Raw genomic sequence first — 475444 nt, 5'->3', positions numbered from 1 at the left:
TGAAATGGCAGAGTATAGTCATCAAGACAGAGATTATATGGCCCCCCAAACTGAAAATGTTTACTACCAGGCCCTACCAGAAAAAGTTTAGGGCCAGACTATAAAACCACATGGTTGTTTTTTGCTATTGTTGTTTTATTTTTTGGCTGCACCTGGGGCATATGGACGTTCCCAGGCCAGGGACTAAATCCAACCATAGTTGTGACTGTGCAAAACCAGATCCTTTAACCCACTGTGCCTAGTGGGGGCATAAATCAAATCCTTGCCTACACAGAGACCTGATCCGCTGCAGTCAGATTCTTAACCTACTGTACCACAGCGGGAACTCCAAATCGTGTGTTTATATAGATTGCGCAGATTTATAGAAAACGTTTTACAGAATCGCTCACGTTCCTGCCTTTGATGAGATGGAAACTTGGTCCTTAGGAAAACTGTGCTTTCCTTGGTGGTGTGTCGAGTGGCACAGACACCATGCCTCAGCACACACACTCTTGAAAATTGCAAAACTGAGGCCTGCTATTTTCACGGGTGTCACCACCTCAGGGACCACCTTAAAAGCCCTATCATTTGAATGAGAATGTTAACTAGGTAGGAAGCTGCCTCCCAATGTTTTTTATTATTATTATTATAGTTGATGTATAATGTTCTGTCAGTTTCTGCTATACAGCACAGTGGCTCAGTCACACACACTCACACACACATTCTTTTCCTCATATTATCTTCCATCATGTTCTATCACAAGTGATTAGATACAGTTCTCTGTGCTGTACAGTAGGACCTGGTTGCTTCAAATTGTTTTATTGACACTGTTTGTGTTTATTGTGTCAACTGAAGTGGCTCTTGTACAACACGTACCATGTCCAGTCTGCCAGGTCACTCGCAGAAATCTGGATGGAAGCTGCAGCTTGTCCCCAGTTGGAGCGTTGTTTCTTCACTGCAACGGTGGCCGCATTTACCAAGTGACGTCTCAGCCCTTCAGTCGCATCCTAAGAGATTGCTGTTTCCATAGGTAAAGTAAAAAGTTTAATATGAACAAGTTTGCATGGTTCAACCTAATCTTTCAAGGGTTCTTGGTAGTTATTAGCTTAGCAATTGCCTTAAAGACAGAAGTAACTTTTGTTCAGCATTGATCAGTTTTAATTATTTATTTATCTATTTATTTATTTTTATGGCTGCACCAAGGGCATATGGAAGTTCCTGGGCTCGGCGTTGAATCGGGGCTGCAGCGATGGAACCAGGATGCAGGTTCAATCCCTGGCCTCGCTCAGCAGGTTACGGATCCGGCGTTGCCGAGATGCTGCAACATAGGTTGCAGATGCGGCTCGGATCGGGTATTGCTGTGGCTGTGATGTAGGCCGGCAGCCTAGCCTGGGAACCTCCAGATGCCACGGGTTCGGCCCTAAAAAGACAGAAAAGAAAAGAAATGCAGACGTGCAGACCCCTCTGCAGACCTACTAGATCAGAACCTGCCCCCTGGTGTTTACTGCACGCTGGTGGAGAGACGGAGGCCTCACTCACACAGAGTGGGTACCCAGTCATTGCCACCAACAGTAAGCTTGGCCTGGGAAAAGCTGATGGCTTGAAGTCTTAACTGGAGACCACAACCCCCAAGGAATGGTGGCTTTGTAACAATACTCTCAGCTAAAGGTCACTGAGCCCTCATCCCTGACCTGGTCTCAGGCCTCAACAGGACTTACTGATTTCTCACCATTACTCTGTGAAGTTGTATTGATGGGGAAGGGGAAGATGTTAAGAGGTGACATGACCGCTTAGTGGGGAAATTATTTGAGAGCAAGAAGGACCTTGGTTCCTCGAGATAAACCCTCGGGTGGGGGTGGGGGTGGGGGAAGATGGGCCGGTGTGCGAGAATTCAGATGCGGAGCAGAACGCAAGAGGCCTGGTGCCCTCTTGTCAAGGGGCTGCCTTGTTCTGGATCATGATGCGCCAGCAGAGGGACACAGGTGGCTCTCATCCCAAATCGTGGAAACAACGGATCTGTGTTTTGGCAATTTGACCCCAAAATAATAGCCTGAAAATTCTACTCCGGTGAGAGAGAGAGAGAGAGAGAAGAGCCCAGTAAGTCTGCATTTCAAGTCCTCTCATCTCATACATTGGAGAAACTTCCTATTTCAACACTGTCCAACCTGCAAATCTTCCTGAGAAATAGGTTAATCCTGCCCTCCGCCATCGGGACTAAGGCTGGCTTCATCACAGGACCCAGTTCATAGATTCCAAACCATTTCCACTTTGCTTGAACACGCTCCAGGTGCAGATCGTAAGGAGGACAGTTCCCTGTGAAGGATGGAGTTTGAAGCAGCACCGCCACAAACCCATCCCCCGAGCTCGCCCCCCCACCCCAGCCCTCCCCCCCATCCCCCAGCCCCATCCGTCCCCTGCCTTCACTCTGGTTTTCTGAAAGCACTTGGTGGTGGAAGCCACTTACTATTCTACACCTGCAGGCAAGTTAACAGGCCATCCCAGAACCATGGCAACCGGCAAGAGCGTGAAGGAAAAAAAATCCCTGAGCACAGGCGGCGAAGCATCCTTGCTCAGCCTCAACGGAGGGGACGCACAGACTGGGGAAGAGGGAGGCCAGGCTCACACCCCGGATCTGGGATGCACAGTCAAGTCACTTTGAAGAAAACGTCTCAAGGAAAAATTGTAATTGATCATCTCAAAGAGCGTGCCAAGGCTGGGGCTTCCTAGTAGGAGATTCTGACCACAGAGCGGGATCCTCCCTCATCTCTGGCCTCAGGGAGGCCCCGCCTGGTGCCCTGACTGAACTGCAGTGGGACTTGGGCGATTTGGGTGTTATTCCTGGATCCTGTAGCTGCAAGCCCTGCCTGTGGTTTTCCAGCACAGTCTGTCGAGGCCAGGAGCCCTCCGTGAGTGAGTTATTTACTTTGGCTGCCCAGGGTGCATCCGCCGTCTGCAGCCACGCACCGCCCGGGGTTGTTGCAGAAACTGAGTTATTCAGGTCAAGTGCTGGTGAAAACTCACTCATGATCACTGTTGTTTTGAGTTCTTCCATGTCCACCAGATCCATCCACCAGATGTGAGAGAATACTGATTTTTTTTTTTTCTTTTTAGGGCCACACCTGTGGTATATGGAAATGCCCAGCTTAGGGGTCAGAGCTGCAGCTGCCAGCCTACACCACAGCTCATGGCAACGCCAGATCCTTAACCCACTGAGCGAGATCAGGGATTGAACATGAATTCTTATGGATTCTAGTCAGAGTTGTAACACACTGAGCCACAACAGGGACTCCTGATTTATTTTATTTTATTTTATTTTATTTTATTTTATTTTATTTTATTTTTATTTTCTGGTCGCCCCATGGCACATGGAGTTCCTGGGCTAGGGATCAGATCCAAAATGCAGTTGCAACCTAAGCTACAGCTGTGGTAACGTCAGATGCCCAACCCACTGTGCCGCCAGGCCAGGGGTGAAACCTGCGTCCCAGCACCCCGGAGACACCGCCGATCCCATTGCACCACAGCAGGAACTCTGAGAACACTATTTGAAATATTATCTAATGTGACTGTCCCTGGGTGGAGGTTTGAAAAACATTTCTGCAAACTCCTGGATGCACTTTTCACCTCCCTTGAAACTGAGCAGAGCTTTGTCCCACCTCCTCCAACCAAATGCAGTGGGAGTGACACTGTGGGACTTCTGAGCCCAGGATGGGATAGGCCAGCACCTTCTCCTAGGTCTTTCTTGGGGCGCTCAGATGCCATGCCGTGGGGAAGCCCAAGGTGCACACAGAGGCCACATGTGGGTGGTGGGCTGATGGCCAGAGACAAGATCTTAGTCAGCAGCCGGGATCCACCCCAGACACACAGGGAGGAGCTGAGGCCCCAAGATGACCTGGCCCCTTGGCTGTCTGGGAACACCAGCGGGACAGAGACGGGGGGAGAGAGCCCGGCTGGGCCCCATCACCCCAGAACCATGAGAGGAAGTAATAAAGTGACTGTCACTTGAAGTCGCTATGTCTCAGGTGACGTGTTGTGTATGAAGAGTTAACAGGAATACACCTTATATTTTTAGAGCATTGTCTGGTTTCCAGGTATTTGAGTGTGAATGTTCCTATCTGGTCTTCACATCAGCTCTCCGTGGAAAGTATTCAGAGTCACGAGTCTGGATAAGGGAAATGCCTGTGAATGTGGCATGCTTTGCCCGACACTACAACGCTCTTTGTCTACCACGTGGAGGGATGAGAACCCGGGTCTCTGTCTCCCAGGCACAGCGCTCCATCCGGGAAGTGATGTCGTTGGGTTTGGAGGAATGGGGCTCACCACTGTCTCCCCCCTCGTGCCATTGAAAGTAACGTCAGATGCGTGGTTTTTTGCAAGGGCATCTTCCAACCGGCCATCAGGTCAATGTCAGGGTGACTACAACCGTGCAACAACAAACCGACCCCAAACTTAGAGACTTAAGCAGCGATAGTCATTTATTACGTTTCATTGTTTCAGTGGGTCAGGAATTCAGAAGCAGCCTCGCTGGAAGGTTCTGGCTTGGGTCCCCTCATGAAGTTAAGGTGAGAGGTCAGCTGGGGCTGTAGTCAAGTGAAGGCTGGGTGGACTGGAGGCTCACTTCCAGAACAGCGCCCTCTCCTGGCTGGCGGTCTGTCCTTGCCGCATCCTGCCTTTTTCCAGAGTCAGTTGTCCGAGGGGGAGGTGGGAGGTGCAACATTTTTATGACCTAATCTGGGAAGGCTAACACCATCACCTATGCTGTGTCCTTGGTTCCCTCGGGTCTTCTTTGAATCCTGTGGGAGGGACCCCTCAAGGGTGCCCACCAGGGGTGATGATCCCCGGGGTCACCCCAAAGGTATGGTTACCCTAATTCACAGGTGAAGAACAGGAGCCAGAATGGTTAGGACGCAAGGGCTGGAGGCCACACGGGGAGTGTGCAGCTAGAGCTGGAAGCCAGTGCTCTCTGACCCCCAGGCCTGTGTTCCATCTACAACAAAAGCTGAACTTAGGATGGACTTGGATGCATATATGTTAGTATTTTCAGATATTTCCTCAAAATTAGGAAATTCCTTGGAATGCTACCATGGGAGAAAGAAAAAAGGGTGTGTGTGGGGGGGCAGGCTGAGCAGAAGCCTCACTTTCTTCAGTCAATAAATGCCTCCTTTTATCGTGGCTGAAAGTCTGCCTTTTACCTGGGTCCCCCGCCCCCTTTATTTATTTTTTGCTTTTTAGGGCCACACCTGCAGCATATGGAGGTTTCCAGGCTAGGGGTCCAATCGGAGCTACAGCTGCTGGCCACAATAGCAACGTGGGCTCCGAGCCATGTCTGCGACCTACACCACAGCTCACGGCAACGCCAGATCCTCAACCCACTGAGGGAGCCCAGGGATCGAACCTGCAACCTCACAGTTCCTAGTCACATTTGTTTCTGCTGCACCATGACGTGGAACTCCTGGGTACACCCCCTGCCTTAAAACGATGTTTCCTTTTTTTAGGCTGATGGGCAACTTAATGAGCTCCCTCCTGTGAGCATGGAAAGACATACCTTCACTTTTTTCATAGATCCCGAGCTGATGTTCCAGAATTGTATAAACGAGCAAGTCATCTATCCGGGCTGAAATTATATCCACTTTCTTTCACTTTCTTTTCATACTTAACATTTTTCACTTGAAAAGGACAGTGGATGCCAAGAGCTAACTACGAACACGTGTTTTGCTCCAAACTTAATTACCTAAAAGCTCAGAAAAATCGAGAAGAAAAACATGAAGACCGTAACAGATTAACGGAGGAAGCAAATGCATGATTCACAAAGATGGGCCTGTGGTTGGTAAAGAAACAGGAGGAAATATTTAGCTTCCCCCCAGATCAACAGGAGGCTAAATGTACAAGAATTTTATACAATTCTCAAAGAAATGACACCTACCTTCTGCCTCAGTAGTTTCCCATTTGGGAGATGATTTCACAGAAATCAAAGCAGCGGCAACGTGTCAGCTGCAAGGTGAGAGAGTGTCGATCACAGGTGCGTTTGGTGTAACAGACACTGGTGACCGATCACCAGTCCACCGATGGTTGAGCCAGGAAAGGTGCACGGTCCCTGAGGAATAATAGGCAACTATTAAAAAGGACACATGGGGGGGTTGCCCAGGACATATTGTAAAGTCACGCAATATTGTGTATTGGATGCTATTTTTGCAAACAAGGAGATCCTGTGTCTGTGAATTTGCATTCATCTGCAGAGAAACTGCCTGTTGATGAGGGGTGGGGGGTGGGAAGGAGGGCAAATCATTAGTTTTATTTTTTTTCTTTTTAGGGCCACACCTGAGGCATATGCAAGTTCCCAGGCTAGGGTTTGAATCAGAGCTGTATCCGCCGGGCTACGCCACAGCCACAGCAATGCAGGATCCAAGCAGAGTCTGTGACCTACACCACAGCTCACGGCAACGGCGGATTCCCAACCCACTAAGCAAGGCCAGAGATCAAACCTGAATCCTCAAGGACACTAGTTGGATTCGTCGTTTCCATTGCGCCACAACGGGAACTCCAGATCATTAGTTTTAGAAAAAAAAAAAAAAAAAGGTATAGAAACACACCATGTGACGTACACATCTATACTTGGGCTATTTTGTTAACGCCTCGGTGGTGATTAGTCATCAATCTTCCTTGATTAAGAGAAGCTGCTGTTTTGCCTTTTCTGCGGGCATCTGGCCTCTCGTCCAGGTGGACCTGCTAGAAGGCTTCACTTTTCCCAGCGCCTAACGTGCAGATGCCAAGATCTCCCAGAGGAAAGTGGTGGCAGTTGCTGCTTCCAGGGGCCGTGTCCTCAGCCTGCGATGTGGAAGACAAAACAAGGTGGCATTTTCTAAAGGCAGGAGGAGGTGAGGCCATGAAAGTGTCGGGGACAGGTTTGCCACAGGCGGTCGGGCGGGCAGGTGCTGTGCCACGGGGAGGGAGCTGTGCCACAGGGAGGGAGGGAAGGAGGGCAGGCAGCCCGTCGGGGGCCTCTCCTGCTCTTAGCCTGGCGGCCGTTTCTCAGGGAATATTGATCAGAAGTGCTCGCCTCCGCCCTCGGCGCCACAGAGCGCTGTCCCTGAGCGTGCAGGGGAAAGAGCTTTTCTTTGCCAGGCTATTTTCTGAAGTCAGGAGGCTCCTTTCAGGCGCTCTAATAGCAAGCCCCAGCCCACTTCACGCCCACCCCGGAGCCACTTTCCAATTTTCAGGCCCCCAGGACCCCGCGTTAAGCTGGAAGCTGGCGAGCGTGACTCCTTTATGGAAAAGATCTTCTGTCCAACGCCACCAGCGTCTTGCTGGAGGGAGAGCAGCACGTGTAAGTGGAAGATTGAACATTACACCGGACACACAGGGAAACGGCTTTCTTGTCCCAGAGAGAGATGTAGTCACGTCTTCTTTAGTTCCTACAATAATGTTTTGAATTTCGATCCCATGCACAATGTCGTCTGATATTTCAGGTGGGAATGTTTTGGTTTTTTAAAAGAATTTTTCTCAGTTGTTTTTTTTTTTTAATGAAAGTATAGTGGATTTACAATGCTGTGCCAATTTCTGCAGTATAGCAAGGTGACCCGGTCGTATATATACATTCCCTTTCTTATATTATCTTCCCTTATGCTCTATCCCAAGGGACTGGATAGAGTTCCCTGTGCTGTACAGTAGGGAGGTGGGGATGTTTCAGTTTCAATGTTTTTTTAAAAAAATATCTAGTCAGTGTTTTCCATGTCTGACATGGTCCAGAGAAACAGAATCTTCCAGATAAATGTTTGTCACCATGATGGCTGGTTATAAATCCTTACTCCCTTCCTCTCATCCAATTTAACTTGGGAGAGTGGAGACTTCGGTTTTAAAAGTATTTTTTTTTTTTTTTCAGAGTTCCCGTCGTGGCTCAGTGGAAAGAAATCCAACTAGGAACCATGAGGTTGCGGATTCAATCCCTGGCCTTGCTCAGTGGGTTAAGGATTTGGCCTTGCCCTGAGCTGTGGTGTAGGTCGCAGATGCGGCTTGGGATCTGGCGTGGCTGTGGCTGTGGTGTAGGCCGGCAGCTGTAGCTCTGATTAGACCCCTAGCCTGGGAACCACTAAATGCTGCAGGTGCAGCCCTAAAAGGCCAAAAAAAAGTATTTTTTTCTTTGTTATTCCCCACTTCCTTTTTTTTTTTTTTAATTAGAGTGTAGGTGATTTACAGTGTTGCATCAATTTCTGCTGTGCAGTATAGTGACCCAGTCATACATACATATACATCCTTTGGCTCATGCCATCATGTTCTACCCCAAGAGACTAGATATAATTCCCTGTGCTGCACAGCAGAACTTCATTGCTTATCCATTCAAATGTAAGAGTTTGCATCTACCAACCCCAAACTCCCCGTCCATCCCACTTCCTCCCCTCTCCCCACAGCAACCACAAGTCTGTTCTCTATGTTTGTGATTTTTGTTTTGTACATAGGTTCATTTGTGCCATATTTTAGATTCCACATATAAGTGATAGCATATGGTATTTGTCTTTCTCTTTCTGACTTCACTTAGTATGAGAATCTCTAGTTGCATCCATTTCGTTCTTTTTTATAGCTGAGTACTATTCCATTGTGTATGCGTACCACAACTTTTAATCCGTTCATTTGGTGATGGACATTTAAGTTGTTTCCATGTCTTGGCCATTGTGAATAGTGCTGCTGTGAACATAGGGGTGCACGTATCTTTTTGAATTGTAGTTTTGTCCAGACATATGCCTAGGAGTGGGATTGCTGGATCATATGGTAGTTCTATATTTAGTTTTCTGAGGAACCTCCTGCCTTGCTGGGTGGTTAGCTGGTCTCATTTCATCATCTGGGCAGGAGTTGGGGCTGGAGCCATGATGGGCAGTGTGCAGAGACCTTGGCATGGGGTGGGGGGCCATGCCCTTCCCCCTGCTCTCCAGGGCCATCCTTGGGGCACATGAGTTCAGGGAGGGGTCTGTATCTGTACCTTCTTTCTCTTGGGCTCCTGAACGTGAAACTTTTCTCAGGAGACAACAGACAGAGACGTTTAGCCAAAGTGCACCCTCTAAGGGTGTGTGTGCAGAGTGGAGGGGCCCTTCCAAAAGTGGCAGGCCTGCCGGCTGTCACCATTACCCTGTCCAGCCCAGGAAGCCGCTCCTGCTCCAGGCTCTGTGCTGTGAGCCCACTGCTCAGATATGACCACATGAGCATGTCATCTTTCCAAAGAGGTGTTATTAGCCAAGGGTTCCCGAACCCCAGGCAGGACTATCCTAGTGGCCTTTCCTCTGCCCACTAGGAGCCTACTCCATATTGAGCTTGATCCAAGTGAGGAGGTCAGTTGTCTTCAGACTTGACCTCAGGGAAATGTGTGTGGGATGGCTGAAGGGAACATGGAAACCACATTTTCAATAAATATTCCATGTACCTGTTAAGACAGGGGCTGCTTGGAGTTCCTGTTGTGGCTCAGCGGTAATGAACCCTATCAGTATCCATGAAGACACGTGTTCAATCCCTGGCCTCGCTCAGTGGGTTAAGGATCTGGCATTGCTGTGAGCTATGGTGTAGGTTACAGATGTGACTCGGATGTGGCATTGTTGTGGCTGTGGTGTAGGGCAGCTGTTATAGCTCTGATTTGACCCCTAGCCTAGGTATTTCCACATGCCGCAGGCATGGCCCTAAAAAAAAAAAAAATACACCAAAAAAGAAAAGGGACTGCCCGGGGAGGGGGGTGTTGTCAAGAAATGGGTCTGGGGAATTCAGCTCCCACCTGGAGCTCCACTTTCCAGCTGTGAGACCCCCAGGGAGCCAGGTTTCAGCATCTGTATAAAGAGGCGGTGGGAGTGTGGGGATGGCCTCTCCGACTAAGGGTCTGTCCATTGTGTGGCCAGATTGCACAGATGAATGCCACTGGGCTCCACTTCCATGGCCCTCACTTCTTTTTTTTTTTTTCCCTCAAGGATTTTTATTTCCTGGTACTAACATTTTCCTTTTTTTTTTTGTTTGTTTTTTCTGGCCGTGCCCTCAGCATGACGTTCCCTGGCCAAGGATAGCACCTGAGCCACAGCTGTGATCCAAGCCACAGCAGTGACAATGCTGGATCCTTAACCTGCTGTGCCACCAGGGAAATCCCTATATTTTCACATTTTATAGGAATGTCACTTTCAGTGCATGTTCCACATGAGAAAAAGCTACTTTATTCTTTCTTTTTTTTTTTTTTTTGAATAAATTATTTTTCACTGCCTTGTGGCAGTCATTTTATTTTTATTTTTTATAGTGATTTCATTTTATTTTTATTTTATTACTCAAATGAATATCTCATCTGTAGTCGTATAATAATCATTCACAGGATTTCCATCCCATAACCCAAGCACATCCCCTCACCCCCCAAACTGTCTCCTCCAGAGACCATAGGTTTTTCAATGTCTGTGAGTCAGTATCTGTTCTGCAAAGAAGTTCAGTCTGTCCTTTTTTCAGATTCCACATGTCAGTGAAAGCATTTGATGTTGGTGTCTCATTGTATGGCTGACTTCACTTAGCATGATAGTTTCTAGGTCCATCCATGTTGCTAAAAATGCCAGTATTTCATTCCTTTTAGTGGCTGAGTAATATTCCATTGTGTATATGTACCACCTCTTCTTGATCCACTCCTCTGTCGATGGACATTTAGGTTGTTTCCATGTCTTGGCTATTGGAAATAGTGCTGCAATGAACACTGGAGTACATGTGTCTTTGTGAGTCATGGTTTTCTCTGGATGGATGCCCAGGAGTGGGATTGCTGGATCCCATGGTAGTTCTATGTTTAGTTTTCTGAGGCATCTCCATACTGCTTTCCACAGGGGTTGCACCAATTTACAATCCCACCAACAGTGTACTAGGGTTCCTTTTTCTCCACACCCTGTCCAGCACTTATTGTTTGTAGACTTTTGGATGATGGCCATTCTGGCTGGTGTCAGGTGGTACCTCATTGTGGTTTTGATTTGCATTTCTCTAATCATGAGTGATGTTGAACATCTTTTCATGTGTTTTTGGGCCATCCATATGTCTTCCTTGGAGAACTGTCTGTTTAGATCTTCTGCCCATTTTTGGATGGGGTTGGCTGTTTTTTTGGTATGGAGCTGCAGAAGGTGTTGATAAATTTTGGAGATGAATCCCTTGTCAGTTGATTCATTTGCAAACATTTTCTCCCATTCTGTGGGTTGTCTTTTTGTTTTGTTTAGGGTTTCCTTTGCTGTGCAGAAACTTTTTAAGTATGATTAGGTCCCATTTGTTTGTTTGTGTTTTTATTGTCAATACTCTAAGAGGTGGATCTGAGAAGATGTTGCTGTCATTTATGTAAGAGAGGGTTTGGCCTATGTTGTCCTCGAAGAGTTTTATGGTGTCTGGTCTTATATCTAGGTCTTTAATCCATTTGGAGTTTCTTTTTGTGTATGGTGTTAGGGAGTGTTCTAATTTCATTCTCTTCCAGGTGGCTGTCCAGTTTTCCCAGCACCACTTAGTGAACAAGCTGTCCTTTCTCCCTTGTATATCCTTGCCTCCTTTGTCATAGATGAGTTGGCTGTAGGTGCCTGGGTTTAATTCTGGGCTTTCTATCCTGTTCCACGGATCTATATTTCTGTCTTTGTGCCAGTACCATGTGGTTTTGACGACTGTTGCTTTGTAGTATAGTCTGAAGTCTGGGAGCCTGATTCCTCCAGCTCCATTTTTCTTTTTCTGGATGGTTTTGGCTATTCTAGGTCTTTTGTGCTTCCAAACAAACTTTAAAATGTTTTGTTTGAGTTCTGTGGAAAATGTCCTTGGTAATTTGATAGGGATTGCATTGAATCTGTAGATTGCCTTAGGTAGTATAGTCATTTTGATCATATTAACTCTTCCAATCCACGAGCATGGTATATCTTTCCTTCTATTTATGTCATCTTTGATTTCTTTCATCAGTGGCTTATGGTTTTCAGAGTACATGTCTTTTGTCTCTTTAGGTAGGTTTACTCCTAGGTACTTTATTCTTTTGGATGTGATGGGAAATGGGATTGCTTCCCTAATTTCTCTTTCTGCTCTTTCATTGTTAGTGTATAGAAATGCCATCGATTTCTGTGTATTAATTTTGTATCCTGTGACTTTGCCAAATTTGTGGATGAGCTCTAACAGTTTTCTGGTAGAGTCTTTAGGATTCTCTAGGTGTAGTATCATGTCATCTGAAAATAGTGATAGTTTTACTTCTTCCTTCCCAAATTGGATTCCTTTTATTTCTTTTACTTCTCTGACTGCTGTGGCTAGCACTTCCAGAGCTATGTTGAAGAGTAGTGGCGAGAGCGGACATCCTTGTCTTGTTCCTGATCTCATGGGGAATTCTTTCAGCTTTTCACCATTGAGAATGATGTTAGCTGTGGGTTTGTCATATATGGCCTTTATCATGTTGAGGTAGGTTCCTGTTATGCTCACTTTCTGAAGGGTTTTTATCAGAAATGGGTGTTGGATTTTGTCAAAGGCTTTTTCCCCATCTATTGAGAGGATCATATGGTTTTCATTCTTCAGTTTGTTAATGTGGTGTGTCACACTGATGGATTTGCAGATATTGAAGAACTCTTGCATCCCTGGGATAAATCCCACTTGATCATGATGTACAATCCTTTTAATGTATTGTTGGATGTGGGTTGCTAGTATTTTGTTGAGGATTTTTGCATTGATGTTCACCAGTGAAATTGGCCTGTAGTTTTCTTCTTTTGTGGTATTTTTGTCTGGTTTTGGTATCAGGGTGATGGTGGCCTCATAGAATGAGTTTGGGAGTATCTCATCCTCTGTAATTTTTTGGAATAGTTTCAGAAGGATAGATGTTAGCTCTTCTCTAAATGTTTGATAGAATTTGCCTGTGAAGCCATCTGGTCCTGGACTTTTGTTTGTTGCAAGTTTTTAAATCACAGTTTCAATTTCAGTTCTTGTGATGGGTCCATTCATCTTTTCTATTCCATCTTGGTTTAGTCTTGGAAGATTGTACTTTTCTAAGAATTTGTCCATTTCTTCTAGGTTTTCTGTTTTATTGGCGTATAGTTGCATATAGTAGTTCTCTTATGATCCTTTGTGTTTCGGTGATGTCCGTTGTTATTTCTCCTCTTTCATTTCTAATTTTATTGATTTGAGTCCTCTCACTTTTTTGGTTGATAAGTCTGGCTAAGGGTTTATCAATTTTGTTGATCTTTTCAAAGAACCAGCTGTTCGTTTCATTGGTCTTTTCTCTGGTTTTGCTTGTTTCTATTTCGTTGATTTCTGCTCTGATCTTTATGATTTCTTCCCTTCTACTAACTTTAGGTCTTGTCTGTTCTTCTGTCTCGAGCTGCTTTAGATGTAAAGGTAGCTTGTTTATTTGAGCTTTTTCTTGTTTCCTGAGGTGGGCTTGTCTTGCTATAAACTTTCCTCTTAGAACGGCTTTTGCCCCATCCCATAGGTTTTGGAGTGTCGTATCTTTGTTGTCATTTGCTGCTAGGTATTTTTTAATTTCCTCTCTGATTTCTTCAGTGATCCATTGGTTGTTTAGCAGCATGTTGTTTAGTCTCCACGTGTTTGTGTTTTTTGCAGTTTTTTTCTTGTTGTAGATATCCAGTCCTATAGCATTGTGGTCAGAAAAGATGCTTGATATGATTTCAATTTTTTTAAAGTTACCAAGGTTGGATTTGTAGCCCAGGATGTGATCAATCTTAGAGAATGTTCCATGTGCACTTGAGAAGAGTGTGTATTCTGTTGCTTTTGGATGGAATGTCCTATAAATATCTATTAAGTCCATCTGGTCTAATGCTTCATTCAGGGCCTGTGTTTCCTTATTGATTTTCTGTCTGGATGATCTGTCCATTGCTGCAAGTGAGGTGTTAAAGTCCCCCACTATGATTGTGTTATTGTCAATTTGTCCTTTTAAGGTTGTTAGCAGTTGCCTTATATATTGTTGGGTGCATAGATATTTAAAATTGTTACATCTTCTTCTTGGATTGATCCTTTGATCATTATGTAATGACCTTCTTTGTCCCTTAAAATATTCTTCATTTAAAAGTCTGTTTTTTCTGATATGAGTATTGCTTCTCCAGCTTTCTTTTGATCCACATTTGGATGAAATATTTTCTTCCATCCTCTTTCATTTGTATATGTCCCTAGAAATGAAGTGGGTCTCTTGAAGACAACTTATATATGGGTCTTGTTTTTGTATCCATTCAGCCAGTCTATGTCTTTTGGTTGGGGTGTTTAGTCCATTCACATTTAAGGTAATTATTGATATGTATGTTCTTATTGCCATTTTATTAATTGCTTTGGATTTGTTTTTGTTGCTCTTTTTTCTTTCCTTCTTCTCTTGTTCTCTCCTCTTGTGGTTTGATGACTATCTTTAGCGTTGTATTTGAGTTTATTTTTCTTTGTTTGTGTATCAATTGTAGATTTTTGGTTTGCAGTTATTCAGAAGTTTTGATATAAGAGTCTATATGTATATGAGATTGTTTTAAGTTGTTGGTCTCTTAATTGCAAGTTCATCTCCAGTGTCCTGCATTTGTACTCACCTCTTCTCATGATTTCTGATTTTGGTGGTATAATTGTGCATGGATGACTTCATATCTTTACTGTATATATACCTTTACTGGTGAATCTTGTCGTTTGTGGAATTTTTGTTTCCTGTTGCTGTCTTTTTTTTCTGCCTAGAGAAGTTCTTTTAGTATTTGTTTTAAGGCTGGTTTAGTGTTGCTGAATTCTCTCAGCTTTTGCTTAGCTGTGAAGGTTTTTATTTCTCCTTCAAATCTGAATGAGAGCCTTGCCAGGTAAAGTAATCTTGTTTGGAGGTTTTTTCCTTTCATCACGTTAAGTATATCATGCCACTCCCTTCTGGCCTGCAGTTTCTGTTGAAAAATCTGCTGATAACCTTATTGGGGTTCCCTTGTATGTTACTTTTTTCTTTTCCCTAACTGCTTTAAAGAGAAAATCTTGAATTTTGGTCAGTTTGATTAATATGTGTCTTGGTGTATTCTTCCTTGGGTTTATTTTATATGGTACACGTTGTGCTTCCTGGATTTGAATGAGTGGTTCCTTTCCCATGTTAGGGAAGTTTTTGGCTATTATCTCTTGGAATATTGTTTCTGTCTCTCTCTTTCTTTTCCTTTTGGCACCCCTATGATACGGATGTTGGTGCATTTCACGTTGTCCCAGAGTTCTCTGAGACTCTCTTCATTTCTTTTCAATCTTTTTTCTCTTTTCTGTTCTGCATCTTTAATTTCCACTAATCTGTCCTCCACCTTGCTTATTCGTTCTTCTGCCTCCTGTATTCTGCTGTTAGCTGCTTCTAGTGAATTTTTTATTTCAGTGATTGTTTTTTGCATCTCTTCTTGTTTGTTTTATATCTTGTATCTCTTTGGTCAGTGTTTCCTGTAAGTTATCCATCTTTGCCTCCAGTTTATTTCCAATGTCTTGCATCATCTTCAGCATCAACAGTCTAAAGTCTTTTTCCTGGAGGCTAAGAATCTCCTCCTCACTTAGCTGATTTTCTGGGGTTTTTCCTTTCTCCCTCATCTGAGCGACAGTTCTCTGTCTTTTCATTTTTATAGGTTTTTGGTGTGGTGACCTTTTTACAGATAATAGAGTTGTAGCCTCTTGTACTTCTGGTGTCTGCCCTCCTTGTGGCTGAAGTTGGCATGGGGGGCTTGCTGTAGGCTTCCTGATGGGAGGGGCTGATGCCTGCCCACTGGTAGGTGAAGCTGATTCTAATCCCTCTGGTGCGTGGGGCTTAGTCTGGATGGGATTAGAGGCAGCTGTGTGCCTGAGGGGTGTTTAGGTAGCCTGTTTACTGAGGGATGGGGCTGTGATCCCACCTGGATTGCTTTTTGCCCTGGGGCTTCTCAGCAGCTGACTGATGGGTGGGGCCAGATTTTCCCAAAATGGCCACCTCCAGAGAAAGGCATGGCTGCTGAATATTCCTGAGAGCTTTGCTTTCAATGTCCTTCCCTCACAACAAGCCACATTCACCCCTGTTTTCCCAGGATGTCCTCCAATAACTGCAGTCAGGTTTGACCCAGATTCCCATGGAGTCTTTGCTTTGCCCTGGGACCCAGTGCACGTGAAAGTCTGTTTGTGCCTTTTAAGAATGGGGTCTCCATTTTCCCCAGTCCTGTGAAGCTCCTGTGCACAAGCCCCACTGGCCTTCAATGCCAGATGCTCCAGGAGCTCTTTCTCCCTGTGCCAGACCCCCACACGTGAGGGTTTGATGTGGGGCTCAGAACTCTCACTCCTGTAGGTGAGTCTCTGTGAAGCAGTTAGTTTCCAGTCTGTGGGGATTCCCACCTGGGAGGTACGGGGTTGTTTATATCGTGAAATCGCTCCTCCTACCTCTTGATGTGTCCTCCTCTTTTTCTCCTGCAGTAGGGTATCTTTTTTAAGGTTTCCGGTCCATTTGGGTGAAGAGTGCTCAGCCTTTAGTTGTGAATTTTGTTGTTTTTTAGGAGAGAGGTTGAGTTCCAATCCTTCTATTCCACCATCTTAATCCCATCTCAAAGCTACTTTTTTCTGGTACTTTATCATTTAAGAGGGCTCCATAAGCTCCCCACCTCAAAGGAGGTGTGATCTCACACCATTAGCACAACTGGGCACCATGAGAATAGGAAAACCTACAATCAGGGAGTGCTGGAGCACACTTGATCTTCCTGTAGAGAGGAGTGCCTTTGTCCCTCACTTCTTGACTTTAAAAGAAGATACGTGATTTCTCATCGAACTCTTATTTCTCTAATGAGCTCCCTCATGGCTCAGTGGGTTAAGAAGCCAGTGCTCTCACTGCTGTGGCTCAGGTCTCTGCTGTAGCCTGGGTTTGATCCCTGGCCCAGGAACTTGTGCATGCTGTGAGGACAGCCAAAAAAAGAAAAAAAAAAAGAATTTTCCATTTATAGAAAGAAGAGTGAGCGATAATAGTTCCCCTTGACATAAACTTAATAAATTGACGTGGCCTCAATTTAGCTCACATACAGACACAGGACCATAAGTTCAGCTCGAATGCGTACAGAGTGAACAGACATAAAGCCTGACCTTTTCCCTCAGAGATACGCCTCAGCATGGACCATAAAAGCTGCTGGGGTTCTAGTATACTGAGAAAATCATCATACCATGACCCGGGTGTACCTAAAGGCTATTCTCTCTTTGGATTCTGACACGTAACAAAAGCCAAGAGGAGCGTTATTTGTAGCAGTGGCCCTTTCAGAACCACTAGACATTGATTCTGCTTGGAATTCTGCAGAAGGTCTGCAAGATACGGCCGAAGACTCAATGAGTATTTTTCGAAGATGAGCAGGATCACTCACAGGAAGTATGAAGAGGGAAATACCACCTCCCTCCACCACCCCCGCCAATTTTTTTTTTTATAAATAAGACAATAAGCTGCATTGTGAGACTTTCATACCAATATCCTTTGAAAGTCAAAGGACCATTTTTTGAATTAAGAAGAATCCATAATGGATGGTGGGGCTGGGGCCAGGGGCAAAAGTGGGGTTGTTAGGAGGGTGGGTGCTGCACTGAGTAGGCTGCTCCTTCCCTGATGGCCCCCCCCACCCCATCCCCTCCTGGATACACATGGGGGAGGGGGCCAGGTGAGTGCTGCCCCACGCATTGCAGTGGGCTGACCTGAGCGCCTCAACCCCAATGGATTTGCAGATCAGAATGGTTAGAGGGCTTTAAAAAGAACAGATGCCGGGCTTCTGCCCAGACCTGATGGATCAGAATCTGGGTGGGGCATGGGCATGACTTAGGATCTTATGAAGCCTCCTTAATGATTCCAAGATTCCAAGCCTAAGCCTGGGAACCATGGCTTCTAGCGGCGAAACTCTCCAACTGCATTGAACTTTACTCCATGAGGAACCAAATGTTAAAGGCACAACATACCTTCACATGAGGTCTTGCTATTAGTCAAAAGCTGAACAAAGCCAACTGATTCAGGCTCCACTCAGCTCCCAGGAAGACACCCAGATCTCTGCTGAGGTCAATAGAATGTCTTGTAAGTAACAGGTTCTCAACAAATATTTGCTAAATGGACAAATGAATGCTTTTCACAAAGCCTGATTGTCTCATGTCCTGGAAGTCCCCTGCTGTCTAGAGCATGGAGTAGCCCAGGAGGCTGGCAGAGGCCACCTGGCCAGGTTGTCCTGAGGTAGGGCCACGACCTGGCTTCAGCCCAACAGGAGGCATTACTATGTCTCGTCTGTCACTTATTCACAAGACAAACCCTCAATGTCTGGCTCTTGCTCATCAGAGTCAGGGGCTCCGGACCCTGAAAGGGTGGCTGGTGCAGAGGGCTGCCCTGGAGAGATGGGGCCGGGGCCCGGGCTCACTGTGGACCTGTTCAATCATGAAGCGAGGATGGACTTGGACACACGAGGTCAATGATGCTTGGACTCCGGTGCTCTTGTGGATGGGTGTGGGCATCTCATGTCATGAACTGGGAGGTCACCTTTACATAAACATGTTCACATACCTCCCTATCTCCATCCTGACTGCCGTTTTGGATACATATTGAGGTTCTGGTTAAAAACAAGTGCTTCTGAAGTTCCAGTCATGGCTCAGCAGTTAACAAACCTGACTAGCATCCATGAGGACGCAGGTTTGATCCCTGGCCTCGCTCAGTGGGTTGAGGATCCAGCATTGCCGTGAGCTGTGGTGTGGGTCACAGATATGACTTGGATCCCAAGTTGCTGTGGATGTGGTGTAGACTGGTAGCTGCAGCTCTGATTCGACCCCTGGCCTAGGAACCTCCATATGCCGTGGGTTCAGCCCTAAAAAGACAAAAAATAAACCTTTTGAACAACTTCCTCCGATAACAGGTGTAAACCATCTTTTCTTAGATGCCAGGATAAACTTTTTCTACAAACTATAATGAAAACAAAAAGAAACAAAGTGCTGTGTTTCTACTTTATTAGGTTGTCACAGTAAATCAGAATTAAAGAGAGAAAGAGGGCAAATTGGAGAGCCAGGCAGTGGCCGTCAGCAGCCATGGGTGTCCCTGGGCATGAGCCCCTTCCATCGGCGCATCGGGGTGCACACGACCTGCAAAGTGGGTTATAGACCAGGTCTCTACTGCCTAGGCACAAGCCCTGATGCAGAGCATCAGGAAAATTAAATAACGAGAGAGAGCAAAGTAAAAATCAAATGACACGCTATAACTTAATTTACCGTATTTATCAAATTTTGTCCTTATTTACATGTACTAAATATTGTTGACCTGAAAACATTCACTTAATGTGTCTGTCATACATAGGTACTGAGTGCAACTAACATGTGGTTGGCTTTGCCTTCGAATGTGGACATTCCCTCCAGCAGCTATAAGGTTACAATTATGTGTAAGACATCACAGTAAGCGTGACAGCCTCCCTCAAACTCCAGAGGACACAAATGTGACAGTAAACAAGGCGCGGGTGTTCACACCTGAGGAAGGTTGGGAAGACGTGATGTGCCTTGTCTACAGATCCGCAGACTCTTGGGGGTAAGGCTTGGGGTCTGATTGGTCAGCCCCTCCCCAAAGTCAAGGCTGAAGCCCATTCCTTCGCTGTGGCTCTTGGGAACTGCAGCCTTGACCTAAGAAGACACTGTGACGGTCACCTACCCAAGCTAAATGTCCTCCCTGCTGTCTGCGTGAGGTGGTGCTATTTAAAATGTCGTCATTTGTGGAATTGCTAATATTTTTTTTAAGTACCCTATGCAGGAAGACTGCAGAGCAGCATTTTGCTGCCAATGGAAATCAGCGTGCCGAGACGTGAGGGGGCCGTCCTCGTCCTGCCTGGAGGCTGGCAGGTCTTAACCATTTTGGGCTAATTAGGGCCACTTCAGTTTACAGATGGCTGACCTACTAATGTGACAACTCAGCACTGTGGCTCAGGTGGGTCCCCACCGGAAAAGTGACCCTTGGCAATTTTGCTGAAAGGCATTTATTACAAAAGCACAATATTTGCTTTTCTAAGTTAAAAAAAAAAAAAAAAAAACCAAACACTTGATCATTTCAATTTTCCACCCCAAATAGCAAAAATGATTCAAGTCCACATGATTGCAAACAAACCTGGCTCAGATCCCCTGTTCCCTGATTCCAAACCTCCAAACCAAAACTGTTACTGAGAAGAGCCGTAAAACTGCTGGTGTCACCTGGGGTCGTGGGGTTGTCAAGCCGTTGAGAAAGGGCTGCTTACCTGCTACCTACAACTGCACTTCCTACTCCAGGTCAGGAGGACCGGTTCCTGGAGAGAAAAGGGACTCTTGGAGCACAGGTCCAGGGGAAGTCAACATGATTACAAGACTCTTGACTAAATCCAAGAATTCTGCAACAGGGGTTGAGGCCGAAATGTTCTCCTGGAAGCTGCAATCAGAGCTCACGTGGGACTGGGGAGCCCAGGGACGAGCGATGCCCCTTCCTGCAGGAGCGAGGGCTGGCAACTTTGTAATATCAAGTGGGACAGCGGTAAGAGTGTGAGTCTGAGCCATGGGGGCTGAACCGCGCCAACCAGAAAGCCCAAATAGCTCCAAGCTGGGGAAGGGATGCCAGGGGAAGATAAGAATTGTGACATTTGCTGACACCATCAAAAAGGCTGTCACTTCCAGTCACCCTTTATGTTGCCATTAAGCCCCAGTAAGTGAACAAATTGGGCCTATTTACAGGACAGCCCCAAGTGCTGCTTTTGTCTGTCCCCAGTTCTCTGGGGTTCAGATGGCACTCCAGCTGCCCCCGGCTGTGGGCCTGGCCTCAAGCCCCACCTCTGAGCCCCTGGAAAGCAGAAAAACCAAGTCTCTTGAGAATCCCAAGTCCCCTCCTAATAGGAGTGCCTTTCTCAATCCGGTCCCACTGTCCCCAAAGCAAGGATGGCTCCTGGGTCCACCCCCTTCTCCTGCAAAGATCAGGGACTAGCCAAACCCATAGGACAGTGACATTTGGGGAGGACAGCAGCTTTGCCTAGGAGAGTGGGCTCAGAAGGCGGCCAAGGCAGGCTGGGTGTGCCCAGAGATGGGTGCAAGAGCAGGGGGGCGGGGGCAGGAAAGCACCTGCGCTGGGACCTTTCTGGGCCCTTAGCCAGGGGCTCCCCGGTTCTGAGCCCAGGGCTAGCTCTGGAGATGGCGCAAGAGCCTAGGTGACTAGCAGAGAGCCCTTGCCCAACGCTCGCTGACCCCAGCTTTTTTTTTTTTTTTTTCAAACAGGCACAATAGGCCTTCCTTGGAGCAAAATGGGTAAAAAGTGGGGGGAACAAACCCCTTGCTGAGGATGTCACCCTAAAGCTCTGTGTGAGGGGTAGGGCAATGAGGCACCGCCACCGGGAGGCTTCCTGACCGACCGGAACTTTCGAAGGACAGGACCCTGTGTTTCTAGAATCACCTGTGCATTGTGGATGGAAGCTTTCCTCTCACCCCCTGGAGGCCTCCAGCAGTGTTAGGGTCAAGGTCAGGAAACCTCTCCCCAGGTAGCGGGCATCTGGGAACCAGGTGGGAAACATTCAGCAAAGGTGGTGAAACTTCTCCTGGGCTACTGACCTGACGGAAAGCCAATCTCTGGGATGATGAAGTTTGTAAAACCATCAGTCTTAACAGAAGAGCGAGTGGGATCAATGCGGGGAACGCTCCTCCAACAGGCTGACAGGCATTCTGCAGCCCCAGTGAAACACGACGGGTTTACAGGTGAGAGGAAGCCCTGGGTCCAGAGCCAGGTGCTCACCTTGCCCCCACCCCAGGAAAGCCCGGAACCAGCTCGTGTTCCCTCTGCGCCTGCAGCCCCAAAGGCACTGCGTGACAGCCGGCTCATCTCTGGTGGGTGGCGACTTTTTCTTCTTTCGAAGCCCAGGCTCCTGAGATATCACCGCCACCGGTTTGAAAGTCTGCTCCGCCGCATTTGGGGGCTTCCTCTGTAGCTTTGGACTCGCTGAGGCACCAGCTGGGCCACCGTGACCGGAGTCTGGGTTTGGGGGCTTGGTTGGGGAAGCGGGGGTCTCATCCATCTTCTCCTCCCCAAGAGGCGCCGTGGGGAAAGCGCTCAGGGCCCTGGAAGGAAGCAGAGGGAGGCCTCGTGGGCGCAGGTTCAAGGGAGGGTGCGGCTCCCAGGAGCAACGGGGTGGCGCGCATGCAGGGATGTCTCCTGAATGAGCCCTCGGGCCAAGGTCTATCCTCCCAGGCCTCGCTCTGCAGCGTGACAGGGGCTCTGCATCTTCAGTGAGGCTCACTGTCCAAGGGACAAGTGACGAAGGAGGAGGAGAGGCGCTGGTGATGGAGGTGGGGGCCCAGCACAGCATCCCTGCCCAGACTCCAAGACAAACTCCAGGGGCAGTGCTCCGATCTGCCCTGTTACTATCTACGAAGATTCCCACATTGATACTTTACGCCGTGAGTTGCAACTCGATTATTCCCAAGGGGTCTGAGATGGGAGCGCAGGACCGACTGAGCGAGTCCAGAGGAGGTGCTGCTATCTAGCTCCCGAGGGAGAAAGGAAGCTGCCTTTTGTCATCCCCTCCACCCCCTACCCGCCACCCCGGGCTGCTCAGGGGAACAGCGCCCGCTGCTGCAACACCCAGCCGCTGTTGCCGTGGCGGGTCCCCAGGCGGTGCTTCGAGGGAGGACTGTTTCATCACCTTCCCCTGAACCTATTTTTAAACTCTGCTGGCTTCACCCCGAGCTTCCTCAAAAGCAGGCTTTCTAACCATTTCCCGACATGCTTCACTTCCGGGGCTCTGGCCTTTGACATTTCTATTAGGGGCCTCCGAAATTAATTTACGCAAGTGATCTTATTCACAGGCAGCATCTCCTCTCACTTTCAGGGAGAGCCTCTGAAATCAATACCTGCAAACACGCTTGGACCCGAGCAGACTGTCTGCCCCCGTGCTATTTGGAAATTCAGAGCCGCCAGCCTGGCCCCAGGAAGGTCAGACAGAGAGAGAAGTCCGAGCCCCTCTCCAGCTGTTTTGGTCTTTGAAAACAGCCTACTCTTGACAAAGGCAGCACAGCTACACATTATCCTCGGCAGAGATGGGCTGCTAACGGGCATCGCCCCAACCCCTTGGAGCTGGAGGCAGGTGTCCGCATGTAGTCCAGGGGAGCAGGCAGCCCTGATTCAACCCCAGGTCATATTTCATTTTGAAATACCTTCACTTCAAGTTGGATGTGACTTCAGGTTATTAACTAGGAGCCACTGTAGCCACTTTGTAATTGGATCAATTGGGAGAGGGGAGCAAAAAAAAAAAAAAAAAGCAGGTAAATGAAAGAAAAAGTGATGGTCAAAGGACCGATATTAAGTAATTCTGGATCAGAACAGAAATATTTAGACGCTTCCCACCAGGGAGGCACATTGGGGGGCCCTCTCGGTCCTCTGCTGAAGCACGGCAGCAATGCCAACTTTGTTGAGCTGAGACGCTCCTCAGCACTGGCTTTTTGTGCATCTGAGGGCAGCAGCCCCATCGCCAGGGGCTGCAGAGAGGTCACACTGAGGGAGAACCTGCACTGCACCCCGCCTCTGGCATTGCATTTCTCCAGCCCCCACCTTCCACTGGGGCACGTCCCCAGCCAGCAAAGACTCCTGTCGTGCCCACTGCACCCCATGAGTGATGGGGAGGGGGCAGCTTCGGACCAGCAGGCCACAAAGAGGGCAGTTCCTTCCACCCCTGGCCCCTGGCACACGCTGCCCCGACTCTGCCCTGTTTGTGGTGCGGGAAGTGGGGTGGTGAGGAGATCTGTTCAAAGGACACCACAGCCCCACTTTTCCACTTTGGAGTAGGAACAGGAGGACGTGCGTGGATACGAGGGTCCCTGCAAATCAAGCCTTCTACTCGGATGCCACTGTTGGAGGGGACTATATGGCCTGCTGCCTGGCCATCAGGAGCACCTGGGCTTTGTGGCTCATGTGGCCCTGGAGGTGATGCAAGTGGGCCCAGGTTGGAACAATTCTGTGGCCAAGGGGCTAGGAAGGGGCAGCTGGCTCGGAGGGTCAGCTCACTGTGGCAGTGGCCCCGGTGCTCTGGATCAGCCAAGAGGCTGAGACCCCACCTCCCACTCCCGCATTTACTCAGAGATGGGCGGCTGCCGCGGCTCTGCTGCGTGTGATGCTGATAAAAGACAGCTCACACCCGACCTTCCCCAGCATCATCGTCTCATGTGGCCTCTCTTCCTCCCGTGAGCCCAGGAGTGGATACGCCAGGGCCACCCCTGGGGGTTTTCTGCCAGCATTGCCTCGAGGTGGCTGTCGTCCAACAGGACGCACGGGGCCTGGACCCCAGACTGCGGCAGAAAGGGGAGGCCTTCCAAGGTCACACCTGCTGGGCTGGGCTGCCCTCTGGGTCCTAAACCATAGTGACCCGGGTTCTCCACCCTCTGGGCTCCCCCAGCTTTTGTCTGCCCTTCCTGTCCCAGCTGTTCCATTCAGCAGACCCAGGACAACCTGCCCTCCTCGTTCCCGGCCTCAGAGGCCCCATGAAGGCCAGAGGTCAAAGGCCAGCCTGCACGTGCCGCGTCTTATCGGCCCATCTCAAGATCCTGCTCCTCCAGGCTCCACAACAAAAAAGGGGGCAGCCCCGGGTCCCCAGGCTCCCCAAGGCCCCCACACACAAAAGGGCGGGTGACAAAGACATTTTCGGGGATGGCAGGTGCTGGTGTCAGATTCTACCCAAAGGTCTGGCTGGAGAGGAGGGAGGCTGGGTTTCCAGGGAGGGCAGCGCAGACACGCAGGGCAGAGCCTTGGAACGGGGAAGGGAGGGGAAGGGAGGCAGCAGTACCCCTCGGGGGCATCTCAGCCTGTGTCACCCTTCCCGAGAGCAGGGTGGTGGAGCCAATCCGCCGAAGTATCGGTCTTACCTTGTTCAAATATTGCAGCGAGGCCTTTGTGTATTTTAATCTGAAGGGAAAGAACATAAAACGAGATGTGAATCCAAGCCCGGACACCCACAGCTCAGCTCACTAATGAACACAGTGCTCATAATGCATTTATTCCTGGGCTGCTGGAGTGTTCCTGCAGCCTTGGAGATGATTATGAACTGGAAAGCCACCTGAAATTCGACTTGGCAGGACATTCTAGCTGCCGTCACACGGCCACATGTGTAAGTGTGAAATGAAGGTGACGTTAGCTTTCCCAGGATGTGTGACAGATGCAGTTGGGAGCCCCACAGATGCTGGGCGGCACAGACCGTGGTGTCCCTTCCTGCTGCCTGACATGTCCTACAGGTTTGGTCTCAAATATAGTCAAAGGTAAGCGTTTTCAAGACTGGCACCTGGAATTCAATGGGTGACCTGAAAAAGTAATTGATACCCTTCTAAGTGTACAAGTTTACACGTCTCAAGTTTCATTTTACAGGTTTTTGAGAGGTACACAGTGTATTAAGTCAATACAGGCGTCCCCTGCGATGACAGTCCCCAGGGAGGAAGCATGCCATGCAGGTGTAAAGGGAACCTGGTCGTGGCGAGCCTGGACCGCAAGCTCACCCTCACTCCCAGAGCAGCAGGATCTGAGCATCCCGCCCAACCCAAGCGGGGCTGTGAGCTCGTCCTTGCTTTATGATAGTTTTTCTCAATCACCCCATCTTCCCACGCCAGCCTATTCCTCGAGTGGGCTTCCGTCGCAAATGCAGCCTCTTTCTGTGCGAGGCTCCTCACCCCAACCCCCACCACACTCCTAAACTGTCACTAGAGCAGCATCAAATCCGGACAAAGGACATTCATCAGTGACACAGACTGCTGTCCTCCCGGCCATCGCTGTAAACTTGGATTGTCTGCTGAGCTTGCCTGCCAAGGCTGGCACCGCAACGGAGCCAGTTTCTAAGACGGATGCCGTCGGAGGCGGAGCCCCTGAGCCATTGTAGGTGGGGCTCTCGGGAAGAAGCCTGGGCTTCTCTGAAGGTGGGTTCTCCAATCTATCAGCGACAATTCACTCCTCCCCACCTCCCAAAACCTCTGGGGCTGGGAATTTTGCGATGATGCAGTAGGTTCCTCTGTCCTACTCCATTGCAGCCACTGTCAATCGCTCCTTCTTTACACACGGAGTGCTCCCAGCCTGTGCTGATTCTTGGTGCTTGACCAGAATGCTTTCCCTGGGGCCTCTAAACAGCCCTAGGGCCTAGATGTTCCATTTGCCCCCAAAGCTCTGGTTGGCAACACAGAACATCACAGACCATCTCTGCCTGAGTCTTCCTCGCATGCAGGGGCTTGGCTCCTCGGGGCCCCGGGCTGCTGACCCTCTCCAATCTCTAATGTGAGCCAACGGTCTCCCCACGAAGGGGCTCCCCGGGCTCTCCTCCCCCACAGCCCCTCAGCCCTGGCTCTGCTGGGCGTACAGGCACCCGATTGGTGGAACCAAGAAAACAGATGGCGCGGCTGACAATGGAGGGCTTGTTTGTAATTGCTGATGAGGACCGGCCGGCTCCTCTCCCGGTGCGTCCCCAGATGCAGCCCGGTGTGGTGTGCTGGACCAAACAGAATGTCTCAGTGACTGCCAATCCACGGGCGAGATGCAAAGCAGAGACAGTTGGGGGCTGCAGTAATTATTCCATGGGGCTCAAATGTCACTTGCCCTTGACACACAGACAGGGCTACCAGAGGGCGGGAGCCTGTACTTGGAACAGAGGAGCGGGCTGTCAGCTTCCTGACACGTCCCTGGGGGTCAGCATGAGGCACCGACTAACCTGGGCAGCATTGGAGGCACCAGAAGTGATCACTGTGCTTGAAGGTGCATGGTGCTTGGCTTGGGGGAGTGGGGGGCACAAAGCCTAATTATCTCATCCTTTTATCACGTGGCTGCTGGTACATGCCAGGTACCGTTCTAGGCTCTGGGTGACAGCAGCGAGCAGAGCAGATGAAACCCCAAAGCCGCTGCAGCTTTGGCGGAGGAGGAGTTGTGGCATGACATTGAGGGGCAAAACTATTGCACGTTTTATTTGCATAAATCCCATGTGTAAATATGGTAAATAAAGAGATAAATGGTATTTCAGGGGAGGGGACAAACTAAAATAAAAATGTCTCAGAAGCCTCTATGGTGGGCAAGAATGAAAAAAGGCTGGGAAGCACTGATGGAGGGGTCCTATCTGTTTTGAATTCAGAGTTTCCTTACACATCAGCGGTGCTGGGGGTCCAGGTCGGCCTGCTCACACCTGAGAGCAGCTGAGCGAGATACCCCGGAGACCCTCCGAGAGTAACTCAGGGCCAACAGGCCATCTGCGGCCACCAGGCAGCTCAGACAGGGAGCAGGCCCCGAAGACCCGTGAAGGCGCTTTTAGAGAAAGATGTCCTGCTTCTTGGACCTCGTGTGATTCCTTTGATACCCGAGTATCAACAAGGACTGAGAGACAACAGGGTAAACCACCATCCTGGCTGGAGACGTGTCCTATTCGACTCGGCTCTGCCTCTCGAAGCCTTTTTAAGAACTGGGACCCCCCCATATCCACACACGTCTCTCTGCGGCCTGTTTTCTCCGGCTGTACTTGCTGGGAGAGAGAAAGAGCAAGGCTGGAGCGTCTTATCTCCGAGGCGAGGCTGCCATCCGGGACTGCCCCCTGGGACAAGGCTGGGCAGAGTCAGACAAGAAAAGTGACTGCTCTCCCTGTGTCCTCGTCACCGAGCAGTCAGTGTGGGAAATGATTCACCAATTCAAGAGAATTAGGGAAGGGAAGGCCTTTGCGAGCTGGCACAGGCAAGGGAGAGAAACCGTGGACTGGGGTTCTAGCTTCAGGCGAGCGCTAAATATGCTCAGCAGGAAGGCAGACAGCGCGGGAGATCAGAGAGCTGCCTGGGCCATTCAGACCCCTTGGAACGGCGCTGAGGAGTGAGACAGGTGCAGGGTGGATGGGGGGAGCCTGGATACTCAGCACGGGCAACCCAAGGCCAAGAGGAATTAGCCAGCCTCATTAACATTTCCAAATGGCCCAAGGATGGCTTCCAGAATTTCCAACCCAGCAGCAGAGGCTGTGTCTTGGCCCTGGCTTTGGGCTCGGCTTCTTCTTTTTGGTCGTTGGTCTTGCCCGTCAACTTTGGTTCAGAAGCAGAAAGCCAGGACAGCTGGACAGAAAGGCAGGCGAGCAGAGAGGGTGCCTGTATTGTGTGCCCACCTGTGCAGGAGGCCAGGCAAGCAGGTGGAACGTTCCTGAAAACGTTTCTCTGGCATTTTGTTTTTTCTCTTCCCCTTCTATGACTATCATGCACTTTTACCGATCTATGACTGAATTTAATGAAATTAAAAATTGAAAATGAGTATCCTCGTGGACACAGATGTTTCCAGCCACTTTTTGCCATCTCGCAGAATGTAAACATCGAGATCTTGGCCCTGGAGAAGCTGTTCATTTTACCAGATTGAATTTACATCTCAGAATGGAAAACCAGTACAGATTTTTTTTTTTTTTGGTCTTTTTTAGGGCCTCACCCACGGCACATGGAGGTTCCCAGGCTAGGGATCCAATCGGAGCTACACCTACCGGCCTGCGCCACAGCAACGCCAGATCTGAGCTGCGTCTGCGACCTACGCCACAGCTCACAGCAACGCCAGATCCTTAACCCACTGAGCGAGGCCAGGGATTGAACCTGCATCCTCATGGATGCTAGTCAGATTGGTTTCCCCTGAGCCACAACAGGAACTCCAGTGCAGAAATGCTTACAGCAGCAACAGTCACAACAGCTAAAAAATGGCAACAGCGCCCATGTCCACCACCTGATGACCAGAACCAAAGTGCAGCCCATCCTTACAATAGAATATTACTTGGCAATAAAAAGAAATAAAATACTGATACAGGCTCCAATATGGATGACCCCTGAGAACCTGCCAAATGAAAAAAGCCAGTCTGCAAAGACCATATCCTATCTGATTCCTTTTATACAGAACATCCAAAATGGGCAGATCCATAGAGACTAGCGGTCGCTTGGGGGTGGGGGTGGCATGGGGGAAGGGGAGTGACGGCTAGCGGGTTTATGCTTTCAGGAGGGATAAACATGTTCTAAAATCAGATTGTGGTAATGGTTGCACAACCTTCTGAATATACTAAAAACACTGAATTGCATACTTTAATTGGATGCTTCTTTGGTATGCAAATTTTATTTCAATAATGCTGTTATTAAAAAAGGCAAAAAGAGGTCTAGGCAGCACTACTGCCATCACCTTCCAAAAGCAACACAAAGGAAGTGGCTCCCAGTTTTAGGGAAACACACAAGACCTAGGCGCAGCTCTGTGGTCCACAGGCGCCACGGCCACACACTTTCAACCATCCTCAAAGCAAAGTAAGTGGCGCTGCCCCGCAGGGGACACACAGATTTCCCTTCAAGCCTGTCTCTCAGCTTTATTCCAACTTCAATTCACCTGTCTGTAAACACCCAGGTGTGGCCGTGGGCGGCGAGATGGGAGTGGCAGGCCTCAGGGAGCCGTATGGCTGCATGTCACAGAGGGTTGGGGACTTACCTGGAGTAACTGCCCCAGCGCTGGGGACGGAACTGGGGAGCAAGGCTGCCCGGACCTCCATGCAGGAAACCCTCCGGCCACAGGGCCTGCCCAGACACACTCTGGCAACGGCACAAGGCGGGGTGTGTTTCATGGGCCTGCCTGAGGTCAGGGCTGGGGGTGGCAGAACCTGCCAGGGAGTCCCGGAAGGCCCAGCGGCTTTCCTCGCCCTTGGCGGGCACTCTGGCAGGTCAGTGGAGGGTGGCAGCTGGGGTGGGGCATAGGTTGCGGGGGTGTCCTTGGTGTACCTGGGGCTGATGATTGGAAGTGCTCAGATGACCGGGATCAGACTGTTCTGCTCAACACTCTGCAGCGATGCTACCAGGCTCCTTAGGCGCTAAGAAACGGATTCTGGCCGCGTCAATGCCGTACACTTTATGTGATCTTTCTTTTTACAAAGTGGATGCGCATGTTTCTCATTTGTAAGGGATTTCTTTTCAGCCTTTTGAGGGACTTTAAAGGCGAACAGGAAAGGAGGAACCAGCTTTTCTCTTTATTATGCTCCTGAGAGGTTTACTTCCGGATTATTATCATATAGCCTTCTGGAAAAAGATTATAAAACATTCTTTTTTTCCATTAGCGGATTTAAGTGCTGGTAAGAGAGGTGCCATTTGGCCTGTGCTTTGGTTGTTGCTAAATAGAAATTCAAGCAAAACTATCCCATCTTCCTGGCCCCCCGGCCATTCTGGCCGATGGCTGTGGTGGTCCACCTTCCAATGGCTGAAACTGGAAGGAATGCAGGCCCAGCCGTGGCTCACAAGGAACGTGAACCTGGGGTGTCAGGTGCTCCTGACTCTCCTGTAATAAATTCTCAAGGTCGTTTCAAGTAAGCTTTGCGAGTCATTTCCAAAACCGGTCTGTGAGACAAATTCTTGGTACTTGCCGGCCATCTCTTGGCAACTGCTGTGTGTCTCTGGGGCTGTCATTAACAGTGAGGCAGGAGGAAGATGCCATTTGCACTTAAAACCCCATGGGACTGCGAAACCAGGGCTGACCTCACGCAACAGTGCACAGAAAATGCAGCAGCTTCATGCTCTCCCAGTGAGCGAATTAAACATCCTGTTGGTTCTTGGGAGTGAACGGCCTGGGTCCCTCCTCTTCCCAGGAGGCCAGGACCAGCCTCTGTCCCAGCCAGGCAGAAGGGTCCCCTGCTGGCTCTGAGGGGTGGTCTCTTCCTCTCCACGTCTGATTCTTCTCATCCGCGGCTTTTGCTCTAGGAACTGCTGTCCTCAGACAGCGTGGGAAAGTCACAGACTGGCTGGCAGAATGTTTAGTGGGACATCTAATACCTGTCAGGCAAGTGGCTACTCGTTCCAGGCTCATGAAGCAGATGCCCAGCTCGGCTCAGAGAAATCTCAAGCCAACTGACCCAAACCGCTAACCGCCTTGTTTTGGTTATGATTTTTTTTTGTCTTTTTAGGGCTGCACCTGTGGCACATGGAGGTTCCCAGGCTGGGGGTCAAATCGGAGCTGCTGCTACCGGCCTACGCCAGAGCCACAGCAATGCTAGATCAGAGCCACGCCTGTGCCCTACACCACAGCTCATGGCAACACCAGATCCTCAACCCACTGAGCAAAGCCAGGGATCGAACCCACAACCTCATGGTTCCTAGTTGGGTTCGTTTCCGCTGTGCCATGATGGGAACTCCTGGATCAACCTTTCTGATATGTAGTTACGGCTTGGAGCTAACTGATCTGGGCTTACTAACAATTAACCCACTTTGGTGATGCACAAAAAAGTACCTGCTTTTCCCTAACAAGACTCCGAGCTCCAGGAGGGAAGTGGGGACAAAGTACATGGTCTCTAGAGCCCTTCATGGGGCCCTGTACTGCTTAGCACTGCCCTGCTCAGTGGCAGCTGCCCAGGGAAGGTGGAGCCCGTGCGGAGACAGTGACATTTGGCAGGTGGCACCATCGTTTTCTATCAGAACCCATGGAACAAACCCTTGTCTCATCTCTCTTTCCTCTTCCAGAGCCAATGCCGGGAAGAAAGAGCTGTAGAGGAAAAGGGATGAAAAAGCACAAGGCAAAATGTGCAAAATAGGACAATTGAGAATTCTCCTTAGATTCCTAAATACCGTTTAGGAAAGCATCCTAATCAAGCTTCAGTTACTCAAACTGTGTTGCCCAGTCTCTGGCTTCATTTGGCCCCTGGCTTCCCCTCCTCTTCCATATCCAGGTCTGGCCCTCCTGCTCAGCGCTGGCCCACTTTCACTAAGAGGCCGGGGAGTGAGGGGGTAAATGAGACCCAATTACAGGTGTTTATTCTGTCTCTTGCATCAGGCCCAACACACATCTGTGGTCTCAAGACACACCTGTGCCCCTCAGAGCAAAGCCTGACTCCTTCCTGCCTGCATTTCTATTGTGCTCCTTTTGCATATGCTATAAGCAAGAAAATTATGCGTCATTTTCTAAAGCAATGACAGCCCATTAGAGAGAGAAGAAACACACACAGAGGACAAAGCCTCCCATACGCCGAGGAAAATCAAGAAGTAATGACAAGTTTGAGGGCACCGAAATGGGGACGGCAACAGCACAGAGGTACCGCCATGCAAGATGGTGATTCTCAATCCTGCTTAGATTTTAAAGGAGCCACTCCCCCACCCCACGCCCCTGAATGAAGAATCTGAACCTCTGCAGGGGGGTTGGGGGCAGAAAAACAGAATTTGGTTGAGGATTTGAGGGTGACCCAGGGCACAGCTGAGGCAGTACTGCCGGGTTCAGGCGATGGGATCGTGGGTTGAAAAAAATTCCTATGGATGTTTTATTACCTTTCAAGAAAACACATCTGAGTTTTTAAAAGAAATGCCAGATGCACAGGGATCAGGCTGGGCTGTTTGGTGATGTGGGCGGGAGGGTGGGGCCAGGAGGGGTGACAGGGTGTGAGGGGTGCTCAGTGGTTCTCAGGCTGGGTGACAATGCTGCCCAGCTACAGCCCAGCACACCTCGGGTGGAGTGGGCGGCCCTGAGCCCTTGAACAGATGGTGACATCAGAAAACCTATATGTGGGGGACACTTGTGGAGGATCTGGGTAGGGTTCTGGGCTTTACTCCCAGCCGGCAGCCGTGGCTCTGACGTCTGTCCCACAGGCTGGGCACTGGGCCAGCTCCTCATGGGTCGTGGCCCCATTTGTACCCCCTCTTCCAGGAGATGGGCTGATGCAGGCAGAGGGGGATCCAGGACGAGAGGAGAAATCGGGAGGCACAGGGGACACAGGAGGAGGACGAGTGGGAAGAGGGCTGCACATGACAGAGGGAGGAAAAACCCAGACGCCAGGTGGTGTGGTGACATGAGCTGTGGATGCCTGCTGAGGGTCCCTACGTGCTGGGCACTATCCTCACCCTCGCACACATGTTACCTTGATGAACCCTTAATGAATGCCCTTAAGATTGTACTATTTAGGACCGCGTAGAAGCTACTGCTGTCAGACCCATCTCACAGAATTGGACTCTGGGTGTCTGCAGAGTGACACCTACTTGGCAGAGACCACAGGCAGGACACAGGGGGACACAAGAGCCCAGCCCTCTGAGGAAAACATGTCCTACCTGTAGCTGGGGAGGCGGCTCCAGAAGGAAGGTTCTGGTCCATGTCTTGCAAGATAGGACAGGAGGACTGCGGCATCTGAGCATGGGAGCAAGGGCAGCCGGGGCGTCTCAGGCGCCGAGGAGGGCAGTTTGCAAAGCTGGGGATGCGAAGGGCAGCCCGGGGCTTGTTGGGGATCTGCTTCCTCCCTTCACTCCAGGGCTCGGGGCCCGGACCCCACTGCATTCCCAGCACCCCAGAATGTCAGAAGTGAGGCTTGAGCCTGACCCGCCTGCATGTGGACCCGTCTGCTGCACGTCTGTTGACGGAATGAAGTAAGTGCCATATTCCGGGGCTTCAGTTTCCTCGTCTGTGCCAGGAGGATGGTTAAAGGATGCTATAGCTGCAACTGCTAGGTGACCCCACAGACTGTCACAGTCCCACGAGCGCACTGGCCAATGAAGGCAGGAACCGCCACCATGACAGGAATGACCTGAAGCCAGAGCATCACCCGGCAAGTGAGGTGTCCTCAGTTCCTGTGGCTGGGTCGCCAGTCCTACTTGTGTCTTTCCCAAAAGCCATTCCTCTGGCACGAAGAAAATCTGGAGGGGGGGGGCAGCCATGAGGGGGAGGGCTTTCCTGAGCCGGCTTTGCTGAAGGGACTCTGAGACCGTGTCTGCTTGTCCCCTCCCAGAGAGGCTGCAGAGTTTGTCTAGACCCACAAACTCCCTGCTCATGGGCTGCTCAGGACCTGTGACCAGCGTCACTGATGACCACTGTTAGGTGACAGCCTACCCCGTGCGGGAAGTTGCTCACCACCTGAGCCTTGGCTGCTGGTAGCTGACACAAGTGCACCGACTGCACTGTGGGGCGGGGGGCGGTGGAGGGATGGGGCTGAGGCTATGGCCCTGGGTCACCCCTCAAAGCTGGTCTGTGGCTTCTTAGAACCACGTGTGGAATCAGACAGGGGTCTCCTGAAGCCCCTTCCTGCTCCATGTTCTATGATGACCTTGGCTGGTTCCAGCAAATTTATGAGGACGGCGAATGCCTAAGAAGTGCTATGGCTCAAAACCTGACTCATAGGACTTTTCAGGGAGGGAGGAGGGGAGAGAAAATGGGGACATCCTGGATGAGTCTGTGAGTGACATCCCCACTGAATGGGGAACACCGTCCTGCCTCATGCTCTTTCTGGGGATGGATTTGGTGGCTTACGGTCAAGCAGATGGCCTTGGTGGCGTCACTGCAGGACGGCCTATGATACCCCAAATTTTTGTCCCTGTGCCTGGCGTAGGGGTCCCGCAGGTGACAGCTAGGTGTAGCTCCCTCCCTGGGTGAAGACTGGTGGGCCATAAAGCAGTCTGAACAGCACCCACCCACCAGGTTCACTTTGGGACCGAGTGAGACACACCTGCAGCCTTGCGAGGGGACTGTGTCGGCCACCAGGATGACCCCGTGACTCCAGGCCCAGTCTTCCAACAGCTTCTGGGAACTTAATGTCTTTATTGTAGGAAAAAAGTCTTTTTGACAAGGCAGGTGAACACTCTACACCTTTCCCAGAGGGTGCCCAAGCCATCCTGAGCGCAGAAGCCGTTTTGTGGGAAGCCACAGAGGCAGCCTGAGCCCAACTCAGACTAATCTGGTTTAAGCTCCAGATACGACCCACATTAACAGCGGCAGAATCTGATGGAACTGGTGAGGGATGTCCTCCCACTTGCTCTAAATCCTGGAGCCTCTACAATCTGGCCCATGGTGAGGAGGAGGAAGTGCTCCTGGCCGCATCTGGGAGAAATCACATGTGTTTATGCAGGAATAACAAATAAACAAAGATCTGTGCTCCCCCTGCTGGCTCCCAGCAGCAGCATTAACGTGGAAAGGAGCCCTTAACAGTGCTGGCATCTTCAGCAAACGCAGCTGATTCACGTTCCCAGAGAAGAACCCTTTCTTTAATCTGGTTTTAGGCATCCTTGGAGAAAAATCCATCTTTGTTGACCTCTGAGCAAGGTACTTGAGAATTCTTAAAATCAGATATCAAAGTACACATACCAATAGCTCTCCACTGCCAAATTGCTAGCTGCAACGGCGACAGTGATTGGCAGATCCATTTATCAACAGACAGACGTGGATGCCTCCAAAATTTTAAGGTCCGGACATGATCTTTAAAAGCAGTTCTGGAAAAGCAACCTCGAGTCCAAGCTGAAATTTCTCCCCCCCCTCTTTTGTTTATAAGAGCAGCTCCCCAAAAGTAAAGATTTACACTATTTATATCCTTTCTGATAATGTCAAACATTAGACTTGATTTTCCAAATCATTAGCATGCAGAAGAATGACCTCATGGTGAACAGATGCACTTGGCTGTGAGCTGCAGTGATTACATCATTCGCTCCCTTCCAGTTAACCCTTTAGAGGCCTCGCTGCCAGTCCTCCTGCCCTGGAAACATGCTCGAAAACACAAACTTGGTCCTTCATCCCAGTATGTGTGTGTGTGTGTGTGTGTGTGAGAGAGAGAGAGAGAGAGAGAGAGAGAGAATGCACATATAAATACATGCAAAGCGCATACATATGTATACATATATGTGTGTGTGTGTTAACTGCAGCCAATATTTTGCCACTGACCACCTTTCAGAAATTGCCAGAGAGAATCAAAAGGGATGCAAAGTACAGAACTGGGTAGAATAGCAGCGCAAATACCTTTTATGCTCTGGGCATTATCAATATGAGTAATGGGTCAATAGATATGGGGTGGGGTGGTTAAAATATCACTTTTTCCCTGATTGGGAAAATAGTATTTTTAAACCTCTTCAAGTTTTTTTTTGTTGTTTTTTTTTTTAATTTTTTTATGGCCACACCCATGGCATATGGAAGTTTCTAGGCTAGGGGCAGGATGCAAGCTGCATCTGCTGGTCTACACCACAGCAATGGCAATGCTGGATCCTAAACCCACTGAGTGAGGCAAGGGATGAACCACATCCTCATGGATGCTAGTCGGGTTCTTAAGTTACTGAGCCACAATGGGACCTCCTTAAACCTTTAAAAGGCTGAGCATCCACCTATTCGCCTAACAACAAAAGACCCTCTGTCCTCATCTGTGGTGGGCAGTGAGTCACGAATAGGAACCCATTCACCTGCCCAAATGCCCCTCTGCACTGCCCTGGGTGACAGGAGGCAGGCAGCACCGGGACAGGGAGCCTGGGTGGGGAGAGCATTTCCAGCAGCAGCATTTCTGGGCACAGTCCCCCCACCTCTGCCGCCCCGCGAGTCTCTTCCTCCCACCCAGAAATTAAAGGCTGAGGGTGGAGGCCTTCTCTCTGGAAAGGGAACTGCCTGCTGAGAAATACAGTGTGGGACCAATACAGTGCTCAGGTCCCTGTGCTTGACGACAAGGCCTGCTGAAGGACACAAAGGACACCTGGAGCCCCGCATTCCTCAGACTGGGCACAGGGCCCCGAGCAGGGCTGAGGCTCTGCTCTGATAACACGGCCGCAAAGACAGCCTGACTGGGTCCTGAGAGCACTGTGGGAGCTTAAGCTGCTCAGGGTCAATTTTTCCAGCTGGCTTGTTGCTTGGAAGAGCAGCCTTCACCTCGATTTCTTCGTTTAAGCTGGCTGGCTCATCTGGGTTTGATGGTACTTGTCCCAGGAAGACGACAAGAAAAACACCAGGAGTGAAGGAAAAACGTTTGCATCTGTCCAAGTGGTGACAGGGTTGGGGATCCTTCAAAAGCAAGACTGGTCTGTGAGTGAGAAGAGGACGCACTTCTCCAAGTGCTCCTGCAGACGGGAAAGAAACGTACCTTCCGAATTCCAGTTCAAACCAAGTTCATTTATTGTGCCTTCCCCAGGGTTCTTGTGGGCAGGTACACAAAGCATTCAAAGAGAACATGATGCCCAGACTTAAAATTGCTTTCATGGATGGGTGCAATATGCGTAGAAAAAAATACTATCACTCCATGCTACTCTATACCCCAAAGCCTGCATGCTGTGAAATGTGATACCAGCGTTAATAATTTGAAAAGAGGAAGGCTCCGCATTTGTCTTGATAGCTCATCTTTGGTTTCATGTTCCTTCTGTGCAGGTTCCAAGGCCCATTCTTTTTTTTTTTCTTTTCTTTCTTTTTTTTGGGGGGGGGGCCCGCACCCATGGCATATGGAAGTTCCCAGGCTAGGGGTTGAATCAGAGCTATAGTGCCGGCCAAAGCCACAGCAACTTGGGATCCGAGCTGCATCTGCAACTTACACCACAGCTCACGGCAATGCCGGATTCTTGACCCACTGAGTGAGGCCAGGGATCGAACCCAAGTCCTCATGGATACTAGTCGGCTTCGTTAACCACTGAGCCACGAACGGAACTCCCCCAAGGCCCACTCTTAACGAGCTGTCAGAACCTTTATCTGCTAAGTAACTTTGGCAAAGGAGACATTCTTAAAGAAGCCTGTCTCCAAAAAGCAGGTCTTAAAAAATCCAAATACTCCTAGAGGCTCACTTTATGATGTTAACCGATACACAGACTCATCTGAATTGGATTAAATAATTATGAACTTTGAGGAAAGATCAAATTAACTCATACAGAGGTTAAAGTACACATGGAAAATAAAGTTCCTCAATATTTGTTTCAATAACATCTTATCGAGGCTTAAGAATGTAACAGTTAAGACATGGAAATATCTAGTGATGATTTAATTTCTCTTCATTTTAAAAACCACAAAGCTTTCTCAAGGGTAAAAATAAAACCCTAAAACAATGCTCCCCCCCCCCCGCCCCCCCAAAAAACCCTGCACTGAAAAATTCAGTTCTAACACTTCAGAAGGGTGGGGAGAAGCTGAGTGGGATCTTTACAAAATCAGCTTTGCTACAGAGTCTTCCCGCTCTTTCACTTAAAAATTAGAAGTGATTTTAAACCTCTAGCCAGACTGGGTATGAAATCTTCATTTCCCTTGAAACTGATTTTTTTTTTTTTTTGGTTTTAGAGAGAATGTTGGCAGAGTGTATAAAAGAATTCAATTCACAGCTGTTCTACTTTTTTAATGTAAGAAACATTAATCAAAGCTTAAGTTAGAAGCTTTTCTCATGTTGCTTAGTATTCCAGTTCAACAAAGATCAATGGAAGCCATCCCTGTGTTTCTTGACGCCTCGCCGGGAAGCAGAGGCGTGATTATGTAAATCGCGCGGCTCTGCACCTCGGCGGCCGCTTATCTCCCCGGCCTTCTGCCTACTGCTCCTGGCTCCCCGGGCAGGGCCAGCCTCTCCCTCTTATCTCCCAACAAAGCTCGGGGAGGCCAGGACCGGAGCCAGCGATGTTCAACAATGATGCATGGCTGATTTTATTTGTAAGTGATTTATTTCACTGAATTTAATTTTTTTCACTTTGTGTGTAAGATATTTGTTAACAAGTCAGAATGGGAGCAGCCAGGCAGCGATCGGAGACAGCCCGACACAGGTTAGAAATCTGTGAGGCCCTCTGATAGTCAGCCTGCCCCCGTGGAAGGGGCCCGGAGCCTCTCATCGAGGGTCTTGGTGTGCAGGGACTAAATGTTGCACTTGCTTTCTGAAAGGCAATTAATCTGTAATTACATACAGAGATGTCCAAGTTACTCTATTCTCTGGGAAAAGGAAAAAACCCCACAGTCATCCTATCATCGGTTTAAGTGCCAGCACACATTTTTTTTTCCTAAACTGGAAATATAAAAAGAGAAAACTAAAACCAAAATTTTTGACATCTTTTTCACTGGCCTAATAGATGGAAGTGACCTGGGAGGCAGTGCTGCTCTCGGTTCAGCCCTGTGCTGCGGACACTCCAGCAGGAAAGCGAGCTGGCTGCAGCGGTACTGATGGACCCGGGACACCGTCCTCCCATCGCTCCCGCATTAATCTGTGACCCGAGGATCTCAGCAGCCTAATCCCCATTTAGCATTAGTGGCAACGGCTTTGGCTTCGAGGAACTCTTTTTTGATAAGTAAGCACTGATGCGGGCATCGCTTTTAAACAACATATTCCCAACTCAGCAAGAAACCCACACTCCTGAATGAACCGGAGCGCGGTGCTGAGAGAAAGTTCATTAACCTTGCTCGGTGCGGAGGTTAACGGGAGAGCGGGAGAAAAGAACTGAGCGAACGACCACGGGCTCGGGTACAAAACAAATGAAAATGAATGTCATCACTCCTTTTGATATTCATTAGCCAAGGCAGAGGGGGAGTGCTCCTCTCAGATTTGCGAGCATTTATCTGTGGAAACCAGGTGTACATCTGCGGCTCGAGTGTGGGGGCGGTAGGGAGAGAAGGCAGACACTCACCGGTTCCAGTCACGGAGTAGCTGGGAGACGGAGAGAAGACCTGGGCTGCGAAATCCTCAAACGTCATGACTTCGCGGTGGTTCTGAATTATTGCTTCCAGATACAGAGCCCGCTCCTCGTAGCTGCAGGCATCAGTTAAGGAAACGTGCACGTGCAGAAGGACTCGCGAAACGGGGACGGAGTTCACTTTGTTTTAAATATAATCACGCACCTTTTGACATTTGTGTGGGAAAAAGACACCGCGCAAGTTTGGACAGCATCCTGCCGGAGAATTAAGTATGTGTCCTCGTGCATGATAACCTTCCGATTTGGAGGCCTAAGCATCTGGGAGGCTTCAATTGCACCCAAACTAGCGTTGCTTTCAAACTATGTAAACCAGTAGTTATAGAATCACAGCCAAAGATCACCCACTTGATGGGAACAAAGAAAAACAGACACTGGTGGCAACCACCTCCCTTTCCACTGACAACCGTGGGCAGCGCTGGGTCTTTCCTTCTTAGTTCCGGGGATGGAACGTTCTTCTCAGCCTACAGATAAAACGACTGTAGTGATCCCCATCCACAAATAGACCCACGTCTGCACCGGGCAGAGGGAAGGCCAGGAAGGTCTGCCCTGAAGGGCACCAGAACCTCAAGCCGAGGCAGGCCGTGAGCATTAGAAAATAAGAACTAATAAGTGGGAAGAATCTTACAGGGAGTACACCATGCAATATTAAAAAAAAGGAAAGAAAAAAAAAAAAAGAAAGACGACTGCCTTTTAATTAAAACTGCAGTCTGGAACACACGCATTCAAATGTGTAATCAAAAACCAGTCACCAATAAAACTTACAAGCGTAACACGCTGAAGCAACTTTCCAGCTGTCTTAATAGGACCCCTGCGTGTGGCAGCTTTTCATGGGGCAGAAAGCAAATCTTCCCCTTTTGTGTGTGGCTTCTGTTTCCTCGGAAGGTGAACCGTGCCTTCCAACAACAGGATAACGTCAGGAATTTGACAGCAGAGGGCGGCTCTGCAGGGTGACTTTATGAATTAACACGTGGGGGGTGCCCGATGCCTCCCTCCCCCCTTCTCATCATCGACAAGAAAGTTAAGACGTGTTTCAGTCGTTCTAAAAATCATGCTGGTTCTCCAGGAACATAGGGAATGCAGGTCACTACTGGTTTATTGTTTGCAGCTCCAGAAGGGCAAAAGTAATTCTAGCATTTCTCACTTAATTTTAAAACTATCTGTTCAAAAGGGCCACTTGAAAGATATCAGATGGGGAAAACTGTGGCCTTTCAACCAGGTGTCAATAGACATATGTTTTAAAAGAGGAACATATTTTTCTGGTTTCTTCTGGCAAAGGATGCTCATGGATTTCCCAGGATAGGCTCTTCCTCCTCCTCCTCCTCCTCTGATTAAAGTCAGAGAAAGACTGACCTGTGAGGGGGCCAAAGGCATTCAGGGCTGGCTGTGAAACCAGGCAGCCTTGAGCCATAGGTGGCTACATTTAAATTTAAATTAATTAAAATAAAGAAAGAGAAATTCAGGCCCTCTGGCCTGCTTGCTGAACTTCAAGCGCCCAAAGCCACACGTGGCTTGTGCAAACACAGGACACGCCCATTGCCGTGGAAAGCCCTTCTGGGCCTTGCGATTCCAGAATTTCTCTTCAGGTTGGCTGCTCTCTATGCAACTTTTAGGAAGGAAAATGAGTTGGAAGATTCGAAAGCGGCCCCCTGATGATGCAGATATGGTCACAGCAGCCTGAGGCCTGAGCCACGGGAGCCTTCATGGACAGGCTGCCAAACGCCGCCACACGGGCCCAGGTCTGGAGGGACCCACTAATGCCATTCCTGTCTCATTATGGACACGCTTATTCTGCACAGCACTTGGCTGTCACCGTGCGGCCCTCGGAGCACGGCCCCCGCGAGCCGCTGGGCCACGAACAGCAGGACACTGGGCCTGGGCGGCCGGCTGGCGGACAGGCACTGTGACACTGAGCTGGCACGTGCGGGCCCAGCAGGGGCTGAGCGAGGCGTGACAAATTACTCAAAGAGCGGAGCTAAACTTGCGGCTGACGGCCACCTGAGCCTTGGTCCCCGTTCAGTGCTCCCTTCCCGGCCCCCTTTCAGCGCACAGCCTGCTCTCCGCCTCTGCAGCCCTGGCCTGCTGGGTCCCAAAGGCCCCCCTCCCCAGACACCCACACACAGAGCTCGGGACAACGCTGAACAGGACGGATCTGAGGATGCTCCCAGCTAAAGACCACAATCGGGAGGGACACCGTGTACACCACCCTCCATGGGGCCCGCAGGGCAGCCCTTGTCCTGAGTGACACTCTCCCATTGTCCTCAAGCTTGTCCCTGTCAAGGCTGAGAGCTCAGGGCTCCTAAGAGCAAGTCCAGCACTGGACTCATAGGTTCTCATGCTCAGTAAATATCCACAGCCTGACTCCTCAGTGGAGGCGCTGTGGGAGACAGCACAAAAGTCGCTTCTGGAACTGAGTCTGGGAGGAGGAGTGTTTTGCTTCGTATAAGCTTCCCCGGCTGTCACACAGAGCACACCCCACTCACCCTCCCCAGGCTGGGCCTGCGCTGCACCCAACTGGGTGTCATCATTCAGACAAACATCCATTAGGGGTTGGGGTGAGACCAAATGCACTTTCACTCGTGGCCCAATTCGGGGCATGTAAACACCATGACAAAGGGAAAACAAATGTCACCCTAACTCTGGCAGTCTAGAAATAGCCAAGGAGCGCATGTGTGCCAAAAATCTTTTTTTATGTAGCTTTAGAAAATGTAGCTCTGGGATCATAACTGAATTTCTTAGTGGAACAACTATCAAGGGTAGCCAGGAGCAGTTCACCTGACATTTTCTTACCTAACATCCTCAGGGCTTCAATACTGGCTGCTTTCCATGAAAAGAAAAAAAAAGGGGGGGGGCATTTTATTTATTTATTTATTTATTTATTGTTATTTTATTTTTGTCTTTTCGCCATTTCTAGAGCCGCTTCTGCAGCATAAGGAGGTTCCCAGGCTAGGGGTCTAATAGGAGCTGTAGCCACCAGCCTACACCAGAGCCATAGCAACGCAGGATCTGAAGCGTGCCTGCAACCTACACCACACATCATGGCAACGTCAGATCCTTAACCCATTGAGCAAGGCCAGAGAACGAACCTGCAACCTCATGGTTCCTAGTCGGATTCGTTAACCACTGATCCACGATGGGAACTCCAAAAAAAGGGCATTTATAATTTAACAACAAACTTTATAAGGTTCGTCTCCTCCCATGTGAGAGATATTAAGATATGAACTGAATGCAGAGGTAATGAAGGCAGTGGGAGATCAGTGACCTTTGACCCGAAGCAGGTGGCTACAGAGGCACCTGGTCACAAGCCCAGGCCTGTTTGAATACTGGCCACTGCCCTCCTGCTCTCCAAAAAGCCCAACAAATCTGAAATGAATTCTGTCCCGAATTCCTATCTCATTAAATACCACACACAGAAAAGTACTTTTGAAAGAGAAAGTGTCCCCTTGATTACTCAATTCAGAGAACATATTACTAACTAGAAACCCATCTTGGTTTCCGCATATTTTTATATTTTTTAGTGACCTACTCTGTCTATATCTTCATGTAAGAATTTTCTCAATGATCAATATTCCTCTCCTTGAATAAAGAGACCTGTTTGTCTTCACTGGTTAAATCTTATCAAAAACCTCCAGGGAGTTCCTGCTATGGCTCAGCGGGTTAAGAACCCGACCAGTATGCAAGAGGATTCGAGTTTGATCCCTGGCCTCGATCAGTGGGTTAAAGGATCCAGCATTGTTGCTGCAGACTGCGGTGGAGGTCACGAATGTGGCTCGGATCTGGCGTGGCTGTGGCTATGGGGTAGGCCAGCCGCTATAGCTCTGATTGACCCCTAGCCTGGGAACCCCCATATGCCTCAGGTGTGGCCTAAAAAGACCAAAAAGGAAAAAAAGAATAAAAGAAAAAAAAAAGAAAAGAAAAAGAAACAAACAAACAGAAAAATAAAAAACAAACCTCCAAGAGAACTTTCCAAAACCCTCAAGACACATGCTGATGGGTTGTAAGAGCCTCAGAATCCAAACCCAAGCCCAATTTATTCTATTATTTGTTTTCATTTTTTAGCAATGATAGCGACAGCGTGACAGCCAAGAAGGAGCTTGCTCTTTGCAGGAAGACAGACCCATGTTTGAATTCCAGCCCCTCCCCCACGGGCCCCCAGCCTCGGCGCCCTCTGTGTGGGGCGGGGACGCTGCCATCTGCTCTGGGGGCTATGGGAAGATTAGATGGAATCATACAACGAAGCACTGGACCAGGTTCGAGCAGACAGTAGAAGCACCATAAACGTGGACTGCCTGTCCCCACCCCTCCCCCACTGCGGGCTTACGGCTTTATCTTTGCGAAAGAACACAGTGGATGAACTGGAGGGGAACTCTGGGTCGGGCTTTAGGCAACAAGACTCCTTATACTAGACCCTCAAGAGCTGGGGTGAGGGTCTCCCAGTAACTGATCGGGAAACGGATGCTCAAAGAGGTCAAGTGATTTTTCTAGAGACACAGTTACTCAGGGGCGCAACTGGGACTAGAACCCTGGTCTTTTAACTTTACTGCTTTCAGCTAATATCTTAAATTCTAAAACACACAGGCTTAAGTTCATGATCTTGTGCAAGGTTGGGAGTTAAAATCCAGCCAAGGATCAATTAATTGGCTTATATATATAAGCGGGTATAAAACTCTATAACTGAAAGTTGGTACATGGGTTTAATCTGCATCTATACCCACAGATCGCACTGACTTTATAAATTCAGTGGGATTGGCAGCATCTCTGCAGTGCTAGGATATGGGTTTGATCCCTGGCCTGGCACAGTGGGTTAAAGGATCAGGTGTTGCCGCAGCTGCAGCATAGGTCTCAACTGCGGCTCATGTCTGATCCCTGGCCTGAGAACTCCATCTACTGTGGAGCGGCCAAAAAAAAAAAAAAAAAAAAGCAGAACAATTACTTCATTCTTTTTGCTTATTCAGGCTCTATCTTGAAATAACTTCTCCCTTAGGATATCTCCACTTTTTAATTCAAGGAGAAAAGAAAGAGGCTATATTGTAAATTGTAATTTTTCTCAACCCTGAAACAATTTTTTGCCTGGACTTTCTCTATATTTCCCAAGGATGGATACCATTCTGACACCCACAAAATGGCCTTGGAAGAGGCAGCCTCCTGGTAAGTGCTGTTACAGTAGAATACTATACAGCAGTGAAAACAAACTACAGTATGTATATCAGTACGAATGAAATTCATAAAAATGTGCAGAGAGAAAAAGCAAGTGACCGAAGAACACATACAGTGAAATTTCATTTATGTAAAACTTTTTTTTTGTCTTTTTGCCTTTTCTAGGACCGCACCTGTGGCATATGGAGGAGGTTCCCAGGCTAGGGGTCAAATTGGAGCTATAGCCGCCAGCCTAGGCCACAGCCACAGCCACACGGGATCCGAGCCGCGTCTGCGACCTACACCACAGCTCACGATAATGCCGGATCCTTAACCCACTGAGCGAGGCCAATGATTGAACCTGCAACCTCATGGTTCCTAGTCGGATTCATTAACCACTGAGCCATGACGGGAACTCCTACATAAAACTTAAAACCAGGCAAAGTGAAACATATTGCTTAGGGATACACACATACGCAGTGAAACTACAACCAGGGTTATCTCTGTGATGGGGGAGGAGGCACATGGGAGGGTCTCAGATAACTGGTGGTACATGAGGGGGGGTAATGTTATATGATTTCTAGTATTATAAAATATTTCATAACAAAAACAAGCAGGTGGTGAGAATGGAATATAGCACTAATCAAATGGATCTTTCCTCATCCACTGAAAGGACAGAATGAGCTTCTTTTCCAGCCCAAGGGCTGTATGAAAGGTACATGTTTGGTTGTCAGAGATAATGACGATGGAAAAGCCCATCTGATGCAGACACAGAGAAAGCAGAAAGCAGGCACTGCTATTTTTAGGGTTGTAGGTCCAGAAATAGGCCACGGCATCAGAGCTCAAAATTTTCAGACTGTCAGGGAGAGCTTTGACAGGTGAGATTTAGAGAGCTCAAGTCAAACATGGACACAAATACCATTCACGGAGGTAGGGGTAGGTTTTTCTACAAAAATACTTTGTTAGAATCGCTGTGCACTAAGAATGGCAAAATGGGCTGAATTACAGAATGGTCAGCATCCTACATACATGCGTGGACCTACGTCTGTGCTTTCTGGGCATTATCCAACCCCGCTTAGAAAACCTGATCTCAGGTTTCTTTGCCATGACTTCATGTATTCATCCTTCCAAGAAATACATACTGAAGATTCAGGTGAGCCTGGTGATGGGCATGCCAGCAGGGGGGCGGAGAAAGATGCTGCCCCTCTGCCTCGGCCCCAACAAGCCTGCCTTCTAGCAGGGACAGGTCCACAGAATAAATAAGGCAAACTGTCCTCACGTTAGTGCCAGGTAGGGAAGAGGGACAAGGAGAGATTGCCCTGGGCACCAGGGCATTGTCCCCATGCCCTGGTGTCAGGGAAAGGGGGGTGGGGGTGGTAAGAGCATTTCCTGCAGGAGAGGCAGGAGCTGGAAGGTGCTTGGGGTGTTTCACAAGGTGAAGGAGGCTGGAGCCACAAAGTAGCAAGAGGTGCAGCAGGTCAGGGGCTGTCTGGTCCTGGGTCACCGGAGGCCTCACTGGTTGAGGCAACAGAGCTACAGAACCTCACAGGGGGTGGGGGGTGGGGTTAGGTCGTGCATGGGGGAGAGCCTGGAGCGCATGGAGACCTGAAGAGGCCAGTGCTGGCTTGCATCTCTATGTGTAGTCAGAGGGCTGGTATGGATGCTTTAATGTTTTATACTAATTCTTTGCCTAGTTTCCAAAGTGAATGATATACATTCTGGGCAAGTGGAAAAGGTAAGAAGGTTACTTACAGATGTGAAATGACTAGAAACTCTGAGAACGATCTTTTCTTTCTTTCTTTCTTTTTTAAAGGGCTGTGCCTGTGCTATATGGAAGCTCCCAGGCTAGGGGCTGAATCAGAGCTGCAGCTGCCAGCCTACGCCACAGCCACAGTAACGTGGGATCCGAGCCACATCTGTGACCTAAACCACAGCTCATGGCAACGCCAGATCCTTATACCGGGGAGCAAACCCACATCCTCATGGATAGCAGGTTCATAACCTGCTGAGCTACCAAGCAACTCCTGAGAACTGTCTTGACAGAAAAGGGGTCAGCCTGCCATGGAAGGGAGAGGAGAGGGAGTAGAGGCAGGGGAGGGGGCGGCCTCCCGGGGGCAGGGAGGGGAGGGGGAGCAGGAAAAGGTGGAGATGAAGGGGTGGGTATCCCTCACCCAAGGACAGACCCTGGGCTGGCAGAGACCTGGCAAGAACAAGACCACGTAGGGCAGCTGTGGCTGGAGGAATATGCCACCTGATTCTACCCACAGATACGTTTTAAACCTTTTTAAACCTAGAAGGACACTGAGTCCACAAGAGGCTGAGTCGGAGCTCTGAGATGGAATATTTTACCAAACCAGGAAGTAACAAGATGATTTCTTCTGTTCGTCCCAGTACCTGGAGCTTTTGGAATAGAGGATGCAGAAGATGATAACAACACATTTCCTGGGCAATGTTCTGAATACTGATCAAAGGATAAAGCTTGAAAATGCTTCTTGGCCTTACACATGATACCAAAAGCACAGGCAACCAAAGTAAAAAAATAGGAAAATAAGTCTTCATCAAAACAAAACTTCTGTGCCTCAAAGGACTCTGTTGAGAAAGTGAAGAGACAACCCACAGAACGAGGGAAAGTATCTGTAAATCATTCAGATTCAGAGAATGTAAAAATGTTTATAACGCCATCAGAAAAAGACAACCCAATTAACAGATGAGCAAAGGATTTTGGTAGACATTTCTCCAAAGAAGGCATCCACACAACCTTTGGACAAACACATGGAAAGATGCTCAGCAGCGGCGCTCATCCTCGGGGCAAAGGGAACCAAAGTGAGGTACCACAGGGAGGTACCACTCTCCCCCCATGAGAATGGTTATCATCAAAAGGACAAGGATGAACACATGTTGCTGACAACGCGGAGAAACTGGTGGGAAGGCAAAGTGGCGCAGCCTCTGCAGGAACAAGTTTAGCAGTTTCATCCAAAGGTAAACATATGATCCAGCCAACCTACCCTTAGGTATATACCCCAGAGACCTGAAAATACACCCTCACACAAACACGTGTACACAAATGTTCACAGCAGTGTTTTCCTATAACAGCCCCCAGAATGGAAACAGCCCGAATGTGCAAAACTGGTGAATGGATAAAGAAAATGTGGTTTATCTGTATGATGGAATATTAATCGCATGTCCTTAGAAAGGAACAAAATGCTGAACGTGTTACAACATGAACGAACCTTGAAAACTGTGCTACGTGAAAGAAGCCAGATGCGGAAGGCCATACGCTGTGTGACCCCATTTATATAAATGTCCAGAATAAGGAAACCCATAGACAGAAAGGAAATTAGGGATTGCTGGGTCTGGGGGGAGGAGGGACTGGGGAGTGATTACTAATGGGTGTGGTGAGACAGAATGTTCTGGAATTGGATCATCGTAACGGCTGCACAATCTGGGGACCATACTCAAAACCATTTGATTTTATGGTTCATAAATTCCACCTCAATGAAAATCTGCTCCCCCAGATCCCTGTGAGGACATGGTACACACTATGTATTATGGGGAAGGTCTTCTGACAAAAAGGTCCCCACACCCACAATACGGAATGAGTAGAGAGGCGCCTGGCAGGGACCTGGATCATTTATCCAGGGAAGATCCCTGAGCCATGTTCCAGGAGACCTTCCAGGAGCAGGAGGGACCAGGATCAAAAAGGACAGTGCTGTCCCTTACAGTATCTACAACTCATCTGGAAAGACAGATACAGTGTCATCATGTGCCAGGTGACTAGGATCTGGGCAGGTCCCAGGGTCCCAGCGGGAGGAGCACGAGGTCTCCAGCACCTGGGACCCGCTAGAGGGTCTGAAACAGGGGACAACCAAGTCTGATCTGTACCAGAGAGACAGTGGCAGGGTGCGGGGGCAGGGAACACTATGTGGTAGGGCCTAGAGGAAGGGAAACTAGTCAGAAGAGAGAGGAGACCTGAGCCCGGAGGAAGCAGTGATGGAGGAGGAGGAAGGCTGCGGATGATGGGATACTGGAGGGCGGGGGTGGGGGTGGAGGCTGACAAGCCTCTGGGATCACGGCTTAGGTGATCAGGCGAGCCTGCAGATGCTGCTGCAGAGGACCCAGAAAGGAAGGTAGGCCCCGTGGAGTCCAAGGGTCCTAAAAGGCACCAGGGGAGCAATGTGGGGGGTGGGGGGTGGGGGGGGGCATGCCTGTAGCTCAGCAGAAGCCTGGGCTAAAGATAAAGGGCTATGGGCTGTGAGTCACAGTCTTGGAGAAGGACCTAGAGGAGATGGGGTGGGGGGGTGGGAGGACAGGGACGGATGTACTTCAGAGGCGGGGGGCAGGAGCCAGGGGACCAGGGGATGCACACGAGGGAATGGATGGCAAGGGGGCAGCAAGGTCACAGAGTGCTCGGCCAAGTGTTTCTGGAGGGAGGGGCCTCCGCCCACTTCTGCTTCCTTAACCTCTTCCCTGGAACCCACCCCCAATACTGCCACCCAGAGGGAGGTGGACCCCACAGGTGGGCTGGCCCAGCATTTAATAATCCGAAATAAATGGATGAAATTCCATAATCATAATCAAGACAGGAATGGAGGCCAGTTACGGCCTAAAGCCATACATCAATTTTACAAAGATTTTGTATGTCTTTCAAATATAATGCAAATTTAAATTCTAGGACTGTTTAAGACCCCAAATAAATGACTCATTCAAAGTAAATGTCACAGCCTGGAAACGGATAAAGAGGACGACTTTACTGAACAATGTAACCAAAGAGATAGATGCTTGGAAAAGGAAATTAAACACGTAAGATATTAGATTAGGTCTCAGACCCTGTTGGTGCACTCCTAGAGAGGAAACAGTGCCTCGCTGCTGAGAAAGGAGAAAAGACCCATTTAACCAAGTTTAAGAGTAATTCTGAGGAAATGATCAGAGTAAATGGAAATGGGGAAAAACTGGTTTTCTTCAGGCTATTAAATTACAGACTTTTGGAGAAGGTCTGCTCTTGTGGGCGTGGGGAACAGAAGGTCTTGCGCTTAGCATCTGAGATGCTCCAAGAGTGAGAGGGTTTTATTAGAAGGGTCCTGCATGGGGGACGGAGGTGTGCGGGGCACCCCCCCAGTCACAGCATTTTCCATCTCCATCCTCCCCACCCCCCCAGAGCCCATGCACCTCACCTTCTGTAAATCAAGTGAGAAGGGCCTGTGATGCCGTCACTCCAAGCCCCACATCAGTGAAAACCTAAGTGACAGAATAATCAGGCATTCAGCCTCTCTCGGTCCAGAGGACGCGCGGTGGAGTGAGTGAGCAGATTCCCCATGCTGCTTCATGGATGAAATGACCCAGAAGTGACAGATCAATATGACAACAGAAAGTCAGCTGCGCTAAGTCCAGTTGCTTGCTACTAGGAGGAAGGGAGCCAATGTCACCTGGACTGTCTCTCTTCCAGATTTTCATTCGTCCCCGAGAGAAGGCATGTGAAGGGCTAAAAAATGTTCTCTCAACTTGAGTTGTAGAAATGACTGTTGCTGACAGAATGTTGGCATTTATTTATTTATTTGGGCTTTTTTATTTTTTAGGGCCACACCCGCTGCATGTGGAGGTTCCCAGGCTAGGGGTCCAATCAGAGCTGTAGCCGCTAGCCTACACCACAGCCACAGCAACAGCAAAGCCAGATCCGAGCAGCATCTGCGACCTACACCACCATTCATGGCAATGCTGGATCCCTAACCCACTGAGCAAGGCCTGGGATCGAACCTGCGTCCTCACGGATGCTGGTCGGATTCCGTTCCGCAGCACCACGATGGGAACTCCCTGTTGGCGTTTCACATCCACAAAGTTACAATCAGATGGAAACAATTAGAAATGCAGGCAGTTCTCACTGGGGCACAGGGGGTTAAGGACCCCACTGCAGTGACTTGGGTTGCTGGAGAGGTGCGGGTTTGATCCTTGGCCCAGCATAGTGGGTGAAAGGATCCGGTGTAGGTTGTAGCTGTGGCTCAGATTCCGTCACTGGCCCAGGAACTTCCATAGGCTGTGAATGCGGTCATTAAAAAAAATAAAAAATAAAAAAAAAAAAGAAATGCAGAACTGTTCTTAAATGTCTTGAATTCTCTTTGTGACAAGGAACAAAAAGGGTAGGCAATTAAATAGCAGGACACGTGGATTTTAAACTGTAATTTTATCATTACTGACTGTAAGAGACAAGTTATTATTAAATGATATATGTGACAGGTGTTATTTAGTGCAACGTACTTTGAACCATCCAACATTTATCCTCAATCACCCTCACTGTGGAGAAGCCAACTCCATGTGGCCTATGGATTGGTATGTATCTAGGTTGATTCTAAAAATAAAATAGATTTCGTGGTGATATATGACAGATGAGGGGACGAAATCAACAAGGACCAAAAAACACCATCTGTGGCAGATGTTCTGGTTGGAATTTTCTTGAAATAGTCTCCACTGTAGCCCATCCCCCACCGACTGGGCCCAGATGAAGTCAGAACAGTCTCAGGCAGAATGAAACGTTACAGCCCAAACTATCTGCACCAAGCTCTGGGCGGATTTTCTTGATTTTTTTTTTTTTTATTTCCAAAAATAGTTTGGGGGGAACGCTCCTTCTGATGTTGTTTTAAAAGTTTGAGTTGTATTGAAAACTAGCAAACCATATTTGAAAACAGAAAAAAAAAAGTATTTCTATTTTTCTATTAAAAAATTATACTTGAACATGGCATCCGAGTTTTCCAGGAAGATACGCATCTTGACACCAAATTATCAAATGACAAGAAGAAACGCTAAGAAAAGTTAGGGGTTTACCAAATGTAAGCGACCTAGAAGCTGAGAAAAGCAGCTCATGCGAAGGGCGCCAAGTGAATGCCCGGGGCCCACCCAGACTCGGTTCTGGTGGGTAAAATCTGGCGTCACTGATAACACACCTGAGGGACAGTCAACCCTGCTGACTGGCGCCTGAAACGCAATACACCCACAGATTCAGAGAGAAAAAATACTGCCACGGTGATGGAAACCTAACCGGGAATTTGGGGGAATTCTAATAATACTGAGGTCCTCTATGATCACAAGAGCAAAACTATGTTTGTCACTTAATTTTTTTTTTTTTGGCCACCCCACAGCATATGGAGGTCCCAGACCAGGGATCAGACCTGAGCCATGGCTGTGACCTAGGGTGCATCTGCGGCAACTCCAGATCCTTAACCCACTGTGCTGGGCTGGGGATCAAACCTGTGTCTCAGTGCTCCCAAGACAGAGCTGACCCCATTGCGCCACAGCAGGAACTCCATGACACTTAATATTAAAGCAGCTGGGAGTCCCATCGTGGCTCAGCAGTTAGTGAACCCGACTAGCATCCATGAGGATGTAGGTTCGATCCCTGGTCTTGCTCAGTGGGTTAAGGATCCGGCGTTGCCATGTGCCGTGGTGTACGTCACAGACATGGTTCGGATGCTGCATTGCTGTGGCTGTGGTATAAGGCCAGTAGCTATAGCTCCGAGTGGACCCCTAGCCTGGGAACCTCCATAAGCCTTGGGTGACACCCTAAAAAGACAAAAAGACAAAAAAAAAAAAAGTAGCTGACTTCTGGCCATTAGAACAGTGTGGCCAGTTGCTCATATAGGCTATGATGAGTGGAGATGGGGGTTGAGTTATCCTGCCTAGGTGCCTGGGTGGGCAGGTATGGACCCAGCCTTCTCAAGAGCTGTGCCATCTGTGCTCATGGCTGAGCCAGCAGAGCCAGGCCCCATGCTGACCACTATGGCCAAGGAGGCCCAGAGAGCCACAGCCTCATTTGTGCTGTGACCTGGCAGCTGAAGAGCAAAAAGCATCTGTCTCACTCTTTTTCAGCTGTCTCAGCATTTGGGTCAATGTTTGGGCTGCTGGAATGACTCTGGTTTCCCAGGGGCTCAGTGTGGGGTTTGATGGTCTCTGCTTACCTCGGTTCTAGGTGGTATGGAGAAAAACAGAAACACACAGTTCTGTTAAAAGCAATTTGTGGAGTTCCCTTCATGGCTCAGTGGTTAAGGAACCCAACCAGGATCCTTGAGGATGTGGGTTCAATCTCTGGCCTTGCTCAGTGGGTTAAGGATCTGGAGTTGCCATGAGCTGTGGTGTAAGTTGCAGATGCACCTTGGATCTGGCGTGGCTGTGGGTGTGGTGGAGGCTGGCAGCTGTAGCTCCGATTAGACCCCTAGCCTGGGAACTTCCATATGCTGCGGGTGTGGCCCTAAAAAGCAAAAAAAAAAAAAAAAAAAGGCAATTTGTCTTGAGGAAGGTCCAGCGGTGGGTGAAGAGAAGTCCTTGCGGTGCCTCCAACACAAGGAGGAAAGAAAGGGCGTTTCCCCTCCAGGCCGAGGTGGGGTGCACCAGGCCGAGGGCCAGGTGTTCCTGGTGGCGAAGGAAAATGCCCTCTGATAGAGCCAGGGGAGGCCTGGGCACGGCCCAACGAGGGGCTCCAGCCCAAAGCTGCACCTTCTCAGAGGTGGGGGACCACCACGCTGAGTACAGAGGGCCCCTTCATGCACTTACCTCCCCGGGAAAAAGTCCTGTTCTGACAGCCCTCCGGGTGAGGGGCTTATCGGTGGCACAAAAATCAAAGGGCACCTGGAGTGTGAGCTCCCCCAAATTGTAGGCCCTGCCTGGATCTTGAGACCAAGCAACAATCGAGGGCTTTGCAGGGTCGAGCACTGAGCGAACGAGGCCTTCCACGGGCCATATCTACCTCACTCACCCTCGCACGGTGTGTGCTGTTACTGTCATCTCATAGAGGAGCAGACTGAAGGCGGCAAAGCACAGTGTTTGGCTCCAGGCCTGAGATGGTGAACGCCAGGGCCTGGACCCCGACGCCAGCAGCCAGACTTGGGGCCCCAGCTCCCAGGCATGGCCTTGCCTCTCGACCTCAGAATTCTCCCCTAGAGGGAAGAGACCAGGGTAGCCACAGCGGAAGGAAGGCCCAGTTCCATCCACTCATTAGCATCTTTACAGAAACCTGAAGGACAACAGATTCAACACCCACACTACATTTTAGTAGGCACCTTGGTGTATCTAGAAATTCCCTATTTTTAAGAGTAATACAGAAGGAAATAAAGAAACAAGGCTGCCCCAGTGGGAATAAAGAAGTAGAAAAATCTCTCACAATTACACACTTTAAAAAGAAAATGTATGGTGAAAAATGATGGATGTTTATGCTGTGATTTTGTATAGTTTTATATGCTAGGATTATTCTATTTTACACTTTAAATGAAAATCATCTGCTTTTTATGTTTTAAACGCAAAATTCCCTGTCAGAGAGCCGTTCATGTATTTGCCACATTACACACAGCAACAGCCCAGAATGTCGTTAAAGATAAAATTCCCAACTCACACAATTCTCTGGGACTTTCCACATTTGAGCCTCATAGAGTCACTCGGTATCACCTTTGTGACTAAAAATATAACTGTGGTATTACTTAAAATTATAATTAAATAATTCTCTTGCAAATGAAGATACATAACTCTTGGGAAAAAAATAGAAACATGGAATTAGGTTTGTCAACAGTCTGATATTAATGGCACGAGACACGGACCAGATGAAGAAAATGAATCTGGAGCCATTTCATACTTTGAAGACCGGCAGAGATGTTGCTCACAATTCAAACGTGAAGCAGAGCAGGAGGCCAATATGATCCCCATGAGGCAGCCCATCCACGGCAGAGAGGACTCAGGTCTGCCTTCCCTTAATTCCTTATTTCATCCAAATACTGTGCCTGCCACCCATCCATCTACTCATCCATCCATCCACTCATCCACCCCCATCCATCCGCCCACCAACCATCTATCCATCCACTCATCCATCCACCCACCTATCCATTCATCCTTCCATCCATCCGACATATACTGAGTACCTCCCATATCCATTATTCTTCCTTCACCTGTAAGAAAAGCATTTCCATGCACCTCAACTCCCTTCTAAGTCTTGGCTTCTGTAATACTCAACCGTCACACTGAGTGTCACAGTACGCTGGGGTGATCTGGGGTGATTCTAAAACTCATTGTGGTGAAGTTCCACTGTCACAGCCTGAGTTTGGTTGGAATGATAGCTCTCTTAGGATAAAAGACACAATCTTTATGTTACAAGTAAGAACGACCCAGTCTTGATATAATGCTCTGCCTTTTGTGGCCATGAACCCATTGGATCCTCCTGAAAACCTCTGTCCACAGATGATGAGTCAGAGACGGAGCAGGAATGATTCTTTTAGTCCATCCAGCTGGTAGTAAGCCCAGGCCGGTGCGTTCCAGCTCTCGCCTCCTCTCTGACACTGTCTCGGTTTAGTATGACTATTAGTTAAGAGTTTGCAATGTTCGTGTTAAGTTTTTCACCAGTACTGTTGCTTGGTGCTGTCAGGAAGGTGGGAAAAAACAAATTAGGTTTTTTTTTTTCTCTTTCTCCAAAAGCAGCACCAAACCCTGGCAAATTTTATAGCTAATCTGCCATAAACAGTGACTTCCTAGCTGAATTATTTAAACTACACTAATTCTATCCTTTCATTTATGTGTCAGAGATTGGGAAGTTTAAATGAGCCCATTTAAGCCAAATGGATGCTACTGTGCTTATTTTTGGTCAAACTTTGAAGGTAACCAGTGTAGAATTTGAAAGTTTTATTAATTAGCTATTTCAAGTGGATGGTTTCTGAGGACTTCTGAGTACTGTCAGGTAGTGCTGACACGGTCAGGACAGGCTTCAACCCTGGCCACAGCAGAGCTGCTCCTTGGGAATCCACTCAGCTTCTGCTTTACAAGGAAAGCGCTGAACCGGAATGAGAATGGATGGTTGTTCTTCAACTGCTATCTTCTGAGGGTAATAAAGCTTTTTCTAGCAAATCCTTAAGTCACATGCCACTTGGTGTCATTCAAGTCCACCAAAGAGGATAAAATCACCTGTGCTGCGACTCCAAGAGAGACTAGAGCACAGGCCCCGCCTCCCCGCACCCTGGCAGACAGCTCTGTCAAGGTCAGCCCGCTGGTGACTGCATCACCCTGGACAAGCAGCCTGCCTCTGAGAAACTGGGTCCCTCATCTGGAAAAGGGAGTCCAGGGGCTGACTTGCAGGAACTGATGCCGTGGGCATCCAGCCCAGGCCGGCAGAGTTCCTGCTTGTGACCGCTTGGCCTGGCAGCACCGCTGGGACCACGGGGACCCACTGAGCCACTGGCAGAGCTTAGTGTTTCTGAACCGAGGGCGGAAGGCAGGAGGGGTTGGAGCTCAGAGCTCACGGATCAATTCCTGCCGGCTGATGCTCAGGCATCTGGCTGCGGCCGCCGTCTCCCCGTGCAGGAAAGACCCTCATCACCTCCTCATCTTCCTCCAACAGGTAAGGAAATACTTCAGGGGAAATGTTTTTTTTTCTCACTTAAAAATGAAACAGAAGGCCCAGGGACTAGGGGGAGAGTCTGCAGTGGATCCTGAGTCAGATCAAGTATGTGAGTGATTTACTTTGCAAACCGATGTTGCTATTTTCACCCACTGCCCATGACAGCTTAGAAATGTCCCTTAGAACTTCCCACGGTACATCTTTCCCACCCTTACTCGGAAGATGCCCCCGCCCTCACTGCTGATCATGGAGACAGGTCACATAGTCCTCAGGGAGCTTCACGTGTGTCTGTCACAGGGACACCAGACCCAGAGGATCAAGCAGAGAGTGTGATTTTTTTTTAATTTAACCTCTACATATCCTCCATCAGGGTAATTATTTTTTGAGCTCATGTAGATATAAACACATACCCTCAGGGCCCCCACTTCTCCCAGTTAAGGGGTGCTGTACGGGGCACCTTGCAGGACCCTCCTTGCAGTTTCTAGGTGGTGCAAATAAATGCACTCAGTGCTATGGGAGGAGCCAGCCACACCCTTGGGGTGGAGCAGGTCCTCCCCAAGCAGGGCTCTGGGGCTGGAATCTAGGGAGCAGGGAAAAGCAGGCGGGAGGGGGGGTGCAGGAGGAAAGCCTCGGGGTGTGTCTCAAAGAGACAAGACTAAAGAAATAGGAAGAATGGGGCTCCAGAAAGTAGGACTGGGACCTGACCTCATGCTGATGGAGGGAGGGGCCCGGCAGCCAGGCTCACAGGCTGGAGGGGTAGGAGGGACCGCTCAGTACAGGAGCCTGGACAGAAGGCCCTGGATAGCCTTGGTGATGCCATTGGATAAGAAAAATGGCCAAAAAACTCTTAAAAGATACTTTATGGTATGTGAATTATATCTCAATAAAGTTCCTTTTTTTTTTTTTTTAAAGACAAAAAACAAAAAAAGAGAGAGAAAAATGGCCAGACACGGGGCGGGGGGGAGGTATGGGGTGTGTGGGTGTGTGGGTGTGTGTAGGCTCCCAGACATGTAGAAGACATGTCAAAGAGCAGACAAGTCTAATTTCTCTGACGACAGCAGAGAAAACTAAAACTTAACAGTGCACCACGCTTTACAGTTTTTCAACTTTTTGACTGAGTTTTCAAGCATATTTGCAAACTGGCACTAGATTCCTCTAACATTATTGAGATGGGGGTGGGGGGATGGAAACACGGAAAACAACTTTAAGCATCTCTGTTTCTGAGATTCTTCAGTGAGCGCATGTCGCTGTGTCATAAACGTCACCTGGAGAGAAGGGCAGCTCTGGGCTCAGCAGAGCAGGCCTGTCCCGGCTCAACAGGGCGACCTTCAGGGAGGAGGCTCTAGCAGCCTTGATTAATGTTAATTAATGGTAAGGATGCCCAGATTTAGTAAGAGAGACAAATGGATTAACCTGTAACTAATAACAAGTCGTGTCTAGGTCGCTGAAATGACATTATCTTTTGGAAAAGGCACTTGGTGAGAGAAATTCTAAGGCTGTGGAAAAGGATCGGTTTCTGCACTTGGATGGGGGCACACATGGCTACCAGGATTCAGCAGGACAGCCAGCCAGTCCTTCCTCTCGATGGTTTGACACCTACATAAGGACACGCCTGGGTCCGTGGACGTGACCATCCTCCTGAACCTGTCCACAAGCGACTGCTGGGTCTCTCCTTCACTGATGTAATTAGCTGCCTGGTGTCACAAGCCAGAAGATGGTGTGCAACAAAAACTGGAGGAAAGGTCACAAGTCACCCTGGGGTGGTCCCCTGAGCTTTGGGACAATGCTAATCTTATTAAAGGCGAGCAATGTCACCTAATGAGCTTTACTTGTGATCTTTTTGGAGGACAAATTAAAGGCACCTACCTGGACCTTTTAATTACTTATTAATGCCATCCAATTCCCTTGACTGAAGAGAATTAAAAAGAAAGGCCACAGCATTTCCTTTGAAAACACTTACGTAAAGTTAAGGCTTTAAGGGAGACCGACGGACTAATTTGACATTGGGGAGATAGATTCCGCCACATTGTAGGTACAGGGGAAAGCAAAAATGATTTATTGGCTTAGAAGGATTTACCTTGAAAGAACAAATTCTGATCTCCTTCCAAAGAGCTGTGGCTCTGGGTTCTGTTGTTTTGTGTTTGAAAACGAGCTGGCCTCCTCTTTTCGCCTGGGAGAACCAACACCGTTGTGAAATGCAGGAATTCCTGAAATGGCCCATCTCAGAGCTTGCCCATCCGGAAGCTGCTGTTCTCTGCCAGCCTCTCCAACAGGGCAGAGCTTCACCTCTAGCTCCCAGTGTGGGGAAGGCCCACACTGGGCTGGCTGCTGTGCCCCCAGCACCTCCCAGGGGAATCCTGCCCGCACTGAAGAGCCTGTATTTTAAGAAAGGCTGTTCAAATTTAGTGACAATCTATTCAGCCATTTTCACCTTGTGCCATACACACACACACACACACACTTCCATCCATCTGTCTGCCCACTCGTCCATCCACAAACATACTTATTAATCCTATTATGTGCCAACTGTGAGCCAAGATTATTTAGACTAATTCTCAAAAGGTTCTATACAGAGGGCATTGTGATTTTCACTTTAAATTGAAGAAACCGAGCCTCTAAAGATGTTATATATTAGGTGAATGTTAGCAATTTCATGATTCAAGGTGGTAATCTGCCCAGAACCAAAGAGATGGGAGTGGGGCACTGAACTTCCTCCACAAAATATTTTGGAAAGAGGGGGATGAAATTGAGAGAGGGATCTAAACCCAGCCTGGGGCGCAGTGTTTGCAGAAGCTGGGCCATGTACCTCCAGAGGCTGCTCGTCTGTGAGACATCAGGAATAAGCCCTCTGGTGTGAGTAATAAACACAGATTCAACTTAAAAACGTAGCACATTTCTCAGAGTTCCCATTATGGCTCAGTGGTAACGAATCTGACTGGTATCCATGAGGATGCAGGTTCGATCCCTGGCCCTGCTCAGTGGGTTAAGGATCAGGCATTACCATGAGCTTTGGTGTAGACTGAAAACTCGGTTCAGCTCTGGCATTGATGTGGCTGTGGTGCAGGCTGACAGCTGCAGCTCTGATTCAACCCCTAACCTCAGAACCTCCATGTGTGGCCCCAAGAAATGACACACAAAAAAGCAGTGCATTTCTGAAAAACTGTACCACCAAGAGTTTGGCTTGTATCACAAGACAGAAATATTTCTCTGATAGGATCTAACAACTGTAAATATTCACGCACAAATCCACTCCTCCCATTTAAAGTAAGTTCTTGCGAATTACTCTCATAATTAATGTGTTCTCACTTAAATCCGGTCAGCACCGTGCACCCAAAGGACAACAGAGACAAGGTCGCCTGAGAAGTTACACAGTGAGGCTGTCTTCCTGTGAATGAAGACCGCATCTGCACAAAGCTAGGGCAGGGACCTTAGCTTCAGAGAGAGAAAAATCAGCGCTGTGCTACAACGGAGCAGCAGTGGAGCTCCGTACCATCATAGCAGATTTAAGTGAGAACACCTTAATTATGAGAGTAATTAGCAAGAGCTTGCTTTATTTTTTTGTTTTGTTTTTTGTTTTTGCCTTTTTTGCCATTTTTTGGGCCACTCCCATGGCATATGGAGGTTCCCAGGCTAGGGGTTGAATCTGGTTGATTCGGAGCTGTAGCCACCGGCCTACACCAGAGCCACAGCAATGCGGGATCCAAGCCGCGTCTGCAACCTACACCACAGCTCACAGCAATGCCAGATTGTTAACCCACTGAGCAAGGGCAGGGATCGAACCCGCAACCTCATGGTTCCTAGTCGGATTCGTTAACCACCGCGCCATGACGGGAACTCTGCAAGAGCTTGCTTTAAATGGGAGGACTGGGTTTGTGATTCAGGAGAAGCACCGGGTGTTTATGACAGTGAAGCTTTCGGGGAGGCGCTGAGTGGAAACTAATGTCAGCCACGGGCCTGGGCTTTGAAAGCAGTAAGTTCAAAGCCAGAGCAGATGGGAAAAGGCAAGAGCATCTTAGATACAAGTGGAGACACCTTCAGCCCCCTTGAGTTGTGCAGGCTTTGTTTCAGCTACACCCAGAAAATGCTGAGGGCAAGTCACCCCAACACTAGGACACACAGATGTTTGGGCTCAACGTCCTGAAGGGAGGACAAGGCAGTGGAGGGCCATCTCCCCAATGGGGTACCCTCGTTTTGAAGCAGCATGCCATTCTCTTTCTCCGCTTGGAGCTAGAGTCTATATTTAAACTCCTTCTAGACAGAGGCATTCAAAGTGAACTGAGGACAGATATGCACTACTGCACATAAAGCAGGTAAACAACATGGACCCACTGGACAGCACAAGGAACTGTACTGGATATCTTGTAATGACCCACAACGAAAAAGAATCTGAAAAATACACACATACAGCTGAATCACCTTGCCCTGCACCTGAAACACTGTAAATCAACTGTACTTCAATTTAAAACAACAACAAAGTGAAATCAGGAACGATTACACAAGTTATTCTTTCATGTTCCACTCGATGCCCTGAAACCAGACAGGATGTCAGAGAGAAGCAACTCCTTTGGGGAGTCTGTTCTTCACCTACAGTCCCAGACTTCAACATGTCCCAACATGTTGCGAGGTGTGAAGGGCTCACCCGATGCCTGGGGGGAGGGGACACTGCAGCCTCATCCTTGCAGAGGCCCTGCATGGCGTCCTGAGGGTGCTGTGTGCCTACCAAAGATGCTCTTACTGCTGTTGGAGACACCAGGCCCTCAGCTCAGCCCTGGGTGGAGGACAGGTCATGGGAGGTAGTGGGAGCGGGAGAGGAACCATGCAAAACATGAAACCTGGAGGTGGGGGGAGATGGTGAATTTAACTTGTTTCTCCTGAGCAGTGGGGCTGGGGATGGGGAGGGAGAGGGCACAAGCACACATGCGATCTACCTCCAGGGAGGAAAATGTACCCCAATGCAACTGATGGAGCAGAAAAGGAATGAGAATAGAGAATGCACTTTCCAGAAGTTCCCTCTGTGGCACAGTGGGTTAAGAATCCAACTGTAGTGTCTCTGGTTGCTGTGGAGGTACGGGTTCAATCCCTGGCCTGGGAACTTCCGTTTAAAAAAAAAAAAAAAAAAGAATACGCTTTCTGGCGTTCCTGTTGTAGCTCAGTAGTAACAAAACTGACTAGTATCCATGAGGATGGGGGTTCGATCCCTGGTCTCACTCAGTGGGCTAAGGATCGGGCACTGCTGTTGCTGTGGCATAGGCTGGCAGCTGCAGTTCGACCTGTGACTTCCTCTTTGTTTTCAGACCACAGGCCACCAGAGAACCCTGTGGCCTCCAGTATGCACTGCTTTCAGAGCCCTTCAGACAAACCCCACAAAGGAACCATGGAGCGACTGAAACCCTTAGTGGCTTCACGTCCCATCCACTCAATTCAAGGCTTTTACAGGGAAATTTTGCACGAGTATTCTAAAAGATCTCAGCATATTTGTAAGTAGTACTCTTATTAAGCCAAACTACTTAATAAAACAGATCTTTCCTTGTGCAAAGGTGTTATCTATTTCCTCTCCTAACGCGGTTCCTAATGAGAAGTAGAAACAAGCTGATGGCTGATAGGGAAGGTGTAGTAAGCGCTACAGCGACAAAGGAGTAATGAGACCCAGTGTCCAGCCAGGTGACCAGGCCAGCCATGCAGGCACACAGCAGGCCAGCTTTCCAAGGTGACGGTGGGTTAATACTGTTGACTGTGCCGCAAAAAACCGGAGGCTCGAGATCATCTAAATAGAAGGGACAAAGCCTGGGCCTTGTCAGGGCCATTAGGTTCTGAGGATGAGATGCATGTGTTGTGCTCAAGAACTGGGAGGCCACGGAGCAGTTACCACCACGGGCTGGTGGCCTGGTCTTTGAATCCGCCAGGGTGGGCAGGCCCCCCAGACACCCGGCTTGGGAGGACTGATGGGGGCTCGGAGATCTGATGCTGTGCAGGAGGACTGGGGCAGGTTCCTGCCCTCCCTGAGTTCGTGGCTGCCTCTGCAAGATGGGTGTCCTGCAGAACCCATCCGTTTATACATGCAACACATAACATGTATAATGACATGTTCGCTGAACAAATGCTGTTCTCCAGCAACTACCTTCATGTATGTTTCCCTTGACTTTGCAGAGTACTAATGTGAAGTGGGGGCTGAAAAATACATCCTTTGGGAAAAAAAAGGCCTGATACGGGGTCCTTTTCCACTGGAAAGACCTGTGTGGGAAGCAGGAAGGGGATTCTTTCTATGAAGCCAGTGTCCAAAGTGGGCCCTGCTGCCCTGGAGGCTTTTATGCATGCTGGTGTTTATCATTCCTTCTCAAACATGTGGCAACTGAGGCCAGGGCACATGATCTGACCTGGCTCAAGCCCGTCTCCCGATTTATGACTTAAGAGGCCTGGAGTTACCGTCGTGGCACAGTGGTTAACGAATCTGACTAGGAACCATGAGGTTGTGGGTTCGATCCCTGCCCTTGCTCAGTGGGTTAATGATCTGGCGTTGCTGTGAGCTGTGGTGTAGGTTGCAGACACAGCTTGGATCCCGCATTGCTGTGGCTCCGGCGTAGCTACACCTCTGATTAGACCCCTAGCCTGGGAACCTCCATATGCAGCAGGAGCGGCCCAAGAAATGGCAAAAAGACCAAAAAAAAAAAAAAAAAAAGAGGCCTGACTGCCATTTGACTGAGCAACTGAAAACACTGCAAACACTCGTCCTTCTAAGCAATCCTGAGAACTATGATTAGGTGCCCAACTGGAGACATTTTTCTCATTTCTACTTTCTAATGACAGATACTGACCTGGGTGGGGGTTTAACCAATAGAAAAGCTACAGGCAACACTTAAAGACCCTCTGAACCAACAGCCACAAGCACAGCTTCAGAGCAATACAAAACAGGTAATTTAATTTCTTTTCTCTTCCCCCTCTCAGCCTATTGAAATGTACACATCACGAGTACAAAGAACAAGGTGCTGTTGGGCTGTAATTGTACTCCTGCACACAGTTAACGTGCTGCTGGGGACGAAACGTCTCATGGTTCCCGTGCTTAGCAAATGAAATAAATCAATGTGTTAAGAGAGTGGGATTTTTTTTTTTTCCTTGCTGATCGGGGGAAGTGCTCTTTACTTTTCTATTAACATGAACTTAATGAACCGTTTCACATTCAAAACCCCTTAGAAAGGTCGTAATGCCTGTTTCTTAATTAAATTTTTTGAAGTCCAATAATGCTAATTTTCTTTTATACCTCCACACGGGGAGCAGTGCTGTGGAGAAATTACTGAGAATAAACAACAGCAGAGGGGCGAGGACTGTTTCAGCTGGTTAAACATCGACGCTGGTAGGGCTTTGCCGAGGCAGAGAGAGCAATGATCACTGTTTTATTAAGTATAATGAAGAACTAGGGACTTGGGGTGTCTGTGGAATTCAGGCCTAAATAAAGTTTATCGTTTGGTGACGGCTTAGCGTGACCCTTGCAAACGGATATAACCAAGGGGCCTGAAGCAGCAGGGGCGGGGGTCACTCTGAACATCGGCTCCTTTCTAGAATTTTTTTCCGACACGTCTATGCGGAAATGTCCCGGCCTGTGCTGAAAGGCGATGCAGGAACGGGCACTTGAGGCTCACGGCGGCCTCGCTCTCCACTCGTCTGATTTTTTCACTGTCCTAATTGCAGCAGCAGTGGCAGCGGCGCAGCTTTGTCAGCGTTACCTGCTCTCAATAGAGGGGCTCTCGGGGCCCTCGTCGCCGAGCTGGGAAGAAAGGAGGCTCCGGGCTGGCAGCAGTCTTGGAGCCTCGCCCCCGGCCACTGTGCAATCACGCTGTTTATTCCACTGTAACAATCAGACGGCGCGGCAAGAGCACCTGGTCCTCCCGGCCGGCCCGGCCTTGGCAGCTGACGCGCAACCTCGCTGCCAGGTGGTCGCGCTTCAATGACATTAGCTAGCCATTCTAGGGTTAACGAGGACCCACTTTCTTCAGAAGGCCCCGGGAAAATCAGTTATTCATAAAGGACAGCGTGCCTTTTGTTGATCACTGAACAATGTTGCTGAAAACCCATTAAATTAAATTCTCTTTATGGGGCTGAATAATGCAATAGCGATAGCCCCAGCGAGAAGTTTGCCCGTGTATTTACCAAATTTCTGAATAATTTATACACGGATCCTGGCTCTTTTTCACGGAGTGGCCAAATGCTTCTTCGGAACAGAGCCGGCTAGCTTTGCCTTCATTTTCATGTGGGTTAACGCTCCCTCGCAAATAAAACACAAACAAAAGCAGAATTTAATTGAGGGGCCAGAAAATGAAGCCTCCTTTTCACTGAGAATTCACATTCCAATTTTCCTTTGCAGGAGGACTTGCAAATATATTGGCATGAATTTACATCAGATGCTCTTATTTATTTGCTTATTTTTGGATCTCTTATAGGATCACCATTTTCACGGGAGAAAATGGAAGGGAAGGAAACACGAGCAGGACGTGTGAAGAAGGGTTGAGAATCCCTGGGTTGGAGATGTGCTCAGGTGGAAGGAGGCCCTGAGCAGGTGACTGTGGGTGGAATTCTGCATCCCCTCCCACCCCACCTGAGGATTGCTTGAGGGGGCCTCAGTGGGCAGTGGCGGGTCACGCGGGACAGCAGCAGGAAGGGGCTCCCTGGCTTTCTCCTCCTTTGCTCCCCAACCCGGGGGGCTGGGGGTGTCCCTGGAAGCGCCTCCCCCCCACCAATTCCCTCTCACACATGCTTCAGCGTTCTGTGGCTAGATGTCTAGGCCGGCCTCAGACACACAGCTGCACAGACTGAGTATGTAGAGAAAGCGAAGAAACGGAAGGGAAACAAAGGTCCAGGGGGATCAGTCGTTTAAAAAACGTCCTCAGGCCTTAGGTTCAACTGTTGCGGGGTTGGGGGGGGGATGTTGACTTAAAACAATATCTATTTTTTAATTTGGAGGTAGACAGCATTAACAAAAACATTAAGAAAAAGTCAGATTACCCTAAAGCATATATTTGTGATCCAAAAGAACATAAGTCAAGCAAAGAAAAAAATTGCTACTGGATTTCGCTTTTTTTTTCTTTGTCTTTTGAGGGCCACACATGCGGCATGAGGAAGTTCTCAGGCTAGGGGTCCAACCCCAGAGACACAGCAACGGGGGATCTGAGCCTCATCTGTGACCTACACCACAGCTCAGGGTGACACCAGATCCTTAACCCACTGAGCAAGGCCACGAATCGAACCTGTATCCTCATGGATACTAACTGGGTTTGTTAACCACTGAACCACGACAGGAACTCCGGATTTCACTTTCATTCAAAGAAGACAACCCTGGTTTTTTTTCAGAGGAAGAAGAGTGTCTGAACAAATTTAGGAAGACAGGGGTCCGTTTCAGCTGATATGCAAATTCAAAGTCCGGTGTGAGAGTATTTCTAGCCCTTAGTGACGATGACACCACTGGGATGCTGAGGATGTGGACGCGCAGGGAGGCTAAGCGGGCGGGTTCCTCTCCATCAACTGCCAGAGACTTGGCCAAGTCACCCCACTCCCCTCTGTGCCTGAGCCTCCCTCCTGCAGAATGGGCAGCAACCCCCTTGCCAGTCATGGCTGACCACGCCCCCCCCATTCCCTGAGGGCCCGCTGTGTGCATGTGTGTGTGGGGGGGTCTGGTTGGAAGATGCTTGGTGAAAGGTCCCAGCTTCCAGCACCTGTGCTCCACTCCCCTGGTCTTGGCCTGAATGGGGCTGGGAGCACTAGCTTCTCTTCACTGGGTGCCTCTGCAGCGAAACCTCCACGGCAGAAGCGAACCAGAACCCAGGGCCAGGACCAAGCCAGCACCCAAGAGCAATCTGCTGTTATGTGGCTGATGAAACACCTAGAGCACGATTACCACTGGACACTCGGAAATAAATGTTTTAGTTTGGCTTCCTGATTATTTTTGATAAGCGCTTTGGCTTTGCCTTGGCATTTATCTTCCCAAGGCAGCTGGCTATCCGGTCACAGTGTACAGCTCGCGTGACATTATCTCTGAATTCTGGGGCCCACCTGGAACAAGGCCCCCACATAAAGGTATGAGGATGTGCCGGTGACAAGCGGACGCTCTTTTGCGGCTCAAAAACAATGGCTGACACTTCTGCGTGAATGGATGGGACGCACATCAAAGGCAGCCTTTTATAGAGAAAAATTGCGTGATGCCCACTTTAATCTCCCTGAAAAAAAATCTATGCAGAAACTGAACCTGATTTCATTTTTCACATAAATGCTGAGGCTTGATACAAGGACATCTTTTTCTTTATAGTTAAAAGATGAGGAGACAAAGAGGTGCTAGCATAGCCTTTGCACTTTTCAAAGCTGTTTCAATGGACCAGGACACTTAACCACTGATACAAGGGCAGGGACTTGACAAGAGCTGCATTTAAAGCATTCTGATTAAAACCAGTCATTGTTACAGATTAAAGAAAGGCATTCATATCTGCATCTTCCTTAAAGCCCAATAGTTTTTATACTTTAACCCTTTGATTAATGAACAAAGGTCTGAAAAGATAAGATAGTCATGTCATGAGGACTTACAAAATTACAAGGGCACAGCGACATGACCTGAAGGGGATCGGTTTCAGCACCTGGACAAAGAAGGGTGCAGAACCCTAATTCTCAGCGAGCAGATACCCTAAAACTGAGGTTATCCAGGCAGCAGCCTTTCTGAGGCTGCCTTATTGGGGACGGGGGGCGGGGGGAGACACGGATGGACTATAAATTGGTGTCGCTAGATGCCTCCCTCCCTCATCTTCCTCTCCTTATGACTCTGGGTCCCTCTTGAGCCTTGCGTCCCATAACAGGTGCCCTAAATGTGAAGCTGGCACTATCTACCCTTCAGTTTCCAAACAACATCCCAGCATCCTCGCCTTCCTTCTGCTGGCCCCAGCTGAGGGTTCGAGCCCCACCACATGATGCTCATGAGCGGGGGAGTCTGGGCTCCTGGCTCACATGGCCTGAGCTCCCCCACCGCTCCCCCCACTTCTCCAGCTGTGTTCCGGCACTGCCTCGGGCTTCGCAGGTGAGCACTGAAAGCTGTGGTCCTACTGGAGGTCTGAGTACAGCACCCAGCACACACTAAGCCCTCAGGGAGATGGCAGCTCCCGTCTAGTGTTCTTCGATCTGCAAGAAGCCGGCAGCGTCCTGACTCCACTCCCACAAGCAGCCTTTCCTCCCATCCCTCAGGTGTCCAGGACCCCCGATGTGGGCAGTGTCTGCTGCCTGGCTATGCGCTGGAATCACCTGGTGCTTAATCAGCAGATCCAGTCACTAGAGTATGAAGTGGGTACTGGGCATCCACTGCAATTCCCCAGGTGGCCCTAGGGTGGAGAACCGTGACTGGAAGCAACGCGGACAAGCATTTCCCCTGGAGTCCTCCCCTCGGCACAGAACAGGAGGGTGGGGCCTTCAGGGCCTGGAAGTTGGGTCTGAGAAGCCTGCAAGCAAGATTTCTTATCTTAAAAACAATGCAAATTCGTGGCTTGCGTTTACTTTAATAAAAGATGTTGTGAATGATTAACCACCAAAGGCTGTCTGCCCATGACCCCCAAAGACAGGTTATGCCTCTCCTGGGACTCGCCTCCACCCTGGCTCACCAACCAGTTCCCAGTTTGAGAAGCCTTAATGTAACGTCAAGCTGCCCCAGGAGAGTCTGTCCTGAAAGATTTGTAAAGGCAGAGGAGCCTGTTACACCTGGGGGCTGAGGTCATGGTGGCGAAGGGCAGGGGACAGGACACATATACTGGCCTGCCATGGGCTCTGGGTGTGACAGCTACCGAGTGAGGTTCTCTGAGTCTCTGGAATCAGAGACTCAGGGGAGCTTTGAGCCTCATCCTGGCTCTGGCTCGGTTCCTGCCCTTGATTGGTGAACATCTCCTGGAAAAGGGCTGCTCCTCTGAAATCTTGTGGTGAAAACAAACCAAAACCAGAAAAGCCCCATCCCTTCCTCACCCGCCACCCCAGGCCAGGCCATCTTCCCCTGGCCACTGTCAAAAGTGCCTCCCTGCACAGTACCGAATGCTTGCATGACCTTGAATGGTCCAACGGGCTTTAAGAGTCACCTTTCGGTGTGATCTTAGTTATGACTAGATTTCAATCATTTTGTCCAATGTCTTTACCATTCTGCGAACCAGCCTGTGAAGAAGTATGCTCTTAAAAAGAAAACCTGGCAAAATCCAGCAGCTACTTGGAAAGTCACTCTGAGAGCTGAATATGTAAGCATTTCCTGAAAAGCTGTAATCAGGACCTAGTGAAACCTAAAGCAGTCACTAGCACAAAACAATGTCCACCTCTTTTGGGGGGGGGGGAAGTTAAAGAAATTAATGACTGAATTTACAAATATAGTCTATTTTCTTCTTAGAGCCAAAAGCATCATTTTCCCTGCTGAATGAACTTTTTCCCTTGCTCTGACAGATGCTAAGGGCAGCAACACTTTATGCTCTTAATGAACTATCTATTCTTTACAGAAGGCAAAACTGTGACCTCCTTAGATGTGGAGTGAGTGCACATGCTTTGAGTTAGGAGGTGTGTAGGGTTAAAAACTGAAAGTTATAAAACAAAGATATGGGATAGTTTTCCTTTCCATTTCTCCATTTTGAGCATTTCACATAAAGCCACTTAGAGAAAAAGAGGAAACAATTCTCAACTAGTTCTAAATCAGTTAAACATGTAGTTAAGCAGGTTATCAACCTTTTTTGGGAAAGGAGTACATTTTCAGACAGTGAGACATGCCCAGCTTCAAGCCAGGTTTTGAAATGAATGAGAAGGGGAGGGGAGGGGCAGGTGGGAGGGGAGAGAGAAGAGGAGCATGGGCAGCTGCAGTGTTGTGACATCACAGGAAATACACCCATCACACAGTCAGGAAGCAGGGCTGTGCTAGGCGGCTATCTCTTGGGTGACATGGCACATAGCTGCCACAGGTGCAGTGTGGAGGACAAACAGGCCCCAGTGTCTGGTGGATTGGCATAAATGATATCGTGACTTATTAGACTGGACTAGGTCCCCCAACTTTAAAATGTCTGGGTGACGGTGGTGGGGGCACTGGGTCACCTCCCTGGAGTGACAAGTCACTGATCTGCTCAGATGCACGCTCCAGGGCCGGATGCTGCTCCGAAGCTCTGTGGCTGCCATGGTTCTACTGGGCTTTGGTTGATGGCCCGTTTGTCATGATTTAAAACCCATTTCAACTGGTCTCCCAGTTGATCGGCGGGGATAGTATTTTAATTATCTCACTTGCAGATTATTTTTTTTTTTAATTTTTTGTCTTTTTGCCTTTTCTAGGGCTGCTCCCGTGGCATATAGAAATTCCCAGGCTAGGGGTCTAATCAGAGCCACAGCAACATGGGATCCGAGCTGCGTCTGCAACCTACACCACAGCTCTGGGCAACACCGGATCCTCAACCCACTGAGCAAGGCCAGGGATCAAACCGGCAACCTCATGGTTCCTAGTCGGATTCTTTAACCACTGAGCCACGACGGGAACTCCTCCAGTTACAGTTTTTATTGCAATAACACACAGGTGGTTTGAGTCCCTTTTGGTGGGTTGGTAAATGAAGGAGGCCCGCCCACGGCCCAGCATCAGGAAGTGGTCACCTGTTGGGGTCTGCGTCAGTCTGAAGAGTCGGCTAACCTGGCAGACCAACCAAAAATTCCCAGGTTAAGACGTATTTCATTCGTCAACTGATTTTTAAAGCCCTTATCACAAAACAGGGTTGGAGACACTGCATACACTGAAAATAACAAGATAGCATTCATGGGGCAAAGTGCCCAGAGAAACCAGCCACAGAAATATAAGGAAAAGGATGGTTCCAGAGAGAGACCAAAGCAGTTCAAAATGCAGTGAAATGGTTCAAGAGCCAAGGGTTCCAGAGATGAACAATCTCGTGGAGACACAGGAAAACAGTGATGGCATATGGGGATTTCTATCACTTTAATCTCAGAAGGGAAAATCTTGAAAAAACAAGTATATTTTCACTGCGCTGAAACGGAATATAGCTTCTTTATGTGGGTCTTTACTCTGACCAAAGAGAAGAGAAAGAAATTATAAAGGCTGATTAGTGACTTACTCAAAAAGCACTCTGACTTTGGGTTTACAAATACATGAGGAAAGAAGACGTGAATGTGCTTTCAAGTCAAGACTTAACAGAAGTTGGGTGAGTTTCCTAGGATCTCGATGTGGAAACCTGGATGCGGGTCCCGATCAACAACCTGGGAAGACGGCGAGCTTTTCACAGGCAAGGAGCATGTGATGAAGTTCATTAATTAAACAGTGCGGGTGGAGCAGATGGATGCTACCTACGCTCGAACGACGCTAAATTGGGACAGAGGTTTGTCGTCCTTAATGAGGCCCCATAAAATGAATGATTGCATAGTGATCACAAGTAAACAAGCCTGCCTGAGCACTGGGTGATCAGGGCAACAAGTCCTACAACATGGTACCCAGCAGGCCAGCCCGAGTGCAAGCATCCAATACACAAAACCTCCAAGGTCATTCCAGCCCAGCCCATCCCCTACCCGGGGCTGAGGAGAGTGGTCCAGGCTCCAAAGAGTTAAGCACGAAATGACAGTTAGTGGGGCAATAATATGAAAATGCCTGGCTATGGAAAAGAATGGAACAGAACCCTTTTTGTCACATATAAAGTGCATTATTGAGAATGAGACACTCAAGCTTCCTTTTATCTTTAGAGAAAAACAGAGATGCAAAATGTCAGGTGCTTGGGCTTTTTAAACTAAAAGGCTTAGTAAAAGCAGCTATCCAGAAAATGTGGGCATTGAGATTATTTTTTAATACTTTCCCCCACATCACTAATTAATTCTTTACTTTTTCAGCTATGTCAAAACCTTAACTTTTTTATTTTTTTTCCTTTTTTGGGTCCTAATTAGCCTCTGCTGAACATGGACTTGAGTATATCAACTTAAAATATATTTTCTGGACTTACGGGTAGAATGGGAATTATTTTCACGTTAAAATTTTGTTACAGATATATGTCATTATCTGGAACATAACATTTTGAAACTATTTCTTTAGGAGTTCCCTTGTGGCAAAGGGGGTTAAGGATCCAGCCCTGTCACTGCAGGGGCTTGGGTTGCTGCCGTGGCACAGGTCTGATTCCTGGCCTGTGGAACTTCCGTCTGTCACAGGCTGAGTCAAACAATAAAATATTTCTTTAGAATGATCTATTATATTTAATTTAGACATAATCTCATTAACAGAAACTGCAAATTTTGGGACAAGGGCATATATACCAAGGACACAGGGCAGCTCTATGCTATAGTGCAGCTGAGAGGTCATAGTAGTTAATGGAGACCCCTTGCTTCTATCGCCGCGGCCCCCACCCAATGCCCCATGTCATGATGCTGTGTCCTTACTTCCCTGGCTTTGATTTGCTCTTTCTTGGTACATGTGACCTTTACCGCAAGTTCAAATCAACTTTTTTTTTTTTTTTTTAGGGTGGCACCCATGGCATATGGAGGTTCCCAGGCTAGGGGTCCAATCGGAGCTACAGCTGCCAGCCTACACCACAGCCACAGCAACGCAGGATCCGAGCTGCATCTGTGACCTACACCACAGCTCACAGCCAACGCCAGATCCTTAACACACTGAGTGAAGCCAGGGATCAAACCCACAACCTCGTGGTTCCTAGTCAGATTCATTTCTGCTGCGCTGTGATGGGAACTCCATCAAATCTATTTTTGAAAGAGGTAGAATATAAGGACCCAGCATACAGAAGTCAAGGTCTCGCTTGCAAGACCCAACATCACCAGGATACAACCGTGTTCTCAACCATCCATTAAGGCAGAAGCACAATGGATCATGCCACTCAGGTTCTAGTTTTGAGCTAGACTCTGTTGTGAGATAGAGAATATTTACACTTTATGTTTTATTTGCTTTTTGGAAGCCACATGTACTTAGGGATGAAGGATGTACCTATGGCACCAAAATGGATCCATTCGAATTTATGATAATTTTGTTTTCATCTCGAGTCCATAAAATCAAAGTTTAAAGAGCTAAGATCCTCTTGTTAACAATAATGAAAGAATAGGCTAAAATTAAGTGGAATTGCTTCCCTTTTTTTCCCCCCTTTTACAGTCACACCTGGGGCACATGGAAGTTTTTGGGCTAGGGGTCAAATTGGAGCTGCAGCTGCCAGCCTATACCCAGCCACAATAACATAGGATCCGAGCCGCGTCTGCAACTACACCAGAGCTCATGGCAATGCCAGATCCTTAACCCACAGAGTAAGGCTAGGGACTGGACCCACGTTCTCATGGATACTTGTTGGGTTTGTTTCCACTGGGCCACAATGTCTAGGAACTCCTGGACATTTGTTCCCTTTGACCATCTTCCTCCAATTTCCCCTCCCCGCACCCCCACCTACGGTAACAAGTCTGATCTCTTCTGAGTTTTGTTTTGCTTTTTAAGATTCCACATGTAAGTAAGATCGTACAGTTCATATCACATACTTTCCACATTAGTTCCGGGAATGACCATTCCTGAGATGATGTGTGTGTGTGTATGCATCTCGCATCTTCTTTATCCATTTAGCCATCAATGGACACTTAGGTTGTTTCCAGGTCTTGGCTTGTGGAAATAAAGCTGCTATGAACATGGGGGTACACGCATCTTTCTGTTAGTATTTTTATTTCCTTTGGATGTATTCCCCAAAGTGGAACGGTAGATGATACGGTAGTTCTATTTTTAACTTTTTGAAGATCAAAGCTACATAACTTTGATGGCCTCCTGATCTTAGGTCAAAAGTGTGGACCTAAAAAGACCAAAAAAAAAAAAAAAAAATCTGTATTTTCCTCCTAGCGTGAAGTTCCTTTAAAAATTCAGGCATTCGCCAAATTCTGATTGCAAAAGCTCTCATGTGCCAGACTGACTACAAAACACTCAGTGATTCAGTCCATAATTAGAAACTGTCTCATCATTTATGTTGGCAATCCTTGACTCTGAAATGTTTAAATAAAATGTCCAATACAGGATTATTTATCAAAGAACCCATATTTTGATCAATAATTCAAAGGGAGGCCTGATTGCGTAAATGCAAATAACTGCCTTATTTCAGTACATAAAATCTTGGATTAAATTTAGACATATAAGCACAACTGATCCTAAATAATTTAGTGGGAGCTTTTTTTTTTTTTTTTAAAGAAGATCCCATATATTTATTTTATAGTGTGAAAAAAATGCTTATTCCAGTGTAAATTTATAATCTAAATTTGCTTTGGCAGAATTTGATTATTTAAGTGAGCTGTGCACGTAATACAGGAGGAGAGGCCACACTATCACACAAACAGATTAACATTCTCCTGTAACTTAGAGACATTCTAAAGTGAAACGCTCCACAGAGTGGATGCAGCATCAGCCCGAGTTTCTACGGGATTTTTAAAAGAGAAAGTTCATTTATAAACAGTTTCTAGTGTTCTCCAAATACAGTGCCTTCTGACTGGTTTTCTAATAAACAGCTTAAAAAAAAAAAAAAAAAAAAGAGGTCAATCTGCCTAACTGTTGACTCTTCCATTGTGAGAGAGGAAAAAAAGTTTAAGCTTAAAAATTCCCTTTCTCTGGAGGAGAGAAAAAAGGTCCAGAAATTTAAAATGAGCCTCAAGCCAAAGCAAAGCAGGACATTCATATGTGTTCAGCAAGTGTAACACATTTTAGAGGGCGATCCAGAGGCTACCTTTCTAGAGCCTCGCAAAGGAAGACGGTTCAGCCGCAGGGGTTAAAAGCGTGGGTGTGGAAGTCAGCTTTTGTCTGAAAAATTAGCAATGCTATGAGTCATCCTGCATTAGCGGCAGAAGAGTTTTGCATCTTGTACGAATCCAGACACCATATGCCATGCGAAGGCCTATTACTTTATTCGGTGCCACCGCTGACAGGCGGCCACGTGGGTATCCCCAGCGGAAGGGCTGTCTCCTCCGGCGGCGAGGACAGGAACCCAGCGAGCTGAACACATCCGACATTGTGCGGAGCAGCAGGAACAGCTGGTAAGCTAGCGAGCGGCAACGGCCGGGCCGAGCGTGATGCTAATGAGCCTGGCGACAATGCAGGCCTTCAGAGGGGCGACGGCAGCGTCCTGTGTCCCCACAACAGCCTCGAGAGCCGATCTGCTCTTTCATGCCTTTAGTCTCATTAATGCATAATCCTGGTATTTGCGGTTTATCAGGATCGGCTCTAAGTCACAACTTAGAAATCCAACCCACGGACCCGACGTGCTTGAAAAAGCTGCACTGACACGTCCAAGGATTCCACAGGCATCTTTAGGTTCTTTGGGGAGTGATCCTGGCTCACCACTCACACAACTGGGTGGCCTCAGGCGAGTTATTTAACCTCTCTAGGCCTTGAGTCAACTCTCTTTTCAAATATAATCGAACACCTAACAGATTTTATTCTATAAGACGCTGCACTATGTTTGCAGAATATATTACAGTAGGATGATAATGTACCTCCTGCACAGGAGCTGTAAGGATTAGGTGACTGCATCTAGAGAGATGTTCAAGAGTCCAGGGCAGAGCTCTCCCTGGAACCCAGGAGGGGAGTTGCTCTACCTCCTGGCCACGTTTCTCTCACTGCGAAAGGCAGAAGCGCTTCCTGTTATCAGTGGCAATTCAGGACTCAAGGTGGGAAGGCATCTGGAGGACCAGTTGGATGCTGAGTGGGTGGTGAGGAGGGAAATGGGGGCAGGGCCCTGTGGATCCTGGGGTGATGGGTGTGTTTGGGATCCCAGCGGCATCCAGGGTCCCCAGATTGCTAAGTGTCTTGAAGGTTCCAGGTTTACCTCCTCTGAAGGCTCCTTCCTTATACCCCCCACCAAACGCCAGGGTGGAGGCCCCTCCGAGGGACGCCCTTCTCCGGGCTCTGGGCAGAGCTCCATCCGAGCCATCGGGGAAGCTCTGCCTTTCCTTGACGTTTGCCGAATTCAGCACAGAGCCCTGAGCACCCAGTACCCCGCCTCCCACTCCGGACCCCCAACATCAGCACTGTTCCTGGTGTCCAGGAAATGGCAGTGGCTGTTTTGTCGAATGAGTAAACTTAGGAAAACAACTGCTTTTCAGCCATGTTGTTTTCAGATCTGGTTCTGCGAGTGTGAATGGGATTATCAGAATCTGTTGATCACGTTTGTGCCAAGATTTTTTTTTTTCTTTTTAAAGCTCTGAAGTTAAAAACACTTTGCTGAAAGATTAGCTCCAGCAGCAAATGCATCTCTGTCTCTATTTTCTGGGCTCAGAGTGTGCAAATACCATGAAGAAATGCCTGGTACTCAAGTCTTCCCGCAACTCAGTTCAGCTCAGGGGTCTGCCGAAGGTGATTGTCTGTACTTTGTGAAAAACGGAAAGCTTTTCCTGGTGTGCGGATCCGTGAGAAGATCCACCACTGTTTAAGAGGCTGTAAAGATGGAAACAAAGATTACCTACCAGGAGACTTAAACTTGACTTTAAGGAAGTACGATGATAAACATCCTAAAGATCTTCATGTTAAATACAGTGTGCAGTTCATTGATGAATTCAAGCCTGTTTAATTTGGAAAGCTGCGTTCCCGGAGGAAGGCTCCGCTGGCTGGGGTGCTCACAGCAGCCACTGTTGACCCTGGTTTAGATTTGTCATTCTCCATGTGTTTGTTGTCTTTACATCAAGACTTTAATTTCTGCAGCATCCAGAATTCCACAGGCGAAATCGGGGTAACTAGGTACGGAAGTGAGGACTAAAAGGGGCTTTTCTGGAGACCCTCTGCCTACAGAGGATGAACAGCAGCAGTTCAAGAGCTGGGTCCCCAGGTGAGGGGTGGGAGGTGGGGTGCTCCTGAGGCATCGGTGGTCCTGGAAGAGCCAGCCAGGCCTTCATCCCTGAGTCCTTCTCCTGGTCACGGACATTCAAAGATGGCAGTGTCATAGAATGTGCATTAGCTCCTTGTGATCTTTTGGGAGAAAGGAGTTGCCAGAATAAGAATGCTCTTCAGTCACTGGGATTTCAAAGGTTTTTTTTTTTTTTTTTTTTTTTAAAAGCTTTAGTGTTTAAAAACTACCCAGAATAGAAATCATTGCGGCACAGGCTCAAAACTAGACAACACAGCCCAGGATGCTGTTAGGATCAGAAGCAGCAGAGAAGAGAGAGCTGGAAAAGCTTGGGAAGGGAGTGAAATATGCGATCTGCAGCAGAGATTATAAGGGACACACAATCCATGTGGTGTGGCCCTAGGAAGGAGCTGTGAATCTGAGCCACAAGCTGCGGCCCCCAGGGTCCCCGTGCTGCCATCTGAGTGCCCCTGCTTGCATCGCCTGATGTGGGCTGCCTCTGATTAGAGCTATCGGCTGCTCCAAAGCTGTGTGGACGGAAGGCAGGTGAGCGGCAGGGCAGACAGCTCCCTCTCGGATGGATGGATGAACGTCAGTGCTCCTTCAAACCACCAGCAAGAGTGACATGCCGTGTGCATCCAGCAAGCATCAGAGCCTGAGAGCCACCTCCTCTCCTGTCATCGGTCACAGGGCCTCTCAGAGATGCCAAGGATGCCAAGCGGAATCTCGGGTTTTTCTAGCAAACATGGTGACAGAAGCTTAGGATGGCAACCCTCCAAGACCACAGAGCACTGCTGGGGGCAGGTCCAGAAGCTGCCCAAGCAACATACCCTTTCTCAAGAATGACCCTCCATGTCTGAGAGCATCCCCAAGGCCCGGAGGACACTCGTTAGAAAACAAAACCCTCTCCCACTCTAGTTGGCCCTGACCCCCACTTAAAGCCAAACACTTAAGCATTGGCCCAAACAGATACTCTCCCTAAGGGCGTTCCAATGATATCAACGGCTTTTGAAAGATTTTTGTAGAGACAAACTTCCATAGGCATGAACACATAAACCCATCTAGAAAAGTCAAGTATGAGGTACTTCACGATTCATGATTCTTGAAGGTAATGCAAAATTAAATACAGGAATAATGAAGCCGATTAAAATGAAAATAAGCAACCCAACGAAATTAAGCTAAGAACAAAATGCACCCTTCACATGCGTGTCTGTGGACAGAGAGAACTCCGTTTTAACGCTTCATGATTAAATTATTTGGAGTAAGAAGTCGCTGGCCATGGGTTATCGTGCTTTGGTATCCATTGTAAGTCATTTCCTCCTTGTGAGTATACAGTTGTCTTGTGAATTAAATCAATGGTCCTAGAGTTCACTTTCCCCCGATTAGAAATCCATCTTGGACTTTAAGTGAACACCTGCTGAGGTCGTTTTAGGTTGGAAGCTGGAGTCTGAGAGATGAGAAGACGTGGCTTTTGCCTTCAAGGGGCTCCTGTTCAGTGGGGTGTGTGCTGCAGGGTGCGCCCCTGCCCAGGGGGTCAGACTCCCCCCCACACACACATCTCTGCACAGCAGGCTTTTGCCTCCCTAACAGGTAGACCCTTTCCCTTGAATCTGGACTGGTTCAGGGACCTGCTGGGGCCAGAGCTCTAGGACCTCCAAGGTCAGAGGGTGAAACAAGCCTCGTGCCTTCTGCCAGGTACCTGGGGGCCCTGGGCAGCTGCCTGTTTAGTCTGGCTGCTGTGAGGAGACCTGAGCTCGCCAAGGTGGAGGCTGCCCGAGATGAGGGATGCCCAGCCAGCCTGCAGATGTTCCCATTGTGCCAGCTCAGGTGTCAGACATGGGTACGAACCCCCTGGCTGAGCCCCGTCAGCCAGGACAAGAGGGGTCCTCCTTCCACCACTTTCCTTTCCAGCCTCTGTAGAGGCTCTGACGTTCTCCCCCAGGCCTGCAAAGTGGGGTGTGGGAGGATAGGCTAGGACTTGTGTTAAAATCTGAAACATCGGTTAAAATTCATGTCTCCTGCGCTCTCACCAGGTGAAGGCGGGGCGAGGACAATGTTCGTCTTTGGGAGAAAGTCCTGGTTCCGGGGCGTTAGGGGCAGAGCACAATGCTGCACAGCAGCAGCTCTCTGGAGACGATGCCTTCTTTAAATTCCACCGAGGATGGCGGTTTGGATGGAGACCCCCAAATCTATTCCGTCCATCTGTTTTATTATTCTTAGAACAACTGTCAAAAGTTGCCCAGGGATCAAGTTGCAAACATACTAATTTGCCTTTGAAAAGTAGGCCCTGGGGGAGTTCTGGAACTCTGCTTATAAATTCAGAGTTCCGTCTGCGAGGGAGCGCCTGCCCGCTTTGTGGAGGTATGACACTGCCCATCCGCGCTGGGGTGCAGCGCCCAGAGACGCGCATCCCACTTCATAGGCAAATGAAGGGAGGACCAAAGAGACTTGGCATCTTAGGAGCTGGCTTGTTCCATAAGCAGCAGACCCCCGCTTTTTTTAGGAGGCAGCTCCTCCATTGATCACTGATGGATTAAGGACGAAAGCTTTGCATTGGAGAGTTTAAACAGGAGGGCCTGGCAGAGGGCCACACACTCTGCACTTTCACCTCCTCAGGCCAAATGAGGAAGATCAAAGACCAGAAGGAAGCATTAGAAGAAAGACTTTGAAGAGGGAGAAATATCACCAACGACTAGATGCTGCATTGTTTCAGTTTTGTGATTCCGATGAAAATGACAAGATCACTTGGACATCCGTGACACCAGATGCGGGGCTGCGAGTAACAGGGATCCATGTCCTAGGAGGTGTCTGATTAGAATATTGAGGCATTTTGGAGACATGCCACTCTGTTGGAAACCAAGGCAGCTGTGCACTTTCCAAGTGGAAGGCACGAGCCTCATACAACATAAAGTCCATCGTGACTCCCTAGTGGCTCCCACATGGGACACCTGATCACGGCGGGGGAGGGAGTGATGCGCGCACCAGCTGGGACACAGAGCTCCCATCCTTCCCCATCCGGCTCCAAGGGTCTCTTTCAAGTCCCAGGGGTTAAAGTCAAATGCTTTCAAAGCACAGGACCCCAGAAACACGTTTGAAGCACAACAAAGTACCCATCATAGAGTTGGGTACAATTCCACGGAGTGAACTAAAAGGACACCCTTTCGAGGCTAACATGATGGCATCTGGGTTGTTCTCACCCTCAGATGACCAAAGAAGCATTCTGCTTTGATTAAAAATTTGCTCGAGTGTGTCGCAAATTACTCCAGCAGGAGACCTGCCGGGAGCTGGCTGTAGACGCTGAGGCAGACGGGCCCAGAAGGGGTCATGGTGTGGACCAGCCTGCTTTGTCCTGCTTTGGCTTTGCACAATCTCTTATTATAATAAGGCACGTGTTATCCCTTTTGGAGATGTGAATAACAGAAAGTCTCACTTTCAAATATATTGCTTATAATCCCAGAGTCCACTAAACATTCTGGGATGCTGTTTATGGCATGAAGTTCCTTTCAAAATGGGACTGATAATTAGTCAACTGAAATTTGATTAATGTTGGATTAAGAGGTTCTGATGTCTCCCTGTGTTATTTCAGTCTGGGGGCCCTGGAAGAGACTGTCTTTAGGAAACTCATTCCAGCCCCTTTCCAGGATGGGAGGATGGATTTTAAAATGCTGATTTTTTTTTTTTTTTTTTAAAGAGAGTTCAGCTTGTATTCAACAGTTTGTAAAGCACGATTCAGTTTTTTGTCACTCTTCTCTGTTTGCTCACTTTGAAGCTGGAGCCAATGAATTAACTGAGAGAGAATGAAATAAAATAGAAATCAAAGTCTTTCTTCCCAAATGCAAAGCATGAGTCCCCTGGTTATGGAACTGGTGGGCTCAACTCTCACCAAGCTCAAGTGCAGAATTCAGAGACTACCAAGGCCTCCTCTGAAAGGTATAAATATCAAAGCCTGTGAAAATGACCACTAGATAATACATGAAGGAAAAATCTGAATTACAACCACTCTGTGCTCTTTGCAGTGTGGGGTAGGGCTCCTTCTTGTAGTTTCGCTGGGATTATTAACAGGCCTGTAATGACCAGGATCTTTTCCACGTTCCTTGGCCCAAAGAGTCCGTATTTCTTCCTCGCCTGCGTATTAAAATTCCTCCTGTTTGCCTACTGCTGAAGAGTGTGGCGGAGTCAGGAATAATGGGTCTCTTTGAAGCTGGGCCATTCCCAAAGTAACCATCTGAATGCTAAAGAAATCTCGTCATTTATGGAATGACCTTTTGCTCTTTGAATATTCAGACAGTAATAAATGTTCAGGGCCTAGAAATCCTAGCAGCATGGTGAAAAAAGTGAGTAGGGGCAGCAAATACCCTCTTGCCTGCTTCTGACAGGATGGCCATGTCCACTTTTCGAACATCTTTCCAAGAGCAAAGTGTATTTGGGAACAACAGCGGAATTTGTGTCATCATGACCAAATGATTACGGTGCAAACTGAGATTCTTCTGGGGCCCAGCAGGCTCCTGGTCCCTATGGAAACGCAACCTCCCATATTGTCCTCCACTCAGCTGGAGGACGGGCGACGCAGGCTTTTGTGCTTGGTGAGATTTCTTCCATAACCTTCCAGCACCAGACCCTACTGCTTCCTCCCCACTCTTTTCTAATTGAGATGCAAATTAATCTCTCTGGCTGATTACACTTCCCTTAAAGCTACTGACAAATGCAGCTGTAACCAGAGTTTGTGGACTCCCCAACAAGTGACTTCAGCTGTCAGCCTGGCCTGCCTGGTCCAGGCCAGGCTCAGCAGGCTGTGAGGGTTTCCCCAAGGCTCCCGGGCGGGTCACTTACGGTATGAAATTTACATACAATTACGAACCAAACCGACAACCCTACAATCCAGTCCCTAGGATTTAGAAACAGACTTTGAGACCTGCACGATTTAAGGTCTCCAGATGCACCTTTCCCCCCGGACTAGAAGGCGCCCCCTCCCTCGGGCCCTGGCTTTCACGGAGACCTTACCTTGCCTTCCCACTTCCTTCCTGTTTGCTGTTTTCTGCCCTTAATGCTGTTTGCATCCATCTCTCTAACTACATGTATGGCTCTAAGAAAATGGGAATCCTGAATAGCTTCACTTACTTGTCATGGCTCTCAATAAAATTCTATTAATTTTAAACTCAACTATAAAGTCATCGTTCTAATTGTGGGGATTTCCAACTACACGTCCTTCCGTGACTTTGTGGGGTAGTGATGGGAGCATTATTGCTTAGCGATAGAAAAGTAACATGCACAGATCAAAATAAAGATACACAACAAAATCCAATTTTTCAGCAAAAACGCCAACACGTTTTTCTCCTGAGTACTACTATCTAGGTGTTTTTGCCAGTGTGGTTCACTCAAGAAATGTTTATGAGTACCTGCTCTGTGCCAAGTGCTGGGGACCCGGCTGTAAATAAACACACAAAAAATGGGGGGAAAAAGGACTTAAAGTGTGCCTGTAGAGACATACGTCGATATATATTCTATATGTAGAGCTACATTTCTTGGAAAATAAAGGTTTTCAATTTTGAAAAAAGTGTAATCGTATGAAATATGAGCTGCTTCTGTCTTCTGTTTTCCAAAGAAATTAACCCTCTCCCTCCATCTGTCCCTTCACGCACATACTTGTAAGGTACCAGGAAGTACACGTGGACAGCACAGGAGGGGCAGCTTCTAGTACAAGCAGGAGGCAGAAGAGGAGGCCAGGTCTGGCAGGGAGCGCTTAGGGGGCAAGCCTGCCACGGGAGGGGACATCTGTGTCACAGCAGAGACCTGAGGGCAGTCCTTGGCGGGGGGGTGGGGGGGGGGAACCAGAGTGGCTGAGAGGGGAAACCTAGGGGGAGATGGTGGCTCCCGGTTTTACAACAGAGGTTGGAAACTCTGATATTTCTGGGGTCCATGCTGGCAGTATAAGAACAACTGTGATTAACATCACGGGGCTTTGACCCAGGACCAGATGCTGTTTCACCTGCGTGGCCCACGGACCCTCTCACCCACCCCTCCTGGAGGAAGACCAACCTGGGCTCAGGGAGAGGTGGCCCCGGGGTCCGTGGTGAACAGGGGGAGCACGCAGCCAGCTGGTTAGGAGGCCGACTGCTGCCAACGGCAAAGGAGGCCCAGTGGGGTCAGAGGTTCTGATTCATCAAGAGACATCAGATATCTAAATTTTCGAAAATGCAAATCTCCTACCTTTTCTGCGTGGCTGACAAACTCAATTTTTATAAGTAATGCTGGAGGCCACCGCAGTTCAAACAAAGCCCATCTGCAGGCTGGATTCGGCCTGCAGGAGGCTGTCTGTAGGCTCTGTTTTTTGCATGTTTGCTCTGACACTGCGCTAAAACCTGCTTCCTGGCCGCCTTTGCTCACCCACCGCCCCACTTCTACAGCCTTGTCTCTGCTTTAACCCTCCAGGCTCCTGAGACACTCCTCCTGGTTTTACCGGTTCCCTGAGATGTAAGGTGCAAGGCCATGACTGCCCTGGATGGACACGAGGTGGGTGGGGCTCTCTTACAATGCGGTCGCAGAGCGGCATCCGACATTCAAGATGTGGCCTGGGGATGTGGGGGTGCAGGGACGGGCCTTTGTGCTCCGTGCCTAGGTCTCACGCTCCTGTCCCTCACCCCAAACCTCCTGACCACTATCCTTGGGCGTTCGTTCAGAGACCACCTCTGCTACACGGAGTCACCCTCGGCCTGGCTGGCTAAACGCAAAGGCATGACTTTGAAGTTTACCCGCCTCAGCCTCGTGGGGCTGGTCTGGGTCTGGAAGTCCCCTCAGTTGAGGAAATCCCAATTTCTGACTTTGCCTGGGGTCAAGTTAGCCCTCCCAGCTTTCTTACCAATGACATTTTGATAAACAGGTGTTCTAGACCTTTGTGAAAGTTGGGGGGAAGAGGGCTTGGACAAAGCCTCGGCCACAGGGGACTGGACACACGGATCTTGGTCAGCTGGTGTCCCTGAATGAATGCATTTAGGTTTGGCCGCAGTGAAGTTACCCAGCTCCCATAAGCCCAATCTTCCCTCTCCCATCTGCCAAATGGTTGTGACGCTTTATCTTGTGTTTTACCAAAATTAAGGTTTATAAGCTTTCTCTAACCTCTGAAAAGAAGTCTTACCAAACACAGGGAATGTGTTTGGGATATTTTATTCTATGTGAACTTCATTCTTTTCTCACAAACTATTTAATATTATCAAGTCTAACAATTTTACAAGGCACCCACCCAACGTCTAAAACTCATCCTTTAAGCCTATTTGAAAAATAAGGAAAATTTTTTCCTGTTTTTAGTTCTGGGAGCATCCTTTATTTGACATGACTTCCGGAAAAAAAAAAACAAAAACAAAAAACAGTTCTTGTGGTTTGGAGATTGCTGCTGTAAATTTGTTCTACGATCGATGTACGTGACCTTGGAGGTCAGACTGACTTGAACAGACCAATTCTTTTTTTCTTCTTTTCCCATTGTGTTCTCAGTGCTTTGAGTTTGAATTCATACGCCAAGATCTTTTTCTGCCGCCTCCTGGAGGGAGCTGGAGGACAAGCAGGATGTGGGATGAGGGTGAGGACTTTGCGTCAGCATCATGGGGAGCGCCTTGGCTGGCCAGCACCCTGAGGCGACACTGGCCCCTCTGCCTGACTTTCCCTCGTTCTTTTTCAGAGAAAGTTTTGACTTTCTAACAAAATACATCTCATTTCTTATTCCTCTTTACGGCCGCAAGCCACCTGTGAGAATATGCCATTTCCTCCTCGGAATTCTACTTTTATACCCACTTTAGTAAAGGCCATTTCTTCCTACGACTTTTTCCCATCGCTGAGGAATGGGTCCAAGACGGTGCCTTCTGTCTTCTGAGAGAGGGTTTGCTGGCCAAGAGTCTGTCAAATGCTTGTTGCCATCAGCAGAAGGTACCTGGAGCCACTACCCAGTAGCCTAAGCCCCATTACTACAGCTCTATTCTGCCTCCAGACCTGCTTGGAAGGTGAGTTAAAAAAGCACTGTCCATGTCCCCACATGGCCTGGGACTCCTGGCTGAAATGCCCCCATCCCACCTAGGTGTGTCTTCTTTCTTGTCAGTGCTGCTATTGTCTGATATGTTCTTGCCTCTTTCCTGAAGGGATTCAGCTCTAGGTCCTATTTTACCCAGGTCTCCGGTGAAGACTGGAGATGCTCCAGCCACGCCTGAGACCCTCAGGGAGTTGCGTCTGGCTTGGCTGCCTTGCTGAGGCGACCCTTCACTTCCCTGCTCCTTGCTTTTTGGCGAAACTATCCTCTCCTTTTCCTCCACCAGTCTCCCCACATCCCCCCCTCCTCCCAAGCCTGGTCTTCCAATGTGATGCCCCAGTGAGTATGACCTTGACCCTCTTCCCATCACCCTCCACACCCAGCAAACCTAGCGGGTCCCACACTTGGTTTACATAGGAACCCGACCCTTCCCCCTGCCACTTAGACCAGGCCCTCACTTCCCCTCAGAACCCCTTCCACTGTCCCGTAAATGCCTTCATCACCTCTGTCCTCCCCAGGTGTGCGTGCAGGTGCACACACACGTGCATATGTCCCACACTCTGCTGTGTGTATGGAAGCATCCGCGGTTCTCCAACGTGCTTGTGTTCTCTCCGAGCTTGGTCCTGAGCAAATGCTGTCTCTCCTGCGGGATGTCTTATTCATATTCTATTCTCGATGGGCAGGACAGTGCCAGGCACGAGGCAGGGACACAGGGAACATGGACAAACACACGACTGGCTTGGTGTGGCGAGGTGCACCGCCTGGGCGTGTCTGACTGCCTTCCCCACACTTTCCTTACGTGTATGAAGACAAAGGGAGGAAATAAAAGGTCTTCCCGAGAAAAAGAACCGACGATGCCATGGGAGAGGAGAGAAACAGGATCGTTACAGCTTTTAGAAGAGGGACCATTTCTGAAAGTGTGTAAATTGAGAACAAAACTTAGCAATGATACAAAGAAGTCATGCGTCTGAGAGAGAAGCTCTGGTATCATCAAGTCTATCTGCTAACTAGACATGAAACTAAATTTCACTGGTGAGAGAATGAGCTACCCCATTACTTTTTCTTGGGCAGCCCTGGCCTCTCCATCAGATGCTGATAGTTCCAAAGAGGAGGGATGTGGAATGCCATTGAGGCCATTGTGCTCCTGAAGTGGACGTTTATTTTAAAAGGCCACCATCTGCTTGATTCATGGGGAACCCCGCCCAATAGACGCACTGCGTGTTGGGCAGCAGCCTCTTCCTGAAAGGAGCATCCAGGCAGGAGCGTAGGAGCCCTGGCTGGCCCGATGGTCTCGGAAACCTCTCTCAGCTGACTGTGGTCATCTGACTTGGGAACCCCGAGTTGGCTTGGCTTGGGAACCGTAAACATGACATGTGGCAAGCTTCCCATTTACAGTCCTCTGAGTGCCCACAGGGGACAGGAAAGCAGATGGCAGGTGAGAGGGCCCCCATCACTCAGGAGGGCAGCGGCCACAGGACGAAGGCTCCACTGGACAGACTGGATTTAGCCCATGGAGGACGGTGCTAGAAACCCCAGGAGGCACAAAGGGCTGTCGTAAAGGGGGTGCTTTCCAGACACGTCCCTACTGTGCTCCCATTGTTTCAGATCAAGTAAGACAATGGTTTTTTCTAGTCTTCTGTGAACCTTTGGCACATGGTTTTCGACTATTTGATCACCCAGCCCAGGGCACCCCAAACTAGGCTTCTTTTGATACTGATTCTAAGCTGGACTTAACTGCTCAAAGAGATCCCCAAAAGGCAAATTCCTGCCAGCACTGCCCCTGGTCCTCAGCTTAATAACAAATGTTGTATTTCCTTGGACATTACTGAGTGAAATTGATGTGGAGCTGCCCACATTTCTACTTCTAGTTAAATATTACATAAAACTGACTCCCAGTGGACACAACACACACACATTTTATTTTACCATGGCCACACTCATGGCAGATGGAAGTTCCTGGGCCAGGGACTGAATCCAAGCCTGAGCTGCTGCAGAGACAACGCTCCTTAACTCGCTGATGCACCACAGTGGGAACTCCCTGATGGCCACTATTTTAAGGCAGCTGAGTACCAATCATTAGCTGGGGCAGGGAGCTGGCTGCCCTGCGAAGTCACATTCTCCATCTGAATAGAACTTGCTTTGCGTGCAGCACAGCTACGGTGTCCTAAGAAACGTGAACAACCACGAAACCCTATATATCCTTCGCTGTGTTACTTCCCTGTATTAGCCAGCAATGTGCTCTAAATACGATGACACAGAGGGGAGGGGAGAACAGGGTGGCCCACAGCTCCTTTTCCCGTTAATCTCTCCTGACTCGTCTATATACTGAGGGTAAGTGTTGACGCGCTATGTGCACAGAAGAGTGAAATAAACATGGGTGAGTTAGTTCTGTGCAGTGTTTCCATGACCCTGGTAAAAATAAAATACATCTACCTACAAGTTATCAAATATGAGCCATGTAATTTTAATGACTCCAGGTGTAAGTTAAATGCTTTTATATTTGCATGTTAAACAGACATTGCACAATATAAAGGATGATAAGATTAATGCTAATAATTTAAATTTTTAGTACTTCTTTACTTAAAATGACATTAAATAGGAAAGTAAAGAACACTATGATAGGTCAGAGAAAAACTTCAGAAGAATGGAAAAAGCTTCCTATTTTAGCCTCTTAAAAGGCACTTTTCCTGCTTTTTGAATCAAGGGGCCCACACTTTCATTCTGCACTGGGACCCACAGGTTAACACGTGAACCATGGTTTCAGGGGTGTCCGAGGTACTACTGACATTCTCAGCCCTCATGGAGGGCTTGGGGTGTTGGACCCTCAACCCCTACCACCTTCTGCCCTGGCACCAGGCAGCCATGATGCTGTCCTAGGATTTGAACTCTTAAGACAGAAGGGAGGTGAGAGGTAGGGGCCCTTCAGGCCCTCTGGTCCCACTAAGAAGACCATCTCTGATGGAAGCTCATTCCCTTGTCACCGGCACCCCGTTAGACCTGACGATGCATAAAATCCTGCAGAGCACACATTTCCCACTGGACAACACCAGAGTCCCTGTATCTGCCTGCACCCTCCGGCCAGGACGCTGTCCTGCTCCCTGGGGACAGGGCCTCTCGCCTCCCTCCAGCCTCAGCCTCCAGCTCTCTCCCTGGCCGCCTCAGCCACGCTCCCTCCTTGCCCTAGAACTTGGCTAGTTTCTCGCTTCTCCAGGTAGCTCCAGGCAAGGACCTCACCTGCCCTGCACTCTGTGTATCCCAAGCCCCTATGACTGGGCCTGGTAGATCCCAAGTCCACACCAACTGTTTGGTAAATGAATAAATGTAAGGAGACACCCATGATTAGGACATGTCAGGTTATTCAGTATTTTTCATGATTCCAATTTAAGGCTTACCTACAGCTTATCCCGATGAAGCAGCGGATTCCAGACATGAGCCGGGATACAAACCCGTTTAGACTTTACTAAAGCAAGCAAAGACCAGAACACTTTAACAAATGTTGTTAAAGGAGCAGTTAATCATGAATAGCCTAGGCAGATATTTATAAGTATTTAAAAAAATTAGAAATTAGTTTTTGAAAAACAAAGTTACAACCCACACCGTTTCTCTTAATCTTCCACTTTTCCCAACTTTTCTTCTACTCATACCCTTGGTTTATGGCTGGAATATTAGCTCTTCTGCAGGCAGACATTAAAGAACCAAGGAGTTAAGGGATTACAAATCTTTCCCCACTGACTACATCTCTATACAATTTATAATATTTTATTTCTTATTTTAGTAACTTATTTGAATAGCACATTAAATCTTCTCAAGGTAGAGGCAAAAGAAAAATGTTTAAAATTTTATAATGATTAACAGAATAAATTTTGTTTCTTTCGCTTTCCTAATTTCTGTACTGAGTTATTCTTTGAGATGTCAACCTGACTATTTTATGAGTTCTTTTGGAATTGGGCTTTACCAAGTCACGCTACCATCAACAGCCCTAAGCTGGCACCCACATTAGTCCAATGTGATTACTCCAAAAGTTTTTAAAGTGATGCTGATTTCTATCCTTTCAACTTTCAAAAATATTGTTTTCCCCTAACCCTGATTGCTCTGAAGCCACAGTAATTGTGATCTGAGAAAGCAGCGTGCTACATTACAAAGAAAGCACAGATTTTGTAACGAGCAGTTCCATAAGTGGGGGCGGTGATGTGACAAAAATCAAAATGGATTTATATAAATCAGAATTTTTCTGGTTTGCAAATGATTTTTTTCTTGCTTTGATCCAATATACTTGACTGATAAGGCTTCAGCTCATCCTAGCAGACATAGGAACTCATGAACCAATTGCTAAAAAAGCCTTTCTCATTTCTGCCAAGAACCTCCTTCTAACAGCACATGAGATAAAAACTCTGTGCTGAAGGCTGAGTCGACACCAGGAGCAAGATTGAGTCTAACGGGCTGTGGGGCTCACTGCAAAGAACGCCACTTCCCACACAGGCACCACCAGCCTGGACAAAGCGGGAGGGGGTGGGCTGGGGGAATAATACTAACCAGGCCCCCAGGGAGGGACCAGATGGGACCTAATGGCTCTTTTCTACTACTAATTTCTATGATAATTCTGAGTTGCCACATGGCATATGTATTTTTTTTTAATCTAAAGACAGAATATCAGTCAATGAAGTGACCAGGGTTTTAATGAAAGGTATTTTTCATGAACTGTATCTATTCACATGTGATCGTTCTCACCCAGCCCGCACCCCCACCCTCCAGCAACACATCATTTACGGTGAGGTTGGGGAGAAGTACAGAGAGAGGGGTCAGACACAATATGCTTACAATCATTATCAATACTAATTAGAAACAGAGAGACCCCAAGTTGTACGAGGTGGTCTGATGCCTTTTGCAGCAATTTATGAAGGTGCCCTAATTTCCTTTTCTTATCACCAGAGGCCACGCCTGAAGTTAGAGGTTACAGCATGCTAACGAAATGTTTGAGAAGAACATGATGGAAGATAAATGTCTTTGCTTTTTAGAGAGAAGATCAGAAATTAGAGAAGGAGACACTCATGATTTTGGAAAATTACAAAAGGGTTTCTAGTCGTTCTTAAGGAGGAGTTCAAACACAACTTTGTGGAGGATGCCGTTCCGGATCCTCCTGGCCAGATGCAAGTTCTCCCTCCTTGTACCTCCTACAACACTGTCCATGCCTCTCCGCTGGCACTTGCCATGTTCTCTGATTTACCAGCATCATTTCATGTGCGGCTGGTTTCCGCTAGGCACTCTGAGTGACCTTGTCACTTCTTTTCAGCATCTCACCTTACACACAAGAGACTAGCAGACAGGGATGGAGGAAGAGGAGCCTGGACTCAAGCAGGAAACACCCCAGGAGGAACGAGCATCTGGGGACAGGCACAGCCTCTCTGCACCAACGGCTGCGACTCACCTAGGTCTGACGCAGCACAAAATCACTGTATTTAATATATACTAAGGCAGGCTATGAAAATCACACTATGTTTTCTTCAACATGGACTGAAAACAAATTTCCGCCTCCCTCTTCAACCCAGCTGTTGTTCATACTCACCCCTCAGGAGACAGTGTCAGGAAGCGGATGTCGGGATGGCTAATACGTTACATACTTAAGCAAAAAGATACAAGCTCTGGTACAGGGGGATGAGGCACTTCACAGCCCTGCTGGCGTTGATGCACGTGGCACAGATAAGGCTTGGCAGCAGCTTCCCACTCACGATGGCTCCATCAAACAGGGGCCCAAAAAATGGAACCTGTCCATTCAAAACAAAACAGACACGCACTTACTTTTCAAAAACTGGTCAAAGTCAAACCAAAGACACGAGAACAGCTGCTTGATGTCTCAGATCTGTCACGACCAGGCAGGTGGCCATCCACAGGCTGGATGCCGGATCTAACGGGCCACAGTGGAGGGCTTTCAAATCAAACAACACAGGACTGTTCACAACCTCTTCGCTATGGTAAAAACTTCAAAGACAAGTTATCAGCCGGTGCTTTTTCTCCCTGTGTTGTCACTCATGGCAGTGGCACTGTCCTTTCTGAGCCTCTCCACCAAGCAGATTCTGCAGACTACACGCTCTGCCTGTGTGCCTCCAGCCTGGCTGCGCGCTCAAACCCACTTTGGAACTGGCAGTACTTTGCTTGGATCCTGATGCATGATGTTAGCCTTGAAAGGAGATGACAAAGATCTCCCCAATGACCACAAGGTTCTATGTACAGTCCTCTTCCTTCCGAACCTTCTTTCCCTCTGCTTCTGAGATAGTACATTATCTGCATTTCCTTCTACTCCTTAACTGAGACTCAGCTTTCCTTCACTAGACCCACCGCTGCCACGTGGGCCATGTACAAGGTGTGGTGTCTGTCTTTTTTGGATTTCTTTCTTCTTTTCCTTTCTTTTTTTTTTTTTTTATTAGAATTTCCTCAACTCCATTCATTATGAGGGAGACTGTCAGCTCCATGAGGTCAAGGACTTGGTCTCCCTTATAATCTTGTATTTATTTCTATCAATCACTTATTCATTTGGTCAAAAAATACTATGTGACAGACACTGTTCTACTCACTGGGGACACAGCAGTTAATAATTTAGAAGTTTTCTGAAGGTCCTAGTCATTACTATAAAGAAAAATAAAGAGAAAGGAAGAGAACAGGAATATAAAGATTAGAAAGAGGTAATTTTTATTCACAGATAACATGATTAGGTACAGAAATCTACAGGACTTTAACTAGAACTAATAAGTGAATTAGGAAAGGTCACTGGAACTTTCTCAATATGACGAAATTTTATTTATTTATTTATTTATTTATTTTGTCTTTTTGCCTTTCTCTAGGGCCGCTCTTGTGGCATATGGAGGTTGCCAGGCTAGGAGTCGAATTGGAGCTGTAGCCGCCAGCCTACAGCCAGAGCCACAGCAATGCAAGATCCAAGCCATGTCTGCGACCTACACCACAGCTCATGGCAACTCCAGATCCTCGACGCACTGAGCAAGGCCAGGGATCGAACCCGCAACCTCATAGTTCCCAGTCAGACTCGCCAACCACTGCGCCACGATGGGAATTCCAATATGATGAAATTTTAGAGGGAAAAATTATGGCATCATAGTTAGTGGTAAAATAATAGAGGTTTTTTACCCAACAACTTGAAAAGGCAAGGATGTCTATGTTCGTTTGCCTCTTTCAGTCAACTTTTGAAGCTCCAAGTCATAAAAATAAGAGAAAGAAGGGAAGAAAAAAGAAAGGAATATAAAGATTAGAAAGAGGTAATTTTTATTCGTAGACAACATGATTAGGTACAGAAATCCAAAGGGCTTTCACTAGAACTAGCAAGTGAATTATGAAACGTCACTGGAGCTTTCTCAGTATGACAAAATTTTAGAGGGAAAAATTATGGCATCATAATTAATGGTAAAATAATAGATGTTTTCTACCTAAAGACCTGAAAAGGCAAGGATGTCTATGCTTGCCTCTTTTAGTCAACATTTTTGAAGGTCCAAGTCATAACTAAAGAAAAATAAGAGAAAGAAAGGAAGAAAAAAGAAAGGAATATAAAGATTAGAAAGTAATTTTTATTCACAGATAACATGATTAGGTACAGAAATCCAAAGGACTTTAATTAGAACTAATAAGTGAATGGTGAAAGGTCACTGGATACAATATACCGTCCAAACCAAATGTATTTTTGGATGTTAGCAACTAATAATTGAAAAAGGACATTTAAAAAATACTACGTATAATAGCATCAAAAACCTCAAATACCTAAAAATAAATGTGACAAAAGATACGTAAGATATCTATACTTAAAACTACCATACATTGTTGAAATAAAGACAGCCTAAATAACTGGAAAAATGTACAATGTTCATGGAGTAGATGTTTCCATACTGTAAAATGTCATGCCTTCTGAAAGCAAATTACAGATTCTGTACAAATTCTAAGAAGCTTTTATATACACAGACAAGCTGATTCTAAATTTATATGGAAATAAAAATGCATAAATTAGCCAAGACCGTGATAACAAGACTTATATGACCTGATATAAACAAATACCATAAAACTATAATAATTAATATAACGTAATATTAGAACCAAGATAGGCAATTATATCAATAAAAAAAATACAGAGTCCAAGATAGAGCCACACACATATATAATTGATCGGTAATAAAGATATCTCATCAACTTTATGAGGAAAGGAACGTCCGTTTCCATAACGACACTGAAACAACTTGATAGCCATACTGAAAAGTGAACCTAGGCCTCTTCTTCACACCACACACAAAACTGAGATGGATTACAGATTGAAATATGAAAGTGAAAACCACAAAGCTTCTAGAAGGAAATACATGAAAAAAAAAATCTTTGCAACCTTGGATGAGGCAAGGGTTTTTCAGGGTATAAAAGTTACTAATCATAAAAGAAAAAAAAAGGAAAATAGACATTTTAAAAAGTCTGCTCATCATGAAAGTGAAAAAGGCAAGTTACATATATTCTACCAAATTGGACATATCCTAAAGACCCATCAATAGAAAAATGAATCAAATTTTTTGGCATATTCACCCAATAGAATATTCCACAGTAATAAAATGAACAAATCACAACTGTACCATTCTGGGAATGGCCCAAATATAAGGCTGAGTGAAAGAAACAGACACAAAAAAGTTCATACTGTGTAATTCCAGTAATAGAAAATTCAAAACCATGTAGAACTAGTCAATGATGACAGAAGCTGGAATAATTGCCACTTTTCTGAGAGACTAGTGACTGCAAAGGCATGAGGGCACTTCTGAGGGCTGGCAATTTGCTCTGTTTAGATCTGGGTAGTGTTAAATCATCTGCTTCAAAAACATTCAACGAGCTGCACGTTGACAATTTGTGCCCTTTTCTTTATTAACGTTTATTGCAAAGAAAATATTTTTTATTAAAAAAATGTTTTTCTTTTTTAGAAAATATTTTTTAAGCCAGCAAAAATATAGAAGATTTGAACAACACAGCAGAGAAATTTATCCTAATGGAAACACACAAAATACAGTTGCAGAAGACATATTCTTTTCAAGCAAGGATAGAATTGTTTCTTTGGCTGCTGATTTTTATTATTATTATTTTTATTATTTCTTTTTAGGGCTGCACCTATAGCATATGGAAATTCCTGGGCAAGGGACTGAGTCAGAGCTGCAGCTGCTGGCCTACATCACAGCCACAGCAGCACCGGATCCGAGCCACACCTGTGACCTATACTGCAGCTTGTGGCAACACCAGATCCCTACTCCACTGAGTGAGGCCAGGGATGGAACCTGCATCCTTAAGGACACAATGCTGGGTTATTAACCTGCTAAGCTACAATGGTGACTCTTGTTGTTTTTTAAATTGACCATATTCTCTAGGCCAAGGATAGAGCGTATTGGGCCTACTTCCAGCCTGGTGGCCTTTTTGTATGGCCTGCAAGCTAAGAATGGTTTTTAATTTTTCACATGGTTGGAAAAATATTTTTGTGACATGATTATTATATGAAACTCGAAATCAGTTCAAAATTAAGTTTACTGCCACACAGCTATACCCTTCCCTTACATATCACCTGTGCCTGCTTTCACATAGCAACGGCAGAGCTCAGTAGTATGACAACCACTGTATGGGCCACAAAGTCTAAAATGTTTATGACCTGATGCTTTAAAGAAAAAGTCTGCTGAGCCCTGTTCTAGGTCATAAAGCAAGTCTCAAAAAATGTCAAGGGGTTGAAACCATAGAATCCATATTCTGTGACCTAAGAGATAGTAAGCTAAAAAATGCACAACAAAAGGACACATCGCTATGCTTAGAAATTAAGAAATACTTCTAAATAACTCAGAGGCCAACAAAAATAAATGGAAATTTAAAAATATGCTAAGCTAAATAATAATGAAAATAGCAGATATTATAACTTCTATGTCACCACAGTACTTAGGTGAAATGTGTAGGATTAAATGTTTATTAGAAAGAATAAAGGCTACAACTGAATGAGATGGGCACTATTGCAGGAAGTGTTAAAAAGCCAAAAGAATAAAATAAATTTAAAAAAAAAATAGAAAGGAAAGGGAAAAAGAGGGACAAAAGTAAGCATTAATAAAATAGAAACAAGCACACAGAAGAGAGAATAACCAAAATTGAAAGTTGCTTCTTCGAAAAAAGTCTAATACAATTAATCGATAGATCTTTGGTAAGATGTATCAAGAAAAGAAGGTACAAACAAATATTAAAAATAAAAGAGGGACACAACTATAGATGTCTATAAAATGTGTGTAGCTTTATGCCTATTCATTTGGAAATTTAGACCAAACTGCTAAATTCCCAGTAACATATAACTTAGCAAATAAATAGACACAAGATCATATATAAAAACTACAATTCTATAAGCTTTACAGTAATTGAATCACAATGAAAAAAAAAACTATTTTAAGGAGAAGCCATCCCAGATAGCTTTATTGGTAAATTCTGCAAAATCTTCAAAGAACAAATAATTATTATCTTAGAGAAACTTCCACTGCATAGATAAGGGAAACAAACCCATTCATTTTATTAGGTGAATATATATATATTTTTGGCTGCACCCATGGCATGAGGAAATTCTCAGGCCAGGGATCAAAAACCCACACCACAGCAGCAACCCAAGCCACTGCAGTGACAACTCCAGCCTGCTGCACCACAGAACTCCTGACAGCCTGTCTTTTAATTGGTGTATTTAGGCCACTGACATGTAAAGAGCTCTTTTTTTGGCGGGGGGGGGGGGGCATCCGAGGCACATGGAAGTTCCCAGGCTAAGGGTTGAATCAGAGCTGCAGCTAACTGGCCTACACCACAGCCACAGCAACCCAGGATCCGAGGTGCGTCTGCAACCTATACCACAGTTCACAGCAATGCCAGATCCTTAACCCACTGATCAAGGCCAGGGATCAAACCTACTACTGATCATGGATACTAGTCGGGTTCGTTACCACTGAGCCACAATGGGAACTCCTAAAGAGCTCACTGAGAGTTAGGTTAGTATCTACCATATTTGTTACTGTATTTCACTTGTTCTTTATTTCTGCTGTTTCTAATTTTAATTGAGCATTTTTATACCATTCCATTTTTCTCTTCTCTTGGCATATTACATACACACACACACACATATTATATACATACTTCAGTGGTTGCCCTTGAGTTTCACATGTACATTTATAAATAATCCAAGTTCTCATTCAAATAACACTCTACTGCTTCACTGGCAGCACAAATACCTGATAACAGAATATTCCTAATTCTTCCCTCCTGTCCTTATGACACTGCTGTCATTCATCACTTACCCATAAGTTATAATTACTGAATACTCTGCTGCTACTCTAACAGGTTGGAACAAACTGTTAGATCTACTAGGAATAAGAAAAACAAAGGATTTCACTTTTCCTTGATTTATTCCTTCTCTAAAGCTCTTGTTCCTGTGTTTCTGATCTATTTCCTTTCCTTCTTTTTGATGAATTTATTGTCACATTTCTTGCAAGGCAGGTCTACTGGTTACAAATTTCCCAATTTTTGTTTGTCTAAGAAACTATTTTTTCTTTCACTTTTGAAGAATACAGAATTCTATGTTGGTATTTTTTGTTTTTTGTTTTGTTTTTTCAACACTTTACCTATTTTACTTCATTTGCTTCTTACTTGCATTATTTTCTGGCTACAAGTCCAATGTAATACTTACCCTTGCTCCTTATCTATAGTTGTTATTTTTTCCACTCTAGCTTCTTTTAATTTCTTCCCACTACTTTTGATCTTTGGTGGTGTCTTAGTCTGTTTGGGCTGCTTTAACAAAGTACCATAGACCAGGTGGCTTATAAATAACAGAACTTTATTTCTCAGATTTGGATGCTCTGAGAATCAAGAGGTCATAAGATGGTCATAATAAGCTGGTTCATGGATCACTTTTTCTCTGCATCCTCACATGAGGGAGGGGTGAGGGGGCTCTCCAGGGCCTCTTTTGTAAGGGCACCAATTCCATTCCTGAGGGCTTAACCCCTAGGACCCAATCACCTCCTAAATACCATCACACTGGGGGTGAGATTTCAAAAGATGGATTCTGGTAGAGGGGTGACACAAACATTCAGTCTATAACATATATCCTGAATATGCTATGTCTCGGTGTAGATCTTTTGGTGTTTATCCTCCTCGGTGTTGTCTTTGCTTTCTGGATCTGGGGTTTGGTATTTTCATTAATTTGGAAATTTTTCACATAGTAAAATTATATATCAAAATACATACAATATAAAAACTATTTAAATTATAATTTTAAATATTTCTTCCGTTCCTTTCTCTATTACACTTTATAACTATCCCACAGATCTTGAACGCTCTGTTCAGTTTTTTTCATCCCTTTTTCCTGTTGCATTTCAGTTATGAAGTTTCTTCTGCTGATGTCTCTTCAAGCCCACGGTTCCTTTCCTCACCTGTTCAGTTTATCGATGAACCCATTCTTCATTTCTGTGACAGTGTTTTCGGCTTCTAGCATCTTCTTTTAATTCCTTCTTGGAGTGTGCATCTCTCTGCTTCTGTTAGTCATTTTTTCTTGCATGTTGTCCACTTTTTCTACTAGAGCCTTTAACTAGCATCTTAAACATAGTTCTTTTAAATTTCTGGTCTGATCATTTCAAAGTCTTTACCATATCTGAGTCGGACTCTGATGCTTGTTTTGTCTCTTCAAATGGTAGGTTTTGCCTTTGAGTAGGCCTTGTAATTTTCTGTTGCAAGCTGAACATGATATATACCAAGTAAGAGGAACTGAAGTAACTAGGCCTTTAGTGTAAGGCTTTATATTTGTCTGTCTGGAAGTTAGGTTGTGTTTATTAGGTTTAGCTAGGCTGAAGCTGTAGATGAAGGAGTTAGGGGGCTAAAACTTCCCTGGGTGTCCCTGTTTTGGTCTCTCCTGGGTTTCCCTGGAGACTTTGTGATAAGGCCTCAGGTGTGTAGCTCTTTCTGTTGTGGCCCATTACTATATGGAAGTCCTATCAATGCTATGGTGAGGCATGGGAAGAAGACCCGTCATGAGGCCTTGGTCTCTGAGTGAGCCTATGTCCTGGACTGTGTGTCCCCAGTGAACCTGTGTCCCTGGACTGAGACCTTTGTAAGTGCGTCTCAGTTTGTTTGTTTGTTTGTTTGTTTGTCCCTCCTTAGGTAAGACAGCAAGACTAGAGGAAGCTTTGGATGGATATCTAGTCTCTGTCAAAACCCCAGCTACTGAGGCTGGTAAAACAGTATCTCTTGAGAAACGGCCTGCTAAGAAAAGCAGAATGCTCCGGGTGTATTCAAAACAACTACTTTCCGCTCCAACTGCTGGAGCATGAGGGTTTTTTCCTTCAGTCTTCATGATGAGAACCTGGTAGGAGTCCTGGAGGGGAAACTGCAAGTGTGGGGGTCTCCTCTAGGTTCTTTAACTCTTGAACATGCATGCATTGAGCCTCCAGCAATTGGTTGGTCCCAGCTGCTATTTTCCTGCCCTGGTCTTAGTGCTCCTAGACATTTCTGCTCTGGCAAGTTGTGATTTGTGATCTCTATGTCTGCCCATCTCTCCAATTTGGGGAGGGGAGGGCAGTCCTGTGACTTCGATTCTTCTCTGATAGAGCAAAAGAAAGTTGTTGGTTTTCAGTTTGTTCATTTTTTTGTTGTAAGGATGGAGTGAGGACTTCCAGGCTCTCTACATGCTGGACTGGAAACTGAAAGTTCTCTTACCTGAATTCAAGCGGCTTCCTTTCTGTCCATCCTATTACTCTGTTTTTGCTGTTATTTTTAATAACACCCACTCCTATCTGAGAATCTCTAGTTCAACCATTTACTTCCTTGTTTGCTAAGTAAGTAAACAAGATCCCTTTCTAAGATCCAGATTCTGGGAGGATGAGATCCGCTGCTCTTGACCCAGCGTCTGGTACAAAGCAGCTTCCATAGATGTAAGCTGCCTGAGTCACTGAGTAAAGGCCTCCAGCAACAGAGGCTCTGACTGCTGGTCACTCCACAAGTCTGTCCCTCTTCACTTTCTAGATCAAGGTCTGTTGTGACTGTCTGTCTCCTGCTTCAAGGAGATGCCTGAGAAGGAGGTGAAAGGGTGACAGCATGGTCTTGGGGTCCTGAGAGGTCTTCTGCTGCCACACTTCTTCTCTTTGGTGGGTTTAAGAACAGGGCTCATCAGTTAAAACACAGAGATATAAAAGCTGCAAAGATGGGTTAAAGCTGTTTTGCACTTAGCACCTACAGCACAGAGGAAGCAGTCAGACCTGAGGAAATTCAAACGGGAGCAAAAAAGGATGGACCTGCTAGTTCTGGTGATGGTGAATGAAGGGTGCTTCCCCTATGGTGGTACAGGGTCGGCGGGGGGGTGCATCTTAATTACAAAGGGAAAATCAAGGAGCTACTTGTGGTCTAAAATCATTCAGTGCTGCCTGGTCCAGGCAACAATGGCAACAAACAAATAAGAAAGAATAACCATTTCCTCTTGTCTTAGCAACATCATATTTTAGAAATTTTTTTATATATTTCTCAAAAAAGTAAGTGTGAGAGTTCCTTCCCCTCATGGCTCAGTGGAAACGCAACTGACCAGTATCCATGCGGACACAGGTTCAACTCCTGGCCTTGCTCAGTGGGTTAAGAATCTGGCATGCTGTGAGCTATGGTGTAGGTCACAGACGGGGCTTGAATCCAACACTGTTGTGGCTGTGGCTGTGCCTGTGGCTGTGGCCAGTGACTACAGGTCCAATTTGACCCCTAGCCTGGCAACCTCCCCCCCCCCAAAAAAAAGTAAGTGCACCTCCTCTAATGACTTACACTAAAAGCAGTCCAGTCATCACTGAGATGGAGCTGTAATGAAAAAGAAAACTGAACACCAAAAAACTCAACTAAAACAAACAAAAAACTAGTCAACTTAAAGCACAGCTCAGAAAGAGCACCTCTAGTTCTGGGGCAGTGTTACACCTCTAGTTCCGGGCAGTGGGTACACCTCTTGTTCTGGGGCAGTGGGTACCCCTAGTTCTGGGCAGCAGGTATACCTCTAGCTCTGGACAGTGAATACACTTCTAGTTCCAGGGCAGTGGGTACACCTCTAGCTCTGGGCAGTCGGTACCTGTCTAGTTCTGCGGCAGTGGGTACACCCCTAGTTGTGGGCAGAGGATGAATACTGTCCCACTTTCTGACGCATAGTGGGCTCTTCTGCTGGCCATTCAATGCACCTTTACACAGGCTTCTCTGGCCAAAGGGTAGGCTGAGGCAAAGACAGTAAGAAGTACATATCAAAGACCAACTGAAAAAGAGGAAACAATGGCAACTTTTGAGTAAAATCAATTGAGAAGGAATTTTTAAGAGCCAAATTGTTGTGAAAGATAAAACAGGAGCTAGGAGTTAATAATAGGCTATAGATTTTTTTTTTCCATCTGTACTGGGGCTTATCTTATAAATAAATATTCTTTATTATTCTTTGGCAACTGCTTGTGGGTGACTCAGACAGCCTTTCAAAACTGGACAAAAGGAATAATATAGATCTCTTGTATTCTGGGGATTCCTCTAATTAGGAGTGGCAATGAATTAGAGAAGAAATTTGATTTTGATATAACATCTGCAAATGACAGCTGCCTTTTCACAAAGTTCTCAATGTCATTCCTTTACTAAAAAAAGACCCCCGATAACAATAATAATAAATCACTAAAGCAGAACATATTGCAGTAATCCATTTCAAAATGGATTTCAGTGAATTCTGGTTATTCAGTACTCTCAATTCTCTTTTCAAAATAAATGATTCTTTACATGTTCAAAACCAACAACTTAACTTTCCCTGAGACTGTCCCAGTGACCTAAAATACACACATAGTATTTTAAAGGTATTTTAAAGTGTGTGACCTAATCTCAAAAAGGTGATTTGGTTGGGTTTGAGATAAATATTTAAGAAAACTACACATGTGAAATAATGCTGCTGTTGGGCACACTCCTTTTACAATAAAGCCACACCAGTAAAAGACGGCTTTCCAAACACAGGTGCCAACACTGGTTCCTCTTGACCTCACGTGTGCAAATGCTCCTGTGGCTTCTGGTGCATCAGCCTGAACCAGAGTTTTGAACACCTGTTCCAGGAGAAGGTCCTGGGCTAGCTGTCAGCCTGAAGACACAGGCGTGCACACGTGCATGTGAACATGCACACACACACATAGTCACAATAGATGCAGAGCCTGCAAGGGAGCCAGAAACTACCTCAACTTCAGCCTCAGAGCAACTTAGGGGAAGGACAGGCGTCTACGAACATGAAGATCCCACTGGGGCGTGTCCTCTTAATAGGGCGCTAAGGACCCCTGGGAGGACTGAGAGACCCTGGGCCCCAACCTGAATGTTACAGCTGAGGAAGTTAAGGTCCAAAGAAATTAAGAGACATGCCCAAGCCACCCCTGCTGTGACAGCACAGGACCTGGAACTCTGGGGTCCCGTCTCCTATCCTGTCACTCTTTCCTGCCTGAGCTTCTCAAAAACACCTGATCCCTCACCCGTGGTTCTCCCACAGCCACAGCTACTGGGGCCACGTAAGGGAGGTTGGATGACATTATCTTGGTTTTTGTTTACCAAGTGGACACTCTGGTTGGGGTGACGAGGAGGACACTTCCCCAAAGCTCCCTCTTCTCCGAAACACTCCTGGTCAAGCTAGCTTTGGCTCGGCCTCCCTTTGGTCAGATATGGGCCTGGGGATGAACGTGACAGCAACGCTACACCTCGCCTTCGCAGGCTGAGACAAGCTAACGTTCTGAGCACCAGTACCGTTTCCAGTTGCTGGAAGAAGGAAAGTGACAAGGTACTTCCTGAGATTCAGAGACTTTAGGAATCACTCCTCTGGGGGACACACCGGGCATTTTAAGAAACCCTTCACATCAGCCCCATCCGTCCCTGTGTCATCTCCCTGATGACCACTCAGTGACACGGAGGAAAGAACACATGTTTGACGACAGCAGGTTTCCATGACCAAAGGCTATCGTGTCAATACTTACGGAGGGGGACTGACTTTGAAAGCAATCTAACAGTGAAATGGTGTTGCACAGCACACTGATTTTTAGGATTTATTTTTCTAAAAGTTCAGGAATGAGCTCAAGAAGGGAGCGTCTGGGACGCGAGGGTTGCACGCACTCATGCGAGCCCACCCCCCATTCCTTCAACACACCCTTTCGCCACGGCTGTGTTATTAAGAGGAGGCGGATTCTACCAGGCACATAATTTGTATATTTAAGGGAGGTGTATGGATGAAAAAGCAAAATATGTTAAATTTCAAAGGACTTGGAAGCAGTGCTGCCTGTGAGCTTGTATTACAAATAGCCCTACATCATTACAGAGGCTATTAATGAGGCCGAGTGAATGAGAGCACGCTTTGAATATGCATGATTTTGTCCAGTGAGCAGGACTTTTGTGTCCCGATGAGGTTGTTTTTCCCTCCCCCCTCTTCCTAAAAAAAGGATTAAAATTATTCTTGGAGAAGTATGGCTACCCAGAGGCCAGAAAAGTGTATTCAGACCAGAGCGTCCTGGCACGTTCGGATGAAAGACAGACCCTGGTGGAGGGCCCTGATGCTCCCCTGTCCTCCCGAAAGAAATGTCCATCCCCTTCAAGCAGCTATGTCATGACAATTTCAAAGCAAAAGTACTGATTTTGGTGGAGACGTCTCGAAGCAGGCAAGGTTAACTAGACCTCTGTGCACAAAGCCTTCAGGTCCATGGTAGGGAGAGCTAGTTAAAAGGCTGGGGAATGGGTAAATTATTGCACCAAATGGCTGAGAATTAATCTCTGCTGACTGGCTGTAATCTAACGAGGCGTCTGTGTCCCCGGGAGCCCGCAGCGTGTCCCTGGCGGTATGTGCAGTGTGTCAAGTCTGCGTGGCACCCTTTGTCCCGGCTCCCAGGCGGCCTTTCCCCTCATTGTCCGTAATATCCTCGTGCATCTGGGACGCGTGGAATGCATTCATGCTAACAGACTTACCATTGTTTTCTCGCAGAAGCTTTGTTGGGCAAAGACTGCATCATGGTTACTGATAATTATATTGCTTAATTAATCAAGACAAAAAAAATTTGCAAATCATTGCCTGGTTGCCAAGCAGGGAGATAAAAAATGACAACAATACAAGCTGAAGCAATATAACAAAAGTAACAGCTATCTGATCAGAAATTCTTATATAATGAAGCTATTAATGCTAAATCGGTTAATGTTAACATCGCTCCAGGTGTCTCGACTTAGACGCAAACAAAAAGGCTAACATTATGGATATAAAAGGCCAAATGTTGCCATGGATTCTGTAACCTGATAGAGAGGACGGCCTTTTCATTTGATTAGGGAATGCAATTTAAATACCAGGGACAGAAGCCAAACAAACAGACTTTCCCTCCACAAGCCTCTTGCATTCACCCTGGGGTCAGTGGTTGGTGAAGAAAAGGTCAGCCACACTTGCCCTGGAAATGTCTGGATTAATTTTATTACGTTGTAATGGTTTGTACTTTAAATGTGGGGCTAACACTAAATTTCCCTTTGGCCATTATTCTCTTCTTCCCTTCAGGCTTTGTGAATTGAAATATTGAGAAAGCGAGCTGTGCAATTCATCTTGCCAGGACTGATGGCCAAACTTATAAAACTTACTCATTTTTTAAAAGAAATTTTGAAAGGGGTGTTGATACTCGTTTTCATGAAGTACATCTTTTTTGGAAAAAAATCACTTTGGCACTACAAAGCCAAGTGAAACACGCTTTACGTTCATTTACTATAAAAATAAAGGTGACATTTTTAGGACATGAAATGACATTTTAGAAAGCGGTGGTGAAAATGAACTAATAAAGTCAGGTAATCCATACTAAATATTAAGGAAACACATTTTCTAGTTTTGAAAGCTACGGGATACTAAATTTATTAATTGTCTAATATTACGTTTTTCAGTTTAATTCTTGAAATTAATCTTCTTCATGGATACAAACACTATTAGCATGAAGAGCCATTTTCTTACACAAAAGTGAAAACATCACATGCACAGAGACTTGAATCAAAGAAAACACAAATATTTAACATGAAGAACTTCTGGCATCTTTGCTCCCTAGAAAAGAAGGTCCCCTTTATGTCAGGCTTTTCATCAGACATAGGGGGACTTGGTTCTAAGTTCAGGAGTTGACCCACATTGTCATTATTTATTGTATTTTCATGGAGGTAACTACAATGAAATAATAACAGCAAGAAAAATCATAAGTTAACACTTAAACAGCCTTTCCTCTGGACCGGGCACTGTTTGAAACACCTTGCATTTCTTAGCTCCTTTAATCCTCACTTTAACACCTTAGGTTATAAATCCCAGGAAATCTTTACCTCTTATTTTAAAGCTTAAAACTAGGGAGTATGCAGAATGGTAACTTTCAGCTCCTTCAGGAGGACACTTTGGAATACATGAGGGCTGTATTTAATATCAAGCCGAAACACACAAGTCATTTTTTGAGACTTAATATACAAAAAATGTTTAATTAAAAAACTGAAAAGGAAAGGCTTATGAATTCCAAAACAAAAACAGGTCACTGTATGAAGCACTGTGGGCTGTCACCAAAGGCACAGCAAGGACGGAAACGGACAACCCCCATCCCCGTGCACGAGCACTGGGTTGCGAGGTCAATACCAAGAGAGCGCTGTGCTGACTGTAGCAGGGGCTTCTGTTGCTAGAGACCCCCACACGGGCTGGGCCTTGGAGCTGCCTCTCCAAGACTGACTCCCCATTAGCAGTGGTCAGGCAAGGCTGGACCCCAGACCCACAGCCACCCCCAAAGTGCTAGATGCGAAGTGGGCCCATTCAGCTCTTATTAACGTTAATCAACAATGCCCCAAGTCTTAATGCTTTTCTTAATGACAAAGTTTGAAAAATTAAAAACATTTTACAAACCATCAATGTCTCTGTAAGAAAAATGTCAAAGATGCTCAGGAATAAAATACAGAACTCTGTGCTTATGAAGAGTCTTTGAAAATCCCAATTGATATATATATATATTTTTTTGTCTTTTTGCCTTTTCTAGGGCCGTTCCCACGGCATATGGAGGGTCCCAGGCTAGGGGTCTAATCAGAGCTGTAGCCGCCGGCCTACACCACAGCTCACGGCAACGCCAGATCCTGATCCCACTGATGGAGGCCAGGGATCGAACCTGCAACCTCATGGTTCCTAGTCGGATTCGTTTCTGCCACACCACGACGGGAACTCCCCCAATTGATATTTAATTCCTATGTAGCACGTGTAATTCAGATAAATGCACAATGTCCGCTTTAATGTATTTAATCACTGTTTTTCACAGCAGTGAATCACCTGGCAAATGCTGTACGCGCCAGAGGAATAACACGGTGAAGACATACCTCGGGTTTCTTGGTTATCGCGATAAAGAACATGTGATTCTTCATAGGGTAGATGATGATTGAAACGTCTCCAAAGGCGGTGGGGATAATCCCCCTGCGGTAGTCCCTGGAGTGTTCAGACCAGACGATGTGGACCTCGTCATTCCCCAGGTGACGGAGCTGCAACGGCAAATTGGCTCTTTATTAATCAGAGTGATAACAGCAGTTTATGAGGGGTCGTGGCTTACAAATTGAATGATGATACTCAGAGGCAAAAATAATTCACCACCAAAAAAAGGCTACAATACTGATGCCTTCCGTGGAGATTTTAAAAAAGCACGAGTGCACGAAAACCCAGGGCCCTGTCGACGAAACACACTGGGACTAAGAGATGCCTCTTAGGCATCGCAGGTACACTGCCACTGGGTGGGAAAAAGACCTTTTCCAGGGTTTTTTTTTTTTTTAATTGAATTTTACTCCTGCATCAAAGCCTTATGCTTTATATTGCTGAGCGTGTTTTTACACAATTGACAGTAAGAGTCTTTTGTTCCATATCACAATAGAGCTTCATAAGACTCAGTTCAATGGTTATTAAGAAAAAAAGATGAGTATCAGAGAACAGAAGCCATGATAACGCAATCATTGCTGAATGTATAAGAACTGGACTTGTGACAATCCTTTAAGAAAAAGCATGTGTAAAATTATCTGGGTTTAAGAAATGAACAAATGTTACCACAAATTTACAAAGAAACGAATACCTAGCGCTAGTACCTAGCATTTACAGAGTGCCTTGCCCTATAAGAGGTCTGTTCACACGTACATTTCCTTTAATCTTTCCACTAACTCCGAGTTAGGCCCCGTATCTTTATGTTACCTAACAAGGAGGGGACGGGGCTCAGGAGGGCAAGGCACTCCCACCCATGGTGGGGGAGTAGCTGGAGGCAGAGCGGGTCGCGAGAGCTGAGCTGGGGTGGCTGATCCAGGCCACCTCCCCTGCCCACGGCCATCGATGCTGCTCTTAGGCAACTGTCCTGCCCCAGCTCCACTCCTCAGCCTCCTGCCTGTTGCCCTCTACACATGAGGTCACAGGGTCCAAGACCTGCCTCTCTGGGAGGCCTTCCCATGCCTCCGGGGAAGGGACCCTGCAGGCATCCTTCAGAATCAAGTGCGGTCAGACAAGAGCACCCGGAGGAAGTTCTGCCCCACAACCACGCATCCTGGGCTCGAGAAAGCACACACGTGTCATCTAAGGAGGCCTGAGAGTTGACGGGAGCAAACTCGATGACCAAGGCCAAGTGCAGGCTGACACTGAGGCCCTAAAACCCCAGACGCAGGCTGACTGGTGAAGGCCCTCTGGTGCCTGAGTGTGAGGCTCTGGCCCTGCCCGCCTGCAGAAGGAGGCTGTCCACCGCCAAGTGAAAGCGTGTCTTGCTTCCTAATTTATGTAACAGGTAAACCTTCAAAATCACTAAATTCAGAAGCACTTTAAGAAAACAGAGATGTGTCCAAGCTAAAGCTTTAGTTTTATCTCAGCAAATAAAAAAGGATGCTCTGAAATCATGTTAATATAAATATGATTTCTTTGTAGACTCTCTGACCATGAAGGAAAAAACTCAAGGAGACCCCAGCGGGTCCATTTACAAGATCACAGGAGGCTGGTTGGCTGCGGTATCTGCTTATTCCTCCCTCCCTCACTCTCCTGGGGACGCCTAATAAGAGACTTGCAACCCGCACCCCCGTACCCTCAGTGAGGAGCGGTGCGGGTTTAGGCAGCCCCTCTGGGAGCTGTGGCTGAAGATGGGCTCTGGCACACACCTTGCCTTGGGTGCCGAGCACAAGGCACAAAGATGCAGAAAAAGTCAATGGTGCTTACGACTTTCTTAACGTAAAGTCACCCGTACACGTTTTTCCCCCTTTTTCCTCCCCTCCTATGTGTAAAGACTAAAAGAGTAGCAGGCAAAAGGTGCAGCCAGTCCAGTACATTAATAGTTGGAAAAAAAAAAAAAAAAAGACTCTGGAACTTCACAGTAATCCTAGGCAGCTCTCTATGTCCCTATTTCCATTTTTCTTTCTTGTCTTTTTCCTTTTCAATAAATGATGCAAAGATCTCATGACACACTCCTGAAATTCAAACCTTCTGGACTGAAAAATGTGGTGGCAGCTTAAAAGCAACACAATAAAGGCACACTTTTGAGGGCAACAGGAGGAGTTTCAAGTGGAAACTTCAGGAAGATTCTGGAGCGGCAGCAGGTAAAACCGTGAGAGCTATCACCCAGCAGAGAAAGCCAACCTTCTGGGTGGACACAGTGGTGGCCTGGACTTCTGACTGGGACCAGCACAGCTACTGACCAGCCAGAAGCCAGCACCCCAGGACCTGTGCAGCTCCTTCCACCCAGACGAGTGAGGCAGGGCATTGGTTCTGAGGGAGCACGCTCATTACTGGAGGTCCACAGTTAGCCTCGCTCTCCAAGATTAGGTTCCTCATCACAGAACCTAAGAAGTTCTCCTAATTCTGTTGGCAACTGTATCCTCAGGATCAGCAGGGGAGGATGGTACCATGCTAACAGACCCGCCCTCCTTGCATGGCGATTCTATAGGTGGAAACAACTCCATCTGCATCAGCAGAAAGATGCCTGCAAGGGCTCGGCCCTCTGGCCTCTGCACACGGCACAGATTATTTAGCCAATGCACAAAACTTGAGAGCTGAGGCCATAGCACCGATGGGTGATAAATCTGGAGTCAAGACCAAGTTCACACCCTCTCTGCCCACACCAAGAACAGGAGGGGGTCACAGCAAGAATTAATCTGGCCAGATTGTCAGCCGCGCTAGAACATGAGGGAACACTCCACAAGCTTCAAGGTATTGCTCGATTTAAAGGGGATTTCATTACAGGAGCGTCATCTTGTGAGTTTGGGAGAATCTGGGTGACAGGCCGTCACCCACGAAACTCCACTTGCTCTGAGTCGTGCGTGACCCAGGAGGAGTGTTAATTCCCTTTATGCCAGCTACTGCTTCCACTGCTCGAGAGGCTCAGCGCCAACGCTGGGGTCTGAGCCTCGAGAACTCAATCCACATCCTGCCACTCTCCATCCTGACGGAGCCTGGACGTCCCTCCGCCTCGGACAGGCGGCCCGCTGCTGCCAGGCGGCCGGCACTGGTGACACTGGCCATGGTACACACCTAATAGGCTGACCTCCTTTCCCGACTAATTGCATTACATCGCCAGCTGGCTCCAGAAGGAGTCGTCTGTTTGATTGAAGAATTCCTGCTCCTCAGTGGGCCCGGCTGCTACTTTTACTAAGTAACAGTCAGGCCTGACATCTCCATTGTTCGGCTGACAGTGTGCCCATCCTAAAATCTAAGTTTTATTTGTCAATTAACCAAGAAACTTCCTGCCAGAACAGTGCTGCCTGGAGACTGATAATGTGGGCCTTTCATCCCTTCCACTCGCGCTGTATCACTGCCAATTTGTTTTTTATGTGGCTGGCCAGCCCGAGGCTATAAAAGCCTTGTAAGACATAAGTGCAATTATAGTCCTGGAGTCAAATGAATTGGACAAATCCAATAGCACAGCCCTGTCCCCACTCTGCAAAGCCCTACAGCAGTTAGATTAGCTGTGAAAAATCTAATCTAGCTGGAGCTAACAAATTTCTGCAGTGAAGGATCAAGAGTTCAGTGTGAGGTTGCAAGCAGATTGCAGGGCTGAAAAAGTGCCCCCATGACAGGGGCAGAGGAGAGCATGAATCACTTGAGGATTTTGCAGCTCATTTTTAAGCTGTTAGGGACAATTTAGTCAAAATAAGACAAGGAACTGCGGGCTGCTGTTACTGTGACTGATTTTGAGTCTTGCTGTGAGACACCTGATAGAGAGAGTTTGTCACTAATGATGCTAAATCTCGGAGCTGCAAAAGGTATCAGCTGAATTTTGATTATTACGGTAGGGAATCTTTCAACCAGGCCAAGACTCAGAACAGCAATTTACAACATGGGGTTGCAGCAAGAAAACATGATGTCGTTTCTCCAAAAATAAAAGAGACAATCTTACCTAGGAAATAACTTTTTAAAAGTATTTTAAACATAAAGCTATCTCTTAACAATGCAGTTCTTGGTCATAAGAAAAATCATAGACTATAGTGACATGTTTGCAGAGTGGCAGTGATTTACAAGGTTCAGCAAATAAAAAGGTTTCAGTCTGCCTAGGGTCTGGGTATTCAGGCAGGGTCCCTTCACTAGACCAGAGCCACCAAAACCTAAGATGTGGAGGCAGCTCCTGGTGCCCGCGGGAGCCAGCAGAGGGCCACAGAGGGCAAGCTGGCTGTGCTCTGCACCCCCAAGACCCCCAGCCACTGTGGGAGGGGTCTGGTCATCGTGGCCTGACCTTACTGCTGAGGGCCCATGAGCGCTGCTGCCTGCCGTGGTCCAGACACCTGCGGCTGCCATGACAAGCAGAACTGCAGAGGAAAGGACAAGGCAGGTGCCCTGAGGCCCTGTGGCCAGTGCCAGTCACCTGCCTGACAGGCGGGAGGAAAGAGTCCAGCAGCCCGTGGAGCCATGACGAGGGCTGCTAGGTGGAGATCTTACCAGCTCCCGCTAAGCAAATTTATAGGCGTTATCCACGTGCTTCACAGCAGCCCTGGGATATGTGCTGTGTGTTTAATCTCATTTAATAGATGGAAAAATTGAGGCCCGGGGTGGTGAAGCACCTGGATACACACCTGAACCCCGGCTACTGCCCCCATGCTAGACACCCAGCCCCCACCCCACATGGACAGAAGACAGGTGGGGCCTTGGGCAGTCGTTGGCCAAGCTGCTCCACTGCAGGCCTGGGAGGTACCTACATCGTCAGACCCCATCCCTATGGGGTCATTACGTCTGACAACCCTGGCCAACCCAAGAGGCCATCAATGTCACTTTCTCACAGTTAACTGTCATGTGAGGGAAGATCCACAATTAACAACATTTAAGGCCCTTCCTTTTCCTAAATCTTTTTAATGTTTTTTTTAAATTTTTGGGCTGCACCCAAGGCATATGGAAGTTCCCAGGCCAGGGGTCAAACTGGAGCTACAGCTGCCAGCCTATGCCACAGCTACAGCAACTTAGGATCTGAGCAGCGTCTGCAACCTACACCACAGCCCATGGCAACACCAGATCCCCGACCCACTGAGCAAGGCCAGGGATTGAACTTGCATTCTCATGGATACTAATTGAATTCACTTCTACTCCCTTTTTCCTAAATCTTTATCTCAGGATTTAAGACTCAAATGATTGATTACTTTCTGTATATTTCTTTATCTAGTGTGTGCCAATCTGGATATTTCAGAGTGACTCCAAGTGTCTTGAGAAGAGAGTGACCCCAAGGCTGCACCCAGGGGAAGCCAGTCTCTGTATGTCGCACCCTGGCCTCCGGGAGGCCCCCGGGAAAGCCACGCCTTCATACCAGGGTGGCCAAGCACGGGCGCCAAGGAAGCCCTTACCTTTTTGGTGAGAGAGTCATCTGAGTCTGATGGCATCCGAGTTGAGACATGGAAAATCACTTCCACGGTCGAGGTGGCATAGTAGGGGGCCGTCTGGCCTGTGGTGCCATTGCGCTGAAGTCCACCCATGAACCCGCAGTGCGTGGACAGGTCCACCTGATGCAGGACACAGCAAGGAAAAGGGGGGGTCACTAAGCAGGGATGCAGATGTTTTTTTAAAAAATATAAGTATTTTCAATTTTAGAGCTGCCTGATTACAAACAAATGTAACACAAAGCTAGACAAAATGAAGTATTAGAGAAACATTAACAGTGAAAGGGCTCCTGGGAGTTCCCGTTGTGGCTCAGCAGGTTAAGAACCTGACTAGTATGCATGAGGATGAGGGTTCGAGCCCTGGCCTTGCTCAGTGGGTCGGGGATCCGGTGTTGCCCCGAGCTGCAATGCAGGTCACGGACTTGGCTCAGATCTGCTGCTGCTGTGGCTGTAGTGTTCGCTGGCAGCTGCAGCTCTGATATGACTGCTAGCCTGGGAATTTTCATGTGCAGTCCTAAAAAAACCAAAAAAAGAAAAAAAGAAAAAAGAAAAGGGCTCCCAAATCCTACTAAGTGAAGAAAACCACTATCAAGTTTGATGCAGAGTTCCTGTTGTGGCTCGGTGGTTAACAAATCTGACTAGGAACCATGAGGTTGCGGGTTCAATCCCTGGCCTCCCTCAGTGGGGTAAGCTGCTGTGAGCTGTGATGTAGGCTGCAAACAAGGCTCGGATCCTGAGTTGCTGTGGCTGTGGTGTAGGCTGGCGGCTACAGCTCCGATTTGACCCCTAGCCTGGGAACCTCCATATGCCATGGGTGCGGCCCTAGAAAAGACAAAAAAAAAAAGTTTGATGCATGTTTCTTTTACCTTATCCCCTTCTGCGCATATGTATACACACACACAGAGTTCCCCTACTGATGCATTTGGGGCTTTTTCTGCTTTCTCCACCAGTGCTGGTGGGGTCAAACCAGAAGGAGTGTTCCATGCAATGTCTCAAGTCAAGGGGTACAAATATTCCCCAATTTAAAAGCCATTCCAAAACTGCTTTTCAGAAGGGTTATTTCCATCTATACCACTGCCAAAAGCCTCTGAGTCATAACTCTTTTTCAAGCTATGGCGTGAAGGTTTACTTCTCAGGGCTTGGATTCAGATTTTTTTTTTTTTTTTCCGCTTTCAAAAACTAGTATTCTTTCAGTAAAGCACCTGTGGTAACACAACTGAAAAAAAAATAAATAGAAGATTCCCTTCTGTGCCAAATACACTCAATAGATACAGTGAATTAATGGTCTGGTCTTTTCTTAAAATTCTAGTTAAAGAAACGTATTGTTTAAAAATATGTTTGTTAACTAATAAGTGTATTCTATGACAAATAAGGAGTTATCTTACTGCTAAGAAGAACAACTTATTGAAAGGGCAGTAACTCTTTTAGACTAAAACCTACTTGACATTCTGGAAAGTATATGGTCTTCACCTTGATGCGCCCTTAGCCTGTCCCCACGGCTGCATCAGTCCCTTCAATAACACTCAGTTCTCAGAGCCAGCCTCACTTAGGCACAGCACAGATAACCAAGAAACCCAAAGCAATGAAAAGTAAGGAAATTATTTCAGATGTGCTGATCTCCATTTTAACTCCTCTGAATTCTCTGAGACACTGGGAATGGAGAGAGAGAGAGAGAGAGAAAGTGTGTGTGTGTGTGTGTGTGTGTGTGTGTGTGTGTGTGTGTGTGTGTGTAAACGTCTTTCTGCCAGAGTGTCATTTAGTGAAGAAAAAACAGAATTTTTACGTATCAGCCATCTGGGATTTCCCGAAGGGAAACAGGCTGATAGCTAAACCATCATGGCTACGACCAAGTCAACTTCTGACTTCATCCAACCCTTCACTCTTCACCCAAGTCATTCATTTCTTCTCCAATCTCTACACTGTGACCACAGCCACTGCTTCCCTGCCCACATTTTCCCCGACTGCAAACAGTCTATGGCTGGGGGAGCCCATCTGACTATTCAGTTCTGACAAAAGAGCAAATGAAATACCATGAAGACGAAAATTAAGGGGAAACAAAAGTTTGTGTATAAAGTACGAAAATAAACAGAAGATGTCAAATTCTATATATTCTTCAACCTCAGACCTCTACCCGTGCCACATGTGAACATAAAAACAATGTAAAAACTCAGACCATCAACGTTTAGTTGATGCACGTCCTTCAGTGGTGCTGAACGACATGCATTACCTCCCATCCAAGTCCGGCAACGAAGTCTTCGTATGCTTGGCTTCCTCTTTCATTGGAAAGGATCGAACACTTGTCCTCTTGACCTTCGGCAATGTAAAACACGGCGATTTTGTGCGTTTCACGGCTACAAATGTTTCAATTCAGAGGAATTAGAATTCTTACATATAAAATTTTGTTTTACCGCTGCCACCTGTACGTTTACCATCCAGCTTACATTTACTGAGAGCTTACGGGGTCAGGCACTGGTCCAAGAAGGTCCAACACGTGACCTCATTTATCCTTGCAGACACCACCATGAGACAAGTCTCAGTATCACCTCCTCGTGGAGATGGGTGAAAGGAGACACAGAAAGTTACACAAAAAGCACACGGAGCAGGCAGGGAACCAGGACCCTGAGGCAGGACTGGATGGTCTGGAGACCACTCTCTCTCAGACATATGACATACTTTTTTTTTTTTTTAAGGCAGGAAATAGATTTATTAAGATAAGGCGCCTGTGAGAGATGCAAGCAGGCAGGCAAGGAGGCTCTCCGTATGACATACCTGACAGCATGTTAGAACACACCATTTGACACATTCTCTCCATTTTTTGGTTTTCAAAAACAATCTTTGAAAGCATTGCAGATGGATACCAACCGTGAACAGATCTACGTGGCCAGCCCTATTTCACTGTCTACACTTTGAGATGGGAAAGGAGGCAGCTCCCCGACTGCAGCTGGAAAATATGCTGAGACTAGATGAGACATGGAAACAGCTTCTTGGCAGCAGGACACACTTAGGCACGGTCTTTGTGAGAGGCTGTCCCCACCCTGTGCTCTGATGGATCTGAGGGTGCCTGGTAGGTGGACAGCTGTCCAGGGAAACTTCTTTGGCTGTATAAACCATTCACCTGCTTCCTCCTTGATGGTTTTGGGACACTCTACTGCTAAATCGAGTAAAGGTGACACGCACTTTGGGGAAAAGGATCTCCCTTTAACCTTGTGCGTATCTAGCACGGTCCTTGGCACAGAGAAGTTGCTCCGTTACATCTCTGTTGAATTGACCAGCGATACGATGATATACTTGAACGTACCGAGAAGCCCTTCTATCAACTATACCCTAAAGTGTCCAAGTCACTAGACCTACAGATGCGGTGACAGTTCAGAGGCAAAGCCCCCGCTCTCACTCAAACAGAGCTCGAACCGAGAACTCAGTCCACAGCTCCGTCACCCAAGAGGGCGAGTCCAGTCTCTACTCGGTAAAATTCTGGGATATTATCTCCAGAGCAGTTCCGCTCTTCTCCTTATTTCTACAATTAGTATTCTGGGAAAAAAAAAGAAAGAAAGAAAGAAAGAAAACTCATAGGAAAAACTACCGAGCACGTAAACAACATGGAAATGTTTCCGTTGTCTCATCGTTCAATAGCTCACATGTTCACCTGATGAGACATCTATACGGATGGAATCCGGGCTCCATATTTTATCATATTCTCCAATACTTCCTCCTGCAGGGATACTGTTTTTCTACCTAATTAGCAGAATGAATTGAAACTCAACGAAAAGGTCGTAACAGTAAACCCAGGGGAAGAACACGCTCCTCCTAGCTGTGCAAACAGCGTATTTGCATCCTCTGTGGTTTCCAGGTCATGACCACATTTAGAGGAAAAATCAGAAGATAGAGGAGAGAAAAGAATGTTCTTTGCTCATATGTTGAAACCACAAGGGTTACCACTTTAGGATGCATTTTTACCTACAAAAGGAGAAGCTACTCTCTTGGGTTTTGTAACTGATTTTTTTTTTCACTTAAATTATTCGTGAACACTTTTTTAAAAATTGTGTAAAATATCCGTGACATAAAAGTCACCATGTAAACCACGCTGGAGTGTGAACACTTTTCTACCATGTGCTTGTGTAATGAAGTTATTGGTGGTTGTGTGACATCCCATTACATCCAGATACCGTATCCCAAACCCTTGCTCTGGGACATTCAGGGTGCTTCCATTCAAAAGATGTTTTCACGTCATCTCTGGTATGTCCTTTAAAAAAACTCACGCAAATGAACCCTCGGTCACTGTCAATTTTAAGGCTTCTCATGTGCCCTGTCCTGCTGCCAGCAGAGAAGGCAGGCATCCCGTAGGCCCTGGCTGGGGTGGCTAGAGCACACTCGGGGTCGGGGTGGGGGTAGCTCTCCGTGGGACCGGCCATGAAGAGAGGGGTTCTGTGGTGACAGATCCCAGGCGCTGGTGTCTAGTGCAGACCCTGTGCTCTCAACCTGTCAAACCTTGTCCTCACTCACCTGGAGCCCAGAAATTGTGGCATCACTTCCTCCCTGAGCCGTGGCGGGCACACAGGCAGTCTAGACTCTGACTAGCTTATTCGAAGATCTACAATAATTTGGGGCTCGGGTGGTAAGAGAGGTTATAACCTATGAACGAGAAGACTCTTTCAACAAATGGAATAAAAAGGGTACAGACTTGATCTCTTTGCGCAGCTCTATGTATTTTAAAACCCTCAGCATTTAATTTTTCTCTCTTCTATACACTTTCCATATAGAAACTAATCTCAGGCTTATCAGAAATGCTTTTGTTTTGTCTCCAAGTCCAAGCCTTTTCCGTGGTAGCTGTTTACAGGTCCTTGTGTTCTCATGACATCAACACGGAGCCGAGAGTGCCCAGCCCCGTGACTGCCTGACTGATGGAGGTGTGAGCAAAGGGGACCTTTAGCTGTAAACACTCATCAAATTTCACAGCCTCCAAAATGTTAGTGCTGTGCAGAGCCTTCCAGGATGCTGATGCTGTGTCTGGCCTTATTAGAGCCAGGCTTTTGAAATGATAATTAGGGACATCAACAGCATTTCACATCCCCAAGCTGAAGGACTGGTGCATGAAGCAGCAGGTAATTCAGGAACACACACAGAAAACACACACAGAAAACCGACAATTTCCTCTTCCCCATCAGAATGCCTTTCTCTTTCTTATTAGGCACAGCCCAGAATAGCCCAGTTTCCTTGCGCTGTCACATTAAAAAGCAAAACAAAGAAACATGATGTTAAGTTTCACTTTACCATGTGATTGGCAAGAGGCATTAATAGTGAATGCCTCTGATTTAATTTGCATGTATGTTCATCATGCTCTTTACATTTTGGCTAACTTCACGGTATCCAAATCACAGCTGCGAGATGCTCTCTACTTTTCCTAAGGACATGCTAAGCAGAAACCCTGTCCCGACAGAGCGATATGTTGATATTAGAAATAAATAGAAACAGGAGTTCCCGTCATGGCTCAGTGGTTAATGAATCCGACTAGGAACCATGAGGGTGCAGGTTCGATCCCTGGCCTCGCTCAGTAGGTTAAGGATCCGGGGTTGCTGCGAGCTGTGGCATGGGTCACAGATGCAGCTCGGATCTGGCTGGCATTGCTGTGGCTGTGGTGTAGGCCGGCAGCTACAGCTCTGATTAGACCCCTAGCCTGGGAACCTCCAAATGCTGCAGGTGCGGCCCTAGAAAAGACCAAAAAAAAAAAAAAAAAAAAGAAAAAAGAAAAAGAAAAGAAAAAAGAAAGAAATAAACAGAAACATCCCAACCAGAAGTTGAGGGACAGGGTTGGTTCTTACCCACTAACTCACCAATACGCCAGATAGTCTAGATTTCTCAGTGCTAAAGAGTCCCCAACTTATTTCTGCCTTTTTTTTTTCTTTAATTCAAAAGAAAACCCTGAAGCACCCTTTACCACAAAATAAGTGAGTATCTTTGTAGACATTAAGAAGACACTAAATCTGGAGTTCCCATCATGGCTCAGTGGAAACCAATCTGACTAGCATCCATGAGGACACAGGTTCAATCTCTGGCCTCACTCAGTGGGTTAAGGATCCGGCATTGCCATGAGCTGTGGTGTAGGTCACAGACATGGCTCAGATGTGGTGTTGCTGTGGCTGTGGTGTAGGCCGGTAGCTGCAGCTCTGATTTGACCCCTAGCTTGGGAACCTCCATATGCAGCAGGTGCAGCCCTAAAAAGACCAAAAAAAAAAAAAAAAAGACACTAAATCCAGGATTTAGGGTTTTAAGTGAAGGTTAATCAAGGGGTGGGGGTTTGCCAATCAGCTCCCCAAAGCCATATCTGACTACAACAGCACCCTAGAGTGCTAACTCCACTGTAATCCATGTGGCTAAACTGCATTAACCCTCAACAAATCAGCCACCATGACAAGATGCCAATGTATTCACTTAATAAGGGGCATGAAATAATTCAGCGTATGCTCAAAAACCTGACCTGGAACCCATGCGGCTGGCTGCTTGTTTCATTCTGGACAACAAGAGGGAGAGGGATGTGGATTCCCAATTTTCTCAGTAAAAATCCCCCCGAATCTCCCAAGGACTCAGGCTCCTCCTTGGGAGAAAAAGCAGCACAATAACTGGGAGGGGAGACATGGGGGTGGGGGCAGTGGCTTCACAGGGCTGAGACGCCAATGATGCTCCTCAAGGGGACACAAGAGGGACAGAGAGCTCTCTCTCTCTCTCTCTTTTGGCCATGCCCACAGCATGCCTAAGTTCCCGGGCCAGGGATCAAACCTGTGCCACAGCAGTAACTTCAGATCCTAAACCACTAGGCTGCCAAGGAACTCCCAGAAAGCTCTTTTTCAAAAAATTGAGTTTTTGAAAACTCACGATTAAGGAAGCAGTTTATTGAAGACTTCCAAGCACCTGTTATGAACCCAGTACCACACCCATCCTGCACTGAGATGTTTTTTGGAAGCACACATTTCCCCACATCAAATGCGGGTCATGGGCTCTTCTTGATAACTGCTTCTAAGACTTTGCGGAAAAGAGGTAGATCTGAGATCCAACTGGCTTTAGAGAACAAGGCTGAGGACTAGGGAGTGACTGTTACAGTGCAGGGGCCTTAACCTCACCAACTCTGCAGAGCAGAGACCACAGGATGGTGGCCCATGTGCACACTGCAGGCTATGAAGCCTGACTCACTGGATGCAAACCACACGGTGTGCGTGCATGGGCTGTGTAGCCTGGGCAGGCCTCTGCTCCTCGGCAGAGGAAGAGGAGGCTGTGGAGATTAAGAGAGAACCACTGTCTGCTGGCTGCCCCCCTTGAGACAAGGTCCTCGGTCAAAGGCAGAGAGGACGAGGGGGAGCAGTGACTTCTTCTTTGTGTGGTAAGCATGTGAGTTTTCTCCTCAGGATCAAACTACCAAACGTACCGCCTGTGCAAACGCCACCTGCTCCAAGGTCTCAGCCGGTGCATTCGCTCCTGCAGCCAGCTCTGTCCCTGGCCCCAACACACACAGAGATAGACAGGAATAAAGTGGTTTGATACACTATCACATACCACTGTCGGGAGTCCAGGTGTTTTAGCTCTCTCAATAATTTTGAATTTTTCTTCAGCAGATGGAAATTCTTCCTATAAAGAAAGAGAGATGGAAGAAAAGTCATGTAATCACAGATCAATTGTACCCTTTCCAATGAGGCTACAAGCAGACCTCAAACCTCCCTATCCATCTAGTCACCTGGCTGTCCGTCCATCCACAACCACCTCATTCATAAAAGATTTGTGGCTGAGCTCTACAGACTGAACTTCATCCTTAAGACTCGAAGGCATCATGATTCCACCTCATCCCGTTACTGTCCAGGGACGCTGGGTGGCTGTGGTCACTGAGTGTGTGGCTGGGGTGGTGCCTGTGTCCGTTTCCGCTGTCAGCTCTGCTGTGAGACCCCTTCCCCACCTCTGCAGCTCAAGGCCACCCCTTCAGTCTCTCCACTGCCCCACACTTTCCAATGGATTGGCTGCCCCTCTGGAACTCCTGAGTCACTGTCTTTCATCAGAGTTGTATTGAGTCGGCCTCCCTCACCAGAGCTAAGGAGAAATGGTGGTTTATTCATCTTTCTAAGTCCACTGGCATCATTCATGAAGGCTGCACAGCCATGGACAGAGCAGTAATTAAGACACACACATGGGGGGTTCCCGTCATGGTGCAGTGGAAACGAATCTGACTAGGAACCACAAGGTTGCAGGTTCAATCCCTGGCCTCGCTCAGTGGGTTAAGGATCCAGCATTCCTGTGGCTGTGGCATAGGCCGGCAGCTGTAGCTCTGATTAGACCCCTAGCCTGGGAACTTCTTTATGCTGCAAGTGCAGCCCTAAAGGGCAAAAAGCAAAAAAACAAAAAAACGAAAAAACAAAAAAACAAAACCACATACACACACACACACACACACACACACAGAGTAAATACTTGGTAACTTTGAGAATATACAACAGATGTCTGGGATTCAATCTGTGCAACAGTATAGCACAATTAGTCTCATTTCCTGCATTATTTTAGCAGCAGAAAATAAGCTATGAATGCTGAAACAGAGAAGAATCTCCACTTCCACTCTCTGCTTCCCCAAACAGAGAGAAAGAACAATCACGTTAAAGTAATGGTCGGACGACTGAAGGTCAAGAGTGGATTCGTACCTCCTGTCCCAGGAATTCATCCCCAAGTCGTCCAGCAACAACCTGCAGAAGTAGAAGGCTCCCCGGGGCTCCACAGGGAACGGCTGCTCCTGGCTGGCAACCCTCAGGGCCGGGTCTGAGTGGCACCTCTGGACATAGGCGTCCTCCTGGGCGCTCTGCCGCAGGATGGCCTGGATGATTTCCTTCTCCTGGTCGCGGTTCATTCCACACGGGGGTGGGGAAGGCTCATTGAGGTTCAGCTGTGATGGCAAAAGGCATTCTGGGCTTGTGTGGCCGATGTTTTCAAGTAACTTGTCCAGGACGTCCTCTCCCTCGTCCGTCTGGGAAAGGTCCTTCTGAGGTCCAGACGGTGGGCGGGGCCAGCCCGAAACTAGAGAAGAGGGACATCTGCCCTGGGGGGCTGGGCAGCCGGCCAGGGGCCCGTAGAGCACCTTCCCGTCCCACGAGTACTTCCCTGAGATGTCCCTCACGATCACTCTCACGTCCGAGAGGGCGCCCGATGGAGACCCGTCTGCAGGTTCCTGGGCCGGCGTCTGAAGGCAGGAGATGAGGGTGCTGTCGTTAAACACGAACAGCTGCAGGTTGGGGCTCCTGAAGACCTCGGGGGACAGCTCCGCGGCGTCCGCGTGCGCGTTGTCGTGGTTCTCGCTGACCAGGCTGTGCAGCGCGGCGGGGCCCCCGCAGAGCGGGAAGTGGCCCAGGTGGTTGACCAGATGCGCCATCACCATGCGGGCCGTCAGCGGGATCAGCTCCAGGCTCCGCCGCCTCCGCTCTGCCAGGAGAGGGCAGAGACCGAGGGAGTCAGCGCACCGATGAGGAGGAGGCTGGGTTAGCGGATACAGGCGACTATATACTATACGTATATACAGAAGACAGATAATCAACAAGGACCTTCGGTATTGAGAAGGGAACCCCACTCCACACGCTGCAATAACCTAGGTGGGAAAAATAAATCTGGAAAAAAAAAAAGGATGTGTGTATATATACATAACTGAATCTCTGTGCTGCACACCTGGAACTATCACAACATTGTAAATCGACGGTACTCCAATATAAAATAAAAATGAAAATAAGGATAGGGTTCCTAAGATTCTTAACAAAAAGAGATTGGCTTCGGTTTAAAAAAAAAAAAAAAAAGGAGTTCCCGTCGTGGTGCAGTGGTTAACGAATCCGACTAGGAACCATGAGGTTGCGGGTTTGGTCCCTGCCCTTGCTCAGTGGGTTAACGATCCAGCGTTGCCGTGAGCTGTGGTGTAGGTTGCAGACTCGGCTCGGATCCCGCGTTGCTGTGCTCTGGCGTAGGCCGGCGGCTACAGCTCCGATTAAACCCCTAGCCTGGGAATCTCCATATGCCGCGGGAGCGGCCCAAAGAAATAGCAAAAAAAAAATAAATAAATAAATTAAAAAAAAAAAGTGGAGAAGGAAGGTGAAAACGGAACACCAGATTTCAATCCATCCTTAGTGTGTTGGATGTTTTCAGTCTGAGATTTTTTTCACCTGTTTTCTTTTTGACATGAATTTTCTATTTGAATTTAAAAGCACAATTTAAACAGATGGCTAAAAGAACCAACCCAGGTGAAGACTTCGTTCTGAAAGGGATGTTTAACCCAGCAATAAACCAGAGAAAGGTCCTGGTCCTTACAGAGCAGGCGGTTCTAGGAGTTTGGGGAGGAGGAAGCCTGCAGTTGGAGTGGGTGGCAGAGCTGAGGGCTGGAAACGGAGGCCAGGGGCCCGAAAGAGGGCCTCACTCCCCGAAGGGGTACAGGGAGACACTGATAAGAGAAGGCATCAGGCCTCTGACCCCTTAAATACATTTGAGGCAATCTGCTTTAGGAGCACGGTGACTATGTTTTGCTGTCAGGGCATTTTAAATATTTAACAGAATCTGACATATTAATAATTCATGGAATGAAGAAGGCTTTAACCAAATTTGTAGTTGATGATTAAATGCCCAAAAGCAACTAACTGATAAAAATTTTAAGACTTCAGATATACAGAAAGACTGACAATAGCATGTAAAAGTGAGAAACAGACTTAATCCACAAGTATGGGCTGAAATGACTAATTAAGCTTGAAAGCAGTTAGGGAAATCACCATGTACCAAATTTACAAAAGAAGTGTGCATTCACCTGAAAACCAGTCAAAATGAAATTTTTTAATTAAAAAAGACTCACCAGATATTTAAATAAACTAGGATCTCTAATTTGGGCTTAAAGGTTTAGGATACACTGGTTTCTTGAGTTCACAAAATGAAAAATCAAATATTAATCAATAACTATAAATATGCTTTTCATGCTAAACCATCCTCTCTGACACTAGAAATTTAATCAACTTATTTGTAAAATAACAATTTCATGATGTAAAAATCCTAGAAACAATCAAATACTAGAATCTAAGAAATTCTGTGTCATGACTGAGGACAAGATGTCCTGACTTTTCTTGGATTTTCTTCTCAATTTTTTTCTTTTTGAGGAACAAGAAATCACCTGGATTCAATAATGCAAAATAAAATTTCATTTAAAACCCTAGTATTTTAGGAGTTCCCATTGTGGCTCAGTGGTTAACCAATCCGACTAGGAACCATGAGGGTGCAGGTTCAATCCCTGGCCTCACTCAGTGGGTTAAGGATCTGGCGTTGCCCTGAGCTCTGGTGTATGTTGCAGACGTGGCTCGGATCCCACATTTCTGTGGCTCTAGTGTAGTCTGGAGGCTACAGCTCCAATTGGACCCCTAGCCTGGGAACTTCCATGTGCCACAGGTGCAGCCCTAGAAAAAATAAAAAGACAAAAACAAAAAAAACCCCAACCCTAGTTATTTTAGAAGCAGAAGAGGTCACCTCTGTCTCTGAAATTAAACACTTCTTCCTGTTATAAGGGTGTACAATTTCCACATAGCTGAGAAATTTAAATCACCTCAACTAATTCCCCTGAAATCAGTTATGAATGCCTCTGCATCTGTGTCCATATTAACATTCTCAAAAGTTACAGATGCTTTTAATGCATGCTTATCATCCCATACGAACGCATGCTCCATCAGAAATGTTTCAATGCCCGAGCAACAAAGGTGCAGCTGGCTAGGGGCTCAGGAATCCATAATGCAAGAAATTACGTGGTGAAGACAGACAGCATCGCAGGCTGCGAAGCTAAGGTGGAAGGTCTGACTGGATAAAGCCCACAGCAGAAAACAACTGGAAAAGCAACTCTGCTCTGCTTTTACCTACACTGGCTGTACTTTCGACCTGAGATACATACATATTTGTATTTTAATGAATGTGCTTGAATTCTATTGTGAGCAATTAACCTGGAGTCACATTAACCAAGCCATAAGCTGTGACACACCCAACAAAATATCTTTGGTACTGAAAAGTAAGGAAAGGGAACATTCACGAAATAAGAACTATTCTTCCCTGGTGGACTTCAGCTGAACCGACTGCTGGGGGAGGGGGTGGGGTGCCCTGGAAAATCAGGAGAAGATCTTGACTCCATTAATGAAGAAACAGGCTCGTGACTTCCAGAAACTGTGCAAAAATACAGTCCAGCATTTATCTTTCTAAATTTACGGATGAAATACAAGAGCGGCAGTCTTAGGTTGTCCTTTCACTGTCATCTTCTAAAGCGCCTCCCGTCCCTTCCTTCGAAGCAATTAGGTATGAATGATGAGGAACGTGGGCAGGTGTCCTGTGGCCAGTCAATGGCGCTTCCATGAGCTGGGCTGGCCTCCACCTCAACTCAAGGTGAGTGCATGTCTCTTGTGCATAACTTTGTGTCAAAGTAGTAAATGTTATCAAAGATGGGCGAGGGTCTATGACAGAATCATTTGAAAATACTAAAAATATAATACTGCTTATCAGAGTAGATGCTTATCAGAGTAGAGACCGTCTGGTTATAAATAATCAACTAATGACACAGAATAAAAAAACCGTCAAAAATGAGCACTTTCCATTTACCCTAAAATACTAATCTTTATTATTCTTCTTCATTTTTTTTTTTCTTTTGCTTTTTAGGGCCATACCTGAAGCCTATGGAAGTTCCCAGGCTAGGAACTGAAGTGGAGCTGCAGCTACTGGCCTACATCACAGCCACTGCAACGCGGATCCGAGTGGCATCTGTGACCTACACCACAGATCACAGCAACACCAGATCCCCAACCTACTAAGCAAGGCCAGGGATTGAACCCACATCCTTGTGGATACTAGTCAGATTCGTTTCTCCTGCACCACATCGGGAACTCCCTATTCCTCTTCCTTCTTAACAGGCTGTCCTCACCCAGCGAGAGAGTCTGTGCATGCCAGTGTGTTTTTGAGCTTCTTTGCTTTTTCATTTAACATGTTAGAAAAATGTAAAACTCCTCTGTCACAGAAGCTTAAACTGTCATTTGTGGTAACACACAACTATGTTAGGACAAGTTTGCACAGTCCTAAGCTTTTCTGAAGAATGACTATTCGAGTCAAAGACTGCTATACATTGAAAGAAAAGGGGCGCAAAAAAGTACATGTGCCATTTTTAGGCTTATCCTTTTTCATTAACCTATTCATCTTTTGCCATTTTTAGTGACGAGTCCCAGTAAGCGTGAACCCATTTTCGGAGCAGCCATGTGGGATGAGTGTAAATTAATGACTTTGGCGGAAATGTAAGTTAATTTTCTTATGACCTGGACTACAAGGCAGGCAACAACAAAAAGAAATAGATCAAAGGTCATTTCAAAAAAAAGTTCTGAATTTACAACTGCAGGGAGAAAGTCAAGAAGATACAACAGTTTGAAAGAACAAGGGACTCCAGTTGAAGAGACGCAAAGGCTGAGCGAGCGGAGGGTGGGCGATGGGACAAGACGGAGCAGCCCACCAGCCCCACAGCCCCACACGGCCCTCGGCCTCCTCCACAGCAACACCTCAGAGCAAATAACTTGATGCTTTAGGAACCTGTCATTAAATCTTTTTTTTTTTTTTATCTTTCCTAGGTCTGCACCTGTGGCATATGGAGGTTCCCAGGCTAGGGGTCTAATCAGAGCTGCAGCCTCCGGCTACACCATAGCCACAGCAACACCAGATCCGAGCTGTGTCTGCGGCCTACGCCACAGCTCACAGCAACGCCGGATCCTTAACCCACTGAACAAGGCCAGGGATCGAACACGCAACCTCGTGGTTCCTAGTCGGATTTGTTAACCACCGAGCCACGACGGGAACTCCTAGTCATTAAATCTTAATTGACATTACTTCTAACTTGGGAAATTTTTCACCTCAGTCTGCTCATCATTTTAGATGAGGCCTGACCATGCGCCTGGGTGGTACCCCACTCTTGTCCCCTTTCTCCAGCCTGAGCCACGCTCTGGACTCTGTGGTCTCACCAGCTCAGCCCTGGACCCCAGACCCTCACTAGCAAGAGCTGCCTGCTGTCCTCCCTCCACCGGAGGCCCCACAGGGCTCTGTCTCAGGTTCCTTCCCAAGAGTCACTTCCAGATCCCTGGCTGGTGCTGTCTGGCTACAGACAATCACTCTGCCCTAAGTACCAGGCAAAACCCACCACCAAACACTCAGCTGGGAAAGAAAACAGCTCCTGTTCTGGGCTCACCCTCCCTGAGCTTCGGAGCACCTGGCCCCACCAACCTTCCTGGGCTCCTTTCTTTCTTCCCTTGACCTCCTAGAAATGACTCTTCTCAGTTCTTTGTCCACTTTCCTGACTTGGCTTTCCTGGTGACATGCTCTTATTTCTTTTTCTTTAAGGATGTTTTTACAAGCACCACCCCCCGCAACCTCATTCCACTCTTAGGCCTAGGTTTTTAATTTGCAAAGTCCATAAAATTTTCATGGACAATCTAACACTCCATATATATATATATTTTAATTTGGAAATTCACATGCACATGTAAGAAATAATACCAGGAAGTTCCCGCTGTGGCGCAGCAGAAACGAATCCGACTAGGAACCGTGAGGTTGTGGGTCCGATCCCTGGCCTCACTCAGTGGGTTAAGGATCTGGCATTGCTGTGGCTGTGGTGTAGGCTAGTGGCTACAGCTCCGATTAGACCTCTGGCCTGGGAACCTCCAGATGCCACAGGTGCAGCCCTAAAAATCAAAAAAAAAAAAAAAAAAGAAAGAAAGAAAGAAAAAGAAATAATACCAAGAGAGCCGGAGCAGCCTTCACCTGACCGGTAAACTCTTGAATAGCTATGGTCCAACCATCACTGATTCATCAGTATTCAACATTCACTAGTTTCACAAGCATTCATTCGTGTGTGTGTGTGTGTGTGTGCGCGCGTTGTGTGTGATTCTAGGCATTTCATCACACAGGGATGACACACCCACATTTTGGTGCATAGTCCAAGGCCTAGAGATGGACTCTTGTCATTCTGAGGAGAAAGGTGGTTGGGGGGGACACAGCAGCCCCTGAGTCCTGACCACACCCACACTCTACGACGGGCCCTCCGTGGGAGCAGAGTGGTCCTTAGACCATCTTTCTCCTGATGTCCTCCTGGGCCAGACACTCCCAGCTCCTTGCAAAATCAGCCCATCCTTCCAAGTCTGGCTTAGGTTCTCCGTGGGAACGCAGTCCTTCTGCACTAATCCCGCCTCTCCCATGAGAGGAAAAGCTCCTGGGGGGCAGAAAACGAACTGTCCTGTGGGTCCCATGGGCCTAACACATACAGGTCCTCAATTTTATCCAAGATGGGAATAGAAAGGGGAGGAGACAGAAAAAGAGAAGAACCCAGGAAGGAAGAGTGTGCTTGCACTGAGCGCTCTAGAAACCTGGATTTAACACCTGGGTTTTCAAAAAAGAACACAGCAAGGATGAACAGGAGGCTACCATCTGCCCAGGGGAATAGATATTCCGAAGACTCTCACCCTCTTCGACAGTAAGCAGGTTGCCCAGTTCTGCTGATGAATGATGCTGGGCCGGCTCAGAACTCTTCACGTTTGCCAGTGGCAGGAAGGGGTCGTAATCCGTGGACGACAGGTCAGCCAGGGTCAGGGTGTAGTGGCTCTGTTGGGTGTACGTGCTCGAGCCACAAACACAGCAGTGCAGAACCTGCGGAAACAGAAGGGGGCGCGTGCCCTGGATGCCACCAACCTCCCGCGCCCTGGTGATCTGTCAAACGACAGCGGCACTTAGGGGGCAGGACTCTTGCTGGGTGATTCCTGAGACCATTGCCCCTTCCCGTTCCTGAACATCTTCCTGCCATTAGCACGTCCTTCCTGCCCCTTTTACATCAATGCCAGTGAATACATTCTCAAGGCAAAAGGAAAGCAAGAGTCAACAAGGGCCTCTTTGGCCATCCTGAGTGGCCACACAGCCTGGTCCTGCTCCAGCCCAGAGGCAGCACGAGGAGGGGGCCTAATTAGGACCTGGGGGTGAGCCCAGACTGAGTCACAGACAACCTGCCACCCGCGGGGGTAGGCAGATAGAAGCCACTAGCAGACTGTCACGAGTGGTTGCAGATTTGAATCCATTAACTTACAACCCAGTGACTTGGAAGGGCTAATACATTTTTTGAAAATATAATTAATGAAGGAAATTTAGTACACATCATAAAAGTATTCTTATTTTCATGTGATGGGTTCCCAAAAGCTCACTGCTTATTTATACACTGCCATTGACTGAAGCCCTACGAGCCACGAGCACAGACCATCTTAAGTGTACCAAAGTGTACAAGGGAGCTAGTAACTGTACCAAAGTTTACTTTTTCTACCATAATTTCAAGTTCATGAATTCAAAAAAGTGGTTTTTATGAAGACGAAAGTACTGCTTTAATAAGTAAGGCAAGGTTGCTTTTAGAGGACCAGCTCTGATTTGCCCCACAGGCAGGAGGCCTTGAGGTCAGGCTGAATAGCTACAGATTCAGTTCTTTCTACCCGTGCTGCCTGCTGGGGGCTTCCTGGAGGAGAAGGCGGGGTATGTGACCTCTGTACACAGCTGGAAAGGACTGAGACCTGTAGTCAGCAGGGGACAGCCACTTGAGTGTGCCCTCTGCCCAGCAAAAAAGTAGTGTAGGAAAATAATGGGAGCTTTCTCATTAATATAAGATATGTGCTTTGTCATCAAGAAAATCAGTTTCTATTGGTCAAATGCCATAAATACAAGAAATATTTTTCAAAAGTTTTTTATTATTGGGACCATTATACTTCTTCCTTTGATAAACAGATTCTGTCAAAATAAGGCTGTGGATATTCCTATAAATATAAACAGTTCTTTCCAAAAGGAAGCAGATATAGACCATGTTCCATGAAAATGGGGGGACCCTGAGCAAGCTGCAGTTGTTTAGAGATGACAGTCAGGTAAAATGCGTGGACCCTGCACTGAGTCATTGCTGCTTTTCTGAAATTGTTACTGTTCTGTTTTAATGCCTTAAGTCATTCACTTCTTTTAAAATGTCTGACCTCCATAAACCCTTTGTCAAAAGGGCAAAGATCCCTAAGTAAATGCACAAAACACGGTCTGGGAATTCCCGGATGCTCCTGTCCACGCTCTGCGCCCATGGCCCAGGGAGACTCACCCTGTAGACGTAATCCAGCAGTGGCGCTCGGGACGAGGCCTGCTCCTCCATGGCTGCCGTAGCCACGGGGTGGAGAAGGGCGCTCAGTGGCAGGGCCATGCACCAGTCCAGGAGGCAGAGCAGCAAGGACACGATGAGCTGGAAGAGGAAGCACACCCAGCACCTCCCGCTGCAGCCTCTTCACCAGCACCTTACAAGTGTGTGACCACCACCGGAAGAACTGCCCTGGCCTCACAATAATTGTTCAGGACACATGGGTGAATAAGGCTTTCACAGACAGACAGGGCCTGTCCTGACAGAATGTGTCACAGAGGATATTCCTACATGTGACAGTACTTAGCAGCTGTACTACATGTTTAAAAAACACCCCTAGGAGTTCCTGTCCTGGCTCAGCGGAAACAAATCCAACTAGTATCCATTAGGATGTGGGTTCCATCCCTGGCCTTGCTCAGTGGGTTAAGGATCTGGCACTAATAAGAGCTGTGGTGTCAGTTGCAGACGCAGCTTGGATCCCATGTTGCTGTGGCTGTGGCATAGGCTGGCAGCTGTACCTATGATTCAACCCCTAGTCTGGGAACTTCCACAAGCCACAGGTGCAGCCCTCAAAAGCAAAAAAAAAAAAAAAAAAAACAAAAAAAAACACCAAAAAACAAAACAACCCCAAAAAACCACCCCTGCAGAAAACTCAGCTGATGGGCTGCTTACCTTCTTATCTGTTTCCACTGAGGAATACTCTGCACTCGGTAAAAGAAAAGCAATTGTGGCCACGAGGATCTGCAAAAAGATAAATTCCCAATCAGACAGATCAGAGTAACAGTTTAGGAGCCACATGAAGAACCCCAGGATGGCCTTGCCATAAGCCCAGCCTGGTGCCAACCCCCAGGGGAAGGGGACAACAGCAAAGGGTCATTTTAGAGATTGGTGGGATCGTGGCAACTGGGAGAAGGTGACAGGCCAGGCCAGTTTCCACTCTCCCAGGTGGCGCTGGAACCGGGGTCCCAAAGAAAGGAGGGTTCCTCTCTGGAGTCACACAACTTCCATCACGTCTACACACTTTCCACAGTGGAAGCAAAAAATACTTCCAAGTAATGATGCAAATGCTCCCGGGTACTGTTCTTATAAATGATCCCAGGCCTGCCTCCCACCTGCAGCCCCTTTCCTTCCAGAGGTCTTCCAGATGAGATGCTGAAGCACGCAGCGGACCTACAACCCAACGTCACACTTTGCAACATCTTATGTCCCTATCATCCAAAGCTCTGTTCCACTCTAGGTCCCTTAAGGTCGAACTTCACTGGTGATTTCTGACATATCTGCGAGAACAAAGCAACCTCAGAGGTGAAATCTGTCTAGGGCCAAAAGAAAATACATCAGCATCACTCCTCCGAGATACTACCTGGAGGCAAATTTCCTCAGAGCTGCCGCTAATGTGTACGGAGTAGGGCATGGGTAGGGAAGGGCAGCTCAAAACCTGGCAGGGGAGTCCCCATTGTGCTCAGCAGTAATGAACCCAACTAGTGCTCGTGAGGATGTGGGTTTGATCCCTGGCCTCAATCAGTGGGTTAAGGATTCCGCTTTGCCCGTGAGTTGTGATGTAGGTCAAAGACATGGCTCGGATCCTGGGTTGATGTGGCTGTGATCCCATAAGCTGGCTGCTACAGCTCCGATTGGACCCCTAGCCTGGGAACTTCCACATGCCTTGAGTGTGGCCCTAAAATAAGCCAAATGAAACAAACAAACAAAAAACGTGGCAGGGAGGGGGGAGCTTTACCACTGGCACCTCCAAGGCAAGGGCAGAGGCCCCCATCTGAGCCACGCCCCCCTGATGCCACTGACCTCTGGCCACCGTTGCTGAGAAGCTGCTCCCTGTTGCTGACGACACTCTCACCCACATTACGCCTCAGAGAGGAGGAGGGTCCTGAGCTGATTATAGCTGGCGATCCCGCCACAGCCAAGAGCAGCGTCCAGCCTTCTGTCTGGGAGGGATTCCTTATACACAACTCCCCCCAGCCCCTGGCCCCCATGCACCGGGCACCATAACCAGCTGCCTGCTCCTCGCTGGCACCACCCAAATTACTCTGGGTGAATGCAGGCCCATTGACAAAAGGCCTCTTTGTTGTGGTCGTGTCTGCTTTTCAAACTCCCTGGGTGTAAGGCTGCCCGGGAACACTGGTGGCTTCTGACGTGGTGCCTGAAATCACAGCTGAGAAGAGCCAGTGAATTTAAACTGAAAATGGGTGACTCACGTGGCAATTTAATGGTTGCTTCTCGGACAATTATTTGAGTATCTCTAATTAATTAAATATCAAATCTAATACAAAGGAAACGCTTACGTTTTGGCCTTACGGGAAAAAAGACTTACTTCGGCAATTTTCCGAGGCAGAGAGGGTTCGAATATCTGAAGCTTTTCCCAGTAGGAAACCAGCAACTGAAGAACATCGCAAGCCACCTGGGCCACGACTTTGTTGGGAAACTGTACAGGGAGACAAAACAACACCCCCAAATCAGTAACCTCACTTACCGCGTACTGTTTCTGTCTAGCTCCACTTAGGAATACATGCCCTTGTTTTGCATGAACTATGTGAAAAACGTATCCTATCACCAGACAGGTCCCGCACTCACCACTCTTAGCTGCCTTGTGTCTAGACGAGCTGTACTAAAGCACATAACACGATAGAGACATCGCCTGGAAATCACAGCCATGATTTCAAATGCCCTATTCAGAGCACATAAATGATAGTTTTGACAACTGGAGGAAATGAAAAAAGGTAGTAGATTATCGAGTATCCCGTGTGTGCTGAACCTTTTAAAAGAATTTTACTCATTTGCGCCCTGCTAGCTCTTCACTAACAGCTCTGTGAGGTGGACGTTACCTTCATTTTACACATGGAGAAACAAAGATTGATCAAAAGACTTTCTATCCTATGGAATTAAACTTAACCCACACGTATAACATTCTAAGAAAGATGGAAAGTGTGGAACCATGAGCACACAATTCAAAGTGATGGGATATTCAACTTTGAGCATGTTTTCTGTATCTGGCCTGTGTCCAGGGTTCTCTGGATGCTTCCGTTCCTCATGGGATGACTTGGCAAAGGGCCATCCATCCCTTTGGGGACCACTGTGAGGGACAACCTGTGCCTCATGATGGAGGGTGGAAAGCCTTGTCTGATCCTGTGTCCCTGTGTCCCTGTCTAGGGAGACCTCTGGATTTCTTCCAGAAGCTCGAGGTCGCATGAAGCTGACGCCAACGGACCAGAGTGTCATGAAAACAACACAGAAAAGTCAGCATTTAGCACCCCTTGTGTTAAGAAACCACGAGAAAAGAAAGGAGTAGTGATCAGTTTTCCTTCTGCAGAACAAATAGCTCCTGACTGCCCCTCCCCACGGGCACAAGGAAACCAGGGGACTCTGCTCAGCCTCACCAACCACCCAGACATCTGGTGATCTGGCCCTCATGGGCCTCTGTCTACTCCTCAAACGCTCTGGCTTGTTTCTGCCCGAGGGCCTTTGCACCCACTCCTGGTTCTGCCTGGGACACTCATTCCCTCCCGCTGGCTGGTGCCGCCACACCTTTTAATCATGCCACTAGATGTCTTCTCCCCCATGAGGCCACCATGCCTGTCCAGAGGCGTGGGCGCATCGTTTTCAGTTCCCTCCTAGTCACCTGCGGGAGTTTCTGTACAGTATTAGGGGCCATCACAGCAGATCGCAGCAGCTGGGTTTAGCTGCTGGTTCTTCTGTGTGTTTATTTTCCTGCACCATGTTCACCATCCTATTCCTAATGCCCAGCACAGCCCCAGAGGGGGTCTGTGGGGACAATGGAGCATTGGTGGGGGCGGGGGGGGGGGAGAATGCGAGTGGGCAAGGTGCATTTCTGCTGCATCAGGCTGGTCAAGTCAGCTGGAGACAGACAAGGTGACGGAGTGAGACGAGGGATACGGCAGACAAAACAAGAGGAGGAGGCAGAGGGATGAGGTGTGACAGACGCAGACAGAGGGGAGGGCCAAGCTGGGCCTGGAAGAACGTCGTGGGTAGTGGGGGAGCTTCCTTCCAGGCAGGCGGCCCAGACACAGGCACTGAGGCAGGGAAAGCCGCCTCGGAGCACTACGGATGGGGAGGGATTACTGACTGCGGAGGGCCTCAGGAACACAGGGTGAAATAAATCCCCCCTCTTTCACCCAGTACATCCTCATGGAGAACTGGCAACATGCTGGCACTGAATGAAAAGCAGAGAGGATGCGATGTACAGGGTGATCCAGGCCCTGCTGTGAAGAAGCCGAGAGCCTGGTGGAGCACATGTGCCCATCCCTAAAGCCGTGCTGGGCGCACTAGTCTGTGGTGCACGAGGGCAGGCCTGTGTGCAGATGCAGCTCTCTGGCAGCAGTAATAGGGCAGCCTGCGGGTCCCGACTAGGGCTGTGGGAGTGGGAGGGCTGTTCAGGATCCTGACTGGGATATGGGTGGCGTAAGGAGGGGAAAACAGAGATGGGGCTAATGCAAAGGAAAAGGGGTGGAATACCTGCGATGCAGCTTAATGTCAAATACACATGACGAAGTGACCATACCTTCAAAGTGACGCCTATCACGTTGACGGCCTCTTTCAGCTGAGGATGGCTCATACACTGTGCTAGCTCTTCACATATCCAGACCCCGAGGGAGCAAATGGCAATGCATCTTTCGAAAAACAAGGAAAACGCTCATGAAATTGAATGCATTTTCTTGGTATTTTCAAATGACAAAATATTTTAAACTTTGTTTACAAAGTAGTAAAAGTTATAGATACATTAACAAAAAATGTCCTCTTGAGAAAAAAGATAAGGTACCCTCAATAGACGAGTTTTCAGGACAGATTGATAACGGTTAGTAACTAAATATTTAGTGAAATAAATAGTATGTTTTCTGATAATTGTCAGAGCACATATATCACTTTTTCGGGGTCTTTTTAGGGCTGCATATGGAAGATCCCAGGCTAAGGGTCAAATTGGCGCTGTAGCTACTGGCCTACACCACAGCCACAGCCATGCCAGATCCAAGCTGCGTCTGTGACCTACACCACAGCTCAGGGCAATGCCAGGTCCTTAACCCACTGAGCAAGGCCAGGGATCAAACCCATATTCTCATGGATACTAGTTGAGTTCGTTACTGCTGAGCCATGATGGGAACTCCCTATATCACTTATTTCTGCTGAAACTATTTTTTATTACGTGTTATTGCCTCAGGATATTTTTGAGGAAGAATCAAAAATATAAATCTTAGAAAATTGTTGGAAATTGAGTTTATAATTGTTTTCCTTACAGCAAAATACATACCACCTACCACAAACAGAAGACAAATCCTGTATTTCATTGTAAAGACTATCTGTGTACAATGTTCAAAATAAGTTTTGCTGTTATTTCTTTTAAGCAGTGTGCTTAAGACAAAATATTCTTTAATAGTTCTTTAAAAATAACCTTTCTCTATCATAAGTCTATATTATAATTTTTTTTTGGTCTTTTTGCCTTTTTTTCTAGGGCCGCTCCCACGGCATACAGAGGTTCCCAGGCTAGGGGTCGAATCGGAGCTACAGCTGCCGGCCTATACCAGAGCCACAGCGACGCCAGGTCGGAGCCACGTCTGCAACCTACACCACAGCTCACGGTACCGCCAGATCCTTTAACCTACTGAGCAAGGCCAGGGACCAAACCTGCAACCTCATGGTTCCTAGTCAGATTCGTTAACCACTGTGCCACGACGGGAACTCCTCTATTATAATATTAAGTGGTAATTCTCTTTGGAACTTATACTCCATTATCTTTGCAATGATAAAAAATCACATGCTTCTTAATTCTTTTCTGAATGCCCATATATAACATTAAAATGCTTGTTCCCAAACCTGCTCACTTTCAGCACAAAAGCGTCCTTCAATCCACTACTTGGAACCAGACAACTGTTGTAATATGTACACGCTGTTCTTTGTAGTTAAGAGGTCACACCTGATGCCAATGAAACTGGACAGACAGCACAGCTCTCCACACCCAAAGTCCCTTTGTAATCAGCATATTATAATATACTACATTCAGCAACTAAAATCAATCTATTTCGAGGTTTTCAAACCACTGTATTTCACTGGATTCTCACCCCTTTAAATCAGAATGGACTAAGTGCTTCAGAACCAGTTAACTGCATCACCTTCTACCAAAATTCACTCGGTAAAAGTGATGCCACTGGGTTTCAAGGTGCATGGGTCTTTCCGGTTTATCAGGCACCAGGGTTATTTAAGAGCCCCCCCAGTTTCCTGAGTATACACACAGTCTACATCTCTCTCTCTCTCTCTAGCTTATTCTACACTTATCCTCAATCTAGAAACTGCACTTGGTATCTTAGTTTGCAGTCATTCCCACATATTCTGTATTTGTTCCCAAAGCCTCTTTTCTTCCCTCAGCTTAACTCAGACTCTGACTGTTCAACCCACTGAAATCTACAGAAGTTGGAATTATGCCCCCCGCCTTTTTTTGCCTTTTTTTTTTTTTTTTTTGCTTTTTAGGGCTGCATTCACGGCATATGGAAGTTCCCAAGTTAGAGGTTGAATCGGAGATACAGCTGCCGGCCTACACCACAGCCACACAGCAAAGTGGGCTCTAAGCTGTGTCTTCTACTTATACCACACACAGTTCAATGCAATGCCAGATCCCCGAGCCGCTGAGCAAGGATTGAACCCGCATCCTCATGGTTACTAGTTGGATTCGTTTCTGCTGTGCCACGATGGGAACTCCCCAATCATATTTTTACCATTTTAAGAGCTCTTCCTTTGTGTGTGTGTGTGTGTGTGTGTGTGTGTGTGTGTGTGTGTGTGTGTGTGTGTGTGTGTGTGTGTGTGTGTGTATTCTACACTTTTTTTTTTTTTTTTAATACAACCCATGAAAAGATCTCTCATTCCTAGGAACACCTGCATTTCTCGGTAACTATTAGCCATGCACTATGGAGAACACTGTTACCCATTAAGTGGTTTTATAACCTAAGCTACTCACCTGCCTTGAGCTTTAACCACACTCGCTTGTAACAGGTCTCCCGTGCTGTTTTCTCTCTTTGAAGTTCATCATTTAACATTCCCATCAAGCATCTTCCTATTCTAACACTCACAGTGACTCCCCATGCCCAGGACCTGCTGCCAGTTAAGTTTCTCTGTATCCCCAGCATGTCCTTTGTGACTGTGAATGAGGTTTATCTATCAAGACTCTTTTTTAAAGCTAATGGCAATTCCACTTTACTCTCAAACTGTATCCTAGTACACTCTCTGAATGCTCTTTGCTACTAGGACAGCTCACACCACTCCATTTTATGCAACAGAAACTTACTTTTTCTTAATTTTTCTAAATTATTATCACTCACGATTAAACTATATTCTCTTAATATTTCTCTGTTTATTTGAAATCTTGATCATATATTTCAGTCTGCTTGCATATCTATACTTATACAACCTTAATTTTATTGCTGGGCTCCTTTAATACACAACTAAGAGAGACTGACCATATCATACACATTTCTATTCCATTTCTAACTCCACAGAAATTTGGTTTTTTACACTAAGGAAAAAGGGGAGAAAAGGTAATGCCAAGACTTGTTGAAGGTTTAAATGTAGCGGGTATGACTAAATGAGAAATCAAGGCTTTTCCCCAAGCTTCTGGATTGAAAATCTGGGCAGATGATGGTGACATGAAGCCTGAGGACAGTTAGGCACTGGGGACAGACAGCAGACTCAGGGCTTCAGTTATGGTTGTGTTAAGTTTGGATGTTTTAAGACATCCAAGTTGAGATATCAGGTTGGCAGTTTAATATATATAAGCCTGAATAAATAAGGGGTACAACAGAAGGGGCCAATAAATTCAGTATTGTCAGCAAGCAGATGGTATTTAAAGTCTAATTAAATGAATAAGAGCATCTAGGAAAGTCATGCAGAATGAAGAGAACCAGCCCTAGACCCCAAGTCACTCTAACATCCAGAATCAGGTAGAGAAAAGAGACAGATAAGGAAGAGCTACAGTGAAAAAGGAGCAAAATAAAAAAAGCATGTTTAAGGAACTGGCATTGTTCAGGAAGAGGGTAAAGATAACTCTAACAGTAGAACTAGTAAGGTAAGAATGCGTATTAAAAATCCTAAGCCTCTAAAAGAACTGAAAAAGGAGTTCCCATTGTGGCTCAGTGGGTTATGATCCTTACTAGTATCCATGAGGATGTCGATTTGTGGATTTGATCCCTGGCCTTGCTCAGTGGCTTAAGGATCTGGTATTGCCCTGAGCTGTGGTATAGGTCATAGATGGAGGATCCCGTGTTGCTGTGGCTATGGCATAAACTAGCAGCTACAGCTCCAATTTGACCCCTAGCCTGGGGAACTTCCATACGCTGCAGGTGCAGCCCTAAAAAAGAAAAAAATAAAATAAAAGAACTGAAAGAAAGTCTATGACTTCTAAACAAAATAAAGGTAATAAATGGAATATAGAAATAAACAATCCAAAGGAAGAAAGAGAGGAAAGAAGAGTGTATAAAATGAAGGTGTGAAACAGGAGAAAATGAAATTTTGAGAAAGACAAATAACAAAGTTTAAAATAAGTTAAAATAGGAGTTCCCATCGTGGCGCAGTGGTTAACGAATCCGACTAGGAACCATGAGGTTGCGGGTTCGGTCCCTGCCCTTGCTCAGTGGGTTAACGATCCGGCGTTGCCGTGAGCTGTGGTGTAGGTTGCAGACGTGGCTCGGATCCCTCGTTGCTATGGCTCTGGCGTAGGCCGGGGGCTACAGCTCCGATTCAACCCCTAGCCTGGGAACCTCCATATGCCGCGGGAGCGGCCCAAGAAATAGCAGCAACAACAACAACAACAACAACAACAACAAAGACAAAAGACAAAAAAAAAAAATAAAATGTTAAAATAAATACATCCAAATATACCAAATATACCAATAAATGTAAATGAACTAAAGCTTCAGTTAAAAGACAAAGATCAGGCAGGATAAACACATAAAATCAAGTATGTACAGTTTTGTGAAGACATTTAAAAGAGAAAAATATAGAAACATTAAATTTTAAAGGAGAGAACACATTATTTAAAAATACAGCTGAATCAATATCAAACAAGTGGTCTTTAAGATAAAAAAATCATCCTTAGGGAAAAAAAAAAAGACAACTTACAGAATGGGAGAAAATAGTTTCAAATGATGCAAGTGACAAGGGCTTAATCTCTAGAATACACAAGCAACTTATACAACTCAACAGCACAAAAAGCCAACAACCCAAATGAAAAATGGGCAAAAGACCTGAATAGACATTTTTCCAAGGAAGATGTACAGATGGCCAACAAGCACATGAAAAAATGCTCAACATCCCTGATTATTAGAGAAATGCAAATCAAAACAACCATGAGAAACCACCTCACACCAGTCAGAATGGCCATCATTAAGTCCACAAATAACTAATGCTGAAGGGGTTGTGGAGAAAAGGGAACCCTCCTGCACTGTTGGGGGAATGTAAGCTGGTACAACCACTATGGAGAACAGTATGGGGTACCTTAGAATGCTATACATAGAACTACCATACGACCCAGCAATCCCACTCTTGGGCATATACCCAGACAAAACTTTCCTTAAAAATGACACAGGCACCCGCATGTTCACTGCAGCACTATTCACAATAGCCAAGACATGGAAACAACCTAAATGTCCATCGACAAATGATTGGATTAGGACGATGTGATATATATACACAATGGAATACTACTCAGCCATAAAAAAGAACGAAATAATGCCACTTGCAGCAACATGGATGGAACTAGAGTCTCTCAAACTGAGTGAAGTAAGTTCAGAAGGAGAAAGACAAATACCATATGATATCACTTATAACTGGAATCTAATATGAGGCACAAATGAACCTTTCCACAGAAAAGAAAATCATGGTCTTGGAAAATAGACCTGTGGTTGCCAAGGGGGAGGGGGAGGGGGAGGGAGGGGGGTGGATTGGGAATTTGGGGTTAATAGATGCAACCTATTGCCTTTGAAATGGATTAGCAATGAGATCCTGCTGTGTAGCACTGGGATGTCTAGTCACTTCTGAGGGAGCACGATAATGTGAGAAAATAGAATGTGTACATGTATGTATAACTGGCTCACCATCCTGTATAACAGGAAAAAAAAATTGTATTGGGGAACAACAATTAAAAAAATTTTTTTCTTAAATCATCCTTGGAGATAAAGAGAGTCATTACATAAATATAAAAGATTTGATTCACTATAGAGATAGGATAATTCAACACTTACATGCAGCTAATAACATAGTTTTAAAATATATAAAACAAAAATTCGCAGAAATGCAAGGAGAAATAGAAAAGTGCACCAAAATAGTGGGAGATTTTAACATATCTTTCTCAGTAAATGATCAAGATGATGAAAAAAATTAGGAAGGATATGGAATATTTGAGGCATATGATTTAAAAAATTTATCTAATGGGCACATCTAGAACACTAAACCCAAAAATTGAAGAATAGCGTATACGTTACTTTCAAGCATATATGGGACATTTGCAAAAACAGACTACATACTAGGCCATAAAGCAAATCTCAACAATTTCAAAGACATTTTTGATCCACAATGCAATTAACTAAAATAGCAGCAGCAAAAAGATAAACAGAAATAACCATATTTCTAAATAAACCATGACCCAATGATCATAATGGAAACTAGAAAAATTTGTAATGGAGAAATAATTACATATCAAAACTTATAGAACTTTGGAGTTCCCAGAGTAGCCTATTGTGGCTCAGTGGGTTATAAACCTATTATCCATGAGGATGCGGTTTGATCCCTAGCCTCCCTCAGTGGGTTAAGGAGCCGACATTGCTATGAGCCATAGATGTGGCTTGGATCCCATGTTGCTGTGGCTGTGGCTGTGGCAGTGGCTGGCAGCTGTAGCTCAGATTAGACCTTTAGCCCAGGTACTTCTATAAGCCGCAGGTCGCGCCCTTAAAAAAGAAACAAACAAACAAAACCTATAGAACTCAGGAATTCAGAAAAACTAGCACCTAGACATAAATATATAGACTGGAGTTCCTGTCGTGGCTCAGTGGTTAACGAATCCGACTAGGAACCATGAGGTTGTGGGTTCGATCCCTGGCCTTGCTCAGTGGGTTAAGGACCCGGTGTTGCCGTGAGCTATGGTGTAGGTTGCAGATGCGGCTCGGATCCTGTGTTGCTGTGGCTGTGGTGTAGGCCGGTGGCTATAGCTCCAATTCGACCCCTAGCCTGGGAACCTCCACATGCCGCAGGAGCAACCCTAGAAAAGGTAAAAAGACCAAAAAAAAAAAAACAAAACAGCAACAAAAAAACCCAAAACAAAACCTATAGAACTCAGGAACTCAGATAAACTAGCACCTAGAAATAAATACGTAGACTGGAGTTCCCGTTGTGGCTCGGTGGTTAATGAATCTGACTAGGAACCATGAGGCTGAGGGTTCGATTCCTGGCCTTGCTCAGTGGGTTAAGGACCCGGCATTGCCGTGAGCTGTGGTGTAGGTTGCAGACGCGGCTCGGATCCCGCATTGCTGTGGCTCTGGCGTAGGCTGGCGGCTATGGCTCTGATTCGAGCCCTAGCCTGGGAACCTCCATATGCAGCAGGAGCGGCCCAAGAAATGGCAAAAAGATAAAAAAATAAAAAATAAATATATAGACTTAGATGTTTATATATGTATAAAAGAAAGGCTGAGAAATAATACACTAAGTATACAACATAAAAGAAAAAGAATTATAGAAAAAAGAATAAACGTGAAAAAGAGCATAAAGTAGAAAATTAAAAAATAAATATAGAACAGAGAATTTGAACAAAAACAAGACTCTATTCTTTGAAAAGACTAATAAGATTGACAGATCCTTGACAAGACTCATGAGAAAAATCAGAAAATATATAAGAAGTTTCAAAGATTAAAAAGTGTTTATAAAGTTTCCATCATGGCTCAGCAGAAACGAATCTGACTAGTATCCATGAGGATGCAGGTTCAATCCCTGGCCTCGCTCAGTGGGTTAAGGATCCCGCATTGCAGTGGGCTGTGGTGCAGGTCACAGACATGGCTCAGATCTGGCATTGCTGTGGCTGTGGTGTAGGCCAGTGGCTACAGCTCCAGTTCGACCCCTTGCCTGGTAACCTCCATGTGCCATGGGTGCAGCCCTAAAAAGACCAAAAAAAAAAAAATGCCTATAGTTATGGAAGCCAAATAGGTAAAAGGAAGCAAAAGGCTAATGGAGACATCATGAGCATCAGAATATTTCAAAACTTAGATGGGATGGACAAGTCCTAGAGAAGTTTAGATTATCTAAGCTGTCAAAAAAGAAAAAAAAAAACAAAACCTTAATATTCTTAAAATAACTGAAGAAAATGAATCAGTAGTTAACTTTCTCATAAAGAAAATACCAGACCTAGATAGTTTTACCATCAAGGTCTACTAAATCCACAAGAATATTAACTCCAATTTTACAAAAACTCTTGCTGAGTAAACACAATGAAACAATTCTTTGCTCGTTTTGTGAGACGATCTAACTTTGTAAATAAGCCCGAGCAGAACAGGATGGGAAAGGAAAATCACAGGCCATGAATATACATGCAACTTTCCTGGTCAAAATGTTAGTCAAATCAGATCCAGTGTTGTATAAATCTAGTTGGGTTTATTTCAAAATGTAAAGTTACTTTAATGTCAGCAACCTGATCCTGAATTTATAGCTTCTGGTAATGGCAGACTGAAAAATCTGGACTAAACCATCCCTTGAAGATAAGTAAAGAAATTAGAGAAGATACCAAAGGAAAAAAAACTTTGCAGATCATCTAAAGAGAGCTAGCTAATAAGACAATGCTGAGTGATGGCTGCTCTCCTGGAACCAGTCTGGAGGGAGCAGGTCAAGAGCAAGAGGTGGAGCTGGGCTTCTGGTGACCTTACAGGGATGGCGGCTGGGACCAGAAACTGGCATCCCCTTCCCCAGTGATCCCACTTCTGAGCTTCACTTTGGGAGGAGAGCAGAGACTCATCACTATGGAGGTGGCCCAGAAAACCTCTTCTCTTGGTCACAGCCAGCCAGCAACCTCCGATGTTGGCAGAAGTGACCAAAATGTTTCCAGACATTGCTGAATGTCTCTAGGGTACAAAATCACTTCCCATTGAGACCCACTAGCCTATATACACATCCTTTTTATAAGCTGTGGTTTATTCTTCCATTTTCATCCTCATTAAAAGTAGCAGGGAGTATACACATGTATTTATACTCTTGCTTTTTCTTACACAAAAGGTAGCACACGACATATCTTCTGCATCTTACTCTTTTCACTTAATAACGGCATCTTTAAAAAAAATAATAAAGCATTTTCCCCAGACAATTCTTACCATATTAGTGTAAAAGCAGTGCGAAAGAACGATTTTTTTTTTAAGTGATCACACATAAACGTGCTATCTTCAAAATCTAAAACAGTTTACCTTGAGTCAACATTTACCTTGCATGCTCATTTGGCTCCTCGGTGGCATTCTTCAGTAAAATACTTATGAGGTAATGCTAAAAACAAAAAATTAAGTAAAATTAAAACTCTGCTTAATAGTTGGTTTCCCACATGTTCTGTCCCTGATCCAGGCAGTCAAGGGGCCCCTGAGGACAGGGTGGGGGTGGGGGGGAGTGGGCGGGGCTATGGAGAGACTCCCATCAGGGGCAGCCTGGGGAAGGACACACAGGCCAGGGAAGCAGCACGGTGGTCTCAGCCAGGGGCTCCCTGAGTAACTGAGTCCGGAAAAGTGCGTTTCCAGATATACAGAGCAAATGAGACTTCTGGATAGGAAAATTGGTTTTCTTCCTCGTTAATTGGATTATACATTGTACACTGAACTTCACGCTGCAATTGTGTACTCTAGACAGATAAATTGATTGATCTGAAATACACTTTTGTTTGCCCCAAAGTCAGCAGAGGAGAGAAAGCTTAATTTTATTCTCCAAGGAGTAATCTGGAACTTCAGATATTAGTAGCATTTAATCAGGCCAGCAACGGGGTTGAAGGTTTTGCTTATTTCAATTACTTCTTACCAATTCATCTGATGTACTAATCCAGTATAATTAACAAAATTACTACAAAGAATGATTCATTATAATTATGATCCGCAAGCAGGAGAAACAGATCTAATAAAAAACACCTGAGGAACCTAACAGTTGGTTGTAACCGCAACCTGCTCTCAGCGTAGTTCATTTCATCCCCCAAACCAGCCTTCTAAAAACACAACTGCTGCTGATGCATTTAAGGGACAGAGCAAAACTTCCAGGACAAGAAGCACAGCGATGGAAGGAAGACCCGCAGAGCTAGAATTATAAAATGCTAATTCTGGGACCAGGTCAAAGAGTCACGTACCTTGACATCATCAGTTCCTGTGACGACTTCGGTGACATCCGGCAGTGACTGCAGCAGAGGGACCTCGCGGTAGGTATTCGGAAAGCAGACCAGAGACCCCAGAATGGTGAGGGCTTCCGAACGAGGGGCCTATACACAAAGAGGGGAAGTACAATACACATTTTTCTTTTTATTAGAAAAGGATCAGATGTTTTACTTCTTTATCATTGAGATAAAGATCACATGGGGATCACATGGGGCAATCACATGGGGAGGGGGGAGTCATTGCATGTTCACTATTTTATTTCATTTTTTAAAATTTATTTTTATTTATTTTATTTTATTTTTGGTCTTTTGTCTTTTCCAGGGCCGCACTCACGGCATATGGAGGTTCCCAGGCTAGGGGTCTAATCGGAGCTATAGCTGCCGGCCACAGCCACAGCCACGCCAGATCTGAGCCGAGTCTGCAACCTATACCACAGCTCACAGCTACGCTGGATCCTTAACCCACTGAGCAGTTGCGGATCGAACCCGCAACCTCATGGTTCCTAGTTGGATTCATTTCCACTGTGCCACGACACGAACTCCATATTTCATTTTTTAAATACAAAGACTGGCAACTACTACAGCAAAATGTTCAAATCTGCCAAAGTTGGCTGGTAGGCCCACAGCTTCTCATTTATCTGACCTCTCTTTAAAAAATGGTTTGTTGTGGGTTGTTTTTGAGGGTTTTTTTTTTTTTTCCTGTCTTTTTTTAAATTTTAGGGCGGCACCCTCGGCATATGGAAGTGCCCAGGCTAGGGGTCTAATCAGAGCTTCAGCTGCCAGCCTACACCATAGTCATAGCAACGCAGGATCCCAACCTCGTCTGCAACCTACACCACAGCTCATGGCCATGCCGGATCCTTAACCCCCTAAGCGAGGCCAGGGATGGAATCCGCATCATCATGAATAGTAGTCGGGTTCGTTACCCCGGAGCCACAATGGGAACTCCCCTTTAAAATATGTTTTAAAAGGGTTCTTTAATTAAAGCTCATCTAACTGAAAGATAAATGTCCACAGAGAATGAACACTATGCATAATAGGGTTCCAGCATTTTTACAGGCAACTCTCAGGGCAAGTAAGGAAACTTTCAATAAAATATGATTTCCCTTCCTACATCTTGTTTTTAAATGTTTTTTTCAACGTTTGTCAACTTTTCAAATGTTTTTTCAATGTTGACTTGAATGGCTAAAAATATGAAGTTTCTCTGAGAATGACTACCAAGAAACCTTTTTCAGAAATAAGTATGAAAAGCTGTCAGTCTTTACAAAAGAAGTTGAACAAGTCGACATTTTCATTCTTCTTTCCTTTTCCTCACTCATTCTTGCCTTTTGCTCCTGTCTCTCGTCCTTGTCCTTTGCTTTTTAATTTATCCTTATAAGAAGCAAAGAGTGCTTGAAAATAACCAGCATGAAGTACCAGCTATACAAAGTATTAAAAAAGAATTTAATTTAAAACCCAGGGTTGAAGTTTGAATTTACCTTGCACTAAGCAAGCAGTAAGTAGAAGGAAAAAGTAACAACGCTGTCAAGCAACATTTAGGCAACTACACAGTCGCATGGGTTTTAGTATAAGTCCTTGGCACACAGTAAAGCTCATTCTATCTACAGCATGTGCAGATGGAAAAAATGGGTCTGAACAGGTAACGGTTGTACAAAACACAACTGTAAGAGGCCTCTAAATTTAAACCTGTAGGAGTTCTCTCAAAAGGCTTAATACTTTGCCCTAATAATGATATGTTAGATTTTAAATAAATTCTTTCAGTAGCCCTGAATGCACATGTAGTCCACTGGCTTCTAATTTTTTTTGGGGGGGGGGGGTCTTTTTAGGGCTGCACCTGTGACATGTGGAGGAGGTTCCCAGGCTAGGGGTCAAACTGGAGCTGTAGCTGCCAGGCTATACCACAGCCACAGCAACGCCAGATCCAAGCTGCATCTGCAACCTCCCCCATAGCTCACAGCAACACCAGATTCTTAACCCACTGAGCAAGGCCAGGGATTGAACCTATGTCCTCATGGATACTAGTCAGGTTCGTTAACTGCTGAGCCATGACGGGAACTCCAGGCTTCTAATGTTTTTGTACAGAAATTTTGCCAGAATTTTATGCCATATTAATAAGAACATATATATTAATTTTTCTGGTTAAAATTTCATTCTAATATTTTAAGAAAATATTTTCTATTGGACTTATAATGACTAAGACTAAATAATAGAGAAAAACCTTACTGACAATGTACAGGTAAAATTCTCTCTTCTCCACCACATCTATGCCTGTGCTTCCACTGACTGAAAATGCTAATAAAATCTAGCAGATCAGCCCTGGCTCTGACCGTGTAAATGCGCTGAGGTCTTCGTGGGGATATGATTTCTCACACTCTGGCCTTTTGATGAAACGCCTTCCCACCAGCACTGTGTCATCTCAGCCTACAATCTCACACATCAGCTGCCGGGGCCTCTACCCGAGAGCCCGGTTTCACGTTGCACTAATGAGTCCACACCTGTTAGGAGTGGAGAAATCTGAACCTCTCAGCCCTGCGAAGCCTCCCGGGAGTCGGGGTGTCGAGCGTCGCCACACTCACCGCCAGCATGTCTGCGCTGAGGACCCTGGCGGCGGCCGTGATGAAGTCCCCCATCAGCATGGAGAAGCCGGGCAAACCCAGGGAGAAGAAGCGGGGCGGACAGTGCCTTACGATGGTGTTTAAGATGTCCTGCAAGGGAGGGGAGAAAACGCAACTGTAGCTTCCCAGAACAAAGTCCCAAAGTCATCAGCCCATCCGTCCCTGCGACTGTGTGAGATCAGTGAAGAAAGCACATAGCACGGAGGTTTTCCAGGGAGAGGGGGACCAGGAGAGGAGTTAGTCCCAGGGCTGTCGTGCTCATTTCACAGCTAAGAGGATGGGGACGCTAGACTGTGGGGCGACTCGTCCAAGATCTCCATCGTGACGCTGGGACCACATGGCTCTTCCGTGTTCCCTGCACAGGTGTGCTCCCTGGACAGGGTATGGGGTGCTGAGACAGAGATGAATAAAACCTTCAAACACCTATCACTTCCCTTCAATTCTCAAACATCGAAGCCCACTGTTACATTAGAAATGGCAAAATAGACAAAGAGACGACAACTTTCACCCACAGGGCATGTGAGGCACCGGGTCACGCTGTGACAGGTCACACTCCAAGGGCAGGTGGTCAGTGGGGTTCTGGATAGACTGGGTCTCGAGGTACAAGCCCGGTGCAGAGGTCACCCTGTGCACAGGGGCAGCGTGTAGACCATCCCCGCCCCGGACGCCCAGCCTACCTGGGTCTGGAGGGGCCCCCACCCACCAGCTCTGTTCTGACGGCACCGCCCCATTCCAGCCCGCAGCAGACCAGGCTCCCCTCCTGGCCGGCGTTCATGCCATCTACGGCCAGGCCACATCCCTGAAGCCATCTGTGCCCGTGTTTCTGTGCAAAGGGGATTAGGAAGAAAACCACAAACTGCTTTTCTGCAGCTCTAGGCCAAGCACATTAACCAAATGTACTGAAGTACTAAGGTTATGGGACTGTATTTAAACAACCTATATAGCTGGTCTCAAAATACAAATAAGGAGCAAAGTATTAAAAAAAAAAAAAAAACAAATTTGCTCCCCCCCCCCCCAAATTTCAGTGTGGCTATTTGAAAAATCCTTTACAATAATCCTGATTTAATATGATTAAATGAGAGCAGAAAAGTAGCAATGTGGTCACTTCTAACACATTAAGTCCTTTATAATAAAAATAACCTCACTTAACAACTTATAATCTTAAGAGATCTTTCCTGTGGTCACAAAACATTTTTCCTAAGACTTATTTTCTTCCTTACAGAGGAGACTCATTTAGTTTCTACAAATCCTGCTGTTTATGGTCTTAAAATAACAGTACACGGCTTACTCTATTAGAGACCATGTACGGTAAATTACTTAGCCAGCACTAATTTAAGGTTTTAGCATTTCGGCAGAGCTTTCCTCTATCAAAAAATAGAAAGAGATAAACAGATAGACAGATAAAAGGGAGGAAGGAAGGAGGAAAGGAAAGCAAAGCCCGAACCCCACTTCACCCGGGTTAATGTTTAAACCTGCTGTGATCACGTCCTTTGTACACTTGCGCGTCCACAGCAGCCAAGGCAAACATTCTGGGGGCTGAGCAGATGGACGCGGCAGTTTAGAAAGTGTGTGGTCAACTCACGCGCTAAGAGCGGGACAAAAGATCTACCTTTTTCATAATGAAACCTCTGATTAATGCCCTGGGCTCCTCACCGCACACCTGTAATTACTCACAGAGGTACGCTGGGCGCAGGGCCCCATCTCGGAATACCAGGCATCAAGCTCTGGGGCGGCAGATGGAAGCGCGCTTCTGTTGACATATGCTGCCAGGAAAGGATTCGTGCAAACCTGGCCCGCAAGGTAGCAGCACGCCACGCGTTTGAAGATTAATTGTGCAGACACCATGATGCTAACTCTGCTGTTTGTGTTAATTCCATCTGTTGGGAGGAGGAACTCAGCCTTGAACCCTGTCGATTTTTTAAATCTTTAGCACACAGTTCAATCGCATATTTTCACCACTGGAATTCAGTTTTAATGGTTTTTTGTTTTTTTTTTTAAGGGGTTTTCTGGGATCTGTTTATGGGAATTATGAACTAAATCCTTTAACAAGCTAAAGCCAGAATTTACACACAAAATCCATTTTTGCTTCAGAAGATTCATGTGTGTCAAGGCAATGAGCTGTAAAGGGGGCATTCAAAAAAATTACTAAGTTGCCACTGATGCTGAAGACAGCAGAAGTGCATGCAGCCCAGATAAAGTCACAGGGCTCCCCACCCCCTGGCCCTGGGCCAGTCTCTTCAACGGAACCTGTTTCTATGGGCGAGAAGATTGGAAAGAGAGGGCAAAATAACAGATGGCTTGCCTGGCCTGCCCCACCACCCACGGAAGGCGGCCCCCGGAGAAGCGGGTCGAACGGCCGCCAGTTAAAGCAGCTCTGGGCCGGGGTTAACGCGGGGGTTAAAGGGGAGAAGTACGGCCAGTCAGCCAAGTTAGAGCCATATGCTTGCTTATTTCGCTCAGCCACACTGGAATGGAACCACCCAAAGATGACAGCTTTGGGACAACATTTTGAGATAAGGAATAACGGTGGTCCTGGAAAGGAAGCAGCTGTGTCTTCCCAACAGAGGGACATCAAAGTGTCCTCGCACTTCTGGAAGGATCCTTTCTCCTTCCTCCACACGGAGATCACGGCATGACCAGGATCTTCGGGAAAATGAAAATCGTGAGACTGAAACTTTGTCCGCAGTCTCCAGGGCTTTATAGAGACGGATCAGGATGGTGCTTCCCAAACACCAATCGTTCACGGGCGCCCTCATGCTTTTTATCCCATTCCAGTCCAAAGCGAACATTATTTGTCTGACTTTCAAAGTAACTCAACTTCTTTTCATGTAAGTGAGAGTATTCTGGAAAAACTCATATCCTGTGTCATAAATGGAAAACAACCCCTCTATCAGCACAGTCATGGTACAAAGCACCAAAGTTTTACTGCACATCACAGCTGGATGATAAAAGAGTGGTCTGCATCCTGGGTGGGGAAAGGTCTGGGCCCGCTCCAGCCACCTGCCTGAGTCCCAGGGCTGGCAGAGCTGGACTGGCCACCGTGCCCAGGGTGCGATCCAATGCTATACGGAGCTCCCTCGCTGTGACCACGGCAGGAGGTGCCTCCCTAAAGTCAGACTCTGGCCGAAATAAAGGAGCCCCAGGCCTCATGTACATGACGGTGGACAGAGCACGTCAGGCTTCGAGCTTCACGTTTCTCTTCCATAAAACGGGCTGATTCCCCCTAAGGGTGCATCTAATGGGAGAGATGTGAATACCTTTGTAAACTGAAAAGGGTCACAGAGGTAAACAGAGAAAAAGCAAAAGGGAAGCACTAGGAAGGATTTTTACTTTCGAGAATTTACTTATAGAATTCAGTGCACTACTATTTTGCTGAGACTCAGAAAGCACTTTCTAAAACATTTCAAAGGTGGTCCCAAAGCCTCTTAGATTACATCATTCCAGAAGTGAAAAAAACCTAAAAATTAACATTCTCACCATCCTTGGCAAAGCATACAGCAATGAGCTGTAGTGAATACACTTATAAGGCAAATAATAAAATAAAGACAGGAAAATGCTCTTTTTTCGATTTTCCAGAGTCCATTCTTCTAAGAAGTTCTCGTATTTACCGCAATCAAGTGAGTCCGGTAGCAAAAATTAGCTTTTTTTCCATATCCTAACAGCCTGAAAACAATAAGCCAAACAATAAGCTCAATGAAAAACGGACTCAAAAATAGGAATTAACTGTATTCTTGAAAACTGACTAGTACGAAACTCTTTTACATGCTTTTATTCCAAGGAAATAAAATTCAATCTGCAAGATGCTGTAATCCAGGGAACCACCAAACTCGTATTTCCCTCTCATTTTTGGTTAAAAGTCCACATGCATGCTGCACACTGAGTGTGAAAACTAGCTTGTAAGATGCTATAATTGTGAATTTGCAGCTTATCCAAAGATTCAGGTTTATGAGAAAGTAACTGGTGGGAACATCTGTCTCTTATCACTGATCTTACAAAAAAATCAGGTAATTCAAATAGAGGCGGGTTGTTTCCTCTCCTCCAAAGCACAGTTCTATAAACACAAACCGCTTTCAGCCTAGTAAATGAATCGCTTTAATTGAATGCTATGTACACAGTAACTGGAAAAACCATAAGTGATAAGAAAAACATATGGTGATGGCAACAGGAATTGGTTTATTCATTTTGCATAGTGTTGTTTCTTTAGTTCTCTTCTAATTGACCTTTAGAACGATAAATGTGTAAAATAATTTTGTTTATTATGGCTCCAAACCTTCCAACAATTACGCAAAATGAAAATTTAAAAGGAAGGATTCATTCTGGAAGCATTTCCATTGTTTACATAATTGCACAGCTATAATTTAGTGCTCATGTTGTTATGGAAAATAAAAAAAGGGGCCATTACAGGCCATTTCGATTCAAAATATTGCACAGTGGTGTTAAAAATGGGGGAACATGTTCACTTTAACGCAGTTTAAAATGGATTAACCCTGTAAACAAAAATGTTTCAATATAATATTCTATGGAATACAAATGTTCAAGAAGTAGCCATCCTTCAAACGGAATTAGAAATGTTGCAACTGTACTTTCACACCAATTACATATATATTATTCACTTAATATTTGCTCAGGGCCCAGCAGATGATGGAGGTAACACAATAGCCAGCCATCTGTCTTCCTGCTTCCATAGCAGACTCACGCCTGCTCCTCGGAGCAAACAGATCCGGTTATTCCACCTAAAGTCACTCAGACCCTCCAGGAGGCCAGAGGGAATTGCTCAGAAATAAAACCCATGTATGCAAAGTCCCTGGGCTCCTCCTTTCATGGTTCATTTTGAGAAAATGAAAATGCTAGCATGAATGACTTCACTGCTATTTTTTCAAAGAAGATACCTATCTTTTATCTGGAAAATTCTCCCTGAGGTTCTTTTGTTTGGTGAGATGGGGAATGTTGGGAATTGGTTATTCCGTTAATCTGGTGAAAAGAAAGATCCCGTTCATCCCGCACCCAAGTAGCATTACTAACAATCAAAAGATATGACTGCAGAGGGATGCTTTTAACACGGCACCTGGCGATGCTTTAAGCTTTAACAATTAACCAGGCAGGCACCACCCTGCAGTACCTCGAGGACACACTGGTAAGTATTAATTATCACCTTATGGGTCAGGCTCAGAAATGCTGAGCAACAAAAAAGTCTTCATTACCAGACACACAACTCTGAAGAGCCCTCCAAGTCCAAGGCCTGGTACTCTCCCTTCCGCTGGCAGGTTGCTGCCCCTTCAGCTCTGCACACAGGCCTCCTCTGGCCACAGCAAGCTGTGACCTGGCCTCTCCATGCTCTTCATTGGTTCAAGAAGGAGTTTTTGTGGACAAAAAGAAGGGATTTACGATTCTGGCCTTTAAGAAAAGCATAACAGGTCACATCACAAGCAATGCATTTCCAGAAAAGTCACTGGACATAAAAACAGAGCAGGACAAAGCTAAAAATGACTTTCAAGATCTGGGCCAAGGAATATGTGTGATACAGCCTCTGTGCAAGGTGCGGTGTAATCTGTTTGCAGAAAAGGCAGAGATTTTTAGAAATGCTGGACTAATGTTACTTCTCCGGGGGTAACTACGTTACCAAGGCCAGGAGAAATATGACAGGACAGAGTAATTGGGTTCTGCAGCTGGAGAAACAAAATCACCTGTACGTTTCACCATGAAAAATGCTCCCAAGGAGACACGGGGTTTCTCTGACAGTAGGGAGGAAAGAGGAAGGGGTGACAAACAAAAACTTGTGCCAGTTACAGGAGCTGTTCTGACCAAGAACAAGCAGGCAGATGGCAGAGAAAGTCACTGTAACTCTCCAGCCCTAAAGGAGAGCCTCAAATTATTTTTTATAATTGTCTGACCATTAATCCCTCATCTTTGAGGAAGAATTCTGCTCGACTTAACCAGCTGACTACGTCAGGAGGAGGGGGAGGCTGACTGCTTAACAGATTTTAAGAAACACTACGAATTTTATTTGATATGCCACCAGGCTGTCTTAACTGCTTCTTTTTCTTTTTTGTTGTTTGAGAAGGCTTTAGATATTTAGGCATAATAAAATTCATGCTTTCAAGTGTACAACTCAGTAGCTTTTAGTATATTCATATAACGGTGCACTGTTACCACTATCTAATTTGAGAACATTTTCATTACCCCCAAATGAAACCCTCCCTCCATCAGCAGTCCTCCCCCGACCCCCTCCTACCAGGCAACCACTACTGACTTGTTGTCTCTATGGATACACCTGTCCTGGACATTTCAGAACACGGAATCATATAATATGCAGTGTTTTTACGGCTGCACCCGAAGCATATGGAGGTTCCCAGGATAGGGGTCCAATCAGAGCTACAGCTGCCTGCCTACACCACATTCACAGCCACGCAGGATCCGAGCTACATCTGCGACCTACACCATAGTTCGCGGCAACACCAGATCCTTAACCCACTGAGCGAGGCCAGGGATGGAACTGGCATCCTCACAGATACTAGTCAGAGTCATTTCCGCTGTGCCACAACAGGAACTCCCAAGATGTGTGTGGTGTGGTGTTTTTTATTCTGGCTTCCTTCATTTAGCATGTGTTTAAGGGCCATCCATGCAGCAGCATGCAGCAATACGTTTTTCCTTTTAATAACCAGATAATCTTTCATTGTATCGACAGGCCGCATTTGGTTTATCTTTTCCTCAGTTGATGGACATCTGGGTTGTTTCCACCTTTTGCTGATGGTGAATAGTCCTACTATGAAAAGCTGTGAACAAGTTTTCATTTGAATACTTTTTAATTCTTTCGGGCATGTACCTAGGAGTGGAATTGCTGGTTCACACGATAATTTCATGCTGAACTTCCAAGGAACTGCCAAACGGTCTTCCACAGCCGTTTCCCCACTTTATGTTCTCATAGTAACATAGGAGGGTTCCGATTTCTCCACCGCCTCCTCAACATGTGTTACTTTCCATGGTTTGTTTTGTTAAACATTATTATTCCAGCCATCCTAGTGTGAAGTGGTATCTCGCTGTGGCATTTCCCTGGTAACTAATGATGTTGAAAACTTTTCATGTGCTTATTTGGCCGTTATTATATCTTCTTTGGAGAAATGCTTAAGTCCTTTACCCATTTTTAAATTGGGCTGTCATTTTGTTGTTGAGCTCTAAGACCTCTTTATATGTTCTTATCAGATAGATGATTTGCAAATACTTCCTATCATTCTGTGGGTTGTCTTTTCACTTGCTTGATAGTGTCCTTTGATACACAAAAGACTTAAGATTTTGATGAAGTAAAACTTGACCCATCTTTTCCTTTGGTTGCTTCTTCTTTTGGTGTCAGACCTTCAAACCCCCCTGCAAAACCCAAGGTCACAACAATTTTCTCCTGTAAGTTCTATACTCTTTGCTTATACACTGGGGTCTTCCATCCACCTTGCGTTAATTTTTATACACAGCATGACGATGGATCCACCCTCATTCTTCTGCATGTAGACACCCAGCAGTCCTAGCACCACTTGCTAAGGAGACTCTTTTTCCCCCAGTGAAATGTCCTGGCACTTCTATCAAAAATCATTTGACCACAGATATATGTTTATTTCTCAATTCTATTCCACTGAGCTATATGTCTAACCTTTTACCAACACCACATTGTTTTGATTACTGTACTCGTGCAGTAAGTTTTGAAATAGGGATGTGTGAGTTCTCTAATTTTGTTCCTCCTTTTCAAGATTGTTTTGGCTATTCAAGGTCCCTTGCAATTGCATATGAATTTTAATAGAAGCATTTCCATTTTTGCAAAAAAGGCCCCTGGGATTTTGATAGGTATTGTGCTGAAATTTGTAGCTCAACTTAGGGAGTTAGTGCCATCTTAGCAATATTTATTCCAACCCAGGAATGTGGGATATTTTCCCATTCATCTAGGTCTTCTCTAATTTCTTACAGAAACATTTTGTAGTTTTCAGTGTATACTTCTCATACTCCTTTGGTTAAATTCATTCCTAAACATTTTTTCCTTTTTGATGCTACTATAAATGGAAGTTATTTTCCTAATCTCTTCTTCAAATTGTCTGTTCTGATGTACAGAAATAGTTTGGGGGTTTGTATATATCCTTTGCTGAATTCATTTATTCGTTCTAATAGGGGTTTGTGTGTGTGTTTTCTATACACAAGATCATGTCATCTGTGAATACAAACGGCTTTCCTTTTTCTTTCTAGTCTGGGTGTCACTTGTGCGGCTTTCTTACCCAATTGACTTGGCTGCACTGCAGTACGCTGTTTAACAGAAGCGGTAAGAACAGACATCCTTGTGTTTGCTCCTGATCTTAGGGAGAATGTAGGAGTTTCAAGTAAAAAACTTCACTGCTTCTTCGGTGGGAAGAAAGCCAGAGCCCCCCCCCTGTGGCCCCCAAACCCAGAGCAACCTTTGCTCAAAATCTTTTTGGAGATCAGCAAGTGAGCTGGTGCAAGGATGCCCAGGGCACTCAGAGGTCAGCAGCTCTGACAAGGCCCTGGATCTTGCCCTCAGCCCCGAGTCAGCCATGGGAATGGCAGGAAAGCCCCCTTGGCCTTGACCAGCACAGCCCCTGCCTGCAGCACATGGACCACAGGGCTGCTCAGGTTGTGCTCCCTATAACAGCTTTTCACAGCTCCTGGGGGGAGGGGACAGGGAGGCGGCAGACCCACCAGGAAATTCTGCGATGTTTATGATCCATAAGCTGAGGGACGTGGCTGGAGGGTGGTGGACAGCAGTGACCTGCCAGCTGCACCAATCACGCCCTGAGATGCCTCGGCCGCCTGCGTAATGACTGTTTTAGTCGTGACCCTGATAAGCCTCAAATCCACAACATTACAGCTTGCACAACAGGCTGCTTAATGAGGGCAATGCAGATGCCGCAGAGCGGTGATTAGCCCCTCACAATGAGACGTTAGCAGACGAGGGCTTCAAGGGCATGCTGCTGGGGCGCAGCGGCTGGGGACGCAGAAGTCGCAGACTCCCACGTGCAGAAGGCACTCTCAGGTCACTGGGTGCTGATGCCACAACCTCACCTGGCGGCCAGAGCTGAGGGCCAGGTCTGTGCGCCTTGGGAGTTTACAGGGGCTGGGGGCTGGGGTGGGAGGGTACAAAGAGCTGCCTTTTCTGAGGCAACCAGCTGCCCATTTCAGAGGCCAAACTGGCTCAGGTCTCTCCACTCTCCACCACAGTTTTTACAATGCTGTGCAGCAGAAGCAAAAGCATGGAGTCACTGCCATTGCCAAGGACAGGATGGTTAGAAATGCACGTATGGTGCATAATCCCGCAAGTACCCACAGGATCATTGAGGTGGGACTTAGCCCAGAGTCTGAAATATGCAGTTACCATTAACACCAGTACAAAGACATGGGCGGCCATACTGTTCCCAGGTTCACTGTTCACCCTGTCTCAGGAACACATCAGCTAGATGAGCTATATTCCTCTCAGGGTAATAAAAGGAAATTCTTGCATGAAACCACAGGCTTATTAGCACATCCAGGCGCTGCCTTGAGGCTGCAAGAAGGTGCGACCAACACCCCCCACATGGTGCCAAGTAAAGCAGTCACCTGCCCCTCATGCTAGAATTCAGGTTAGGGTCCTACAACCACCTCTGCTACCATAGAACAAAGTCAGAAATTCAAGAGGGAAAACACATCTCTACTCAATTTGCACAGCAGGGTATTTACTTCGTTCCTTTGCAACTGTAAAAACTCAGAGAAGAAAAATCTAAGAGGTCATCATTCAATCTTCTCATTTTACTTTTTATTTTTAAAAGTTACTCTTTGTTTTCTTTTAGGGCTGCACTCGCGGCATATGGAGGTTCCCAGGCTAGGGGTCCAATGGGAGCTGAAGCCACTGGCCTACGCCAGAGCCACAGCAAAGTGGCCTCCGAGCCACGTAGGCAACCTACACCACAGCTCACGGCAAAGCCGGATCCTTAACCCACTGAGCAAGGCCAAGGAGTGAACCTATGTCCTCATGGATTGCTAACTGCTGAGCCATGTCGGGAATTCCTGATCTTCCCATTTTACAGACATGAAACAGGAGGTCAATCAAGGCCAGAAAGCACCCAAGGTTTGAACACAAACCCAAGCATGCTCTTCCTCTTTATAAAAAGAGAAAACGTGAGCTCGGGGTCAATGATGAACCCCTGGACAGCCACGAGCAGTGAGCCTTGTGCACAGAGCATAGCACCATTTTGAGGACATTTCTTTGCTCTCAAGTACTGATTTTTCTTTCCTCTCATGCACCTTGCCTAATAATCATTTTAAAATGCAAACATAGACAGTTCCTGTGGTGGTGCAGCGGAAACAAATCCGACTAGGAACCATGAGGTTGCCGGTTGGATCCCTGGCCTCGCTCAGTGGGTTAAGGATCTGGTGTTGCTGTGAGCTGTGGTGTAGGCCGGCAGCTGTAGCTCTGATTTGACCCCTAGCCTGGGAACCTACATATGCCATGGGTGCAGCCTTAAAAAGCAAAATGACATCAACAAATAACTGTTGCGGCTTAAAAATGTGCTTCTGGGAGTTCCCGTCGTGGCGCAGTGGTTAACGAATCCGACTAGGAACCATGAGGCTGCGAGTTCGGTCCCTGCCCTTGCTCAGTGGGTTAACGATCCGGCGTTGCCATGAGCTGTGGTGTAGGTTGCAGATGCGGCTCAGATCCCGCGTTGCTGTGGCTCTGGTGTAGGCTGGCGGCTACAGCTCCGATTAGACCCCTAGCCTGGGAACGTCCATATGCCACAGGAGTGGCCCAAAGAAATAGCAAAGAGACAAAAAAAAAAAAAAATGTGCTTCTGGAATACGTACAAATCCACACAGCCCTGACTCACAGGGAAGTGCAGTCACAGGAGGGCATAGGTGAGACCCTCAAAATAAGAACAGGCCTCCACAAGTACTCCTCTTCGTATTTGCGCTAAGTACGAAGAAGTGTGCTGGTGTGGTGATGAAGTTCCTGGGCCAGGGATTGAAACTGCTCAAAACAAACGGTGTGCGCGTGCGTGCAGGCGCGGGTGTGGAGAGGTGGTGGTGGGAAATAGTCTATGGAAAAAAACATGAAGAGACTCCCCAGGATGGCAATAAGAAATCAAGATTCCTATTTTTCCTTCAGAATGAACTCTAGGGGGCCTACGACATGTGCGGCTTCTGTGTTCATCTTCCTGTGGCTTCCACTTTGCTTACAAGACTTAGGGCTGCTGACGCTGTAAAAGACCAGCGTCCAGCGTGCTCAACGACCTGCCTCTTCACCTGCTGCGATCAGCCGCCCGGCCCTCAGGCCTGCAGGGTGCTGCTGAGTTCTGCTGGCTGTCCCCTAGCCAGGACCCAGGGACGGGCTAAAAGGAAAAGCTATTTCTGCTGGAGCCTCCCGTGTCTCCTGGTGTGTTCACCCCAGAAAATAAAACAAACTTTGGAATATGATTACTATTCATTCTTTAGATCCTAGGATAACACAAAATTTGTGGTCTCTCCTTTGTTTCCTTAAGGAAAATTATTCCACCTGCGCATAGGGGCAAAGCTGAAGCTTTTAGCATTTTTATGTTCTGTCAAAAAAAAAAAAAAAAAAAAGAGGGCATCCCGATGGTCATTCAATTCCAGGGGCCTACAGGCCATCCCACCCAGGTGGGAAAGAGGACAAAGAGCAGTCCAAATTAGCATTGTTTTAAGTTTCTGCTTAGACAACAGAATTACAACTACTACTTCTTCCCTTTTTTTAATCTTTCTTTTGGCCGTGTCCGTGGTATGCTTAAGTTCCTGGGCCAGGGATCGAACCCGTGCCACTGCAGTAACCTGAGTCACAGCAGAGAGAATGCTGGATCCTTAACCTACTGAGCCACCAGGGAGCTGCCGCCTTTTTTGTAATTTAATTTGTGTTTGGACAAAGAGCTCCCAAGAAGAGCTGAAAATTGAGAGAAACATCCGAAAAGGAGCCAGCTCTGACCTCCTGATTCTGAAGAAACCTCAGGCCAGAACCACCAACAAAGTAGTGGGATTGACAACCCTGAGACTTGGCCCTGCCACCCACCCTGTGATGGGGAGCCCGCTCTGGAGGAAGGAAGGAGGCCAAGGAGGTGGGGGGATCAGACCACCCAGGGTAATTAATTGACGTCTCAAGAATCCACACCCAACTCTTCAAATTCAAGGAATATCTGATTAACATTCTGGTTTTCACTTTATTTCATTTTATTTTTGTCTTTTTGACTTTTCGAGGGCCGCATTAGCAGCACATGGAGGTTCCCAGGCTAGGGGTCGAATCGGCACATGGAGGTTCCCAGGCTAGGGGTCGAATCGGGAGCTGTAGCCATCGGCTTATGCCAGAGCCATAGAAACACCACACCAGAACCACATCTGCAACCTACACCACAGCTCACAGCAATGCCGGATCCTTAACCCACTGAGCAAGGCCAGGGATTAAACCCACAACCTCATGGTTCCTAGTTGGATTCGTTAACCCACTGAGCCACGACGGGAACTCCAACATTCTGATTTTTAATTTACAAATGATGAAATTCATTTTAGGGCCTTAAAAAAATGCTTTTTTTCTTGAAATGAAGTTGCCTTCAGGTAGATGTTGGAGGGAATGAGGAAGGAGGAAAAGGAAGGATTTGGAAATAAGACTCCTAAAAGCGCTGCTGTGCTGTCTGACCTTGAGCAGGTAACTGTCTCCTGAGCAAGCAATTCCACTGTCCATAAAAGGGGAACAAACGGTGCTCTGACAAAGGGCGACAGAGACCGACAGGAAAGCACTCTGCAAATTCTTAAGCCTCATCCGTCATTGCTGCTATTAAATTATAGAAGCATTTTAAATCATAATCTTATTAAAATATTAATTTGTGAAGAATTAATTGAAAATTAAGACTTAAAATGGACCTGATTTTAAATTACTCATTAAAAAAGAGTCTGCAATGAAAGCCAAGCTGTTCTGATGATTCTACACAATACCACCTAACAGTCAGTTGACAAACTGGTCAAGCGCTAACTGATCAAGCACTAACTGGGTTTGAAGGCACCACAGCAGCCACGGTGAGGGGTCTGAGGGGGAATAACGCATCACCCCGGCCTCCCAGCAGTGACCTCCTCAGGGGCAGGGGACAGCCAGCACTCCAAGGGGCCCAGGGACCAGAAGAAATAGGTGACACCAGGGCACTGGGTCTTGACAAAAGCACCGCACTGCACTCATTCAATGCAAGACTCAAGTAAGGGGGGAAAAAAAAGGGGTAGTTACTTTATTTTAATGTCTTATTACTAGAAGGTTCTCTTTTGCTAACATGTCTGTAGCCCACAAATACCTACGAAAAGATATTTTTCCATAGAAGAACAAAAGAAAACTGTTGTGCATTATTTCTTTAGAAAACAATGTTCTCTCTAAATGTGTTCCAGTAAACAGCGTTAATAGCTCAACAATCTGCAATTCCCACCCCACCACTTATTATTGTTAAGCATTAAGAAGAAATCAACAGACAAAAAGAGATTATTCCCCACAAGGAGAGCACTTTCTCACAGAAACAAAACTTGCCATTTAAAGTGCTTTTTTTGATGTGATGCCCTCAATTCCGAATCTTTTTTTTTTTTTTTAATCTTTTGTCTTTTTAGGGCCTACACCACAGCCACAGCCACACAGGATCTGAGCCCCGTCTACAACCTACACCACATCTCATGGCAACACCGGATCCTTAACCCACTGAGCAAGGCAAGGGATCGAACCCACAACCTCATGGTTCCTAGTTGGATTCGTTGACCACTGCGCAACAACGGGAACTCCTCGATTCTGAATCTAACTGTTATGGATCATAAAACCCCGGCATGATTTAAAATCTGTTATGTTCTAAAATCACTCCTTTCCAAAGGGGAGTTAAAAGGACCCGCTTCCCAAGTAACCATTTAGCACCTGAAATGCTAGAAGCCATCGCTCTCTCTCCATCTCTCATTTATGCTCTGCCTAAAGAAAAATAGGCCTTTCCTGAAAGTCCTCACTGAATCCTGAATTGGAAAAGATCCTGTAGGGCAACAGCCATATTCCAACACCAGGTTATCCTTCTGCTGTCCCAGGGCCATGGCGGCCTATCTACCCACCCTTCCAAGGCCCCCAGGAGCTGTCAGGACCCCACTTCCAAGGACAAGAGCTTCAAGCCAGAAAACCCATGTGGTCACCAATGAAGGAAACAGTTATTTACATGCGAGGTCAGGGCTCAAGTTCAACAGTGGACATCCCCTTGGTCAGGCCACCCATGTGGCAGCCAGGGCCAGGTGGCCTTGGACAGATACCCCAGTGCATGAGAGTCTTGCAAACCCCACCATCGGTCACCTGCCGCCTGTGAATAAGACACCGGGTCTGAAAATCCTCCGGGTGAGCCGGAGTCCACATGAACACCCAGCCTGCAAGTGAGATGGCCTGATCTCTTGCCATGTGGAGTGAGCATGGTCTGTGCCCGTGGGCCACCTCTTCATCACGCAGGCCGTGCTTTGGACACCTCCTCCCTGTCAGCTCCTCAGGTACCTGTGTGGGGGAGCAGGGCCACTCTTCTTCCCGTCCCCCCACTCCCCAATCTCCCACCTGCCAGGCCTGGGCTGTGCACTGAAGCCCCTCGACTCACTCAGACTGGGCTCTGGACAAAATATATCTCAGGTATTTTTCATCTTGACTTTTTTTTTTTTTTTTTTTGCTTTTTAGGGCCACACTTGCAGCACATGGAAGTTCCCAGGCTAGGAGTCAAATCAGAGCTACAGCCACCAGCCTACACCACAGCCACAACAACACAGGATCTGAGCTGCGTCTGCAACCTAACACCACAGCTCATGGCAACGTGGAAGCCTTAACCCGCGGAGCAAGGCCAGGGATCGAACTGGCGTCCTCGTGGACACTAGTTGGGCTCGTTACTGCTGAGCCAGAGTGGGAACGTCCTCATCTTGACTCTAAATTAATCAGATCACTCCATGTTTTACTTAAACAATTTTTTTTAATGTGGAATTCTACAAGCTGAACCATAGGAAACAACCCTCTCCTTTTTTGAAAAACAGCCCCATGTTGGCAATTTCCATACATTCAACCCAAAACATCTGCTCTTGTGCTTCCGTCCCCTGGTTAAATCTTCATAAGCTTTCATTTCCCGGTTACACCGAGAGCAGCCTTCCATCCTCTGCGGCTGAGCTCTGAAGGCTAAGTGATGGTGCCTGGCTCGTCCCCAGCTCTGGTGTCACTTGCACAATTTCTCCTCTAGGACAGGGCTTCCCAACCTCAGCACTGCTGACACTTAAGGCTGTCAAGTCTCTGTTGTGGTCCTGGGCACTGTCAGTATGTGATATCCCTGGCCATCGGCTAGATGCCATGCCCCCCCCTCACCACGGTAACAACCAAAATGTCTCCAGACATTGCCCCTTTCCCCGGAGCCCCCACATGTCTCAGGCATTGCTGTTCTCCAGCGACCACAGGCGGGCTCCCCACCGCAGAAGGCCACGCTTGCTCTGAACGAGTGCAGCCAAAAGGTCCAGCTCAGCTGCCACGGTCACCCATTGCCCCCAGGATGCGGGGGCTTTCAAGGACCTCGCCTGCTACTCCTCCCACATCCATCGATTGACACACTGATGGAGCAGGTGTCAATGTGGGAAAGCCCAGATGCGAGCCGGGGAGTCTCCCAAGGAAGATTCTGATGACCTTGGCAGTGAGAGACCACAGCAGTCTCCTTCCAGAAAGAGGCCTTAGGGCAAAAGAAGCTTCCCTCCACTGAAAAATGCAGGCCGGCCTACACTACATGGTAATTCTCTGTACTGAAAAATGAAGACCGGCTTGTACTAGACGGTAATCGCTTAGTAGGAACACGGTTTTTAATTTTCTACATATCCTGGGCTTATTACACTGCATCTGTGCTTACTGTGTCTCATGCGCTATATGCTGATGAGACGCGATTCAAAGCCTTCACTGACAGCATTGACGCAGAGAATCTTGACATCTTTACCTCCACAAAGGGCAGCCAAACAAAACGCCGGTTTCGGCCTCTCAGGTGGGCACTTTCCGCTCGGGATCACCCCCAAGCTATCACCTTACACTCTTTAAAGCTGTGGAGTAAGTTCGCTGCACACGTGTCCCCCTCGTCACCGAACCCTCCGCCATCTGTCCCCTCTCACATAGTTCTACTTCCCTTATTTAGGTGTCAGTGGGCTTGGTCCAAAGCTTAATGAAAATAATTACTAGTTTTACAGCTGCAAAGAAAAGGAGAAAGCCCTCCGGTCTATTAATTGGGTGTAGTCACCTATCTGCAGTCTCCATGGCTAGCGAGGGCTGAACAAAATTATGATAAAATTTTCTTCAGTTGTCAAATCCATGGCTCGTCCACGCTCAGGAACCCTTATGGGAAACACTCAGAAACCAGGGGATGTTCCCAGATGACAGAACACTGGCGCCACGACACCGTCTACATTCCATCACCTGAATGCGTACAGCAAGCACATAATGAGAATGTTATCAACTTAATGACACTGGTCAGGACAGGACTGACACATACCACCTATCCCTGTAGATATGATTCTCCCGTCAAACCGAAGGGAAACTTGAACGTTTTGTTTATTGCTATGGTAAACCCTTATTTTGATAAAATACCATGTAATTTGACCGAATGCCAAGTAATAAGAACTATATTTTTAGAAAAATAAAAGAGTTTGTTTCTGAGTGTCTAACTACCTTCAAAACTAAACCATAACAAAACTGGCTAACGTAACATAAAATAACCAAGACACTGGAAGTTCCTTTAATGACTGTAAATAAATGGACAGTTTGCACAACACCGGTCTGAAGCCCAACGGGATTAGAAAACACGCTCTCTTACGTGAATGTGAAAATGTGCTTTTCTGCTTCCTAACAGGCAAGGACTCTTTGGGGTCACCCCTGGGTATCCCCCAATACCCTACCTAGCCTGCCTTGGAGCCACAATGCCCTTGGTGCAGAGGGGGTCCTGTGCTGCCCCCGCCTTTCCTCAATTCACCATCTTGCTGCCTGAATCAATGTCCACTTTGAGGGACAATGAGAAGGTGCCAGGAGGCCTGCCTCCTCAGGGCACTTATTTACCACCCTGCACTGCACCCCACCTGCCCAAGGTATTACACAACACACACACACAAATATATGCACACACACACACACATATAAACACAGACATACATGCACACACGCATATGAACGCGCACACACAACATATACGCACACGCGCATATAAACACACACAGACATGCACACAACATGTATGCACATAAGCATATAAACACAGACACATACACACATACAAACCCCGTCTGTGGCTCAGACCTTGCTGGGCCCGTTGCTCTCAGTCTCTACCGATTACTATCCATCCCAGGTAACCACCGTGCTTTAAGCTCCTTAACACGCTCTCTGGCCAGGCTGAGGGCTGTGCTCCCATCAGCCGTGGGAGGAACACAGCCCTGGACCAGGGCTTTCCATAGTGCTGCCTAGACCCACGTCCACATGCTACCTCCAGGTACGTATCTGGCATCCAAAAAAAAAAAAAAATCACTCTGGTCACTGTTCCCTGAACCCAGCCTGAGAAGCTCTGTGTCTCTGACCTGCTTCTTGTCCTGCTAACCACCCTGAAAGTCCTGCTCAAACCCCACCCCTCGGTGAGCTGCTTTCAAAGCACTGGAGCCAGAAGGACGTGAGTCGCAACTCCACCTCTGCAATGTGGGTGTCAGCCGTCTGGAACTCAGCACAGGCAGATGGATGTTACAGACCCTCGTTAATTGTGGGCATCAAACCACCAGATCTGCCCTCAGAACCCGAGGACGCCTCTCCTGCGGTGGGGATGATGGTCAACATGAGAAGACAGCTCAACCTTTCGCTATATTTAGGAAAGGACGATGTGACCCTAAAAATAAAGTGACTAAAAAACATCAGAGGACCCAGTAAAGCTCCAACGGAGACGGCCTCAGAGGCCCCCAGTGCAACTCACTTACTCGAGCACCTGGGCTCACGCGAGGTCCCCACAGCCAATGGGTGACAGAGCTGAGTCGAGCTCCCAACATGAGGTGTCTCATTCACTACAGTCAAATGCTGAATATATTCTGAAGCCATCTTACATCCCGAAGCTTTGGAATATGCATTTCCCCATTCTTAAAAACCTTAGGACCAAGGCCCTGAATTAGTATTTCTACTCACTGTGCAAGCCTCTGGGTTTCTAAACTGTTTTTCAATGAAGCTTCTAAGTTAACCTTCTAAAGTTCCTCGATGGATACACATCAAGGTTATGATTTAATCCTCTAAATATCAGATGGACCTTTACAGGTATAAAGCTGCACTTTATCCTGCTAGCAGTGAATTAAAACCCCATGAATGCAAACCTTGGTAAAAATCACTTGCTGTATAGAAAAAGTACTTTAGAGATGTATCAGAATTATTTCCTGATAGGAGAGAAATAGAGTCTCAAATGTGCCATGTTAATTCTTCACTTTTCTGAAATTGAATGCTGCCTTAAACATAGTCATAAATTTATGTACATCTAACATACATGGTTCTCGTTGTGTCTAAATTTTTTGCAAAGAACAATTCTTTGTCTGAGAAAAGGTGATGCAATCATTACATATCACTGCATGATGCAGGCTGTCTGGAGTTACTAAAAGAGGCAGGTATGGCCAATTTACAAGTGTCACCCCTGCTCCTTGGTTCAGGGCTCCCTGCTGAGTCTCACGCTCACCGAGGGGCCCCTTGGGGTCTTTTCACAAATGACTGTTTATTATTATATTATTCCATCATATACCTCCTGAGAGGAGGCTGTAACATCCGTTAAGAAAAGCATGAACTAGTCGGACTTCTATATAGACAATTATTCTCTATAAGTGTTGTTTAAAACTATGTTTTCTTTAACGTTGGTGGGACAGGGGTTCATGAAAACATACGGTTCAACGAAAGCAAAACGTTCTGAAAACAAGTTAAACACTCTTGGCTACGAAACAAATTAAAGGGGGAGAAAAAGAGGTGCAAGTGCCTTTGCTGCCTGAACTGCCAAGCATGGTTGATCCCATGGCACCAAGCCTTTGCACAGCCCCTTGCCCATGGGCCATGGTCAAGCCAGGTTCTTACCAGCGGATGACAGGTCTCACTGGCTGAGAGGGAGAGGAGAGAGGTTTCCATCAGGATATTGAGGGAGACAGAATTGTTGGGGGACCCAGAAGGAGCCCCCCCTTCCTACGCCACTGCTTCCAGAGTGCCTCTGCGGAGACAGAACCAGCCAGTGTCAACTCAGCCGAAAGGGCCCAGCTTTCCGGGCCCACCACACAGGCAGCTCTGTCAGGGGCTGGGGGGGTGGGGATGGGCATCCTTTGAGTCACACAGGGGTAAAGGGACATAACACTGCTTGTGCCTGACCCACTGCGGGAGAGGGCGGTTACTTCTCTCCATGTCCTGAAATTCCACAATGCTTGGTTACATTTTTGAATCACATTATTATGTTCAAAAGTAAGAAAACAGGAGTTCCCGTCATGGCGCAGTGGTTAACGAATCCGACTAGGAACCATGAGGTTGCGGGTTCGGTCCCTGCCCTTGCTCAGTGGGTTAACGATCTGGCGTTGCCGTGAGCTGTGGTGTAGGTTGCAGACGCGGCTCGGATCCCGCGTTGCTATGGCTCTGGCGTAGGCCGGGGGCTACAGCTCCGATTCAACCCCTAGCCTGGGAACTTCCATATGCCGCGGGAGCGGCCCAAGAAATAGCAACAATAACAACAACAACAACAACAAAAAAGACAAAAAGACAAAAAAAAAGTAAGAAAACATATGAGGAAGAAAAAAAAATCAACAGTCTAAGATACTGGAGAAATAAAATCGGCTCAGTGGGTCGAGGGGCTGCTGTCTCCTCCTCGTCCTCAGTGTCACTGCAGGGCTCACGCCCCCTGGGGCTGTGGGTCTAGGCCCCGGATCCAAGGCATTAGGAGTTCCCAGCAGCCCTCTGAGGCTGGGAGACCCCTGCCTCTGCAGATAAGGGTGCCAAGGCACAGCCAGGCCGGGTGACTTGGCTGATGAGAAGAGCCAAGCCTGGAGCTCAGGCAGGCTGGCCTGAAGCTCACGGTCTTAATGTCCCCCCACTTCACACTGTATCATGACTTCACACTGTGAGGGTTCAAACCTGCAGCTGGATGGTTATCTCAGGGCAGAACAGCATATTTCTCCACCTGAGAGAGGCCTTGTGCTTTTGGGGATGTTATAAAAGAGGATAATACGGAGCTCTCATTGTGGCTCAGCCGTAGAATCCCACTAGGAACTGTGAGAATTCGGGTATGATCCCTGGCCTGACTCAGTGGGTTAAAGATCCAGCATCACTGTGAGCCGTGGTGTAGGTCAAAGATGCAGCTCAAATCTGGCGTGGCTGCGGCTGTGGTGTAGGCTGGCAGCTACAGCTCCAATTCAACCACTAGCCTGGGAACTTCTATAAGCTGCAGGTATGGCCCTAAAAAGTCGGGGGGGAAAAAAAAAAAGAGGACAATGCATCATAGATGAAAATGATAGACCCACACTTCCCCAAATTTCTATATGCAAATTTGCAACAATAATTTTGCACTAATGTAAGCTGTGCATTTAAAAGAGAAATTTCACTTTGATGTATTTAACAAATTGCATTAAGACCATTAAATCTGTAAGTTATTGTTTAAAAAGTTGACTTATTTTAAGCAAAGAAAACTTGCCAGTCTTTGATATACGTTCTTAGAAACCTAAAAATAAAATTCCTTTTCTCAACTGTCCTTTTCCATTTCACACTTATTGATCTTGCCATATGTTTTAAATAATGATGAAATGAATAAGAACTGTTTTTAATAAAGCCAAATCACAGCTCCTTTCATGTCCACATATTCTGAGGAAGACTGAGGTGAAAAAGCTCTTAAGTATGAGGACAAACTAAGTGGAGCTGGGAACAGCTTCAGAAGAGAAGCTGAAGATGGTGAGGAGCTGAAAGGCCACTGAACGGGCAGGTATTTGCAGGTGGGGGTGGGAGGGAGCCCAGGAAAGAGGCTGTGGGGGATCGGGGGGCAGGACCAAGGCGAAGCCCACGTGAGCCAAGGCAAGAGCAGGAATACGACCAAGGCCTGTTTGTTTGCCCGATGTGTCAGGCTGAGTCAATGGGAAAGACGTACCCTGTGGAATAAGCCATGCCTGCCTGTGAACTCCAAAAGCCGTTCTACGTGTGGCCAATGTCCTCAATATCTTTTGAGCCCTAGCTATTTATACAGCGGGTCATGATATTTATCTAACCAAACTGCAGAGAAGAATCAATGGAACAACATCTCGAGCTCCCAGCACAGAGCCCAGCACTGCGGTGCTGGGGAAATGGAGCCCCTCTGCCCTGCCAGCACCCCCCAAACACAGAGCAGCAGGTGGAGGGAAACCAGCCAGGAGACCCCTGCATAGGTGGGCTGTGCAATCTTACAAATTACCTGGAATCTTTTTCATAATTTAGAGTTACTCATAAAGTCTTTATGATCCCAATTATTTTCTAAATTGGTAACAGAATCAATTTTTTAAAAATTCATAGTCAAGGAAAAATAAAGCTATTTCAAATCATTTTCTCAATCATACTGATAAACCATAAACTCCCACTGTACATGTTCTGCGGGAAATGCTACTTGTTAAAGTCATTGCTTTAGCTATTAAATTATTCACTTATTGGAACAGCTAAAACTGGTCCGAAAAAATATTAAAAACAGTTGGTTTGGAATGAGTTAATTTTGAATTCTGGCTGTTTGGTATATGCATTATCATTACATTTTAAAACATAGAAGTGACTATATTTGTTTATATAATTAATTTGTTATTATATTAGCTGAAACACTTTTACATGTTCATACCACAGAACACAATCAGAGAGATATCTATTTTACAAACAAGTTTTTTTAATTAAACAAAATTTCAATTACTTAAGTACCCTTATGTTTTGGAAAAGTTTTTTTGTTAACACCTTAGATCTAATTTAAAATTCGACACTTTATGATGATTTTGCTACTCTGAGATTTAGGAAAGCACCTGTAAAACGCCAGGCTGCAGCACCATGCTCTCGGCCCTGTCAAGCTCAGCGGGGGCCCAAGAACCACACAGCTGGGTCACGCAGACAAGTGTGCCACCCAGAGGCGAAAGGAGGAAATTCACTTTGGATTTTGCTTGGCAATTTGAAGTCCTTTTTCTATACTGCAAAATCTGTTTTTTGTTTTTGTTTTTGTTTTTGGTCTTTTTGCCTTTTCTAGGGCCACTCCCTAAGCATATGGAGATTCCAAGGCTAGGGGTCTAATCGGAGCTGTAGCCACCAGCCTACGCCAGAGCCACAGCAACACGGGATCCAAGCCGCGTCTGCAATCTACACCACAGCTCATGGCAACGCTGGATCCTTAACCCACTGAGCAAGGCCAGGGATCGAACCTGCAACCTCACGGTTCCTAGTCAGATTCGTTAACCACTGAGCCACAACAGGAACGCCACAAAATCTTATTTTTAAAAATGTTTTGGGTTCTCAAATGTTATGGTTATTTCATCTCATTTTATTGTTTCATTTTTATTCCAAAATACTTTAAAACAGAAGGACTCAAATACACACCTATTCATGCGACTTTATAGAAAACTCTTGTAAGGCAAAACTAATAACTGCTAAAATTTTTAAAAAATGATTTCCTATCATTTATCTTACTTTAAAAAAAAAAAAGGAAAATTTTTATAAAGCTCTCTCTGCAGGAATTTAGCCTTTTAGTGTCAGGCTACATAAAAGTGTGACTCCTTGAGAAACTGTCACAGGATAGAAACAGCCCTCACTCAGATGGTACCTGTCTCAGGTAAACAGTTTGTCAATTAAAGAACTGAATTAACTGCATTCTCTACAGTAAATGTTTTCTTTCCTCGTTATAATTAATATAACATGTGTTTCCAGACGTACATATAAGTTCTGGAGCAACCACCATGATCTATTTAGACATGTGGACCAGAGGTTAAACTAATTATCAGAGACATTTCTTACTTAAATGAGAAAAGTTTTTTTTTCATTAGAAAGCTTTCTGTGTAATTTTCTTTTGGCAAAGGAATAAAGTTTACTTAGAGTAATTCTGTTTGGCAGACAGTCAGGGCTTCTAAAACATATACCAATAATTGTTAAGGTTAAAGCAAAATAGTCAATTCTGTTAAACACATAAAAACTCAAGCTTCTAACGGTCAAAACAATAGGCTGATTATAAGTAGAGATTTATAGTATCCTAGTTTTGTCTTAGAAGTCTGGACCTTGGGATCACCGCTAGCAATGGGCCATCATTTAAGATTTACGCATTTTGCAATGAACTACAAAAGATCAAACAAAACCAAAAACAGGGCATACATTAAAATGTGAAAATTATTTTAAGTATAAAATTTGTAAAGTCCTTTTTCTATACTATAAAATCCTACTTTTAAAAATAATGTTTTGGGGGAGTTCCCGTTGTGGCTCATTGGTTAACGAATCTGACTAGGAACCATGAGGTTGCGAATTCGATCCCTGGCCTTGCTCAGTGAGTTAAGGATCCAGCGTTGCCATGAGCTGTGGTGTAGGTTGCAGATGCAGCTCAGATCCTGCGTTGCTGTGGCTCTGGCGTAAGCTGGTGGCTACAGCTCCGATTGAACCCTTAGCCTGGGAACCTCCATATGCTATGGGAAGCGGCCCTAGAAAAGGCAAAAAGACAAAAAATTAAAAAATAAACAAAAAACAAAAAATAAAAGTAATGTTTTGGATTCTCAAATGTTATAGCTATTTCATCTAATTTTATTGTTTCATTTTCATTCCAAAATACTTTAAAATAGGAAGAGGATTCTAAACTCGTGAACCTATTGATGTGAATTTCTAGAAAATTCATTCTAGAAACACTGTGTTTATAGCTGACTTCAAATTTGTTTTTATTAAATGAGAAAATTCTACAGTTGATTATTATTTCCAAGTAAGTATTTTTCCTGCAAATCTTAGCAAAATACTGCTTTTTTTCCTTTGGCTGAGCCTGCAGCATGTGGAAATCCCCAGGCCAAGGACTGAACCTGTGCCACACTGTGACCCAAGCTGCTGCAGTGACAATGCCAGATCCTTAAACCGCTCAGCCCACAAGGGAACTCCAACTTTTGGGGCAGCAGCTTGGGTCACTGCTCTGGCTCGGGTGTAACCCCGGCCCAGGAACTTCCCATATGCCATAGGTATGGCCAAAAAAATAAAATAAAGTATAGCGTTGTTAATTAAACCTTCCACTCTTGTTTCTGTCATGGAGGGATCTCATTATTACCTGTGAGAGTTCATGCTCTTCCCTGTTTTACCCTTTAATCATCCACATGCCTTGCAACGCATCATCCTGTAAAGGTGCTTCCATCTGCAATGATGGCTGCAAAATATCTGAGCAGGCCTACTTCCCATTTCTACATTTATTTAGGAAAAAAGTGAGCCTGTGTGTCTAAGTCCAGCCTGCTCTGTAGACGTCCACTACACATCACTGACACTGGACCAAATATGACCGAGACAACTCAGTAGGACAGAACGGCTATTACTTCAGAGAAAAAGCTCAGTGATTAGAGCTCAGAGTATTTATCCGGGTATATTTTACAAGGTTTAAATGGGGGCCCAAGGGAGGACCGGCAAACCAGGAGAATGATTTCTTATATGTATCAAGAGGTCTGTGTGTCTGCATCATCGAGTCATAGAATAAACTAAAGACTTCTTGGTAGTTTACAAAATGATTCAAGTTCACTGACAAGTGTCTATAATTTAAAGGATAAATTCTGAAACACTCCCCAAACCTCTAACTGGTCAAGAAGACTTAGAGCTAAAATTAAATGTCTTCAAATTTCTTGAACCCTTCCTATTCTTCTTTCCATCTCCAATTCTACCAACTTAGCTCTCACCATTTTAGAAAACCTCTAATCAATTCCTAATTAATCCATCTCCAGGCCGACCTCCTCTATCCTACACGGTCACATTTCCAAATCCATCCTCCAAATAGGATCCAGAATAATCTCGGGGGCTTCACAAACCAATCACATCACTTGCCTGCTTGATATTCAGAGGCAACAAGCCAAGGGTCAGTGTTCCTGTCCCCTCTCTGTCCTCTGCCTACTGCAAGAACTTGCAAAGGGAGGAAGGCCAAGGTCACAGGCTGGCTGCTAGGGGCTCTTCTGGCCCTTCTGTTTCTTTCTTTCTTTCTTTTTTTTGGCCCGCACCCCTCGCACATGGAAGTTCCCAGGCCAAGGACCAAAATGGTACCACAGCAGTGATCCAAGCCACAGCAGGGACAACGCCAGATCCTTAACCCACTGTGCCACCAGGGAACTCCACGGTCCTTCTGTTTCAAATGAACCACCGATCACACGCCTTTGAGAGAAATCAGCTCCACACAAAGAGATGTCAGGACCCCTAGCTGATGGCTGAGGTTGTTCACAAAGACATCCTAGCCCCAAAAACAACAGTTTTCAAATGCTTTTGAATGAGTCATTTTCTTCATACAATAGCTAATGTAGACTCCCCCCCAAAAAAAGAGGTTAAGGTTAAGTATTTTTGAGGTTGACCACAGGCAGAACTGGACAGGCTATGGCGGGAAACAGATTTAGCTGGTGAAAGGCAGAGTCAGGGGGGAGAAGCAGCTGGGGCGAGCTTTCGGGAAGACCACGGCCCTGCCGTACGTAGGAGAGCTGCAGCCACCGAGAATGCCCACATTTCGGAGGTGCTCTCACAAGCCCCAACTTAACCTGCCAAGAGTGGCATGCACGACAAGGCCACCACGCGCAAGGAGGTACCTGGTCCTCGCTGGTCAGCCCCAGGTGCATGACAAGGTAAAAATGCACCAGGAAGTCCGAGTTGGGCAGGACGTCCTGGCGTCTGGTCATCATGGCACAGATCAGCTTGTAGGCTTGGAGTTTGCCTTCCTTATACTCGTTTGGCAACGTCGTCGCCTGCCAAGGAGATGGTTAGAGATTTAATCAACTCCAGATGCAGATGCGTTTACTTCTCGGTTTTCCATCAGTTGTTTATGGAGAGGTTTAGGGGATGCAGTGGCTTGAGCAAGACCCAGCCTGTCTTCAGAACATGCAGTCTGGGGCAATTACATTTTTTAAACTCAATTTCAGAAAGGAAGAGGAAATTACAGTAAAGAGATAAACACATATTCACTTGCCTTAAATAGCCATGATGCAAACATTCTGAGTGGTGGGATCAAGGCAGGAGGAGATGGGGAGGACTGGTTATCCAGGCTTATTGCTAGGTTATCCCGTATCTAAACACAAAGAGGAGAATTTTAGGGGATGCGACACACTTAGTTTATCCCAATGATACTTTAATACTATGCTCCGTGGTCAAAGCGCGGCTTCCAATTAAACTTCTGCAAGTTGAGTGGAAAGCTAAAGTATTCACAAGTTTTTCTTTAATCAGGAGACCTATCACCCTTTTGAATTATGTGGTGGTTTTAGATTTAATACAAAACTAGGGCATCGTTTTTCCTTGAATCTTAATGCCTGGAGAGGCGGTCTTGAACTCCAGGGATAAGGATGGTTTCACAAATTGAACTATATAAACATGAATTATGTTTTTGAAAAAAAAAATGTAATAACACAGGGAAAATGAAGGTTGTAAACATAAGCCAGAATGAAAACTGTATATAGTCTAAGATTCTACTTTTTGTATAAATGTGTTTATCTACAAGCTGCACTCACAGCATATGGAGGTTCCCAGGCTAGGGGTCCAATCAGAGCTGCAGTCACCTGTCTACACCACAGCCACAGCAACACGGGATCCAAGCTGCGTCTGCGACCTACCCCATAGCTCATGGCAATGCCGAATCCTTAACCCACTGAGCAATGCCAGGGATCAAACCCGCAACCTCATTGTTCCTAGTGGTTAATGGATTCGTTAACCACTGAGCCACGACGGGAACTCTGAAGATTATATCTTACTACTGGTTTTCTCTGTGGACAGTGAGGTCAATTTTCCTCTCAGCATTTTTCTACATTCTTCAAATTTTGTATAAAACCGGCATCACTTTTATAAAGACAGTAGACTGCTGAATAATATCCCATTCTTTAATATCCTATAGTAATAGTCTACTTAATGCATTAAATGAAATAACTCCGAGGCATTTATAAAATGACCAAACTATACATATCATTATTTATTCTTTGACAGGCAAACGTACCGTGTCTAAACACTTCAACTTTTGTTCCAGCATATGTTCAGAAGTTACATGCAACAGTTTTTATACTAAGTGATAAATCAAGTTTCCCATATTCGAATAAAAACAGCAGGACGTACCTTTGCTAGTTTGTACCAGAGTTCATAGAGATAGCCAAAAACCCTGGCGTGGATCTTGGGTGACTGGATATTATTCACATCTCCAAGGATTCCCAAGACCCTCCGCCAGAGCACAGCGGCCGAGTCTGGGTGCCACCCAGTGAGGGTCCCTCCAGCAATGATGCTGCAGTCGTCTGCGAGGCACTCGCTGCTGTCTGCAAAGAAAAACATGCATTAAGCCTGTAAACACAAGTTTGATCTCCTCATTACTGCCTTTTGTCCTGAATGCAAATTACTGACGCTTGAAAACGTATGTACTGAAAACGTATGTATTCAGATGAAGGGTGAAATGGCTGACACCTTGGAAGAGGAGTGGGAGGGATGAGGAAAGGTCAGATGATTCCAATTCTTCCGACTGAAAGGGCACCTCCCTGGAGATGGCAAAGCAGTCCCTGCAGAGGGCTGTGTAAGCAAGCAGTGCCGGAGGAGGAGGACCTGCCAAGAAAGAAGGTGTCCAGGGAAGGAAGGCCTCATGGCTGGAGGGACATCTGTGGCAGTCATCACTGTTAATTAGAACAAATTTTATCCTTCTTGGATAAGGAGTTTTAAATGCATACAGTTACACTTAGAATGGATAAGCAATGAGGTCCTACTGTACAGCACAGAGAAGGACATCCAAGCTCCTGAGACAGACCACGATGGAAGACGATATGACAAGGGGAATGTATGTACGTGTGTGACTGGGCCACTTCGCTGCACTGAAGAAGTCAGCACAACACTGTAAAATCAACTATACTTTGTAATAAAAAATGTAAGTCAAAAAGTGCATATATACAGTCATGTAATTATCACCATAACCTGCCACCATAATTGACATGGAACAGCCTCATTGCTCCAAAAGTGCCCCTTTATAGCTAGTCCCCTCCTGCTAACCGCTGTCCCAGACAACCACTGCCATTCTCTGTCCCTACGGTGCTGCCTTCTCCAGAAGGTCACATGAATGGAGCCCTTAGAGTAAGCGGCCTTTCTGTCTGGCTTCTCTAACTCAGCATAATGCATTTGAGAGATTCAAACTGTGTGACCACAGGCATCGCAGTGGACCCATCCATCTGACAAAGGACACTTGGCGACTTTCCTGATTTGGGTGACTATAAATAAAGCTGCCATAAGCAACTGTGCAACAGGCTTCTACATGAGCGTGTGCTCACATTTCTCCTTGGTAAGACCAGAATCACAGGACGGCGCAGGTTATTTCTCTGCTCATGCCTTCCTTTGAGTGGACCACGCTGTCTTCACGTATCTGAGCATCTTTGCTCCCTGCCTTGTAAATGCCCAGTTTGGCTGGGTACAGAATTCAGTGCTGGAAACACTTTGCTCCACTTACCTAGTTTTCTTCATAATTTTAAAGGCAACTGCATTCTGATACTTGAACATTTTTTTGGTGAAACTTTATTAACTCTGACAACTTGAGCATCCTCTATTGACACCTAGTATTCAGAAACCTCTTGAGGTGCCCCGGAATTACCTAGTTTCCACCACTGTGGGATCCAGGAGATCCTTTCCACCATAATACTCAAGATTAACTGTACTGTGTAAGTCTTCTCTAGTCTAAGATTTTTTTTTTTTTTCTGCTGAACTCATCAGTTCATGAAAGCTGATGCTAAACTTTCCTATTATGATCGTGGATTTATCAATAGTTCTTGGTAATATTGTCAAATTTGGCTTCATACATCTGGAGGCTATGCAGTTCATGTGACTCAGAATTACTGCTGTCACTAATAAATGACTGACGTCGCTGGAGCTGGACCAGCCGTTGGCCTCTCCTCCCCTCTACCCATGTGTTCACTTATTTACTCAGGGTTCCCTGGATATTACCTAAGAAGGACACCTCCTCTAAACATCATACGTCTGCATTTTATTTCTTCAACTAACCCAAGAGCTTCTGCATTGAACTCTAAGTCCGAATTGTTTATTTCTATTGTAGTTGCTGACTTACTTGATTTTATCTGTCGCATCTTACTTGAGGCTTTCTGCTTAAGTCACGTGTGCTGTGATTCTCTTTTGAATCTTTGGAGGGAGTTTAAAGCGTTGTGTCCCACCCCCACCTCTAACCACCCCCCACCCACCCTCGTCTACCTTGGGTGTTATAAACATAATCACCCTGATCAAAGTTCAACTCCTCAGCCCACACCAGCAAGGATGGGCTGATGCGTGGGCCGATGCATAGGTGATCATCAACCACCCTGTGCCATCCTGGATGCATACGGTGTTGGTGTTCCTAACAGAGAGATGGAAGCACGATCTATGGGAGAGAGGGACTCAAGCCGAGGAACGAAACAGCCAGTGACAGCAGGAGGAGTGACTGTGACAAGGAACCAGGCAGATCCAAGGACGGCAGCGAATGCTTCCTGCACTGCACCCGTGACAGCTGCCAACAGCTTATGATATTAGTTATGGAAAGATCCCAAGACACTGAAACAGAGGATTTTAAAAGGATGGCACACGGTGTCACAGAAAGGCCTTCCCAAACCCAGCAGCACTATGCCTTCTTAGAGCCAAACACGTCTGTATTTCTCACATCAGTATCATAGAACCAACTGAGGAGACAGAAAATCCCAGCTGGATCTCCACACACACGGTGCCTGTGCAAAGAGTAAAAGCCTAATCGTGGGCTTCCTGGGCTCTCTGACTTAGAAAAATCTCTGAAGAGGGTCTCGTCCTTCTAATGCTGAATCTGTAAAGTGAGTGCTGTGTGGTGCCTCCGTCAGTCTGAGAAGCTGTGCTGAAGCTTCGTGAACCTCACAAATCAGCCTAGGCCCCCAGTGAACAAGCAGCATAATCAGTGTTCATTCTTCTCATGAAAAAATGCCATTGTGTCTTTATTTTTTTGTTGTTGTTGCTGTGGTTTTCTCTTGTTTTTTCTTTTTATGGCTGCACCTGCAGCATATGGAAGTTCCTGGGCTGTGGGTCAGATTGGAACTGCAGCTGCCAGTCTACGCCACAGCCACGGCCACGCCATATCTGAGCTGCCTCTTTGACCTGCACAACCGCTCAAGGCAACGCAGGATCCTTCACCCACTGAGTGAGACTGGGAATCAAACCCACATCCTCACGAATACTATGTCAGGTTCTTAACTCACTGAACTATGATGGGTGCTCCTTGAATCCCTTGAGGGGTTAAAAAAAAAAAAAAAAAGTAAGGGGATTAGATGATTGAGAGCTTTGTTTCATCCCCAATCTTCACCCCCTCAATGCAGCATCCATCGAAGATGTAGCTTAGCCTGCAGCCTTTGGGGCATGCTGAGACCTCCTTGAGTGACAGCTCCAAGTAAACAGAGGCCAGGCACCTCATTACCTGCACCTCCCCGCCACCTGCCAACTAAAACATCCTCAGTTACAGAAGGATCACACATAAAAAAAATCTGTTTCAAGACTGTTTTGCTCTCAGGAAAACAGATACCTTAGTGATAAAATTCTAGGCAACATCCCCCATCACATTATTAAAATACAGGGAGAATTTCCCAGGTATCTGAAGTGACTACATATCCAATTATTACTATGAAAATTGTTTTAATGAGTTGAAATGTTTTGCCCGAAATTATTCCACTCATGGCATAAGTAACAGAACAGCTGCTGACATTTTACATGGAGATGGTTCCTCAGTGAAGCGGCATTTAATTAAAAATCGGGATTTGAGAGATTTCAGAAAATTTCACATTCACCTTAAAAACAGCAGTCTATTTTCTTTGTCATGAGCAAGTGAGTATGCTAGCCTAGTATCTTTCTGTTTCATTATTACTAAATGCTATACAGACATTAAAATTTTTTATTAAAGTCAGAAGCCTTGCAAATAAATAAAACTTTATCTTCTTTCTCCAAATACACATAGGAATTTTAATAGAGCAATCTAAAATTTGGAACTTTGCAAATATGCAAAGGATTTTAGCCATGAAATAAGTCTTGGTAACCAGTAAAATAGGCCCTTATGGCCAAATGGCAACTTCACATGGCAGCAATTTTACATAGATTTTCTGGTGTACTGATGCAATGTAGCCGGCACTTTGGAAATGATTTTCCCTTTTGATTTGAAAATTATACCAAAGGCATAAATCTCAATTGAAACACCTCAATTCTGGGACCAGAAAAATCAGGCCTAGACTTTGATGATTAAAAATGGAGAAGCAAGAGTTCCCACTGTGGCTCAGCAGTAACAAACTGGACTAGTAGTCATGAGGACACAGGTTCGATTCCTGGCCTCACTCAGTGAGTTAAGGATCAGGCACTGCCATGAGCTGTGGTGCAGGTCGCAGACGTGGCTTGAATCTGGTGTTGCTGTGGCTGTGTTGTAGGCTGGTGCCTGCAGCTCTGATTCAACCCCTAGCCTGGGAACTTCCATACGCCGTGGGTATAGCCCTAAAAAGAAAAAAAAGTGGAGAAGCAGTGGGTTGGTGCTTTGTGACCATCACTATGGCCTGACTCGACTCTCCTTCCTCACCTGCTTTCCAGGGACACGCAGCATTCATTTTAAAGACCTCAGGAGTTCCCTTCTGGTGCTGTGGGTTAAGGATCTGGCATTGCCTCTATAGCAGCTTGGGTTACTGCTGTGGTGTTGGTCTGATCCCTAGCCTGGGAACTTCCAGAGGCCACAGGTGCAGCCAAAAAAAAAAAAAAAAAAAATTCAAAGGTGAACTACCAATCCCATGGTACTTATCATAGTTATTTTTCTTAGAACACTTCATCTTCAAAGCAGATCAAAGCATGGTAAAAATGCCAAAATCAAGTGCAATGGCAAGAGAATGCTGACAAACCCATTCTTACAAAAATATTTTAGTGGCAGGTAACAGCGATAATTAGAAGCAGAAGCTATAATTAAAAGCAGAAGCAGAAAAAGGATTCCTACAACATTTAGAAGGAGGACTGTAATACAGGTACTAATAAATAAAAGAAATTCTGAAAGTGAATCTCACATATTTTTTTGTCAAAAAAAGGTTCAAATTTAATTGCTGTCTTTAGCCAAATCAAACAACAGCCTGCAGGTTGAGGCTCATTCACTCATTGATTCAAGTATTTACTTTCTCCTCTCCTGCTGTCACTGTTCTAGGAGCCCATGAACATGACCAAGGACGATCCCCATCCTCAAGCTTCTTGCAGTCGGGGGGGAGGGGAGAAGAGGCTGGGGGGGTTATCCCACTGATCCTCTCCCAACTAAAGCTGATTGTGGGAAACCATTTTTTTTTTTTGCTTTTTAGGGCCTCACCTGCAGCACATGGAGGTGTAGCCACCAGCCTACACCGCAACCACAACAATGCCAGAGCCGAGCCACATCTGCAACCTACACCACAGCTCATGGCAATGCCAGATCCTCAACCCACTGAGTGAGGCCAGAATCAAACCTGCGTCCTCACAGATACTAGTCAGATTCATTTCTGATGAGGCACTTACTGAACTTATCTTCAAATGGATCACTGAGCTGACAGAGGCCTGGAAAGGAAGAGCACCAAAGCTGGCCCTTACCCTTTCGCTAGCCCAGAATTCAAGTTTCTCCTACAACAAAAAGAAAGTCTTACTTATGCTGAAGTTGAATTAATGATTGACACTTTTCTTGTGGTTTTTTTTTTTTTCCATCTCATTTAAGAAAAATTTCCCAACCTCAAGGTCTTAAATATATTTTTAGAAGACTTTCTTCCAAAAGTTTAAAATTTTTTCCTTTTTAATATTGAAGTATTTACCCACCTAGAGTTGGCTGTGGCAAGGTGAGGGATTCCCCACTTTCTTCTCTGTGGCTAAAACTGACCCGCAGGCCTTGGTTGAGCCTCAGTTCTTCCCATCACACCTGGACTGCCCCCTGTCACATGTCACAGTCCATGCCAGTGTGGATCCAGCATATGTTTTATACTGCCTACCAATCCTCTGCTGTCTATCCCTGTGATTAAAACACCCTTTAAAGAAATCTCATAGCACTCATCATATTACCTGGTCTCACCAGAATACACCTCTTATCTCTGTCCTCTGGATAAGCTCAAGTCAGGTATGGCTATGAAACACTCATCTTTTGATTTTTCACAGCATCAAAATCAGCATTTCTAGAGGATAAGCTATTTGCTAAATAAGAGATGAGGCCAGCAGCGATACTAATTCTTAGCTCTAGAGTCATAACTACTGCCCCCTCGAAACTCATCAGCTTGGTAGAACAAAACTTAGCCCTGAGTTAATGATGTTTTCTTATTTTTGATGTTTTCGATGCTCTGGCCTCGGGGGTCTTTCTGACCAGCGACCGCTCCTCCCAGGGCTAATTCCTGGAGACAGCAAACAGGGCACCAGGAAGTGTGCCTTTCATGTGCACAACCCTGGATACAAAACCCAGGCCTCCCCACTCCCTCCTCTGTCCAGCTCTTTCCATCAAGCAGACATCCCAGTGCCCTCACCACCCCAGGGCCAGGTGCCAGGCCACCAAGGCCAGCGTCTGTGCTCCAGGGTCCGCTAGGAGCACCCACCTGGTCACCCCAGGTCTGCGTAGCCTGACTTGCCTTCCCTTCCCCGTAGAAACAACACTGCAGGCAGTGGCCCATGTTTTCTTCCTGCCTCCCCACCAACCCTGGCACATGCCCCTTCCAGGCACCCCCTGCATGGCCTGCCGTGCCCCTATTTCTCTACGCTTCCGCCTTCATGACAAGCATCTCCCTGTCTGCCTGTCTTGCCTTAAATCCCAGACAGTTTGAAACAATGCACGATAAATTTAGCTGTTACTTTTCGAAAACAGCTAAATAAGAAAGCAAATATAAGACTAACCTGTTAGTCTGCCAATGATAAAGGAATTTAAGATGTTAGACGCAGTTTATTACCCTGAGCATTTGCTAACTGGTAGGATTATTCAACGAGAAACAGAGATACACGTCAATTGCTGGGTCACGCCTGTTGCATGTCCTAGAGATCAGGCTAACATGAGTTTTATTTTGTCCATTTATGAAGACACTGTCCTCCTGAGAACAGAAAGTTAAATTCAGAACTGTGATAATCCTTCGACCTTATCATATTACAGTTTGTCCTTTCCACAGATGCCGAGGTGAACTATTGAACTGAGTGTACTGATTCTTTCAGGATTTCAAAGAAGAACTAAGTATTTAGGAGTTAATCACAACATAGAGAGCATCATATAAAATTACCTCGCCCAAGCTTATTAAACTGAGCTGCCCCATGCATGATCTGAGGTGGGATCAGAGCTAATCTTTCCAGAGGACAGACTAAAGATGTAATCACCCAATTTTCTTTATTTCAATAAAAGTAATTAAAACCAGTCTTGTTTAAGTAAATTCAACTTGTGGAAGGTTCACTGTTGCCTTCCATAAAACCATGACGACAATTTCCCTTGGATGATCTATCCGCTAGACCCAAAGAAGCCATCTATTCCATAAACGTATTAATCATTCCCAAATAGTTTAAAGGGTTTGCAGTTGCAATTTTAACAGCAGCGTAAAAGAAAGGAGACGCGGCTCTGGACTTGGCATCAAAATGCTCTGGGAGCTGGCTGCAACGCTGACACTTATTTTCTAGGGAGACAGCACGATTTCTCTGGGTCTCAGCTTCTACATCTCTGACACGGAATGTCTAAGACGTGCTTTGCATACCGCGAGAATCGAAGAGGACTTCTCAGAGTTCTTTGCAAACTGTTAAACTCTGTAAGTTTCTAGTGTTATCATCCCAAATCAAAAGCATTATATATATCCAGGTAGCATTACATATAAAAAGAATTTTCAATCCTTTCTAAAAGAACCCCAAATTTGAGAAGCGCAGATTCTACCCAATAATCCATAAAATTGAAGCACATGAACTTTGCCAATGGTTCTCTCATTGACTCTGTATGGCTTCCACCACTGGCAGATGTGAGTTCTTAGACCAAAAATGTCCACTGTCTCTTAGGGCACCACAGAGTTACTCGTCACAACTAATGGGTTTGTTTCTCTTTGTTAGTTTTTTCTAGTCTTAATTAAAATACACATTAAGATCATTCCTCTTGGTCTTATAGAAGACTTTATCCAACACCATTTCTCTATGTACATTTTATGAAATTTTTTTCTTTATTCTTCTTCTTTTTTTTTTTTTTCTGGCTATGCCCATCATATGGAAGATCCCTGGGCCAGGGATTGAACCCAAGCCATAACAGCAACCGGAGTTCCTGTGGGGACAATGCTAGATCCTTAATCACTGCACCATAAGGGAACTCCTAAATGTTATGAAGTTTTAATGTTACTCCATCAGGAACGTCCAAAAACCATCAGAGATTGGTTAAATTTTATAACATAATTAATGAAAACCAGTTCACCTGGTTTAAAAAAAAACCAAGGTAAAACTTTAGCCTTTATTTCTAACTTGAAAATGATCTTTGGCATTCTAACACCACTTTTTACACAACACGTGCTTTGTGATTGGCTACACAACAGCTGATACAAGATGTCCATGGATGTGTGAATACACTGGGCCAGGAGGACACGCCTGTCTCCATTGCCCACGCTGAGGTCCTAAGAACAGCAGTCTCTCCTGACACTCAGCAAAACAAAGCAAAAAAAAAAAAAAAAAAAAGAGGAGTTCCCAACATGGCTAAGAGGAAACGAATTTGACTAGTATCTATGCTGATGCAGGTTCGATCCCTGGCCTTGCTCAGTGGGTTAGGCTCTGGTGTTGCCATGAGCTGCAGTGCAGGTCGCAGACGTGACTTAGATCTGGTGTTGCTGCGGCTGTGGTGTAGGGCAGCGGCTATAGCTCCGATTAGACCCCTAGCCTGGGAACCTCCATATGCCATGGGTGCGCCCCTAAAAAAGACCAAAAAAAAAAAAAAACACCTCCTCCTTGGTGTCCCCATTCTCACTTGTCACGCAAGCGAGGGACCTGGGCCTGCAGAAGTTCCCTTTTCCAGGGTCACACAATGCATGTGTGTCTGCGTGTATGCACGCACATGAACAGCTAAAACTGCAGAGTGCTTCCGCACACACACTGCTCTGTGCACTCGGTATCAACATTCACTCATAGATTCTTGCAGCTACCCTAGAATAAGGACTATTACTACCCTCACTCTACAAAAGAGGAACTGAAGGACAGAGAGATTAACAGCCCAAGGCCACCCAGCAATTCCTTGGCAGAGCCTGGATGCTGACCCAGAAAGTTCAGCTCTATAATCTATTCATGAATCTTAGAAATACAACAAAAACTCTAGGGAAAAAAGCTGCAAAAAATACAGAGCATGACAACGGTTTTGAAAAGCTTAAAACCAAAATTAAATGATATATTGTTTGAGGAGACAGATATATGTGGTAGAACTATAAAGAAGTTAAGGGAATGATTATTTAAAAAAACTGGGGACAGGGTCACAGGATGAGGGGAGAAGGGCCTCTTGGGAGCCTCATTGTTTTGGCAGCTATTCTGTTTTCTACGCTGGCCAGTAGGCTCACTGCTGTTCATTTTACTACTATGGCTCAAACTCACACACAACTTACCAGGCTCGTACCAAATATTTTATAGTGAAATTAAAGAAAACAGTAATCGATAAGCTTTTCAAGTCCTTTAACTTGATTCTGGATTGATGACACACGTAGGTTGGATGAATCACACTTGCCTGTTTCCAGAGTAAAGCAGATCTGGTCAGGGACGTCCAAGGCTTGGCATGAGTATCAGTCACTCCCTCCTGTGCGGGACAGTGGCCACTGGCACACCTCCTCCCTTTCTGGACCCTGTTTCTAGAACCCTCTCCATACAGGACTCTGATTATGAACAGGGCTTGGGACTGGCAGCCTAATGTGGGTGGAGGTAGCCCTCTGCATCACTGTGCTGAAAGACCCCCAGAGTTCTTGGAAACCATGGGATACCCCAACCGTGAACAGCAGCACCTCTTTTCACAGTCACAGGTACCTGTTACGTGTGAAGCATCCGTAGGACTCAGCTGTAGCCAGTGGCGGGCGTCAGAGTCGGTCACAGCATCCGTGGGAGTGTTCAGGTCCGGGTCTTCCTCGTAGGTCTGCCACGGGCTTAAGGACAGCTCTGTGTCAGTGCCATAGCCCAGACCTGTGTCACTGCCAACACTGTCACCTGGCACAAGGGGAGACACGGTCTGAAATGACAACCAGCAGGGAATTGGAACGTTCACCACCCTGGTACACAGAGAACTAAACGTGGAGACCCGCAGGAATCATTCAGGGGATGGGGGCTCAGAAGGTGCTAGTGGGGGCTCCTGGCCAATGAAACAAAGCTTCCAAGGATGGAGCATGGGCATCCCTGCTGTGATGCAACAGGATCAGCAGCATCTTGGGAGCAAGGGGATGCAGGTTCGACCCTCGGCCCACCACAGGGGGTTAAAGAGTCAGCATTGCTGCAGCTGTAGCATAGGTCACAAGTGCGGCTCAGATCTGATCCCTGGCTCTGGGATTCCATATGCCACAGAGTGGCCAAAAAAGAAAAAAAAAAAAAAAAAGGGTGGAGCATGAACAATCACTGTGGGCTCCTTTTCACCCAAGGAACTTCACCTGTGTTAAAGGTGCTTTAACTAAGTTTTCAAGAGGCTTTAAGTGAGTTCTCCCACACAAGCAAATGATCACACTGCAAGTCCTGAAGTTTTCTACCACAACTTATTCAACTGCAAAACAGATGTGAGTGGAAGAGCACGAGACAAACTGATTCCAACACAAATGCCAGTTTATTCTGCCAGCGGCAAGAGCCTGAGGAATCTCTACACCTCGAGCCCAAGATCTGGACCCACAGCTGGGGTGATTCGGCCAGGAGCACTGGGAGACGAGGCCTCCCCCACAAAAGATTTTCTCCAATAGAAATTCTCCCTTTAAATGCTAAAAAGTGTTTGTTTGTCCTGATACAATGATGCTTTCAAAGGCCTTCTAGGGCTATTTAGTCTGACCCAAAACAGCCCCAGCTGGCCCACACCCCGCGTCTCTGGTCTGCTCTGGAAGGGCCTCGGGTGCTTCCTCCCACAGGTACCCCAGTTATGTGTTGCATCTGCTGCTGATGGTCCCCTGGCCTTGGCACTTCTCATCTCCTGTCTTCTCATCCCTTGCAGACATAGACAGCTGTCCCAGTCACCAACCTGCTGGGTTCCGAACTTGGCCTGCCCCAGGACTCCAGAGGTGGAGCCTAGGAGGGGCTCTGTGTCCCCTACTGAGAACCACCCAGGGGGCTGGCAGGGACCCCAGGGAAGCATTTCACAGTACATGATGGTGCATCTCAGCACCCCGATCAAACGTCTCTGAGATACTTGACCAGGGACGGTCAAGGCACTTCTGCAGCTTTCTGTTCCTAGCCTGCGGGAACGTCCTAGGGAAGAGCATTTTTCCTTCTGCGTCTGTCTGCTCGCCCAGCCGTCAGCCTAGGTTGTGCTTCTTCCCTGGAGAGAGGCCCAGGGCTGGAAAGACAGGCCTCTAAGGAACAGCTAATGGACTGGAACCGTTTTATTGCATGTGTGGACTAACTACTCATCAATCCTGAGGTCTCAGGAATAAAAACACCCCATTTCCCAATCACGCGTTCTGATAACAAGATACCATTCGAGTTCTGCTTCAAAAGCAAACAAAATACATCAACGCTGAAGTCGGAGGAACACAGACGGCCTTTCCTGTCACTTACTCTTCTGTCTTTCCCGACATTTTCCTTGCGTCTGCGGCAAATCATCTTTTAAATCCAACTCTGCAGGGCTGCTGCTTCTTCGAACTGAGATCTTCAGACAGAAAGACAGTGCATTTGTTACAGGAAAGTTTTAATTTTTACAAGACTGTTAAGTTTCCAGCCCACATTTTTAAAGAAAAAGAGCTATAATAATAGCAACAACAACAAAAAAATGACATTTTCCATTTGAAGGATACGTGTCCACAAATTACAACTGAACTATAAGTTACTCGAGATCTGAAATTTAAGGCTTCTACTTCGTCAGTTGACATCCGATAAAAACGCTCTTCTGAGAAAGGATGCCATGTTAGACAGAAGTTACTTATTTTAAAGTTCTACTTGTCCTGCTGCTCGAACACATGTGACTAACAGATGGAGGCCTGGGTGGCGAGTGTGCTGGGAGGGAAGACGTGAGCTCCGCCCAGACCCCTAAGGGTCAACCCAGTGCCAGCTCTGGACCGCAGGTTAAAGACTGAGACTAAGACACTGGGAGGCAACGGGCATCCTCTAAAATGTATACCACTTGCTTGGAAAGACAATACATACACAAAGAACACAAAATGATTACAATGTCTACTGGCAAAACAGGCAAGTAAACTCTCTGTAAAAGGGAAGCAGAAGAAAGTGTTACCTTGATTGGCTCAGAGCGACAGGAGGGCTGCTGGAGAAGGCAACAGACATGAGGTGGTAGAGAGAAGGCAGGAGGGGGTTCAAGGCAGGAAGCACTGAGCAATCAGCAAGTTCTACGTGCAGGAAAAGAAGCCGATTATAGCAGGCGGTGCAGGGCGGTCAGGTGAAGAAGGAAAGTGGTGAGAGGAAAAGGCGACCACCTCCTGCGAGAGGCGGCTGCCGGTGGGCCTCCAACATCAGGCTTGGGGGTTCAACCCAATACTGACAAAGGGAGCGACTGCATGTTGTAGACAACAGCTCACTGTGATTAAAAACATAACCAGAAAGATAAGTTGCGTAGCTATGTGTGGGACAGAGTTAAGAAGAAGGCTGCTCTGGAACTAAGGGAATTCAGGAAGGAGCAAATAAGCTTTTGAAGGTAGAAAAGGAGAAGAGAAGATGAATAAGAAAATGCCGCAGAGTGACAGGCAAGAGCTTATGTGAGCGCTTACGTAAGGGCTGTACATGAGAGTGGAAGAAAATTAAATCACAAGAGGATATGAATCTAGGCGACCATGAGAATGATTTGATGAAGGAGGAAAAGGAGGGAAAGAGGAAAGGAAGGCAGGGGGGAGTGAGGGAGGATGATGGACAGAGGAACTTGAGAGAGTTTTCGATTATCTTAATTTTCATCTTCGGGCTGAACACCTAGAGAATCTATTCCAAGTGTGCAAAAAAATCCACGACAGGTGAGATGAAGGATACAGCCAGAAATGAAGATTTATAATATATTTAAGGCCCCCTAGTTCAGAGGGTGCAAAAAAAAAATGGGATGCAATGAGCCAACTAAAAGAATGAATGTTAAACAAACACATGAAAAGGGGAGACTACGGTGTACCATTAAAAGAATAATTATTAAGCTGAAACACAGAAGTGGGCGGTGAATAAATTATTTAGAAGATTAACAGTATATGGAAAAATATTACTCGGCCTTGGAGAAGGATGATATACATCCAATATGATGATGGAAATACACCCAGGATATTTCCTTAATTGGAAAGCAGAATGCAAGCTCTTCTGCTTCTGACTCTGAGAGACAAACTATCCTCCCAACCACAGAACTAGAACCTAAATAAAACTTTGGGGCGCATGGGTAGCAAAATAAACCAAGTGATCCGCTCTCTCTCCCCACCCCCAAAGTGAACAGAAACCAGGGCAGTGAAATAGGGTGACCTCAGGGGTAAATTTAATGGTACCCTTTCAATGGCAAAAGGACCAAGACTCCAGGATTGAAGGAGCAACCCCTATTTCATGGAAGAAGCAGATGCCAGTGTTGTCCTGGTGAAGCTTCATCACTTCAGACATCTAGGTTTTCTGTAGATCAGGATCAGTCAACTAGGAACTCACAATCAAAGACCACCAAACACCAAAGGAAATAAATCAACCACTATGCACGAGAGTATCAGAGACAATAAGTATCAGATTTCGGTTTCATCCCTACCCCTCGAGGATTTCAGATAATCAGATAAAGAATTGAGAGCTGCAATCTGTGACTCTTTTAAAGGAAGAAAAGATGGGAATTACCAAAATGAGCAAGCAGTGAGAGATTATTAGAGATTACAAGATACACTTGAAAAGAATTAACCTGAACTTTCAAAAGTAAAAAGTGTAATTGTTGAACCAAGAGTATTAAGCAGCAGATTATTTATGAGTAAGGAGAGGAGTACTGAACTGAATGAAAGACAGATCTGATGAAGTACCCAAAATGGAAAATATGAAAGGGAGCTTAACAGACAAATTAGAAAGAATGAGAAAATCTAAATATATGTCTACCCAGAATTCCAGAAGAGCAGAGAGAAGAAAAAAGAGGCAATGTTTGAAGAAATGATTACCCCAAATTTTCCAGAAACAATGGAAGAAGAAGTATTCACAGATACATGGCACACAGCATATCTGGAGGAAAAAAAAAAAAGGCAAAATGTATAAACCAAAAAAAAAATGCACCTGAAGATACTGTGGTGCAACTGGAGGACAAGGACAAAGAATAACAAGGAACAACAAACAGAGAGGATGGACAGAAGACTTCTCAACAGCAACAATGAAAGACAAAAGACAGTAGAAAAACAGCTTTCATTAGAAAAAGGAGGGGGAGGAAGAAGGAAGTTGAGGAATTACGGAAATTAAGATGCTGCAGGACTGTCCAGAGAGACAGATAAACAATGACTCAAGAAGCACCAAAATAAAGCCTCACATATCTGGAAAACAGTATATAGGAGACAAAGGTGAAGGTAGCATTTCAGATCAATAAAGGAAAAACGAATTCAAAATATAGGGCCCAGGACAAGAGGTCATCCACGTGGCCAAAAAAATGAAACTGGATCCCTACCTCATCCCATAAACATCAACTCCAGGTAGATGAAAGACTTCAATGTACAGAGCGAAACTAAAACACTTGCGACAACAAGGTGAGTATTTTTATCCCTGTGGAGTCAGAATTTTAAAATGTTCATAAAACTCAACCACAAAAATGATAATCAAGAATATGAAAATTAAGAACTTTCATATCAGAAAACAAAGAGAAAGTGAAAATATAAGCCACACACTGGAGAAAGGTATTTGCCAGAAACGTAACCAAGATAGGATCATTTATTCAGACTATATAAAGAATTAGTACAAGTAAAAAAGGCAGACCAACAGGAAAATGGAAAAGACATCAGTAGTTAAAACACATATGGTCAACCAACATCTGGAAAGATTTTCAACTTTATTAGGAATCTGAGAAATACAAGATAAAATGAGATCCCATTTTCACCTACTTGACTCAAAAGATTTTAAATCTGAAGCCAGAAAGTGTTGGCAAGAATGAGAATGGATGGGAACTCTTCACACACTGCTGGTAGAAACCTAAGTTTTAACCACTTTGGGAAAAGACAGTCTCTTGTAAAGAAAAACATTCTTCACTCTGTGACTCCTAGAGAGCACTGCAGAGAAAACACCAAACATGTAGATGCTGAAACATAAGAATGAACGTGGGATCATCTTTCATTAAAAAAAAAAAAAAAGATGTAAAACAATCTAAATTTCCATCACCAGAAGAATGGAAAGTAAATGGTAAATTCCCAGTGGAATATCACATGGCAGAGGAAACAATGAACTAGGGCGTTGGGGCCACAACTCAGACTTGGAAATAATGCATGAACAAAGCAGTAAGATCACTTTTATAAACTTTAAAAATAAGGAAAAACTGAAGGATAGATGGTTTGGAGATGCATACGTTTAGAGCGAAACTACAGAGCAAAGAAAGGGCAGGATAAACACAAAGCCAACAGAGCTGCTCTCAGAGGGACCAGGAAGCAGCTCTCGGACCATGGCAACAACGCAGCCAATATTCCAGCTCCTAGGCTGGTGGTGCGTCTGCGGGTGTTTATCTGATTGCTGAAATACACACACATCATAAACGCATCTATACAGAATGTGCACACACAGACAGGCTGAAATATGCCCTTTAATCAAATCAAGACAGGACATTCAATCTTGCAGACGGGGGTGGGGGGGGGGGACTTTCTTTGTTCATCTTGTACCTTTCTGAGATGGCTGAGTTTTCTATTCATATGCACTAAATTTTTTTTTTAAATGAATAAATGGGAATTATCTGCATGCATCAGTTAGGGCTACTTTTTAATTTTCTTTATATATTTTTTTAAAGTAATAAATGCTATTTTACATTTTAAAAAAGAAAGAAACCGTAATGGACTTCTGCCTAAACTCACTTAATCTAGGGTTCATGTCAGGAGGAGGCGGCCACCTCAAGTGACATCAGGAATGGGGAGTGAACGTTCGCTTGATAGACAACGATACTCACTCAAAAACAGGGAGTGCACATACAGGCCCTGTGGTAAATTCTGTTTTCATGCTCACTTTTTCCCTATTTTTGTAATGTGACTGCAATTTTACATAGAAAACAAGCAAGACTTTAAATGATATCAAGGTCATTTGGCCCTAAAACACATCTAAATAGAAAAAAAAAATTTTTTTTAATGATTACTTCTACTTAAAAATATATGTATTGTGCCAATACGCTGTACGTTTACTTTCAATGACAAATGTATACAGTTGGGAATGTCTTACTGTGATCCCATCGTGTTCTTTCTTCGTGTGTCCTTTGCTCTCCTGAACAGGCCTGGGCTCTGAAGAACTCACACTCTGTGTATCTCCTACATTCTGACCTGGAGGTTTGGAGGGAAAAAGCAACAGCACGAATATTTCAGGTGGTAAAACTGGAAAAAAGATTTTTTTTTTTTTTTTCTTTGTATGGCCACATCTGCGGCATACGGAAGTTCCAGGGCTAGGAGTCAAATTGGAGCCACACATGAGACCTACACTGCAGCTTACAGCAAACACCAGATCCTTAATCCACTGAGCAAGGCCAGGGATCAAACATCCTCATGGACACCACTTGTCATGTTCTTAACCTGCTGAGCCACAACGGGAACTCCCAGGAAATGATTTTTGTACATAGATAACTACTAAGTTTGGATAGCCTGACATGTGAAAACAAGAGTTATGGGTCCAGCGCACTGGAAGCCCATGGGTCACGTCTGCTCCGTAGACCTGGTGTCTGACACACAGAGCGCGTCACTGTCCCACTTTACGTTACACGGGGGATGGAGATAAAAAGTGGCCTGGGGCCCTTTTTACGAGTCAGCCAGGTGAGCTGCTGGGAAAAGGGAGCAGTGAGGTGGCTCAGGGCTGCTGGCAGAGAAGGCACCGGAAACCAGCAGTGGGAATAGAAAAGGGACCATCACCACCAAGCTTGCCGACACCAAAAAAGTCATATTCTATGAGTAATTTGGGGCCAATCAATTTGAAAAAACAAAACAAAGCAAAACGCATGAATTGAACAAATTCCTACGGGAAAAAAACACAACTGATCAAAATTAAGACAGGAAAAGGAAAACATGAATAGTCTTAGAACGCTTTAAAAATTTGAATAGGGACTTCCCGTTGTGGCTCAGAGGTAATGAACCCAACCAGAATCCATGAGGACACTGGCCTCGCTCAATGGGTTAAGGATCCAGCACTGCTGTGAGCTGTGGTGTAGGCCAGCAGCTGCAGCTCTGATTTGACCCCTAGCCTGGGAACTTCCATGTGTCTCCATGGGTGTCACCCTAAAAAAACAAACAAACAAACAAAAGAAACATAAAAATAAAAATCTGAATAGCATTTTTAAATCTTCCTACAAGAAAACTCCAGGGAATGAAGGAATTCTACCAAATACCTAAGAGAAAAACTATAATAATCTTACACAAGAGAAAAGAAAATCCTTCAGATAATACATTTCTCAAAATATTTTTACTGTATTTTCTGATGAGGGAGCCAGACCCTAAAATTAAGGATGATGCAATGGCGGGACTGGGTCTAACCTAACTCATGAAATGAAAACGAAGTAAGTTCACTGTCACCAGACACAACGTAAACATGTGCTTTCATTGTAAAATATGCATTAGTCCCAGTTTACAGGTCTAACCACCTGCCGCAGTGCCTTCCACACCTGTTGCTACTGAAAGGTGGTGGAGAAACTGTGTAGATGAACACTATTTCACGTTACTGTTCGCAACCGCAGCAGAGTCCACAAGCTGCTATTAAACTTTTTCACAGGTCTGGGCAGCCTTGCGTTCTCACTGTTGAGCCTCACGGCTCTTCACACAGCCCTTTCCCCCATCCCGCCTCCGCGCCTACGCCCCGACTTCCCCCCCTCCCTCGCCTGTGGTGAACATTCTCTGCCTCCCGCCTACTCCAGCCACTTCGAGTCCTCGAACATACCACACTTGCAGGACGTGTGCACACATGCGAGCATGCACACACACACACACACACACACAATTCAGATAGTTTAAAATAACCCCTGACAATATGATGTTGTCAGAAATCACATCCTCACAATCAACCTAGTAAATGCCCTTGAAATAGTTAGGATAAATGGAGAAAGCCACACAAACACACAGCCTCTTCCTGGCCAGACTCTCTGGTCCCGTGTGAGTACTGGAAGCTCCTGGTACCTGGCGGGGCATCTGCACCCAGTGGCTCCGTGACGTCAGGGGAGCTGCTGCTCCGAACCATTCGTTGCTGCTCGTCCGCCGCCTGGGCCCCCGGCTCCGCCGCAGGTGCACTTTCCTGCTGCGGGCACTCCTCCACTTCTGTGGGCATCAATACAAAACGGGCAGGGGTGTATTTTAAGCTTTTAAAAAAATGAATTCACTATTAAAACAACTGATTCTGAAAATGTGGTTTTAGGCACTTTTCCCCACGAAATTGTGCATTTACATCACAAAGCTTTCTATGCTCGTTAACAGTAATATTCCACTCCAAGAATCCATTTTCCTTTTAAGTCCTACAAAGCATTTTTTTTTTTCAATCAAAGTGAAGGGGGGGAAAAAAGAGAGAGAGAGAGAAAGCAGAATGGCTGAGCACTGTAAAAGCCACTGAGTTTCAGGGACAGGCATGCCAGGGGACAAGGGATCCAGGAGATGCAGGGACAGGTGCATACATTTGAGAGAGGAACATCACACACACAAAAGAAAGATAAAGGAAACAGGAATTTCAACTCCATTATTTCTTTTAACAGATAAATACGCAACTGTTGAAAATAAAATACTATAATCATTAAATGGCTTCTATCACCCAAAGCAATGTGGAAATTAGTCACTAAAGCACAAAAAAGAGCCATGTCATAAAAAAAAAAAAAAAATCAGACCTGAGTACAGACCACTGGACGATTTCAGCTAGAATTACTATAAACCATACCCCCTAGAGAAGAAAGTCCTCCTAGCTCACTTCTAGACCTCATGGTTCATCTTAGTCTCCTAGGACAGATAACCCAATGTGCTGGAAGGTCCCTATCTCCTCCCTCCAGAACCAGACCCCTGGGGCTGCTTCACCCCTTGCCTCTGTTACCACCTGTTGCCCTTGGCTCTATCCCCAATGCGGCTCAGAGAGGTCCTCCCACTACAAAGCTCTGACCATGCCTCTCCTCCTGGGAGGTCCAAAGCCCCCTCACTGTCCCATGTAGAAAGCTGCTCACAGTGAACATGGGTTCCCCTGACCTCACCCCCAGGCTTGCCCTCCGCCCAGGAGCTCTCACTCTCTTGAGTCTTGAGCAACCCCAGCCCTGTGACACCTGCTGCTCCCTGACCTGTGCTGGGCACCCCTCCTGCAGGACATGTGACCCCCACCACTGCATCCCTCTCCAGGTTTCACATTGCCTCACGCAGCCACAGACTTCCAAGTCATAAAACTACAGTCATGGAACTCTACGTCCATGTAGCTACGTAGTCACACAACTCTACATCCATGTGACTTCGCAGCCATGTACCTCTATGTCATATAACTGTGCGGTCACGGAACTCTACGTCCATACAACTATGCAGTCATGGAACTCTACACCATATGACTATGTAGTCTTGGAACTCTATGTCCATGTAACAGACCAGTCACAGAACTCTAGGTCCATATAATTAGGCAGCCACAGAAATCTACGTCCATATGATTATGTGGTCATGGAACTCCACGTCTGAATGACTACACAGTCATGGAACTCTATGTCCATGGAACTATGCAGTCATGGAACTCTACGCCTGTGTGACTATACAACCAGGGAACTCTACATCCTTATGATTATGCGTGACGCCACATGACTACTCAATCAGAACTCTATGCCATATAACTACACAATCACAGAACTGTACGCCATATGATTACACAGTCACGGAACTCTACGCCATATGACCATGCAGTCAAGGAACCCAAGTCATGCGACTACGCAGTCACGGAACTCTACATCCATACAACTACGCAGCCACGGAACTCTATGTCACGTAACTATGAAGTCATAGAACTCTACCTACATATGACTACACACTCACAGAACTCTGCATCCCATAACTAGGCAGTCACAGAACTCTACATGGATATAACTCTACAAGGCAGGCATGGAACTCTACGTCATATAACCACTGATACAAGTTACCAGACCCTAACACTGTGAAATGGGTGTGACCCTTCACTTACAATCCACGGTACTGGGCTTGGTCTAAATTCAGATGCTGACGGGAAGCTGGGCTTTGGGACCAAGTAAAGGAAAGCTGGGTGGCAAGAGCAGACAGATCCATTAAAGCTCATCTTTTCCAGGTTGTCTCTGCTCTGTTCTTCTGAACAGCCAAGAACTGTTCACTCCCCCACAAGAAACACAGGACACCACATATAGTGATCAGGTCACCCGACTCTGAGCACAGACCAGGCCCTCCTATATCCCTAGGCCCAGGCTCCTGGCCTCAGGCAAGAGAAGCCAGATAACACCTTGCAGACCCTATCAGCTCTCTTCTTTCACTGCTTACTCTAATTATGCAAGACACTTGACACCTTCTGGGAAGGGTTTCTATTTGTTAATGAACCTACTTGTAAATTTAATGTCAGCAGAGGGAGCCCAAGAGCTTCTCATGGCTCTAAAAACTGACTGGCAAGTGTCAGTCTTCAAGCACAGTGGGAAGAGTGGGTTTTATTCCCTGAAATGGAATGCCAGGAACTGGTAGATGCCTGTCTCTGGGCTCTGACAGAAACAAATAAGAGCGGGGCCAGCGCTGGCAGCATCTTTTTCAAGATAAAGAACATCGCCATCTGGTGGGATGCAGCTCCACCACGGCGCTGCGGCTTTCAAACGTCCTCAGCACAACAGACGGGCCAAGAGCCTGCCATCACCAGCTGGTCCGCCTTCCCAACAGGCTGGCCTAATGCTGCTTTAAGGCTCTGTTTTTGTAAAACTGTTGGTAGGGACTTCTCATATGGACCGTGTCCAAGGCTTCAGAAACCATGGCAAGTGAGAGGGGGTGGGAGCCTCTGTGAAGAGGGGGAGCGCAGGGGGGGACTGTGGGCCCAGGGGATGGTGCCTTGAGCATGCCTGTACTTGGCTCAGTGATAAAGAGTATGAAAAAAAAGATATAAATTCTCCTTATCCGGAGTTCCCGTCGTGGCTGTGGTTAACAAATCTGACTAGGAACCATGAGGTTTCCGGTTCGGTCCCTGGCCTTGCTCAGTGGGTCAAGGATCTAGCGTTGCTGTGAGCTGTGTGTAGGTTGCAGACACGGCTTGGATCCCACATTGCTGTGGTTCTGGCGTAGGCCGGTGGTTACAGCTCTGATTCGACCCCTAGCCTTGGGAACCTCCATATGCTGTGGGAGCGGCCCTAGTAAAGGCAAAAAATTCTCCTTATCCTACAATTTGAACCCAATTTCCTGATTTGTAAGTGTACATCTTTTGGCCTGTTCTCACACTTTGTACTAAGTATATGCTCAGTATTTGTTTTGCATCAAGGAACAAATGAATACCAGAAACATTTCTTTGACGCTTTTTTCCTTTTTCTTTTTTAAACAATTCTCCAGCTCCCTCTGCTGGCTCTTTATTTTTGTTAAGACCTCTCCCTTTCTACAGGGTCAGCGGGAGCAACTCCTCTTTCATAACCAATTAAAACCATTTAACCCTGAGATGCAAATATCAAGGCAGAGGATCATCTGATAATCAAAACAGAAAAGGGACCATCTAAGTTGTTTAAAGATTAAATTATAAATTCTGGGAGGTCTAATGCAATCATCTGTTTTGAGTATCACACAATTTGAATCACTTCAAAGAGCTCAGTTCTCGCTCAGATTCACCAAATCCTTCACTTTCTCTCAAGCATAGCAAAGCTGGGAATCCGAACTTTAAAAGCACTAACTTTCTAGCCCCCGATAGCATAAGTCACACAATAGCAGTACTAAATCATCGTTTTCTAAAGCTCCATTCAAACCACCAGAAAAATGAATAAGGAGTAATTTCATTTTTCCCCATGGAGAGAAGAATCAGGATGATTACATTAAGTATGTAAACTCTTGAGAAACTTTTATTATTCCAGACGCCAGACTACTTTTCAAAGAAATTTCACTCACTCTCTAATCGAAGGCTTCCTGACTCCATCCTATTAAACACTGAGACTCTTTCTTCACTCACCAAGATTCTGTGTTCCATTTACTAATCACACAAGGTTGCATAGGCAAAACTAACAGTGTAGTTTCCTAACTTTTAAAGCACTGTGCACAATACCAATCTGACCCTCTAAAACACACAAGCGATGTAAATCAACTCAGTATCTTGGCGTTTCCCACAAGGTCCAAAGGTGAATCAGCCCAGACACTGACCACGAGCAGTCCTGACAACCTGGTGCTCCCTGGGAGCCAGAGAACCAGATGCAGAAGCAGCTCAGGAGACTCTCAGTTGGGTCCCAAGAAGCCGCTTTTGGAATGAGGGAAGATCACTGGTCCTCTCATTACTACTATTACAATATTCCCCAAAGAAAAAGAAAACCTACCATCTGCATGGCCTGTAAGTGCCACAGATTGATAAATGTCCCAACATAAGAGCAGTTAAAATTGCAAACAGCTGGAAAGAATTCTGTGCACAAAGGATAGAAAAGGAAACCATGGAAACTGTCAATTCCACCTCCCATGTGTTTGTTTATGCAGCTACTCATCCTAATGAACAGGATACAAGTGGTGGTGACTTTCCCAAAATTCTGTTGCCACCAAAAAGAGTCCCACAGGGATCAGAATAAGATGCCACAGTGGGTGAAGGTAAGTAATTCTCTATTGTTTATATTATTAAAACAATTTTGGTGGGTTGAATACTCATATAGATAAGGAACAAAAACAAGAAATGTTAACTTACATGAAAAGAAAATTAGCAATCATTTCACTTCTATAAGAAAGACGGTGAGCCCAGAGGGTCAACATTAATAGGGCGTGGGTCACGCCCACATGGATGTGTGCCCACCACATCGCTATTGAGCCATGGGTTAGCAACACACGCCAACACCAGGATTTAAACTGGAGCCCATGCTCAGTCCTGACAACCACACAACTTGTGCGCCACGTGGAGAATGTTCCATCTCAGACTGAGGAGCGACAGGCATCGCTCTGGGCCCAGGCTCGGAATCGGGACAGTGGATCGCTTTAACAGGATAGAAGAAATGGCACCGACTAGGGAGACGCTTGCGACTGTGGTTTTCAAATGAAACAGTAGCCGCCTGTCCTCGAGGTCACTACACCACTAGTTCCTTTTCCCTTTGTGCTGTAAGACCAGGAATGAGGACAGCAAAGGCAGGAAGGCCCAGACCAAGCCCTCCCTGCTTCATTTCACTCTAAATCCGTCCCTCCCCGATCAGCACTATTGGTGTTTTGGACCAGACGGTTCTCTGTGGTGGTGGCTGTCCTGTCCATGGTGGGATGTGCAGCAGCATCCGTGCCCTGAGTGCCAGAGGCACTACCGTCCGTGACGACCACCGGGGTTTCCCAACAGTGCCCAACGCCCCCTGGGAAGCAGGAGGTCTCCGGCTGAGAACCTCGACTCTAAATCACATTCGACTCCTTGTAGACTGTGTACCTATGTATGGGAATCAGGACTCTGAGTAAACTAAAATACAATACTGGATGAGAAAAAGTTTCCAAAATGAGACGAATAACAAGGAGAGATTTCTTGTGAGAACATATTCTGGACAAACTAATAAAAAACGTAAACAACGTGGGGGAAAATGGGTTATGAAAAAGGGAAAACCTTTTTCACTATGAAGAGAAGTTTCTCATGGGTGTACATTAGCCAAAGAAAAAGCAAAACTGTCTTAAATACTTTATTAATCCTCTCTAGGTGGTAGTTTTTTTTTTTTTTTTTTTGAAAACCAAATTAACAAGCAATCTCCTGCAGTAATTTAGCTGACTGCTGGCCCTCCTCCCATGTCCCATTCTTACTATTTTTCATCTTGGGTATTTATCAGAGAAAAAGAGCTTTCTAAAATACACAGTCTTTAGTCGTCCTTCACAGTCTACCAATTACATATGATACTTCACATCCTCATGAGGGGAATTAAGCTAATTTGGCTTTGCTAAACCACAGTATGACATGATTCAGGGCTGCTCAAAGCCACAGTTAAGCGATTTCCAATATTAAATAAACACTACTCTGCAGTGCCGCCCTTCTGAAAATAAGAACATGAAAATATTTCCCTCCTTAGTAAGAAGATTCAGTTCATCTTAGGATCAATGAAAAAATAAGTAGACATTGATCGAATCTTTCAGAGCAAAGCAAAATGAATTCTTTTGTTGAGGGGTCCACGGCAAAGTTACTGCTGGTGCTGTGGTGTCTTAACAGACCAGAAAGTGTACCGCATGGAGACATCTAGCCAAACTCAATTTCAACCCGCTGAAACCCGGGAATAACATCTCTTTGTTTTGAAAAGGGGCACTTTTTAATCCTTGGTTTGGGGTTGGGTTTTTTTTTTTTAATCAAATCTCAGTAATCAGTATGAATCTACATGAACTGATCACTACCTTATACGTGATTTATTAAGTCCAAGGAGGGCTAGTCTGCAATCTGCATGATTTTTCCAGGTTATTTCTTTGGGGGAGGCACAGCAAACACCCTAACACTGGCATGCTCAGAACTTCCACAGAATTTTATGAGGTTTCCCTTCTGTTCTACAGGCTCTGTATAAAGGCATCACTGTTTTCCCCTCTTCAAAACCCTGGGCCAAACAATCCTCTATCCTTCTCAGCTAATGGTCTTACAGAAATTCTGCTTCACTAGCTCATAGCCACTAAGCGTCCAACTGCATTAAAAACAATGACCATTCACTGAAAATAAAGGCCAAGGGTGGTGTCCGGGCACGCATGCGTGATAGGGGGGGATCAGGGCCCAGGGGTGAGCGGGAAAGCCCAGGGACACTGGGGGACATCGGGGGACACGGGAGACAGCAGTACAGTACCTGGCAGCCTGTGAGAGCTAGAGGAGTGAGAGAGACCCGGGAGGAGGGCGCTCACGCTGTGGAGGAGGAGCGGGACGCTTTTAGTGGCGGGCAAGGCCTCGGGGAGGCGGGCACAGTTGCCGATAGACTGGCTCCGCTTAGCTTCCAGGAGAGAGAAAGCGAGATGGCGTCAGAGCAGAGGCAGGGCCTTCACTTCCTTCCCACTGTCGCTATCTTTCGGGGCTCCCTTCGAATCGTTAAAGGTGGTCAGTGCAGGGCACAGCATTTCATGAGAGTCTAAATCCGGCCAACGGTGAGTCCTCCTGATGGCGGAAGGAGGACCGCTGGCCAACCCCCGGGGCTGCTTTCTAGGAAGCCTGTCTAGGCTGAGCCTTTCCCCCTTTTCTGCCCTGGGTCAGGTTCGCTTTAGGGGTGTTTGTTTACCCAGGCAGACATTATAGCCGGTTTTCTCTTCCTAAAGGGCCCAAATGAAAAGACCATGGTGAAGGAAGGAAAAACCTAGCCAAAAATTGTTTTATAGGGAGTTCCCGTCGTGGCGCAGTGGTTAACGAATCCGACTAGGAACCATGAGGTTGCGGGTTCGGTCCCTGCCCTTGCTCAGTGGGTTAAGGATATGGCGTTGCCGTGAGCTGTGGTGTAGGTTGCAGACGCGGCTCAGATCCCACGTTGCTGTGGCTCTGGCGTAGGCTGGTGGCTGCAGCTCCAATTAGACCCCTAGCCTGGGAACCTCCATATGCCGCTGGAGCGGCCCAAGAAATAGCAACAACAACAACAACAACAACAAAAAGACAAAAAAAAATTGTTTTATAAATCCTCGGCAATTCCAAAATGGGTTCACTGAGAGAGGAATGTATTCATAAGCCGAAAAGCTCAAGAAAACGTAAAAGTTGAGTTGTTTGAAACTGAAAGGATCAGATATTTGGAGAAAAGGTAGCAGTTGCCACAAAACCCATCTTTTTAAATCACATTTCAGGCTTATTAAACCCACAATTCCTTAGCATCAACTTCGTGATGTTCTTAAGTTGTCTCTACCCTGCTGGTCAAAACCGCTGAGGAAATGGATGGACACAGGGGAGACGAGGCTTCATATACATGCAACCACCACCAGTAAAACCAGTTATAATTGTGCATTTTTCCAAAATTGATCCCTAGATATTTTAAAGATAATAACAGATGATTTTGTGGAAATTAACCGACTGGCTTTTAACCATTCATTTTCGAGATCTAAAGTTTCAGCATCGTTCACATTCAGGAATTGATGCTGTACTTTATAATTCTGTAATTCCCGCCAATCCTTTTAAGGTGCAAACTAGTGCTTTCTCTGTTAAATTAATTGTCACTTCCCTACGCCACCATTGCCAATTTTAGATTTCCCTCTCACCACAATCACTGATAGTTTCTCGGTCTAAGAGTCGTCTATGGGGCAAATTATAATAACCTTAAATTGTTCTCTTACTGGGATGAAGAAAAAAAGTCAAATGGGTCTTCCCTAATAAAAGTAATAATGCTAACAGTGCAAAATCTAATGTCATGAGCTGCTGTTCCTTCTTTAAAAGGTGGCCTCTACATAACCACAACGAAAAATCCACCATGAAAATATTCTGGGCCTATCAGAAGACTAAAAATAGGTCGAATAATAGAATTGAGAAAAACCTCTAATATGTAATCGACATACAAAAATTACACATTTTGTAAGACAGCATGATATAATCAAACCTGCGATAACCACTGCTTTCAGAGGCAACAAAGGAGTCATTAACATTTTATAATTTTAAAAACAAAATAAGACATACAAATGTATAAAAAACATGAAGATAACAGATCTGTCCAACTCAACAGTTCTCATCTTCATTATCTTTTAAAGGTTATGGTTCCATGTATTTTTAATTTAATTAAATCTATGAAGGCCAGATCTGTGGTTTTGAAGTGACATACTGACATACTACACAAGTACCTTTGCATGATTTCGTCAAAGCTCTTATTTTTGAACAGCTTTTCAGGTACCTCAGAACACTGATAAGAGAACTGCACTGGCCAAAACGCACAGAGGATTTTCAAAAACACACCAGTGCCCTCATCAGGGCTTTGGTCTAAAACACCTGTTGAAAAATTGAGGTGCAATCTCTACTATGGCTGTGGTTTAGCCAAGTAATGGCATATGAAACATGGCTGCTTGTTAATATGAGAATAAAGTTTAAAAAGAGCTTTGAATGAACACTTTCACCATCACTGTAATTCAAGCCTGTAAGGGACTGCAGGGAGTCTGGGGAGCTCAGGCATGATGCCACCTGTTACAAACTTCTGTTCTGATCCCTTTGCTTTAAGGATCCAGGGATGGAGGAAAAGGAGTTTTTAGGAGTTGGGATGAGAAAGCAAATCAGTGAAAGTGCCTCCAACAAAGCTGCCTGTTACCAGGAATTGGGTCTCTTCTCAGGGAGAGAAGGAAGGAAGCAGGAAGATCGAGGGGAGAATGTAAATAAGGTGATAATTACCAACAAACATCACCGTGAAAACAATGCGGCAGTTGGGGTTAGGGCGGAATACATTTTCATAAAAGCTGCAACAGGATTCTAAGGTGTCTGGAGTAAGCCTTTGCTAAGCACTGGAAAATACGCTGAGTGTAAATGAATCTTTGATTTACAACCAGAGGATGCTGTGACTTTCAGTTGTCAAAACGCTGGATTATCAATTACAAGTGCATGGTATTAATGATGCAAAAAACTACAGGAACCTGAGATAAATTTGTTTTAAACTTAAGTTACAGCTTCAAATTCACTAGGAGGGGAAGGGAGTTTCATGTGTTCTTATTATATATGCTACAGGGTTCTCTTTTTAAGAGAAAAGTATAGCAACAGTTTGACTAACTAGAGATTCCTGGTTAAGTTCTTGGTAATTCTAACAGGCTGGAAGGCCAACATCCACAGACACACAAAGCTCAATTTTCTCAAGAAGCAAAAACGTCAGTATCTCCCCCTGGTTCTGAAAACGGAGGCGTTATTCTCCTTTTCTTTCTGGGATACATTTCCACACTCTCTCGAGATTAACATTGTTCAACGACAATAATGCTGCCAGTTATGTGACCACTAGGATCTAATCCTCAAAGTTCAAACAAAATATCTCTTTTCTCTCTTTTGCACAAATACCTGGTTCAATGTTAACATCTCAACTTCTAGGAGTTCCCCTCATGGCTCAGTGGTTAAGGAACCCAACTAGGATCCATGGGGATGTGGGTTCGATCCCTGGCCTCACTTAGCGGGTTAAGGATCCAGAACTGCCATGAGCTGTGGTGTAGGTCACAGACCCGGCTCGAATCCTGCGTTGCTACGGCTGTGGTGTAAGTTGGCAGCTGTAGCTCCAATTCGACCCTTGGCCTGGGAACTTCCATATGCTGAAGGTGTGGCCCTAAAAAGCAAAACAAACAAAAAACCCTCCTTTTTCACAATGAAGGATTAGAAATAAATATCAAACACTGTGATTTGGAAAGTAATCAGACAGAAAGTTGAAAAGGCCTAGTGTTTAAGTTCTGAGTGGAATTTAACAACTTTTAGAACATTTTATTCCCATCAATCCATCCCTTTGAGACACAGACAAACGTAGCTTACCGGTTGCTTTCTGGCGGACGATGTTTCTCGCCTTCTCCACTCCCGGGGCCCCGGACGTGGTGGCGCTCCGAAAGCGCATGGGCTCGGTCATTTCGGGGTGGCTCCGCCAGCTCAGGGAAAAGGATCTCCCCACGGTGGTTCCTTTCTGAGAATCTGGAACACAGCCTGTGAGACGGGAAAAACAACCCAAAGGCCAAACTCATCATTATTTATGTCAGGGCCTGTGCGACTCTGCACATTTCATACACAAAATTATGTACAAGCAGTAACTTAGGCACCATTTCCTTATACTGCAATTTAGGAAGTTATTCATTTGTCAGTAGTCTGAAAATTCACGTTGCCAAGGTATTTCTTGAGCATCGTCCACGGTCTCATGGAAATCATCACATCTTCTCAGTCCTCATTCCAATACACAAAAATATTAATAAATCTTTCTCAATATAAGAATAATATCAAAGGAGTTCCCGTCGTGGCGCAATGGTTAATGAATCCGACTAGGAACCATGAGGTTGCGGGTTCAGTCCCTGCCCTTGCTCAGTGGGTTAACGATCCGGCGTTGCCGTGAGCTGTGGTGTAGGTTGCAGACACGGCTCGGATCCTGCGTTGCTGTGGCTCTGGCGTAGGCTGGCAGCTACAGCTCCGATTGGACCCCTGGCCTGGGAACCTCCATATGCCACGGGAGCGGCCCAAGAAATAGCAAAAAGACAAAAAAAAAAAAGAATAATATCAAAGTTAAACCACTGTTCCCAGGACACTCCAAAAACTGCTTTTATAAACCAGGAAGTGAGAGGTCCTGATCTTAGAACAGTATTCCATCCCATAAATGCTAGCCTCTCCACAAATCCCCACAAGAAACGTACGCCCATAAACTCTAGTTATAGTCAAATGAGCAAGGTTAACAGAATTCTATAAACAATAAAAATCCCCTTTTAAGCAAAGCTCCAAAACAGCAAAATACTGCAGCTCTTGACTCATCTTCTCTCCTCTTGTACTGCTTTGGGCAAATAGTTCAAATGAATGGTCAAGGATCAAAAGAAATACAGAAGAAAAGAGAATGAGATACTACGAGGTCTCCATACATGTATGATGTGGCTAGTGGGACACTTTGAGGTTTCTGCACACGCGTGATGTGGCTGGTGGAACATTTCCAGGTCCTCCGCACATGTATGATGTGGTGCAGGGGCTGTGACCTGTGGCTCATTTTCACACCCAGATTTTTCTGAGAGGGTACCTTGTTTCCACAAATCTAGTGCTTATATAAGCAAGTGTTCTATAATGAATATTTTGATCTGTTTTTAGAATCAGGCGATATAATAAATGGGTCAGAAATATTTGCCAGGGCCATTAATCAAATAATTAAACTTGCTCTGCATCTTTGCAAAAGCAGCATTTTTGAAGTTGTTTGCCGTCATAAGACAAACCTAGCTCTCTCCATGAATCTGTGTCCGCACAGTAAGAGGGAAGAGAATATGTGGCAGGCTGAAGGGGAGGGTGGACTATGAGAATTTCAGGAGGCAGGGAATGTGCTAAGTTTGAGAAGGTCCTCACTTTCTGTCTCAGCCACTCCCCTTCATCCTGAAAGGCACCTTAGTCAGGCAGACTCTTCTGGGCTGAGAACCACAGCCTCTTAGGAGGCGAGCTCTTGGCTGGTAGCATCTTGATCCTCCCAGGCTTTGGGTTTAACAGAGTCCCTGAGAGCTGCTACAGAGGATACCACAGAGGCCCAGGGCTCAGGCTACAGACTCCCTGCATCCTACTTCAACCCCAAATCTCTAGTTCGGTATCTTGTTTTTAGGAAGGGGCTCTGTACAGCTTCATCTTCTGCTAAAGCATGTGAGAACATGGCTGCATTAGACAGTCTGAACTGGGATTAAACAACTCCACTGGAAAGCCACGTACTCCAACTGCTTGATTTTGGCTTCTCACTAACTTGCTTTTACTACCTGGTGCCTTGGCAAGCCATGCACAGACTGCAGTGAAGACATCCTAGGACTCAGTCATGTTAATTACATGTCTCTGTGGTTAATTAATCTTTGTCATTGGTTCACACCTCCCCACATCCACACTCTCTATCAAACTCTCCCACATTGACTCCGAGCTTCAGCACGTGACTTACTCTGGTAGCAAATCTGAGCAAGCAAGGATCTGAAATGCATTTAAACATCGGGGCCTGCCCTCCTACCAGTCCTGGAACCCTGTGCCCTCAGGTGAACAGCCTGAGCTAGCCTGCTGGGTGATGAAGGCATATGGCCCCATCATCCACCTTGGCTGCAGCCAACAGCCAGCCAAGCCCTAGCAGAGCTGCCTCCCTGAGCACGTCACAGCCGAGCTGATGGCAAATGCAGCTGCGAATCCAGCAGAACCACCCAAGGGAATCCAACCCCAACTGCCAACCCAGAAAATCGTGATCTGAATAAGTGGTGTTATTTTACGCCCCTATATTTGGGGTGACTTGTCACACAGCAAAGCTGCCTATGCCCAGACCTTGTCCAGGCTGCATCTACAACAGCAAGTGACAGACCCTTTGTGAGTCTTCAAAGGGAAAATTCTTGTCCGGTCCTCGGACCAGGAAAGGCTAAAGAAGAGGATTGTTTACACCTTCTGGGCTCCATGACTCCCTGTGATCTGTGACAATCAAAGTCTAATCTGTGGTCATCCCTTCCTGCCTCGCCAGCAGCACAGAGGTTCCCTGGCATTTTATCCACGCTTGTAGCCCCACCCCTGCTCATTTTGTCTCAGTCCCCTTACGTGTTTTATCTGTTGTATTATATGTACTTCTATAAGAGGCCTGAAAATCTTTACAGGATAAGCTGGAGGACAGGGAATCAATCCAAGAACCATGTCAAGGCCTTAAAACCAATAATGAAGACAGGAGGCCATACCGTCATCCCCAAGAGAAACCAGCGCTGACGTTTCCCACATTGATCTGACTCTAGGTCTCAAAACAATTTTCACCCAGAAACACAACAAAGCCACATGGCTCCACGTGCATCGTTTGGAACTTCCCCACCTTTGCCAGAGAGGGACCTGGGGTTGGACCTGCCTGGCTTTGACTTCCGGCTTTATGGATGCCTAGCTGTGTGACTCTGAGTGAGCCCGTGACCGTGGACTCTGATGTGGGGAGAGGTGTCTGTTTCACAGGCTGCACGAAGGTGCAGAGAGGTTAACTTGTTACCCGTGCTGCTCCCAATACACAATGACCACTGTCCTCCTCCTCCTGCCTTCCTCAGGTGTCCATTCTCAAGAAGGTGACAGAAGACATAAACCATATGGTATCACTTAGATGTAGAATCTAATATACGGCACAAATGAACCTTTCCACAGAAAAGAAACTCATGGACTTGGGGAACAGACTTGCAGTTGCCAAGGGGCAGGAGGAGGGAGTAGGGTGGACTGGAATTTGGGGTTAATAGATGCAAACTATTGCCTTTGGAATGGATAAGCAATGAGATCCTGCTGTATAGCACTGGGAACTATGTCTAGTCGCTTATGACGGAGCAGGGGATAATGTGAGAAAATAGAATGTATACATGTCTGTGTGACTAGGTCACTGTGCCGTACAGTAAAAAATAAGCAGAACACTGTAAACCAGCTATAATGGAAAAAATAAAATTCATTACAAAAAAAAAAAAAGAAGGTGATGGGGCACCAGGAGACACCATCGAAAGCATCATTACAAAGACACTGTCCGTGTGGCTGCTTCAAGTGACTGTGTTTTCCAGCATTTAATACACGTGCCTCCCCAGCCTCGGACACAGGGCCACCCCATCGGAGAGGGTACCTTTGCCTCGCTGCTTCTTCTCTTTTTGTTCACTTAATTTGTCCAGGGGCAGGTTGGTCATCTCGACCCCGTACACGGTCCTGGCGAGCACTGCCGTCAAGGAGTCCATGATGCTGGCCCACTCGTTTATGAGCTCCTCCCACTCCGTGCGGGAGGACAGCACGCCCAGAAAGTCATCCCACAGCTCCCGGGAAATGGGCACGCAGAGGTTTGCTCGGATCCAGGCCACCATGAGCGTCTAAAAACAACCAATCGACAGCAGAATTCAATCATCTGCACCTGGAAGAAGCGTGTCTTTAACAAGCTATTTAAAATTACCATTGGTAAAACGAATTTTAAAATAAAAGGTGCTTTGAGATACTGTGTTAACTTCTCAAAATTCATTTGACCAGCTCAAAATCAGGGTTTGAGCTACGGTGAAATTAGTTATCATCACGAACAAAGATACTGATGGCAGATGACCCTGGGGTTCTGTGGCTGGTCGTGGCCGGAACGGGGGAGAAGACTCTGTCTCCTGGGACAGCCCCTTCCTCACCCTCAGCATTGGCCACTACAAGCCCCCTCTCCTAAGCTGACCTCCAACCCCACCAACTCCTGCCTGACCTTGAGCAGACTTCGGAGAGAACAGAGTCCATCGCCCTCCGCCCACTACACCTCCTCCTTCTCCCCTGCAGGCCCTGCCGAGGGGGCACCTGCTCCAGCCCTGGTCTGTGCCCCCCTCAGCCTCTGGGCTTCTGTTAGCCCCACCTCACCCCGCTCTTCTACCCCTCCTGCGTCCCCAGCTCTTGCCATCAGCATTTAAACAAGTGCCGATTCTTCCTTATCTTAAAACAAAAGTTCCAGTTGGTCCACACTCACTCCACCGTAATTCCTCTGCCCCCACCTTCTGCCTGGGTTCTAATCCCTACCCTCACGGCCCCAGTCGCCCTTGGTTCAGAGTCCACCTGCAGCCCAGCCCTCTCTGCTGCCTCCTGAGCTTTCGGTCTGCTCTGGGGCAGCTCCCTGTGCACGTCCTGCAGGCGCCTGTCATGCGGCAAAGTCGTCAGAGGAATTTGGTTTCCTCCACTAAGATCCCTCCAGGCCCTCTGGTCGGCCTCTGCACACACCCTCTCCTCCTCTCTTCCCCCGTTTCACCTCCTGAACCCCCACCCACTCCTCAGGCCAGCTTCCTCCCAGGGGGTCCCTGACTGCCCTCGCCCCAGCCTCCGGGCCCCACGTTCCCTGTGTCTCCCCATCAGAGCTCCTTTCCATAAGAGTCTAGCCACGTCTCCCCACTCCCACAGTCCACAGCACGGCAGCTGCTCACCTGGGCAACCCTACGTGGCAGTGATGGGTACATTCTGGGATAATTCCTTACCTGGAAGCTATACAGCTCCTCATCTCTGTCAAACTATTCCACAGCCTTTAAAATTCAAGGCAAAGTATGAAAGAAGTGCCAAGTCCATCTAGATAAGCCCCTAGTGCTTTTCCTAACCTCAGCAGAGGGCTCTTTCTATCCAGAGTCTGCACAACAGGCTGCTCTGTCATCAGAGCTAAAGATACTGGTTGAGATGCCCAGGTGCACATCTCTCTGCCCGATCCAGATGCAAGAGGCTCCCACTGCTGTGGGGAGTGGTACCGCCCATGGGGGAAGCATGAATCTGCTTTCTTTAATTAGGTGAGATTAGGTGGGTTCAGGGTAGCATGGCCGTAGACTGCTTTTTCATTAAAAGAGATTTTTCTAACACAGACCTAGGAAAACTGTGAGTAGAAGAAGACAGTCTCTAACCAGGCAGGCCTGCTTTGACCACCTGAAAAATTCATATGTAAAGGGACCCTTATGTACTGTACCTGTTCTTGGTTTTGATTCATGTTAACTATACTTTTTGAAGAAGTAAAAAATGTTAAGGTTGTTGGAGTTCCCGTTGTGGCACAGCAGAAATGAATCCAACTAGGAACCATGAGGTTGCAGGTTCGATCCCTGGCCTCGCTCAGCGGGCCATCGCTGATGCGACACAGATCTGGCTTTGCTGGGGCTGTGGTGCAGGCCGGCGGCTATAGCTCTGATTCGACCCCCTAGCCTGGGAACCTTCATATGCCACGTGTGTGGCCCTAAAAACAAAGCAAAAAAAAAAAAAAAAGTTCAGGTTGAGCTAAAACAGTTGAGCATGTTGAAAACAGGGTTCTAAACATTCACATTTAAAATCTGATTCTAAGATGAATGAATTTTTCAAAAATTAAGGACAATGCAAAGGGAAAAATTAAAATCACTGTTCATTTATTGTTATGAACACCTGATTTACACGTTTTTATTATGACTAAAATGCCAGCATCTGCTTATTCATTTTCACACTCCTGTTTTCAAAATGAGTTTAAGGTCACTACCTAAAGTGCATTTACGCAGTAAAATTAATAAACCGTGGATCAAAAACATAATCATACAGAGTAAGAGGCGAAAGCAGAGACTGGCAAAGTAACAGGACTCAGCCTCACATGTGGTCATGGCTCTGGTCTCGGGTTTAAAAGCGGATGAGTGGGTGTGGTAAGGCAGCCACGCTGGGCGTCCTGCACTGGCCTCCCTTTATTACTAATCATCAGACAATAATAATTATTAATAATATTATTATTTTAAATTAGGACAGGAGAGGCCGGCTGGAGGGACTGGAGAGATCTCAGTGGAAGAAACCAAATTCTTTTTATGATTTTGCCACAGGACAGTTGCCTGGAGGATGCACATGTAGGGCTGCCCAGGGTGCAGACAGAAATGTCAGGAAGCAGCAGAGCAGGCTGGGCTGAACGTGGGTTGTGCAGCTTCTAAGGTTCACCTCTGCAAACCCCACACATGCACGTCGTCAACACCACACAACGTCCTCACTCACAGCTGGGCAGAGGTGAGGGCACCTTGGACACGAAGCCAGGGCACCCTCCTCACAGGCACCCCCACCCTAAGAGGAAGCGGGGGGCGGGGGGCGGGGGGGGGGGGCTCAGTTCTGTCACTGACCTGGTTTGTGACCTGAACAATTTATGTGGCTTTTCAGGAGCCATATTTCTCGCTAAAGATAAAAAGCTGAGTAAGATCATTCTCAGCTTCATCCTTCGGCACTGCAATTCATGTTTTATCAAGTACATTCTGGCACATGAGGGCATAAAAAACCCCCTTCACTGGGAAATCACCCCCTTTCTCACAAAGTTTCCTAACCAACCACACTGCCTATGTCTCTCCACCGCTCCTGAAGGAATATATAATTTTAAGGTACTGGCTCATGTTACCAGCAAAAGACCAAAGTCCAGGCTTCCAGATAAACCTCACAGCTTCAAGCAGGAGGCCATGCGCAGCACTGTATATCATAAAGCAGATATTAAGTATATATTAAAGCATGATTTCTGCAAGCACATTACTTTGTAAGTATTTAAAACTAAGTAAAACTCAACTACGGCTTGAAGAAAATTTGTCAGCCTGAGTTATCTCCTGACAGAGGAAAAAAACACTAAAGGAAAACTTAGAAAAAGATCAAAGGATAAAGGTAACCCAAAATTCCCTGTCCCCTTTCATAGGTTCCTAGTTCAAAATTGTAAAAGCCAAGCATCTGGCAAGTGTGGACAGACTCTGCCACCACACGAATAATGGTCAGATGGCACACTTTCGTCGCGGGATGGGACTGCTTGGCGGATCTGCCCCAACCTTTCCCATTTTCCTCCTTCTGGGGTCTCACAAAAGGACTTGGGAGGTCCCCGGTGATTCCTGTGACAGCCCCGAAAGGCAGGAAGGAGCCCCGCCCTGACTGTGGGAGGTGAGGGATGAGTCTCAGAAAGACCAAGTGGGAGGTCCCATCTGGCTCGGTGGTTAATAAATCCAACTAGGAACCATGAAGTTGTGGGTTCAATTCCTGGCCCCACTCAGTGGGTTAAGGATCCGGTATTGCTGTGAGCTGTGGTGTAGGTTGCAGATGCAGCTCGGATCCCGCGTTGCTGTGGCTCTGGCGTAGGCCAGCAGCTACAGCTCCAATTCAATCCCTAGCCTCGGAATCTCCATACACCGAAGGTTCAGCCCTAGAAAAAGACAGAAAAAAAAAAAAAAAAAAGAAAGAAAGAAAGAAAGACCAAGTGACTTCCTCTAGGCCACACAGCCAGGAAGGCTCAGCGCTGGGGTCAGAGCCCAGTCTGCCTCCACAAAGCACCTCTCCTCTCTGCTATTTTATGGTGAGTTCTTCATTAACTCAAGCATTCCTCTTGACCCACTGAGCCACTGTCAAAATAAAACGATGTCCTTGTATCAAAAATCATTCATCGTCATGGGCTCAAAACTAATCTTCCAGGAAGATCCGACAAGATTTCTTCATTAATGAGCATTCCCTCCAAAACCAAAACCAAACAAATAAAAGACACAACTCCACAATAGATTCTTGCTTCAATGAATGACAAGTTCTTGCTCTGATTCCGTGACACACAGCAGGGTAAAAGGTGATCATGCTATAAGGAGGCAACTGAGTACATGTCAATTATTTCTACAGCCTTGCATATGTTTTTCATCAAGTCAATCAAGATCATTTAGTCACTAAATTATTAAAAAATTCATACGAACAGTTGGGTATTTTGTATTACAATGGGAATATTCAACTTCATTTGAAGGACTGATTTCTCTTGCTGTGACGTTCACCTACAGAGCTGCCCTGTATTCTGGGTCAGCTCTTTAACACATAACCTCCAGAACCACCTTCCAGGTCCCGAGGAGGGGAGCCACCTCTCTGCTGCAGGGTCACGCCCAGCCTGAGGTCCACCCTATGTTCTCCCATCACGTTACTCAAGGCCCGTCCATCAGACCGAGGCCTGTACTGGACAGAACGTCCCATTTTCCCAGAGTCCCTCCACACTGTTCTCTGTCAGAAATGCTTCATTAATACAATGCATCCCCAAAGTGCCAGTGCTTTCTGGAGTCCTGCTGCAACAGGAGCAGCCTCCAAGACCCTTGAAACTCCTTCCCAGGAGTCCAGCTCATCACCTGCCTTCTCCTCTCTCCCCCTCAGGGTGACTCAGAGACTCGCGTGCTGGACCCCTCTCACCATGAAATAAACGTAAGAAGCACAGCTGTCTCCTCCACTTTCTGCTCCCGCCCGAGGCCAGTGGCTCCTGACCTGGTCCAGGATCCTGCTCTCCCTGGACCACTCTCAGGTGCGCAAGCATCCTTTCCCACCCACCCACCACCCACAAACCCTGCTCTCCACACCCCCGCCAGCCCCAGATGCTGCCCCACCCCCTTCCTCTGCAGTCCCTCTGCAGAGCCTTGACTACAGTTGGGACCCCCACCTCTGCCCAGCTCTCATTTCCTCTGTCCACTCCAGGTGGGCCTCGTTCCCCAGCACATTCTCAGCCACATACATCTCATCAAAGCTGCTGAGTAAGGAGACTGGCCGTTCTCTTAGCTCTCCAGGCATCCCAGACACAGGGGCTCTGGTTTCCCTCCCGGCTCACTGGCCACCCCTCCTCAGTACCTGTAGTTGCTTCTCCCCCCAGCCCCGCCCCGCCACCCCAACACACAGGTGGCCCTCTTCTCTCCTGAGATACCACCCAGTCCTGCGGCTTCAAACACCATCGCTCACCAATGGCCTCACGTTTGTATCTCTAGGCTGAATCTTTCCCGCCCTATTCCATTCCCACGCTCTGCCCAGCTTTCACCTCTTCAAATCCACCTGGCTCTACACCACAGCCATCAGCTCTTGTCCTCTTCCTGATTTCTAACAATCTTAAGCAGATCACAAGAGCAAGGAGATGGCAGAAAGGTGGGAAGGCAGAAAAGCAGCCCAGCACTAACTGTAGAGAAGAGATTACAACCTTCAAGGCAAAGTGGAGGACATTTTCTAATCAAATGCCTATAAATTTTTTTAAATTGGTCTAATTTTACTCTGGAAGCTCTCAATGATTAAAACGAATTTGCTGCAAAATCCGATTCATTTCTTGCATCTGTAAGTGTTTTAATAAAAAAGACTTACCCTAAATAGCAAGCCTGCCAAGCTCTGGGCAAACAAGTCCTTCACTTGTTTATCCTTTGGCTTCTGCATGACGGCTTCTGTTATCCTGAGTAGTATCTGCAGCATCTGTTCCCTGGGCCGCCCAAAACAAAGCTCGAGTTAGTAATCACATCTCCACCGCACTTTCATTTATAGGTACAAGAAATTCTCTTAAGAAGGCAGCAAAACGGATCATCACATTACTCCAAAGTATGTGAATGCCAATTACATAATGAATACCATACTTAGCAAAATAAGCTACCTTATGGCCACCACAGTTCTAAAAACATGCCTCCCGTGCCCTCAACAACCGACAGGACAACACAGGCCTCATTCCGGCTGGCCCCTCTCCCCCTGCAAGACGGGAGGCGAGGCTGAGTTCACCTCGCCAGCCACGTGAAGGCAGGCGGGGAAGAGCGGTGCCTGTCTGAACTCCCGCAGCTCTTGTCAGTGTTCACATCTGGTATCTTACTTAACCCCGGGGGCGGGGGGGGGTCCTCTCCATCTCTGTGCGTGATGGAAAAGGACGTGGACTTTCTGGTCCCCATCCTGGGGAGGTCTGCGGTCAGCAGCACGGCGGGCCAAGCCTGCCGCACTCCCACAGGTCAGAGAGCTGGCAGAGGTCGCCACTGGACACCTGGGGCACGGAGCTCTGTGCCTGGAAGGTCCTGACTCTGCACACAGGGCCCCTGAGAACTGTGGCCACAAGGTCCGTGTCCCAGCGCTCCTCAGAGGAGGAGGTAGTTTCTAAGTAAAAGATCTCAGAAGCATATGAGACATTAGAGGGAGAACTAATGCCGCTAGTTATGCTACTGGTGCTAAGCTCTTTGGCCTGGGCAGAGGCGTTTTGCTTTCTTACAACTCAGTGACTTTCTTCACCTCTTCCCCAGAGGCTGTGCAAACGGAGAACACGTTATCTTTTGTACAAGGGAGGCCTATGATTTCTCTGGGAGAAATCGCCCCGTCCCTTTAAACTACTTAACTTCTTCGAGGTCCTGTGCACCAGCCACTTGTTCATCCTTATAACTTCCTCCTTGGGCTGGCTTGTCAGGGATCAAATCGAGCATTGGACTGGTCCAGGTTGGACACGGAGACCCCTAAATCCCTGTCGCTGTGTACCTCGCTCGTATTTCTGCATGTGGGACGGTGTTTTCTCTTAACGTGGTGCTGGACCTCATCACACTCCTCTGGGGCCTCCGGCCCTCCCCAAGGCTGACCCCATTTGACTTCATGCCAGAGTCTCCCCCCGCCACCCTGCCTACTGCTCATGGATCCTGCGAGCCTGGGAGGAAAGCGATGGGGTCAAGGGATCCAGACACACATGCCTGGAGTGGCCAGTGACTTTGAGGAGGAGGAGGAGAGAAATGGTGCAGGGCTGGGGACAGCCAGTGGCCCACCAAGTCCAGAGTCCCCAGGGCTCTGTCACCGGTGGAGGGAAGGGCCTCAGGGCCACTGTGGCCTGTGCACATCACGTGATGCTTAAGAAAAGCGCAGCCATCCGGCAAATGTGACAACAAGAAACGCAGAAACTTTCAAATAAGACCTTGGTCATGGGAACTGCTATCAAAACTGCAGCCTTGACAGAGGCAAAGCCTGACATGGACACAAGGCAGATCTAACTTCTGAACCTCTGAAAGCTTGGGAACCACGGCATTCCCGCGCAGTCTTCTGGAAGAGGATGGGGTGGAGAACTACCTCCGGGTTGGAAAAATCTCTGCTAACAGTTCTGACACCTGCTTGTTCCCCTGTGTTCGGTGAAGTTCTGACTCCTGGCCCCTCCTCTGAAAGGGGTCCTGCCTTGGGGTGGAGCGGCTTGGGGGTGGGGACACAGGATGGCAGGGGGGCTCTGCTTGCATCTTTATCCTTTACACTCTCCCATCTCTCATACACCTGCTCATCCACACACCAGCGGTCCCCTCCTTCAGGGCTACCTCTCAGCACCTCTCAGTCATTTAAGCCACTGTCTGGCCTAAGCCGACACATCATCTACAGTCACAGGCTCTGAGCTCCAGGCACTGCCTCTTCTCCACATGGCAGCCAGAGATCTTTCGGAAACGGAAAGTGGACTGTGTCACACTCTCGAGCACACGCAGAGGTGGCCGGGCCTTCCTGCAGCCCCTGAGGCCCTGGTGCTGGCTGCCTGCCCCCTGCCCTCCCCCACCCCACACACCCCACATCTGCCCCATCACACTGAACACACCGGGCTCGTTACTTGGGGTCCCTCCTCCATCCTGGGGGTGACGCTCCTCCCTCAGGGCTCAGCTCAGAGAGGAGGCCCACCCTCCACACCATGCCCCCTCCCCAGCTCCACTGCTCTCGGCACCCAGTACTACCTGACACAGCGTCTGGGCTCCTATGTCTCTCAGACCTATGTCTGTTGAGTTCACCTTCTGTCCTCATGGGAGACGCTCACTAGTTATTCGTTGGATGAAAGAAGGGGCGGGGGACTCGGAGGCTGCCTGGTCCTTCCATACCAAGAGCCTCTGCCAAGGAAACAGATCACATGCCCATTTGTGTGCTCCTTTTTTTCTTCTTTTCTTTCTTTCCTTTTTTTTTTTTTTGGTATTTTCATCTAGTCCTGAAATTTAATTTTTTATACTTTTACCTGGAAACCTCCGCATTATGAGAGAACAAAGAAAAATTGTTTAATTTTATTTCCTAGTATTTTTCACCAAAAAAGAAGATAATCAAAAATACCAAAATATGGAGTTCCTGTCATGGCACAGTGGAAACAAATCTGACTAGGAACCACGAGGTTATGGGTTTGATCCCTGGCCTTGCTCAGTGAGTTAAGGATCCGGCGTTGCCATGAGCTATAGTGTAGGTTGCAGATGTGGCTCGGATGTGGTGTTGCTGTGGCTGTGGTGTAGGCCAGCGGCTACAGCTCCGATTAGACCCTAGCCTAGGAATCTCCATATGCCATATGGCCCTAAAAAGACCAAAGGGAAAAAACCCAAAATACTGGTATATAGAATTCATGGAGTTTTCAAAGCAAACGAATTCAAAAATACTTGATACGACCGTTCTGAGGAGCTGATATTTCAGTTGGAGGCATCCAGCCTCTCTCATTACTTTCGACATCTCTGACACAGCAGGTAACTTTGCTGAAGCTTATCCCTGGAATGCTGTTTATCCCTGGAATGCTGCCGGCTTCAACAACTGCTTCTTAACAAACCAACCCCGGCTAAGTTTAAACGCCTGGGAAGATGGCATCAGAATTGGCACTTAGAATGAACATGTTGATGGGGCTCCTGCATTCGTGAACTTTCTGCCTGGCCGGCTTCCTCTGGGCCCACTCTCCCCTCATCTAGGAAAGAAAAAGGACTGGGCATGAAGCCTGGGAGGCCCCGCTGGCTCAGTCCTGCCTCATCCCATGGTTCCACAAAGGGCAGACTCCCACCCATAGCACCCCAAGCTCAGGGGTGGTAACAAGGGTCCCCAGCATTTCCAGGGTGCAGGAGCCACAGGCACCACCCACAAACGGCCTCAGTGTCTGAGGATACGGAGGGTGCTGACCACGGCCAGGCAGGCAGGGAGACCATGCGAGGGCCGGACGAGAGAAGCAGAAGTGAAGGGCTGCCTTCCCCACTGGTGCAGGAAGAGGAAGGAATGAGGAGGGGCTCCGAGGCTCTGGGCTGAGCAGAGGACTCTGAGCCCCACGAGCTGGGAGAACGCAGACACCCACGAGGGGAAGTCTAATGCACTGCTTACCTCTGGGATATTATACACACACAAATACCAAACAAAAAGGAATGACGAAAAGGAAAACTCTACATATAAGCACATTTTAACGATGCCACTATATTTTCGACTGCAGTTGGACAATCACTTAAAGTAATTGCTTTTCCAAAATGAATTTAAAACTTCAAGTTTAAAGCAATAAAATCAGTTTGAAGTCCTTTGGAACAATTAACCAACCCTCCTGGGCTTAATGAGACTAAACGACACCAATTACTTTCCACAAAACTGTTCGATGACAGTTTAAAATGGAAAAATCTACTATTAAGTAATATGACTGCTTACTTTTAACTTAAGAGCTTTTTAAAAACCAATAATGAACATAAATGAACTATCAAAGTACTGGATACCTACCTTCATAATTCACAGAAACTATTACAAAAGACTGATTATCATCTTATTGTTAACTCTGTAAAGCTATTCAACAAATGAAGGCTTTAACATTTTAATGATTATGCTGAAAAACAGGAACATCTGCTTTACAATACTAATTAATTCAAATAAACTCACCATGTCTTTTTATTCATTGTAAGCTCCATTATCATGCGCCTAAAAATAATCAAAACAGCTTTACAAGCATCAACTTGCTCTTTTAAGAGCATGGGAACTTCAGCACAGGGTTCCAGCAAAAAGACGTTTGCAGCATTTGTCAAAAATACCTTAAAATCAACAAATTTTACATGAGAAAATACAATTAGATAAACCTGAACAAGTTTTGCTTAAAGAGAATGATATCAATTCCATACTGCAGAAAATCCCCTTTGAATTGTGTCAGGAAGGCGAGTGGTACCAACACATACTCAAATTTTTTTCTAGTTCACCCCTTTGGATCCCTTAAAGACCTGTTCTAGGGAAAAACAATGCTATTACACATTTTACACAGTAATATTGTAGCTTTGGGAATGTATGAATCAGAAAGGCTCCTGAAGATTTCTTTTTACATCCCCTCAAAAAAATGTTCTAAAAAGGTAAAATGGGACCATGGTCTCTGCGTGAGGATCCTTACAGGCGGGAAGGAGAAGGGGAGCTGCGGTCAGGCGGTGGCTAAAGAACTATGCGATTCTTGCTGAGCCTTCAGCTCTGCTGACCTGCGGGCCTCGCTGATAGGGAGGCGGCCAGCCACCCATCACCAGGAAACAGGCCCGGGTACATGAACAACACAGCCCTCTTCTAGGTGCATGTGTTTTCAATGTGCGAAAGACATGAGGCACAGAATACAAAGCCTACGGGAATTCTTGGGGGGCGGGAAGATTTCAAAAAAAACATAGATGATCAGGTGGCTACTCTACACTCTGCCTGGAACCTTTGGGATGCAAGTTCCCTGTTCTCTCCCATCAAGGGAATTTCCGTAGGAAACTACGAGAGGCCTGGAACCAGGCTGCCCTATAAGTGGGTGACCACTTGGGGGCGCTACTGCGACATAACACGTGTTAACGCTTCTGATGCTAAATGACCCCTCAAGTCAGTTATTCTGAGCTGGTGACGAGGATGGATCTTCTCCATCTTTCTAGAGCCCCAGACCTCCTCGGTCCCCTTTCTGTTCAACAGCACAAACACTGGATCTGGGATCTGACACAGTTAACTCACTTGTGGATGAAATCCACTAATACAGCATCTCAGAGGAGATGCATAAAGTGAGAAATTAAAATGAATATACTTGTGTGTGTATGTGTATAACTGACTCATTTACTGTACAGCAGAAATTATCGCAACATTGTAAATCAAGTATACATCAGTAAAACTTTAAAAAACGAAAAAAGTGAGCATACTCAAGTCAAGTGGACAAACCAAAATGCTGACAGACTCTAAGATTATTTTATGCAAGATTAAAAAGGCATTATCTCCCAATTTTCTATGAAGAATCACAAAATAAACGCTATAGTAGGTGATAATAGATAACAGCAATTGTGAAGAACTCACTAGCCTTCAAGTAAGAAAAAAGAACACAGAACTTTTTGACTAACAAACTATAGCAGTTTTAGTGACTTTTTAAAAGTATGCCATAGATGATACACCGCAATGCAGATCTTTTTCTTTTTCTTTTTTTTTTTGTCTTTTTGCCTTTTCTGGGACTGCTCCTGTGGCATATGGAGGTTCCCAGGCTAGGGGTCCAATCAGAGCTGTAGCCGCCGGCCTACGCCAGAGCCACAGCAACGCCAGATCCGAGCCGCGTCTGCGACCTATACCACAGCTCACGGCAACGCTGGATCCTTAACCCACTGAGTAAAGCCAGGGATCGAACCCTCAACCTCATGGTTCCTAGTCAGATTCGTTAACCACTGAGCCATGACGGGAACTCCCAATGCAGATCCTTATAATTCAATATATGTGGCCTCTTCATTGAATTTTAAACTTCTGCATATTCCCAAGTAAAAATGAGAATTCTTCATACATTATACTTCTTTCATTTTATTTAAAAAAAATCAAAACTCCATGAGTATTTATTACCATGTTAGTATTGGTTAAGATAAAAATAAATCAACAAAATTAATATATATGAATTGCACTTGTCAAAAGCAACGACTGAACAGTACTATCTTATTAAAGCTCCATTTGGCCACTTTCTCCTACTTAACTAAGTAAAGGACCAAGGTACTGGATACAATAAGAACGAAAACAGGTATTTAAATCCAAACTAAATATTTCTAAAACCTGTAGAGCTACAGTTAAGCAGAAAATGTTTTTCTCGGCTCATCCAAGTGGACGTAACTTCCGGAAAACAAATACCTCACCTAAAATCAGAGAAATAATAGGCAATTGTAACCTCAAGGCAATGCAATGGCCGTGGGTTACCACAGCAACCTGGAAATGTGCTGGGCAGAGGGGGCAGGGCAGGGATGCCTGCGAGCATCGGGCTCGTGGGCCAACAAGTAACATTTATGAGCAGCACCAGACTATTTTGAAGCTACACAATTAAGACTGTCATTTTTTTTAAGTAAATTTCAAATTAGTTGCCAATTTTCAATGAAAAATGAGGAAATTCATTAGTTATAGCATATCAAACTGCTAATTAACTTTAAAACAAAAAGGATCCCATGATAAGGAATCCTACCAAGAAACAGATGACAGAAAGATAGCATCGCTGAAAACTGGGTAACAAGCAGACCAGGCTCATGCCTTCCCCTGGCCCCACACTGGCCTCTGTATGGGAGCCTAGCTGGACAAAGCTGAATGTGGATGTGGGCTGGAGGGCGGGGCCCAGGAAGCAGGGGAAAGAGAGGGACCCCATGTTTTCACTTATACTTTAACAACCTTCAAACTGGATGGGACCCAAGAGGTAATCTCCCAATCCACATTTTTGAAATCAAATCCTGAGGTCTGGGGAGATTAAGTAAAAAGCCAAAGCTGCTCTTTCTAATGTTCCCAAGTGGTATTGGTTTAATTCATAGATTCATTTTGGCAAATATCTAAAAATTACAGCATTAATCATTCTTCATTGACACAGGCAATCTTTAAGATGAGTATTATGAGATTATATAATCACTAAATTTATCTTACAAATAGGAATCCAGGTAACCCACTACACATATGTGTTCAGAAAGATACTTTTAAGATTTAAATTTCTGTCATTTCCCATTCACTTTATAACAATTCCTCTCAAAAAACTGCAACCAGGAGTTCCCATCATGGCTCAGTGGTAACAAACCCAACTAGTATCTATGAGGATGGGGGTTCAATCCCTGGCTTCACTCAGTGGGTTAAGGACCCGATGTTGCCGTGAGCTGTGGTGTAGGCTGGCAGCTGCAGCTCTGATTCAGCCCCTAGCCTAAGAACTTCCATATGCTGCAGGTGCGGCCCTAAAAAGCAAAAGACAAACAAACAAAACTGCAACCAGTTCAGATGTCTCCTTTGACTAGAAAAAAAATCTTTCCATTGAAGGTGGGCAATCAAGACAAAAACTTAGGATGAGATTTTAAGAGCTGTGTATGGATGGACAGCAAAAAACATGACTATCCTTTATATGATGTTACCACCAATAAACACAATGTTCAAACTGACTCCCTCTGGAACACACCGCCCCCCCCCCCCCAATCTGGGGCAGGCCACATACCTGCAGCATTGCCTGGGCCCCTGCTTTCACGTTCTGATTTTCCTCTTCCGTCACACACCCTCTGCTCACGGCACTCGTGAAAGAGTACGTTCGTCCCCAACTGGAAGATCGCTTGTGACCAGAACTTTCAGATGAGGTCTTTCAGAAATAAGTCAGTGAGCAGAGTGGGGAAAGCACAGGTTGCATATTTAATTCCTCACACTCACCAGAATTCATAAGAATACAGGTTCTAGAAGGCAAGTCTCTCTTCCATTGTGCTTACCCTTCTACTTCCAATACCTAAAATAGTGCCTGACACTTAGTATGCACTGAAGAAATAAACAGGTAATGTTTGGGCAAAGACTGAACGAGAGTGACTATTCATTTATCCTGACCCCGTGACTAGTTATTAAAGTGATTTCCCTAATGTTGAAAAACGACATTATGGAATGAATATAGATATTTACAAGTGATATACCTTTGGTTACATATATTTTTTAATGTTTGTTGTTAATTGCTACAACAAACACTTTTAGAAATAATTCTCAGACTAGATTTCAAAAGAGCATGCCAGAAATATACATACGAGAGCCACTCTGTTGTTTTAGATTTATCCAGCCTGAGGCTTTACCTAACATGGAATGAGGGTCCATCCTAGCAGCCCCCCTCTCCCAGGACAGCACCCACCCCTGCAGCTGGGTGCATAAACATGGGGTTAGTCCTTCCAAGTGTGTAACATCAGGCTGCTTCTGGTATGGGCCACTGTACGAGAATAGTCTGCCAAAATATTCTAAATTTAGCTTATCAAATACCATTTATTTAAACAGCAATGATAAGGCAGTAATGCTTTTAGTCTTATACAGAGATGTGTAAAGTACACTGGCTTATTAAAGGATTCTCATGGGATGGTGAATAAAGAAGCTGTCATGTATAGGAGGCCAAGCCCAAGGTTAGGAGGTGACCAAGGACCCTGAACAGAGCACAGAAGCAGCCTCCCTGAGGCAGTGCTCCTGGAGCTCAGCAACCTGAGAACATCAGACCTCATAACAAAGAGGTCGCCTGCCTGCGTGCTGCTGACTGGCCCCTGACAGAGCAGGTGTACTTTGCTAAAATACAGACGGCCCCAACTCCAACAAGTGATGAAATATTACCTCCTTGGCATCGGTTTCCGGAAATCCTAATTTTTCAGCATCTTCTTGGGCAACTTCTTTTATGTCTGGTTCCTCCATGAACACAGGTTTTTCCTGGAGGATCCACTTTCTGTACACCTGAACTACTTTTCTGGTGACAGCTATGTCACAGGAAGGCAACAAAAATGCCTAAAATGACAAGAGAAAGTCCCTTTAACACCAACTCAGATCACCATTGAGCCAAAAAGACATTTTCAATGACTGTCACCAATTTCAGACTTCCCTTCAAAACACGGGAAAGCATCATGGGAATATAGTATACAAGGCCCCATATTCGTGTGCACACCAAACTCATCTGATGGAAAAAAGACATCTATGTAATAACTGGGTCCAAAAGCAAAACACAATCTAAAAGTAACTTCTATATTCTGAATAATTTTCCCACAAAATAACCAAAATGCATACCTAGAGAGATATATTAATTGGCTATATGAACAGTAATACCTGTGCAACAGTGACCTTTTCCCAATAAACCAGAGACAGATGATGAGAGAACAGACATAACAGCACAGCCAGCCGTCACATCTCTTCCCAAGTTTGCGTTCGGTGAGGTGTTGGTAACTTGAACGGGCCACAGTGGGAGTCATAACACCACAGAGGATGGCAAATGGTATCTACAGGCTCTTCTTTTCTCTCCTTTGTCTTTTTCTGCCTTTCTCTTTTCTTTCTCTTTCTTCCTTTCCCTTCATTCTTTCCTCCCCCCCTCCCTTCTTTTGTGGAGAGCCAGTTGTCCAGCCGGCCAGTTAGAGCACTGGGCACATCTATGTGAACTTTTTAACATTAAAGAACTCCGGAGTTCCCATCATGGCTCAGTGGTTAACGACCAGACTAGTATTCATGAGGACGTGGGCAGGTTCGATCCCTGGCACCACTCAGTGGGTTGAGGATCCAGAGTTGCCATGAGCTGTGGTGTAGGTCGCAGACACAGCTCGGATCCCGCATTGCTGTGGCTCTGGGAACCCCTGCCCTGGGAACCTCCACATGTTGTGGGTGCAGCCCTAAGAAGACAAAAGACAAAAGACAAAAGACAAAAAAAAAAAATTAAAGAACTCCTTACATAGCCACAGGTAAGAATTCTGACATGATGTGATCAGAATCCAAATGTAGACAACTATGTAACACAAATCAATATCAAGGTATACTATGTTACGCTCCTCCTGGGAAGCAAATATAAATCCTGACTAAATAAAAGCATAGTAAAACCAAAATTATTTGCATAGTCTGGTCAATATGATAGACTGCATATTAATTAAAAAAATTAGAAATATGAACAATAAAGTCAACACTAACAAAACAATAAAAACAGACAATAATTTAAATATATAGATCTAGATAAAGTATCAGAAAAAGATGAATATGAAACTGAAAAATAAAACCAAAATCCAAAATTCCGTGTAAGTGACTGACAAGAGAATGAATATAACTGAAGAGAAAACTGGAAGAAAAATCAGATAAAACTATCCATCTGAGGAGTTGCATCACCACAGGCAACTCCAGATAAAACACCATAATGAGGAGTTCCCTTATGGTGCAGAACTTTAAGGACCTGGCATTGTCTCTGTGGCAGCTCCGGTTGCTGCTGGGGCATGGGACTGATCCCCAGCCTGGTACAGTAGGTTGGGGGTCCCTGGGCCAGTGTAGCAGGTTAAGGATTTGGTGTTTCCATTTGTGACGTAGGTCGCAGCTGCACTCAGATTTGATCCTTGGCCTCGGAACTTCCACATGCCATGGATGTGGCCAAAAAAAGGGGGAAAAAAATATCCAGCAGAAAGCACAGAGAGACAAAGGCTGGCTCCATCAGAAGAGAGGTAAGAGAGAGAGCATATGGAAAAGACCTCTCCATGGCTGGAGATGCAGAACTAGTAAAAAAGGGAAGAAACCATTTTTGAGGAAAGAATGGCTGAGAATTTTGCCAAAACTGATAAAAGATCAAGAATCACAAAGAAACATAAGCAGCATAAATTTAAAGTATATTACACTTAGACTGCTGAAAACCAAAGAAAATCAGAAAATCTTAAAGGACCAAGTGGGAAAAAGACACACTTCTTCCAAAGGAACAGTCCCATGATTTAACACAATTTCTTTTTAAAAAAAATTTTTTTAATTGTTACCTCCCCAATAAGCATAATTTCTCATAGAAACAATGAAAGCCAAGAAGCAATGAAAGAAAACATTCAATGTGCAGAAAGAAAACAGCTGCCGAAGTAGAATTTTACATCCAAGAAGAATGTACTTCAAAACTAAAAGCAAAACAGAAACGAGAGAAACAGAAATGAGAAAATTTTTATTGAGACCTGATCTAAGAGAAATACTAGAAAGAGAAGGAAAATAATCCCTTAAGCAGAAGGAAAATAATCCCAAGTTAGAGATTTGGGAAGAAATAAAGTGCAAGAAAAAGGGTAATTATTTGTGTGTGTGTCTGTGTGTGTGTGTGTGTGTATGAATGAATAAAAAATGAATATATGTATATGAATAAAAATAAAACTAGATAAAACAATTATAGTAGTTCTGAAAGAGATGATACATGTGTATGTATACATATTTGTGTATATATAATACATATTTTATATTCATAATATGAAATTAAATGGTATATACCTATAAACATAACAATGCCATATAAACTGAGAAGGAGTAGATGGAACTGAAATGCATACTGAGAAGGTAAAAACTGTAACTAATGCTAGATTTTAAGTTAGGAATCCATATCGTTAACCCTTAAAATATTACAAATGTGTGTAAAAATACTAATTTAGAGGAGAAAAATTGGATGCTAAATGCAACCATTCTGAAAAAATTCAAGACAGTTAGAAAGTAGAAAGACAATAGATTTAAATTACAGTGGTTCCATTAAATGTCAATGCAATACTGCTCCAATCCAAAGACAGAGATTATAAGGTTGAATTGTAAAAACTATTTAAAAGACCGCATGCCACTGAAAAGAAGATATCCAAAACATATGAATATGGGGAAGTTCAAAGAAAATGTCAGAAAAAGATATACCATACAAACGCTAACCAGAAGAAAACTGGAGAGCTATATTCAGCATAGGCAAGAACAACTTTAAGGCAAAAAAAAAAACACAAGGCTAGAGAAAAAGAGAACAAATTCTTAATGATCAAAGATTCCACTCAAATGAATATATAGTAATTCTAAACAAGCATCACAACTAAGAATTTTACCTCAAAATATGTATCTATACATAAAATACTGATAGACTTTTAAGAAAAACATAGAGAAATCCAGTCACAGTAGGATATTTCTCAGGTAAGAAAATAGCAGACACAGCAGAAATGAATCCGACCAGGAACCATGAGGTTTTGGGTTTGATCCCTGGCTTTGCTCAGTGGCTTAAGGATCTAGCGTTGCCATGAGCTGTGGTGTAGGTTGCAGACATGGCTCGGATTCCGAGTTGCTGTGGCTGTGGTGTAGGCCGGCAGCTGTAGCTCGGATTAGACCCCTAGCTTGAGAGCCTCCATATGCCATGGGTGTAGCCCTAAAAAGACAAAAAAGAAAATAGCAGAAAAAAAATAATAGGGATAGAGGAGAGCTGAACACATACATCAGACCTTCTCACTCTCCTCCACTCTTCATCTCTCATACTCTTTTTTTGTTTGTTTGTTTTTTGTCTTTTGTCTCTTTAGGCCACATCCGCAGCATATGGAGGTTCCCAGGCTAGGGGTCTAATTGTAGCTGTAGCCACCAGCCTATACCACAGCCACAGCAGTGCTGGATCCTCAACCCACTGAGTAAGGCCAGGGATCGAACCTGCAACCTCATGGTTCCTAGTCGGATTCATTTCCACTGTGCCAAGACGGGAACTCCTCTCTCTCATACTCTTTTATCTCTGTGTCCCAGAGGTACATTGAGGATAATTTCTTCAGACCTCTCACCCAGTGTATTCCCTATTCGGCCGTATCTAATCTGCTATTAAACTTACCTACTGAGGTTTTCTTTTAATATTTCAATTACTACATTTTTTCATCTCTAAAAGTCCTATTTTCTTCCTATTTAAATCTGCTTAGTCATCTACTACAGTTTCTTTTTTCCTGAAAACATGTGTAAGCTTCTCTTTCCTTTCTTTAGACACGCTAAACATTTTTATTCTGATGTCCTTGTGAAGTTTATCTGCTACTTCTGATTTTTTGTCTAGAAAAGTTCTGATTTATAAATTCCTAGTGGAAGAAAGAATGACCTGAAGGTATTATACTCAGCTAAACTGCTCTTCATGTGCAAAGGCAAAAGGAAAACACTCCCCACTAGAAAAGGATTCAGGGTAGATAAACAACAAGGAGTGACAGTAGCACAGGAAGTGATACTCAATTATCTTGTAAAAACCCATGATGGAAAAGAATCTGAAAAAGTATGTATATATATAAAACTGAATCACTTTGAGATACACCTGAAATTAACACAACTATAAACCAACTATAGTGCAAATAAAAACAAATAGGAGTTCCCGTCGTGGCGCAGTGGTTAACGAATCCGACTAGGAACCATGGGGTTGCGGGTTCAATTCTTGGCCTTGTTCAGTGGGTTGACAATCTGGTGTTGCTGTGAGCTGTGGTGTAGGTTGCAGACGCAGTTTGGATCCCGCATTGCTGTGGCTCTGGCGTAGGCCGGCAGCTACAGCTCCGATTAGATCCCTAGCCTGGGAACCTCCACATGCCTCGGGAGCGACCCAAGAAATGCAAAAAGACAAAAAAATAATAATAAATAAATAAATAAATAAATAAATAAGACTCAGGGAATAGAGTTCCCAAGACACCTTCTTGAAAACATCACTCAGCAACAAAAGGAGGCCAACCAGGAAGTCAATCAAAGCAAGTATTTTAGAGCTGTGGACACAGAAGGAATGAAACTCTACATACAGAACCAAGACTAAACACCTCTGCACATCAGGAGGCCAAAGCCAACAGCAAAGGATCATAAATGTGTAACATAAATTTATAATATAATGAAATCAGCAGATGGGGAGAAGAGGCTGAAAAAAATACAAGGATTCTAATTTCTTCACATTTCATAACTAAGTGCTATCCAAAATTACAACATGCAGTTAAAAAGGGACTCCAACGCCTTCATGTTATTATAATCTTTGTATTACGGACGTATCTTTCAGTCATCAGTATTTCTTATGGTAAAGGACTATTTACTGGAATTTCAACAATTCCTTCAGTTTTGCTTTCTTTTCTTCTGTTAAATTCAGATGAAAAATAAAATTTAGAATGACTCATTAAAATTGCATTAAAGAGTCATTAAGAATTAAAGATTCTACTGTCATAAAGCTATTCTGTGGTCCACCACCCCACCCCCACCACTTCCGCACACCTGTCGTGTCCCCTGCCTTAACTTTAGTCAGTCTTTGTCTGGCTCACCTGTTTTTGGCCATGGCTGCCTGCCTATCTACCTGTTCCTGACTACCTAATTCTACCTCTGTCTGCCTATCTGCACCTGCCCTCCTGTCCAGCTACACCTCTCTGCTTCTCTCCACCTCTGCTAGCTGGCCTGTTTTCTACGCCTGTCTGCCAGTTTATGTCTATCAGCTCATCTCTCAGCCTTCCTGTCTACCCATCTGCCAGGCTGCTTTCTGTCTGATTATATCCTGTCTTACCCATGTCCTCTCTGCTGGTCTGCCATGTTGCCAGGCCAGCAGCCATACGTACACATACAGGAATATCTAGAATGATGCGCTCCTGACACTGATACAATGCCAACAGTTACTTATATGGTAGTGTTTTGAGTGCTTTGTTTTTTGCTTTCTCTTCTGTAATTATATATGGAGGAGGGCTGTTTATATGTAATGAACAGTCATCTTTTTTTAATAAAACTAAAGTTGTTCTTAGGAGTTCCCCTTGTGGCTCAGTGGTAACAAACCCAACTAAGCAGGGCAGATGAGACAGCAAGGGGGCATTTAGAAGGCAGGCATGGGCTTAAGAAGCAAGGTCTGGACAGAAGCTTGCCTGGGAAGCAGACACCACAGCTGAGCCCCCACGAGGCAAATGTGGAGTCAGAGAAGAGGCCCAAGGCCATAACCTTGGTCATCAAGTGGAATTTGGAGTAAAACCTACACAGGGGCCAGGAAGACAGGGAGTGAGAAGAACCCAGGCAGTGCTGGGCTGCAAAATCAGGAAATATTCTATAAGGGGAATTTTAATTGGAGATTAAACATTTTCATAAGTAATTTTTTTTTATTGGTTACAATACAAAATACAGTAAAACCTCTAAGTTGCTTTGCGTTATGCTGGGACTGTTGCTCTTTTTTTTTTTTTTTTCTTTTTCTTTGTCTTTCCTAGGGCCACACCCATGGCATATGAAGATTCCCAGGCTAGGGGTCAAATCAGAGCTGTTGCCTCTGACCTAAGCCAGAGCCACAGCAATGCCAGATCCAAGCCGCGTCTATGACCTACACCACAGCTCGCAGCAAAGCCGGATCCTTAACCCACTGAGCAAGGCCAGGTATGGAACCCACAACCCCATGGTTCCTAGTCAGATTCGTTAACCACCGAGCCACAACGGGAACTCCTTGGGACTGTTGCTCTTAGGGGATGTTTCTGTGCTGTAAGTCTCAGAGGTGAAGGTTTCCTCCTCCCCTCTCCCATCTCCAGTCTTGCCTCCAGGGGAAGCTCTTCGAGGAGCATAAAGCAGGTTCCTTCTCCCCTCCCCCCAGCAGGGTCTCTGCCATCCAACAGCCTCCCCCTCTGCTCAGGGCTCAGACTGAGCCAACATCCCCTCATCACACACATGCTCTCCGTTTTCCAGAGCACCAGTGTCCAGATGCAGGGGGCCGGGGGCTGCCCCCACATGCAGAGCCCCTGTCTCAGCCCCATGGAGGCCTCTCCCAGATGCTGCAGCTGAGCATTTCTGCACCGCAGCACTACTGACACAGGGGCCACACACGGCTGGGGTGGGGTGCTGTCCAGTGTACTGGAGGTGCTGAAAATCATCCCTGGTGCCAACAGCACCACCTCCCTCTCCATCTGAGACAATCAAAAACATGTGGAGGCAAGGCCAAGGTTCCCCAGAGGCAGAACCAGCCATAGCTGTGGGCACAGCTGCTCCCAGCTGCTGGCCTCTGATCCCTCCAGCTTCCTCTCTTGCTGTAGCTGTTTCCCTGTTTGCACCCCCACTCTTCCCAACACGTTCCCATCCACCAGCTTCCATGGAAGGTCTGTTATTTCAGTGTCTTGGCCTAGGTTCCTTTCTTTGCTCTCGCTCCCCTCCCTACCACCTCCTTTTTCCTCTTATGCCATAAATACTTCTATCAGAGGGACCTGTCATGCTCCTCTGCAGGCCAAGTCCACCTTGGATTGTTTGCAGAAACCTACAGCTTGAGAGCTGCCTACAGCCTCGGGAACAATCCAGCCTTGGGCCTGTCTCTGTGCTCATGCCTTGAGGAGGGTTCAGGAACAGCTTTATTCCTGGGTCTAAAGTTTGTTATGGAAACATGAGGCTATCTGTGGGATGATTCTGCTCAAATGTAGAACTTGCCCACCACATGTAGGAATTTTATAAAAACCAAATCAGGAAAAACACATTAAAAATTACCAAAAATCCCCAATTACAGTATCCCACACAGTAAATAAAAGGTGGGCTTAGAGAAACGGCACTGAGTTCTGTAACTGAGCCTAACTTGTCCATTACATTTCTGACGTTATCATGTATCACGAGTAAAAGGACAACAATCTTCAGCTTTCTGCTCACACGGGTGCACACAGTGGAACAGGCACATGGGCGCTCATGTGCACTGACCTGACGGAACACTTCGTTCACGAAGTTGACGTAGCCACGCGTGGACAGCAGGATGCGCTGCACCATCTCGTACACGGCACGGTGCTCCTCCTCGACGCTGCAGAGGCTCGAGCTGCTGAGCCTCCGGTCCGACAAGGTGCTGCTGTTGGAGTGGCTTCTGTCCGGCTCGGCTGCCCCACCGTCCAGCTCGGGTGCCCGGTCTTGCACTGTGGCTCCACCCCCGACAGTCTGGAAGAAAGTCACCAGCATTCCTGAGCATCCCTCCCCAACCCAAGAACAACTAGCAGACTGAAGACCTGAAGATGTGTCTTATTTAAGGAACTCGCTTACCATCAACTGGACAAGCTGAAACCAGCCCTGCTCCAAGCACAAGGGGCTCCAGGACCTGCACTGTGAGTTTTTCCAATTCACCAACTCAGTTATTTCAAGGGGAAAACTACTGAAGTATTGACCAGAGGGAGGCTGTGAAATTGTATCAACCTAAAAAGTTTGGTTTATACCTGTAAAATCGCAGAATAAATTAATGTGCATTGACATTATATTATCACACCTTTGGTCTCTACCCTTTTGGCACTTCCTCTTTGGGCACAGAAATGTGAAAATTTGGAGGATTTTTTGCAGCCAGTGTTGAGAAGCATCATCTGACTCATACAAGTAAGTGATACCTTGATTGGAGGAATGTCAATACCTTTAAAGGTAGTTTATAAGAAGAATTCTGAACTGAGTTTCATATTCAGACGCTCGAATCAAATGTAACTAAAATATTTATAAAATTAAATATTTACAGACCTAGGAGCACAAAGAGATAAAATAATCCATGTAACTGCCCATAAAGTTTAAGTTGATTTTTGCTCTCATTTCCCCTAAAGATTTCTCCAAACATAACATATATACAATGTTACTTCATCTTCGTAAATTACACTATTATTCTTTGAAGTGTCAAAAATATATAACCCAAATACCACTAAAATTCCACCTACTGTGAACATTTTTTTACAAGAAGTGACAAGATATGAGTAGTACAAAATAATCATGTCAGTAATTGCAAGGACAGTTTGAAAACAAAGCAGATATCCAAATAGCAATCTCTAGAGAAAATTAGTAGAAAATTATATTTATAGTACTATTTCTCTTCCTGCCTGAGCTATTGAGCCTGTGTGGCTTATCAAAATCACTGTCCCACTGTGCAATGAGCTACCCTACAGAAATTATTTCATCTTTTTGATGGATCAACTACCTTCCATCGAAAAATAAAATTTTACTCATTTTTACTGATACACACATTTTTAATCTGTAAAGCATGGAGGCTGGATTAAGTCTAATGTCCCTGACCACTCAATAACCTGGGGCTTTTTGATCGATAATTGTCATTTTCCCATAAGCCAAAAAGAAAGAAAGAAAAAAAAAAGCACATACATACTTACATGGCAAATTAAAAATGGCCACAAATTTTTTGGCACCCCCTCTGTGGAGGGTCAAGTCTATGTCTCCTCCTTTGATCCCCACGGACTGAAGGACTGTGTTAACCAGCAGAAGGGGAGGGAGGGAGGCACCTGTACCAGGACCAGGCCCAAGAGGCTGGCTATTCCCATTTCGCCTCTCTTAGAACACCTGCCCTTCGAGGCCTGAGCAGCCGGGGAAGAAGTCCAAGTGCACTGATAGAGGGGCTGCGCTGGGGGATGGGGGGGTGGGGGGAAGGCCTAGCTGTGCCCAGCCTTCCTCCTACACTCCCGGGAGTAACAGGCACATGCATGAAGTCACCCTGGACCCTCCGGACTGACCAGCCAACTGAAGACCACCACCCCTGGACCTCAGTGAATGCCACATGAAACACAAAAATTGTTCAACCAAATCCCACCCCAATTCCTGACCCCAAAAGGGAGATATGTAATATGATTAAAGGCTCCTTATTTTAAGCTACTATGTTTTGAGGTCATTAGACAACTATACAGCAATTAGTTAACTAAAATAACAAAGAATTATGTTTAAAGGCACCAAGTAACTTTAAAAACTGAGCTGTTATCTAAATAGAGCACCATGGTATCATAGACAAATTTCCCATCATGCCGTAAATTGAACATTACTTTCCTTCATAAAACAATGCTTTTCTTGGCCTCCTCTCAACCACATCAGCAAAAAGCTGCTTTCCAGAAACATCTGTATGTTTTAACAGATGTAAGTGACGAGAGTGAAAACAAACTGATGATTCAAGTCTCATTTCTTGCCTCTTTTATGAAGACTAATAGGAAGAATATGAACATAAGTTAACTACAGAGAGGTCTGTTTTCTGCCCAATACAATCAAGCTGGAATTCGCCACTATGCTTTATTTAGTATGAGTGGATTCCAGAGCTAAATGCAGAGATGATTTTGATTTCTTTGGCACATGATGAGGGCTTGGCTAGTGATACAGACAAGTCTGCTTGGACCGGGGCTGCACTGGCAGGCTTCAGGAAACTGAGACGGGGGCTACCACTCAGTCCTCCCCTCTTACCTGGTCTCCTTTCAGCCCAAAAATCACCCCGGGACTTGCTCACCCTCAGGGTCAGGCCCGAGGATGACACCCGCAGAGCAGGTGTGAAAGGAGGATGCAGCTGCCATCCTGCTGGTGATGCTCAGTGCCTCAAGCCCCCACCATGGTTTGCCCACGTGGTTGGGGGCAGCCCACACTTGCCTTGGGAGATCTTGAGATCACAGAGCACTAGAGTGTAGTCCACAGACAAGTGGGTCTGTGTGATATGCAAACTCCCGCAGGGGTGTCAGTCTGTGTGATTCACTTTTTCTAATTGTTCATCCCCTGAGATACAACAATTTCAGGAAACCACAGCCCATGAATCATTACTGAAGGGCTGGTTCCAAATTAGTAAAAGTGATACTTCAACAAAATAACTAAAGAGCTATCATAGAAACAAGGATGATCAACTGTCTTAGCACCTCCAACTTTTTTTTTTCATTCTGTTATGGACAGAACTGGTAAAACATAGCTGCTGCAGAATAAAATAAAAATCTCCACTCTGTTTTCTCTGATGCAGGTACTTCTCTCTCATACAAAAACGAATTATCAAGGAATAAATGATAGTTCACCAAGGGAGCTCCCTTTGGGGCTCAACGGTTAAGGATCCTAACTAGGATCCATGAGGATGCAGGTTCAATTACTGTCCTCACTCAGAGGGTTAAGGATCTGGCGTTACCATGAGCTGTGGTGTAGACTGCAGACATGGCTCATATCCTGAGTTGCTGTGGCTGTGGTGTAGGCTGAAAACTGGAGCTCCCGGTTTGACTCCTAGCCTGGGAATTTTCATATGCTGCGGGTAAGGCCCTAAAAAGCAAAAAAAAAAAAAAGTTCACTGAAAACATTTTCAGCTGAGCTGATGCACCCAGAATATTCAGATTTGAAAGGCAGGTTTGTGGTCATTGTCACCTGTGTGGTTTGGGATTTCCCAGCAACATATTCTCGATCTCACATGAGTGATACCACCAAACAAGACCGGTTATCAGACCACATTCTCCAAGGGGTAGCGAGCTAAGCCTGGGCGACGCACCAAGTCCTGTCCTCCCTGGTGGAAAATACTGTCAGAGCTATCAGGTCTAGATCAAAGGGAAGTAGATACACTTTGGAAAACACACACGCACACAAAACTCACACAAGGCTTTTAACACAGAGTGGTACAAGTACGAATTCTATTTGGAAGCTGCACTCAAAATACTGTTTTAGCTACTTGAACCGATTAATAAATTCAGCAAAGTAGCAGGCTATAAGATTAACATTCAGAAGTCAGTCGCATTTCTGTATACCAGCAATGAAATATTAGAAAAGGAATACAAAAATACAATACCTTTTAAAATTGCACCTCACAAAATCAAGTACCTCGGAATACACCTGACCAAGGAGGTAAAGGACTTATATGCTGAGAACTATAAAACTTTAATCAAAGAAATCAAAGAAGATGTAAAGAAATGGAAAGATATTCCATGTTCCTGGATTAGAAAAATCAATATTGTAAAAATGGCCATACTACCCAAAGCAATCTACAGATTCAATGCAATCCCTATCAAATTACCCATGACATTTTTCACAGAACTAGAACAAACTATCCAAAAATTTATATGGAACAACAAAAGACCCAGAATTGCCAAAGCAATCCTCAGAAACAAAAACCAAGCAGGAGGCATAACTCTCCCAGACGTCAAGAAATACTACAAAGCCACAGTCATCAAAACAGTGTGGTACTGGTATCAAAACAGACAGACAGACCAATGGAACAGAATAGAGAACCCGGAAATAAACCCTGACACCTATGGTCAATTAATCCTTGACAAGGGAGGCAAGAACATCAAATGGGAAAAAGAAAGTCTATTCAGCAAGCATTGCTGGGAAACCTGGACAGCTGCATGCAAAGCAATGAAACTAGAACACACCCTCACACCATGCACAAAGATAAACTCCAAATGGCTGAAAGACTTAAATATACGACAGGACACCATCAAACTCCTAGAAGAAAACATAGGCAAAACACTCTCTGACATCAACATCATGAATATTTTCTCAGGTCAGTCTCCCAAAGCAATCGAAATTAGAGCAAAAATAAACCCATGGGACCTAATCAAACTGAAAAGCTTTTGCACAGCAAAGGAAACCAAAAAGAAAACAAAAAGACGACTTACAGAATGAGCGAAAATAGCTGCAAATGATGCAACCGACAAGGGCTTAATCTCTAGAATATATAAGCAACTTATACAACCCAACAGCAAAAAAGCCAATCAATCAATGGAAAAATGGGCAAAAGACCTGAATAGACTGTTCTCCAAGGAAGATATACAGATGGCCAGCAAACACATGAGAAAATGCTCAATATAGCTGGTTATAAGAGAAATGCCAATCAAAACTACCATGAGATACCACCTCACACCAGTCAGAATGGCCATCATTAATAAATCCACAAATAACAAGTGCTGGAGGGGCTGTGGAGAAAAGGGAACCCTCCTGCACTGTTGGTGGGAATGTCAACTGGTACAGCCACTATGGAGAACAGTTTGGAGATACCTTAGAAAGCTATACATAGAACTTCCATATGACCCCGCAATCCCACTCTTGGGCATCTATCCGGACAAAACTCTCCTTAAAAGAGACACATGCAACCGCATGTTCATTGCAGCACTATTCACAATAGCCAGGACATGGAAACAACCCAAATGTCCATCAACAGAGGATTGGATTCGGAAGATGTGGTATATATACACAATGGAATACTACTCAGCCATAAAAAAGAATGACATCATGCCATTTGCAGCAACATGGATGGAACTAGAGAATCTCATACTGAGTGAAATGAGCCAGAAAGACAAAGACAAATACCATATAATATCACTTATAACTGGAATCTAATATCCAGCACAAATGAACATCTCCACAGAAAAGAAAATCATGGACTTGGAAAATAGACTTGTGGCTGCCTGATGGGAGAGGGAGGGAGTGGGAGGGATCGGGAGCTTGAGCTTATCAGACACAACTTGGAATAGATTTACAAGGAGATCCTGCTGAGTAGCATTGAGAACTATGTCTAGATACTCATATTGCAACAGAACAAAGGGTGGGGGAAAAAATGTATACATGTAAGGATAACTTGATCCCCTTGCTGTACGGTGGGAAAAAAAATAAATTATTAAATAAATAAATAACAAAAACAAAATAAATAAAATAAAATACTGTTTTAGGAGATCCCTTTGTGGTTCAGCGGAAACAAATCTGACTAGAATCCATGAGGATGCAGGTTCAATCCCTGGCCTTGCTCAGTGGGCTGGAGATTCAGCATTGCCCTGAGCTGTGGTATATGTCACAGATGTGACTTGGATCCCACATTGCTGCGGCATCAGCCGGTGGCTTCAGTTCCAATCCAACCCCTAGCCTGGGAACCTCCATAGGCCTTGGGTGTGGCCCTAAAAAGCAAAAAAATTAAAAATAAATAAATAAAAGGGCTCTTGTAACAGCAGTGATTTCTTTGAAAAGAGATTCTAGATCACCTGACTTAGTGATGTTCACTATACACAGGTAAAATTATATTAAATTTGATATTACAAACAAAAACTGTTCAGGAGATGAAAATAATCCTATGTGCTTTTATTCCTGCAACTCCATTTCCAAAATTTAAAATTTGGTTGTTTAAATTGCTTTTTCTCATGTACAGTGGAAATGAGGAGCAGACACAGGTGAGATAAGGCAGGACACAGCTGTGATGGGAACACAAGAGACAAAGGTCGGCTGAGTAACAATCACCCTAGATCCCCTTGTCCCCAGAACCTCTGCACATGCCTTATAGGGCAGAATTGACTGAGCAAGTGAGATTAAATTAAGGATGCGGAGATGGGAAGGACCGTGGATTACCTGGGTGGTCCCAATGTGATCACAAGGAGGCATAGGAGGCAGGAGGATGAGACACAGAGAAGGTGAGGCGAAGATGGAAACAGGTGTAGAAAAGGTGGTGTGAGGTAGGGAGCGAGCCTCCAAGGGGCCAGCGAAGGCACGAATACGGACCCTACTCTGGAGCCTCCAGAAGGCGCAAAGAACCACCAACACCCTGACTTTAGCCCAGGGAGACTGCCCTGGGATTCTGATCCCTACTACTGTCAGATAATAAATACATGGTAATTAGCTACAGCAGCAGCAGCAGGAAACTAATCAATAACATATTGTGAGGTGCAGAAAGGTTACCACAGCAGTGGCCATTTCCAGGCGGAGCCATGTGCAGGGTATGACAGCAGTGGGCCTGGGAGTCATCTGACCAGCAGCCAGCCCCACCCCCGCCTCTCAGACCCCAGTGCTCTGTGCACCCCTGCGAGCAGCACACCGGCCTCCCAGGAAGCTGAGCCCCGAGCCGGGGAGCATTCTGTTTCTTGGAAGCCAGGCACGACCCTCCCCAGCTGCTCACACACCCAGATCTGAGCCAAGCAACGCCGTGTCTGGTCCTTGCTCTAGAGCACGCAGGTAACCTACATTTTTCCACCCAGACAGAAGGAAAGGGCTTTATGTTTCTGGATTGTCCCCAAACATGAACTAGGACAGCAGCACCCCAGCCGTGGGCAGCAGTGCTGCCATAAGCGGAGCAGGCCACGGAGCTAGAGGGAAAGGGCGGAGGTGAGAAGAGGGGCTGAGGTGGGACCACAGAGCAGGGGAAGCCACATCCTCAGCCAGCCTCACCACGAGCTGCTCTTCTACGACATTCAAGTATCTCTTTTCTGCCTAAGACAGTTTGAGTTCTGGTGCCTTTCCTCTGTGAGGATGGTAAACCCTCCTAAACTGATTCAGGAGCTCAGACCCTCATGACACTGAAACGGCTAGATTACACAAGTGGGTGACTCACAAGGGTGAAGAGTCAAAGGGAGAAAAATCAGAACCTGGACGCAGTGGTTAATTCGCTACTTCTCATCATCCAAATGTATTTCCCAAGAATGAGTAACTTATTTTCATTACATATAGGTGACGGTTTTCTGTAATTTTGAAACTAGGCAGGAAGAAGTTACATCCTTGTTATGCAAGTGTTTTGAATTGCCTGCATAACCACATTAAGAGGCAATGAAAAAAATGTATCAGAGTGCGACTGAGTTTCTTATATTCCCTACAAAGTTCTATCTGAGGATTTGAAGTTTTTGCCTACTGATGGGTCACTGTAGCTCAGAATTAACTGTTTCCCTGACTGCTGGTGAGACCCAGGGCCATCTTAGTTTCCTCTTAGATGAACTGCCTGTCACCTCCTTTGTTCTTTTGGTTTTTTTCTTTCTTTCTTTTTAGGGCCACGCCTGCCGCATATGGAAGTTCCCAGGTTAGGGGCTGAATCGGAGCTACAGCTGCTGGCCTACACCACAGCCATAGCCACACGGGATCCAAGCCAGGTCTACGACCTACACCACAGCTCATGGCAATGATGGATCCTTAATCCACTGAGCGAGGCCAGGGTTCGAACCCGAATCCTCATGGATATCAGCATATTCATTTCCACCTTGCCACAGCAGGAACTCCCTCCTTTGTCCATTTTTCAGTTAGGTTTGTCTCGCATCCGTTCACAGGCGCTCTTGATAGAGCAGAGATACAAACCCTCTTCACAGCCATGATGGGACTGAGGCTCCTCAGTCTATTGCTTGCACCTGGCTTTACGCTCCCTTTTGACATACGACCCTTTTTCAACTTTTTAAAATAGTGTCAAACCTCATTTACTCTATGGTTTGTGGGTCTTATCTCTACCAAACGTGGTCTGCCACTTCCCAAATGCATACATCCCTATAGATTTTCTCCTAAGTTCTTCATCACTTTCTTTTTATATTTAGACCGTAAATGAACGTGGGCCTTAAATCAACATGGCATGTGCTTATTTATGTCTGTGATTTGAAGTAAGGCTCTGAGAAGAGACTGACAAGACAGACAGGTTTCTTTCACTTCCAGGGCTGCAGGTTAGATTAGCTATGCAATACTAAATTCAGTGTCCTTCCTTTGAAGTAACTGCTGTTTCTGTTTGAAAGTCTGTATCATTTTTTTCTTAATCCCTGCAAGTCACACGCCTGTTTAGGTTGGTGTCTGTTTTGCTAATTCTTCCTGGGATTCAAAGCCCCTTTCAAACTTATGGTCTCCAAAGCAGACAGTTTGGGGGGGGGGGGGGGTGCGCTGGGGTTGTGGGTTGGAAATCCTATAAAATTGGATTGTGATGATCATTATACAACTATAAATGTAATAAATTCATTGAGTAATAGAAAAAAAAAAAAAGGCCCTTTCAGTCTAAGGGGTGACCTTTTTTCAGCTCAGGTAAGCTTTTTTTTACTGTTAGTTCCATTATCACTTCCCACTCTTCTGCCCTCAACAAGGTCTACAAGGTAGATTTGCACCTGTTCAAAGGTCTCACCTATTAATTTGATTTCCAGCTCTATTTGTTTTTTTTTTTTTAACAAGTATTATGGGATAGTTCTTCCGAAAACCAATTTTGTTCCCAGCAGTGAACATTACCTACTGCATGTTTAAATTCAGAAATTGAAGGTTTTGTTAAACCTTCTTTCAGTGAGTCTTCGGCTATCTTACCGTAATCATGTCTCACTCTGACATCTGTGGAAACGAGCTCCAGTGGGTCTTCAGTCACTTGTGGCCAGTGACACCTGTGCTCTGGACCTGCTCGGTGCTCCACCATCGAGCTACCAGGCACCCACCAAGTGACATACCCCAGCTCAGGTACCAAGAACTCCCCAAGTGACATACCCCCAGCTCGGGCCGGCATCACACGTCCGAGCACTGCAGGCATCAGCCAGCCTGCACTAGGTGGACCATGCGTCCTCCTTCTGTGCTTTGGGCCAGTGAAAAAGCCCATGAAGCTGTGACCAAGGCCAGCAAGAGAGGGCGGCCCCACAGGCCCACAGGAGGAGAGGGTTGCAACCAAGGCCTTAAGACAGACGGCCTTCTCTTCTGGGCGACCCCCTCTTCCATGGCTCAACAGCCACCACTCCCACATCCTGAGCTGCTGACCAACCCCTTCCCTGAGACCTCAGAGGGCACCTGGCTGTCTCTCAGGTCCTCTCCACAGACCAGATCACAGTCCCCAAGGCCCTTCCCAGGGCTGGGATGGAAATGGCTAGAGAGGCCCTTGGTCCCACCCTCAGGGTCCTTGGGCTTGCGTGAGGGTGGGAGGATGAGGGGGAGCCAGGCACACACATTGACCAGCCTTGCAGGATGCCCCCTCCACCTGAGGCTGCCTGGTCAGGGCAGTGCCCACCAAGCCGGGCCAGAGTTTCTAACGCACGCTCCCTCTGAAACCCAGCATCACGGATGGGGGAGACAGTAACATCAAGCCTCTGTGACAACAAACCAGAGGGCAGTAACCCTGACGGTCAACCGCTTTGGCGTATGTTAGTGTGCATCACGACACCAGTTTTAAACAGTAAAAAAGCGACAAGTGACATACCTGTATGATTTTAGGCAATACATCAACTCCATTTTTAGTGTTTTGTGCTGTGGATAGATACTTTTTTTCCAAAAAGAAAGTTACGATCCACTTAATAAAAACAACACGAGCTGCCATGTACGGAATCTTTGTGCTGTAAACGTTTTCATTGTCTCGCGTTGTCGTGATGTACACGGGCTTTGGTCTCAGGTGGGGGACATCTGCAAGACCAAGGAACACGTGACCGGGTTAGTGGGTCTTAGCACTACGCAACCCCACGAATGCTTCCGATTCTAATTAAATAGACATACACTTGGTGGTCTAAACAGCAGCAAAGATTATAAAGAACCAGAAGTGGCTAAAACACAGCATCCTCTGGTAGGCTCGTTTCTGACTCTGCCTTGCGGTGTGACCAACCCAGGAGGGTGGCTGTTATTTGCATATAACCATGGTATTCCGCTGTGGAAAAACAAGTCATAACTCTTTTCAACAAATTAGAGTGGAACTCCAGCCATGGCCCAGGGGAAACAAATCCAACTAGTATCCATGAGGATACAGGTGTGATCTCTGGCCTCGGTCGGTGGGTTGGGGATCTAGAATTGCCATGAGCTGTGGTGTAGGTCACAGATGGGGCTCGGATCCCAGGTTGTTGTGGCTCTGATTAGACCCCTAGCCTGGGAATCTCCAGATGCCATGAGTGTGACCCTAAAAAAAAAAAAAATAGAGCAACTTCATGAGATTACAATACTCTTTTCTAACTCATTTAATCTTATGACTGGAACCCACGTAAAAGCATATATAGCCACTTTTTACCACATTAGTTATTCTGACATCCAACACTACACTAATCAAATCCACCGATCTTTAGTTTTATGTTCTTCTCACTTAGGGTAAATCCAAAGACACAGAATCAATATAATCTTCTTTATGGATGAAAGATTTCAGACAGTCATGTTTCATCTCTGAGATTTCAGATGCCACCATTTCCAAAGAATGAATAAGTCCATTTCTCATTCTTAAAACTCCATGATCAATATGAAAATTACACGGTATTGAATCTTGCTACAAGTTCAACACTCCTACTCAGTTTTGTACACTGAAGGTACACACAAGAGGCAGAAAAACTCTCAGCAGATAATTTAATCTAGGGATATTAACAGCATGCCATGTTTCCTACAATGAATATTGACTACTTATCAAATCAGAAACAAGTTATGCAAAAAATACCTACATGTATGTAGCTAACAAAACACACATCCCAGTACCACTAAAAGCACTTCTATGACTTCCCAAATGAGCCAAGCTGCAGCTGCCTTCCCCGACACACATGTGTGTGTGTGTGTGTGTGTGTGTGTATTCACATCCACCCACAGACAACTGAACTAGCTGTCCAGATAAATTTAATGTCTGTTGTGACCTTCTCTCCTCCCAAATTGTTCTTGATTGTTCATCTGAACTAATTTCACCCTGTTTTACAGGGAAAGATCTGCCCCTTCCTGCCATCACCCCCCCACACACCCCGCTTCAGGGAACACTTCTGTCCCAAGTCTTCACTTCTTATAGAAGGAAAACCCTGGAAGCTAGGTTAGACAACCCCCACCATGCTTCTGTCCCAAGGGTCCTTACTTCTTATAGAAGGAGGACTCTCTGAAACTAGGTTACACACCCCCCAGGCTCTCTATCCCTCTGGGGCCACTGCCTCTTGGTCCCCAGTCGCCCAAACACCTGCCCTCCACTGGCACCTCAGTAGCACCTGCTGGATGGAAGATCCAGTGTTTTCAAAAGCACACCTGCAGGCAGCTCTGCAGCCTGGGCCAGCCTCACCATTGAGCAAGGTCTGGGATCACCATACCTCACCACCCATAAGAGAGTATTTTAGGAAATTCAGGCTTTTCTTTATATTAAAAAAATTATTAAATGTAATTACACCAAGAATATCATGATACATATCAAATTATTTCTGACTACTGGAGCCACAGATCCCTTTTATGGCTATGAACTGACATAAATCTTAAGTTTTGCACAGTTAAAATCATTTAAGAAACTTTAAACCTCTCACAACAAAGTTACCATTAACGATGAGGAAAAAAATGATTACTTTACTTAAAAAATAATCCAAACTTTGGAAGAGGAGGCAGCCACAGCTTCCTCGGCACTTACCAAGGACAGGCTTGTAGATGTTCGTTAACTTGGTAAACGATGGAAATAAATGAGGAAGGTAATACTTTCGAAACAACGTGAAAAGGAATTTAAAACCAGTCTCTTGATTCTCCTTATGCTTCCACTCCAGGCTTGCAGCCTTCAGATACACATGGGAGAGAACACACACATGGTTACACTTCTGATTAATGCGTGCTCAACTGACATGCCGCCATGTCGCTCACAACCAATCACGCCTCCAGAAAGACCCCAAGAGCCTGGGTTTCAGGCAGCTTCCAGGCTGGGGACACATCCACACGCCAGGCAGGTGATGCACCCCACCCCTCCCGGACCCCACTCCATGTGCATCTGCATGGAGCTATTCCTCTGTGTGCTTTTTTTTTTTTTGCTTTTTAGGGCCGCACCCACGGCATATGGAGGTTCCCAGGCTAGAGGTCAAATCGGAGCTGTAGCTGCCGGCCTACACCACAAGCACAGCCACACCAGATCCGAGCCGCGTCTGCAACCTACACCACAGCTCACGGCAATGCAGGATCCTTAACCCATTGAGCGAGGCCAGGGATGGAACCTATATCTCCATGGATACTAGTCAGGTTCGTTAACTGCTGAGCCACTAAGGGAACTCCCTCCTCTGTGTCTTTATCGCATCTTTGGATGAACTGGTGAATATAAGTCAATGTTTCCCTGAGTTCTGTGAGCCGCGCTAGACACTTGATTGAACCTGAGGAGAGGGTCATGGGTGCCTCTGGTTTGGAGCCAAGCTGCACAGAGGTTGTGGGTAACTGGGGGACCCTCCCACCTGTGAATGGCTCTGAATGGGGTGGGGGCAGCCTTACAGGACCGAGTCCTTCTTCCTGTGGGATCTGATACCATCTCCAGAGAGACGGCATTAGACGTGAGCTAAACCGCATGACACCCAGCTGGTGTGGCTCAGAAAGACTCAGTGCGGGGAGGAGCCCCACATATTTGGTGAGCAGAAGTGTCACCAGTGAAGTGTTCTGAGTGAATAACAAGAAATAATGTGAGAGTAAGAGAGACAAACAGATGGAGGACAGAACTGTTTCCTTTACACATGCATACAAAACAGTGTGTACGCCTGGTCTCTGCTGAAGCGTCCGGGCACATAGTCTATGTGGAGTGAAAAAGCGCACAAAATCACCTCAGGGAAAAAAAGCAAAACTATAAAATATGGATGAACGAGGAGAAAAGCAGCAGTGTTTTCTCTTTCCTATTGAGAATACGACCATTACCAAAGTGTCTACAATTGTGCTCCTACCTGAATAACCATATATTTCAACAGCAGCTGAAGAAAAAAGCACGTCTGGTCCTCTGCAATCTTCTCCCCTGACACGGCTGGCACGAGCGGAGTGATTTCTTCTGGATATACCTTTGCTGCAGAGAGGAAAATAAGGAAAGCTCTTTTACCAAAGTTATATTCTGAACCAGGCTTTTAAACAATGGCCCCTATTAAAATATGTGTATCTGACTACGGGGACCACAGACCAGGCCAGGTGCAGAGAAGGCCTGGGCACATGGGACAGAGGCCCAGGAAGCCACCTCCCTCTCTGGGCCATTCTTCTCCCTTCCAAGCTCTGCTCTGGCCAGCCCGCGACCACACACCCGCCTGTCACTGAGCAAGGAAGTAATGCACAGTAGAAATCAATGACCTTGGAGTTCCCGTCGTGGCTCAGCGGAAATGAACCTGACTAGCATCCACGAGGATACAGGTTTGATCTCTGGCCTTGCTCAGTGGGTTAAGGATCCGGCGCTGCCATGAGCTGTGGTGTAGGTTGCAGATGTGGCTTGGATCCCACCTGCCTGTGCCTGTGGCGTAGGCTGGCAGCTACAGCTCAGGGTTCAACCCCTAGCCTGGGAACCTCCATATGCCGTAGGTGTGGCCCTCAAAAGACAAAAAAGAAAAAGAAAAAGAAATCAGTGACAGTCAATTTCCCTGAAAACTCACTAGGCACAGAGCTGCCACTAATGGTCTCACAAGGCCACTACCATCCATCCATGATGCTGCATGAAAATACACAGCTGGCCAAAAAGAGTCTGGGTGGGCAGATGAATGTCCACTTACAAAGCCATTGTGATGAGGACAGTGGCCAGCAGTTTGGACAGTGGATTTATATCTCATTAACGACACCAAAAGCCCTCCAGAAGCACCATGTATCCCTACTCATTCAACATCTGTCCCCTCCCTTCTGCTCCCATTAACCACCCCTCCAGCAAACTTCTCCCAGCATCGTTTCATAGGAAATAGGCCCCAACTCCGTCAGTTCTAATGTTTGTAAGAACCTACAATGAGCATGAACAGGTACAGTTTCTCCTCAGCACCCATCTATTCAAGAAACAGACCACAGCGTCTATTCAAGAAACAGACAGACCGAGGAACTCCTGCACGTAACGCCAAGAGAGCTCTGCACCTGTGGGATGTGCGAACGTCACTCACCATCAGCGACACCAGGGCTGGGACTGAGGAGCGTCTCCAGGGTACACGGCCCCCTGGATGACATGATCGCTGGGAAGCCGGGCACCAGGCAGGCAAAGATCAGCACCTGCTCTTCCGCACAGTTCGTCTGCAGCGCTTGAAGCCACAGAAGAAACAGCCTGATTCCTTCACATCTTATCTAAAAACAAAACAGAAGGCCACAAAATTAATCACGGAGATGTATCTGCAGAAACGCACTGCAACGTGCCATTGGTTCTGAGGGGGGAAAATGAGACGTTAAAGGCTCTGCTGAAGTTCTGCACCAAGTGCTTCACTTAGTGACCAGGAGGCAAGGATACCGCCACCTGGTCCCAGGCACTCACTGGCCCAGCAGTGAGCCATGGAGACCACGTCACTGCTCTGGGCCTTGGCCTCCCCGTCTATAAAATAGGGATGACTGCAGAGTTTACCGCAAAGCACTGGTATGGGAGTGAGTCTGAACTGCCCAGCTCACAAAAGCACTACATAAGAATTTCCCATTAATACTCCTCTCCTTGAGACAATGGTGCCTGTATCACCAACACCTGATTACTCATGAAAACAATGCAACGCTTCCAAATTTATGCTGTGCTTTGGACAGAATTTTTGTCATGACACTACATTATGCACATGTAAGACATTCTTGAAAATCAGAACACTCAGAGCTAAACAGGCCCCTGATGACCTGGCTCCTCTGTCCCCACTCTGTTCTCTTCTATGCCTCCACCATGCTCTGAATCATGGGCATCGCCTGGTAGAAAATGTCAATATAGGTAGATGTGCCTTCTCCTCCTCTGCACTGACTTTCAACTTCATCCCATTCCTAGAATTCTTAAACACAGGCACCTCCATTTTTGTATTCCTAAATGGCTGCAAAGATGATGTCAATAAAAGAAGTGAAATTAAGTAAAAGGATTGAAAGAAAAGGTCAGGCACAGCTGAAAGAGGTAGTGAGCCCCAAATGCACACAATCGAGGGGCTGCCTGGTCCCCTTTCAATGACACTGAAGTGGTGTAATTCTGACAGAGCAAGTGTTCAGGCCAAGCAGAAGGTTCTGCAGGAACAGGAAGAGGACGAGGAGAGACAGGAAGGAGAGGAGGGAGAGGGGAGGGAAGGATGGATAAAGGAAGGAAGAAAAAGCTTGCCTGACTTCCTACAGACATCAAATACACCAAGACAGGCACCTATCTGGTGACAGCGCTGCACCATCAACAGCAGATCCCCCAGAGCCCTTCCAGACCACACCCTGGGCTCAGCACTGCTCTTCCCGCCCGCCCACACCTGGCCAGCAGGTAAGATGAACGGTGACATTGCTGAACACAGAGTGCTATTCAGCACCAGACAAAATAAGTACTTTTAACAAGAGGAAAGAGTCCATAAAATTCTACCACAAGTCTCCAATTTTTATGCTAACTCCATTTAAGAAAATTACATGTAAATAAGGCCAATAGTAAGCGGAAGATAAGCTAGTAAGTTTTTGCTAAATGACCATTAATTAAAGTAGAAACAATCATGAAACTAGTAACAGCTCACCTCCTTTTTTTTTTTTTTTTTCCCAGCAGGTAAGAGATAGTGTACCGATCAAGTTTGAGTGGCTAGGATCATTTATTTGAACTGGTATAAAACCAAAAATGTATTAGCTTATTAAAGGCACACTCACAAATTAAATAGCTGAAGTGAATTATCTTCCATAACACTCATACCCCAGGTCAGCTTCTTCGGCCACTTATGTTTTAGGGTCATCTTATCCAGGCATCAAATGGTATGTTATCATTATAAAAGGCACATTCGGAGTTCCCGTCGAGGCTCAGTGGTTAACGAATCTGACTAGGAACCATGAGGTTGCGGGTTCGATCCCTGACCTTGCTCAGTGGTTAAGGATCTGGCGTTGCCCTGAGCTGTGGGTGTAGGCTGCAGACGCGGCTCAAATCCCGCGTTGCTGTGGCTCTGGCGTAGGCCAGTGGCTGCAGCTCCAATTCAACCCCTAGCCTGGGAACCTCCATATGCCGCAGGAGCGGCCCAAGAAATGGCAAAAATAAATAAATAAATAAGGCACATTCATTTTAAAATAAGCCAATTTGAGTCAAAATTGAAAGATCGATCTGCTGCAAATAAATATTCAAGAGTAAGGCTCTGCTGCTCTTTTTTCCCAAAAAGGGTTCTCAAAAAAGGAAAAAAAAAAAAGATTCAGATCACTTTAATAATTGTAGTAATTTTTATAAATTTTAATAATAAGATTACTGATGTGAACAGAATCAGGCACAGTAGCTCTGAAGCTTAGGGAGGACCTGGTTCAGTCCCTTCTCTTTTCTGATGATAAAGCTGGAGCAGTCAGCACTTCACCCGAGGTCCCTGGCTGCACGCAGCAGAAATTAGAATTCAGAATTTCAAATCTCCAAATCCCAAGCCATTTTCTTCTCATAATATTTAAAACGTACCCCCAACCAAAAAAAAAAAAAAAAAGGACTTCCCATCATGGCATAGCAGAAATAAATCAGACTAGGAACCATGAGACTGCAGGTTCCATCCCTGAACTCACTCAGTGGGTTAGGGATCCATCATTGCTCTGAGCTGTGGTGTAAGTCACACACATAGCTTGGATCCAGCGTTGCTGACCAGCAGCTGTAGCTCCAATTAGACCCCTAGCCTGGGAACTTCCATATGCCATGGGTGCAGCCCTAAAAAGACAAAAGACCAAATAATTTAAAATAAAGTAAAATAAAATAAAATGTCTATCACAAATTATGATGTGAGAACAAAAACTCTAACAGTATTTGTTAGATAATCTCTCAATGAGAAATTAAAACTAAGTTAAATGGCTTCTAAAGATGTCTTTCAAAATGGCCTAATTTTGTCACTTTATGGCATGAGTAAGCTTAAGAGTTATGAAAAACACCATTACACTTTTACCTAAGATAAATACCTTAATAGAATTTCCAGTGTGTAGAAGCTTCTTTAAAGTTGAGCCTGAAAGTTTAAAACAATGTATTAGAAATGGGGCATATGAATGCATATTTAAGATCTATTTTTAAAAGATTGGTTTTACAAAGAAAAAAATGTACTTATGACACAAGATGTCATTTTTAAAAAATAAGAGGAAGAAGGCTGATGTTCAGAAGCAAAGCAATGTCATAGAAGGAGAGATATTTTTAGGATAAAAATACTTTAAGTAGGAACCTCTTCAAAATTCTTTTAAGAGGAGTTCCCGTTGCGGCGCAGTGGTTAACAAATCCGACTAGGAACCATGAGGTTGCAGGTTCAGTCCCTGGTCTTGCTCAGTGGGTTAAGGATTTGGCATTGCCATGAGCTATAGTATAGGTTGCAGAGACGGCTCCAATTCTGCGTTGCTGTGGCTCTGGCATAGGCCAGTGGCTACAGCTCCAATTAGACCCCTAGCCTGGGAACCTCCATATGCCGCGGGAGCAGCCCTAGAAAAGGCAAAAAGACAAAAAAAAAATTTATTTTAAGGGTCAAAATGATTGATATTAAGGTAACCTAAATGCCCACAGTGGATTGTGCGCAAGTGTCTCTGTCAGGCACAAAATGAATGATGTTTTAAAATCTCTAAAGGAAAAAAAACAATACAAAACTACTGCTCACAACACATTTTTACAAGAACATTTTACAAACAATCAGGACAACTCTCCTTGCAATGACAACCACATTTATGGGTTGAGTCTATCAATACCTCATCTGACAAAGCACTTGGGTTTCTGAGGAGGAGAGGGGATCAAGGTTCACTCAGAACCGCACCAGCCCACAGCAGAAACCCTGCTGCAGCCCACTGGACGGACAGGATGGACACACGTTATGTAAGACTCTACAGGTGCGCTCAGGCCCTTAGCTGGGAGAGGGCTTGGCAACTACACTTAAATGCCATACGCAGCCTCTAAATGAGATTCAACCGCAAAAAGGAAGTCACCTTTTAAAATAAAAATACATCAGAACCCTTAAGTGAGAGAATCATTTTTCCCATTTTTTCAACAAAAATAATCATTTAGATTTCCTGATGGCAAGTTTTGTGCAATATTTGAAAACCGGCTCTCAAGTCACCTTTACTTCACCAGTGCATTTCGAAGAAATGGTGCCAGCGCCTCGACATTGCTGCAGGTCATACCCACGGGCCAGATACGTGCATGTCAGCTAAATACATATGCATTAGGAATTCATTCGTCGCAACAAAATCACTGGTTTTCTGAAGGAGCGTTTTATGGCTGTTGTACCGTTTATGACACCTAACATTGGACGTGGTGGAAATTCACCATTATTTTGACCAGGTCACAGCACTAAACCACTAATGGTTTGTGATCAGTAAGGAAGTGCCCGCCTCCCTTCACTTCTGCCGCCACTAAAGCATGTGCAGCTGAGTCGCGCTGACCAGGCGGGGCTCTCTCACAGCTCAGCCTCAAGCACTCTGCTCACGGGACTATTTATTCCACACCTGCCCTCCAGCCAGGGCCTCGTCCCTTGCCTCCACGTGCATCCTTTCTCAGCAAAGTCCATTCTGCCTCTGTTTAAGACTGATTCCCTTATGCCTATGAGGACCTCATGCTGCTTGGCAGGGCAACAGACACTTTAACTTCCAGGAGGCTGAGGACAAAGTGTGCAGTCAGCTCTCTTCCCAGACATCTGGCAAGTCCATCATCTCACAATACACTCTCGGACACACTTTCTCCTGGTCACTGTGTGTGACCCCTGGGGATGCTCAGTCCTTCCCCTTCTTGAAATGAACCCAACACTTTCATTTTTAACTTTCAGCTAATCCATAGTTGCCTATATCCACTCTCCCCTACAGTGGGAGGAGAAACGTACATATAAAAAGAACAGCCTTTACAAAGAGACATACAGAATCTATGCCCCATGTCTGTCAGTAGGCCCCTACGTCTTAAAATGATTTGGTTAATTTGTTACAGCAGCAATAGAAAACTAATACACAGGTATTGGATCTACTCCAGGCTGTTGTATCAGAAACTTCTGCACATGTGAAGCGGTGCAGCTTAGAAGTTACAAGCCAGATTCAGGAGCCAGACTGCTAGGGTTCAAATCTAGGTTCTGTGCTTACTGTGGAACGTGGGTCACTTACTTAATTTCATCATGCCCGAGTTTTCCCATCTGTAAAATGGGATACTCGTAGCCTCTACCACAGGGCACTGTACCAAGGTTTAAATGAGTTAATACATATACATGCTTAGAACAGGCTCAGGAGCAATAAACTTTCTGAAAGGGAATACATGTGTAACTCGAGTCCTGTACTGATGACAGGTGGGCACATGAGGGGTACCACAGCCTGCCCTTGCACCAAATATCCCTGGTTTGCTGATGTGCCATTCTCTGTCATCATCTCACTCCTTGACAGTTCTCAGTATTGCCCACAGGTAAGGATTCAAGCAGCCCCATTTATCCATGATGATTTTCAGTCCTAAAAAGAACTTCAGGAAAAACCGAACCTTTTTTTTCCACTAGTAGTGGAAATTTATAAATAGTTGGGTAGGGTAGCAGGTCAGCATATATCACAGAGTTCACAGGTGTTGTGTCAGCCCTATTCTCTCTAATCTCCTTACCCTCCAAACATCACCTGAAGCAGTAACTCTAGATGCTCAGAACAATGAAACAGCTTCATTGCACAATGCAAAACTTCCAAATATGTGTCCCTGGAGTTCCTGTTGTGACTCAGCAGGTTAAGAACCTGACATTGTCTCTCTGCGGCTGTGGGTTTGATCCCTGGCCTTGCTCAGTTTAAGGATCTGGCATTGTCACAAGCACCGTGTAGGCTGCAGATACAGCTCAGATCCAGTGTTGCCATGGCTGTGGCTGTGACACAGGCCTGCAGCTGCAGCTCTGACTCAACCCCTAGCCCAGAAACTTCCACATATGCCACAGGCACAGCCATAAAAAGAAAAGCAAACACACAAATATGTTTCCTCAATCAATGATTTACAGCAAGGAGCCAGTCTTAAAAACCTTACAATATGTTCCTTCTAAAAACAGTTTTAAGAGAAATAGGATGTCTCTCTTTGCTACAGACAAAACAAGGTGACAAGATAAGCAGGCTTCCAACACTGTGGCAGATGATGTTCGAATCATCTCCTTCCTTCTCAAGATAAAACATGGCTATGGGGTGGGGGGTGGGGGGTCTGAGAACATCTAAAACTTGCAAAATATAGCAGCTGCTCTTAGTTCAGGCTTCTATGCTTAGTAACACTGTCTTCTGTACTGGGGACAGGACGCATCCTGCATCACTGGGATGAAAACCAAACTTCAAGGTGCTAACCTAATATTTCAGAGCACCTTGGCCCTTACCTGCCCCATGGAACATTTAATTAAGAAGTTTATACAGAGAGTTCCTGTTGTGGTGCAGTGGTTAATGAATCCGACTAGGAACCATGAGGTTGCGGGTTCGGCCCCTGCCCTTGCTCAGTGGGTTAATGATCTGGCGTTGCTGTGAGCTGTGGTGTAGATTGCAGATGCGGCTCGGATCCCGCATTGCTGTGGCTCTGGCGTAGGCCGGTGGTTACGGCTCCGACTTACCCCTAGCCTAGGAACCTCCATATGCCGCGGGAGTGGCCCGAAGAAATAGCAAAAAGACAAAAAGTAATAATAAGTTTATACAGCAGTGTTCTGCCTGCTGGGTAAGGAATCCTATGTACCTAGAACTCGCAGAACCTGGAATAAGGAAGCTTAGATTCCTACTTAGACTGTTGGGCACTGGGAAATACTCCAGCCCTCACCTCGGAGGTTTTGCACAGGCCAAGATGCCAGTGTTGAGGAGATGCCTAAGGCACACTCCTTCCCTTGGAAATCTGATGTTTCCCTATAGTTACTTTCTTTAACTAACTTGGTCAGGACCTTGAGTGACAAACAGTAATAGTTTTAACAGACCTAAACAGACTGGGAAGAATGCAAGAGGTACAGTGAGGTATGTAAAAAAAACCCTGAAATGTGTAGAATTACAAATTCACGATCCCTTACTGGCAACTTCAAAATCCCAAAAGCTATGAAAATGGAAACTTTTCTGCTAGTTTTTTGGGTTTTGTTTGTTTGTTTGTTTGTTTGTCTTTTGTCTTTTTAGGGCCGCACCTGCGGCATATAGAGGTTCCCAGGCTAGGGGTCTAATCGGAGTTATTGCCGCCGGCCTACACCATAGCCAGGGCAACACCAGATCCTTAACCCACTGAGCAAGTCTAGGGATCGAACCCACAACCTCATGGTTCCTAGTAGGATTCCTTTCCGCTGTGCCACAATGGGAACTCCTCTGCTAGCTCTTCAGTGGCAGGACCTGCCCTGCCCTGCACACATGGGGTGGTAACACCAGGCTAATCTGACTGGGGCTGGCTGGGGTGTCGCTGAGTACTTACATCTGATGCCACAGCAACCCTAACAGTCTGGCTGGCAGGGCACTGCCCAGACCCCTGAGGGTCACTTGACGGTCGTTTTACACCAGTGCACCGCACTGCCACTCTCAAACCCGAGAAACTTGGATTCCAAAGCATATCTGGCCTGATGATTGTCACAAAGGGATGCGGACCTGCCCGAACACCAAGTTCTACCTACTTTGATAAATGGCGCAAAAATCTATTTATCTGAAAAGAGGCTCTTCGAGTCAGGCATGAACCGTGCAAGGGCCAGCCGCGAGGATGACTTTATATGCAGATGCTCACGCTTGAGCATTCAGAGACACGACTCCTTCTGGCTGGGTCCCAGCCACCTTATTCTAGTCGACAAACTAGGAACACACCTGCTCTCACAGTGGTTCAGGAGACCAAGCGCTGTACAGAAGTCCCTGTTCTCAGAAGATATTCTTAACCCAGGAACAAAGGCTACTTGCACCTGCAACTTGAACCAGCCCATGAGGTACTGGGCAGAGTCATTAGATACGTAACGTTTCACAACACAAATGGCAAATTAATTTCTACCCGAAGTTCTAATAAATTTATTCATGCTTGGGGGGGGGGGCTACGAGTCTTCAGACATTTTAAAGTCTCATTTGAGGAATGATGATACAGACGACATAGACAACAGTAAAAGATTCTAAGAAGCACTACTAAACACAGTTCCCAGGCTATGGGTCAAATCAGAACTGCAGCTGAGGCCTATGCCACAGCTTGCATCAACACTGGATCCTTAACCCACTGAGCAAGGCCAGGGATCGAACCTGCATCCTCTCGGACACTATGTCAGGTTCTTTACCCGCTGAGTCACCATGGGAACTCCTGTATGCAGCTATTTTCATTGGCATCCATTCCTGCTACACCAGGGAGCATCATAGATCCCCACATCTCTCTGAATTATACTTAACAGTTGATTTTTTTCATTTTTACTTTAATTTAAATACAGGGTCAGAGCACCAGTTAAACAGAAATGCTATCAACAACTCTAAAATTGAAAGAACAACATCTGTCTGAGTTTGAAAGATTTAAAGACTGAAGCACAATCTTAACGATTTATTCATTCAGTTCAGCAGATGGACTCTGAGTATGTACTTACCTTCTTTACATTTATAACATGTGACTGTAAATAATTCGGTTTATATAAAGGTCAATTACAGTTTTCACCTAAATCATCCTGAACTAAGTTCAGGATCCTGAACTTGGGACTATCCACTGAGGGTGCTGTGCTCCTTCAGGGTCCATCTTGATTTCCCACCTAGAAAGCCCATCCCACACTCATCTTTGAAGGCTCAGGTCGAAATTACCTCTTTCAAAGGCTTCCTCTATCCCTCTGAAGAGAATTATTCAATTCTTTTTGTCTGGGCTACCCTTACACTTCTTTTACAGCAACAGTCAATCCGTTTTCCTCCTCTAACCCCCATGAGGCAATCAGCTTACATAGCACAGTGTGGTGAGATATTCTGGTTTTGCCCCTGAACCCTGCACATAAATGTCTCTCCCTCAATAAATACTTGAATGAATGATAAAATGGTTAAGATTCCATTATAGGGTCACATTCCCTTCAAATACCATCATCTGGTAAAGGAGGAAAAAAATCACAGGGAGTGCCAGTCTTCTAAGGCAGAAGAACTAAACCAGATGCTCTTTCAAGAGAAGGTAAATTCACAATCCATGTCACAAATTACTCCTGTTGTACTGTGACTATTAAATTGAGAGAGACTGTTGTTAGATGTCAGCAACTGAACAGAAGGGCAGCCATGGTGACTTGCTTTATTTCAAATTCCCTCCTGCTACTACATCAATGATAAAGGCCTGAAGTACAAGAATATTCTTGTAAGAAAAACATGTAAAATTCTTTAAGAAAAACACTCCAGGAGTTCCCGTCGTGGCTCAGTGGTTAATGAACCCCACTAACTAGTATCCATAAGGATGCAGGTTCGATCCCTGGCCTTGCTCAGAGGGTTAAGGATCCAGTGTTACCTTGAGCTGTGGTGTAGATTGCAGATGTGGCTTGGATCCAGCATTGCTGTGGCTGTGGTGTAAGCACAGTTCAACCCCTAGCCTGGGAGCCTCCATAGGCCTTGGATGTGGCTCTGAAAAGACAAAAAAAAAAAAAAAGAATACTCCAGATCAATGTTTCTCAAACTCCATGTTCACAAGAATCCCCCTGGGACTCCTGCTGGCAAGGCAGGCTGTGATTCAACAGGTGTGGCTGAGGCCTGAGAGTCTGCATTTTCTGACGAGTTCTCAGGGGAGGCTGATGCTTGCAGGTCCATGAACCACTTTTAGAGCAAGAGACAGATAATGTACTTTCCTCCAAAGCTGACTGGTCTCAGTTTTAGTTCGCATACCCTTGGTAATACTCCCTGCTCTAACTTATTTGGAAGGTGTTGTTTATAGGAAACATTACTGAAAACACAACTGGAAGAAATTCACATCACTTAAAAAATTTTAAGGCAATTGTTCTTACCTATACTCTGGTAATGCCATCGAAAGAAAATTCGTTCAGGTAGAAACTGCAGTATTTTCTACAAAACAAACAAAAAACGAATAACAGATGAAAGAAAATAAATAACAAATGAAATTACACATTTTCATGATAGCCCACAGTACATGCCATGTATACAGATATATTTTATACATATATACAGATATATTTTAAAAAAAAAACGATTTGTAATAACATAAATGTTGCACTTTATTCTGGATCCCCATGGGACAGTTTCTTTGACTTGTCCCAAGCAAGCTTACGTCCCTGAATGTTTTAAAGATACCACTGTCCCAACTTGAATTCTCCCTAATAGAAATGATAGAAAGTGACAATTTTATCTTAATTACATCATAGCCATTACTAAAATATTAGAGAGTAACTTCTCAAATGCCAGATTCTCTAGGTTTCTTCTTTTTCGCCTTCCACTTCCCATTTCCATTAAAATCAAGATTCAAGAGAGAAAGACAGGTTCCATGTGCACCTATGTTTTATGATTCTTTTTTTCCCAGTCAAAATGTATTTATTTAAAAATTTAAAAAAACTCTACAGTACTTTGCAATTTTCAAGTTTCGCACACACGATTCCATAGAATAACCATTTTCATTTCCCCATCCCTATACTGCCAACCCCCCCAACTGATAACCACGAGTTTGTTCTCTGTACCTCTTGTCTGTTCTTTTTTGGGTTTTATTCACTAGTTTATTGTACTTTTCAGACTCCAGATATAAGTGATACCACACAGTATTTGTCTTTCTCTGACTTGAAACTTCACTCAGCGTTAACACCCTCCAAGTTCATCCACGCTACTGTAAATGGCATTATTTCCTTCTTTTTTACGGCTGAGCGGTGTTCCACTGTATGTAGGTACCACACCTTTATCCATTCCTCTGTTGATGGGCCCTTAGGTTGCTACCATATCTTGGCAACGGTCAGTAATGCTGTCAAGTTTTATGATACTTTGACTCATACTTTCTCTTTACTGAAAAATTTCCTACAGAGGCTATTTCAATATGTTTGATAACAAATGAGTGATAGTTGTTGCAGGTTGAGGTCTCTGTGTGTGGTTAGGAGTGCCAGTGGTTTACTGGGGACCAGCATCTGCGAGGGAGAAATGAGGAAACTGGATCTGGTGGGGGGCCTCGAGCGCCCCTGAGAGCTGACCACCGGGGGAGCACCGGAGCAGAGACTGACAGCACGGGGGGTGGGGAGTAGTTCCGGCTGACCCCACTCCTTGCAGCTGGGCTTGGAGGGGACATGAGCAGCACTGCTCTCTGCCACAGTCATCTTCAAAATACTAACCAGACTCTTCTCATCATAACCAGAGGCTGAGTCCTAACAGAAGAGCACCCTACTTCGGGGGTACAATCTCTGCCATCGGCTGGCTGCTGTCTCACAGGGACAGAGCCTGGGCCCGCTGAGCCCCCTCCCCATCCTGCCTCCTGCTGTCCAGGCCACTCCCCCGAGTGCAGGGCACGGCAGTGACCCCAGTGTCCCTTCCTCATGCTCTCTCCTCCGGGGTAACTTGGCGCCCCACCTACATCCCAGAATCATTTCCTGCTCCCTTCTTGCTGCTCAATCTAAAAATTGCATACAGCAGACGCCGAGAAAACTACTCCAAAGATTCAGGGTAGAGCTCTTCTTGGAAGAGACGAGAGCCTGGCCTTGTTCTTCAGTCATCACTGGGGTCAGGAAACCGATCTGGCACTGATCATGCTTTTTCGGCTTTCCAAAATACAGGCTGGTCTTCTTGATTTCGGTTTCTTTTTTTAGTATGCAACAAAGCCAAACGTCTTTTTAGGATAAAGGAGGACAAAGAAAACAGCAAGATGGTGGGCATCTGGATGCATGGACACTGTCTGTCCGTCAGCCACCGAGGTTTCCAACTCGCCATCATCGCCACTTCTGGATAAAAGTTTTCAGGTTTACCAGATGCAGAGACTTTAAAGATACTAAAAAGACACCCCAGAAGGTTTGGAGAAGAAACACCATGCCCATCAGATGAGCTACCAAGAACACTCCCAAAAAGACGGAATCTTACACAACTCAAAGGCAGGGAAGCGTCACCCGCGCAGATGCTCCTTGCACTCAAACGTGGCGAGGGCCATTTTTTATACATTAAAGTCTATGAGGTCAATAAAAATAAAGCCCCAAGCAACCGTCTGTATCTAAATGCCAAGCCTGTCCCTCAGCAAATCCCAGATGAAGCCTACCTCTACGGAGGCACATGAAATGCGGCCTTTCTACTGCAGCCGACAGTCTAAGCTACACTGCTGCGAATGGCACATAAGCTATTGACATCTTGTTTGTAGTTTCACGAGAGAGTAAAGTAAAAAAAAAAAAAAAAGATGCAGGAAAGCCACACAGTGTGAATAAATATTACTTTTCTGAAAAACACATGGCTGTAGTTAATGCCTGGCGTTCAGCTGCATCTATATGGTAATCCATTACAGCACACTCGAAATCGAAATTAGGCATTACTACTGATCAGCACATCAGGGAATCTGTCATTCTTTTAACTGATTATCCATAGTTCTTTTTTCTTCAGAACCTACTGCATGACCAGGAATAATGTGAGATGTAAGCTGGAGTTTATACAAGATGCTATGGTGTGCTTTCAAAGCGCTGGTCTTCGTTTCATTTGCGCAGGAAACTTTTTTTTTTTTTTTAATTACTACCAGATGACTGCACCACATCCCAGGAGATTCACACTTGATTTCAATTCCACTTAGAAAGGTAGGACAGTGAAGAAGGAGGAAACTATTCACTACTGATTGATGCAAGGAAATGAACTCAGACAACGACCAATTCCACCTGCTGTGTCCACAGACAGAGCGCATGGGGTGCAGCTTTCCCCAAAACTGGTCGCGTGACACAGGGGTGGGAAGTAAAGAAAACTCTGATCCAGGAGAAAAGAGAAAGTTCAGTCTGGAAGAACAGAAGTCCTTCAGCTCCTTGGCCTTTCGAGCAGGAAAAGTTCAGAAAACTTACCATGAGAAAGGGCAGCTGGGTTTACAGGAAACACGCTGTGAAGCCGGGGCAGGAGTATGATTGCTGTCGGCAGGACCCACATGAGTAGGGACCCGTGGCATGGATGTGCCCAGCGAGACCTGGGGACCAGGCAGCCTTCTCCAGCCGCCCCTGGCCTGGCCACCCACCTCTCACTAAAAATGAATTCACTAGCTAAGGTGGACAAAACATTTTCATTGAATTTTGAGCATCAACATTTATTTGGGACTTGGAAAATTAAGCAAAATAGAACTAAAGTAAGGAACTACATAACCTTTTTTTTTTTTTGGCTTTTTATCTTTTTAGGGCCGCACCCGAGGCATACGGAGGTTCCCAGGCTAGGGGTCCAATCAGAGCTGTAGCCGCCGGCCCACACCACAGCCACAGCAATGCCAGATCCAAGCCACATCTGCAACCTACACCACAGCTGACGGCAACACTGGATCCCCAACCCACCGAGCAAGGCCAGGGATCAAACCTGTGTCCTCATGGTTGCTGGTCAAATTCGTTTCTGCTGAGCCATGATGGGAACTCCAGGAACTACATAATCTTAAAAATAAGATGAGTACTACTAAAAAAAAAAAAAATGACTATAAATTTTAGTAATGCTTTTCTTCTCCTCCCATGTACCTTTCCAGCTAATCACAAGCCATGCTGTTAACTGAGTCAGGAAAGCACAGCTCTACCTTCTCCCATCATTTTCAGCCTTTAAGATGAAACTCAGGAGTTCCTGTCTTGGCTCAATGGTTAACAAATCTGACTAGCATCCATGAGGATGTAGGTTTGATCCCTGGCCTCGCTCAGTGGGTTAAGGATCTGGTGTTGCCGTGAGCTGTGGTGTAGGTTGCAGACATGGCTTGGATCCCGAGTTGCTGTGGCTCTGGCGTAGGGCGGCAGCCACAGCTCTGATTGGACCCCTACCCTGGGAACATCCATATGCCGCAGGAGCGGCCCAAGAAATGGCAAAAAGACAAAAAAAAAACCTCAAACATCCCCTCTTGACATGGGCCCACTTTAGCCAGACCTCTCACCGCACCCCTCCCCAGCATGCTTCCCAGCTAGACAGGCACCGAGCCTACTCCACCAGTAGGTGCTGGACTCCTTGAGAGAAGTGACCCTCTGTTGGCCGTCCTGTAGACCCAACACCCAGAAGGGTGGCTGGTACAAAATGTTTCTTAATAAGCACCACACACACAAAGAGATGAATGAATGAAGAAAGAGGAAGACAAAGGGAATTCTAATTTTCATGCACGTGTACAGGCTGACCACAAGGAAACTCCCAAGTTTAAGGGAGGTGCTCAGACTCTGACATCACAGAGACAAAGAACCTGTGAGCAGGCGTGAGATAAAAAAACTGAGAACGGAACTGTGCTTCCCAACATGATAGGAAACCTCAACACCTGATAGACCAGCACTCAAAAGGCAATACTTTACTTGGCTAACAAGAAAAAGAAATATTTCAAGAGACTTAAAATACATGGCAAAGACATCTAAAGGAAATATGGAATGCAAAAAGAGAGACAGAGATTAGGGTGGGGGGACATCTAATTTCTCCCTCTTGTATTTTAGAAATCAACCTATATAAAAATGTTGGAAAACCTCACTAAGCAACAGAAACCCAGAAAGAGTAAAGGATCCCACTTACAAGCAGAACACTCAGGAATTACTGCTTAAAACACAGATAAGGAGTTCCCACTGTAGCTCAGTGGGAATGAATCCAACTAGTATCCATGAGGATGTGGGTTCAACTCCTGGCCCCCCTAGTGGGTTAAGGATTTGGGCATTGCTTTGGTGTAGATCATAGATGTTTTGGCATTGATGTGGCTATGGCACAGGCCAGCAGCTGCAGCTCCGATTCAACCCCTAGCCTGGGAACTTCCATATGCCTTGGGTGTGGCCCTAAGGAAAAAAAAAAAAAAAAAAAAAGCACTGATGAAGCTGCAAAGAGATGCACGGGGGTGGGGGTGGCCCCCCTCCCATGAAAGCAGAACATTCCCAGAACATGCAGTAAAGGAGACCATCCTAAAGAGGAATGGATTACTTGCTCTGAAACAGACTTGATGAAGGAAGAGTGTATTTTTCTAGAAATCCTAATTCATGTTCTTAAAAGACCCAAGAGGACACTGAATCCTTTTTAAGACCTAGGTTAGCCAAGACATGGAAACAACCTAAATGTCCATCGACAGAGGAGTGGCTAAAGAAGATGTGGTACATATACACAATGGAATATTACTCAGCCATTAAAAGGAACGAAATCCCGGCATTTTTAGCAACATGGATGGACCTAGAAATTATCATGCTAAGTGAAGTCAGTCATACAATGAGATACCAACATCAAATGCTTTTGCTGACATGTGGAATCTGAAAAAAGGACAGAATGAACTTCTTTGCAGAACAGGTACTGACTCACAGACTTTGAAAAACTTATGTGGGGGTGGGGAATACACTGGGGTTGTGGGATGGAAATCCTACAAAATTGGATTGTGACGATCATTGTACAACTATAAATGTAATAAATTAATTGAATAATAAAAAAACTTTAAAAAAAAACCTAGGTTAATAAAAGCAACAGATGCATAAGGAGGTTAATGTTTAAAATCAGAAGATACCACACAGAGATGAAAACCTGGAAAGCACGAATCTAGGAGCCCATCACAGAATCTTCCACGTAACCTCGTGCTGGACACTGCACATCATGAGCCTCCCTAGAACTAAATAAGCTGGACAAGATTAAGTCTCTAAGCACAGCATATTACAAGCTGTAAATTCAATATATAATTTAAAATGCTAGGAGTTCCCTTGTAGTGCAGTGGGTTAAGGATCCAGCACTGTCACTATAGTGGCTTGGGTCACTGCTATGGCACAGGTTTAATCCCTGGCCCTGGAATGTCCATACACCTCAGGTGTAGCACCCCCCCCCAAAAAAAAGCTAGATATCAAAAAAAAAATTGGGGTTATCTGCAAAAGAACACAAGACAGTCTTTCTGCAGCATCAAGCTCCAGATGACAGTGTGGCCACTGGCTCACTGCAGCTACACAGAACAGAACAGGTACCATGGTACAGATGGACATGAAGAAAACAAGTCCCACCGCAAAACCCAGACATCTCCATGTGAACCCAGCATATGACAGATAACTAAACCACAGCTCTTTTGGAAAGCAAACAAAATGCAAGAGTTTTGAGGAAAAAAGATCATGATTTGAAAATTATATAGCCAGCTGTATGTGTCTGAAGTTAAAAAAAAAAAGATATTCTAGAGCTGGAAGTTTATCAGCCACATGCCTCACTTCTTCCACACACTAAGTGATTCATATTCCAGCAGATACAGATAAATAATCCTAAATCAAGGGGATAGGTGCATAAACACTGTGAGCAAGTAGCTGTATTTACATAATTGGAATTAACATTGATACAAAATAGAGGTAAGTCCTCAAACCATTAACCTAAGAGTAATTTAAAAATATTTTAATAAAAGTCTGGATATAAAATGCTTAAAATAGCTCAACAGTGAGAAGTACAAAATACATATGTGGTTAAAGCACTACCAAATACTCATTATTCTCGATATGGATAATAAAAAGTTCAAATAGCATTTTGTTAATTTAAGGATAATTATTGGGGAGTTCCCATCGTGGCGCAATGGTTAATGAACCCGACTAGGAACCATGAGGTTGCGGGTTCAATCCCCGGCCTTGCTCAGTGGGTTAAGGATCCGGTGTTGCTGTGAGCTGTGGTATAAGTTGGCTCGGATCCTGTGTTGCTGTGGCTCTGATGAAGGCCGGCAGCTACAGCTCCGATTCAACCCCTAGCCTGGGAACCTCTATGTGCCGCGGGAGTGGCCCTAGAAAAGGCAAAAAGACAAAAAAAAAAAAAAGGGATAATTATTGGAATGACAGAAAATAGAAAGTACATCTTCCAAAGCATAAGATAAAGCAATAACCTCTCCCCAAAAAACAAAAGTAGAAAAAAAATTTTTAATGTTAATTATCACACACACAAATAATAAATAGAAATACATTAAATTCCTCTACCAAAGACCAAGTCAATAAAAACTGGCTTTCTAACACATAGGAAGATGAATAATAAAACACACAAAATGACATATCAGGTGCACATGAGCACACACAGCAGAGCAGTATCAATATTAAGTGAAAAGGCTTCAAGGGGAACAAAAGGAATTCAGATTAAAGCGTAATTCACGTAGTTCCCATCGAGGCTCAGCGGAAAGGAATCTGACTGGTATGCATGAGGACACAGGTTCGATCCCTGGCCTCGCTCAGTTGGTTAAGGATTCAGTGTTGCCATGAGCTGTGGTGTAGGTGGCAGATGTGGCTTGGATCCCATATGTCTGTGGCATAGGCCAGCAGCTGCAGCTCTGATTCAACCCCCAGCCTAGGAACCTCCATATGCCACAGGTGCAGCCCTAAAAACACCAAAAAATGTAATTCACAACTTAGCTATAATACTCATGAACCTTTATGCAACAAATAACATGGCACGGAAATAAAAACAAATATAAAAACTGAGGGGGAAATACAGTTATAGTGGGAGATTTTAATGCATTCTTTGGTGGGTAAAACAGGCAACAGAGTGCAACGCAGCAGACCTGAATATAGTAAGACTGGTTTAATACATATAAATATATATATAGAGAGAGAGAGAAAGGAGAGAATTTCACTTCACAGATTTTTACATTCATAAAACATTTACTAAGTTACTTTTCTAAGCCATGTAAATCAAACCCTTATAGTAGGAAATGCACATGCCACAAACACACTCCATGCACTGGGAGTCCACCACTGAGAGTCTGAACTAAAAAAATTCTCAACTACTTGGGGGATATTACAACACTCTTCCGAGCAACACTCAAGTTTACCAAAAAACTCACACAACGACAATTACAGACTAAAAGTGATCAACAATAAGAAGCTGTACAGCAGAAATTGGTCAAAACTGAAACAAGAAACAAATCTATAGACTTTAATTTTCTACTACACAAGAAATAAACAGAACTGTTCTTAACTCAAGAAGTTGGGGGGAAAGTGACTATAAGGAAGAAATCAACAAAAAATATAAATAAAAGCAGGAGTTCCCGTCATGGCTCAGCGGTTAACGAATCCGACCAGGAACCATGAGGTTGCGGGTTCGATCCCTGGCCTTGCTCAGTGGATTAGGGATCCGGTGTTGCCATGAGCTGTGGTGTAGGTTGCAGATGCTGCTCGGATCCCACATTGCTGTGGCTCTGGTGTAGGCCAGCAGCTACAGCTCCGATTCGACCCCTAGCCTGGGAACCTCCATATGCCGCAGGAGTGGCTCAAGAAATGGCAAAAAGACAAAAATAAAATAAAAATAAAAAAGCAAAGTAGTTTTCATAATAATTAAATCATCTCCAACACTGCAAATCACTAAGCTATAGGTAGGGATCTGAACTGGTAGTAGTACCAGTAGTTAAAACAAATATCCTCTGAATCAACCATCTATTTGATTCATTAATGACTATTCTTATAAAGTGTCCCTTCTGTGCCAAGTACCATTCAATGGGTCAGAGATAGAGAGACACAGGACACTGTTCCTGCTCTAAAAGCTACAGCTCTAAGGAGAAAGGGCAAGAACGTCAGAGGTGTCAGTCTGGGTGCCCTCAGCAGGTGCCCATGAGACAGTAGTAAGATGCTGATGAGATGGACGGGAGACAAGGGTGTAGAGGGAGGCAGAGACTGGACCAGGAAGGGCCCTGAACACCTTGCTGGGGAGTCTGATCTTTGACTGAAAGGTCCTGAGAATCAAAATTACACCACACAAAGGACACTCCAGGCAGGTGAGGGAGACAGAAGGGACAGCAAATCACAGGCCAAAACACTAGTTAGCAGGATACTTCAAGAGAGGAGTAAACTGAGGCTCTGAACGAAGCCTGAGACAGCAGGCAGGGGAGGGCGTCAAAAAGTACCAAAAGGAAATGTCCAGAACCATGGAGTAGAGAGAACACTGTCTATATAGGTTAAAAGAAATAGGTACAAATAGGAAATCATTTTTATTAGGTACTAAAAATACAACATCCAAAACTTGGAAGCAAAGGTGCTTGATAGATGGTAAGAAGGTATTTTTGCACTTTGCTTATTAAGATTATGCAAAGGTCTTTTTTTTTTTCTTTTCTTTTTAGGGTCGCACCATGGCACATAGAGGTTCCCAGGCTAGAGGTCAATCACAGCTGTGGCTGCCAGCCTACACCACAGCCACAGCAACGCCGGATTCTTAACCCACTGAGCAAGGCCAGGGATCGAACCTGCATCCTCATGGATGCTAGTCAGATTCGTTTCGGCTGAGCCACAATGGGAACGCCTGACTGCTTTTAAAGAAAATCAAATTTCACTAGACTCCTCACCTTTAATGAGAAAATTTTCAACAGCCTTCACAAATGCCCAAATTGTAGCACATAATTCTACCTATAACGTGGTTTTGCACTGAACACCATACTCACTACAACACATTCAAGAGGAGTCTTCTCTACACAAGCATCTGACACTGAGATCTGTCACAAGCAAACCCATCATGCTCTTCATTCGAGCTTCTTTTCTAGCTAAAAACTGTACTGTTCAGATCTCTTCAATGTCGATACTAACACAATCAGTTGTCTGTTCTGTGGCATCTCTCTCTCTCTCTCTCTCTCTCTCTCTCTCTCACACACACACACACACACACACACACACATACACACACACCTCTTACTTCCAGAGACTATCCAGATAAGGGGAAAGCAGTGAATTCACAAACCTCTAGCTGAGATGCCAGCACGTGGTTCCCCCCAGCCCCTGAAACCTCAAGCATTTAAACTCGCACTTGGGCACCATTAGAGAGTATGGCAGACCCACAGGTCAGCTCAGGCCTGACCCCTGGGCCAAGTCCACTCAGCAACACCCAGGTCTGCAGGATCAGCTGGTGTACCACAGGCAGGCATCCAGCAGGGTCACCTACAACCCGTCCAGTGCTGTGAGCACATCAGACACTAGGTGTCACTCTGTAGCAGCCACCATGCCGCATCCAAACAAAACCGACAACACAGCCAAAGTACAAAGGACTAGCTCCTGAACAGACAGAAAAAGAAAGCAACTCGTCCGAACTGTGTTCACATACTAATTCCAATCCATTTAAGGGGAGTAAAAAAGCTCTTTACAAATTTTCTGCTGTGCTAACAATGAATACAATGTGCTCAAGTTTTATTGAGAAGTTTCCATACGTGTGGCCCCTGGAGGCTTCCTGGAAGCATCTGCTGGTCCTGCCTTTGAGGCACCCACTCCTGAAGGAGCCAGCTGCCCACAGGCTGAGCATGCGCTGTGAGAGGGCTGGCACGCCAGGGGGCTCAGGGTGCCTGGGCTGCCACAGATAAACGGGAATGTAATTTCAGACATCCACTAGCATCATGTCTCCAGTTTCCCCTCCTCTGAGGTACACTGAGTAATTCAGTATATCCTGTTGGGTCCATCCCAGGTTTCTCACCTCCAAGTCTCAAGGCACAAGGAAAACTGTAGTTTTGGTATCGAATTTAGAAGTTAACATGTCCACTGAAAATGGATCCTTTCAACTCAGATACTGTCATCCAATTCGAATTATTAACATGCTGTGATAAGAGAATCCAATTGTAACCACAAACCACGCATTCAAAGAATCTCTGGAAAGAACTAAATGTTTACAGCTTGCGTCCATCTTCCAGGCTGCAGAGATCATAAACACTTCATGGTCAAGAGGAGGCAGCAGAACAACCATGTGCTGCAGCAACAGGAGCGCCGGGGCCCGTGTTTTATTATTTGCCAGCATCCAGCACAGGGCTCGGCACTGAGCAGCAATTGCTGAGCTAACGCGCCACCCAGACAACCCCTGAGACCAGTGAGCAAGGGCAGGACCAGCCCAGCCTCCACTGCTGCCACGAGAAAGCCAAGAGGCGTGGGGGAGCAGGTCACACTCTGCCACAATGCGAATGCCACCGACTGGAGTTGCTCCCAACTGAGGGCCCAACATGAATGAAAATGGGAAGCGTGACTAACACTGTGAAGAAAGCCAGAACAATGACACGTCTCTTATTGCCATTTTATACACACGTAACATATTCAAACGAGCCCCAATGTCATAAAGACAACCGCACATTCTGGTCGTGATAACCAGTGGCACTGACTCTGCTCGCCAGCCGGAACTCTGGGCAGCTTTGGGGACGAAGAGGACCCTTGGTGGGCTCAGTTCTCCAGAAACTCTGAACTGCCCCTGACTTTTCTCGGTTTCAATAAATCATGTAGAATTACAGCAGTGACCCAGGAGCTGCATTCAAAATTGGAGTCATTCTTTTAAACAAAAAGAAAATCCACAGAAGTCTCCAAATATTTGAATAATTTAAGTTCCTCAATAAGAACTTATATTCTGAGGATTTAAAAAGAATGTTTTTCATGTTCATGTTATTTGTTCTTGTCCCTCCTCCATGCAGTAACAGTACAGTGGTCCTTGAGTGAGAGGCCTGTGAGGTCCTTCCCATCCATGTGGGGAGGGGGGGCAGCATGGAAGGAGGTTTGCACCCTGGACAGTCTGGAATAAATAACGACAAATAACGCAGAGGAAACAGGGGCTGCGCAAACTGGGTAACTGTAAAAATGCAATTCTGCTGCTCTGCTCTGTGTCATTTGCTCATACAAAAAGCCATGGTGTGAAGAAAGAAAAAGGGCTGTGACTTAGTCCTGCAGGACACCTGCCCTGAGTGCACCAACCTGGCTGTGGTTCGGTCCAAGCACCTCCGTTGAACCTCTGCTGGAGTCCTGAGTGTGTCCTCATTTCCAAAGAGTTGTAAGAGATACACAGTTCCACCAAAAGAAGGATGGGAGGGGGGAGACCAACATCTCAGAATTGTTTATAATTCTATCCCTCATTCTACTTTTCTCTTCAGGCAATTCTCCATTATTAACTTCCAAAGCAGAATAGGGCTATTAAGCGTGAAAAGATATAAATAAATGCATGTGTACAGTAAGTAAATTCGATGCTCAAATCATGGGCTGGCACCCACAAAGCAACCACACAGAGAGTGAGACAAGCCATCGTCTCACCTTCTTCTGCTCAAGCCTAGGCACTGCATGCACCAGCCCAGCTGTATTACCATCCGGAAAGCTATTAAGAGTCCTTTCCCCACATTCTCAGGAAGAAAAGTGAGGCTAAATCCACCATTTACAGAGGCCCCCTAGGTACACCAAAGAACAAGAGACCCCGTGCTGAATCCACTAAAGCAAGACAGAGACCCCAGTGCAGCCTGGATTCCCGACCGGTCAACTGTGCCTCTGACATCACTAGGCAGCCATGGCTGCCCAGAGAGACTGCTCCCGAGTCCCGCCTCCAGCCCAGCGTCACCTCCACACAACAGGGAAGGAGACGCCAGGTAGGAGCCCCGACATAAATGTCAAACAGTCCATCTCCGCTAGAAAAGGCAACATAATAAAATCTAGTGACCACGGTATCACCCCCCTCCTCTGTCAGCCTTGCAGGAGCTCTGGGTCACCCTCACTCAGCAGGCAGCCCACCTGCCACAGTTTGCCTCTCAGGTCCAGGCTTCTCCAACCAGATCTCCCACCACAGGGGCTGGGCAGGACCAGCGCAGGACCAGCGGGCACTGTCTGGGAGGACACCCAGAATGTCCTCTTATCACGGGACAGGTGGATACAGAGAAGAGGGAATGTGGGAGGGGATGAAGTACTACTAAATAGTCTGGCCCTTATTATAGTATTTTCATCTTAAAATAGGCATGAAAAGGGTAGAATGACACTGGGTGTGGCTGTTTGCAAAAGGCCACCATCGAGCCCTGCCTCCCCAACTGTTTCTCCTCAAACGGGTGTTCTCCTCAGCCAACATCTAAGAAGCCTAAGGACATCGGTTCAGTAAAACCCTAAACCTGTGAGTTCCCATTGTGGCTCATCAGAAATGAATCTGACTAGCATCCATGAGGACACAGGTTCGATCCCTGACCTTGCTCAGTGGGTTAAGGATCTGGCGTTGCCATGAGCTGTGGTGCAGGTTGCAGACGTGGCTCGGATCTGGTGTTGCTGTGTCTGTGGCATAGGCTGGGGGCTACAGCTCCGATGAGACCCCTAGCCTGGGAGCCTCCATATGCCAAGGGTATGGCCTTAAAAAGCAAAAGCAAAACAAAACAAAACAAAACAAAAAGCAAATGAAAAAACCCTAAACCTTCCATTAAGTCCCTTCCCCATGAGGACACGATGTGCCACATGCTAAGGACTTAACCAAGTGCCTGAAGAGGAGGAAGTAAGTCTTCAGATGAAGTCACGAGGCCCCACCAAAGGCTCCACGGCCTCTGTCTGCTCAGCGGCCCCTGGCACACATGTGGCTCTTCAAGTTTAAATTTTAATCAAGTAAAACTACTTCATGTTAACATTCACTCTGCTCAGTCACACTAGCCACGTTTCAAGCACGAAATAGCCCCTGTGGCCAATGGTTACCTAATTGGACCAAACGGATATAGAATGTTCCCACCATCAAGGAAAGTTCTAGTAAATGGAGCTGCTTAGAAGAGAAAGCAACTGAGAGGTTTAGATACTCAAACTAATCAGAGCCTAACTGATTTAATTTTAAAACTAAGTAACAGCATAAAAACTAACTCATGCTAAAAGACTCTCCTGTGAGCTTGTTATTTTGCAGACTTCGGTCAAAGCTACGTTTGTAGGACCACCAGTTGGAATCACTGAAGAGACCCCAGAACTCCTCTGGCCCATCCCTGGCCCCAGGGACACAGAAGCCAAGGGAAAGGAAGGTCAGGTGCCTCGGTCAGGGCCACACAGCTGGTGGTGTCAAAGCTGGATCTAAACCTAGCCTCATCTTCAGCCACCTCTTCCCTATCTCCTTTACAGAGAGTTTTAGGCGAGAAAAGAAATATTTTTAATATAAAAATACCACATAACCCCATGGAAGACGAGAATTTAAAAGGCCTTAATCCAGAGTTCCCATCGTGGCTCAGTGGTTAACAAATCCGACTAGGAACCATGAGGTTGTGGGTTTGATCCCTGGCCTTGCTCAGTGGGTTAAGGATCTGGTATTGCTGTGAGCTGTGGTGTAGGCTACGGATGCAGCTCGGATCCCGCATTGCTCTGGCTCTGGCATAGGCCGGCAGCTACAGCTCTGATTAGACTCCTAGCCTGGAAACCTCCATATGCCGCAGGTGTGACCCTAGAAAAGGCAAAAAGACCCCCCCCCAAAAAAAAGAGGCCTTAATCCAACAGTAAATACTAACAAGTGCAAATCCCTGTGGGGGGATGCAGAGGATTACAAGTAGTGGCTGCTGGTCCCAGGAACTTCACAGCCTCATTAGGAGGCCAAGACACAGCCACTTTAAGGGAAAACTGAGACCATTCGGCTCTAATCGAACAGTAACAAGTGGGGACACAGCACAGGCGCTCACAGAGGAGAATGGGTGTCTCTAGCTAAAGTTACAAGAAATTAGTGGGTGTGAACAGAGCCTGAGAGAACGGGCCATGTGAGGAGGAGAGCAAAGGGCAGAGACCAAGAGATAGGAGTGGAAACTACGCAAAAGAGGCAAAGAAGCACGTGGAGTCTCTGTGCGACAGAGCACAGCACAGAAGGACGCCAGCAGCAGAGGGAGAGGGGCTGCCAGGCGGCAGGGATCTGGGTGTGCCCGCTCTGGCCACACTTTACAGGACACAAAGACCCCGGTCAATCTCTAGAAAGGAAAAAAACAGGGTTTGTTTAATCTGGTGGGGTCCTACGGATAAATTCAAAGAGAAGGGATCTAGAAATCAAATGTCCTATGAATCTGTGATTTCTCACTCAGTGTATTTGAAAAGCAGAATAATGGAGCATTCTGAGGCCAAAACGTGTAAGTTTTGATACTAGACCTCTTCTGCCAGCACATGTGTTCACTGGGGTGTCAGGGGGTAGGGAAAAGCCTTGCTGGCAGACTCTCTCCAAATTACCCCATTTCTCTATGGGGGGGGATGACACACAACAAGGCCGACAGCTGAAAACAACACACTAAGGACTGTATCGTCTGGTTTTCCTGATGCTCTGACACCTGCTGCCTAGCTGCCCTGGGAGGCACTATCCTTCCCAGGATCACCGAATCCCTAGATGGCGCCTGCCAGTGAGTCTCGCATGTGCAAACCAGCCCATCCCAAAGCCACACCCGGCCCCCTCCCTGAATGGGCTCCCACACTCAGATACCACCCCCTGCCCAGACAACCTGGGGCCAAGCACCAGCACCCCCATGGCCCAGTCCGCCCAGATTATTCAACTGTCAGATCCTAAACCCACTTGGCCTGCTAATTACCTTGTGGTGCCCACTCCTTCCTCCAGAAACCACCCTCAGCCCCTCTCTCTTCACCTTGGAGCTTCCCTTAATGGCCCGAAGACATGCTGCAGCTCCTGCTTCTAAGGAACAGCAAGTACCGTAAAATGTCTTTCTTCGTGCCAGTCATTTTCACGTCTGTGTGTCTTTTCATAGCTGATCAAAACAAGGCCCAGCGACCATTTAAAACTCTCAACTGCTGAATCCAGAAGGTTCTCAAAGTCAAGTGAATCATTTGACCTTGAAACCCATTCACTGGATATCTTACACTTTTACACCAACCCTCCTTTTCCCTCTGTAGGCAGCCACCGCCAGGGCCATTCAGAATTTTCTGGCGCAGCATGAGGTTACCCAAGCTCTGACACAGCCGTTCTTACTGGTGGGCTCTTCAGTTCACCAGGAAATGTAACAGTGCCCCCTGAAGGCAGGGGCTTCTGTCCACCCACAACCCTACCTCCAGCACCCAGAGGTGTGCCTGACATACAGTAAGTACACAATTAACATGTCTAATGGATGAAGGACCTGTCCAAGGGTAGGGGCGTGTTGGTCACATGGCCATGAAACACAGCTTGAATATGCAGACTCCTAAGTGCTCCTAAGGGCACCGCGTCAAGGGTGAGGTCTGGAGTGGGACCAGAGGCTGCATCGCCATCGCCACTGGACAGACATGCAGTCTGGGACAAGTCACCCACCACATCAACACCCCACTCCTCCATCAACAAAAACTGCAAAGACAGTCTATTTCCAAAGGAAAGGATTAAACAGAATGGCCCAAGGGGAACACCCAGATTCTGGCCAAGACAGCAATGTAAATTCATTTCATGGGGTCCCACACCAGTGCCCTCACACTCCCATATGAAACACTGCGTAGTGATAGAAACGTTTTTAAGAGTAAAACAAAGGAGTTGTAACCTCAACTAAAAAACATGGTAAGAGTTCCCGTCATGGCGCAGTGGTTAATGAACCCAACTAGGAATCATGAGGTTTCGGGTTCAGTCCCTGGCCTTGCTCAGTGGGTTAAGGATCTGGCGTTGCCGTGAGCTGTGGTGTAGGTTGCAGATGCGGCTCGGATCCCATGTTGCTGTGGCTCTGGAGTAGGCGGGCAGCAACAGCTCCGATTAGATCCCTAGCCTGGGAACCTCCATATGCCACAGGAGTGGCCCTAGAAAAGGTAAAAGACAAAAAAAAAAAAAAATGATAAACATCTCCATGAACCAGCAACAAGAGAAGCTGCAAATGGTAGAGTTCCTGTTGTGGCCCAGCAGGTTAAGAACCCAACATAGTGTCTGTGAGGCTGTGGGTTCAATCCCTGGCCTCACTCACTGTGTTAAGGATCCAGCACTGCCTCAAACTTCGGTGTAGGCCTCAGCTCTGATTCAACCCCTGGTCCAGGAATGCCATATGCCACAGGCGCAGCCATAAAAAGAAAAAAAAAAAAAAAGGAAACTCCAAGTGGTACACAGACCTGAAGCCATGGGCAAAGGTGGCTCGAGGTTGGCTTCCGATGGGTACAAGTGCTCCGCCTGGATGGAAAGGCAGACAGGAGGTCTGCGCACTGCCTGAAACGGGGGCGTGCCTGGGCTGGCAGCTCCACTGCACACCACTCGCTTCATCAGAGCCACGTGAGGTCTTCAATACCTCACTGCATGGACCAAATAACGGTGTCTTTTTTCAAAGGTTCCCTTCCAGATAGACCCACTCCCAAAGGCAGGTGGCAGCTCTCTCAACAGACCTTCCCGCCTGCCTTCCTAACTCCCTCATGGCCATGCTTTCTTCTAATCCGTGTCTTTACAGACAGTATTTACGCAGCATCCCTTCTGTGATTTAACATGTCTACGCCATCCCACTTCTTCTAAATTAAGCCTTTCCCAATTATTTACACTTTGATGAGTGTTTACCTGCAAATCCTCATAAACCATCTCTTTTGGTGGCACTAACTTGTACATGGGAGCAGTGAAGTTACTTAATTCTCAGGATGAACCATACAAATTACGACCTACCTTCTGAAGCAGGAGACAGAGTGAGAACATAAACAAAAACAAAAGCAATGCGAATTCATTATTCATTCATATTTACTATGCAAAAAGGAAAGTTTTATGAAGCTTTGAATAACATATATTGGTTCCTTGACACAGAAAACTCATCCTCTTAGATGGTAACGTGTGAGGAACTGCACCCTCCCCAGTCCAGGTCCCCTGGACACAAGGAGAAGGTGCTGCAACCCCTTCTGAGGGGTACAGGGCCATGGCCTCTGAGGGGCCTTGAGGAACAGTGAGTTTGCTTTTTTTTTCTCTCTCTTTTTCTTTTTACAGCCGCAGCTGCAGCATATGGAAGTTCTTAGGCTAAGGACTGAATTGGAACCGCAGCTCCTGGCCTCTGCCACAGCCACAGCCTCACTGGATCCGAGCCACATCTGCAACCTACACCACAGCTTGCAGCAATGCCGGATCTTTAACCTACTGAGCGAGGCCAGGGATTGAACCTGCATCCTCATGGACATGATGTGGGGTTCTTAACCCGCTGAGGCACAACGGGAACTCCCAGGTTGCATATCACTCCTTGAATAAAAAGGACCGCTCATCTCCAGTGTTGTTAGGGAAATGAACATAAGACCTTTTTGAAGAGCAATTAGGCAATATCGATATTTAAAACGTGCATACACTCTCATCTAGGAATTTACCATCTAGGTACCACCATACAGGAAAAAGTCTCCCACAAGAAAAAAAAAAAAAAATCACAAGAACATTCTTTGCAGCATTGTTTGTCAGAGAGGAAGGAAAGATGTACATGTCCATCATTTTTATTTATCTTCAAGCAAAATTAAAGATCTAAAAATTCTACTAAGAATCTTAAAAGCTAAATGAATTAATAAAAACTTACTTCAAAAAGAAAGAGGATGGAGTCCAGCTCCTCCCTCTGTGACTTATTCCCTACAATATAAAAAAAAAATAGTTATCATGACAATGTGCAAATTTTAGGAATTAAAAATTATCTTAAAACATTTAAGCCTCGACATACGGCCATTCAGTCAAAAATCCCAGAGGAGTCGTGGAGCCCACATTAGAGACGCAGGCAGGCAGCCGAGCCAGACCCCTGAGGCAACGTCCAGCAGAGCTGCTCCTTGCTAGCTGGTTACTCACAGCTTCCAGGCTTTCACGGTCTTAGTCGACCCACGGCAGGTAATGCATTCATTTCTCAACTATTACTTAGAACTTTTCATTATGACAGAACACACACCAAAAACTCAGAGTCCCAGCTCAGGTGGGAAGAGGCGCAGAGCAGCAATAACTACACAAAGTCGTGTCCTGACAGTGACAGTAATGAAACAGCACCTCCAGCAGCACTGGCAATACTGTCCAGTATGCTGCCAGGCGCTGTGTGTGCCCAGGTGCTGGGCACATAGCATCTAACTCAGGGATCAGTGACCTGATTCTGCAAAGCACCAGACAGTGAACATTTTAGGCTCTGCAGGCCTCTCTTGCAACCACTCAACTTTGCCTTCAGAGAGTAAATGCAGCCAGGGGCAGCACACAATGAATGGGCATGGCTGTGTCCAATTCATCTGTTTGTAAAAACAGGCAGTGAGCTTGTAAGTCTGAATGCCCCAGCCTCCAAGACGTGGGTGTCATTCATTCCCTGGGCAAACATTGAAGGCGGGTGTCCATGTCAAGGATTTCTCCAGGACCTGAGGGCTCGTGAGTGAATAAAACACAACAGTCCCTGCCCTGGGGGGGGGGCACATTCTGGCAGGAGGCGGCACTCAATAAATGAGTAAGTGGGAAGGAAAAGCAAAAGGCAGATGGAAAATGCCAAAAGGGGTAGGGAGGCGGGGGCTCCTGGCTGATCAGCGTGGGCATGAGCCATGTGCATAACTAACTACGGAGCAAGTCAGAAAGTCAGGTGTGCTGTCAGGGAGACACAGACAAAGCCCGTGCTTGTTGGGGAGAGAGAAAGATGACTTCTGCAGGGTGTACAAGTGAGATATGGGGACAAGGGGGTCTTGGGGACAAACCCTGAGGGAGACGCTGGATTTCAAGTGGAAGGGAGATGAGTGACAGCAGGGAGGCCATCTTTAGGTCATGTCTGGGGAGAGCAGTCCTTTTTTTTTTTTAATTGAACTGTAGTTGATTTATAATGTGTTAGTTTCAGGTGTACAGGAAAGTGATTCAATTACACATATGCATGTATATATGAATCTGAAAAAGAATTCTTTCCCTTATAGGTTATCACAAAATACTGAGTGTAGTTTCCTGTGAGCATTTCTTTTTCTTACAACATAAGCTGTCTGCAGCAATCAGATTATGCTAGACTTGCAAGCAGCCTTACATTCCAGGCTAAGGAGTTTGGACTTTGCTCTTTGGGTGGTTAGAGCTCTGGGAAATGCTGGCTACTAAGACAGTGTCGTATAATGTGGTAAGTGAACCAGAGGCAGGAAGACCAACTAGGAGGCTGACACTGTCTCCATGTGAGGTCCAGGGATGCCTGATCAGGGAGGTCAATTTCTCTGCAGTTCTGCATCTCGGAAGGTGTGCCGCCCATGAGACTTGGACATAGGAAAGGGACGGACGCACGAGGGGGAAGTCAGAGATGCTTTAAGTGCGTTGAGTCTGGTTCACACACTGCCTCTTCTCACAGCTGAGGCTGGTAATGCTGAAGCTCCACACCCTCATAAACATTATAAACACAACGTATGAATAACATACAGGAAACTCTGATAGTGGGTGCCTCTGCAGAGCAGGACTGTGGGTCTGTGCAAACAGACCCATCAGGGAGTTTCTACTGTGCGGCAATGGAAACGAATCCGACTACTATCCATGAGGATGCGGGTTCAATCCCTGGCCTTGCTTAGTGGGTTGGGGATCCGGCACTGCCGTGGGCTGCGGTGTAGGTCACAGACATGGCTTGGATCCTGAGTTGCTGTGGCTGTGGCTGTGGCTGGCAACTGTAGCTCTGATTCAACCCCCAGCCTGGGAACTTCCATATGCTGTGAGTGTGGCCCTAAAAAGAAAAAAAAAACAAAAAAAAAAACCAAAACTAGACCCATCGGTTTTCATTCCAAACCCTTTAGTGGAATCTGAATTTTTTTTTAAGAGTTTGCATGTATTACTTTTCTTCCTTTATTTTTGAGTAAATTATGCCTCCGGAGCTCATGCCTTCTGTGGGTTTCTTCTGTTTTCCCCTTGGCTGTCTGTTGTTCAATTAATGCCTATATGAGAGAAAACTAGGGAAACTCAAGCTCCTCCAAGCATTTGGCAAGAAAGGGAGCTTAAAAGCAGGTAACCTGTGGCTAGCTGACACACACAGCCTCTAAGGACTCCCAAAGGCTTAAAAAACAAAAACTCTATATATCAAAAAAAAAAAATTTGGGGGGTAGAAATTCTTACCTTTTAATTTCAAACTATTTTCCAGTGTTATAAAATTTTCATAGAAGATGAAATATATTTGAGAATAGTTGGTTTCAAAAAACTGCTTAAGATCACTTGCATCCACGTTATCTGAAAAGAAAAAGTTCCCATTTATACACAATTATCATAATGCACAACCTCTTCAGAAATGAAGGAACATAAAAAAGTGTCGCATCCCCTTCGAAAGACAAAACAAAACAAAGCAAAGAGTACTCCCGCCCACTTCTTCTTCTTCCACCTAAGGGAGCTCCAAAGAGCCAGGGCACCCCCTCCCCACCCCAGACCTCAGAGCCGTGGGGGCACAGCACCTACACAGCAGCCAGAAGGCCAGGGTCAGGGAAGGTCCGGGGAGGAGGGGGAAAGGTGACTTCCTCTTAGGGGACAGAAGTAGAAGTTCATGGAAGAGTGGCTCTTGACCAAGACCAGGGAGAGGGATGGGACCTGGGCGGCTGAGAAACAAGTCTGCGGTGGAGCCCTGCAGGCCCCGTCTCCCCTGCCCCTGCCTCTATGAAAGTGTCTGGGAGCACAGCAGGCCCCCTGCCTGTCCACTTCCACCTGGGTCACCAGTCAACACCCTCCCTCCAACTCTACATGACCCATCCATTCCTGTGTGGACACGGTGGTCCTAGCAGTGCTTCTCCCGCTGCACCAGCTCTGCTAAACCAGGACTGCAGGGAGATGTGCAGGCTGTACAGGGAACCCAGCCCAGGAACAGATCCCACAAGGGCTGAGCAACAACACAGCCATCATCCCTTGCAGCTCCGGTCAGAGAAGTCACCCACCGTCAACTCACCTTGGTGCATTTTCCTAGCAAACAAGGCTGTCTGTGCCTTTAAGCAGGAGTCCTGACCAAGGTGTTAAGTGTTGGAAGAATGCATCTTAGGAAACCTCAGGAAAGTAAGCTTAGGAAAATTAAAAACAGCTTCCTTAAAATTCTGAGATGACTCCAGAAAACATGTGTATTTGCTATTCAATCTGTAACAGAGCCATACTAGCTTTGGGGGCCCTAAGACTGTGAATATACATGAACACACCCACTGCTGTTTACAATTATAAAGTTAACACTAACACTGCTGAATCTTAGAGAGTTGTTTCCTCTGATAAATACACAGTGCCTTTCCTGCAAGAATCTGCCCTTGTTCTTTGAAATGACGCACTTAAGATGTTGCTAAAGTCATATGAACTGTCAATTTCACATCCTATTTCTTGCCCCCAAATAACTCTGAGCACAGAGCAGTGGAAGTTCCTAGTAACTGACAAGTTTACCTGTGCAAGCAGGTAACAACGACCCTGGTACCCTCAACCCACATGAATGTTACCTCTCTAACGAGCTACCGGACGCTGCCAAGGGATCCTCAAGCACCTTCCGCAGATGGTGCCAGTCCAAGAAAGGGCTTTGTTCCCGTCCACTCCACCATCAACAGCTGCCCCACTCACCATTCATGGTTACGCTGAAGCAGCTCCGCCAGATGCCTCCTGCTCATGGGGCCGCTGAGACTGCCCAGCCCACCCGAGACCAGGTCAGCGCCTCTGCTGTGCCCCCCGCCCTATTCCTCCCATCACAGCAGGTGCTGTGCTGTCCCTGTTCCTGGTGGGACTCCTGACCTAGTTCTGATGGAACCACCTGTTTTCAGGGTTTGAGACACTCTGCCCTCAGAGAAGCATGGTCTGTCCCATGTCATTACAGGTCCCGCATGGAACCCAATACTGAGCTCCATCGTTTCTTGCATGAACTAAATAAAAGAAACGGCTTGTAACAAACAGCCACAGGATGGTGACCACACTTGTAACCCATCTGATGACATGCTAACTGGGCAGAAGTAGCCTAACCCTCCTTCAGGTCCAGGGGGTTGTCTAGGGAGACACTCCAACCTCTGCTGAGGGCTCCTGGTTCCCCTCTGAGCCTGATGCTCCCCCGGCCCCCCAGCTGGGCTCTCCCGTGAGAGTGCTCAGATCAAACATGTCCAGGGGAAGCACTGTGCTCCCCCACAAACTCCGCCTCTGCAGGCCTCACCACCCAGCAGCTCAGGCCAAAACCCAGAGTTCCAGGTCCTGCCAGGTCCTTCTGGCTCCTTCACAGCCCATCTCCAGGGCGTGGTTTCCACCTGCCCCAGGCCTGGGCCACGACCACCCTCTATCCTCTCCCAGCTGGACCAGCACACGCCTGGACTCCTGCTTCCCGGCCACAGCCTCCTCCCACACTGCGGTCAATTCACTGTGTGAATCTGATCAAAACCTTGACTCAAAACCTTTCAATGGCCTCCGGTTGTGCTTAAAATAAAACCCAAACTCTTGGGCCCCACGACATTTCCTCCACTCCAGGTCAAGTCCATCTCTCGAGCTCTCTCCACGCCCTGCACTCTGGCCACTGCAGCTTCTTTCCAGCCCCCAAACTCCCACACGTGCTCGCCACCCCCAGATCTTCACCCGGCTCACCCTCCCGCACCCTTCCCAGCTGGGACCCCACCTCCCCTCCGCAGAGACATCTAAGAGTGCCCTGGTCCCCACACATCCCCTCCTGTCACCAGGCCTTCCTCCCTCATGGGTCTGTGGTAGGTGGACAGATATGAGTGGGCCTTGGACACAGGACACCAGGCAGGCAAAGGACTTCAATGGCAATAAGACCAGGGTACGCTGGTGCAGCAAGATGGCCCAGAAAGGGCACAGAAGGATTATAGGCCATCGACAGGTCCTTTCTCCTGGCCTCCTGAGTCCCTCAGAAACACTCACATGTCAGCAACCTGAACACAGAGGGTCTTCGTCAAGGCTGAGGGGCCTCACAGAGACAGTAATGCCCTGAAAAGCAGGACAGCCAGGTGGCAGCCACCATCCTCCTCAGCCACCCCCACTTCCTTGTGGCTGAGGAACGGATGGAGCTTAAATGCTCACCACCTAGACAGCCAGACGCCCTCAGGGGACCCAACACAGGGCAGAGCCCAGCACAGCATCTGTCACTACACAGTTCATTTACGGTGTGAGGACTCCTCACAGAGTTCCAGGGCCCAGGATGAAATCTGAGCCTCTGCAGTCATGTTCTTAACCCACTTGCCACAGCGGGAACTCCACTGCACTCCCAGTCCCAGGAACTGAGCTTGGTACCCCAAAGGGACTTGACACATATTTGCTAAATGAACAAACAAAAAATATCAAATATTTTCTATCTCTAATTCAAAATCTAGAACAATTCCCTGATCTATCTTATTGAAACCAAGCCGGGGCCTCGGGGCTCCTGGGCACAAAAGCCTTTCTGTGTCCCCCTAATTTCCTATATATAGGAAACAGGCATCATTCAGCCTCCCTGACCTTCCCTGAGTTCCAAAGGACAGGTTCTAACATTTGCTAATCAGGGAAGGGAGGGGATGCAGAGACAAGGGAGGAACAGACAAGAAACAATAGTGCAGCCTTGAGGCAGAGTCCTAGAACACACAAAACAGTATCTTTGAGTTCTGCTATAGCACCAAAACCCCCACCAGATGGAAGAACCACCTGATAAAGCATTCCCCAGTCCAGAAAGAAGGAGGACCACCAGAACCAGTCCCAGGACCACGAAACACTAGCTTTGAAGAACGCAAGCTTGCACCTACCCTGATCCGTAGCCCTATTTTCCACTCCCAAACTATAAGACCACCTCTACTCTCTCTCAAAAGACAGCACAGTCTTCAGGGCATTAGCCTGCTGTGGCCTCCTTGCCTGGCAAAGCAATAAAGCTATCTTTTTTCCTCCTTTGCCAAAAACTCTTGTCTCTGCATTTCTATTAAGCTCCGGTGGACAGAGGTCGAGTTGTGGCAAGATTATTTTTGGAAAACAAGACTCAAGAGATGAATATTTACAAAGCACAGACCTTGGGGTAAGTGCCCGGGCACTGGAAGTTGGCATCCTGCAGAAGGGAGCACAAAAAGCATCACAGGTCTGCTTTTTAACTAGGCATCTGAAAGAAGTATAGAGACATAGTATAGGAAGACTGCTCAGGAAAAAAAGCCTCTGACCACAAACTTCCTTCAGAGGGACATTACTGAGCTGCAAGCCATGCCAAATAGCCATGTGCCAAGTGCTAAGAAATTCAGAGAGAACAAGGTGCAGGGCCCTCCAGGATACAGATACACACACAAGAAACAACACAGAAGGTGCTATGACCGAAGCCTGGGCAGAACACCAAAGCAGAGGTGGACAAGGCCACCTGGGGAGGCTGAGAACATTAATGACACTACACATGTATGCTTTAAAAGACACTTTCTTTTTTTTTTTTTTTTGTCTTTTTGCTATTTCTTTGGGCCACTCCCGTGGCATATGGACGTTCCCAGGCTAGGGGTCTAATCGGAGCTGTAGCCACTGGCCTACGCCAGAGCCACAGCAACACAGGATCCGAGCCGCGTCTGCAACCTACACCACAGCTCAGGGCAACGCCGGATCGTCAACCCACTGAGCAAGGGCAGGGACCGAACCCGCAACCTCATGGTTCCCAGTCGGATTCGTTAACCACTGCGCCACGACGGGAACTCCTAAAAGACACTTTCATGAGTTTATGTTCTTTGACCCTCACCACAACTCTGTGAGGGAGATGGCGTAGGTGTGATCAAGACAGAAACCTTAGATTCCAGATCACAGGTCACCTCCCCCAGGTAACAGGGCCGGTCAGGGGCGTGGGCAGAACTCCTCCCCGGGCCTTCCAGCTCAAACCCGAGCTACACAAAGGCCTCCGAGACAAATGGGAATAAATCAAATCCAGGAATCGGGTCAGGAATATAAAGAAATAAGGCATCGCCTTGGGGATGTGCAGGAGAGTCAGACGGAGAAGAGCAGAGGACAGGATGACAGGTGAGAAACATGGGGACAGAGTGGCCTGAGGGTGGGCACAGCCCCTCCCTGGAAGGAGCTCCAGGCAACCAGCCCAGTGCCTGGAGGGGCCAGCAAGGAAGCAGGAAGGAGGAGAAGTCCTGAGAACAGAGCCCGGCTTGTAAACTGCCTTTGAGGTGATGACTTCCGGGTGTTTGCCAGAGACGCTAGCACTTTGCCTTCTGTCATTACAAAACTAACCACAGAGGAGCCACCAGCAGACAGCCCTACAGAGCCAGGGGTATGCCAGAAAATGTTTAAAGAAATCTCCTTTAATTTCTCATTCTCCAAGAGCCAATAAACTATTTCTATTATTTTCCCATTCAATCTCAAAAATAATTGATACTCCACACCAAAAGCCACCCTCTCCCAGCCCTCTGTCCAGCTACACACCTCCTTGCTGACCCTGACTCCTCCCCGTCTAGCTGGAAGCCAACAGCAAAGCTGGGAGGCAAAATCTTTGGAGCAGGCTGGCTGGGTTCAAGGCCAGAAGCTACTACGGGACCTGGTTAAGTCATTTAATTAAACACTTTGTGCCTCAGCTTCCTCATCTCAGCAGTGGGGCTAACCGTGGTTCCTGGGCTGATAAAATGAACATACTCAGAAGCAAAGTGCTTCTGAGAGAGCAGTCGGCAGTGGCAAGTGTGAGCTGTTTTACGATCACTGAGCTCCTGGCAAAGGCCATCTCACTAGGTGGCAATAACCCAGCTTCACCTGTGAAGCCGTAAAACTCAATGACTCATGAAACCCTTCCACTAATGAGACCTTCCGATCAGGGGACAGCATTTAGTCCCAGCACAGCAGGAGACACTCTGAAACTGTGGGCTGTCCCACCACTTCCTTCCACATGTAACCCTTCTCAGTTACAACCCTCCTCCCCTTCAGTTGGGAGGATCACAACGCAGCCTCACAAAAACCTGTATCAGCGACCCTGATAACACCAAGGGAAGAGGAAACGCCTTCTCCGACGGGGCCCCGGTAGACACTGACCGTCAAAAGGAAGAAGGGGCCCGTTTAATTCAGCTCCCCCCAAGTATGGAGTGACCCCCAATCCTCCAGCCCCCTCCTCTGCCCATCCCAGAGCTAAGAGCCACCCCAGCCCTGCCTACACACCTGCGTGTAGATGAAGACGGGGGTCATTGCTACTTTATTCATTCCCTAGATCATGGCACTGAAGGCAAGGTACTCACGGTCACAGCTGAAAGGGAAAAGGGGCGAGTGAAAAATTCAAGGTGAACGTGGCAACTTCATAAAACGTAATTTAGAAACAGTGAGAACAAGGAAAACGCATCAGACACGAGAGAGAAAACACCAACCGGGTGAAGGTCCTGGGTAAGGATGGCCCCCTGACCCAAGGGCTAATACCATTCCAGTGGCTTCACCCATTCACAGATGCCCAGGCCTCTGGCCTCTCTCCCTCCAGCTTTCTGTCCTTTGTAAAAGTGCCACCAACTCTTCCTGTCCTCCATTCACAGCTTTACACATGCCCACCCAGTCTGACCTGGCGCTGATCTCCAACGTGCTGGGGACAACCAGTCTCAGAAACCTGCCCCAGCAGTGGCTGGACAGCCTCACATAGTCTCTGGTCCAAAGGAAAGCAGGGGACTCACGGAGCAGCACTGGATCCCACCCAGGCAGCCTGCAGCTGGGGCAGAGCTGCAGCCAGTGCAGTGAGGTGAGGGACTAAGACAGACGCCTGGTGGGAAAGCCTCAGGTTTGGGATGGATTCTCATGCCACGCTGCGTGGCAACACTGATGAGAAAGAAACTTGTCACTAAGAAGTTGCACTGGCCACAAGAGCCAGTAAACCCACGGAGAGATGCCCCCGAGAAACACATCACTGCCTCCGTCAAAGAAGGAAAAGCAGAAAAAAATGGATCCAAATAACAGAGGCTGCCCACTGATACCAACTTTCTTCAACAGAAGGTTTCTGGGTGCTAACCAGAGTACAGGGGGACCCCCTCCCCACCACGGGAGGAGGGCTGAAGAACTTCCTCTCTGCAGTACTGGGCCAGGGCAGGTAATTGACCTGGAACTCACCCGGTGAGAAGGTCAAAGCCACACAGCGAAGCCCCCTCAAGACTGGGCAGGCTGTCAGGTCATAAGACAGTAGGTGTGCTGACTGTGCTTCGGTGATAAATCACTACTTTTATCATTAGCATCATTACTATTAAAGAGAAATTCACATCTGAAAAATGCATCTATATGCATCTAAAAACACCCTTGGACTGACCATGCAAACACAAAAACTTCCTATGCATGGAGATACCAACCTGCACAGCAGACAACAGGCTCAGCCCTGTGCATCAGGCTCTGGTCGCAGGTGTGCTATGAGAAGTCTGAGGGAGAGGATGAACTGGGAGGGGCCTACCCACCCACCCAAATCAGCTCACAGGTAAGGACATCTTGCCTGACACCCCACCCAGCTGCCATCTCCACCAGGCAAAGTCATTCTTAGAATTTCTGCAAAGCTTCAAGAACTAAAAGATCAAAGTCCATATGGACACTTTCTCCAATGGCATGAAATCTTCATTATTTCAGAAAAAAAACCTCTTGGGTGCCATGGTTTCAATGATGTTTATACTTTTAGGTATAAACATCATTGGACAGTGGGCATGGACTTGCTCCTGAAGTCACCAGATGTTTAGCCATAACATACTGATGATAACCTTCCCCCACCCCCCACAGAGGCACAGGGGGTCCTCCCCTCTATCCTTGAGGACATCCAGCCTCTCCCCCCACCTCCCCACCATGTGCTGCCTAAGGGACCAGACTCAAGAAAGAGACCCTAACCAGAAGCAGTATGGACCACCCCTAGGAGCACACCAGAGTGTCCCTCAGGCCATGCACTCCAGCTTCCACCCACAACACTGAAAACCTAAGCTCCCCACATGACACCCTCAGACTGTCACCTCCATACCCCTCTGGGCGTCACCCAGGCTCACCAGCTTCCTAACCATAGGTCCCTTCCTTTATCCAGTGAACCTCACCCCCCCACCACCCCGTGGCTCCACCTGGCAGCCCAACAGCTCACAGTCAGGTAAGCCTTTCCTTTTCCTCCTGTACCCACATACCCTCCCTGCTCCCCACTATGGTACCCGGACATTCTGGTGCTGCTCTCACACATGGTGCTCTCTGCTGCCCACACAGTTGGTCTGCACGCATCCCAGCACCACTGACCCAGGCTGCACAGTCTTCCATTCCCTGCAGCGGGCCCTCTGAAGACTGCAGGGCCTGGCTCACTGTCTTTCCCCCCAGCACCAGCATTGACTTCCTTGTCTCTACTGAGGCGGTGCTCCAGCCCACCTCCACCCCATGCCAGCTCCTCCAGCTCACCTCCTCCAGCCCTCCTCCAGCCCACCTCCACCCCCATCCCACCTCCATCCTCCAGCCCACCTCCACCCCCTGCCCAGGCATCCCTTCTAACCTCCCCACCTCCAACTCTTCAATCCATTCTCCTCCTCCCGGCCCCTTATCTTTCCTGCTCACTCCTTCTTGAAACCTAATTCCGACAACTCTTCAACCCTACTAGGCCCTTGAACCCAATGACCCCACCATCCTGTCACGTATGATCCCCCTAAAGTCTTCACTTCTTTTTTCTTTTTCCTAAATTGGTTTTCACAATCCACCTTTTAAATCAGCCCTTTCACTGTCCCTCCACCAGCATCATATTCACTCAACAAAAGCCCAGTCTCAGTTTTAGCCTTAATTCCATGATAGTATTTATTTGCACACAGGCCAAGCTCATTGTCCTTAAAGGGACACAAAGAAGAGAGACTTCTTTTTTCCTGCTTCCAGACATTGTCCTGTCCAGGTGCAATGCCTGCAATGCATTCTGCCACTCAGAGGACAAACCTGCCACGTGGAGGACACTAAGAAGGGCAAAGCAGGAAGGCAGAGACAGTGTGGACGCCTTGGCTCTGAGCTGCTGCGCCCGCTGGCTCAAGGCCACATTTCAGGATGCTTTTTGTAGAAGAGAAAATTCTTTACTATTCAAGTGTATATTTGGGTTTTCTGTTACCTGTAACCAAAAATATCCTTGTAGATACTGCAGTAAAATCTGACAGCAGAACAGGAAACAAATCTAAGTATAATTGAAAGGCTGTAAAAGTGATGTTTGTCCCACTTCCTTTCCTAAGATGTACTATTTTCATTTGTTTATACGTGGATGGGAAACCAGGTGCAGAAAGTAAAATTCTTGGAAATCAGAAAGATGTTAACACTTTGTTCTCTGGGATAGATAGTTGGTGTGTAAAGCTGATTCTGATAAAGATCTACTCCACATTCCTAGAGCTAAAGTTTTAAAAAGCAGAGCTGTTTTTATTTTAATCATTTTTGACACACATCTTTCAAATGCAGGAGTCTAAAAACTTTGTCTTTAGTATATATCAAGTTCTAATACAATAAAACACAACACTTACACCAAAAAATATGTGCTAAACCAAATGTGTTTTACATATATTAGTTTCTTATTTTTATGAAGTACAGTTGATATACAATCTTATATAACTTACAGGTGTACAATAGAGTGATTCACTATTTTTAACGGTTATACTCCATTTGTATTTATTATAAAATATTGGCTCTATTCCCTGGGTTGTATAACACAGCCCTGTAGCTTAGTTTATACATGCTAGTTTGTATATTTTCATATAGCTATTTCTTTTGTAGGAATCAAGTTTCATCAGACATTTTAAGGCAATGCACAACTGCTTCTACTTATTCTGAATTGGGGCTGGCCTATATTACAGTCAAAACCACTCACTAGGGAAAAAGTTGGAGATGGAAATAAAATGGATAAAACAGGAGCTAAATGGTAATCTCCCCCCCCCCATTTCTAACAACTAAGGAAGCAGGAAAATGATAATGAGAGCAGAGAGCTGCCTCTTTCACTTACTAGCTGTGCAACCTTGGGCAATGCTCTCAACTTCTCTGGGTCTCATCTGTAAAATGGAGATAATGATATTTCCTACTCACTTGGGAGATGATTCAATGTGTTAACACATGGCAAGCGTCTCTGGTGGTGCCCAGCACATGATTAAATGCTACTTATCATTATTACAAATGAGGAAGCATGTCACCAGGAGGAATCATGACGTACAAGAAGCGGTTCGTGTTCTCCATGTCATTTAGTGTCGATGTCTTTTCATGGGAGAGATCAGGCAGAGCACAGATAAGCAGAATACAAAGCCAAAAGTGAGGAGTTCCCACTGTGGCTCAGCGGTAATGAACCCAAATAGTACCCATGAGGACATGGGTTCAATCCCTGGCCTTGCTCAGTGGGTAAAGGATCCGATGTTGCCGTGAGCTGTGGTGTAGGTCGCAGACATGGCTCGGAGCCCATGTTGCTGTGGCTGTGGTGTAGGCCGGCAGCTGTAGCTCTGATCGTCTAGCCTGGGAATCTCCATATGCCACAGGTGCAGCCCTAAAAAGTTTTAAAAGAAAAAAAAAAAAGAAAAAAAAGAAAGCGAAAGGCAATCAATGCCAAATGGAAGGCAGAGAACACTGTGGGAATTCTGAGGAAGGTCATTTCAGGGAAGACAGATGAAGACAGTTGGTGTGAAGAAGTCATATGCCTATGCCATCCCCTGGGAGAACTGTATACGGCAGGATGGGCAGTGCCTTCCCGGAAAAGGGATGGTGTCTCTGAGGAGGAGACACAAGCCAAGACTGGTCACTCAGGAGGTTCACAGAGGGAGCTGTCTGTGAAAGATAAAGGGGAGACCTGAGGCAGCCAGAGGCTGCAGACCACAGGGCAGGGATGACCCCTGCACACAAGAGGGGGAGAAGGAAGGGTAGGCACAGGTCTGAGAAGCTGCCAGCCAGGCCAACCTGGAGCCCTCAAGCCAAAGTCACCCTTAGAGGCATCCGGTCTCGAGTGAACAGGCCACCTTGGTTCCCCTGCTTGTGCAGTCACTGGCTGGGAGCCCAGGAGGAGCTCAGCTCTGGCTCCGACGCTGCAGACGCCGGAGGGCGGCAGCGGGAGCCACGAGTCAGTGATATCCTGCAGCTGAGCGCACTGAGGGCACATTCTCAAGGCACCCACAGTTGGCTGTGAGCAAGGGCACCAGTCCCTCAAGTGTCCCTGAAAGCATGCTTTAGCCTAAATAAAAATGTGCCATCACTAAGATCAAACACAAGACAGTATCAATGGGCTCCTTATCTTTGTCAAAGGGATTTTTTTTAATCAAGCTGTAATTATAAAAGTGATATCAAAGTACATATTTACTGTTGAAGATTACAACTACTTTTAAAACACTGTTCAATGGTTTTCAGATGTGGTTTCAGTTTCTAAAACAATGCAGAAGACATAAAATGGTTATGAGACATCTCTCTTCCAAAAATCAAAGCTGAAACCCTGAAAAGAAGATTCAGAACTAACTCAGAAACAAAGCTCTACTAAGAAACTAGAAGGTAAATCCTTTGCTAACAGGTTGCTCAGGGCAGCAATCTGATCAAATGAGAATATGAGAAAACACTGTGCAAAAGTGTAAAGTGCTATATGCATATGAGATATCAATTCAATCCAGTTACGTCATATGTGGGGTTAAGTCACATTAAAGGTAAAAATGGAGAAACGCAAAATTAGCCTCAAACACCAGAGCCACACCCAGGAGGGAAGATGTTCCCACACTGAGAGGCATGAAGGAAAGACCACTGGGGACACAGCAGTTTCCCTTGTCCCACCTCATGCCACTCTCGGGTACACGGTCACTGAGGAGGTGGGCAGCACCTGCATCACTTCAACTGGCCCTATTTTATTTCTACACATATTCATATATATTTACATATACACATTTCCCCCTTCTGGCCAATGATTTAATACATAAGTTAAACTGTATTTATGAGATCATTCCCCAAATGAACAACAAAAAGTCTCTCAGATTACAATATTTTCTTTATTTTATGAGGCTACATGGCAGAGAAGAAGGAGGGAGACACACTCAGCTCCTATCACTACACCAGTGAGAAAGCCATTCGGCAATTGGCTTCATGTCATATGAGCGCTCCCTTCACGACCCTGTCATCCAGTGCCCCATCCGTGGCCTTAGGGGAAGCGGTGCCCCCTTGTCAAGCCTGACCTACTGCCTCACCCTCCTGATTCCACCGAGTGCCAGAGTTTTCACAATTTTATCCCCTTTCTCTCTACTTTTTCTTCAATTTTGTTCTTTTGCTACTTCCTTCTCCTAAATGTAAATAAACTCAAATTCCCCCAGGTCTTAAAAAAATGTAAAAACCAGAGTTCCCGTAGTGGCGCAGCGGAAACGAACCCGACTAGGAACCATGAGGTTGCAGGTTCAATCCCTGGCCTCGCTCACTGGGTTAAGGATCCGGCTGTAGGTCAGAGACGAGGCTTGGATCTGGCATTGCTGTGGCTGTGGTGTAGGCCAGTGGCTACAGCTCCAATTAGACCCTTAGCCTGGGAACCTCCATGAGCCACAGGAAGTGGCCCTAGAAAAGGCAAAAAGACAAAAAAAAAAGAAGAAGAAAGAAAAGAGTTAAAAACTTACAATGCCAGATGCGGCCCTAAAAAGAGAAAAGACAGGGGGAAAAAAATGTAAAAACTGTATCTACACACACACACACACACACACACACACGCACACACCCATCCATCCCTGATCTGGAACTTCCCCTTCTCTTCCTGGCATATTAATGTGCACTCTTTTTCCATTGCAAGGCCCAGAAATAAAATTCAAGCTGGCTAAAGCAAAAACAGGGTGTCATGGGCTCCTGCAACTAAGAAGCTGGGGGTGAGGATGGAAGGCAGAGCTGAGCCCCTCAGCTCACAGAGGGTCTGCTAGACCCTTTCTGAGTCTCTGTCTCTCTGCTCTGCTTCCCTCTTGAGTGTGGACTTCGATTTGAGGCAGGTGCCCTCCACGTGGAGGGAAAAATGAACACTGACATCTTCTTGGTTTGTCATCCAAAAGATGGGAGCTCTCACTCTCCAGGCATCCACGGTGCAAACCTCAGGGAGACTGGGACTTCTGGACTGGTCACCAACAAAGGATTGACCTGGCTCTTCCTCTGCTTAAAACTCTTTCCTGATTCCCAGCATCTACCCAGACCACAGGATAAAGGATGCTCTCAGCCCACGGTGGCCACACCATTGCCTCTGCAGTCTCCTCACCCTCATCCCGTCCACCTGGGAAACTCCCAGATCCACAATCTCAGACCCACCTCAGTTCCGCCCTCCCTTGGCTGTGCCTCCTCTACACCTGGGGCCGCCCATACTATTCCATCCCACTCGACCTAGGCATTAACACCCTCGTGGTAAATGCAACTGTTTGGCTGCCCTACCAAGACAGGCACATACACACTCAAAAAAATGTACATGAAACTGACTTTTTTTTTTAAATTCAGAACAAGATAGTTGCCTACTACATTTACATATTACGTATTCTTAATTTTTACAAGAGTAATGCATTCCTTCTTTTAAAAATAATTTTAAATTTTAAATTGAATCGATTTGCTATTTTGAAAGTCAATTTCTTAAAAACGATAAAAAATTCTCCAGCTTTTTTTTTTTTCTAGTCTTTTTGACTTTCCTAGGGCTGCTCCCACAGCATATGGAGGTTCCCAGGCTAGGAGTCTAATCGGAGCTCTAGCCGCTGGCTTACACCACAGCTCATGGCAACGCCGGATCCTAACCCACTGAGCGAGGCCAGGGATCCAACCAGCAACCTTGACGGATTCGTTAACCACTGCAACACAATAGGGAACTCCAACAACTCTAGTTTCATCTATGGTACTTAATTTAGAGACTGAAGATCAGTACTCCAAAAAGCTACCAAAATATTTATGTCCGTTCACAAATAAAGCACTTACAAACAAAATAAAAATTATAAAAGTTTACATTGAAATATTCCGGACCTATCAATTACCTCTCTTTCCAGAACAAAAGGTGGTGGGCATTCTTTTTCAGTTATTTCAAACAAAGCATCTGAGCTCAATCAGACTTTCACCCTCAGGTCACCTTTCTCACATGAGAAGGTCTAGAAAATCTCAAGCCCTAGGAGCAGGGATGATGCACAGAAGGAATCTTTTCATCTTCTGTCATGTTCAAATCAAATAGAGCCTCAAGTCTTCCTAGAAGAAATATGGTAAAACACACTAGGAAGAAAGCAGCAAAACTCAAAGCGATGTTTTTGAGAGATGTGTGAAAACTGCTGCGCTTCTGTTAATATGTTAACATTCATTCTGGTAGGTAAATACATTTTGTGGTATGTAAATATGCTTTTAAGTCAGACAAGTAGCAAAAACATAACATGGGCTTTACAGGCCAAGGACTCCCAGCCCCACCCCTCACAGGACAAGGCTCCGCTTCTGTGAGCCTCAGTTCCCCCATCTCCGGGCTGCAGAGGGGCAGGGAAGATCCACTACCTTCATCATAGGCTCAGGGGCTACTCAATGGGATCGTGACGACAATAAACAACCATATCACAGCATACTAACCTCTCAGTAAACTCCAGACCCCACATCCAACATCCCCCCAGCCATTTCCATTTAGATCTTACCTTCTTCTCAACATACATCACGCCAACCTCATCCTCCTCTGTCACTAGCCAGGGTCTCCTCCCAATTCTATGAGCTCTATTCGTGACACCCCCGTTCTCCCAAATACCTGACACCAATGATCAAATAATAACGTGTGTGTGTATTGCTTGTCAGACTAGAGTGGAAATGGTTGTCTCCATCCTTGCTGCCGGCAGGGCCAAGGAGGGTGAGTCAGGAAAGCGCCGTGAATGGAGACATGATCGTGCCCAGCCCGGCCATCTGACTTGAGTGGAATCTATTCTAGGGAAATAATGCAAAAAGACAGAAAAGGCTGCTTCCCAAGATGTTTAGAACAGTATGATTTATCTTGGAGAAAGAAAGAAAAAGAGAGAGAATTAGAGAGGGGGGAAAAAAGGAGGGAGAGAAGATGGAAGGAAGGAAACAATTTAAGCACCCAGGAAATGGTAAGCTAAACTATGGTACCCAGTCTCAACAGATCACTGCAGTTAATAAAAATAAAAGGAACAAGTCATGGGGAAATGCTAATAACAAGCTTAAAAGGCAACATTTTAAATTGCCAATGAACTTGTTCCTACATAAAGAAACAGATGCACAAAAGGAAATCTTCAATATGTTTGATTTTGCTGTATCAGCATATAGAGCATCTGTGAGAGACTGTTCTGGCCTCTCTGGCTCCAAATATTTGAACCCTGGCATCACCAGATCTGACTTGCCTGTGGCCGGGGATCCCAGCCTCTCCTCCTCCAGATCAACCACCCCAGGGTGCAGTGCTGCAAACCTCCCTCTCCTCACTCCCCTCAGAGCTCGCCAGCCCCCGCCCTCCCTCCACTCATCGGGGCCCAACTCCAGGCTCCTTCACGGCCAGCCTTCTCAGTGTCACCCTTCCCATCAGCCCCAGCCCCTTTTCCCTCGTCCTGCCGGCAGAAAGGCAGTTCTCCAATCTTATCATTTGACCTACTAAGAATTCTCCTACTGGGCCCTCTCACCTGCAGGATAAGATCTGCGCTTCTAACTCCAGCAACAAGGCCCTTTCTGATCTGGCCCCAACCTGCCACAGCTTCAACTGGTCAGGCCACCCCACCTCCTGCCCCATGACCCCGAAGTCCAAGGCACTGTCCTGCCCTTACCCCTGGCCCACGCACTACTGCAGTCTCCTCTCCGACACTGGGGACACCTTCAGGACCAGGGTCCTAGCACCCTGTCCCCAGTGCCCAGCCTTTCACTCACTTTCCCCCACCGCACCCCCCACCCCAGGCCTGGGAAGAGGCAGCCTGGCGTATTTCCACCACCAGCCCCTCGGGAAGAAACACCCTGCCCCTCTCGCTACATTCCCCAAGTCCAGCCCTGCCTGGTCCCGCGTGCAGCCACTGGGCACATCTGGTCACTGAGCACTGGAAATGCTGTGGCCTGAACTCAGGTGTACAATACACACTGGGTTTCAAAGACTTGGTATGAAAAAAAAAGGAAAATGTTTCACATTTTATTTTCCTTACTTGTATAATAATACCTGTTAGATGTACAGAGTTAAATACACTATATTACTGAAATTAATTTCATCTGTTTCTTTTTACTCTTTTAGATGTGGCTACCAGAGAATTTCAAGTTACACCTGTGGCTCACAAGTATCTCTATGGAACAGAGTTAGTCTAACCATTCTTTAGGGCCCGGCATCTGTAAAGCCTCCTTCAAGACACCCCTATCTTTGTGCCATTCTTAATTATCTTTTTCTCCTTTTGAAATTCTGTAACGGAGTCCATCACACGAGCCCCTCTCCCATTACGTAATACACCACGGGCTTACTAGCTTGTTACAGCCGTCCTTCCTGCCACATCAGTGTCATTTCTGTACCCTATTCACGGACTCACAGTAGGCACTCAACCTTTAATTAGACATGGAATCATTGCGGCAGCAACACAGCAACACACAGTACATTTCTTGCCCATTCCGTTGTGTTTTGCTCACTTATTTACTCTCCCAACGATGATTTCAACAGTCTAAGGAGAACTGGGAGTCAGATGACCTAACGGCTCTTTGTTCTTCCTCTAATTAACATAATACATACAGTACAGAACTATGTTAGGCTTGGCCCCCATAAGCCCTGCCTGTGCCTCACCCCACCCCCCACACACACACCCCCAACACACACAGGAAACGAAGTTAACAGGCTGATCTACAATACACAGTCAGGTGAAAGTAGCCAAGCAAGTTCTAACTAGAGGCATCACCCTGACACGAAGAAATACTCTACTTTTCACAGCTAATTGTGTTTCTTAGCCAGGTGTCATAAATGCAGACTAATTTTTATGAAGAGGGAACAAATCCATCACAATCAGTAAAATAAGAAAGGAGAGGGGACCACCTATCAAACATGCTTGTCCTATCCTATTAATGACAGGAGACAAGCAATGGGAGAGGAAGTGTTAAATGCCTACTCCAAGCCGATGCAGTTTGCACATCACACCCCCAACGACCTTTACAAGGCAGCCGTCACCACATCCATTTTACAGAGTAAAGAAACAGGTTCAAAGACAGGCTGAGTAACTTGCCCAAAGTCATGCAGCTGCAGGCTACAAATCCAGGTCAGTGGTATCAACTTGGTATGTAAAAAACAACATTATCACTTGAAAATATATGAAAAGCAAGACTATTATGTAAATATACAAATAAAAACACAGTAGTAATTTTTTTCATTTCCTTCAAATAGTTTCTTGATCTCAGCTAAATTCTATCTTTCCGATCCAAAGGCCTCTTTTTCTAAGTAGACTTTTCCTTTTTGCAGCAAATAAATAGGGGATGTGACATGACAGAAGTAGTACACTGATGCACTCTTTTTCCTTAAAGTCTTTAAACCACAGTTGTAAGTGAACATTTACATGAAGCATTTTGGCTGGAACTCCTCAGACAATTTATAAAAATCTAGCCCCACGGATAAAGATTACAGTGATAAACAAAATAAACCGGGCCATTCCACAAGCACATGCATCAAAAAAGAAAAACATATACATATACATAAGGAAATTTCAAGGAGCTCCTCCACTGCTACAAAACTGAGGTCAAATGGCTCAACGAAAGGACCAAAGAAAGTTCCTCAAAATAAGATACACACCTTGAAGTGAAACTACAGAGCCTAGAAAACTAAATACTTTCTCAGAAAGGTAACAATGTCCTAAGAGACCCAACTGATCTAGGTTTCTTGTTTTGTTTTTTGGTTGTTTTTTTTTTTTTTGTCTTTTTCCAAGGCCACACCAGTGGCATAAGGAGGTTCCCAGGCTAGGGGTCGAATCAGAGCTGTAGCTACCAGCCTACACCACAGCCACAGTGACCCATACCACAGCTCACAGCAATGCAGGATCCTTAACCCACTGAGCGAGGCCAGGGATCGAAGCCGCAACCTCATGGTTCTTAGTCGGATTCGTTAACCACTGAGCCACGAAGGGAACTCCCCAACTGATCTAGATTTAATTGATTCTGCCTTTTACAAATGTAGCTAATTTAATCCTGTAGACCTGGCCAGAACAAAAAGCTCCAGTTCTCTACCACAAAAAAAGGCCCCAAGTATCAAATGCTTTACAATGCTACTCCACTTCTCCTTTATCAAAAATGCCCCTGCAGGAGGTGTTAAGCTGTCACCAGTAGGAACTCCGCATAAAGCGAGCAGTGTGCTCCTGGTATTTCAGTACAGGAAGTAGAAAGTCCAGTTTACCAAGAACACAGCATTTCACTTTGCAAAGTCTTGAAAACTAATCCCTGTAACAGTGCCTAATTTACATTTCATTCCAAACTGAACAGGACAGTGGAATCTCAAGGAATCCGGGAATGTGAAAAACTTCACTTGGCAAAACCAGGTGTGTGTATTTTTCCCCCTTAGAAGTACTTCGCAGAGTATAAATAGAAATCACTTGCAACTTTTCATCTCATGAACAAGATCTTTTAAAAAAAATTCTCACATATAAAATGAATTCTTTTCTACCATATTCCCTCAAGCGACAGACACATTAAGACCGTGTGCCCTAAATCAGGTGATTTGTGCTCAATTTAAGAATAACAAAGATAGCTAGAGGAAATATAAGGTATCCTTTTCTCAGCCCCCAAACACACAAGTCCATCTGTAATGGCAAAGGTGTTTTCACCCTAAACAGAAGACTAAGGAGTTAAGAGGAGAAAACAAACACAGAGCAAACCAGTTACAGATCACAGGCGGCTGGTGACAGGAAGCCTTGTGGACACTTCACACCCCCAGGGGTGAGCTTCCTCACAGGTCAAGTGCAGGCCCACCTGGGCTCTGCAGACCCTCCACCCAGCAAGCTCATAAAAACGGAAGAAGGCACATAACCATCGGTGTCATCCTGACAATAAAGGAGAAGCAGCTTCCTTGAACCCAGGAAAGTCACCCTCCCTCCAAGCTGACACGAGGACCCCCCTTCATACGAAGGACACAAAGAAACTGAAGCATCCGGACCCACGGGAGGAGAGATGACACTTAAATCAAATGTATCCAGGGGCCACTTGGAGTCCCAGCCTATTTGGGGATCGAGCTCATAAGTAAAAATAAAATTAAAGTGCGGTGGCAGGGGGGAGGGAGTGACAGTTCAATTAAGCTGGGACCACTTGGGGTCTCCGTCCACTTACGGTCTCGGTTTAAAAATTAGAATCTGGGAGGGAAGCTGACAGTCCAGGGTGTGCTCATGAGGACTACTGGGTCCGGTTCTGTGGGGAGGGGACCGTCCAAGCTATGCCCGGCCCCGGGGCCACCGTGAGAATCCGGGATAAGTTACACTGGGGGCCACAAGCGAGCCCGAGGGCCGGGGTGCCCGCATTCCGGGGAACAATGAGATCTCTGGCGCCCCCGCCCCCCAGCTCCGACCCCCGACCCGCCTGCAAGTGCCCCGCCGGCCGCACCGCGCGCCTCACCCAGCAGCGCCCGCAGGTGCTTCAGGCGGGTCAGCACGTCCTTCTTGGGGTCCAGCACCTTCTGGGTGGACTTCTTCACATCCCCGTGGCTCCTTCGGGAGAACATGCCGCCGCGGGAGCCCGGGCCCCGCCGGCGGGGCAGGAGGCGACTGCGCCGCGCGAGTCACCGCATAGGGTCGGGCCGGCGCGTGTCGCGCGGGCCGCTCGCCGCCTCCCGCCCGGCCGCCGCCGCCGCCGCTGCTGCTGCCGCCGCCCGGGTTGTGGCTCCAGGAAGGAGGGGCGGGCTGGTCCGGCGAGGGGCGGGGCAGGAAGGCGGTGACGGCGCGGAACCCGCCGCCCCGCCCCCGCGGGAGGTGCGGGCCGCCCCCTCGGGCGCAGCGCACTCGAGCGTGATGGGGACTGCCTCGCCGGGGGCTCACCAGGGCGCAGAGCCCCAGCCGCAAATCACAAAGAAGCTGGCCCCACGTTCACGCTGGACTACAGGTCCCGGGATGCGCTGCGACCGGGCCCTCCAATCAGGCTTGCGTGCCCTCAGCACTTTGGAGTCAGTGGGCGGGCTCTGAGCACGTCCTCCGCTTTCCTCCCCAGCCGTGGGCCGCAAGTGCTTCTGGGAGATGTAGTTCTCCTGAAGGCGTGGCGCTGAAACTCATTTCCAAGGTCTCCAGCGACTGGGCAGCATCTGCCCGCTCCTTACCCCTGGAGGCCCAAGGCTTCTGTACCTACACTTTCTGGCCTGTGCACCAGCCCCAGTTCCCTTTAGTGCAGCGTGGACCACAGAAACATTTCAGTAAGATAAATTTAATTAAGGCTTTCAAAATGTGAACTATTCTAAGTTCTAGATTCACACCAGGGAGGGAGGGAGCGGGAAAGAGTGCAAATCCCTTTGATCATACCCAAATCGCAGCTCCAGTTTCACACTAAAATGAATGGCTCTGGAGTACGAAAGCACATGCCTAGGCTCTGGGAGAGGAGGCCAGCCACTCCCTTGGTTCCTGGGACCCATCCTCACTTGGGATATGTGGGTGCCTCTTTCGAAGGGCATCTCAACGTCTTACCTCTTGCTTTGTGGGAAGTGCACCTTAGTCTCCATGTTGTGTAAGGCCTCCTTGCAATATAGTAGCAGAACCAGAAATAGAACCTGAGGGACCTGACTCTCAGGCTGGTATGCTTTTTAAGGCCAGGCCCCTGTAACCTGGGGCAAGACTCTGAGATAGAAGATGGTCTGGAGATTTCTGACAAGAGATCTGTAGCGTTATTTACTGGCATCTGGAGCCTTTGATGCTCCAGATTTTAACAACATTTTAGCAGACACTTAAATTAGCTGTTTAAAATACGTGTTTTCCATCCAATTGGGATGACACAACTGTCTTTTTCTCATTCATCTGAACTGTAACTTGGGGGAAGACCTCAGTGTTTACACAGCTTTATACCCTCATCACTGAGCACAGTATCTGACTTGGAAGCACTCAATAAAAATTCATTAAACCAAATGGGGGGTTCCTATTGTGACTCAGTGAGTTAAGAACCGGACATAGTGTCTCTAAGGATGTGGGTTTGATCACTGGCCTCACTCAGGGGGTTAAGGATCTGGCCTTGCTGCAGGCTGCGGAGTGGGTCACAGACACGGCTCACATCTGGCATTGCTGTGGCTGTGGCGTAAGCTGGCAGTGGCAGCTCTGATTCAGCCCCTAGCCTGGGAACTTCAATAGGCCACAGGTGTGGCCCCAGAATGGAAAAAAAAAAAAGTTAATTAATGAAATGGGACAAAAAGCTAAAATAACCCTACCTTTTTTGTTTTGTTTTTTTCTTTTTAGGGCCCAACCTGCATCCTATGGAACTTCCCGGGCTGAGGTCAAATCAAAGCTGCAACTATGACCTATACCACAGCCCCAGCAACACCGGATCCTTAACCCACTGAGCAAGGCCAGGGATCGAATCTGAATCTTCAAGGACCCTAGTCAAGTTCTTAACCACTGAGCCACAACAGGAACTCCCTATAATCCTACACATTAAACTAGTCATGCCAAAGATATCACCTGGTTGTTAGAGCCTCCCTCTATATTTGTCCAGTTGTCAAATAGCACTTATAGAACTGGGATGTATTCTTCCAAAGGAACATTACTCAGCAACCAAAAGGAATAGACCACCAATAAACACAATGATATGGGTGACTCTCAGACCCAGAAATGGAAGCACCACAACATGCTGATGGCAGAACTGCCCTACCAGCCTCAGTCCCCAAATGACATCTCAATCAGGGCCACAAACCCTCCAAGAATACCACAAGAGAGAAATTACCTCCTCTCTTAAGTCAAGGCATTCTGAGTGTCTTTACTGCAGAAATTAAGCCTTAATCTGACTACACATAGTAATCATAATATTCACTGCATCATTCCTCTAGGAAAAGATACCTTTCATTGCATGGATGGAAAAAAATAGGATATTAGGAAATTCAACTTTTCTATTGCAAAGCAACCAGTTGTCATAGTCAAACATTTGTTGAGCACCTGCTGTGTTCAAGGCATGAGTCTAAACTCTAGAGATAATAAGTTGTGTAAGATGCAGGCCCCTGACCTCCAAAGCTTCCAACTCGGTTGAGGGACAGAGCAACTGGATAAATGAAAAGAGAAACAATAGTGCTCAGTAAACACGTGACATGATCAAAACTTGGTAGAACCAGAAACAGGCATTCATGCATATAGATTCATCACATCCATCATAACAAGCCTTTACCTGCTGATGAAAATGTAGAACTCTAAGTCTTCTCTAAAAAAGCAAGAAAACTAGGTTATTACTTTAAGCTTTTTCACCCACCCACCATGTTTAATACATGTGAAGAAAAGAAAGTAAGAATACTTATTTTCCATTGCACCGCAGAATCTCTCTGCTAGATTGTGAACTTGAGGACATTACCTGCTTTGCAATTAATTCTTTTTCCCTGGAGTCTCAGCGTGCCAGGAAATCAAGAGTATAAATCAAGGAGTTCCCATCGTGGTGTAGCGGTTAACGAATCTGACTAGGAACCATGAGGTTGTGGATTCGATCCCTGGCCTAGCTCATTGGGTTAAGGATCCAGCATTGCCATGACTGGTGTGTAGGTCGCAGATACAGCTAAGATCTGGCATTGCTGTGGCTGTGGCACAGGCTGTGGCGTAGGCTGTAGCTCCGATTCAACCCCTAGCTTGGGAACCTCCATATGCCACAGGTGTGGCCCTAGAAAGCAAAACACAAAGAGTTTAAATTAAGAGTTAAAAACTTACAATGCAGGAGTTCCCCTCATGGCTCATCAGTAAGGAACCTGACTAGAATCTGCAAGGATGCAGGTTCGATCCCTAACCCCACAGGGACAGCAGGTTAAAAGGCCATTGTCACTGCAGCGGGTCAGGTCGCTGCTGTGGCCAGGGAATTTCCACATGACACAGGCTCAGTCAGAAATAAAAAAAAGACACACACTGAAATCCTACTTCTAAGAATCTGTTCTGAGGAGTTCCCATTGTGGCTCAGTGGGAATGAATCCAACTAGTATCCATGAGGATGCAGGTTCAATCCCTGGCCTCTCTCAATGGGTTAAGGATCTGGTGTTGCTACAAGCTGTGGTGTAGGTCACAGACATGCCTGGGATATGGCATTGCTGTGGCTATAGTGTAGCCTGGCAGCTGTGGCTCTGATTGACCCCTAGCCTAGGAACCTCCATATGCTGCACCTGTGGCCCTAAAAAAAGAAAAAAAAAAAAAGACTCTATTCTAAAGATATACCTGCCCAAATATACAACCTCACTGGAAGTGTATTCCTCCAACATAATTTATAATAGCCAACATAGTGGGTTGAGCAGGAATGTCTATGTCTTAATCCCTAGAATTTTTTTGTTTGTTTGTTTTTGGGAAAAAGATATTTGCAGATACAATCAAGGTAAAGATCTCGAGGTGAAATCCCCTTGGATTATCTGGTTGATCCCTAAATCAAATGAGTGTCCTAAAAGACAGAGAGAATGCACATAAACAGAGAAGGTGGAAACAGGCAGAGAACAGAGTCCTGTAACAACAAGCCATGTGACCCTCCAGTCTAATTCCTGGCCTCACTCAGTGGGTTGAGGATCCCTTGTTGCCATGAGCTGTGATATAGGTCGCAGACACAGTTCAGATCTAGTGTTGCTGTGGCTGTGGTGTAGGCTGGAGGCTACAGCTCTGATTCAACCCCTAGCCTGAGAACCTCCATATGCCGCAGGTGCAGCCCTAAAGAAAAGAAAAAGAAGAAGCCAAGATGGTGTCTCCCCTGGAGGTCTTCCAGAGGAAGCCTGACCCTGAACTTGATCTCAGACATATAGACTCCAGAACCGTGAGAAAATCAATTTCTCTTATTTTAGGCCACCTGTTTGGTGGTCATGTCTTGCAGCATCCCTGGAAAATGAATACTGCCAGAAACTGGAGAGAACCAGCGTCGATTCCCTAGCGGGACCTGACTGGACATGGTGCACACGCATACATCTAAGTGTGGCCACCTGAATGCAGGACACCACTTAATGCAGGTTGTGCAGCACTCTGCAACCTTGAGGAATAATAAGAACATTTCCTACGTTCTCATTTTACTCAATCTCCCTGATGTATTAAGTTTAAAAGCAATGGACAGAACGTAAAATACATGGTCACCTGCTTTTTCTTTTTTTTTTTTTTCAAAAAGAAACATTGGAATGATGAATCAAAAAACAACATTAATATGGAGTTTCTGTCATGGCACAGTGGAAACAAATCCAATTAGGAACCATGAGGTTGTGGGTTCAATCCCTGGCATTGTTAAGTGAGCCATGAGCTGTGGTGTATGTCGCAGACGTGGCTTGGATGTGGTGTTGATGTGGCTGTGGCATAGGCTGGCAGCTGTAGCTCCAATTAGACCCCAAGCCTGGGAACCTCCATATGCCATGGGTGCAGCCCTAAAAAGCCAAAAAAAAAATTTAATACATACCTAAGTGGAATGCAGGATGAGGTGGAATGGATAAGAGATGGCAAAAGGTCCTCTTCAAGTATAATTTTCTATATGCCAAAATCATATGTATATATAGTTTTGCTGTTTGAACCTTTAAATGTTTTGCATATTTGAAAATTAAAATAAATAGATAAATTTGAAAATTGAAAATAAACAGATAATGGAGTTCCCATCGTGGCTCAGTGGTTAACGAATCCAACTAGGAACCATGAGGTTGTGGGTTCGATCCCTGGCCTTGCTCCAGTGGGTTAAGGATCTGGCATTGCCATGAGCTGTGGTGTAGGTCACAGACACGTCTCAGATCCTGAGTTGCCGTGGCTCTAGTGTAGACCGACAGCTATACCTCCAATTAGACCCCTAGCCTAGGAACCTGCAAATGCCGCGGGAGCGGCCCTAGAACAGGCGAAAAGACCAAAAAAAAAAAGAAAAGAAAAGAAAAGAAAAGAAACAGATAAACAGAATAAATGAATGAACAAAACTGTATATTTAATTGATAATGCAGCTATATAAAGAAAATAATTCTTATTAATGGCTTTATTTTATTTTTCCTTTTTCAGTCGCATCCGCAGCATATGGAAGTTCAATGCCAGGCTGGGCCAGGGATCGAACTGGCAATGCCACAGAGATAAGCCAGACCATTAACCCACTGCACCACAGCAGGAACACCATGAGTGACCTTAAAAACAGTATTTTGATTATACCTCTACAGAGGGATATACGCTAAAGATGAAAAGATATGCAAAGAAATATTAACTGTTATTAGGACTAAGGTTTTCAGTGTAAAAGAAAGGAGACACATAAATAAAAGCAAAGAAATTAAGCAAAAACTCTAAAAAATTAAATTTCACTTGGAAATATCAGTATGAATTCATGATTTCAAAATATGTGCAAGGGTCAAGGTTTATTCTTTTCCATACAGATATGTAGTGGTTCCTGCAATATTTATTAAAAGATTCTCGTGGAGTTCCCTTGTGGTGCAGCTGGCTAAGGATCCAGCATTGTCACTGCAGAGGCTCAGATTGCTGCTGTGGTGCAGGTTCAATCCCTGGCCCGGGAACTGGGGCAAGGCCGGAAAAAAAAAAAAAAAGATTTTCTTTTCCTGCATCGAATTAACTTGATATCTTGACCATATGTGTGCCTATTTCTGAACTCCCTGTTCTGTTCTATTGATCTGGTTGTTTAACCTTAAACAATTACCTCTGTCTTGATAACTAAAGATTTATTGTAAGTCTTGATTTCAGGTAGTGTATGTTTTCCTTGTTCAAGATTATTTTGCCTATTTAAATATTTCTAGTTCCCTATATATTTTAGAGTCAATTTATCTATTCATTATTTTTTAAATCTACTGTGTTACCTAGTTCCTCTAATCTCTGGAAGGGCCTAGAAGCAATATCACTTGGTGAGAATGAGCACCCCTAGCACCCAGATCTTGGTTTCTAAATATCATTCCCCACCCAAAGTCATCAGGGTTCTTTAGAGAAGTGGCCAATTCCAGATATGGGGCAGGAAATACAGAGTGACCTTAACACTGTGCTCGAAGACCAATGGCAAAGTCTCTAAAACATAGGGGCCAGCTTGAAGGGGCTTCTTACAGCCAAATGTGGGATAATTTGATCCTCAAAAAGGAAAATGACTGTTTTGGATGATGACATCTTGAGTAAATAAAAATTCAGGAATTCCCAATAATATTCAAAAGAATTTTTTTTTTTTTGTATCTTTAGGGCCACACCCACAGCATATGGACATTCCCAGGCTAGGGTTTGAATCAGAGCTGTAGCCGCCAGCCTACACCACAGCCACAGCAATGCTGGATCATTAACCCACTGAGTGAGGCCAGGGATCAAACCTGCATCCTCATGGATACTAGTCAGATCTGTTTCCACTGAGCTACGATGGGAACTCCTCCCAAAAGAATTTTTAAAAATGTACTAGGTGAGTGTTTCAAGTAGAAAACATTTACTGCACCTTTGATGATATGGGGCAGACTTTAAAAAAAAATTAAGAGCTTCAGGTAGCTAAGACTCTTCCTCAGTAACACATGGGGAACCTGATTTGAAATGGTTTCAAGATCCTAACCAGTGGAGGATGCAGGGCTCTAGGGCTCTATGGTCCCCTCCCTTTATCACTTACCAGAAAAGTATCATGTTTCCCTATAACACCAAATTGGATTTACTTGTGCTGGAAGACAGTGACCAAGTGATCATGACAAAGTACCTAAAATGAGATGAGACCAGAGGGCCAAAGAATAAGTCAGAATACCCATCAATTCCCGACGTTATTGGCAGGGAAATTTTCTTTTGGGGGGGGTCATATACTATTTATATAAATTCAAGGAGTTCCCGTCGTGGCTCAGTGGTTAACGAATCCGACTAGGAACCATGAGGTTGCAGGTTTAATCCCTGGTCTTGCTCAGTGGGTTAAGGATCTAGCGTTGCTGTGAGCTGTGGTGTAGGTTGCAGACGAGGCTTGGATCTCACGTTGCTGTGGCTCTGGCATAGGCCGGCAGCTGCAGCTCCAATTCGACCCCTAGCCTGGGAACCTTCATATGCTGAGGGAGCGGCGGCCCAAGAAATGGTAAAAAGACAAATAAAAATAAAAATAAAATAAATTCAAACCAATTTTTTTTTTTGGCTTTTTGCTTTTTAGGGCCGCACCTGTGGCATATGGAGGTTCCCAGGCTAGGGGTCAAATTGGAGCTGTAGCAGCTAGCCTATGCCACAGCCACAGCGAAGCCAGATCCCAGCCATGTCTGCAACCTACACCACAGCTCATGGCAACTCCAGATCCCTAACCACTGAGTGAGGCTGGGGATCAAACCTGCGTCCTCATGGATGCTAGTCAGATTCATTTCCACTGAGCCACGAAGGGAACTCCAAGCCAACAAATATTAATGGAACAAATACTATAGCAGAATTGTGACGATCATAGTTTTGCACTTTGCCATCCTTTTCCATCGTACTGAAAATTAGTCTTTCAAGGTACTTCATGAAAACTGCAGCTCTCATCATCACCGATGCTAAATATTTACTGAACAGTTCTCCTCATCCCCAGGCTTGTGCCCAGCACAGGGCTGAGATCAGCATTCAATCAATATTTGTTGAATGAATGAACTCATTCATTCATTCCTACCTTAAGATCTCAGCATAACTAGGGAATATTGTTCAGTACGAAGGGTTTGATTTAATTAACATATTATGCACCTATATTTTAAAATTCCACTTTTCTCAGAAATCTTTCTAAAATATACCTCAGGCTTCCCCATCTTTTTTTATTGAATTATAATTGACCTACAGTATTCTATTAGTTTTGAGTGTACAACATAGTGATTCAATATATATTCATTTATTTATTGTCTTTTGTCTTTTTAGGGCCACACCCAAGGCATATGGAGGATCACAGGCTAAGGGTCGAGTTGGTTACAGCTGCCAGCCTACACCACAGTCACTGCAACACGGGATCTGAGCCATGTCTTCAACCTATACCACGGCTCACGGCAACACCAGATCCTTAACTCACTGATTGAACCCGAGTCCTCATGGATACTAGTCAAGTTGGTTAACTGCTGAGCCATGACGAGAACTCTGTGATTCAATATTTTGATGCATGATCATCACAGTAAATCTAGCCACCATCTGTCATCAAACACAGTTATTTCAATATTATTGACTATATTCTCCATGCTGTGCATTAGTCCCTATCCTCTTAAACAGAGTATTCACTGTTGAGGAGACCATAATTTACCACCCCCCACCCCCCCCACCCCCGTCTCCTGCATTTTCTCCTAAATTGCTGTTGCTACTAGCAACAAAGGAGAAATGCCCTGTAGGCTTTCTCCGGCTAATTTTGAACGCATCTTACCCCCAAACTCAGTCATTGCTTTCAGAGGTAATTAGCTTGCCTTCTTAACTTCCACAGCTGGAATCATTCCATACACTTAGACCTGCCAGTCTTGTGGTTTCCAGATAGACTACATGTTAATGCATTTTAATTCCAAATTTTTCATTCACCTGAATTTTTCAGTTTGGAAGAATTGTTTTTTCAGATGGACAAAAATATTTCATGCCTGCGAGTTAATCCTAATTGTCATGAATATTGGGTTCATTTTCATATCTGGAAAAATTCAACCTTTCCCCGCAAATATTGCAGTCAGATAAGTTCATTGTGCCTGTTTCCCAGAGGGAGGTGTCTTAGTATGTCAGACATACTTCAGATCTTCATTTGGACATTACTGGCCATTATTGTCACAGCCCCAGGTTGTTTGTTTTTATGGATCATGGGACCTTTGGTGTCTTTATTTTCTTTTAAAAAGTGACAATATGGAGTTCCTGTTGTGGCTCAGTGATTAACAAATCCAACTAGGAACCATGAGCTTTTGGGTTCGATCCCTGGCCTTGCTCAGTGGGTTAAGGATCCAGTGTTGCCATGAGCTGTGGTATAGGTTGCAGATGCAGCTCTGATTCTGAGTTGCTGTGGCTCTGGCATAGGCTGGCGGCTACAACTCTGATTCGACCCCTAGCCTGGAACCTTCGTATGCCACAGGAGCGGCTCAAGAAATAGCAAAAAGACTAAAAAATAAAAAATACATTTTAAAAAAGTGATAATATAATAAATCCAAGTTTTTTTTTTTTGTATCAGCCTTCACCCTGAAATACTGACTTAATATCATTCGAGTACGTACCTTGTGCCCTTGAGAACGTACATCCACCTAAAATTCCCAAGAAAGAAAAGATGACCACCTCTTACAAAAATGAAATGCAAAACCCAGCATTTAAGAAACAAGAAACCTGGACTTCCCACTGTGGCTCGTAGAAACGAATCTGAGTAGTAGTATCCATGAGGACGCAGGTTCGATCCTTGACCTTGCTCACTGAGTTAAGGATCTGGTATTGCTTCGAGTTGTTGTGTAGGTCACAGACATGGCTCAGATCTGGCGTTGCTGTGGCTGTGGCATAGTCTGGCAGCTACAGCTCCAATTTGACCCCAAGCCTGGGAACCTCCATATGCCCTGGCTGTGGCCCTAAAAAAAAAAAAAAAAAATAAGAGAAACCCAATGTCTGTTTTCCAGATGATATATTACTCTAGACCTTGAAGACATATATTATGTGCTCCTTCCAAAAATTTCCTATTAGTTTTACTTCTGATAGAAAACTATTAGTTTCTTTTCTTTCCAAATATCTGTCAAGTAAGGAAATTTAATACTTAACTTTAAACTTGACTATAAATCATTTTATATGAGAATTTCAATTCAGAAAAGACTCGAAAAAGTTTTTGAAAGTGTACTACCATTTTGATATGTCTAATAGATGCCCGATAACAAAGCGATGCCCAAAGGGAAAGAAACCTAATCGTTTTTCTAAATTTATTCAAGCAGATGTTTTCACAGCTGTGCATTTCAACCACGATGTCATCTCCTTGGGATATATTTTCAATTTTTTTATCATCAAAACAGTAATAACATTTCAGTATTAAATCATGGCCGTACATCAACATCTAGAAAAAACAAGCGTATAAGTAAGCACATGAGCACATCAATAAGTAAAAAAAAGTCTTTGAATGACAATGTTAAAAAAAAAATCAAGAGTCATGGAAACTATCTAAATGGTGAATAAAACCTGAATAAAAGGTGATGTACAAAGGCTAGAGAGACAGAGCGACACAAGGTAAGAAGCCTGCAAAAATGTATTCATTAGCTCACCTCTGCCCTCAGTATACAAAATGGTCCTGGTAGTTTTAATATTAGATCAGATATACTTTCTTTTTTTTTTCTTTTTTTTTTGTCTTTTTGCCATTTCTTGGGCTGCTCCCACGGCATATGGAGGTTCCCAGGCTAGGGGTCGAATCAGAGCTGTAGCTGCCGTCTTACACTAGAGCCTCAGCAATACAGGATCCGAGCCACATCTTTGACCTACACCACAGCTTACGGCAATGCCAGATCCTTAACCCACTGAGCAAGGCCATGGATCAAACCCCCAATCTCATGGTTCCTAGTTGGATTCAATAACCACTGAGCCACGGTGGGAACTCCAGATGTACTTTTTTTTTCCAGGCTAGGGGCTGAATTGGAGCTGCAGCTGCCAGCCTACCCCACGACCACGGCAATGCCAGATCTGAGCTGTGCCTGCAACCTGCACCACAGCTCACAGCAATACTGGATCCTTAATCCACTAAGCGAGGCCAGGGACTGAACCCACATCTTCATGGATACTAGCAGGTTCATAACCTGTTCATTCACAACTGGAACTCTCTCATAATTTTGAACTGAGTGCCAGATTTTCTGAAAATGAGTACAGATTATGGAATATCAACAAAATGTATTCCTTCAGAATGGAGACAGTCATCATACGGTTTGTTTTATTTGCAAATTCCTGTGATTTTCTAGAAAAAATGAATCTCAGAGTAATTTTTGGAGAACTTCATCATTTTTTTGGAAACACATGAATACAAATTCTTGGAGTTCCTGTCTGATTAGACCCCTAGCCTGGGAACCTCCATATGCCACGGAAGCAGCCCAAGAAAAGGCAAAAAGACAAAAAAAATTTAAAAAAAAAATTTTAAAGAATACAAATTCTTTCCTAATCTACATATAAACGTGTCTTAAATTGAAACTCTTTTTACCTGGTATTTCAGACAGCGTTCTTAGTTGCAAGCAGCAGAACAACTCATTTGAAGAATGTTGGCTCTTGGAATCAATAAGACAGGGAATTTCCGTTGTGGCATAGCAGAAACAAATCTGATTAGTATCCATGAGGACACAAGTTCAATCCCTGGTCTCTCTCAGTGGGTTAAGGATCTGGCATTGCTGTGAGCTATGATGTAGGTCGCCAACGCAGCTCAGATCCCGAGTTGCTGTGTCTGTGTGGCAGGCCGGCAGCTAAAGTTCCGATTCGACCCCTAACCTGGAAACTTCCATGTGCTACAGGTGTGGCCCTAAAAAGAAAAAGGAAAAAAAGAAGCAAAATCAGTGGAATGTTGGGAAACCTGGCTCAGAAGATAACTCAGACACTGCTGCAGCTCCACATGTTACAAATGAGGACATAACTTCAACCCCCAGAGAAGTCACAGTTTAATGGATGAGATGGACACCCAAATAGATGATAGCAATTCACAGCAGTGGTACGTTTGAGGCATTATGGGAAATAGCAGGAAGGACTGGGGATTGGCCTCGCAGAAGACTTCCTGGAGGAGGCGACACTTGAACTGGGAAATCTGAATACACCCCAGGCAAGGCTAAGAAATAAGATGTGAAGGGCTGTGTGAGGAACACCACGTGGGTTTGTGTGGTTCCTATCCAGATTTGTGCCACAATCACATTCAGCATACTGCAGGGGCTGCAGAAATATGTGTGTTCTTGTAGTCGTGTAAAAACGGCAGGGCCAGATGATAGTGAAGGGTGGTGATAAAATAAAATGAGAAGAGGCAGGTGAATTTCCGCTGAGTCTGTGGAAGGCAGGATGGATGACAGCAAAGGCCAGTGCTCTGATTCGCAGTCCTTCCCCCTTGCTAGCTGTATAATCCTATGATTTACTTCCCCAAGCCTCAGTTTTCCTCATCTAGAAAATGGAGTCATATGCACTAGGCTATTTGTTCTAAGGAGTAAATGAGCATAAAAAGAATTGTACAATGCCTGGTACCAAAATATTCAGTAAATATTATTTTGTTTCTCCCTTTTCTCCCACTCCCAAAAATCCAAACAAGGAAATTCCTGTTTGCTAAGATTGTCAATTTGTGTGCACACTTTATTTCTAAATGTGTTTAATAGGAGGGGTTTACCCTGATAGCCCCATCACACCAGGTGAAATAGCTGCATCTTTTTGCATCTTAAACGATGCTGGATTAAGAATGCTGGCCTGGGAGTTCCCATTGTGGCACAGCGGAAATGAATCTGGTTAGTATCCATGAGGATTCGGGTTCCATCCCTGGAGTCATTCAGTGAGTTAAAGGATCCAGCATTGCAGTGAGCTGTGGTGTAGGTTGCAGATGCAGCTCAGACCCCATGTTGCTGTGGTTGTTGTGTAGGCTGGCAGCTGTAGATCTGATTCAACCCCTAGCCTGGGAACTTCCGTATGCCGCTGGCCAAAGGCTCATGGATCCAAATGTATGACTTAGCAGTTTGTTTCAGGGTATAGTTTACTACCTCTGGTTACCAGAAGACAAACCCATGAATAGTTTATGGGTCTTTGCAAAGTTAAAGTAATAATTCAGGTTATTATAAATCAGATTAATAATTTAAGCAATAATAATACTAAAAACAACAAAGTAACACCTCAGGGACTAAAAAGTTTGGCCTGAAGAATCTATCCAAAAGATGCCAAATGACATTTTTCTCCATCACTTAAATGTTCATTTTTAAAATCAAAATAATAGACCTCTTTTCTTGGGCCTCTTCACAATCCTGGCCTTTTCTCATGCATTCATTCATTCATCATTTATTTATACAAGAAGAATTTATTGAGTTTCTTTCTGCCAGGAACTTGTTCTGGTCGATGAATAGATAAGAGACAAGAAAGAAAAAAAATCCAGAGTTCTCATTGTGGCTCAGTGGTTTAAGGACCTGATGTTTTCTCTGCAAGGATTTGGGTTTGATCCCTGGCTTCCTTCAGTGGGTTAAAGATCCAGTGTTGCCGTAAGCTGTGGTGTAGTTCACAGATATGGCTTAGGTTTGGTGTTGCCATGGCTATGGTGTAGACCTCAGCTGCCACTCCCCTGGCCCTAGAACTTCCATGTGCCGTGGGTGTGGCCATAAAAAACAAACAAACAAACAAAAGACAAAATTCTTGTTCCCAGGAAGATCACTATCTGGTTGGGTAAATTACACAAAAGATATATGAAGACAACACTTTGCAAAATAAACAGGAAGTTGGAATTCCCTGGTGACACAATGGGTTAAGTATCCGGCTCTGACCCATAACTGCCTGGGTCGCTGCTGTGGCGAGGGTTTGATCCCTGGCCTGGGAACTTCCACAAGCCTTGGGTATGGCCAAAAAAATAAATTGGAAGTTGTTTATATTGTTAATGTCCAGAAAGTATGAAGGAAAGCTCCTTATTGGCTTTGCCTTTATCTAATTGTCTCCCCCTCCATCCCAGCCCCAGATCATGGTCTTACCTTCTATAAATCTAGGCTAAATACTTTTACTTAATTGTCAGTGTTGCAAGCAACTACAACAGAAACTGGCACGACATTGTAAATCAACTATACTTTAATTTCAAAAAAAAAAACAAAGAGGAGTTGCCGTGATGGAAACAAATTTGACTAGTATCCACGAGGATGCAGATTCAATCCATGGCCTTGCTCGGTGGGTTAAAGATCTGGCATTGCCATGAGCCACAGTGTAGGTCGCAGATGCAGCTCGGATCCCATGTTGCTGTGGCCGTGGAGTAGGCCGGCAGCTCTAGCTCTGATTCGACCCCTAGCCTGGGAACTACCATGTGCCTCGGGGGCGGCCCTAGAAAGCCAAAAAGAAAAAGAAAAGAAATTTTAAAAGAGTTACAGGCAAGAATGCACTGGAATCACAAATTATTTTCAGAGTAAAATATGATTGACAGAAGTAGTCTCTCATCCTGAAGAGGATAAATAAGAACCAAAGTTGGTTGTGACCAGAACTGGGGAGGGGCACAAACACTGATTTTGACATGGTGCTTCTGGGGTTATTAGGATGGCTTGAAAATCCCATGACATCTGGTGCCATTTTGCATGGCAGTTTCATGCACCTTCTCCCATTTAAACCAAACCCATGAGGTTGGCCTACTTACATCTGTTTCTTCTAGACTCAGACAAGATGTATGACTGGCTCAAGATCATACACCTCACAAGCAGATCAAAAAGACAAATCAGAAGAGCTTAGAAAAGCAGAGCAGGAGTTCCCATCATGGCGCAGCGGAAACGAATCTGACTAGGAACCATGAGGTTGCAGGTTCGATCCCTGGCCTCGCTCAGTGGGTTTAGGATCTGGCATTGCTGTGAGCTGTGGTGTAGGTCGCAGACATGGCTCGGATCTGGCATTGCTGTGGCTCTGGCGTAGGCCGGCAACTAGAGCTCCAATTGGACCCTTAGCCTGGGAATTTCCATATGCCACAGGTGCGGCCCTAAAAAGACAAAAGACAAAGAAAATAAAATAATAAAAAAAAAGAAAAGAAAAGCAGAGCATGGGAAGAAAATGACTTGGTTAGTCCACTAGTCGCTAGAGACCAAGCCAGACCAGTGCAGAGAGAGTGGGAAAGGCTCTTGCCGGAGCATAAAAAGCCTCATCTGGGAACTGAAGACCTTCTAGAAGTCCTGACCCTGAGAAATATGTTCAGTGTCCTGACACAAAGGAATTTTTTTAAAGAGTGGCGTTCAATATAATGTTTATATGGTTTATGTGTTTCTTGCTTTGGAAAGTGAAATCCTAGCAAACAGCAACTTGCCATTTAAACAGGCTCTGGTATACCACAGGAGAAGTCGGAACTTGATTGGAAAATACTCTCAGATGTAAAATTTCCCCTGGTGACACTCACTCAAAAAGCTGAGCAGAAATTCTTTTTTTTTCCTCCAGACGTTTTTCCCAGTTTTATTGAGATACAGCATAGAAGTTGAAGATGTACAGCATAATGGTTTGACTTAAATTGTGAGATAACTACGACAATAAGTTAACATCTATCCTCTCATATAGGTACAAAAAAAGAAAAAAAAAGGGAAGAAAAATTTCCCTTTGTGATGAGAACTCTTAGGATCTACTCTCATAAGATTCAAATATAGGAGTTCCCTGATGCCTCAGTGGGGTAAGGATCCAGCCTTGTTGCTGCTGTGGTTCAGATCATTGCTGTGGCTCAGGCTCGATCTCTGGCCCAGGAACTTCCATGGGTGTGGCCAAAAAAATAACTTTCAAATATACGCTTCAGCAGTGTTAACTACAGTCTTCGTGTTGTATATCACAACCATAGTATTTATTTATCTTAAAACTGGAAGCTTGTACCTTTTGACAGTTTTCATCCTTCCCCCAATGTCCTACCTCCAATAACCACAGATCTGATCTTTTTTTCCCAGGAGTTTGGCCTTTTGGGGTTTTTGTGTGTTTAGGTTCCACATATGAGTGAGGTCATACAATATTTGTCTCTCTCTGTCTGACTTATTTCACTTATCACCATGCCCTCCAGGTCAAGGTCCAAGAACGAGCAGACATTCTTGGTGTTCCACACAATCCCTTCTGCACTCACATCTGCGCCTAAAGTCCATGAACTGTTGGAGTTCCTGTGGTGGCTCAGTGGTTGACGAATCTGACTAGGAACCATGATGTTGCAGGTTCGATCCCTGGCCTTGCTCAGTGGGTTAAGGATCCGGCGTTGCCATGAGCTGTGGTGTAGGTTGCAGACGAGGCTCAGATCCTGCATTGCTGTGGCTCTGGCATAGGCCGGTGGCTACAGCTCTGATTAGACCCCTAGCCTGGGAACCTCCATGTGCTGTGGGGGCAGCCTAAGAAATGGCAAAAAGACAAAAAATAAAAAAAAATAAAGGCTACATACTGTTAAAAAAAAAAAAAAAGTGACTGCCTGGAGGCTTTTTCTCATCGGGGAGTGTACTTGGTCCTTACATAGGGCAAGAGGAACAGACATAGAGTTAGTGCTTCTCGGAAGCAGCCCTCACCTTGGGAATGGAATAACTCAGGACTGTTGGGGTTCCCTGCTTGATCATGAACTCCCAATGGGCCACCCTCCCCTCCCTCACTTCCCCACTCTGCCCCTCCGTGGTTCCTGGGATCCCCTCCCAAATGAACTACTTGCTCTCAAATCTGTGTCAACCCAAGAGAACACAGTCTCGAGAACGCAGTCAAAGTAATAACAGAGGAACAGTACTTAGGACTTTCAGTTTTTCTTTGCTAGGGTTGAATTTGGCAAAAGTAGAAACAGATGTTATGAGTTAAATAAAAGAGAATTAAGATGATGAGATTCACACAAGACACATCTCAGCGCTCCCAGGTCGATGGCAGACAGACAAACAGACAGACAGATAGAGAAAGGTATGGCTCCAGACAGTCGCATGACTTGTCAGTCTAGACTTTAGCCTGGGAGCAGAGTCCAGGCAAACTGCAAACTTGAGAAAAGAGCCCCCAGTCTTTTCCACTAACTCTGAGAGACCACATGAAGCCTGGTAGAAAGACAGCACTGTTCTCCATGGCTCCTCCTGCAACTTACTTTGCTTGCCCAATATGATGTTGCTGAGATTTATTTTTCAGTATTGATATATATACTCTTATTTTTTTACTTTTATTTTTTGTCTTTTTAGGGCCGCATATGAGGCATATGGATGTTCCCAGGCTAGGGGTTGAATCGGAGCTACAGCTGCCAGCCTACACCACAGCCACAGCAATGCCAGATTCGAGTCTTGTCTTCGACCTACACCACAGCTCACAGCAATGCCAGATCCTTAACCCACTGAGCGAGGCCAGGGATTGAACCTGTGACCTCATGGTTCCTAGTTGGATTTCTTTCCACTGTGCCGCAACGGGAACTCTGATAAATATGCTCTTGTTTTAATTGTTTCATCATAGCCTGAAGGGCATGAAACTGCGCCAACTATTGGTTATTCTCTTGTAGGATATTTAGGCTGTTGTAACATTTCATGATTGCAGCCCACGCTGTTTTGTTTTGTCCTTTTTATGGCTATATCTGAAGCATATGGAAGCTCCTGGGCTAGGGGTCAAATTGGAACAGCAACTGCACGCCTGCACCACAGTTACAACACTGGATCTGAGCCACATCTGTGACCTACACCAAAGCTTGTGGCAACACCAGATCCTTAACTCACTGAGAGATGCCAGGGATTGAACCCACATCCTCACAGAGACTACCTCAGGTTCTTAACCCACTGAGTCTCAACGGGAACCCCTGCAGCCCAAACTGTGATAAATGTTCCTGTCTGTGTGTAGCCCCAGTGCATGCGTGTGTGCACGTGTGTGCGTTTATGTGCAGCTGTGGTCACCTCTGCAGTGGGCTTAGGGAGAGTGGGTCCTTGGAAGAAATGAGATCGTTCAATGGATAGTGGTCTCATCCTTCCTATACTTCTCTGTCTATCTGAAAAACATTGCTCATAATTTAAAAATATGTGAATCTAGGAGTTCCCATCGTGGTTCAGCGGAAACTAATCTGACTAGTATCCATGAGGACATGGGTTCGGTCCCCGGTCTCACTCAGTGGGTTAAGGATCCAGCATGGCTGTGAGTTGTGTAGGTCACCGATGTGGCTCAGATCCCAAGTTGCTGTGGCTCTGGCTGTGGCCAGCAGATGAAGCCCTAATCTAACCCCTAGGCTGGGAACCTCCACATGCTGCGGGTGCAGCCCTAAAAAAGGCAAAAAAAAAAAAGTGAATATACTCAGGTTTTGAATTCTTTGCTGGCTTTACCTTGTTGCCTTTACTTGTGAAAACTTCCTCTTGAGCACACAAATGACTGATGTCTCTAAGAAGCAGGTACTAGGAGTCCCTGTCGTGGGCAGTGGAAACGAATTGTCTAGGGAATATGAGGTTGCAGGTTCAATCCCTGGCCTAGCTCAGTGGGTTAAGGATCCAGCGTTGCCGAAAGCTGTGGTGTAGGTCACGGAGGTGGCTTGGATCTGGCGTTGCTGTGGCTGTGGAGTAGGCCAGCAGCTGTAGCTCCGATTAGACCCCTAGCCTGGGAACCTCCATATGCTGCGGGTGCGGCCCTCAAAAGACCAAAGACAATTAAAAAAAATAAATAAATAAGAAGCAGGTACTAAAGGGAGAACCAATTCTGTGCCAACTTAGAAAAACAATCAGTTGGGAAAAAAGGAATTATTTTATCGGTGACTAACAGAAGATTTTTCTCTGACTTTAACTTCTTCCCCCAACATTAAAATATCTATTTTCAGAACACCGACTTGTGTAAACAGTCCTCACCTCTTGGGGAATTCCAGGATAGCTTTATCCATCAGGCCCTGAAACCCAGCAGCTCTGTGAGAAAAGCCATCTAGGTCATTTCAGGCTTTCATCCTTTGTTATTTCAAGTCAATAAAAATAGTTGGCCAGGAAAGTGACTCAGGATTTGGCTTGTGCTGACTTACTTGATTACGATAATTGCAGGTTGATTTGGCTTATTTCATTCCTTTTCACCTCTTTTTTTTTTTTTTTTGGTCTTTTTGCCTTTTCTAGGGCCGCTCCTGCGGCATATCGAGGTCACCAGGCTAGGGGTCCAATCGAAGCTGTAGCTGTCGGCCTGCACCACAGCCACAGCAACCCGGGGTCTGAGCCACGATTTCAACCCACACCACAGCTCATGGCAACACCAGATCCTTAACCCACTGAGCGAGGCCAGGGATCAAACCCGCAACCTCATGGTTCCTAGTCGGATTTGTTAACCACCGAGCCACAACAGGAACTCTGCTTTTCACCTCTTTATTCTTGCTAGAAATGAGATAAAATGGCTATTATTCCTTTCCCACCTCCCAGTCAGTTGATTTAGATCAAAAGATGATTTTCACCAAATTGACGTGATTGCACGCAAGATTTCTGCATCAGATAGCCCAGGTTTCCCTCCACTTCCTCCCCGAAAATTCCACCCGTGAAGGTATAGTTCAAAAATAGAAAGTGAGCACAATGGCCATGTGAGTTTCCACTAGGAGGAATCGGGGCTCTGATTCAGCTGTTTTGTGAGCACTGGTGACCTAATCAAGGCAGCAAGGACTCTGCTGCTATTTAGAGACAATACCCTGGACAGTGATCTCTTTCTCTTTCTGCATGTTCCCTTAGCTTTAGAGACCCCAGAGGGTTTAAAAATATTAATGAGACCTCAAGGCCCTTTTATGCTAGCAGCTCGCAGGCCAGCAATAGTTTACCTTCTCTAGTCAATAGAAATAAGACTTCAAAAATACTCATCCCTAGGAGTTCCCATGGTGGCTCAGCAGTAATGAACCCAACTAGTATCCATGAGGATGCGGGTTCCATCCCTGGCCTCGCTCAGTGGGTTAAAGGATCTGGCATTGCTGTGGCTTTGGCGTGGGCTGGCAGCTACAGCTCTGATTCAATCCCTAGCCTGGGAATTTCCCTATGTTGCAGGTGAGGTCCTAAAGAGCAAAAGAAAAAAAAAATCAAACAAAAAAACCCAATTGCTAAAATTCATAAAGCATCTAATATGTGTGAATCAGTGTAACTGCTTTCCTAACATGATTTCATTAAATCTACATAGTATCTTTATGAGGTGGAGATGGCCATTATTCCCTTTGAGGGGCTGAGGTTCAGAGAGGCTACGTAACTCACCTAACCTTGCACAGCTATGAAGTAATGAGAGTCAGGATGTGAACCCAGGCAGCCTGGCTCTTCACTTCGTGTGCCTGATTTCTTTGCCATACTGAGGCTGAGAGGAGCTAGGTAACTTGCAAATGGTCGCACAGCTCTCAAAGGGTGGAGCCAAGGTTTTAATCCAGGTCACCTTCTTGTGAAGCCTGAGATATTAGTTGTTATTTTTCTTTTAAAAAAATGGAAGCCGGAGTTCCTGTCGTGACACAGTGGAAACAAATCTGATTAGGAACCATGAGGTTGCGGGTTCGATCCCTGGCCTTGCTCAGTGGGTTAAGGATCTGGCTTTGCCGCGAGCTGTGGTGTAAGTCGAGACGAGGCTTGGATTCCGTGTTGCTATGGCTCTGGCGTAGGCTGGTGGCTACGGCTCCGATTCAACCCCTAGCCTGGGAACCTCCATATGCTGTGGGAGCGGCCCTAGAAAAGGCAAAAAGACCAAAAACAAACAAACAAAAAAAGTGCATCAGACAAAAAAAGACAAATATGTGACACTATTTATATGCGGAATCTAAAATAATGATAAAAATGAATTTATTTACAAAACTGAAACAGACTCACAGGAAACAAACTTATGGTTACCCAAGGGGAAAAGGGGTGAGGGATAAATTAGGAGTTTGGGATTAACAGATACACACACTACTAGATATGAAATAGATAAACAACAAGGACCTACTGTATAGCACAGGGAACTCTACTCAATATCCTGTAATAAACCATAGTGGAAAAGAATATGAAAAAGGGAGTTTCCATCTTGGCTCAGTGGTTAACGAATCTGACTAGGAACCATGAGGTTGTGGGTTCAATCCCTGCCCTTGCTCAGTGGGTTGAGGATCCGGCGTTTCCGTGAGCTATGGTGTAGGTCGCAGACGTGGCTCAGATCTGGCATTGCTGTGGCTGTGGCGTAGGCCAGCGGCTACAGCTCTGATTAGACCCCTGGGAACCTCCTTATGCCGCGGGTGCAACCCTAAAAAGACAAAAAAGAAAAAGAAAAAAGAACATGAAAAAGGATGTATATCTATCACTGAATCACTTTGCTACACACCAGAACTAATACAACATTGTAAATCAACTTTAACTTAAAAAAACAGAAGGAGAGCGTGTGTGTTTGGCACACGAAGAGCACTTAGTAAGTGTGTTGAATGGATGAACTCTGTCTGCATGTTTCTGGTGGAGAACCCGTCTGCAGTGTATTTCTCCCATCTACTCTCTCGGATAAGCATCTATTTAGTTGAGAAACAAGATCTTGGCAGGGAAGTTTTCGTGTCTGTGATTTTCTGGAAGGCCACATTGCATTTCCGAGTTGTTTTTGTTTGTTTTTAATGGCCACACATGCGGCATAGAGACGTTCCCAGGCCAGGAGTAGAATCTGAGATGCAGCTTCGGCAATACTGGATCCTTTTAACCCACTGCATCAGGCTGGGGATGAAACCCGCACCTCCGCAGTGACCTGAGCAACTGCAGTTGGATTCTTTCTTTCTTTTTCTTTTTTTAAAAAATCTTTTTAGGGCCACATCTGCAGCATAGGGAAGTACCCAGGCTAGGGGTTGAATCGGCCTACACAACAGCCACGGCAATATCGGATTTAAGCTGCATCTGCAAATTACACTGCACGTTGTGGTCATGCCCGTTCCTTAACCCACTGAGCAAAGCCAGGGATCAAACCTGCATCCTCATGGACATTATATTGGATTCTTAACCCGCTGAGCCCCAGTGGTAATTCCTACATTCAGATTCCCAAACTCCTGCACTTCTGAGTTTTGTGTGTCACGGTGAATGGCCGTTTGGCGGAGGCGTGGAGTGAGGGGAGTCCCACACCTGCAGAGGCCCCTGTGGCATCAGGACAAAATACTGGAGTGCAGCACCTCATAAACTACTTACACACACACACACACCCTGCCCCACTCAGCCCTATGCCAAGAAAATAAATTTACTGATATCGGCCTATGACCTCCTAATTTGGTGAACTTGTTTGTGGGAGGAATGTTTTTCATTTTCTTGCTGAAACGAAATCTGAAACCTGCCAGAGTCAGAGAGCAAACAGGAGATCATGGTGCCTGATGCTTCCTCTTTCACACAAATATTCCGGGAAGGGCAAACCCTTCTGCATTAAACAATTGCCTGGTAACAAGGGGCTTCCTCCAGCCTCTAACCTCCCAGTAGGATTATAGCTGAGCATGACCTACGGAAAGGAGGCTGGAAAGAGCACGCTGGAATAGCTGCCTGAGCAAGCTCAGAAAAATCCCCAGACCAAAGTCTTCGATTGCCTCTGCTCACTCAGGAGGCAAACAAGCCTTTCCACCTCCCCGTGATAATTTTAAGCAATGTTTAAGCTCTCTGAAACACTTTATGGTCATTCATTTTCCATCATCTGAATCCACAGTTCCAAGTAGGCAAAGAGCACTTGCAGAATTTTTTCTTTTCTGATTTTGGACAAAGTGTAACTTCTTACTTACTTATGTATGTAAAGTATAGTCAATTTACAATATTATATTAGTTTTATGGAGTTTCCGTCATGGCACAGTGGAAACAAATCCAACTAGGAGCCATAAGGTTGCGGGTTAGAGCCCTGACCTCGATCAGTGGGTTAAGGATCTGGTGTTGCCATGAGCTAGAAAAGACAAAAGACTTTCCTTTTTATGGCTGAGTAGTATTCCATATAAACCATCTGCTTTATTTCTTCATCTGTTGATGGACTATTAGTTTGCTCCCTTTCTGGACTATCGTAAAGAGTGCTGCTATGAAATGTAACTTTTCACATTAGTGTTTCCATTTTTTCCTAGATATATAACATGGTAGTTCTATTTTCAGTTTTTTTAAGACTCCTGATACTGTTTTCCATGGTGGCTGTTACATTCCCACCAACAGTGTGCGAGGGTTCCATTTTCTCCACATCCTCACCAGCATTTATCATCTGTAGACTTTGTAGACAGCCATTCTGACAGGTGTGAGATGTTATCTCATTGCTGTTTTGACTCGCATTTCTCTAATAATTAGTGATGTCCAGTGTCTATTCATGTGCCTGTTGGCCATCTGCGTATCTTCTTTGGAAAAATGTCTTTTCAGGACTTCTGTTCATTTTTTTATTGGATTGTTGGGGGTTTTTTGATATTGAGTTGTATAAGCTGTTGATATATTTTGCATATTAACTCCTTGCTAATCATGTCATTTGCGAATATTTTCTCCCGTTCAATACATTGCCTTTTCATTTTGTTGATGGTTTCCTTTTCTGTGCAAATTCTTTTAAGTTTAACTAGGTCACATTTGCTGATTTTTGCTTTTATTTCTTTTGCCTTAGGAGACAGACCCAAAAAAATATTGCTACAGTTTACATGGAAGATCATTCTGCCTATGTTCTTGCCTAAGAATTTTAAGATTTCAGGTTTTCCATTTAGGTCTTAAATCCATTTAGAGATTATTTTTGTATATGCTGTGAAGAAATGTTCTAATCCCATTCTTTGTGTGTAGCAGTCCAGTTTTCCCAACACCGATTATTGAAGATAGTCTTTTTTTTTCCTCCCTATATTCTTGCCTCCTTTGTTGTAGATTAATTGACCATAGGCATGTGGATTTATTTCTGGGCCCTCTGTCCTGTCCCATTGATCTATGTGTCTGTTTTTATACCAGTACCATGCTGTTTTGTTGACTGTAGCTTTGTAGTGCAGTCTGAAGTCAGGGTGTGTCATATTGTCACCTTGGACAAAGTGTAACTTTAGCTACCAGTTTAAAAAAGAAAAATTCGGGAGTTCCTGTCGTGGCGCAGTGGTTAACGAATCCGACTAGGAACCATGAGGTTGCGGGTTCGGTCCCTGTCCTTGCTCAGTGGGTTAACGATCCGGCGTTGCCGTGAGCTGGGGTGTAGGTTGCAGACGCGGCTAGGATCCCGAGTTGCTGTGGCTCTGGCGTAAGCCGGTGGCTACAGCTCCGATTAGACCCCTAGCCTGGGAACCTCCATATGCCGAGGGAGCGGCCCAAAGAAATAGCAAAAAGACAAAAAAAAAAAGAAAAAAAAAAAGAAAAATTCTAGTGCTCTACATAAAATAATTAAATAGTTGTTGAGTATAAAATAATTTACTTATAAAGCAGAAGTAGGCCAATTGTATCAAAATTAATTCTGGGGGAGTTCCTGCTGCACAGTGGGTTAGTGATCTGGCATTTCTCTGTGGAGGTGCCAGTTGCATCCTTGGCCCAGTGCAGTGGGTTCAGGATCTGGCATTGCTGCAGCATGGCATAGGTCACAGCTCTGGCTCAGATTCTATCCCTGGGCCGGGGAACTTTGTATACCATGGGTACAGCCAAAAAAGAAAAAAAAAGTTCTCAAGATGGTAAGGAATTAAATGTAAAAATTGAAAACATTTTTAAAAGCTAGAAATACATGTGGGCAAACTTTTAAAAAGCCCTATGAGTCATCTTAAAGTCTGATGGAAAACTACAAAAATATTTGCAATAAATGTGATAGACCAAATGTTTCTATTTCTTTTGTATATAAATTCTGTACTATTTGATAAGAAAATCACCAAAATTCCAAGAGGAAAATGGGCAAAGGATATAAATAAAAAACTCATCAAAGAGAATATTAACTTCACTACTATGAAAAGAAATACAAGTTGAACAAAATTGGGAGGCCACTTCTAACTGTTAGTAATGTTTTTAAATGAATAGCTAAATGAGCACACTGATAAACTGGGGTCGGAGTATAAATTAGGACAAATTTTCTAATAAGAAATTTGGCCTTAAATAAGTCAGTATTCTTGGCTCTATAATTCTCCATGTAAGAACCAACCTTAGGAAATAATAGGAAAGTTGAAATATGTACATAGATATTTATCATGGCACCATTTATGTACAGATATAAAAGCACTGTTTAATCATTCCAAAAATTATAATTAACTTAAGTGTGCAATGGGAAAATAAAGAGATTTATTATTCAGTGGAATGCAACCACTAAAATTATTTTATGCATGAATCATAGCAAGGTGAACTGTTAAAATTCTAATGCTGGATAAAAAAAGAAAGCATAGGAGTTCCTGTTGTGGCTCAGTGGGTTATGAACCCAACTAGTATCTGTGGGGATGTGGGTTCAATCCTTGGCATCACTCAGTTGGTTAAGGATCTGGTGTTGCCATGAGCTGCGGTGTAGGTTGCACATGGCTTGCAGCCAGGCGTTGCTGTGGCTGTGGCATAGGCTAGCGACGCTGCAGCTCCAATTCAACCTCTGGTCTGGGAACTTCCATATGCCATAGGTGAGGTCCTAAAAAGCAAAAAAAAAAAAACCAAAACAAATATATATATATATATATATACACATATATATATATATGATATTGTAAGTCAATATAATACGGGTTTTATAATTCTATATAAATTCATACAATATCTACAATTCTACATAATGCAGAAAAAGAAGACAGAAGACCCCAAAATGTTAACCTGGATTTTACCCAGACAATGATTTTTTTTTCCAGGGCTATGTACTTCCAGATTCATAACATGAAGACCTGTTTTGACAACAAGGGAAAAAAACAGCACTTATTTTTTTGTTGTTGTTGTTGTCTTTTTGCTATTTCTTGGGCCGCTCCTGCGGCATATGGAGGTTCCCAGGCTAGGGGTCTAATCGGAGCTGTAGCCACCGGCCTACGCCAGAGCCACAGCAACGCGGGATCCGAGCCGCGTCTGCAACCTACACCACAGCTCACGGCAACGCCAGATCGTTAACCCACTGAGCAAGGGCAGGGACCGAACCTGCAACCTCATGGTTCCTAGTCGGATTCGTTAACCACTGAGCCACGACGGGAACTCCAAAACAACAACACTTAAACAGATGAGAACTTGAATGGTGTTCTTTGTAAAGAAACAATAATTATGAGGGTAAAGCTTGGCCAATTTCTGTTGGGCTCATTCAGCTTCTTTGTTAAAATATTTTCCTTTTCAAGCCTACACAGGTCCACAAAGAAAACTAAAGATGGCAACAACCTAGAAGAAAAACTAAGTGGACGCTAAGAGATTTCTATTAATTGCTGCTGACAAGGTGTCATGACTAACTTTCAACAGGGTAATTAGAGCCGCTGCCTCCTCCTCGGTGATGGCTGCAGTGGTTCAAGATGACCTCATTCTGATTTCTGGGCTCACTCTGTGTTTGGGCAAGTTAAGGTGTTCACCATCCTGGATGCTGTCCAGGTGGCTCCTAGGTCTCCCTCACCTGGGTTTGGGGCCACGAGCACCTAGTAACATCTGAGCTGTGTGGACCTAGATAGCTGATCCAGGCTGGACCAGAATCATGGAGAGAATCCAGTCTCCTGTTTGTCACATTTAAGGAGTGATAGAAATAAATAAGGTCAAGGCCATGGGCCGCCCCAAAGGGCTATGACAGAAATCATGGAATTAGCTGGGGCCCATCTCTGTATACACAGAGAGAGCCTGTGGCACTGGAGTTTGCGCAGTTGATGACAGACCCCTTTCCCCAGCATCTTAGCTGGGGCTCTCCCCAAAGGCTGAGATGAGGATTTGGACGCAAGTGGTTGAGGTGGAAGGGGAGTCCAGGAAGCTCTGTGAAAGACGGGAAAGTGATCAGAAAAGAGAGGATCCCCCATAGAGTTGTGTCAATGAGCAAGTTAGCGACTTTGAAAACTAGACTTTTTTTTTTTGTCTTTTTGCCATTTCTTGGGCTGCTCCCTTGGCATATGGAGGTTCCCAGGCTAGGGGTCGAATTGGAGCTGTAGCCGCCGGCCTACGCCAGGGCCACAGCAACGTGGGATCTGAGCGGTGTCTGCAACCTACACCAGAGCTCATGGCAATGCCGGATCCTTAACCCATTGAGCAAGGCTAGGGATTGAACCCGCAACCTCATGGTTCCTAGTCGGATTTGTTAACCACTGCACCATGACAAGAACTCCTGGAAACTAGACTTTTAAAGGATATTTGCCACAAAAAGCCAGTGAGATCTTTCCAGGTTTCCCGTGATTTACAGAAAGAAGCAAGTCCCCAAAGGGTTGAAGTAATGAGCGACTAGCATTGTTGAGATAGTGTGAGCTATTGGGCAGAAGAGCTACATCCTCTCAAACTCATGGGCAAGATTTGGCAGGAATAAGTTATGTGGGACTCTTGTCTCTGTCTTTTTTTTTGTTTGTTTCCTTTTTAGGGCCACACTCGCGGTGGCACATAGAAGTTCTCAGGCTAGGGGTCAAATCAGAGCTACAGCTGCCAGCCACAGCCACAGCCACAGCCACAGCAACACCAGATCTGAGCTGTGTCTGCAACCTACACCACAGCTCACAGCAACATCAGATCCTTAACCCACTGAGCGAGGTCAGGGATCGAACCCACATCTTTGTGGATACTAGTTGGATTCATTTCTGCTGCACCACAATGGGAACTTCTCTGCATTTTTTCCTCCATGCTTCCTTGGCTTTGACAGCGGTATTCTGACCGGATCAGAGCATTGCTTTAGCAGGAGTAATAGATCTTGAGCTCTTGCTGGATACGCAAGGCTTGGGGTGTTCAGAGGTGACTGTGGTGTGGGCCAGTCTCACATTCCCTGAAAAGGTCTTCCAGGGAAGACAGCAGGTGAAACCTAAATCAAGTCTGTGGTTTGACAGTTTCAGACTAATCTACAGTGTTGAAATACTGGTGGGTTTTTTGTTTTTGTTTTTGTTCTTTGGCTGCACCCATGGCATACAAAAATTCCCAGGCCGTGGATCGAACCTGTGTCACAGCAGTGACAATGCCAGATGCTTAACCTTCAAGGCCATCAGGGAACCCCTGAATTTGCTTTTTTGGACAGAGAGTGGGCCTGACAAAGAGACTTGGGGCTCCAAGCTGCTTGTCACAGGGAAAATAACAGATGTGGATAATATCCAAGGCTCAGATCCTCTGGATCTAAGAAGAGGAAGGGGCAGGACCACAGAGACAGTAAGGCAGCATTCTCATGCCATCAGCTCCAGAATCAGACACCTGGTTCTGAATCTTTAACTCTGTCCCTTACTAAACCGGGCACATGACTGAAACTGCCCCAGCCCTGGTTAGCGTCCTTTCCATGGGCATGTTACCTGGGAACAAAAGCAAGGATAACCATGGAATGGGAGATTTTCTCCATTTGCTTCCCCAGATCCATTATCCACCCTTCTCTGCCCTGCTCTGTGCCCAGGAGACTGGCTTCACTGGGGCCAACATCCCCAGATGTTTGGGACTGCCACTTGGGTGGAACACTAGGAGCCATTCATAGGAGGTGAGAAGGTGGCAGGAGAGACGGCTCAGGCAGCCATGCTTTTTGCCCTCCTGTGCCCACCCACTCAGTCTCCCTTGTCTACCCAGGCTCTGCATGGGGCCAAATTCTTGGCACATGGCCCCCCTTTGTGACTCCATCTCTCACTAGGCTCTTTCTCTACTTGCTCCTTCAAGCCTTGCATGCTAAAGGCACCCCAATACTGCTATTCCTGGGGTGCTTCACCATCCCAAGTTGGCCCCCAGCCCTACCCACACCTCTGTAAGTGTCCATTGAACACCCCCGCCACCGCCGAGTTGAGTTTTAGTGCCCCTGTGACCTGCTACATGCTGGCTGACACACACACACACAGAACCCCTGGAAGATGAGGGGAATGTGCCTCCAAAGCCCCTGGCACGCCACCTAGGACATCAGAGGGGCTTCCCAAATGGTAGCTGTGCTGCTGTATCTTAGTTCCTGGCATCGCCCTTGGAAGCCACCCTGGGGTAACAGAGCAGAGCTGCTTTTGAAGGGAGTAAGGGAGGGGCGCATTCTGGGGCATCCTGGTGTGCCTGGGGCCAAAGCACAGGGTCTCAAAAACAGAGCCCTGGGGGATCAAAGTCGACTCTGGATAGAGTTCTAAGATGCCACTCCAGGCACTGCGTCAAAAGCAATTAGCGCAAGTTTGGCAAGGACAGGGGAGTTTGAGTAATTATAAGACATAATCTGGTGTATGTAGAAAAGCCCAATGAAGATAATTAGAACTTCATCTTTTTTTTTTTTTTGTCTTTTCTAGGGCTGCACCCGCGGCACATGGAGGTTCCCAGGCTAGGGGTCTAATCTGAGCTGTAGCCGCCAGCCTACAACACAGCCACAGCAACGCCAGATCCGAGCCACGTCTGCGACATGCATCACAGTCCACGGCAATGCCAGATTCTTAACCCACTGAGCAAGGCCAGGGATTAAACCTGCAACCTCATGATTCCTAGTCGGATTCGTTAACCACTGAGCCACGACGGAAACTCCAGAACTTCATTTTTCAACAAATATCCAACAGTGAATTTGTCTGTATTTTTACCCTGGAGCAGTGTGAAATTCAGCAGAAACCCACCAAGTAGTGGCTTCTGCTCACTAAAATGCACAAACACTTAAGTAATACCTTGCAAGCTCAACTTGGTCTCCCAGTACCAGTTTTGGGAGATGGTCCCATGGCTATGGTGACAGCAGGCATGCAGAAAGAAGAGGTGTGAAACAGCCGTGTGGCCGACTGCCTCCCCAGTGATGGACTGCAGAAAAAGTTCCCATGCGGTAACCTTGCCATGTCCTTTATCACTAGTGGGCAAGGAATGTGGATATATTTGCAGGATGATTGCCCTGTGAAATAATTGATATGGTTGAACCCACACCACAGGTACAACCTGTAGGATCTGAAGCATAATTTGAACTCACTAATTTAACAATTAAAAATGGATACAGACAGGTGTTCCCTTGTGGCACAGTGGGTTAAGGATCAGGCACTGTCACTGCAGTGGCTTGGGTGGCTGCGGTGGCATGGGTTTGATCCCTATCCCGGGGACTTCTCTGTGCCTCAGGTGCAGCCAAAAGAAGAAATGGATACAGGCAACTGAGGGTTCACTAACCTCGTCTGGGGCATTGAAGGGAAAGTGCACTGGATGAAACATCTCTAAAAACCTTGTTTCTCAGCCTTGTCTCTGAACCTGGAGCTAGAGTTGGTGCTGAGGGTTAAGAAGGAAAGTTCTAGAATGGAAGATTTAGCAGTTCCCATCTTGGTGCAGTGGTTAATGAATCTGACTAGGGATCAGGAGGTTGTAGGTTCGATCCCCGGCCTCGCTCAGCGGGTTAAGGATCCGGCATTGCCAAGAGCTGTGGTGTAGGTGACAGATGCGGCTCGGATCCCGCATTGCTGTGGCTCTGGTGTAGGCCGGCAGCTACAGCTCCGATTTGACCCCTAGCCTGGGAACCTCCATATGCCGCAGGTGTGGCCCTAGAAAAGCAAAAAGACAAAAATAAATAAATAAATAAATAGAATGAAAGATTTGAGCTTTCAGAAACTTCAAGGAGAGGTCACCGTGCTTGTCTGCCCACAAGAAGGCAAAGTGGAACTGGGCACAAAAGTCTTACATAAAGATGGAAATATTCAGCCAGCCGCCCTGCTTACCTCGCATTGAGCAGGAAACCAAACCCAAGGCGGTGACTGACATCCAGTTTTCTGAGCCAATACAAAATTCTGCAACAGTCTTTTATTTTTTAAAGTCCTGAGTGGAATGACTTGATTTTAGAACTTTTGAGAGGGGGATCGCCAATAACATGTCTCTTTTTTTATTTGTAAAACCAAAGGTTGGTTTTTTGTTTTGTTTTGGTTTGGTTTTTTTCCTGCAGATACACACATAGTGTCTTCTATTTACGTATTTTTTTTTTGACTGTGCCCATGACATGTGGAAGTTCTTGTGCCAGGGATGGAATCCATGCCACCATGGCGACCCAAGCCATTGCAGGGGCAATACCAGATCCTTAATCCACTGTGCCACAAGGGAACTCCAAACCAAAGGTTTTGAAAATAGTTTCTTAGAAAGAGGAAAGCGGGGAGTTCCCATGGTGGTGCAACAGAAACGAATCCGACTAGGAACCATGAGGTTTTGGGTTCAATCCCTGGCCTTGATAAACGGGTTAAGGATCTGGCGTTGCTATGAGCTGTGGTGTAGGTCGCAGATGCGGCTCAGATCTGGTGTTGCTGCGGCTGTGGCATAAGCTGGCGGCTATAGCTCCAATTAGACCCCTAGCCTGGAAACCTCCATGTGCCACAGGTATGGCCCTAGAAAAGACAAAAAGACCAAAAAAAAAAAAAAAGGAAGAAAGAGGAAATTGAGAGAGATATCGGCTATAGATGGGAGGCTGCTGAGTGAGTAGACATTGTAATGTTGGCTTCTTAGCAGCTGTAGGATTAAAATTTGAGGCAGATTCTTCTCTGTCCTCAAAGTAACATGGGGACAGTGAACATGAAGGGTGGGTCTCGAGCAGGGACGGTACCGAAGGTGGTCTGGCTATAGAAGGGGTTCCCGGAATAATGGCTGTTACTGGTGGTGTTCTTGTGGTTGCTATGGTTACACCCCCACCCCCGCCCCCATGTGGCTGCAGACAGGCCTTTGGTCCTTACATTTTGAGCTTATCCTCAGTTGCTCTTCTGCCAGGAAAGGAAATGGCCTGGAGCCCTCTTCTCAGATATCATGTAGGACAGAGGCACCAGGGCTCACTGTGTTTACTCAAGGGGGGCGGGGTGGCGGTTCAAACTGCTTCCTCCAGTGGCCCAGAGAAGGGTTGATGCTTTGTCAGCAGCGCGATTGTGAGCAGCTGCCTGGGAATGAAGCACGGAACTCCCACCAACACAAAATGCCCTGAGCACTCCTCAGAGCAGCCCCCTACTTTCTCTAGGACGGCATGTCCTCCCCCAGCCCCCCAAGACTGTCCTCTCTGTGCTGTAATTTAGCCAGAAGTCTGAGTCGTCAGGCTTCAATGCGGCCCTTCCCTTCTAGGCAGTTCTGGGTCAGTCTGCCCGGGGAAGCCCATGGCCCCCAAGGAGTAGGCAGGCTGGGGTGGGGGGGTCCCCACCACTGAGAGAGGCCAGCTCCTGTCTCAGCAGGTGGCAGAAGGAGCGGCTGCAGCAGCATATACAATGGAAGGAGGGCCAACAAGCGTCCTTTGTATGCTGACACTCTCCTGGTGGGAGAGCCCATGGAAACTGGAGGCCTAATTGCCTAACATCCTGTGCCCCAGAGGCCTGAGCTCCTGGATGGGGGGGTGCTTTAAAGCAAACAAAGAGCCCCTGAAAGGGTGCTGGACTGAAAAGACATCAAGTCACATCCAAGTGTGTTCAGAAGAGATGGTGCCATGTGTTTTCTAGTTCTGCCCATCCCAGCAGCATATGACATTTCTCCAAGATTTTCTTTTTCTTTCTTCCTCCCTCCCTCCCTCTCTCTCTCTCTCTTTCTTAATTTCTCTCTCTCTCTTTGTCTTTTTAGGGCCGCGTCTGTTGCATATGGAAGTTTCCAGGCTAGGGGTCGAATCGAATCAGAGCTTCATTTGCCAGCCTACACCCCAGCCACAGCAAAGCAGGACTGGAGCCACATCTTAGACCTACACCACGGCTCACGACAACGCCAGATCCTTAACCCACTGATCAAGACCAAGAGATCGAACCAGCATCCTCATGGATGCTAGTTGGGGTCTTAACCTGCTGAGCCACAACAGGGACTTCCTCTCCAAGATGTCTGAACCCTGAGGGGACTGGCTCCCGGTGTAGACCTGCAGCTGGACCCCACTTACTGCTCCAGGGGAATCATGCCCATGTACTACCCCACAGCTGGGCTATGCAGAGAAAAAGGCGTCCTCCTACAGTCTGACCTTGACCCTAAGCCTCTTCCACCCATGAGCAAGAGAAAATAACTAATTTTAATTCTGCCAATCTGACTGTTTCACTGCCATATGTTGCGAAGCTCAGTCTGTCCGATTTCTGTCTCTTCTGCTTCTTTCCCAGCAGCTTTAGCAAAGTGGCTTTTTGGATGTTGGGGAGGAAGATTTAGGGGCCTTGGGAGTGGTATCCCCTCGCTCCTTCCTGGAGCCACAGCCCTTTGGGCCCCTGGGGTTCCTGAATACCTGGCTGGACTTTGGGGGTAGCAGCCTGTGACTGGAGGACTCGAGGTCTGTCTCTTGCCCACAGGGAATGTCAGCCATCCTCCTCCAATGAGCACTGGCTTTGCTCTCTCTGACGCAGACCTCAAACCTGAGGAGACACCCAGCTGCCTGAGCACCCACCTGGCTTCTGCAGATGAATTACCTCCCCCTTTGCTGCTCCAGGGAGTGCACTCAGAGCTCTGCAAGCATCAGCCCAGGAGGGGCCTAGGAGAGCTGCATCAGGGCCCGAGACCCAGGGTCACCCAGTGACCTAAGACCCTGTACTGGTCTATGAGTACAGAGTTCATTTGGGAGGTGACTCTGGGAAACACTGGTAGGGAGTGAGGACATAAACAAGGAAAGAGAGGCAGTGAAATCTTGCACAATAACAACCTAAATGTCCATTGACAGAGGAATGAATTGAGAAGATCTGGTACATATATATAGTGGAATACTACTCAGCCGTAAAAAAGAATGAAATGATGCCATTTGCAGCAACATGGACGGACCTAGAGATTCTTATACTAAGTGAAGAAAGTCAGAAAGAGAAAGACAGAGTTCCCGTCATGGCTCAGTGGAGACAAATCTCACTAGCATCCATGAAGACGCAGGTTTGATCCCTGGCCTTTCTCAGTGGGTTAAGGTTCCGGCATTGCTGTGAGCTGTGGTGTAAGTCACAGATGTGGCTCAGATCTAGCATTGCTGTGGCTGTGTAGGTCAGTGGCTACAGCTCCAATTGTACCCCTAGACTGGGAACCTCCATATGCCGTGGGTGTGGCCCTAAAAAGACAAAAATTAAAAAATTAAAAAGAAAGAAAGATAAAGACAAATACCACATGATATCACTTATATGTGGAATCTAAAATATGGCACAAATGAACCTATCTACAGAACAGAAATAGATCACAGACATGGAGAACAGACTTGTGGTTGCTAAGGGGTGGAGGGAGGGAGTGGGACGGATGGGAAGTTTGGGGTTAGTAGATGCAAACTATGACATTTAGAATGGATAAGCAATGAGGTCCTGCTGTATAGCACAGGGAACTATATCCAGTGTCTCGGGATAGAATATGATGGAAAATAATATGAGCAAGAGAATGTATATATAACTATGACTGAGTCACTTTGCTCTACAGCAGAAATTGGCACAACGTTGTAAATCAACTATACTTTAATAAAAAGAGAGAGAAAAGAGTTAAAAGAAACATGCTATAATGCCAGCTTGTGTGTTAATACAAGCTTCAAACACTGAATGCATTTTTCAGCACTGTGTTGGTGTCCTTTGCTCATGTGCCTCAGAGTGGGTTCAAGATTGAAAAGAGGTGGAATGCGACACAAACAAGGTCATCAAGATTCCATAGGTCTGAGGCCATTCAAATTCCCCGGAACACAGCCTCTTCTGGAAGCAAAAAGTAATTGGAGGGTTATTACATTGTCAGGCTGGGTGTGTTTGGATTTTTGGTTCATGGGGCTGTGATATGGTGTCAGGGAAGGTTAAGGATTGAGACATAAAGAACAATGACCAACTAAATGTAAATACGCGGCAGGTGCTTATGAGATAAGGATAAACAGGTTCTGCTACAATCAAAATCAACATACTTTTAAACTTATGAATTACAATTAGGGATGGCCCGACCTGTTCGGTCAAATGCTTGCCAAATCTTTAAGCCAAACCTAATGCTTTGCTGAGAATCTTCTCACCGTAAAGATTAACATATTGCCTCTGATGGCCATAAACTGTTAGGCAATCAAAACAAAGGTCTATCTTAGCACTTAAGGAAATCTCACGTTAAAGAAAAATGGGGCATATAGTAACATTAAGGGCTCCTCAAACAGGTCCTGTACAGCCTGGAGAAAGTGACATGGAGGCCCCTGTTCTTGGGGTGTCTGCAGCCAGAGAATCCCACTGATGGAATTAGGGTCCCATTCAGCGTGAGAGATGTTGGACCAGGTAGGAGGCGGCTTGTGAAGGTTACAAGTATGCTGTGGGTCAAGACGGCTCTACCAAGCTTCCCGAAACCAGAGTTTTGATCTCAGGTGAGAAGTTAAGCCATGGAGTCTGCTCAGCCTGTTTCCACATTTATACACGTGGAAAGTGACGATAATTCCGTGTCCTGCTTACCTCACAGAATGTTATAAAGCTCCACCTTTATAACAAGCATGACGGAAACAAAGTATGAGACACTTGGGAGTTTCCGTCGTGGCGCAGTGGTTAACAAATCTGACTAGGAACCATGAGGTTGCGGGTTCGATCCCTGGCCTTGCTCAGTGGGTTGAGGATCCGGCGTTGCCATGAGCTGTGGTGTAGGTCGAAGACGCGGCTTGGATCCTGCGTTGCTGTGGCTCTGGCATAGGCTGGTGGCTACAGCTCCGATTAGACCCCTAGCCTGGGAACCTCCAGGTGCTGAGGGAAACGGCCCTAGAAAAGGCAAAAAAGAAAAGACAAACAAACAAACAAAAAAACCAAAGTATGAGACCCTTTATGGAAGGATAAGGTTTCAGGATTGCTATCATGTGGGGTGGCATGAACAAGAAGGGAAACACCGAAGCAGCAGTGAACAATGGGAGGAATCCAGGAGTCTCGGCTGACATCACGGTAGGTAGGTAGGATGGGAGTCCTGGCAACTTGTGATTTCAAAGAAGACCATATATAGACTGTGGCTTCTGAGTGTTGGAAAGGCTGTATCGGAGAACTGGAATTGGGGGCCCTAAAAGGAAGAAAAGAAGGAGGGAGGCTGAATGGGTAAAAGGAAGGGAGAGAGGGTGGGTCAGACTAGCCGGGACATTGGAGACATTTCAAGGTCAGGACAAGGGGCTGGGAAGTATCGAAGGACAGGCTGCCGAGAAAAGGCAACAAAATGTGCCAGTTTTGAGTAACCTGACGCTTTTCATACTTCATCCCATTTAAGCCTCAAGAGCCAGCCTGTGAGCGAGGCATTGACATCATTTCTGGAGGACAAAGCAGAGGCTCAGAGAGTCTCGTCTGGCTCAAGACTACTCATTAGTCAATGGACTTTAGATAAAACTCATACAGCCTTTCCAACGCTCAGAAGCCACAGTTTACATATCGTTTGCCTTGAAATCACAAGTAAGTTGCCATGACTCCCATCCTACCCACCTCCCGTGATATCAAACCTGTTCCCTTTCCTGCACCTTGGGTCAGTATTTTTATAGTATTGTGCGGTCCGAAAAGTCCCAGTAGGGGTGAGGTTAGGGGTGGAGTTGTAGGGTGACGTGGGAGAAATAGGGTCCAAGATATGGACAAAGAACATTCTTCCTTCCCTATGCCTTTTGTTTTGAATGTCCTAATTTTCTTCCAATGATTTTTAATAGGCTCATCTCCTAAATCATAGAACTTATCCATATTTTGTTTTCCTTTTTTTTTTTTTTTTTGTCTTTTCGCCATTTCTTGGGCCGCTCCTGCAGCATATGGAGGTTCCCAGGCTAGGGGTCTAATCGGAGCTGTAGCCACCGGCCTACGCCAGAGCCACAGCAACGCCGGATCCAAGCTGCGTCTGCAACCTACACCACAGCTCATGGCAACGCCAGATCCTTAACCCACTGAGCAAGGGCAGGGACCGAACCCTCAACCTCATGGTTCCTAGTCAGATTTGTTAACCACTGCGCCACGGCAGGAACTCCATATTTTGTTTTCTTGTGGTTTTTCCTCCCTTTCTCTCTCTGCAGGCAAAAAGAAAGAAGATAATTACCTTCAGGCTAACCTGCTCTTTTTAAACAAACAAGGAACGACCTCTTGGCTGTGCCCTTCATCTCCACCTAAAATACCTCCTCAGAAATAAACGCATTACCAACGCCAGAGTTGCCGCGTGACTAGAATTACAGGATAATCAACAGTAGGAAATGATATTGCAAATACAATTGAGGGCAGAACACACACGGGAGGCTTGTCAAATTCCTCTTACAAAACTTCCTCTTACAAATATCCTCGCATAACTGTGATGCCATACCATCCACAAAGTATCTCATCAGGGACAAAAGAGAGAGCCCCCCCAGTCCCGTTCTCATTATAATTAATTGGCTGCCATAGAGACTTGAAACAATTGGGACCATGATGTAATTCCAACACAGGCTTCCTTTGATGAAATCTTCCACAGGCTACAGGAAATACCTCAGTGGGGAAGGATGCATGTACTAGTCACACAAGATAGACTGAAACGACCAGTTTTAGTTTCTACACCCAGACACCGACTCTGCTGCTGCAACCCTGTTCTAAAGAGAACGCAATTAAGAAGTGATTTCAGTGAAGCATATGCACAGATCTTTCAAAAACACATATTATCATTACACTCAGGACTGAAAACCAAGCTTTCAGGGCACAAGGGGTCATGAGATCTCTCCAGCTCTGAGGTTTGGAACCCTTGGTGACCAGTGACCGCCAACACTGATTGCTCTTTTTTCTCTCCTTCCTTCTTTCTTTTCTTTTTTGGTTGTTTGTTTGTTTTGCAGCCATTGAAAAAAGAAAGAGAGCAGAGACCCTCGGCATATGGAAGTTCTCAGATGAGGGGTGGAATCGGAATTGGGGCTGCCAGCCTATACCATAGCCACAGCAACCTTCGATCTGAGCTGCATCTGGGACCTGCACCACAGCTCACGGCAACACCAGAACCCCAGACCCACTGAGCGAGGCCAGGGATCGAACCTGCATCTTCATGGATACTAGTCAGGTTCACTACTGCTGAGCCATGAGGGGAACTCCTTTTCTCTCCTTTCTTTCTGGTCATGGTCAGGTTGTGAAAAGCGTTCTCACAATTGCAGGAGCTGGACAGCCTAGCTTTGAACCCCAACTTGGCCACTCCCTGGCTACTTGACTCGCAGGGTAATTTCACCTTTCTAAGCAGAAATTCCCGGTCCTGGCATGGGGGTAATTAAAGTGTATGCGTTCAAGCTATCCTTGAAATCAACTGGGACCTACAGTCCTTGGATCCCTCTGCATCTTTGCTGTGCCTGCAGCCCACACCTTTCCCTTCTTCTTCACCCAGCTTAAGTTCCGAGCCAGTCAATATACTCCCTGCCTCGCATAGATCCTCAGCTTCCTTGCCGCCTTCTCTACTTGGTTTTCTTTGGCAACAACAGAATGCTGGTTAAGTCCAACGCTCCGTCTACTTTGTGCTTGCTCCCGGCCACTGATCTTTCTTCTCTTTGAAACTCTTGTCTTCACTTGGTGTTCCCCTTACAAGGACAATGTAACAAGTGGTCTCATCTCAAAATGTGTGTAATAACACAATGAACACAATCACTTTGCTCAGGAATCTGCAAACTGGACAGGGCTTGACTGGAACAACTCCTTTGTGTTTCACTCTGTATCAGCCGAGGAGCCTTGAAGGCCAAGGGCTGGAAGCAGCTGAGGTTCCTTCTCTCACAAGCCTGAGGCCTGGGCTGGGAAGACTCTGACACCAAGGAGCAAGGACACTCGGGCATTTCATTGTCTCTGTTTCTCCCTGTCTGTGGTCTCCCCAGCGTGGCAGCATCCCCATCAAAGTAGCCAGGATTCCTCACACCCCCGGGCCTAGGAAGGAAGTCTGCTCACCATTACTGCTTTGTCTCTGCTCTCTCTCTGTTTCCAATGGCTGCACTCGCAGCCTATGGAAGTTCCCAGGCCAGCGACTGAATCCGAGCCGCCTCTTGGACCTCTGCTGTTTTCTTTAACCCACTGGGCCAGGCCAGGGATCAAATCCACACCTCCGCAGGGACCCAAGCCACTGCACTCAGATACTTAACCTATTGCGTCACAGTGGGAACTCCCTCTGCTCTCTTTTTACTCTTAAAGAATTTAGTTCTAACTCCCCCCTCACCTCCCATGTACACATTCAGGACCTTGGAGGTCAATTTCATGTTAGCACCGAATTGTATGCAACTGCATAGAGAATTGCATATAACTTCAAAATGGCCTTTAGTGCAAAAATGTTGCACTCATTTACCTCTTGTGGGTAAATCAAAAGCTGTATCACCTTGCAGAGTTCTTCTGTGACAAAGTGGGTTAAGGATCCAACATTTTCACTGCCGTGGCATGGGTTTGATCTCTGGCCGGGGAACTTCTACATGCCATGGGCTTGGCCACAAAAAAAAAAAAAAAAAAGCTGGAGTTCCCGTCGTGGCTCAGTGGTTAACGAATCTGACTAGAACCATGAGGTTGTGGGTTCGATCCCTGGCCTTACTCAGTGGGTTAAGGATCCGGTGTTGCAGTGAGCTATGGTGTAGGTTGCAGACACGGCACTCGGATCCCGTGTGGCTGTGGCTCTGGCGTAGGCTTGGCAACTACAATTCCGATTAGACCCCTAGCCTGGGAACCTCCATATGTCATGGGTGCAGCCCTAGAAAAGGCAAAAAGTCAAAAAAAAAAAAAAAAAAGGCTGTATCATCCTACCTTTTACCATCTAAACTTGGCAATCATGTGGTTTTGCAGGCCCTACCTCTCGATAAATCAGCATTAGCTGCCCATTGTAAGGGGCGATGGTCCGGAAGCCATTTTTAGAAATTACAATCCTGGAATTCCTGTCGTGGCTCAGCAGTTAATGAGCCTGACTAGTATCCATGAGGACATGTGTTCAATCCCTGGCCTGCTCTGTGGGTGTTGTCGTGTGCTGTGGTGCAGGTTGCAGACGCAGCTCGCATCCCGCATTGCTGTGGCTCTGGCGTAGGCCAGCAGGTACAGTTCCGATTCCACCCCTAGTTTGGGAACCTCCATATGCCATGGATGTGGCCCTAAAAAAACTAAAAAAGAAAGAAAGAAAGAAAGAAAGAAAGAAAGAAAGAAAGAAAGAAAGAAAGAAAGAAAGAAAGAAAGAAAGAAAGAAAGAGAAATTTCGACCCATTAAGCTTGGCTTCTAGAACACAACATTCTCTCTCTCAAGGCCTTTCCCCTGTCCCCCTGGCAGGTCCTTCTCACCCTGCTTCACTGACTCCTCTTCATCGTCTCCACTCATTAAATGTGGGGTCCTCAGGCCTCTGCCCTTGGACTTCTCTCTATTAAAAAAATTTTTTTTTCGCATTTCTTATTTTTATTTCAACATTTAAAATATTCACAGATGCAGTATTAGATACATTGACATCTCCATGGAAGATGTACCAAACAAAGCAGACAGGTATTACACAATGACAGAATTACGTTTTTGTTACTATGTGAATGTTTACCCCTAAAGTTTATCTGGAAAAACACCACTTAAAAAAAAAAAAACCCAAAAACTTTTGAGTGTTTCACTGGGTTTATTTCCATAAAAATTGAGTTGCAAAGAACTTCAGGAGAGATACCTAAACATAAGCGCTCTTTAAAAAATTCAAACTTTTACGGTCTCTTCCAACATGCTCCCATCAGGAATACTTAAATAATTAATACTCAACTCTTTCTCTTTTCCCTCAATAGCCAAGCCAGGACATACATACTTTTCTTGCTAATTCTTTTTTCCTAAACACATTAGGTAGGATAGGTTGACCATCACAGTGTCTTGACTAGCTAATGAGGTAGGTGTTTTCTTTAAAAGAAATACTTTAGCGTTAAAAAAATTTTTTTTAAAGTTTTATTGAAGTATAGTTGATTCACAAGGTTATGATAATGTGTGCTGTACAACAACGTGATTCAGTTACACATGGACACACATTCATTCTCTTTCAGGTTCTTTTCCCACGTAGATTCTTGCAGAATATTGAGTGGAGTTCCCTGGGCTCTACAGCAGGTCCCCGTGAGCCAGTCAATCCATATACCTCAGTGTGCATATGCCAGTCCCAAACCCTCAGTCCATCCCTCCCCCTACCACCTGTCGCCTGTGGTAACCATAAGTGTGTTTTCAAAATCTCTGAGTCTGTTTTTGTTCTGCAAATAAGTTCCTTTGTATCCCTTTTTAGATTCCAGGTATAAGTGATAGCATGTGATGTTTATCAGTCTCTGTCTGACTTATTCACTTAGTATGCTAACCTCTAGGTCCGTCCATGTTGCTGCAAACAGCATTATCTCGTTCTTTTTTATGGCTGAGGCATATTCCATTGTATATATGTACCACATCTTCCCACCTAAATGGACTTCTCTTCTTTTCTTTCTTCTCTTCCTTGGTGATCTCGAAGAGCCTCATGGGTTTCCATGTCACCTATGTTGTTATTACTTGAATGTGTATGTCCAGGCTGGACCTCACCCATGAACCACCTACTCAGTGTCTCTTCTTGGATGTCTAACTGGCATCTGAAACTCAATGCATCAAAGACAGAACTCCAGATCTTCCCATATGTGCTTCTCCCATAGCTTCCCTTATGCAGCTGATGGCGACTTTGTCCTGCCAGGTGACAGTGCTCAAACCCAACATTTAACTGGCCTTCCTCGGTCACACCTTCCATGGATTCACTAGCAGGCTCTGTTGCTTTTGCCTTTAAAGCATCCAGGATCTACCCACGTTTCACAACTTCTACTGTCCTGCTCCCAGCCCCCTACACTCCCTGTGGCAATTACTAACTTTCTTGGACTTGGTGTCAGACCTCTCTCTTTGCTGCTGCTGTGCATCCTGCCCTAATTTCTACAAACAAAGGACAGCTTGGAATATCTGCCTGGTATGTCTGTTTCTGAACTGCTCTGATTGCCTCGATTTGCATCACCCTTCCAGTCCCAAATCTGCCTCTGACAGCTTGTAGCCAGGTGAATCACAGATCCCTCACCTGTGGCCTTTTTTTGTTTTGTTTTGTTTTTGTCTTTTTGCCATTTCTTGGGCCGCTCCCTCGGCATATGGAGGTTCCCAGGCTAGGGGTCCAATCGGAGCTGTAGCCACCGGCCTACAACAGAGCCACAGCAACACGGATCCGAGCCGCGTCTGCAACCTACACCACAGCTCATGGCAACGCCAGATCGTTAACCCACTGAGCAAGGGCAGGGAGCAAGGACAGGGACCAACCTGCAACCTCGTGGTTCCTAGTCGGATTCGTTAACCACTGCGCCACGACGGGAACTCCTTTTTTTTTTCTCCTGCCTTTTTTCCTTTTTTTTTCCTGCCAATTCTTGGGCCGCTGCTGCGGCATATAGAGGTTCCCAGGCTAGGGGTCTAATCGGAGCTGTAGCTGCCAGCCTATGCCAGAGCCACAGCCATGCCAGATCTGAGCCGCATCTGCAACCTACACCACAGCTCATGGCAATGCTAGATCTTTAACCCACTGAGCAAGGCCAGGGATCAAACCCGCAACCTCATGGTTCCTAGTCAGATTCGTTAACCACTGAGCCACCACAGGAACTCCCCCCTCACCTCATGTCTTAAGGCTGGCATGGCTGAGGCTGGATCAGGGTTGGAGGGGGCGGGGTCAATGTTGCATCCTGTATGGGCAAAACTGAAACATTCTTTTGCAGGGATTTTTAACCAGATTCTGAGCATGAACCCATTCAGAATCTGGGAGAAGCTGCAGACATCCTCCCCTGCAAAGCCACAGACAGCAAAGGAAAAGAACTTAAGGAGACCCTTAATTCCTGAATTCCTATGTCCAAAGCCCTTGAGTAAAGACCCAGTTCTATAAAGACCCAGAACCAGGGGCCACCTTTTGGGTCAATCATGTCCATGCTTTGACATCACTGTTACCCAATTTCCATGGCCAGTGTGGAGGATAAGGGACAAGAACTGTCCTCTGAATTATTAAGAACTTACTCTTCAGAAAAAGAGTTTATAGCAGTGATTAATAACTTAACTAACTTGTTCTGTTTTTTTTTGTTGCATTGTTTTGTTTTTAAGAGTTGCACCCAAGGCATATGGAAGTTCCTGGGCTAGGGATTGAATCCGAGCTGCAGCTGTGATCTATGCCATAGCTGTGACAATGCCAGATCCTTTAACCCACTGCACCACAGTGGGAACTCTAACTAGTTCTGTCTTAGTCCTTAAGTTGTGAGAAAAGAAAGTATTATATTGAGGAGAATGGCTCTATTTTTGTGTCCTATTTTTAGGCATCTGCTCTGTTCTCAGGGACTTAATTACTTTATTGGTTTATTATTTTAAAACATATTGACAAAAATAGAAACTAAATGATTTACACTAACACATCTAATTATTCCCTTCTATTATTCCAGGGAGATTTTAAAAGTAACTACAGGAGTTCGCATTGCGGCTCAGCAGCTTAAGAACCAGACATAGGGTCCATGAAGATGCTGGTTCGATCCCTGGCCTCCCTCAGAGGGTTAAGGATCTGGTGTTGTGGCAAACTGCTGCATAGATCATAGATGTAGCTTGGATCTGGCATTGCTGTGGCTGTGGCCGGCAGCTGCAGCTTCAATTTGACCCCTGGCCTGGGAACTTACGTGTGCCACAGGTGTGGCCCTAAAAACCACCACAACAAAAAAGTAACTCAGGAGTTCCCATCATGGCTCAGTGGTTAATGAATTCAACTAGGAACCATGAGATTGGGGGTTCGATCCCTGGCCTCGCTCAGTGGGTTAAGGATCCGGTGTTGCTGTGAGCTGTGGTATAGGTTGCAGATGCAGCTCTGATTCTGAGTTGCTGTGGCTCTGGCATAGGTTGGCGGCTACAACTCTGATTCGACCCCTAGCCTTTCCCTCAGAAGGACAGATCCCGAATTCACAGTATTTTCTATTGATGACTGACTACCGATTTGTGCTTTATTAAGCCTAGGAGACTTTATTTAATAATCTTGTTTGTAATTTCTAATATCCAAGAGGCTCAGATGTTGCGTGGCTGTGGCTGTAGTGCAGGCTGGCAGCTGTGGCTCCGATCAGACCCCTAGCCTGGGAACTTCCATATGCCATGGGTGTGGCCCTAAAAAGACAAAAGCCAAAAAAAAAAAAAAGAAGTAACTGCAAAAGTAAGAACGCTCTTGGATATTAGAAATTACAAACAAGATTATTAAATAAAGTCTCCTAGGCTTAATAAAGCACAAATCGGTAGTCAGTCATCAATAGAAAATACTGAATTCGGGATCTGTCCTTCTGAGGGATGTTTGACTGAAGTTCTCCAAAAGAGTTGAAGGGTTTTTTCACTGTTACATGCACAATTATGCACAGGGAGTGAAAAATGGGCAAACGGTCTAGTTTCTTTCTTTCTTTCCTTTTTTTTTTTTGTTTTTTTTGTTTGTTTGTTTGTCTTTTTGCCTTTACTTGAACTGCTCCCATGGCATATGGAGGTTCCCAGGCTAGGGGTCTAATCAGAGCTGTAGCCGCCGGCCTACGCCACAGCCACAGCAATGCAGGATCCGAGCTGCATCTGCGACCCACACCACAGCTCATGGCAATGGCAGATCCTTAACCCACTGAGCAAGGCCAGGGATTGAACCCTCAACCTCATTGTTCCTAGTCGGATTCATTAACCACTTGCCACGATGGAACTCCCTAGTTTATTTCTTTACTGCATGCATTCTAAATGCATTCCTGGTGAGGATTTGCCTTCTATTTCTATTAGCTACTCTTCTTTGTAATAACAGTACTTCATGATAACACTGACCTTGTAAGACCTTGCCTGGAAGGATTTCTGTTTCTGCCCCCAGACCTGCCAGAAGTAAACTAGGTAGGTAGCTGAGAGTTCCCGCATGTTTTAGCTCCAAAGGCCATTTTGAAGTTCCACGCAGTCCACTACGCAAGTGCATTCAGTGTGGTGCTCATATTGTGCTGACGGCCCACAGGTGCTGAATGTGTAAAAGGGAAGTGAGGGGGGAGTTGGAAGTGAATTCTTGCAAGAGTGAAAAGAAGGGGAGACAGAGCAGTAATGGTGAGCAGACCTCAGCTCCTGGGCCCTTTCCGATCTCAGTAATGATGTAGCATTTGTGAAACCCAAGTTGCAGATGACAGATGCAGGTTTGGGGTCATGTCTCAGGTCAGGTTTCCCAGAAGCAAACCCTAAGATGAAGATTTATGTGAGAGTGATGGATTAGGGAAGTACCCCCAGGGAGGACGCTAAGGAAGTGGGGACACCGTAGGGGGGTGGGGGTACCGGAAAGAGGAAGGGAGGACACCAAGCAAGGACACGGGGCTGGCAAAGTCCTTCAGGATGTGTCTTCAGCTTGACCCCACAGGGTACTCTGGGGGGCAAGTGACATCCGAGAATGTGTTGCAACCTGAGACAAGGACACTTGGCTTTCAAAATCCCACACCCCTCAGTCACTGGTGGGGAGGAATTTCCTAGCTCTCTGGGATGTCTGCACAATTGGCTGGTGTGGTACCCATTGCTGGAGACCACGCTCAAGTTGCGGGAATAAAAAAATCCACCAAAGTTTGAGGGGTTGGTGGGGACTGGTGAGAGTGGCTCACAAACACAGTGAGAAATGTGCAAAGAAATGAGAGCCTGCCATCAGTGTCTGCTCTCGGTCACGTCAACCTCTGGGAGCCCAATCTTGTGGCTTAGGAACATGGGGACTTGTCCCATCCTTGTGATGGAAGTCATCCAAAAATGACCACGTGCAAGAATTTTTATGACCTCTATGGACAGAATAAGCTGTTTGACAGGATTTTACCCAGTCACTTCCTTGTTTTCTTGTATGACTGAGCTTTATCTACTGCCCGGTCCCCAGGGCAAGAGTTAAAAAAATAAACTGGAAACAGTCATTGTGCAGGCAACTGAAAATAAACACAAGACTGTCCAACACGCTCTGTGTACAGGATTTATGAACAAGTGTTTTTGGCACACTGGTAATTCGGGGGCTTGACACTTCTTTCAAATGCATTGCTGCAAAAGAAATGATAATAATCACAGCTTTGAGATTAATTTAATAATTTGTCAACAACTTTTTCTACCCAATGACTGGCAGAACACAACGACTAGATTCATTTTTAGCAAGAGCTGATGGTTGGCGGTAAACTGTATAAAAATCTGAAAACCTATTAAAAGAAAAATGTTAATCAACCTGTTCCTCACTAAATAGTATCCCAACAAATACATACAAGCAAATATTACAGGATCGTTAGACATGGACATTAGGGAAAATAAGGTAATCAAAATGCATTGGAACAATGGGTTAGGGATCCAGTGTTGTCTCTATAGCAGCAACTCTGGTTGCTGCTGAGGCACGGGTTCAATCCCTGGCCTGAGAACTTCCATATGTCTCAGGTGCAGCCAAAAAAATTTTTAGGATTTCCCATCGTGGCTCAGTAGTTAATGAATCCCACTAGGAACCATGAGGTTGAGGGTTTGATCCCTGGCCTTGCTCAGTGGGTTAAGGATCTGGTGTTGCAGTAAGCTGTGGTGTGGGTCGCAGATGTGGCTCAGATCCTGCGTTGCTGTGGCTCTGGCATAGGCCAGCAGCTAGAGCTCCGATTGGACCCCTAGCCTGGGAACTTCCATATGCCACAGGGTACGGCCCTAGAAAAGACAAAAAGACAAAAAAAATTTTTTTTTAAACTGTTTAAATATATTTTATGATAGAACATTCTATATGAGCCAAAGCGTTGACATCAGATAACCGTAGACAGTGAGATTGCTATCTGTATGGCTGAGAAATAAGTCAGGTATAATGAAAATGATGCCTCTTTGTTCTGAGAGATTCCTAGAAAACAAATTGGTGTATTAATTCCCTAATCAATTACTTTCTTTTTTTTTCTTTTTTTCTCTTTCTTTCTATCTTCCTTCTTTCTTCTTCCTTCCTTTTTTTTTTTGTCTTTTTGTCTTTTTAGGGCCGCACCCATGGCATATGGAGGTTCCCAGGCTAGGGGTCCAATGGGAGTTGTAGTCACCAGCCTACGCCAGAGCCACAGCAACGCAGGATCTGAGTGCCACGTCTGCAGCCTACACCACAGCTCATGGCAACGCTGGATTCTTAACCCACTGAGCAAGGCCAGGGATCAAACCCTCAACCTCATAGTTCCTAGTCGGATTCGTTAACCACAGGGTCACGATGGAAACTTCTCGATATTTTTATTTTTAATTTTATGGCCACACCTACAGAATATGGAAGTTCCCAGGCCAGGGATTGAATCCAAGCCTCGACTGCAACCTACACCACAGCTGCAGTAATGCCAGATTCTTTAACCCACTGGGCCAGGCTGGGGATCCAACCCGTGCCCCTGCAGCAACCTGAGCCACTACAGTTGGATCCTTAACCCATTGTGCCATGGCAGGAACTCCCCATTCATAGATTATTAAGCTAGATGGCACATCCGCTTCCAAACTAGAAAACAGATGAAAAGGAATATGGCTGATAATATTTTCATCGCACAAGCTCACTGACTGCCTGAGGCCAGTAAATGCCGATTTCACTTCAATCTGGTTTAATGAACAACATCCATGGGTTAATGTCTGAACAGCTACTTCTCATGCCAGCAACTCAGATGCAGCTGATAACAGGATGGGCGCCCACCTCAAATGGCCAAAGGGGTGACCTCCTTGTGATGCAAAGACCCAAGTTCTCCCCGAGCTTCTTTATAAATGAAAGTGACCTCAGGTTTGGGGCCAATACTTGTGAACACAGATCAGGGGTCCAGGAGCAGTGAGCAAGGTCACCCAAGGTCAGTCAGCAGTCAGCAGGGAAGCTGGCTGGTGCAGCCGGCCCTCCCACCTTCCCTTCAACCCTCTCTCTATTAGGCAACCCTTCCTGGCATTGAATTTCTCTGGATGGCACAACTCTTAACAAAAACACTCTGATAGATTCCAGAAATCAAGCCTGTTTCTGAAGTTCCGAGAACAATCTCCACAACTACAGGGTCAAAATAAATGATTAGTCAATTAGCTAACCAAGTGGACTAGGGGGTAAGGAGATAGTGAGGGGCAGAGCCCCAATTCAAGCTGGCTTCAGCAAAATGGGTACATACATGAGGTTTCTTTAGGGGAGAGACCCAGGGTGAAGTTGCCGGAACACGGGGTGCGTGTTTTAGGTGACAGTTTCTGGTCTATTTTGCAGGGGTGCTTTGGGGTGACTTCTGTTCCCCTTCCTTCGTACTTGCTTAGCATTCAGGGCTGGACCTCTGTCTTATGCTGTTGCTGGGGCCTTCAGAGCCACCCTGTGCTCTACACCGCATCATCTTCCACCGTGGGCCTGCCCTGCATCCAGACTGCTCTCTGCTGGAGAAGGAAGGAGTGGCTGAAACCCAGAGCCCCTGCATTATTTCTTTCTCATCAGGAAACCTCCTTAATGAAGGGGAACATATTTATAGGTGGCAATATCAGATTCACCCAGGAGCAGGGTTTTTTTTTTTTCTTTTTAGGGCTGCACCTACAGCATATGGAAATTCCCAGACTAGGGGTCGAATTGGAGCTGCAGCTGCCAACCTGTGCCATAGCCACAGCAACACTGGATCCAAGCCACAACTTCGACAGCTCATGGCAATGCTGCATCCTTAACCCACAGGGCGAGGCCAAGGATTGAACCCTCATCCTTAGGGATACTAGTCAGGTTATTAACCCTCTGAGCCACAATAGAACTCCCAAGGAGCAATTTTTTTTTTTTTCGTCCTTTTCAGGACCGCACCCGCTGCATATGGAGGTTCCCAGGCTAGGGGTCTAATCAGAGCTGTTGCTGCTGGCCTACGCGAGAGCCACAGCAACATGGGATCCAAGCCACATCTGCGACCTACACCACAGCTCACAGCAATGCTGGATCCTTAACCCACTGAGCAAGGCCAGGGATCGAACCTGCAACCTCATGGTTCCTAGTCGGATTCGTTTCTGCTGCGTCACGACGGGAACTCCCCAAGGAGCAGTTTTTAGTTGAGATCTTACTCCCCGTAGAAACCTTAGGCCAGGGTTTGCAAATCCTAAAGCCAGTGGGGGCTGCAGAAGACCATGGAAGTGTGTGGGAAAAGAATCTGAAAAAAAAATGGATACGTGTATGTGTGTAACTGAATCACTTTGTTGTACAGCGGAAAGTATCACAACATTGTAAATCAACCATACATCAATAAACCTTTAGAAAATGAGAAAAAAAAAAAGAGCTTTGATGGAAACATCTAAACTTTCTGCCACAGACGTGGGTCAGCCCTCTCGGATGGGAAGAAGTCTGAGAGGAGGTGTGTTCGGGTTCAGATCGAGGGGTGGGCGGTCAGACTGAGCTGACAGCAGCGCATTGGCCAGGCTCCCAGTGGCGAAGCCAGGGCACAAGGGCAGCCACTGAGACACCTGGTCTTGTCAAAGGCAGCTCTTGGAAGTGTTTACTCCAATCACAGCCATCTGCATGCCAGCCATGTCCAACCCCAGAGCCAGGGGAGAATAAGAGGAAGGACAAGCCAGCTTGGCTCAGAGCAGAGCAGGGACCATGCAGCTTCTGCGGGAAGGCCAGGAGGTTATGACAATCACACGCGTGTGCCAGCTTACATTGGGGTCCACTTTCTATAGCTAGGGATGGAAGCAGGGCCACCGACAGCCACATCAAAGAGGGAGGTCACAGCCAAGGAACTGCAGAGCATTGCCAGTTACCACTTTAATTAGGACATTAATGAATGATGGAGCCTTGTGACATTCTGCCCCCCCCACCCATCCCCAAGTCTTGGTGTAGCTTTCCCACATTCCTATTTGCAAGAGGACAAAGGCAAAGTAAGAAAAGCAAGGCAGGAGAGGAGGGGAAGAGGGAAAACACAGGCGAATGCAATGCAGGGCATTTTTCCTACTAGAAATTAAGAAAAAGTTTGCCTGTTAAATACTCTCAATAATGTAAGTGTTATGAGATATATGATAGTAGAGGGACAAGTCCAGAAGGCAAGGAGGGAGGGAGGAAAAGAAACAGCCATTAAAATCCATGGTTGTTACAAGGGCGCATCTTACTAGATGTTAACCTAGAAAATAAAGCTTTCGTAAATCTAATCCATTTAAGGAGATGCCTTTGGGACACTGGGCAACTTGTTTTGTACATCAAAAAGCTTTGGGTAGTGCAAATACTCAGCAACTATCATTGTAGTACTACTAAGAGTCTTTCTGGAGAGCCAGTTTTAAAAACTTCTCCTAGAAGGAAAAAATTAAGATCTTGAGCAATGATATAAACTGCTTCACACACAAAAAAAATATGCATTGATGAAAGTAAATGGCAGCCTTTGTATAGGCATAAATATGTGGACTTAACAGCTTAAACCTTCTATTCTGAACCTTTTTGCCTAGTTTTATCAATCATATTTTTAACCCCCTTTCTGGTTAAAACTCAAAACTCGAATTTCCTCCTATGATATTTGCTAGCAGGGATTGTTTGTTCATTAAATTTGCAGAGAAGACTCTGAGCTGGTTGAAAGGGTGTTAAAATCATGTGACAAGAAGGGTGATTCCAGAGTTTCTTTTGTGGCTCAGTGGTTAACGAGCCCGACTAGCATCCATGAGGACTCGGGTTCGATCCCTGGCCATGTTCAGTGAGTTAAGGATCCTGCATTGCTGTGGCTGTGGTGTAGGCTGGTGGCTACAGCTCCGATTCAACCCCTAGCCTGAGAACCTCTATGTGCTGCGGGTGCAGCCCTAAAAAAAAAGAAAGGTGACCTTCGAAATTCCTGTTGGACTAACTTTCTGAAAAGAAAGGAGGGAAGAAGATGGTATCATGTGTCTTTGTTGGTTTAATTTGCTGATGATGAGTGATTACTGCCAGTAAATTGTGATATTGTTCCCAGGAGCCTTGAAAGAGATGGAGTGACTCAAAGTTTGGCTTCCCACACGGGGCACAGGGAGCCTTTGAAATGAGACTTAGATCTCAGCTTTCAGACTCAAGGGTGGACCCACTCAGCTGCCAGAGTCTGACATTCAAATTCTCTAAAACTCTCAATTCACGGAAACCAGACTTTCTTTGGTAGCAAAGAAGAAACCAGGAAGCAAGGGGTACAAAACAATTTAGAAAAGAAAGAAGGAATCCCCTTGTGGCACAGAGGGTTAAGGATCTGGACTTGTCACTACAGCAGCTCAGGTCGCAGCTGTGGCTTGGTTTCAATCTTTGTTTTTTTTTGGCTTTTGTCTTTTTAGAGCCACATCTGTGGCATATGGAGGTTCCCAGGCCAGGGGTCGAATCGGAGCTGTAGCCGCCAGCCTACGCCACAGCCACAACAACACAGGATCCGAGCCGTGTCTGCAACCTACACCACAGCTCATGGCAACACCAGATCCTTAACCCCCTGAGCAAGGCCAGGGATTGAACCCGAAACCTCATGGTTCCTAGTCGGATTCGCTTCCGCTGCACCACGACAGGAACTCCTCAATTTCAATCTTTGACCCAGGAACTTTCATATGCCAAAAAAATAGGAAAGAAGGAAGGGAGGGAGAAAGGAAGGAAGGAAGGAAGGAAGGAAGGAAGGAAGGAAGGAAGGAAGGAAGGAAGGAAGGAAGGAAGGAAAGAAGGAAAGAAAGAAAGAAGGAAAGAAAAGAAAAGAAAAGAAAAGAAAAGAAAAGAAAAGAAAAAAAGAAAAAGAAAATACACTCACAGTGATAACAGCTCTATATTTTAGTCCTGTGACCCTGTGCCGCTTTTGTCACACTCTTGCTCTCCTGCTCCTTTTTTTTTTTTGTCATTTTTCTTAAAATGTATATTGGTAACTGTGGCATGTATTCAATTCTATCTTTTGTTTTGTATTTCCCCCAAAACATGTTTTATGTTGCCACATAGTCGTCAGAGGCATTGTTTTAAACAGCCTTGTAAAGCTCCAGAAAGCTCCATTCCAGACATATTTTCTATCTCCACCAGAGAACTTGACTATAATTGGCCAGAGGAAGACAAACACATGGGAAGAAAGTCTAAAAAAAAGTTCCCATTGGAACCAGGTGGATTTATATCCATTAGCAATGAGAATAATGAGAATAATGTATATGCAACTACTTTATATCAGCCTACTTTATTTATTTTATAGACTTTATCTTTAAAGCTGCTCTAAGTTCACAGCAAAGCTGAGCAGGACATACAGAGATTTCTGATGTATCTTCATGCATGCAGATCCTCCTGCCTATCAATATCCCCCAAAGTGGGACCTTTCTTACAACTGACAAACTGACCATGAGGCATCATTGCTCAGAGTCTACAGTTTATACTTTTTTTTCTTTTTAAGGCCACACCTGCAGCATATGGAGGTTCCCAGGCTAGGGGTCAATCAGAGCTGTAGCCTGCCAGAGCCACAAGCAACTTGGGATCTGAGCTGCGTCTTCGACCTACACCACAGCCCACAGCAATGCCAGATCCTTAACCCACTGAGCTAGGCCAGGGATCGAACCCATGATCTCATGGTTCCTAGTTGGATTCATTAACCACTGAGCCACAATGGGAACTCCCTATAGTTTGCTCTTGATGGTTGTACATTCTATGGATTTGGACTAATGTGTGATGACATGTATCCATCATGACAGTATCATTCAGAGTGGTTTCACTGACCTAAGAATCCTCTGGGCTTTGCCTGCTCATCCTTCCTCCCCCTCAACCCCTGGCAACCATGGATCCTTCACCATCTTCATAGTTCTGCCTTGTCCAGAATGTCACAGAGTTGGAATCACAGAGTATGTAACCTTTTCAATTTGGCTTCTTTCACCTAGTAATATGTATTTATGTCTTTTCATGGCTTGATAGCTCATTTCTGAATAATAGTCCATTATCTGGATGTATCATTATTTATGCATTCATTCATCTACTGAAGGATAGCTTGGTTGCTTCCAAGTTTTAGCACCTGTGAATAAAGTTTCTGGAAATATCCAGATGTAAGTTTTCTTGTGGGCATAAGTTTTCAATTCCTTTGGGCAAATACCAAGGACTTTGATTGCTGGATCAGATGATAAGAGTATGCTTAGTTTGGTAAGAAACCGACAAACTGTCTTCCAAAGTGGCTGCACCATTTTTCATTCCCACCAGCAATGAATGAGAGTTCCTGTTGCTCCACATTCATGCCAGCATCTGCTGTTGTCCAAGTTCTGGGTTTCAGCCATTCTAAAAGGTATGCAGTCATATCTCGTTGTTTCAATTTGCATTTCCCTGATAACAGGATGTGGAACCTCTTTTTTTTTTTTTTTGGCCTTTTGCCTTTTGTCTTTTCCAGGGTCACACCTGTGGCATATGGAGGTTCCCAGGCTAGAGGTCTAATCAAAGCTATAGCCGCCAGCCTATGCCAGAGCCACAGCAACATGGGTCCGAGCCGCTTCTGTGACCTACGCCACAGCTCACTGCAATGCCGGATCCTTAACCCACTGAGCAAGGTCAGGGATTGAACCCGAAACCTCATGGTTCGCAGTCGGATTTGTTAACCACTGAGCCATGAAGGGAACTCCTGGTACCTCTTTTCATATGTTTATTTGCCATTTGTAGCTTTTCTTTGGTGAGGTGTCTGTTGAGGTCTTTGGCTCAATTTTGAAACCAGATTCAGGCTGCCTTTTTAAGTCGATGTCTCCCAACATCAAAGGCTTTCACTGACATGTGGAATCTGAAAAAAGGACAGACTGAACTTCCTTGCAGAACAGATGCTGACTCACAGACATTGAAAAACTTATGGTCTCCAAAGGAGACAGTTTGGGGGGTGGGGGCATGGGCTTGGGTTGTGGGATGGAAATCCTGTGAAATTGGATTGTGATGATCATTATACAACTACAGAGGTGATAAATTCATTGAGTAATAAATAATAAATAGATAGATAGATAAATAAAGTCAATGTCTCACTCTCTTTGGCCATGTATGTGGCCTAGAATCACCAAAGGTAAAGAAGCGTCTGTGGGAATGTTTCTGGCAGTAAAGGAGCCCTTGACTCTTTCCAAATGGCTCCTCTGGCCAGCTGTCAGAAATTCCTCTCTTTATTACTACCCTTAAAATGAGCAGGGTCAGATATCCTACACCAAGGATGGAGATTAAGTTATTCCCACCTTTGCCCTGCCCTCCCTCCCACCCCCCAGCCTATTCTCACCTCAACTGCCCAAGTGACAGTATGAAAAGGAATTCATGCTATACCTCTCCTCTGTCAAACCCCCTCAGGGGCCTGTCCCGGCCACCCCAGCTTCTGGCTGCAGCTCTAACAGATCAGCACACTCCCAGCTCAGGGCTTCTCACCTGAGGGTCCCTCTGCCTGGAAGGCCCTTCCCCAGAGGGTGAGTGGCTCTGTTCCCGCCCCCACCACCACCCCTGCTCCCAGACTCAGCTCAAGTATTGCCAGCCCACTCTGCTTAAACCTGCAGCTCCCAGAGTTGCTGCTGTGGTACAACGGGATGGGTGCAGGTTTGATCCCCAGCCCGGTACAATGGGTTAAGGATCCGGTGTTGCTACAGCTGCAGTGTTGGTCACAACTGTGGCTCGTATCTAATCCCTGGCCCAGGAACTCTGGATGCTGCAGGGCAGTAAAAAAAGGAAAAAAAAAAAAAAGAGAGAGCTTCAGCTCTCAACTTTTTCCACCTCACTCTTAGCCTTGCTTTGTCCTTTTTCATTGCGTTTATCACCATCTCAGACATCCTCTGTATTTTGCATGTTTATTCACTGTCTGCTTTGGACAAGGAGACGAGTTTCCCCAGGGAAGGGGGTCTCATTGCTGTTCTCTCAGCATCGAGAACAGAGCCTAGCTCTCATAGGATCTTCAGCAAATATTTGTGAAATGAATGAGGGTTTTTTTGCTTTGTTTTGTTTTGTTTTTTTTTTTGGCCAACCCTCAGCATATGGAGCTCCTGGGCCAGGGATCAGATCCGAGCCACAGATGTGACCTAAGCCGCAGCTGTGGCAATGCGGGATCTTTAACCCTCTGTGCCTGACTGAGGACTGAACCTGCGTCCCAGCGCTCCCAAGATGCAGAAGATCCCGTTGCACCACAGCGGGAACTCCTGAATGAGTATTTTAAACAAGTGATGTAGTTATCATTTTGAGACACATTGAACTTGCCCTGGAATTCTACACCATCAAACCACCTCCTTAGTGAGACAGTCATACCAGATACTCTGATTATTCAGTAAAAGAACTTCATTGGCTATGACCAAAAGGATTTTTCTAAAGCTCTGCGTCTCTGCTCTTATTTGCTTAGGACAACTGTACCTGCCTGCAGTGGGTCACTTTAAACGAGGAGAATTTTCTCTGAAAGGCTTTCGCATCAAGTACATATCTCTGCTTTTCATTTTCTCTCGGAGAATTGACACCGAGGCCAGTTTACCAGAGTCAGGAGGCAACTCCAGGGCTGTGTCCCCAGAGCTGTCTGTCTCCAGCTCTGCTCTCTAAGGAGGATAGAGCATCCCAGAGGGAGGTTTCACTAGGTTCCTCTGTCTGGGGCATTATAACAGTGCTGGAACCAAATTCAAGTCAAGCAGAGACAGTATCCCCATCATCCTTTTGAAACACCAGTGGTGGAGGATTGTGAGAGGAGAAGGCTGAAGAACTGGGCAGAAACCTATGGCCTAGGCTGGCCATCCAGCCCTTCATCCTCCCAGCCTCCCTACTCATTGGGCAGCACCCTTCAGGCTGAGCTTGCCCAGCTCAAGGCCAAAGAAAGAGCCCAGGGTCAGCAGCAGTGACTTTAGTGGTTTGATGGATGGGGAGCTTACACGTCTGAAGCCAAGTCCTGGCACCACACCCCCCTGAGGCAGAATAATAATTCAAGTAGTCACTGTGGGAACATGGGCTTTGATACATTCTTTGATGTGGTCATTGATTAACATCTGTGACTTAAGGGTTCCAGGGAGTAACATCCTCACAGGCCTTGTTTACTATAGGAAGTATATCTGTTTTACGTCCAGGTGGACATTCATCCCTAACCCGCTCCTCAACTGATAGAAAAGGAATGAGAGGAATGGTGACTCCCAGTCTAGGGAAGAGAAGAACAAAGAACCATAAGACCGAAGGGGCAGGAGTTCCCGTCGTGGCTCAGTGGTTAACAAATCCGACTCTTAACCATGATTTTGCAGGTTTGATCCCTGGCCTCACTCAGTGGATTAAAGATCTGGTGTTGCCCTGAGCTGTGGTGTAGGCGAGCGGTGCAGATGCGGCTCAGATCTGGCGTTGTTATGGCTCTGGCGTAGGCCGTCGGCTACAGCTCAGATTAGACCCCCTAGCCTGGGAACCTCCATATGCCATGGGTACAGCCCTGGAAAAGACAAAAAAAAAAAAAAAAGAACGTTTGGAGCATATCCACCTCTAAGACCCCTATTGGACAAGGACTGATATAGGTAAGCTGGGCAAGACCAGTGGGATAAAGAAGCGACATCTGGACCCTATGTTGGTACTCCCATCTTTAAGAGATAAAACCCCTTAACCATGGGCGGGGAAGGGACTCTTCCTCCCCCTCCCAGTATCTGTCTGTGCTGGGAGCTATTTGCTTTCCTGTAATAAAGACTTTTTGCTTGCTTGCTGCCTGTGTGTGTTTGCAAAGTTCATTCTTCTGTACCACGAAGAAGAACCTGGATTCCAGTAATACCACCGTGTACAGGAGGATGGCAGGCAGGACGTGGTGGCCATCTTTGCTCCCGTGAGGAAGGGGAGATTGCCAGTTATAGGGGGAATTATGGGTTCGCTCATTAGTTACTATGGAAACTACCAAGCTCCTGACAACCGCTTTGATAAGCTATCACTAGTTGGGGTCTGGGGCAAGCTCTCAGGAGGCACAGCCCTATGCACAGGGGGTGGGTGACACAGGCACTGTTCAGGCAGAGGAGGTACAGAGAGCAAGAGGACAGCCACCCTGAGTGGCCTCATTTCCCACTGGCTCTCACTGCACAGCCACGGAGCACTTCCTGCCGCAGGCCAGAAGCACCAGAATCAAGTGGCCACCAGAGACATGTGCCAACTCCTCTGCCCTCAGTGGATGATCCGGAAAGATGGTACCGGAATCCGGGTTCTTGTCTTGTGTTGAAGAACGAACTCTGCGAACACACAGGCAGCAAGCAAAGTTTTTATTAAAGGAAAGCAGATCGCTCCCAGGGTTACTGGGAGGGGAGAGAAGAGCCCCCCCCCCTTTCTCTATTGTCCTATAGGGGGTTTTATTCCTTCAAGTGGGGGGGGGGTACCAACGTGGGGCCCAGAAAGATGTGGTTTTCTCCCATTGGCTTTGTTCAATTACCCATATCAGTCCTCGTCCAATAGGGTCTTAGGGGTGGAAATGTCCCCTAAGGTCTCATGGTTTCTTTGCCCCTCTCTTCCCGTAGACTGAGTCACAGGAGGTTAGGGATTCATGTCCATCTGGGCGTAGGTACACTCCCCAGAGTAAACAAGGCCTGTGGGGATGTTACTTCCTGGAGCCCTTAAGCCACAAATGTTAATCAATAGTCATATCAAAGAACGCATTGAAGCCCATGCTCCTACACTGACTACCCGAGTTAATATTCTGCCTCATGGGAACAAGGTGAAGTGGGTCTTGCACACTCGGGCTAAGCCCCGCTGCGCACCGTGGAAGCCGGCTGGACCACCGCTTGGATGGGCAGCCTCCGCCCTGGGTCAGTTCCCCACCAGCCAGCCTGCACTCCTCACAGAAGCTCTTTGCCCTCAAGGGCTGGGCCCCTCCTTTCAATCCCCTTCTTTCTTTCTCCCTGTCCTTCTCCCCTTTCTCCCTCTTCTCTCCTGCTTTTTAAAGCCCACACTCTTCTCTCTGCGGGCACCCCCCCCCTCCCTGCCCCATGCCCACACGTATCTCTCTCTTTCCTGCTCCGGGATGAAAGCTCGCTGAGCTGATCACAATCCCGCTGTTGCTGATGGGTTATTTTTCTGGAAGGTCACCTCAGGCCACTGGAAGTCCTTAGAGGGACTGGGACATTGTTAACAGAGTCAGACAAGGTAAAACACAGTCTCCTTGCCTGCGGGAGACTCAGCTTGCTGACAACCAGGCTGGGGCAGCTTCCAGAAATGGCAGAGCTGCCTTCAGACACAGGGCAGCATCTTGGAAAGACAGCAAAGAGCAGCTCAGTTAGAAAGTTCCTTCACCCAGGGCCAGACCCCACCCACTTGGGCAATCACCATCCTCGGGTGGTGTCAGGCTGTCTTTGCCTTGGGGGCTTTAGTTTGTTCAAGAAGCTTGGATGGCCCAACCAGAAAGCTTGACAATTGCTCCATGAACGATATTATTGAGCAAGAATTAAGTCATTTCAGCCTAGAGCAAAAGATGACCCATACCTATTCCTTGTAGCTTAAGTTCACTACCTTACAGTGGCAATTATTTTTTTTTTGTCTTTTTGCCTTTTCTAGGGCCGCTTCCTGTGGCACATGGAGGTTCCCAGGCTAGTAATAGGAGCTGTAGCTGCCGGTCTATGCCACAGCCACAGCAATGCCAGATCCAAGCCGCATCTGTGGCCTACACCACAGCTCATGGCAACGCTGGGTCCTTAACCCACCGAGCAAGGCCAGGGATTGAACCCTCAACCTCATGGTTCCTAGTCGGATTTGTTAACCACTGTGCCATGACGGGAACTCCGCAGTGGCTATGCTTTTAAAGCCACCCTGGTACTTTGTGTTTTCTGAGCCTCAGAGTTGGCTAGAATGGAAACCTAATTGAAAGAAGTTATCGGATGGTGATCATGACACTGAGCAAGGGTCCTGTGGGGCTCCTGGGCACACAAGATTTTCTGTGTCCCCCATGCCTTATTTTTGGGGAATAAACTTCAGCCTCCCTGACCTTCCCTGAGTTCCAAAAGGCAGGTTCAAACAGTTGCTAATTAGGGAAGGGAGGGGATGCAGGGACCAAAGAGGAACAGACAAGAGACAGTAGTGCCACCTTGGGACAGGTCCTGGTTCCTCCTCAAGGGATATGGAGAACAATATCTCTGAGTTCTTCTGCAGAACCGAAACCCCCAACAAATGGCAGGTGTCGATGAAGCATTCTTTATTCCAAAAGAAGGATTACCAGAGCCAATCCTGGGACCACCTAAACGCTAGCTTTGAAAAACAATGCAAGCTCTCGTGTACCCGATCCTTATCAATGGTCCTATTTGTCACTCCCCAAACTGTAAAACCACCTCTCAATCTCTCCTAAGGGGGGGCACAGTCTTTGCGGCATTAGCCTGCTGTGACCCTCTTTTGCCTGGTAAGGCAATACAGCTATTCCTCCCCATGCGCTCTATCTCCACATTTCTATTCAACACCAGTGAGCAGAGGCCGAGTTCCAGCAACAATAGTACTTGTCAAAAGTGCGGATTTGAGCTTTCATATGTTTTTTTTTCTTTCTTTCTCTTTTTTTAAATCGCTGATCCTGGGGCACATGGAAGTTCTTGGCTAGGGGTCAAATCAGAACTATCACTGCTGGCCTACGCCACAGCCACAGCCATGCCAGATCTGAGCTGCATCTTTGACCTATACCACAGCTTGTGGCGATGCCGGATCCTTAACCCCCTGAGAGAGACCAGGGATGGAACCCACATCCTCAGGATACTATGTTGCGTTCTTAACCCATTGAGCCACAACCGGAACTCCTGATCTCTCCTATATTGATTTCATAAACTCTATGTTTCAAAAGACATGGATGGTCACTAGAGCAGCACCCCCTCATCCCCCCAGTTTTTTCCATCTCTGGGCACGCCACCCACAAGCTTCCAGCTGTGAGCCCCCTGGACCCCCTGGGAAGCTGGAGACCCTCCGTCCTTGGGCACTGCGTCACCCATAGCTGGTGAGAATTGCTTAATAAAGACTCCAGCGACCTTGCCCACTGGTGTAGGTCCCTCTGAGATGGGCTCTGAGCAGTGTCCCAGGAGCCGTCAGTAACCTCTCAGACAACTCGGCCTTTCCCAGCTATTACCCATCCCTGTCTCTTGTCCCCTGCCCCTACTTTTCCTAAAGTCCCCTCAAAAATAAACATTTGACTTGTGAAGGAACAGGGTGGAGGATAATGTGAGAAACAGAGTATATATTTGTATAACTGGGTCACTTGGCTGTACAGCAGAAATTGGCAGAACATTGTAAATCAACAGTAATAAAATAATTAAATTGAATTAAATCAAAAAATTACACCCTTCTCTTTGTCTTAGGGTCTCTTCTGGGGGAACTGAGACTAAGATTGACATAAAACCCCGAAGTCTGTTTAACACTGAAATAACATTAAAAACAGAAAAGCCAATGATGGAATTAATCAAGAATTTTTTTTTCTTTTTAGTGCCTTGCCCACGGCATATGGCAGTTCCCAAGCTAGGGGTTAAATCGGAGCTACAGCTGCTGGCCTTTGCCCAAGCCACAGCCACAGCCTCAGCAACACCAGATCCAAGCCATGTCTGTGACCTATACCACACAGCTCACAGCAACGCCAGATTCCCCCACCCACTGAGCAAGGCCAGGGATCAAACCTGCATTCTCAAGGACACTGATCTCAGAGAGACAGCAGTGAGTGCTAGCCTGGAGGCAAATCTTAATTTTCTGCTCAGGAATTGAACCTGGAAAGGCTAGATGAAAACCAGGAGTCCTAGCCACTAGATTAGCTAGAGGCTAAAAGAATTGCCCTGAGTCTTGCCCCCTATTGAAAGCAAGAATGTTTCAAGGAGGCAAAGACTGTGAAAACAGGTGTCAAGTTTATTGTTAGAGACATATTATAACATGTGGGGGAGCAGAGAAGTACTTTATTTATTTAAGTCAGAAGCAAAGAAGTAATACACACCCTAAAGAGGAGTGCGGGAACAGGTGTCCCCCTAAGTGAGGAGCACGCCAGAGAAGGGATTTGAATCACTTATTTAAAAATTATTTTTATTATTATTATTATTATTTATCTTTTTAGGGTCGCACCCACTGCATATGGAAGTTCCCAGGCTAGGGGTTAAATCAGAACTGTAGCCTCTGGCCTATGCCAGAGCCACAGCAACCTGGAATCCTAGCCAAGTCTGCGAGCCACACCACAGCTCACGGCAACACTGGATCCTTAACCCACTGAGCGAGGCCAGGGATCGAACTCACAACCTCATGGTTCCTAGTTGGATTCGTTTCCACTGCGCCACGACAGGAACTCCTAAATCACTTATATAGTCCAGTTCTGGGTCTTTGTTTGCCTTTAGCCAATGATCTTATTTTAATTCTCACCCTTGACTGGACATAGGACCCTCCCCAGTATGCGTGCACATCTTTTGACAAAGATGGATTCCAAAGCAAAGGATGCAGGGATGGTATCAGGACTTATTATGTCCCGGCGCCCCCTCCCTTTCTGACCTCTAGGAGTAATGGAATGGTCAGTTCTTTCTTAGGTGGAAAGTGAAACAAGGCCTAAAAGGACACAGCTTCCTTCTTATCGAATAGGCCCATGCAATGGATGAGTTCCCAAAGACAAAGACAGCCCCCAGGCCACAGATGACATGGCTCCACAAAATGACCCCTGTCTATACAAAACCAAGGATTCCCTTGCGGTGGGGGAGCCTGAGTCTCACCTGCTCTGAGCTCCCGACCACTCTGTTGGTCAACGAACTCCCTTGTAATCTCCTTGCTCCAGCTTCTCTCTCCTTCTTCCGGGTCATTCTAACAATCTTATCTCTCTACTCCAGCTGAGTTCAGCTCCTTTAAATAACTTTTTCCTTGAAGTGTTAAAGAAAAACAAGGCCCAGGTTACTTAGCCTAACAAGTCCCAGCCGTCCTCAGCCCAAGAGGCCCCTCTAGCTCCTCCCTCAATACTAGTCGGATTTGTTTTTGCTGAGCCACAGCGGGAACTCCTAAAGAACGTTTTAACTGATACTTCAGTTGGGGCTTAGCCCTCTTTGGTGCAGGAGCAGCACCAGGCAAGGGTGTGAGGCAGGAGGAAAGTTTGTCCTACAGGTGGCTTCGCCCTACTTTGGCTATGCCAGGTGTCCAGTGTCAGTGACTATGGTGTATGTGCTCATTCCTGGAATCTCAGTTCTGACCCATTGCTCTATGTGTCTGTCCCCATGCCAGCATCACACAGTCGGATCACTGTAGCTTTTTTTTTTTTTTTTTGGTCTTTTTATCTTTTCTAGGGCCATTTCTGCGGCATATGGAGGTTCCAAGGCTAGGGGTCGAATCGGAGCTGTAGCCGCCAGCCTACACCACAGCCACAGCAACACGGGATCCGAGCAGAGTCTGCGACCTACACCACAGCTCACAGCAACGCCGGATCCTTAGCCCCCTGAGCAAGGCCAGGGATCAAACTCACAACCTGACAGTTCCTAGTCGGATTCGTTAACCACTGAGCCACTACTGGGAACTCCTGGTCACTGTAGCTCTGCAGTAAGTTTTGAATTGGGAAATGTGAGTGCTCTAACTTTCCACTTTGGGGGGATTGTTTTAGCTATTCTGGGTCCTCTGCCCTTTCATAGGAACTTTGGGATCAGCTTGTCAATTTCTGCAAAATAGCCAACTGGAGTTTTTATAGGTGTTGGAAATTAAGATAACTCTGGCTCCGGTCGTCAGTGTTGGAAAGTGAGACACATGGACAAGGAGACGTCTCAACAAGGCTCTTTAATGCTGCAGAAGAGCGAGAGATACTCCAAAAAGCACGCGCCGAAAAAAGGGACCCTCCCCTATTTGTCCCTAACGCAGGTGATTTACCTGTCCCCTTCCCATTGGTCAGGTCAGGGTGCACATTCTTCCTGGTTGGCTAATTGAAACAAATTGTTGCTGGGAAAAGTCGTAAAGAGGAAGGGGGTCGCAGGGGGCGTTTCAGCTGAAACCAGAGCAAAATGGAGTAACCAAGAGTTCCTTTGAGAGAAAAGACATCATGATACTTTCCACATAGGGAAAGCATTGAATCTACAAATCATTTTGAGAAGTATTAGGTCTTCACAGCATTAAGGCTTCCAATTCACCAACACAGACATCTTTCCGTTTGTGTATGTTTTCTTTAGTTTTTTTCAATGTTTTATAGTTTTCCGTGTACGTTGCACTTGTTTATTATTAGTTGATGTGTATGTGTATATTCCTAAGAATTTTCTATATGCAAGACCATGTTACCTACACATAGAAATAGCTTTACTAATCCCTTTCCAATCTGAAACACCACTTATTCTCTTTTTCTTGCTTAATTGTCCTGGCTAAAATCTCCAGTAGAATTTTGAATAGAAGTGACAAGAGAAAATCCCGCCTTCTTCTGACCTTAGTGGGGAAGATTTCTGACTTCCTTTTACCCGTAAGCATGATATTAGCTGTTGAGTTTTCATAGATATCCCTTATCAAGTTAAGGACATTCCCAGGATGTATTTTTAACTTGTTTGCAAAATATACTTTATAGGCAATTTACAGATCATTTGACACTTGGAAGCTTCCTGCATATGGGAGTTCAGACATGCACTGAATAGCCCAAGCCCTGTGATCCTCTATCCTTGAAATCTTTTAAGAGGGAACCCTAGGACTGCAGTGAGCCTATAGTCAACCAGCTTCAGTTTCGAGGAAATGAGCATTCTCCAAGGTTGCCTGGTGGATTTAGAGGAAAAGGGCCTAGAGATTATGACCGCTTGAAGAATTCTTCCAAATTTCAGAATTCAACAGGCAAGTCCATGTTCCAGTGGTAAGTTTTTTCTTTCTTCTTTCTTTTTTAAAGATGTTCCCAGGCCAGGGGTCAAATCAGAGCTCCAGCTGCTGACCCACACCAGAGCCACAGCCACACCAGATCCAAGCCGCATCTGCAACCTATACCACCGCCACGGAAATGTCAGGTCCTTAACCCACTGAGTGAGGCCAGGGATTGAACCTGCATCCTAATGAATACTAGTTGGGTTCTTAACCTGCAGAGCCACAACAGGAACTCCCCAATGGTGAGTTCAGAAGAGACTATCAGTGGTTGTTTATTTGCAACGGAACCCACCATTATGAAAGGGTTTCATTTAAAAGCTTGTCATGGAGTCCCCATCATGGCTCAGTGGTTAACGAATCTGACTAGGAACCATGAGGTTGCGGGTTTGATCCCTGGCCTTTCTCAGTGGGTTAAGGATCTGGCGTTGCCGTGGCTGTGGTGTAGGTCACAGACGTGGCTCGGATCCCGCTTTGCTGTGGCTCTGGCATAGGCCGGCGGCTACAGCTCCAATTTGACCCCTAGCCTGGGAACCTCCATATGCTGCGGGAGCGGCCCAAGAAATGGAAAAAGACAAAAATGAAATAAAAATAAAAAAATAAAAGTTTGTCATGATAGCATTTTGTTCTAAATCTGGAACAATGTTTCTTTAGGAGCTGAAAGGGGTAGGAATTTTACCTACTATTTAGAAGTTTTCACATAAGACTTTGGAATTAAATGAGAAGCATGGCGTTCGCATCATACACTTCAGGAAATCCAGGCTAAGAGCAAGTGTCTGCTGAGAGTTTGAGCTCACATACTTTGCCATCACAGAAAATCCCAGTGGTGGAGTTCCCATCATGGCTCAGTGGTTAACGAATCTGACTACATTCATGAGGACGCAGGTTCGATCCCTGGCCTCACTTGGTAGGTTAAAGGATCCGGCATTGCCATGAGCTGTGGCGTAGGTCGCAGATGCAGCTCAGATCCTGCATTGCTATGGCTATGGTGTAGGCCTGCAGCTACAGCTCCGATTCTACCCCTAGCCTGGGAACCTCCATATACCATGGTTGCAGCCGAGGGAAGGAAGGAAGGAAGGAAGGAAGGAAGGAAGGAAGGAAGGAAGGAAGGAAGGAAGGAAGGAAGAAAGGAAGAAAGAAAGAAAGAAAGAAAGAAAGAGAAAGAAAGAAAGAAAGAAAGAAAGAAGAGAAAGAAGAAGAAAGAAAGAAAGAAAGAAAAGAAAGAAAGAAAGAAAGAAAGAAAGAAAGAAAGAAAGAAAGAAAGAGAGAAGAAGAAAGGGAGAAGAAGAAAGGGGAGAAAGAAAGAAAAGAAAAAGAAAATGCCATAAAAAGCCATCCTTGAGTAACCATATAAAAGAATTCAGGTGGTCCAGAAGATATGACTTTGGACAGCATTTGTGAGCCTGTGGTGCTTATATGGTAGGTAGGTGGTTAACGAGATGATTCTATAAGTCAAACTAGAAGAGGAAAGCTGACCCAGAACAGCAGCTCGACGCTGCCCTGCTCTGCTGAGCAATGAGACACTTCTTTGGGAAGGTGGGCCACTTCCCAGTCATCGATTGATTACACACATTGACCACTCAGCCATTGGTGGGACTTAAATAATTTTGCTTTTGAATGGCCTGAGGTTTTGTGGCTGTTTCAGTTCTTTTCAGAGTGCCTCCATACTCCTCCCAGGAACAGAACAAAACCATGAGATTAAGCACAATATATGTGACTAATTTATTTGTCACACTGCACATTGAAAATTAACTAATGGCTCCCATTACAACACATTGCCCTGCTGACAGCTTGAGCTGCAAACCCAGTAAATTTCTGGGCAGTGCTGAAAATGCTAAGGACATTGGTTTATCTACACTTGTGACAGTCAAATGTGTTTCATTCCAGGACGACAGACTCTGTCATCAGACAAATGCCTACAGCTATGAGAGTGTGAACACATCTGTGGATTAGGTCAATATTTCTGGGAGTGTGATATTTATGCTGCTGTTGGTGTGTCAGATAGCTCTAGGTGTAAGAAAGATCAATTTCAAAGTTTTAATAGTGAGAGTTCCCATTGTGGCTCAGGGGTTAAGGACCTGACATTGTCTCCATGAGGGTTCGGGTTCGATCCCTGGACTTGCTCAGTGGGTTAAGGATCTGTGGTCATGATGAGCTCTGGTGTAGGCCAAAGATGCGGCTCTGATTCAGAGTTGCTGTGACTGTGGGTAGGCCTCAGCTGCAGCTCTGATTCCACCCCAGGCCCTGGAACTTCCATATGCCGCAGGTATGGCTGTAAAAAGAAAAAAAAAAGTTAATAGTTATGTATTTATGCTAATGTGTATTTACTATGTAACTAGCACATAAAGCCTGTGATTTCATGATTATCATAGCTAATGCTAAACCTAAAATAGGAAATTAATTTTATTTTTTTTGGCTGAGCCCAGGGCATGTGGAAGTTCCCAGGGCAGGGATCAAACCCAGCCCACAGCAGCAAGTCAAGATGCTGCAGTGACAACACGGAGTCCTTAACCTGCTGAGCCACTCGGGAACTCCAAAGCACTTTTCTTAAAATGGTGACTGCCCATTTGAACTCTGCTGTTTTTGAATCAGCAGCAATATAATGGTTCCATCTACCCTCACCCACCTCAACATTTAAAATAAAACCACTGAGAGTGAAGCAAGGCCTTGGCATGGTTTGGGCATGTCCCTTCCTGATGCTAGTGGGATCCATTCCAAGTTCTGCTACAGTCAAGATGACCTTCTGAACACTCAGTGCCATGGGGCGGGTATCAAAGCCTGCGCGCCCAATGGAAACAGCTAGGTTTGCTTTAGCATTTTGAGAAGAGAACTTGGCTCTTGAACAAAGCAGGCATGAACAAAAGTAAGACTCAGGCCAGAAGTTTCCATTGTGATTCAGTGGGTTAGGAGTCCAATATTGTCTCCACGAGGATACAGGTTCTATCCCTGGCCTCACTCAGTGGGTTGAGGATCCCGCATTGCCTTGAGCTGTGATGTAGGTTGCAGACATGGCTGGGATCCTGCATTGCTGTGGCTGTGGTGTAGACCGGCAGCAACAGCTCTGATTCAAGCCCTAGCCCAGGAACTTCCATAAGCCACAGGTATGGCCCTAAAAGGAAAACAAAAACAAAAACAAAAAACAACTCCAGCCAGAGGTTCTTTTCTTGTGCTGCCTGAGTCAGAAGCACAACTTGACGGAACACCATGAAAACTAATAATCCCCGACTTCGGCTGAGACTCCCTCGGGCACGGTTACTCAAGCTCCCTCTGACCAGCTGGCTCACTCGTTTCCCAACACAGCCGGCTCGCCCACCAACCTTTATTCTCCAGGCCCCAGAAGGGGAGAAGTCACACTTGCAGGTCACAGAAGGAGGTGTCCACGGAGCTGTCTCTAACACCTGGCTTAAGCCTCAGGCTTCATTCTCATACCCCGAGGTGCCAAATATCTGGAAACTATGTCATAAAAGGGCTTTGCTAAAAAACAACTTTTTTTTGAAGTTATTTTTTAGGTTTAATTTAATACCATGAACAGCATCCATGTGGTAAAGGATAGGATTTCAGGAGTTTTTGGTTTTGGTGGTTTTTTGTTTTTTGGGGTTTTTTTTGGTCTTTTTTGGGGGGCTGCGCCTACAGCATATGGAGGTTCCCAGGCTAGGGGTGGAATGTAGCTGCTGGCCGATACCATAGCCACAGCAATGCAGGATCCAAGCCACATCTGCAATCTTTACCACAGCTCATGACAACACCAGATCCTTAACCCACTGAGTGAGGCCAGGGATCAAACCTGTGTCCTTGAGGATGCTGGTCAAATTTGTTTCCACTGAGCCACGACAGGAACTCCAGATTTCAGGAGTTTTTGAAAGATCAATATGTTCATGAAATCGTGGCCACGATCAAAAAGGCAGAATATTTTCCTCATCCACAAGGTTTTCTCAAACTCCATTGCCATCTGCCACTCCCACTCTCATGATCACTATACACTCTTTTGCATTTTCTAGAATAAACTGGCTTTGGAATGACTGAGTGTGGCCACGGGTCGATGGAAGTGTGCTTCACACACACACATGCATGGGCTCACGCACACATGTGCACACTCCCTCCTCCCTACGGCCTCATACCCAGACAGATGGCCTTAGGTCTCTGCCACATGTGTCCTGTGACCTCCTGGCCACACACAGAGTTGGAAGAGGGCATCCAACCCCCGACCCCCAGCCTGAAAGCAGGGCTGGTTTGCGAGCTCTGCCCAATAGGACACAGCCACGCTCTGTGAGCAGAAACCTTGGGTCCACACAGGCCCGGGTCTAGAGATCCTGGGGGGAAATGGTGGGCAGGGCAGCTCCCAGGGCCCGAAGTAGATGAGCACCCTCATATATGAGATTGCGGCACCCGAGCCCCCATGTAAGAGTTTGCAGGGGCCCAAGCCCCCCCATATATGAGTTAGCAGGGGCCAAGCCCCCCCATATATGAGTTAGGGGAGGCTGAGCTCTCCGCATATGAGTCATGCAGACCTGAGCCCCTCATGTGAGTTTGAGGGGGTCAAGACCCCACATATGAGTTAGCAGGGCCCTAGCCCCTATATATGAGTTTGTAGGGGCCAGGCCCCCACATGTAGGTTTGCAGGGGTCAAGCCACCACACGAGTTTGCCAGGGCCCAAGCCTCCACATATGAGTTTGCAGGGGCTGAGCCACCCACGTATGAGTTAGCAGGGCTCTTGTATGTATGAGTTTGTGGGGAGCCAAGCCCCCCATATATGAGTTTGCAGGGCCCAAGCCCCCCATGTATGATTTTGTGGGGGCCAAGCCTCCCCACATATGAGTTTGCAGAGCCTGAGACCCATATATGAGTTTGCAGGGGCTGCCAGGACAGCAGACCACAGACTGGGAGCTTAAACTAGAGACATGTGTTTTCTCATGGTTCTGGAGGCTGGACATCCCAGATCCAGATGCCAGTGGGGTAGGTTCCTCCCGAGCCCTCTCCTTGGCCTGCAGACAGTTGTCCTCACCCTGTGTCTTCCCAGGTCCTCCCTCCATGTGTGTCTGCATCCCAATCTCCTCTTCTTCTTCTTCTTTTTTTTTTTTGCCTTTTCTAGGGCTGCACCTGCGGCATATGGAGGTTCCCAGGCTAGGGGTCTAATCGGAGCTGTAGCTGCTGGGCTATACCACAGCCACAGCAACACCAGATCCGAGCCACATCTGGGACCTACACCACAGGTCACAGCAATGCCGGATCCTTAACCCACTGAGCGAGGCCAGGGATCGAACCCGAAACCTCATGGTTCCTAGTCAGATTCATTAACCACTGAGCCATGACGGGAACTCCCCAATCTCCTCTTCTAAGAACAGTGGTCACATTGGGTCAAGGCCCACCCTAATGACCCCATATTCACTTAATTACCTCTTTTAAAGCCGTCTCTCTGAAGGTCATGTTCTGAGGGTACTAGGGGTTACGATGTCACCATAGGAATTTGGGGGATGGACACGATTCAGTCCATAACTCCCCACAAAGGTGAGGGATCTGAGAATGCCTCCTGTGCGATGGCTGAACCCCTGCAATCGGGAACCCCTGTCGGTTCCTCATGAGCCTGAATTTCAGTCCTTGAGTCCCTCACTCTGCACACTGGTCTGTGAATTCCCGCGAGGCTCCTGTTGGCCCAGCTCCTTATCTCTCCTTGGAGGCAACCCCTGTTACTTGAGGATAAACCCAACCGAGTGGCTTTTCCTGGGAGCCCGAAGTGTAAACCATGTTAAATGATAACATGCTGGCTGCTGACAAGTAGGTTCATGCAGGCAGAAGGGGTTCAGAAACAGGAGTTCCCGTTGTGGGGCAGCGGGAACGAATCCGACTAGAATCCATGAGGATGTGGGTTCAATCCCTGGCCTCGCTCAGTGGGTTAAGGATCTAGCATTGCCGTGAGCTGTGGTGTAGGTAGCAGACGCAGCTGGGATTTGGTGTTGCTGTGGCTACAGTGCAGGCCAGCAGCTGTAGCTTTGATTTGACCCCTAGCCTGGGAACTTTTATATGCCTCAGGTGCAGCCCTAAAAATTAAAAAAAAAAAAAAAAGAAAGAAAGAAAAAATGAACTCTTGGCCTAGATGGGGAGGAAGGAAGGATCTAGACTCTTCACGAAAATCTTTCTTTGTAATGGTTTGGCATTTAAGGCAACATAACCAGGCAATGTCAGTTATTGCAAAGAGGTATTTATTATTCCCTTTTAAATCTGTGGCTATTAACTTCTCTTAGGCAAACAAGCCAGAAATGCCTAATACTGTGTTTGATAAAACGTCCTCTGGGCAGAAATAGCAGGATGCAGGCTCCGTCATGGGTGTTGGTGCAGCTGATAGGGGAATTTGCTTGGCTCTACATTTTTCTAAATATAATCTTCTGCCAAGTTTTCTCAGCAAAGTAGCTGCGTTGCCCAAAGGAATGAGATGAAGGCAAGTTCTTAAAGGAAAAGAGAACTCATCAGCCTCAGAATGAGCAAGGAACTAGGAAACATGTTCCTATCTACGTTCCTGGGAGGTGAAAGTTCGCATGTCAGGAAGCATTTTTATTTGTGCATTGCAAATCAAAGCAAAGGCCAAATAAAGATTTAGGAAAGTGCTATTGCCCAAGAGGGACATTTTTAAGAGACAAGAAGAAAGGTCAAGGGTTAATTTTTTTTGTCCTGTGTTTATGCAGAGGCTGCATGTACACCGGGGGCCTGAGGGCGAGAGCTCACCCACAGGCAGGTTTGCTTTCCACCTACCGACCATATTAAAAATAGGGTATTGGAGCTCCCATTGTGGCTTAGGGGGTTAAGAACCCGACTAGTATCTATGAGGACTTGGGTTCGATCCCTGGTCTCGCTCAGTGGGTTAAGGATCTGGCATTGCTCTGAGCTGTGGTATAGGTTGTAAATGAGGCTTAGATCTGGCATTGCTGTGGCGTAGGCCGGCAGCTGCAGCTCCGATTGGACCCCTAGCCCGGGAACTTTCATATGATGCGGGTGCAGCCCTAAAAAAAAGGGAAAAAAATGTGTGTAGGTATGAGTTAGCAAAATTAGGAGATTTTGTGCAAATATCCTCATTTCTGGCTTTCCTTCAGCAACTGGAGGACTTGGCAATGTTGGGTCCCAAATGGTTATAACCCATTTGAAATGGGCGCTGGACACACCCTTGCAGGTGGTAGAGGTTTTGTCCTTGGCCAGATCCTGGTCAGCGCTGTCTGTGTTGTCTTTATTCCAAGGGAACAAACATCGCTCTTCTCCCTTGAAAGCCCCTGACCATCTCAGAGCTGCTGGGTGGGGAAGAAGGGCCGATGTTTTCAGGAAGGTGGCTTCGTGTCCACAGGCCAAGCTGGTCGGTGACAAAGTTGGTGCCTGAGTTTCAAGTAAACATCTTAGTGACGGCCTCACTGATTGAGAGGAGTCCCAAGACAGCCTGACGACTAGGCTGGAGTTGCAGCTCAGCCCCCGGCCAGCTGTGTGACTTTGGGCAAATTACTATGCCTTTCTGAGCCTCAATGTCTTTAGCCATAAGTGGCAAGATTTTTGTGAAGTTAAAAGGAGATACACATATGTAAAATAGTAAGGATAGTGCCGGGCACTTGGGAGTGGGTCCAAACATGATTGATTTTGTCATCGTGATGCTTTACGTTCGCATCAGGAATGTCTCATCTAAAAAAATTCTGGCGGAGTTCCCATCGTGGCGCAGTGGTTAACGAATCTGACTAAGAACCATGAGGTTGCGGGTTTGATCCCTGGCCTTGCTCAGTGGGTTAAGGATCCGGGGTTGCTGTGAGCTGTGGTGTAGGTCGCAGACTTGGCTCGGATTCTGCGTTGCTGTGGCTGTTGCATAGGCCGGCAGCTACAGCTCTGATTAGACCCCTAGCCTGGGAACCTCCATATGCCGTGGGAGTGGCCCAAGAAACGGCAAAAAAAAAAAAAAAAAAAAAAAATTCTGGGGTTCTCTGACAACAACCTTACAAATGCTTTCTCAGGTCAGTCTCCCAAGCCAACAGAAATAAAAGCAAAAATAAACCAATGGGACCCAATCAAAATGACAAGATTTTGCACAGCAAAGGAAACCATAAAAAACAAAACAAAACAACAAAAAACAAAACAAAAAGACAACATACAGAATGGGAGAAAATAGTTTCAAATGATGCATCCGACAAGGGCTTAATCTCTAAAATATACAAACAACTTATACAACGCAACAGCAACAAAGCCAACAACCCAATGGAAAATGGGCAAAAGACCTGAATAGACATTTCTCCAAGGAAGATATACAGATGGCCGACAAGCACATAAAAAAATGCTCAACATCACTGATTATTGGAGAAATGCAAGTTAAAACTACTATGCTGTACCACCTCACACCTGTCAGAATGGCCATCATTAATAAGTTCACAAATAACAAATATTGGAGAGAGTATGGAGAAAACGGAACCCTCCTGCACTGTTGGTGGGAATGTAAATTGGTACAACCACTATGGAGAACAGAATGGAGGTACCTTAGAAAACTAAATATAGAACTACCATATGACCCAGCAATCCCACTTTTGGGCATATATCTGGAAAAACTTTTCCTTGAAAGAGACACATGCACCAGTATGTCCATTGCAACACTATTCACAATAACCAAGACATGGAAACGACTTAAATGTCCATTGACAGATAAATAGATTAAGAAGATATGGTATATATACACAATAGAATACTACTCAGCCATAAAAAAAGAACAAAATAATGCCATTTGCAGCAATATGGATGGAACTAGAGACTCTCATACTAAGTGAAGTAAGTCAGAAAGAGAAAGACAAATGACATCACTTATATCTGGGCTCTAATATAAGGCACAAATGAACCTTTCCACAGAAAAGAAATTCATGGACTTGGAGAACAAACTTGTGGTTGCCAAGAGGGAGGGAGAGGGAGCAGGATGGACTGGGAATTTGGGGTTAACAGATACAAACTACTGCCTTTGGAATGGATAAGCAATGAGATCCTGCTGTATAGCTCTGGCAACTATATCTAGTCACTTATGATAGAGCATGATAATGTGAGAAAAGAATGTATATATGTATGTGTGACTGGGTCACCTTGCCGTACAGTAGAATATTGACAGAACACTGTGAACCAGCTATGATGGAAAAAATAAAAATCATTTAAAAAATAAATAAATAGGATTTCCTGTCGTGGCGAAGCAGAAATAAATCCTCCTAGGAACCATGGAGTTGCGGATTTGATCCCTGGCCTTGCTCAGTGGGTTAAGGATCCTGTGCTGCCCTGAGCTGTGGTGTAGGTCGCAGATGCGGCTTGGATCTGACATTGCTGTGGCTATGGTGTAGGCCAGCAGCTGTATCTCCAGTTTGACCCCTAGCCTGGGAACCTCCAGATGCTGCGGGTGTGGCCCTGAAAAGACAAAAATAAAAAAATAAAATAAAAATAAATAAATAAAATTTTAAAATTCTGGGGTTCTCATTGTGGCTCATCGGTAATGAACCCGACTAGTATCCACGAGGACACAGGATCAATCCCTGGTCCTGCTCAGTGAGTTAAAAGATCTGGTGTTGCCATGGCTGTGGAATAGGCCGGCAGCTGCAGCTCCCATTTGACCCCTAGCCTGGGAACTTCCATATGCCAAGGGTCTGGCCCTAAAGAGACCAAAAAAAAAAGAAAAAAGAAAAAAGAAAGAAATACACAAATAAATAATTGAAATAAATAAATAAATAAATTCTGTCCATGCCAGTAAAACAACAACTTAAATATTTGGGAACTTCAGTTTCTCTCCATAAAAGCTAGTGATTGACCGTGCTTACTATGCACTGGTTTTGACTTTCATGCGAAACAGCCGGTGTTGTCCTGGCTGCCTTTCAGGCTGGGGACATTGTGGACACTGGGTGGGGCAGTGAGGAAGGACCCATTTAACCACGGGTCTGGTGTTTCTGTAAATCACTATTCCAGAATAAACCCTTCGTTCCTCTTGAAGCTTTTCCTCGAGGGGGAATAAGCTTTTCCCCTAAAGAGACTAGAGCTCCTCAGGTCAAACCCACCTGCCCTGAATTTTGTTCTTCTTTTTACAAGCGAGGTGGTGAGTTTCCCTCTTTTCCATCAGCAACCACACGCCCTGAGGACCCACCCCTGTTTGCTTCACTCACTTGAGTTTGCTCCTGCATAAGAAGCCTCAGGGAGAGGGGACCCCCTCAGAGGCTTTTTAAACTTCCCACCCCTGGGGTTTCCCACGACCAACACTTGATCACTTTTTGCCGTCGTCCCAGGCTCGCTCTGGAGGTAAGGAAAGTGTATAAAGGCTGAGTCTCCTGAAGTCCTGGCTGGCACACAGCAAGCTCTCTGTCCTGGACGTTCCGTTACCCTTAGTTCCTTGGCATGTATTTGATAGGGATGGAATAGGCACAGGTATTTTTAGAAGTCCCAATAAAGGACCACAGATAAGGAGGGAAACTTAGGGGGCACTGGGAGATCGCTGTAAGTAAATAAATTGCTCAAAAAAGCCATCAGAACAAGGCAGCTCTGCTTCCTTACTGGAGCCCTGAGAATTGCCTCAGGTCATTGGGTGGGAGATGGGATGAGACCTGCATTCAGATTCTGACCAAGGGCAAGAGTTTGAGGACCGCCCTTCTGCGGACTTGAATACACACCTTACCTGATACTAAGGAGGAGCTACTACTCCCAGAAAGGAAGAGGCAGGCTTTTCCAACTCGCACTCCCCTGGGCTGATAAAAACCGTGGCCCACTGGATCCCTGGGGCAGATTCAATGCCTTCCTGCTTGCATCTCTCACAAGCGTCCTATCGTAATAAATCTATTTCTTGCCTATCACTTTGTCTCTCGCTGAATTCCTTCTGCACAGAGACATGGAGAACCCGATCCTCAGTGAGTCCAGACACAGGGTGAGTGATTCTAATTTAAAATCTTGGGTTCAAGTCTCAATCTGGGTTTTGGCCGAGTTCAAGTTCCGGCACGTGGTGGGAGTCCCAGTCTGTGTTCTGGCTAGGTTCAGGCCGTTAATACAGTCAGTTTCATATTTAGCTCCTGACATTGTGTTCTGGTTTGATTCTTGGACATTTGGTTCTGGAGACAGTCCGGACTCTGTCTGATGAGTCAGACTCTGTCCCTAACCAGCTGGGAGACCTCCGGCCAAAGGTTTCCTCTCTGGGTCTCCGTTTCTTCCTCTGTTGAGTGGGAAGTCATAACAATAACGTGTTAATAGCAGTGGCCGCCGGGTTGGCTGCAAAGAGTAAGTGAGTTGCTGGAAAGAATGTGGAAAGCGCTGGAAGAGATTAAGCATTTAAGAAAGGTGGCCCAGTTAAGATTAAAACCCTTGTGTCTTCCCTAAGGAGGGACAGAGGCCATTCCTTGGGGACAGGGCAGGGAGGGTAAACTCCATAGGAAGAACATTACACGGCAGGGACTGTGGCTGGACCAGGAGCTGCCTCGGGCTGGTTTCTCGCTCTGCAGATGTGCTCTTGACACATAAGAGTAGTATTTTGACAGTATCAAAAGCGTGGGCAGACCCTTCTCTTCTGTGGGGCTGTTACCCGGAGGTACTATGTTTGGCAGCATCTTGGGCCTCTGCCCATCAGATGCCAGGGTACCTATTGTCCCGAGCTGTGACAACCTAAAATGTCCCCAAGCATTGTGGGATGCCCGCTGGGGAACAAAATTCCCACCACCTGAGAACCCCTGGTCCATAGGGGCCCCAGGGCAGTGATTCTAATTTGCCTTTTCCTTTTTTTCTTTCTGGCTTGCTTTTTAGGGCCACGCAGGCAGCATATGGAGGTTCAGGGATCAAACCTACAACCTCATGGTTCCTAGTCAGATCCGTTTCCACTGTGCCACGACAGGAACACTTAATTTGCCTTTTCTAAGAGAATCATTTAACTTGTCAGATGCCTTTTCTAGGAGAATAATTTAGCTTGTCAGAGACAGTCTTTTCCCCTCCTATTTTTCTGGGGGTCTGCGTTGAAAACGTTTATTCGGATCTGTGTGTGCTACGTGTATTATGGAAAAACCACTCTAAAAAGAAAAGGAACAAGTGCTATTTCCACAAAAGGGCAGCATTGTAAATAGAAATGTTTTCGTGGCACAGGATTGAGATTTATGAAGACTGGTAAAAATAGCTGTCACCTGAGGGAATTGTGTGGGCTGATGACCCGCGAGCCCGGGGCCAGCTGACGTCTCCTATGGTTTTCCCCACGCCCCCTGCCTGGTCCCCAAATGCATGCTTTGTGTCCCACCCTGCACTGAGTTCTCTCTCTTTTTTTTTTTTTTTGTCTTTTCTAGGGCTGCTTCCACTGCATATGCAGGTTTCCAGGCTAGGGGTCTAATGGGAGCTGTAGCCACCGGCCTATGCCAGAGCCACAGCAATGCAGGATCCAAGCCACATCTGCGACCCACACCACAGCTCACGGCAACCCCAGATCCTTAAGCCACTGAGCAATGCCAGGGATTGAACCCACAACCTCATGGTTCCTAGTTGGATTCGTTAACCACTGAGCCACCAAGGGAATTCCTGCACTGAGTTCTTGATTTTCTTCCAGAACCATTTCCACCAGGGCCTCTGGAGAATCTACCCCCCAGGGAATTCTCAATTGCTAGAAATTGCCGAAAAGGCCTGGGAAACAGCAAGCCCCTCCTCACTCTTTAATCCAGGTGGCTGATTAACTTTCGAATATTCAACAGCGTTTTTTGTGAGAACATCTTTTCAGCTCTGATCATCTGGGAATCCCATGAAAGTACAGGTTCTGATTCAGTAAAACTGAGACAGGAGCTGAGATTCAGCGTTTCCAGCAGGCTGCCCAGGGATGCTGACGCTGCCTGTCTACAGACCACGCTGAGTATCAAGGTGCCAGCAGACAATTCTGCACAGGGTTGCCTTTTCAGCCCCTAAAACTGAAGATTTCCAGCCACTGTCTGGAAGCAGCAAAAAGTCACTTTTATCACTGGAATGATAAGCATCCAGGACAGGTTTTTGTCCACAAAGACAGCTGTCTCCTCCAGGGTCTACAGAGGCAGGATGAAACAGGTTTCCTTTGGCCAGTGGCTTTTCTTTCCGTGCCCTCCTGTATCTCTGTTCTATGTGCAGAACACAGGCTCCTTTCAAGAGAGGTGGCAGAGGCGGGGGCGGGGGTGGGGGCGGGACGGGGGCCTCGGGGAGGGGGCAGGGAAGCCTCCTCAGCATCGGTGGCGCCCAAGCAGTCCCGGCACGTGGGTGTGGGCGCACGGAGGCCACTCTGTGTGTGGTGCTGGGGGCCCTTGGAAATCCCTCCTGAATGGCCAGGAGGAGCTCGGGGGACGAGTGGCATGGGACACTGCTGTCAACTGCATCGGTTTCCCAAAGGATTGTGCAAGGGCTCACAAAAGTAGTAAGGATAACGTGCGCCCCAGGGGTCCTTTCTAAACCAGGAGATTATGGTGGGGCCTGGCCTCAACCAAAGGGTGTGTAACAACAGGGCCATTGTGGGGCAGAGCATTCATATTGAAGATAAAATATGAGCTGGGTGGTCCGGATAATGAAGGCATTTATGACTCCGGCTGAGCATATGTATGTCGCCCAGATACACAGCTTTTACCCTGGCGGAGGCTGCGCCCACGCGGTCCAGAGGGGCGAGGCTGGGATAAAGGCATCAATGATCAAAGCCACTCAGGGGGGCTAAAGAACTGTTTATCTGTAACCTGGGGGTACAGTGGGATGAGGAAAACCATGGTATTGAAGACCGTCTGGGACCGGTTTCCAAGAGTGTCCTTAAAAACTCGGAGCTTCGGAGGGAAAAACATGATGCCAGAGACACAAGGGGGCGGCTGTGAAGGGCTTGGGAAGCCGGCCTATCTGGTGACCTGAGTGCAGGTCCACAGCTGGGATCTGGGAGGACAAATCCTGGCTTGGCTGAGACTTGATGAATGACCTTGGATCAGTCACGAAGCTTTCATGCTCCTTGTCTGCTGGGTACAGAGGTTGGCTGTGGGCTCCAAAGTCGCCAGGCCCCCTGCAGAACGTGGCTGGAAGACCATGCTTTGCTCCAATTTGCGTGTGAATTTTCCAGAACAGGAGCACCCATTGTGCCAAGTGCCATATGCCTTTATCTGCCATAAGATGTCTCCTTTATGGTTTTTGTTTTGGGTTTTTTTTTTTTTTTGGTCTTCTTGTCTTTTTAGGGCCACACCTGAGGCACATGGAGGCTCCCAGGCTAGGGGTCTAATAGGAGCTGTAGCTGCCAGCCTACACCACAACCACAGCAATGCGGGATCTGAACCGCGTCTGTGACCTATACCACAGCTCAAGGCAGTGCTGGATCCGTAACCCACCGAGAGAGGCCAGGGATCAAATCCATGTCCTTCCTCATGGATGCTAGTTGGGTTTGCTAACCACTGAGCCATGACGGGAACTCCTGTTTTTTTTTTTTGTTTTTTTTTTAACATATACAATTTGATGAGTTCTGACACAAGCATATACCTGTGAAAACATCACAATTATGACAACACACAGAGACAACATTCTCCAAATTCCTTTATGTCCTTATAATCCTTCCCTGCCCCCAGCTCCCCCAGCATCGGGAACACTGATCTGCCTTCTGTCACTTTAGATTAATTTCATATCTCCCAGAATTCTTTTTTTTTTTTTGTCTTTTTACCTTTTCTAGGGCCGCTCCTGCGGCATATGGAGGTTCCCAGGCTAGGGGTCTAATCACAGCTGTAGCCACCAGCCTACGCCACAGCCACAGCAACACCAGATCCAAGAAGGGTGTGCAACCTACACTGCAGCTCTCAGCAACGCCTGATCCTTAACAGGAACTCCATACACATATACATTCTTTTTTATATTCTTTTCCATCACAGTCTATCCCAGGAGGTTGCGTAGAGTTCCCTGTGCTGTACAGTAGGAACTTGTTCTTTATCCATTTTAAATGTAATAGTTTGCATCTATTAACCCCAGACTGCCTGTTCATACCTCTCCCTCCCCCTTGGCAACCACAAGTCAGTTCTCTTAAGTCTGTGAGTCTCTTTCAGTTTTGAAGATACATTGAATTGTGCCATATTTTAAATGCCACATATAAGTGATAGCATATGATATGTGTCTTTCTATTTCTGACTTTCTTCACTTAGTATGAGAATCTCTAGTTGCATCCATGTTGCTGCAAATGGCATTATTTCATACTTTTTCTGTGACTGAGTAGTATTCCATTGTATATATGCACCACATCTTCTTAATCCATTCCTCTGTAGACAAACAATTAGGTTGTTTCCATGTCTTGGCTGTCATGAGTAGTCACCACAGTGCTTTTAAGATCCATCCCTATCACGCATATCAGTAGACTGTTCCTTTTTACTGCTGAGTAGTATCCACTATATATATGCACTGCGATCTGTTTATCCTAGACCTGTTGATGGACATTTAGGTTTTGTCCAGTTTGTGGTTTTTTTTTTTTTCTTTTTAAGTTTTTTTTGGCTGCACCCAAGCCATGCAGAAGTTCTGGGACCGGGGACTGAACCTGGGCCACAGATAGGACCCAAGATACAGCAGTGACAACCCTTAACCTACTGAACCACCAGGGAAATAACCCCAGCTTGTGGTTTTCCATAAATCTGTCCTGATTCATGTTCACATCTTTACATGGACATGGGCTTTCATTTCTCCAGGAATAGAACACCTAGATCACATAAGAAGTATGTATAACTCTTTAAAGAAACTGCCAAATTAGGAGTTCCTGTTGTGGCTCAGGAAGCTGTTTAAAACTAGTATCCATGAGGATGCAGGTTCAATCCCTGGCCTCGCTCAATGGATTAAGGATCCAGCATTGCCATGAACTGTGGTGTAGGTTGCAGAAGGGCTCCGATCTGGTGTTGCTATGGAAGCTGAAGCTCTAATTTGGCCCTGAGCCTGGAAATTCCATATGCCACTGGTGTGGCTATGAAAAAAGAGAAAGAAAGAGAAAGAAAGAAGGAAGGAAGGAAAGAAGGAAAGAAAGAAAGTGAGAGAAAGAAAGAAACTGCCAACTTATTTTCCAAAGGGAAATAATTTCTACCAGCAGAGTAGGAGGGTTTGAGTTGCTTCACATCCTTGCCATTGCTTGGTATGGTCAGTCTTTTAACTCTTAACTGTTGTAGTGGATTTGTAGCGGTTTCTCAGTATGATTTTTAATTTGCATTTCCCTAATGATTAGTGATGTGGAACATCTTTGCATGAATATATTTGCCATTTAAAAATCTTCCTTGGTGAAGTATGTGTTCAAATCTTTTGTCCATTTTTTAAAAAAAATTGAGTTGTTTGGATATTGAGTGGCAAGAATTGTTTAAGTATTCTAGACACAAGTCCTCTTTGGATATATATGTTTTACAAATATTTCCTCCTGTTGTTGTGCCTCATGGCGGTGTTTTCAGAACTGAGAAGTTACAGCTGAGGAAGGCAGATGGTGCTCCGAGGCTGGTGTGCTTCATTCTAGTGTTTCAGGAGCTGTTTCTCTCCTCAGACCTGCCTTTGGTTCTTTTCCACCAGAGTGAGATGGACACATCTCAGCTGAATCTTACCTCTAGAGTTTTAGGGCCCTTATATGCCACCCCACGCAGAGAACCAAGCACCACCTGAACACCATACACCCCTTCTCACCCTCTGCCTGCAAGTGGGTAACAGCGAACAGAATGGCCCCAGCCCCCAGAACAATATTTGGGTGGATGACAGAGGAGGGACCTAAAGTTGAGCCCTGCCAGTACAACCAGCAACACATTAGGAAGGAAGTTCTTGGAGTCCTTTTATGCCACTAGTTCAAAATTGCAGGTCAGCCGTGGTCTCCAGCCCCTGTCTGTACCTTATTTGAGGCTGTGTTCTCTCCTACAATTTTTGTCCTTCGTAGCAATAGGGGCATTTTTTCCCTTGTAGATCAAAGCATCCCATTGTCCCCTTTAAATAAATTATATGTGTCAATGACACCTCAGGATCATGTAGCAGTTACCACTGCTGCATAACAAATGACCCCGAACCTTATGGGTCTAAAAACCACCATTTCAGAGTTCCTGTTGTGGCTCAGTGGGTTATGAACCCAACATAGTATACTTGAGGATACAGGTTTGATCCCTGGCCTCATTCAGTGGGTTAAGGATCTGGCATTGCCAGAGCTGCAGCATTGGCTGGTTATAGATGCAGTTCAGATCCCAAGTTGCTGTGACAGTGCCATAGGCCAGCAGCTGCAGCTCTGATTCTACCCCTAGCCTGGGAACTTCCATATGCCTCATGTGTGGCCCTAAAAAGCAAAATAAATAGACTCTACTGGGGTTATGAGTCATACAAGGTACGTGTAGGGTTTACCCTTCCAACATCTGAACTTTTCAAATTCTGAGACACACCTGGTCCTAAGGAATTTTGCTGAGACTGTGCACCTGTGCTTTCTGTCTCAGGAGTGAGAGGGGATGTGTTTCCTGAGGCCTGGGCGTGGAAAGTGGGAGGGGTGTCCGGTGACCCATGGGCACCCCTTGAGAGGTACCATCCTGGGTGGGGGGCTGGGAAAAGATGGGCCATCTTAAGTGCTTTAGGTGTGCCAACCTTCCAAGTCCTTCAGAAACACTTCATAGTCACCTCAGCCGGGCGGCCACATCAAATTGGTCAGACTGTGACCTGCACAAAGGTCCTTCCTTGGTCACACAAGCAGGTGGGGCTCCATCTAAGGTGGATCACAGTCCCCAGCTGAGCATGTTCCCTGGGGCAGACTGCCTCCCTGAGGGAGGGTGCACAACCTTTGCACACAAATGCCATGTGAGGTTTCCAATCCTTTGCCTGGGTGCCCTCTCAAGGCAGAGCCTGAGGCAAGGATTTGACCAAGTGGCCAACTGGGAGGTGGCCCAGAGTCACTGTGAGGGAGGAGGGATGCCAGTCAGGGAGGGTGACCAAGTCCGCCTCAGGAGTGTGTTAGTTGGTGGCTAACTTGGTGGGGGCTCCCTCCTGCCGGGCCCTTGGGGAGGGGTGGGCTTGGCTCAGCCCTGCCTCGCCCCATGGAGGCTGGAGGAGGAAGCGGAGGCGTGTGTCTGCCACCTGTTGCCTAGGGGCATTAAGAGCCTGTGGCTTCCTGGCTGCCCTGCAGCTCCATCCCGAGTGTGGGGAAGAGGGAGAGGCGGGTGGATGCTAGAAGGGGAAACCCGCCCACCAGCTGCAGGCGGGCTCCAGGAGGGGCGAGGGGCGAGGACCTGGCCCCAAGCCCCCACCCAGCATTAGCTCATCCCCTTTGACCACCTGCCCATAACCTACCCTCTCTTCCTCGCCTTCTTCCTGAGCGGAGGCGGCATCTCCACTCCAGCCTCAGGCGATGCGGGGTCAGATCAGTGCACAGCTAGTATTAAGGAGCAAATACCTCCACCCTTGTTTGAGGCCCTCCCTTCGTGCTTTACACGCACAGTTCTGGAAGATAAGAGGACAGTTTCCCTGGCCGGCTGTACAAGTGCAGGAGCAGGAGAGTTTGGCAGGAATCCCGTTCGGCCTGGGTTGAGCATCCTCGGCTGCCTCTCTGGACAGGAGGCCAGGCTGAGCCATGGTTCTGCTTGGTGTCCTTTCCTGGCAGGAAGCAAACTTTTCCTTTACGTGATGAGGCAGAGTCAGCCAGGGCCTCACTTGTGCTCCAGACACCAGCAATCACTTGCTCCCGCGATTATCAAAGGCCCAGAAGTCTGGCTGGCTCTCTCTGCCTTCCCAAAGTTGAGCACACCCACTGCTGCCCAGATGTCTGGGTGGTGTCTGGTCCTCAGGCAGTTTCGGTTCACCTCTTTTGTAGTGATGCCATCTTGGGTTAAGCAAATCTTTTAAGTAGCACTTCTTCCAAAATTTCCATACAGGCAGGGCTTAGGGGTAGCCATCTGGTTGGAAGAGGGATTAAGGCATTTGTGGTACTTAGTATGACAAGCATCTCGACACCACCCATGCTGTGTGTTACTTTGGCATGGCTTTAAGGAGGGGTGAGCAGCTATTAGAAACTAAAGGGTGCCATCCCTGGGTCCCTTGTTCCCTATGAACAGGGTCACCCTATAGGTAGAAAATGGCTAGAACGTGATGCAAGAATGCAAGAGGAGTAGAGCAAAGTCAGAGAAGGAGACCTGGACCTTTAACCACCAAATATTCACGTGACCTCTTCGGGGGTTTGCTTTTTGGTTTGTTTTGTTTTTATAGCAGCACCTGTGGCATATGGAAGTTCCCAGGCTAGGGGTCAAATCGAAGCTGCAGCTGAGGCCTACACTATAGCTACACCAACACCAGATCCAAGCAGCATCTACGACATACCCTGCAGCTTGCAGCAATGTGGGATCCCTAACCCACTAATCGAAGCCAGGGATCAGACCTGCATCCTCATTTGTGTGTGCGTGTGTGTGTGTGTGTTTTAGGGCCTCACCTGAGTCACATGGAAGTTCCCAGGCTAGGGGTCGAATCAGAGCTGCAGCTGCTGGACTACACCACAGCCCCAGCAACTCATGGTCTGCGACCTACACCATAGCTCATGGCAATGCTGGATCCTTAACCCACTGAGCGGGGCCAGGGATCAAACCAGCATCCTCATGGATACTAGTCAGGTTTGTTAACCACTGAGCCACAACAGGAATGCCATAGTTTTGTTTTTATTAGAGCATGTGTTTTTGTAGGCAAATCAGGCTATGTCTCTGTTAGAAAGCATAACTCTCAATTGAACTTGGATGAAGATGTACTGTTTTTACTGTTACAGTTTTTGCTAAATCCCTGGACCAGGCCCTGCCTCCATCTGTGTAGCTGTGAAACCATGCTTATCACATCGTCAACCAATCTGCCCAGACTACAGAATTTATAATTCTCAGTAGTTCACTGAGTGAAAGCAAACATGTTACCAGAAATCCACTGTCAAAGAAAAACGATTTAATGTTGGTGAACAAAAAAAGAGAAGCTAACATGCCCAACTCAAACCAAAACTCTTCCCCACAGGATAAATGCAATTTGGTGACACAACGAACAGAATTCTTTTCTGCTTCTATACCTGCATTTTATTTTATTTTGTCTTTTTGCCATTTCTTGGGCCACTCCCATGGCATATGGAGGTTCCCAGGCTAGGGGTCAAATCGGAGCTATAGCCGCCAGTCTATGCCAGAGCCACAGCAATGCAGGATCCGAGCTGCTTCTGAGATCTACACCATAGCTCACGGCAACACCGGATCCTTAACCCACTGAGCAAGGCCAGGGATCGAACCCACAGCCTCATGGTTCCTAGTTGGATTCCTTAACCACTGAGCCACGATGGGAACTCCTGCATTTTAGAAGTAGCATCATCTGCCTTCACAAGAAACCTAGGTTTTAAGACACAAAAGTGAAACACCTTTATGCGGTTTAAAGCATGTAGGTCTTGCCAAGGTGAAAGGATGTGTCAGTGGCAAACACGAGGTGTCTTGCAGATGGTTTTTTTTTTTTTTTTTTTTGCCATCTCCATGCAGACGTCAGGGAAATGTTTGTTTTTATGTAGTTCAGTCCCCAAAAGTCCTTGGGGAATTTAGTGGCCTGAAAACTAGCCATTTCAAACCATTCCTTGAAATAGTGCCAGTATTTTAACTTTTAGTGCTGATGCTGTGAGCTACATTATGCCACTTATGTGTCCCTTTATCAAAGAAAATGCAATTCAAGCAGAAGCCCTCCAGTTCTGGCTATTCACAGTGTGGCAGGCCAAGGCAGGAGGCCAAGACCATGTTCAGAAAAACCCCAACTTCAAATGTTCCATGTCACTGTCTCCATAAATCCCCATATTCCAAATCCAGAGTGTAAACTATCGAAAGAAGTCCATAAGCATCGGATGACTGGACCCAAAGCCTATCAAATCAACAACAGATTCTACTACAGTTTATTATAAAACATGTGCACACGAGCCCACGTTCTTTATTTATTCCTGCTGTTTTTGTGTACATGGGTTTTGTTTTTTGAGTCATAAAGCTTTTGCCCGTTTCCCGGATGTAAATGCCTATTCAATTGTGACTACAGAGTCATGAGATGGTGCAGATGTGGTGACAAAATTCCCAAGGACAAAAATTCCAAGTGCAGCTGAATGTTGTTCAAATTGAATAAGTTTTTTTTTTTTCTTCTTCTTTTTAGGCCTGCACCCACAGCATATAGAGGTTCCCAGGCTAGGGGTCAAATTGGAGCTATAGCTGCTGACCTACACCACAGTCACAGCAACATCAGATCTGAGCCGAGTCTGCAAACTATACAGTTCATGGCAGGGCCATATCCTTAAACTGTGTGAGGCCAGGGATTGAACCTGAAACCTCATGGTTCTTAGTCGGATTAATTTCCTCTGCGCCACAACAGGAAGTCCTGTTTGTTTGTTTGTTTGTTTGTTTTTAACATGGAATGTTGATCTTTTAAAATTATAGTTGATTTACAATGTTGTGCCAATTTCTGCTGTACCGCAAAATGACCCAGCCATACACATATATACATTCTTTTTCTCATACTATCTTCCATCATGGTCTGTCCCAAGATATTGGACACAAAAATACAGAACGCTTCATGAATTTGCATCATCCTTGCACAGGGGCCATGCTAACCTCTGTATTATTCCAATTTTAGTGTATGTGCTCTGAAGCTAGCACTGAATTTATTTCTTAACCTAAATGTATCTAAGTGGTGGTGATGCCAGCAGACACTGACAAAAGGCTTGTTTGTTTGGTTTTTTTTTTGTCTTTTTGCTATTTCTTTGGGCCGCTTCCGCGGCATATGGAGGTTCCCAGGCTAGGGGTCGAATCGGAGCTGTAGCCGCTGGCCTACGCCAGAGCCACAGCAACGCTGGATCCGAGCCGCGTCTGCAACCTACACCACAGCTCACGGCAACGCCGGATCGTTAACCCACTGAGCAAGGGCAGGGACCGAACCTGCAACCTCATGGTTCCTAGTCGGATTCGTTAACCACTGCGCCACGACGGGAACTCCCAGACACTGACAAAAGGTTGGGATTTTTTATTTCTTAACTTAAATGTATCTAAGTGATTGGTGGTGATGCCAGCAGACACTGACAAAAGGTTGGGATTTTTAAGAATTACACATTGTTTTTCTAAGTTTATTTTTTCTCACCTGTCCTTTTCTTTCCTGGGGGCCTGTAGAATCATCTCTCTATTCTCGGTGGTTGGATGGGATACTGGGGTGCCCCACTCAGGTCCCCTCAATGAGATGCTCATGCCCCAGCTGCTGGGAGAGTTGGTAATCACGGCCAAGACCCTTTCCAGAACTAACCTCAACCAAACATCCATCCCACATGGTAGCCACTCTCCAAACAGTCATAAAAATTTAAATTAATTAGGAGTTGCAATTGTGGCTGAGAGGGTTAAGGACTTGATATCGTGTCTGTGATGATGTGGGTTCAATCCCTGGCCTTGTTCAGTGGGTTAAGGATCTGGCGTTGCTGTGAGCTGCAGAGTAGGTCACAGATGCAGTTCGGATCTGGTATGGCTGGGGCTGTGGTTCAGGCCGGCAGCTGCAGCTCTGATTCGCCCCCGAGCCTGGGAACTTCCGTATGCCACAGGTGGGGCCGTAAATAAATAAGTGTAGATGAATTAAAATAAAATCTAAAGTTCACTTTCTCAGTCACACCAGCCAGATTTCACATCCTCAGTAGCCATGGGGTTAGAAGCTGTCATTGCAGTAAATTCATTGGGAAAACTATCCTCAGAGGGGAAGCCCTTCTTTCAGGAGGAACAAGGAATCCCACTGAATTAAATCTCTCATGGCTGCCTTGAAAGTCAGGATTCTTTGTGCCAAGAGACCGGCAAGCAGAAAAAGGAGTCACCATTTTTCTGCCATGACAGGAATGTTCTAGATCTTCATGGCCCAGCCTGGTACTTACTAACCACATGTGTCTATTGAGGTCTTGAGTTCTAGGGCTGGTGTGATTGAGAAAGTGAATTTTTGTTTTTTTTTTAAAGTGTCTTTTATTTATTTATTTATTTATTTATTTTGGTCTTTTGTTGTTGTTGCTATTTCCTGGGCTGCTCCTGCGGCATATGGAGGTTCCCAGGCTAGGGGTTGAATCGGAGCTGTAGCCACCGGCCTACGCCAGAGCCACAGCAACGCGGGATCCGAGCCGCGTCTGCAACCTACACCACAGCTCACGGCAACGCCGGATCGTTAACCCACTGAGCAAGGGCAGGGACCGAACCTGCAACCTCATGGTTCCTAGTCGGATTCGTTAACCACTGCGCCACGACGGGAACTCCGAGAAAGTGAATTTTAACATGTGTTTATTGGAGTTCCCGTCATGGCTCGGCAGAAACGAATCCGACTAGGAACCATGAAGTTGCGGGTTGGCGCCCTGGCGTCTCTCAGTGGGTTAAGGATCCTGCATTGCCGTGAGCTGTGGTGTAGGTCTCAGATGCAGCTCGGATCTGGCGTTGCTGTGGCTGTGGTGTAGGCCGGCAGCTATAGCTCTGATTAGACCCGTAGCCTGGGAACCTCCATATATCGCAGGTGTGACCCTAAAAAGACCCCCCCCCAAAATAATGTTTATTTCAATTAACTTAAATTTAAGCAGCTCCATTTGGAGAGTGGCTGCCATGTGGGACATTTGGTTGAGGTAAGTTCCGGAGAGGGTCTTGGCCTCGAGGACCGACTTACTAGACAAACTTACTCTCACGAGGGTGGCTGGTCTTGAGGCTGCAACTGATCCTCTCACCTCCCCCCCACCCTCGCCTTTACACCCCTTCCTCCTGTTACTCCTGGCACCTCTCTGGGCCTGGATTGCTTACCTGGTGGCGTGACCCTAACCCTCATCCCCTGGGGTCTGAGCCCTGGTCTCTGGGTCTTTCTCAGGCCCACGGCTGCACTTGCTCATCTGCCATCAAGCTGGGCAGCGCACGCGGGTAACCACGAGATGCTCCAGTGACCACGGGGGCACCAAGTGTGTATTCCCCAGCCTCACGGGGCAACAACAGCCTGTCTCCCTCGGATGAACACGGATGGTCCTCCTGCCAGGATGGGGACTCTTGTTCTGCCTTTTTCTTTTCCTTTTCTTTCTTTTTTTTTTTTTCTTTCTTTTTAGGGCTGCACCTGTGGCATATGGAGGTTCCCAGGCTAGGGGTCCAATCAGAGCTGTAGCCACAGCAACACCAGATCTGAGCCGTGTCTGTGACCTACACCACGGCTCACGGCAACACTGGATCCTTAAGCCCCTAAGTGAGGCCAGGGATCGAACCTGCATCGTCATGGATACTAGTCGGGTTCATTAACTGCTGAGCCACGACAGGAACTCCAATTCTGCCTTTTTCTGCTACCCCTCTGCTTCCAGGTCTTTTCAGGAAAGGAACCCAACCGGAATCCTGGATGTGTTTTTCCCAGATTGGTGAACATCTACTCAGATCGCCTGGAGTCAGTAGTACAAGGTGTGGATTGGAGAGGACATCGTGGTCACCAGCAATCCTCTTTTAGTTGGAGAGGACATTGTAGTCACCAGGGATCCCCTTTCAGGGCCCACCCTCTTCACTCTGCTGGAGCCACTAGCTGCTGATGGCTGGCAGCTCCATCACCCTGCCCAGGAACAGCCCCTGGCTGACCCTACTCTCTGAAGGCAGACATGTCCAGTGACTAGTCAGCAGAGGGGTACAAAGGTCTAGCCCTTTTGAAGACTTGGATCTTTAATCCTGGAGCATTTTCACGTATGTATGTGAATATATTCATACAATGTGTTTCACACCATTTTTCATTCAAATTTTCTTTTTTGGTCTTTCATTCTGGGTTAATTTTTTTTTTTTTTTGGTCTCTTTGTCTCTTTTCTAGGGCCGCTCCTGCGGCATGTGGAGGTTCCCAGGCCAGGGGTCTAATTGGAGCTGTAGCTGCTAGCCTATGCCACAGCCACAGCAACGCAGGATCCCAGCCGCGTCTGTGACCTACACCACTGCCCATGGCAACACTGGATCCTTAACCCAGTGAGCAAGGCCAGGGATCGAACCTGCAACCTCATGGTTCCTAGTCGGATTCGTTAACCACTGAGCCAAGACGGAACTCCTCTAGGTTAATATTTTGAATTAAACTTCAGTGACTTCTCTCTGGTCCCATATTTTCTGAGGTTTTGCCCCAGGGTCTGGAAGACACTTTTGCCACTTTAGTTCAGTGTTCATACCAGCTCTCTGTTAAGTTGCATGTTATGAAAGGGACATGCAACTCAGTTACAGAATGGCTCCAGGATGTACTGATTATTTGTTGAATGCAAAGCCCTACAGTGAGACCTGAAAACTTAAAAACAGGGATGAGAAGAGAAAAAGGAGAGATCGAATTCCTATCTGTAATAAAAAATATGCCTGCTCTGAATTAAGAGAGGTCATATTGATTGACTGGTGGATATTGTGAAGGATTATGACAAAATAGAAAAATTGGTAAAACTCTAAAGAAAACATCATGAAGAGACATCACTCGCATTTGATTGCCGGATTTCCTGTCATGGCTCAGCGGAAACAAATCTGACTAGGATCCATGAGGGTGCAGGTTCAATCCCTGGCCTCCCTCAGTGGGTTAAGGGTCTGGTGTTGCCATGAGCTGTGGTGGAGGTCCCAGATGCAGCTCAGATCTGGCATTGCTGTGGCTGTGGTGTAGGCCAGCAGCTGCAGCTCTGATTCGACCCCTAGCCTGGGAACTTTCATATGACTCGGGTGTGGCCCTAAAAGACAAAAAAGATGAAAAAAAAATTAAAAATAAATAAATTCAAAGAATAATACTCCTGGAGATGAGTAACAATGCTACCTGGAGATGTCAAAACAGCTCCTTTTATTAAACGAAGGTCTGAGTGATCCTTCTGGGGTGATGTTTTGGGTTGTCCTGCGTAACTACCCTCCGCCTGGACCTTCTATTTCCCTCCAATGAGCAAAAGGGGCTGATCGGTAAGGGAGGGTATGCTGACAAATGTGTGACCCTCAGAAGATCGCTGGTCCTCAAGAACCAGCACACAGCATCCCAAAGTCTCACCCCCAAAACAAGGACTGTCATTTACAAACAACTTTTCTTTTCTTTCTTTCTTTCTTTTTTTTTTTTGTCTTTTTGCTGTTTCTTGGGCCGCTCCCGCGGCATATGGAGGTTCCCAGGCTAGGGGTCAAATCGGAGCTGTAGCCTCTGGCCTACGCCAGAGCCACAGCAACATGGGGTCTGAGCCGCGTCTGCGACCTACACCACAGCTCGCAGCAACGCCGGATCCCTAACCCACTGAACTAGGCCAGGGATCAAACCCCAAACCTAGTCGGATTCATTAACCACTGGGCCATGATGGGAACTCCCTTCTTTTTTTCTTTTTAAGGGCCGCTGCTGCATATGAAAGTTCCCAGGCTAGGGGTCAAATTGGAGCTGCAGCTGCCAGCCTACACCACAGCCACAGCAACATGGGATCCTAGTTGCATCTGGGACCTACACCACAGCTTGCAGCAATGCTGGATCCTTAGCCCACTGAGTACGACCAGGGATGGAACCCACATCCACGTGGACACTAGCAGGGTTCTTAACCTGCTAAGCTGCAACGGTAGCTCCCAACAAGTGACATTTCTTTGATTGGGAAGGTGTGTTTACTGCTCTGTCAGATGCATAGGAGCAGGGCAGGGACCGCGTTCTGAAGTGGAAACTGGGAGGGTCCAAGCTGATGTGGACACCCCCTGGTTGAGAGTCTGTCCAGCTGTTAGACCTGACTGTCATCCACCCTTCTCAGATTTGGCCGCCTCCTCTCTAGTGCCCTCTGCTGGAGGCTAAGTAGAACACATATTAAAGATGGGTCCTACGTATTTTTTCAGGTGTTTGGTCTTTTCTGGTGGTGGATTTGCAGCTCTCTCTCCTCACCCCAAGGAGTAGGCTGCAAGCTGTCAGCAGAGATTCTAGAGGGTGGGAAGGAGGATTCTGCCTCCAGTCTGGCCCCAGGAAGGGCTCAAGGTGAGAATCACCCAGCATGGCACTGGGAGGAGGGGAGGCCCAGTGCTGGCTCAGCTGTACTTGGTGATGCACTGTGCACAGGTGGTGTTAGTCACCAGTTGCAGCTCCTGCCACCGCTGGGGGGCACTGCCTCTCCGGAGGCATCTTAGGGGGTGGTAAAGAAATTCATTCCTGCAATTGAAGGCGCTAAGGATGTTACATCAAATACAGAATTTATTTATTTATTTATCTTTTTGTCTATTTTCTATGCACCCACAGCATATGGAGGTTCCCAGGCTAGGGGTCTAATTGGAGCTGTAGCTGCCGGCCTAAGCCACAGCCACAGCAACACCAGATCCAAGCCGCGTCTGCGACCTACACCACAGCTCACAGCAAGGCCGGATCCTTAACCCACTGAGCGAGGCCAGGGGTCAAACCCACAACCTCACGGTTCCTAGCCAGATTCCTTAACCACTGAGCCTCTAGGGGAACTCCCAGAATTTATTTTTATATCTGCCTTCTCAAATGACAAAGAAGTGTTTTTCTCTAGGGTCCCTACTTAATATTATGCATATGGAGAGTTTTGCCCAGGACAAAACATATCCACATGAAACATAACATAATAAAACATCCTTCTCCTGTAGTGGTTGCTTGCCTGTCTCACAGACTGTCATTTTCTTGAGGTGGGGAGACCAAGGCCTTGTTGGAGCTCAGACTTAATTGCTTGATGAACAGATGGCTGCCTGGCTGGATAGATGGCTGGATGGATAGATAAACAAATGACAATCTTTTTTTTCTCATTGCATCTTTTGAAACCATTTCAAGTCTTAATATGTCCAGCAATGTGAAAAAATAATTATTGTAAGGACAGATGAATTTTCTCAAATTAAATTCACCTTGGGGAGTTCCTGTTGTCGCTCAGTGGGTTAAGAACCTAACAAAGCGTTCAGGAGGATGCAGGTTCCATCTCTGGTCTCACTCAGTGGGTTAAGGATCCGGTATTGCCATAAGCTACAGCATAGGTCGAAAATGCAGCTTGGGTCTGCCTTTGCTGTGTGGCGAAAGTGGCAGTTGCAGCTCAGATTTGACCCCGAGCCTGGGAACTTCCATATGCTGAGGCTGCAGCCCTGAAAAGAAAAAAAAAAATACACACACATAGCCATATATATAAGCTCACCTCAGTCAACAGCACCCAGATGCCAAAGAGAACATTTCCAGATGCCCTCCATGGAGGGGGGGGGAGGCAGGCTGTGGCAGACACGTTCTGCCATCTGAGCACCCCAGCCCTGAGTGACAGGGGGACTTCCCTTAGACCCTCAGGGCCTCTCCATGCCCAGCAGGATGGAAACACCAGGGAACCAACATCACCCTCATGCCAGCAGGTGGGATCATTCTGAGGAGAATGAGCTCTGCTGCCTCCTCAGCACCCCCACAGGACGGCTCCCAGCATCCAAACTGATGTGACCTAATCATTGTACCTTTTGTTTGTTTGTTTTCTTTTTTGGCCATGTGGAAGTTTTTGGGCCAGGGATCAGATCCAAGCCACAGTTGCCACCTACACTGCAGCTGCAGCAATGCCAGATCCTTAACCCACTGTGTTGGGCCTGGGATCGAACTTGTGTCCCAGTGCCGGAGAGGTGCCGTGATCCTGTTGCGCCACAGCAGGAGCTCCTCATTGGACCTTTCTTTTTCTTGGTCTTTTCAGGGCCACATCTGCGGCATATGGAGGTTCCCAGGCTAGGGGTCAAATCAGAGCTGCAGCTGCCACTCCTATACACAACCACAGACAGCAACGCCAGATCTGAGCCTCGTTTGCAACCCACACCACACCTCACGGCAAAGCCAGATCCTTAACCCACTGAATGAGGCCAGGGATCAAACCCACAACCTCATGGTTCCTAGTCGGATTTGTTTCCGCTGCGCCACAATGGGGACTCCTGGACATTTCATTTGCCAAATTCCCACCCATCTCACTTCCTCACCTGACCCTGCGCACCCTCCTCCCCCAGATGTATGTTTGCAGTCCTTGTCAAACTGAGATGCATGCTGATATGGTGATGGGGAAATGTGTGGAGATTCTGGTCTGACACCCTGGACAGGATGAGTGCAGGGAACCGAGTTGTGACCCTGACTTTGCTGCTCTTCAGCTGAGTGCCCCCGATAAGCCCTTTCACCTCCTGGGATCCCAGTTCTTTGGTGGCAGAGAAATAACAGCGATAAAGCCCTTCCCTGACTTCCTTTAACTCCAAGACTCAGGTGGGATGAGAAAGGCACGCCGAGCACTGCAAAGCATCGCCTGGAGAAAGGGAAGGAGGCCTGGGAGCTGCCTGTCCTGACCACTTCTTCTCTCATGTTCCAGAAAGGTGTTAACACAGCTGGGAGTCCATGGCCAGCCAGCACTTTATCAGTGGCTACCTTACTTACTATAAGTAGTACATTATATTGTATTCCCTTGAAGGATGATCTTAGGTAGATGAAGCTGGAGTAGCTTCAGGGTCCTTTTTTATCTCTTTTTTGTTTTGTTTTGTTTTGTTTTTTTAATGGCTGCACCTGTGGCATATGGCAGTTCCCAGGCTAGGGGTCGAACTGGAGCTGCGGCTGCAACCTATGCCACAGCCATGGCAATGCCAGAGCCTTAACCACTGAGCGAGGCCAGGGATCGAACCTTTATCCTCAGGGACACTATGTCGGGTTCTTTACCCACTGAGCCACAGTGGGGACTCCCAGGGTCCCTTGACTGAGAATAATTATATCAGGTGGATCAGAGGGAAGAGTAAGGAATTAGGGTGTGTTGGTCCTAGGGTGACACAAATGAATGAAACAGTCTCAAAAATTTCCAACGGTAAACCTCAGTAGCCAAGTGATACAGAGATGTGAGGTGAAAGCCTCGTATCTTTCCTAAACCTCCTGGTCTTGGAGCCTTAAGGACATGAGAGCCAGCTCTGGTGGAAGTGGATGCAGCTCATGGGTCCCAGGCCAGCCAGGCCACAGCTCATGGCTTATACCAGGTGTGAGTCAACTATTTGTAAGACTATAGAAGTAGTATTTAGGAAACTAAAATAAAGTGTAAAGTTAAAGAAATGTTCTTTTTATCACATCTGACCTAGTCACAGATAGGGTTTTTGCATCTGGACTTTCAAATATCCTGCATTGTATCGGCCCACCTACCCTCTCGGGGAGAAATCTCGTCTCCATTTCTCAGGTGAGCAAATGAAGGCCCTGAAAGACAGTCCCCCCAGGTCCCAGCGCTGGTCACTTTGTCTGAGAGCCAAAGAGCACCCTCCAGAGGATGCAACGTGCAGAAAGCAGGGCCTGTTGGCTGCACCCTGCCCTCTGCCCCAGCCGAGGCTCGGGGTGTCAGGATGAGGACAGAGAGCTCTCGTGTCCTTTTGCAGCATCACCAGGAGCCCCCAGCATCCCTGGCGTTGGGTCCTACCTCCTGGGAGCCACCATCCCGCAGGCCCTGGCAGTGTCTGGAGATGGCTTTTTTTTTTTTTTTTGTCTTTTTGCTATTTCTTGGGCCGCTCCTGGGGCATATGGAGGTTCCCAGGCTAGGGGTCTAATCGGAGCTGTAGCCGCCGGCCTACGCCAGAGCCACAGCAACGCGGGATCCGAGCCGCATCTGCGACCTACACCACAGCTCACGGCAACGCCGGATCATTAACCCACTGAGCAAGGGCAGGGACTGAACCTGCAACCTCATGGTTCCTAGTCGGATTCGTTAACCACTGCGCCACGACGGGAACTCCTGGAGATGGCTTTGATCATCACCACTGTGGAGGGACGTGTTTCTGGCATCTAGTGGGTGGGGCCAGGGGTGCAGCTAAGTCACAGGACAGCCTTAGTCCTGAGTCAGAAGAAACCAGGCTTGGAGAGATGACCATGAGCCCTACTGCAGCCACGGTGAATCGGAGGGGCCTTGAAAGACGTCCTGTGCACAGCTGGTGACGTGAGAGTGGATCTGGAAAGAGGGGCCGGGGGGATGTGCCTCTGGCTGTGAGGCTGGTACCTTGCTCTGAAGTTGGGGTTGAGCATCCCCAGGTGTGGTCTCTGGGCAGCAGCAGCATCTGGAAGCAGATTCTCCAGCCCCACCTCAGACCTACGGAGTCAGAAGAACTAGTGGGAGGCTGGCAGTCTGTGGCTTGACTCACTCTCCAGAGGATGCAACGTGCAGGAAAGCTCAAACTTGGCTCCACACCAGACTCACCTGGGGAGCTTTTAGATTCCCTAGTGCCCATCCTGCACCATTACATCAGGATCTCTGGGGCCAGGATCCAGGTAGGGTGACCAGCTTGTCCCCATGTGCCCAACACTGTCTAGGACTTCCCAGGTTTTACATTCCAAGTCCTGCACCCTTGGAGAGACATCAGACCTGGACACCCTGGTCCCAGCCCTCAGGGACTTTTACCACCTGCCCCGCTCCCAGGTGATTCCACCTGCACAGCCAAGCTCGAGGACCTGTGGCTCTGTCCAAAGGAACTGTAACACAGGTCACCCCTGCTGGCTCCCAAATGTGGCCCCTGCTGGCGTTGTGCTCATTTCCGAAAATGGCAGGGCTCAGGTGCTCATCTTAGTCTAAATGCAGAAGGATCTGGTTCATCCTGGCTGAACAGGAGCATCACCTGGAAGCTTTTCAAACTATTGGGTTCCCCAGAGCCCCTCTTCAGAGATCCTGATCTGCCTGGCCTGGGATGGAGCCTGGGATTCATGAATAATGAAAGCCTCCAGGCAAGTGTAACTACAAGCTTAGGGAGAAAGAATCTAAAGGGAAGAAAAAGACACTAGATTAAGGCCAGGGACGAGCCCTCCAAGTTAGGGTGAAGGGTGGCAGGAAGAGCGAGAGGAAACCAGGGCCACGTGGGGCCCAGAAGCTGAGGGAAGAGGCTGCTGGCAAGTCAAGAACGATGAGACCAAAAGTCCACTGGGTTGAGCTGCATGAAGAGGGAGGGTTGGAGGGTTGGGAGGAGTGAGATGCGCGAACTGTGAGCCAGAGAGCTCGTCCAGAAATCAAGGGGGTAAAAGCGGGAGCGTGGCTGCCACCAGAAGGAGGGGTAGAAATGCAGTCTTGCTATTTCCACTCCCCAATCCCTCTTTTCTTCATTCCTTTCTTTTCCCATGGTTATGTATTGCTTTTCTCTTTGGAGAAGAAGAAAAAATAAGTGAATATGGTCGTTTTGAGAAGCTCCAGGCATTTAAAAGCAGTGAAGCTGTCTGGGCTACTGCATCGCCCTTGATGAGAACAGGCTGGGGAGTAATTCCTGCTACAGAGCCACAGGGAACTCGCAGTCAGAGCTGCCCAGCGGAGTTGCCTGGGCCAGGGTGACACTGCGGCTGCCGCACTTACTCCAGAACCTCGTGGTGGCCTGGTGATCATCTTAAGGGGAGAGCGGAGGGATCCAGGTTGCGTTGGCTGAGTTGGAAAGGCTCCAGCTCCAACAGCAATCGCATCCCTGGGACACGGAAGGTTGGAATCAGCTGTCTGTCTGAAGATCTGAGTTCTGATCATTTCAGAGCCTGTGACTCAGCCAAATCCCTTATTTAGATGCCCCCCCTCCCAGTTTTACACCTGCTATTTATTCATCAAAAAATATTGGAAGTGCTCAATGTATTGCAAACCTTTCCTGTGGTTTTTCTCTTTCTTAGAAGAGCCAATGCAGGTTCTCCCTCAGTCTCAGAATATATTATAGAGGGGTTTCACCTAAATGCAGGAGCTGTAGGGCCGTTATCTGGGAACTGCTGGTATGTTTCTCTTCTCCTTTCTCTCTTCTTTCAGCCCCTCATCCTTATTTTCCTTTCCTTTACATAGCGGTGAAAAGTGATGAGAAGAGAATAAAACTCAGGCTAAAAGGGGAGGACATGAATGATTAACCCTTGAAGGACTTTGCACACTTGTTATGCATGTAGCAGCCAAATGAGCAGCGGGTCCTGAAAGCCCCCTGAGATGGCTTTCCGGATGCATGCTGACAGTTTCCTGACTACCTGCATAACTGAAGTCCCCAAAGTGGTCCGTGATGATGACAAATTGCCACTTCTCATGAACCTGCTGTCTGCCTTCTAGAGGCATTTTCCTGTTAAATATGTATTTGCATATATAAAAACCCCATAACAGCCCACTAATTGCCGAGGGGCTCCGACAGAGTGACGAGGAGGTGTCTCATCAATGGCGTTTGTGGATGCATCAGATTTACCTGTTTAACTCACACTGTCATTACCGGGCCATCTAACCACTGACAAGTATAGGTACCAATTATCCAAATGAGACTGGGGATGTTCAGAGTCACCTGGTTATTTTTAGCTCCTTGACGTTTATTTTGCTCCACTTTGTAGTCAACATGAGTAATTTGTGTTTGACAAGTTGGTTTATCAAGTGCTTCCTTTAACTATATTGGAAACAGAGTGAAGTAACCCTTCATGTACATGAATTTTAGAAGAAAATGTCAACCACTGCATCTCTTGCAAACAGCAAATGCTTCATGTAGTGAGATGATTACACCAGCAGGTGGCGGTGTGGACCAGAAAATAAAAGTGGTTTTCCTACACTTCGGCTTTAGGAGCTTTTGCAGTAAAAAGCTTCCAGTCTTCCTGCAGAAAGCCTCTAATGAGGGGCTCAAGAGGGTCACGTGATATGCAAAGCTCTCCGGTATGGAAAGACCACCCTGCAGCTCAGGAGAGATGCTCTGCTCAGAAGAGTTTACCAGAGTGATCTCCCCAAAGTCCTTAACTTCTTGGGACTTAGGTAGCTCTTTCCAGGTTCTGCTTCTTCTGACCTGACAACCTCACTGTACTTTGTTTCTACCCAAAGATTTTTGGCAGTTTTATTGAAAACCCATGGAGGGAAAAAATCCTCAATTTAAGGGCAGTTTAAGTTATTGTTTTTGAAAACATTTGTTTCTAAATCTTGGTTCCCAGGATGATTATAAAAAAGGGGGGAGTTGTGAATTGTTTTTTAAAATATTCATCTTTGGTTCTCTGCTCTTGGAAAAACAGCAGTGTTAGAAGCAAGTAAAGGACTATTGAGCCCTTCGGGGAAATATAAGGAATCCTTTTTAAACAACCATCTGCTAATAATGGAACAAAGATAAAGTAAGGGAAATAAAATAAAAGTGTAAGTAGGGAAGTTCCCCTTGTGGCTCTGTGGTTAACGAACCTGACTAGGAACCATGAGGTTGCGGGTTTGATCCCTGGCCTTGCTCAGTGGGTTAAGGAACCAGCGTTGCTGTGACCTGTGGTGTAGGTTGCAGACACGTCTTGGATCTGGCATTGTTGCTTGGAGGCCAGCAGCTACAGCTCCGATTGGACCCCTAGCCTGGGAACCTCCATATGCCATGGGTGCAGCCCTAAAAAGACCAAAAAAAAAAAAGTGTAATTAGGGCATATCCACATGAACGTCAGTGTAAAATAACAACCGCAGCTTCAGTTCACTCCAGTAGTTTAACTGGAATCATTTACATAGAATTTACAAATGTTCATTTCCTTCCTTTCTTCTTTCCATATGGGAATTTTATGTTCCTCCCATCAGCCTACTGAAAAAGAAGTTTTTAAACCAGGATACTCTAAATGTTAGGTTATTAGATTCAGTTGTTAAACTTGTTGTTTAATTCAGAATCTTGAGTACGAGGATGGAGCAGCTCTTTCAAGGAGCATTTTCACCCTTTCCCCCCTGACTTGAGGTTCTTCAGAGAAACAAAACCAATAGGATGGGGAAAGAGAGAAAATGATGACTTTTGCGAAATTAGGTCACATGGCCAGAAGCTTGGAACGTCTCAAATCTGCAAGGAGGGCCAGGGAATAGTTGCCGTTTTGTTGTTGTTTGCTTTTTTAGGGCCGCAACTGTGGCATACAGTTGTTCCCAGGCTAGGGGTCTAATCGGAGCTACAGCTGCTGGCCTACACCACAGCCACAGCAACATGGGATCCGAGCCACATCTGCTACCTACACCACAGCTGATGGCAACCCTGGATCCTTAACCCACTGAGCAAGGCTGGGGATTGAACCTACATCCTCATGGATACTAGTCAGGTTCATTAACACTGAGCCAAAATGGGAATTCCCGAGAGGAGCAGTTTTAGTCCAAAAGTGGTCTGCAGGGGGAATTCCTTTTTTTTCCGGAGAGGGTGAGTCTTTTAGATTGGATGGGGCCCACCCACATCATAGAGGACAGTCTGCTTGATGCACAGTCCACTGATTTAAATGTCAATTTCACATAAAAGACGCCCTCTCAGGAACACCCAGAGTAATGTTGGCCCAATATATGGGTACCATGGCCTTACCAAATGGACCCACGAATGGACCTATCACAATCCCTAATTTTCCACCTGAAGGAATTTCCTGGAGGCACAGACAGAGCCTGGGATCATTAGACATGGTCCATATCTGCTCACATTCAAGCAGAGACTTTGCCCAGAACATCCTGCAGAGAGTACAGGCCACTGGGCTGGGAGGCCAACCACGTGCAAGGCTTTGGGGAGTAGCAAGTCCTCCAACCCTGGCTCCTGCCTTCAGCAAAGCCTCTCAAGAGCCAGAAGTCCCCTGCAGAGGTCCGTGACCCACTGAGTGCCAGGGGACGGCTGGTGGGGCCAGAAGCTTCCAACCAGCCCCTGCAGGACTCCGGGGCGGTGGGAAGGATGGCATCTAGGAGGGGCTCTTGGGGAGCCTAGAGTCTGGGCCGGAACTCAGGCTGTGCCATGGGTTGAGGTTCTGGCAAATTGCTTCCCCAAATGGTGCCATTCTTCCCCTTCCTGCCTCCATGTCCTTTTTCATTGTGACTTTGCTGCTCCCCCTTCAACACGTGGAGTCCCCTGAATCTGATTGGCCTTGCGACTTGTTTTGGTGAAGAGACCATGCAGACCCTGGGTCTCAAGAGGTCTTGCCTGCCTCTTGGATCCTCCCTGGGACCCTAACTGACCCCCATAGGAAAGCCTGGAGAACAAGGGGCGTGTGTTCCGGAGAGCAGACTGCTCTGCTCGAGTGACGGGTGATGTGTGAGGTGGCAGCAGCATGAATGGCTGTATACTTTTTCTCAATTAATATTTTTTATGGCCACACCCGCAGTGTCTGGAAGTTACTGGGCCAGGGATCAAATCTGAGCCACAGCTGCAACCTACGTCCCAGCTGGCAACACCCAATCTTTAACCCACTGTGCCCAGCTGGGGATTGAACCTGCTGCACCTCTGCGGTGACATGAGCACTGCAGTTAGATGCTTAATCCACCACGCCACAGTGGGGGAACTCATAACAGTTTATTTTTAGTGGCTAATTTCTGTTTTGTGATATGATATAATTTTGGTATTGAGTTTTGTTTCTTTGAACACTATGCAGTTGATTTAGAATGTGTTGTTCATCTGCTTAGTTAGAAAGTTAGAATCCGGGAGTTCCTGTCGTGGCTTGGTGGTTAACAACTACGACAAGGAACCATGAGGTTGAGGGTTCGATCCCTGGCCTTGCTCAGTGGGTTAAGGATCCGGCGTTGCCATGAGCTGTGGTGTAGGTTGCAGATGCGGCTCGGATCCCACGTTGCTGTGGCTGCGGCATAGGCCTGCGGTTACAGCTCCAATTAGACCCCTAGCCTGGGAACCTCCATAGGCCACAGGAAGCGGACCTAGAAAAGGCAAAAAGAAAAAAAAAGAAAAAAAGAAAAAAGAAACTTAGAATCCTTTTCACATCCTTGGGGATGCCCTGTATGCCTTTCGTGACATCCACGTTTTTAGGTGAGGCCTACAAGCTCTGACATTGGGAGAAGAATGTTGGTCAAAGAACACAAATTTGCCCAAAGAGATGGAAGGCCCCTTTGGTGACCCGTTTCCCGGTGGGTGGTGTCACTTGGCTCAAGTAATCCAGCAGTGTTGTGATGCACCACAGAGCAGGCCATTAGAATGGATGGGCTCGTCATTTATCTGAGAATTTTACCTCCTGACTTATACCGAGGTCAGACCAGGAGGCAGGATGACTGGGAGATGGAGCCTGTGGTCCAGTGTCGAAGGTCTGGGAGGGACCCTGGGTCCCTAATGACAGGAAGCCCATCTGGCTGATAAAACCCAATGCTAGGCAACCAGGGGTCACCCAGGCAACCAGAGGGATGGGGGGACCATCCACCAAAGGGTGACCGTGGGCCCAAATGACAGGACTGATATGCTGGCAGAGGCAGGCTGTGCAGACACTGGAGTGGAGGTGGGGGCGGCACTAGGACAGCTGCCAGCTGCAAGGGGAGAGCAAGGATGAGACGGTGTCCCCCAAACGTGAAAGAAGGCAGCCCACACAGGGGCAAGCAGTGCAGCTGCAAGGATGAGAACGTGGGCTCCAGGCTGGGCAGTGCTCTGAGGACAAACAGAATCCAGAGCAGCTTAAGGGTTCCAGAGCGGTGATGCTGCTTGAGAGCTCCCTTGGGCATCTTACGTTTCCATCTTTGGAGGGCCTACTGTGTGGCCCTAAATAGGAAAACGGCAGACCCCAGCCGCGGGGGACTAGATGTGCCACTTGGGTGTTGGGGCCTGGGTTGGACATAGTGAAGTGTTGCTACTCCGGTGTGTGAAAGCGTAAGGGATGTGTGTGTGTGCCAGGCTGTGAGTGTGTGTGTGTGTGTGTGTGTGTGTGTGTGTGTAAGCGTGAAGGGGCAGCTTGGGCGCCCCTCTTCGGAGCACTAATAACCCCACGTGTGACATCCAGCGGTGGCCTGTGCTTATCAGGAAGGGACTGGAGGCCACTTTCATTTTCTCAGAAGACGCCGGCCCGTGTTTCATTTCCACCTGCCAGATGGCAAACTGATAGGTGAGCTTTGACAAAATAACTTTCTTCGTCCTGCACAGAATGTTCCAGAGTGGAGAACCAGTAGAGGTTTTCTATCTGTTTTCATCCTCCTAGGGCCTCCGTCTGAGTTTTCTAAACCTGGAGGAGGGAGGATGCTCATCCTTCAGAAGAAGGAGCCTGAGCGGAAGGAAATAGGGCCAAAAGTGAACCAGGGGAGTTCCTGTCTCTTGGCGCAGCGGAAACGAATCCGACCAGGAGCCATGAGGTTGCGGGTTCGATCCCTGGCCTTGCTCAGTGGGTTAAGGATCTGGTGTTACCATGAGCTGCAGTGTAGGTCGAAGAAACGGCTTGGATCTGCTATTGCTGCGGCTGTGGTGTAGGCCGGCAGCTGTAGCTCCGATTTGACCCCTAGCCTGAACCTCCATATGCCACTGATGTGGCCCTAAAAACCAAACCAAAACAAACAAACAACAACAAAAAAGTGAACCAGGGCCGTGAGTGGCCTCAGACTCACAAGTGTGGCTTCTGGGTCCCGGGAGGAGGTGAACCCCACCTGGGGTAGCAGAAGCGCCCACCCCAGTCGGTTCTGCTGTTTCCTGCCTGGACCATCCCGCAGTGGGCAAATGGCCTTTGGCAGCTGGGTGACTTCAGCAGAAATAGCTGGGCTGGGCGTGGAGGTTCAGTGGGTCTTTTCCGATGAAAGGGGCCCTCAGTGTCCCTGAGGCAGAACTGTCCTCCTTTGTCTGTCTCTCTTTAGTGCTCTGTTACAGAAACATCTGGAGGGCTGAGTAGCATTTTGGCCACAGTAAATAGCCTGAAGGAAGAATACATCTTATATTTCTCCACAGAGAGGCAAAATGGTGCGTGGCTGCCCCCCACAGAGGAACAGGGCGTCTCTGAGCCAAGTGGGCTTGGGGGACAGTGACCCTCGGTCTGTGGGTCACTTCCTCGATCCTTCCATCCTCTGTGAAGCAATGAAGTCCTATGTGTGAAGACTCAAGATTCCTCCCGGACCAACCGGAGCATATTTATTTCACGTCAGCCGTCATCAAGAAACAGGTTAAACCATCTAATGGGAATGAAATTGCTTCCCTAACATGGAGAACAGCCTTGTGGTTGTCAGGGGCGGGGGGGGGGGAAGGACTGGGAGTTTGGGGTTAATAGATGCAAACTATTGCTTTTGGAATAGATAAGCAATGGGATCCTGCTGTATAGCACTGGGAACTATGTTTGGTCACTTGTGCTGGAGAAGGATAATGTGAGAAGAAAGAATGTATGGATGTATGTGTGACTGGGTCACCTTGCTGTGCAGTAGAAAATTGACAGGACACTGTAAATCAGCTATAATGGAAAAAATAAAAACCATAAAAAAAGAAAGGAAAATATATTAAGAATAATAAAAAAAATTGCTTCCATATAAGTTTTTTCAAACTCTACTTTTTTCCCCCTGTATTAAGCAGCCTGCCAACTACGAAGCAGCTTGTTTTCACATTTGGGATCATTTCTGTTGTGATAATATGTTTGTGTACTTTCTGGGGGTAGGATATCTGGCAAAAAAACAAAAACAGAGGGAATTCCTGTTGTGGCGCATTGGAAACAGATCTGACTAGTGACCATGAGGTTGGAGGTTCGATCCCTGGCCTCCCTCAGTGGGTTAAGGATCTGGTGTTGCCATGAGCTGTGGTGTAGGTCAAAGATGTGGCTCGGATCCTGTGTTGCTGTGGCTGTGGTGTAGGCGGGTAGCTGTAGCTCTGATTCAACCCCTAGCCTGGGAACATCCATATGTTGCGGGTGCGGCCCTAAAAAGCAAAAACAAACAAACGAACAAGTAAAATCAAACAAAAAATCCCAAAAACAGACAGAAAGAAAAGGAACAACTTTGTTATCTGGTCTGGGTTCTCCCCTCAGGACAAAATAAGGGATTCCGTTATTCGAAAAGTCCTCTGGAGGGTTCTCTATGGAACAGCAGGTTAAGGATCTGGCATTGCTGCAAGTTGTGGCGTAGGTTGAAGATGTGGCTCCAATTCAACCCCTGGCCTGGGAACTACCATGTGCTACAGGTGTGGCCATAACTCACTCACTAACTAAATACCCTTTAGCTATCTACTGTCTCACCATTCAAAATGTGGTCCTCGCAGCGAGGTCCTGCTGGACAGCACAGAGACCTCTGTCCACTCTCTTGGAATAAACCATGATGGAAGCTAATACAAGAAAGGGAATGGGAGTTCCCATCGTGGCTCAGTGGTTAACGATTCCAACTAGGAACCATGAGTTTGCGGGTTTGATCCCTGGCCTCGCTCAGTGGGTTAAGGATCTGGCATTGCCATGAGCTGCAGTGTAGCTCTCAGACCATAGGCCAGTGATGGCAGCTCCGACGGGACCCCTAGCCTGGGAACCTCCATGTGCCTCAGGAGAGGCCCTGAAAAGACAAAAAGACCAAAAACGGGCGGGGGGGAGGGGGAGAGATATATACATATGCAAGCCTGGGTCACTGTGCTATACAGCAGAAATCGGCACACCATTGTAAATCAACTATAATAAACAAAATTTTTCAGATGTGGGACTCAGGCCAGCAGTGTCAACATCCCCCTGACCTTGTTAGAAATGCAGAATTGGGACACTTTGCCCTGCATGTGCTTAGTCAGAACCTGCATTCCAACAAGAGTCCTGGGGGGCAGGTTCCAGGGCATACCGAAGTTTGAGAAACACTGGCCTAATGGCTTTGTCTGGATGGGTGGGTTTCTTTGTCACAGATTGAATTTGCTTAGCACTCACAGCTGCACAGCTCTGTGAAGGATTAACTTCCTTCATATTCTCAATTCTCTCTCTTTTTCTCTCTTATACATATATACATATACACATATATACATATACATATATACACAAAAATATATGCATAGATTTTTGTACTTTCAACCATTCTGCTCAGTTCCATATCAAAAATAGCAGGAAAAACAAATGCTTTCCTCCTTTGGCCACTGTCTGTCAGCAAAGATTTACTGAGCACCTACTGGGTGCTGAGCACTGTTCTGGATGCTGAGGACACAGCCACTGAGACAAAATCCTGCTTTCCTGGCACTTAGGTGCCAGAAGATGAAGACAGTCAAACAGGCTCAGACCAGAAATAAGGCAAAACAGACTATGGAATTAAGACGAAGCAAACCCCAGGGGAAGGTCAGAGTTGGTGTCTACAGGGGCTTTTCATAGCTGTCCTTGGAATCACCTTTCAGATGGTTTAAGAGCATTGGACCAAGAGGTAAGGAGTGAAATAAGACATCCTTGAGTTTTCATGTGGTTTCGAGAGTTTTTTTGTTTGTTTGTTTGTTTGTTGTCTTTTTGCCTTTTCTAGGGCCGCTCCCACGCCATAGGGAGGTTCCCAGGCTAGGGGTCTAATCGGAGCTGTAGCTGCTGGCCTACGCCAGAGCCACAGCAGAGTGGGATCTGAGCCACGTCTGCGACCTACACCACAGCTCATGGCAATGCCGGATCCTTAACCCACTGAGCAAGGCCAGGGATCGAACCTGCAACCTCATGGTTCCTAGTTGGATTTGTTAACCACTGCGCCACGACGGGAACTCCAAGAGTTTTTAAATGGATAGACATCCTAGTTGAAATTGGTACCGCAGGAAAACCAAGGAGGAAGCGAGAGAAGGAGAGAAAACACAACCTTACCTCCTTGGGTTTGAATGTCCATCGACTGACAGGTCAGGAGGGGCTGGGAGGCAGGTGGCAATGGCTCGTCCTCTCAAACGGCTTCCACATCAACACCAGCCTTTCCAGGTGGGTTCTTGGCAGTCCCAGCGCCGTGGCTCCTTACAGTTTTCCATCTGAGACATTATAGGACAGAAAGGCAGAACAATCGCCTTACGAAAAAGAGGTGGCTGTGGATTGGAGCCCCATGTATAAAATCCGGTTCTGCTGAATCCTACCTAATGGTGTCCAGTTGGAAAGAACTCCTAGGAATCAGTGTTAACAGCAGCGGAAGTGGGAACCGAGTCCAGGTAATAGCGTCTATACATATGGAGTTTTTCCCAACAAAACTATGTTAGGAAAAAAGATTTCCTGCTACAGAAATACCTCCTCTGAATTATAGGTGCTGGTTGATTAATCTCCATCTTTCTTAACTAAAGGGAATACATACCAAGTATTTGTTTGAAATAGAAGCAGGGTAATGCCCAGAAGAGGCGTTTGAATAAGAACTTTCTGAAATAGGGGAAATACTGGTTACACAAAGGTGGTTGAAGTTTTTCCCACCCGAGCCTCTGAGCAGGGTGGTCTAACACCTCTTCTGAGCTTAGAAAAACCACTTGTTCTTATCCTTGGCCTTTGTCACTTAGCTTCTTGGATGAGGAAAAATAAGAAAGGAGATGTGTCTTTTCAATGTCCCGCTGAGGTCATTTTAGTTCAGCGCAAGAGGCCGTTTGTGGATTAAGACGTCCATCTGCCTTTGTGCGGAAGGCACTGCCGTTTGGAGGTGTGCCCTTCTGTCTGCTTCTAGGATGAAAGGAAGACACTCAAACCAGAGAGCATCCCTGGCTGACTATGCTTCCTTTCAGCAAACGATTATTAAGACCACGAGTGCCTCCCCAGGAGATGCTATGGGGAGGGGTGGGGATATCTAAAAATGCAGCCCTTGACCTTGAAGGTGACTCCCCTCTAAGGCAGGTACACAAAGCCCATCAGAAGACACCACCAGAGTCTGGGGGAAGACAAAGAAAGTAACTCAACGCTGAGACATCAGGGGAGCTGCTTGGAGGTCACTTTAGCTGAATTTAAAGAAACTCCTGGGGAGTTCCCATTGTGGCTCAGTGGTTAGCGAATCTGACTAGGAACCATGAGGTTGCAGATTCGATCCCTGGCCTTGTTCAGTGGGTTGAGGATCCGACATTGCCGTGAACTTTGGTGTAGGTTGCAGACTCGGCTCGGATCCCAAGTTGCTGTAGTTCTGGCATGGGCCGGTGGCTATAGCTCCGATTGGACCCCTAGCTTGGGAACCTTCATATGCCACAAGGTGCAGCCCTAGAAAAGGCAAAAAGACAAAAATAAATAAATAAAAATACAGAACCTCCTGGCCAGGAGGTATACAGAGGTGCTCAACCAGGGTGCCCACGATGAGAGCACGGTTCCTGCTCTGTGGGGAGTCAGGGCTGCAGAAGGAGAGGGGCACACATGGGAGGTGATGAGACTTGGCCAGAGTGGAGGAATTAGAAAGACAGGTTGTAGCTGGTCTGCAGTCTCAAGAGATCTGCAAAGCGGATTGGAGTGGCGTGAGCTGATAGGAGCTGTTGAAAGTTCTCAAGCTGGGGACTTGCCCCCCGTCGTTTGGGAGCTGTGTGAAATTCTCCTGCTGGTTTTGCGCAGACTCACTGCAAGAGGGAAGGACTGAATTCAGTAAGATCCATGAAGCTGTGCTTTCGATGGCTCAGATTGAAATCTACCTCCTCCTTTGCATTCCCAGGCGGTTGGCCATGTGAACGGAGCACAGGAAGTAGAGGTGAGTGAATCTGGAAGAATTTCCCATGGGACCGATGGGATGAAGGAGGCCAGAGACAAATCAGATATAATTTCTGACCTTCATGCTGGGGGATGGTCATTGACCATTGCCCAACCTCAGACTTGGAGCCTGTGTTTGGAAGCAGAAGGTGGATACATTGAACTTGATGTTCTAAGGGAATATTTATAATGTTGATAAAAGATTTTTACCTAAGTTTAAAATGCATTTGTATATGTACATGTAAGTTTATGTATATAAAATGTGTAATGTTTATAAATTACTGTTATTACTACTGTTTTATTTTATTTTATGTTGTCTTTTCTAGGGCCGTACCTGTGGCATACGGAGGTTCCCAGGCTAGGGGTCTAATCAGAGATGTTGCTGCTGGCCTACACCACAGCCACAGCAATGCCGGATCCTTAACCCACTGAGCAAGGCCAGGGATCGAACCCACAACCTCATGGTTCCTAGTCAGGTTCGTTAACCACTGCGCCACAACAGGAACTCCATTACTACTGTTTTAGAAGAGGTATTTGTTAGTTAATAGAGACAGTAGCAATATGACACTTTACAGAGGGTTCAAGGCACTCTTTCCCAGGATTGGAAAGGCCTTCAAATTGTTGGTCTTTTGTTTCTTTTTCTGTTGTTCTCTTAGTTTGGTTAGATTGGAATAGAGCTGATGGTCATCTGGAGTTTTCTCTGGGCACAGACATTTGGACTTTGGTGCCCTGAGCTCACTTCCTGACTCCCACTATTTTGGGATGTCGCTGGAGTTGGAAGCAGTGTAAGACAGGTGGCTTCTCTTCCCAAGAGGATCCAGGCGGGAGGTGATGCCGAGGGCGTCAGCTTTGCCAAGAAAAAGCAGGAAAGACTCCAGCTGGCTCTGTTCCCAGTGTATCACCAAGGGAAGTTCTAGGAGCAGAGACCTGGTATTGCCTAGTGTCTACACTGGTGGTATTTGAGCAATCAGGTTGGAGGAGTCTGGATCACCCTCGTTTTGTTGTCTCTGATTATGTCATGGAGAATCTTTTTTTTTTTGGTCTTTTTGCCATTTCTTGGGCCGCACCCATGGCACATGGAGGTTCCCAGGCTAGGGGTTGAATCGGAGCTGTAGCCACCAGCCTATACCAGAGCCACAGCAATGAGGGATCCAAGCTGCGTCTGCCACCTACACCACAGCTCACGGCACTGCAGGATCCTTAACCCACTGAGCAAGGCCAGGGATCAAACCCGCAACCTCATGGTTCCCAGTCGGATTCGTTAACCACTGAGCCACAACGGGAACGCCTTTTTTGTCTTTTTTTAGGGCTGCACCTGGAGGTTCCCAGGCTAGTGGTTGAATTGGAGATGCAGCCACTGGCCTACACCACAGCCACAGGAACACTATATCTGAGTTGTAGTTTGCAACCTATATCACAGCTCACAGCCACACCAGGCCCTTAACCCCCTGAGCCAGGCCAGGGATCGAACCTGCATCCTCATGAATACTAGTCAGATTCGTTTCTGCTGAGCCACAACAGGAACTCCTGTCATGGAGAATCTTAATAACTTAGGGCATCTGAGTGAGTTTAAGGTGACATAAGCTGACATTTACAAGGTTAGGAGGGGCCCAAGGGACTTACTGCTGCTATGACACGTGTGAGGTGAAGTCAGAGATCCCCACCCCCCAAGCCTGATGTGACATCCAGGTGACAAAAGATTCCTAAGAAAACCCTTAAAAGACCCTGGGATAGTCTGGAAACATTTCTTTTTAGGGCCATACTATATGGAGGTTCCCATCTGGGGGTCAAACCAGAGCTGTAGCAGCCAGCCTATGCCAGAGCCACAGCAACTCGGGATCCCAGCCCTGTCTTCGACCACTGTTCATGGCAACACCTGATCCTTAACCCACTGAGCAAGGCCAGGGATTGAAGCTGCCTCCTCATGGATACTAGTCAGATTTGTTTCTGCTGTGCCATGACGGGAACCCTGAAGATTTTAGTCTTTATTCTAAAAGCAATGGAAATCATTGGAAAGTTTTAACCCCAAAGCTAAGATGATCAGCTTGGTTTTTTGTTGTTGTTGTTGGTGGTGGTGGTGGTGGTTTTTTTTTTTTTTTTGTCTCTTTGCCTTTTCTAGGGCTGCTCCCACGGCATATGGAGGGTCCCAGGCTAGGGGTCCAATCAGAGCTCTAGCTGTCAGCCTACACCAGAGCCACAGCAATGCAGGATCCGAGCCACGTCTGCTGACCTACACCACAGCTCACGGCAGTGCCGGATTGTTAACCCACTGAGCAAGGCCAGGGATCGAACCCGCAACCTCATGGTTCTTAGTCTGATTCGTTAACCACTGTGCCAAGACAGGAACTCCAGCTTGAGGGTTTTTGATGAACATTCTGGCATGACATTTAAATGACCCTTTGGGAGTTCCCTGGTGGTCTCGTGGTCAGAATTTCGGTGCTTTCACTGCTATGGCCTGGGATTTGATCTCTGGTCTGGGAACTGAGATCCCACATCAAGCTTCTGCCCACGGTGGCAACAAAATAAAAAATAAAACCCGACCCTTTGACTCAAAGGGGAACTGTAGGTTAGGAAAAAGACAAATGGAAGAGAGAGAGAGGTAGGAAGGCTGCTGTGAGGTTTCAGGAGAAATAGTGCTGGCAAAGACTGGGGTATGGCCTGATGGAAGGGTAGGAGGTCACCACATCCCGGGCCCTTCCTGCCTGCACGGCCACTTCAGAGCCCATGTTGGCCGAGCACCAGGAGCCATATCTGTTCTGCACCAACCCAAGGAGATTCTGTTTCCTATCGTTGTCACAATTTTGTCATCTGAGATCTCAGCATCGAGCTCCGGTCTAACATCTCATTTCAGTGGGTGCCTTCCAGGCCAGCCTGCTACCCCCCAGACATGCCCAGGAAGGTGGGTACCCAGGTGCAAACACAGTTTGGGCTTCAGCCAGGTACCTGCAGGTAGGATCTTCATACTCAAGGAATTGGCTTGGTTACCAGAGAGTTAAGGAAAAGAAGCTGTGCTTTGGAAGCACAAGAAAATTTCAGAATTACCATCTGGAACTTTCCCATTATGTAGAACGAGACAGTTAAACAGACACATTTCCATACGCTACAAGGGGGGTTTTGTGGTCTGCAGTTTCTGTCTAGAAGCAGTCATTTGGCTGGAAGTGACAGCAGTGGAGGGGGCCTTGAAAGTACATTTGTGTAATACGTCACAGATGTTTAAGGGAATATGCCAGTTGCCCACATATATTTTTTAAATGGAGAAGCTGATGGAAATGCTGGAGTTAGACTAATCTCTCTCTCGCTCACTCTCCCCCTATACCCCACCCCATGCCCAAGGTCCCGCCTGGATCTCTATTATGATAAATGTTCAAATGGTACTATGAACAGCTGCTTTAAAAGCATGGGAAACTAACTTCCTGGGGGGAGGATCAACTGAAAGTTAAAAAGTTCCTAAAACTATCTATTTTTATGCATTTGGTGGAGGATATAAGCCCCTTAATATTTAGATAATAGAAGACATTTTAGTTATTTTCATTTTCTTCTACTTTTCTATCCAAGCACCTGTTTCCTCTTACTGGTTCCTCAACAGCGGTTACCATAAACTAAGCCAGCAGGGGGCGCACAAGCATAGTCATCGCGGAGGTAAAAATCAAGCTTGCAGTTCTGTCTTTGGCCACAATTTTCTCCCACCTCTGCTAGATACAAATTTAGGAGTTGATGGCAGTAGAGTTAGAATTCTGAGAGATGTGCAGAATCCTAAAAGGTCTTTATATTGCTGGAACCGAAAGCAATTATATAGCATCTCTTGTTAAAAAAAATCAACTAATTAAAAATAATTAGTTTTTTTATTAAAAATAATCCAGAACCATTATTTTACTAACTGACCAGAGCAATAACCTGAAGGAAAGAGAGAAAGAAAAAAACTTACTGTGGTTCCCAGCAGACTCAAATACCACACGTTTGGGATAAAGGATAAATTAGGAGTTCCTGCCGTGGCTCAGCAGAAACAAATCCAACTAGGAACCATGAGGTTGTGGGTTCGATCCCTGGCCTTGCTCAGTGGGTTAAGGATCTGGCGTTGCCATGAGCTGTGGTGTAGGTTGCAGATGCAGTTCGGATCTGGCGTTGCTGTCTCCCATTAGACCTCTAGCCTGGGAACCTCCACACGCCGCAGGTGTGGCCCTAAAAAGACAAAAAGAGACAAAAAAAAAAAGAAAGAAAGGATAAAATAATCATAAACACCAGATTCCTTTCTGAAAGGCAATGGAAGAGATGAAGCAGAAATGACACTTAAGCAATAAATACATTCAAGTCAATGTGTCTGTTTCCATACACACTCCATTCCCCACTGGTGTCTGAGCATGGATCTTAATTCAAGAGGTTTAACCTACTCCAAGGAAAACAAATAAAAAAGAATGCAGCACAATGCTTGAAGATCTTCACATTTATAGACTTGTGTGAACTCTCTCCCCCACACACTGTAATTTGGGTGGCTTTCCTTCAACGCTACTGAGGCATCTTCATGGTGCCCAGGCAGTTCTCAGCAATGCTAATGGTGCGTTTGATGTCACTGTACGTGAGACAAATGAAAGCAAACTGGTCTGAGCAGATGCACCTAATCACAGAGGCAAAAAGCGCAATGTGGCAAGAGCAGAAAAGTTTGACAGCAGAAAGCAGGGGCCCACGGCGTCTGGAGGAGCACATCAGCCTGTGGTCCTGGAGGCGAGGATGCACCCATCTGACCCTTTTGCCTGCATCTCCGTCTCCGATGCAGCCGGTTTCTTCCAACATCAGAGTCACAGTCAATGAAAGAGAAACCCTCCTGGGTTTCAGGTCTCTGCTTCCAGAAAACTCCAAGAGGAGTTCCCGTTGTGGCTCAGCAGGTTAAGGGCCCGAAGTTCTCTCTGTGAGGGTGCAGGTTCGACCCTTGGCCTCGGTCAGCAGCTTAAGGATACAGCATTGCCGTGAGCTGCAGACGTGGCTTGGATGTTGCCATGGCTATGATGTAGACTGACAGCTGCAGGTCTGATTCAGCCTCTAGTCCGGGAACTTCCATATGCTGCAGGTGTGTCTGTAAAAAGAAGGAAGGAAGGAAGAAGAGAAGAGAGAAGAAGAGAGAAGACAAGAGAGAGAAGAGAGAGAGAAGAGAGAGAGAGAAGAGAGAAGGAGAGAAAAAGAAGAAAGAGAAGAAAAGAAAGAAAAAGAAAGAAAAAAAAGAAACCAAAGGAAAGAAAAAAAGAAAGAAGGAAAAGAAAGACAAGAAAGAAAGAAAGAAAGAAAGAAAGAAAGAAAGAAAGAAAGAAAGAAAGAAAGAAAGAAAAGAAAGGAAAGAAAAAGAAAACCCCAAGAAATTTCCAGGGAAGGCATAAAGTCCTTGAATTATAGGGCAGAGAATGGAATCTGAAGATTGTGGCTTGACTGTCCACTCACATTCAAGAGAAATGACACATTTTAAAATTTTCTAATTAAAGTATAAGTTGATTTACAACATTGTGCCAATTTCCGCTGTGCAGCAAAATGACCTAGTTACACACGTATGTACAATCTTTTTCTCGTGTTATCTTCCTTCAAGGTCTATCCCAAGAGACTGGCTATGGTTCCCCATGCTGTACAATAGGACCTCATTGCTTGTCCAGTCTAAATGTAATACCTTGCATCTACCGATCCCAAACTCCCAGCTCATCCCACTCCCTCCTCCTCCCCTCGGGTAGCCCCACATCTGTTCTCTACGTCTGTGAGTCAGTTCCTGTTTTATGGATAAGTTCATTTGTGCCCTATTTTAGATTCCGCATAGAGGTGATATCATATGGTGAGAAATGATGCTTTTATCTATTTCAGCCTCTATTCTCATAGATCAAAGAAAATCTAAAACAAATAGACGTAGCTTACAGCCTTGCCCCATCTAATTCATTTGTGTCACCCTCCCTCCGCCAAGGTGGATGATGTTATGCATTTTCTCCGTATCCACACTTGAAAGAGAAAACTCTGGAAACCAAGAGAAGGGGAAAGATGGAGCCAGCAGAGTTTGGGGCAGATATTTTTAGTTTAGGGCATATAAATATAGTGGGAAAGGAAGGGAAAGGAGCATTTTTTAAAAAAGAGGCCAGCTTTTGGCTTTTAGTTGTCAAAAATTTGAAGACTGTGATAGAAAAAAAAAATTGAAGACGTGATAGACATGAGCCTCAGTTGTGCACCTCAGTTGTGCTCAGACGGGCACCGTTGTGCATGGGCAGCTGTTTGTCTGCACATCAGAATCCTGACCATAACAACGGGACATTCCATCCTGGCGGCCACATCTTGCCCCCACATTTGCAAGATTTACTAGCTTGGGGTCTTTATGAAGATGTCAAATGGACTTATAATTAGACCCATACCTGGAAAGGTAGAGCTATGCACCTTCTTAAAATTTCTTTGACTTTTTAGACCTGCCACATATAGCATTTCCCAGGCTAGGGGTCAGGTTGGAGCTGCAGCTGCCAGCCACCCTACAGCCACAGCGACGCCAGATCTGAGCTGCGTCTGTGACCTACACCACAGCTCACAGCAGCACTGGATCCTTAACCCACGGCGCAAGGCCGGGGATCGAACCCGAGTCCTGAGGGATACTGGTTGGTTTCGTTTCTGCTGAGCCACAACAGGAACTCCTGAGCTACATGCCTTTTAGCACACAGAAACTAAACTGGAAATACAACCAGCTAAAAGATATTGGTACAAAATGCCATTCCCTCCTCACAAAGGAATTGGTGAAACTGCAGGGTCTTGAAGGAATTCTTCTGCTCCTGCTATCTGCTGAGGGCCTGCAGGGTTCTCCTCCACCCCACCAACATCCTCAGTTTCTTCTGTACAGCTCTACCTGAGACCCTAAGAGTGGTGGCCAACATGGCATCTGGCTTTCTCGAACCTTTCAGCCTGGTTGACCACGAGTCTATGTTCCGTAGTTGTCTCTGTGTATTTTCTGCCACACCCAGTGGAAAGATGGGCATTTCATATTCCTGAGTGGGGGAAAGAACTTCCTGGTAAGAGTTTAGGCTGAAAATGGTCCTCCCCCCCCCCAAACCATGACATGTCCAATATAACACCATTGACATTCCCTTCTGCTCAGCCCTGGACTGGACCCACCATGGGGACAGAGTCAAGAGGACGTTCCACTGATGATGCCCAGGACCAGGCTTCCCCAAAGCTGGTCCAGGTCTGGTGTCTGGTTCCTCTAGCTGGAGAGCTGATCAAATATAAAGGTGTGCGGGATCCCCCTCTGCACAGTCTGATTCTTCAGGTCCAGGAGGAGCCTGGAAAGGTCTCAGAAGGAGCTCACTGGTGAGTCTGATGCTCAGGCAGTTCAGGAAGCCACAGGAGGAGGCTGAGCCCGTGTCCTCCAGCAGGGATCTGGGCAGCAGCTCTGGACCTCATTCCATTCAGCAGTAGAGGCCAAAAGACAAATTATGTTACGAAGTATATGCCTAGCTTGACTCTAGTTAGATAATGCAGAAGGCCTGGAAAGAAAGTGTAACTTCTGAAAAAAAAAAAAAAAAGACTTAATTGTAAAGCCCTTAATTCTCTCCGGGATGTTTGCCCACTTTTCTGCTTGAGACTAGGGTTGGGCCAGGGGATCGTTTATAAGGTGAGGCTGTGTGCAAAATAGAACTCAGAAGTGGACCAGTGGGTGGAAGCTGAGAAGGGGCAGGAGAGAAGCCGTGGGTTTGAGATGCAGCTGGTAGAGACCGTCTCAGGCTTTACCCTGACAAACTCCCGAGCCTGTGACTTGGCATCAACTGTTTTGGCCAAGGTGCTGACAGCTGGTCTCAAGTGGCTATTGAAATTTAAATGAATTAAAAGGAAAGAAAAGTACTCAGTCCCACTAGCCACATTTCAAGTACCCCCAAAGCCATATGTCACCAGTGGCTACTGCACCGGCCAGTGCAGCTCAAGGACATTGCCGTCGTGGCAGAAATTTCCACTGGATGGCAATGGCTGGTGTAGCGTTAACCAATGGGAGGAGGTGTGGGGCCCCCCCGGGGTAGCGTGACTGTCTCTGGGGTGATGGTTGCCCCAACGTGGGTGGAGCTTATTGAATGGACTTTCTGGGGAGAATTGGCCACTGGTTCCTCCTGAAGCCAACAGACCTTGATTAAGGAACAAAGAGAAATGTGCATTTTTGGAGCGCCTCTGCTGGCCTGGGCTCTTCCCAACTCTCTGAAACTCTACCCAGTACTTTTTATACAGAGAAATGTGTAGAACCCTCCAGTCTTTCTTTTTCTCCTCCTTTCCTCCAGAACCAGCTGTGGAGGCCCTGCTGGGTGTTGCTGTGTCGTAGGAAAAGACCCTTGAAAGAAGCTGCTCCTTGGAGGCTGGAATCTTTGCTTCTTCTCATGCCTGGGAGGGTGGGGGTGATGTTTTGAGATTGGCCTTAAGCATCAGGGTGTTTTTGGGGTGGAGACGAGAGGGAAGGGTTGGGAGTGGAAAAAATGAAAAGAGAAATGCAGATGAGGTTGCTATAGGGCGCACTGTTTGAGCCTACATGCAGAAAGGACTATGTTCTGGGGTGAGCTTTGCAGTGTTTCCTGAAGGTGGAGATGTTGGAGCTCGGATGGCTCTGTGTCTATGAGCAGGACACAGGCCCGGCCTTTGCACACGTTCAATCTCCAAGCAAAGGAAGAAGGACCCCGCGTTGCTGGCTGGATCATGAGACAGAGGTTGGGGACACTTAAAAAAAAATACTCATTCACATTCTTAAGAAGGATGAACTGGATTCCAAAGTGATAGAGACGTTGCTCTGAGAGGAAGTGCTGTGAAGAAACCGGCAAAAAAATTCTATGTTGGAGTTCTCATCGTGGGGCAGTGGTTAACGAATCCGACTAGGCACCATGAGGTTGTGGGTTCGATCCCTGGCCTTGCTCAGTGGGTTAAGGATCCGGCGTTGCCGTGAGCTGTGGTGTAGGTTGCAGACTCTGCTCGGATCCCGTGTTGCTGTGGCTCTGGCGTAGGCCGGCGGCTACAGCTCCGATTAGACCCCTAGCCTGGGAACCTCCATATGCCGCAGGTGGGGCCCTAAAAAGACAAAAAAAAAAAACTATGTTATAAACTGTCTACACCTGCTGATATGTTACATGAGAAAATCACAAGTGATGTGTGGCCAGAACGTCCTTTGGCATCTGTTTAGATGATCTTACTCTTCCAACTTGCCTCCTGGATGCCGGTTCAGATTGGCAATTAATCAGTTGCCCTTTATCAAATGCCGGGAGGATGCAAAGTGGAAGCAGTGTTTCTCAGTTCAGGTTGTCCCTGGGTATCAAATCTCTGAGAGCCTGACCTCTGATTCCTACTAGCACTTGAAAAGCTCACCTCCTACCTCTTCTTTCCCCCATGGTACCTTCTGGTTCCTAGTTCAAGAGTCTAGGATCTGGCCTCTGAGTATTTGTTAAAGGAGTGGCTAAAGTAGAAAACCACCCTGAAAGCAAGATGTCCTAGATGGCAGTCAGAACAATGCACATGGGGCACTGGGGTCCAAACGTCACGGAGCACCTGTTTGCTTCCATCCAAATCAAGATGGCCTAGATTATAGACGGTAAAATGCACTTGAAGCGTGGTGGTCCAGACAGCATGGGGTACCAGCCTTCTTTCGAATAAGGCTTTATGTTTGGATACTGCTCTTTGCTCTGCCAAAACTCTTTCACACCTGTGTCATTTCTTTTGATTTGCTCTTAAACCTTGGATAACGTGATTAGCTTTTCTCTGCCTTCATTTTTTCATCCATGGCAAAAAAAAAAAAAAAAATCCCATATGCAATGGATATACCTTTATCTTCTCATCAAGATGCTATAAGAGTTATTATGGAGCAATTCCCCAGAATATTGTTAGAAGTCAATCCAAATATAAAAGGAGCGCCATGATTTTTAAAGTTTTTAAAGCCTATTTGTTATGGTCTCCATGGGAAAAGCTGCCCCAAGAAATTAGTACAGTTCTAATATGAATGTCAAGTTATTGCTGCTGGAGATGAGGCAGAATGTGAGAAGTTCGGGCTTTACAATCCTGCCGAGAAGATTCTGGAAGGTGAGCCTATTCGGGAGCCAGCTTAATTCTGATCCCTGCAGACTATCACCTAAGCATCTTCCCAGGTAGGTTGCACAGCCTGCCTTTGTGCACATGAGTTTCGCTCCCCAGGCTGCATAGACATTTCTTCAGGGCAGAGGTTATGGGAGGACCTGTGGTCAAGGCAGTAGATTCAAACCACTCACCAACTGTGGATGCTGGGAAACCCACTCACTTCTCTGACTCAAAGCTTCCTCATGTCTCCAACGGAAAGGATCACACTTACCTCCCAGAGGAAGAGTAAGAATCAAGTCGATGTCTGTGCAACGGGATCTGTGCCAGACATGTAATAAATGCTCAATAAACAGTAAATGTGAATTTCCTTTCTCATTCATTCCTCAGAGTCTATAGAAATGTTAGGAACCTGGGAGGTAACAAGTCATGTTTACCAATTTGAGTGGAATGGGCCTTCCATGGTGTTAACGATTTCGAACTTTCCTTCATGGATCTTTGTGCCTATTTCTAGATGGAGACCAGGACATAGGAAAAGTAAGGTGGTGGGAGCTCAGTGGATAACAAAAATGTGTCTGAAAGATTCTTGGTAAATTAAATCTTAAATCTTGTTCCCTTAGAAACAGTCATTGGAGTTCTCGTTATGGCGCAGTGGAAACGAACCCAACTAGTAACCGTGAGGTTGCGGGTTCGGGTTCGATCCCTGGCCTCGCCCAGTGGGTTAAGGATCCGGCGTTGCTGTGAGCTGTGGTGTAGGTTGCAGACGCGGCTTAGATCTGGTGTTGCTATGTCTGTGGTGTTGGCCTGTAGCTTGTAGCGCCAATGTGACCCCTAGTCTGGGAATTTCCATGTGCTGCGGGTGTGGCTGTAAAAACCAAAGGAAAAAAAAAAAAAAGAGAGAGAAAAAGAAAAAGAAACAAGCAGATGTTAACATCTTAAAGCTGAAATAAAGGCAATGGGAGGGAGGGATGGAATGTTGATTTAAAACTCCTCAACATCACTGACTTGTCTTACATAACTAAGCCTGAGTGAATGGAGGGAAAACAATAGTAATGTCCTACATGCTTTATCTCAGTAAATAGAGACAATTTGTTTTTCTTTCTTGGCTGGGCACAGCCAAAAAAAGGAAAAAAAAAATTGCAGGGATTGCACCTCACCCCACATCCTGTTACTGAATGTACTAATAATTCATGTACTAATAAATTCATGTCTGACCATAGTACACATTTGTGTTTTAATTTTTTTTTTTGCTTTTTTTAAGAGATGCTCCTGCGGCATATGGAGGTTCCCAGGCTAGGGATCCAGTCGGATCTGTAGCTGCCGGCCTACACCACAGCTTATGGCAACGCCAGATCCGAGCCGTGTCGGCGACCCACACTATGGCTCATAGCAATGCTGGATCCTTAACCCACTGAGCAAGGCCAGGGATCAAACCCTCAACCTCATGGTTCCTAGTTGGATTCGTTTCCGCTACGCCTCCTATGTTTTAATTTTGGTAACTGTATTTCAAGGTATTGGATCCCTTTGTAATTCTCCGAATTTCATTTTATGCATTTTAAACATTCTGAGATGACTTTAAATAAAAAAGTTGATACCTCAGCTTTTGAAACAAGCAACAAAAATACATGTTTAAAAGGTAACACCCCATGGAGTTCCCACTGTGGCACAGAGGAAATGAACCTGACTAGTATCCAGGAGGATGCGGTTTGATCCCCGGCCTCACTCAGTGGGTTAAGGATCTGGTGTTGCTGTGGCTCTGGCGTAGGCCGGCAGCTGTAGCTCTGATTCAACCCCTAGCCTGGGAACGTCCATATGCCACAGGTGCAGCCTTAAAAAAGCAAAATAAATATAAATAAACATACAAAGAAATAAATAAACAGAATGGTAACACCCTTGATACAATTCATTTGGTGCTCTTCAGACTTCTTTCAGTTTAACTCAGTATTTCTTCAAGTTCTGCCCTTGTACCTCTTTTAACTCAAGTCGGTAACAAATTTCAGACTCTGTAGCCATTAGCATTTGTTCATTAATCTCCATTTTGTATTGCGATTATTAAAGGAACTGCGTTTTGAAATGTGGATATATCCTACAGGAAAAAATTGAAATCATAGTCTGTTTTCCACATCTCCAGGTATTCCAGGTGGGGGGCTGAGGTGGGGGGCAGATGTGAGAGACCAGAGTGGTGCTGAAGCAGAGTCTCCCTGCACTGGTCATCAGGTGACGCTGAAGCCCTGGCCTTCCTGGAGAGCTGGCGGTCTTCTTCAGGGCCCCTTCCACAATAATAGCAAATGACCCCACACCCCCAATTAGCCTCCCCATCAGCCTGACCCAGGACTTGAAGTTTCCACTATGCAGCTGACTGGAGAGTCAAGGGTTGTTTTATAATCTCTGCTCCAAAAAAACCCCTCAAAAACACTAATGTAGGAAAGATGTGCTGTCTCTCATATCTTTTCATACGGTATAAAATGCCTCTTCAACCTGCATAAACCCCTTCCCCACTTTCCCCATTGAGTAACATCGATTCCCACGGAAGAGGGGGCGCATCTCGTTGTGAAGAGCAAGAAGATGAACGTATCCCAGCTTCCCAGGCCTTGCTCACATGAAGATGCGGTGAGGTTGTTTTTCTCCTTTTGCTGAAACCCTGATTAAGTGGGTCAGTCAGTCTAGGCTTGGGCTACAAACTCCTGGGGTGGGGGGCAGTCTGGTTGTGCATTTCCTCTCACTGCATGAGTGTTCATGCCACCCTGATCATCAAAGGCAGACGTTTGTTTGTTTGTTTGTTTTCTCTTTTTCTAGGGCTGCACCTGCGGCATATGGAGGTTCCCAGGCTAGGGGTCCAATCAGAGCTGTAGCCGCTGGCCTAGGCCAGAGCCATAGCAACTCGGGATCTGAGCCACATCTACGACCCACACCACAGCTCATGGCAACGCCGGAACCTTAACCCACTGAGCAAGGCCAGGAACCCACAACCTCATGGTTCCTAGTCGGATTCGTTAACCAGGGAGCCACGACGGGAACTCCAAGGCAGACGTTTGTTGGTTTGTTCCATCAGCATGTCCCAGCCCCGCAGAGATCCCTGGACTAAAGTGCAATTTCCAGGAAATCTGGACTATCACGGAAATACCTTTCCCAAGGGGGGACTGTACAGTGACCCTGGCTGTAGGGTGCCTATACACTCTGCCTGTCTGGGACCCCAGCCTGCCTCCATATCCCTGTGTAATGTTCAGTTGCTGGCAATGACTGGCACGCAGCACAGTTTAGGACTGGAACAGAAGAAATGGACTGTGATGGACATTTACTTTATGTGGAAAAAAGGGCCAGGAAAGACTTGACTATAATTAGAGCTCTGACTAATTAGAAGGCAATTGAGGACATTCCTGCGTCATATAGTGGATTAAGGAGCTGGTGTTGCTGCCGCTGTGATGCAGGCTGCAACGCCAGTGTGGGTTCGATTCCTGGCCTGGGAACTTCTATATGCCAGAAAAAAAAAAAAAAAAAGAAGAAGAAGAAAAAGAAGAAGACCCTTGGGGTGAGGAGGCGGGGGCACAGGTGAGAGTGAAGGACCAAAAAAGACGGGGGGCAAGACAAATTTGACTCCCTCCTGGGTTCCCTGACCGCCAGGACCATCTCGATGAAGGAAATGTGCAAATTCAGATTTTAAGACCTCCTCCGCAACGGGGCCAGATTTGCAAATCTCTCTCTGTGCGCTGGCTTGCGGGTGACTTGGTGACATCGTTCCCACAGGAGACGGAAGAACTCTCCACCTCAGAATCTTTCTGTCCCTCAGCCCTCGCTTCCCTGTATTCTATTTCCCATCCCTCAATCCCCATTTGTGCAGCTCATGGAAACCCCGGAGTTTCACTCTCATTAAAAAGAAGCCCCAGCCCATGCATCACCAAGGAGAGTGAAAAACTGAGGCCATCCATGGTTGGGTAATCCACACTTATTGTTACTTTGTATTTTGAGCATCACCTTTTCCACTTACAAACAGTTATATTATTAAAAAGATATTTTCCGAAGATAGTAACCTTGGCAGTAGTTGTCAAGGCTAATAGTTTGACATTTCAGATCACCCACAACTAATCAACTGAACATGGCAACACATTTGAAAAACCCATTATAGGCAGAAGGCCCTGAAGTAATATGTCAACTCTCGCACTAACAGCTGTTATGTAAACGGGCTGATTTTTCTCCGCTGCAAGGTCACGTGGTTGGAGGGAGAGGGGCTTTGGAGGAAGAGAGCATCTACCTGCGAAAGGAGATTGTGTTCTTGAATGCCATATAGTTATGGGGGAAAAGTCCCTATCGCTGATGATAAAAACACTCAGTCATCTCTCACAAATGCTTTTAGGGATGTTTTTCTCTTCCGAACATAACACTCCCTGAAGAGCGTGGAGAGCTGTACACTCTTATTGCCTTCCTGGCGGCAAAGGCTCTCTAGGAGCCAGCCTCCCCAGGCTCTTGTCCAGGATTTCCCTGAAAGATAAGAGAAAAAGGAGGAAAAAAAAAAAAAAAGCCAGCAGCTTCAGGTTTCAAAACCTCCCAAGTCCAGATGGGCAAAGAAAGAAGGAAACTAATTTTGTTTCCATAATTCCTATAGATTTTCAAGTTGTTTTAAGTATTTGAAGAACCTCCTTCTGAGGACAGTTCTTTTAATCTCTGAGCCTTAGGCTAGTTTTATTACCGAGGGATCTTAAAGCTCTTTGTGTTTTTTTGAAAAACAAAATAAGTCCAAGAGTACTTAGAAATGACTCCGAAATGACACAGAAAGGTTGAAAAGAAAGGGCTGGAAAAGATATCCTGGGAGATATCCTGGGTAAGCACTAAGGCAAAGAGAGCCGGTGGCTGTATTCATAGCAGACAAAAGTAGAATTTAGGGTAAAAAGTGGTAATGCAGGAAAAGACAGACATGACAGGTTTTTAAAGGGAAATAGCCTTACGTATGATAAAGCATTCATCAGCCTAACCCTTCGTTTATATCAAGCAGGAGTGGACCAAGAGGTGTGGGTAAATAAATTTGCAAACATAATGGAGGATTGTCACCCAAGTGATAGTAGCAGAGAAATTAAAGCAAAGCGAAAATTGTTCAGGACAATGCAAACAAACTATGCCAAGATGCTTGGTCTGAAAGATGTACTTAGACGTCTCCATCCTATGGAGAAGCCTTTTTTTTTTTTTTTTTTTTTGCTTTTTAGGGCCGCACCTGCATCATAAAGAGATTCCCAGGCTAAGGGTCGAATTAGAGCTGTAGCCACTGGCCTACGCCACAGCCACAGCAACGCCAGATCCGAGCCATGTCTGCAACCTACACCACAGCTCATGGCAACACTGGATCCTTAATCCACTGATCAAAGACAGGGATCGAACCTGCGTCCTCATGAACACCAGTCAGATTCGTTAACTGCTGAGCCACGACAGGAACTCCGTTTTCTTTTTTTTAAACATACCCAGAATATTTGAGTGAAGAAATTTGCAGCAAACCTCAAAGAATTGATAGATTATAAGCTTGTTCTCTGACTACAAGACTTAATTTGAAATTGATACTCAAAAGACAGCCTAAACCCCTTCCACTTTCTGGAAACTGAAAACATCCTCCTGAAAAGCTCATGACCTAATAGAGAAAAATAGTGAAGGTTTCCAAAAAAATATGTAGACCCAAATAACCAAAGCCCTGCAGATCAACATATGTGTGTCAGGGCTTTTATTCTGAGAAGGAGAATTCTAATTTTTTTATTCTGAGAAGGAAAATTTTAATTTTTGATGCAGTTAGAAAATGAGGAAGTAAGTCTATGGTGTGAGGACAGAGCGAGAAGCACCGACCAGGAACTAGAAAAGGGGTCCCATCAGAACATGGCTATCCTGGCGTCTGGATCCCGGACATCCCAGCCTCCAGAACTGTGAGGAATAAAATTGCATTGTTTCTAGGTTAAGGAAGGAAGGAAGGGATGGGGGCAGGGAGAGAGAAAGAGAAGGAGGGAGGGGAGAAACCTTGAGTCCTAACAGAAAGAACAGTGTGAAGGAGAAGAACCAGGAATTAATAACATGGAAGAAAACAAAACGAGTCCTGTACTGTTTCTCTCTGGAAATTCTGATTACTGACTGATGGTTTATGACAACTACTTCAATTAAAAAGAGTTCCTGCCGTGGCGCAGTGGAAACGAATCCGACTAGAAATCATGAGGTTGCTGGTTCGATCCCTGGCCTTGCTCACTGGGTTAAGGATCCAGCGTTGCCGTGAGCTGTGATGTAGGTCGAAGACATGGCTCAGATGTGGCATGGCTGTGGGTGTGGTGTAGGCCAGCAGCTGCAGCTCCGATTAGACCTCTAGCCTGGGAACCTCCATAATGCCGAGGGTGCAGCCCTAAAAAACAGACAAAAGACAAGACAAAACAAAAACCAAAAAAACCCACATAGTCAAACTGCTATCGGTGTCCTTTTACTGGCACTGCAGTTTGTTCAGCTACAAAGATGTTGGGTTGCAGGGTGGCCTCTCACCTATTGTGACATGGACATCTCAGGGGACGTGGAGGGAGGAGAGGCTGCGCCCCTGCCGGGCCATTTTGCTCATGCGGGGCCAGCTGGGTGAGCACTACGGCTGGACCTGGTGGCTTGGGCTATGGCAGTTCTTTCCACCATCAGAGGTGGAGTGTCCCTTGTTATTTAACCTTGTTAATGTCAGCAAGCACTTGGCCCAATCAAGACCATCTCGAAGCTTCCTGGTCCTTAGACACAGGCCTTAACAGCAACAAGCTTCACTCGTGAGCTTTCCTAGTGCTATTGAATCAAAGTTGGAAGTTCCTCGCCTCTCCGTTCATTTGACGGCCGTTTTGATTATTCCGGCCAGCACCCACGCTCCGTCTGAGAGCTTGAATTTTGTGCCCAATTAAACACAGAATTAAAAGCTCAGAAAGGCACATCCATTATCAAAATTGGGCCTTTTCACACCCTACGCTCACTCAGAAAACCTTTCCTAGCTGACTAATAAACCTCAGCCCGGTTGGCATGCCAGCCGTGTGCCAGGGCTCTCTTTGCAGGGAAAGGTTTACAAGTCTGAACAGAATCCAGATTAGCTCAGTTCCTGCAGCCTAATTGAAAAGCAGGTAAGTCAGGACTGATTTTCTGAGTTAAGAGCCTGTCTTACAGCTTTGGAAATCTCCTTAGCTTTAACTCAGGTCAAAAGAGCTTCTGGCGGTGGCGGGGGAAAAAAAATAAGGACAGGACACAAAGTGGAAGAGACTCCTCCCAATGCCACTGTTTTTTCTTTGTTGCTATTCTCCTATTTAAACATATATCACGTATAGAATGTGGAGTGAAAAGTATTGAAATTTCACATCTGGCCACAATAAAAATATGTCCCTTAATCAGGCTGAAAAGCAGTTAAGCTCAAAGAGGTAGAAAAAGATCATCAGAGCCAGCTATTAGTTTTGCAAACACAACACAGCAGATCTGACTACTGACAAGCAAACTGGGGTGGGAAGAGACCTTTTCGTCTGTGTTAGAAGAATAAGAAATTGGGGACAGAGACACTGAAAACACTTCGGAATTTGCATTTATTTTTTTATTTTCTTTTTTAAAATGATTTTAATTTTTTCCCACTGTAGCTGGTTTACAGTGTTCTGTCAGTTTTCTACTGTACAGCAAGGTGACCCAGTCACACACACACATATATACATTCTTTTTCTCACATTATCATGCTCCATCATAAGTGGCTGGATAGAGTTCCCAGTGCTACACAGCAGGATCTCATTGCTTATCCATTCCAAAGGCAATAGTTTGCATCTATTAACCCCAAATTCCCAATCTATCCCACTCCCTCCCCCTCCCCCTTGGCAACCACAAGTTTGTTCTCCAAGCCCATGAATTTCTTTTCTGTGGAAAGGTTCATTTGTGCCTTATATTAGATTCCAGATATAAGTGATATCATATGGTATTTGTCTTTCTCTTTCTGACTTACTTCACTTAGTATGAGAGTCTCTAGTTCCATCCATATTGCAGCAAATGGCATTATTTTGTTCTTTTTTATGGCTGAGTAGTATTCCATTGTGCATATATAACACATCTTCTTAATCCAATCATCTGTCAATGGACATTTAGGTTGTTTCCATGTCTTGGCTATTGTGAATAATGCTGTAATGAACATACTGGCACATGTGTCTTTTTCAAGGAAAGTTTTGTCTGGATATATGCTCAAGAGTGGGATTGCTGGGTCACATGGTAGTTCTATATTTAGTTTTCTGAAGTAGCTCCATACTGTTTTCCATAGTGGTTGTACCAATTTACATTCCCACTAGCAGTGTAGGAGGGTTCCCTTTTCTCCACACCCTCTCCAGCATTTGTTATTTGTGGACTTATTAATGATGGCCATTCTGACAGGTGTGAGGTGGTACAGCATAGTAGTTTTAATTTGCATTTCTCTAATAATCAGTGATGCTAAGCATTTTTTTCATGTTGCTTGTTGTAATCTGTATATCTTCTTTGGAGAAATGTCTATTCAGGTCTTTTGCCCATTTTTCCATTGGGTTGTTGGCTTTTCTGCTGTTGAGTTGTGTAAATTATTTGTATATTTTAGAGATTAAGCCCTTCTCATTTGGATCATTTGAAACTATTTTCTCCCATTCTGTAAGTTGTCTTTTTTTTATGGTTTCCTTTGCTGTGCAAAATCCTGTCATTTTGATTAGGTCCCATTGATTTATTTTTGCTTTTATTTCTGTTGCCTTGGGAGACTGACCTGAGAAAACATTTATAAGGTTGATGTCAGAGAATGTTTTGCCTATGTTCTCTTCCAGGAGTTTGATGGCGTCTTGTCTTATATTTAAGTTTTTAAGAGTTTATTTTTGTGCATGGTGTGAGAGTGTGTTCCAGTTCCTTTGATCTACATGCAGCTGTCTAGTTTTCCCAGCACCACTTACTGAAAAGACTGTCTTCTTCCCATTTTATATTCTTGCCTCCTTTGTTGAAGATTAATTGACCATAGGTGTCTGGGTTTATTTCTGGGTTCTCTATTCTGTTCCATTGGTCTGTATGTCTGTTTTAGTACCAGAACCACACTGTTTTGATTACTGTAGCTTTGTAATATTGCCTGAGGTCTGGGAGAGTTATGCCTCCTGCTTGGTTTTTGTTCCTCAGGATTGCTTTGGCAATTCTGGATCTTTTGAGGTTCCATATAAATTTTTGGATTGTTTGTTCTAGTTCTGTGAAAAACATCATGCATAATTTGATAGGGATTGCATTGAATCTGTAGATTGCTTTAGGTAGTATGGCTATTTTTACGATATTAATTTTTCCAACCCAGAAGCATGGAATATCTTTCCATTTCTTTGAATCCTCTTTCATTTCCTTGATTAATGTTTTACAGTTCTCAGCATATGTCTTTCACTTCCTTGGTCAGGTTTATTCCTGGGGAGATTTATATTTATACCAGAGGCACTGGTTCCCTTGGGGCACAACTCTGGCATCTCTATTCTCTCTTCTCCAGCTCAATCACCTGTGTCAGTATCTCATATCCATATCCGGTGTTTTGATGGAGGGTTGAGGGTGTGTGGTAAGAAGCAGCTGAGCACAGCAAAGTCCTGTTCTCTGCCCTCCAGTCACTGGAAGCTGAAGGCATCCAGAGGAATCAAGCCCACTACCCCCCCACGTCCCCATTCCCACCCCCCAACCCCAGTAGGTTAAGACCAATCTATTCCCAAAATCCAAGCAAGGAAATCCAAGCTCTTTGCCATTTTGGACAACAGAGGTTCTGGGTCTCCCTCTAGTTGAATAAATTTAATCAGGGGACCTGAGGATTTGAGACGTCTTTTCTTAGCCATTCCTTGAGGTAGTTTACTTTAGGATCCAATGAAGAGCAACAACAGAACACCCAGGAGCTAGACCACCATTTCGTGTCTACCATGACACATGCACCTGTCACTTCAAAAGCTGGTGCCGAGAATCCCTGCAAACAATACAGTTGTTGCTTTACCTGCTGGTTTCATGACCTCTTTGGACAAGACCTTGGGCTTGGAAAGTTGGAGTCTGGAGCTAGAGGGCCCAGTTCTGACTCACACCCCCCATTAGTTGTCTGTCCTCCCTGAACCCTAACTCTCTCATCTGTCAAGTCAGGAGCTTGAGTAAATGTCCTTCCAAACTTCCTTTCCTCCTTAACAGGTTACATACTGTCACTCTCTGAAACTCACTCTGTTAAAACATCAAAACTTCTTTTCCATTTTGAAGGCTAATTTTTTTTTTTTAAGGAAACACTACATCATGGCAAAGAAACAGCCTGGACTCTGAATGCAGACACAATTTGGAATTCCTACTCTGCTGTGTGACTTCAGTCCGATCACTGTTCCACTCTGAGCTTCAGGTTTTTGTTTTTTTTTTTTCCATCTTCAGGAATGAGATAATATGATCCACCTTGCAATTTATTCAAGAAAAAAGGGGGGCCATGTATGTAAAGTTCAGCTCCTGGTACATAATAAATACTCAGGAAACCATAGGTATTGTTGTTATCATTTTCTTGGCTAAGACTTGCTATTGCCTTTTGTCCTGACTATATAAATTTTATATACAAATGTTGGTGACTGAAAGCTCACTTAGCTAATTCTTGCTTCTTCCTGAGCACAGCTGTGCTTTGTTTCCCAGCATCTTTTGCAGTGTCATGCACCCACGTGACAGCCTTCTGCCAACGAGGTGTGTGTGGAGACCTCCTACTGCCAACAGCCACTCTTGTCCCCCTCGTCCTAACTTGGTGCAACTTTGGAAGGTGCGTGTGCAAGACAGCAGAGCTGTGGGATGGAAGGACCATGGGCTTGGGGCTGGAAGGAGGGGTGCCTGGCAGTCAGAGACTCCCTCTGGACTTTGTGCACAAGGGGAAAATTTCTCTAGTCTGTGAGCCACTTTGTATCTTTTATTTATTAGAGCAGCTAGCTTTGCCTAATTTGTCTAGAGAGAAAAGCCATGATTAAAATATGTATTTTTTGGAGTTCCCGTAGTGGCTCAGTGGTTAATGAATCTGACTAGGAACCATGAGGTTGCAGGTTCGATCCCTGGCCTTGCTCAATGGTTAAGGATCCAGCATTGCCTTGAACTGTGGTGTGGGTCGCAGACTTGGCTTGGATCCCGTGTTGCTGTGGCTGTGGCATAGGCCAGTGGCTACAGCTCCGATTAGACCCCTAACCTGGGAACCTCCATATGCCACGGGAGCGGCTCAAGAAAAGGCAAAAAAGACAGGAAAAAAAATGTATTTTTTTAAATGTATGAGAAGAATGGCTTCTTTTAACTTATCCAGAATTTGAAGGACTCTTTACTCTTTCAAATTCAACTTACATAACATTTATGGCTGGCCTCTGCTCTTCCAGGGAGGGGGGCGTACATGGAGGATGAAGAATAGAACCTATCAGGAGTTCCCGTTGTGGCTCTGTGGGCTAAGAACATGACATGTCAGTGTCAATGAGGATGCAGGTTTGACCCCTGGCCTCGCTTAGTGGGTTAAGGATCTTGTGTTGCCTCAAGGTGGTGTAGGTTGAAGATGAATCTCGGATCTGGTGATGCTGTGACTATAGCATAGGCCTGCAGCTGCAGCTCCGATTGGAATCCTAGCCTGGGAACTTTCATATGCTGTGGGTGCTGCCATTAAAATAAAATAAAATAAAATATATGCATGTATTAAATGTATGAGAAGAATGGCTTCTTTTAACTTACCCAGAATTTGAAGGAAACTTCACTCTTCCAAATTCAATTTACATGACATTTACGGCTGGCTTCTGATCTTCCAGGGAGGGGGTGTACCGGAGGATGAAGATAGGGCCTATCATATTTGGATAATCAGGGTTGCCAGCAAGAAAGCCCTTTGGCTGACTTTCCATTTTACAAGGCTTTCGATTTAGCCCCTTGAGGTTAACTCCAGATGAAGCGAGATGCACACACGGTCATGTGCTATGCATACATGCATACGTAGAATTAACCCAACCAGATTCAGACAGTAACCAGACAGCACCCCCACATGTGTTGAAACCTTGTGTGAACATTTTATTTTTCACTTTCATTTTTTAACCTACAGGGAAGGCCCTGGAAAGGAATAGTAGTCATGATTGTGGCTCCCAAGAAGTGTCCATGAACACACACAGCCACGCTGAGCGCTACAGTGAACATCTGTCAGAGGGACAGGAGGAGCCCCAATGGGTGAAGAGTGACTCCCTGGGGGAGGTTCGTGGAGGAGACTTCTTGGAAGAAAGAATGCTGAAGCAGCTGTGAAGGATGACCAAGAAGGTGTTGGGCAGGACGGGAGCTGGGGAGTGGCATTCTTGACCAAGAATGACATTCTGGCCTGGGACAGTGTCCGAGAGCCTTTGAGGGGTTTGAACAGAAGCACCGCACCAGCTGTGCGATTGGACAGCCATCTTATGGAAAAACGTGGGAGCAAATATATCACTGGCCAAGGGGACTGTTAGGGAGCAACTGTGACCATCTAGAACCAAATGTGATGTGCTGATCTAAGAAAGTGGCTCTGGACGTGAGACTTCCCCGGGCAGAGTCCAGCAATGGGAAGGGTCAAGCCACCATCCCCAAGTGGCTCTGGAGCTGAGGGAGAAGGGGTCTTGGCTCACCCAGAGGTCCAGCAGTAATGCTCCCTGGCTGGGAACCCTGATAATATTAGGTCAGTCCACTACGCTCCCTTTCTGACCCATGAAAGTAAAATGCAGACCTTCTCAGATCATCTCCCACTGGTCCCATCCCAGTCCAAACCAGGATACTTGGCCTCTTCTTTGAGCTCTGTTGGGGCCCCACTTCTCACTGAACTAACAGAAGCCCCTTGGTTGATAAGAAATAGTTATTTAGACTAAATCAAGGACCAGTTGTTTTGGGGTCTGTGTGTGTGTGTGTGTGTTCATAGCAGGCTTAATTGCAATAACATTTATACCACATAATATAGTGCACAGAGGTTGTAATTTTCCTATCATCTAAATTGCAGGCTGAAATTGTGTTAAGGAAGAACCGTAGAGAGTGAATTACTGCTTTCAAAATGACTACTTTTAACTGACAATGTGACCGGCAGATGAATGCCGGGGACAGAAGGACGTTCTGAACTTGACGTTAGTCAGCCGTACCCTAGGACTCTTTAAGTGTGGCTAGCTCAGGCCATTTGCATTTTCCATCTATAACTGGGCCCTGGTCTACCCAGAAAATCATTTTTTTTTTCCTACTTCACCTTGTAACCGCTTTGGAAAACAGTTATTTTGAAGTCATTTTGAAAGATCTTGTTCAACCTGTCGATTTCTTTTAGACATTTCTGCAGCTGGGCCTGGGGTTGGTTGTAACAGCCCAGAGCCCGGGTACCAATCGGAAGGGACACAGGTGACTTCTTGCATGTAGTAAAATGAACAAGTGAAGATTCAGCATCTTAAACCCATGCAATATTTTTTTGCTCATTAAACACGGTAACAATGAGAAACCCATCTCCCTGGGAGCAGCCGCAGTAGTTGCAAAGGTGGGAGCTGGGTGGGTTCTGGTGGGTTGACTCTACCAGCCACTAAATAACCTCAGCCAGGAAGGCAGCCTGTCTGAGCCTCAGTTTCCCCACCTGCCACATGGATGTGACAATAAAGTAACTCCCAGGGGACTGTGGGAAGACACAGGGGGCGGTGTCTAAAAATGCAGCTGGCAGAGTTCCCGTCCTGGCTCTGTGGTTAACGAACCAGACTAGTATCCGTGATGATGCGGGTTTGATCCCTGGCCTTGCTCAGTGGGTTAAGGATCACAGTGACCTATGGTGTAGGTCGCGGACGTGGCTCGGATCCCTTGTTGCTGTGGCTCTGGCGTAGGCTGGGGGCTACAGCTCCAATTAGACCCCTAGCCTGGGGCTCTCCATATGCCTCAGGAGCGACCCTAAAAAAGACAATATAGATAAATAAATACATAAATATGCAGTTAGGGCCAATCCCCAGGGAGGGCTGACCTACAAGAGAACCCTAACATCTAGTCCATAATTTGTCAGTGAAACTAGTGACCAGCTGGGGCCAGCAAATGAGACATGCGGGCTCTCACCCACTGGACACTAGAGTCTGCAGAGAAATTTGTCACTTCCAAGCCTCTGATCCTAGGCGTCCCTTCCCTACAAACAACGGATCACTTGAACTTGGCTTTTAGCCACTCAGGCCTGAGTAGGAAAATTGGCCCTGTGGTGCAGGCAGAGCTCACAGGCCGTGGAGAATCCGACACACCCCTGCTGGGTGTGCTGGTCACCAGTTTTAGTGACAGAGGAAAGATGCGAACGGTTGTCTTCCTGTCCTTTCCTGCCTTTCTTATTCTTACTCCTCCTCCCTCCTGAGGGCCCTTCTCTAGATGGGACTTTTTTTTTTTTGTCTTTTTGCCATTTCTTGGGCCACTCCTGCGGCATGTGGAGGTTCCCAGGCTAGGGGTTGAATCGGAGCCGGAGCCGGAGCCGCCGGCCTACGCCAGAGCCACAGCAATGCAGGATCCGAGCCATGTCTGCAAACTACACCACAGCTCATGGCAACGCCGGATCCTTTAACCCACTGAGCAAGGCCAGGGATCGAACCCGCAACCTCATGGTTCCTAGTCGGATTTGCTAACCACTGAGCCACAACGGGAACTCCCGAGATGGGACTTTTAATCAGTGCTGCTCAGACAACTGAATAGTTTAGGGAAAAAATAAAATTAGATTCATACCTCAGACTAGACACAAGAATAACATTCAAAAGAATTTGAGATCTGAGTGTAAAAAACAAAGCTATGCAAGCTTTTGGAGAAAGAGCAGTGAATCCCTGTATAACCTGCAATTAAAAAAAAAAAGTTTTGAACTGCACCTCACAATCCAAAGGTGAGAAAGAAAAAGACTGGCAGGTATGACTGTACAAAAGAAATTTTGATGTTTGCCTGGCAGAATGCACCAGAAGCCCATCAAAAGACAAGTGATAAACTGAGAGAAAACATTTGCAATTTATATCACAGACAGAGGGCTAATATCTCTAATATAGGGAAGCGCCTTCACACTTGGAGGAAAAAAGCAAAAACTGAGTAGAAAAATGGACATGAATCCGACTAGGAACCATAAGGTTGCGGGTTTGATCCCTGGCCTTGCTCAGTGGGTTAAGGATCCAGCGTTGCCCAGAGCTGTGGTGTAAGTTGCAGACACGGCTCAGATCCTGCGTTGCTGTGGCTCTGGTGTAGGCCAGCGGCTACAGCTCCAATTAGACCCCTAGCCTGGGAACCTCCATATGCCGAAGCAGTGACCCAAGAAATGGCAAAAAGATAAAAAAAAAAAAAGAGAGAGAGAAAAATGGACAAAAGATATGAACAGAAAACTCAAAACAAGAGATACAAAAACAGCCATTAAATATGAGAAGAGACGTTCAACCTTGTTTGCACAAAGAGAAACACAAGTTAAAATGACAGTGACCCCATTTCTCAGCTGCGAAACTGGAAAATATTCAGCAGCTCCAAGGCGCTCTGTTAATGAGGCTGTGGGGAAATAGATGCTCTCAGACCTATTGCTGCCACCCTGGAGGTAGGAAACTTGGCAACTGCGAGCAAAACTGAGCAGGTACCTGCCTTTGATGCAGCAACACCAATTCTAGGAATTTAAGCTAAAAACACACCTTTAGCAATGCAAACATACACAGGATTATTCATTGCAGCATTGTTTATAATGGCACAGTGTTGAAACCTGTCCCGGGGGTCCAGCCATGGGAGAATGTTTGAATAAACAAAGTACTTATACCGGATAGAGCAGCTATAAAAAACATTAAGGAAGATACTGTGAACTGCCCTGGAGCAAGTTCCAGAATATTCGTGCAGGGAAGAAAGCCAAGTGCAAAAGAGTGTCTGCAGCCTCCTCCTTTTGTGTAGAAAGAGCAGGAAGTAAGAAAATAGGCATTTACTTGCAACTGGTTAGTAAATGGGAAACTAAGAGGATTGGTTACTATTGGGAGTGTGTTAGAACGGGGTGTCGGGTTGCATGGACGGTGGGGTGAGAAAGAGAGGAAGGGGTGGGGGTGAGGAAGAACCACTTCCTTAGAACAACTTTTGGTGTAGATTTGACTTTTGACCTTGTTTTTTTTTGGGGGGGGGGTTGTTTGTTTGTTTGTTCGTTTTTGCTTTTTAGGGCCATGCCCAAGGCATATGGAGGTTCCCCAGGCTAGGGGTCAAATCAGCTGTAGCTGCTGGCCTACACCACAGCCACAGCAATGCCAGATCCTTAACCCACTGAGCAAGGCTGGGGATCAAACCCACATCCTCACGGATACTAGTCGGGTTCGTAACCCACTGAGGCACAACAGGAACTTCTGAGCCCTGTTAATTTTCACACACTCAGAAAAAAAAAAAATGAACCATGATATGGAAAAACCGTAAAATGAAATTGCAGGGGAGGAAAAGTTCCCTCCTTCCCTTCTTGGTTCTTTGGCTGACTTAATAACTATGTGGACAGAAGGCAGATGAACAGGAGGCAAAAAACCCATATTTTCATTTCATACGCATAAGCACTCAGAGAAACCTGAGACTCAAAGAAGTGACCAGAGCAGGCAGCTTTTATAGCTTTTAGACAAAGAAACAATAAACTTGGGAGGAATGGACCAGGCAGAGAAACTCAGGCTGGGGCAGAAAATTAGTGAAGATGTAACAGGTTAGTTTATACAGCTTCTCAGCCCCAAATTCCCATCTCTGGTAACAAGGGTGTCCCTCCATTTTCTGGCGTGGGGTAGAGCCTTTCACCTGGAAGATTTCTTTTTTTTTCTTTTTTGTCTTTTCGCCTTTTCTAGGGCCGCACCCACGGCATGTGGAGGTTCCCAGGCTAGGGGTCTAATCGGAGCTGTAGCCGCCGGCCTACGCCAGAGCCACAGCAACGAGGGATCCGAGCCGTGTTTGTGACCTACACCACAGCTCACAGCAATGCCAGATCCTTAACCCACTGAGCAAGGCCAGGGATCAAACCCGCAACCTCATGGTTCCTAGTTGGATTCGTTAACCACTGAGCCACAACGGGAACGCCTCACATGGAAGATTTCTTTCCCACTTTCAGGGGACAGAGGAGGGTCAACACTCCCTTCCTGCACCAACTGCTACTTAAGCCACTTTAACTCAAAATACTCAGTGCGCCAAAGTGGTGGATGCGGGTGGTGGCCCGTCCCAGACCCCATCAGAATATAAACAGAAGTGAATGAACGTAACTGTATTTTACCAATAGTGTCACCACGGTGAAGGAGGAAAGGGTTGGTGCAAACCTATTGCGGCCTGAAGTACTCAGCTTCGCACAGCACTCAGCACTCAGCACTCAGCACAGGAGACAGTGCTTCTGTGTGAAAAGAGCTCTGGGACGGAGGCCGATTTGGCAGAATGGGCTTTGGAAATGATGCTTCAAAGCTCTTATAGTGTAGTTTCAGTGTTCTCTGCATAGGCGCAATTGGAGGTGGGTTTAGTTTTATGGATAATAAGGATGAGGGTGAAGATCACAGCCAACATTTGGTTACCGAAAATGAGTGATATCGAGATTTATATGTAAAACTGGAATTCCCGTTGTGGCGCAGTGGTTAACGAGTCCGACTAGGAACCATGAGGTTGCGGGTTCGGTCCCAGCCCTTTCTCAGTGGGTTAAGGATCCGGCGTTGCCGTGAGCTGTGGTGTAGGTCGCAGATGCGGCTCAGATCCCTCATTGCTGTGGCTCTGGCGTAGGCCAGTGGCTACAGCTCCGGTTAGACCCCTAGCCTGGGAACCTCCATATGCTGTGGGGAGCGACACTAGAAAAGGCAAAAAAAAAAAGATTTATATGTAAAACAATATATAATATTATATAATATATTATACATAATATATAGATTTTTATATAACATTATATAATATATTGTATATAATATATAGATTTATATAGCATTACATAATATATAATATAGATAGATTTTATATATATTGTATAATATATATTTATATATATATTTAATATATTGTATAATATATATATTCTTATAATATTGTATATCTTATATATATGTATATATATTTTGTGTATAATAATTTTATATAACATATATAACACATATATTAATGGGCAGCTTCCATGGGGGCAAATCCACTGAACCGGTTTGCTTGGTGCCACCATAAAACATCAACTTAAAAGAGAACTTTTAAAACAGAAACAAAACAGAAACAGTCTCACAGACACGGAAAACACATTTACAGTTAGCAAAGAGGAAAGGCGGGAAGGATAAATTGGGGGTTTGGGGAGTTCCTGTCATGGTGCAGAGGAAATGAATCCGACTAGGAACCATGAGGTTGCAGGTTTGATCCCTGGCCTCGATCAGTGGATTAAGGATCCAGCGTTGCTGTGAGCTGTGGTATAGGTGGCAGAGGTGGCTGGATCTGACATTGCTGTGGCTGTGGCATAGGCTGGCTGCTGTAGCTTCAATTAGACCCGTAGCCTGGGAACCTCCATATGCTGCGGGTGCAGCCCTAAAAAAAGAAAAAGCAGTAAATAAATAAATAAATTGGGAGTTTGGGATGAACAGATACACACTATTCTATATAAAACAGATAACCAACAAGGACCTACCTACTGTATTTCACAGGGAATTATACTCAGTATTTTGTAATATCCTGTAATAGAAAAGAATCTGAAAAAGAATATATGTGTGTGTGTGTGTGTGTGTGTGTGTGTGTGTGTGTGTGGTGTGTGTGATGCATATATAGTATATACAACTGAATCACTTTGCTGTACACTTGAAACATTGTGTACAACCCAATGTTTGTACACAGCTACACTTCGATTTAAAAAACAATTAATTTTTTAAAAATAGGGAGTTCCAGTTGTGGCTACGAACCCAACTAGTATCCCTGAGGACCTGGGTTCCATCCCTGGCCTTGCTCCTTGGGTTAAGGATCCAGCGATGCAGTGAGCTGTGGTGTATGTGGCAGACATGGCTCAGGCATAGGCTGGCAGCTATAGCTCCAACTCGACCCCTAGCCTGGGAACGTCTACATGCTGAGGATACAGCACTAAAAAGACCAAAAAAATATTTTTTTTTAATTTTAAATAAAAGCAAAGCAAGGAATATCTAAATGGGCCCTAACAAGACCATCACGTGGCTTTCCCTTATTTTCCAAGCAGAAATTCCTCCTACAGACATTTATTGAGTGTCTACTATACTGGGCATTTGGTTCCAGGAGAAGAAAGGACAAGGCCAGCCTAGAGGCTGACAATGCAGCAGAAGAGCATCAGATAAGACAAATCCAAAGAGGGAAACTTGCTTCTAAGACAATGGAGTGGGTTGAGGAGCCACATGTACTACGACGGTCAAAATCCTTTTCAGATAGAAGCCCTTTGAGCAGCAGTTTGAGCAGGAGGATGAGGCACCACGCGACAGTCTGGGGGAGAGTGGGTGTGGGGAGCATGTGCAAGGGTCCTGAGGCAGCACCAGCCCTGGAGTGGCTACAGCAGAAAGAACAAGCAAAGGCCGGGGACTAAGCAGGAGGGTGTCAGGAAACAGCAACGCCTCTCACACAAAGCCATGTTCTTAGAGGACTGACCAAAATTCCATTCCCTGAACCTGAAAATGGTGTTTCTACTTCAGGAAAATTCCTGCGCCCGAGATAAACCTTGAAAAGGCTTTAATGAAAAACCTTTTCTCCTTTGCTTATCTGTCTGGGTTTTGCTGTGTCCTTGGAGGAGGTTGTCGGGCGAGGAGAGGAGGGCCGATGTTTTACAAACGCCAGGGCTCTGTGAAGGGGGATAACGCTTTGCTAAGTCATTGGGGGAAAAAGCTGCTCTCGGTTGATGATACCTGGATATTTACTTACGAAATAATTATTTAACGCACGCGTGACTTCCTGCCACCCGACAGCAGCATGGCTGAGAGGCAAAGGTGACAGCAATTTCATGGTTCGTGCCACCGTGAAGTCTCAGTCATAACCCGTGAGAGCGAGCCTCTTTTGTTCAAGTTCAGGGAAGGAAGGGTTCTGTCCACTTTGGTCATCCGAGTGAAACCAGGGTGGCCTGGGCAGGGAGCTGGGAGGGTATGGGTGAGTGCAGCAGGGCTGGGCATCTTCCAGGGCCAGAAGGGAGTGCGTTCCATTAGCCACTGTCAGATGCTTTCAATGGCAAGGCCCAACCCTCCGCTGTCCTCCCAGATGCTGGAACCGAACCTCAGACCACAGAGCAATTTTCGGCCTGAGCTTGCCCCCACCTTCTAAGGTCAGAGCCAGTGTTGGTAGTGAGATACTCAGAGGACATGGAATTAACACACCCAGTGCAAGGCTGTAAATTCATAGAAGGGCGAAGGGAGACCAGACACACTACCATTTCTGCTTTTCTTCCATCCGAATGGGCCTCCCACCTGCTCAGAGGAAGGGGCATCACTCACAGGCTCACTTAACTGGTGAGCCCCAAGCCTCCTAAAAGTGTCTCGAGTCCTCCTGAGTTCCCTCCCTCCAGAGAAGCATCCAGAGATGTGAATGTGCCTCTCAGATGAGTCAGGGATGCTCTTGTGGGTTCTGTGTGGTACCCGGGAGACAGATGCTCAGCCCTATTGAGCCTGTTCCTCGCCAGCTCATCCTGCATCACCCAAGAAGTAAGATTGGTTTTGGAGCCTTTCCCATCAGCAGGATACCCAAGATGGACATAGAGCTGAAAATGGTTTGCCGTCTGTAGTCACAAGGGCGCTGCTCTTAGTGTGAGTGCAGATGCCTCTGAGTCGGTCCTGGCTCTGCTTTAGGAGAAATTAGCCCTTAGGGAGGACTTCCCCCCAAAGAGACAAACTAACACAGCCCCAAGTACCGCTGTGCTTCAGCCAGAACCATGCCCACCCACTCACATGCAACCGCCAGGGAAACTTGTGATTGATATGCTTTCAATTTGGGAAAAAGGAAAAAAAAAAAAGAAATAAATGAAGCTGATGCATTTGTCATTAATTTTTAAGAGGATTTTTCAACAATTTGCTATAAATAAAATGTATCCTCAGAATCCTGTGGCGGATCTGGGTCTAAGCAGTATTTTTGTGGTGAAGTCATTTACGAAAAGTGCCACCAAAAGAAATCAAAGATGACACAAATAGATGGAAAGATATACCATGGTCTTGGATTGGAAGAGTTAATATGATCAAAATGACTATACTACCTAAAGCAATCTACAAATTCAATGCAATCCCTATCAAATTACCAAGGGCATTTTTCACAGAACTCGAACAAAATATTTTAAAGTTTGTTTAGAAGCGCAAAAGACCCAGAATAGCCAAAGACATCCTGAAAAAGAAAAGTGCCACCAGCTCCATCTGCATTTCTGCGTTTTTTTCACATCAGCAGGCCATCCCTCCAAGCCCACTCCCTCCTTTTCTTTTCCTCTCTTGATGAGACAGTTGTCCTGGGTAGTTCCAGCTCAACAGGTTTAAACACAGGATTTAATAAACATCCTGGTTGTCATGCTTGATGGCAGTGGCAATTATAATACGGGAGATGTTGAGAATTAAGATTTCATTAGGAAATCCAAGTCCTAGAATCACCACATCAGTATGCCTTCAAAAGAAAAGAGAAAACTGGGAGTTCCTATCGTGGCTCAGTGGTTAACGAATCTGACTAGGAACCATGAGGTTTCGGGTTCGATCCCTGGCCTCGCTCAGTGGGTTAAGGATCCGGCATTGCTGTAGCTGTGGTATAGGTCGCAGACGCTGCTCGGATCCCGCATTGCTGTGGCTGTGGTGTAGGCCGGAGGCTACAGCTCCAATTCAACCCCTAGCCTGGGAACCTCCATATGCCATGGGTGTGGCCCCAGAAAAGATAAAAAAAGACAAAAAAAGACAAAAAAAAGAGAAAACCAAGCAAACATACCCAAGGAGTCTATCCATCTATTTCACAGGATTAGAATAGAAAGAGAGACCTGCTGTAGGGGCACTTATATTCTAGAAGAACATAGCATAGAATTTTGATATTCTATTCTAATGTGATTTTAGAAACTACCAGAATAAATAAACTGTTATAAATATAATTCAGTGGGTAAATGTATTTCTCTGTGTGTCCTTTAAAATATTTATTCGCTTCAGCATGTCTTCATTTTTCACCATTTCTTTTAGAAGAAAGGAGAGAAGGAAAATGTAGCTAATGAGAAACAATAGGTCCCCAGGTCCTTCCTTCTCTGGGAAATCTTTTTTTTTTTGGTCTTCTTTTGTCTTTTTCTAAGACTGCACCCACAGCATATGGAGCTTCCCAAGCTAGGGGTTGAATCGGAGCTGTAGCTGCTGACCACAGCCACAGCCACAGCAATGCCAGATCCAAGCTGCGTCTACAACCTACACCACAGCTCATGGCCTTGCCAGATCCTTAACCCACTGAGCAAGGACAGGGATCCAACCCGCAACCTCATTGTTCCTAGTTGGATTCGTTAACCACTGAGCCATGACAGGAACTCCGGAAATCTTTTTTTTTTTTTGTCTTTTTGTCTTTTTGCCATTTCTTGGGCCGCTCCCGCAGCATATGGAGGTTCCCAGGCTAGGGGTCAAATCGGAGCTGTAGCCACCGGCCTGCACCAGAGCCATAGCAGCTCAGGATCTGAGCCGCGTCTGCAACCTACACCACAGCTCACGGCAACGCCGGATCCCCAACCCACTGAGCAAGGGCAGGGATCGAACCCGCAACCTCATGGTTCCCAGTCGGATTTGTTAACTACTGCGCCACGACGGGAACTCCAGGAACTCCGGAAATCTTAATTCCTAACACATCAGACTGGGATTGCCGCCATCAACAGGCCAGGCAGAAGAGCTGCATTTAAACCCCATTACTGGAGTTCCCATTGTACTTCAGTGTTAACAAACTAGTAACACGAAGATGAGGGTTTGATCCCTGGCCTCAGTCTGTGGGTTAAGGATCTGGCATTGCCAGGAACTGTGGTGTAGGTCTCAGACGAGGTTTGGGTCTGGCATTGCAGTGGCGCAGGGTGGCCGTTGCAGCTCTGATTGGACCCCTAGCCTGGGAAAGTCCATGTGCTTCAAACGCGACCCTAAAAAGCAGAAAAAAAAATTATAAATCCCATTACTATGGAACAGTTAATAACCCAAGTAAACTTTCCCTGCTTTACACACACACACACACACACACACACACAGTCATACAGGCTCAGACTTACATTTGTACATAAGCTCGTTACATACACAGACACACAGACTTACATTCACACCCACATCCTCATACACACGCTTATACTTGCACACACTCACAGCCACTCACACACACTTACACGTTGTCTTTACTGGTGAGGGTGGGTCCAAGTGGCCATCTTCCCGTTTCCAGTAAATAAGGAAACTCACTCTCAGTTTAGCCACAGTGAGAGCTGAATAAAACACCAGTTCTGCCAAGGAGACTCAGGTCATTAATGAACAACAAAAGTCCCCCTGCCTGGCCACCTCTGCAACCTTATAATCTGGATGGTATTGGGCCTGGAAGCGGACCGAAGGTCCCCTGCACGTGTCCCCAGCTCTGATGGCCATGGACCAAGGCATCTTAGAGCCAGGCTCCCAGGAGATCAGTCTGGTAAATGTGCTGGCTGGCCGGTTTCCTGAGCTTAGGGCTGGGTGGCGGGCCCCCCCCCCCCCACCCACTGGGTGCCTTAGGCTGGGGACTGGGGACCAGGGCAGGGTTAGGGGTTTGTGACCACAAGTTTAGCTGCTGGTGCGGGAAGGCTGTGGAGTGGGGGTTAGGGGCAATATTGGTGTTCTGAGCCCCCGCCCCATGATTCCGCAGGGCACCAGGAGGCTGGGCTTGTATTTAATTATCCATAATGATCTCATTAGGGGTGTGGAAGGGCCACCAACAGGACAATCAGCCCCACCTGTGGGTTTCCCATCAGCCCTGCCCCCCTTGTGTGGCCTTCCACGAGACGTGAATGCTATAAACACACTTCCGGGCCAGGTCTCCGTAATTTGCCAAACAGCATTCAACCCGGGTCCTGAGGCCAATGGGGGTGGGACACCGGCTGGGCAGGCAGTGGTTGCCAGGAGAGCCAGGACGACCCCGTGAGTAGGACCCTAACACAGCTGGCGGGGTACAATGTCACAGCCGGTGGCGGGCAGGGCGACCCTCCGACCACGCCTCCCACCCAGCCAGGTGGCCAGGCTGAGCGGGTCTTTCAACTTCCTGAGTTTTTAAAAAGGGAAGAGAGAGAGATTTAAAAACAAAACAAAACAAAACAAAAAAACCCTCCTGTTTCTTCAGCAGGAGAGAGGCCATTGAACTAGAGAAAGAGATTAAGTAGCAAAGAAAGTGACAAGCTGATCACAGAAAACCCTTTCAATGCCTGTAATCCGCAACGTCCCAGGACAAACATGAAGGCTTTTGTTCTTGAATTTAGATGAACGTGGTGTTGGGCAGGAAACCAGAATGGAAGAGGGTCGGGCTGGACCTCTGGAGACCCTCTGCCAAGGAGACACTGGGAATCCATGAGGCACCCCGGAAACATGCTGCTTGAAGCAATATTTACAAAAAACAACCGTGGCAGCCTCTGTATTAAAAGACCTCAGGGGCAGGAGGCTGAACAGGGAATTTTTCAATATGCGAGCAATGACGGCGTTTGTCCTTCTTCTCACCGGCTCGCAGACCTTGAGGTCACCCTGGCCCCGTGGACACTGCTTAACATTCAAACATCATAAAAGTTTGGTGTTTTTAATATCCATCGCATGCGGAAACTCTGATTTTTATCAGCTGGTATTCAAACTTCCCTGTATCGGGGCCATTGTCCACCGTCCCCAGAGCCGCAGGGAGTCGGTGTTATGGGAACATCATAATGAAGAGACTTGTTCGATTCAAAGAAACTTAATGACTTACCAAGACCTAAGCAAAGGACGAGATAAACCAAGAATTGCTGGGCGGGAGGTAATTCCAGCAGCTCGGAAACTCTGGGTCTGACCTAATTTTCCAAGTCCCGCTTTTGGCTCAGACAACACTGATTTCAGCTCCATCTACCAGTTCAGGTAAAACTGAACGCCCCTTCCAAGGGCCCCTGAACGTCCCTTCCAAGTGGTTCCTTGCATTGTTCATCCTCCTTCACTCCTGGAATCGTCCGTAATGCTGCTTCCAACTCCGACAGCCCCGTGTTCCTCTGGCAGATGTCTTTATCACTTTACAAATAGAGCCTCTCAGAATTCCTCATGGGAGCCTGCAAGAGGGGGCTGGGGTTCAGAGCATGTTTGCAGTGAAACCGTGCAGAGGGGGAGGCACGCCCTCGGGGCAGGTGCCCCAGACCATGGGGTGTTTCAGTGCGGGTGTGTAGCAAGGAAGCCACATTGTTGCCTGTGTAATGCGTCTTTAAAAGAATGATGCCCAGCCTCTGGGACAGAGAGCAGAGTGGTGCTGGTGCCAGAGGTGCCAGAGGTGGTGTGCAGACTTGGCAGGGGGCTCAGTGGGAGGTAGCGGCAGTGACATGATGACATTTCTCAAAGGCTGTGCTCTTGGGGCCACGTGTCACCCAGTCAGGATGACTGACAGCCTTATTCTGTGATTCACGTTGCAGCTGGGGATTTGTCCTGACAGCCAGTTGACGGGTGCCTCTCCAGGCCTGGCAGGCAGCCAGGAGCCTGGTGCGGGGTTGGGGTGGGGTGGGGGGGAGACTGGGCCTGGGCACATCCCTGCTGTTCCCCTACTCCCCCCCATTACCATGTCACCACCCAGCTCCAGGCCTTACCTTGGGCCCCTTAGAATCCCCTCCTGAGTCACACAGAAAAACAGAAGGGCAGCATTCCCTCCAATGTTTGCTTGGAGTTTTTCCCCAAACCTCGAGCTGCCACAACAGACCAGGAGTTAAAGCACAGAAAAGAAACTTCTCACAGTTCGGGAGGCTGGATGTCCAAGACCGAGGTGTCAGTGGGGTTGGCTTCTGGTGAGGCCTCTCTGCTTGGTGTGTAGATGCTGCCTTTTCTTTTTTTGTCTGTTTTTTTTTTTTTTTTGTCTTTTTAGGGCCACACCTGCGGCATATGGAGGTTCCCAGGCTAGGGTTCTAATCAGAGTTGTAGCCCTGGCCTACGCCACAGCCACAGCAATGTGGGATCCGAGCAGAGTCTGTGACCTACACCACAGCTACAGCAATGCTGGATCCTTAACCCACTGAGCAAGGCCAGGGATTGAACCCACAACCTCGTGGTTCCTAGTCAGATTCGTTAACCACTGAGCCACAACGGGAACTCCAGATGCTGCCTTTTCACTAGGTCTCTCGTGCATGGAAACAGGGCTCTGATGTGTCCTTTCCTCTTCTTGTAAGGACACCATCATCCTCTCATTTTACCTGAATCACCCCCGTAGAGGCCTCATTTCCAAGTAGTCACACTGGGGGGGGGCAGGGGTGAGGGCTTTAAGATACACATTTGGAGGTGGGGGCAGGGGGGACACCATCTCATCCTTAACAGACCATTTTCCACAAAAGTTTGTAGGCACATCCTGGCAATTCTAGAGGAATTAACAGGAGTTTTATGTGCTCCAATCAAAATAATTGCCTCATTGATTTCTTCTTTGAAAAATCAGAATTGAATTTGTAGTAAGGCTTTCACATGTGCATGGGGATCTTCCTGCATGAACTGCTAAAAAGAGCAGGTTTTAAAAAGCATTGGGCTCTCCCTAACTCACTGCCAATGACCCTTTCCCACTCCCATCAGTGTCTGGGAGAAAAGCAGACAGGCGAGCTTTTCTGTTGGTTGGATCCCATCTTCTGTGACAGCTGATGGAGACCAAAAGCAGGCTCACACTGCTTCTTGGCTAGGTCTCCGCAGACACATCCTTGGAGGCTTCTCCTTAGTCCTTTTATCAGATTCTAATGCACTGAGTTGAAAAGGCCTACAGGCATTTTAGGCCAGAGTTGTTAAAAATCCTTTCTTTTCTTTCTTCCTTCCTTCCTCCCTCCCTCCTTTCTTTGTTTTTTTTCTTTTTAGACCTGCACCCATGGCATATGGAAGTTCCCATGGCATATGGAAGTTCCCAGGCTAGGGGTCGAATAGGAGCTGCAGGTGCCCGCCTACGCCACAGCCACCACAACACCAGATCTGAGCCACCTACTTCTGCAACCTACACCACAGCTCACGGCAACGCTGGATCCTTAACCCACTGAGAGAGGCCAGGGATCAGACCCGCATCCTCAAGGATACTAGTCAGGTTTGTTACCACTGAGCCACAACAGGAACTGCAAAAATCCTTGTTTCTTAAGATGGATTAGATTTACAGTGTGGGGAAACTATCTTTAGGCTGCTTTACAGAAAAACACCCAGGGATAACTTTATTTGCCCACCTCACCACTGGCACGACCACTGCGAGGCCAGTGCGAGACTGAATAATGCAGCTGAGAATTGTCGTGATACAGGTTTCTAGGTGCACCTAGAAGTTGGATGAAAGACTTAAATTTTAAAAATAGATACTAAAAACAAAAACAAAAGAACTGGACAAAGCAATAAATGGGAGAGGACAGTCTCTTTAAAATGAGGCGCCTGGTCGCCTAGGTATTTCCTGGCTAGATTTGGGGGCGCTGAGGAATGTGGGCACATAAGGTATTGCCTTATTTTACTACTTTGGTTTGTTTTTAAGGCTCCAGCTGTGAGGACTCAGAGGACTTTCTGGAGGGGATTTTCTGGCTGGTGTTTTTTGGACTCAGGCAGGAGCCCCCCCCCCCCCCCCCCCCCGCCACTGGGAGAGGCCAAGGCTGTGCCAGCCTCTGGCAACATCTGCTCTGGGGCAGATTGATGCTGTTGGGGGAGGGCAGGGTGAGCTCCCCCTCACAGCATCTGCAGCCCCCTTACCCTGACCCCTGGTTTCAGTCTTGTGAGACCCTGAGCAGGGGAACTAGCTAGCCCATCCCCAGAGTCTTGACCCTGGAAACTGAGAAATAACAAATTTGTGTTAAGCTGCTACATTTGTGGCAATTAATTACACAGTGATCAAAAACTAATGCAACACTACTATATGTAAAAGAGACAGGCAATAAGGACCTACTGTTTGGCACAGGGAATTGTAGTCAATATCTTATAATAACCTACAAGGGAAAAGACTCTGAAAAAGAGTGTAGTACATAATATAACTGAGTTGCTTTGCTGTACACCTGAAACTAATATGTTGTAAATCGATTTTAAATCAGTAACTTCAATTTAAAATAAACCAATCCAAGCAGGGTACTACATATACAGATTTGTAGATTTTGTCCACTTAAATATTCATCTTGATGACTCTAAATTAATATATCCTCTTTAGCCCTGCTTACAAACACATATTTGACATTTTATTTGTTGAGTTCTTTTCTAAAGAAGGTTGTATTTCATGGATCAAAGTTCAATAGCTACAGTACTTGCTAATGGACTTGAGCTGTCAACTAGATGATGCAAAAGTAATTTGGCCAAAGCCATCTACCATTCTTTCTATTTTTATTAGTTGGTTTATTGGTTTGAAGATCAAAGCAATGAAGACCCTTAAAGATTAAGATAACATCCAATAGCACATACTTAATAAACACATGTGTCCTGTTATGATTTTCATATGCTGATATCTTTCTTTTCTTATGAAAGCCACCCCAGAGGCAGTTCAGGTTTTGGCAGACTGGTGAGTTTTTCACTGACTCTGTCTCTCTCTCTGACAAGCAGCTGGACCACACGTCCCAGCCCACTGGGTCTTGCCATGCTCTCTTCCTCTCCATACGCGCTAGTGGGAGCAAAGGTCTCAGGATTGGACATCAGAGAGAACATCAGCCTGGACTCTGGTCTCAGAATCACCCCGAGGTGATTACATGAGCAAGAAAGGAATTCCATTGTTTTAAGCGGGTGAATTTTTTTAAGGCTGTTTCTCTCTCCCTCTTTCTTTTAAGGGCCCCACCTGCTACATATGGAAGTTCACAGGCTAGGGTTGAATCGGAGCTATAGCTGCAGTCTACGCCACAGCCAGAGCCACACCAGATCAGAGCTGCATCTGCGACCCACACTGCAGCTTGCAGCAACCCACTGAACCAAGCCAGGGACTGAACCCGCATCCTCATGGATACTAGTTAGTTTTATAACCTGCTGAGCCACAGCAGAAGCTCCTTAACCTGCTGAGAATTGTTTGTTGCAGCAGAGAGCCTCCCGTCACTGACACAAGGCTATGGGTTTACTTTCAGAAAAGCTTCTCTACCTTGTAAGAGGAATCCCACCAGGGTGACCTTACACAGATGTGATATGGTGCCATCATTCCAAGTTGGCTGCTGGACCACATGGGTTGTGCCAGCATGTCAGGGCCAGTGAAGTGGGTCCTCAGCAAAACATACCTACTGAGGTCCAAAGTTAAAATATACACGGTGACCTTCGTAGTTAGTTCTGCTTAACCGCATGATCTCTTAAGAAATCGTTGCAAGTAAATGATGTTTGTATATGTTTCTCTGCACATGTTGAGTCCACTTTTTTTGCTTAGGTGGTTTACGGTTCTCCTGTTTTTGACCTGATCATTTGAATCTCCCCATAAACAGTCTTTGAGTTCAATACAAAGCAATAAAATGAATTCCATGCTAATTCTACCCACTCTTCTTTTTTCATGGCAATACACACTTCAGGAAGGTCCATCTTTGAGTGGCTTCCATTGAAATCAGAGTTGACATTTTGACCAATGAAGTACTTTTAACATCAATTATTTACTGCGTGGATAGTTTCCACTCGGCAGGATTCTTGAGGTTTATACCCACTTTCCTGCTGGACTGTGAGCCCTGGGAGGTCAGAGAATGTTGTCCTCCCTGCTTCAGCCCCATCTTGTGGCTCAGACTCTGGTATAATTGATGGTCTATAAATTGCCATTGAACATAAGAATACTTCAACCAAGGACCTTTTGCCTTCTACATATAGTAGTGTGTACACACACACACACACACAGTGTGTATATGCTAGTTTAGCTCACATACAAAGTATGTCTTTAAGCAACATACATTGGAGATAATAAAGATTCAGTTGCACATCCTTGTTTGATAGAATTGCAATTCTGTCTCAAAGATTCATCTTTGTTCTAAGGATTGATTGAACAGAGCCTGGCTTTAGAGCCTGGAAGAATCAATTTGCACCCCATGGGGACAAGAGGAAAACTCCAAGCTTTGGGAAAAGTGGGAGGCTTTCACTTAAGAACAGGGAATATTTGCCTTGACAATAAGAGAAATGCAAATGTTGCCTGAGGCCAGTTTTCTTGAAAAGTTGCTTTGAGCAGTTTATGAGAATCCACTTGACTAGGCAATCCTGGGAAAGGAAAGAATGCCTACCAGGAAGAAGCTTACAGAATCTGGGACGGCTGCTGCCTCCAGTTAAGAAAAGAGGCGGGAGGAGTTCCCGTCATGGCACAGCAGAAACGAGTCCACCTAGGAACCGTGAGGTTGCAGGTTCGATCCCTGGCCTTGCACAGTGAGTTAAGGACTCGGTGTTGTCATGAGCTGTGGTGAAGGTTGAAAATGTGGCTCGGATCTGGTGTTGCTGTGGCCGGCAGCTGCAGCTCCGATTCAACCCCTAGCCCAAGCTCTTCCATGTGCCACACCCGGCCCTAAAAAAAAGAAAAGAAAAGAAGCAGCAACTTGGAAGTTCCTGGTGGTCTAGTGGTTAGGATTCAGTGCTTTCTCCTCTGAGGCCCAGGTACCACCCATGGTCTGGGAACAGAGATCCCACATCAAGCTGCTACATGCCACTCAATTGGCTTGGCAGGGAAAGAAGAGGAAAGGAAATCTGCCATCCTCCCTTTGGGAAGTGGCTGTAGCAGCAGAGATGTAGCTGGAGGGGCCCTCACCTCCTTTTTAATTCCATTTGGTCTTTGTGGTTCTGGTTGCAGAGAGCTCGGGCCCTCTGTGTGGGGTGCACAGCCACTTAGAAACTATTGGTCTAATTATCTTTTTTTCTTTCCTTCTTTCTTTTTTTTTTTTTTTTCTTTTTGCTTTTTACGGCTGAACCCATAGCAAATGGGAGTTCCCAGGCTAGGGGTTGAATCAGAGCTGCAGCTGTCAGCCACAGCCATAGCCACGCCAGATCTGAGCCATTTCTGTGACCAATATCACAGCTCACGGCAACACTGAATCCTTACGCCACTGAGCAAGGCCAAGGATGGAACCTGAGCCCTCATGGATCCTAGCCGGGTTCGTTAACCACTGAGCCATGACAGGAACTCCCAAGGATTAACTATGTTTTGGTGAGACTATGTTTCTTGTAGACTTGAGGAAGGAGAACAAGGGGAGGTGATACAGTAGAAAACCACAGACCACACTGGGGTAAAGGGCAGAGAACTATATTCAAGTGCAGCCCTGTTTGTGGTTGAGTTCTGCCTCTGCTGAACTATGTGGCACTTTATGTGCAAAATCAAGGAACTGAAAGAAAGAAAGGTTTCCTTCCCACGTACGATTTTTTTTATCTTAGCAAATCTGAGGGGGAAATGGGTAGTCCATTCAGACATCTCTTAAACATTCCAAAAATCAGAATCAAAGTTTCTTTTTTAATGGGGCTATAAGTTGAAAAGTAGGGTTTGGGTCTATTCTTCTCATGGAAAGACCCGTGTGCACTTCCACAGTCAGAAACTCACTGCAGGGAGTGAGATGCACTCGCCAATTCCAGTCTGGAAATTTGGCAATGGTTTTGGTCCTAAATCCACACCAACTTCTCTTGGAAGAGAAGCCTGTCTTTAGAAAGTCAATGCATTTCAAGACACTGTAGGATGGCAGGGCTTCCTATTGGGAACAGGAGTGACCACCAGAGGAAAAAGTACCTGAGAAAGCCAGTGACAAAGAAATGCCATCAGTGAAGCTGAGGAATAGACAGTGCAGGAGAGAGGGATGAATATGGCAGAAGGAAATGCATTGTCCAGGCAGGACTGCGTGTTCAGTTCCTATAGGTACTTTGGCTCAATAGCCATTGGCCGAATAGCCAACTATTTCTTCCCATTTCCCCATCAATAGATAGGTCAAGACTTTCGATATTTTCTTTTTTTTTTTTCTTTTTTTGCTTTTTAGGGCCACACTTGTGGGGTATGGAAGTTCCCAGGCTAGGGGTCAAATCAGAGCTACAGCTGCCAGTCTACACCACAGCCAAGGCAACGCCGGATCCTTAACCCACTAAGCGAGGTCAGGGATCGCACCCACATCTTCAGGGATCCTAGGCGGGTTCATTTCCACTGAGCCACAGTGAGAACTCCTGATATTTTCAAGATTGGAAAGCATGATGGAAAAAAAGGCAAAGAAACAAAGCAAGGAGCTCCTGTCATGGGCTCAGCAGTAACGAACGCAATTAGGATCCATGAGGCTGCATGTGGATTCGATCCCTGGCCTCACTCAGTAGATGAAGAAGCTGGCATTGCCATGAGCTGTGGTATAGGTCGCAAACTCAGCATGGATCCCATGTTGCTGTGGCTGTGGCGCAGGCCAACAGCTGTAGCCCTGATTCGACCCCTAGCCTGAGAACTTCCATATGCCTCGGGTGTAGTCCTAAAAAAACAAAAACAAACCAAAAAAGCACAATAAATACAGGTCAAGTTAGAACTCAAGGTCCCCCCTCCTAGATGGATTATTAGTATGTATGTGTCAGCCTCCACTCTGGAAGAGGGTAAGTGGTCATTAGATGTTTGTTGACACCTAGTTCAATATAACTATTTATTAAGTATCGATGCTCCCATTTTCTTAGCATAAGAGAGCACTTTCTTTTTGGTAGGAACATTATTTTAATGAAAGACTGCAGTATTTCTCCGTCTTAAAGCCCATGAGTTAAGAAATGCTGAACATCAGATAGCACACGTCTGAATTTTAATGGCCTTCACATCGTGAATTAACTACAATAGAAAATAAACTCATCACTAGATCTCAATTTACTTACAAAAGATCCCAGCTGTCACCCAAAGCCAAAATGGGTAGAGACGTTTTGGTTCACAGGAGTGGACCGCTGGCTATTGAAAAAGCATTTATAGGCATTATTAGCAGCCTAGCGAATAATACAATTATGGGCTATGGTTCAGATATTCAAGTGCAAGCGTCCAGAAGGTGATGTAGCAGCTAATCTCTGAGGGTAGTTTTGAAAATAATGACATTTAACCTATCATAGCAATTGTTCTCATAAAAGGCAGGAACCACTGTAGTGAATAATAAAATCCAGCATAAAAATTACATCCTGATGCTAGAAATCGTGAAACGGAATACACTCGGTCTAACCAAATTAAGCCGCCTATATGGGGGAAAAAATCAATGCATTTAGAGGTGCTTAAGAAATGTGTTTAAAGAGGAAAAATACTAGCGAACCTCTATTTCTTCAGTTCACGTCTAGATGATGTACTTGCCAAATTCACGAAGAATAATGTTCATGATTATTCAAAACATAACATGAAGGACAGCAGTTAATCTGATTAGAGTAATGACATTTCTAACGTATTTATTTGGGGTGGCGATGCCTGAACTGCATTGTTATTAGCAAGCTTACCCTGTTTACTGGAATGCTGATACATATTTAAAAATCTGCCTTTGAATAGTGCAGGCTGAGCCAGCGGACAATGGAAGGGGTCGTTTGCTTTCCTCTTCTCCTTTATGTGTTATCAGATCTGCCTGCCTTGATTTGGAACAGGTCTCTGCGCTTTGTTGTTGTGGAGGCTCTGCTCTCTCCCACCCCCACCCCCACCCCCAGTTTGGTGCCCCCAGGTCCCAAGCCAACGGCTGACACACTTATGACACCTCAAAGGAATGCAGCTGAGAATTCACGGTCCCTGAGCTTTTTAAATGTCCTTAAAAAAAGAGTCCTTTTTTTTTTGGCCTAGTTCAAAATCGTTTCTCAAGCTTGATTAATTGATCCACCAACCTTGAAATGATTGCATCTGTAATTTATGAGCAGGATCGATGACCAAAAACAGCTCATAGTGTCTTACCGGCTCCATTCAAGACAAGCTGGTATCCAGACTCTCCTCACCTGACGAAGAGACGGGGAAGGAATTTTTGCATCAAATCCCTATCTCCGATCCATTCCTTTGTGAACCTGCTAAGTCAGCAGTGTTCCTTCCTTTCAGTCTGCATCTCTAGAGCCTTCTTGGAAATGTGAAAGTTTTAATTCATCAAATGCCACAATTTTAAAAAGAGGTGGGGGGTCCAAGAGGAAAAAGAGAAGTATAATCCACACCATTGACTAGTGCCAGCCTCACCCACACAAGGGCATTTTGTTTATATTCCCAGAGCCTGGTGAACTTGAGGATTGGAGCAGACCTGTAGCTCAACCATCCTTTTGATGCCATTGAACTGATGGGGTGAGAGTTGTGTCAATCGTTGATATCTGTTGAGCAGCAGATCCAGGCCAGGCTGTGGAAACCAGGGCCCCTCGAACAGACGAGGTCCATCCATGCCCCAGTTGGTCCAGCTTGTCGCTGCTTCTTCCTACTGGAGTTTTCATCCTTGGGGATTCAGAGGTCTGTCACCATCTGGACCTGCTTGATGTCCACGCGTGAAGACAGGGTGAGATGGTCTGATAAGCACTGCACTGCTTGTACTGATGGCCCTTGAAGAATTTCCAGTCTGATTGGAATACAAGGAACTTAGACTTGGCCTTGGAAATGGGTAATAGAAACTGGGAAGAGGGCTGGTGTGGAAGCGGGTGGCCCTGGCAGCTCTGTGCTGACCAAGGTGGGGACAGTAGGGTGGCAGGGCCTGGGCAGTGCTGCCCATCACCCTGGGGCAGGCCTGCGTGGTGGGAGCCGCAGGGCAGGCTGCAGGGCAGGCAGACGAGTGGCTTGCTGTCAGAAGGGGCTCCAGGTTTGGCCTTGCTGGATGTGCAGGCTAAAACGCAGTGCTTCTCCTGGCCAAAAAAATGACCCAGGAGCAGGGGACCTAATGACCTCCTATTTAATAAGAGAGAGTTTGATAAGCTTTCCTGTGTTAAATCATGCAATCAAGGCGTCATTTAGCTAGTGACTGCTGAGTTCAACAAAAGCTCCCATTAACAATGCCCCAAATCAATCGAAAGTCATTAGGCTGCCTTAACTACAATTATATGACTTGGTGAGCATTTTTATTATAAGACCTAGATTATATTATATAATTGTATTATGCATTATATATAAGGTACATATATATCTTATTTAGAAATTTTTAAAGATTTATATGTTGATACATATTTGGTCTGTTTATCTATAAACTGACATCGCTTGCCAGTTCTCAAAATTCTTAAATCTTTTGAATGCCATCTTCTGTCTATATATGGATTTTTTCGGAATGTGTAACCAGGGCTTCCGTTAAGTGGTTCTAATATAGGCAGGACCTAGCTCAAGTACAGATGGAGGCCCCTATGTCAGGGTATAAATATTTAAAACTTATTCATCAAGTTTTGCCAGCCACCCAGCTGCTGAAACCAACGATAGCCTTGTGATGGATGTGCGTGTTTGCCCATTTTTTTGTTGTTGTTTTTGGTTTTTGTCTTTTTAGGGCCACACCCACGGCATATGGAAGTTCCCGGGCTAGGGGTCAAATCAAAGCTGTAGCTGCCAGCCTACACCACAGCCACAACAACTCGGGATCTGAGCCATGTCTGTGACCTACACCACAGCTCACGGCAATGCCAGATCCTTAACCCACTGAGCGAGGCCAGGGGTCGAACCCATGTCCTCATGATGCTAGTTGGGGTTGTTAATCACTGAGCCACAACGGAACTCCTTGTTTGTCCATTGTTGACCTGTCCCTGCAGGCATGTGACATCTATGAGGGTGGGGACTTTGTCTTCTTCACTGAGAAATTCTCACCATCTAGTACAGCACTCGAGCTGGAGCAGGCACGCCATCAGAGTCCTTAAATATTGGTTCAATGAACAGATGATTTAGGTAGAGAGAATGTGGTGATGCTATAGTCACAGAGGACACCAAGGATTAGAGTCTGGTTTCTAAGTGCTGGTTTACATGCTCACGTGATGGGTGTCTAGAAAGTGAGAAAGCACAACTTACAAGTTGACTGATAAGAAACAGATCGACCCGGTTGAGAAAGCTTCAACCTGAGATCTAGTGAGAGGCACAGATAAAACTCGAAACCCAATAGCCTCCTTTTTCCTTGCCTTTCTCCCCTCTCTTGGTTTCCCAAAGCACATTTCCAAGCAGTCTTTCAAGAAAAGGACCTTGGACTTGCTCTCATCCTGCACATTTGATGCACAGTCCCTTTCTCTGACTTCCCATAGGAAGGAGGACAAGCTCGTTCATAGCTCGTTCACTCAGCTTTTGGTACAACCTCTTGTCTTTGGCACCTGGCGTGGTAGGGAGGTGAGGTCGTTGCTAAGCCTTCCTTTTTACTCCCTATCTGGATGTTTGAAAAACATCACAGGGAGACTCCATCGTGGCGCAGCTGAAACAAACCCGACTCGTATCCATGAGGTTGCAGGTATGATCCCTGGCCTCAATCAGTGTGTTAACGATCCAGCATTGATATGAGCTGTGGTGTAGGTCGCAGACGCAGCTTGGATCTGGCGTGGCTGTGGCTGTGGTGTAGGCTGGCAGCTGTAGCTCCAATTCAACCCCTAGCCTGGGAACCTCCATATGCTGCAGGTGTGGCCCTAAAAAGCAAAAAAAAAAAAAAAAAAAAAAAAAGAAAAAAGAAAAGAAAGAATATCACTCAGTAGTTAACAGCAGGGTTCTAGAAAAAGACAGGTCTGATTCCAGTTGTGACTCATGACCTTGGGCAGGTTTCTTCATTTCTCTGAGCCTCAGAGTTTTCATCTGAAAAGGTGGATTATAAGCCGTGCTTCACACAATGCATGCCCTGAGAGTTAAACAACGCATGCAGAACAACGCATGCAACACAGGCTCACTTACAACAGGGCCTTCCCTTCCCTGTTGTGCAAAACACTCACCAGAAGGAAGACAGAAGTGTGTAAATTGGTTGCTGTTTGCCTGATATATGAAGTGACTACTTGAGGTTTTGTCTTGTTTGGGTCTTGTCCTCGTTTCTCAGTGTATAGACTCCTCTGCTTCAAGCAGTGAGCCTGCATCAGGTCCGGGTCATTCAAGGAGCCACTTTAAGGCCTCCTGGGAGCTGGGGTCCCAGCTGCTGTCACCTCTGTCAGGACAGCAGCCCAGCAAGCCAACTCTCCACGTGCTCTGTCTTCTGTTTCTGCCACGTTTTTTGTTTGCAGAGAGGATGATCCCTTTCTGAGCCCAGCCAATGTCCTGTTTCCTCAGACCCCTTGCCTCCCTGCCCTGTGTAGGCAGAAGGGTTTTTACTTGTTTGTTTGTTTGTTTGTTTTGGCTTTTTAGGGCCACACCTGCAGCATATGCCAGTTCCCAGGCCAGGGATCACATCAGAGCTGTAGCTGCCAACCACAGCAACGCCAGATCCAAGCCACGTCTTCGACCTACACCACAGCTCATGGCAACACCAGATCCTTAACCCACTGCGTGAGGTCAGGGATCAAACCTGTGTCCTCATGGATACTAGTTGAGTTAGTAACCTGCTGAGCCACAACAGGAACTCCAGAAGGAGGGATTTCAAAGCAAGGACTCAATGTCCAACTAGAGCAGAGGATGAACCTGCATTGTCAACCTCAATTTGCCTCATCTTTGCTCCACTTTGCCCCTCTCTGTGGCTGCTCGTGTCCCCTGCTGCTCTGGGTGACTGCACAGGCTTTACTCTCCCCCAGAGGCGCTTACCCACCCCTCCCTCGCCTATAGCATCGCCCCACCTCATTGATTCTCACCACCTGTAGAAGCCAGTGTCACTCACTCCTGGACCAGACACAGCCAGCACTCAGATCCCCTCCGTGCTGTTCCTCAGAGTCCGTGTGTCCCTCCCCAGCCAAGGCTGCCCTTCCTCCCATGGCTCACACCTCTGACGCTTCTCCAGAGGATGACTGTGGATCTCCTAGAGCCACTTTGTCCCTAGAGACCCAGAGTGCCTGGCAGTTGACAGTCCCTGGACTGGCTCTCAGGCTGTGACTACGGATGTGTGAGAAAAGCCAGCCCCTCTCCTGGGGCAGCACAAACTCTAGCTTTCACACCAGAGTCCCCAGCGGCACTAGGCGAAGCCACCCTCTGTGAGGCTTTGCCTGATGGCCCCTGTCCCTCCCTGTCCTGCTTCTGTCAACCTTGATGATTTCCCTGGGGACCGCGGCCCTCACAAATCACTTTCTTCACAGTCAGTGATTAGATATTCCCCAGTGTCTATTGATTAGTTTATTTCAGTCCTCATTTCCAAACTCTCAGTCCCACAAGACAGGAATCAGCATTCGAATCAGCATTTGAACAGCGGCAAGAGTATGTCCTGGCATCCTATTAATACGTGGTCAATGAATTAATGAACGAACTCAAGAGAGAGCAAGTGAAACCATGGATGCATGTTAGCCGTTGGCCTACACCAGAGGTGCAGGGTCCAACCCAGGTCCAAACTTTGTGTCCAACCCATAGACACCTATTGAAAGACATAAATATCAATCTCACCTTCCATATCAAGGTGACATCCCGAAGCCTCACGCCTCCCTCTCTCTTGGTTCATGATATGTCTGGCCAAACCCCTCAGTGCATTTAATTCCCCATTACTTATGTCTTCTTTATGGCCTCCATATGCATTGGGCAAGCTTGTGTATGTATATTTATATAAATTCTTATTATTCAGGTTCATAAAATATGCTTTATGAGAGGAGCTATCCCTGGCTGACCCAGATGCACAAGAAGAAATGCCTCATTTCTCAAGAAGAGCCTTCTGTGCACCCGGACACCTCCTCCTTCCCCTCCCCGCCCCATGCCTTACCCGGGGGACCTAATGCTTCTAAGAATCGAAGCAGCTGCTTGGCTTCTAATTTATTGACCTACTGTGTGCAGAACAAGTGGAATTAACTCTATTCAGCTGGAGCTGTTTTTGTTGACACCAGATATTGAATCCTGCGCTTGGGGAAAGCTTCTAGGATAGTTTTCGGATACTCACGGTTGGATGTGTGTGTGTCTGTCTGTCTGCCTGTCTGTCTGGGAATGAAAAGAGAAGGACATAGAGGAATATGGGGAGAAACTCAAGTAAATGCATGCCACAGTCTTTATTAATCACAGACAAAAACACAGTTTCTTCTGTAGCAAAGCCAAGCTGGTTTATTCAATACTGTCTAAAAAAAAAGTTGTGGTTTATATTAAATCCCAATTGCAAGGTCAAATAAGCTTGAACCTACAAAAGGCGAGGCTTGCAGGAGACAAGTCTGCCTTCAGAGTGGGAAAGAGGACGGAGCTGTCTCGGTTGTAAAACTGCAATTAACACATACTTCTTTACATCCTTTTCAAATAAGTATTAGATGGTTTTAATGAAATCATTATTCATCTGAACAGATTCATGTTTGGGAGAATGTGACACTGCTCTTGCCACAGCCCTTCTGATGTTTATAAACAACAAGCTGCAAATGAGAGGACTAACGTTGGTGGGGGGTATGGACTCTCAGGAAATCTGATGAAGGCTGTGAACCCTCTCCCCGGAAAAAAACGTGACATCCACAATTTGCATACAATTTCCGGGGGTTCACTGACCATCTGACAGTCATGCACGACAGTCCCTCTGTAAAGGAAATAAAACAGGAAACCATGATTTAAAGGAAATAGTGGAGAGAAAGACAAATACCATATGATACCACTTATATGTAGAATCTAAAATATGACACATATCAACTTATCTGCAGAATAGAAACAGACTCACAGACAGAGAAGAGACTTGTGGTTGTTGGGGGTGGGGAGGAGGGAGTGGGATGGATGGGGGAGTTTAGGGTTAGAAGATAGAAACTATTACATGTAGACTAGATAAGCAATGAGGTCCTGCTACATAGCACAGGGAACTATACCCAATCTCCTGGGATAGAACATGGTGGAAAATAGCATGAGAAAAAGAATGTATGTATATATGTAAGACTGGGTCACTCTGCAGTACAACAGAAATTGGCACAACATTGCAAATCAACTATACTTTAATATTTAAAAAAGGAAATGGTGGCATTTTAAGAAATAACATTTTAAGACATTTTCTAGACGTGGGCAGAGGTCTAGAGAGAGGATGAACGGCTGGAAACCACACAACAGATCTGTGACAGAGTCAGGGATTGGGATGCTATTTTAAGTCCTGTTCCTCAGAAGCAGACCCTGACAATGTTGGTGGGAAGATGATGTGTGAAGGAGGTGCTCCCGGGAATGGGGGTGGGGGACCAGCAAGGGGGCGGAGGGAGCAGGACAGATGACAGGAGGCGGTCCAGTGGATGCCTCTCAGGCAGACACCTGCCAGGCGGGGGTCCCACAGGGAGCAGGTCACAGATGCCATATCTTCGCCACTGGCTGGGAGGGAGGAGGAGGCAAACCCCAAGGAACCAGTAGCCTGAGGTATCCCTCCAAGAACTGCCTACTATGACAATGTCTGTCATAAAAGGGGATTTTCCAGGCTACCAGAGGGGAGGCAGCTGATGCCACAGACCCCATGCTGCTGCCCCCAAAATAGATGCATATAGACTCTGGTGAGTGACTCTGTGCTCGCTCACTCTCCCAAGATGAGAGGTGAATGGATGTGTAACAGTTATGTGACATTCTAGTCTGAGATCACGATGAGGATTCCCAGACCCCAACTGCAAGCCTCGGGTGCAGTGGCACCAGCGACATGAACAACGGCCGTGCGGCCTCTTCCTCCTGGAGGTGCAACCATGCACAGTGTCCTAGGGACTTCATCCTGCTGCGTTTTGTGAAGCCACCTTAAACTGCCCGGAACAGCACTCCCACCCCAACCTCACGCACACCTCTGACGCATACCAGGCAGCTTTGCTCTGTTTCTGCAAAGCATTCATTTTGCAGGATTGAAGTTCCCTTTCTCCTCCTGGGTCACATATATAACTGCCTTGCAGGTGAGGCGTGTACACATGTGCTTCTGAGTCTTGAAAAGTCTCCCCCAAGCCAACAGAGATGAGTTTCACTCTAATTATACAGCAAAATCCAAAGACGGAAGCCATGTGCTGGCGCCCCTGCTCGGAGTTTACAAACTGCCAGGAAGAAAGATCAACAGCCCAACAGAAACAGAGGCAACAGAAATGAAAGAGCAGTTGAGAGACTGCTATACTGACAGACAATGGCCAGAACATTCATAAAAATACAGCTCGCAGAGTCCCCATCACGGCTCAGCAGAAACAACTCTCGCTAGTATCCATGAGGATGCAAGTTCAATCCCTGGTCTCACTCAGTGGGTTAAGGATCCAGCATTGCCATGAGCTGTGGTGTAGGTCGCAGATACAGCTTCAATTTGGTATTGCTGTGGCTGTGATGTAGGCAGCGGCTATAGCTCCAATTCAACTTCTAGCCTGGGAACCTCCATATGCCATGGGTGCAGCCCTAAAACAACAACAAAAAAATTATAGCTCGCACCCACAATCTGCAGCAACTGGCTCCCCAAAGCCAGGACTTACTAACTGAACGCTTCCCTGATTTTTGTCCTTGTTTCCAATGTGGGACCCAGCAGAGAAGCCAGACGTGCTCCCAACCAGCCTCACAGGATGCTCACCATGAGTCCGCCCACCTGAGCATCTCCAGCCCAGCAGCCCTACCAGGCACACCTGAACTGAAGCCACCTCTTTTCTCAGCCATAAAGCTTTCCCGCTCCCCTACCTGCCTTTGAGTCTCTGCCAAACACTAATGATGGTGGCTGATTCCATTGCTATTGAAAGCTCTGAATAAGTAGCCTTTGCTTGTTCTCATTTGGCTATTCTGTGTATTTCCGCACAGTTCATAGAGAAAATACAACAACCCATAAACAAATGGTGGGGGGGAGCTTAACTAATTTTAAGAAATGCAAATTAAAACTATAATGAAGCACTTTTTTTTTTTTTTTGCTGGATTTGGAGGGCAGTTTGAAGATAGTTAAACCAAAGGTAAGAATATGCATGTCCAGGAGTTCCCATAGTAGCTCAGTGGGTTAAGAACCTGACTAGTATCCACGAGGATTCGGGATCAATCCCTGGCCTCATTCAGTGAGTTAAGGGCCCAGTGTTGCCGCAAGCTGTGGTATAGGTCTCGGATATGTCTCGGATCTGGCATTGCTGTACTGGGATGTAGGCTGACAGCTGCAGCTCCAATGTGACCCCCAGCCTGGGAACTTCCATATGCTGCTGGTGCGGCCCTAAAAAGAAAAAGAAAAAAAAAGTGATGTACACGTCCTTAAACCTGGTCACTCTGATTCTACCAATTCATGTTGCAGAGATTGTCTCAGATGCACAGTGATGTCCAAAGATGTCCACTGTTTAAATATTTGTCCAGGCTCACTATCCAAAAGGGGGATGGCTAACACATGAGACCTCCATGCAATGGAATTCTGAGGCTGTCGAAAGAATAAAATGTTGGTGACAGGGAGGGGGCCGGGATAGATGGGGGTGTGGAAAAGGCAGAACCGGATGCAGGACTGTCATTTTTAAACACACATCTGTGCCCGGGGACCTCTCTCTGTCTGATTCACACAACGACGACAGCGGTTTGACCCAGAAGTGGGGCTGGAGAACTGGAGAGGGGCTGTCACTTGATACATGTCTCATTGTTCCCGGTTTTATGATGATCTTGTATTACCTTGGTAATGAAAACATTAAAAGACAAAGAATCTGCCGGGAGATGCAATGGTGTGCCGGAAATGGGGTCCCGGGGATCTTATTCACTCTATTACCTATTTTCTCACTTCTCCCCTTATTGTAGCTGAGTTACACAGCGTAAGGCATGGGCACTGATGATAGCTTTGGTTCCTGGAACAATAGCCGCAATAATGAGAAGCCCACTTCATTGACAATGCCCCCCACGCCTCCAGGGAGGCAAGACAAACATCATGCAGGTGCTGAAACAATCACAACTCATTTTTCTGCCATTGTCCAGGAAGGAGCCATCCACACAGCTGAATTTTTCAGAATAATAGAAGCTCACCATCTGTTTAAAGGGCCAACTTCTTAATATTTTATTTATTTTATTTTATTTTATTTTATTTTATTTTTACTTTTTTCTTTGGCCACACACGAGGCATGTGGAAGTTCAAGGGCCAGGGATCGAACCCATACCACAGCTGTTACCAGAGCTACTGCAGTGACAACATCAGATCCTTAACCTGCTGAGCCGCCAGGGAACTCCAAACTTTAACCATTTTTGAGGGAACTCTTTCCTCAATGGATTTCACGAACTCTTACCCCCTCGGAGAAAGCATAATTCAACCAGAGATCATAATTCAACCTGTTCCTGGTACCTTGGACTAGAGTTCTGGCTGCAGTTCTGGACTACACTTCCGGAGCTGAGACATTTCAGTTCCCCATGTCGGGGAGACTGAAGCATCAGGAAAGCTTGCCTTGACTTTGAATCTCCACCAGTCTCTGTGATTCTGAATTCCTTCCTAATTTGCAAATATCTGCCCCTTCTCTCACCTCAGCCATCCTTTAAAGATAATATACCTGTTGGCTCTGGCCCAGCCTCTTAAGTACTTGTCCTGCCTCATGCCTCATTTCTTTCCTTTTTTTTTTTTGCCTTTTCTAGGGCTGCTCCCATGGCATGTGGAGGTTCCCAGGCTAGGGGTCTAATCGGAGCTATGGCCACTGGCCTATGCTAGAGCCACAGCAACCTGGGATCTGAGCCTCATTTGCGACCTACACCACAGCTCATGGTAACACCGAATCCTTAACCAACTGAGCAAGGTCAGGGATCGAACCCGCAACCCCATGGTTCCTAGTCAGATTGGTTAACCACTGTGCCAAGACAGGAACTCCCATGCTCATTTCATTTGATGCTCTATGGCAAAGTAGAGCCCGAGCAGAGCTGGGTGCAAGCAGTTCCCCAAGAGGCTGTCCCCAGAGGCAGAGTACAGGGAAGAACAGTGAGGGGGTGTGCAAGGGGGGAGGGGAGGCAGCAGGAACACCCTGGGACACTTGGAGACACAGTGGGGAACACACCTTACTCCTGTCCTATTTTTTTTTTTTTCTTTTTAGGGCCACACCCATGGCATATGGAGGTTCCCAGGCTAGGGGTCAAATCAGAGCTGTAGCTGCCAACCTACACCACAGCCACAGCAACACCAGATCCAAGCCATGTCTGTGACCTACACCACAGCTCATGGCAATGCTGGATCCTTAACCCACTGAACAAGGCCAGGGAATCGAACATGCATCCTCATGGTTCCTAGTTGGATTAATTTCCACTACACCATGACGGGAACTCCACCTAGTATCCTTCTTATCGGCCTGTTTGAGGATTCTTACAGGCTGGGAGGGAGGAGATCAGACCTCAGCTCTGTGGGTTGCATCTTAGCTGGGCCAGATGGTGCCCTCAGAGAGAGAGAGACAGAGGAACAGGCTAAGGTGACAGGATCAGAGTGCAGAAAGAGACACACACACACACACACACACACACACACACACACACACACACACGGAGCCAGCAATATGATCCCATTTCACAGATGAGGGAACTGGGGCTAGGAGAATTTAAATGGCCTTTGCAGGATCACAGTTAGCCAGTGACAGCACTGGAATCCTGACCTGGGCTAAACTGGCCCCAGGGTCTCCCCCGGCCATCATGAACGGGTGCTGGGCTTCCTGTGACCCCTTGGGCCCCTTCTGTTGTCATCGGAGAAATAAGCTGACCAGAAAAGCCATGGATCTGCTTTGTTCCCTGATATGTCCCAGTGCCTAAGCAGGCTAGCACATGGCAGGCGCAAATGAACGAACCAATGAGGTTAAAGTAAACCCTGAGAATCTCTTCTGTGATCTGATTGAATTCGACACAGGCTGGGAGGGGATACGGTCTACATTTCTATGTGGGAGGCACTTCAAAGAACATACAGACAAAATTTACTTCTTTTTTATTTTTTTATTTTTAGGGCCGCACCTGAGGCATATGGAGGTTCCCGGGCTAGGGGTTGAACTGGAGCTGCAGCTGCCGACCTACGTCACAGACACAGCAATGCCAGATCAGAGCCACATCTGCAACCTATGCCACAACTTGTGGCAACGCTGGATCCTTAACCCACTGAGCGAGGCCAGGGATCCAACTTGCATCTTCTTGGATACTAGTTGGGTTTGTAACCTGCTGAGCCATAACAGGAACTCCCCAACAACTTTCATAGACACGAATAACAACCAGATCAAAGACATAACTGCAGGCCTTGCTGGTGAAAACGTCAGCACAAGTGAAGCACTTACAAGGAAATGCATGGCCTGCATGAAGAAAACTCTAAAATATCGCTGTGGAAAACTCAAAGACACACTATCTTCCTGGGCAGGAAATGTCATGATGTGCTGTTCCAATCTGTTATATCATTTCTGTTCAAATAAATTTAACAAATAAACGTATTTAATAAAAAATAAAATTGATAAACTCATTTACATAAATTTAATTAATTTTAATTAACACAAAGCAAATGAAAATATTCAGGCTTTAAAAACTGGGTTGGAGTTCCCATAGTGGTGCAGCGGAAACGAATTGGACTAGGAACTATGAGGTTGCGGGTTCGATCCCTGGCCTGGATCAGTGGGTTGAGGATCCGGCGTTGCCGTGAGCTGTGGTGTAGGTCGCAGATGTGGCTCAGATCTGGCGTTGCTGTGGCTGTGGCATAGGCCGGTGGCTACAGCTCCGATTCAACCCCTAGCCTGGGAACCTCCGTATGCTGCAGGTGCGGCTCTAGAAAAGACAAAAAATAAAATATATAAATAAATAAAAATAAAATAAGAATAGGAGTTCCCATCGTGGCTCAGTGGAAATGAATCTGACTAGCATTCATGAGGACACAGTTCGATCCCTGGCCTCGCTCAGTGGGTTAAGGATCCAGCATTACTGTGAGCTGTGGTGTACATCTCAGATGCAGCTCAGATCCCACACTGTGGCTGTGGCGTAGGCCAGCAGCTGCAGCTCCAATTCGATCCCTAGCCTGAGAACCTCCATATGCCACAGGTGTGGCCCTAAAAACACACACACTAAATAAATAAAATAGGAATAGTCTTACAAGGTACTGTACTAGAGGGAAATCAGAGCAGAAGGTGTTTGCTGGCATACAGACCAACAGAACAGAATCTACAATCCAGTAACAGATCCCAAAAAGTAAAAGAAAGCAGGATATGATAAGGGAGGCCTTTCAAATCAATGGGGAATAGACAGTCAATAGCTGGGCCATCTGAGTAGCCATCTGAAAATAAATAATAAGCTTGATCCATTCCTCATCCTGCACACTACAGAATTCATTCCAAATATGTCAAAGATTTAAATATTAAAAAACATCTTTTAACTTTAAATACAAACAAAACAAAACAAAAAACCCACACCACACACTCAGGAATTTTTTTTTATAACCTTGAAGAGGTGAGACATTTCTAGATCAAGATTTATTTATTTTCAGATGATTCATCATTCATCTCTCCGACTCAGAAAGAAGTCACTCATGCCTCTGATGAACGAGAAAAGTCATCGCATTCATCTGCATTGTCTCCTTTTCATCTCAACTTACCCCAAAATAGCAACTTTCACCCACAGCATCCAGCCGAGGGCGGCACCAAGGGCAGTGCAGTCAGGCATTGACCGGAAGTCCCCGAGTGAGCAGGGTGGGCTGGAGTTTTTAACAAGCACCTATGAGACACCCCCCTGGAGCCCCTGGAAATTACAGAGCCTGGCAGAGATGGGGCCTGACGAGCTGCCTTAATTGGCTGCTAATGTCAGTGTGACCTCATTTGTACCTCCAGCCAGGAGACCTAGAGACATCCAGGTTGCAATTAGTGATGGCTTGAGGGTGACACTTTGCATCACAAATATCAAAACAGCTTGGCAATGCTACCACCAAAAGGTGACATTAGGGTTTCAGAATGAAACCAGCTGACAGACCCACAGCTTTGTAGATTGCCCCTTCTCATTGCTCTTCCGTATAGTTCTTCCCTTACGGGAATATGCTATAACTTAAGTACCCATTCTGCTGGCAGTGGGTATTCAGGTCGTTTCCAATTACAAATACTGCTGTGACCAACATTCTAATGTCTCATTGGTGAACATGTGGGCACGTTTCTGTGTATGCCTAGCAATAGAATTGCTGTCATAAAGAGGACATGTATTCAGCTTTAGGAAATGCTTTCAGTTTTCCAAAATGAGGGTGCCAATGTCCAACACAGCCAGAAGTGTGAGAGTTTGATTGAGGTTTTTGTTTGTTTGTTTGTCTTTTTGTCTTTTCTAGGGCCGCTCCCATGGCATATGGCGGTTCCCAGGCCGGGGGTCCAATCGGAGCTGCAGCTGCCGGCCTACGCCAGAGCCACAGCTATGCGGGATCCGAGCCACGTCTGCAGCCTACACCACAGCTCACGGCAATGCCGGATCCTTAACCCACTGAGCAAGGCCAGGGATCGAACCCGCAACCCCATGGTTCCTAGTTGGATTCGTTAATCATTGAGCCACGAAGGGAACTCCATCAATTGAGCTTTATGGTATTGTCTGTACATGGCAGGAACACACCATGGGTACTTTCCCAGGGCTATGTACACAATAAATGCTCAATAAATAAATACCTACTAAACGGAGGACAGACGGATGGACAGAAGGAAGGAAGGACCACACTGAAGATCCCAGAAGAACCACAGCATTTGCTAAGGGCAAACTTTCCCCTTCCTCAACTACAATGTGAATTAAACGACAGACTTTGTGGAGGATTTCATTCATAATCCCTTCAAAATGAGTTAGTCCTGCTATGTACTAAATGGATTATGCGTGAATCCCAAAACAAATCCAACCGCAATTAATGTTTTAATAAACCAGTTGCTAGTGTATGCAATACCCACAACTCGTCAGGAGGGATTGTATTATATTTATAAACATTAATTAGGTGTTTGTTATTGTCAAACTAAATTTAAAATAAATCCACAGCATCACTGGCCACTTGGGTGAAAAAATCTCGGTGGTGACTGTAATTAGAAAATAGATGTAAGAGAACAGCATTAATTAGTTAGCTAATGGTGAGCTTTCCACTAATTGAAATGAGGAGCCCTTATCTTGCAGGATGATAAAATATCTTAGGTGTGAGAGTGAGTGAGCTCCTTTGGGTATTAATAATAAGCCAAAACATTCATTTAACCCTTTCCTTAGGGTATTTTCATATCAATGCACAACAAAGTCAGTTTTTGTTGCCAAATAAAATACAAAGTTACATTTAAAAAAATAAATAAAGGAACAGCAGGTGTTTGCAGAATGAAATGAAATCCACTCTTGCAAAATAGGGAACAGGTTCCTGAGGTCCAAATTTAATTTTGGTTCTTGTCTCTTTAAATCTCCTCTCAGAGAGATGACCTCTGAAATATAGCCAGTTCCTTCTCGTCTCACACCCTGGTCCATGGCGGTCTCCTTCCAGCCCCGGCTCTACCCGCCGCCTGTGTGCAGAGTTTTGAGTCTGCACCTCCGGTCCTGAACCATCAAGGCTCCAAACTCAAATATACTATCGTTGGCTCACGTTTCCCGCTGGACCGTCCCATGGGGACTTTGTTGCAGGCACTATTTGATGCTCTGCCCGGAAGCCCATGGATCCCTTTTAATATTTCTGGATTCTCCTTCTCCAGTCTCTGTGTGGTTCTGAGTCTGCCTGCCCACACCTGGCTGCTAGAACTTTGCCTCCACACCAGGAGAGCCCGAAGTTCCGCTGCAAGACCAGGCTGAGGCTGGGACCTGCCCTGAAATCTTACCCCCACTCAGCTGCCTCCCTCACTGACCCGTTTTCCAATTCCCCTGGCCAGTCCCCCCTGGGAACCCATCCTGATGAGTCACGTGCTCAAGATCCGTGTCTGACAAACCTGCCCAAAGATAGACACCCAGCAGAAGGCATCTCCTTCCCCCACAAAAACCGTAGTCCCTTCTTTTATATTTCAACCCTATATTGTATCACTTCGCTATCTAGGACAGACAAATACATGCCCTATCCTTCCGCATTTTGTGCACTACTTTCCGCTCATCCAAAATGCTCCCCAAACCCCTGCATGTTTCTCATCACCACCCCTCCCTCTCCATCTGTCGCAGGGACCTCTGACTGTCCTCCAAGACTTTGTACTTTCCTGCCCTGGCAGCCGTCACACCCCCGGCCTACCCTTGCGTCAGAGTGGACCACGTGACCGCCTCTCCACCGTGGAAACAGAAGTGATGAATCTGTTCCAGGCAGAGGTTTCCAAGAAGTGGGTGGGCCTCTTCCATCCTCTCGCCTCCCTTTGCCTCAGCGCAGAGGACCCTGAGGTCCTCCGGAATTCCCAGCAGGAAGGGATCGGGGCTACCACACTGCCACACGGAGGAACCAGGGAACCAGAACGCACTCCACCAAGCTGTGCCGTGTGTAAGGAATAAGCTTTCCTGGTTCAAAGCCCACTGAATGTGGGGGTTTGTTTGTTGTGGCTGCCGGTGTGCCCTTGATTCTTACACAGGTCCTCTGGGGTTCCTCTCTGCTGTTATCGCATTAGCTCCTGACCTGGTCTCCACCCTCCAGACCCTTCCCAAATCTCCTATCTAGTCACCCCAATACAGTGACATAATGGAAATGCAAAACCAACCAGTACCTCCCTCACTCTTTAAAACTTTTGAACTGTCCCAGGCTCTGTTAAGTATTAAAGATCAAGTTCCCTGGCATCCTAAGAGGCCCCCATGACCAGCAGCACCTCTCCCATCACTCTTGGCCTTGTAAATGCCACCCCAGAAGTGCTCGCCTACTTCCATCTCTGGGAGAGCTCCTTCCCTTTTACTCACGCCTGCCTGGTCCTGCCTTGCATTTGTCTGATCGGTTCCTACTGGTCCTTTAAGACTTGGCTTGCACAAGAAGCCACCTCTGGGTCCCCCAGGCCACTTTAGAACCTTCCTCAGGGGCTTCTCTCCACAAGGCATGGAATCACCCACTTCCTGATCTTCTTCCCCACCATCCTGCAGCCTGCAAGCAGAGAGCTCTGCTTTACATTCCAGGTCCTATTGTGTCCCTCCTGCTGAGCAAAAGGTCGTTGAACCAAAGTGTCCCAATTCTTTCCAAGTTCTGAAATCATTTTCAAGTTCAACAAGTATGCAGGGTATGTATAGCAGAAAAAAAGCCCCACCTTTTACCATTTACCTGACATTATTACATCGAGGAACGCTTTGGCAGTTACAGGGTGGAGGCACTTCGGGGGTTGTAATAGGGTGGATGCTTTTCCTCTGAAGGAAGCCGGTGGATGGGGTGACTGCCGGAGGGACATGAGAAACTGCGAGCATGGGGGTGGGACTGTGGACCTCAGGTCGGAAATCCTACAGACCTAGAAGGAGATGCTACGACTCAGTTGGTCCAGGCGTGAATTGCATGTTGGAACATGAAGACCTGCACTGCCTGCATCCACCTGCCTGTGGACAGTCCAGACTGGAACCCTATCCACCAACACCCAGGCCTCCTTCAGCCTTTCCTCCTGCTGCTGTCAAGAGCTAAGCTTAGTCCAGATGAAGCCAGAAGCCTCCATCCATTAGTCACAACTTTGTCTGGCAGAACCCTAGAGACCAAGCAGGAAATGTGAACTGGGGAGGAAAGTCTGAAACAGAAGCATTCTTCCTGAGCCCTGGTTGGAAAGTTAAAAACTGTAGTCACTCTGGCTTTGACAGATTTCATGTGAAATCCCTCTGTGGGTCTTACAGAAATAAGCATTTGAAGAAAATATGTCCATTGGAAAGAGTAACTAACCAGAGCTGTTGATTTTGCATGGATTGCTAGAGCAGGGGGAGGGGTGTGTTGCTTCGTGAAATGTAGCAGACAAGGAAATTTCTGCAGAGGCCCCCTAAATCATTTAATGGCGAAAGGGATTCCCAGATGGCCTTATCAGCGTCTACGTAAAATTGTTAGGAATCAGCACCAACTAATAAATCTGACTTGAGGCTTAGTTTTCTGACATTTGCTCAGCTCCTCCGAGCACCGTGGTTACTGTACATCCTTGTACAGTATTTGAATTCTGAATTGCTATGCGTGGTCGGCTGCCCACCGGGACAGGAAATAAAACTCCATAATAGAATGTCATTTTTTAAAAGTCTGAGCATTATGAGTTGCAGTGATATTGTATGACAAACTCATGTTTCTTTTTTGTCTCAAATGTTTTATTCTCTAGTAAGACTCATTTGCATTGTGGTCCCATATGGGGATTTGTACATCCCGCTACATGATAAAGATGCAGCGGGGAATTAGGTCACCAGGCATGCTCTTTTTTCTTTTAATAACCCCGTCCCACCTCCTCCTTCTTAATCCCACACAGACAAAAGCAATAGAAGCTAAACCGTCCAGAGCCGTTAGTTATAGGAAACGCAGACAAGCAAATCCAGCAACATGCATCCATTCACTCGCTATGGATGTATTTAATTAATCCCATGTGGACTGGTCTTATTCAAATAAAACTATATTTTATAAGACGGCTGCCTTGTTTTCTGGTCTGTGTGGTGACCCCTGATGGAGGCAGCTGGGCCGTTTTAAGCAGTCAGTTATTACAGGTCTGGGTTTCTTGCTGCTAATGGCGTCCTGCCGGAAAGAATCTGTATTCTATGCAGGGTGAAAACATCCCCAGTGGGTAAGGAATTAGGAGAACATTAGAAGGGTAGACGCAGCAGCAGCAGGCAGCAGAGGGGCGGGGGAGGCTGCTGGTTCCCAGATGCGACCCTAGCCGGGCAGGGGGCAGGGGGATTGCATGACATCCCCAGGCTGGTCCCACGTGGGCGCACACTCGCGGTACCCAGGCAGTCTTTGCTGCTGCAGCCCTTTCCAATCCTGCTACTTCGCACCTCCTCCTACCCAGGATGGTCCCACATGGATGGATTAGAGGTCACGTTGCCAGCATCATGACAACATGAGAGAACTCTTGGCTGATGCCTAGGACATGTCCAGGCTTCCTTGGCACTGACCCGTCCGGTCATCGCTAAAACCCTATGAACCAGGCATTGTTATTACCCCATGTTCCAGGCGTGGAGACAGAGGCACGAGATGCTTAAGTGAAATGTCCAGTATCACTTGGGTGGCAGGCGGCACATCCAGGAGTCAAGCTGAACCGACTGGGCTCAGAAATTACCTCCTTGGTGTTCCCGTCATGGCTCAGTGGTTAACGAATCCAACTAGGAACCATGAGATTTCGGGGTTCGATCCCTGGCCTCGCTCAGTGGGTTAAGGATCTGGTGTTGCCGTGAGCGGTGGTGTAGGTCACAGACACGGCTCGGATCTGGTGTTGCTGTGGCTGTGGCATAGGCTGGCAGCTGTAACTCCGATTTGACTCCTCACCTGGGAACCTCCACATGCCGCGGGTGCAGCCCTAGAAAAGACAAAAAAGAAAAAGAAAGAAAGAAAGAAAGAAAGAAAAAGAAAGAAATTACCTCCTTGACCACTACAAGCCCAGTCTCCCAGGGGCCTTGATTTCAAGCCACCCAAGATTTGGATATTTAGGACATTCCTTTCAGAAGTGTGTCCTACCCCAGAATGTTGGTAACGGCAGCAGCGCTATTCCATGATAGCCACAGACTGGAAATGACCCACATGCCCATTGACTGGAAGGTGGACAGATGGGGGCATATTCAACAACAGGCGGCTGGACAGCACTGAGAATGAAAGCCTAACACGGCTCCTGTCCAAGGGTGACCACAGATCGGGCGTGGCGAGGAGAATGGACAACTGGAAAGAACACACACCACCGTATATGTCCACTGAAAGGTCAAGAACAGGAAAGCCCGGAGCTCCCGTCGTGGCGCAGTGGTTAACTAATCCGACTAGGAACCATGAGGTTGCGGGTTTGAGCCCTGGCCTTGCTCAGTGGGTTAAGGATCCGGCATTGCCGTGAGCTGTGGTGTAGGTTGCAGATGCAGTTCTGATCCCGTGTTGCTGTGGCTCTGGCGTAGGCCGGCAGCTGTAGCTCTGATTAGACCCCTAGCCTGGGAACCTCCATATGCCGCAGGAGCGGCTATAGAAAAGGCAAAAAGAAAAAAAAAAGGGAAAAGTCATCTGGTGTTAGAAACCAGGATGCTGGCTCCCCTTGGCCGGGGATTGATGATGGGGAGGGCTAAAAGGGCATAGTCATCACTTCTTTCTCCATCCAGAAGCCGGTCACTTGGCAATGTTCATTTTGCTCAAATTGACGCAGTCAATACAGGGCTGTGTGCTCTTCTCTACAGGTAGGTTTTAACTGGGGGAAAAAAAAAAAAAAAAGGAGTTTTTGAAAACGTGACCAAAGAAAGTGTCTTGAGAAACCCTCAGAATGGACAGTCAAACACGATCTGCAAGAGAAATCGTGTTCCTCACCAGGAACTGACTCAGAGCCTCTTGTTAAAGGACGTTGAGGGTGGAGGGAGGCAGAAGGAGTGTGGAAGCAAAGTCCCCTTGACTGTGACCCTAGACCTTCACTCCAAGCTCTGCTGAGCAAACCAACTAGCTGTGAGGTGCAGGCTGGGTATGTCACGTGGATGAAAGTGACCTGTGCGGGTGGTCAATCCCCGGGAGGGGAGCTCTGAAAATGTCCACACCGAGGAACAAGGGGGCGAGAAAGGCCCTTTGGACAGAGCAGCCTGTTAGAAAGATTCGCCACCACCAAATGTTTCCTTTATATTTTTGCTTTTGTTTAAATTTATATTTTTGCATTTATATTTTCAGCTTTTGTTTCATTTATATTTTTTATTTTTCATTCCAGGGGGCTTAGCACATTCCTCTGACCAGGTTTCTAGACCATCCAGCCTCTCTGGATTTCCATCCCTAAACCGGGAGACACTTCCTCTTTGTGGAATGCACACTGGTTTTGCTTGATGCAAAGAATCGTAGTTTAGATATTTTATTTGAAAGCAGTTCTGTTTTCTTCTTCTTCTTCTTTTTTTTTTTTGTCTTTTTGTCTTTTCTAGGGCCGCATCTATGGCACATGGAGGTTCCACCGGGGTCAAGTCGGAGCTGTAGCTGCCAGCCTACACCAGAGCCACAGCAATGCCAGATCTGAGCCATGTCTGTGACCTACACCACAGCTCATGGCAACGCCGGATCCTCAACCCACTGAGCGAGGTCAGGGATTGAACCCACAACCTCATGGTTCTTAGATTCATTAACCACTGTGCCACGTTGGGAACTCCTAAATATCTTTTTTTTTTTTTTTTGGTCTTTTTGCCTTTTCTAGGGCCGCTCCTGCTGCATGTGGAGGTTCCCAGGCTAGGGATCTAATCAGAGCTAGAGCTGCAGGCCTACGCCAGAGCCACAGCAACTCGGGATCCGAACCGTGTCTGTGACCTACACCACAGCTACAGCATGTTTTCTTCTAAGTGTCAGGCACTCACAGCCAGAGCTGGAGCAAAGTTTCAGAAGCAAAGAGCATTGGTCAGTGATGTCCTTTCCAACTTTTCTGTGGGTCAAAAGTTTCAGCAAACCTTAGCTGATACTCAGCACCGTTTAAAGCAGGGAACTGTTGGCATTCCTCTCGTGGTTCTGGGGGTTAAGAAGTCAACTAGTATCCATGAGGATGTGGGTTCAATCCCTGGCCTCACTCAGTGGGTTAAGGATCCCACTGCCCCTCCCTGGGCTCCCAGACAAATCAGCTGCGTCCAAGTCTTTGTCTCAGGGTCAGCTTTACCAGGACTTTGTACAGCAGTGTTCTTGGAAGTGTGTATCTTACTCAAGATCTACCAGCCATCAGTGCCCTTCAAGGAGTCCACATATGGTACTGGATTAACAGGCTCAATGGCATAAAAATGTGGCCTTGGTAGTCCAGTCTTCTGTATGTACCAGAACAACCCAAAATTGGGAAGGGCATTGACTTCTTTTAAGTGAGGTCCATTTACATACAGTGAAATGCCTAGTTTTATGTGAAAAATCCAGTGAGTATTGACATAAGAATAGACCCAGATAACCAGCATCCCAGTCAAGATATAGAACATTTTCCCATACCCCAAAAAGTTCCTTTATTAAAGCCTGTTTAGTCAGAGGCAACCACTGATATGGTTTCTATTACTTTGGATTAGTTTCGTCTGCTCCTGAACTTGATATAAAGATATTCACACAGTATGTATTCTTCATTGTTTAGCTCCTTTAAAGTTCAACATAATGTTTTTGAAATGTATCCATTCTGTGGCAACAGATCAAGGTTTGTTTTTTGGGGGACTTCTTTCTTTGCTTCTTTGGGGGACTATTATGGCTAAAGCAGCCATGAACATTCATGCTTTAGTCTTTGGGTGGATAACATATGTCCATTGCTCCTGGGTAAATATCTAGGACGAGGTGGTTGAGAGTTTAACTTTCAAAAACTCTTCCAAAGTGGTTGCACCATTTTATATCCCATGCAAGAGATAGAGGCAAGTTGCAGTTGTCCCACTTTCTTGCCAATATTTGGTTTTATGAGTTCTTGTAATTTTGGCCACTCTCATTAGTGTGGCCTCATTGCTTTTTAAGGAGGATGTGATGGTTTGGATTATTGCTTGGGATGGATGTTACCGACTCCCCTCCCATGGTGAGCCGTGTACACTTCCCCACTCCATCAGCCAGGTGAATTGGTTTGGCTAATGGAAGGTTGACAGACATGGTAAAAGCAGAAGTGTGTAATGTCCTTCTGCAGTGAGCCTTACCTACCAGCACTTCTGTAAATACCAGGAGAAGATCGAGTCTTGGCTAATCCACTGAGGCAATGAGGAGGGGAGAATTGGAGAAGGGCTAGACCCAGCCTGCTCTCAGGGCTAAATACAATGGGACCAGCCACCTTGACATTTGAGGACTAATGATATTGTTTTAGGCCACTGGGTCACAGATACCTTGTTTTGCATCATTACTGTGGCAGTGATTGATTGCCACGATTAAGACAGGTGTCCTTTTCAAGCGTGTCCAACCCCTTAGAAGCATAGCTGTCCTGATCTCAGCTACACTGACCCCTACATCTGCACTGAGCCAGCCTCATTGAATAGCTGCTTTCTGACTACTCCAGGCAACCTTGAACTCCCTCCACTCAATATTTAACAAAGGCTTGATTAAAAGAGACAATATTTACAGAGGACTGCCTCAAAGTTATGCCATCCATCCATCTCCCAATTTCTCTAAAATGTCTCTCCGCACTAATCCCAGGTGGCAGAGCTCTGTCCTAAGCCTGATTTATTTTCAGTCTTTACAGGGGCAGAGGGCAGTTTCTAAAAGGGTCATGCTTTGGTGTTACCCCATCAATATATTTTGAAGGAAGTTACATGGAAAACTTCCATGAGAAGCATCCTTGGATCAGCTGTAAGGACCTTGTAGGAAATGCTCTATGACGTGCCAGGGGTGGGAAGTCATTTCTAATTTCAGCACCTGGGACAGTTGGAATGTCCTGAAGAATTCAGTTTTATTACATTGTCAATCATGTGGCTGATTCACTTTCTTTCCTGGCATTGGCCAGTGCAAAATTCAGGTCACATTTGTGGCCTGCAGTATTTAAACTTTGAAAATGCGTTTTATTTTCTTTTTCTATTTTTTTCTTTTTTGCTTTTTTGGGGGGGGTCCATACCCCCAGCACATGGAAGTTCCCAGGCTAGAGGTTAAATCAGAGCTACAGCTGCTGGTCTACACCACAGCCATAGCAACAAGGGATCTGAGCCACGTATGCAACCTATACCACAGCTCATGGCAACACTGGATCCCCAACCCACCCACCAAGTGAGGCCAGGGACTGAACCCACATCCTTGCGGATACTAGTCAGATTTATTTCCACGGCGCCACAACAGGAACTCCCTGAACATGCATTTTTTTAGAACTATCTTCACTCTTGGTTACTCTCTAATATTCCCACTCAAGTAATTTAAATTGTATTTTGTCTTCTTTGTGGGCAAGAGGGTTGGTGAGGATTTGGTTGCAGAAGAGGGTGATGGCCAGCCCTCGTCCTACCAGCTACCCAATTGCCTGGTTTCATGATGGGTCCTCCCACTTGGTGACACACTTTAATTCTGCCTCCAAGTTCCACCACTTTGTTCTTTTCAGCTCAACAAATGTGCTGATCACACATGACCTGCCAACTCTGTACCGGGCACTGGGAAAAAATCTGAATATGGTTGGTTCTTGCCCTCAAGGCACTTGCAATCAATCGAGGCGATCAGATGAGATTGGGTCCCTACATCTCTGTCCTCAATTATGAATTTAGAATAACAGGGGTACCTGCACCATGAACATGTTTGAATGAAAAAGCTAGACTCTCTGGCCCTCAGCAAGCAGGCAGATTTTTGGGGGTTTTTTGGTTGTTTTTGCCACACCCAGGGCATGTGGAAGTTCCCCAGGGCCAGGGATCAACCCTATGTCACAGCAGTGACCCAAGCCACTTCAGTGACAATGCCAGATCCTTAACCCACTGCACCACAAGAGAACTCCAGTGAGTTTTATCATCATCGATACCGTTGTATTCTTATTTCCGGACTATTTCACCCCTCCATCCCCCAGGAACACTTCCTTCGTAAATCACTTGCACACACGTCTTTATTTAAGCTCCCCCTCTGGGGAACCAGACTTAAGGCAGAATAGGCAGGTGCAGAAGCTAGCGGCATGGGCAACAGTTTCAAAGTAAGGCAACCCTCTGTAGGATATAGGTGTGGCCAGTACTTATCCAACAGGTGAGTGTGTCAGGTACCACGGGTGTGCAAAACTGGACAAAGCATGGTTACTGGCTTGACCTTGGAGGAAAAGACCAAGGCCCCAGAGCTGCCTTGGTCCCTGACATATTCCACTTGCAGACCCAGTACAAGCACATCCAGAACGGGCATCCACCGTTTACTCCTTCAGACTTTAGTTTTCAGTCCAGATGACAAAGGATCCTAACTAAAACACTTGCACCTATGTGAAAGAGGGATCAGAAAGGGGTCCAATGCCATATCCTGGTCATGGTCAAGTACCCTATTGACATTTTTGAAATCACTATGTTACTTACTTACTTATTGGTTATAAAATCCCATCATTTTACTCAATAAATACTAACAAAAATCCCAAACCCACACACATGCAAAAATCCCATCATTCCACAAATGGATGATTTATAGGCAGGTGACAGGCCAGACTGGGAATCCAGAGTCACCATCTTTGCAGGAAGATTCATGGTTGCATCACTGGCCTGCCTTATAAGGCCGAGCCTATGTTTGAGATCACAGAGCATTTGCAAGTTTCCCCAAAAATTTATGAAGGAAAAGGAAAAGCAGGCAGTGAGGGAAATTTTGGGTGTACTTAAAAAGTTTTAAAACTCTCCTCAAATTAAAATAAAAAGGAAATATGTCACTTTGCTATACAGCAAAAATTGACAGAACTTAGTAAATCAATTATAATAAAAATTTTTTAGAATAATAAGAAAAAAATAAAAAGGTATTTAAAAAGTGTTTTCAGAAGTTCCTGCTGTGGCCCAGTGGGTTAAGAACCTGACTGCATTCACCAGGTTGCTTTGGAGGTGCGGGTTTTATCCCCTGGCCTGGCGTCGTGGGTTAAAGGATCCAGAGTTGCTGCAGCTGTGGCTCAGATTCAGTCCCTGCCCTGGGAACTTCCATATGCTATGGGTGTGGCCATTTAAAAACATAAATAAATAAATAAAATTTTTTTAATAAAAAAAAAATGTGGAGTTCCTGCCGTGGCGAAGTGGCTAACGAATCCGACTAGGAACCATGAGGTTGCGGGTTCGATCCCTGGCCTCCCTCAGTGGGTTAACGATCTGGCGTTGCTGTGAGCTGTGGTGTAGGTTGCAGATGCGGCTCGGATCCTGCGTTGCTGTGGCTCTGGTGTAGGCCAGCGGCTACAGCTCCAATTTGACCCCTAGCCTGGGAACCACCATATGCCGCGGGAGTGGCCCAAGAAATGTCAAAAAGACAAAAAAAAAAAAGTGTTAAAATGCTTGTATTTGTTTTTGACAAAAGACCCCTGTTTGGAATCTCAGAAAAGCACTCCCAGTTGCCTCCACACCAGTTCAGAGGAGCACCTTGTCTCAGGATCTCTCACATCTGGTCCTTTCGGAACAAGGGCAGGCAGGTGGGGGGGGGCAGTGTTGGGGTACCATGAGCACATCAAGAGGCGAGAACAAAATTCTCTTCCATTTGGATTCGAAGGCATGCTGGAATCCCATTGTGATGAAGCCGAGCAAACGCAGGCTGAAAGCAGCAAGTTCGGCTGGAAGAACCCTTCTTGGTGAAATTGTGTTATAGATTGAGGGGGTGACATCCCACAGCACTGCATGACTTCTCCCCACATCTTGTCTTTTTATTACCCATGACAAACAGGCAGCGAGCCTGTGTTCTGTGCCTCAGCGAATTGCGTGCCGGACATGCTTTTAGTGTCTATTGAAGGAGGAATTTACCTGTAAGTGGTTTTCAAGGCCATTGAGAGAAAAGCAGTTTAGCTGCAAGGACATACAGATCTGGAGGATAAAAGGATGTGGGCAGAGCAGCACGCGTGGAGGTCTCCTCGACGCTGCGCACAGGCGGTGCTCCCAGCAGGGGACCTCCATCCAGCTGCATGCGGGACTCAGGCCAAGGGTCCCCAGGCAGCAGTGGACCCCCACCCACCAAGAGGTCTCATGCCCAGGGCCCTGGGCTGAGTGGTCATCTCTATATGAGGGATTCTTTACACCAAAGAAACACACACTCATCTTTTTTTTTTTTTCAGATTTTATTTTATTTTTTTTATATTACTCAAATGAATTTATCACATCACTCATCTTTTGGCTGGAGGCCAGGGCTGGCTCTGCGGCAAGTCAGTTTGGTGTGAGGGTTACCCATCTCTTTGAGGACACAGATCTCATCCCCAAACCTCCTTCTCTCCTCACTGGACAGTTAGGGTCTACAGAAGCCCCTTTTCTCGACCCAGTGTCCACTCCTCTTTCTGCTATAAGTAGCACCCTGGTTTACCTTTAGACAAAGTGGCTCTGAGCAGCGTTACAGCTACAAGGCCTGTGAGAGGCTATGAAGGTAGGAAGTCTGAGTCTAGGAGGCGAAGCATCTGTGTCTGAGCCCTGGTGATACTGCTTATCAGCTGAGTGACCTTGAGAAAAGAACTCACCCTCTCTGAGCTGTAGTTTCAATAGCACCTGTTTCCAGCTGAGGGTTCAGCAACTGAGCCTGTGAGCCTGGCTCAACTGGGGTTAGGGATGAGCTATGATCCTTTTCGTCTTGGTCCCTGTGTCCTGCCCATTCCAGGAGATGGATGGGTGACCCACACTTGGCCAGTCTGACCATTTCTCCCAGAAATTTGATTCTTGAACCAAATGAAAGGACAAAGAAGTTCCGAGAGCCAAGGGTGGGTGAGGATGGTGCCAGTGGTGACCACCTTCCACTCCTTGGATGCCTGGGCCCCCCTGCTTTCCAAGCCCCTATCTCTGATTCCCCCTTTGGGCCCTGGAATCTGTCCCATCACCTTCCAGCACATTCCTGTCAGCTGAGTTGTTCAGAATCTGTTTCCATTGTTTATAAACAAAGCACCCTGGCCAACCTGGCAATGCTAGGGACACTGCCATCTTTGTGTCTTTGATTCAAGACCCTTGATTGATATATTTGGTCACACTCTTGGGAATGAGGAAATGTCAAAAATGTTCTGAATCCCTACCACAACTTTAAAGACTTCAACCTGCAGGGATGTGGTAGATAAGAGAGATCTCACACCAGGATCCCCATCAAGGAAAAACTTGCTGCCCAACTGCATACAAAAACGAGCCCAAATCTTCATGGCATGAGATAATCATTTAATTTACTCATGGAGTCTATGGGTGAGAAATTCAGAGAGGGCAGAGCAGGGCTAGCCTGCCTCTACCCCAGGAGGTCTGCAGCCTCGGCTGGAAGATGCCAAGGCTGGAATCATCTGAAAGTTCATCCAGCGTTTTATTCTGGCTGTCAGCTGGGACCCCAGCTGGGGACGTGGCCTGGGCTTCCTCACAACATGGTAGTGGGGTTCCAAAGGACAGTGTCAGGAATCAGACAAAAGAGGTGGATGCTCTCTGACTATTTATGACCTGGCGTCAGAAGTCACAGCTTCACCACCCCCTCACCTCCATGATCCACCCACATTCCATTTGTGCCAGATTTGGAGGGGAAATAGATTCCAGCTCTCGGTGGGGGAGTGGGCCAAGTTCAAGAAGAGTGTTTTGCTTTGGTCAGTTTTGGAAAGTACATTTTGCTACATGCCCATCCCTCTAGAGAGAATACACATAGAGCAGTGGCTGCCTGGGGGACCAGTGGCTTAGCCACTGAGGATGCAAGGAGACACCCAGATGTCTGGCTGTCAAAGGAAGAAAGGTGGACACATGCAGATTATGTGAATTTTGTATATTTGTATCTTGTGAGTAAAGACACTCAAATGAGCTTGGAAACACCTCATGCTTAGCCTTCTATGGCCCACTGGTTCCTAATTTGAGCCCATGATCCAGATTATACCAGCTGCAGCCTATGGCTGTGTTCAATTCAACCACAAATCTATACAGAGGAGAGCAAGTCTGGGGTGGAAGGGGAGGGTTGGAACCAAGCTAGTGGTAAAAACCATCTTTCTGCCTTGGACGTGATGCTGTACATAAGCCCGCTGTTCCCCGATGGGCTGGACACTGAAACAGCCTTGGCATCTGGGATCTTTCTTTCCATTTCCTGACTCCACCTTCGCAATGCTGGCATCATTTGTGGCAAGATACACTCTTCTGGGCCAGCGATCTGAACATATCCTCACTCATAGCCAGTGCAGAGGGTTGGAGAAGTCTCTTCCACACAAAAAATCCATCGCTGGGCTTCAGCCTGAGTAGACCAGTGTAGCCCACCCACTCCTCCCTGAGCCAATCAAGGGCCAAAGGGAGGGAAAGTGCTGATTGGCTGAGGGCAGAACCACCTCTCCCACCCTAAAGACCACCGTGCCATCCTAATGAGGATTAAAGATGGATATGGGGACAACAGTAGGTGTGCAACTTGCAAGAAAAGGGGGGAAGTGAATGCTCTGGGGCCAAAAGTACCAGAAAGAGCAGAGTTCACCTACCACAGATTCTGGCACCTTTTTCTACCCAGAGCTCATTTGGGAAATCTTGAGTCCATCTTTCTGTCTTTTCTGTCCCCAAGTTTCCATGACCTTTTTACTCATCAGCCTCCGAAATATCTTTTCAATCCATCCACTTCGCTCCATTTCCACCACTAATTCTTTCTCCTGTCCAGGCCACCCCCACAGCTTCAGTTGTGGTTGGAAGACAGAAAGGTCACTTAACATCATAATAGAAATGTCATGAAATAGTTATTAACTCCGTGATGGAAAAAATGAAAGTAAACTCTGTCTCTGAAGTAGCAGGAAACAACTGCCGTTCCAGGGCCAAGGGATACAAGAAAAGAAGTGGGAACTACTGAGCCTTAGAAGCATGGAGAAGGGTCCCCAGGGGGCTGAGATGAATCTTGGGCTGGTGCTCCCAACAGAGGCAGTGAGCATCGCCCCGCAAATGTCACATTAACTGCACACTGCTTGAGTGGAAGGGGAGCGACTGCTGTGGGGATTATGTGAGGCTGGGAGGTGCTGTCATGAACAGGAAGTCATCAGGAATGGAAGAGAGTCAGGAAAGGTGGTCAGAGTGATGTTCCTGAAAGAACTGGAAGGAGCAAGTCCTTGTTCCCTTGGCCTTGCAGGCTCCTCGGAACACCCCACGTTGTCAGCCCAGATGAAGCAGAAACGAGGTTTGCAGATTCCCAGCCCAGCATCGCCAAGCAGATCTGAAACACTGGCTTCCTAAATGGTCCCTTTGCATTCCTCATTTTCCAATATAGCCTCCATCCTCGCAGCCCCAAGTGACATCCAAATGCTGGACCAGGAGTTCCCGTTGTGGCGCAGTGGTTAACGAATCCAACGAGGAACCATGAGGTTTTGGGTTCAATCCCTGCCCTTGCTCAGTGGGTTAACAATCCGGCGTTGCTGTGAGCCGTGGTGTAGGTCGAAGACGAGGCTCGGATCAAGCGTTGCTGTGGCCCTGGTGTCGGCCAGCGGCTTCAACTCCAATTAAACCCCTGGCCTGGGAACTTCCATATGCCATGGGAGTGGCCCAAGAAATGGCAAAAAGACCAAAAAAAAAAAAAAATGCTAGATCAATGAAGGACTGAGAGCAGTTCCAGTGGGAAGGAGTGTGGGATGCGGACAGCATTTGCAGCCATGCTGGAAATGGAAGAAGGAAGGCTCTAGTGGCCAGGACCCCATTGGCGCTTTAAGTAGAGATTGAGATTTTGCAAAACAATCCCTGATATGACATTAGCCTTGACAATTTGAATGTCATTGGCTTTGCAGGGTTTCTTTTGCTTCAAATTTGTGAAATAGTTAATTGTTGCACGAGCTATAATCCAAGAAGGTTAATTAATATGTATCTATACATACTTAAAGCGCAGCTTTATTATAATAAAAATAAGTCAATTCTGAAGGTCCTGAAGATACTTTTCCCATTAAAATGGGTTCATGTATTACTCCGATTAATGAAAAGGAAGATGTGATCTGATTTCTGGCCAGAGCATCCAGTAGCCCTGACCCTGTGGTTCCCTAGCCTGCAAGATGTGGAGGAGGGGCAGAAATACCATCCCAGGGTTTGGATGTGTCAAGAGCTCAAGCAAGTTGAAGAAGGCATCACAGAGATGAGGGGGCAAGCAGACGATGGGGCTGATAGATGCTTCAAGGCCAGGCAGACAAGCCCTGAATGCTGCTGAATATGATTCTTTATGTTTAGAAATGCTGCTGATTAATCTTCCATCTGTGTTGGTTCAATGAAGGTACAGAGAAAAATGAGGGGAAAGAGACAGATGATGAGGGCACGCCAGAGAAGATGAGCGATGTGGTGTTTGAGTGGAACCTTAAAAGATCAGGGAGATCTTGGAGTTCCCGTTGAGTCTCAGTGGTTAACGAATCTGACTAGGAACCATGAGGTTGCGGGATCCGGTCCCTGGCCTTGCTCAGTGGGTTAAGGATCCGTCGTTGCTGTGAGCTGTGGTGTGGTTTGCAGACGCAGCTCGAATCCCGCGTTGCTGTGGCTCTGGCGTAGGCCTGCGGCTACAGCTCCGATTAGACCCCTAGCCTGGGAACCTCCATGTGCTGCGAGAGCAGCCCAAGAAATTACAAAAAGCCAAAAAAAAAAAATCACAGAGATCTTAAGAGTCGAGAGTCTGCCAGGTGGAGGGCACAGGCATGAGCCCAGGCAGGCGGAATGGCTGGAGATGCCTGAGCAAGTGGGAGAGGATGCAGAAGGCATAAACTGCCAGGTTACTGCAAGAGCTTGAATCCCAGGTAAGGGAGTTGGGAGTTTATTCTGAAATAAATTTGGAGCCCCACCCTCTGCTATTTAATGAGGCAGGGAGGGAGCTCCACAGCCAAATGTGTTCCCATCATTCTTGTTTTTCCAGCCAGGAGGGCGAGAGATTCAGGGGCATCGGTGAATCTCAGCATCACAGGGAATTTAAACAGGCGTGGAGAAGCTGGAGCTGCCTCTGCCCCTGCTGCTCCAGGGAACCCACTCCCGCTCCCAATGGGCAAGTGACTTGGAAGAGGGGCCCCAGGCAGAGGCGCATTTGCAAACCCCACTGAGAGCAGCATCCAGGCCACCAAGCCAGTTCTGGTGGAGTCTGGAGGGAGGTGTCACAGTCCCCCATCCCGAGGTGAGGCATACCGCTGTGCAGCTCTCCCTGGGCTGCCATTAGCGCTTCGTCTGAAAAGGCCAAACCGCTCCCGCCCTGGAAATTGTATCTCATTTCTTTTTTAAAAAATGTGTGGATGGAAAAGAGGCAGGCGGATGCCCAGGAGGAGACGATGAGGGGGGGCAGCGAGGAAGGGTAAATAGATAAAACAAATGGGCTTGGTGCATGCCTTTTAACCGTTTTGCTATAGTCTATTGATTTGGATTTTCCCCCTACCCTGGGAGTAATCAATTTTTCGGTGGATGGGCAGAAACCAATGATTTCAAGCAAACTCTTCAAATGGGTTGTCATTAATTTGCCTTTTGCTGGTTCTGGTTCTCTCGTAGTAAGACGTGTCTGGCTTTTTCCAAACACTGCCCGAGGGATGCTCTGGGGATTTTCTGGGGCTGATTGGCGCAGGGGCAGGAATGCGGGCTGGGGAGGGGCACGCAGAGCGGGGGCGGACTAATGAAGCCACTGTGTTGCCTCATCTTTACAGAGTCACTTATTACCGCTAATTGGGAGGGACCGTTCAAATAAGCACAGAGGAGCAGTGATCACACGAGCGTGACATGGTTTCAAAGAGGCCCTCGCGACGCCCTGAAGCCCTGCGGTGGGCGGGCTGGACGCCGGGGCCTCGAGGCGACCACAGAGCAGAGGCTTTGTCAGGGTTCCCGCAGAAGTCAGCAGCCTCAAGAAAGCGAGGTTTCCAGTCATCACAGGGAGTCACAGACAGACCCACAGCTGCCTGGGACACTTAGAAAGTCAACAGCTGACGGAAGGGGAGGACTCCGAGCTTGGCTGTCAGTGGACCTCAAGACATGATTGGAATTAATTTGCAGAACATAGTTAGAGGTTGTTTTCTTTAAAGGGCCCCATTGGCTTTAAAGGACTGTGTGAGTGTTCAGCTATTAATAACCTGGCATATCCTAGGTTATCCCCCACTTTGTTTTGGAGGGTGTCCTTTGCACTGATATGAAAGAAGGTCCCACCCCCACCCCTATGCCTTTGGCCAATTTTTCCAAACTATTTGGCTGAACCAATCAGTCATTAGTCAAGGCTTTCAAAGGACACCTGGATTTTCCAGATGTGTGCAAAGAAGGGGTGATGCCTGCCTCCATCCATTCTCTCTGCAAAGGCAGGAAGTCCCTGTGATGGGCCCCCTACCACTTTGGGCCACGGGGACACAGCTACAGAGGAAATGAAGTCCTCGGTGACACAGGTTTCCAATCCCGTGGAAGATGGAGACACGGGGAGTCAGCAAGCAGCGAACAAGGTCATTTCAGACCAGGCAGTGGTTGCAAAGACTGCAGAGAAGGCTCTGCTTTTCATCTGCCTGCCCTCCCTCCAGGAGGGTTCTGACCTCGGAGGGGACCCCAGATAAGGCCAAGTGCAGATGCCTGGTTTAGATATAGGAAATATAAAAGCTTCGGAGTCTAATTGTCATGCCCTCCTGAGGAAGGATGTGTGAGAGGGGCTGGTGGACAACTGTCCAAAGTTATCGGAAGCCAAGGTTTGGGAGCAAAGTCGAGGCACCTTTTTTGTGGGGCCGGCTCCATCTTCTTTGTGTTGCTTCTTGGCTATTCTCACAATTTAAACTTTAAAAACACACACATCATCATCATCACACATACACACATCTCCAGATGAACACTTGTAGATGGTAGCACCTTGGGAGAAAAAAAAAATCATTCCTTTTCTCCGGAACACTGAAAATTACATTATCTATTTACGACACAGGCAGATGGTGTGTATCTGAGCTTCCACTTTGAGAGTATTTCCAAGAAGGTGACAGACCTTCCTCCGTGAAGAGAGCAGACCTACAAAGAGGACTCTCGGTTTATGAAATTCATATAAAGCCATTTCTGCCACCCTTTGCATTTGTTTTGAAATTTAAATTGAAATAATGAGCTGTTAAATCAGGCTAGTGGGTAAGCAGTCAAATGCTTTCCTGGAGAATGTAAGCCTTAGTACTTAACAAGAAATTAGGTTTGGGTTTCTCAGCATTGAAAATGGGGAATTATTTGCTGGGTAATACATTCCATTTTAGAGTTCCTGTGATATATTAAGAATGAATTGGTTGTTCATTGATACCTTCCAGGAGACCCCAACATAGGGCCAACAATGCCCCCTTCACTTCTGCATGAAAGCATTCAGTTCTCTTCTTCACATCTGGAAGTCATTTATTTTGCCCCAAGACATCTGCAGGGGCCGCTGACATACGCCGGAGGCAGGGGCGCTGGCGAGCATGGCGAGACCTTGAACCCTCCTCTCTCTTGGTGAGGCTTGGCTTTGTTGGAGGCAAGAGCAGAACGCGCTTTCCCACTGGGCGTGATGAGTACAGGTTGACGAATTAAGGAGCCAGTTGAATGGGCTTAAAACGCCTTCCCGAGGGTGAGGGGCGGAGGGGGGGGATTTAGGTTGCTAAAATGAATCCTTCGTTTTGAGACCTAAAAGAAAAACACCTGACTCAGCTCTCTGTGGGATTTCTTTCTAATGGGGCTGAGCACAAAATGTCTTTTTGTGGACAGGGGTGTACAGACACGCCTAACGTCAATACGTATATTGTTTTAAAATGACCCCACGTGATGACTGCTTGGCCCCTTTGTATTCTCATTGGTCAGAAGATGTCCTTGGGACCCAGCCTCCAGCACACCTTCAGGGGGGTCACGTTAGAAGCGCGGAGCTGGGTGCGAGGGGAAGGCAAAGACCATCTGTGGCCAATGCTGGCTGGAGATTCTGCCTCTGCTTTTATGGAGAAGAGAGCACCCGACATCAGCCCACACCCCTAGGTCACAGGCTAAACTGTTGGGCTGTGCCATGTTAAGAATGGGTCCATATGGAGTTCCCACTGTGGCACAACGGAAACGAATCTGAGTAGTATCCATGAGGATGCGGGTTCGATCCCTGGCCTCGCTCAGTGGGTCGGGGATCTGGCGTGGCCATGAGCAGATGTGGCTCAGATCCCACGTGACTGTGGTTGTGGTGTAGGCCAGCAGCTGTAGCCCCAATTCGACCCCTAGCCTGGGAACTTCCATATGCCACGGGTGCAGCCCTAGAAAGAAGAAAGAGAGAGGAGTTCCCATCATGGCGCAGCGGAAATGAATCCAACTAGAAATCATGAGGTTTCAGGTTCGGGTTCGATTCCTGGCCTTGCTCAGTGAGTTAAGGATCCGGCATTGCCGTGAGCTGTGGTGTAGATTGCAGATGCAGCTTGGATCTGGCCTTGCTGTGGCTGTGGTTTAGGCTGGGAGCTGTAGTTCTGATTCGACCCCTAGCCTGGGAACCTCCATATGCAGCATCCCATGCCCTGGGAGGCCATGCTCAGAACTTTACGGGGGTAGAAAGCTATGCCCTTTCCTAGCAGCCTCACTGAGTATCCAGATACTCTTGGCGTTGCTCAGGGTCCATGGCATCTCCAGTAATCGCAGCAGCTTGATAGAGACAAGGAAGAAAGCACACTCATGCCATCGAGGGCTGGAGATGGGACGAGAATGCCAAAGGCTGGCTTGGCCTCCTGTGTAGGGGGAACAGGGGCCTGCCTGCTAAGGGCCCAGGAAGGGGTGTGAAAGGCTGAGGAGGACAGGAAGGTAGCATGAGGCTCATTCCCAGTACAGCTGAGTCCTTCCAAGCTTTCGCCCAGCATACTTGCCAGGGAGGGGACAGGAAAGAGGCTGTTGAATGAGCAATAGGGGTGCCATGACGGTGTGGGGACTGTGATGGGGACAAAGGGAGGCCACCGAGGAGAAGGTAGCACTCTGGGGAGTCAAAGGGGGAGACACTGATTCTGGTCCCCATAGCATAGCATAGCATAGCATAGCATAGGTGTCTTGAGCTAAAGCTAATGCAATGAGGGAAGCGTCCATACAATCCTAACGGAAACCTTTTACTTGAAACCCAGAGGCTTTTCCTGGTTTCTGGGGCAGCCTCACATCTTCATCCTCTCATCAGAAACCAGATCTAAAG

At 46.4% G+C, this 475444-nt stretch overlaps 1 protein-coding gene and 1 pseudogene across 5 annotated transcripts; both read right to left on the bottom strand.

Annotated features, from left to right (window-relative positions):
* Positions 1-18850: 18850 nt before the first annotated feature.
* RALGAPA2 (Ral GTPase activating protein catalytic subunit alpha 2) lies at positions 18851-290716 on the bottom strand. Of its 5 annotated transcripts, XR_007133912.1 has the most exons (41): positions 290503-290716; positions 271219-271329; positions 268715-268764; positions 250470-250527; positions 243535-243578; positions 240594-240771; positions 239418-239533; positions 238142-238280; positions 236003-236202; positions 226069-226296; positions 218281-218448; positions 217151-217288; positions 213610-213758; positions 209344-209455; positions 203378-203615; positions 199597-199761; positions 189213-189350; positions 187282-187379; positions 182506-182596; positions 180787-180963; positions 170908-171101; positions 169778-169876; positions 169401-169556; positions 143583-143711; positions 140983-141111; positions 140086-140144; positions 131155-131263; positions 128950-129060; positions 127296-127364; positions 126591-126728; positions 124942-125125; positions 118105-118876; positions 116978-117049; positions 111663-111786; positions 109403-109558; positions 103949-104107; positions 89204-89331; positions 39184-39305; positions 32923-34678; positions 24763-24802; positions 18851-21966 (listed from the first exon to the last, which is right to left on the bottom strand). XR_007133912.1 is itself a non-coding variant. In XM_047771595.1 (40 exons), the coding sequence occupies exons 1-39, from the start codon at positions 290606-290608 to the stop codon at positions 24798-24800; spliced, it is 5619 nt and encodes a 1872-aa protein (XP_047627551.1). In that variant the 5' UTR covers positions 290609-290716; the 3' UTR covers positions 18851-21966; positions 24763-24797. The 5 variants fall into 5 exon arrangements, 2 of the variants coding, with proteins under 2 accessions (XP_047627551.1, XP_047627550.1); XM_047771595.1 differs by lacking the exon at positions 32923-34678; XR_007133913.1 differs by lacking the exons at positions 18851-21966; positions 24763-24802 and adding an exon at positions 30980-31372.
* Positions 290717-375351: 84635 nt separating this feature from the next.
* Positions 375352-375452, bottom strand: LOC125123749 (uncharacterized; annotated as a pseudogene).
* Between the last annotated feature and the right edge of the window lie 99992 nt (positions 375453-475444).

This window comes from Phacochoerus africanus, chromosome 3, assembly GCF_016906955.1.
Source record: "Phacochoerus africanus isolate WHEZ1 chromosome 3, ROS_Pafr_v1, whole genome shotgun sequence".
In the NCBI taxonomy this organism is placed as follows: Eukaryota; Metazoa; Chordata; class Mammalia; order Artiodactyla; family Suidae; genus Phacochoerus; species Phacochoerus africanus.
The sequence above is the reverse complement of the archived record's forward strand: the minus strand, read 5'-3'. Positions and strand labels throughout refer to the sequence as shown.

Coding starts and splice junctions, on each gene's coding strand:
- RALGAPA2 (XM_047771594.1), bottom strand. CDS start 290,608: ATGTTCTCCCGAAGGAGCCACGGGGATGTGAAGAAGTCCACCCAGAAG. Junction 243,579..250,469: donor ATGGCATTACCAGAGTATAG/GTAAGAACAATT, acceptor TTAAACTTTCAG/GCTCAACTTTAAAGAAGCTT. Junction 111,787..116,977: donor CACCTGGACTCCCGACAGTG/GTATGTGATAGT, acceptor AAACATTTGTAG/CCGTGAAACGCACAAAATCG.